The 576,716-nt window shown below is 45.2% G+C and overlaps 1 protein-coding gene across 2 annotated transcripts; it reads left to right on the top strand.

Moving 5' to 3' along the window:
- The first annotated feature begins 186,883 nt into the window (after positions 1 to 186,883).
- On the top strand, positions 186,884 to 501,757 carry LOC120991649. Of its 2 annotated transcripts, XM_040420444.1 has the most exons (8): positions 186,884 to 187,022; positions 196,100 to 196,219; positions 323,993 to 324,105; positions 422,408 to 422,513; positions 477,179 to 477,322; positions 482,858 to 482,991; positions 484,872 to 485,042; positions 501,157 to 501,757. In XM_040420444.1, exons 2-8 carry the CDS (start codon positions 196,111 to 196,113, stop codon positions 501,283 to 501,285), a joined length of 906 nt encoding a protein of 301 aa, XP_040276378.1. In that variant the 5' UTR covers positions 186,884 to 187,022; positions 196,100 to 196,110; the 3' UTR covers positions 501,286 to 501,757. The 2 variants fall into 2 exon arrangements, with proteins under 2 accessions (XP_040276378.1, XP_040276379.1); XM_040420445.1 differs by lacking the exon at positions 196,100 to 196,219 and having other exon boundaries at positions 186,890 to 187,022.
- Positions 501,758 to 576,716: the final 74,959 nt, after the last annotated feature.

The raw sequence follows: 576,716 nt of genomic DNA, 5'->3' as shown, positions 1-576,716 counted from the left end.
GCCACACTTGAGCATGGTGGGAGTAGTAGTTTTAATCCTGCTGGTCAAGCGTAGTTGGAACATCATTATAATCCATTATCATAGGATTAGGTTATTGTCATTTTATATGAGCAATGTAAGGAATCCATGTTGTGGTTGGTGCTATACCAATTAACCTATATAAATGACAATGCCAATACCTAATGGCTAACCATTTCCAAATCATACAAAAGTAAGATAATAGGTATTTATGGGAAAAAGATTACCACAACCCAAAAAAAAAATCTAATGGATACACTATTCAGGACTCCCATAAAAAAGGGAGGGTTTATCCAGCCTTTTTAAAATTCACACCAATCCATAGGATAGGTTCAAAAGAATATATTGCTGTGTGACCAACAGCCGACAAACACGATGATCAACTGTATGAGGAGATAATGCGTGCAGTGCGCACGTGTCATCTCCCTTCTCTATTCTTGTTCAGATTGCAAACATCTATGTTCCAGGACCGTCAATAAATTGCTTCTACAGGAACAAAACCGAGAGGAGAGGCGCTATCTGCACACTACACGTGTCGTCTCATCATACAGCTCATCAGCGGTGGTGCCTGGTGTGACTCCCCCACAAAAATGATGGAGACAACCAACACCAGGCATGTACAAACTGTTGCCCGCCAGCTGATGCACAACTACAACTCCAAGCAGGACTGGTTAGCTTACAGCTATTCTGGCATGCTGGGAGTTTCAGTTTGAAAAGAGCTGGATGGAGTCAGTTATGACATGGCTGACTTACTGAAAGAATAGGTCTTCAATAGTACAACACAACTCAACCCATTACTTTCTTGTACACTTTAGCTCACCCAGATTTCATTAAAAATTTAAATGACAAAAAAACATTAAAAATACTTATGGCCTCAAATCCATCACTGGTCTTAAAAACTGCAACTGGGCAGTATAAATGTAGGGCCGTTTCCGAGATGTACCCTCCCCACTCCGGCCTTTGCTCGTGACCTCCCTCCGGAATTGGTCCCGGCAACTCGCCCATCTGGTTTTAGTTTGTTTTACTGTTAAGAAATGACATATTAGACAATTTTGCAAAAAAAATTAAAAAAAATTAAAATACATACAAATAGTAATATTTGAAAATAATTAATAAAATGCAAGAGGTCAAAGCACAAAATTCACCAAATTGGACAGATTAAACAGCACATGGTACAGTTCTGCAGGTGTGTATACTAATGAAGAAGTACAAGAAGGAGGAGACTAGTCGTGAAAGCCATTTGGACTAAAATACTTTACAATATGTGAAGGTGACAACTGAAAGATGCTCAATTACAAGGACACATGTGTCACCCAAGTAAAAGTGCCCAGACATGTGATTAGACATGAGTACTGTATGCAGTAGCAAAGGGAGGGACAGCCATTTAAAGTTAGAAATGGTGGGGTATGGTATTTATTACACGTCTCTTTTTAAAACCATGTACAGGCCTTTATGCAAAATGAAGCTGGACCACAAAATAAACACTGTTGTGACCTCAGGGAATTTAAAACTACATCATTTTGCCACACAGAGGGCAAGGACAGCACAACTACATTGCTATCACTTACCTAATTCTGCCCGGCCTTGGCTATCAGCTTTGGCCCATTCACTCTTCCGCATGCTCCGGGCCACTTGCTCCCACGCAGCATCCTTTTTGCCACGGTCCAAATAGGAATTGTCTCTGGTATCCCAGATCACGGGCCTCTCCTGGACCAGGGAAATCAGTTTCTCTACATCCCAACGCGGCATGGTGGCTGGAAATTATCTCAAATGGCTGCCTCACCACACAGAAGCTTGTAGGCACTGGTGGCTAGAAATTAGCATAACCTGTGACCCTAAACTTCCAGTATATATATTTTTTTAAATTTATTGGCACAAGTTTTGCCAGACACTTTGGCCATGGCAAAAGGAAGAAATAAAACGGGCGCGGGCGCGGATGTCAATCGGGTGTGCAACCTCGTTTTTTCACGGTCCCATTGACTTGAATGGGGCCGCGAACCGTTAGCCGTGAAAAAAATAGGACAGGTTACATTTTTTTGACGGGCTGGAAACACGGAACACGGGCGCAGGTCACAAAACGGTGCATTAGCCGAGTTTTCAACGGACCCATTGAAAGTCAATGGGACCGCAGAAAATCACGTTAAACGGGACAACGGCCACGGGTGCAGACAACGGTCGTGTGCATGAGGCCTTAGGGTCCATTCACACGTCTGTAGAATGTGTCCACACCCGTTCATTCTCTATGGGGCAGGAATGGATGCGGACAGCACACAGTGTGCTGTCCGCATCTGCATTTCCGGAGCGCGTCCCCGAACTTCCGGTCCGCGGCTCCGGAAAAAAATAAATCAGTATTATTAAAACAATTTATTATTTTATTATGAGGTGTACTCTGGCACAGCCACTTTAATTGATTTATCGGGTGAAATGATCGTTAGTGCAGACACATAAATTATAGTTTCAGCAGATTGTGCAGTCTAAACAGCTATCTGCTGCCCAGAAACAGTGCAGCTGTATGAGGACGAGTGTCGCAATAGCAATCCTTCATTCTAATACTGTTTAGGTAACCTCCACTGAACATGCAGCCGACTGTTGGGAAGGAACGCTTCCTTACTGACAATTGGCTTTAGCTCTGCATGTGTAAATACACCTTTACTTGCAAGAAGAAAATTACCAAAGAAATATTGATCATCCGAAACACATTTGCTGAAAGGAATGGTTAAAAAATCTTCCTCAACAAGAAACATTTGGTGGAGGTGATTGCTGTTAAAGGGGTCTCCACAAATTATTAAATTCAAGGGTTCGCTTACTTTATCCCCCTGAACTGTGTATATTTATGCTACAAAAGACCTGTACCAACTGTTTGTGTGTTGTTAGTTTAATTACATTGTGTTCATCAATCTACAATCAAACCACTTTTTTTTTTAGTAATTAGAGATGGCCTTGCGGTTCGCCCGGCGGTCGTTTCGAACTTTGCTCGTTCACGATTCGCCGAACATGCGAACATATGGCGATGTTCGCATGCACCATATTTTTTTGCATTGTGCCAAACTTTGACCCATGACACATCCATCAGGTGGTACAGGACAGCAAATTGAGACGTTTCAGCACATGGACACACCCCCACCCTATAACAGAACACGATCTGGCAGTCATTTTACATTGTGTTTGCCAGTGTAGGGAGAGGTTGCTGTGTGGAGCAGGGGCAGACTGTTAGGGACACCAAACGCTAGCTAATAGGGCCACAAAGGTCCTTTTAAGGACTGGTATAGTTGTGCTATCGATAGGTGTGATATACTTAGGGGTGTGATATACTTATAATATACTTTCTAACATAGAAAGTATATTATAGTGCATTTGTATTGTGCAGCAGTTGTGTGCGGTCCTGCTGCGATACCGCCGAAATAAAGAGGGACAAACGCTATTGGAATAACTAATTGCAACTGGTGTGATATACATGTTGCCCCCACAAAAACTGATTGAGGGGTGTGATATACCTATAATATACTTTCCAACATAGTATATTATAGTGCATTTGTATTGTGCAGCAGTTGTGTGCGGTTCTGCTGCGATACTACAGGTATATAGAGGGACAAGCGCTGTTGGAACAACTATTTGCAATGGGTGTGATATACCTGCTTCTACAAAAATACTGATTAAGGGGTTTGATATACCTGCTTCCACCAAATATTGATTGAGGCCTGTGAAATACCCGCTTCCACAAAATACTGATTGAGGGGTGTGATATACCTGCTTCCACCAAATATTGATTATGGGGTTCTATATACTTGCTTCCACAAAATACAGATTGAGGGGTGCGCTATACCTACTTCCACAAAATACTGATTAAGGGTTTTTTATATACCTGCTTCCACAAAATACTGATTGAGGGGTTCGATATACCAGCTTCCACAAAATACTGATTAAGGGGTTTTTATATACCTGCTTCCACAAAATACTGATTGAGGGGTGCTATATACCAGCTTCCACAAAATACTGAATAAGTGGTTTTTATATACCTGTTTCCCCAAAATACTGATTGAGGGGTGCAATATACCTGCTTCCACTAAATATTGATTAAGGGGTTCTATATACCTGTTTCCAAAAAATACTGATTGAGGACTGCAATACACCTGCTTCCACAAAATACTGATTAAGGGGATTGATATACCTGCTTCCACCAAATATTGATTGACGCCTGCGATATACCTGCTTCAGCAAAATACTGATTAAGGGGTTTGATATACCTGCTTCCACAAAATACAGATTGAGGGGTACGATATACCTGCTTACACAAAATACTGATTAAGGAGATTTGTATACCTGCTTCCAGAAAATATTGATTGAGGCCTGTGATACACCTACTTCCATAAAATACCGATTAAGGGGTTTGATATACTTGATTCTACCAAATATTGATTAAGGGGTTCTATATACCTGCTTTCACAAAATACAGATTGAGGGTGGTGATATACCTGCTTCCACAAAATACTGATTAAGGGGTTTGATATACCTGCTTCCACAAAATATAGATTGAGGGGTGCGATATACCTGCTTCCACAAAATATTGATTAAGGGGTTTGATATACCTGATTCCACAAAATACTGATTAAGGGGTTTGATATACCTGCTTCCACCAAATATTGATTGAGCCCTGCAATACACCTGCTTCCACAACATACTGATTAAGGGGTTTGATATACCAGCTTCCTCCAAATACTGATTGAGGCCTGCGATATACCTGCTTCCACAAATACTGCTCTTCTCTAGGTACTGTGGCACAGGGTCATTTTGAAAAAGACAGGCAGAGTAAGAGGCAGGCCGTTCCGCAGGGGTGGTAGGGGTCGGGCAGGTGCACCAGACCGGAGCCTAAGAAGTTGCAGAAAGTACGTGCGATTACACACGTGCCATGCATTGCACACGTCCTGAATTTAGTCGTGCAGCGATTCGTTGCCAAATACCCTGGGGTCCAGGACGTCTTGCGGCAGGCCAGGAAAATCTCTGGCCATTTTAGAAGATCTTACACGGCCATGGCTCGCCTTGCTGACGTTGAACAGCAACACCACCTGCCCGTCAGATGTCTGATTTGTGACAGCCCAACGCGCTGGAACTCCACCTTGTATATACTTGATAGGCCTATCCAGCAGCAACGTGCCGTTAATGACTACCTGTACGAACTCTGCAGCAAGAGCGGTTCTGAGGAGCTTGGTTTCGCTCATGTGTGACGCATGTAGACTTCTGCAGACATTTGATGAGATCACCAAACTGGTCAGTCGCAGACAGGGCACTATCAGTGACATCGTACCTTATGCCTTCTTTCTGGAGCGTGCATTGCGTCGTGTCATTTGTCAAGCCATCGAGGAGCAGGAGCTGGAAGATGAGGAATTTGCAACGGAGTGTGAAGAGGAGTCAGAGGAGGATGGTGGCTGGGATGAGGAGGGGGAGCAAGAAGAGCAGGCTTTGAGGGGGACTTTAAACTTCAGGGATCCCTGGTGTTGTCCATGGCTGGGGGGGGGAGACCGAGGACGACATTCTCCTGGGCGATGAGCAGGGGCCAGAGCGCTCCACCGCTTCCAATTTAGTGCAAATGGAACCGGGCCTTTATGCTACAGTGTTTCAAGAATGACCCCTGTATAAAAAGCATAAAGGGCAAGGACCAGTACTAGGTGGCAAGATACTTAGACCCCCGGTATAAACATAAAATGGCGGACATGTTAACAGCATCACAGAGGGCTGGCAGAATCTAGCATTTCCAGGCCTTGCTGAGAGATGCTGCGTTGGCAGAAGAAATGTTTTGTCTCACTCCCATTTCTTCTTGTTGCATGTTGAAGCTCTACTTGGAACCTTAAGATCCAGCCATGCTAAATATGATTTTTTGCAATTTTTCAAGTAGTCTTAAACTTTTGATTGTCTAATTTTTGGGGCCTGTACTGGCCTACAGTAAAAATGTTACCCACTAACCATCTAATATACCTCCAGCCACATAATCACTTGTTATTTTTTGTCAGGTGAATGCTTAATTTTTGGGGCCTGTACTCCCGTGGCCTAAAATAAAAAATTTCTAGGCTCCAGCAAGGCACATTTTTGAGAGTTTCCCTTTAAGACGCATAAAAATTGCCACTGATTAAAATTCATATTTCTTTATGGGAATTTTTGCCATTGATCCCCCTCTGTTATGTCACTGTCCATGTTGTGGGACTATTTGTGCACTTCTAGTAAGTATTTGGTTGCTGCAAATATGACCTGAAGGTTTTTCAGGTTTGCCTGCCATTAAAGTGAACGGGGCCCGCCGCCATCACTATTAGTAATCACTACAGAAATCCAAATCAACAGACAGTTATGGGAATGTAAATCTCTACAACAGGGGTGGGTGACCTTTTTGCTGCCAAGGGCCATTTGGATATTTGTAACATCGTTCGGGGGCCATACAAAATTCTCAACGTTAAAATTTGACAGCTATATTTGGTCAAACATATAACTGACTTAGGGCTAAGTTACAGAAATTGTGCTTCAATTAAAAAAATCTAGAGCGCTGTATTTTTGCAGCCTACACTGTATATTACAAATAGTACAGGCGCCATTTTGACCACACATAGCAGTCTAATATTTAAGTTGAGAATGTATATTTTGTTCTTTATTTGGCATTAAGCAGCCAAGCTCATCCCAGAGGGGTCGAGAGAGGGGTTCACCCAGCTTTCACTCTCCCTGTCACTTTCCCTGCCTCTTTCTTCGCAACTGTCCCTACCTTTGTCCCTTTCTTAGCCTCAGATCTGCCCCCCCCACCTCCATCAGCCTCCTATCAGACCTCCCAGCCTTTATCAGCCTCAGATCAGACCCTCATTAGACCCTCATCAGCCTCAGATCAGACCCCCATCATATCTTCCAGCCTCAGATCAGACCCTTATCAGACCCTCCCTAGCCTCAGTGTCACGGATGGTGTTGCAGAAAGCTGGAACTTGTAAATAAACATCCGACTGGCTTGATCCCAAACTAAGGAGCATATGGGTGAGCCCTATAAAACCCCTAAAGCTCTCCCTGACTGCTATGCCCATGCAAAAGTCTTTATGGTAGATGATTGCATGCCCACGTACCTAGACTGTGTGACACCTGAAAACCCTATAATAGTGAGGGGACACGACCACCGGCTCCTTGCACTTAATACGGACGGAGTCAGGGTCACCTAGAATCAAGCCAGCAAGGAAACACAAATAAAGGAAAAAGACTTATCTGAGGAATCAGCAGTAGCAGCCTCCAGCAGTGAACACAATCCAGGAAGAAGTATAAACTGCAAAGTAAGGCAGTATGGGAGGGAATATAAAGGGAGACAATTAGTGTAAATAGGTGACAGCTGGGAGAAGGGAAGGAGATGACAAAGTGAAACCAAAACAAAGAACGTCATGCAAGAGGTAGAGAAGAACGTCTAACAGACCTTCTCACAGAACTAGTGGTGACAGTACCCCTCCCTCTACGGGTGGACTCCGGATACTCAAAGCCCACCTTCTCAGGATGAGACCTATGGAAAGCCCTGATGAGACGAGTGGCCTTAATGTCCGCCACTGGGACCCACATCCTCTCCTCAGGACCATAACCCTCCCAATGAACGAGGTACTGGAGAGAACCGCGGATAATGCGAGAATCCACAATCCTAGAGACCTGAAATTCAAGATAACCATCAACAACAATCGGAGAAGGAGGCAAAGAGGAGGGTACAGTGGGTTGGACATAAGGTTTTAATAGGGACCTGTGAAAAACATTATGGATCTTCCAAGTCTGAGGAAGATCAAGACGGAAAGCAACGGGATTGATGACGGACAAGATCTTGTAAGGCCCAATAAACTTAGGACCCAACTTCCAGGAGGGAACCTTCAGTTTGATATTCTTTGTAGACAATCACACCAGATCACCCACATTCAGGTCCGGACCAGGCACACGTCTCTTATCCGCCACACGCTTATATCTCTCACTCATCCTCTTCAGATTACCCTGAATCTTTTGCCAAATAAATGACAAAGAAGAGGAAAATCTCTCCTCATCAGGTTAACCAGAAGACCCCTCTCCAGAGAATGTCCCAAACTGCGGATAAAACCCATATGCACCAAAAAATTGTGACTTATCAGAGGACTCCTGGCGACGGTTATTTAAAGCAAACTCAGCAAGGGACAAAAAAGAACACCAATCCTCCTGATTCTCCGCCACAAAACAGCGCAGATATGTCTCCAGATTCTGATTGACGCGTTCGGTCTGACCATTTGACTGCGGGTGAAAAGCAGAAGAGAACGACAACCGAACCCCCAAGCGAGAACAGAAGGCCTTCCAGAATCTGGAAACAAATTGCGTGCCCCTATCAGAAACGACGTCTTAGCATTGGGTAACCCAGGAAAGGGAATGAAATACGCCATTTTGCTAAAACGGTCCACTACTACCAGAATCACAGTCTTCCCCGAGGAACGAGGTAGGTCCGTAATGAAGTCCATGGACAGATGCGTCCAAGGACAGGAAGGAATGGGTAACGGGAGGAGAGAACCCGATGGCCGTGAATGAGTGACCTTGGCACGAGCGCAGGTCTTGCAGGCTGCCACAAAACCCTCAAACGTCTTACGAAGAGCCAGCCACCAGAATCTCCGAGCAATGAGATCCACTGTGGCTCTACTCCCCGGGTGTTCAGCAAGGACAGTATCGTGGTGCTCCTTAAAACCTTGTGTTGTAAAACGAGAGGCACAAACAACCTCCCAGGGGGACAAAGATCAGGAGCCTCTGCCTGGGCTGCCTGAACTTCCGCATCCAAATCAGGATAAAGAGCAGAGACGACCACTCCTTCAGCCAAAATGGGACCCGGGTCTTCAAAGTTCCCCCCTCCTGGAAAACAACGTGACAGGGCATCCGCCTTCACATTTTTAACCCCAGGGCAGAACGTAACAACAAAATTAAACCTAGAAAAGAACAAAGACCATCTGGCCTGTCTCGGGGTCAGACGCTTAGCCGATTCCAAGTAGGCCAGATTCTTATGGTCTGTAAACACGGTAATAGGGTGTCTGGCTCCCTCTAACCAATGGCACCATTCCTCAAAAGCTAATTTGATGGCAAACAACTCCCTATCTCCCACATCGTAATTTCTCTCTGCAGAGGAGAGTTTCCTTGAAAAAAAAGCACACGGTCGCCATTTGGCAGGAGAGGGACCCTGAGATAAGACCGCACCCACACCCATCTCAGAAGCGTCCACCTCAACAATAAAAGGTAGAGAGACATCAGGTTGTACCAAAATGGGAGCGGAAGAAAAACTCTCTTTGATACTAGAAAAGGCTTTAAGCGCATCTACCGACCACGAAGAAAAATCTACCCCCTTTTTAGTCATATCAGTGAGTGGCTTAACAACAGAGGAATAATTCAAAATGAACTTTCTGTAATAATTGGCAAAACCCAAAAACCGCATCAGCACCTTCTGATTTACAGGAAGCTCCCAATCAAGCACAGCGCTGATCTTCTCAGGGTCCATGCGAAAACCAGAAGCGGAGAGAAGAAAACCAAGAAATTGAATCTCCGGAAGCGCAAACAAACATTTTTCCAGTTTAGCGTACAATTTATTCTCCCGCAGAATCAGCAAGACCTGACGTAGGTGGTCTTGATGAGTCTTGAAATCCGGAGAAAAAAATCTAAATGTCATCAAGATACACCAGTACAAATTTCCCCATTAAATGATAAAAAATGCTGTTCACAAAATGTTGGAAGACGGCCGGAGCATTCATCAAACCAAAGGGCATAATTAAATTCTCGAAATGACCCTCAGGGGTATTGAAGGCCGTCTTCCATTCGTCCCCTTCCCTGACCCTGACTAGGTTGTATGCCCCTCTTAAATCCAACTTAGAAAAAACCTTAGCCCCAACAATCTGGTTAAACAGGTCCATGATCAGAGGAAGCGGATATGGGTCCCGAATCGTGATACGGTTCAGCTCCCTGAAATCCAGACAAGGTCTTAAAGAACCATCTTTTTTCTTAACAAAAAAAAAAAAACAGCGGCAACAGGTGACTTCGAGGGTCGGATGTGTCCCTTTCTCAGGCTCTCAGAGATATAAGTACGCATAGCGACTCTTTCAGGTTGGGAGAGATTGTGTAAACGTGATTTTGGCAGTTTGGCGCCTGGGATGAGATTAATAGGGCAGTCGTACTCCCGGTGAGGGGGCAACTCCTGGACACCACTCTCGGAAAACACATCAGAAAATTCAGAGAGAAAAGATGGCACAGTCTTGGTAGAAACCTCTGAAAGAGACGCCGTGAGGCAATTCTCTCTGCAAAACTCACTCACACACTAGAGGAGTAGGTAATCCGCTTAAGACGAAACATGACATATCCTCAACATGAGCGTCACCCACATTCAAACGGATATTGTGAACTATGCCCTTTAACGATCTTTGAGAAAGTAGAGCGGAATCGATAGCAAAAACAGGTATATCCTTTTCTAAAGTGCATACCTGGAAGCCATGCGTTATTGCAAATTGATTATCAATGAGATTGACAGCTGCTCCACTATCTACAAAAATCTCACAAACAATGTTTTTGCTGTCTAGCGCCACCCTGGCAGGTAGGAGAAAACAGGAACTACAAGTAAATGGCAAACCTTCAATTTCCGCATTAACCTTGCCAATAGTAGCAAATGGAAAGTTTTTAGAGGGTTTTTTTCTTTTTGTTTTTCTTTTATTACCCTCAGAAAACTCCATGAATCTCCTAGAGGGGCAAACATTAGCCAAATGATTTATACCCCCACAACAGAAACAAACTCTCCTCTGAGAGCTGAATCCTCTACTATCAGAGGCAAGCAAACCCAGCTGCATGGCCTCCTCCTCAGAGGGGATTGAGAGAGACTCACTGTCCTTGGACTGAATATGACAGGAAAGAGTAGTCTCCTCTCTCTCTCTAAGACGCCTGTCAATACGAACAGCTAGAGACATGGCAGATTCTAACGAGGCTGGTCTCTCATGAAAAGCAAATGCATCTTTCAATCTTTCCAAAAGACCATGGCAAAATTGACTTCGGAGTGTAGCATCATTCCAACCAGTATCAGCTGCCCATCTCCAAAATTCTGAACAATATATCTCTGTGGACTGTTTACCCTGGCATAAAAGACGCAGTTTAGATTCAGCCAGAGCAATACGATCCGGGTCATCATATATCTGCCCCATGGCTACAAAAAATTCATCCACCGATCGGAGGGGCCGTGCCCCCAACGGCAGGGAAAAGGCCCAAGACTGAGCATTATCCCTGAGCAGCGAGATGATGATCCCCACCCTCTGCTCCTCATCACCAGAGGAATGTTGAAGTAGGCGAAAATGGAGTTTGCAAGCCTCTCTAAAGCGAACAAAATTCTCAATACCCCCGGAGAACGTATCTGGAAGCGAGATCTTAGGCTCGGAACAAACTCCATGAACTCCAGCAGAACCGGTCACCTGAAACTGAGACACAGTTTTACGGAGATCTGCTACCTCCAGCAAAAGACCTTGCATGCGGTTAATCAAGGCTGAAACCGGATCCATGCTTAAGACGGTTATGGCGGTTTATAATGTCACGGATGGTGTTGCAGAAAGCTGGAACTTATAAATAAACATGCGACTGGCTTGATCCCAAACTAAGGAGCATATGGGTGAGCCCTATAAAACCCCTAGAGCTCTCCCTGACTGCTATGCCCATGCAAAGGTCTTTATGGTAGACGATTGCATGCCCACGTACCTAGACTGTGTGACACCTGAAAACCCTATAATAGTGAGGGGACACGACCACCGGCTCCCTGCACTTAATACGGATGGAGTCAGGGTCACCTAGAATCAAGCCAGCAAGGAGACACAAATAAAGGAAAAAGACTTATCTGAGGAATCAGCAGTAGCAGCCTCCAGCAGTGAACACAATCCAGGAAGAAGTATAAACCGCAAAGTGAGGCAGTATGGGAGGGAATATAAAGGGAGACAATTAGTGTAAATAGGTGACAGCTGGGAGAAGGAAAGGAGATGACAAAGTGAAACCAAAACAAAGAACGTCATGCAAGAGGTAGAGAAGAACGTCTAACAGAACTTCTCACAGAACTGGTGGTGACACTCAGATCAGCCCCAATCAGACCTCACAGCCTCAGGTCACACCCCTATCAGACCTCCCAACCTCAGATCAGACCGCCATTAGACCTTCCTTAGCTTCAGATCAGCCTCCATTAGACCCCCCAGCCTAAGATCAGATCCTCATCAGACCTCCCAGCCTCAGATCAGACCCCCCAGTCTCAGATTAGAACCCCAGCTTCAGATCAGAACCCCAGCCTCAGATCAGAACCCCAATAGGCCCCCAGCCTCAAATCAGACCCCTATCAGACCCCCAGCCTCAGATCAGACCCCATCAAACCCCCCAGCCTCAGATCAGACTCCCCAGCCTCAGATTAGACCCTATCAGACCCTCGCCACTCTCACATCAGACATTTAAAATAAATAAATAAAAACTTACCTCTCCAGGGCCGGATGGCGCTGCCACTTGGCAGATTCACTTACCTTCCTTGGTCTTCTTCCTGCCGCGCTGTACTGTGACCTGACAGCGCACAGCGTCAGGTCATAGTGCGCGTCTACGTGCATTATGTCCCGAAACTGTACGTGTCAGTACACAGCGTGGGGCTGGATGAAGACCATGGAAGGCGAGTAGAGACAGTGCAGCGCTGTTCTCACCTTCCTGTGCCTCCTGCATGCATAATGGAAGCTGTTATTTGCTTTTTCAGGCAGGGGGTCGGGGGCCACATGAAATGGTCCCACGGGCCATATGCGGAGGTTCCCCACTCCTGTTCTACAATATCCCTACTAAGGGTACCTAGAAATAATGCCCTCAGTAATAGGCTGACTCGCATATATCATGTAAACGTATAGGAAAACACTATAGCCCAAGTAGATAAATAATAACTTTTTATTAACACAAAAAATACATAAAAACTTTAAAAAGATGAATCACATCAACAAGAAGAGTGCGGTGGTTCTGAGGACAAGTGACATCCAATAAATGGTATATGGAATCCAGGCATATAACAATCATAGATATCATATAACAAGAACTCAACATTGGCTAATGTTGAATAAGTAGATGCTAAAAGTAGCCGATTGAAAATGGAGACACAGGCAAAAGAAAATACCGTAATTAAAAACTATACCCATTAAGATATATAAATGCAAATGTATTTAATCTCCAACCTACCCATAGTAAATATAGATCTCAGAAAGCCGCGTACCCCTTTCTGAGGGGTGTACGGCTTTAGGTGAATATTTACTCTGGGTAGGTTGGACTGTTCATGGTATGCCACTACCTTCATCTAATTTGTGGCAACTGCAAAATTCTGACCTAACCATTGCTCCGCAATATTCACCTGAAATACACCTAATATACCGTAGGTGTATTTAAGCTTTATAAATGACCCCCTTAATTTCAGGATCAGATCTCTTTCTTCTGGATCTGAGCAGCAGTGAGTAAGAATTGTCTTTTTGTTGTTACAGGGGGATCTCCAGGAGTGGGCATTTTCTTTTCCCTCTGATTCACCTATTTTGGCCTCTGTTGATAATTACTTTTCTGCTCTGGGTCTACTGTGTGATGAAATGGACAAAGCGGCATATGCGGTGTAACGGACCGTTCAGCACACAACTCCGTTCAGACGATATCCTCCTTTCAGATTGACAGGCAGCTACTGCAAGCACCAGTCTGCCGAACTGCAAACTACACAAATCCTTCAACTCCGGAACAGGAAACACATGAATACTGGAAACAGCTGAACAGGAAAAGCATACAATCGGCTTACACTCCTGGCAATCAGCATACAATCCAATTCCCCCAAGAACGAGACGACACTTTGTTTTGAGGTCAAGCAGAACACTCTGTCCTGGGGCATACCGCCTCTTTTATTTTACCTTGTCAGTCCAGAGGAATACCCCCTGGGCCTCATACATTAACCAATCAACATATTACAACACATACAATGCAAGTACAGCAGCCAATCGGACACAATGGGACAATAGAAACACACCCAGCATATTCCTCCCCTCTGTCTAGGAGATAATTGAGTCAATTTCTGTATCTACTCAACTATCTTCTAAGCTGAAAAGTTACACTTCTTATAAATTGTTACAACTTTGTGAGTTTACATTGAACATACATATAACTTATATCAATTTAACCAGTATAACTTGGGGACAAACCTATCCAAAATTCACTTCCCATCTCCCCCTGCCTGCTGGGAGTCCTCCCAGGACCAGTCTATGAGGTCTGCAACCTCCGGTACTTCTGGTTCCTGTTGGGGGAGAGGACCGACTGTCTCTTCTCCCATAAATATACACTGGCGCTGGGGAGAAAGGACGGCACCTTCCGCTCCCTGTAACTCACACTGCCGCTGGGGAGCAAGGACGGTACCTTCAGCTCCCTGGGACTCACTTGGCTGCTGGGGAGAGAGACCAACTATCTCTGCTCCCTGCAGGACACACTGTCGCTGGGAAGGTAGGACAGCACCTTCATCTCCCTGTGGATCACTTGGCTGCTCTGGAGAGGGACCAACTGTCTCCTCTCCTAAGGGTACACACTGCCGCTGGAGAGAGAGACCGGTTGTCTCTGCTCCCAATACAATACTCGGCTGTTGGGGAGGAAGGACGGCACCTTCATCTCCCTGTAACTCACACTGCCTCTGGGGAGCAAGGACGGCACCTTCAGCTCCCGGGAACTTGCTCGGCCGCTGGGGTATCTCCCTCCTGTCTACCGCTGCCATGGCCTGCAGGTACTCTCTGATCCTCCACTTCACGATCTGTACAAGGTTTTCCGTGGGGTTGGGTCCCAAGAGAGACAGCACCCCATTAACCTCTCTATCAAACTCCTCCTGAGTGTAGCAGTGCTCCATGCTTGCTCTGCTGATTTTGGTTCCTTTGTAGATAGGGGCGCTGTACGGGTACTAGCGTTGCCCTCAATTTGTAATCCAGGAACTGGTGTTGCCTTGTGGCTGTCCTTCTGGGCCGTGAGAATGATCCCGTCGCTTGCCACCAATTGTAACGGACCGTTCAGCAGACAACTCCGTTCAGACGATATCCTCCTTTCAGATTGACAGGCAGCTACTGCAAGCACCAGTCTGCCGAACTGCAAACTACACGAATCCTTCAACTCCGGAACAGGAAACACATGACTGGAAACAGCTGAACAGGAAAAGCATACAATCGGCTTACACTCCTGGCAATCAGCATACAATCCAATTTCCCCAAGAACGAGGCGACACTTCGTTTTGAGGTCAAGCAGAACACTCTGTCCTGGGGCATACCGCCTCTTTTATTTTACCTTGTCAGTCCAGTGGAATTCCCCCTGGGCCTCATACATTAACCAATCAACATATTACAACACATACAATGCAAGTACAGCAGCCAATCTGACACAATGGGACAATGGCACAATGGGACAATAGAAACACACCCAGCATATTCCTCCCCTCTGTCTAGGAGATAATTGAGTCAATTTCTATATCTACTCAACTATCTCCTAAGCTAAAAAGTTACACTTCTTATAAATTGTTACAACTTTGTGAGTTTACATTGTACATACATATAACTTATATCAATTTAACCAGTATAACTTGGGGACAAACCTATCCAAAATTCACTTGAATAGGTTCAGGGGTTTAAAAGTTAGTAAAAGTATCTTAAAGGGCCATAATCCAGGGGCAGGAGGCGGGCAAACAGCCCCCTACAAAACACCGTGGTGAAGTGGCTTTCGCCACATGCGGAAAGTAAGGTGGTCAGGTTGAAACAAGGTGGTTGGCCTGTGGAGGAATATTGCAGTTTAGGAAGTGGTATATTGCTTCTGGATAAAATGAACTAGCATTAAGGTGTCAGTTTCGCCATGGTCTTTCTGATGCTTTAAAGGAGTTTCTTGTCAGCTATCCTACTCCCACCTCATTATACAATGACATTTGTGGTAAGTTTGGATTGTCGGCTTAGGAAGCGAAATAGGGAACTCGTGGGCTCTCTTGGTTCCAAATACCTTCCAGCTTCTGATTCCTCTTGTACCGATTCCTGACCCGGAGGAAACATATTTTAGCTTGGTGCTACCTCTCTTTCTCTGTGCAGCAAAGAATACTCAGAAGACATCAGGGACTTTGTTTCTGTGCTACCGATCCCTGGGTCAAGTCATGTCCCAAATGCACTTCGCAGGAGACAGAGATGGAGAAGAGAGAGGTGGGGAAAAGGTTCTCTGGAAAAAAGGTATTTAGTGACGTTTCTAGGAGAATTATGCTACCTATTTGCATTCAGTTTGTGGATAAAACACACACGCTGGGGAGGCCTTTGTAGATTATGCGTCCACAACAAATTTCATTAGTGAGAAATTTGCCCTGTCCCTAAAGCTTCCTTTATCTCCTTTGCTTTCACCTGTACAACCAATGACAATTGATTCTACCATCCATCAGAGAGGTGGCATTAAATTTTGTACTCCTGAAATCACTATGACAATGAGGGTCTTTCACTCTGATATTTGTACATAGTTGGCTTTTAGGTTCCTAATAGTGTTGAGCGAACAGTTCGAGCATAGTTCGGGTCCGTACCGAATTTTGGGGTGTTCGTGACACGGACCCGAACCCGAACTTTTTCGTAAAAGTTCGGGTTCGGGTTCGTCGTTCGGCATGTATTTTGGCGCATTTTGAAAGGCTGCAAAGCAGCCAATCAACATGCATCATACTACTTGCCCTAAGATGCCATCGCAGCCATGCCTACTATTGGCAAGGCTGTGATTGGCCAAGTGCAGCATGTGACTCAGCCTCTTTATAAGCTTGTGCGCACGTCGGGACGTGCTCACTCCCGATGTGAATAGAACAGGGATAGACGCAGCTGATGTTAGGGCGAGAATAGGCAGGGATAATTGAATAACTGGAAGCAAATTTCTCTCCTCCACCTGTGATTCATCTGAACAACTGCAGCTGAGCTGCTTTTTTGATAGGGATTGGCTATTTTTAGAGTGGCCAGAGTGATTTTTCCATCCACATGTACCTGGGCTGACCGCCGGCCGCCATTTTGCGACTTGTAGTGCTGCAGCAGAAGCTGCCACAGTGTGCATTCCAAAGCTCCAAACAAGTCAGACATCTACACCTGGGATTCAGACCAATAGCGATTTAGCAGCACAATCCAAGGCTATTTTTTTTAAAGGTTGTGCAGACCATTTTGTGGCACATGTTACTGGGCTGATAGGCGGCGGCCATCTTGGGACTAGTGCTGCAGCACAATCTCTCCCAACGTCCATTAATCACTTGTAATAGTGGTCTGTGCCATAGAAATCCTACATCAGGGACTTGGGTGTGCTTGTGTCACCCCTACTAATACCAGTCCACCTGTAATCCATACAGTGAAAAGCCATAAAGTATTCCAGTGAGGGAATTTTTTTTTTATTTAAAAAAGGCCAAGTTAGTTTATCTGGCGTTCAATATACTAGATACAGTTAGGCCTGCGTTTCATACATCTGGAATTAGCAAACTAATGTGCTGGGGTTGGGAAAACATATATGTACCCATACTAGAATCTGTCAAAGAAAGCGGTACTCACATATAACAGTCATTCCATCTGTAATCCATACAGTCAAAAGACTGAAAGTATTCTAGTGAGGGAATTTTTTTTATTTAAAAAAGGCCAAGTTAGTTTATCTGGCGTTCAATATACTAGATACAGTTAGGCCTGCGTTTTATACATCTGGAATTAGCAAACTAATGTGCTGGGGTTGGGAAAACATATATGTACCCATACTAGAATCTGTCAAAGAAAGCGGTACTCACATATAACAGTCATTCCATCTGTAATCCATACAGTCAAAAGACTGAAAGTATTCCAGTGAGGGAATTTTTTTTTATTTAAAAAAGGCCAAGTTAGTTTATCTGGCGTTCAATATACTAGATACAGTTAGGCCTGCGTTTCATACATCTGGAATTAGCAAACTAATGTGCTGGGGTTGGGAAAACATATATGTACCCATACTAGAATCTGTCAAAGAAAGCGGTACTCACATATAACAGTCATTCCATCTGTAATCCATACAGTCAAAAGACTGAAAGTATTCCAGTGAGGGAATTTTTTTTTTATTTAAAAAAGGCCAAGTTAGTTTATCTGGCGTTCAATATACTAGATACAGTTAGGCCTGCGTTTCATACATCTGGAATTAGCAAACTAATGTGCTGGGGTTGGGAAAACATATATGTACCCATACTAGAATCTGTCAAAGAAAGCGGTACTCACATATAACAGTCATTCCATCTGTAATCCATACAGTCAAAAGACTGAAAGTATTCCAGTGAGGGAATTTTTTTTATTTAAAAAAGGCCAAGTTAGTTTATCTGGCGTTCAATATACTAGATACAGTTAGGCCTGCGTTTCATACATCTGGAATTAGCAAACTAATGTGCTGGGGTTGGGAAAACATATATGTACCCATACTAGAATCTGTCAAAGAAAGCGGTACTCACATATAACAGTCATTCCATCTGTAATCCATACAGTCAAAAGACTGAAAGTATTCCAGTGAGGGAATTTTTTTTTTATTTAAAAAAGGCCAAGTTAGTTTATCTGGCGTTCAATATACTAGATACAGTTAGGCCTGCGTTTCATACATCTGGAATTAGCAAACTAATGTGCTGGGGTTGGGAAAACATATATGTACCCATACTAGAATCTGTCAAAGAAAGCGGTACTCACATATAACAGTCATTCCATCTGTAATCCATACAGTCAAAAGACTGAAAGTATTCCAGTGAGGGAATTTTTTTTATTTAAAAAAGGCCAAGTTAGTTTATCTGGCGTTCAATATACTAGATACAGTTAGGCCTGCGTTTCATACATCTGGAATTAGCAAACTAATGTGCTGGGGTTGGGAAAACATATATGTACCCATACTAGAATCTGTCAAAGAAAGCGGTACTCACATATAACAGTCATTCCATCTGTAATCCATACAGTCAAAAGACTGAAAGTATTCCAGTGAGGGAATTTTTTTTATTTAAAAAAGGCCAAGTTAGTTTATCTGGCGTTCAATATACTAGATACAGTTAGGCCTGCGTTTCATACATCTGGAATTAGCAAACTAATGTGCTGGGGTTGGGAAAACATATATGTACCCATACTAGAATCTGTCAAAGAAAGCGGTACTCACATATAACAGTCATTCCATCTGTAATCCATACAGTCAAAAGACTGAAAGTATTCCAGTGAGGGAATTTTTTTTTTATTTAAAAAAGGCCAAGTTAGTTTATCTGGCGTTCAATATACTAGATACAGTTAGGCCTGCGTTTCATACATCTGGAATTAGCAAACTAATGTGCTGGGGTTGGGAAAACATATATGTACCCATACTAGAATCTGTCAAAGAAAGCGGTACTCACATATAACAGTCATTCCATCTGTAATACTTACAGTCAAAAGACTGAAAGTATTCCAGTGAGGGGATTTTTTTTATTTAAAAAAGGCCAAGTTAGTTTATCTGGCGTTCAATATACTAGATACAGTTAGGCCTGCGTTTCATACATCTGGAATTAGCAAACTAATGTGCTGGGGTTGGGAAAACATATATGTACCCATACTAGAATCTGTCAAAGAAAGCGGTACTCACATATAACAGTCATTCCATCTGTAATCCATACAGTCAAAAGACTGAAAGTATTCCAGTGAGGGAATTTTTTTTATTTAAAAAAGGCCAAGTTAGTTTATCTGGCGTTCAATATACTAGATACAGTTAGGCCTGCGTTTCATACATCTGGAATTAGCAAACTAATGTGCTGGGGTTGGGAAAACATATATGTACCCATACTAGAATCTGTCAAAGAAAGCGGTACTCACATATAACAGTCATTCCATCTGTAATCCATACAGTCAAAAGACTGAAAGTATTCCAGTGAGGGAATTTTTTTTTTATTTAAAAAAGGCCAAGTTAGTTTATCTGGCGTTCAATATACTAGATACAGTTAGGCCTGCGTTTCATACATCTGGAATTAGCAAACTAATGTGCTGGGGTTGGGAAAACATATATGTACCCATACTAGAATCTGTCAAAGAAAGCGGTACTCACATATAACAGTCATTCCATCTGTAATCCATACAGTCAAAAGACTGAAAGTATTCCAGTGAGGGAATTTTTTTTATTTAAAAAAGGCCAAGTTAGTTTATCTGGCGTTCAATATACTAGATACAGTTAGGCCTGCGTTTCATACATCTGGAATTAGCAAACTAATGTGCTGGGGTTGGGAAAACATATATGTACCCATACTAGAATCTGTCAAAGAAAGCGGTACTCACATATAACAGTCATTCCATCTGTAATCCATACAGTCAAAAGACTGAAAGTATTCCAGTGAGGGGATTTTTTTTATTTAAAAAAGGCCAAGTTAGTTTATCTGGCGTTCAATATACTAGATACAGTTAGGCCTGCGTTTCATACATCTGGAATTAGCAAACTAATGTGCTGGGGTTGGGAAAACATATATGTACCCATACTAGAATCTGTCAAAGAAAGCGGTACTCACATATAACAGTCATTCCATCTGTAATCCATACAGTCAAAAGACTGAAAGTATTCCAGTGAGGGAATTTTTTTTTTATTTAAAAAAGGCCAAGTTAGTTTATCTGGCGTTCAATATACTAGATACAGTTAGGCCTGCGTTTCATACATCTGGAATTAGCAAACTAATGTGCTGGGGTTGGGAAAACATATATGTACCCATACTAGAATCTGTCAAAGAAAGCGGTACTCACATATAACAGTCATTCCATCTGTAATACTTACAGTCAAAAGACTGAAAGTATTCCAGTGAGGGGATTTTTTTTATTTAAAAAAGGCCAAGTTAGTTTATCTGGCGTTCAATATACTAGATACACTTAGGCCTGCGTTTCATACATCTGGAATTAGCAAACTAATGTGCTGGGGTTGGGAAAACATATATGTACCCATACTAGAATCTGTCAAAGAAAGCGGTACTCACATATAACAGTCATTCCATCTGTAATCCATACAGTCAAAAGACTGAAAGTATTCCAGTGAGGGGATTTTTTTTATTTAAAAAAGGCCAAGTTAGTTTATCTGGCGTTCAATATACTAGATACAGTTAGGCCTGCGTTTCATACATCTGGAATTAGCAAACTAATGTGCTGGGGTTGGGAAAACATATATGTACCCATACTAGAATCTGTCAAAGAAAGCGGTACTCACATATAACAGTCATTCCATCTGTAATCCATACAGTCAAAAGACTGAAAGTATTCCAGTGAGGGAATTTTTTTTATTTAAAAAATGCCAAGTTAGTTTATCTGGCGTTCAATATACTAGATACAGTTAGGCCTGCGTTTCATACATCTGGAATTATCAAACTAATGTGCTGGGGTTGGGAAAACATATATGTACCCATACTAGAATCTGTCAAAGAAAGCGGTACTCACATATAACAGTCATTCCATCTGTAATCCATACAGTCAAAAGACTGAAAGTATTCCAGTGAGGGAATTTTTTTTTTATTTAAAAAAGGCCAAGTTAGTTTATCTGGCGTTCAATATACTAGATACAGTTAGGCCTGCGTTTCATACATCTGGAATTAGCAAACTAATGTGCTGGGGTTGGGAAAACATATATGTACCCATACTAGAATCTGTCAAAGAAAGCGGTACTCACATATAACAGTCATTCCATCTGTAATCCATACAGTCAAAAGACTGAAAGTATTCCAGTGAGGGAATCTTTTTTTTATTTAAAAAAGGCCAAGTTAGTTTATCTGGCGTTCAATATACTAGATACAGTTAGGCCTGCGTTTCATACATCTGGAATTAGCAAACTAATGTGCTGGGGTTGGGAAAACATATATGTACCCATACTAGAATCTGTCAAAGAAAGCGGTACTCACATATAACAGTCATTCCATCTGTAATCCATACAGTCAAAAGACTGAAAGTATTCCAGTGAGGGGATTTTGCTTATAAAAAATAATATATTTCATTGTGGTGCGAGTTGAATCGCAACAATGAAGAAAAATACTATTAAGGGACGAGGACGCGGTCGTGGTGGTGTCCGTGGAGCCTCTGTTGCTGGTAGAGGACGTGGCCGTTCGGCCCCAGGCGCACACAGTAGGGAACGAACTCCCTCAACTAGCCGGCAGAATGTACCGCAATATCTCGTGGGGCCCAATGCCGCTCTTAGGATGGTAAGGCCTGAGCAGGTACAGGCATTAATCGATTGGGTGGCCGACAGTGCTTCCAGCACGTTCACCACATGGTCTTCCACCCAGTCTTCTGCGGAAAGCGCACAGGTGGCACCTGAAAACCAAGCCCATCAGTCTGTCACATCACCCCCAAGCATATCAGGGAAACGGTCTGAGCCACAAGTTATGCAGCAGTCTCTTCTTCTGTTTGAAGACTCTGCTTCCAGGGTTTCCCAGGGGCGTCCACCTAGCCCTTCCCCAGTGGAGGAAGACATACCATGCACTGACGCACAACCACTTATGTCTCCAGATGAAGAGGACATGGGAATACCACCACAGCAGAGTCACCGACTCTCTGATGATGACGAAACACAGGTGCCCACTGCCGCGTCTTTTTGCAGTGTGCAGACTGAACAGGAGGAGGTCAGGGAGGGAGACTGGGTGGAAGACGATGCAGAGGACGATGAGGTCTTAGACCCCACATGGACTGAAGGTCGTGGCGATGACTTTCACAGTTCAGAGGAAGAGGTAGTGGTGAGACCGAGACAACAGTGAAGCCAAAGAGGGAGCAGGGGGCCAAAGCAGACGAGCCGCCGCCCCCAGAGTTCGCCTGCTACTGGATATCGCCAACAGGGACCCAGCCCCACAAAGGCAGCTTCAAAGAGTTCCCTGGCATGGCACTTCTTTAAACAATGTCCTACCGACAAGACCCGAGTGACTTGCACGCTCTGCCATCAGAGCCTGAGGCGAGGCATTAACGTTCTGAACCTCAGCACAACCTGCATGACCAGGCATCTACATGCAAAGCATGAACTGCAGTGGGGTACACACCTTAAAAACCAGGCACTCGCTGAGGCTCCCCCTGCTCCCTCTACTGCTGCTGCCTCGGCTTCCGCCTCGAGAGGAATGTTGCCACCTGCCGAGCAGCAAACAGAGGATGTGCCACCGACACCACCACCACCGCCACCGTCAACTAGCGTCTCCACTATATCACACAGCAGCGTTCAGCTCTCAATATCTCAAACCTTAGAGAGGAAGCGCAAATTCCCCCCGAGTCACCCTCGAGCCCTTGGCCTGAACGCCAGCATTTCTAAACTGCTGGCCTTTGAAATGCTGTCATTCCGGCTGGTGGACACAGACAGCTTCAAACAGCTGATGGCCATGGCTGTCCCGCAGTATGTGGTTCCCAGCCGCCACTACTTCTCCAAGACAGCTGTGCCTTCCCTGCACATGCAAGTGTCCGATAAAATCAAGTGTGCACTGCGCAACGCCATTTGTGGCAAGGTCCACCTTACCACAGATACGTGGACCAGTAAGCACGGCCAGGGACGCTATATCTCACTAACTGCACACTGGATGAATGTAGTGGCGGCTGGGCCCCCGGCGGACAGTTCCTTGGCGCACGTCCTTCCGCCCCCTAGGATCGCAGGGCATCATTCTCTGCCTCCTGTAGCCTCCTCCTCCTACTCGGCTTCCTCCTCCACTGCTTCCACCAGCTCATCCGGTCAGCCACACACCTTCACCACCAACTTCAGCACAGCCCGGGGTAAACGTCAGCAGGCCATTCTGAAACTCATATGTTTGGGGGACAGGCCCCACAGCGCAAAGGAGTTGTGGCGGGGTATTGAACAACAGACCGACGAGTGGTTTCTGCCGGTGGGCCTCAAGCCAGGCCTGGTGGTATGCGATAATGGGCGAAATCTCGTGGCAGCTCTGGGACTAGCCGGTTTGACGCACATCCCTTGCCTGGCGCATGTGCTGAACTTGGTGGTGCAGAGGTTCATTCACCACTACCCCAACATGTCAGAGCTGCTGCATAAAGTGCGGGCCGTCTGTGCGCGCTTCCGCCGTTCACATCCTGCCGCTGCTCGCCTGTCTGCACTACAGCGGAACTTCGGCCTTCCCGCTCACCGCCTCATATGCGACGTGCCCACCCGGTGGAACTCCACCTTGCACATGCTGGAGAGACTGTGCGAGCAGCAGCAGGCCATAGTGGAGTTTCAGCTGCAGCACGCTCGCGTCAGTCGTACTGCCGAACAGCACCACTTCACCACCAATGATTGGGCCTCCATGCGAGACCTGTGTGCCCTGCTGCGCTGTTTCGAGTACTCCACCAACATGGCCAGTGGCGATGACACTGTTATCAGCGTTACAATACCACTTCTATGTCTCCTTGAGAAAACACTTAGGGCAATGATGTTAGAGGAGGTGGCCCAGGTGGAGGAGGAGGAGGAGGATGAGGGCTCGTTTCTAACACTTTCGGGCCAGTCTGTTCGAAGTGGCTCAGAGGGAGGTTTGTTTAAGCAGCAGAGGACAGGTTCACAAGTCGCCAGCCAAGGCACTGTACTGGAGGACGAGGAGGATGAGGAGGAGGAGGTGGAGGGGGACGAGGATGACGCAAGTTCACAGCGGGTTGGCAGCCCAGGCCCATCACTGGTGCGTGGCTGGGGGGATACGGTGGACGATGACGATACGCCTCCCACAGAGGACAGCTTGTCCTTACCCATGGGTAGCCTGGCCCACATGAGCGAATATATGCTCCAATGCCTGCGCAACGACAGCAGAGTTGCCCACGTTTTAACGTGTGCAGACTACTGGGTGGCCACCCTGCTGGATCCCCGGTATAAAGACAATGTGCCCACTTTAATTCCTGAACTGGAGCGCGACCGTAAGATGCGCGAGTACAAGCGCACGCTGATAGAGGCGCTCTTGAGAGCATTCCCACATGTCACAGGGGAACAGGTGGAAGGTGAAGGCAGAGGAGTGGCAAGAGGTCGCCAACGCAGCTGTGTCATGGCCAGCTCATCTGACGGCAGGGTTAGCATGGCAGAAATGTGGAAAAGTTTTGTCTCCACGCCACAGCTATCTGCACCGACACCTGATACGGAACGTGTTAGCAGGAGGCAGCATTTCACTAACATGGTTGAACAGTATGTCTGCACACCCCTCCACATCCTGACGGATGGTTCGGCCCCATTCAACTACTGGGTTTCGAAATTGTCCACGTGGCCAGAGTTAGCATGTTATGCCTTGGAGGTGCTTTCCTGCCCGGCGGCCAGCGTTTTATCTGAACGCGTATTCAGCACGGCAGGGGGCGTCATTACTGACAAGCGCAGCCGCCTGTCCACAGCCAACGTGGACAAGCTGACCTTCATAAAGATGAACCAGGCATGGATCCCACAGGACCTGTCCCTCCCTTGTGCAGAGTAGTCCTTATTAACTGCCTAAAACATGTCTTGTTGTGCTACGGGCCACTTCTTTATTTGATACAAATTTTATGAAACCCACAGTTGAATGAAACTCTTCTCTGTCTGGGCGCCGGGGCCTAACCAGATGAAAGTGGCCGGTTAAACTAACGGGTGACATGAAGCCATAACCTCTGCCATGCTACCTCTGTCTTCTGTCTGGGTGCTGAGGCCTAAGTCAAATAAAGCGGTCTTCTGCTGTGCTGGGGGATATGAAGCTAATCTCTGACCTCTCTCCTCTGTCTGGGTCCAAAGGCCTAAATCACTGAAAGAGGCCTTCTCCTGTGGTGTGTGATATGATGCCAGAATATGTGCTGTGGGGCCTCTCTCCTCTTCCTGGGTGCAGGGGTCAAATAAACTAAATTGTGGCCTACTCCTGTGGTGGTTGATATGATGCCTGATTCTCTGATGTGGAACCTCTCTCCTCTGTTTGGGTGAAGGGGTCAAAGTAACTAAATGGTTGCTTCTCCTGTGGTGGCTGATATGATGCCAGAATATGTGCTGTGGTGCCTCTCTCCTCTTCCTGGGTGCAGGGGTCAAAGTAACTAAATGGTGGCTTCTCCTGTGGTGGCTGATATGATGCCAGAATATGTGCTGTGGGGCCTCTCTCCTCTTCCTGGGTGCAGGGGTCAAAGTAACTCAATGGTGGCTTCTCCTGTGGTGGCTGATATGATGCCAGAATATGTGCTGTGGTGCCTCTCTCCTCTGTCTGGGTCCAAAGGCCTAAATCACTGAAAGAGGCCTTCTCCTGTGGTGTGTGATATGATGCCTGAATATGTGCTGTGGTGCCTCTCTCCTCTTCCTGGGTGCGGGGGTCAAAGTAACTCAATGGTGGCTTCTCCTGTGGTGGCTGATATGATGCCAGAATATGTGCTGTGGTGCCTCTCTCCTCTTCCTGGGTGCGGGGGTCAAAGTAACTCAATGGTGGCTTCTCCTGTGGTGGCTGATATGATGCCAGAATATGTGCTGTGGGGCCTCTCTCCTCTTCCTGGGTGCAGGGGTCAAAGTAACTCAATGGTGGCTTCTCCTGTGGTGGTTAGTATGATGCCAGAATATGTGCTGTGGGGCCTCTCTCCTCTTCCTGGGTGCAGGGGTCAAAGTAACTCAATGGTGGCTTCTCCTGTGGTGGCTGATATGATGCCAGAATATGTGCTGTGGTGCCTCTCTCCTCTTCCTGGGTGCGGGGGTCAAAGTAACTCAATGGTGGCTTCTCCTGTGGTGGCTGATATGATGCCAGAATATGTGCTGTGGGGCCTCTCTCCTCTTCCTGGGTGCAGGGGTCAAAGTAACTCAATGGTGGCTTCTCCTGTGGTGGTTAGTATGATGCCAGAATATGTGCTGTGGGGCCTCTCTCCTCTTCCTGGGTGCAGGGGTCAAAGTAACTCAATGGTGGCTTCTCTTGTGGTGGCTGATATGATGCCAGAATATGTGCTGTGGGGCCTCTCTCCTCTTCCTGGGTGCAGGGGTCAAAGTAACTCAATGGTGGCTTCTCCTGTGGTGGCTGATATGATGCCAGAATATGTGCTGTGGTGCCTCTCTCCTCTGTCTGGGTCCAAAGGCCTAAATCACTGAAAGAGGCCTTCTCCTGTGGTGTGTGATATGATGCCTGAATATGTGCTGTGGTGCCTCTCTCCCCCTCCATGGGTGCGGGGGTCAAAGTAACTCAATGGTGGCTTCTCCTGTGGTGGCTGATATGATGCCAGAATATGTGCTGTGGTGCCTCTCTCCTCTTCCTGGGTGCGGGGGTCAAAGTAACTCAATGGTGGCTTCTCCTGTGGTGGCTGATATGATGCCAGAATATGTGCTGTGGGGCCTCTCTCCTCTTCCTGGGTGCAGGGGTCAAAGTAACTCAATGGTGGCTTCTCCTGTGGTGGTTAGTATGATGCCAGAATATGTGCTGTGGGGCCTCTCTCCTCTTCCTGGGTGCAGGGGTCAAAGTAACTCAATGGTGGCTTCTCCTGTGGTGGCTGATATGATGCCAGAATATGTGCTGTGGTGCCTCTCTCCTCTTCCTGGGTGCGGGGGTCAAAGTAACTCAATGGTGGCTTCTCCTGTGGTGGCTGATATGATGCCAGAATATGTGCTGTGGGGCCTCTCTCCTCTTCCTGGGTGCAGGGGTCAAAGTAACTCAATGGTGGCTTCTCCTGTGCTGATTGATATAAAGCTGATGGTTGTGCCATCTGACATGGTTGCCAGGGTCTGATTCAATGGGGGCCTACTCCTGTGGTGGGTGATCTAAATGCCTGATTCTCTGCTGTGAAACCTCTCTCCTCCGTCTGGGTGTAGGGGTCAAAGTCTTTCAAAGTCGCCTTCTCCTGTGCTGATTGATATGAAGCTGATGGTTGTGCCATCTGACATGGTTGCCGGGGTCCCATTAAATTGTGGCCTACTTCTGTGGTGGTTGATATGATGCCTGATTCTCTGATGTGGAACCTCTCTCCTCTGTTTGGGTGAAGGGGTCAAAGTAACTAAATGGTGGCTTCTCCTGTGGTGGCTGATATGATGCCAGAATATGTGCTGTGGGGCCTCTCTCCTCTTCCTGGGTGCAGGGGTCAAAGTAACTCACTGGTGGCTTCTCCTGTGGTGGCTGATATGATGCCAGAATATGTGCTGTGGTGCCTCTCTCCTCTTCCTGGGTGCGGGGGTCAAAGTAACTCAATGGTGGCTTCTCCTGTGGTGGCTGATATGATGCCAGAATATGTGCTGTGGTGCCTCTCTCCTCTTCCTGGGTGCGGGGGTCAAAGTAACTCAATGGTGGCTTCTCCTGTGGTGGCTGATATGATGCCAGAATATGTGCTGTGGTGCCTCTCTCCTCTTCCTGGGTGCAGGGGTCAAAGTAACTAAATGGTGGCTTCTCCTGTGGTGGTTGATATGATGCCTGATTCTCTGCTGTGAAACCTCTCTCCTCCATCTGGGTGTAGGGGTCAAAGTCTTTCAAAGTCGCCTTCTCCTGTGCTGATTGATATAAAGCTGATGGTTGTGCCATCTGACATGGTTGCCAGGGTCTGATTCAATGGGGGCCTACTCCTGTGGTGGGTGATCTAAATGCCTGATTCTCTGCTGTGAAACCTCTCTCCTCCGTCTGGGTGTAGGGGTCAAAGTCTTTCAAAGTCGCCTTCTCCTGTGCTGATTGATATGAAGCTGATGGTTGTGCCATCTGACATGGTTGCCGGGGTCCCATTAAATTGGGGCCTACTCCTGTGGTGGGTGATCTAAATGCCTGATTCTCTGCTTTGAAACCTCTCTCCTCCGTCCGGGTGTAGGGGTCAAAGTCTGTCAAAGTCGCCTTCTCCTGTGCTGATTGATATAAAGCTTATGCTTGTGCCATCTGACATGGTTGCCGGGGTCTGATTCAATGGTGGCCTACTCCTGTGGTGGGTGATCTAAATGCCTGATTCTCTGCTGTGTAACCTCTCTCCTCCGTCTGGGTGTAGGGGTCAAAGTAACTAAATGGTGGCCTACTCCTGTGGTGGGTGATATGATGCCTGGTTCTCTGCTGTGGGACCTCTCTCCTTTGTCTGGGTGCTGTGGTCAAAATAATAGTAAGTGACCTTCTCCATTGGTGGGTGACTTGAAGCCTGATTCTGTGCTATGGGACCTCACTCCAATTAATATTGTTTAATTTTTATTTATTTTATGTTAACTCATCATTTCCCTATCTACATTTGTTTGCAGGGGATTTAACTACATTTTGCTGCCTTTTGCAGCCCTCTAGCCGTTTCCGGGTGTGTTTTACAGCCTTTTTAGTGCCCAAAAGTTCGGGTCCCCATTGACTTCTATGGGGTTCGGGTTCGGGATGAAGTTCGGGTCGAGTTCGGATCCCGAACCCGAACATTTTTCGAAAGTTCGGCCGAACTCGTCGAACCCGAACATCCAGGTGTTCGCTCAACTCTAGTTCCTAATCTTCATAATCATGTTATTAATTGGGAAACAGGGGAATTAGAGAGTTGGGTTAGAGATTGTTTGGATCATCTTTCTACTATATCCATTGCTTAATTTCAAATGATTTCTCTGCAATTGTCTAACCTGTATTTTCTAAACCTAGCTATAATTCTCTTCCTCCCCACAGAATCTACGACTGCACCATTCAGCTGATTCTGGACTTCAAATTCTCTAAAGGGCGCATTTTTAAATTTGTTGGGTCAAGAACACCAGTCCATTTGGGACTACATTCATTAAAGAAAGTTTGGTAAAGGGTCATATCCGATGATCTGTTTCTCTTATGGGGGTGGGATTCTTCTTGTTAAAAAGAAGGATGGTGGTCTCAAGACCTTATATTGACTACAGGGAACTTAAAAATATCATGGTCAAGAACCACTATCCTTTGCCTTTAATAACTGACATCTTTAACCAGATCCAGGGAGATAAATGGTTCACCAAGTTTATTCAAAAAATATTAAGAAAAAAAAAAAGTAAAAGACAGATGAAAGCAGCCAAACTCTACCCCCAGAAAACTCGGCCGGGGGCTGTTGTCCGTACTGGTCTCCCTGTCTTTCCATGGTTTAAGTAAATTTACATGGTACACCTGCTCCGGCTTTCTCTGCCCTGGCAGGTGCACCCTGTAGGTTACCTCCCCAACATTTCCGAGCACTTCATAGGGACCCTGCCACCTAGCCAGGAACTTACTGTCCACCGTCGGCACCAGAACCAAAACCCGATCTCCCGGGGTAAAATTCCAAACCCGAGCTTGGTTATTATAGACCCTACTCTGGGCTCGCTGGGCTGCCTCCATATGTTCCTTAACCAGTGGCAACACCATCTCCATCTGTTCTTGCATCCGAGTGACATAGTCAATTACACTTTTATGCGGTGTCGGTTGTTGATCCCACGCCTCTTTGGCTATGTCCAACAAACCACAAGGATGACGGCCATACAGCAGTTCAAAGTGCAAGAACCCAGTAGAGGCCTGGGGCATCTTTCGCACTGCGAACATGAGATGGCATTGGAAGATCCCAATCCCTCCCTTCTTTAGACACCACCCGCTTTAACATGTTTTTCAAGGTTTGATTAAATCTTTCTACCAGGCTGTCCGTTTGGGGGTGATAGACGGATGTCCGCAACTGTTTGATCTGTAGTAGTTTACTGAGTCCCCTCATGACTTTTGACATAAAAGGGGTCCCCTGGTCGGTCAGAATCTCTCTCGGTAGTCCTACTCGGGAAAACATCTCCACTAACTCTTTGGCTATGAGTTTGGCCAAGGTATGTCGCAGCGGCACAGCTTCCTGGTACTGAGTGGCATAGTCCAGGACTACCAAGATGTTTTGGTGCCCTCTAGCGGACTTCAGTACAGGGCCTATGAGATCCATAGCGATCCGCTCGAATGGAACCTCAATAATCGGGAGAGGGACCAGGGGACTACGGAAATGTGGCTGAGGGCTGGTTATCTGGCAGGTTGGGCAAGACTTGCAGTACCCTTCCACCTCTCTGAACACACTGGGCCAGTAAAACCGCTGCGTTTTCTGCTAGCCCAGGTGTCCCCCAAGAACATGTTGGTGGACTAACTCCAACACGAGCTTGTGATACGCCTTGGGCACCACCAACTGTTCAATATGCTCATACCGTAGTTGATTTACCCGATACAGCATCTCTTGTTAAACCACAAAACGGGGAAACATAGACTCGGCCCGCGGTTGTTGCGGCTCACCCTCAACTATTACCACATTTTCCCAGGCTCGAGAAAGAGTCAGGTCTTGGTGCTGTGCTTTACCAAAATTGTCTCCGGAGACATTGAGGTCTGCCAACTTCGCACCCAGTGGCAATTCCTCCACGTCTCCCACCATCACACTTAACGGGGTTGTCTTCCCCTCTTCCACCGAAGTGGCGGTCACCCCTACAGCTCGCCCTTTGGTCTCAGGTTCCCAGGGTTCTGGTCCCTCCCCTGAGCCGGGCCACTCTGCTAGGGTTATCCCTGTCTCATGGGTATTGGTGACTCTCGCCTGAGGCCACAGTGACGGGAAACCAGGGAAGTCTCTCCCAATTATTAGTTCATAATGTAACTTTGTGGCGATGGCCACCTAATGAGTCCACCGGCCGCCCACCGTGGATAGAGACACCAGGGTGGTGGGATAGTCCTTTAAGTCTCCATGGATGCACACGACGCTGACTTTTCGGCCAGTATACTCGGCGGGCCGCACCAGGGCAGCTCTTACCAGGGACACCAGGCTCCCTGAGTCCAGCAGCGCCACCACCAGGGTATCTCCTACTTGCACCTGGCACAGGTGACTATTGTCTATTGTCTCGAGGGTACCGTTTGCACACAACCTCCTGACATACATTTAGGGGCGGTAGCCATAGTTAGTGTCCATGGGTTCCTCCCGATGGGGACAGTCGGCCCTTATGTGACCACACTCTTGACACATCTGAGCTGGGTCTGTAGGGAGTATATCCCGAGCGGGTTTTGCTGGCACTGGCCGCCTGGTCGAGGGTGGAGATTTCCGGGGTTTAACTGACCCCCTCCCAAAAGAACCCCCCTGTAGATTTCTGGTGGCCTCATAGCACTCAACCAGGTCGAACATCTCTAGGGCATTATCAGGGGACACCTGGCCGATCCAGTGCTGGAGAGGGTACGACAAAGCCCTCCAGAACACATCAGCTAACAGACGGTCCAGCATAGCAGTGGGACCATGTACGTCAGGCTGCAGCCACTTTTGCAACCGGTGTAGCAGATCATAATACTGCGATCTGGCAGGTTCAGACGGGTTAAAATCCCACTGATGCACCCGCTGGGCCCAGACCAATACATTCACCCCCAGTCTTGCCAGAATCTCACCCTTTACGGTCGGGTAGTCGGTCGCTTGATCATCTGGTAGGTCAAAAAACACCTGCTGGGGTCCAGACGCCAGGAACAGGCGGTGCATCCGTGGGCTGGAATGCACAGAAACTCCGGGATAGGGCATTTGCCTTCACGTTCTTACTCCCTGGCCTGAAAGTGATGGAGAAATTAAAGTGTGTGAAAAACAATGCCCATATGGCTTGACAGGGATTCAACCTCTTAGCAGACTCAAGAAACATCAGATTTTGTGATCAGTAACAATGGTAACACAATGTTTAGCCCCTCAAGGAAATGTCTCCACTTCTCAAATGCCCATTTAATAGCCAGAAATTCACGATTCCCTACATCATCATTTATCTCAGTTGGGGAAATTTTTTTGGAAAAGAAGGCACAAGGCCCTAAATTGGTAAGACTAGCGGGACCGCCCCCACTCCGTCCTCAGAGGCATCCACCTCCACAATAAAAGGTCTCTCTTGATCCGGCTGAATCAAAACGAGCGCCTTCTTAAGTGTCTCAAATGCTTCAGTAGCCTCAACAGACCAGTTCTCCAGGTCCGCCCCTTTTTTGGTGAGGTCGGTCAAGGGCCTAGCAATTACCGAAAAATTATTTATAAATCTACGGTAATAATTAGCAAATCCTAAAAAACGTTGTAAAGCTTTTAAGGATGATGGCCTTACCCAGTCCAAAATTGCCAATACCTTGCTAGGATCCATTTTAAAAGCATGAAGAGTGAGGACATACCCAAGATACAGAATCTCTTGTATCCCAAAAACACATTTCTCCTGTATGGCCGCCAATTGATTCTTCCTCAAAACCTCCAATACTTGTTTCACATGAGACACATGACTCTGAAAATCAGGGGAAAAAATCTAAACATCATCAAGGTAAACAATTACTAATTTACCCAAGAATTTACCCAAGAAAGTTTTGAAACACAGTTGGCGTATTGCTGAGTCCAAAAGGCATAACAAGATATTTGAAGTGTCCAGCTGGTGTATTGAAAGCTGTCTTCCACTCGTCTCCCTCCTTAATTCGAATCAAGTTATATGCCCCCTTCAGATCAATTTTAGAGAACCAGGAAGCCCCCATTACCTGATTAAACAAATCAAGAATCAATGGAAGGAAGTATTGATTCTTGATCGTAATCTTATTCAACTCCCGGTAGTCGATGCAAGGTCTGAGGCCTCCATCTTTCTTTTTTACAAAGAAAAATCCTGCCCCTATAGGAGATACAGAAGGCCTAATGTGTCCCTTGCTGAGACTCTCTTCAACATAATCTTCCATGGCCTTGTATTCAGGTCTGGAAAGATTATATATATGTCCCTTGGGATATCTGGCCCCCTCTACTAATTCAATGGCGCAATCATAAGGTCTATGGGACGGTAACAACTCGGGGTTCGAGGAGGAGAACACATCCATATATTCCTTTAAGAGTAAAGGCAATATATTGGATTCTGCTGAGACCCCCGCACTATGGACAAGCACGAGTCACATTCAACCCCCCATTTCACCAATTCGCCCTTGGTCCAGTCAATAATCGGGTTATGTAACTGGAACCAAGGCATTCCCAGTACCACTTCTACTGGTAAGTTTTCTAGAACCAACAGAAAACATATTTCAGAGTGACCCGCCCCCCCCCCCACAGTCAAGGATATCTCAGGGGTAGAATACTTCACAGTACCACCCACCAGGGGGGTGGAATCGATAGCCATGATGTGGATGTGAGTGGGTAGTGTCAAAATCTGAATACCCAACTTTAATGAAAATCTCATATCAATAAAATTGGCAGCAGAACCTGAGTCAATGAACGCATTACCAGAACAATTGTTAATACCCAAGGAGACAGTAATAGGTACTAATAACTTGTTCCTGACCACATTAGGAAATACCTGGTTCTTAAGCTCCCCTGTTTTTTTATCCAATGGTCTGACTCGCCACAATAGAAACAAGCCCCTTGTCGGCGACGCTGATCTCTACAATTCATCCCGACCTGCATGGGTTCCTCAGAAGAGAAATCGGCTCTGCTCACAGGACAGACCTCTGACTGGAGCACCTCCTGGGAAAAAAGCAAACGTTCCTGCCGTCTCTCCCTAACACGTCTGTCAAGTCGAACAGCGAGTGTCATAGTCTCCTCTAATGTCTCAGGAAGCTGGTAGTTCACTAACAGGTATTTGAGATTTTCAGACAACCCTAACCTGAACTGTCTTTTTAGGGCTGGTTCATTCCAGCCAGAAGTAACACACTATCTCCTGAACTGGGTACAATACTCTTCGGCTGGTTGGTCTCCCTGTACCAAAGCCTTAAGAGCGGTCTCAGCTACCATGGCCCTGTCAGGTTCATCATACAAGGTACCTAGGGCCTGAAAGAACCCCTCGACAGAGCTGAGATAACCAGCGTCAGCAGGCAAGGAAAAAGCCCAATCCTGGGGATCTCCCTGGAGACGGGAGATTACAATGTCCACGCACTGGCTCTCAGAACCGGATGACAAGGAACGTAATCTGAAATAAAGTTTACAACTCTCTTTGAAAGACAGAAACTCTCTACGGTCACCTGAGAACGGTTCAGGAAGCTTAATCTGAGGCTCCATATGATGACTAGATACATGTGGAGTGGAGGCACTCTGTCCTGACTCATGTAATTGGAGTTTCTCCCCTAATTCCTGAACCATCTTAGTCAGATTAGAAACATGCTCCATTAGGGTAACCAAAGAGTTCATGATAAGAGTGGTAATGTGGGCCTGTTATTCTGTCACACACACAGGGGGTGGGGTAGTGACCACTGAACTCCACCCTCACCCCTGTCTTTGCCTACTTGCCTCGCAAGTCCTAGCGACAAGGGACAACTGGTCGACAAACCCTTAGCTAGGATAGTGCAGGGAAGACAAACAACACATAAACAGAAAGGTCAAACAAACCGCATCAAAACCAAGAGAGCAGAAAAGGTACCGGAGGAGCAAGTAGAGAATCGTCAGGACAAGCCGAAGTCAAACCAGGAGAGCACACCAAGACCAGAGGATGAGACGGACGGGAAAACGGAAGCCAAGCAGGAACAAACAAACCAGGTGAGTATTATGCAGGAAGGACCTCAATAACAGGCAATCTGTGGCCAGCAGATTGCCTGTTTAAATAGTGCACTAGTGGAGTCATGTGACGTGGCCAGCGTAACATGACTCCTGAGTTCCAATGCAGCCGGTACAGCCGAGCCCCAAGTGATCAGCTCGGCACTCAGCCCCAGTGTCGATGCAGGGTGCGCTGATGACGCGATATCAAACACATAGTGCAACAGCACTCTACGAACCAAATAAAGTACAAAGGTATATTTATTTTGAAATACTATACTAATAACTTAGAGATGCTTAGCAAATACTTTTGTACAAAATTATCTGAGCCCGTCTGCCGCACACCAAGGCGATCTCTATAAGACGGGTCCTAACACTAAAGCTCACATGTTGGGTGTCACATCAGTGACCACGAAACTCAGGAAGTGTAGGTCCCACATGCATGCTGGGCCCCTTTTGGTTTATTATGGTGCCAAAATGTCCTCCATTAAAACCAGTAACTATAAGTACCAGCATGCATGCTGAGCAAACTAAGTACTCATGCTAATTAAAATCAGCCCATGACTAGGGATGAGCGAACCCGAACTGTATAGTTCGGGTTCGTACCGAATTTTGGGGTGCCCGTGACACGGACCCGAACATTTTCGTAAAAGTCCGGGTTCGGGTTCGGTGTTCGGCTCTTTCTTGGCGCTTTTTGAAAGGCTGCAAAGCAGCCAATCAGCAAGCGTCATACTACTTGCCCCAAGAGGCCATCACAGCCATGCCTACTATTGGCATGGCTGTGATTGGCCAGTGCAGCATGTGACCCAGCCTCTATTTAAGCTGGAGTCACGTAGCGCCGCACGTCACTCTGCTATGATCAGTATAGGGAGAGGTTGCAGCTGTGACGTTAGGGCGAGATTAGGCAGATTAACTCCTCCAAAAGACTTCATTCTGTGATCGATCTGCAGCTGTGGATCATTGAAGTGCTAATATTGACTTGCTCGCTTTTTTGAGGCTGCCCAGAGCGTTTTTAGATCACTTTTTTTCTGGGGTGATCGGTGGCCATTTTGTGACTTGTGGTGCGCCAGCACAAGCTATCACCAAGTGTATTTAACCATCGATAGTGTGGTTATTTTGTGCTATATCCTACATCAGCTGCAGGCTGAGCCTGTGTCACCGAAGTGCATTTAACCATCAACAGTCTGGTTATTTTTTGGCCATATACTACATCAGCTGCAGGCTGAGCCTGTGTCACCGAAGTGCATTTAACCATTGACAGACTAATTATTTTTTGGCCATATACTACATCTGGTGCAGGCTGAGCCTGTGTCACCCAAGTGCATTTAACCATCAACAGTGTCGTTATTTTTTGGCCATATATTACATCAGGGGCAAGTTGAGCCTGTCACCCAGCGCCTAAAAAATAGACCTGACATTTCTATTCAACCAAATCTGTACTGTTTTAGCTGGTCAAGTTATTTGTAGTGACCGTAAAAGCACACTTTTTTTTCTGGGTTGAAAAACCATTCCCAAATTTGCCATTCTCAAAATAACTAGTTTCTGGTATTTGAGGCCTACTTGAAATCTATCCCAAAAAGAATATCTTACATTGAAGCTAGTGATAGTGTCATTCAGAAAAACCTAAAACACACGCTAGCGTGCTGATAGAAATCTGATTCTGTGATTAAACCTATACCTGTCACACAGCGCAAAAAAAAACAGGCCTCACATCTCTATTTAACCAAATCTCTACTGTTTTAGCTGGTCAAGTTATTTGTAGTGACCGTAAAAGCACACTTTTTTTTCTGGGTTGAAAAACCATTCCCAAATTTGCCATTCTCAAAATAACTAGTTTCTGGTATTTGAGGCCTACTTGAAATCTATCCCAAAAAGGATATCTTACATTGAAGGTACTGATAGTGTCATTCAGAAAAACCTAAGACACACGCTACCGTGCAGATAGAAGTCTGATTCTGTGATTAAACCAATACCTGTCACACAGCGCAAAAAAAAACAGGCCTCACATGTCTATTTAACCAAATCTCTACTGTTTTAGCTGGTCAAGTTATTTGTAGTGACCGTAAAAGCACACTTTTTTTTCTGGGTTGAAAAACCATTCCCAAATTTGCCATTCTCAAAATAACTAGTTTCTGGTATTTGAGGCCTACTTGAAATCTATCCCAAAAAGAATATCTTACATTGAAGCTAGTGATAGTGTCATTCAGAAAAACCTAAGACACACGCTAGCGTGCTGATAGAAATCTGATTCTGTGATTAAACCTATACCTGTCACACAGCACAAAAAAAAACAAAAAAAAAACAGGCCTCACATCTCTATTTACCCAAATCTCTACTGTTTTAGCTGGTCAAGTTATTTGTAGTGACCGTAAAAGCACACTTTTTTTTCTGGGTTGAAAAACCATTCCCAAATTTGCCATTCTCAAAATAACTAGTTTCTGGTATTTGAGGCCTACTTGAAATCTATCCCAAACAGAATATCTTACATTGAAGCTAGTGATAGTGTCATTCAGAAAAACCTAAGACACACGCTAGCGTGCTGATAGAAATCTGATACTGTGATTAAACCTATACCTGTCACACAGCGCAAAAAAAAACAGGCCTCACATCTCTATTTAACCAAATCTCTACTGTTTTAGCTGGTCAAGTTATTTGTAGTGACCGTAAAAGCACACTTTTTTTTTTGGGTTGAAAAACCATTCCCAAATTTGCCATTCTCAAAATAACTAGTTTCTGGTATTTGAGGCCTACTTGAAATCTATCCCAAACAGAATATCTTACATTGAAGCTATGTAAGAAAAAGGGCAACAGGAGCCGCACTGCGACAAACGATGTCAGCGGAGTGCAAGCGGCTATGAAGGCGGTCCCCCTCCAAAGCATATAACAAAAAGAAATTCCGCAGCACTTCCAAGGCGTAAAAATGAAAAGATAGTTCTTTATTTACCAGACAGCAACGTTTCGATCCTTCTCTCTGGGATCTTTCTCAAGCAGTGAACAAATACTAGCATAGCATGCTTTTTATACAGCTTAGTGTCATTAATCAATAAACATTTCTCAATTGATATATATTAATAAAATAATGAAAAAATGATAAAAAAACATAATGCAAACACGTGAATATATAGATTGTGTAAATCATGAGTTCTATATAAATAGGATATAGAATTGATATCAAAAATAACATATTATAGTGCAATACAAATACAAAGCGACATGATTCATGATTATATCCATCTGATCATGATTAGCGATGGTGAATAGTGCAGGTGTACCTGATGAAAACATTCACAATCCAAGAAGGTCCTTCGGTGGAGATGGGACACAGACCACATGGAGTTCGGCGTATCAATAATGAAACTGCGCATGTCAAAGGACCTTAAAGATCCGGCTCGTCATGTGATCTATGTTTTGGTCACATGATCGCTGAAATCATAATGTTGGAGTTCACGCCCTCTCTTAGGACAGCGTCATGCGTTCCAGGGTGGAGCGCACGATATCCACTTGTATAGAGGAATCCCAGCGCCGCACTTAACAAGTGACGCGCACGCATCCCCATGGAGACCAGCAAATGCTAATAGGTATCGAACCCTCACGGCACATACTCAGCGGCACGGACACAGTCACAGCATATCACAGAAAAAGCATATGGGAGTACATCAGGATGTGAAAACAGCTCAGGGAGAATTCAAATTTAACCTAGTATCTTTAGCAGTATCTGCACATCAATAAAAGTGAAAGCGTATGGTAATACCTTAAGAAATCAATGTATCGTATATGACCCACTGGCCAAGTATATAGTAGATGCCCCTAGTCTTACGAGGAGTCGTAACTGTGAATCCTGTGTATGTGACACAAGTCCACAGTATTGAATTGCCGCAATTGTCAGTGAACACCCATCCCTGGGGGTCAACATGGCAAAATGATAGCTGCATCCTCTGGATTACGGGGAATAAAATTCAATACTAACGAACCAAAGACAAAACTCCCAGTTTTCAACACATCCAAATATGTAACACCCAACCTGCTGAGTCCGTTTGTCCATGACGGTCACCAAGCCGAAAGTATAGACCGCAAATGGCGCGACCCCACAGTCAGCAACTGGTCACCAAACAAGTAATGTAATATATGCATTTATTAAAATTAAAAAAAATATTCAAAGCATAAAGTGGTAATCATAAACAATTGTTATTATAGTAATCCATGTTCAATCAATGGTCTGCTTGTCCAATTTGATTATATTTTCATGTCCACCTTTCATATTTGAATATTTTTTTTAATTTTAATAAATGCATATATTACATTACTTGTTTGGTGACCAGTTGCTGACTGTGGGGTCGCGCCATTTGCGGTCTATACTTTCGGCTTGGTGACCGTCATGGACAAACGGACTCAGCAGGTTGGGTGTTACATATTTGGATGTGTTGAAAACTGGGAGTTTTGTCTTTGGTTCGTTAGTATTGAATTTTATTCCCCGTAATCCAGAGGATGCAGCTATCATTTTGCCATGTTGACCCCCAGGGATGGGTGTTCACTGACAATTGCGGCAATTCAATACTGTGGACTTGTGTCACATACACAGGATTCACAGTTACGACTCCTCGTAAGACTAGGGGCATCTACTATATACTTGGCCAGTGGGTCATATACGATACATTGATTTCTTAAGGTATTACCATACGCTTTCACTTTTATTGATGTGCAGATACTGCTAAAGATACTAGGTTAAATTTGAATTCTCCCTGAGCTGTTTTCACATCCTGATGTACTCCCATATGCTTTTTCTGTGATATGCTGTGACTGTGTCCGTGCCGCTGAGTATGTGCCGTGAGGGTTCGATACCTATTAGCATTTGCTGGTCTCCATGGGGATGCGTGCGCGTCACTTGTTAAGTGCGGCGCTGGGATTCCTCTATACAAGTGGATATCGTGCGCTCCACCCTGGAACGCATGACGCTGTCCTAAGAGAGGGCGTGAACTCCAACATTATGATTTCAGCGATCATGTGACCAAAACATAGATCACATGACGAGCCGGATCTTTAAGGTCCTTTGACATGCGCAGTTTCATTATTGATACGCCGAACTCCATGTGGTCTGTGTCCCATCTCCACCGAAGGACCTTCTTGGATTGTGAATGTTTTTATCAGGTACACCTGCACTATTCACCATCGCTAATCATGATCAGATGGATATAATCATGAATCATGTCGCTTTGTATTTGTATTGCACTATAATATGTTATTTTTGATATTAATTCTATATCCTATTTATATAGAACTCATGATTTACACAATCTATATATTCACGTGTTTGCATTATGTTTTTTTATCATTTTTTCATTATTTTATTAATATATATCAATTGAGAAATGTTTATTGATTAATGACACTAAGCTGTATAAAAAGCATGCTATGCTAGTATTTGTTCACTGCTTGAGAAAGATCCCAGAGAGAAGGATCGAAACGTTGCTGTCTGGTAAATAAAGAACTATCTTTTCATTTTTACGCCTTGGAAGTGCTGCGGAATTTCTTTTTGTTACATTGAAGCTAGTGATAGTGTCATTCAGAAAAACCTAAGACACATGCTAGCGTGCTGATAGAAATCTGATTCTGTGATTAAACCTATACCTGTCACACAGCGCAAAAAAAAACAGGCCTCACATCTCTATTTAACCAAATCTCTACTGTTTTAGCTGGTCAAGTTATTTGTAGTGACCATTAAGGCACACTTTTTTTTCTGGGTTGAAAAACCATTCCCAAATTTGCCATTCGCAAAATAACTAGTTTCTGGTATTTGAGGCCTACTTGAAATCTATCCCAAACAGAATATCTTACATTGAAGCTAGTGATAGTGTCATTCAGAAAAACCTAAGACACATGCTAGCGTGCTGATAGAAATCTGATTCTGTGATTAAACCTATACCTGTCACACAGCGCAAAAAAAAACAGGCCTCACATCTCTATTTAACCAAATCTCTACTGTTTTAGCTGGTCAAGTTATTTGTAGTGACCGTAAAAGCACACTTTTTTTTCTGGGTTGAAAAACCATTCCCAAATTTGCCATTCTCAAAATTGTGGTGAACGGGAACAATGAGGAAAACATCTAATAAGGGACGCGGATGTGGACATGGTCGTGGTGGTGTTAGTGGACCCTCTGGTTCTGGGAGAGGACGTGGCCGTTCTACCACAGCCACACGTCCGAGTGAACCAACTACCACAGGTCCCAGTAGCCAGCAGAATTTACAGCGATATTTGGTGGGGCCCAATGCCGTTCTAAGGATGGTAATGCCTGAGCAGATGCAGGCATTAGTCAATTGGGTGGCCGACAGTGGATCCAGCACGTTCACATTATCTCCCACCCAGTCTTCTGCAGAAAGCGCACAGATGGCGCATGAAAACCAAGCCCATCGGTCTGTCACATCACCCCCATGCATATCAGGGAAACTGTCTGAGCCTCAAGTTATGCAGCAGTCTCTTATGCTGTTTGAAGACTCTGCTGCCAGGGTTTCCCAAGGGCATCCACCTAGCCCTTCCCCAGGGGTGGAAGAGATAGAATGCACTAACGCACAACCACTTATTTTTCCTGATGATGAGGACATGGGAATACCACCTCAGCACGTCTCTGATGATGACGAAACACAGGTGCCAACTGCTGCGTCTTTCTGCAGTGTGCAGACTGAACAGGAGGTCAGGGATCAAGACTAGGGTGGAAGACGATGCAGAGGACGATGAGGTCCTAGACCCCACATGGAATGAAGGTCGTGCCACTGACTTTCACAGTTCGGAGGAAGAGGCAGTGGTGAGACCAAGCCAACAGCGTAGCAAAAGAGGGAGCAGTGGGCAAAATCAGAACACCCGCCGCCAAGAGACTCCGCCTGCTACTGACCGCCGCCATCTGGGACCGAGCACCCCAAAGGCAGCTTCAAGGAGTTCCCTGGCATGGCACTTCTTCAAACAATGTGCTGACGACAAGACCCGAGTGGTTTGCACGCTGTGCCATCAGAGCCTGAAGCGAGGCATTAACGTTCTGAACCTTAGCACAACCTGCATGACCAGGCACCTGCATGCAAAGCATGAACTGCAGTGGAGTAAACACCTTAAAAACAAAGAAGTCACTCAGGCTCCCCCTGCTACCTCTTCTGCTGCTGCTGCCTCGGCCTCTTCTGCTGCTGCCGCCGCCTCGGCCTCTTCCTCCGCCTCTGGAGGAACATTGGCACCTGCCGCCCAGCAAACATGGGATGTACCACCAACACCACCACCTGCGTCACCAAGCATCTCAACCATGTCACACGGCAGCGTTCAGCTCTCCATCTCACAAACATTTGAGAGAAAGCGTAAATTCCCACCTAGCCACCCTCGATCCCTGGCCCTGAATGCCAGCATTTCTAAACTACTGGCCTATGAAATGCTGTCATTTTGGCTGGTGGACACACACAGCTTCAAACAGCTCATGTCACTTGCTGTCCCACAGTATGTTGTTCCCAGCCGCCACTACTTCTCCAAGAGAGCCGTGCCTTCCCTGCACAAACAAGTGTCTGATAAAATCAAGTGTGCACTGCGCAACGCCATCTGTGGCAAGGTCCACCTAACCACAGATACGTGGACCAGTAAGCACGGCCAGGGACGCTATATCTCCCTAACTGCACACTGGGTAAATGTAGTGGCGGCTGGGCCCCAGGCGGAGAGCTGTTTGGCGCACGTCCTTCCGCCGCCAAGGATCGCAGGGCAACATTCTTTGCCTCCTGTCTCCTCCTCCTCCTACTCAGCTTCCTCCTCCTCTTCTTCCACCTACTCATCCAGTCAGCCACACACCTTCACCACCAACTTCAGCACAGCACGGGGTAAACGTCAGCAGGCCATTCTAAAACTCATATGTTTGGGGGACAGGCCCCACACCGCACAGGAGTTGTGGCGGGGTATAGAACAACAGACCGACGAGTGGTTGCTGCCGGTGAGCCTCAAGCCCGGCCTGGTGGTGTGCGATAATGGGCAAAATCTCGTTGCAGCTCTGGGACTAGCCGGTTTGACGCACATCCCTTGCCTGGCGCATGTGCTGAATTTGGTGGTGCAGAAGTTCATTCGCAACTACCCCGACATGTCAGAGCTGCTGCATAAAGTGCGGGCCGTCTGTTCGCGCTTCCGGCGTTCACACCCTGCCGCTGCTCGCCTGTCTGCGCTACAGCATAACTTCGGCCTTCCCGCTCACCGACTCATATGCGACGTACCCACCAGGTGGAACTCCACCTTGCATATGCTGGACAGACTGTGCGAGCAGCAGCAGGCCATAGTGGAGTTTCAGCTGCAGCACGCACGGGTCATTCGCACTGCGGATCAGACACACTTCACCACCAATGACTGGGCCTCCATGCGAGACCTGTGTGCCCTGTTGCGCTGTTTCGAGTACTCCACCAACATGGCCAGTGGCGATGATGCCGTTATCAGCGTTACAATACCACTTCTATGTCTCCTTGAGAAAACACTTAGGGCGATGATGGAAGAGGAGGTGGCCCAGGAGGAAGAGGAGGAAGAGGGGTCATTTTTAGCACTTTCAGGCCAGTCTCTTCAAAGTGACTCAGAGGGAGGTTTTTTGCAACACCAGAGGCCAGGTACAAATGTGGCCAGACAGGGCCCACTACTGGAGGACGAGGAGGAGGTGGAGGAGGATGAGGATGAAGCATGTTTACAGCGGGGTGGCACCCAAAGCAGCTTGGGCCCATCACTGGTGCGTGGCTGGGGGGAAACACAGGACGATGACGATACGCCTCCCACAGAGGACAGCTTGTCCTTACCTCTGGGCAGCCTGGCACACATGAGCGACTACATGCTGCAGTGCCTGCGCAACGACAGCAGAGTTGCCCACATTTTAACGTGTGCAGAATACTGGGTTGCCACCCTGCTGGATCCCCGGTACAAAGACAATGTGCCCACCTTACTTCCTACACTGGAGCGTGATAGGAAGATGCGCGAGTACAAGCGCACGTTGGTAGACGCGCTACTGAGAGCATTCCCAAATGTCACAGGGGAACCAGTGGAAGCCCAAGGCGAAGGCAGAGGAGGAGCAAGAGGTCGCCAACGCAGCTGTGTCACGGCCAGCTCCTCTGAGTGCAGGGTTAGCATGGCAGAGATGTGGAAAAGTTTTGTCACCACGCCACAGCTAACTGCACCAGCACCTGATACGGAACGTGTTAGCAGGAGGCAACATTTCACTAACATGGTGGAACAGTACCTGTGCACACCCCTCCACGTACTGACTGATGGTTCGGCCCTATTCAACTTCTGGATCTCCAAATTGTCCACGTGGCCAGAGCTAGCCTTTTATGCCTTGGAGGTGCTGGCCTGCCCGGCGGCCAGCGTTTTGTCTGAACGTGTATTCAGCACGGCAGGGGGCGTCATTACAGACAAACGCAGCCGCCTGTCTACAGCCAATGTGGACAAGCTGACGTTCATAAAAATGAACCAGGCATGGATCCCACAGGACCTGTCCATCCCTTGTGCAGATTAGATATTAACTACCTCCCCTTAACAATATATTATTCTACTCCAGGGCACTTCCTCATTCAATACTATTTTTAATTTCATTTTACCATTATATTGCGGGGCAACCCAAAGTTGAATGAACCTCTCCTCTGTCTGGGTGCCGGGGCCTAAATGTGTGACAGTGGCCTGTTCCAGTGGTGGGTGACGTGAAGCCTGATTCTCTGCTATGACATGAAGACAGATTCTGCGCTGACATAAGGCCAGATTCTCTGTTACGGGACCTCTCTCCTCTGCCTGGGTGCCTGGGCCTAAATGTGTGACAGTGGCCTGTTCCAGTGGTGGGTGACGTGAAGCCTGATTCTCTGCTATGACATGAAGACAGATTCTGCGCTGACATAAGGCCAGATTCTCTGTTACGGGACCGCTCTCCTCTGTCTGGGTGCCGGGGCCTAAATGTGTGACAGTGGCCTGTTCCAGTGGTGGGTGACGTGAAGCCTGATTCTCTGCTATGACATGAAGACAGATTCTGTGCTGACATCAGGCCAGATTCTCTGTTACGGGACCTCTCTCCTCTGCCTGGGTGCCGGGGCCTAAATGTGTGACAGTGGCCTGTTCCAGTGGTGGGTGACGTGAAGCCTGATTCTCTGCTATGACATGAAGACTGATTCTGCGCTGACATGAAGCCAGATTCTCTGCTATGGCATGAAGAGACTGATTCTCTGCTGACATGAAGCCAGATTCTCTGCTATGGCATGAAGAGACTGATTCTCTGCTGACGTGAAGCCAGATTCTCTGCTACGGGACCTCTGTCCAATTGATATTGGTTCATTTTTATTTTTTTAATTTTTATTTTAATTTAGTTCCCTATCCACATTTGTTTGCAGGGGATTTACCTACATGTTGCTGCCTTTTGCAGCCCTCTAGCTCTTTCCTGGGCTGTTTTACAGCCTTTTTAGTGCCCAAAAGTTCGGGTCCCCATTGACTTCAATGGGGTTCGGGTTCGGGATGAAGTTCGGATTGGGTTCGGATCCCGAACATTTCCGGGAAGTTCGGCCGAACTTCTCGAACCCGAACATCCAGGTGTTCGCTCAACTCTACCCATGACGCAACACAGGCTACAGGAGTGCACGACCAAATGGGAATCAGCCACTACTCCCATACAAATTACAAAACAAAAAGGGGGGGAGGTCAGCATATCCCAATGTGCAGGTGCACGTTGCTATGGCTGAAAATACATATCAAACACATAGTGCAACAGCACTCTACGAACCAAATAAAGTACAAAGGTATATTTATTTAGCAATACTATACTAACAACTTAGAGATGCTTAGCAAATACTTTTGTACAAAATTATCTGAGCCCGTCTGCCGCACGCCAAGGCGATCTCTATAAGACGGGTCCTAACACTAAAGCTCACCTGTTGGGTGTCACATCAGTGACCACGAAACTCAGGAAGTGTAGGTCCCACATGCATGCTGGGCCCCTTTTGGTTTATTATGGTGCCAAAATGTCCTCCATTAAAACCAGTAACTATAAGTACCAGCATGCATGCTGAGCAAACTACGTACTCATGCTAATTAAAATCAGCCCATGACGCAACACAGGCTACAGGAGTGCACGACCAAATGGGAATCAGCCACTACTCCCATACAAATTACAAAACAAAAAGGGGGGGAGGTCAGCACATCCCAATGTGCAGGTGCACGTTGCTATGGCTGGAAATACATATCAAACACATAGTGCAACAGCACTCTACGAACCAAATAAAGTACAAAGGTATATTTATTTAGCAATACTATACTAACAACTTAGAGATGCTTAGCAAATACTTTTGTACAAAATTATCTGAGCCCGTCTGCCACACGCCAAGGCGATCTCTATAAGACGGGTCCTAACACTAAAGCTCACCTGTTGGGTGTCACATCAGTGACCACGAAACTCAGGAAGTGTAGGGTGCGCTGATGACGCGAGCGCACCTCGGCCGTCCCCGCCTACTCGAACCATGCACAGAGTGCACCGTGACAACTTCCCCGTAAGATATGTGTAATCTGTTCACTTGTATACAAAAGTCTTTTTGGTGAATCCATTTTCTGATTACCACTTTGTTACTGCATGGATTTCAAACTCTATGCTGTCACTTGTGTGCAAGTCTTCAGGCCCAACCAACTATAGTAAAATGTCAAGACAGCACTACTTACTGAGCAATCTCAGATAGTCCAATCTGTAGCGGTGCCCGCAGTATCAAGTCCCGGCCTCTTGGTCTCCTCACAAAACCATAAAAGATGAAATAACCACAGCACTCCGATTCAATATCTTCAAAGAATTATTATCACTGAATGCAGCAACGTTTCAACCACACTGGTCTTTATCAAGCTCACATAATAATGCACCTTAGTGGAAATCAATTAGAGACCACACAGCCTTGCAAGAATAGGATTAACCAACACAGATACACGATCCACAAATTGATGACTAAAAAGCAGGGACAAGAGAACAGAGAAGAGGTAGAATTACCAGTGCCGGAACATTTTTAGAATTTTCGACACAACATCTCACAATTGAGATTCAGGATTATAGATGGTATTCCACCTTTGAGGAGAGGAGGCGATAGAGAGAAATTATTGAAAAGAAAGGATCTGAGGTGGATATTTGAACTTGATACTATGGAACCTAGGGCTTAAATAGGGAATTTAAGGTGGGCTCTCTCTTCTAACCCTATAGGTATGGTTTTTAGAGAAATATTATAGGTGCCTGGCTAGTAGCCATGTTGGTTTTTAGCTGTCATAAAAGGGAACCTGTCACCTGGATTTTGGGTATAGAGCTGAGGACATGGGTCGCTAAATTGCCACTAGCACATCCGCAATACCCAGTCCCCATAGCTCTGTGTGCTTTTATTGTGTAAAAAAACAGATTTTATACATATGCAAATTAACCTGAGATGAGTCCTGTCCCTGACATGAGTCAGGGACAGGACACATCTCAGGTTAAATTGCATATGTATCAAATCGTTTTTATTACACAATAAAAGCACACAGAGCTATGGGGACTGGGTATTGCGAATGTGCTAGCGGCCATCTAGCAACCCATGTCCTCAGCTCTATACCCAAAATCCCGGTGACAGGTTCCCTTTAACTCTTTCTTTTTTTCCCCCTCTCTTTCCTCTTGTTTACCCTCTATAGGAGGATCTATGCACATGCTGTAGGAATGATAAGAACCCGAAAGAACCCGATACCATGGTATCTTGATGATAGTAAGAGGATACAATATATAGTCAACCTTAGGGATGAGATCTTTATTAACCCCTATGAATGGTAATGCCTCTTGTGGGGATGGGGTGTGGGTGCGGATGTTGCTCTCGTTCTCATCAGCCTTCCACCTGGAGACTAACAGGCAGACTGAGAGTCTGAATCAAGTAGTAGAGCAGTATCTCAGATGTTATGTTGCTGACAATCAAAGTGTGCTCGTTTAGGTCATCTTTTTCTGATAATCCAGAGCTGGAGGTTGTATCTGATAAACTGTGCACAGTCTGTGCACAGGTTCAAAAGAATCTGAGGAATTCCCCAGAGGTTCAAAAAAGAACTATGATCAGAAAGAGATCTCAGTGGGTAAATTTTGTGGTGGATGAGAAACTATGGTTATCTACCAAAAATATCAATCTGAAGGTTCCGTCTAAAAAACTTGCACCGAATTTCATTGGTCCAGAGACAATTAGTCCTGTATTCTTTCGTCTGAAATTGCCAGATTTTTTAAAGATACATAAGGGGTCATTTATGAACTGAAATATGCAAGTAGTAGATGTAATTCTGGCACAGATTGTAGTACTAAGGTCCTTGGTGCCACAATCTGCTACTTTTCCCTGCTTACGCCAGGTCTAAAAGAGTGGGCGCAGAAGGGGACGGGTCCGTCTCATTTACCATTTTTAGGCCTGTTTAAGATGTAGAAAATGGCCTAAATGTAAGACAGCAAGCAAGCTGGCTTACATTTAGACCTGTAGTTCCTACATATGCCCACATAAATCTAACAAAGACTCCTGCTTTGCAATTAATCATAAATCACCAAAAAAAGAAAAGCAGAACAAGCCAAAATATAAAAAATATCCAAGATTGCTGTATATTATTGAAGATAACCCAAATAATGCAGAGTGCAAATAAGCGGTGCAATCTCCACTCATGTCATAATGGGCACGTATATACAAAATAAATAAATACAATAATATATAATAATAATCTGTCCAAAATTGTGCAAAAATATATCTAAAACAAATAATTTATGGGAGAAAACCTGTCTGTAACCTGGTATGTTGTAATAGCGACTCAATAGTGTAACACACCTCCCAATATAAAGATGCACAAAGATAGACAGAGTGCTCTTGGGGATATGGAAAATAAACCATGTCCCCAAATTTATTAATGAAAAAAATCAGAAACAAAAAAGTCCACCTTTCACGTTTCACCTGCTGGCTTCGTCGATATATTTTGGCTCGTTCTGTTGTGCCCATAATGTTTTTCACAAGTCATTGTCGAAAAAGATATGTAACCCCTTTGGTGTCTCAGAAACCTCCTGGTCCTGTGGAGGTGGAAGGCTGAACAGAATTTGAAGTAGGAAGAATTTTAGTCCGTAATAAGCTGCAATATTTCATTCACTGGAAAGATTATGTTCCTGAGCAGAGGTCATGGTTAGAGTTGAGCGAACCTGCCTTTTGGCAGGTTTGAGTTTGGGTTCAGGTTTTAAATAAATTACGTAATGGATTCCGTTCTCACGCAATCCATATCGTACTTCAATGCCGGCATGCCAAACAGAATGCCTTTAGAGTCATAATACAAGTGCATGGCCATCAGAATGGAACCCTCGGGGCTGGCCATACACTTGTATTTTGCTGCATGCAGGCATTGAATTACTTGATGGATTCTGTGAGAACGGAACCCATTACATAATTCAATTAAAACCTGAACCTGAACTCGAACCTGCCAGGTTCGCTCAACTCTAGTCATGGTTGTTGGCTGAGGAGGTGCATGCGGATCGGTTAACTAAGTCATGTCCAGCTGCGGTAGCGTCCTTTTGCCGGGGGAACCAAATCAACTGTGCGGCCCTTTCAGCCTGTTTGTCTGTTCCCTATTTGTTTATTGTCCATGCACACATTTCAGCGTAGGGACTGCTGCCCTGTTATGGGGTCACTGCCTAGGGTGACTGTGCAAGTAGGTAGGGATAGTGGATCTGGGAAATTTAGGGCTGCTTCATCCCTGTTTGTCTGAGATAGTAATCACCATATCCTGACAGATATGTTGCTACAGTTCTGAATACCAAAGGAGGTCAAATGCACTTCTAGTGGCTATTCAGTGCATATACATACTGTATACATATATGTATATATATATTAGAGATCAGCACATTTCTTGAAATTCACTTTGTGTCTGATTTGGCAATTTTTTCAAAAAATTTGATTGGTAATATAACTGGTCATCTATTTTTTTCTATTGAAAATATTTAGAAAATAAATATAAGTCCTAGACTGCTAGGAAATCTTAGAATAAAAAAGCACAATTTTCCCCTGGTGGTAGCTTTGAACTGTTTAAAAAGTTATTTTTCATAATACGATTTTCCCATTGTGGTAACCTCGAAACTGTTCATTCCGTTGGGAAATATATTCAAAATAGCTTTCCTTCCAAAAAGAAAATAACACAAAACCTATCTGATGCCAGTAGATGTAACATACTGAAATTTGTATATATGTTTCCCAGAAAGGCAGAGCAGCATTGGAAGGACTACAATACTCCTCATGCATACTTATTGCTCTCCCTAATGAGAAAAAGCACCCCAAAAGTATTCCCAAGGCCACAGCTAACCAGAGATATTTTCTCACAAGACACCTAATTCTCTCTGTTACTAACGCACTCACTATGATTCGCCCATAGCAAATTACAAGAAATTCTGGTTCATTAAAATCTAAAATTTTGGGGAAATTGGGACAAATTCCATATTGGTAGAATTGATTCACTCATCTTTAATTATATATTAAAGATAAGCAAACCAGTTTGTAATGAACTGGATTCATTATGAACTTTGCAATTTTACGGATGAGAGACAAATCAGAATTTTTGCAGGTTTGTTTCAGACAATTCCAATAAAACAGCACAAACACAATTTTACTGCACATGTGAGCAGGATAAAAGCACTAGGAAAGAAGCTTACATGACCCTGAGAGGAAGTGGGCATGGGCTTGCCCTGATTGGCTCATAGGCCGACAGACAGCCTAGATGAGCCAATTAGTGCTTCAGCAGACAGGGAGGTGCCCTAGCAGAATGAGCAGAACGTCATTCTGTGGTGGGCTGTGAATGAGGGTTGGTTGGGTCTTACAGTGTCTGCCAGAAAAACAATCTTATGGAGTCAGGGACAATCAGAAATCACAATCAATCTTGTACTCTACTGTCAGGGACAGTGAAGTGAAGGGCTGGAATTACAAAAAAGAAGAACTGCGTGTGTAGAATAGGGACAGGCAAGGAAAGCTGGCTGCCAGGGAGTGAGAAGTAAGAAGCTGTGGCTGTCTTTGCCTCCTAGCAAAACTGCAGCTGCTGCAAACCTTAAAAACAGCTACCTGCAAGGACATTACTTTCATTTATTTCCCATTTTAACATAAATCCTTTTTTTTTGCAGGGAGGTTGGAGTAAGTGTAAAACTGTGCGTGTTCTACCATCGATCTAGCATTTTAAATCTGAGTGGAAACACCTGAAGTCTGAGATGTCAGAGCATCTCACATAGTTAAATTTTTTTATTTTTTTTGTTTAAGTTTTAAAAATTGCGCCAATGATTGATAACGTAATATTAGGGCTAAATCCATTTATATCTCCACAAAGTTCCAAAATGTTTGCAATCTGCACCAGAAATATGCCTAATTTAGGCGTATTTCTTTTTCATAAATGACCCCCTATGTACACAGCTTGCTGCGGCTTTTGCCGAGCAGACGCCTGCCACCAGAGTGTCTGAAAGGGAGGCCTCTCTCTGCCCCCGCACAGTCACCCCCATCCCCCTGCTACAATCAGCAGAGCCATTTCAATCTCCTCAACATGATGGAGCAGTTGTTCAATGTGCCATGCCAGGCTGAGACCAGTCAGCAAGCCAACAATGTCCAGGTTCAGGCCTACCAACACTGGCCAGGCTCTGCCATATACCCTGTTCCCTGACATTATGGATTTCTGTTCTGTATGGCTGCAAAAGAAAAAGAGATAACAAGTTTTCCTAAAAATTCTAAATCCTAGGAGACTCGAGGATGTTATATATCAATTTTCAGGGCAATTGGAGCAACTTTGGTTCAATCCGAATCGATTAAAAAATTTAGCAAACCTGAACCGAACCAAATGTCAAGTGGCTAGCTCATCACTAATATATATATATATATATATATATATACACACACACACACACACACATATGGTACTGTGGGGAACCGTACTCATTTGACCAGTGTACAGAGGCAGGGACACCAAAACGTTTAACAAAAGTCCTCTTTATTTAGGCTTTTTCATCAAAAGTACAGCCAGTACCTCCGGATCGCAGCCGGGTCAAACAGTTGTAGCACGCTCTGAGAGTGTTACTTCACACTGTCTGCCTTTCCTCCAGACTGAGACACTCCTAAAATCCAGCAGCAGGATTAAATAGGATCCCTGGAAATGAGCATGCCTCAAGTCCCGGTATGGAACCTGGGGAACAGGCACCCACCCAACACATTGCCTGTTCCCAGTAAAGCCCGCCCTGAACTAGCTGAACCAGCTACACTATCTATTTTCTGTGTCCACCAGCTAACTTAGTGGACACCTAGACTAGGGCTTTTACTCCACCAAGGCCGGGCACCTTGGTGGCACATTCCTGGTAAGCAAGCCGCTTTAGAATGCTTCCTGTAACATTCTGGGTGACACATATCTCCCCTCATAGATGACTCCTGTCACCGCCTCACAGTACATAAAAGGTAAACTGAAGTGGCTGTCTATTATACTGCCTAGAATCAGTGTATGAAACTTTGCTTTAACTGCTCAGTTTTTACATTGTGTTCAAAGAACTTAGATTTTTTTTATATCATTGTTATATTAAAAGAGTAGCAGAGGTAGCAATTAAGGTATTTCAAGTGCGAAAATCCTCTCACTTGCTGGCTGCTCTCTGGGTCAAGCTTGTTATTTTAAGTCATAACTTCAGACACATACAAGCAGAGAAAGTGGAAGTTGCATTGAAATAGATATTATTCTAGTGACACTCATCAGAACATTTTGTATCTTTGCTCTTCACTGTTGCCCCCTTTATAGGACCCTTGGCAGCATCAGTTATGAACAACAAAGGACAGAAGTTAAAAGAGACAGATTATTTGGAAACATTTGAATTGGAAACTGGGAATTCCGAGCTTCTGCATAGATCTACTGGAATGGCTCAAAAGCAATTACAACAGTTGGCAAAGAAAGCTCAGTATGTATCACATAGTTTTATAGTAAAAACAACATTTTCATCAAGTTCAACCAAGGAATGGAAAATTATGAGGGTGACAGGATAAAAGTGAGAAACTAGAATTCTAAGAAAGTATCAAACCATTTTTGGAACTGTTCTTATCCTCAGAATACAAGAGATAAAGAAAACAGGAGGAGAGTAAAAAAAGGGGGAGTGGGGGGATGGGAAATATAGGAAAAATGGGGAGAGGAATGGGAAGGTGGGAAAGGGTTGGTGAGTAGAGTTGAGCGAACACCTGGATGTTCGGGTTCGAGAAGTTCGGCCGAACTTCCCGGAAATGTTCGGGTTCGGGATCCGAACCCGATCCGAACTTCATCCCGAACCCGAACCCCATTGAAGTCAATGGGGACCCGAACTTTTGGGCACTAAAAAGGCTGTAAAACAGCCCAGGAAAGAGCTAGAGGGCTGCAAAAGGCAGCAACATGTAGGTAAATTCCCTGCAAACAAATGTGGATAGGGAAATGAATTAAAATAAAAATTAAAAAAATTAAAATGAACCAATATCAATTGGACAGAGGTCCCATAGCAGGCTTCACGTCACCCACCACTGGAACAGGCCACTGTCACACATTTAGGCCCCGGCACCCAGGCAGAGGAGAGAGGTCCCGTAACAGAGAATCTGGCCTGATGTCAGCACAGAATCTGTCTTCATGTCATAGCAGAGAATCAGGCTTCACGTCACCCACCACTGGAACAGGCCACTGTCACACATTTAGGCCCAGGCACCCAGGCAGAGGAGAGAGGTCCCGTAACAGAGAATCTGGCCTTATGTCAGCGCAGAATCTGTCTTCATGTCATAGCAGAGAATCAGGCTTCACGTCACCCACCACTGGAACAGGCCACTGTCACACATTTAGGCCCAGGCACCCAGGCAGAGGAGAGAGGTCCCGTAACAGAGAATCTGGCCTTATGTCAGCGCAGAATCTGTATTCATGTCATAGCAGAGAATCAGGCTTCACGTCACCCACCACTGGAACAGGCCACTGTCACACATTTAGGCCCCGGCACCCAGACAGAGGAGAGGTTCATTCAACTTTGGGTTGCCCCGCAATATAATGGTAAAATAAAATTAAAAATAGTATTGAATGAGGAAGTGCCCTGGAGTAGAATAATATATTGTTAAGGGGAGGTAGTTAATATCTAATCTGCACAAGGGATGGACAGGTCCTGTGGGATCCATGCCTGGTTCATTTTTATGAACGTCAGCTTGTCCACATTGGCTGTAGACAGGCGGCTGCGTTTGTCTGTAATGACGCCCCCTGCCGTGCTGAATACACGTTCAGACAAAACGCTGGCCGCCGGGCAGGCCAGCACCTCCAAGGCATAAAAGGCTAGCTCTGGCCACGTGGACAATTTGGAGTCCCAGAAGTTGAATGGGGCCGAACCATCAGTCAGTACGTGGAGGGGTGTGCACAGGTACTGTTCCACCATGTTAGTGAAATGTTGCCTCCTGCTAACACGTTCCGTATCAGGTGGTGGTGCAGTTAGCTGTGGCGTGGTGACAAAACTTTTCCACATCTCTGCCATGCTAACCCTGCCCTCAGAGGAGCTGGCCGTGACACAGCTGCGTTGGCGACCTCTTGCTCCTCCTCTGCCTTCGCCTTGGGCTTCCACTGGTTCCCCTGTGACATTTGGGAATGCTCTCAGTAGCGTGTCTACCAACGTGCGCTTGTACTCGCGCATCTTCCTATCACGCTCCAGTGTAGGAAGTAAGGTGGGCACATTGTCTTTGTACCGGGGATCCAGCAGGGTGGCAACCCAGTATTCCGCACACGTTAAAATGTGGGCAACTCTGCTGTCGTTGCGCAGGCACTGCAGCATGTAGTCGCTCATGTGTGCCAGGCTGCCCAGAGGTAAGGACAAGCTGTCCTCTGTGGGAGGCGTATCGTCATCGTCCTGTGTTTCCCCCCAGCCACGCACCAGTGATGGGCCCGAGCTGCTTTGGGTGCCACCCCGCTGTGAACATGCTTCATCCTCATCCTTCTCCACCTCCTCCTCATCCTCGTCCTCCTCGTCCTCCAGTAGTGGGCCCTGTCTGGCCACATTTGTACCTGGCCTCTGGTGTTGCAAAAAACCTCCCTCTGAGTCACTTTGAAGAGACTGGCCTGAAAGTGCTAAAAATGACCCCTCTTCCTCCTCTTCCTCCTGGGCCACCTCCTCTTCCATCATCGCCCTAAGTGTTTTCTCAAGGAGACATAGAAGTGGTATTGTAACGCTGATAACGGCATCATCGCCACTGGCCATGTTGGTGGAGTACTCGAAACAGCTCAACAGGGCACACAGGTCTCGCATGGAGGCCCAGTCATTGGTGGTGAAGTGTGTCTGATCCGCAGTGCGACTGACCCGTGCGTGCTGCAGCTGAAACTCCACTATGGCCTGCTGCTGCTCGCACAGTCTGTCCAGCATATGCAAGGTGGAGTTCCACCTGGTGGGTACGTCGCATATGAGGCGGTGAGCTGGAAGGCCGAAGTTACGCTGTAGCGCAGACAGGCGAGCAGCGGCAGGGTGTGAACGCCGGAAGCGCGAACAGACGGCCCGCACTTTATGCAGCAGCTCTGACATGTCGGGGTAGTTGCGAATGAACTTCTGCACCACCAAATTCAGCACATGCGCCAGGCAAGGGATGTGCGTCAAACCGGCTAGTCCCAGAGCTGCAACGAGATTTCGCCCATTATCACACACCACCAGGCCGGGCTTGAGGCTCACCGGCAGCAACCACTCGTCGGTCTGTTGTTCTATACCCCGCCACAACTCCTGTGCGGTGTGGGGCCTGTCCCCCAAAAATATGAGTTTCAGAATGGCCTGCTGACGTTTACCCCGTGCTGTGCTGAAGTTGGTGGTGAAGGTGTGTGGCTGACTGGATGAGCAGGTGGAAGAAGAGGAGGAGGAAGCTGAGTAGGAGGAGGAGGAGACAGGAGGCAAAGAATGTTGCCCTGCGATCCTTGGCGGCGGAAGGACGTGCGCCAAAGAGCTCTCCGCCTGGGGCCCAGCCGCCACTACATTTACCCAGTGTGCAGTTAGGGAGATATAGCGTCCCTGGCCGTGCTTACTGGTCCACGTATCTGTGGTTAGGTGGACCTTGCCACAGATGGCGTTGCGCAGTGCACACTTGATTTTATCGGACACTTGTTTGTGCAGGGAAGGCACGGCTCTCTTGGAGAAGTAGTGGCGGCTGGGAACAACATACTGTGGGACAGCAAGTGACATGAGCTGTTTGAAGCTGTGTGTGTCCACCAGCCAAAATGACAGCATTTCATAGGCCAGTAGTTTAGAAATGCTGGCATTCAGGACCAGGGATCGAGGGTGGCTAGGTGGGAATTTACGCTTTCTCTCAAATGTTTGTGAGATGGAGAGCTGAACGCTGCCGTGTGACATGGTTGAGATGCTTGGTGACGCAGGTGGTGGTGTTGGTGGTACATCCCATGTTTGCTGGGCGGCAGGTGCTAACGTTCCTCCAGAGGCGGAGGAAGAGGCCGAGGCGGCGGCAGCAGCAGAAGAGGCCGAGGCAGCAGCAGCAGAAGAGGTAGCAGGGGGAGCCTGAGTGACTTTGTTTTTAAGGTGTTTACTCCACTGCAGTTCATGCTTTGCATGCAGGTGCCTGGTCATGCAGGTTGTGCTAAGGTTCAGAACGTTAATGCCTCGCTTCAGGCTCTGATGGCACAGCGTGCAAACCACTCGGGTCTTGTCGTCAGCACATTGTTTGAAGAAGTGCCATGCCAGGGAACTCCTTGAAGCTGCCTTTGGGGTGCTCGGTCCCAGATGGCGGCGGTCAGTAGCAGGCGGAGTCTCTTGGCGGCGGGTGTTCTGATTTTGCCCACTGCTCCCTCTTTTGCTACGCTGTTGGCTCGGTCTCACCACTGCCTCTTCCTCCAAACTGTGAAAGTCAGTGGCACGACCTTCATTCCATGTGGGGTCTAGGACCTCATCGTCCCCTGCATCGTCTTCCACCCAGTCTTGATCCCTGACCTCCTGTTCAGTCTGCACACTGCAGAAAGACGCAGCAGTTGGCACCTGTGTTTCGTCATCATCAGAGACGTGCTGAGGTGGTATTCCCATGTCCTCATCATCAGGAAAAATAAGTGGTTGTGCGTTAGTGCATTCTATCTCTTCCACCCCTGGGGAAGGGCTAGGTGGATGCCCTTGGGAAACCCTGGCAGCAGAGTCTTCAAACAGCATAAGAGACTGCTGCATAACTTGAGGCTCAGACAGTTTCCCTGATATGCATGGGGGTGATGTGACAGACCGATGGGCTTGGTTTTCATGCGCCATCTGTGCGCTTTCTGCAGAAGACTGGGTGGGAGATAATGTGAACGTGCTGGATCCACTGTCAGCCACCCAATTGACTAATGCCTGCACCTGCTCAGGCCTTACCATCCTTAGAACGGCATTGGGCCCCACCAAATATCGCTGTAAATTCTGCTGGCTACTGGGACCTGAGGTAGTTGGTTCACTAGGACGTGTGGCTGTGGCAGAACGGCCACGTCCTCTCCCAGCACCAGAGGGTCCACTAACACCACCACGACCATGTCCACATCCGCGTCCCTTATTAGATGTTTTCCTCATTGTTCCCGTTCACCACAATTTTGAGAATGGCAAATTTGGGAATGGTTTTTCAACCCAGAAAAAAAAGTGTGCTTTTACGGTCACTACAAATAACTTGACCAGCTGAAACAGTAGAGATTTGGTTAAATAGAGATGTGAGGCCTGGTTTTTTTTGCGCTGTGTGACAGGTATAGGTTTAATCACAGAATCAGATTTCTATCAGCACGCTAGCGTGTGTCTTAGGTTTTTCTGAATGACACTATCACTAGCTTCAATGTAAGATATTCTTTTTGGGATAGATTTCAATTAGGCCTCAAATACCAGAAACTAGTTATTTTGAGAATGGCAAATTTGGGAATGGTTTTTCAACCCAGAAAAAAAAGTGTGCTTTTACGGTCACTACAAATAACTTGACCAGCTAAAACAGTAGAGATTTGGTTAAATAGAGATGTGAGGCCTGTTTTTTTTTGCGCTGTGTGACAGGTATAGGTTTAATCACAGAATCAGATTTCTATCAGCACGCTAGCGTGTGTCTTAGGTTTTTCTGAATGACACTATCACTAGCTTCAATGTAAGATATTCTTTTTGGGATAGATTTCAAGTAGGCCTCAAATACCAGAAACTAGTTATTTTGAGAATGGCAAATTTGGGAATGGTTTTTCAACCCAGAAAAAAAAGTGTGCTTTTACGGTCACTACAAATAACTTGACCAGCTAAAACTGTAGAGATTTGGTTAAATAGAGATGTGAGGCCTGTTTTTTTTTGCGCTGTGTGACAGGTATAGGTTTAATCACAGAATCAGATTTCTATCAGCACGCTAGCGTGTGTCTTAGGTTTTTCTGAATGACACTATCACTAGCTTCAATGTAAGATATTCTTTTTGGGATAGATTTCAATTAGGCCTCAAATACCAGAAACTAGTTATTTTGAGAATGGCAAATTTGGGAATGGTTTTTCAACCCAGAAAAAAAAGTGTGCTTTTACGGTCACTACAAATAACTTGACCAGCTAAAACAGTAGAGATTTGGTTAAATAGAGATGTGAGGCCTGTTTTTTTTTGCGCTGTGTGACAGGTATAGGTTTAATCACAGAATCAGATTTCTATCAGCACGCTAGCGTGTGTCTTAGGTTTTTCTGAATGACACTATCACTAGCTTCAATGTAAGATATTCTTTTTGGGATAGATTTCAAGTAGGCCTCAAATACCAGAAACTAGTTATTTTGAGAATGGCAAATTTGGGAATGGTTTTTCAACCCAGAAAAAAAAGTGTGCTTTTACGGTCACTACAAATAACTTGACCAGCTAAAACAGTAGAGATTTGGTTAAATAGAGATGTGAGGCCTGTTTTTTTTTGCGCTGTGTGACAGGTATAGGTTTAATCACAGAATCAGATTTCTATCAGCACGCTAGTGTGTGTCTTAGGTTTTTCTGAATGACACTATCACTAGCTTCAATGTAAGATATTCTGTTTGGGATAGATTTCAAGTAGGCCTCAAATACCAGAAACTAGTTTTTTTGAGAATGGCAAATTTGGGAATGGTTTTTCAACCCAGAAAAAAAAGTGTGCTTTTACGGTCACTACAAATAACTTGACCAGCTAAAACAGTAGAGATTTGGTTAAATAGAGATGTGAGGCCTGTTTTTTTTTGCGCTGTGTGACAGGTATAGGTTTAATCACAGAATCAGATTTCTATCAGCACGCTAGCGTGTGTCTTAGGTTTTTCTGAATGACACTATCACTAGCTTCAATGTAAGATATTCTTTTTGGGATAGATTTCAAGTAGGCCTCAAATACCAGAAACTAGTTATTTTGAGAATGGCAAATTTGGGAATGGTTTTTCAACCCAGAAAAAAAAGTGTGCTTTTACGGTCACTACAAATAACTTGACCAGCTAAAACAGTAGAGATTTGGTTAAATAGAGATGTGAGGCCTGTTTTTTTTTGCGCTGTGTGACAGGTATAGGTTTAATCACAGAATCAGATTTCTATCAGCACGCTAGCGTGTGTCTTAGGTTTTTCTGAATGACACCATCACTAGCTTCAATGTAAGATATTCTTTTTGGGATAGATTTCAAGTAGGCCTCAAATATCAGAAACTAGTTATTTTGAGAATGGCAAATTTGGGAATGTTTTTTCAACCCAGAAAAAAAAGTGTGCTTTTACGGTCACTACAAATAACTTGACCAGCTAAAACAGTAGAGATTTGGTTAAATAGAGATGTGAGGCCTGTTTTTTTTTGCGCTGTGTGACAGGTATAGGTTTAATCACAGAATCAGATTTCTATCAGCACGCTAGCGTGTGTCTTAGGTTTTTCTGAATGACACTATCACTAGCTTCAATGGAAGATATTCTTTTTGGGATAGATTTCAAGTAGGCCTCAAATACCAGAAACTAGTTATTTTGAGAATGGCAAATTTGGGAATGGTTTTTCAGCCCAGAAAAAAAAGTGTGCTTTTACGGTCACTACAAATAACTTGACCAGCTAAAACAGTAGAGATTTGGTTGAATAGAAATGTCAGGTCTATTTTTTAGGCGCTGGGTGACAGGCTCAACTTGCCCCTGATGTAATATATGGCCAAAAAATAACCACACTGTTGATGGTTAAATGCACTTGGGTGACACAGGCTCAGCCTGCACCAGATGTAGTATATGGCCAAAAAATAATCAGACTGTCGATGGTTAAATGCACTTCGGTGACACAGGCTCAGCCTGCAGCTGATGTAGTATATGGCCAAAAAATAACCAGACTGTTGATGGTTAAATGCACTTCGGTGACACAGGCTCAGCCTGCAGCTGATGTAGGATATAGCACAAAATAACCACACTATCGATGGTTAAATACACTTGGTGATAGCTTGTGCTGGCGCACCACAAGTCACAAAATGGCCGCCGATCACCCCAGAAAAAAAGTGATCTAAAAACGCTCTGGGCAGCCTCAAAAAAGTGAGCACGTCAATAATAGCACTTCAATGATCCACAGCTGCAGATCGATCACAGAATGAAGTCTTTTGGAGGAGTTAATCTGCCTAATCTCGCCCTATTGTCGCAGCTGCAACCTCTCCCTATACTGATCATAGCAGAGTGACGTGCGGCGCTACGTGACTCCAGCTTAAATAGAGGCTGGGTCACATGCTGCACTGGCCAATCACAGCCATGCCAATAGTAGGCATGGCTGTGATGGCCTCTTGGGGCAAGTAGTATGACGCTTGTTGATTGGCTGCTTTGCAGCCTTTTAAAAAGCGCCAAAAAAGAGCCGAACACTGAACCCGAACCCGGACTTTTACGAAAATGTTCGGGTTCGGGTCCGTGTCACGGACACCCCAAAATTCGGTACGAACCCGAACTATACAGATCGGGTTCGCTCATCCCTATTGGTGAGGAGTAAACAGGGCAGGGAGGGGTGCCAGAGGATGCTTAAACAAAAAGGAAGGGCTAGAGGGTCAGAAAATGAGGAAGTGAGGCTGCTTCACACCGGACAGCTGTCTGACTAGCAGGCCGTAGTATACATAATTTTTTTTTTTTTAAAGAAAAAAAGAGGTTGGGTGATGGAGCGCCAAGATGAGGTCAAAGAAATAGGTATTTAAGAAACTAGATCAGTCGGGAATATAACTCCATGATGTCAAAATGGAGAACTTACAATTCCAGGGTGTGTGGTTAAACAGTTGTTAGGCACCTGCTTTTAGACAGTTGCTAAACACCCACAATAGAGTGATGGACGCCCAATATCCGGGTAGTACCAGAGGTGGAGTACATTAGATGGGACAGGATCAGAAATAAAATCACTTACAGAGTTATTAGCAATAAAATCAAAGTGTATCCATATGTTTAGACCACAACAGGATCCATACACACTTCATATAGTACTCACTTCACCAGGGAGGAAGGCGCAAGATAAACTCAAGACACTTGACGCCAAACCCTCCCTCGCCGACATCCCATGTAGATTGGTAAACTCCTTGGTGTAATCCAAACAGATGACCCGGTGGACTCTCAATGTACAGCAAGGTAGTTCTTTATTTAAGGTAAGCTCAACGCTTATCAAAACTCATTCATCAGGAGCAGAGCATAAGGACAACAGTAAACTGTTAGATATATACAGTACAGACCAAAAGTTTGGACACACCTTCTCATTCAAAGAGTTTTCTTTATTTTCATGACTATGAAAATTGTAGATTCACACTGAAGGCATCAAAACTATGAATTAACACATGTGGAATTATATACATAACAAACAAGTGTGAAACGACTGAAAATATGTCATATTCTAGGTTCTTCAAAGTAGCCACCTTTTGCTTTGATTACTGCTTTGCACACTCTTGGCATTCTCTTGATGAGCTTCAAGATGTAGTCCCCTGAAATGGTTTTAACTTCACAGGTGTGCCCTGTCAGGTTTAATAAGTGGGATTTCTTGCCTTATAAATGGGGTTGGGACCATCAGTTGCGTTGAGGAGAAGTCAGGTGGATACACAGCTGATAGTCCTACTGAATAGACTGTTAGAATTTGTATTATGGCAAGAAAAAAGCAAAGAAAAACGAGTGGCCATCATTACTTTAAGAAATGAAGGTCAGTCAGTCAGCTGGGAAAACTTTGAAAGTAAGGACTATTTGACCATGAAGGAGAGTGATGGGGTGCTGCGCCAGATGACCTGGCCTCCACAGTCACCGGACCTGAACCCAATCGAGATGGTTTGGGGTGAGCTGGACCGCAGAGTGAAGGCAAAAGGGCCAACAAGTGCTAAGCATCTCTGGGAACTCCTTCAAGACTGTTGGAAGACCATTTCAGGGGACTACCTCTTGAAGCTCATCAAGAGAATGCCAAGAGTGTGCAAAGCAGTAATCAAAGCAAAAGGTGGCTACTTTGAAGAACCTAGAATATGACATATTTTCAGTTGTTTCACACTTGTTTGTTATGTATATAATTCTACATGTGTTAATTCATAGTTTTGATGCCTTCATAGTCATGAAAATAAAAAAAACTCTTCAAATGAGAAGGTGTCTCCAAAATTTTGGTCTGTACTGTATATGAAAATTTGCCTCGTACAGCAACCGCCAAAATAGAATCATCTAATTTCCAACTGAACTTCTTTACCAGATATAACTCTCTTTATGGCCGAATCAAATCGATTCTCCAGAGATATTGGCCCATCCTCTATCGAGACCCAGTGATAGATAAGACCCTCCGCACCAAACCAATGATTACCTTTAGACAGGCACACACTTTAAAAAGTATGGTAGCCCCCTCCTGTCCTAAACTCACTACTGTTAATTCCAGTTTTCCAAACGGAAATCATAACCCCTCACCAAAGGGTTCCTTCCCCTGTGGATCCAAACGCTGCATGTGCTGCCTCAGCATCTCAAATAACGTTGATACAATTGTAAGCCGTGTACCGGGGTGGACTCCCCAGGATACAGCGAAGTCACAGACAAGGAAAGCGACACTGACACCAGCTTTATATGCAAGAACAGAAACTTTACTTTGGCAATAGTAATAACAAGTATAAACAGAATCAGTAATACCCCAGGCCCACAGTCACCGTCCCTGTCCGAGGGACAGGCCTAGCCCGTTGGTGCACACACTAGAGCCTGAAAGTCTTACTGTGCCGCTACAGAAGAGACACCTAACCGGTGGCAGGCGCAGCAGAGCCTGCAAGTCAATTACTGCGCTGCAGTCCAGTACAGTAAGGCCTAGGCTATCTAACTAATACAAGGCCTAGGCTAGTCTCTGTTACTTCAGGCGCCACACAGTATCATATAATCAGTAACCAGGTGTACTAACCTGCGTCCGTTCTGGGCCCGAGGATGCCGCTTACCCGGGATGGCCACCAGCCTCTTAGCAACCGTGCGGCCTTGCTTGATAATAATGCTTCTTGTCCACACACTAGAAATGGTCTTCCTGGGATAACCTCTCTTTCAAAGAGCTGGATCCAGTAAGGGGACAACAGCTACTCTCCTTCCTCTGAGTGTCCATTCACTGCCGGACATCCGCAAGCCAGGATGGAATCGGATTCAGTCTCTCAAAGCACAATCCTTCCACCATGTCAGATCAGCTCAGACTTCCTGGTTTTTCAGAAGCAGCTTGCATTAATCATCAGCTGTTTTGCATATGCAGATCCCAGAGTGTGCTGACTGTAGCTGCAAAACAGTGGTCTCTAGTGCCCGGAATGCCAAATGACAGTTCCAATACAATTTAGGCATAAACATTATACAGGCAGAGCTTTTCCACAATCTTTTTGTTGCTCCCAATATGAGCTCCCTTTTCATGAGCTTCCCTGGTGGCCTCCGGTCCCAACGAGATGGGAATGACAATCTGTTGCCGGTACTGCAGCTCTGACTGTAAGTATATGATCCGGCACAGGAGGCCCTGGATAATTGTCAGCTTGTCCCACTGCCTTAACAACTTCTGACCCTCTGGAGTCAGGCGGGCTCGTTCTTCTGGCCGAGGCCAGATCTTGCTCCGAACCCATTCTTTCACTTTCCACAAATCCCGGCAGCTATTCTGGATTCTCTCCCAATCAGCCAACGTTTTCCCCAGCACCAGCATCATTCCAGATGCCACCCCACTTGAATGTGCCACATCCGGGAACAGAGGTAAGCGACCAAGGTCAGGAGTTTCAGTGTCCTCTAACTCCTCATCGGCTCTCTAAGTCGACTGTCCTACTGGAACTTGAGAGAGTGCATCGGCGTTGCCGCTCTACCTACCGGACCAGAACTTGATGCGGTATTGGTACTTAGAAAGGCGGGCCAACCATCTTTGCTCGAGTGCACCAAGCTTGGCATTCTCCAGGTGTGCCAACGGGTTGTTGTCCGTCATCACGGTCACTTCTGCACCAGTCAGGTATTCTGCAAACCTTTCAGTCATGGCCCACACCAGTGCCAGTAGTTCCAGTTTAAAGGAGCTATAGTTATCAGGGTTGCGTTCTGACTCTCTTAGGGACCGCTCCCATAGGCAATTACTCTCTCCCGTCCATCCTGGACTTGGGACATACGGCCCCCAGACCATGTAGGCTTCCATCAAGTATACAGCAGGAATGGGGCATCAAACCGAGCGTAAGCCAGGATCGGGGCATTGGTCAACGCCTCTTTCACCGCTTCAAAGGCCTCTTGTTGCCGGGGCCCCCAGTCGACAGGGCATTTCTTCGGGCCCCCAGCCGTGCCTCTTAGCAACTCGTTTAACAGGCCCATCAGAGGAGCGAATTTGGGTATAAACCTCCTGTAGTAGCCGGCCAGTCCCACGAACGCCCGTACCTCCCGTAGTGTACTTGGCCGGGGCCACTTCTGAACGGCCTCGACCTTGCTGGGGGCCGGTTTTACCCCCTCCTGGGTGACCACATGTCCTAAGCACTCTATCTGCTGTCGGAACAGCTGTCATTTTTTTGGCTTGATCTTGAGCCCATGGAGAGGCCGAAGGGCATCCGGTTGAACTCGTAGAGTCCCATAGGTAGAATGAAGGCCGTCTTGGCTTTGTCCTTCTTGGCCACCGGCACCTGTCAGTACCCACTAGCCAGGTCAAGAGTTGAGAAGAACTTTGCTTGGCTTAGGGCTGATAATGACTCCTCAATCCGCAGAAGGGGGTAGGCATCCTGGACGGTCTATCATTTAGCTTCCGATAATCCACGCATAACCGGAGACTCCTGTCTTTCTTCCGCACCAAGACTATCGGAGCAGCCCACGGACTTTGACTCTCCTGGATCACCCAGTTCTCCAACATCCTGGCCACCGTATCTTTCATCTCCTGATACATCTTAGGTGGGATCTGCTGATAACATTCCCTGATCGGCGCAGCTTTGCCGGTTGGGATTTCATGTTTGATGGCAGTAGCACACCCAAAGTACTCATCATGTCTTGAGAAGGCCTCCTGAAATTCCCAGAGGGTGTCTTCCAGCAGCTTTTGTTCCCCCGGGGTCAGGGTTCTGCAGTCCACCCCCATACGGGCCATGATCACTCGACCGTTCCACTCCGCTGTCGGGGTTTCCCTTGAATGGATCTCCACAGCATAGGTCCAAGCTGATCTCCTATCCGGCTGCAGCGTGAAGCCCCTTCGTCGAGCGATACCCCCTTCGGACACATAAACTTTGGCCAGCAGGGTGTTTGCGGGGACAGTTAACTCGCAGTCCTCAACATTACAGCAGTGTATGGGCACAGATCCGTCCTACACAATGGCGAGGGCCCGGGCTACCAGTGGGCGAATCTGCGTTTCTTCTTGATAAGCAGGCTCGATTAGTACCTCCAGTCCATTCAGTCGTCGTCCAGTCCCCACTGGCAGCATCAATATTTGCTCTTGTCGAGGTGGGATGTTCAACGGGGTCCTCCGGAGCACCCTCACGTCCCCAATAGCCCGACCGGACAGGTTACTCTTTTGCAGGCTACAGCTCCTCACCATTTGTTGTAAGACCTTCTGGGTAGGCCACTGTGCTGTGGCCCATTGCCAGTACTTCAGCCCTTCCTTGGCATAGAGTTGATGGTCTAGGTCAGTGGTGCCCAACCATTTTTTGTCTGAGGGCCGCACTAGACATGGTATAAATTTTGCGGGCCAGAACCAGGTAGCTTTGCCAGAAAGAAATTCAAACATTGTAAGAGGGCATGTGTGAGCATTACTACTGTTAAGGGGCAAATATCTGGGCATTTTTTCTGTGAAGGGGCACATCTGGGCATTTTTACCTTGAAGGGGGCACATGTGAGCATTACAACTGTGAAGGGGGCACATGTGAGCGTTACCACTGTGAAGGGGGCACATGTGAGCATTACCACTGTGAAGGGTGCACATGTGAGCATTACTGCTGTGAAGGGGGCACATGTGAGCATTATTACTGTGAAGGGGCAAATATCTGGTCATTTTTTCTGTGAAAGGGCACATCTGGGCATTTTTACCTTGAAGGGGGCACATGTGAGCATTACAACTGTGAAGGGGGCACATGTGAGCGTTACAACTGTGAAGGGGGCACATGTGAGCATTACTGCTGTGAAGGGGGCACATATCTTCACATAGCAAGACTAAGGAGTGGAATGCAGGAAACTCTCCACAAATGCATTTTGGTGCAGCATTATGAGTTCTCTCTCCCTCATTAATATTACTAAGCTAGTGAGGAGCGCTTCCTGAGGAGCAACCCAGACAGCCCACATGGGCTCCCGACTTAGTAAAAGACACCTTCCCACCACTATCACACCTCGCCAGTCACATCCTCCATAGAACTCCTGCTCCCTTCTGACTTGTCCTCACCTTCTCTGACATGCTCTAATGCCTGCCTGAGAGTCCAGATGAAAAATTGTACTGTGACATTGCAGCCAATCAGGCGTGTTCCTTCTTCTTCAACTGAACGGAAGCTCTGCCTCTGGTCACTGCGCAGGCTGAATGACACTGAAGAGGGCACATGTGAGCATTACTACTGTGAAGGGGGCACATTTGAGCATTACTACTGTGAAGGGGGCACATGTGAGCATTATTACTGTGAAGGGGCCACTCTCTCTACTGCCAGCCACAGCGCAGACCACCGCTACTAGTGTCACAATTCTTACCAAGACCAATGAACACCACTCTAATTGGACCAGATTTGGCATGAAACCATGGGGCATAGATAGGACATCGTGCACTGACCAGCATTAGTTTATGCTGTGGGCAACTCATCTGCCTGCTGCACACCATATTCTCCAGCTGCAGATCAGTGACAGGTTTCACAAGGGGCACAGATTTGGGTCCTGATATCCAGCCTGTAAGGAGAGGACCTGCTATGGGTGTCATCATGGTTACAAGCCAGTCACTGGGATACATGGAGGTTATTTTGGGGCAGATCAGAGTGTAACCCTCCCAAAAACATGTATGTACATGGCGAGATATGGGACGGAGGCTATGGTGCCGTTAGCGGCAGCCAGGCCTGCTCCAGTGTAGGGCTGTGTGGCCAATGGAGCCTCGTCCCGCTCGCACACACAATGGATGCTCTCTGCTGGCCGAGGCTTTTTTCCACTTACTCTGTACTGTGCTGGGGTCGCTTCCTCTGAGTACACGTAGCTCGGTCAGGATCTGATGGCTCTCGCGTGTGCAGTGTTCCCCTTGGGGAGGGGGTTGGGAGCGTGAGTCGTGGCCTGAGTCCGCCAGCTTTCTTCCCACATAAGGTAGTAAACCCTCACTGCTGTGCGTCCGGGCACAGGCGGTCGTAGGTGATCGTGTCAGTACTGTGCTACTGCAGCCGCCTAGGCGTGTCCCTTCATCTTCCACTATGCGCAAGCTCCGTCACTGTGTGGGCCACATGACTCAGCCTCGCGGGCCGGATGTGGCCCGCGGGCCGTAGGTTGGGCATCACTGGTGTAGGTCTTTCAGTATATTCATGCCTAGGGTCATGTCCATTCCTTTCTGGGACGAATGGTCCACCAGCACGACTCCTTTCTTGCCGATGTCTTGCCCAAACAGTCGGACCCGCATCCAGACTATCCCTCGAACATCCATCTCTCTATTATCGGCAGCCGGCAGCCTGATGATGCTCCCGTCTTCGGGCTCCATCATATGCCCGAAGTGCCTCTCGAAGAACTCCAAAGGCATTAGGGTGCACTCTGACCCTGTATCAACTAGGCAGCAGACCTTTCGGCCTTCCAACTTTGCTTCTAATACGGGGCTTAACTTCTGGTGCACCGCCGCAGGACGCCCAGCTACTGCAGCAGTCGAAAGTTTAACATTGGCTCAGACGCTACCTGTTCTGGGCACTCTCTGGCCATATGACCGTACTTTGTTTGTATGTTTCTACCGTCATACTTTGGCAGATGATGCAGCAGTGCCCCTACAGGGATGTCTTGGTGTCTCATATGATGCTTTGCTACATTCCCTGTAGCTTGTCCTTGTGGTGCATGTGGACCGCGCCGACGTCCTCCATTGTATGCATATTTTGCTGGGGATAGTCGATAATTGCGGTCCACATGCGGCTGGGCTGCTCCCCCAATCTAGACACGCCACCGTGTCAGGGGCTGAGCAGCTCCTCCAAAATTGCCACTATTTTTTTGGTGTTTCTGTTTTGTTTGATTTGTAGTGTGTGTGCCTTTACCTGGCATTCTAACACTCTTTTGCACCTGTTATACCTCCTTCACAGGGTCTGATATGGGTGTGGCTCACAGTATGGTCTTGTTCACATTGCACCAGTATCCTTGCTGGGCAGTTGTGTGGAAGCTTTGCTGTGAGCTGGATTCCATCACCCTCAGACCCTGTTCACACCATAGTCAGAGTAGTGGTAGGAACCCTTTGCCATGCTGAGTGACCGTGACGTGGTGCATGAAGGGCTCCGATATTTTCCTGACCGGAACATATTGGCGAAAGTCTCAGCTTTTTAATACCTGCATTTATGACTTCCCAGTATAGTCAGTAGCTTATTTGTTTGGTGCATTTTCTCTTGGTGTCTCATATGATGCTTTGCTACATTCCCTGTAGCTTGTCCTTGTGGTGCATGTGGACCGCGCCGACGTCCTCCATTGTATGCATATTTTGCTGGGGATAGTCGATAATTGCGGTCCACATGCGGCTGGGCTGCTCCCCCAATCTAGACACGCCACCGTGTCAGGGGCTGAGCAGCTCCTCCAAAATTGCCACTATTTTTTTGGTGTTTCTGTTTTGTTTGATTTGTAGTGTGTGTGCCTTTACCTGGCATTCTAACACTCTTTTGCACCTGTTATACCTCCTTCACAGGGTCTGATATGGGTGTGGCTCACAGTATGGTCTTGTTCACATTGCACCAGTATCCTTGCTGGGCAGTTGTGTGGAAGCTTTGCTGTGAGCTGGATTCCATCACCCTCAGACCCTGTTCACACCATAGTCAGAGTAGTGGTAGGAACCCTTTGCCATGCTGAGTGACCGTGACGTGGTGCATGAAGGGCTCCGATATTTTCCTGACCGGAACATATTGGCGAAAGTCTCAGCTTTTTAATACCTGCATTTATGACTTCCCAGTATAGTCAGTAGCTTATTTGTTTGGTGCATTTTCTCTTGGTGTCTCATATGATGCTTTGCTACATTCCCTGTAGCTTGTCCTTGTGGTGCATGTGGACCGCGCCGACGTCCTCCATTGTATGCATATTTTGCTGGGGATAGTCGATAATTGCGGTCCACATGCGGCTGGGCTGCTCCCCCAATCTAGACACGCCACCGTGTCAGGGGCTGAGCAGCTCCTCCAAAATTGCCACTATTTTTTTGGTGTTTCTGTTTTGTTTGATTTGTAGTGTGTGTGCCTTTACCTGGCATTCTAACACTCCTTAGCACCTGTTATACCTCCTTCACAGGGTCTGATATGGGTGTGGCTCACAGTATGGTCTTGTTCACATTGCACCAGTATCCTTGCTGGGCAGTTGTGTGGAAGCTTTGCTGTGAGCTGGATTCCATCACCCTCAGACCCTGTTCACACCATAGTCAGAGTAGTGGTAGGAACCCTTTGCCATGCTGAGTGACCGTGACGTGGTGCATGAAGGGCTCCGATATTTTCCTGACCGGAACATATTGGCGAAAGTCTCAGCTTTTTAATACCTGCATTTATGACTTCCCAGTATAGTCAGTAGCTTATTTGTTTGGTGCATTTTCTCTTGGTGTCTCATATGATGCTTTGCTACATTCCCTGTAGCTTGTCCTTGTGGTGCATGTGGACCGCGCCGACGTCCTCCATTGTATGCATATTTTGCTGGGGATAGTCGATAATTGCGGTCCACATGCGGCTGGGCTGCTCCCCCAATCTAGACACGCCACCGTGTCAGGGGCTGAGCAGCTCCTCCAAAATTGCCACTATTTTTTTTTTTTTTTTTTGGTGTTTCTGTTTTGTTTGATTTGTAGTGTGTGTGCCTTTACCTGGCATTCTAACACTCTTTTGCACCTGTTATACCTCCTTCACAGGGTCTGATATGGGTGTGGCTCACAGTATGGTCTTGTTCACATTGCACCAGTATCCTTGCTGGGCAGTTGTGTGGAAGCTTTGCTGTGAGCTGGATTCCATCACCCTCAGACCCTGTTCACACCATAGTCAGAGTAGTGGTAGGAACCCTTTGCCATGCTGAGTGACCGTGACGTGGTGCATGAAGGGCTCCGATATTTTCCTGACCGGAACATATTGGCGAAAGTCTCAGCTTTTTAATACCTGCATTTATGACTTCCCAGTATAGTCAGTAGCTTATTTGTTTGGTGCATTTTCTCTTGGTGTCTCATATGATGCTTTGCTACATTCCCTGTAGCTTGTCCTTGTGGTGCATGTGGACCGCGCCGACGTCCTCCATTGTATGCATATTTTGCTGGGGATAGTCGATAATTGCGGTCCACATGCGGCTGGGCTGCTCCCCCAATCTAGACACGCCACCGTGTCAGGGGCTGAGCAGCTCCTCCAAAATTGCCACTATTTTTTTGGTGTTTCTGTTTTGTTTGATTTGTAGTGTGTGTGCCTTTACCTGGCATTCTAACACTCTTTTGCACCTGTTATACCTCCTTCACAGGGTCTGATATGGGTGTGGCTCACAGTATGGTCTTGTTCACATTGCACCAGTATCCTTGCTGGGCAGTTGTGTGGAAGCTTTGCTGTGAGCTGGATTCCATCACCCTCAGACCCTGTTCACACCATAGTCAGAGTAGTGGTAGGAACCCTTTGCCATGCTGAGTGACCGTGACGTGGTGCATGAAGGGCTCCGATATTTTCCTGACCGGAACATATTGGCGAAAGTCTCAGCTTTTTAATACCTGCATTTATGACTTCCCAGTATAGTCAGTAGCTTATTTGTTTGGTGCATTTTCTCTTGGTGTCTCATATGATGCTTTGCTACATTCCCTGTAGCTTGTCCTTGTGGTGCATGTGGACCGCGCCGACGTCCTCCATTGTATGCATATTTTGCTGGGGATAGTCGATAATTGCGGTCCACATGCGGCTGGGCTGCTCCCCCAATCTAGACACGCCACCGTGTCAGGGGCTGAGCAGCTCCTCCAAAATTGCCACTATTTTTTTGGTGTTTCTGCCCCTACAGGGATGTATCCTACTGGGGTACCCATATTGTTGGGGGCAAGCTGGACTTGTGCCTGTGCACCCTGGGCTGGGTCCTGATCCGGCACCATTGGCGCCGGGGGATGATCTCCCGCTGCGTTCCCGTCCATAACGGTCGCTGTATCCTGCCGACTATGCCAAGTTGTAAGCCGTGTCCCGGGATGGGCTCCCCAGGTTACAGCGAAGTCACAGACAAGGAAAGCGACACTGACACCAGCTTTATATGCAAGAACAGAAACTTTACTTTGGCAATAGTAATAACACAAGTATAAACAGAATCAGTAATACCCCAGGCCCACAGTCACCGTCCCTGTCCGAGGGACAGGCCTAGCCCGTTGGCGCACACAGCAGAGCCTGAAAATCGTACTGTGCCGCTACAGAGGACACACCTAACCGGTGGCAGGCGCAGCAGAGCCTGCAAGTCAATTACTGCGCTGCAGTCCAGTACAGTAAGGCCTAACAAAAGATATCACCCTAGCTATCTAACTAATACAAGGCCTAAGCTAGTCTCTGTTACTTCAGGCGACACACAGTATCATATAATCAGTAACCAGGTGTACTGACCTGCGTCAGTCCGGGCCCGAGGATGCCACTTACCCGGGATGGCCACCAGCCTCTCAGCAACCGTGTGGCCTTGCTTTATAATAAGGCTTCTTGTCCACACACTGGAAATGGTCTTCCTGGGACAACCTCTCTTTCAAAGAGCTGGATCCAGTAAGGGGACAACAGCTACTCTCCATCCTCTGAGTGTCCATTCACTGCCGGACATTCGCAAGCCAGGATGGAATCGGATTCAGTCTCTCACAGCACAATCCTTCCACCATGTCAGATCAGCTCAGACTTCCTGGTTTTTCAGAAGAAACTTGCATGAGTCTTCATCTGCTTTGCAAATGCAGATCCCTGTAGCTGCAAAACAGTGGCCTCTAGTGCCCGGAATGCCAAATGACCGTTCCAACACAATCTCACACAATCACCATTCAAAATACAGGTGAATCTATTAAGCTAAAACATCACATGGATTGTAACACAAAATACACAATATACCTGCTGGAATGCCCCTGTGGCCTTCAATATATTGGCCGTACAATCCAGACAGTGAGAGAACGACTGAATCAACACCGTTGTAATATCCAATGACAATATCTAAAGCATGGTGTATCAAAACACTTTTCAGAAAGGCGTGGTTGTTTTGGCGGTTTGAAACTGACCCCTGTTGGTACTGTACCCCAGTCATATTCCCAACTATGTAGAAAGGAAATGTACTGGATATACAGATTCAATACCCTTGCCCCGTTTGGTTTGAATGAAACCTTAGAACACAGCCACTACTGAACCAATATTACAATACATTGATAACAAAGTAAATATAAGTAATAATAATAAAAACAAGATAAATGAAAATAACTCAAATATGAAAATACATATACTATATCTAGTACCACCAAAATTTGCTGCAAACATACCAATCCTTGCAACATAGGTGGACTACACATATTGCATTTTACACATCGTGTAAATACGTTGTATTTTGTATATCATTTTATTTTTAATCAAATCGCCTTGATATTTTATGAATTAATTTAGCGCCAATCAGGATTTAACTATACTCTTTATGTTATTGTATTTTGCTCTGAAATACACAGCATGGTGAACAGCCTGTCGGATCCGTCCTGCCGCAAGTGTGAAAGTAGCCTAATTTTTATATATATATATATATATATATATATATATATATATATACACTGCTCAAAAAAATAAAGGGAACACTTAAACAACACAATGTAACTCCAAGTCAATCACACTTCTGTGAAATCAAACTGTCCACTTAGGAAGCAACACTGAGTGACAATCAATTTCACATGCTGTTGTGCAAATGGGATAGACAACAGGTGGAAATTATAGGCAATTAGCAAGACACCCCCAATAAAGGAGTGGTTCTGCAGGTGGTGAACACAGACCACTTCTCAGTTCCTATGCTTCTTGGCTGATGTTTTGGTCACTTTTGAATGCTGGCGGTGCTTTCACTCTAGTGGTAGCATGAGACGGAGTCTACAACCCACACAAGTGGCTCAGGTAGTGCAGCTTATCCAGGATGGCACATCAATGCGAGCTGTGGCAAGAAGGTTTTCTGTGTCTGTCAGCGTAGTGTCCAGAGCATGGAGGCGCTACCAGGAGACAGGCCAGTACATCAGGAGACGTGGAGGATGCCGTAGGAGGGCAACAACCCAGCAGCAGGACCGCTACCTCCGCCTTTGTGCAAGGAGGAACAGGAGGAGCACTGCCAGAGCCCTGCAAAATGACCTCCAGCAGGCCACAAATGTGCAAGTGTCTGCTCAAACGGTCAGAAACAGACTCCATGAGGGTGATATGAGGGCCCGACATCCACAGGTGGGGGTTGTGCTAACAGCCCAACACCGTGCAGGACGTTTGGCATTTGCCAGAGAACACCAAGATTGGCAAATTTGCCACTGGCGCCCTGTGCTCTTCACAGATGAAAGCAGGTTCACACTGAGCATATGTGACAGACGTGACAGAGTCTGGAGACACTGTGGAGAACGTTCTGCTGCCTGCAACATCCTCCAGCATGACCGCTTTGGCATTAGGTCAGTAATGGTGTGGGGTGGCATTTCTTTGGAGGGCCGCACAGCCCTCCATGTGCTCGCCAGAGGTAGCCTGACTGCCATTAGGTACCGAGATGAGATCCTCAGACCCCTTGTGAGACCATATGCTGGTGCGGTTGGCCCTGGGTTCCTCCTAATGCAAGAGAATGCTAGACCTCATGTGGCTGGAGTGTGTCAGCAGTTCCTGCAAGACGAAGGCATTGATGCTATAGACTGGCCTGCCCGTTCCCCAGACCTGAATCCAATTGAGCACATCTGGGACATCATGTCTCGCTCTATCCACCAACGTCACGTTGCACCACAGACTGTCCAGGAGTTGGCAGATGCTTTAGTCCAGGTCTGGGAGGAGATCCCTCAGGAGACCGTCCGCCACCTCATCAGGAGCATGCACAGGCGTTGTAGGGAGGTCATACAGGCACAGGGAGGCCACACACACTACTGAGCCTCATTTTGACTTGTTTTAAGGACATTACATCAAAGTTGGATCAGCCTGTAGTGTGTTTTTCCACTTTGATTTTGAGTGTGACTCCAAATCCAGACCTCCATGGGTTGAAAAATTTGATTTCCATTTTTTTATTTTTGTGTGATTTTGTTGTCAGCACATTCAACTATGTAAAGAACAAAGTATTTTAGAAGAATATTTAATTAACTCAGATCTAGGATGTGTTATTTTTGTGTTCCCTTTATTTTTTTGAGCAGTGTATATATATATATATATATATATATATATATATATATATATATGGGAAATATATATATCTTTTTGATTCAATCCTCCTCCCCCCCTATTTCTTTGTCCTTGTCCATCATACGAATGAGGGCTATAACTTTATGCTATAACATTCGTTAGGTAAAATATGCATTGTTCCAATCATCCTTTCAACTAGATAGAACTTATATCTATTAGTATTTTTTTCTGCACCTCTCAATGATCCCAACTGGTCTGACGTATTGCGTTCCACAGGTGGAACGCACAGCCGAACTTCCGGTCTTTTGCGTCCCACAGGTGGAATGCATACCCTGATTTCCGGTCATGTGGCTGGAGGACATTGCACGGATCGAGTGAACACCAGGGCCTCCGGTCATGTGACCGGGGGGCAGGGCCTACATCATCTCCTTGAGGACTTTATCCCTCAATATGAATAAACATTGCTTCGGACGCCACCTTATTCCCACCCGTTCCCTTTCTTCCAAAGAGGGACTTTTTAAGCCACATGAGGCCATATTTATCATTAGCTCAAGTCAGAATAATGGAGTGAAAAAGTCTAAAATTTTTGCGCAATCTGTAAAACTGCACAAAAAATTTTTACTTTTTTCGGCTCTGCGCTATGTTCGCCAGTTTTCTGAAAGTGGGCGTGCTTTCTTATGTAAATATATCTCTAGACAGATTTACTATTGTGACTATTTAAAAAGTCGCGAAAAAGTCGCAAAAAAATGCGCAATTTCACTCCAGGGAGGACTATGCTTATCTTATGTGACTTTTTATTGGAACATGTAACTTTTCCATAAAGACGTGCGACTTTTGTAAAGTCGCTAACTGACGGATAAACTGATACCGTCAAACCTCATTTATTACAGTCTTAAAGGGCCGATCACAAATCTGACTTAGCTAAAACGGACTTTAGCCATATGTGAAAGTGGAGTGAGCTATCAGAGTAATGATAAATCTGGCCCATGGTCTTTATCTTTAAATATATTTTTAGATGAAAAAACGCACTTCCGGTGTCATTTAAAAAATCTGTTCTGTTTTTTTCATTGACACGTCTGTATGCCTCCTTTTTCTCAATTTTATAACGCATGCAGATTTAATAGCTTGTGAATCTGAAGAAATTGGAAACATGCATAAAACAAAGCCACTGGAATGATGTTTTCAAAACCAGAAACAAAAGCTCAAACCATTTGACCTTATTTATACTGACAGACTTGTCTATATAATTTTACCCATACCAGGACTCCAGGAGGCAGTAAATACACTGTGACTTTTACACATTACTATTCCAGATTAAGCTGTAGATAAAAGGAGAATTATGGATCAAATACAAATAGCAAGTTTCAGATAAAAGAGCTCATATTTCAAAGTGACAACAGATTTAAATGTACAGGAAACAAAACATACAGTAGATCTCTGTAATACACCCAGGGATCCTGTGTAAAACACACAGAGGAGACCAAACAGTACAACCCAGATCATGCATTTTGACTGACTGTCAGAGTTAGGCCTCATGCACACGACCGTATTTTTTCACGGTCCGCAAAACGGGGTTCCGTTGGTCCGTGATCCGTGACCGTTTTTTCGTCCGTGGGTCCTCCTTGATTTTTGGAGGATCCACGGACATGAAAAAAAAGTTGTTTTGGTGTCCGCCTGGCCGTGCGGAGCCAAACGGATCCGTCCTGAATTACAATGCAAGTCAATGGGAAAGGATCCATTTGACGTTGACACAATATGGTGCAATTTCAAACGGATCCGTCCCCCATTGACTTTCAATGTAAAGTCAGGAGTTAATATACCATAGGATCGGAGTTTTCTCCAATCCGATGGTATATTTTAACTTGAAGCGTCCCCATCACCATGGGAACGCCTCTATGTTAGAATATACTGTCGGATATGAGTTAGATCGTGAAACTCATATCCGACAGTATATTCTAACGGAGAGGCATTCCCATAGTGATGGGGACGCTTCTAGTTAGAATATACTAAGAACTGTGTACATGACTGCCCCCTGCTGCCTGGCAGCACCCAATCTCTTACAGGGGGCTGTGATCCGCACAATTAACCCCTCAGGTGCTGCACCTGAGGGGTTAATTGTGCATATCATAGCCCCCTGTAAGAGATCAGGGGCTGCCAGGCAGCAGGGGGCAGACCCCCCTCCCTCCCCAGTTTGAATATCATTGGTGGCCAGTGTGCGGCCGCCACCGCCGGCCCCCCCTCCTTACCTCTATTGTATCATCATTGGTGGCCAGTGTGCGGCCTCCCCCGGCCCCCCCTCCCTCTATTGTAATATCATTGGTGGCCAGTGTGCGGCCTCCCCCGGCCCCCCCTCCCTCCCTTTATTGTATTATCAATGGTGGCCAGTTTAATCGCTGGGGCTCCGATCGGTAACCATGGCAACCAGGACGCTACTGCAGGCCTGGTTGCCATGGTTACTTAGCAATATTACAAAGAAGCATCATACTTACCTGCTGCGCTCTCTGTGACCGGCCGGGAGCTCCTCCTACTGGTAAGTGACAGGTCTGTGCGGCGCATTGCCTAATGATCTGTCACTTACCAGTAGGAGGAGCTCCCGGCCGGCCACAGACAGCGCAGCAGGTAAGTATGATGCTTCTAATATTGTATGCAGAAGCGTCCTGGTTGCCATGGTTACCGATCGGAGCCCCAGAGCAATTAAACTGGGACTCCGATCAGAACTCTCCGCTGCCACCAATGATCGGGGGGGGGGGAGAGGGGAGGCCGCACACTGGCCACCAATGATATTAATACAATAGAGGGGGTGCCGGGGGGGGGGGGGGCGCACACTGGCCACCAATGATAATACAATAGAGGGAGGGAGGGGAGGCCGGGGGAGGCCGCACAATGGCCACCAATGATAATACAATAGAGGGAGGGAGGGGGGGGCCGGGGGAGCCGCACACTGGCCACCAATGATATTAATACAATAGAGGTGGGGCCGGGGGAGGGCCGCACACTGGCCAATAATGATAATACAATAGAGGGAGGGCCGGGGGAGGGCCGCACACTGGCCACCAATGATAATACAATAGAGGGAGGGAGTTGGGGGCCGGGGGAGGCCGCACACTGGACACCAATGATAATACAATAGAGGGAGGGAGGGGGGCCGGGGGAGGCTGCACACTGGCCACCAATGATATTACAATAGAGGGAGGGGGGGCCGGGGGGGGCGCACTGGCCACCAATGAAATTAAAACTGGGGAGGGAGGGGGGTCTGCCCCCTGCTGCCTGGCAGCCCCTGATCTCTTATAGGGGCTATGATATGCACAATTAACACCTCAGGTGCAGCACCTGAGGGGTTAATTGTGCGGATCACAGCCCCCTGTAAGAGATCGGGTGCTGCCAGGCAGCAGGGGGCAGTCATGTACACAGTCCGTAGTATATTCTAACTAGAAGCGTCCCCATCACTATGGGAACGCCTCTGTGTTAGAATATACTTGCGGATATGAGTTTTCACGAAGTGAAAACTCAGCTCTGAAAAAGCTTTTATGCAGACGGATATTCGGATCCGTCTGTATGAAAGTAACCTACGGCCACGGATCACGGACGCGGATGCCAATCTTGTGTGCATCCGTGTTCTTTCACGGACCCATTGACTTGAATGGGTCCGTGAACCGTTGTCCGTCCAAAAAATAGGACAGGTCCAATTTTTTTGACGGACAGGAAACACGGATCACGGATGCGGCTGCAAAACGGTGCATTTCCCGATTTTTCCACGGACCCATTCAAAGTCAATGGGTCCGCGAAAAAATACGGAAAACGGCACAACGGCCACGGATGCACACAACGGATGAGGCCTTACTGTTCCAGATTTCTTATAGTTAGAGATGAGCGAATCAAAGCTGACGTTCCGAATTTCTGGAAAAATGTTATTCGCACCGAAGCCGAATCTCCTCACGCTTCATGGTGGGATAACCCACAATGCCATGCATGCAGCCAATCAGCAGCCAGCCAGCCCTGTGTTGTCACAGCCCTATAAATAGCGATTTTTTTTTTATTGTCACATAGCGGGTACAATTGAGACGCGTTTTGGTTCAAAACATAAGCCTTTGGCCTCATCCACACGACCTTTTTTTTTTAAGGTCCGCAAAAACGGGGTCCGTAGGTCCGTGATCCGTGACCGTTTTTTCATCCGTGGGTCTTCCTTGATTTTTGGAGGATCCACGGACATGAAAAAAAAGTCGTTTTGGTGTCCGCCTGGCCGTGCGGACCCAAACGGATCCGTCCTGACTTACAATGCAAGTCAATGGGGACGGATCCGTTTGACGTTGACACAATATGGTGCAATTTCAAACGGATCCGTCCCCCATTGACTTTCAATGTAAAGTCAGGAGTTAATATACCATAGGATCGGAGTTTTCTCCAATCCGATGGTATATTTTAACTTGAAGCGTCCCCATAACCATGGGAACGCCTCTATGTTAGAATATACTGTCAGATACGAGTTAGATCGTGAAACTCAGATCCGACAGTATATTCTAACACAGAGACGTTCCCATGGTGATGGGGACGCTTCAAGTTAGAATATACTAAGAACTGTGTACATGACTGCCCCCTGCTGCCTGGCAGCACCCGATCTCTTACAGGGGGTTGTGATCCGCACAATTAACCTCTCAGGTGCCGCACCTGAGTGGGGTTAATTGTGCGTATCATAGTCCCCTGTAAGAGATCAGGGGCTGCCAGGCAGCAGGGGGCAGACCCCCCTCGGCCCCCCTCCCTCCCTCTATTGTATTAATTTCATTGGTGGCCAGTGTGCGGCCCCCCCGGCCCCCCTCCCTCCCTCTATTGTATTATTTTTATTGGTGGCCAGTGTGCGGCCCCCCCCCGGTCCCTCCTCCCTCCCTCTATTGTATTATTTTTATTGGTGGCACAGTGTGCGGCCTCCCCTCCGATCGGTAACCATGGCAACCAGACCGCTACTTACATACTTACCTGCTGTGCTGTCTGTGACCGGCCGGGAGCTCCTCCTACTGGTAAGTGACAGGTCTGTGCGGCGCATTGCTTAATGATCTGTCACTTACCAGTAGGAGGAGCTCCCGGCCGGTCAGAGACAGCGCAGCAGGTAAGTATGATGCTTCTAATATTGCTAAGTAACCATGGCAACCAGGACTGCAGTAGCGTCCTGGTTGCCATGGTTACCGATCAGAGCCCCAGCGATTAAACTGGGACTCCGATCAGAACTCTCCGCTGCCACCAATGATCGGGGGGAGGGAGGGGAGGCCGCACACTGTGCCACCAAAGAAAATAAGACAATAGAGGGAGGGAGTGGGGGCCAGGGGGGCCGCACACTGTGCCACCAATGAAAATAATACAATAGAGGGAGGGAAGGGGGCCGGGGGAGCCGCACACTGTGCCACCAATGAAAATAATACAATAGAGGGAGGGAGGGGGGGCCGTACTGGCCACCAATGAAATTAAAACTGGGGAGGGAGGGGGGTCTGCCCCCTGCTGCCTGGCAGCCCCTGATCTCTTATAGAGGGCTATGATATGCACAATTAACCCTTTAGGTGCAGCACCTGAGGGGTTAATTGTGCGGATCACAGCCCCCTGTAAGAGATCGGGTGCTGCCAGGCAGCAGGGGGCAGTCATGTACACAGTTCGTAGTATATTCTAACTAGAAGCGTCCCCATCACTATGGGAACGCCTCTGTGTTAGAATATACTGTCGGATATGAGTTTTCACAAAGTGAAAACTCAGCTCTGAAAAAGCTTTTATGCAGACGGATCTTTCGGATCCGTCTGTATGAAAGTAACCTACGGCCACGGATCACGGACGCGGATGCCAATCTTGTGTGCATCCGTGTTCTTTCACGGACCCATTGACTTGAATGGGTCCGTGAACCGTTGTCCGTCCAAAAAATAGGACAGGTCCTATTTTTTTGACGGACAGAGAACACGGATCACGGCCGCTGATGAACAACGGTGCATTTTCCGAGTTTTCAACGGACCCATTGAAAGTCAATGGGTCCGCAGAAAATCACGGAAAACGGAACAACGGCCACGGATGCACACAACGGTCGTGTGCATGAGGCCTTTCTCAAACAAAATTCATCACATCGAAAACAGGATTTAAATAGCCCGCCAGTCACAGGATATGACGTCAGGTTACCATGCAGATCACATACACAGAATACACATAAAAAAAAAAGGATTGAAAAAAGAAGCAGGAAAAAAACGCTATGAAAAACACTATGAAAAACACAAAGAAAAAAAAATCACTGACATGAAATAGTTCACAAATGCATGTATAATAACCTGCATTAAACATAGATCTATACATATATATTTGTGAATAAACGTATGTAGGGAATCCTTTTAAAACATCACTCAATATAAAAGTCTAAATTTCATCACGTTTTCTGTAAAGCAAAAGAAAAAGAATATATAAGTAAAAAAAATTACTGAACAAGGGACAACATATATCGTAAGAACTACATATTACAAAGGACTACATATTACAAAAAATCCCGGTTCAAGTTCTTTGGATCCAAAGTTTGCAATCTATGGATCCAGAAGGCTTCACATCTTTTCAGGATTTTAATCCTGTTACCACCTCTACGTGGGTGAGGAACCTGTTCTATTATTTGGAAGCGCAGTTGGGAAATGTTATGTCAACTGAAGTTCCTGCCATATTGAGTTCAAATAATTGGAAAAATCTTGTAAGGCCCGAATGCCGCCTCACCAAACATAAAAAATGTTGTCGATAAAACGACGCCAAATAACACAATATTTTTTAAAAAGTTCATTACAATAAATAAATTCTCTTTCAAACCATGACATGTAGCAATTTGCGTATGGCGGTGCGGTATTCAAGCCCATTGCGGTTCCCCGCCACTGCTGGTAAAATGTATCCTGAAACACTAAAATTATTCTCTTTCAGAGCAAGCTCCAGGAGTCGCATAAAAAAAGTTTTTTCCATTTCATTGTAGTAGAGGATGTCATTCCACTGCCCGTATTCCTTCATTATGCTCATTTGATTTATAAGGTTGTGAATTTCTCTGAGAAAATGATTGATGTCAAGTAAATAGGACGGTGCATTTTTGGTCAAAGGAATAAGAACTTCTTCCAAAAAAATGGCTGGTGGAGATGATATCGATTCAGTGGACGCCACTATGGGTTGTCCAGGAGGATGGGTAAGGGACTTGTGGATTTTTGGGAGCACATAAAATACGGGTGTTATTGGATATTGGTTCATCAAAAACCTGCCTAATTTAGCATCAATAATATTATTTTTTCTATACTCTTCCACAATCTTATTGAGCTTATCCTTAATTGAATACACAGGATTATTATCCACAGGACAGTAAGTATTGTTATCAGACAATTGACGCAAAATCTCTCCCACATAATATTCCTTGTCCTTCAGGACAAGGGCACTCCCTTATCCGCAGCTTTGAATATCAAAGAATCATCCTGTAATAAAGAATCCAAAGCCTCCCTTTCAGACCTGGTAAGATTATGTGATATGTGCATTTTACCATGTTTACATTAATTTAACAATTTATACATATCTCGTTGCACCAATGATACAAAAGTCTCCACAGGGTGATTTACCTTAGGAGGCTGGAAGTTACTTTTTATTCTCAGATTATGCTCCATTCACACGTCCGCAAAATGTGTCCGCATCCTTTCCGCAATTTTGCGGAAAGGGTGCGGACCCATTCATTCTCTATGGGGACGGAATGTGCTGTCCGCATCCACATTTGCGGATCCGCACTTCTGCATCCGTGCTTCCGTTTCCGCAAAAAAATAGAACATGTCCTATTCTTGTCCGCAATTGCGGACAAGAACAGGCATATTCTATTATGTCGGCAATGTGCGGTCCGCAAAATGCGGAACGCACATTGCCGCTTTCCGTGTTTTGCGGATCCGTGACTCCGTGTTTCCGCAAAACACATTGCGGACGTGTGAATGGAGCCTAAACTGTTGTAATGTTAAATTATTATCATCACGTCTTATTTCACTAGGAGAAATTGTATCACTGGTGCAAAAGTGCGCCTTCAAACGAACATTACAGAAAAAGCGTTGACAGTCCATTTTAAGTTCAAACGTATCCAGGGGTCCAGTGGGACTAAAGAATAAGCCTTTCTGTAACACCTTTAATTGTGTTGGACTCAAGTTCTGAGAAGAAATATTAAAAACTAGGGTTTCCTCTGTACCTGTGATCTCATTGCCCTCGGTGCATTGATTCCGCCTATGATGGCATCCTGCCCTTCTGGTTTTCTTGAATTGCGCTGTGCAGTAATTTTATTACTTATATATTATTTTTCTTTTGCTTTACAGAAAACGTGGTGAAATTTTTACTTTTATATTGAGTGATGTATAAAAAGGATTCCCTACATACGTTTATTCACACATATATACCATATATATATATATATGTATGTATAGTATCCAAAGGCAAGGCAGCACACCGGTCTTAGTGTAAATAAGTGTATATTTTATTCCAGCCCAATGCAACGTTTCAGCTCTTCAATGGAGCCTTTGTCAAGCAGTGACAACAGTGCTCAGATAGGTGTATATAAACAGGTGGTTATACAAATTCAAATCAATACAATTAATCAATCAATAAGGGTCCATTCACACATCCGTGTGTGTTTTGCGGAACCATGGATCCGCAAAACACGGACAGCGGCAATGTGCGTTCCGCATTTTGCGGACCGCACATTGCCGCCACTAAGAGAATATGCCTATTCTTGTCCGCTATTGCAAGAAATGGATGGGTCTGCAATTCCGTTTCCCAAAATTCGGAATGGAATTGCGGATGTGTGAATGGAGCCTAAACATGATTTTCCATGAAAAATACATTGTGAATATATAATACATGATTTCACATCACATGCATCAATAGTATATAATTCATTTCTATGTGATAATCCATATGTTCAAGAAATGGGACGTGGTATATAGTAAACAATATTGTGCTGAATGACCCCCATTCCTAATAGTTGATAAAGTGCACTTGTGCTAATTAAAAAAGGCTATACATATAATACTTCATGAGGCGCTCACCCATTTGATTCCAAATCATGTGTGCGATATACGGTGTTCCAACACAATCAATGCGCCTGCATTGAAAACAAATTCCCGTGCATGCGCAGACAGAATATGCCCGAAGTACTGCCCTTAGTTATCATGGACAGTGCAATGCAGTTTATTATACATGTATACATGCATATGTGAACAATTTCATATCAGCGAGTTTTTTTTTTTTTGTGTTTTTCATTGTGTTTTTTCCTGCTGCTTTTTTCAATCCTTTTTTCAATGTGTATTCTGTGTATGTGATCTCCATGGTAACCTGATGTCATATCCTGAGACTGGTGGGCTATCTAAATCCTGTTTTTGATGTGATGAATTTTGTTTGAGAAAGGCTCATGTTTTGAGCCGAAAAGCGTCACAATTGTACCTGCTATGTGACAATATAAGAAATCGCAATCTACCAGTGCGTGTCGGTCTTATCTTCATGTTTGTTCTGAGGACGCTGACCCTAGACATGTGCACCACGCCATTGGGAGAGCGAAGTACCGACTGTTTTTCTTCTGAGCCCTTTAAATAGCGTCAGCTATGTTAAATTCTGCCATTTACCAGTGTACTTAGTGCAGGGAGAGATGTCACTTGTAAAACGATTTACAAGTGCAGGGCAAGATTATTCAAGGTGTAGGGAAAGGATAGGGAGTAATCATTCCACAGCATTTATGTTAAATTGCATTCAATAGGGGAAGTTACAGCCTGGGTAATAGGAACAATCCTATTACACTTTGCTGCACATACTGGGGATCCAGATTCCCATTATACAGCTCTGTAATTCCAGCAAGTGCTGTTCGAAACAGGCATTAACAGGGTTTATTACAAGGAATTATTTCTACGTTTTATTTGCCCTGTGTAGTGCATTTTTTGGCTTGTATTAGTGGAAAAAAAGGGCTTATTAGCCGTTGTGTAGTGAATTGCTAAAATTACAGCCCTTTTTGTCGTGTATTAGTGGCAAAAGTAAAATATATTTGCCGTTCAGCGGTGCAGTTATATGTTCTAAAGCCTTTTGTGGAGTGTATTAGTGGAAAAAGAAAAAATATATTTTCCGGTCAGCGGTGCAGTTATATGTTTTAAAGACTTTTGTGGCGTGAATTAGTGGAAAGAGAAAATATATATTTGCCGTTTAGCGGTGCAGTTATTTGTTCTAAAGCCTTTTGTGGCATGTATTAGTAGAAAAAGAAAAAATATATTTGCCGGTCAGCGGTGCAGTTATGTTTTAAAGCCTTTTGTAGCGTGTATTAGTGGAAAAAGTAAAAATATATTTGCCGTTTAGCGGTGCTGTTATATATTCTAAAGCCCTTTTTGCCCTGTATTAGTGGCAAAAGAAAAATATATTCGCCGTTCAGCGTTGCAATTATATGTTGAAAAGCCTTTTGTGTAGTAGAAATGTGGAAAAAAATTAGAGCCTAATTGCCGTTCAGCGGTACAGTTATATATTCTAAAGCCCTTTTTGCCCTGTGTTAGTGGCAAAAGAAAATATATTTGCAGTTCAGCGTTGCACTTACACTCACCTAAAGAATTATTAGGAACACCATACTAATACGGTGTTGGACCCCCTTTTGCCTTCAGAACTGCCTTAATTCTACGTGGCATTGATTTAACAAGGTGCTGATAGCATTCTTTAGAAATGTTGGCCCATATTGATAGGATAGCATCTTGCAGTTGATGGAGATTTGAGGGATGCACATCCAGGGCACGAAGCTCCCATTCCACCACATCCCAAAGATGCTCTATTGGGTTGAGATCTGGTGACTGTGGGGGCCATTTTAGTACAGTGAACTCATTGTCATGTTCAAGAAACCAATTTGAAATGATTCGAGCTTTGTGACATGGTGCATTATCCTGCTGGAAGTAGCCATCAGAGGATGGATACATGTTCTCATTCTGTTTACGCCAAATTCAGACTCTACCATTTGAATGTCTCAACAGAAATCGAGACTCATCAGACCAGGCAACATTTTTCCAGTCTTAAACAGTCCAATTTTGGTGAGCTTGTGCAAATTGTAGCCTCTTTTTCCTATTTGTAGTGGAGATGAGTGGTACCCGGTGGGGTTTTCTGCTTTTGTAGCCAATCCACCTCAAGGTTGTGAGTGTTGTGGCTTTACAAATGCTTTGCTGCATACCTCGGTTGTAACGAGTGGTTATTTCAGTCAACGTTGCTCTTCTATCAGCTTGAATCAGTCGGCCCATTCTCCTCTGACCTCTAGCATCCACAAGGCATTTTTGCCCACAGGACTGCCGCATAATGGATGTTTTTCCCTTTTCACACCATTCTTTGTAAACCCTAGAAATGGTTGTGCGTGAAAATCCCAGTAACTGAGCAGATTGCCGTCTGGCACCAACAACCATGCCACGCTCAAAATTGCTTAAATCACCTTTCTTTCCCATTCTGACATTCAGTTTGGAGTTCAGGAGATTGTCTTGACCAGGACCACACCCCTAAATGCATTGAAGTAACTGCCATGTGATTGGTGTACTAGATAATTGCATTAATGAGAAATACAACAGGTGTTCCTAATAATTCTTTAGGTGAGTGTATATGTTGAAAAGCCTTGTGCATGCCACCTTGCCACTCTGTGGCCTCCTTATGCTGCTGCCACCTCCACACTATGTCACCTTGCCACTATGTGGCCTCCTGATGCTGCTGCCACCTCCACAATATGTTACCTTGCCACTCTGTGGCATCCTGATGCTGCTGCCACATCCACACTATGTCACCTTTCTACTCTGTTTTGTCCTGATGCTACTGCTACATCAACCTTATGTCACCATGCCACTCTGTGGGCTCCTCATGCTGCTGATGCCACCTCCACACTGTCACCTTGCCACTCTGTGCTCTCCTGATGCTGCTGCTACCTCCACAATATGTCACCTTGCCACTTTGCGGCCTCCTGATGCTGCTGCCACCCTCACACTATGTCACCTTGCCACTCTGTGGTCTCCTGATGCTGCAGCCACCTCCACACTATGTCACCTTGCCACTCTGTGGCCTCCTAATGCTGCTGCCACCTACACACTCATAGGGCCACTCTGTGGACTTTTCATGCTGTTCCCATCATCCCCACTTCATGACTGGACCGTACAACGGTTCCTGTCTATGTAACAGCTGTAAAGCCAGAGTAGGTCCCGATGATCAGAGGTAAATTTAGGTACCAGGGCGCTAAGATTTAACCACACTTTATTTTGGTATAAAACTAGACATAAACAAAGTGATCGGGTCTTAGTTTAGCTACGCGTTTCACCGACGCTTCTAAGACCCGATAACTTTGTTTATGTCTAGTTTTATACTAAAATAAAGTGTGGTTAAATCTTAGCGCCCTGGTAGTACTGCAATTTTTTACCTAAATTAAGGCTCCTTTCAGATCACCGTTTCTCCTTTCCATTCTCCGGCTCCGTTGACGAGCAGGAGAACGGAAAGGACGGATTCTGCAGATAACTGAAAACCTTACTGAGCGTAACGGAGCCTAAAGACCCCATAGACTATAATGGGGTCCGTTCGGTGTCCGCTCAGAATTAAAATAAAATAAAAGTATTAAACACCTAGAGGATCACTCGGCATTGAGGAAAGGCTATAACATTTGGATCTGAAGTACCCCGAGGGCTAAAGAAAAACTGCGCAATCTCACAGACGTATATGAGGAAGGATTTACCGTATGTGAGATTGCATATGACTAGTGTTGAGCGCGAATATCGCAACTTAGAGCATTCGCAAATATTTTGAATATAGTGCTATATATTTGTTTTTCGAATATTCATCTTTTTTTTACTTGAAAAATCGGCAATGTAATGATCAATACAGGTGTGGGTCAGAAAGGAATATATAGCACTATATTCGATATAGTGATATATATTCGTTTTTTAGAATATTCAGCATTTTGTCAAGCAATTTAAGCAGGGAGGAATCATGACTTCAGATGGAAAAAAATTTATAATATTCTAAAAAACTAATATATAGCACTATATCAAATATAGTGTCATATATTTGTTTTTTAGAATATTCGTCATTTATGAAAACGCTATATTGAATATAGTGCTATATATTAGTTTTTGACCCACGCCTGTATTGATCGTGTAATAGTCGCATATTAATTGACTGATTAACTGATTTTTCAAGTAAAAAAAAGTAGAATATAACGAATATTTGAATTCGCGAATATTCTACAAAATATTAGCAAAATATTGTGAATTCGAATATGACCCCTGCCGCTCATCACTACACACGACATGTGGAATTGAATCAAGGTGTAGAAACATCTCAAACATGATCAAGAGAAATGGGAAGCCCCAGAGCTAAATTTCCAGTGTCATAGCAAAGGGTCTAATTAGTTGTGTTCATGTGAAATTTTTATTTTATTTTATTTTTTTATAAATTAGCAAACATTTCTAACATTCTGTTTTCAGTTTCTCATTATGTGGTATTGACTGCAGATTGATAGGGGAAAACTTGATATTTTTTTATTTTAGCACAAGGCCGCAACATAAAAATTAAAAAAATGAAAGGATATGAAGACCCCTTCACTACAGAGCCACTTTCAAGTTAAATCCCAGGCCGATTTTTGCAAATCTGACATGCGTCACTTTATGTGCTAATAACTTTGGGATGCATTTACTTATCCAAGCCGTTCTTGTGACACATCATGTACCTCATGACAGTGATAAATTTGACCTTTATTTCACCTTTTTTTATAAAAGAATCCAAAATTTACCAAAAATTTAGAAAAATTCACAATTTGAATTTCTCTACTTTTAAGACACATAGTAATACCTCATGAAATTGTTATCAATGAACATTCCTCATATGCCTGCTTTATTGTGGCATAATTTTTGTAAATGTAATTTTATTTTTTTAGGATTTTTTTTAATTTTAGAAGCAATATCAAATTTTCAACAAAATTTCCAAAACCATTTTTTAAGCACCAATTCAGTTATAAAGTAATTTTGAGGGGCTTTTGTAATAGAAACCACTCATAATAGAAACTATTTTAGAAACTACGCCCCTCAAATTATTCAAAACCTATATTACAAACTTTGTTAACCCTTGAGGTGTTTCACAAGAATTAAAGGAAAATGGAGGTGAAATTTTTAAATTTCACTTTTTGGGTAGATTTGTTTTGTTAATCAATTTTTTCTTGCAACACAGCAAAATAAACCTCAAAATATATTACTCTGATTCTGCAATATACAGAAATACCCCATGGTGGTCGTAAACTGCTCAATGGGCACATTGCAGTGGTCAAAAGGAAAGGAACGCCATATGGATTATGGAGGCAGATTTTGCTAGAATGATTTTTAGGCACCATTTTGTATTTCAAGAGACCCTGAAGTACCCCTACAGTGGAAACCCTCAAAAAGTGACCCCATTTTTTAAACTACACCCCTTAAAGAATATATTAAGGGGGTTTCTGAGCACTTTGACCCCCTAAGCATTTTACGGAATTTGGAAACACTTGGCTGTGAAAATGAAAAGTTTCATTTCCTCCAATACAATGTTGCATTAGCCCCAAATTTTTCATTTTCACAAGGGGTAACAGAAGGGAAAGCACTCCATAATGTGTTACCCACTGTCTCCTGAATAAGGCATCACTATGTGGTGGTAAACTGCTGTGAAGGCACATTGCAGGACTCAGAACAGAAGGAGCTCCATATGGCTTTTGAAGCAGATTTTGATGGATTGGTTTGCGGGTGCCACTGGTTTTAGTTTTTTGAGCGATTGTCTTATGTGTGAGTTCATTTTTTGCGGGATGAGGTGACATTTTCATTGGTACCATTCTGGGGTACATAAGACTTTTTGATCGCTTGGTATTACACTTTTTGTAAGGAAAGGTGACAAAAAAAATGGCTGTTTTTGCATAGTTTTTTTTAAGGGGGCATATCATGTGATATTTTTATAGAGCAGGTTGTTACGGACATGGCAATACCCAATATTTTTGTTAAGTTTGTTAAGTTTTACACAGTGAAATCCTTTTTGAACAGAATAAAATTTGTTGCCATTTTTGTGTTGCCATTGTCTGAGAGACATATTTTTTGGGCGATTGTCTTAGTTAGGGTCTCATTTTTTGCGGGATGAGATGACGGTTTGATTGGTACCATTTTGGGATACATACTTGTATGCCTTTTTGATCGCTTGGTATTACACTTTTTGAGAGGTAAGGTGACCATAAAATGGCTGTTTTAGCACAGTTTTTTTTTTACGGCGTTCACCTGACAGAGTGGATCATGTAATATTTTTATAGAGCTGATCGATACGAACATGGCGATATCCAATATGTATACTTTTCTTTTTGTCCCTATTTTTTACAATTTTTTTTAATACATTTTGGGAAAAAGGATGCTTTTTTTTTTTCTTTACTCGAAACTTTAATTATTTATTGTGTAAAAGATTATTTATTTTTACTTTATTTTTTGTCCCACTATGGGACTTCAACTTTTGGGGGTCTGACCCCTCTCTAATGCATTACAATACATTTGTATTGTAATGCATTGGCTGTAAGTGTATTACACTGAGTGTAATACACTTACAGCTTGCTTGCCTGTGCGATCTAGGGGGCTAGATCTCACAGCCTTACAGGAAGGCAGCCACGATGCCTAAGGAAGGCATTGGGCTGCAGTCCCAGCCATCAGGTCCCTGTCACAGCAGCGCGGGGACCCGATGGCAGCTCCCTCCCTCCACAGACATTGCGAATGCCACGGTCAGTGTTCACCGCGGCAGTGTCGGCATTAGGGTCGGCATTGGTGTTTTCACCGATGCCAGCACATACAGCTATGAGTGACTGCCGGACCGCTGCAGCTGATCGGGCGGGCACAGCTCCTGCACCCGCTCAATCAGCGTGCCGTAGTACTATGGCTCTGGTATTTTTAACACAGTAGCCACTGTACTGGGTTAAAGAGGACCTTTCACCTCTCCTAAAAAGCCTATTTTAATAGCTCCATGCATTAGCCATGTAATAACAATTCTGGTGCATCTATTCTTATGTCTGTATGTTGTGCCATTTCTTTATTATTTCTACTAGAAGTTATAAATGAATTGCTAGCAGTCTGCAGTAAGGATACAGTGGGTTGGTAACCAGTTGGGTTTTTTTCCTACATAGTCTGAAAATGGCAGCACTAGCTGGATAGAGTGAGTCTGTGCAGGTACACACCCTCAATTGGTTACCACCCCTCTGTACCCTTACTGCAGACTGCTAGCAATTCATTCATAACTTCTAGTGGAAATAATACAGGAAAAGTACAACATAGACCCATAAGAATTGATGCTCCAGAATTCATATTACATGGGCAATGCATGAAGCTATTAAAACAGGCGTGTCAGGGGTGGTTAAAGGTCCTCTTTAACAAAATATTACTCATCTCCCCAAAAAAAAAGTTGCATTCATGGAAATTTTAAAATGTTATGGCTCTCAGAATAAGAGGGTGAAAAAAATGAAGAACCAAAAAATACTTTGTTACTACGACTAGAGTTGAGCGGACACCTGAATGTTCGGGTTCGACGGGTTCGGCCAAACTTCACAAAAAAGTTCGAGTTTGGGACCCGAACTTGACCCGAACTTGAGCCCGAACCTAAACTCTATTGAAGTCAATGCGGACCCGAACTTTGGAGCACTAAAATGGCTCTAAAAAAGTCATGGAAAGGGCTAGAGGGCTGCAAATAGCAGCAAAATGTGGGCAAGAGCATGGCAAGCGCTCTGCAAACAAATGTGGATAGGGAAATGACCTAAAATAACAAAATACATAAAAATAAAAAATAATAATCTTGATCTAGGAGGAGGAGGTCCATATGGAGTAGGAGGTTAAGGAGGCGGTGGATGTGGCGGTGTAGGTTGAAGGGGCGGTGGAGGAGGAGGAGGTAGCCAACACTGGTTTTTTGTTTTGTTTTATATTTTATTTTATTATTTATTTATTTTTTTGTTCAAATTTGGGTAGACCCCAAAACATTGGGAAATATAAAAAATAAAACAAAAAATGCAGTACAATAATGCCTGGGTGAGGCCAGTATACATGTCTATTCTGCACAAGGTACGGACAAGTCCTGTGGGATCCCTGCATGGTTCATTTTAATGAACGTGAGCTTGTCCATATTGGCTGTGGACAGGTGGCTGCGCTTCTCTTTGATAACCTCCTCCTGCCGTGCAAAACAAACGTTCAGACAATACACTGGCTGCAGGGCAGGCCAGCACCTCCAGAGCATAAAGGGCAAGCTCAGGCTATGTGCCCAATTTGGAGACCCAGAAGTTGAAGGGGGCAGACCCATCAGTCAGTACGTGTAGGGGTGTGCACACATACTGCTCCACCATGTTGCTTGTCCCCGTGATGTCCACGATCCAATTGAATATCTTCTCTATCAACTTTCAATGTTCTTTTATGCGCCTACCATGGTGATCATGGGTAACGAGTAAGAAAGGTATACCACACCCAAGGCAAGTCAATGGCTGCAATGTGATCGAGCGGAAATGTGAGACAAGTTGTTAAAGTGGAAGCATCAAAGTAAAGGAGGGGGCGCGCGGCAATTACTCACTCCCGACTCGGGGAGGTAGTGATAATAAATAACAATACAGGACTCTTAAGATGCCCTGTTATTGGAATGATTAAAAATTATAGGGAATGTCACTGTGGTATTTTGGATTTGGAAACTTTAGACAGGAGAGGCCCTGCTGCCACTTTGTTGACTCTAGATAACTTCTGCCTGATCTCACGTCCCCGTGACTAGTGATGTCGCGAACATAAAATTTTCAGTTCGCGAACAGCGAACGAGAACTTCCGCAAATGTTCGCGAACTGGCGAACCGGGCGAACCGCCATAGACTTCAATAGACAGGCGAATTTTAAAACCCACAGGGACTCTTTCTGGCCACAATAGTGATGAGAAAGTTGTTTCAAGGGGTCTAACACCTGGACTGTGGCATGCCGGAGGGGGATCTATGGCAAAACTCCCATGGAAAATTACGTAGTGGACGCAGAGTCGGGTTTTAATCCATAAAGGGCATAAATCAACTAACATTCCTAAATTGTTTGGAATAACGTGCTTTAAAACATCCAGTGTGTGTATACGATCAGGTATGATGTTGTATCGATCAGGTAGTGTAAGGGTTACGCCCGCATCACAGACATTGACAGACCAAACTCCCCTTTTAATGCACCGCAAACAGTTCATTTGCACAACCGCAAACTCCCCATTTGCACAAGGTTGGATACCAAGCTAGCCACGTCCCGGTGATGTCATTGAAGGTTTCTTCCTCCACCCAGCCACGTACAACACCAAGGGTCCCCGAAAGGTCAATTGAATTGATTTTTCGAACGGGGAGATGGTTAAAAAAACGCTGGCTCCCTCCCCTTTGTTTTTATCCACGGTGACTGCGTCTGCGCCGTGCAATTTACTGTCACACCCGATATGAGTGGTATTTTCTGTAGTACTATTCTCATCAGTTTAATCCCTCTAACGTCCCCAATCTGGGTGCCATTTATTGAATAGATTTTTCGAACGGGGAGATGGTATCAGTGGTTGGCACTGGCAGTGGGCACACTACAGTCAGTAGAAGCGGGCCTGACACACACTGGCAGCAGGCAAGCAACTGAAATTACACTAAAGTGTAAAAATTAAATGCCTTATTTATCGGCAAGCTACTGTGCCACCCGGTATGAGTGGTTGGCACTGGCAGTGGGCACACTACAGTCAGTGGAAGAGGGCCTGACACACACTGGCAGCAGGCAAGCAACTGAATTTAGACTACTGTCTAAAAATTAAATGCCTTATTTATCGGCAAGCTACTGTGCCACCCGGTATCAGTGGTTGGCACTGGCAGTGGGCACACTACAGTCAGTTGAAGTCGGCCTGACACACACTAGCAGCAGGCAAGCAGCTGAAATTACACTAAAGTGTAAAAATTAAATGCCTTTTTTATGCAAAGTCCTGTGCCAGCCGGTATGAGTGGTGGGCACTGGCAGTGGGCACACTACAGTCAGTGGAAGTCAGCCTGACACACACTGGCAGGCAACTAACCTTAGATTAAAGTGTAAAAATTAAGTGCCTATTTTTTAAGCAAAGTCCTGTGCCACTCGGTATGACAGGGGTGGGCACTGGCAGTGGGCACACTACAGTCAGTTGAAGTCGGCCTGACACACACTAGCAGCAGGCAAGCAGCTGAAATTACATTAAAGTGTAAAAATTAAATGCCTTTTTTAAGCAAAGTCCTGTGCCAGCCGGTATGAGTGGTGGGCACTGGCAGTGGGCACACTACAGTCAGTGGAAGTCAGCCTGACACACACTGGCAGGCAACTAACCTTAGATTAAAGTGTAAAAATTAAGTGCCTATTTTTTAAGCAAAGTCCTGTGCCACTCGGGATGACAGGGGTGGGCACTGGCAGTGGGCACACTACAGTCAGTTGAAGTCGGCCTGACACACACTGGCAGGCAACTAACCTTAGATTAAAGTGTAAAAATGAAGTGCCTTTTTTTTAAGCAAAGTCCTGTGCCAGCCGGTATGAGTGGTGGGCACTGGCAGTGGGCACACTACAGTCAGTGGAAGTCAGCCTGACACACACTGGCAGGCAACTAACCTTAGATTAAAGTGTAAAAATTAAGTGCCTATTTTTTAAGCAAAGTCCTGTGCCACTCGGGATGACAGGGGTGGGCACTGGCAGTGGGCACACTACAGTCAGTTGAAGTCGGCCTGACACACACTGGCAGGCAACTAACCTTAGATTAAAGTGTAAAAATGAAGTGCCTTTTTTTTAAGCAAAGTCCTGTGCCACACGGGATGACAGGGGTGGGCACTGGCAGTGGGCACACTACAGTCAGTTGAAGTCGGCCTGACACACACTAGCAGCAGGCAAGCAGCTGAAATTACACTAAAGTGTAAAAATTAAATGCCTTTTTTATGCAAAGTCCTGTGCCAGCCGGTATGAGTGGTGGGCACTGGCAGTGGGCACACTACAGTCAGTGGAAGTCAGCCTGACACACACTGGCAGGCAACTAACCTTAGATTAAAGTGTAAAAATTAAGTGCCTATTTTTTAAGCAAAGTCCTGTGCCACTCGGTATGACAGGGGTGGGCACTGGCAGTGGGCACACTACAGTCAGTTGAAGTCGGCCTGACACACACTAGCAGCAGGCAAGCAGCTGAAATTACATTAAAGTGTAAAAATTAAATGCCTTTTTTAAGCAAAGTCCTGTGCCAGCCGGTATGAGTGGTGGGCACTGGCAGTGGGCACACTACAGTCAGTGGAAGTCAGCCTGACACACACTGGCAGGCAACTAACCTTAGATTAAAGTGTAAAAATTAAGTGCCTATTTTTTAAGCAAAGTCCTGTGCCACTCGGGATGACAGGGGTGGGCACTGGCAGTGGGCACACTACAGTCAGTTGAAGTCGGCCTGACACACACTGGCAGGCAACTAACCTTAGATTAAAGTGTAAAAATGAAGTGCCTTTTTTTTAAGCAAAGTCCTGTGCCAGCCGGTATGAGTGGTGGGCACTGGCAGTGGGCACACTACAGTCAGTGGAAGTCAGCCTGACACACACTGGCAGGCAACTAACCTTAGATTAAAGTGTAAAAATTAAGTGCCTATTTTTTAAGCAAAGTCCTGTGCCACTCGGGATGACAGGGGTGGGCACTGGCAGTGGGCACACTACAGTCAGTTGAAGTCGGCCTGACACACACTGGCAGGCAACTAACCTTAGATTAAAGTGTAAAAATGAAGTGCCTTTTTTTTAAGCAAAGTCCTGTGCCACACGGGATGACAGGGGTGGGCACTGGCAGTGGGCACACTACAGTCAGTTGAAGTCAACCTGACACACACTAGCAGCAGGCAAGCAGCTGAAATTACACTAAAGTGTAAAAATTAAATGCCTTTTTTATGCAAAGTCCTGTGCCAGCCGGTATGAGTGGTGGGCACTGGCAGTGGGCACACTACAGTCAGTGGAAGTCAGCCTGACACACACTGGCAGGCAACTAACCTTAGATTAAAGTGTAAAAATTAAGTGCCTTTTTTTAAGCAAAGTCCTGTGCCACACGGAATGACAGGGGTGAGCACTGGCAGTGGGCACACTACAGTCTGTGGGCCTGCAGCTCCTCACACACAGGCAGGCCAGGCAACTGCAATATGTATATAAAGGAAAAAAAAAAAGCAGACTAATGTTGCAGCCCTAAAAAGGGCTTTTTGGGGTGCTGTCAGGACGCTGTCCTTACAGCAGAGATCAGATGAGTCTTTCAGGACTGGAGTGGACACTGAATTCAATCGCCTAGCTATCGATTTCCCAATTAAATCAGCAGCAGTTACAGTCTCCCTCCTCTCACTAAGACTGCAGCTTCAGAATGAATCTAAAATGGATGCTGTGCAGGAGGTGGGAGGGTCTGGGAGGGAGGGTATGCTGCTGATTGGCTGGAATGTGTCTGCTGACTGTGAGGTACAGGGTCAAAGTTTGCTCAATGATGATGTATAGGGGGCGGACCGAACATCGCATGTGTTCGCCCGGCAGAGGCGAACGCGAACAAGCTATGTTCGCCGGGAACTGTTCGCCGTCGGATAGTTCGGGCCATCTCTACCCGTGACGTCCACGATCCAATTGGATATCTTCTCTATCAACTTTCGATGTTCTTTTCTGAGCCTACCATGTTGATCACGGTTATCGTCGAATAAGGGTTCCACGCCGGAGAGGGAGCATGAGAAAGAGAGACCACATCCAAGGGAGGTTAATTGTTTCAAATTAAATATGATAGAGTGGAAATATGGGACAAAGTAATAAAGCGCAAATTTGGGACTAAATTGAATGAAAGGCGGTGGCGCACATGAATTAAAGGTCCTCTTAAAGAATTTCTGAAATTTTATTCCCTGTCACCTATGCAGAGCAGGGGTCTCTATCCTGCAAAATTTGAAAAATGTCACCTGACAATGTAACAGACTATTTTTTTAAATTTATGTTCCTGTCACCTATCACCTTTCTGCGCCTAACATGGTGATCATGGGTAGCGGGGAATCAGGGTTCCACGCCGGAAAGGTAGCGTGAGAAAGGGATACCACATCCAAAGGAGGTCAATGGCTGAAATGTGATCGAGCAGAAATGTGGGACAAGTTATTAAAGCGGAAGGATCGAATGAAAGGAGGGGACGCACGTCAATTAAAGACGAATTTTAGAAATTTAAGTCCCTGTCACCTATGCAGAGCAGGGGTTTTTCATTGGCAAAAATGGGTTAATGTCACCCACCAATGGAACAGATGATTTTTAAAAATTTCGGTCCCTGTCAGCTATGCAGAGCAGGGGTTTATTCACGGCAAAAATGGTAAAATCTCACCCAAGAATGTAACAGACGCATTTGCACCCTGCTCCCTCTTTTGCTGTGCTGGTGCCTCTGTGCGACCACCGCCTCTTCCTCTGAACTAGACAGGTCACGCACATGACCTTGATTCCATGTGGGGTCTAGTACCTCATCATCCTCCACATCATTTTCCACCCACTCTTTACCCCTGCCCTCCTTGTTGGTCTGCAGACTGCAAAAAGCCGCAGTAGTTGGCACCTGTGTTTTGTCATCATCCGAGACGTGCTGCGGTGGTCTTCCCATGTCCTCATCCTGAAACATAAGTGGTTGGGCATCAGTGCACTCAATCGCTTCCACTTCTGGTGCAGGGCTATGTGGATTGCCCACGGAAACCCTGCCAGCAGACTCATCAGAAAGCATAAGAGACTACTGAATGACTTGGGGCTCAGACTTCTTGCCTGATTTGCAAGGGGGTGATTTGAAAGACAGATGGCCATGGGCTGTAGGTGCCAACTCTGATCTTTCAGCAGGGGACTGGGTTTGAGACAATGCGAAGGAACTGTAGGCACGGTCAGCCCCCCAATCTACTATTGTCTGAACTTGTTGTGGCCTCACCATTCGTACTGTCCTAAATGCAGTGTAGGCCGCAAATGTACTTTCTAGCGCAAAAGATGAGCATTTGTCACCCAACAATGTAACAGACGAATTTGTGAAATGTATTTCCTTGTCCACTAGATAGAGCAGGGGTATATCACAGCTAAAAATTGGTGAATGTCACCCAACAATGTAACAGACAAATTAGTGAAATGTATTTCCCTGTCCACTATGTAGAGCAGGGGTATATCACAGCCAAAAATTGGTGAATGTGACCCAACAATGTAACAGACAAATTAGTAAAATGCATTTCCCTGTCCACTATGTAGAGCAGGGGTATATCACAGCCAAAAATTGGTGAATTTCACCCGACAATGTAACAGACTAGTGATGAAAGAGCACCAAAGTGTTCGGGTGTTCGGTCCGAACACATCGTGATATTCGTGCGCTCGGCCGAGCACCCGAGTCTAATGTAAGTCAATGGGAGACAACCAGGCACCCCCTGCTCGGATGAGGGGAGGGTGCCTGGACCATAGGAAAAGGTCTGAAAGTGATGGAAACACCTCTGAAATCGATCAGGAACAGCAGGGGGACCATGTCTGGATGCATCTTGGACACCAATGTCGCTGCTGGGAACCATGTTGTCCAAGTTGTACGCCACTTTTACAGACTGACAAAAAAAAAAAAAAAACCCCACCCCCACAACAAAAAAAATATTTTTTTAGAGGAAAAATTGTTAGGAAACTTTCTTTCCTGTAGATTCAATTGTATATACAGTGTAAGTGCTGCCAAAAATTTCAAGGAAGAAGCACTCCGATACAGCATGTATTTCACCTAAAGGAGGGCCTCATTCACATGGTGGTACAATTGTTCAGGTAGCAGGACTTCTACACGCATACAGCCTATGCACTAAGTGAAAGGGCTGCCAAAAATTACAAGGAACCGGCACTCCAATGCACCTTTTATTACACATAAAGGAGGGAATCATACACACCATTTAAAAATGATAATTAATGGCCTGCTGGTGACCCTCAAAAAACATTAGGAGCAAGGGCCTGCTGGTTACCCTCTAAAACATTACGGGTGAGGGCCTGCTGCTGAGCTGACCCTCTTAAATATTATGGTTGAGGGCCTGCTGGTGAGTAGAGATGTCCCGAACTAGTTCCCGGCGAACATCGCTTGTTCGCCGCGGCGGGCGAACATATGCGATGTTTGGTCCGCCCCCTATTCATCATCATTGTGTAAACTTTGACCCTGTACCTCACAGTCAGCAGACACATTCCAGCCAATCAGCATCATACCCTCCCTCCCAGACCCTCCCACCTCCTGGACAGCATCCATTTTAGATTAATTCGGAAGCTGCAGTGTCACAAATTTGACTAAGTTGTAATCGCAATGCGATTAATACAGGTTATATTAATCACATTTCGAATTCAACTTAGAGCTGGGTTCCTAATGGTTGTTGTATTGCTAGAATATAACGAAGATTGAGAATATAGTGCTATATACGTTATATTCGTCAATTCTAGCAATACAACCATTAGGAACTCAGATCTAAGTTGTAATCGCAATGAGATTAATACAGGTTATAAAATTCAACTTAGAGCTGGGTTCCTAATGGTTGGCGTTGCTATGGCTGGTGTCACCCGGTGCGGTAGAAAATTGTGTCACCCCTGCCCCCCCCCCCCCCCCCCCGAATCCATAATAAAGAGATAAAGAGAGAAAAAAAAAGAAGTCACTAAGTCAGCTCCAATCAGATATCTGCATAGACCCAGATTCTTGGTCTATGTGCAGATATCTGATTGGGGCTGACTTCTTATTTTCTCTTTTGCACATAAACGTTTAAACTATATTCCTTAGTAAAAATGACCAGTCCACACCATGTGGGTCTATAGTTATGAGGGCCCCCCTGAGCAAAGATTTGTAAATGTGGCCGGGTGGCCCCAGCCCACAGTTCAACCCAACCCCTTATGTCTCCAGGCCTGGGGCCGTCTCTATAATAATCCACCAGTAATTTATGAATGGGGTTAGGTTATTAACTTATTATTATTGGGGTATTATTAAAATAATTTGGTCTATAAAGTCAGAGCCGCTCTACCTACCTCCTCCTCCCGGCACCAGAGACTCCTGCAGGGCAGCTGCCGCGGCGCCCCACCACTCACCAGGCTGCAGTGAGTCACACCCCCGTCCCCCTTTACCACGTGACGGCGCGACGTGCTTGCTTGCTTGCGAAGTTTAGAAGTTGAACTTGTGAGTGAGAACTCCTGCGCCGGCGGGCCCCATCAGACTGGTGTCACCCGGTGCGGCCCGTACCCACCGCACCCCCCTTGCAACGCCACTGGATCTAAGTTCTAATCGCAATGCGATTAATAAAGGTTATATTAATCGCATTGCGATTACAACTTAGATCTGAGTTCCTAATGGTTGTATTGCTAGAATATAACAAAGATTGAGAATATAGTGCTATATTCGTCAATTCTAGCAATACAACCATTAGGAACTCAGATCTAAGTTGTAATCGCAATTCGCAATGCGATTAATACAGGTTATATTAATCGCATTGCGATTACAACTTAGATCTGAGTTCCTAATGGTTGTATTGCTAGAATTGACAAATATAGCACTATATTCTCAATCTTAGTTATATTCTAGCAATACAACCATTAGGAACTCAGATCTAAGTTGTAATCGCAATGCGATTAATACAGGTTACCACACTCTGCGTCAACTACGTAATTTTCCATGGGAGTTTTGCCATGGATCCCCCTCCGGCATGCCACAGTCCAGGTGTTAGTCCCCTTGAAACAACTTTTCCATCACTATTGTGGCCAGAAAGAGTCCCTGTGGGTTTTAAAATTCGTCTGTCTATTGAAGTCTATGGCGGTTCGCCCGTTCGCGAACATTTGCGGAAATTCACGTTTGCGAACAGAAAAATTTATGTTCGTGACATCTCTACTGGTGAGCTGACCCTGAAAAACATTGGAGGTGAGGGCCTGAAGGTGAGCGAACCCCATAAAACATTGTACCGAGGGCCTACAGGTGAGCAGACCGTATAAAACATTGGAGGTGGGGGCCTGAAGGTGAGCGAACCCCATAAAACATTGTAGTGAGGGCCTACAGGTGAGCAGACCGTATGAAACATTGGAGGTGAGGGCCTGAAGGTGAGCGAACCCCATAAAACATTGTACCGAGGGCCTACAGGTGAGCAGACCGTATGAAGCATTGGAGATCAGGGCCTCAAGGTGAGCGAACCCCATAAAACATTGTACTGAGGGCATATATACTGTATGGAGCAGGAGGAGGAGAACACAAGATTCAAACATATACCCTTTTTTGGAGGTGAAAAGGGTGCATCTGAATCTTGTGGATTGAGTACATTGTAAAGCATACATTTAAATTGCATGTTTGTTCCTTATTAGCTCAGCGTTCTTCTGGTGCAGTGGAGAAGTCAGGGGCAATCCAGGCCTTGTTCATTTTTATCTGAGTCAACCTGTCAGCATTGCCAGTGGACAAGCGGATACGCTTATCTGTTATAATGCCACCAGCAGCACTAAATACACGCTCAGACAATACGCTGGCGGCAGGGCAGGCCAGCACCTCCAAGGCATAGAGCGCAAGTTTGGTCCAAGTAGTTGTAAGGCACCGAGGGATCATTCAGGACGCTGACACGGTCTGCTATGTATTCTTTCACCATCTTCCAAAACTTTTCCCTCCGTTAGCCACTAGGCCGCTCTTCAGGGTGAGGTTGCTGGCGGGGTCATAAAAGTGTCCCATGCCTTGGACAGTGTTGCCCTGCGTTTGTTGGAACTGGTGTGTGTTCCCCTTGTCTCCCTTCCTCGGTTGCCTTCCTCGGTTGCCAAAGGAAGTACGGACTCTGCCGCCAGCATTGTCAGATGTAAATGTTTGGAGCAATTTCTCTACAAGGACCTTCTTGTATTGCACCATTTTACTTGCCCTCTCCACCTCAGGAATGAGAGATGAGAAGTTCTCTTTGTAGCGGCAGTCGAAAAGGGTGAACACCCAGTAATCCGTGTAGTCTAAAATGCATATAACGCGAGGGTCGCGGGAAAGGCAGCCTAACATGAAGTCAGCCATGTGTGCCAGAGTACCAACAGGCAAGACGTCTATGTCGACGTCAGCATGACTCTCCATCTCCTCATCCTCCTCCTCATCCTCTTGTGCTCATCCACGTCGAACCGGTGAAATTAAAGTTCCTTCGGTAGTACCCTCTGTAGCAGAGGCAACATTCTCCAGCTCCTCCTCCTCATGGTCCAATTCGCGCTGAGAAGACGAAATGTGGGTGGTCTGGCTATCACCCACACTAAAGTCCTCCCCCATTTCCATGTCTGCCACATTCAGAGCATCGTCCTTAATTGTGAGCAATGATCGTTTGAGTAGATACAGAAGTGGGATGCTTACGCTGATTATAGCGTTATCGCCACTAACCATCTGTGTGGATTCCTCAAAGTTTCTTAACACCTCACAGAGGTCTGCCATCAATGCCCACTCCTCGCTTGTGAATAGTGGAAGTTGACTCGGAACTGACCTCTGCCTCTCACAAAGCCTGGACAACATGCAGAACATAGAGTTCCAGCGCGTGCTCACGTCGCACAACAGTCGGTGAGCTGGAAGCCCCAAGCACTGCTGCAGCGTTGACAGAGCGGCTGAAGCTGTGGTCGACTTGCGGAAATGGGCACCCACGCAGTGCACCTTTACCAGTAGCTCTGTCAAATTTGGTTATGTTTTAATAAAGAGCTGCATCACTAAGTTTAATATGTGCGCTAGGCATGGCACGTGCATCAGGTTGTCGAGCTCCAAAGCCGCCACCAAGTTACGGCCATTGTCCGACACAACCATGCCTGGTTGTAGGTTGAGTGGCGATAGCCACAGCTCTGCAGCGGTGTGCTGTTTGTCCCCTAGGCAGATCAGCTTCAGCACGGTCTGTTGACGTTTCCCCACTGCTCCAGCTACCGACTGATGGCTAGAGGTAGAAGTGGTGGAGGTAGCGGGGGAAGAGGAGGAGGAGGAGAAGTGGGGGTTGGAGCCAGTAACATAGCTGCTAGCGGAGACCCTGATGGACATAGGGCCCACAATCCTGGGCGTGGGTAGCACCTGTGCCATCCCAGGGTACGACTCACTCCCGGCCTCCACAACATTCACCCAGTGTGCGGTCAGGGAAATGTAGCGTCCCTGGACACCACACTTGTCTATGTGTCTGTGGTGAAGTGGACCTTCCCAGTAACTGCATTGGTCAGGGCACGGGTGATGTTCTGGGACACATGTTTGTGTAAGGCGGGCATGGCACACCATGAAAAATAGTGGCGGCAGGCTGCGGAAGGCCTCAGTCTCCACAAGCCTATATGGCAACATTTCAAGGGCCAGTAATTTTGAAAGTTGCGCATTTAGAGCTATGGACAGTGGGTGGGTGGCTGGGTATTTCCGCTTGTGTTCAAATGCCTGGGGTAAGGACATCTGGACGCTGTGCTGGGACAGGGAAGTAGATGCATTTTCTGATGGTGCATGCAAAGGCCCAGGTGCAGGGCAAGGGGCATCCAGACCTGCGCCTTTGACAGGGGATTGGCCAGCAGTGCGTAATACAGGGGAAGAGGAGGCAGTGGGGTGGCCGGCAGACCCAGATTGTGGACCCAGGCATGCGGCCCACTGATTAGGGTGCTTGGATGCCATGTGGCGGATCATCCTGGTGGTGGTGAGGTTGCTGGTGTTCGCACTCCGGCTCATTTTGGTACGGCACAGGTTGCAATCTACCACTCTTTTGTCGTCTGCACTTTCTGCAAAAAAGCGCCATACTGCAGAGGCTTACGCATATGGGTGCTCGGTGTAACGGTTGCGGGCCTGTTTGGTGTGGGCCGACTTCTCCCTTTTGCCACCCCACTGCCTCTTACAGCTTGTTGCGGTGCTGCAGATCCCTCCCCGTCTGTACTGCTTTCCTTGCTCAGCTTTTCACCTTCCCAAGTTGGGTCAGTGACCTCATCATCCACCACCTCCTCTTCCACTTCCTCATCCCCATCCTCCTGACTTGACCTAAGCGCAAACTCAATGATTGACAACTGTGTCTCATCCTCATCCCCCTCGTGAACAAATAATTGATGTTCACCACCCTCATCTTCTTGACCCTGTGATGGGTCAAGAGGTTGTGAATCAGGGCACAAGATCTGTGCCTCTTCAAGCGTGCTTGGAGAGAGGGCCAAATCTAGTGAAGGCGATGAAAATAGGTCCTGGGAATGTCCGAGTGTGTTATCAACGGTTTGTCCGACTCCTGACTCTACATGGTGGGAGGAAGGAGGATGAGGGTGAGGATTCTGTGGACCAGAGTCTTTGCTAATAAGACTGGTCTTGGTGGAAGAGGGGCTGAAAGAATAATCTTCTGTCATCCAAACGACCACCTGGTTGCACTGGTCCGACTTGGACAGTGTTGTCCTGCGACGCCAAGTTAACTGTGAAATGAAACTGGGTACAGTGTTTTTTTTCTTTTTTCCAGTTTCACCGGCAGCTGGCATAGTTTCATTGTGCCCAGGGCCACAGCCTCTGCCTGAACCGTCAGCAACACACCCACTTCCCCGTCCCTTAGTGCTCGCCTTCTTCATATTAAAAGTTTTATTGTATAGATGTTGGACAACTTTGTTAAATTTGCCACCGGCAAAAAAATTTCACTGCTGGATTACTGTATATATGGTTGCAGCCTAAATGCAGACACAGATGTGACCTAAACCAGTGAAATTTGTCACAAATATAAATAATTATCTGATGAATTACTGTATATAACGGTTGCGGCCTAAATTCACGCACAGATGTGACCAAAACTAGTGAAATTTGTCACAAATTGAAATAATTCTCTGGTGACTAACTGTATATATGGTTGCGGACAAAATTCACAAACAGAAGTCACCCAAACTAGGGAAATTTGTCCCAAATAGAAATAAATCTATGCCGAATTACTGTATATAACGGTTGCGGCCTAAATTCATGCACAGATGTGACCAAAACCAGTGAAACTTGTCACAAATAGAAATAATTCTCTGGTGACTAACTGTATATATGGTTGTGGCCTAAATTCACGCACAGATGTGACCAAAAGTAGTGAAATTTGTCACAAATAGAAATAATTCTCTATTGACTAACTGTATTTATAGTTGTGGACTAAATTCACGCACAGAAGTCACCCAAACTAGTGAAATTTGTCCCAAATAGAAATGATTCTAAGCTGGAATACTGTATATAACGTTTGTGCATTGAGCGCGCACACAGATGTGGCACAAATTAGGTTAATTTCCACAGAAAAATAAATTTCTATGATGGAGCAGTGTGTATCTCAATAGCAGGCATACTCTAGTGAATAAGCCCCTTTTTATAATGTCTGCTAAACACACTGCTTTCTGATGGTGTACTGTAGATCTCACTAATATTTCTTTCTTTTGAAAGCTTTTTGGTACTGAACACAGCGATTTTCCAGCCCTTCCTGCAGACGCCAGTCCCTAATACTGCTGAATTTAACCCTTGTTAAAAAAAAATAAAGAAATGCTGCACTGCTGTCAAACACACACTTTAGTCATGAAGAGGACTGTTTTGTATTTTAAGAGCTTTATGGGAGTTCAATTGTTGTAATTTCAGCAAACCGCTATATGTCCCTGCCTACTGTCGGCTATCCCTGAAGCTGAATGATCCAAACACGGGACGTCGGCTCCTATATAAACTAGTACCACGTGTTCCGGCCAGCCAACCAGTGTAAGGCTTATAGCTAACATGGCTATGGCATAACACTGGAGGGAATTACTTACCTGAATGCTTATTGGATGCTTCAGGAGGCACCAAACATGCTGGGCGGAGACTCGAGCAATGCGACGAGCACACATGGTATTCGGCAGAGTACCGCCACGTGCCGAGCATAGCGATGCTCGAGCCGAACCAGTACTCGGCCGAGTATGCTCGCTCATCACTATAAGGCCTCATGCACACGGCCATGCCGTTTTTTGCGGCCCATGAACCGCGGATCCGCAAAAAACGGAAGCCGCCCATGTTGCCTTCCACAATTTGCGGAACGGTATGGGTGCAGGCAATATAAATGCCTATTCTTGTCCGCAAAGCGCGGACAAGAATAGGACATGTTACATTTTTTTAACGGGGCCGCGGAACGGAGCCATGGAATGCCGACAGCACACGGAGTGCTGTCCGCATTTTTTGCGGCCCCATTGAAGTGAATGGGTCCGCATCCGAGCCGCCAAAACTGCGGCCATGTGCATGAGGCCTAACAGACAAATTAGTGAAATGTATTTCCCTGTCTACTATGTAGAGCAGGGGTATATCCCAGCCAAAAATTTGGGATATCTGACTCAACAATGTCACCCAACAAATTAGTGAAATCACTTAAAATAATATAAAATATGTAAAAATAAATATTAATCTTGATTTAGGAGGTAGAGGTCCATATGGAGTAGGAGGTGTAGGTGGAAGTGGCTGTGAAGGAGGAGGAGGTAGCCAACACTGGTTTTTGGGTTTAATTTTATTATATTTTTATTTTTTAAATTAGGGTACACCTCAAAACATTGGGAAATATTAAAAATACAACAATGAGAAAGTGTGCTGGAGTATAACAATGGCTGGGTAAGGCCGGTATACATGTCTATTCTGCACAAGGTACGGACAAGTCCTGTGGGATCCATGCCTGGTTAATTTTAATGAACGTGAGCTTGTCCACATTGGCTGTGGACAGGCGGCTGCGCTTGTCTGTGATAACGCCCCCTGCCGTGCTAAACACACGTTCAGACAATACACTGGCTGAAGGGCAGGCCAGCACCTCCAAGGCATAAAGGGCAAGCTCAGGACATGTGCCCAATTTGGAGACCCAAAAGTTAAAGGGGGCAGACCCAACAGTCAGTACGTGTAGGCGTGTGCACACATACTGATCCACCATGTTGCTGAAATGCTGCCTCCTGCTAAGACGTTCCATATCAGCTGGTGGAGCTGGTTGTCTTTTCCACATTTCGGCCATGCTAAGCCTGCCTTCTGAGGTGCTGGCAGAGCCCCAGCTGCGTTGGCGACCTCTTCCTCCCCCTTTGCCTTCGCCTTTTGCTTCCACTGTGCCCCCGCTGTCAGGTTGGAATGCCATCAGCAGCGCGTCTACCAGCGAGCGCTTGTTCTCGCGCATCTTACGATCACGCTCCAGTGATGGAATTAAAGACGGTACGTTGTCCTTGTAATGGGGATCCAGCAGCGTAGACACCCAGTAATCAGCACAGGTTATAATGTGGCCAACTTGGCAGTCGTTGTGGAGACACTGCAGCATGGAATCGCTCGTGTGTGCCAGGCTGCCCAGAGGCAACGACAAGCTGTCCTCTGTGGTAGGTGTATCGTGTGTGTCCTCTGTATCCCCCCAGCCACGCACCAGTGATGGCCATGAGCTGGATTGGGTGCCAACCTGCTGTGAACACGGTTCCTCCTCCTCCATCTCCTCCTCCTCATCCTCCACCTAGTCATCCTCCAGAACTGTGCCCTGGCTGGACAATTGTGTACCTGGCGTATGTTGGTGCAGGAACCCACCCTTGGAGCCACTTGTGAATGACTGGCCTGAAACCCTTGTAAATGATCCCTCTTCTTCCTCCTCCTGTGCCACATCCTCTTCCATCATCACCCAAAGCGTTTTTTCAAGGAGGCATAGAAGTGGGACAGTAACGGTGAGAACGGTGTCATTGGCACTGGCCATGTTGAAGTACTAGAAACAGCGCAACAAGGCACACAGGTCTCGCATGGAGGCCAACTCATTGGTGGTGAAGTGGTGCTGTTCCGCAGAGCGACTCACCCATGCGTGCTGCAACTGAAACTCCACTATACCCTTCTGCTGCTCGCACAGTCTGGCCAGCATGTGCAAGGTGGAGTTCCACCTTGTGGGCACGTCACATATGAGGCGGTGAGCAAGTTGGCCGAAGTTACGCTGCAGTGCTGACAGGCGAGCAGCAGCAGGGAGAGAATGCCGAAAGCACGCCCAGGCAGCCCGCAATTTCTGCAGCAGCTCTGAAATATTGGGGTAATTTTTTAGGAATTTCTGCACCACCAGATTTAGCACATACGCCAGGCAAGGGATGTGCGTCAAACTGGCTAGTCTCAGAGTTGCTACGAGATTTCGCCCATTATCGCACACCACCAGGCCGGGCTTGAGGCTCACTGGCACCAACCACTCATCAGTCTGTTGCTCCAATGCCGTCTACTGCTCCTGCGCGGTGTGGGGTTTGTCACGCAAACAGATAAGTTTTAAAACTGCCTGCTGTCGTTTACCCCTTGCTGTGCTGAAGTTGGTGGTGAAGGTGTTATGCTGATCGGATGAGGAGGCGGTAGAGGATAAAGGAAGCAGAGTAGGAGGAGGAAGCAACAGGAGCCAAAGAGAAGTGCCTTGCAATCCTCGGTGGTGGAAGGACATGTACCAAACTGCTATCCGCCTCAGGCCCAGCCGCCACTGCATTTACCCTGTGTGCTGTTAGGGAGATATAATGTCCCTGACCATGCTTACTGGTCCACGTATTGGTAGTTATGTGGACCTGGCCACAGATGGCGTTGCGCAGTGCACACCTGATTTTGTCCTCCACTTGGTTGTGCAGGGAAGGGATGGCTCGCCTGGAAGAGTCGGCATTCAGGGCCAGGGATCGCGGGTGGGTAGGGGGGTACTTCCTCTTTTGCTCCAGTGTTTGGGAGATAGACAGCTGAACGCTTCCATGGGACATTGTGAAGATGCTTGGTGACCCAGGTGGTGGCGTTGTTGGCACATCCTCTGTTTGCGGGGTGGAAGGTGGCACTGTCACTCCAGAGAGGATGAAGAGGCAGAGACTGCAGCAGAAGAGGAAGCAGGAGGAGCCAGAGACCTTTCTTGGTTTTTGAGGTGTCTACTCCACTGCAGCTCGTGCTTTGCACTTAGATGCCTGGTCATGTGCTCAGGTTTAGAACGTTTATGGTTCGCTTCAGTCTATGATTGCACAGCGTGCAAACCACTCGTATCTTGTCATCAGCACATTGTCTGAAGAACGCCAGGGAACTCCTTGGAGCTGGCTTTGGTGTGCTCGGTCCCTTGGTGCGGTAGGCAGTAGCAGGCGTACTGTCTAGGGGACGGCCGCTCCGCTTTTGCACCCTGCTCCCTATTCTCCTGTGCTGGTGGCTCTGTGCGACCACCGCCTCTTCCTCCAAACTAGACAGGTCACTCGCATGACCTTGATTCCATGTGGGGTCGAGGACCTCATCGTCCTCCACTTCATCTTCTACCCAGTCTTCACCCCTGCCCTCCTTGTCGGTCTGCACACTGCAGAAAGCCACAGCAGTTGGCACCTGTGTTTCGTCATCATCCTAGATGTGCTGCGGTGGTCCTCCCATGTACTCATCCTGAAACATAAGTGGTTGGGCATCACATAAGTGGTTGGGCATCGGTGCACTCAATCTTTTCCACTTCTGGTGCAGGGCTATGTGGATGGCCCTGGGAAACCCTGCTAGCAGAGTCATCAAAAAGCAGAAGAGACTGCTGCATGACTTGGGGCTCAGACTGCTTGCCTGATTTGCAAGGGGGTGAGGTGAAAGACTGATGGCCATGGACTGCAAGTGCCAACTCTGATCTTTCAGCAGAAGACTGGGTGGGAGACAATGTGAAGGAACTGGAGGCACTGTCAGCCACCAAATCTACTATTGCCTGTACTTGTTGTGGCCTCACCATTCATAGAGCCGCATTCGGCCCTACCAAAGAACGCTGAAGGTTCTGTCGCCTACTCGCACCTGCGGAAGGTGTTTCACATGTGCGTGTAGCTGGCACAGATCGACCACGTCCTCTCCCTGCAACAGGAGCTCCAACAGCAGCACCACGACCGGGGCAACATCCCTTATTTGATGCTCTCCTCATTCTTTGCGTTCACCAACCAACCTAAACAGATGGTTTATGTCAGGCGACAATGTAACCGCCAATAGTCAATAATTAAGTTCACTGACAGTAAGGCAGTGCCGGTGTCATAAGAGGAAAAAAAAATTGAGGTCACACAACAGTGTGACAGGCAAATTTTATGCAATTACTTCGCGGTCACAAAAAATGTTAATTTGTCAACCAACAATGTAACAGCAGTATTGACTAGTTGTATTGGACTGTCACAAATGCAGCAAAGGCCGCAAATCTAGTGTCTTGCACAAAATGGGTGTTTTTTTTAAACCAGAATATAACAGCAGTATTTAATGCTTGTATTGGACTGTCACAAATGAAGCAACGGCCCCAAATGTAGTGTCTTGCACAAAATGTTTTTTTTTTTAAAACCAGAATATAACAGCAGTATTTAACGCCTATATTGGACTGTCACAAATTCAGCAAAGGCCACAAATCTAGTATATTGCATAAATTGGGTGTTTTTTTTATACCAGAATATAACAGCAGTATTGACTAGTTGTATTGGACTGTCACAAATGCAGCAAAGGCCGCAAATCTAGTGTCTTGCACAAAATGGGTGTTTTTTTTAAAACCAGAATATAACAGCAGTATTTAACGCTTGTATTGGACTGTCACAAATGAAGCAACTTCCCCAAATGTAGTGTCTTGCACAAAATGGGTGTTTTTTTAAAACCAGAATATAACTGCAGTATTTAAAGCTTGTATTGGACTGTCACAAATGCAGCAATGGCCCCAAATTTAGTGTCTTGCACAAAATGGGTGTTTTTTACAAACCAGAATATAACAGTAGTATTTAACGCTTGTATTGGACTGTCACAAATGCAGCAAAGGCCGCAAATCTAGTGTCTTGCACAAAATGGCAGTTTTTTTTAAAACCAGAATATAACAGCGGTATTTAACGCTTGTATTGGACTGTCACGAATGCAGCAAAGGCCGCAAATCTAGTGTCTTGTACAAAATGGGTGTTTTTTTAAAAGCAGAATATAAAAGCAGTATTTATCGCTTGTATTGGACTGTCACAAATGCAGCAAAGGCTGCAAATCTAGTGTCTTGCACAAAATGGGTGTTTTTTTAAAACCAGAATATTTCTGCAGTATTTAACGCTTGTATTGAACTCTGACAAATGCAGCAAAGGCTGCAAATCTAGTGTCTTGCACAAAATGGGTGTTTTTTTTTAAAAACCAGAATATAACAGCACTGTTTAACGCTTGTATTGGACAGTCACAAATGCAGCAAAGGCCGCAAATCTAGTGTCTTGCACAAAATGGGTGTTTTTTTAATACCAGAATATAACAGCGGTATTTAAAGCTTGTATTGGAATGTCAGAAATGCAGCAAATGCCGCAAATCGATTATCTTGCAGAAAATGATTGTTTTTTTTAATACCGTAATATAACAGCAGTATTTAACGCTTGTATTAGACTGTCACAAATGCAGGAAAGGCCGCAAAGGTACTTTATGTAGAAAAAAATAAGATTTTTTCAACCATAATTAAACATATGGATTTAACAGATTTTCTTTCACTATCACAAATGCAGTGCAGGGCGCAAATGTACTTTTTAGCAAAAAAACTATTTTTTGTCCCCACAGAATTTAACAGAGATTTACTTGGATTGTACTTTACAGAAAAAAAAGGAAATTTGTTACCCCCTGGGTCCCTGAACTCACAGACGGATTCCCAATATTATTTTCCCTTCCCCTGGCACATATGGTATATGTTGCCCACTGAACTAAAAGAACAAGGTTAAATTATTGTCCCTGGCACATATGCAGTGCTGGTGCACTGAACTTGCACAAAATGGCCGCCGACGCCCACCTAACTAACAGACGGATAAAACGCATTTTTCTGTGTCACTGGGCTCAGGGCAGGGTACAAAGCACTGCACACACAAGACAAAATTGCAGTAGATCGCAGAGTTGTGATGTTATATCAGATAGAAAATTTCTTTCCTATTCTCTCCCTCACAGCAGCAGCATCCTATTCTTACACTAGTAAGAGCAGAGTGACGTGCGGCACTACGTGACTCCAGCTTATATAGAGGCTGGGTCACATGCTGCACTGGCCAATCACAGCCATGCCATTATTAGGCATGGCTGTGATGGCTTCTAAGGGCACACAAGTTAAATGCTTGTTGATTGGCTGCTCTGCAGCCTTTCAAAAAGCGCCATTAAATAGCCGAACAACGAACTCGAACCTGAACTTTTACTGAAAAGTTCGGTTTCGGGTCCGGGTTCCAAAAATCCTAAAGTTCGGTACGAACCCGAACTTTACAGTTCGGGTTTGCTCAACCCTAACTACGACCCAATCTAGTCTTGTCATTAAGGAGTTAATAATATTCAATCAGATTCTCATTAACACCTAATTTGGGGTTAAGCCTTGGTTAACCGTTGATTTTAATGGTGTCATTGGATACTGTGGTCTGTACAATGCTTTCTTCCACTTGGAGCGTAGAGCAGATGTAAGGAATACTGTAAACACAGCTGCTGTAATTGCTTCCTACTGTAGGCATGAAAAGATTGCACAAAGCACAATCTACACAGCATGTACAGTAGCAACAGTGTATATTTCAAAGGAAGTTTAACTGTTATCCTCTTTTACTGCTCACTGAGATAATTAAGTCATTTTATTCTGATGTATTGAACAGACTTTTCAAAATAGAGACACTAGCTGTTAGAATGACAAGCTACTTATGTCTGCAACTGAATGAGCCAAGACGTGGAAGTGTTGTACCCTGTACTCAGTGCCACTGTTTGTAGACTTGAAGAGTTGGAGAAATCTACTGAAGGTATTACATTTTTAGAGATTTTTGATAGTACATACCCTTCTTTAGTCCAGGGCATTTGGCCTTTTAAATGGGTTTTTCAGGACTCTAACATGCCTCCCACCCATTTCCGATTCATCGAAACCTTCCCATATTTTGGCTACTGTCCTGTGGTCCCAAGAGGGCGGCGGTGTGTCCTAATATCAAATGTAACTGTGTCCTGAAAATGCATATAGAGTTGAAAACAATGGTAAAGTATACAGCCGTCAGCTTCCTGCTCCACTATTTCCCTGTGCTCTCATCGCACCTGCTGAGCTGAACAGAAGAGGGCACAAGCCAGGGAATGATATGCTCCTTTCATCGGGGAAACAGGGCTGGGTGAGTAATACTTTTTTATTTTATTAAAACTACAGAGGCAGAACTATTGTGAGGGGGCATTAAGGGGGCAACACTGTTGTAAGTGGGCACTAATAGAGCCACACTATTGTAAGGGGGGAATTAAGGGGGCAGCACTATTACTGAGGGGAGAACTAAGGGTGTGCCACTATTATAAGTGGGCAACATTATTATGATAGGGCACTAAGGGAGCATTCTACTGTGTGGGGGCACTTAAGGGGAATAACTAATGCGAGGGGGCACTAAGGCGACATTCTACTATGCAGGGGACACTAAGGGAGTATAACTACTGTTTGGGAGAACTAAGGGTGCATAACTACTGTGAACGGGGCATTAACAATGGTGGATCATATTATGCGCATTTTGGGCGGCAACCTGGGGTCTGAGGCATCTGAGGTGCTCATGGCCACCCAAACCTCCCACACAAGGCATCAGACAATCACAAATTAAATGAGCGGGGGCTTCAGCACTACACAAACAATAGCAAGGGAAAGTGGAAGGAGTGACTGTAACATTTGACACAATGTTTGCAAGGTCCTAATGCTAGCATCAGGATGTTCTGTATGGAGCTCAAAGTTGGATCCGCCTCCCTCTTGCCATGCTGCATGTGTGTCCTCCTCCTCTCCCTGCCACTACAGTGGCCACAGACAGTGAATAGAAGGTAAGGGAGGTATGATACTAAATTCTGTGTGGGGCAGGGGTGTTATACTATATACTTTGTGGGGCTTTGGGTGTTATACTACATTACTATGAGGGAATGGGGTGTTATACCATATACTAAAGGGGCTGGGGTGTTATACTATATACTATGAGGAGCTGGAGGTGTTATACTATATATTGTGAGGGGCTAAAGGTGTTATAGTATATTGTGAGGAGCTGGGGGTGTTATACTATATACTATATATTGTGAGGGGGTATACTATATTGTGAGTGGCTGGGGTTGTTATCCTATATACCATTGTTTCTTTGCAGCACATACTTATGACACCCTTACATGAATCAGTTTTGGGAATGAGTGTTCCAATGAACATTTGGTTCCAATAATTGTCCCAATACTGAGCCTACGTAAAAGGGTCCTTAGGCTAAAATATTGTCTAAGACAGTAATCAATCTAATATCATTTATTTATATTAGACAAAGGTACAAAAAGTCCCATTCAGTATATGACTGTTGTATTTTCGTTTGGGGGCTGGTGAAATGCTCTTTGTCTAAGTAAACACTTAGAAGTGTAATAATTACGGTACTAGTTATTTATTTCAGATTGGAGGCCGAAATCAATGTAAATGATTAGCTTTGTCGTTTAAATAGGACTTTACTAACAAATAGGCAAAAAGCTAAGTTTTGAAGTACATAAGTGATGCACTCAAGATGTTAAAATCAATTATCAATTCAATAACTCCAATTCATTTTACATTATTGAAATCAATAAAACAGTGTAAATGCAGACATTATTGGACATGAGAGTTTTGTTGGCATATGGTTTAGTATGTGATATGTAAAACTAGGCAAAAATACAATAAATAAATAAAAAACTATTAACCCCTTAGTGACCAACTTGTTTTGGGCCTTACTGACCAAGTGTTTTTCTTCCTTTTTTCATTGTTGTGTTCCAAGAGCTATAACTTTTTTTTATTTTTCCGTCTATATAGCTTTATGAGGGCTTGTTTTTTGTGGGACAAGTTGTAGTTTTTAATGGCGACATTTTGGGGTACACATAACTTTCTTTTATTAACTCTTTCTCGGAGGGAGATAGGAAAAACAGCAATACTGACACTTCCTTTTTACGTTAAAAACGTTCCCTCTCCACAATTGGCACTCCTCTTTATAGGCATTGAGTCAATCCCGTTTGAATTTAGAACTATTTTTGGGCATATATGCATTGCGACACGTCACCTTATTGCCTCTCATTGGAAATCTAACCAAATTCCTAAGGATCTTGACGTCATTAAATTGGTCGAAGACAACTGTTGGTATGAAGGAGTGGCTGCATCAGCTCTCTTTAAAAAAGAGAAATTTTATAATCAATGGGGAGTATGGTTGAAGAGTAACTTTCACGTCAATTCTAGTATAGCATATTCACTAGCCCTATAACTTAGGCTATGAATGGTTCATAATAATATTCCCCAATCTATTCATATTATTTTACAATTGTCATACTCATGATATATTATATACCTGTGTATACACATATTAATGTACCACTTTATGTTATGTTATTTTAAGTTATAGTATACTGACTTTCATTGTGAAATTTATCCATTTACAATGGACATTATCACTATATCTGGTTCATTCATTATGTATTATTTTGTTATCCTACACCCCTTCCCACTTCCTTCCTCCCCTTCCCTTATTTCCTTCTTCCTCCCTCTCCCTAATTCATCTATCCCCATCTTCCCCTCCCTCTCCTGCCCTTTACATTTCTTTTATGACTTTGTATGCATTCTATGATGGATTTGTACAGTTGTCATTATTTTTGTTCATCCGCAAAACCTCAATAAAATTTCATGTTTCAAAAAAAAAAAAAAACGTTAAAAAATTTTTTCGGTATAAATAACATAATATCTTTATTCTCTGGGTCAGTACGATTACATTGATACCAATACATAAAGTTTTTTTTTACGTTTTGCTACTTTTTTGCAATAAAACACCTTTTTTTAAAAAGAAAAAAATGTTTTTGCATTGCCGCTTCCCTTTTTTCTTTTTCTTTGTATGGATTTGTGTGAGGGCTTAATTTTTGCGGGACAACTTGTATTTTTCATTGGTATCATTTTGGAATGAAGGGTACTTTTTGATCGTTTGTTATTACGTTTTTACGTGGCAACTAAGAATAAATTAGCAATTCTGTCTTTTTTTATATATTTTTTTTTTTACGGCGTTTACTGTAGGGGATAATTTACATGATATTTATGTAGTACAGGTTGTTAAGGATGCGGAAATACCAAACATATGGGGGAGGTTTTTTTGCAATTTTTTTCATTGAAAAGGATATTTTCAATGGAAAAAAAAGCGTAATTTTTTTTTATGGGATTTTTTTATAGAATTTTTTTTTTTTTTTTACCACTTAATAGTCCCACAAGGGGAATAAAACAGACAGCTTTTTGATTGTAAATTGCTCAAGGCTGGTCTGGGGCCTACATCAGGGGACCTGTGCAGCGCTTAGACTGGGCCACTATAAAAAAGCGGCGCCCCAGCCTAAGGCCCCTTAGTGACCGCCATAAAAAAGCGTATGGGTGATCACTAAGGGGTTAAAGGAGTAGGTTATAGCTCAGCCTCCCAGACACAGGCATGATAATAATAATAAATTAACACCATCATGCAATTGCTGAAGACATTTAACATGAACCTGTGGTAAATATCCAATCGGCGCATGTGCTGGGAACAACATCAGGCCAGCATGTACAGTATCAGCATTGGATGGAGATGGAGAACTCATTAAATCCACAGGGGAGATTTATCAATATGGGTGCAAAGGAAAACTGAAGTAGTTGGCCCTAGGAACCAATCTGATTGAGCCTTTCATTTTCCAAAGGAGCTCCGAACAATGAAAGGTGGAATCTCACCACTGTCTTTTTAAAGGGAACTTGTCACCTCTACTATGTTTCCCTCACTGAGAGCAGAATTGTATAGTGACAGACCCAGTAATTTTACATTAATGACAGGTCAAACCTCACAGTGCTGGTGCACTCTGTGAGGAACAGGAGTCCGATAAGACCCATGACCCCACCTTCCCTGGCCTCCTGCCAATGACTGGCAGGTTTCTTTGATGTTACACATAGGAAAGACACCTGCCATTCATGGGTGAGAGGTGTTGAAGGACAAGCCATGAGTCTCATGAGACTCATCTACCTTGCAGAGGTGGCGTGCACTTTGAGGTTCGTCCTGTAGGTACTGTAAAAGTACTCAATTCTAGCCCTGAATAAACATAGCACCGTACATTGTATAGTGAATATGCTTGGTATTGCAGCTCAATCCCATTTACTTGTTTGGGACCGAGCTGCACAAAAGCTGTGTGACCAATGAATGGGACATCATTGGCCAAGGAAGAGGACCCTTCAAAGAGCTGTTTAGCAGGAGTCCTGGAAGTCAGACCCACAGAATCAGATACTGATGATGTGTAATTACAGGCCACTCCATTCACTTCTATGGGACAGCTCATTGGGGGGGGGGAGGGTGCGGGGTGTTGGACCCCCGCCGATGTGATATTGAGGACCTATCCTGAGGATAGGTCATCAATATTAAAATCCCTGAAAACCCTCTAATAAAAAGAATATGTACAGTAATTTTTTTAATTGTTTTTTTAAGTTTACCAGTTATGTACAGTGACTGCACAGATACTGCTCTCTGGGACTTCACATTTATTTTTAGTCAAACAAGAACTGTCAAGAATGCAGCGCTACATTTTTATCTTGTCAGTATAAATCAACGCATGGCACACCAAAAATTTTGATTGCTTCTATCTTCCTTATATTCTTGCAAGACAAAATACAAAATACAAGAATTAGTGTGACAGTACTTCACTTTGTGATGTAATCACCTCAAGCAAACAATTACATTTTTCATAAAGAGTGGCAACATATTCCATAGCCCTCTACAATCAGAAGGTACATATATAGACAAAATCGGACATTAAAGGGTAACACACTAATCAACAGTTCAATCAATAACTGTGTGTGCCTTGTTCACAAGAGCTGACAATTTACTAGGAAATAGAATTATATGAGCAGAGGCTTAGCGAGGGGGGCAGACAGGGCAGAGGCGCAGAGGCTGGGGGGTGTACTCCCCCATCAGTTATTTTCACTGGGCATAACTACAGTGAGGGGCCACAAGACATGACTATGATAGACTTTATTAGGTGGGACTGGGGGAGTATAGTTAAGCCCTAGGCAGAGTTAGAGGAGTGGCTTAGTGTAAAACTACTGCCTCTTTAAAGAGGACCTTTCATCGGTCCAAACATTGTGAACTAAGTATCATGACATATACAGCGGCGCCCAGGGATCTCACTGCACTTACTATTATCCCTGGGCGCCGCTCCGTTCTCCCGCTATGTCCTCAGGTATGTTCGGGGACTTGATTATAGTAGGCGGAGACTTAGGGGACTTGGTTATAGTAGGCGGAGTCTGCCCTTGTCCTGTGGGCGTCTCCTTCTCCTAGGCTGTAGCGCTGGCCAATTGCAGCGCAGAGCTCACAGCCTGGGAGGTTTTTTCTCCCAGGCTGTGAGCTCTGCGATGCGATTGGCCAGCGCTACAGCCTAGGAGAAGGAGACACCCAGCAGAACAAGGGCAGTCTCCTCCTACTATAACCAAGTCCCCGAACATACCGGAGGACATAGCGGGAGAACGGAGCGGCGCCCAGGGATAATAGTAAGTGCAATGAGATCCCTGGGCGCCGCTGTATATGTCATGATACTTAGTTCACAATGTTTGGACCGATGAAAGGTCCTCTTTAAGTAATTTTGAGTTGCACAGGAGGGATTTGCTGGCCCCACTTTTTACAGTTTGACCTGCCTTCTGTCAATGTAAACCTGTCTACATCATGAGGCCACCTTTTGTTTTTTCCAGGACCACTTAAAGTGGGTAGTCCGCCCCTGGTGTTATCACGTTACAAAAGAATCTTAATGATAATTGCCAACAAGCGTTCACAGGAATGCTCGTTAGCGATTATCTGGCGGTGTAAATGTACCACCGATTAACCTGATCAGCGAGCGAAACACTCATTTATCGACTAATCTAATCGTTTGTGCATACCCAAAAATCTTTGTTTGCCGACAACAGATTGTGCTGTGTAAACACGATCTGCTGTCGGCAAAGAATGGGTCAGTATGGGGAAGAGCGATGGCATTAGTGATCGCTCCTACCCATATCTGCAGGAGATCATTTACATGAAGCGGTCTGCTCCACCAGCGAGCAGCAGATTGTCCGGAAGGAACGCTTCCTTCCTGATGATCTGCTGCTCTGTCGTCCCGTGTAAAGGGACCTTAAGAATAAACATGACGATCTGTAGGATTCAAACAGCAATGTCCTTTATTCACAGAGACCCTTTGGATCCTTTTGTTGATATCTTGAGGTGCATTATAGGCTTTTCTATGAAAAAAACAAGAGTGTAATTAGGCTTTATGAGAGCCACAAAATGTGTATGATTTGGCAGATTTATACACGGACTAATACTGTAATTAGCAAAGACTGGCTGGCTTAATTGGATTATTGTTATTGTCCATATCTCTAACATAGTTGTGACAGTTACTTGTGAAGAGACATCTTGATCAAGTGACAGATTGTTGTGGGAAACAGGAGGAGCTATTCCAAATGCCTGGAGCCCCGTATTAATTAGTACTCAACATTTCTGCCCATTTTAAAATATTTAATAGGCCGGATAAAATGCAATTATCGTAATGTCATCTTAGAAAGTATTTATGCTTTAAAGGAGTTTTCTGGGAATACAATATTGATGGCCTATCCTCAGTAATCAATATCTGATCAGTGGGAGTCCGACCCCTGATACCCCCAGCCAGAGTCCATGTCTATTGTCTTCTCCTCACTGTGAAACATACTGACACTAAACTTAAGCTGCATTTACACAGGCCGAGGAGCAGACGATTGTTGGAAGGAAGCTTTCCTTCCTGACGTGATGCTCGTGATTACAGATTACATGCAGCAATCACCTCGACAGTATGAGAACAAGAGACTGCTACCAGTGGATTGCCAGCACCCAGGGCAAGCCAAAAATTTGTCCCTTCCCCCCAAGCCTATGGGCACGCCCCTTTTAACAGATAATGTAGTAGATCACTTGCAGTCCTACGTAACTCCACAGATAATACAGTGATAACTCTCTGAATACAGATAATGTGGTAGATGGGTGTGAGGCCCCAGAATTCAGAACACACACAGTGTGACCTGAAGTCTGGGGCCAGGCTGCTACAATGTGGGCCAAATTCCCCCCAACCCTACCATGAAACAGATATTTGGATGGACATTACATACATCGCTATTAACCACCTCCGGACCGCCTAACGCAGGATCGCGTTCCGGAGGTGGCAGCCCTGCGCACAGTCACGCATATATGCGTCATCTCGTGAGACGCGAGATTTCCTGTGAACGCGCGCACACAGGCGCGCGCGCTCACAGGAACGGAAGGTAAGAGAGTGGATCTCCAGCCTGCCAGCGGCGATCGTTCGCTGGCAGGCTGGAGATGTGTTTTTTTTAACCCCTAACAGGTATATTAGACGCTGTTTTGATAACAGCGTCTAATATACCTGCTACCTGGTCCTCTGGTGGTCCCCTTTGTTTGGATCGACCACCAGAGGACACAGGTAGCTCAGTAAAGTCCCACCAAGCACCACTACACTACACTACACCCCCCCCCCCCCGTCACTTATTAACCCCTTTATTAGCCCCTGATCACCCCTGATCACCCCATATAGACTCCCTGATCACCCCCCTGTCATTGATTACCCCCCTGTCATTGATCAACCCCCTGTAAAGCTCCATAAGACGTCCGCATGATTTTTACGGATCCACTGATAGATGGATCGGATCCGCAAAACGCATCCGGACGTCTGAATGAAGCCTTACAGGGGCATGATCAATGACTGTGGTTATCACCCCATATAGACTCCCTGATCACCCCCCTGTCATTGATTACCCCCCTGTAAAGCTCCATTCAGATGTCCGCATGATTTTTACGGATGCACTGATAAATGGATCGGATCCGCAAAACGCATACGGACGTCTGAATGAAACCTTACAGGGGCATGATCAATGACTGTGGTTATCACCCCATATAGACTCCCTGATCACCCCCCTGTCATTGATTACACCCCTGTCATTGATCAACCCCCTGTAAAGCTCCATTCAGATGTCCGCATGATTTTTACGGATCCACTGATAGATGGATCGGATCCGCAAAACGCATCCGGACGTCTGAATGAAGCCTTACAGGGGCATGATCAATGACTGTGGTTATCACCCCATATAGACTCCCTGATCACCCCCCTGTCATTGATTACCCCCCTGTAAAGCTCCATTCAGATGTCCGCATGATTTTTACGGATGCACTGATAGATGGATCGGATCCGCAAAACGCATACGGACGTCTGAATGAAGCCTTACAGGGGCGTGATCAATGACTGTGGTTATCACCCCATATAGACTCCCTGATCACCCCCCTGTCATTGATTACACCCCTGTCATTGATCAACCCCCTGTAAAGCTCCATTCAGATGTCCGCATGATTTTTACGGATCCACTGATAGATGGATCGGATCTGCAAAACACATACAGGCGTCTCCCTGGAGCCTTCCAGGGGGGGTGATCAATGACTGTGGTGATCACCCCATATAGACTCCCTGATCACCCCCCTGTCATTGATCACCACCCCTGTCATTGATCACCCCCCCTGTCATTGATCACCCCCCTGTCATTGATCACCCCCCCTGTCATTGATCACCCCCCCTGTCATTGATCACCCCCCCTGTCATTGATCATCCCCCTGTAAGGCTCCATTCAGACATTTTTTTGGCCCAAGTTAGCGGAATTATTATTTTTTTTCTTACAAAGTCTCATATTCCACTAACTTGTGTCAAAAAATAAAATCTCACATGAACTCACCATACCCCTCACGGAATCCAAATGCGTAAATTTTTTTAGACATTTATATTCCAGACTTCTTCTCACGCTTTAGGGCCCCTAGAATGCCAGGGCAGTATAAATACCCCACATGTGACCCCATTTCAGAAAGAAGACACCCCCAGGTATTCCGTGAGGGGCATATTGAGTCCATGAAAGATTGAAATTTTTGTCCCAAGTTAGCGGAACGGGAGACTTTGTGAGAAAAAAATTAAAAATATCAATTTCCGCTAACTTGTGCCAAAAAAAAAAAATTTCTATGAACTCGCCATGCCCCTCATTGAATACCTTGGGGTGTCTTCTTTCCAAAATGGGGTCACATGTGGGGTATTTATACTGCCCTGGCATTCTAGGGGCCCCAAAGCGTGAGAAGAAGTCTGGTATCCAAATGTCTAAAAATGCCCTCCTAAAAGGACTTTGGGCACCTTTGCGCATCTAGGCTGCAAAAAAGTGTCACACATCTGGTATCGCCGTACTCAGGAGAAGTTGAGGAATGTGTTTTGGGGTGTCATTTTACATATACCCATGCTGGGTGAGAGAAATATCTTGGTCAAATGCCAACTTTGTATAAAAAAATGGGAAAAGTTGTCTTTTGCCAAGATATTTCTCTCACCCAGCATGGGTACATGTAAAATGACACCCCAAAACACATTCCCCAACTTCTCCTGAATACGGCGATACCACATGTGTGACACTTTTTTGCAGCCTAGGTGGGCAAAGGGGCCCATATTCCAAAGAGCACCTTTAGGATTTCACAGGTCATTTACCTACTTACCACACATTAGGGCCCCTGGAAAATGCCAGGGCAGTATAACTACCCCACAAGTGACCCCATTTTGGAAAGAAGACACCCCAAGGTATTCCGTGAGGGGCATGGCGAGTTCCTAGACATTTTTATTTTTTGTCACAAGTTAGTGGAAAATGCTGATTTTTTTTTTTTCATACAAAGTCTCATATTCCACTAACTTGTGACAAAAAATAAAAACTTCCATGAACTCACTATGCCCATCAGCGAATACCTTGGGGTCTCTTCTTTCCAAAATGGGGTCACTTGTGGGGTAGTTATACTGCCCTGGCATTCTAGGGGCCCAAATGTGTGGTAAGGAGTTTGAAATCAAATTCTGTAAAAAATGACCTGTGAAATCCGAAAGGTGCTCTTTGGAATATGGGCCCCTTTGCCCACCTAGGCTGCAAAAAAGTGTCACACATTTGGTATCTCCGTACTCAGGAGAAGTTGGGGAATTTGTTTTGGGGTGTCATTTTACATATACCCATGCTGGGTGAGAGAAATATCTTGGCAAAAGACAACTTTTCCCATTTTTTTATACAAAGTTGGCATTTGACCAAGATATTTATCTCACCCAGCATGGGTATATGTAAAAAGACACCCCAAAACACATTCCTCAACTTCTCCTGAATACAGAGATACCAGATGTGTGACACTTTTTTGCAGCCTAGGTGGGCAAAGGGGCCCATATTCCAAAGAGCACCTTTCGGATTTCACAGGTCATTTTTTACAGAATTTGATTTCAAACTCCTTACCACACATTTGGGCCCCTAGAATGCCAGGGCAGTATAACTACCCCACAAGTGACCCCATTTTGGAAAGAAGAGACCCCAAGGTATTCGCTGATGGGCATAGTTAGTTCATGGAAGTTTTTATTTTTTGTCACAAGTTAGTGGAATATGAGACTTTGTATAAAAAAATAAAATAAAAAAAAATCATCATTTTCCACTAATTTGTGACAAAAAATAAAAAATTCTAGGAACTTGCCATGCCCCTCACGGAATACCTTGGGGTGTCTTCTTTCCAAAATGGGGTCACTTGTGGGGTAGTTATACTGCCCTGGCATTCTAGGGGCCCAAATGTGTGGTAAGGAGTTTGAAATCAAATTCTGTAAAAAATGACCTGTGAAATCCGAAAGGTGCTCTTTGGAATATGGGCCCCTTTGCCCACCTAGGCTGCAAAAAAGTGTCACACATCTGGTATCTCCGTACTCAGGAGAAGTTGGGGAATGTGTTTTGGGGTGTCATTTTACATATACCCATGCTGGGTGAGAGAAATATCTTGGCAAAAGACAATTTTCCCATTTTTTTATACAAAGTTGGCATTTGACCAAGATATTTATCTCACCCAGCATCGGTATATGTAAAATGACACCAATTATTGTAGTGTATTATTATTATAATGGCCCCCTCTTTATTATTAATATAATGGCCACATCTTTGCTATTAATATAAAGGCCCCCTCTTTATTATTAATATAATGGCCCCCTCATTAGTATAATGTCCTCGGTCCTCCGCTCTCTGCTCCGCCCCCACCCCCATAGTGCCCTGCTTGCTAACCCATAGATGACCTTAACTGAGTCCAACGGAAACAAAAATAGGGCTTGGGTGGAGATTTACGCAGGACCAAACCAACTAAAATAATTAATACATAAGCCCCCAAAACTCCTTAAAATTATCAATTATAAAAGATGAGGTAAAAACTGGGACAGGGGGCTGTGCCACCATGTGTCCTCCAGGCTAGCCTCTCTGGGGGAGCTTATACCTTATTCAATCTGCAGGAGAATGCAGAAGACAAATCAGCACCAAATTGTGTGGATTTTGACGGTACATTCAACAGTGTATACAAACTGAAAAGACTAGCGTGGTATTAGCAGGAGGTGCTCAAACCCACATGCAGTTGTGCATATATATAGGGGAGCAAATCCTGCACTTGTGGCCCGTTGCTAATGGCGATCCCCAGCAAAAATGCATACAGTGGAGGATGCCCGCAGTGAACCACAAGTACCACAATAGACATCCTACACAAGGTAGCAATTGTGTGGATGTCATAATCAATATAACAATATAACAAATTAATAGCAAAGACAGGTGCACTCTGCGGTCTTACTAAACCCTCAAACTGATTTTAAAATTGAGAGATTAGTCAACATGTCCTACGGTGTAGGACATGTCTAAGCCCGGGCACCACGCCAAGGTTTCTCAAGTAGCCCGGGACCTAACACTCGCAGACTCCTCCCTCCTCCCATTACAAGCACGGTTACATGCTGGTGGTAACTGGTGAGTTGTTTGTGAGTCGGCCTCATGCTCCTGTAATTTGCCCACTAGCTCCTGGTATTGCCCATACGGCTCAGTTAGGAGAGTGTTAGGTCCCGGGCTACTTGAGAAACCTTGGCATGGTGCCCGGGCTTAGACATATCCTACACTGTAGGACATGTTGACTAATCTCTCAATTTTAAAATCAGTTTGAGGGTTTAGTAAGACCGCAGAGTGCACCTGTCTTTGCTATTAATTTGTTACATTCAACAGTGCCAATTTTCCTGCAGACAATGCAAAAAAGATTTTTGAAAAAGCGAGGGTTGTGAAATCCTCCATCTGCAGGTAAATCCACAGCGATGGGGTTAATTGCATTTTGTTTGTAGATTTTGACACTAACTAAAGCCGCCAACAGTCTGCGGCATCTGATTTCATGTTCCACACAGTTGGCCTCACAAAATGCAAGTAGGGTGTGGATATTTGATCAAATCCCGTCCAGCCGCAAATCAGCATTGAAAATTTACTGCATTTCTACTACGTTTCAACATGCGATTATACATGTGTGATAGTTGGGGACACCGAACACTGCTGTATCATTTAACCCCTTCAGGACCTTGGACGAGAATGCTCGTCCTAACTTGCAGGTACTTAACGCACTAGGACGAGCATTCTCGTCCTAGGGTTAACGCGCTGCCCCACAACTGCTGCCGCGATCAGTAGCAGGGGCCCGGCTGATACTGACAGCCGGACCCCTGCTGTATCTGCCAGCATCGGTGAAAACACAGATGCCGGCCGATTAACCCACTGTATGCCTCAGTCACGCTGACCGCAGCATACAGGGGATTTGCGGCAGCTTGTACATCCCCATCGGGTCCCCGTGCCCCAGGGCTGGGTCTCCTAGGCAACTGTTAACGTCTTACAGTGTAAGACACTAACATTCAATATAACACAATACAGATGTATTGTGCTGCATTCAAACAGGGATCAGACCCTGTCCAATAGTGGGACAAAAAAAGTGAAAAAGAAGTGAAAAAAAAGAAAGTTTAAAAAAAAAAGTTTTTCTTTTACCCAAATAAAGTTAAAAAAAATTGTCAAAAATAGGAAAAAAATATATTAACTAACATATTAGGTGTCGCCGCGTCCGTATCGACCGGCTCTATAAGCATATCCCATTACCTAACCCCTTAGATGAACACTGTAAAAATAAAAAAATAAAAACTGTGCTAAATAAACAATTTTTTGTCACATCACTAAAAGTATAACACCAAGCGATCAAAAAGGTGTATGCCCGCCAAAAAAGTACCAATCTAACCGTCACCTCATCCCGCAAAAAATGAGCCTCTACCTAAGACAATCACCCAGAAAATAAAAAAAACTATGGCTCAGAATATGGAGACACTAAAACATCTTTTTTTTTGTTCTAAAAATGCTGTTATTGTGTAAAACTTAAGTAAATAAAAAAAGTATACATATTAGGAATCGCCGCGTCCATAATAACCTGTTCTATAAAAATATCACATGACCTAACCCCTCAGGTGAACACCTTACATCATAAAAAGTGTAATAGCAAGCCAATCAAACCGTCATCTCATCCTGCAAAAATGGTATCCTACCTAAGATAATCGCCCAAAAACTGAAAAAACTATGGCTCTCTGAATATGGAGACACTAAAATATGATTTTTTTTTTGTTTAAAAAATGATATTATTGTGTAAAACTTAAATAAATAAAAAAAAGTATACATATTAGGTATTGCCACGTCCGTAATGACCGGCTCTATAAAAATACCACATGACCAAACCCCTCAGGTAAACACCATAAACAAATAAAATAAAAACTGTGTAAATTTTTTTTATTTTTTGTCACCTTACATCACAAAAAGTGTAATAGCAAGCGATCAAAAAGTAAAACGCACCCCAAAATAGTGCCAATCAAACCGTCATCTCATCCCGCAAAAATCATACCCTACCTAAGATAGCCCAAAAACTGAAAAAACTATGGCTCTCAGACTATAGAGACACTAAAACATTTTTTTTTTGTTTCAAAAATGAAATCATTTTGTAAAACTTACAGAAATAAAAAAAAAGTAGGCATATTAGGTAAAAAAATATATAATAAAAACGGTGTAAAAAAAAGCAATTTTTTGTCACCTTACATCACAAAAAGGGTAATAGCAAGCGGTCAAAAAGTCATACACACCCCAAAATAGTGCCAATCAAACCGTCATCTCATTCCACAAAAATCATACCCTACCTAAGATAATCTCCCAAAAACGGAGAAAACTATGGCTCTCAGACTATGGAGTCACTAAAACATGAAAATCATTCAGCGGGCATCCTGTCACAACGCCGGGGGGGGGGGGATCATGTGACCCCCCCCGTATCGGCGATCACCGCAAACCGCAGGTCAATTCAGACCTGCTGTTTGCGGCTTTTACCTGCGGTTGCGGCGGCGGCGGGCGGTGCCATCGGGTCCCCATGCGGCTGTAGGGGGGACCCTATGGCATGGAAGGCAGCGCGATGTCTAAGGAAGGAATCGCGCTGCCTTCCGGTGAAGAGCCTGTGAGATCCAGCCAGGGCCGGTGCAAGGATTTTTGCACACACAAGCGAAGCTACATTTTGGCGCCCCCCCCCCACACAACTTGGTAGAGGTGATGTAAAAAGGAGGGCGTGATGTGACATGGAGGGGGATGAGAAATGTGACATGGAGGGGGATGAGAAATGTGACATGGAGGGGGGAGAAATGTGACATGGGGGGATGAGAAATGTGACATGGAGGGGGATGAGAAATGTGACATGTGGGGGGATGAGAAATGTGACATGGAGGGGGGAGAAATGTGACATGGAGGGGGGAGAAATGTGACATGGAGGGGGATGAGAAATGTGACATGGGGGGATGAGAAATGTGACATGGAGGAGGATGAGAAATGTGACATGGAGGGGGATGAGAAATGTGACATGGAGGGGGATGAGAAATGTGACATGGAGGGGGATGAGAAATGTGACATGGAGGGGGATGAGAAATGTGACATGGAGGGGGTTGAAATGTGACATGGAGGGGGTTGAAATGTGACATGGATGGGGTTGAAATGTGACATGGAGGGGGGAGAAATGTGACATGGAGGGGGGAGAAATGTGACATGGAGGGGGGAGAAATGTGACATGGAGGGGGTTGAAATGTGACATGGAGGGGGAGAAATGTGACATGGAGGGGGATAAATGTGACATATCTGGTGTCACAGTAGATTACATTTAAAAAAAAGAAAAAAATTTGACTGTGCATAAATAGCAGTCAGTTGCCTGCACATGTGTGTGTGTTTCGTGCCCTGCAAGTGCATAGTCTCACCAGCGCAACTCAAATCTGGTGTCACAGTAGATTACATTTTAAAAAATATATAATTTTGACTGTGAATAAATAGCAGTCAGTTGCCTGCACGTGTGTGTGTGTTTCGTGCCCTGCAAGTGCATAGTGTCCCCAGCGCAACTCAAATCTGGTGTCACAGTAGATTACATTTAAAAACAAAAACAACAATTTTGACTGTGAATAAATAGCAGTCAGTTGCCTGCACGTGTTTGTGTGTTTAAGGCCCTGCTGCAAGTGCATAGTGTCACCAGCGCAACTCATATCTGGTGTCACAGTAGCTTGCACGCATAGTACAACTAAACTAATCTAAAAAAATGACAGGCAGAGGCAGGCCACCCCGCAGGGCCCGTCGTGGTGCTGTGATTCCCTTTGGCCCTAGAATAATGCCCAGTGTTCAGAGGCCACGTACCCTGAACTCCAAAAGTTCTGAGGACATAGTTGACCGGGTAACACAGGACACCCAATCTTCTACAGCTTCCGCTCGGAACCTTGACGCACCATCCTTCTCCAGCTCAGCTTCGGGCACCTCTCAAGTTACCACTCACCCGCCTGCCACCACCAACACTAGCACCACAGCTGCTTCACTTGATCTGTCAGAGGAGTTATTTACACATCAGTTGGAAGAAATGAGTGATGCGCAACCATTATTGCCAGAGGATGTAGATAACAGGGATATGTCTCAGTCCGGCAGCATTACACACATGGACGTACGGTGTGATGATGATGATGTTGTACCCGCTGCTGCTTCCTTTGCTGAGTTGTCAGATACAAGTGAAGCGGTTGATGATGACGATGTGTCACGTGGATGTCACGTGGGTCTCCGCTCGAAGAGAATAAGAACAGGGGGAAAGTTCAGATGGGGAGACAGAGAGGAGGAGGAGACGAGTTGGAAGCAGGGGGAGGTCGTCACAAGGAGCTAGTGGCACAGTCAGACAGCATGCATCGGCACCCGGGGTCAGCCAGACAGCACGCCAATCAACGCATGCTGTTGCCACCACCAGAATGACGGCATTGCAGAGATCAGCAGTGTGGCATTTTTTGTGTGTGTCTGTCTCTGACACCAGCGATGCCATTTGCAACCTGTGCCAAAAGAAACTGAGTCGTGGGAAGTCCAACACCCACCTAGGTACAACTGCTTTGCGAAGGCACATGATCTCAAATCACAAACGCTTACGGGATCAACACATGAGTACAAGCAGCACACAAACTCAAAGCCGCCATCCTCCTCCTGGTCCAACATCTTCAGCCACGTCAACCACTGCTGTCCTCCTTGCCCCCTCTAAACCATCCACCACTCCGTCTCTCGCCTTGAGCAGTTCCTGCTTATCTGCCCACAGTCAGGTGTCTGTCAAGGACATGTTTGAGTGTAAGAAGCCAATGTCACAAAGTCACCCCCTTGCCCGGCGTCTGACAGCTGGCTTGTTGGAACTCTTAGCCCGCCAGCTTTTACCATACAAGCTGGTGGAGTCTGAGGCCTTCCAAAAATTTGTAGCTATTGGGACACCGCAGTGGAAGGTACCCGGCCGAAATTTCTTTGCACAAAAAGCAATCCCCAACCTGTACTCGATTGTGCAAAAGGAAGTAATGGCATGTCTGGCACACAGTGTTGGGGCAAGGGTCCATCTGACCACTGATACCTGGTCTGCAAAGCACGGTCAGGGCAGGTATATCACCTACACTTTGCATTGGGTAAACCTGCTGACGGCTGCCAAGCATGGAATGCGTGGCTCTGCAGAGGAGTTGGTGACACGGCCACGAATTGCAGGCAGGCCTGCTGCCACCGCCTCTACTCCTCCTACTCCATCCTCTTTGCTAACCTCCTCGGCTGAGTCCTCTTCTGCTGCTGCGTCTTGCTCCACCTCAACGGCACCCCCCCAGGGGCTATTCCACATCCCGGATATGACAGTGTCACGCCGTCTTGGGGTTGACTTGCCTGAAAGCAGAGAGTCACACCGGACCAGCACTCCTGTCCGCCCTGAATGCACAGGTGGATCAGTGGCTGACTCCGCACCAACTGGAGATCGGCAAAGTGGTGTGTGACAACGGAAGCAATTTGTTGGCGGCATTGAATTTGGGCAAGTTGACACATGTGCCGTGCATGGCACATGTGTTGAATCTGATTGTACAACGCTTTGTGCATAAGTACCCAGGCTTACAGGACGTCCTCAAGCAGGCCAGGAAGGTGTGTGGCCATTTTAGGCGTTCCTACACGGCCATGGCGCACTTTTCAGATATCCAGCGGCGAAACAACATGCCAGTGAGGCGCTTGATTTGCGACAGCCCGACACATTGGAATTTAACACTCCTAATGTTTGACCGCCTGCTCCAACAAGAAAAAGACGTCAACGAGTATTTGTATGACTGGGGTGTTAGGACAGCTTCTGCGGAGCTGGGAATTTTTTTGCCACGTTACTGGACGCTCATGCGCATTGCCTGTAGGCTCATGCGTCCTTTTGAGGAGGTGACAAACCTAGTCAGTCACACCGAAGGCACCATCAGCGACATCATACCATTTGTTTTCTTCCTGGAGCGTGCCCTGCGAAGAGTGCTGGATCAGGCCGTAGATGAGCGTGAAGAGGAAGAGGAAGAGTTGTGGTCACATTCACCACCAGAAACAGCCTTATCAGCATCGCTTGCTGGACCTGCGGCAACGCTGGAAGAGGAGTGTGAGGAAGAGGAGTCAGAGGAGGAATGTGGCTTTGAGGAGGAGGAGGAAGACCAACCACAGCAGGCATCCCAGGGTGCTCGTTGTCACCTATCTGGTACCCGTGGTGTTGTACGTGGCTGGGGGGAAGAACAGACTTTCAGTGAGATCACTGAGGACGAGGAACGGGACATGAGTAGCTCGGCATCCAACCTTGTGCAAATGGGGTCTTTCATGCTGTCGTGCCTGTTGAGGGACCCTCGTATAAAAAGGCTGAAGGAGAACGACCTGTACTGGGTGGCCACGCTACTAGACCCCCGGTATAAGCAGAAAGTGCCTGAAATGTTACCGAATTACCGCAAGTCGGAAAGGATGCAGCAGTTCCAAAATAAATTAAAATGTATGCTTTACACAGCGTATAAGGGTGATGTCACAGCACAATGGGAATCTAACAGGGGAACAGGTGAAAGTAATCCTCCTACCACGACCACGCCGGCAAGGACTGGACGTGATGTTGATAGAGGACATGCAGAGCTTTTTAAGTCCTACGCATCGCCACAGCCCTTCGGGCTCCACCCTCAGAGAACGACTCGACCGACAGGTAGCAGACTACCTCGCCTTAACTGCAGATACTCTGAGAAGCGATGAACCCCTTGACTACTGGGTGTGCAGGCTTGACCTGTGGCCTGTGCTATCCCAATTTGCAATAGATCTTCTGGCCTGCCCCGCTTCAAGTGTCCTGTCAGAAAGGACCTTCAGTGCAGCATAAGGTATTGTCACTGAGAAGAGAAGTCGCCTAAGTCAAAAAAGTCTAGATTACCTCACCTTTATTAAGATGAATGAGGCATGGATCCCGAAGGGACTGACAGTGGGCGATACATTTGACTAATAAAGGCCTGGTGATGAGATGAGCTGCCTGGGCTAAAAATGGCCCACACGCTGCTGTATTTTATCTCTGCATGCCGGATGACTTGAGTGACTTATCTGCCACCAACTAGGGTTCAAGCCAAAATGTTTTAGTGCACTTTCTGCCTGCCTGGAAAACATCAATTTTTCTGGCCGCTGCTACAGCAGCAGCTGCAACAATACCTCATTTTTCAGGCATGTGTACATGCCTAATTTTTCTGGCCTCTGGTGCTGCACTGTTGTTGCAAAAACAAAAACAAAAAAAAGGCACATACATGTGTCAATTCCCCTTCGTGATCGTCACCTTGTTGTGGTGAAGGGGCTTGCGTATCTGTCACGAACCGTCAGGACAGGTAGTGAATCCTCTGCACCAGAGAGGCGATGGCGCGGGTTGTACTAGAGGACCGGTTCTAAGCAGTTACTGGTCTTCACCAGAGCCCGCCGCAAAGCGGGATGGATTTGCCGCGGCGGTAACTACCAGGTCGTGTCCCCTAGTAACAACTCGACCTCTCTGGCAACTGATAAGGCGTGGTACACAGGGAGAAGGCAAGAGCGTAGTCGGACGAAGCAGCGGTCAGGGCAGGCGGAAAAGGTTCAAAGGCGAGTGGACGGTAGCAACGGGTACGGCAACAGGTAAGGCAAACTAACATCATAGGGAACGCTTTCTCTGAGTACAAGGCGCAAAGATCCGGCAGAAGGCTGTGGGAGGAGAAGGTATAAATGGGCAGTGCACAGGTGCAGCCTAATTAAGTCAGCACTGCATCTCACAACCTTAACCCTTAATAACCCCTTTGGATCAGGCACCAATCACTGGTGCACTGGTCCTTTGAATCTAAGAGTCCCGGCGTGCGTGCGCCCTAGAGAGCGAGGACGCACATGCCGAGACGCTGGAGTGCTGCCTGGGAACATACGCTGTGAGCGCTCCGAGACCAGCAGGGGACCCGGAGCGCTCAGCGTAACAGTATCACAATGAAGCGACCACCTCTATGAGTGTGTTGGCAATGGCAATGTTGGCACACCCCAGATGATAAGGTCGTTGCTTCATTGTGAACAGACCAAAAGCGATCGGCTGGATAATTTTGCATAGAAAAAACATACATTTTCTTTGTGATCATCTAAAGTGATCATTAAAGTCTACTGGGCCAACAATGGGCCCACACTGCAGAATCATTGTTTTCTGGGTCACTTAACTGTCACTGAACTACCTCAGCACGACCATAGGCTTTGAAAAACCGCCATCGCCTGCAATCTCCCAAACGTGCGCACGAGCACAGTCATCACTACACCAAGATTGATGCATAGAGGAATAAAATTTATGTCATGAGTGTGTCAACTATTGACAACTCTTTGCGGTTGTCTAAAATCTATTCCATACACGTCCCCTGATAGGGGATGTAACAGGGATTAAACTGATAGGAATAGTACCACTTAACACACCACTCATATCTGGTGGCACAGTACATTGCACGGTGCATGCGCAGTGCCCCAAATTGGAACTAGGAGGACCAACCAAGCATCTTTTTCCATCTCTCGGTTCCTAAAATCTATTTCATACACCGGCCCCTTATAGGGGACGTAACAGGGATTAAACTGATAGGAATAGTACTACTTAACACACCTTATAATAATAATAATAATAATACTAGTGGACGTAACAGGGATTAAACTGATAGGAATAGTACTACTTAACACACCACTCCTATCTGGTGGCACAGTACATTGCACGCGCAGTGCCCCAAATTGGAAGTAGGAGGACCGACCAAGCATCTTTTTCCATCTCCCGGTTCCTAAAATCTATTCCATACACGTCCCCGTAACAGGGATTAAACTGATAGGAATAGTACTACTTAACACACCTTATAATAACGCAGAGAGAAGCAACGCAGAGAGAGGAGTCTGAAGAAGAGGAGTCAGATGAGGAAGGTGGCTTTGAGGAGGTGAAAGACCAACCACAGCAGGCGTCCCAGGGGGCTTGTTGTCATCTTTCGGGGACCCTTGGTGTTGTACGTAGCTGGGTGGAGGAAGAGACCTTCAATGACATCAGTGAGGACAAGGAACGCGACATGGCTAGCTTGGTATCCAACTTTGTGCAAATGGGGAGTTTGCGGTTGTGCAAATGGACTGTTTGCGGTTGTTTGCGGTGCGTTAAACGGGGAGTTTGGTCTGTCACTGTGAAGCGTGCATAACCCTTACACTACCTGATCGATACAACATCATACCTGATGTTTTAACCACCTCCGGACCGCCTAACGCAGGATCGCGTTCCGGAGGTGGCAGCCCTGCGCAGAGTCACGCATATATGCGTCATCTCGCGATGGGCGAGATTTCCTGTGAACGCGCGCACACAGGCGCGCGCGCTCACAGGAACGGAAGGTAAGAGAGTTGATCTCCAGCCTGCCAGCGGCGATCGTTCGCTGGCAGGCTGGAGATGTGTTTTTTTTAACCCCTAACAGGTATATTAGACGCTGTTTTGATAACAGCGTCTAATATACCTGCTACCTGGTCCTCTGGTGGTCCCATTTGTTTGGATCGACCACCAGAGGACACAGGTAGCTCAGTAAAGTCCCACCAAGCACCACTACACTACACTACACCCCCCCCCGTCACTTATTAACCCCTTATTAGCCCCTGATCACCCCTGATCACCCCATATAGACTCCCTGATCACCCCCCTGTCATTGATCACCCCCCTGTCATTGATTACCCCCCTGTAAAGCTCCATTCAGATGTCCGCATGATTTTTACGGATGCACTGATAGATGGATCCGATCCGCAAAACGCATCCGGACGTCTGAATGAAGCCTTACAGGGGCATGATCAATGACTGTGGTGATCACCCCATATAGACTCCCTGATCACCCCCCTGTCATTGATTACCCCCCTGTAAAGCTCCATTCAGATGTCCGCATGATTTTTACGGATGCACTGATAGATGGATCGGATCCGCAAAACGCATCCGGACGTCTGAATGAAGCCTTACACGGGCGTGATCAATGACTGTGGTTATCACCCCATATAGACTCCCTGATCACCCCCCTGTCATTGATCACCCCCCTGTCATTGATCACCCCCCTGTCATTGATCACCCCCCTGTCATTGATCACCCCCCTGTCATTGATCACCCCCCTGTCATTGATCACCCCCCTGTCATTGATCACCCCTCTGTAAGGCTCCATTCAGATATTTTTTTGGCCCAAGTTAGCAGAATTTTATTTTTTTTTTCTTACAAAGTCTCATATTCCACTAACTTGTGTCAAAAAATAAAATCTCACATGAACTCACCATACCCCTCACGGAATCCAAATGCGTAAAATTTTTTAGACATTTATATTCCAGACTTCTTCTCACGCTTTAGGGCCCCTAGAATGCCAGGGCAGTATAAATACCCCACATGTGACCCCATTTCGGAAAGAAGACACCCCCAGGTATTCCGTGAGGGGCATATTGAGTCCATGAAAGATTGAAATTTTTGTCCCAAGTTAGCGGAACGGGAGACTTTGTGAGAAAAAAATTAAAAATATCAATTTCCGCTAACTTGTGCCAAAAAAAAAAAATTTCTATGAACTCGCCATGCCCCTCATTGAATACCTTGGGGTGTCTTCTTTCCAAAATGGGGTCACATGTGGGGTATTTATACTGCCCTGGCATTCTAGGGGCCCCAAAGCGTGAGAAGAAGTCTGGTATCCAAATGTCTAAAAATGCCCTCCTAAAAGGAATTTGGGCACCTTTGCGCATCTAGGCTGCAAAAAAGTGTCACACATCTGGTATCGCCGTACTCAGGAGAAGTTGGGGAATGTGTTTTGGGGTGTCATTTTACATATACCCATGCTGGGTGAGAGAAATATCTTGGTCAAATGCCAACTTTGTATAAAAAAATGGGAAAAGTTGTCTTTTGCCAAGATATTTCTCTCACCCAGCATGGGTATATGTAAAATGACACCCCAAAACACATTCCCCAACTTCTCCTGAATACGGCGATACCACATGTGTGACACTTTTTTGCAGCCTAGGTGGGCAAAGGGGCCCATATTCCAAAGAGCACCTTTAGGATTTCACAGGTCATTTACCTACTTACCACACATTAGGGCCCCTGGAAAATGCCAGGGCAGTATAACTACCCCACAAGTGACCCCATTTTGGAAAGAAGACACCCCAAGGTATTCTGTGAGGGGCATGGCGAGTTCCTAGAATTTTTTATTTTTTGTCACAAGTTAGTGGAAAATGCTTATTTTTTTTTTTTTTTTTTTTTCATACAAAGTCTCATATTCCACTAACTTGTGACAAAAAATAAAAACTTCCATGAACTCACTTTGCCCATCAGCGAATACCTTGGGGTCTCTTCTTTCCAAAATGGGGTCACTTGTGGGGTAGTTATACTGCCCTGGCATTCTAGGGGCCCAAATGTGTGGTAAGGAGTTTGAAATCAAATTCTGTAAAAAATGACCTGTGAAATCCGAAAGGTGCTCTTTGGAATATGGGCCCCTTTGCCCACCTCGGCTGCAAAAAAGTGTCACACATCTGGTATCTCCGTAATCGGGAGAAGTTGGGGAATGTGTTTTGGGGTGTCATTTTACATATACCCATGCTGGGTGAGAGAAATATCTTGGCAAAAGACAACTTTTCCCATTTTTTTATACAAAGTTGGCATTTGACCAAGATATTTATCTCACCCAGCATGGGTATATGTAAAAAGACACCCCAAAACACATTCCTCAACTTCTCCTGAATACGGGGATACCAGATGTGTGACACTTTTTTGCAGCCTAGGTGGGCAAAGGGGCCCACATTCCAAAGAGCACCTTTCGGATTTCACAGGTCATTTACCTACTTACCACACATTTGGGCCCCTAGAATGCCAGGGCAGTATAACTACCACACAAGTGACCCCATTTTGGAAAGAAGAGACCCCAAGGTATTCGCTGATGGGCATAGTGAGTTCATGGAAGTTTTTATTTTTTGTCACAAGTTTGTGGAATATGAGACTTTGTATGAAAAAAAAAAAAAAAAAAAAAAATCATCATTTTCCACTAACTTGTGACAAAAAATAAAAAATTCTAGGAACTCGCCATGCCCCTCACGGAATACCTTGGGGTGTCTTCTTTCCAAAATGGGGTCACTTGTGGGGTAGTTATACTGCCCTGGTATTCTAGGGGCCCAAATGTGTGGTAAGGAGTTTGAAATCAAATTCAGGAAAAAATGAGGAGTGAAATCCGAAAGGTGCTCTTTGGAATATGGGCCCCTTTGCCCACCTAGGCTGCAAAAAAGTGTCACACATCTGGTATCCCCGTACTCAGGAGAAGTTGAGGAATGTGTTTTGGGGTGTCTTTTTACATATACCCATGCTGGGTGAGATAAATATCTTGGTCAAATGACAACTTTGTATAAAAAAATGGGAAAAGTTGTCTTTTGCCAAGATATTTCTCTCACCCAGCATGGGTATATATAAAATGACACCCCAAAACACATTCCCCACCTTCTCCTGAGTACGGAGATACCAGATGTGTGACACTTTTTTGCAGCCTAGGTGGGCAAAGGGGCCCATATTCCAAAGAGCACCTTTCGGATTTCACAGGTCATTTTTTTACAGAATTTGATTTCAAACTCCTTACCACACATTTGGGCCCCTAGAATGCCAGGGCAGTATAACTACCCCACAAGTGACCCCATTTTGGAAAGAAGAGACCCCAAGGTATTCGCTGATGGGCATAGTGAGTTCATAGAAGTTTTTATTTTTTGTCACAAGTTAGTGGAATATGAGACTTTGTAAGGAAAAAAAAAAAAAAAAAAAAAATCATCATTTTCCGCTAACTTGTGACAAAAAATAAAAAGTTCTATGAACTCACTATGCCCATCAGCGAATACCTTAGGGTGTGTACTTTCAGAAATGGGGTCATTTGTGGGGTGTTTGTACTGTCTGGGCATTGTAGAACCTCAGGAAACATGACAGGTGCTCAGAAAGTCAGAGCTGCTTCAAAAAGCGGAAATTCACATTTTTGTACCATAGTTTGTAAACGCTATAACTTTTACCCAAACCATTTTTTTTTTACCCAAACATTTTTTTTTTATCAAAGACATGTAGAACTATAAATTTAGAGCAAAATTTCTATATGGATGTCGTTTTTTTTTGCAAAATTTTACAACTGAAAGTGAAAAATGTCATTTTTTTGCAAAAAAATCGTTAAATTTCGATTAATAACAAAAAAAGTAAAAATGTCAGCAGCAATGAAATACCACCAAATGAAAGCTCTATTAGTGAGAAGAAAAGGAGGTAAAATTCATTTGGGTGATAAGTTGCATGACCGAGCAATAAACGGTGAAAGTAGTGTAGGTCAGAAGTGTAAAAAGTGGCCTGGTCTTTCAGGGTGTTTAAGCACTGGGGGCTGAGGTGGTTAAAGCACGTTATTCCAAACAATTTAGGAATGTTAGGTGATTTATGCCCTTTATGGATTAAAACCCGACTCTGCGTCAACTACGTAATTTTCCATGGGATTTTTGCCATGGATCCGCCTCCGGTATGCCACAGTCCAGGTGTTAGTCCCCTTGAAACAACTTTTCCATCACTATTGTGGCCAGAAAGAGTCCCTGTGGGTTTTAAAATTTGCCTGCCTATTGAAGTCTCTGGCGGTTCGCCCGGTTCGCCCGTTCGCGAACATTTGCGAAAATTCTGTTTGCGAACTGAAAATTTTATGTTCGCGACATCTCTAGTGTAGTTTCTTAGATGGGGTCACTTTTATGGAGTTTCTACTCTAGGGTTGCATCAGGGGGGCTTCAAATGGGACATGGTGTAAAAAAAAAACAGTCCAGCAAAATCTGCCTTCCAAAAACCGTATGGCATCCCTTTCCTTCTGTGCCCTGCCGTGTGCCGGTGAAGTAGTTTACGACCACATACGGGGTGTTTCTGTAAACTACAGAATCAGGGCCATAAATTTTGAGTTTTGTTTGGCTGTTAACCCTTGCTTAGTAAAAGTTAAAAAAATTATTAAAATGGAAAATCTGCCAAAAAAGTGAAATTTAGAAATTGTATCTCTATTTTCCATTAATTCTTGTGGAACACCTAAAGTGTTAACGAGGTTTGTAAAATCAGTTTTGAATACCTTGAGGGGTGTAGTTTCTTAGATGGGGTCACTTTTATGAAGTTACTACTCTAGGGGTGCATCAGGGGGGCTTCAAATGGGACATGGTGTAAAAAAAAACTGTCCAGCAAAATCTGCCTTCCAAAAACCGTATGGCATTCCTTTCCTTCTGCGCCCTGCCGTGTGCCCGTACAGCGGTTTACAACCACATATGGGGTGTTTCTGTAAACTAAAGAATCAGGGCCATAAATATTGAGTTTGGTTTGGCTGTTAACCCTTGCTTTGTAACTGGAAAAAAATTATTAAAATGGGAAATTTGCCAAAAAAGTGAAGTTTTGAATACCATTTTTGGATGGTTTCTATTATGTAAGCCTCGCAAAGTGACTTCAGACCTGAACTGGTCCCTAAAAATTGGGTTTTTGAAAATTGTATTATAGAAGTAGAGAAATTGAAACTTGGAAATTTGACATTTTTTACAAATTTTTTTTACTTCATTTTACCAGTGTCATGAAGTACAATATGTGACGAAAAAACAATCTCAGAATGGCCTGGATAAGTCAAAGCGTTTTAAAGTTATCACCACTTAAAGTGACACTGGTCAGATTTGCAAAAAATGGCCAAGTCCTTAAGGTGAAATAGGGCTGAGTCCTTAAGGGGTTAAGGTGAAAAATGGCAGGGTCCTTAAGGGATTAATGTCCACAGTGCAGACAAAAACAGCCAACCAAGGAGACCCTGTGCAGGTCCAACAAGAGATGGTCCAACAGATACCACACTTTTTCGATAAATATTAAGGCCGAATAAATGCTTTGTCTCCATGTAATGTGATGTACTGTAGGTATGCAAGAAATATGCAGCATTAGTGGTGAAACCTACAACATCCCAAATCCTAAAAGGCATTTACAGCCTTAAAATTTCCTATAAATGCGCTCTTGCTGATAAAGATTTTTGGCACATTTATGTGTGACATGATCCTTATTTATTACCTCATCTGGTATGAGTTAGGCCAGCTGACACTGACTGTCACACACTGTCAGTGTCGTGTCGCTCACACACAGGCTGCCGCTGCACTCAGCCCTGAAGCGGTAGCCATCTTCTTCTTAAGTTCTTCTCGCTCCGCAGTGTCTGGATGGTGGGCTGAGCCTATATCAATGGTGATTCATCAGGGCGCGCGCTCCTTCAGCTGAAAGTTTACCGCTCCTCGCTCACTCTGCGCAGTGCATCAGAACAGAGCGAAAACATTAAAGGGAACCTGTCACCTGGATTTTGTGTATAAAGCTGAGGACATGGGTTGCTAGATGGCTGCTAGCACATCCGCAATACCCAGTCCCCATAGCTGTGTGTGCTTTTATTGTGTAAAAAAAACCGATTTGATACATATGCAAATTAGCCTGAGATGAGTCCTGTCCCTGAGATGAGTCCTGTAGGTGAGATGAGTCAGGGACAGGACTCATCTCAGGTTAATCCGCATATGTATCAAATCGTTTTTTTTACACAATAAAAGCACAGAGAGCTATGAGAACTGGGTATTGCGGTTGTGCTAGCGACATCTAGCAACCCATGTCCTCAGCTTTATACACAAAATCCTGGTGACAGGTTCCCTTTAAGTCAGTGATTTTGCGCCAGTGGCCAGCCAGCACCCACCTGCAGTCTGGCACCCGGGGCAACGCCCCCCCCCCCCCCATGCTACGCCACTGATTGCTACTGCTTTTGTCATGTTCCATGATTTTATGGTTCATTATCATTAGGGTTATGTAATCTTTGCATTGCATTGTACAGGGAGTGCAGAATTATTAGGCAAGTTGTATTTTTGAGGATTAATTTTATTATTGAACAACAACCATGTTCTCAATGAACCCAAAAAACTCATTAATATCAAAGCTGAATATTTTTGGAAGTAGTTTTTAGTTTGTTTTTAGTTTTAGCTATTTTAGGGGGATATCTGTGTGTGCAGGTGACTATTACTGTGCATAATTATTAGGCAACTTAACAAAAAACAAATATATACCCATTTCAATTATTTATTTTTACCAGTGAAACCAATATAACATCTCAACATTCACAAATATACATTTCTGACATTCAAAAACAAAACAAAAACAAATCAGTGACCAATATAGCCACCTTTCTTTGCAAGGACACTCAAAAGCCTGCCATCCATGGATTCTGTCAGTATTTTGATCTGTTCACCATCAACATTGCTTGCAGCAGCAACCACAGCCTCCCAGACACTGTTCAGAGAGGTGTACTGTTTTCCCTCCTTGTAAATCTCACATTTGATGATGGACCACAGGTTCTCAATGGGGTTCAGATCAGGTGAACAAGGAGGCCATGTCATTAGATTTTCTTCTTTTATACCCTTTCTTGCCAGCCACACTGTGGAGTACTTGGACGCATGTGATGGAGCATTGTCCTGCATGAAAATCATGTTTTTCTTGAAGGATGCAGACTTCTTCCTGTACCACTGCTTGAAGAAGGTGTCTTCCAGAAACTGGCAGTAGGACTGGGAGTTGAGCTTGACTCCATCCTCAACCCGAAAAGGCCCCACAAGCTCATCTTTGATGATACCAGCCCAAACCAGTACTCCACCTCCACCTTGCTGGCGTCTGAGTCGGACTGGAGCTCTCTGCCCTTTACCAATCCAGCCACGGGCCCATCCATCTGGCCCATCAAGACTCACTCTCATTTCATCAGTCCATAAAACCTTAGAAAAATCAGTCTTGAGATATTTCTTGGCCCAGTCTTGACGTTTCAGCTTGTGTGTCTTGTTCAGTGGTGGTCGTCTTTCAGCCTTTCTTACCTTGGCCATGTCTCTGAGTATTGCACACCTTGTGCTTTTGGGCACTCCAGTGATGTTGCAGCTCTGAAATATGGCCAAACTGGTGGCAAGTGGCATCTTGGCAGCTGCACGCTTGACTTTTCTCAGTTCATGGGCAGTTATTTTGCGCCTTGGTTTTTCCACACGCTTCTTGCGACCCTGTTGACTATTTTGAATGAAACGCTTGATTGTTCGATGATCACGCTTCAGAAGCTTTGCAATTTTAAGAGTGCTGCATCCCTCTGCAAGATATCTCACTATTTTTGACTTTTCTGAGCCTGTCAAGTCCTTCTTTTGACCCATTTTGCCAAAGGAAAGGAAGTTGCCTAATAATTATGCACACCTAATATAGGGTTTTGATGTCATTAGACCACACCCCTTCTCATTACAGAGATGCACATCACCTAATATGCTTACTTGGTAGTAGGTTTTCGAGCCTATACAGCTTGGAGTAAGACAACATGCATAAAGAGGATGATGTGGATAAAAAAAAATTTGCCTAATAATTCTGCACGCAGTGTATTGCTGCATAAGTTTGTCCCTCTTGTCTCCCTGTATATTGCACTGTTCTTGAAGCCCCCTCCCTCCTTCTTGCCAATAGTAGCCATTGTATGTTATATAGTATCTGCACTGGGTATTTTGGAAGATACATGCAACGGTGCTTGAAAATTTGTGAATGACCTAAAACTACATCAGATTTTCCAGAAGTCCTAAAGTAGATATGGATAACAAATAAGTCAATAATATTTATTTATTGAGGAAAATTATCCAATATAACATGTCTGTGATAATCAAAAGTATGGGAACCTTTGCTTTCCGTATCTGGTGTGGCTCTCTTGTGCAGCAATAACTACAATTAAACATTTTCGGCACATCAGCTTGGAGGAATTTTAGCCCATTTCTCCATGCAAAACAGCTTCAACTATGTTACTGTATATTGGTGGGTCTCCTCCCAAGAACTGCTTGCTTCATGTCCTTCCACAACATTTCTATTGGATTGGACTTTGACTTGGCCATTCCAAAATTTTAACTTCATTCTTCCTAATTGTTCATTGGTATATTGCCTTGTGTGCATTGCCTTGTTGTCTTGCTGCATGACCCGCATTCTCTTGCAATTCCACTCATGGACAGATTTCCTGACATTTTCTTTGAGAGCTTACTGTTATAATTCGGAATTCATTGTTCCATCAATCCTAATCTAGATGCAGCAAAACAAGCCCATGCCATGATACTACCACCACCATGTTTCACTGATGAAATAAGGTTTTTATGCTGGAATGAACTGTTTTCCTTTCTCCAAACATAACGCTTTTCATTTAAACCAAAAAGTTTTTTTTTTTTGTCTCATCCGTCCAGAAAACATTGGTCCAATAACCATCTGGCTTGTCCAGGTGATCTTTATAAAACTGCAGACAAGCAGCTATGTTCTTTTTGGATAAAAGCAGCTTTGTTGGTCGTGGTCCTCCAAATGCTGGACTTGCGAGCATTAAAATGAGCTAATGTGAGATAGGCCTTTAGTTGCTTAGTGGTTACCTTGGATTCCTTTGTGACCTTGTGGAGTAGAACACGCCTTATTCTTGGCCACATTTTTGTTGGTTGATCATTCCTGGAGATGGTAATTATGGTCTTGAATTTCCTCTATTTGTGCACTGTGGCGGAACCCGCCTCGCCACTGGGCATTGGAGAGGCCTGGCTACCCGCCTCCTACCTACTGACTATGGCCCCTGGTGAATTTGTACGTTGAATGCAATTTGGGCATGTGGTATTTTGTATTGCTGTGTTTTGTGGACTGTATATATCTTGCTCTTGCTGTAATGTTTGCTAGGTTATAGGCATGGCTGTTCTGTGCCTCTTCTCCTCCCCCTTTTTCCTGTCCCATTGTTTCCCCGGCAGGGTGTTGTCGCAGGGACACTGGGAGACCAGTTTAAACCAGCTGCTCTGTCCCTCCTCAATCTCCCATCAGCCCTTGCTATTGTCTGGCCCCACCCTTCCTGGTACCATAGTCCTATGTGCCCTATTGTATGTAAATGAGGCTGTTGGGGGGGTTTAAAGTGGGTGTGCTATGTCTAAATAAAGTCAGTTCCTGTTTTAACCCTCAAGGTGAAGTGTCGTCTCATTCTTGGGGGAGGATTTATGGTATGCTGTCCCAGTTTGACTGCTAGGAGTGAAAACCTATTCGTATGGTTTCCTATTCAACTGTCTACAGCATTCATATGCTTGAAGAGGATTTATATGCTTCTTCGGTTCGGTGATTGTGGTGTCTGCCAGAGGGCTTGGAAACCTCAGGAAACGCTAGGAGCACCCGTCAACGGAGGTACTCAGTCGGGGTGCCAGGTGATCCGTTACATGCACAATCTGTCAGACTTTGTATTGGTGGAGCCCTCACTCTTTAGCTATGGTTTTGTAACCTTTTCCAGCCTGATAAGCATCAACATCTATTCTTCTGAGGTACTCTGAAATATTCTTTGTTCGTGTCGTGATAAACCTCCAAAACATGTGTTGTGAATATCAGACTTGATCCCTGTTCTTACAAACAGTTTGCACATTCACACTTGACTCTCATCCCATTGATCATATGGTTTACATATCACATAATTTTTCTCAATAAATAAATGACCAAGTTTAATATTTTGGCTCATTTGTAAGATTTGATTATCTTTATCTGCTTTTAGGATTTGTGTGAAAATCTGATGCAGTTTTAGGTCAAATTTATTTAGAAATATATAACATTCTGAAGGTTTCACAAACTTTCAAGCCCCGCTGTAGTTGGCAGTTGACTATAATGGGTGGACTATTTAGAGCTAACCCATTTACTGGTATAAAATAATAATAGGGAAAAACAATTTTTTTACCTACATTTATTTAATTCACAGCAATTTTTTGTTATGTAGGACAATTTGTATTTTTAATGGCCCCATATCATTTTACTTACCTTTTATTGGAAAATATGAAAAAAATGATTTTTTTGTGGGTTTTCTTTTTACAGCATTCACTGTGCACTAAAATGACAAGACAATGAATGATTGATCAATTTGTATAACATTTTTGGGGGAGCATGATACACGACCCAAAAAAAACCAATAGATTGGCTATTTTTTACTGTTACACTGTTCACTGATCTGGGCAAATGTTTTTATATTTTATTGGTTTGGACATTTTTGGATGTGGCAATATCAATGATGTTTATTTTTTTATTCTTTATTTTTATTTATAAATGCATGTATATGTATATTTTATATAGACTTATATAGCCTTTTTTTTTACTTTTCGGTCATTTTTAGTCCCTTAGGGACTGATTGTTTGTACCATGTACTGCAATAGAATATTATTGCAGTCTATGGGATTTTTACTGTCTGCCTCAGGCAAGTCTTTGCTGGCAGCTTGCTATGACAGGCATGGGAGCCTTCACAAGGCCCCAGGCTGCCTTAGTAACCAATTGAAGACCTGCAATTTTCACGGGGTGCTCCGATCGGTGGGCCAGAGGGAGTCCCCTCCCTCTGTCTGACCTCACAGATGGCATTGTCGCTACTGACAGTGGCATTTGTGGGGCTAAATGATAAATATCAGTATCATGTTCAGGGGTTACGCAGAACCACTGAATGTATGACAACTGTTTGCAAACAAGACATAAGGACACAGAATATGCAAAAACTAACACTTTATTAAACAAAGGGTACAAGATAAAAACATAATCGGAATCAAACTGGACATAAGGGTAGGGAACATTGTAGGCTTAGTCTCACCCGACCAGTGTCCCTACCTTCTTGGATGATCTGTCCTAAATGACAGCCCCCAACTAGTTGACAGTCCCTATGCTGGCTAAGTGCAGGGACCTAGTCCGAGTTAGAACTGCAGAGACTTTTTCACACTGCCGAAACCCAAGCATACCAAACAGACACAAATCAAGGTTACAAGTAAACCAGATCAAAAACACAGAATCAGGATGCGAATCAGGATCAAGACAAACTGGAAACCATGCGGATCTGGATACACACAGGAAGCATGACATTCACGGACAGAACAGAAATTAACCAAAGACATAGCAAAAACTTATCAGATATCACAGACATCGATGAACAATCAGGCTGACCAGACGAGTCAGGGTCGAGTCACAAACACTCTGGTCAGGGTAGTATATGCCCTGCACACAGCTTTCCTGGAGACAGAAGACCAACTGATCTCCCAGGCACACAGCTCACAGGTCTAAATAGCAGAGTGATTAGGACACTTGACCACCTGATGTTCAGACACGCAGACTAGGGAAACCTTAACCCTTACATGAACAAACACAGAGAGCATACAAGTAACAGGGAACAGTTCCCACACACCCAAAGAAGTCCGCAGCCAGCACGTACAACACAAGCAACCAGCCTACATGGCAATGCGGTGTCACAATGAACAATCAGAGTTACTATATCCAATCCTGATCACTGTTGGCGGGAGCATGCTGTATTATACAGCTGGCACAAGCCGTGTATAGAGTGAGCTCCATACAACCGATTAACCCATATGACGTATAGGTATGTCATACGGAATTAAGAGGTTAAAGCATATATCCAGTTGTGAACGCAAAATATATATGTAAATTGGTATCTAAAGTTGATGCATATCAGCATGCTATTTATCCTTCCTAAGGGCTACTGTTTGGCAGCTTTTTAGGTCAACTTACTCGGAGCTGCAGTGCCTACAGGGAGACTGAGGTAGTAGGCGACACACCTTCTACCCTATCATTGGTTCAGGATGCTGCCTTATCTCTCCTCCCTTCAACATTGCCTCTTCAGATTGGCTGCTGTGTATAAACACAAGTCTGTCCACTATTCCAGGCTTACCAGGAAGTCAGGGCACAGAGCAGGGTTGCCACCCAGAAATGTACTTTTTCTGGACAAGGTAACCCAAAATCACGGACAGCTAACATTTTTTACGGACAAATTGGAAAACCACGATGAATAATAAAGATTATAAATAATACATGTCTATTGTTTAATATACTGATAAGAACTCATTACTAGGATTTACTGTGAACTGTAAAATGATGAAAATTAACACCAAAATAATCCAGCCTAAAAAAAATCATGGACACATCTATTTTTGTTCACGGACACTGGGAAAAAGTAGCTTATTTCTGGACGGTTGGCAACCCTGGCACATGATGATTCTAAAGTCTACAGTACTAAGCCACCCTTCAAGAAAAAGATGACTACATAATTGCTAAATATATGCTAAAGAAATGAGCCTTAATACTGGAGAATATGGAGAATTAATATACAATATATCATAGGTAATATTCTAGAACAAGTAAACTTAATAAGAAACTGATCATTTCCACTTCTTTACAAAGTCCAACAGGTGCGGAAGTAAATAAATGTTAGTTTTGAACATATATTTTATTTTTCTAACAGAATAATTGACCCAAATTTCAGTCATTTAACCCCCACCTTAGTACCATAAATGCAAATCCCCTATATGAAAGGCCTGGATAGTGAAGACGAATGGCGCCAACTTGCCACTTATGTAATATAATGGGACAAGCATTTTGGATAGACCTCAAGAAAGATTTTTAAAATCTTTAACACTGATTCTAATTGCTATGAGCATTTTGCTTCTATCCTTATATTAGATCCCGCAGGCATAAGAAAGCTGTTTAAAAACAGCTCATGAAGCAAAGCCCAGGTGACAGCACAGGGCCAGAAACCTACTTGCTAACATCTGTTTGTAGTTTTGAGTTGAACTTACAGCATTGTTATATGGGATGAAAACTTTTGAATGCAAGACAAACCTTTTTAACTACTTACAAGTATTGGTGCAATATTATTTTGCTGCATAATACAGATTTATTTCACACTTTCTCCTTGCTGCATATGATTGGAGGTTAAATGAGGTTCAAATCAATTGTTTTACATTTTTTTCTTTTCTGTAGCATATTAGTTACAGTCATTTAGCACTATCGTTAATCTAGTGCTGAGCTTATAAAATCATGTTGCCAGCTGTCCTAAGGATAGGTCATCAATATTGAAGTCCCGGAAATCTCTTTAACTGATGAGCAAACTTTTCAAAAACTCGATTCGGCAGCTTCGCAGAAGTTTGACAATAAATTTTATTTGTTACGAATTAATTTATCACAAATCACTATGTTAAAACCCCATTCAGCCTCTCAATCAATGGGACCATTTTTAACAAGCAGAAGTGCATTTGTCTAACGGACATTAAAAACGGAAATACGCTAGTGCAATATGGTCTATTGGGTTTAAAAAATATATATCTCTCAACTCATCCACTTGGCAGTCCGCTCACCACGTCATCATGCTGGGATGTGTATAATATACAGTACAGACCAAAAGTTTGGACACACCTTCTCATTCAAAGAGTTTTCTTTATTTTCATGACTATGAAAATTGTGGATTCACACTGAAGGCATCAAAAACTATGAATTAACACATGTGGCATTATATACATAACAAACAAGTGTGAAACAACTGAAAAAAAGTCATATTCTAGGTTCTTCAAAGTAGCCACCTTTTGCTTGGATTACTGCTTTGCACACTCTTGGCATTCTCTTGATGAGCTTCAAGAGGTAGTCCCCTGAAATGGTTTTCACTTCATAGGTGTGCCCTGTCAGGTTTAATAAGTGGCATTTCTTGCCTTATAAATGGGGTTGGGACCATCAGTGGCGTTGAGGAGAAGTCAGGTGGATACACAGCTGATAGTCCTACTGAATAGACTGTTAGAATTTGTACTATGGCAAAAAAAAAAAGCAGCTAAGTAAAGAAAAATGATTGGCCATCATTACTTTAAAAAATGAAGGTCAGTCAGTCAGCCGAAAAATTGGGAAAACTTTGAAAGTAAGGGCTATTTGACCATGAAGGAGAGTGATGGGGTGCTGCGCCAGATGACCTGGCCTCCACAGTCACCGGACCTGAACCCAATCGAGATGGTTTGGGGTGAGCTGGACCGCAGAGTGAAGGCAAAAGGGCCAACAAGTGCTAAGCATCTCTGGGAACTCCTTCAAGACTGTTGGAAGACCATTTCAGTAGACTACCTCTTGAAGCTCATCAAGAGAATGCCAAGAGTGTGCAAAGCAGTAATCAAAGCAAAAGGTGGCTACTTTGAAGAACCTAGAATATGACATATTTTCAGTTGTTTCACACTTGTTTGTTATGTATATAATTCCACATGTGTTAATTCATAGTTTTGATGCCTTCATAGTCATGAAAATAAAGAAAACTCTTTGAATGAGAAGGTGTGTCCAAACTTTTGGTCTGTACTGTATATATACCATATTTTTCGCTTTATAAGACGTACTTTTTCCCCAAAAAAGTTGGGGGGAAATGACAGTGCGTCTTATAAAGCAAATGGTGCAATTTTATTACATTGCTGACACTGATACATTGCCAGCCGCTATGCTGCACAGTGCGGCCTGCGATGTATCAGTTACAGTTTACCTCTCTCATGCAGGGTGGGAGGAGGGGCTGGAGGCCGGCAACAGGACCAGTGATGCTGAAGATAATGTCATCACAGGTCCTGGCAGATGCGCCAATCTAACCTGGGAACTATACCATTCTTTGTGTAGCTCCTTTACTAGATGTACAAGACCTATGATGGCATCATCACAGATCCTTTAGCTTTCTCTACTGATAATAGGGATATTATACTGGAGCTGAACAGTAATGAGTGTAATTAGAGAGCGGGGCCTTTGGTTCACTGCAGGGCCCTTTTTCGCCACAGACCCTATAGTAGCTGCATGGTCTCCCTCTATTAGTGGTACACCACTACCGATCAGCTGTTCTGCAGTAGATTTATGGTATCGGAACTATACAGCTCTGTCCATTGTGCAGTGAATGGATCTGGTTACAGTAGAGCTCCTCCAAATGAAGTGAATGAGAGCAGCACCGCAGTTAGCAGCTCCATCCACTATACAATGGACAGAGCTATGTTTTTCTGAAGCAGCTCATAGGTGGGGGTGCAGAGTGACGGACCATTGCTGATCAGATAATGATGGATTATCCTGAGGATAGGTCATTAATAATAAAGGAGTGGACAACTCTTTTAAAAGGGGTATTCTGGTTGTTGGAAGTTATCCCTTATCCCCTATACCATAGGGAACCCCACCAATCATGAGAACAGGAGCCCCGTATCCCCCGCATCTCCCCTGAAATGAATGGAGAGGCCGCATGCATGCCCAAATGGCTATTTTTATTTCTATAGGAATTCTGGAGATAGCCGAGTCTCTGAAACTCCCATAGAAATTAACAGAACGGCCACTCACATGTGTGAGCAGCTTCTTCGTTCATTTCTGGGGGCTGCAAGGGGTACAGGGTCCCCGTTCTTGTGATCAGTGGGGGTCTTAGAGTTAGGACCCCCCACCAATCTAATAGTTATCCCAATACATGCAATTCACTTTTATTTATAGGATGTTACCATCATAATTATCCCAATACATGCAGTTCACTTTCATTTAAATGATGTTATCATTAGTGATGAGCGAGCATGCTCGGCCGAACTGCTGTTTGGCTCGAGCATCGCTATGCTCGGCAGATCTGAGTGCTCGGTCTAATAATTTGGGTGCTCGAATACAATTTAATACAATGGAAGTCAATGGGAGAACCCCAGGCACCCCCTGCTCAGAAGAGAAGAGGGTGTCTGGTTCATAATTTTTTTTTTTTAATTGATAGAAACCCCATCAAAATGGTTTGGCTCAGCATTAAGAGGATAGCTGGATGCGTCTTAGACTCCTATTATGTACGACATACAATAAACAACCACACAAAGGCTGTATGCCAAAAGCCAGGTATGTGCAAGACATCAATCTATCCATGAGAGAGATAACAGCCAGCATACCTTACAATGGTGCACTATGAGATATTCCAAACCAGCTCTTATCTGACTGAGAACCAGTAAACCTCAAGACAAATTATACTCGTGTGCTCAGCCGAATACTTTGGTGCTCGCTCATCACTAGTTACCATCATAGACTTGGCCTTTCAACTGCATACACCATAAAACATCTTAACTGTTGGGTAGGAACAATGGCATCCAAACCCATTGGTGGAATGTACGCTTGGTCAGAGTCTAGTGAGATACAGAAACATGTTTTATGTTTCATGTTATACAGAACTTGAAACGTATCTAGTCCTGTAGGCCAAGATTACTCAGAAGATTCATGCCATATAGGGACAAACCACTCTCAGTCCACCTTGGCATGGATAATGTGAAAGTAAATAAATTTTGATTGATTTTGAACATGTATGAACACAAGTTTTGCTGCTGTCAGCTGTGTTATGTCAGCACTTTTGGACAAGTGACCTGATTTTAAATATAGACCTCTTTAGGTCATTCTCTGTATACAGCTTGGACTCTAAGACATCCCATTCTCGTGACACATATGGTAAGGTGTTGTATAATAAATTTAGACTGTAAAGGGGTACCAGGCTTTGTTGGTATAAATAATCCATCCTGAGACGCAGGAGTAAGGAGACTCTATTGAACACCATTCACTTGTGTGTGCATTTTGTCTTCTCCCGGCTGGTAACTCTCCTTATGTTTCCTCTTTAGGGTCCATTCACACGTCCGTAGAATGTGTCCGCACCCATTCCACAATTATCCGGAATGGGTGCCGACCCATTAATTCTCTATGGGGCAGGAATGGATGCGGACAGCACACAGTGTGCTGTCCGCATCCGCATTTCCAGAGCGCGGCCCCGAACTTCAGGTCTGCGGCTCCGGCAATTGCAGACAAGAATAGGCAGTTCTATGGGGGTGCCGGCCGGGTGTATTGCGGATCCGCAATACACTACGGACGTGTGAATGGACCCTAAAGGAGATTTCAACCTTAATTTGGCAGCTACAGACAATGATGTTATCCTAACTCTAGGATATTGAAAATATTAGCATTAACAATAATGTTTAAATATCTGTATAGAATATATCTGTATAGAATACATGGGCATCTATTTTCATACACTTTAGAGAAAATCATTTAAATGCATATTGAAAGTCTATATAAATAAATATGATAAAGCAACTTAAAGTAAAAAAAAAAGAGCCTAAACTAAATTTTCTTAACAGCTTAGTGGTAAATAGCAACTGCAATAAAAGAAGAGGATAAACTTTACAAGTTCTTATGGAATTCGCATTAATGCTCTAGAAATAAGTGCTGTGTGTGTGCGTCTGTAATAACCATAATAGATAGACTTTATCGAGCAGTGGTATAGCATTATTTATTTATACTGGGATTCAAGTCAGTTCAAGCAATATCTTTTGGTTTTATCACTGTAACAGATGCAAAGGAATAAAAAGTTCCTTTGCTTCACTTTATTTTATGTTGCGCACTAGTTGAGTCATTTTGTTACAAGTCAACCTCATTCTGATAATTGGTTTCAAACCTTGAAGGCTTGGCAGAAAGTTGTAAACTTAAGCATAAGAAAAAGTTATCCAATTTAATGAACGTGAATTAACTGCTGCCAACTTGCACAACATGGGCCTGTCATTTAGATTGTTTTGGATCACAGATGGAAATTAGAAAAACCACAATAAATGCGAAACCTTTGAAAGTCAATGAAGATGTCAAAGGCATTATTATTGTGTACCATTTGCTGACTGATAAATCTGATTAAAGATGCATCAGTGACAAATAATGTATCATCTATTTCTTAACCTGTTTATGACAGCAGCTATGCGTTTTTATGGCGGTCATTAACGGGCCTTATTCTAGGCTGCTGTAAAAAATCACTACAAAGGTCTCCAGTGCAGTTGAGAGCAGGAGCCAAGCTTTCATATGACACCCAGGCTCCTATTCTAATGGGCCATATTGGCAGAAGTGACTGCAGGATCTAAGTGGCTTAAAGGGAGCTCCCTCTGTCAGGTATCAACAACCTGCAAGGGAGATCACGGGTGTTGATGTCTTTGCATGGCAGGTCTATCAGAGGCCTCTCAGTATTCTACTGACAGAATAATACACTGTACTACATAAGTATTTCAGTGTATTAAAGGATCACATGTCAAAGTCCCCTTTTTTAAGGGGTTTTATTGTGCAAAAATAGTAAAGCATGATTCATGGGGTGTGCTTAGTTTTTCACACAGCTTTTCTATTTTGTCTTCATTTTTGTTAAACACATATGGAAAAGGTGGAATCTGTTGTGTGTTGTTCATCTGAGGTTGAATCTACCTAATTTTAAGACCTTCTAAAGACCCAACCAATGCTTTGGAATTATGTCTTGATATGTCATAGAGTTCAAAAAGGGTATGCCTTGTTTTCCTCATGACAGTATATAAATATAGTAGATTACATTTTGGGATGCATGAACGTTTGCCCCCCAAATCAATTCCACTGGGGCATTTAATATACTCCATTCTGACACTGCCTGCTTTAAAAATCATATGACAATGCATTTTTTAGGTTTTGGGACATATATGAGATAAGGCATTTATAGATATGCATGTATGACTTCAATAAGGAGATATGTCAAGAAGCTGATAAATGAGCTGGAATTGCAGGAATACCTGGAATACATACATATGGTGAGTGGAGGACAATTTCAGATGGCTAAGCATTTTGAAATGTTAAATATCCTTTGATCAAATAGAAAGATGACAGCAGATCACTAAGCAATATAAAGGTGACACTTTCCGAATGAAACATAAAACATCTAGTTCGCAGGGTTTAAATATTTACATGAATTTACATTTTTTTTGCTTGTGGATTCTTAAATTTCCTTTTTGAAATAAAGGTCACTGTAAAATAATCTATAACAGAAACTCACCTGATCGGTATAGAGATCCTGTCTTGGAATACAATAGGAAGCTTGAGGCACATTGAAAGCTGATAAAAAGATAAATCAGCCTCTGGCATACTGCCTTTTCAGCAGGGTTTTCAAATGCAAAGTTTTACGCCACAACTCTGCTGTAAAATTCAGTCTCAAAGTAAGCCAACCAATAATAGGTATAATGTAACGCTGAATTCACATGGCTGTGTGCAGGCTGTGAAATACGGTCCGTGTGAGGTCACATTTCCCCGACCAACCACAGCTCAAGTGAGTCAAACTCACAACATCGTAGTTAGAGATGAGCGAAGTTATAAAAAATGTGATTCTGGTGCTTTGCTGAAGTTCACAAAGCAATTCAATTTGTTCTGAATTACTTAGTCACGAATTGCATTCCATTGTATGAAGCAGGCGCAATGACAGAGAATGGCGATCGGGCCCCCCCCCCCCCCTTCATTAAACCCTTCAGATGCTGCATTCAACAATGATCTCAGTATCTGACAGTCATCTTGAGGCCTTTCAGGGGTTAATGTGATTGTCATTGCGGAGACGGCTTCTCTGCAAGCAAATGGATGAGGTGAGTATGTATTTTTTTGTTTTGTTATCACCATTTCAGGGAAAATTGATTCATTACCATGAAGCTTGAGGAAATTCGGCTTCCTGACTAATTACATTTTTCCTGAAATTTGGATCAAAGTCCACTTCGTTAACTTATATTCGCTCAACGCTAATCGTAGTGTTCTATGATGCTCTAAGTTTCAGCCTAACCACGGGTCTAATGTCCCATACTCAAAACATGCTGAGATCACTATAATGCAGTGAGTTCAGCTCACATCAGCACGTGAGCCACGTTCGGTCAGGGAAATGTGGCCATCACATATATTGCATTTCACAAACTGTAAATGTAGCCTGAGAGCAGATTTACACCTCACAATTGTTGGGCCGATTATCTGGAACAAACTACTTACTATTATCGTTCCGAATAATAGGCCCACGTAAATGTGTTGCCAATCACCCACTAAACAAACAAAAGTCTCATTCATCAGGTGAATTCATTTATAGAGCACATTAAATCATTGTTTCTAGGCAGCAGATTGCGCTGTATGAACATATGACAGCGTAAAAAAAAAACTGTCAAAAATACACACACTGTCATCTTTTCATGTTCATTTATGCATCCTCTTTCTGGCCATCAATCTGTTTAGTGGCCATTTTGCATCGGTTTTTAACTGCCATTAAAAATTTATGATTTTCATTGGGTTTTTAAGTTAACCCCTTAGGGACGCATGACGTACCGGTACGGCATGTTTCCCGAGTCCTTAAGGACCCATGACATACCGGTACGTCGGAACAGGATGCCCGCTGAAATCATTAAGCGGGCATCCTGTCACAACGCCGGGAGGGGTCATGTGACCCCCCGTAACGGCGATCGGTGCAAACCGCAGGTCAATTCAGACCTGCGGTTTGCGGCTTTACCTGCGGTTGCTGCGGCTGTGCGGCGGTGCCATCGGGTCCCCATGCGGCTGTGGGGGGGACCCGATGGCATGGAAGGCAGCGCGATGTCTAAGGAAGGCATCGCGCTGCCTTCCGGTGAAGAGCCTGTGAGATCCAGCCTCCTGGATCTCACAGGCCGTATGAGTAATACTCACTGTATTACTCATACAGCCAATGCATTCCAATACAAAAGTATTGGAATGCATTGTAAAGGAATATACCCCCCAAAGTTCAAGTCCCAAAGTGAAAAAAAAATAAAAAAATTGTTTTCCCCCCAAAAAATAAAAGTTTCAAGTAAAAATAAACAAAAACGTCATTTTCCCCAAATAAAGTTTTAAAAAAATTGGTAAAAAATAGAAAAAAAAAAAGTATACATATTAGGTATCGCCGCGTCCGTATCGACCGGCTCTATAAACATATCACATGACATAACCCCTCCTCCTGCAAAAATCATACTCTACACAAGGTAATCGCCCAAAAAAACGGAAAAAATTATGGATCTCAGACTATGGAAACACTAAAACATGATTTTTTTTGCTTCAAAAATGAAATCATTGTGTAAAAATTACATAAATAAAAAAAAGTATACATATTAGGTATTGCCGCGTCCGTATCGACTGGCTCCATAAAAATATCACATGACCTAACCCCTCAGATGAAAACCGTAAAAATATTTAAATAAAAACTGTGCTAAATAAACAATTTTTTGTCACCTTACATCACAAAAAGTGTAATAGCAAGCGATCAAAAAGTCACACGCACCCCAAAATAGTGCCAATAAAATCGTCATCTAATCCCGCAAAAATCATATCCTACCCAAGGTAATCGCCCAAAAACTGAAAAAAACTATGGCTCTCAGACTATGGAAACACTAAAACATGATTTTTTTTTGCTTCAAAATTGAAATCATTGTGTAAAACTTACATAAATAAAAAAAAGTATACATATTAGGTATCGCCGCATCCGTGACAACCTGGTCTATAAAAACATCACATGATCTAACCTGTCAGATGAATGTTGTAAATAACAAAAAATAAAAACGGTGCCAAAACAGCTATTTCTTGTTATCTTGCCTCACAAAAAGTGTGATATAGAGCAACCAAAAATCATATGTACCCTAAACTAATACCAACAATACTGCCACCCTATCCCGTAGTTTCTAAAATGGGGCCACTTTTTTGGAGTTTCTACTCTAGGGGTGCATCAGGGGGGCTTCAAATGGGACATGGTGTAAAAAAAAAACTGTCCAGCAAAATCTGCCTTTAAAAAAACGTATGGCATTCCTTTCCTTCTGCGCCCTGCCGTGTGCCTGTACAGCTGTTTACGACCACATATGGGGTGTTTCTGTAAACTACAGCATCAGGGCCATAAATATTGAGTTTTGTTTGGCTGTTAACCCTTGCATTGTTACTGGGAAAAATTGATTAAAATGGAAAATTTTCCCAAAAATTTTAATTCTGAAATTTCATCTTCATTTGCCAATAACTCTTGTGGAACACCAAAGGGTTAACAACGTTTGTAAAATCTGTTTTGAATACCTTGAGGGGTGTAGTTTCTTAGATGGGGTCACTTTTATGGAGTTTCTACTCTAGGGTTGCATCAGGGGGGCTTCAAATGGGACATGGTGTCAAAAAAAACAGTCCAGCAAAACCTGCCTTCCAAAAACTGTATGGCATTCCTTTCCTTCTGCGCCCTGCCGTGTGCCGTACAGCGGTTTACGACCACATATGGGGTGTTTCTGTAAACTACAGAATCAGGTCCATAAATATTGAGTTTGGTTTGGCTGTTAACCCTTGCTTTGTATCCGGAAAAAAATTCTTAAAATGGAAAATCTTCCAAAAAAGTGAAATTTTGAAATTGTATCTCTATTTTCCATTAATTTTTGTGGAACACCTAAAGGGTTAATGACGTTTGTAAAATCAGTTTTGAATACCTTGAGGGGTTTAGTTTCTTATATGGGGTCATTTTTATGGAGTTTCTACTTTAGGGGTGCATCAGGGGGCTTCAAATGGGACATGGTGTAAAATAAAAACAGTCCAGCAAAACCTGCCTTCCAAAAACCATATGGCATTCCTTTCCTTCTGCGCCCTGCCGTGTGCCCGTACAGCGGTTTACGACCACATATGGGGTGTTTCTGTAAACTACAGAATCAGGGCCATAAATATTGAGGTTTTTTTGGCTGTTAACCCTTGCTTTGTAACTGGAAAAAAATTATTAAAATGGAAAATCTGCCAAAAAAGTGAAATTTTGAAATTGGATCTCTATTTTCCATTAATTCTTGTGGAACACCTAAAGGGTTAACAAAGTTTGTAAAATCAGTTTTTAATACCTTGAGGGGTGTAGTTTATAGAATGGGGTAATTTTTGGGTGGTTTCTATTATGTAAGCCTCGCAAAGTGACTTCAGACCTGAACTGGTCCCTAAAAATTGGTTTTTTGAAAATTTCGGAAAAATTTCAAGATTTGCTTCTAAACTTCGAAGCCTTGTAACATCCCCAAAAAATAAAATATCATTCCCAAAATTTTACAAACATGAAGTAGACATATGGGGAATGTAAAGTAAAACTATTTTTGGAGGTATTACTATGTATTATAGAAGTAGAGAAATTGAAACTTGGAAATTTGCAATTTTTTCCAAATTTTTGGTAAATTTGGTATTTTATTATAAATAAAAATGAATTTTTTTTACTTCATTTTACCAGTGTCATGAAGTACAATATGTGCCGAAAAAACAAGAATTCTCAGAATGGCTTGGATAAGTCAAAGCGTTTTAAAGTTACCAGCACTTAAAGTGACACTGGTCAGATTTGCAAAAAATGGCCAAGTCCTTAAGGTGAAATAGGGCTGAGTTCTTAAGGAGTTAAAACCCTAACCCCTGCAGTGCCTTCATTATATATATTATGCCCCCATAGTGCCCCTATTTGTGCTTCCTGTAGTTTAATGGCCCTATATATATATATATATATATATATATATATATATATATATATTTATATTTATTTATATATATTTATATATTTTTATATATACTGTATTTATACACTCACCTAAAGAATTATTAGGAACACCATACTAATACGGTGTTGGACCCCCTTTTGCCTTCAGAACTACCTTAATTTTAAGTGGCATTGATTCAACAAGGTGCTGATAGCATTCTTTAGAAATGTTGGCCCATATTGATAGGATAGCATCTTGCAGTTGATGGAGATTTGAGGGATGCACATCCAGGGCACGAAGCTCCCGTTCCACCACATCCCAAAGATGCTCTGGTGACTGTGGGGGCCATTTTAGTACAGTGAACTCATTGTCATGTCCAAGAAACCAATTTGAAATGATTCGAGCTTTGTGACATGGTGCATTATCCTGCTGGAAGTAGCCATCAGAGGATGGATACATGTTCTCATTCTGTTTACGCCAAATTCGGACTCTACCATTTGAATGTCTCAACAGAAATCGAGACTCATCAGACCAGGCAACATTTTTCCAGTCTTCAACAGTCCAATTTTGGTGAGCTTGTGCAAATTGTAGCCTCTTTTTCCTATTTGTAGTGGAGATGAGTGGTACCCGGTGTCACGAATTGGAGGTCCCGGGAGAGACCACCGCGTCGTCAAGCAATAAACAAATGGAAATCAGGTACAGACACATAGGAGTTTATTGCACAAACAAAAAACAGGGAAGGCAGCACAGACAAAACAAGAGCTCTATGTACCGTCAGCACAGTGGGAGAAAACCCCCACTGCGCAACTGTCTAGTAATACTCCAGAGGGGCGTGACTAAGCAACTCCTGATATTCACTAGAGCCCTAGAAGGTAGGGTTAGGCTTTGCCACAGGAAGTTGCCAGGGTCCACTCTGGAGCGTGAACTAGACAGTGACAGCAGGAACAAATGGACAACAGGTACCAGGAGGTACCGACGGCACATAGGCAAACATAACAGACAGGCAAATACAAAACAGGGCAACTAATAATACAAGCAGGAGTTCATGCAAGGGAGCAGGAGTGGCAATGAGCAGAGAAGGACTTGCTCCACCAGTAGTAAATTGCATGGCCTTGCGCATGCCACTCTGCTACAAAGGCTAGCTGAACACAGACATATGAATACACACAAAGTAACTAAAACATAACTGGCAGAAACAGATAACAGAAAGACAGGAAAGAGGACGTTAAAGAGGACGGGAATGAACAAGTAGGGAAACCCTGTCATGGTCTTACCTGCTTGCTGCTCTCCTTCGTTTGACATGTGCTGGCGGCCATCTTGGGTTCTGGGTTTCTTGTAGCCTTCCACCCTGCGGCTCCTCCTTCCCCTGGGAGGAGCTGGATGCCTAGCTCATATATATAGGAGGTCTGTGGCTTCAGTTCCTTGCTTGGTCCTCCTGTGTTCACATGCTTCTAGACTGCTGCTGCTTCTGGTTCCTGATCCTGGCTTCGTCTGACTACCCTGCTGGTTCCTGATCCTGGCTTCGTCTGACTACCCTGCTGGTTCCTGATCCTGGCTTCCTCTGACTACCCTTCTGGTTCCTGACCTCTGGCTTCGCAACGACTCTGCTCGGTTTCACCATCCGTTTGGACTTTTGCTTTACAGCTTTATTTTCAATAAAGCCTTCTTATTTTCACTTATCTCTTGTTGTACGTCTGGTTCATGGTTCCGTGACATTAGGACCAAGCCATGAATTCTGACGGTACAGGGCCATCCTCGCTACCCACGCTGGTTGCCAGACTTGATCAGCAGGATCACCTGTTGGGTCGGTTCGCTGTGGCGTTGCAAACCCTGCTTGAACGCACGGCTCATTTCGCTCCCGTTGCCGATGGGTCGGTTGTCGCTCCTGGGCTCGCTCCTACTGCCGCTCCGGTTGTTGCGCCAGAGTCTACCCCGACACCTGTTGTTGCGCCTGCGGTGTTTCGGGGTATGACCGGTTCTGCCCCTCTTCCACAGCGCTTTGGGGGAGAGCCAACTCAGTGCCGAGGTTTCCTTAACCAGGTGGGCATTTATTTCGAGTTGCTGCCACATGCCTTTCCTACTGAGAGATCAAAGGTGGGCTTCTTGATCTCGCTGCTCTCGGACAAGGCCTTGGCCTGGGCCAGCCCTTTATGGGAGAACAACAATCCGGTGGTTGTCGAGTTTTCCGGTTTTGTTGCTTCTCTTCGGAAGGTATTCGATGTGCCGGCTCGTGCTGCCTCTGCTGCGAAGCTTCTTATGTCCATCAGACAGGGTTCACGATCCGTAGCTGAATACGCCATTGAGTTTCGTACCCTGGCAGCAGAGGTGGGCTGGAATAATGAGGCTCTGGTCGCTGCTTTCTCTCATGGTCTCTCGGATGCCTTGAAGGATGAGGTTGCAGCTAAGGACCTACCAGTTGAGCTCGAGTCTCTTATTTCTTTCCTGATTTTGATTGACACCAGACTCAGGGAGAGACCTTCCTTTAAGGAGAACCTGCGGAGGTCTTCTAACAGATTGGTGCCTACGTTTGCTGTCCCACCCGTGCCTCCCTCTCCTCCCACGCCTCCTGGGGATGACTTGTCTGGGGGTGAACCCATGCAGCTGGGGTTTGCTCGCCTGTCCGAGGGGGAGAGGGCACTCCGGAGACGCGAGGGCCGATGCATGTACTGTGGTCTCGGTGGGCATTTTCGGTTGGCATGTCCGAACCGTCCGGGAAACGCTCGTACCCTGAGATCCTGTCGGGGGCAGATCTTGGGTGGAGTCTCCTCGTCCCCGGTTTCCCGTGTTGACAAACCACTGATCACTGTTGTCCTCTCCTGGGTCGGGGGCTCGGTGACGACCCAGGCGTTGGTGGACTCTGGTGCTGGTGGTTTGTTCATTGATAGTGTGTTCGCTGCCGCCAATTCCATTCCTCTGCAGGCTCGAGGTTCCCCACTGGCTCTTGAGGCGATAGACGGCAGACCCCTTCTGCCGCCACACGTGACTCATGAGACCCTTCCAGTGGGGATAGCCATTGGTGCCGTTCACAGAGAGTCGGTCTGCCTCCAGGTTATTTCGTCTCCACACTACTCGGTGGTCTTGGGGTACCCCTGGCTCCAGAAGCATAATCCGACTTTCGATTGGAGATCGGTCGAGATCCTCTCGTGGTCACCGCAGTGTGGGGCTAGTTGCATCCATGGGTCTGTCAAGTTGCTGTGTACTTCCTCGGACTCTCTGTTGCCTCCTGAATACGAGGAGTACCGGGATGTATTCGATAAGGTGCGCGCGGTTGCCCTACCTCCGCACCGCCCATACGATTGTGCCATAGAGTTACAATCTGGTGCCGTTCCTCCTCGTGGCAAAGTCTATCCACTGTCGGTAGCGGAGAATGAGGCCATGGAGGAGTACGTGAGTGAGGCGCTTTCACGCGGACACATTCGCAAATCTTCGTCCCCGGCAGGGGCTGGATTTTTCTTTGTGAAAAAGAAGGGCGGTGAGTTGAGGCCTTGCATCGATTACAGGGGTCTCAATCGCATCACGATCAAGAACGCTTACCCGATACCCTTGATTTCCGAGCTGTTCGATCGCCTTAAAGGGGCCACGGTCTTTACCAAACTCGACCTGAGGGCGGCATATAACCTGGTAAGGATCAAGGCGGGCGATGAGTGGAAGACCGCGTTTAACACCAGGACCGGTCATTACGAATCCTTGGTTATGCCCTTTGGGTTGTGCAATGCGCCCGCAGTCTTTCAGGAATTCATCAACGATGTTTTCCGTGACCTGTTGCAGCAGTGTGTGGTAGTCTATTTGGATGACATCTTGGTATATTCTGAATCCATGGAGGCCCACATTCTGGATGTCAGACGAGTGTTGCAACGGTTACGAGAGAACAAGCTGTTCGGTAAGCTTGAGAAATGCGAATTTCACCGATCCCAGGTAACCTTCTTAGGTTACATCATTTCCGCTGAGGGGTTCTCCATGGATCCTGAGAAGGTTTCGGCTGTCTTACAGTGGCCCCAGCCCAGTGGTCTTCGTTCCCTGCAGCGCTTTTTGGGCTTCGCCAATTATTATCGGAAGTTCATCAGGGACTTTTCCATGCTGGCCAAGTCTCTCACGGATCTGACCAGGAAGGGCAGTAATTCCCAGGTCTGGCCGCTCGAGGCCATCCGAGCTTTTGAGGCCCTAAAGTCCGCCTTTGTGTCGGCTCCGATTCTGTCGCATCCCAACCCTGGGTTGCCCTTTGTCCTCGAGGTGGACGCGTCTGAGACGGGAGTAGGCGCCCTTCTGTCTCAGCGTAGAACACCAGAGGGTCCTCTGCTTCCTTGTGGGTTTTACTCCCGGAAACTGTCTTCCGCGGAGTGCAACTATCAGATTGGTGACAGGGAGTTATTGGCCATCGTGCAGGCCCTTAAAGAATGGAGGCACTTGCTCGAGGGTTCGGTGGTTCCGGTTCTCATCCTGACGGACCACAAGAATCTGACCTACCTTTCTGAGGCCAAGAGATTGACACCACGTCAGGCCAGATGGGCTCTGTTCTTGTCACGTTTTAATTACGTGGTCTCCTACCTACCCGGTTCCAAGAACATCAGGGCGGATGCCTTATCACGGCAGTACTCCGAGCTGTCCAGGGAGGAGTCGATTCCGACTTCGGTCATACCTCCGAATCAGATCCTGGCCGCCATTCGCACCAGCCTGACCTCTCCCCTGGGTGAGCAGATTTTGGCGGCTCAATCTGGTGCTCCCTCTGGGAGACCCAACGGCAGATGTTTTGTGCCTGAGGAGTTGCGCACTCGGTTGTTGCGAACCTACCATAACTCCAAGACCGCGGGGCATCCTGGAAAGAATCAGCTGTCCTGGGCTGTTTCACGTCTGTTCTGGTGGCCTTCCCTACGTTCCGACATCGCCGCATATGTAGCGGCATGCTCCGTTTGTGCCCAGAGTAAGTCCCCTCGGCACCTTCCGTTGGGCCTTCTGCAACCCATAGCCACCGGGGAGCGCCCATGGTCACACCTGGGGATGGATTTCATTGTGGACCTCCCTGCATCCCGAGGCCATACGGTCATTCTCATGATTGTGGATCGGTTTTCCAAAATGTGCCACTGTGTTCCTCTCAAGAAGTTACCCTCTGCACAAGAGTTGGCCACGATTTTTGCCAGGGAGGTCTTCCGGTTGCACGGGTTGCCTAAGGAGATTGTGTCGGATCGGGGGAGTCAGTTTGTGTCCAGGTTCTGGCGCGCCTTTTGCTCCCAGTTGGGGATTCATCTCTCCTTCTCCTCGGCCTACCACCCTCAGTCCAATGGGGCCGCAGAACGATCCAATCAGGCCTTGGAGCAATTCCTTCGTTGCTATGTCTCCGATCACCAAGACAATTGGGTTGACCTCCTGCCTTGGGCTGAGTTTGCCAGGAACACGGCGGTGAACTCTTCCTCTGGGACGTCTCCCTTCATGGCCAATTATGGGTTCCAACCTGCCGTGTTACCGGAGGTATTCTCTCCCCAGGATATTCCGGCTGTGGAGGATCACCTTTCCGTCCTACGTGGTTCTTGGGTACAGATCCAGAAGTCCCTTGAGGTCTCTGCGCAGCGCCAGAGACTCCAGGCTGATCGCAGACGAGCGCCTGCTCCTTCCTACCAGGTCGGAGACCGTGTATGGTTGTCCACCCGCAACCTCAAACTTCGAGTGCCCACTCCCAAGCTGGCGCCTCGCTTTGTTGGTCCCTTCCGAGTGCTTCGCAGGGTAAACCCGGTAGCCTATGCCCTTGCGCTTCCTCCTGGCATGCGGATCTCCAACGTGTTTCATGTCTCCCTGTTGAAGCCACTGGTGTGTAATCGTTTCACTTCCTCGGTTCCTCGGCCTCGTCCGGTCCAAGTGGGCAATCGTGAGGAATATGAGGTGAGCAATATCCTGGACTCACGCCTGGTCCGCGGTCGGCTGCAGTTTTTGGTCCATTGGCGTGGTTATGGTCCAGAGGAGCGTTCCTGGGTTCCCTCCGCAGATGTCCATGCTCCTGCCTTGCTCCGAGCCTTCCACGCACGCTTCCCTCAGAAACCGTTTTGTGCTCCGCGGAGGAGGGGCCCTTGAGGGAGAGGTACTGTCATGGTCTTACCTGCTTGCTGCTCTCCTTCGTTTGACATGTGCTGGCGGCCATCTTGGGTTCTGGGTTTCTTGTAGCCTTCCACCCTGCGGCTCCTCCTTCCCCTGGGAGGAGCTGGATGCCTAGCTCATATATATAGGAGGTCTGTGGCTTCAGTTCCTTGCTTGGTCCTCCTGTGTTCACATGCTTCTAGACTGCTGCTGCTTCTGGTTCCTGATCCTGGCTTCGTCTGACTACCCTGCTGGTTCCTGATCCTGGCTTCGTCTGACTACCCTGCTGGTTCCTGATCCTGGCTTCCTCTGACTACCCTTCTGGTTCCTGACCTCTGGCTTCGCAACGACTCTGCTCGGTTTCACCATCCGTTTGGACTTTTGCTTTACAGCTTTATTTTCAATAAAGCCTTCTTATTTTCACTTATCTCTTGTTGTACGTCTGGTTCATGGTTCCGTGACAAACCCACAGAGCACAGACAGACACGGATCCCATGGGTCAGCAGCATGGGAGAGAGAGTACAAACCAGGAGCAGGACAGGACAACACACACCAGGAGAGCTGACCCAGAACTGAGGAAACCTCAGCCTTATATACAGGTTCCATGGGTGCAGCAGAGAGGCCACACCCATGGAGCAGACAGAGGATTAACTCCTAATAAGAACACAGGGGAGTTAACCCATAAAGAACCACAAATGACACACAGGAACGAAGCTGCAGCGAGAGCATAGACAGAAGGTCACAGCCAGAGGTAACGACTGTGACACTCCCACCCCTCAAAGCCCCCCCCTCTCCTCCCCAAACAGAAAAGGATATGAAGTGGGGCAACAAACCAAACAGAACCAGGCAAGGGGACAGAAATCAAAGGGGTGACGAGGTACAAAGGCAGGAACACACACGATGACCGCAACCAGCCCAACCCCTGAAAACCAGCCTACACGGAGGGTCCGCAGCCAGTACGCCAGGGGAAGACAGCCAGCCAACACGGCTACACGTCAAGTGAACCGCACCAAGAAGTTACCTCCCCCTCCACTCTCCCTCCGGAGAATGACATATCTGCCAAGAACTGATTGGCCAGACATGCAGACACCCCCTTCCGGAGGAGTGGGACCAGGAACGGGAACCAGACTGGAATACAAAGAAAAATCGGAATCAAAGGGGTACAGAGGTACACAAGCAGAACACATAAGACGACTGCAGCCAGCACGCAGCCCCTAGCAACCAGCCTACACGAAAAATGCAGCCAGTACGCCAAGGGGAATGCCGCCAGCCTACACGGCCACAAAAGTCACGGTGAACTGCAGTGTGCTAACACCTCCCCCTCCACTCTCCCTCCAGAGAATGGCATGTCTGCCAAGAACTGATTGGTCAAACATGCTGACACCCCCTTCCGGAGGAGTGGGACCAGGAACGGGAACCAGACTGGAATACAAAGAAAAATCTGAATCAAAGGGGTACACACCCCCTTCCAGAGGAGTGGGACCAGGAACGGGAACCAGACTGGAATACAAAGAAAAATCAGAATCAAAGGGGTACAGAGGTACACAAGCAGAACACATAAGACGACCGCAGCCAGCACGCAGCCCCTAGCAACCAGCCTACACGGTAAACGCAGCCAGTACGCCAAGAGGAATGCAGCCAGCCTACACGGCCACAAAAGTCATGGTGAACTGCAGTGTGCTAACACCTCCCCCTCCACTCTCCCTCCGGAGAATGGCATGTCTGCCAAGAACTGATTGGTCAGACATGCTGACACCCCCTTCCGGAGGCCAGGACCAGAAGCAGATACCTGCGCCGATAAAGGAAAACACGGCCGTAGGCAGAACTGCAAGCTAAAAGGCTACACCGGACGTCGCCCCTGGCAACCAGCATACACGGAAAACACCGCAGCCAGTACACCAAGGCAACCAAATCCGATACCTAAAGGTAGCATAAAGAAGGAAATACAGAATGCACACACACACCACAGATAAGCAGAAAACAGAACAAAAAAAAACTCTGTGAAAGTTCACTTGTTCATTCTGTCACGAGTTGGAGGTCCCAGGAGAGACCACCGCGTCGTCAAGCAATAAACAAATGGAAATCAGGTACAGACACATAGGAGTTTATTGCACAAACAAAAAACAGGGAAGGCAGCACAGACAAAACAAGAGAAAACCCCCACTGCGCCACTGTCTAGTAATACTCCAGAGGGGCGTGACTAAGCAACTCCTGGTATTCACTAGAGCTCTAGAAGGTAGGGTTAGGCTTTGCCGCAGGAAGTTGCCAGGGTCCACTCTGGAGCGTGAACTAGACAGTGACAGCAGGAACAAATGGACAACAGGTACCAGGAGGTACCGACGGCACATAGGCAAACATAACAGACAGGCAAATACAAAACAGGGCAACTAATAATACGAGCAGAAGTTCATGCAAGGGAGCAGGAGTGGCAATGAGCAGAGAAGGACTTGCTCCACCAGTAGTAAATTGCATGGCCTTGCGCATGCCACTCTGCTGCAAAGGCTAGCTGAACACAGACATATGAATACACACAAAGTAACTAAAACATAACTGGCAGAAACAGATAACAGAAAGACAGGAAAGAGGACGTTAAAGAGGACGGGAATGAGCAAGTAGGGAAACCCACAGAGCACAGACAGACAGACACGGATCCCATGGGTCAGCAGCATGGGAAAGAGAGTACAACCCAGGAGCAGGACAGGACAACACACACCAGGAGAGCTGACCCAGAACTGAGGAAACCTCAGCCTTAGGCCTCATGCACACGACCGTTGTGTGCATTTGTGGCCGTTGTGCCGTTTTCCGTTTTTTTTCGCGGACCCATTGACTTTCAATGGGTCCGTGGAAAAATCGGAAAATGCACCGTTTTGCAGCCGAAACCGTGATCCGTGTATCCTGTCCGTCAAAAAAATATGACCTGTCCTATTTTTTTGACGGACAACGGTTCACGGACCCATTCAAGTCAATGGGTCCGTGAAAGAACACGGATGCACACAAGATTGGCATCCGTGTCCGTGATCCGTGGCCGTAGGTTACTTTTATACAGACGGATCCGAAGATCCGTCTGCATTAAAAAGCTTTTTCAGAGCTGAGTTTTCACTTAGTGAAAACTCAGAACCGACAGTATATTCTAACACAGAGGCATTCCCATGGTGATGGGGACGCTTCAGGTTAGAATATACTAAAATAACTGTGTACATGACTGCCCCCTGCTGCCTGGCAGGTGCTGCCAGGCAGCAGGGGGCAGCCCCCCCCTGTAGTTAACACATTGGTGGCCAGTGTGGCCGGCCTCCCCCCTCCCTCCCCTGTAGTTAACTCATTGGTGGCCAGTGCGGCCGCCCCCCCCCCCTCCCCTGTAGTTAACTCATTGGTGGCCAGTGCGGCCGGTCCCCCTCCCTCCCCTGTAGTTAACTCGTTGGTGGCCAGTGGGCCCCCCCTCCCTCCCCTGTAGTTAACTCGTTGGTGGCCAGTGGGCCCCCCTCCCTCCCCTGTAGTTAACTCGTTGGTGGCCAGTGGGCCCCCCCCCTCCCTCCCCTGTAGTTAACTCGTTGGTGGCCAGTGGGCCTTCTCCCCTCCCTCCCCCTCCTAATTAAAATCTTCCCACTATCATTGGTGGCAGCGGAGAGTACCGATCGGAGTCCCAGTTTAATCGCTGGGGCTCCGATCGGTAACCAGGTCTGTGCGGCGCATTGCTTAATGACCTGTCACTTACCAGTAGAAGGAGCTCCCGGCCGGACGCAGACATCGCAGCTCGCAGGTAAGTTTAATGGTTCTACAAATTGCTAAGTAACCATGGCAACCGGGACTGCAGTAGCGTCCTGGTTGCCATGGTTACCGATCGGAGCCCCAGCGATTAAACTAGGACTCTGATCGGTGCTCTCCGCTGCCACCAATGATAGGGGGAAGATTTTAATTAGGAGGGGGAGGGAGGGGAGAAGGCCCACTGGCCACCAACGAGTTAACTACAGGGGAGGGAGGGGGGGGGGCCCACTGGCCACCAACGAGTTAACTACAGGGGAGGGAGGGGGGCCCACTGGCCACCAACGAGTTAACTACAGGGGAGGGAGGGGGGCCGGCCGCACTGGCCACCAATGAGTTAACTACAGGGGAGGGGGGCCCTCTGGCCACCAATGAGTTAACTACAGGGGAGGGGGGGGGCCCGCACTGGCCACCAATGAGTTAACTACAGGGGAGGGAGGGGGGGGCCGGCCACACTGGCCACCAATGTGTTAACTACAGGGGGCAGTCATGTACACAGTTCTTTTAGTATATTCTAACCTGAAGCGTCCCCATCACCATGGGAAAGCCTCTGTGTTAGAATATACTGTCGGATTTGAGTTTCACGATGTAACTCAAATCCGACGGTATATTCTAACATAGAGGCGTTCCCATGGTGATGGGGACGCTTCAAGTTAAAATATACCATCGGATTGGAGAAAACTCCGATCCGATGGTATATTAACTCCTGACTTTACATTGAAAGTCAATGGGGGACGGATCCGTTTGAAATTGCACCGTATTGTGTCAACGTCAAACGGATCCGTCCCCATTGACTTGCATTGTAATTCAGGACGGATCCGTTTGGCTCCGTGGATACGCCAAAAATCAAGGAAGGCCCACGGACGAAAAAACGGTAACGGATCACGGAAAAACGGAACCCCGTTTTGCGGACCGCAAATAAATACGGTCGTGTGCATGAGGCCTTATATACAGGTTCCATGGGTGCAGCAGAGAGGCCACACCCATGGAGCAGACAGAGGATTAACTCCTAATAAGAACACAGGGGAGTTAACCCATAAAGAACCACAAATGACACACAGGAACGAAGCTGCAGCGAGAGCATAGACAGAAGGTCACAGCCAGAGGTAACGACTGTGACACCTGGTGGGGTCTTCTGCTGTTGTAGCTTATCCACCTCAAGGTTGTGCGTGTTGTGGCTTCACAAATGCTTTGCTGCATACCTCGGTTGTAACGAGTGGTTATCTCAGTCAATGTTGCTCTTCTATCAGCTTGAATCAGACGGTCCATTCTCCTCTGACCTCTAGCATCCACAAGGCATTTTTGCCCACAGGACTGCCGCATACTGGATGTTTTTCCCTTTTCACACCATTCTTTGTAAACCCTAGAAATGGTTGTGCGTGAAAATCCCAGTAACTGAGCAGATTGTGAAATACTCAGACCGGCCCGTCTGGCACCAACAACCATGCCACGCTCAAAATTGCTTAAATCACCTTTCTTTCCCATTCTGACATTCAGTTTGGAGTTCAGGAGATTGTCTTGACCAGGACCACACCCCTAAATGCATTGAAGCAACTGCCATGTGATTGGTTGACTAGATAATTGCATTAATAAGAAATAGAACAGGTGTTCCTAATAATTCTTTAGGCGAGTGTATATATATATATATATATATATATATATATACACAGTGCCTTGCAAAAGTATTCACCCCCTTGACTTTTTTGGTGTTTTGGTGCCTCACAACCTGGAATTAACATGGATTGTATGAGGATTTGCATCATTTAATTTACAGAACATGCCCACAACTTTAAAGATTTAAAAAAAAAATTATTGTAAGGCAAACAACAAATAGGACAAAATAACAGAAAAAGTCAATGTGCATAACTATTGATCTCCTAAAGTCAGTACTTTGTAGAGTCACCTTTTGCAGCAATCACAGCTCCAAGTCACTTTGGATAAGTCTCTATGAGCTTGCCACATCTTACCACTGGGATTTTTGCCCATTCCTCCTTGCAAAACTTCTCCAGCTCCTTCAAGTTGGATAATTTGCACTTGTGAACAGCAATCTTTAAGTCTGACCATAGATTTTGTATTGGATTGAGATCTGGGCTTTGACTAGGCCATTCCAACACATTTATATGTTTACCCTTAAACCACTCAAGTGTTGCTTTAGCAGTGTGTTTGGGGTCATTGTCCTGCTGGAAGGTGAAACTCCGTCCTAGCCTCAAATCACGCACAGAGTGGGACAGGTTTTGCTCAAGAATATCCCTGTATTCAGCACCATCCATCTTTGCCTCAACTCTGACCAATTTCCCAGTCCCAGCTGCTGAAAAACATCCCCACAGCATGTTTCACTGATGGTGTTCTTTGGGTGATGTGATGTGTTGGGTTTGCACCAGACATAGCATTTTATATGATGGCTGAAAAGTTCAATTTTAGTCTCATTAGACTAGAGCACCTTCCTCCAAATATTTTGGGAGTCTCCCACATGCCTTTTCGCAAACTCACAACATGCCTTTTTGTTTTTAGCTGAAAGTAATGTCTTTCTTCTGGCCACTCTGCCATAAAGCCCAACTCTATGGAGTGTATGGCTTATTGTCATCCTATGTACAGATACTCCAGTCTCTGTTGTGGAACTCTGCAGCTCCTCCAGGGTTACCTTAGGTCTCTGTACTGCCTCTCTGATTAATGCCCTTCTTGTCCGGTCCATGAGTTTTGGTGGGCGGCCATCTCTTGGCAGGTTTGCTGTTGTGCCATGTTCTTTCCATTTGGTTATGATAGATTTGATGGTGCTCCTGGGGATCATCAAAGATCTGGGTATTTTCTTATAACCTAACCCTGACTTTTACTTCTCAACAACATTGTTCCTTACTTGTTTGGAGAGTTCCTTGGTCTTCATGGCAGTGTTTGGTTAGTGATGCCTCTTGCTTAGGTGTTGCAGCCTCTGGGGCCTTTCAAAAAAGGTGTGTATATGTAATGACAGATCATGTGACACTTAGATTGCACACAAGTAGACATCATTTCACTAATTATGTGACTTCTGAAGGTAATTGGTTGCACCAGAGCTTTTTATGGCCTTCCTAACAAAGGGGGTGAATACATACGCACATGCCAATTTTCTGTTTTCTATTTCTAAACAATAGTTTTATTTATATATTTTTCTCATTTCACTTCACCAACTTAGACTTTTGTGTACTGATCCATCACATAAAATTCAGATTAACAAAACATGGAATTTAAGGCTGTAATGTAACAAAATACGAAAAAAGTCAAGGGGGGTGAATACTTTTGCAAGTCACTGTATATATTTATATATATGCCCCTTTAATGCTAGGGCTACACAACGACATGTGTCGCTCAACATTTTGTCTCAACAATTTTTATAATAATAATTTATGGTGTTGCACTGTGACATGCTGCAACTGCGAAGCAACAGTCGCAGAACAATCCATCTTGGATGGATTTTTTGCAACTGTAATTTTTCAGTCACAGCATGTCACATGTCGCAGTGCAACACCATAAACTATCATTAGAAAATATGTTGAGACAAAATGTTGCGCGAAACATGTCGTCGTGTAGCCCTAGCATTAAAGGGGCATATATATATATATATATATATATAGGGCCTGTAAACTACATGAAGCACATTAATGTCGCTCGACACGTGTAGCAGTGTAGTTGTGCCCTATGTGTTGTGCGACTTATTGTCATCGTGTAGCCCTAGCCTAAAGCTGACCTACAGCAGTGAAGAAAAATGGCTGGGTTGTTATGGAAACCTAGAGTAAAACTGTGTGTATGTGAAGACTAAGGTCCTGCAAGCTTCTATTGGCTGATAAGGGACATGTGACCGTGTGTATGGCAGTTGGGATATGAAGAGAAAGAATTGCAGGCTTGTATTGGCTAATGCAGGTCATTTTTTGGAAATATCTCAGGAACAGTATGTCCTAGAGAGCTGTGACCCCCACAAGATTTCTTTCCAGGTAGCAAGGGATGCGTATACCAAGTTTTGTTGAAATCGATGGTTGCGTTTTTGAGTGATCGTGAAACATACATACATACATACATACAGTTGCAAGAAAAAGTATGTGAACCTTTTGGAATGATATGGATTTCTGTACAAATTGGTCATAAAATGTGAAGGATCTTTATCTAAGTCACAACAATAGACAATCACAGTCTGCTTAAACTAATAACACACAAAGAATGAAATGTTACCATGTTTTTATTGAACACGCCATGTAAACATTCACAGTGCAGGTGGAAAAAGTATGTGAACCCTTGGATTTAATAACTGGTTGAACCTCCTTTGGCAGCAATAACTTCAACCAAACGTTTCCTGTAGTTGCAGATCAGACGTGCCCAACGGTCAGGAGTGATTCTTGACCATTCCTCTTTACAGAACTGTTTCAGTTTAGCAATATTCTTGGGATGTCTGGTGTGAATCGCTTTCTTGAGGTCATGCCACAGCATCTCAATCGGGTTGAGGTCAGAACTCTGACTGGGCCACTCCAGAAGGCGTATTTTCTTCTGTTTAAGCCATTCTGTTGTCCATTTACTTCTATGCTTTGGGTCGTTGTCCTGTTGCAACACCCATCTTCTGTTGAGCTTCAGCTGGTGGACAGATGGCCTTAGGTTCTTCTGCAAAATGTCTTGATAAACTTGGGAATTCATTTTTCCTTCGATGATAGCAATCCGTCCAGGCCCTGACGCAGCAAAGCGGCCCCAAACCATGATGCCCCCACCACCATACTTCACAGTTGGAATGAGGTTTTGATGTTGGTGTGCTGTGCCTCTTTTTCTCCACACATAGTGTTGTGTGTTTCTTCCAAACAACTCAACTTTGGCTTCATCTGTCCACAGAATATTTTGCCAGTACTGCTGTGGAACATCCAGGTGCTCTTGTGCAAACTGTAAACGTGCAGCAATGTTTTTTTGGACAGCAGTGGCTTCCTCCCATGAAATCCATTCTTGTTTAGTGTTTTACGTATCGTAGATTCGCTAACAGGGATGTTAGCATATGCCAGAGACTTTTGTAAGTCTTTAGCTGACACTTTAGGATTCTTCTTCACCTCATTAAGCAGTCTGCGCTGTGCTTTTGCAGTCATCTTTACAGGACGGCCACTCCTAGGGAGAGTAGCAGCAGTGCTGAACTTTCTCCATTTATAGACAATTTGTCTTACCATGTACTGATGAACAGCAAGGCTTTTGGAGATACTTTTATAACCCTTTCCAGCTTTATGCAAGTCAGCAATTCTTAATCGTAGGTCTTCTGAGAGCTCTTTTGTGCGAGGCGTCAGTCACATCAGGCAATGCTTCTTGTGAAAAGCAAACCCAGAACTGGTGTGTGTTTTTTAAAGGGCAGGGCAGCTGTAACAAACACCTCCAATCTCATCTCATTGAATGGACTCCAGTTGGCTGACACCTCACTCCAATTAGCTCTTGGAGATGTCATTAATCTAGGGGTTCACATACTTTTTCCACCTGCACTGTGAATGTTTACATGGTGTGTTTCATAAAAACATGGTAATATTTAATTCTTTGTGTGTTATTAGTTTAATCAGATTGTGATTGTCTATTGTTGTGACTTAGATGAAGATCAGATCACATTTTATGACCAATTTGTGCAGAAATCCATATCATTCCAAAGGGTTCACATACTTTTTCTTGCAACTGTACATACATACACACACATACAGTATATACATCCTTCTTTTTATATATATATATATATATATATATCCAAAGAAAGCAAAGATCAGGGCAGCACACCTTTTTTCTCAGTTCAAGACAGGAGTGCCAGCAGTACAAACTTGACCGCAGTGATAAGCATAAAATAAGAAAAAAAATTTAGCACCTCCCCACATTTTTCACCATTTAGATGTGCTACTTTTTTAAAAATATATATTTATATACACACACACACATTCTCTTGAACACGAGGGGACACTCCTCGAACCAGTAATTCACTGGATGCCGCAGGATCTGACGTCATGTGATGTCATAACACTGGGAACCCAGATCTTCCTGTATCCAGGGAATAGGAAGGGTTCAAAAAGTGAGTGTCCCCATGTGTTTAAGTGGATGAGGTATTTTTATTTTATTTTAACTCCTGAAAGACCCTAGTAGCCGTCTTTAATAACCATGAGACAGGTGCACTCCTGTCCATACGGCCATTAAAAATATTCACATTGATTTTAATGGGGTCTGTCTGGCTGTGAAAATTGACAAAAATAGGACATGTCCTTTTTTCTGACGGCCGCTATTCACTGACCCCATTGATTTCATTTGGTTGTGAAAATGCTCATGTGACGACCATTAAAGGAAACACTGTTGCAGCCGTTTTTTCGAGGATTTTGATAAAAGTGTCAATCCATGCACTAAATTTACCATCCAGCCTGAGGAACTTTAATAAATCAGATGCAACAGATTATCTGACAGACTTTCTGACCAATAATTTTGTTATGCACACCAACTATTAGTCTGATTGGCCAGATATTGGACAGATAATCTATTGGTGTAATACAGGTTTAAAATTAGGGTATCTATAAGATAACACCACGCAACAAAAAAACACTCTGCAACTGGGCAAAAAAACATTTGTCCTATACTAAATCGAGTTTACGGATTACAAATTCTAAGTCAGAATTGTTGTAACACATCACGAAATTTTGCTATGCATAAGTATGCCTAAATGAATTAAGCACTTGGAAAGCATTGAATAATTTTGAACAGAAAGAGTTTTACTCCAACAATCTGGCTTCACGTCAGCAGAGAATCAGTCTCTTCATGCCATAGCAAAGAATCTGGCTTCATGTCAGCAGAGAATCAGTCTCTTCATGCCATAGCAGAGAATCTGGCTTCATGTCAGCACAGAATCAGTCTTCATGTCATAGCAGAGAATCAGGCTTCACGTCACCCACCACTGGAACAGGCCACTGTCACACATTTAGGCCCCGGCACCCAGACAGAGGAGAGCGGTCCCGTAACAGAGAATCTGGCCTTATGTCAGCGCAGAATCTGTCTTCATGTCATAGCAGAGAATCAGGCATCACGTCACCCACCACTGCAACAGGCCACTGTCACACATTTAGGCCCAGGCACCCAGGCAGAGGAGAGAGGTCCCGTAACAGAGAATCTGGCCTTATGTCAGCGCAGAATCTGTATTCATGTCATAGCAGAGAATCAGGCTTCACGTCACCCACCACTGGAACAGGCCACTGTCACACATTTAGGCCCAGGCACCCAGGCAGAGGAGAGAGGTCCCGTAACAGAGAATCTGGCCTTATGTCAGCGCAGAATCTGTCTTCATGTCATAGCAGAGAATCAGGCTTCAAGTCACCCACCACTGGAACAGGCCACTGTCACACATTTAGGCCCCGGCACCCAGACAGAGGAGAGCGGTCCCGTAACAGAGAATCTGGCCTTATGTCAGCGCAGAATCTGTATTCATGTCATAGCCGAGAATCAGGCTTCACGTCAGCCACCACTGGAACAGGCCACTGTCACACATTTAGGCCCAGGCACCCAGGCAGAGGAGAGAGGTCCCGTAACAGAGAATCTGGCCTTATGTCAGCACAGAATCTGTCTTCATGTCATAGCAGAGAATCAGGCATCACGTCACCCACCACTGGAACAGGCCACTGTCACACATTTAGGCCCCGGCACCCAGACAGAGGAGAGCGGTCCCGTAACAGAGAATCTGGCCTTATGTCAGCGCAGAATCTGTCTTCATGTCATAGCAGAGAATCAGGCTTCACGTCACCCACCACTGGAACAGGCCACTGTCACACATTTAGGCCAAGGCACCCAGGCAGAGGAGAGAGGTCCCGTAACAGAGAATCTGGCCTTATGTCAGCGCAGAATCTGTCTTCATGTCATAGCAGAGAATCAGGCATCACGTCACCCACCACTGGAACAGGCCACTGTCACACATTTAGGCCCAGGCACCCAGGCAGAGGAGAGAGGTCCCGTAACAAAGAATCTGGCCTTATGTCAGCGCAGAATCTGTCTTCATGTCATAGCAGAGAATCAGGCTTCACGTCACCCACCACTGGAACAGGCCACTGTCACACATTTAGGCCCCGGCACCCAGACAGAGGAGAGCGGTCCCGTAACAGAGAATCTGGCCTTATGTCAGCGCAGAATCTGTATTCATGTCATAGCAGAGAATCAGGCTTCACGTCAGCCACCACTGGAACAGGTCACTGTCACACATTTAGGCCCAGGCACCCAGGCAGAGGAGAGCGGTCCCGTAACAGAGAATCTGGCCTTATGTCAGCGCAGAATCTGTATTCATGTCATAGCAGAGAATCAGGCTTCACGTCACCCACCACTGGAACAGGCCACTGTCACACATTTAGGCCCCGGCACCCAGACAGAGGAGAGGTTCATTCAACTTTGGGTTGCCCCGCAATATAATGGTAAAATGAAATTAAAAATAGTATCGAATGAGGAAGTGCCCTGGAGTAGAATAATATATTGTTAAGGGGAGGTAGTTAATATCTAATCTGCACAAGGGATGGACAGGTCCTGTGGGATCCATGCCTGGTTCATTTTTATGAACGTCAGCTTGTCCACATTGGCTGTAGACAGGCGGCTGCGTTTGTCTGTAATGACGCCCCCTGCCGTGCTGAATACACGTTCAGACAAAACGCTGGCTGCCGGGCAGGCCAGCACCTCCAAGGCATAAAAGGCTAGCTCTGGCCACGTGGACAATTTGGAGACCCAGAAGTTGAATGGGGCCGAACCATCAGTCAGTACGTGGAGGGGTGTGCACAGGTACTGTTCCACCATGTTAGTGAAATGTTGCCTCCTGCTAACACGTTCCGTATCAGGTGGTGGTGCACTTAGCTGTGGCGTGTTGACAAAACTTTTCCACATCTCTGCCATGCTAACCCTGCCCTCAGAGGAGCTGGGCGTGACACAGCTGCGTTGGCGACCTCTTGCTCCTCCTCTGCCTTCGCCTTGGGCTTCCACTGGTTCCCCTGTGACATTTGGGAATGCTCTCAGTAGCGCGTCTACCAACGTGCGCTTGTACTCGCGCATCTTCCTATCACGCTCCAGTGTAGGAAGTAAGGTGGGCACATTGTCTTTGTACCGGGGATCCAGCAGGGTGGCAACCCAGTAGTCCGCACATGTTAAAATGTGGGCAACTCTGCTGTCGTTGGCACTGCAGCATGTAGTCGCTCATGTGTGCCAGGCTGCCCAGAGTTAAGGACAAGCTGTCCTCTGTGGGAGGCGTATCGTCATCGTCCTGCGTTTCCCCCCAGCCACACACCAGTGATGGGCCCGAGCTGCGTTGGGTGCCACCCCGCTGTGAACCTGCTTCATCCTCATCCTCCTCCACCTCCTCCTCATCCTCGTCCTCCTCGTCCTCCAGTAGTGGGCCCTGTCTGGCCACATTTGTACCTGGCCTCTGGTGTTGCAAAAAACCTCCCTCTGAGTCAATTCGAAGAGACTGGCCTGAAAGTGCTAAAAATGACCCCTCTTCCTCCTCTTCCTCCTGGGCCACCTCCTCTTCCATCATCGCCCTAAGTGTTTTCTCAAGGAGACATAGAAGTGGTATTGTAACGCTGATAGCGGCGTCATCGCCACTGGCCATGTTGGTGGAGTACTCGAAACAGCGCAACAGGGCACACAGGTCTCGCATGGAGGCCCAGTCATTGGTGGTGAAGTGGGTCTGATCCACAGTGCGACTGACCCGTGCGTGCTGCAGCTGAAACTCCACTATGGCCTGCTGCTGCTCGCACAGTCTGTCCAGCATATGCAAGGTGGAGTTCCACCTGGTGGGCACGTCGCATATGAGGCGGTGAGCGGGAAGGCCGAAGTTACGCTGTAGCGCAGACAGGCGAGCAGCGGCAGGGTGTGAACGCCGGAAGCGCGAACAGACGGCCCGCACTTTATGCAGCAGCTCTGACATGTCGGGGTAGTTGCGAATGAACTTCTGCACCACCAAATTCAGCACATGCGCCAGGCAAGGGATGTGCGTCAAACCGGCTAGTCCCAGAGCTGCAACGAGATTTCGCCCATTATCGCACACCACCAGGCCGGGCTTGAGGCTCACCGGCAGCAACCACTCGTCGGTCTGTTGTTCTATACCCCGCCACAACTCCTGTGCGGTGTGGGGCCTGTCCCCCAAACATATGAGTTTCAGAATGGCCTGCTGACGTTTACCCCGTGCTGTGCTGAAGTTGGTGGTGAAGGTGTGTGGCTGACTGGATGAGCAGGTGGAAGAAGAGGATGAGGAAGATGAGTAGGAGGAGGAGGAGACAGGAGGCAAAGAATGTTGCCCTGCGATCCTTGGCGGCGGAAGGACGTGCGCCAAATAGCTCTCCGCCTGGGGCCCAGCCGCCACTACATTTACCCAGTGTGCAGTTAGGGAGATATAGCGTCCCTGGCCGTGCTTACTGGTCCACGTATCTGTGGTTAGGTGGACCTTGCCACAGATGGCGTTGCGCAGTGCACACTTGATTTTATCGGACACTTGTTTATGCAGGGAAGGAACGGCTCTCTTAGAGAAGTAGTGGCGGCTGGGAACAACATACTGTGGGACAGCAAGTGACATGAGCTGTTTGAAGCTGTGTGTGTCCACCAGCCTAAATGACAGCATTTCATAGGCCAGTAGTTTAGAAATGCTGGCATTCAGGGCCAGGGATCGAGGGTGGCTAGGTGAGAATTTACGCTTTCTCTCAAATGTTTGTGAGATGGAGAGCTGAACGCTGCCGTGTGACATGGTTGAGATGCTTGGTGACGCAGGTGGTGGTGTTGGTGGTACATCCCATGTTTCCTGGGCGGCAGGTGCCAACGTTCCTCCAGAGGCGGAGGAAGAGGCCGAGGCGGCAGCAGCAGCAGAAGAGGCCGAGGCGGCGGCAGCAGCAGAAGAGGCCGAGGCGGCAGCAGCAGAAGAGGTAGCAGGGGGAGCCTGAGTGACTTCCTTGTTTTTAAGGTGTTTACTCCACTGCAGTTCATGCTTTGCATGCAGGTGCCTGGTCATGCAGGTTGTGCTAAGGTTCAGAACGTTAATGCCTCGCTTCAGGCTCTGATGGCACAGCGTGCAAACCACTCGGGTCTTGTGGTCAGCACATTGTTTGAAGAAGTGCCATGCCAGGGAACTCCTTGAAGCTGCCTTTGGGGTGCTCGGTCCCAGATGGCGGCGGTCAGTAGCAGGCGGAGTCTCTTGGCGGCGGGTGTTCTGATTTTGCCCACTGCTCCCTCTTTGCTACGCTGTTGGCTCGGTCTCACCACTGCCTCTTCCCCTGAACTGTGAAAGTCAGTGGCACGACCTTCATTCCATGTGGGGTCTAGGACCTCATCGTCCCCTGCATCGTCTTCCACCCAGTCTTGATCCCTGACCTCCTGTTCAGTCTGCACACTGCAGAAAGACGCAGCAGTTGGCACCTGTGTTTCGTCATCATCAGAGACGTGCTGAGGTGGTATTCCCATGTCCTCATCATCAGGAAAAATAAGTGGTTGTGCGTTAGCGCATTCTATCTCTTCCACCCCTGGGGAAGGGCTAGGTGGATGCCCTTGGGAAACCCTGGCAGCAGAGTCTTCAAACAGCATAAGAGACTGCTGCATAACTTGAGGCTCAGACAGTTTCCCTGATATGCATGGGGGTGATGTGACAGACCGATGGGCTTGGTTTTCATGCGCCATCTGTGCGCTTTCTGCAGAAGACTGGGTGGGAGATAATGTGAACGTGCTGGATCCACTGTCGGCCACCCAATTGACTAATGCCTGTACCTGCTCAGGCCTTACCATCCTTAGAACGGCATTGGGCCCCACCAAATATCGCTGTAAATTCTGCTGGCTACTGGGAACTGAGGTAGTTGGTTCACTAGGACGTGTGGCTGTGGCAGAACGGCCACGTCCTCTCCCAGCACCAGAGGGTCCACTAACACCACCACGACCATGTCCACGTCCGCGTCCCTTATTAGATGTTTTCCTCATTGTTCCTGTTCACCACAATTTTGATAATGGCAAATTTGGGAATGCTTTTTCAACCCAGAACAAAAAGTCTGCTTTGACGGTCACTACAAATAACTTGACCAGCTAAAACACTGCAGATTTGGTTGAATAGAGATGTGAGACCTGTTTTTTTTTGCGCTGTGTGACAGGTATAGGTTTAATCACAGAATCACACTTCTATCAGCACGCTAGCGTGTGTCTTAGGTTTTTCTGAATGACACTATCAATAACTTCAATGTAAGATTTTCTTTTTGGGATAGATTTCAAGTAGGCCTGAAATACCACAAACTAGTTATTTTCAGAATGGCAAATTTGGGAATGCTTTTTCAACCCAGAACAAAAAGTCTGCTTTGACGGTCACTACAAATAACTTGACCAGCTAAAACTGTGCAGATTTGGTTGAATAGAGATGTGAGACCTGTTTTTTTTTGCGCTGTGTGACAGTTATAGGTTTAATCACAGAATGACACTTCTATCAGCACGCTAGCGTGTGTCTTAGGTTTTTCTGAATGACACTATCAATAACTTCAATGTAAGATTTTCTTTTTGGGATAGATTTCAAGTAGGCCTGAAATACCACAAACTAGTTATTTTCAGAATGGCAAATTTGGGAATGCTTTTTCAACCCAGAACAAAAAGTCTGCTTTGACGGTCACTTCAAATAACTTGACCAGCTAAAACTGTGCAGATTTGGTTGACTAGAGATGTGAGACGTGTTTTTTTTTGCGCTGTGTGACAGTTATAGGTTTAATCACAGAATGACACTTCTATCAGCACGCTAGCGTGTGTCTTAGGTTTTTCTGAATGACACTATCAATAACTTCAATGTAAGATTTTCTTTTTGGGATAGATTTCAAGTAGGCCTGAAATACCACAAACTAGTTATTTTCAGAATGGCAAATTTGGGAATGCTTTTTCAACCCAGAACAAAAAGTCTGCTTTGACGGTCACTACAAATAACTTGACCAGCTAAAACTGTGCAGATTTGGTTGAATAGAGATGTGAGACCTGTTTTTTTTTGCGCTGTGTGACAGTTATAGGTTTAATCACAGAATGACACTTCTATCAGCACGCTAGCGTGTGTCTTAGGTTTTTCTGAATGCCACTATCAATAACTTCAATGTAAGATTTTCTTTTTGGGATAGATTTCAAGTAGGCCTGAAATACCACAAACTAGTTATTTTCAGAATGGCAAATTTGGGAATGCTTTTTCAACCCAGAACAAAAAGTCTGCTTTGACGGTCACTACAAATAACTTGACCAGCTAAAACTGTGCAAATTTGGTTGAATAGAGATGTGAGACCTGTTTTTTTTTGCGCTGTGTGACAGTTATAGGTTTAATCACAGAATGACACTTCTATCAGCACGCTAGCGTGTGTCTTAGGTTTTTCTGAATGACACTATCAATAACTTCAATGTAAGATTTTCTTTTTGGGATAGATTTCAAGTAGGCCTCAAATACCACAAACTAGTTATTTTCAGAATGGCAAATTTGGGAATGCTTTTTCAACCCAGAACAAAAAGTCTGCTTTGACGGTCACTACAAATAACTTGACCAGCTAAAACTGTGCAGATTTGGTTGAATAGAGATGTGAGACCTGTTTTTTTTTGCGCTGTGTGACAGTTATAGGTTTAATCACAGAATGACACTTCTATCAGCACGCTAGCGTGTGTCTTAGGTTTTTCTGAATGACACTATCAATAACTTCAATGTAAGATTTTCTTTTTGGGATAGATTTCAAGTAGGCCTCAAATACCACAAACTAGTTATTTTCAGAATGGCAAATTTGGGAATGCTTTTTCAACCCAGAACAAAAAGTCTGCTTTGACGGTCACTACAAATAACTTGACCAGCTAAAACTGTGCAAATTTGGTTGAATAGAGATGTGAGACCTGTTTTTTTTTGCGCTGTGTGACAGTTATAGGTTTAATCACAGAATGACACTTCTATCAGCACGCTAGCGTGTGTCTTAGGTTTTTCTGAATGACACTATCAATAACTTCAATGTAAGATTTTCTTTTTGGGATAGATTTCAAGTAGGCCTCAAATACCACAAACTAGTTATTTTCAGAATGGCAAATTTGGGAATGCTTTTTCAACCCAGAACAAAAAGTCTGCTTTGACGGTCACTACAAATAACTTGACCAGCTAAAACTGTGCAGATTTGGTTGAATAGAGATGTGAGACCTGGTTTTTTTTGCGCTGTGTGACAGTTATAGGTTTAATCACAGAATGACACTTCTATCAGCACGCTAGCGTGTGTCTTAGGTTTTTCTAAATGACACTATCAATAACTTCAATGTAAGATTTTCTTTTTGGGATAGATTTCAAGTAGGCCTCAAATACCACAAACTAGTTATTTTCAGAATGGCAAATTTGGGAATGCTTTTTCAACCCAGAACAAAAAGTCTGCTTTGACGGTCACTACAAATAACTTGACCAGCTAAAACTGTGCAGATTTGGTTGAATAGAGATGTGAGACCTGTTTTTTTTTGCGCTGTGTGACAGTTATAGGTTTAATCACAGAATGACACTTCTATCAGCACGCTAGCGTGTGTCTTAGGTTTTTCTGAATGACACTATCAATAACTTCAATGTAAGATTTTCTTTTTGGGATAGATTTCAAGTAGGCCTGAAATACCACAAACTAGTTATTTTCAGAATGGCAAATTTGGGAATGCTTTTTCAACCCAGAACAAAAAGTCTGCTTTGACGGTCACTACAAATAACTTGACCAGCTAAAACTGTGCAGATTTGGTTGAATAGAAATGTCAGGTCTATTTTTTAGGCGCTGGCTGACAGGCTCAACTTGCCCCTGATGTAATATATGGCCAAAAAATAACCACACTGTTGATGGTTAAATGCACTTGGGTAACACAGGCTTAGCCTGCAGCTGATGTAGTATATGGCCAAAAAATAATCAGACTGTTGATGGTTAAATGCACTTGGGTGAAACAGGCTCAGCCTGCAGCTGATGTAGTATATGGCCAAAAAATAACCAGACTGTTGATGGTTAAATGCACTTCGGTGACACAGGCTCAGCCTGCAGCTGATGTAGGATATAGCACAAAATAACCACACTATCGATGGTTAAATACACTTGGTGATAGCTCGTGCTGGCGCACCACAAGTCACAAAATGGCCGCCGATCACCCCAGAAAAAAAGTGATCTAAAAATGCTCTGGGCAGCCTCAAAAAAGTGAGCAAGTCAATAATAGCACTTCAATGATCCACAGCTGCAGATCGATCACAGAATGAAGTCTTTTGGAGGAGTTAATCTGCCTAATCTCGCCCTAACGTCGCAGCTGCAACCTCTCCCTATGCTTGAATCAGCAGAGTGACGTGCAGCGCTACGTGACCCAAGCTTATATAGAGGCTGCGTCACATGCTGCACTGGCCAATCACAGCCATGCCAATAGTAGGCAAGGCTGTGATGGCCTCTTGGGGCAAGTAGTATGACGCTTGTTGATTGGCTGCTTTGCAGCCTTTCAAAAAGCGCCAAGAAAGCGCCGAACACCGAACCCGAACCCAGACTTTTACGAAAATGTTCGGGTTCGGGTCCGTGTCACGGACACCCCAAAATTCGGTACGAACCCGAACTATACAGTTCGGGTTCGCTCATCCCTAGTAGTAAACCGTGTATGAAAATGTAATGGAATAAGGGTACTTTCACACTAGTGTTTTTCTTTTCCGGCATAGAGTTCCGTCCTAGGGGTTCTATACCGGAAAATAACTGATCAGTTTTCTGAATCTGTCTGATCAGATTCTGAATGGAGAGCATTCCATTCAGGATGCATCAGGATGTCTTCAGTTCCATTTTTTTTTTCCTTTTCAATACTGCAGCATGCTACGGTTTTATCTCCGGCCAAAAAAAACAGAACACTTGCCTGAATGCCGGATCCGACATTTTTTTCCCACAGGAATGTATTAGTGCCGGATCCGGCATTTAAAATATTGCAATGCCGGACCCGTCCTTCTAGTCTGCACATGCGCAGACCGAAAATGTAAAAAATAAATAAATGCCAGATCCGTTTTTCTGGATGAGAACGGAAAGACGGATCCGGCATATCAATGCAGTTGTAAGATCAGTCTGATCAGTCTTACAAATGCCATCAGTTGGCATACGCTTTGACGTAACTGCTTGCTGCATCACTCTGCCGCAAGTGTGAAAGTACCCTAACAAAATTTTTAAAAGTCTCATTTTTCAGTTTAAAAGTCTTACTTGAAAAAGGCCCAGTACTATTAAACGTGCTTCAGGCATCTGCTTTTGCATTTGTGAACGGTCATATTTTCCCATTGCAAAAACCAGCAGTAGTCCCCCATCATGTTGGTATTCCAACGGCCTTGATACCTGTTCTCCATTGTAGAAATATCTTTATGGAACCGCTCTCCATGTTAGTTACTTGCGTGTTCCAAATTGAGTGGGAAAAAGTCAAGATGGGAATGTAAGAAATGCACTTTCAATGACATTCAACAGGCAAGTTCATATGCTGTAAGCATGTTGTCTACTAATTCAGCATAGTTTGCAGCTCGAAGTTCTGCACTACTACCACAAATGCATCCCAAGCTGCAAGACGCACTCACTTTTGTCAGATTCTTGCGCTGATCATAAGTAGTGTATTTGCCACATATGTAGCAGAAATTGTCTGGATCATTAACACATTTGCGTTTATCCATCTTAAGTTTCAAAACTGATAGCACTATAATAGATCACTTTATCAAAATCTGTCCAGCTTGCCTTACAGTCAGGTCCATAAATATTGGGACATCGACCAAATTGTAACATTTTTGGCTCTATACACCACCACAATGGATTCGAAATGAAACGAACAAGATGTGCTTTAACTGCAGACTGTCAGCTTTAATTTGAGGGTATTTACATCCAAATCAGGTGAACGGTGTAGGAATTATATCAGTTTTCATATGTGCCTCCCACTTGTTAAGGAACCAAAAGTAATGGGACAATTGGCTTCTCAGCTGTTCCATGGCCAGGTGTGTGTTATTCCCTCAATATCCCAATTACAATGAGCAGATAAAAGGTCCAGAGTTCATTTCAAGTGTGCTATTTGTATTTGGAATCTGTTGCTGTCAACTCTCAAGATGAGATCCAAAGAGCTGTCACTATCAGTGAAGCAAGCCATCATTAGGCTGAAAAAACAAAACAAACCCATCAGAGAGATAGCAAAAACATTAGGCGTGGACAAAACAACTGTTTGGAACATTCTTAAAAAGAAGGAACGCATCGATGAGCTCAGCAACACCAAAAGACCCGGAAGACCACGGAAAACAACTGTGGTGGATGACCTCTTTCCCTGGTGAAGAAAACAACAGTTGGCCAGATCAAGAACACTCTCCAGGAGGTAGGTGTATGTTTGTCAAAGTCACCAATCATGAGAAGACTTCACCAGAGTGAATACAGAGTGTTCACCACAAAATGTAAACCATTGGTGAGCCTCAAAAACAGGAAGGCCAGATTAGAGTTTTCCAAACGACATCTAAAAAAGCCTTCACAGTTCTGGAACAACATCCTATGGACAGATGAGACCAAGATCAACTTGTATCAGAGTGATGGGAAGAGAAGAGTATAGAGAAGGAAAGTGTAACGGTCACGTACACACACACACACAGGGGGGAGGATAGTGACCACTGCGCTCCACCCTCACCCGTGGCCCTGCCTACTTGCCTCACGAGTCCTGATGACAGGGGACAACTGGACGGCAGTCCCTAACTTAGTATACGTGCGGGAAGGACAGACAAGACAAATAACGGATAGTGAACGGACCGGGTCAAAACCAAGAGGACAACGCAGTACAGAGGGATAAGCAAAGAAAGGTCAGGAGAAGCCAAGGTCATAAATACCAGGAGAGTCGAGAAGTATCAAAGGAGTCCGCAAAGAATAGTCAGGTGGAAGCCGAGGTCAATATACCAGGAAGGATGCGCAGTACAGGAGGAGCAGGCAAAAGATCATCAGGGAACAGGATCAGGTAAGTACACAGGTATCCAACAACTGCCAGGAACCTAAATTAACAGACAACCTGTGGCCAGCAGGCTGCCTGTATTTATAGTGGGGAGTGAGGGTCATGTGACGTGGCCAGCGTCACATGACCGACAGACCGACCAGTCGAGAACCGAGTGATCAGCTCGGCGCTCAAGGCAGACCTAGGAGCAGTGAGCCTCCCAGCTAGCAAAGCCGCCCTGGGAACGAGGTCAAACACAGATCCTCGCTCCCGAAGCTAAGCAGCAGGTCTGCGGCTGATGGGAGACCGAGTGTGCCTTCGGCACCCCGTTACAGAAAGGAACTGCTCATGAACCTAAGCATACTGCCTCATCAGTGAAGCATGGTGGTGGTAGTGTCACGGCGTGGGCATGTATGGCTGCCAATGGAACTGGTTCTCCTGTATTTATTGATGATGTGACTGCTGACAAAAGCAGCAGGATGAAATCTGAAGTGTTTCAGGCAATATTATCTGCTTATATTCAGCCAAATGCTTCAGAACTCATTGGATGGTGCTTCACAGTGCAGATGAACAATGACCCAAAGCATACTGCAAAAGCAACCAAATAATTTTTTAAAGGAAAGAAGTGGAATGTTATGCAATGGCCAAGTCAATCACCTGACCTGAATACGATTGAGCATGCATTTCACTTGATGAAGACAAAACTGAAGGGAAAATGCCCCAAGATCATGCAGGAACTGAAGGCAGTTGCAGTAGAGGCCTGGCAGAGCATCACCAGGGATGAAACCCAGCGTCTAGTGATGTCTATGCGTTCCAGACTTCAGGCTGTAATTGACTGTAAAGGATTTGCAACCAAGTATTAAAACGTGAAAGTTTGATTTATGATTATTATTCTGTCCCATTACTTTTGGTCCCTTAACAAGTGGGAGGCACATATGCAAACTGTTGTAATTCCTACACCGTTCACCTGCTTTGGATGTAAATACCCTCAAATGAAAGCTGGCAGTCTGCAGTTAAAGCACATCTTGTTCGCTTCATTTCAAATCCATTGTGGTGGTGTATAGAGCCAAAGATTTTAGAATTGTGTTGATGTCCCAATATTTATGGACCTGACTGTATATTATTACTGCTGACATCAGCCTGAGTGCATCCGAACAGGTCTGGACATGTCCATTGGAATATCTTCCAATATAATGCATTAATATTATAACTGAATAGGCTTTGCATGTATAACTTAAAATCTAGACGTGTCAGGCAAATTCCAAGTTCATATTTAGAATCGGCGTGCTCATTTTAGTATATATCACATGTTTTTCTCTCAGTAGCAAAATCATTGTTGCGCAGTGTTAAATCTGGAATCGTCAATCTTTTTATGTTTGTCCTACAGTTCACTGAATGTATAAAGAGCTTCAGTGTCGTCTAGGATCAATTATCAGTGAGCAGCTGAAATTAGACCTGTATGGCTTATGTCTCCTCCCAGTTCACACCTACTGTACCTGCAGGTTCTCTGGTAACAATGTGTATTAGCAACCCAACTCCTGCAGCACAGACAGCACTGTACGAGCATACAGCCAAGTAACACAGGTAAGCATACTATTTATACTATATATCTACTGCATGTACACTGCTGGCATTGACATATTCAGGAAACGTGTGATCTGCGCACTTCACTTGGCTCTCTCTAGTGACCTCAAATACAGAGATTGAAGTTCAGGTTTCATATATATTCTGCCACACTGTGCTTATAGAACCAATACTTAATAGGAGCAGTAAGCTAGGAGCATCAATAATGCAAAGTACTCTCTCAGTGCAAAACAAAAACAGATTGAGGAATCTTAGAAACCTAATTAATTTCAACTTTAGGGATTTTACCAGTTGCTCAGATTCAATGATATTTCTCTTGGGAATAGTTCAACTGATTCTTTGCATTTTGGAGAAACACTTAAAATACAACAAAAAACAAGAGCATAGGAAATAACATTCTGTAATAAAGACACATCTTTGGGAGCAGTCAGGACCATCAAAGACCATTATGTATATCTAATCCTTAGTGTTTTCCGCTCTGATGAAAAACACTGGATTGGGTGCGCTTTTGCACTCTGTAGCCATTGGGAAACTATATTCTCATTAGGTTTCTTTGCTGCTGACCTAGATCTCAATGAGACTAAATGAGGATTGTAGACAGTTTTATTCTACAAAAGAAATCAGTTTTATTTAAAAAGGCACTGCTTCCCAAATGAGAATGCTGGCGAGTTTTTATTTAATTTATTTTACAATTAGACTGCTTCTTTTATTTCCGATTAAACAAGTGCATTTTTTACGCTTTTATATAGCGTTACTATCTTCTGCAGCTCTTTACAGACATTAGCATCATACTGTCCCCAATGGGGCTCACAATCTAAGTTCCCTATCAGTATGTCTTTGGGGTGTGGGAGGAAACCGGAGTGCCCAGAGGAAACCCACACAAAGACGGGGAGAACATACAAACTCCAGGCAGATGTCCTTGGGTGGATTTGACTCTAGGACCCCAGCGCTGACATATTCTGCAATTCTGTACAAAAGTTGGACACCAAAAATAGGGCACCAATTAACCTATGTTTTTGAAGCGTGGGAAAAAAAACCTGGCAAAGACAGAGGAAACATGAAGACTCCATGCAGATGTTGCCCTTAATTAGATGCAAACACAGGACTCCAGTGCTGCAAGGCAACAGTGCTAACCACTGGGCCACATGGTGCCCCTACTTTAAAAGTAGACTTTTTCTAGATATAGAGAATTATATCATCACTGGTCTCTTAGTATTATTAGACCTACTATTTAGACAGTCAATCACTGCCTGAAAAGATGATTAAAATAAAACTAAAAATTCTGTATTATGGTATTACAGAAAAATTGGTGGGATAATCTCCCTCTTTACAACAGTTTTACACAAGCAGAATGGTGATCTAGATTATTGAATTCTCGAACAAGGGGTCACCATCGCCACCATCCACTGATATTATAATTTATATGCAGTGCAGTGGGACGGTACTCTCAACCCCCCCCCCAAATTCAGATCACCAAGGATTGTGGGCTACTAAACAGATGCCAGGACAGTATTGTATAAACCCGACACCTGTAAAATAAATGGAACTATGCAGGCGTCTATTATCCCTTTCTTCTTGAAGACCACCTGTGAGTTACTGTAACAAATGGCTGTAGCAAACGGCTGGGTGATTACTAGCAGGATTGCAGGTATGTGTATCATCGTATCATCGAGTCCTGGTTATATGTGTCAAGCTGTTAGCTACCTGTTATAGGGAACTGCAATTTCACTATGAGTCTCAGTGGATTATCAGGAGCAGCACAGTAAAGGACTGGTATCTGTAAAGATTAAATTAACAGAAGCTGGATACACAAGTCCATGTCTCCCAGTCTGCTGCGCTGGTATGGCCGTTGCGCCCCTGCTGCATCGTGCTCCTAATAAAGGCAATTACTCTGCCTCTCAGGTGTGTGCACACCTTGTGGAGCCAATCACCGCACTAGTACTGAGTGCACATCACCGCACTAAGAATGCAGGAGCATCTTGAGTATATAGGGGGATCCTTAGGCAATTTCTGACCAGGTTGAATGTGGACTTCTGTCACATATAGAATGAAGCTGAGTATGTAAACTGCCCTCATATGGGTGAAAAAAACTGGTGGTGAAACAAGCATAATTGCAGCTCTCTATTGGGGGTAGCTGACAGCTGGAGACATATAACCAGGGCTCGGTGATACACATACCTGTGATCTTGGTAGTAATCACCCAGCAATTTGCTACAGCCATTTGTTAGAGTGGCTCACAGCCTATACACAGCTATAGGGAGGAGCCTACTCTGCAATATACCTCTGAACTGTGCCTATTGCTGCTATATGTACTGAGCCTCCTATCATCTCTTCAGTAAAGAGACTTATTTATTGTAACCAAATGGGCCTGGTCTTTGACTCCACCATCATACGTCCGCCATAGCTATATCTGCCCTCCTGTCTTGCACCTATCTACCTAATATCAAGGGCACCCCAGCCACCATCAGGCAGAAGCCCCAACACTAGGGTTTGCACCCCTCCATTCACTGCACAGCCCCAGAGAGTGTTAGAGTGAGGACAGCCCATGTGAACCACCACCTCTCCTATCAGGGCTGCAACTACCATTCCTCTCCTCCCAGCTCTTCCCCTACGAGTCGCTGAAGTTACACACAAGTTGTGTGAAATTTGTTCTTTAACAGTAGAACAGTTGCAAAGTTACCAGTACTCTGTTGCTGGGGGCTGGAGGACTGTGCGCCTTAACACAAATCTATCAGATTGTAACCAAGATAGTTGAAAACTATTGCCCATGTCTTCTCTGTCATTATGGGTCACAGGAAGGCTACCCTACTACAGCTTGCCAAATGTATGATGATAACCTGGAGCCTCTAAGGGTCATGGCAACCTCTAAGCTAGTACCTTTCTCAAGAATAATCTCCTGACTACCCAGTGCTGCATGCCTAGTGTGTTTATGCATTTGCATTTCAGTTACAGTATGGTTACAGACCAATGTGTTGGTAATATAATTCAAGTCCAAAGTACAGTATATTATATGGACTAAAGGTGGTCAGTCAGGCGAAGACAGGAGTGTCTCCCTGATTACTGCTCATTGAACAAGACAAATAAACTAAAGGGGGCAGTAACTACTAAAATATGACTTTTAATGATTAAGGAGTAAAACAACGGCCCCTACAGACACACAACAAATAAGATACAAACATACACAAACTGGTACATCAAAAGTGACCAGTAACTAGAGAAATTGGTAGGTATGAATGATGGACTGGACCAGGATGGCAGGCCGAGCACGGCTGTGTCACAAGTGAATTGGTAAGCCCTAGTGACTCCCTGCTTGGCCTGGTCCGCCCTATAACCAATATCCTCGGGACGGGGTCCAAAAAGCCCCGCAAGGGGTGTCCCAGACAGGAACTCCTAACCTATATAGATGACCCTAATAAGGCCCTCACAGGTAGGAAGAGAAAAAATTGTGTCCAGAGGAACAAGGAAAACACACCAATTTACCAAAGTAAGCGTAACCCCACCACAGAATTATCCACAAGGGAGGATAAGGTGAAAGGAATACTCAAGTGACCCGACGCGTTTCTTCACACAGAGTATGCCCCAGGATTCATCAGGGGACACGGGGCAGTACTACAGTCAGGTTACGGCTGAATCTAAAGGTTATATCAAATACAGAAACCAAATAAGTAAGACAGCATATACATGCCCCCACACCATGGAGGCCAGTAACTTACTTTTGTATGGCAGCGGTCAGGCGTATGGCTCCAATTCCACCAGGAGACTGTGACCCAGGGTGGTGGTGTCCACAGTGGTGGGGTGACCGGCAGTTGTTGTAGTGATAGACGCTCTTTTTTATAGAGCTGTGGGGCCATGAGGGACCTCAGAGCGAGGTTTCAAGAGAGGGGGTACCCTGATAGGACCCTCAGACTGGCGTATGAGAAAACCAAATCACGGACTCGGACAGAACTTCTCCATCCTGTAAACAGCAGGGAGAAGGAATCTCAAGGTACTGTCCGGGTGATAGGAACATTTGATGCCGCGGCCTCTCAAGTGAGGGGGATTCTGTCACGACATTGGAAGACACTTCTCATGGACCCTGACCTTTCGGATGTGCTGGGCCCTGGGGCATACTCTGTGTGAAGAAACGCGTCGGGACACTTGAGTATTCCTTTCACCTTATCCTCCCTTGTGGATAATTCTGTGGTGGGGTTACGCTTACTTTGGTAAATTGGTGTGTTTTCCTTGTTCCTCTGGACACAATTTTTTCTCTTCCTACCTGTGAGGGCCTTATTAGGGTCATCTATATAGGTTAAGAGTTCCTGTCTGGGCCACCCCTTGCGGGGCTTTTTGGACCCCGTCCCGAGGATATTGGTTATAGGGCGGACCAGGCCAAGCAGGGAGTCACTAGGGCTTACTAATTCACTTGTGACACAGCCGTGCTTGGCCTGCCATCCTGGTCCAGTCCATCATTCATACCTACCAATTTCTCTAGTTACTGGTCACTTTTGATGTACCAGTTTGTGTATGTTTGTATCTTATTTGTTGTGTGTCTGTAGGGGCCGTTGTTTTACTCCTTAATCATTAAAAGTCACATTTTAGTAGTTACTGCCCCCTTTAGTTTATCAGTATATTATATGCATTACAGATACTTTAACTGGAACTTTTAGTAGCAGTACACATATCAACTTGAACAACATTACTCAAACCTGTTGGTCTCTCTCTAATTGGTACCCACTGCATCATCATACTTGCAGGAGGGCGGTTACAGACTCTGGTCTGTGTTACAGTGTCCCCTGTAGATGCATTGCCTTGATTCCTCCTACCTCACCACTCATTATCTCAGTCTAAGTATTGCAATCAGTCCTTAAACTGGTTCTACACCTTTGAAACAATTTTCAGCAGTCCCCACTACTTGCTGGACATGTGGAAAGAATCATGCTTACCTGCTCTCTGATGCTCAGTTCTGGCTCCTTCAGTTTATCACTCACCGGTTCCCTGCTTGTCAACTTCTGGAATGGATGGGAGTGATGTGTGCCGCTGCAGACAATAAATGGAGCACTGGGTCATGTGCTGCTTGAGGGACATGTCATTGCTGTGGCTAGTCAATGGCTGTAGTGACACACATGACTACTTTCCACTCCAGAAGTTGACAAACAATGAACTGAAGTATGGTGAAGAAGAAGCTGGAACCGAGCAGTGGGGAGCAAGAAAGTATGCTTCCTACCACAGGTCTGTTGTGGGGGGCTGCAAAAAATTGCTTCAAAGATGGACAATCTCTTTAATACTTTGCTGAACTTTTACAAAGCTCTGGCAACAAAACCATAAAGTGGTCAATGGTTACATGCCACAGCAGGTAACATGTGTTATTTTGAGTTCAGGCAGTGGCAGCTCATTAGAAGCGCATGTCGTCTACTAAGGCCACCAGATTTGTAAGTAGGGACAACAGCAGCATCATGATGACTTTTCCATGCTGTTTATATTGGAGCAAATGCTAACACTGATGCAATAAGGGGTGGTGGATAAACAGCTTCCATGTCTTGGTCACTACTGTGTGGCTGTCAGGGACCCACACGGACAATGTTCTGTGCATGTGGAAATGGAACAGGACGAGGAGCTAGGATTTGAAGAGGAGGATGAGAAGCAGTTGATAGTGGAGGGAAACATGGACTTTTCATACACACATCCAGGTGATGAGGTTTACACACATTCTGGCAGACATGCAGTTGATGATGACTATGCTAACAATAGCAGTGTAGGGCAGACACTGGTTTCCCACACACTGTCGAGCATGGCAAGCTGAATGATTATGTGTTGGCAAGAGTATTGTAAACATCAAACAAAGGGATGGCTTGCATAGCCATGCTTTTAGATCCTTGCTATAAAAGGAAAATGGGCAAATTATACTGCTTCTGAAAGGGAGGCAATGGGGCAAATTACCAGAATACTCTCTATACCCAGCTGCCTCTGACAGCGCCAGAGCAGCACCAGTAGCAGCTAATATACTTTGCTGAACATTGAGGTTTTCATTTGCCGCAGAAACCTGAAACACATTAGCAAACTGATACGCACTGCCTGAACAACCAGGTTCAGTCATACTTGGACTGTGCCCCTTCTCCAAGAAAAGCCTTGATCGCTGTTCCCATGGACTTATTAATGACTAGACTGCAGCAGTGGCAGGAACTGGCCAGGTTTGCCACTGTCATGTAGACTGTCCAGTGTCTTCAGTGCAGCAGGTAGCATCATCACACTGAAATGATCAATATTGTCCTCCACAAGTATGGGAAACATTACATTTGCGAGAATGAATCAGGTGTGGATACATGAGGATTTACACACACCTCCAGCTGATGCAGATGAATAGATCTGCCTTTGCAGACAGTAAGGACTAGCTAGTCATTATTAGCCCAATGATGCTACTACCTCTGTCTGCCTGTCCACCATGTTCCGTCGTGTACTGCAACTACTTACAGCAATTACATTTCCTGCCGCTACTACTACCCCTACACAGATGCATATCTCCTGCCTTTTCCATCACTTTCAATACTGTACTGCTGCTGGGAACCCTACACTGCACATTATAGCAAATCTGAAACTGCTTCCAAAAGAAAAATAATCAGGCACATTGCTACACGTGAATTTATTTCTTTAAAACTCACCAAATCTGTTGCTACTCCCCAAAAAGGCTACAACTTTTTTGTTTTTCATCAATGTACTTGTATGAAGTCTTATTTTTTGCAGGACAAGTTGTAGTTTTCAATGCACCATTTGGGTACATGTAATGAAGGCAGCTGTTTAGCTTAAAACCCCCTTTCTTTACGTCAGTAAATAAGAGTATTAGTGGCCACTAAGGAATTAAAGGGTTTTCTGGGTTCAGGGCCGATTCTTGGTGATAAGCTGCTCTTTATTTATAGACTACATATAAGTGAAGCATAGGAGCATTTCCTTGTTCCGATGCTCCCCCTTGTCACACTGCATTGGGCAGAAAAATTATCTTTTTGTTCTGTGCCGGTGACATTACGGGCTTCTCATCACTTCCGTCTAGCAGTGAGCCAGTGACGTCAGATGGGTGTTCTCTAGCTCTGCCGGAGGCTGTTTTGGAAGTGGGTACTATTCAAAGTTGCATGGAAAACCCCTTTAAAGTGCATAAACTATGCAGGCTACCTTCAGTTTACTCATAGCTATTATATCCCTTTCACTGTGATATTACTAATGCTTTCATGGTGTTAAAAAGCTAAAAGGGGTTCTCTGTGAATATTACTTTAGTATAAATATATTACCAAATACATTTCATTAGCTATAATGATTCATTTTGTCTAGGGAGCAATCATTAGGAGAAATAAAATGGCTGCCGTCCTATTAGCAAAACCTGTCCTAATCACACAGGAGTACAAGTTACTTTACAACACTGAGGTAAAGAGCTGCCTCATCCTCATCTCTGCTCTACTTGTCAGGGATTATGATCCTGAATACAGATGATAAGATCTTCAGCTGAATCTCTGTAGGAATGGAGTTTACGAGGAGACATGAAGTACAGAGAGAATGGACAGGACAGGTAATGTGGGGCTGTGGTAATGGAGACTACATACAAGTGCTGCTGCTCATTGTCTACATCCCCACCTCCTCCCTGTACGTCATGTCTCCTAACTCCATTCCTACAGAGATTCAGCTGAAAATCATATTAAACGGTATTCAGGATCATAATCCCTGACAAGAGAGGAAGATGGCGCAGCTCTTTAACTTGTCCTCCTCTGTTATTAGGACAGGTTTTGTGTGAACTAGTAGGATGGCAGCCATTTTATTCTTCCTAATGATTGCTCCCCAGACAAAATGACCCATTATAACTAATGAAAGGTATTTGGTAATATATTTATAATGAAGTAATATTTAAGTATTTTCATTTTCTTAATTCCCGGAGAACCCCTTTAAAAGGGGTTGCATACAGACCTAGGAGACCTCTTCAGGGCAGCCAGGGCACTTTATATTCAAACCAAATTTGTTCAGGCAGAATAGAATCTGAAGGCCAAATCGATAGAATCTGAACCAACAAAAAATTCAGGAACTTCACCCATATGATATTCAACAGATCTAGAATATGCATATTTTAATAAAAGATTGAGATGTATCAATTATAAATAAATGCTCAAGTATTAAAGGCTATGTATACCCTCGGAGGCAATTTTTTTATGATTGCATTTTACTTATTTTGGGATAAAAAAAATTTTTTTATTTGGTCTTTATTAAAAATATTGAGACGTTCTGTCACAAAGGGTTAACTGTTTTTCTAGCTGTGTGAATCTTACTTTTTACTGTTTTTAAGACCCTGTTAGCTGGCAGTGGATGCGCCGAATTTATGTAGAGGCGCCGGCCTCTACATAATTTCAGCCCATCTACAGCCTGTCTAAATCTTTGCCAGCTCCCTTGCTGGTGTAGATTTAGACCATTTTCTATGCCTAAAACGGGAGTAGAGAATTATAAATGAGATGGGACTGCCAGACCACCCCTTTCCCCACCCCCATCATGCTCCTTTTTTTAGATCTGGTGTCAGCGGGTAAAAAGTCACAGATTAAGGCGCAAATAACCTTTGTGCTGCAATCTGTAACAGATATACAGTGTTTAGTATCTCTAAATTACTAAACACTTATTTTAGCCACATTCTTTTCAGTAAGATAAGAAGTGAGCTGTAATGAGTGTTTATAAAGTCAGAGAGCAGAGATAAGGAGCACGTCAGGTTAGCTGGCTGACGTAACAAAGAGAAAATCCAGATCCTGCTACTAGAGAAACTCAGCCATGTAAAAAGAAAAGGATTCTAAATTTTCAATAAAGCCCAATTTTAAGAAAATGTATATAGCCTTTAAATAGACAATAAGGGAGATTTATTAAAACGTATACAGGAAAACGGGCCTAGTTGCAACCAATCAGATTCCATTTTTCAGAGCTACTTTGGAAAATGAAAGGTGGAATCTGATTAGTTGCTGTGGGCAATTTAGCTAGTTTTCCTTTACACCATTTTTGATAAATTTGTTTTGTCTGTTCTGTGTTTTTACAGTATAATTACACTAAATAGCTATTTTCATATAATTATTTATATCATTTTCCAGAATTTGTAGCTATGGGTGCATATGCCAGTAAATTTCATGAAAGTGGTGGCACAATTCTTCTAGAATCAACAGATCCTTCTCAATCAAACTGGATTACAGCACATGCGGAAATCTGTAAAAGTAAGTAGTAGCAAAAGCCTTTCTGCTTTTTTGGAATTAACTTCATAGTTACCCATTACCTTAGAGATCAGCTTGTCTGACAATAAAGTGGGCGTCCAGTTTAGAAAACCCAGTTTCATATATCCTATTAGGGGATCCTGAGTTAATAAAGGGGGTCTTCTGTTCAGGATCCTCATATTTTGGCCAGAGTGGAGAGGGAATACAATTAGCGTCTTTGACTCGTTCTGACTTGTCCTTCAGTGAAATGTTTTGTGATCTGCTTATTGTTAACTCCTTCAAGCGACAGCCAGTTTGGACCATATGCCGGAGCCCCATTGTTCAAATCTGACATGTGTCAGTTTATGTGGAAATAACTTTGGAACGCTTTTACTTATACAGGCCATTCTGAGACTGTTTTATTATGACACATCATGCTTTATGTTAGTGGTGAATTTTAGTTGATACATTTTACTTTTATGCATAAAAAAATCCCAAAGATTCAGAAAATTCAGAAAAATTCGCTATTTTCAAAATCAGAATTTCTCTGCTTTTAAGACAGATAGTGATATTTCATAAAATAGTTATTACTTCACATTTCCCATATGTCTACTTTATGTTGGCATCATTTTTTAAAAGTCATTTTATTTTTTCAGAAAGTTAGAATGCTTAGAAGTTTAGAAGCAAATTTTAAAAACTTTAAGAAAATTTCCAAAACGCACTTTTTTAAGGACCATTTCAGTTATGGAGTCACTTTGTGGGACTTACATAGTAGAAACCACCCATAAATGACCCAATTTTAGAAACTACACCCCTCAAGGTATTCAAACAGATTTTGCAAACCTTATTAACCCTTTAAGTGTTCCACAAGAATTAAAGCAAATTGGAGGGGAAATTTAAAAATTTCATTTTTTTGTTCAGATTTTCCAATTAAATCCAATCCTCCTGTGACACAGCAAGGGTTAACAGTCAAATAAACCTCAATATTTATTACCCTGATTCTACAGTTTACAGAAACACCCCATATGTGGTTGTAACCTGCAGTATGGGCACATGGTAGGGTGCAGAGGGAAAGGAGCGCCGTATGGTTAATGGAGGGCAGATTCTGCTGGTATTGTTTTCAGGTGCCTTGTCACATTTGAAGAGACCCTAAGGTACCCCTAGAAAGAAAACCAGCAAAAGTGACCCCATTTTGGAAACTACACTCCTCAAGGAATAAATCTAGGCGTGAAGTGAATGCTTTGATCCAACAAGCGTTTTATAAAATTTAAAAAACACATGGCTGTAAAAATGAAAAATTAACTTTTATTTCCAATATAAAGTTGCTTTAGCCCCAAATTTTTCATTTTCACAAGTGGTAACAGGAGAAAATGCACCCCACAATTTGTTATGCATTTTTTCCAGAATACAGGAACACACTATATGTGGTCATAAACCGCTGTTTGGGGACACGGCAACACTTCAGAAGGGAAGGAGTGGCATCTGGATTTTCTAACATGTAATTTGCTGAAATTAGTTTAGGGCCCATAACATTTTTATTTTTTTACTACCAATGTAGCTGTGTCAGAGTGTTTTTTGCGGGACAAGCTGTAGTTTCTATTGGTATCATTTCTGGTTACATATGTCCTTTTGATCACTTTTTCTACCATTTTTTGTGGAGGTGAAGTGGGCAAAAATGGCAATTCTGTCAGTGTTTTTTATTTTTTATGGGGTTCTTCTTGTGGTAAATATTATATGATTATTTTATTCTGTGGGTTGATACAGTTATGGCGATACCAAATTTATATAGATTTTTTATGTTTTACTACTTTTATAGCATAAAATCCCTTTTGTGTTAAAAACAAATGATATTTTGCATTGCCATAGTCTAAAGTCCAAAACATTTAAATTTTTTCACCAATGTAGCTTTATATGGGCGTGTTTTTTGCAGAACGAGCTGTAGTTTCTATTGTTATAATTTTTGGGTACATATGTCTTTTTGATCACTTTTTATACCATTTTTTGTGGAGGTGAAGTTGGCAAAAATGGCAATTCTGTCAGTGTTTTTTATTTTTATTTTTTATGGGGTTCCTCTTGTGGTAAATATTATATGATTATTTTATTCTGTGGGTTGATACAGTTATGGCGATACCAAATTTATATAGTTTCTTTTATGTTTTACTACTTTTTCAGCATAAAATCCCTTTTGTGTTAAAAATAAATTATATTCCAAAACATTTAAATTTTTTCACCAATGTAGCTGTATGGTATTAATGTTTTAAAATGAATATAGACTATGTATTGGATTTTTATTCCATTATTTGTATAATGTGATATAATGTGATATATAAGGTATTATGTCTGCCATGTTGGCAGAACTAGTACTGATGCATTTGGACTCGGCACTGTCAAATTCCCTTTCTGTAATTTTGTGTTATAAAACTAAATAAACAAATTTATTATAAAAAATAAATAAATGTAGCTGTATGGGGGCTTGTTTTTTGCAGGACGAGCTGCAGTTTCTTTTGGTATCATTTTGGGGTACATATGTCTTTTTGATCACTTGTTTTTTGTGGACATGAGGTGACAAAAACAGCAAAAGTAATTTTTTCTACATTATTTTTTACGGCCTTCACCGCACAGAATTAGTAATATGATACTTTGATAGATCAGGTCGTTATGGACGCGGCGATGCCAATTATGTGTATTTTTTTTATTTTATTTCATTTTTTAATGACATAAATGAATGGATATGAGAAAAGACAATTTTTATTTTATTTCTATTTAAATTTCTTTTTATTTTTAACTTTTTTTTACACTTTTTTTTATTTATTTATCAAGACCCATCTGGATCTTGAAGATCCAGTCGGCCTGATCACTATACAGTGCATTGCAATAGTCATTTATTGCAATGCACTGTATAGTCAGTTCTACACTTACACTAAAGCTGATCAGACCCTCAGGGCCTGATCAGCCTTAGATACATGGCAGCCCGGACACCTTTGCAAAGCGTCAGGTTGCCATGGTAACCATCCGGCCGCTGCTATCACAATAGCGGCGGCCCGATGGAAGAGAGGGAGCTCCCTCCCTCTTAACCCTATGGATGCCGCGGGCAGCTACTGACCATGGCATCTATGGGGTTAAACGGTGCCAGCACCGATTTTGCCCATTGCAGCAGAGTGTTAGCTGTAAGTTACAGCAGACACTCTCTGCTGATGGCAGCGGCTCCGTTCCTGAGCCGCTGCCATCACAGTGAAGCCGGCTACATGGAGCAATGGGGGCATATGGGGGGCATTATCAGAGGCACTGTGGGGACACAGACATGATCATGGGCACTGGGGGCACACAAGGGGTCAGGGCCGGCGCCACCAGTAAGGCAACTTAGGCAGTCGCCTAGGGCGCCATTTAGCAGGGGGCGCCCGTTGCGGACGGTGTAAAAAATAAAAAAAAAAGTTGGTTATATAAGTTTGGGCGGCTGGCCGGTGGCGCCCCTCATGCTGCGCCTCCTGAGCGGCTGAGCGCTTGCCACTCTAAAGAATCTCCGGCCGCCGGTTCAGTGCTGCGCAGCCTGCCTGCGCCTGCTGTGTCTGCTCTGTGCTACTGCTGTTGTTAATGTAGCGTGGCCGAGCTCTGTTTGGTCCGCGGTACAGGAGCTTTTGTTTCCTGTACCCGGCCGGACTGACAGGAAGTGCTCACTTAGTGTGCACTTCTTTTCAGTCCGGCCGGGTACAGGAAACAGATGCTCCTGTACCGCGGACCGAACAAAGCTTGGCCACGCTACACTAGAGGTGACAAGGAAGGGAGGGAGGGTGGTGTGGGTGTGGGGGGTAAAATGAGAGTTACAAGGGGGGTAGAATGAGAGTGACAAGGGGGGGTAGAATGAGAGTGACAAGGGGGGTAGAATGAGAGTGACAAGGGGGGGTAGAATGAGAGTGACAAGGGGGGGTAGAATGAGAGTGACAAGGGGGGGTAGAATGAGAGTGTCAAGGGGGGGTAGAATGAAAGTGACAAAAAGAGAGGGGTAGAATGAGAGTGACAAGGGAGGGTGGGTAGAATGAGAGTGACAAGGGAGGGTGGGTAGAATGAGAGTGACAAGGGAGGGGGGGAGAAGAGAGTGACAAGGGAGGGAGGGGGGGTGAAGAGAGTGACAAGGGAGGGAGGGGGGGAGAAGAGAGTGACAAGGTAGGGAGGGGGGGGAGAGTGACAAGGGAGGGAGGGGGGGAGAAGAGAGTGACAAGGGAGTCCCCAGAGCCAGAGACCAGATCATCTTATTGTCCTGGTGGTAAGTAGACAATGCAATATATTTATTATTTACTTGTTTAATTATTAATACTACATTGGAAACTAATTTACCTCACATTTAGGGTTCATTCACACATTCGTGTGTGTTTTGCGGATCCACAAAACACGGACAGCGGCAATGTGCGTTCCGCATTTTGCGGACCGCACATTGCCGGCACTAAGAGAATATGCCTATCCTTGACAAGAATAGGACATGTTCTATTTTTTTCAGGATCGGAATTGCGGATCCGGGTCCGCAATTCCGGATCGGGGCTGCACGTCGTGCGGCCCCATAGAAATGTATGGGTCCGCAATTCCATTCCGCAAAAAGAGACAGCTACAAGAAGCTGGATTAACCGTAAGGGAAACATAGCAGTTCTTTTAATTTAAAAGCTGAGAAAGGGGTGGAACATATGTGATGTCATGATATGGGCAGATCATCTGATAAGGCGGGGGGGCGGCAATTTTTATCTTGCCTAGGGCGGCAAAAATCCTTGCATCGGCCCTGCAAGGGGTCTTACCTATTTTAACACTAAAGCGCTCCGATTGGTTAGTCTGCAGAGACTAACCAATCTGAGTGCTTGCTGGCAAGGGACCACTATGATTGGTCCCTTGCCGGCTTCCCTGGTAGGTCTGCTCTCGGGGAGAGCGGAGACTCCGGGGCTGTGACACTTTATAGTGTCACAGCCCCAGTAAGCAGTTTGGACATCACTGTACATCCAAATGCAGTAAGTCACTTGCAATTTGGACGTACAGTAACATCCAAATGCGTGAAGGGGTTAAGGGACCCTACTAACAAGTCAGTTTCTCTATGAATTCCTATGGGAGCCTCAATGTCAGTCTCATAGGAATCAATAGAGAAGTAACTGACTTCCTGTCCTGTGTCAGTTGGAGATCAGAGAGTTGGTCACATGGCATCACTTTCTAGCAGGTCACAGAATAAACATTTTGCCAGGAGTTCTACTTCAAATGCACACGTTCAGGATATATGTGCGGACAATCCGCACTGAAATCTGAAGGTGTTTGCAGGGAAATCCGTGTGGTCAATCTACATCAATTGGTGCGGATTTGCATGCGGATCACATGCTGATTTTACTGTCCCCATTGAGTGAATGGAGAAAAAATCCGGACAGGAAAAATAAATTGACATGCTGTGGATTTCAAAATCCGCACTATAAAAATCAGCATTGTGTGCAAGAGAAATTCAAATTCTCCTAGAATACATTGTACATGACTTTTGGATATTCCACACGCAAAATCCACACACAATCCTGATTGTGTGCATTTAGACTTAAGGTTATGTATCAAGACACAAAATAGACGTGCTATATTTAGCCTTATTACATAAAAGCAGCTGATGTACAGTAAAGTGCTAGAATATTGGGGAAGAGGGGGGCTGGGGGGCGGAGATTTGTCCTGCAGCCCCAACCAACCCTCAGCCTATCACAGCATGATGTTGCAAGCAGGGTTGAGCCAAGGATGTTACAAAAAGCTGATAAAGAACCAGAGCAGCCAATATGCCAGAAGAGGACTAGAATATGGCCTCAGAAGAGCATGCCTAGACTAGAATGACTAGAATACGGGCGCCTGAGGTACCTCACTAGTGACTTAATGCATTCTGAGTATGTAACTTTATTAACCACCCATTGAAACAACAAATCTTGAGTTAGTGTGAACCGAGAGCAAGGCAGGTGTTTTGGGCTCCGCAACCAGAAAAGAACGCACATGTAGTGGTCAAGTGCAAGAAAAATGCATTTACTACGGTTTAAGAAAAGCAAGTTAAAGGTAAAAGAACAGGGAGAAGGACAAGCAAAATACACAGTATAGTATGAACAATTCAAGGCAGATTCTGCAATAGTTTCCACTTTTACTACATCCACTTCTGCAGTACGGACACTGAATGAAGAATATTCCCAAACTATCCCTAACTGACCCTAACTTCACAGTTGGGTGCGCACCCCATTTTTCCCAGTGGTCCAGCTGGATCTCTTACAGTCCGTAGAAGCGCACGGTGGGGCCCAATGTCGTTCCTTTCTTTGATAGGGAAGCGTCCTCTCCTCGCGGTTATCACGATATCCGAACCAATGAAATCCTCCTCAGCAGGCAGGGAAACCAAATGGATGCAATGGAGTCCAACAGCAGGTATCACTCAGCACACTGCCAGTCCTGCAGAATCCATACACTGAGGTGTGATGTAAGCTGGGGCTTTGCAGCTACTGTCCAGTACTCAACAGCACTGCCAGTCTCTAACTTTGGTGGCAAGATACACAGTCACAATGACAGTTTCAATGATTAGCCACTGAGCACGGTCCTTTCAGCGTGGCTCCCCTAAACGTACTGTCTCTTTATATTCCGTCCGCCTCTGGACTGAAATACATACAGCTTGGCTGCACAAGAAAGTCCTCTGATATCTCCACACACTCTCAATACAGCACAGACACCTGTCTTTTCTCTTGCCAAGATGGCTGCTGTTCTCTGTCTTGTCACATCCTGCTTCTCTTCTCACACTCTGTCTGCAAACAGGCAGGCCGACATCATTGGGGCGTGTCACTACAGCATCATATTACAATGGCTTCCGTCTTAAAAGACTAGAATGACAGAAACACAGGAACACATATACATTCAACTTTAACACAGTTTAAACAGACTAATGAAACTTGGGACATCATTTGGCTGTTTCTTACATCAGTCTCAAAACTTTTTGCCACAACTGTAATCAAACCTACTTCCAGCAGTCTGGATTGAAACTGAAACCTTCTCCTCCTAAATACTTAATTTGGCCAGTGTTTCACAAAGTGATATTGTAGTATCTGGCTTCCCAACTCTATGCCTGTCATGTCAGTGTCCAGCATCCTCCTGGTCTCCTACGTCAGCGGTTGCCTATACAGGACAATTTGAGGGTATATTCTGGTTTAGAAATGGGTTCATGTAGCATAATGTATAGTTCATCACTGTAGGTATAAGTGCATGACTCACTAACAAAATTAGCACCCTTTGATTAGTAAATGGATAGTTCCACCAATTATGCCTTTGATTTTTAGTTTAGGGATATGTTAATTCTGTAGAATAAAGGTTACTGCTGTTGTTAATTGTATTATTAGACTAAAGTAACTGCTGCTGGCCTTTGCCATTCCAGTATGTTGACAAGGCCTCCATGGTTTTACAGCTCTTATGCAGTTGAGATGAGCGAAGTATTGGAAAATTCGATTCAGTTGCTTTGTTGAATTTTACAAAAATAAATAAATAGCTTCATGACTAATAACTAGAGATGAGCGAATTTTTCAAAAATTCGATTCGACCGGTTCGCCGAATTTTCTGAAAAAATTTGGTTAGATCCAAATTTATTTGTGGCGAATTGTGTTAAAAAAATGGCTATTTCCTGGCTGCAGAGAGCCTTTATAGTGGTATAGAGCACTGTGCCTTGCAGTTTTAACACGCATAGGGAGCATGGCAGCAGTAGCATCAGGAGGCCACAGAGTTGCACAAAGACAGTGTGGAGGTGGCAGTAGCAGTGGCATCAGGAGGAGGCCAGAGAGTAGCACAATGACAGTGTGGACGTGGCGGCAGCATTAGAAGGCCACAGAGTGGCAAAGTGACATAGTGGGGAGGTGGCAGCAGCATCAGGAGGCCACAGAGTGGCAAGGTGACATAGTGTGGAAGTGGCAGCAGCATGAGGAGGCCACAGAGTGGCCCTATGACATAGTGGTGAGGTGAAAGCAGCATCAGGAGGCCACAGATTGGAACAATGACAATGTGGAGGTGGCAGCAGCAGCATCAGGAGGCCACAGATTGGCACAATAACAGTGTGGAGGTGGCGGCAGCATCAGAAGGCCACAGAGTGGCAAGGTGACATAGTGTGGAGGTGGTATGAACATCAGAAGACCACAGATTGACAATGTGACATAGTGTGCAGGTGGCAGCAGCATGAGGAGACCACAGAGAGACAAGGTGACATAGTGTGAAGGTGGCAGCAGCATCAGGAGACTGCAGAGTGGCAAGGTGACATAGTGTGGAGGTGGCAGCAGTATAAGATGGCCACAGAGTGGCAAGTGTGGAGGTGGCAGCAGCATGAGGAGGCCACAGAGTGGCCCTATGACATAGTGGTGAGGTGGAAGTAGCATAAGGAGGCCACAGATTGGCACAATTACATTGTGGAGGTGGCAGCAGTAGCATCAGGAGGCCACAGAGTGGCACAATGATAGAGTGTGGAGGTGGCGGCAGCAACAGCATCAGGAGGAGGCCACAGAGTGGCACAATGACACTGTGGAGGTGGCGGCAGCATCAGGAGGCCACAGAGTGGCAAGGTGACATAGTGTGGAGGTGGCAGCATGAGTGGCAAGGTGACATAGTGTGGAGGTGGCAGCATGAGGAGGCCACAGAGTGGCAAGGTGACATAGTGTCGAGGTGGCAGTAGCATCAGGAAGTCACAGACTTTTAAGGTGACATAGTGTGGAGGTGGCATCAGGAGACCACAGAGTGGCAAGGTGACATAGTGTGGAGGTGGGTGGCAATGACAGTACAAGCTGAAGATGGTGGGTGAAAGAAGGAGCACTTGGCATCATGTGTGGCATCAGACGGGTGGCAGCATCAGAATAGAAGCTGAGGCAGGTAGCCAGAAGAAACCGGTCTCTTTTGTCAAAGCGTTGGTGTGGCATCATGGATGATCTAGTCTGATGCATCAGGCATTGGTGGTTGGAAATCCTGGCTGATCCATGCCTGATTCATCTTGACAAAGGTCAGTCTCTCCACATTTTAGGTTAGTTCTTTTGGGGTAACTATGGCCCTCGCCGCACTAAACACCCGCTCTGATACCAAACTACTGGCCAGGCAGGACAGCTTTTCCAGGGCAAACTCGGCCAGTTGCAGCCACAAATCCAGTTTTGGCTGCCCAGTAGTTCTGCAGATCTTCAATGACGGCTGGCAGGGTGCACTCCAAGTATGCCACCCCCTGCTGGTTCAGGTTCAGGTTCTGATCTATGTCTAGCATGGTGAGTAGTTTAATCACTGCTCATCAGCTACTATAGACTCTAGGCTGCTGCTGATGGAGCTGGTACTGCTCCTGCCACCCCACCCCTCCCCAGTAGCCATGGCAGTGGAACGTGAGCACAGAGGACCCCCCGGTCAGACCTGCAAGAGGATGGACGATGGTGCAGATAGGCAGCGGCCAACTGACTACATAGGATATCTCTATTGTAGTTCAGTTTGTTCTCCCTCTCAGCGGGTGTAAAAAAGGCCCCCATTTTGGACCGATAGCGAGTGTCCAATAAGGTGGAGAGCCAGAAGTCATACCTCTGCTGAATGCTGACAATTCGGCTGTCACTACGCAAGCAAGTGAGCATGCATTGGGCCATTTGTGCAAATGACTCGGAGGGACTCCCTGTCCCCATCTCCACTGCATACTGCCACAGTGTGTCTGGGTCCTCTGCCTCCTCTTCCTCATCACCCTGTATCTCCTCTGGCTTCTCCTGCTTCTCCTCTCCTGTCACCTGTGTAGAAAAACCACCCATTTTGGTACACATTGCTTGTGCTCCAATGTCCTCCTCCTCCTCCAGTTCAGCCCCCACAGGGCTCATGTGGCCGTGAGATCTAGGCACCATGTCTCCAGTCCCCTGACCAGCCAGATTTACCAGAATCTGTTCCAGGACATGAAGCAGTGGAATGGCATCTTTCATCCCGTAGTCCTGGCGACTGACAAATAACGTGGCCTCCTCAAAGGACCTGAGCAAATGGCAGATGTCATGCATGAGCTGCCACTGGCTGACATCGAAGTAACACAGGGGAGTACTCCTGTCTGCTTGGATCATCAAGAAATTGTTGATGGCCTTTTTCTGTTCGTTTAGTCGGTCCAACATATGGAGGGTGGAATTCCAACGGGTGGAAACGTTACATATAAGCCTATGTTGGAGGATGCCGTTCTGCCGCTGCAGATCAAGGAGGGTGTGCTTTGCGGTTTACGAGTGGCTGAAGTGCATGCAAAGTTTCCTGGCCATTTTTAGGATGTCTTGCAGATGGGTGGAAGACTTAAGGAACCACCTGACAACCAGATTGAACACGTGTGCCATGCAGGGTGCATGGCTCAGCCCTCCTTGATGCAGCGCCGACACCATGTTCTCCCCATTGTCGGTCACCATGGTTCTGATTTTCAGTTGTCGTGGAAAAAGCCAGGATTCGATTTCTTCATGAAGGACACAGAGTAGTTCCTCCCCTGTGTGACTCCGTTCACCCAGGCAAACGAAATGCAGAACAGCGTGACACTGCGGTGCCCTGTACATGTGGTAAGCTGGAGGGGCACTGTGAATTGTCCCTGCAGTGGAGGCTGAGGGCACAGTGGAGGATGAAGAGGAAGATGCAGACATTGTTGCAGGACCAACAGCGTGACAACATGGAGGCGGAAGCAGGTTACCTGGCCAAGATGCTGGTGTGGCCGTGCAGGAACCACATTCACCCACTGGGCCATAAAGGACATGTATTGTCCTTGACCGCAGTTACAGCTCCACATCTCGGCGGTGCCGTGGACTTTGGCAGACACCGACAGGCTCAAGGACTGGCACACCTTCTGTTCTACATGTGTGTGCAGGGCTGGTACTGTCTTTTTGGCAAAGAAATTACAGTTTGGGACTCTGCACCTCGGCTCAGCACAAGCCATCAGTTCTCTGAAAGGTGCAGAGTCCACCACTTGGAAAGGGAGGGACTGCAGCACCAGCAACTTTGACAGGAGCACGTTCAGCCTTTGCGCCATTGGATGAGTGCACACATACTGTTGTCTCCTGGCAATGCTTCGGTTATTGATTGCTGATGGAATGACTGACAAGGAGTAGGAGGGCGAGGAGCAGGACCATCAGGGCCAGGAGATGATGGGAAGGACAGACAGCTCTCTTCGGCTGAGGTGGTGGAGCCTTCACTGCCTGAAACCGGGTGCATGCCACTGGGTGATGCTGCGGTTTCAGAGGCAGGCTGGACCACCACATCAGAGCCACGGTTCTCCCAGGCCACTTTATGGTGACGCTGCATATGTTGACTCAGGGCCATGGTGTCAACATTGGCACCCTGGCCACGCTTCACCTTCTGCTCACAGATTCTACATATGGCCATGTTCACCTCCTTCGGCGGCTTAACAAAAAACTGCCACGTCGCCGAGTAGGTGATTTTACTCCCAACACTACTCACTGACTGACTGCTATCACCGCTGCATCTGTAAACCCGTGCACCGCTACTTCCCAGGCAGGTAGACTCCTGTGAAGCGGGTGGTCTACCACGGGCACGTTTGGCTCCCGACCTCCAACTGCTGCCACCCTGCTGACTCCCAGCCATGCCAGCGACTTGCTGGCTCCGCCACTGGCACACGGGCAAGCTCCCACCCTCTATTCCCGATGATGAAGCCCCTAATTCACCCGGCTCCCAAGTGCGATCAGCTACATCATCATCATCGAGTAGCTGCTGACTGTTTTCTAGTAGTTCGTCCTCACTGTATAGTGGAGTTGAGCCCACAGCATACAATACTTCTCTGGCTGAGGGAACAGAAAAGGACAGAGGCAGGTTGAGGACAGTTGAGGGCACAGGGCCTGCTCCTGGGCCATGCCAACTAAGGGTTGTATCTGATCAACCCACTGTCTCATGGCTGGGGGTGTCTGATGTCACATGCGACGAAGTCGAAGATCGAGTCAACCATTCAAGAACAGCTGGTTTGCTGGTCAAGGCACGACCGTTAGCTGACACTGGGATCTCAGGCCTCTCGACGTAAACCCTGCTGCCACAGCCCCTTACTCTGCTGCGACCTGTGCCTGCGCCATAAGCATTTAGCCATATGCCACTCCCCTGTGCAGGGCCTGGCACTTCTCTGTCTGACATACTGTTAGATCAAATAAATAAATAATAAGGAAATGAAAACACCCCAAAAAAGGTAAGTAATTTTCTCACTTCACCACACAACGGCTAATAACCCCTTTTTTCCCACTATTACATGACAAAAAGGGATTTATAACATATAACTGCACCACTAAACGGCAAACATATTTTTCTCTTGCCACTAATACACGCCACAAAATGGCTATAGAACATATAACTGCACCATTGAATGGCAAATATATTTTTCTTTTTCCACTTATACACGCCACAAAAGACTTTAGATCACATAACTGCACCGCTGAACGGCACATATATTTTTATTTTGCCACTTATACATGCCACAAAAGGCTTTTTATCATATAACTGCACTACTGAAAGGCAAATATATTTTTCTTTTGCCACTAATACACGCGACAAAAGGCTTTAGAACATATAAGTGCATAGTATGGGTGCTAGGCAGGAGATGTTGGTACTGTGGCCAGCAAATGGTTTTGAAGTCAACAACCAGACAGATGTAACAGAATAAACGTCTGTCTTTACTGAAGTGCAGAATAAGGGTTGTACAGTAGTTCTTCCAACAGTCTAGATAGTCTTCAGAGAAGGTGATTCTCTGTAGCTTTTGGTCCTGTAAGGAGTGAGCACATGTCACAGTGTGGCAGGCGCAGCACTATGAAGTGCCTTTTGCACTGTGGCATTAGAAGAATTTTGATATCTCTGACTGTTAGTCTAACCAAACTGTCTATTACTCTGTAATTCCTCTAGCGCCATTCTATGGGAACAGTGATAGAGTTGAGCGGACACCTAGATGTTCGGGCTCGATGGGTTCGGCCGAACTTCACAAAAAAGTTTGAGTTCGGGACCCGAACGTGACCCGAACTTGACCCGAACTTGACCCCGAACCTGAAACCCATTGAAGTCAATGGGGACCCAAACTTTTGAGCACTAAAATGCCTCAAAAGAAGTCATGGAAAGGGCTAAAGGGCTGTAAATGGCATAAAAATGTGGTTAAGAGCATGGCAAGTGCTCTGCAAACAAATGTGGATAGGGAAATGACATAGAATAACATAAAATATGTAAAAATAAAAAATAATAATCTTGATCTAGGAGGACAAGGTCCATATGGAGTAGGAGGTTGAGGAGGCAGTGGATGTGGCGGTGTAGGTGGAAGCGGCGGTGGAGGAGGAGGAGGTAGCCTACACTGCTTTTTGGTTTTAAATGTATATTTTTTTTTTTTAATTAGGGTACACCCCAAAACATTGGGAAATATAACCTGTGATAACCCCCTCCAGTCGCACATCCCCGTGATGTTCACGATGCAATTGTATATCTGCTCTATCAACTTTCGATGTTCTTTTCTGCGCCTACCATGTTGATCACGGTTAGCGGCGAATCAGGGTTCCAGTCCGGAGAGGGAGCATGAGAAAGAGAGACCACATTCAAGGGAGATCAATAGATAAAATTTAATTGTTATCAAGTGGAAATGTGGGACAAATTATTAAAGCAGAAGAATTGAAGGAAAGGAGGGGGCGCGCGGCAATTACCGACTCCCGACTCGGGGAGGTAGTGACGATAAATAACAATAAAGGACTCTTAAGATGCCCTGTTTTTGGAATGATTAATAAAAAATTATCGGGAATGTCACTAGGGTATTCTGGATTTGGAAACGTTAGACAGGGGAGGCCCTGCTGCCACTTTGTTGACTCTAGATTACTTCTGCCTAATTGCACGTCCCCGTGACGTCCACGATCCATTTAGATATCTTCTCTATCAACTTTCGATGTTCTTTTCTGAGCCTACCATGTTGACAGGGCCGTCTTTAATATTGATTGGACCCTGGGCAAGGATTTCCTTGGGCCCCCTGGATCCCGCCTTCCCACACCCTAGCATGCAATCACGCCCTCCACCACAACATATTATATGTGCACATTGAGCAGCAGTAGTGTATGGTTGCTAATCACTGCAGTATTATTTATTTAGGGACTGTAAGGCCTCATGCACACGACTGTGCCGTTTTTTGCGGTCCGCAAAAAACATAAGCCGCACGTGTGCCTTCCACAATTTGCGTAACGGAACGGGCATCCCATTGTAGACATGCCTATTCTTGTCCGCAAAACGGACAAGAATAGGACATGTTCTATTTTTTTTGGCGGGACCAGGGAACGGAGCAACGGATGCGGACCCAAACAACGGCCTAAGCACATGCAGTCTCAGGAGTGGTCCAAACCATGCCCCTGCCTTGCAGCCTCACAGGAGTACAGGACCAGTATCTGTACACGTATGTATGGCATAATTGGGATGCACATCACACATGACATGACACAGGTCTTTACCAGACACATTATTATTGCCACATGTGTCACCTGCCACTACCGACTGTACAGCCGTTCAGAGTTCAGACAGTTCACAGTTCCACTTCCTTCAGAAAAGCGAGCCTGCCGTGCACTCCAGCGACTTACAGATAGAGGCAGTGGCGTTGCTATGGCTGGTGTCACCCTTTGCTCAGGGGGGGCCCTCATGGTGTGGACTTGTCATTTTTTTCTAAGGAATATAGTTTAACCGTTTATGTTCAAAAGAGAAAAAAAGAGGTCACTAAGTCAGCTCCAATCAGATATCTGCATAGACCCAGAGTCTTGGTCTATGTGCAGATATCTGATTGGAGCGGACTTCTTATTTTCTCTTTTGCACATAAATGGTTAAACTATATTCCTTAGTGAAAATGACCAGTCCAGTCCACACCATGAGGGCCCCCCAGGCCCCCCCTGAGAAAAGATTAGTAAATGTGGCAGGTGGTGGCCCCAGGCCACAGTTCAGCAGACAGAGAGAACCCAACTCCTTTGTCTCCCGTCTCTCTAATAATCCACCAGTAATTTAAATAACCCCATTAGTGGGGGATTATTATAGAGATGGGAGACAAAGGGGTTGGGTTCTCTCTGTCTGCTGAACTGTGGCCTGGGGCCACCACCTGCCACATTTACTAATCTTTGCTCAGGGGGGGCCCTCTTGGTGTGGTGTGGACTGGACACACCATGAGGGCCCCCCTGAGCAAAGAATAGTAAATGTGGCAAGTGATGGCCCCAGGCCACAGTTCAGCAGCAGAGTCAGACAGAGAGAAGAACCCAACCCCAGCCCTTGTCGCCTGGGGCTCTCTATAATAATCCCCCACAAATTTATGAATGGTCGGATCTGGTGACCTGACCGGTTTCTTCTAATATAAAATAAAGTCAATCAGTGGCGTAACTAGAACTGACTGGGCCCCACACCAAATTATTGAATGCCCCCCCCCCCCCCCCCTCATGGGCCCCAGTCTTGCAGCTAGTCAAAATCACTCACTCAGACCAGGCCCTGCTGCGACTTTCCCACACATATACTGCATATCATGTCACTGTATATAATACTATTGTGGGGGCCCTTTTACAATTTAGTCCTTATCTCAGGTAGGCCCCTTTTGAGTTCAGGCCCCGCAGTAGCTGCGTCCCCTGCTTCCACTATAGGTACGCTCCTGCCTTTCACAATATTACAGCTATACACACTATACAATGCCAATAAATATAATTAGGGAGAGTTTACATTTCCGTTTCATTTTCGGTTCTTCTGATGTGTCAGAAGAACAGAAAAAAAAAAAAAAACTGGATGTATCTTGTAATAAAAAAATAAAAAAAAGGATCCTGTAAACAAATAGATCCTGTTGCATCCATTATGCACATTTGGCATCCGTTTGAGCCATTTCTGAGATCTGTTCTATCAGACGGAAAAAAGTACTGCGTACAGGAGTTTTCTTTCTGTCCAAAAAAACGGATCTCAGGTAGAAATGGCTCAAACGGATGCCAAATGTGCATAATGGTTGCAACAGGATCCATTTGTTTACAGGATCCTTTTTTTTTATTTTTTATTACAAGATACATCCAGTTTTGTTTTTTTTTCGTTCTTCTGACACATCAGAAGAACCGAAAATGAAATGGAGATGTGAACTCTTGCTTACTTGAATACAAAGAAAAAAAATAGCATAACCAATTTCAAGCAAGTACAGGAATAGCATCCACTGGGCAGTGTATTTCCCCTATGCATCCTCAGTATGGGGCTGAATGTATAAATATACACAGACATTCATTATATAGTCTTAGGCCTGTTTCTCATTTCACATATGCATTTTATGCATTGAAATTTCCACCAAATGCCTCCACTGGTGAGATAACTCGGTTCTGTTACATATATATACAGTATAATAGATAGATAGGAGATAGATAGATAGATAGATAGATAGATAGATAATCACATACATACACTTGCCTTTTATGCAGGCTAGATGGATTTGTCAGGCTGTGGAGGATCCAGAAGAGCACATGTCTGGGTGCCTCCTCCTCAGAGAGCAGTGCAGCCCCCCCTCACTCTGTCCCGACTAGACACTGACAGCAGAGCAAAGAGCACTACTGCCCTGCCGTAATATGACAGTAAGTGAAGAGGAGCAAACTGGGGGGGGGGTTCTTAAGGAAGCTCCAGGGAGATTTTTTTAAGGTAGCAGCATAAGTGCTGCTGTTATCTTCAGTGCGGCCCTCCACTATACGCTGCCTGAAGTTTACATCATAGTACATGCAACCCTGCCCTGCTGACACCCCTGCTACTGCTCCCGGGCCCCTTCTAAGCTCGGGGCCCCGAAGCAGCTGCTTCCCTGATAGTTACGCTCCTGAAGTCAATATATATATGCCTATGCGCAGCGTGCCACTGCTTTTTGCTTACCTCCTCAGTGCTGTCCTCCCCTCCTGGCGCGGCAGTGGCAGGTCGACTCTGGCTGGCTGCCTGACTGTACTATTATTAGGTAGGTCAGGTCAGCAGGTCAGTGACTTGAGACTGGTCTGGTTCTTGTCTGGTAAGTGGTCACGTCACGTGAGGCTGTGACTCACTCACCACTGCCACCCAATCCCTTTAGCCCCCGGACCGGAGGCGGGGACTTAGTCCCTGCTGATGCCTGCTCCGCCGTGGCGCTTCACCAGGCTGCGGTGACTCACACAAGAGACACACCCTTTTACGACGTGAGTGACGGGGGCGGGGGGCCGAAGTGCTTCGCCTTCGCTGTAAGTTCAAGTTGTCTAGTCTGTGAAGAGTAGACTGTCTGTGCTGCACTGCTGCATATTAGATATACATAGAGTCAGAGTCGCGAGTTGGGCCAGGGCCCCCATGAGCTACTGGGCCCGGGGCAGCTGCCCCTTTTGCCCTGCGGCAAAGACGGCCCTGCATGTTGATCATGGTTATCGGCGAATCAGGGTTCCACTCCGGAGAGGGAGCGTAAGAAAGGGATACCACATCCAAGGGAGATCAATGGCTGCAATGTGATCGAGCTGAAATGTGAGACAAGTTATTAAAGCAGAAGGATTGAATTAAAGATGAATTTTACAAATTTAATTCCCTGTCACCTATGCAGAGCAGTGTTTTTTTATCGCCAGAAATGGGTTAATGTCACCCACCAATGTAACAGATGATTTTAAAAAATTTTGGTCCCTGTCACCTATGCAGAGCAGGGCTTTATTCATGGCAAAAATGGTAAAATGTCACCCAAGAATGTAACAGAAATGTAACAGACAAATTATTGAAATGTTTTTACCTGTCTGCTAGGTACAGCCGGGGTATATCACACCCAAAAATTGGTGAATTTCACCCGAATATGTAACAGACAAATTAGTGAAATGTTACCTGTTTACTAGGTAGAGCAGGGGTATATCACAAACAAAAATTGGTGAATTACATCCGAATATGTAACAGACAAATTAGTGAAATGTTACCTGTCTACTAGGTAGAGCAGGAGTATATCACACCCAAAAATTTGTGAATTTCACCCGAATATGTAACAGACAAATTAATGTTTTTTTTTTACCTGTCTACTAGGTATAGCAGTGGTATATAACAGCCAGAAATTCTACAAATCTGTACAAATAAAAAAAAATTTACTTCATTTATGAGGAGGAAGTTCATATGGAGTAGGAGTTTGAGGAGGCGGTGGATGTAGCAGTGTAGGTGGAAGAGGCGGTGGAGGAGGACGAGGTAGCCAACACTGGTTTTTGGTTTAAATTATTATTATTATTTTTTTTTTTTAAATTAGGGTACACTCTAAAAGAGTGTGAAATATCCAAAATACAACAATGATCAATTGCGCTGTAGTATAACAATGGCTGGTATACATGTCTATTCGACACAAGGTACGGACAAAATCCATGCCTGGTTCATTTTAATGAACGTGAGCTTGTCCACATTGGCTCTGGACAGACGGCTACGCTTGTCTGTGATAACGCCCCCTGCCGTGCTAAACACACGTTCAGACAATACACTGGCTGCAGGGCAGGCCAGCACCTCCAAGGCTTAAAGGGCAAACTCAGGCCATCTGCCCAATTTGGAGACCCAGAAGTTGAAGGTGGCAGACCCGTCATTCAGTACGTGTAGGCGTGTGCATACATACTGCTCCACCATGTTGCTATAATGCTGCCTCCTGCTAAGATGTTCCATATCAGCTGGTGGTGCTGGTTGTTGTGGCGTGCTGGCAAAGCTTTTCCACATTTCGGCCATGCTAACCATGCCATCTGAGGTGCTGGTGGTGCCCCAGCTGCGTTGGCGACCTCTTCCTCCTCCTCTGCCTTCGCCTTGTGCTTCCACTGTGCGCCCGCTGTCAGATGGGAATGCCACCAGCAGCGTGTCTAGCGGGAAGGCCGAAGTTACGCTGCAGCGCTGACAGGCGAGCAGCAGCAAGATGAGAACGCCGAAAGCGTGCATAGACGGCCCGCACTTTCTGCAGCAGCTCTGACATATCGGGGTAATTCTTAAGGAATCTCTGCACCACCAAATTCAGCACATGCGCCAGGCAAGGGATGTGCGTCAAACCGGCTAGTCCCAGAGCTGCTACGAGATTTCGACCATTATCGCACACCATTAGGCCGGGCTTGAGGTCTGTTGTTCAAGGCCTGTCCACAGTTCCTGCGCGGTGTGGGGTTTGTACCCCAAACAGATACGTTTTAAAACTGCCTGCTGTCGTTTACCCCTGGCTGTGCTAAAGTTGGTGGTGAAGGTGTTACGCTGCCCGGATGAGGAGGCGGTAGAGGATGAGGAAGCTGAGTAGGAGGAGGAAGCAACAGGAGGGAAACTGAAGCACCCTGCAATCCTCGGTAGTGGAAGGACATGCGCCAAACTGCTATCCGCCTCAGTCCCAGCCGCCACTGCATTTACCCAGTGTGCTGTTTTGGAGATATAATGTCCCTGACCGTGCTTACTGGTCCATGTGTCCGTAGTGAGGTGCACCTTGCCACAGATGGCGTTGCGCAGTGCACACCTGATTTTGTCCCCCACTTGGTTTTGCAGGGAAGGGATGGCACGCCTGGAAAAGTAGTGGTGGCTGGTCGCGACGTACTGTGGGACAGCCACCGCCATAAGGCTTCTAAAACTCTCTTTCTCCACCAGACGGAATGACAGCATTTCAAAGGACAGTAATTTTGAAATGCTGACATTCAGGCTCAGGGATCGCGGGTGGGTAGGGGGGTACTTCCTCTTCCGCTCCAGTGTTTGGGAGATGGAGAGCTGAACGCTTCCGTGGGACATTGTGGAGATGCTTGGTCATCGTAAAACATAAGTGGTTGGGCATCGGTGCACTCAATCTGTTCCACTTCTGGGGCAGGGCTAGGTGGATGGCCCTGGGAAACCCTGCTAGCAGAGTCATCAAAAATCAGAAGAGACTGTTGCATGACTTGGGGTTTAGATTGCTTGGCTGGTTTGCAAGCGGGTGAGGTGAAAGACTGATGGACATTGGTTGCAGGTGCCAACTCTGATCTTTCAGCAGGAGACTGGGTGGAAGACAATGTAAAGGAACTAGAGGCAACCCAATCTACTATCGCCTGTACTTATTCTGGTCTCATTATTAGTAGAGCCAACATTAGGCCCGACCAAATACCGCTGAAAGTTTTGTCGCCTACTCGCACCTCAGAAAGGTGTTTCTTGTGCGTGTAGCTGGCACATATCGACCACGTCCTCTCCCTGCAACAGGAGCTCCACCAGCAGCACCACAATCGGGGCCACGTCCCTTATTTGACGCTCTCCTCATATTTCTCAAATTTAGGATCTTGCACAAAATGGGTGTTTTTTTAATAACAGAATAGAACAACAGTATCTAACGCATGTATCTCACAATGATAGATGCAGCAAAGGCTGCAAAATTACGATTTTTGCCCTAAATGGGTGTTTTTTTAATAGCAGAATAGAACAACAGTATCTAAAGGGTACAACAGTATCTAAAGGGTGCATCTCACAATGACAGATGCAGCAAAGGCTGAAAAATTATGATTTTTGCCCAAAATGGGTGCTTTTTTAATAACAGAATAGCACAGCAGTATCTAAAGTGTGTATCTCACACTGATAGATGCAGACAAGGCCGCAAATTAAGATTTTTGCCCAAAATGGGTGTTTTTTTAATACCAGAATAGCACAGCAGTATCTAAAGCGTGTATCTCACACGTACAGATGCAGACAAGTCCGCAAATTAAGATTTTTGCCCAAAATGGGTGTTTTTTTAATACCAGAATAGCACAGCATTATCTAAAGCATGTATCTCACACGTACAGATGCAGACAAGGCCGCAAATTAAGTATTTTGCCCAAAAAGGGTATTTTTTAAAACCCAGAAAATTATAGCAGGCCAGCACCTCCAAGGCTTAAAGGGCAAACTCAGGCCATCTGCCCAATTTGGAGACCCAGAAGTTGAAGGTGGCAGACCCGTCATTCAGTACGTGTAGGCGTGTGCATACATACTGCTCCACCATGTTGCTATAATGCTGCCTCCTGCTAAGATGTTCCATATCAGCTGGTGGTGCTGGTTGTTGTGGCGTGCTGGCAAAGCTTTTCCACATTTCGGCCATGCTAACCATGCCATCTGAGGTGCTGGTGGTGCCCCAGCTGCGTTGGCGACCTCATCCTCCTCCTCTGCCTTCGCCTTGTGCTTCCACTGTGCGCCCGCTGTCAGATGGGAATGCCACCAGCAGCGTGTCTAGCGGGAAGGCCGAAGTTACGCTGCAGCGCTGACAGGCGAGCAGCAGCAAGATGAGAACGCCGAAAGCGTGCATAGACGGCCCGCACTTTCTGCAGCAGCTCTGACATATCGGGGTAATTCTTAAGGAATCTCTGCACCACAGTATCTAAAGGGTGCATCTCACAATGACAGATGCAGCAAAGGCTGAAAAATTATGATTTTTGCCCAAAATGGGTGCTTTTTTAATAACAGAATAGCACAGCAGTATCTAAAGTGTGTATCTCACACTGATAGATGCAGACAAGGCCACAAATTAAGATTTTTGCCCAAAATGGGTGTTTTTTTAATACCAGAATAGCACAGCAGTATCTAAAGCGTGTATCTCACACGTACAGATGCAGACAAGTCCGCAAATTAAGATTTTTGCCCAAAATGGGTGTTTTTTTAATACCAGAATAGCACAGCATTATCTAAAGCATGTATCTCACACGTACAGATGCAGACAAGGCCGCAAATTAAGTATTTTGCCCAAAAAGGGTATTTTTTGAAACCCAGAAAATTATAGCTGTATTTCTATGTTAAATTGCACACTGACTAATGCGGCAGAGGCCCCAGATGGAGGGTATTGCAAAAAATGGGTGTTTTTTAAAACCCAGAAAATTATTGAAGTATTTCAAGTTTGTTTTAACAATAACAGCAGAATAGAACAACAGTATCTAAAGGGTATATCTCACACACACGTACAGATGCAGACAAGGCCGCAAATTACGATTTTTGCCCAAAATGGGTGTTTTTTTAATACCATAATAGCATAGCAGTATCTAAAGTGTGTATCCCACAATGACAGATGCAGCAAAGGCTGCAAAATTAAGATTTTTGCCCTAAATGCATGTTTTTTTAATAGCAGAATAGCACAGCAGTATCTAAAGCGTGTATCTCACACGTACAGATGCAGACAAGGCCGCAAATTAAGTATTTTGCCCAAAAAGGGTGTTTTTTAAAACCCAGTAAATTATAGCTGTATTTCTAGATTAAATTGCACACTGACTAATGCGGCAGAGGCCCCAGATGGATGGCATTGCCAAAAATGAGTGTTTTTTAAAAAACTGAAAATTATTGAAGTATTTCAAGTTTGTTTTAACAATAACAGATGCAGCAAAGGCTGCAATATTAAAGCGAACCTTTCATCTCATTTTCACTTTATAAACTAGCAACAGTACCTTATAGATTATCTTCAGTGTGTTCTTATACATGTTAGTGCCGCTTTCCTGCGCTGTTTATTCTTGAAAAAATCATTCTTAAAAAAATCATCACGCAACAAGTCAAGGGGGTATCCCTTCCCTCACCTCTGGCTGTACCTCCCCTGCCCTAACCCCGCCTCTATGCTCTGTAATTGACAGCCGGCTCAGTCGCCGGGACCGCGCTTGTGAATCCTGCGCATGCGCCGTTCTCCTCATTCGCCGCGCGATCCCGTCTTTCTTGCGGACACAAGCGCGATCCTGTAACAGAAGCCTGAAGATAGGGGAGCGCGCGCACGGGAGGGAGAGCAGACAGGAGAGCAGACAGGCAGGCATTGCGTACGGCGCATGCGCGATTCTGTTACAGGATTGCGCTTGTGTCCGCAAGAAAGACTGGATTGCGCGGCGAATGAGGAGGACGGCGCATGCGCAGGATTCACAAGCACGGTCCCGGCGACTGAGCCAGCTGTCAATTACAGAGCATAGAGGCGGGGTTAGGGCAGGGGAGGTACAGCCAGAGGTGAGGGAAGGGATACCCCCTTGACTTGTTGCGTGACTGTTGGAGCAGGAAATGTGAACTTTATAATATGATTTTTTCAAGAATAAACAGCGCAGGAAAGCGGCACTAACATGTATAAGAACACACTGAAGATAATCTATAAGGTACTGTTGCTAGTTTATACAGTGAAAATGAGGTGAAAGGTTTGCTTTAAGTACTTTGCCCAAAAAGGGTGTTTTTTTAATACCAGAATAGAACAGCAGTATCCAAAACTTTTTTCTCACACTGACTGATGCAGACAAGGCCGCAAATTAAGTATTTTGCCCAAAATAGGTGTTTTTTGAATAACAGAATATGACAGCAGTATATAACGCTTGAATTTCACATGTACAGATGCAGCAAGGGCTGTAAAATTGAGTATTTGCCCAAAAAGGGTGTTTTTTATAACCCAGAAAATTATAGCTATATTTCTAGCTTAAATTGCACACTGACTAATGTAGCAGAAGCCCCAGATGGAGGGTATTGAGAAAAATGGGTGCTTTTTAAAACCCAGAAAATTATTGAAGTACCGTATATACTCGAGTATAAGCCGACCCAAGTATAAGCCGAGGCCCCTAATTTTACCCCCCAAAAAATGGGAAAAATTATTGACTCGAGTATAAGACTAGGGTGGGAAATACAGCTATAATGCAGAGTGTATGTGTATATAATGCACACACTCTACATTATATACACACATCTGCAAGAGGGTGACTCCCTGTATTTAATGCAGAGTGTGTGCATTATATACACACACACTCTGCATTAAATACAGGGAGCCATCCACAGATCTCCCCCCTAAACAGTGCCATCCACAGATCTCCCCCCTAAACAGTGCCATCCACAGATCTCCCCCCTAAACAGTGCCATCCACAGATCCCCCCTAAACAGTGCCATCCACAGATCCCCCCTAAACAGTGCCATCCACAGATCCCCCCTCCCCTAAACAGTGCCATGATGGCACTGTTTAGGGGAGGGGGGGATCTGTGGATGGCACTGTAGGGGGATCTGTGGATGGCACTGCCATCCACAGATCCCCCACAGTGCCATCCACAGATCCCCCTATCGTGCCATCCACAGATCCCCCTACAGTGCCATCCACAGATCCCCCTACAGTGCCATCCACAGATCCCCCTCCCCGACGCTCACAGCAGTATATTTAAACTAATCAGTAACCTTTAACTTTGGATATCGATTCTTACTTTGTCTTTTCTCCGGTAATAGCAGGCAGTGCGGGGAGCGGCGCTCACTCACTGACGTCACGCGCCTGCTCCCACTAGGCGGCGCAGGCGCGTGACGTCAGTGAGTGAGCGCCGCCCCCTGCACTGCCTGCTATTACCGGAGCTAAGACCTAGACTCGAGTATAAGACGAGGGGGCTTTTTGAGCACAAAAATATGTGCCAAAAAACTCGTCTTATACTCGAGTATATACGGTATTTCAAGCTTTTAACAATCACAGATGCAGCAAAGGCTGCAATATTAAGTACTTTGCCCAAAATGGGTGTTATATTTTTTACTAACAGAATATGACAGCAGTATATAACGCTTGAATTCCACACTGACAGATGCAATAAGGGCTGTAAAATTGAGTATTTTGCCCAAAAAGGTTTTTTTTTAAAACCCAGAAAATTATAGCTGTATTTCTAGCTTAAATTGCACACTGACTAATGCGGCAGAGGCCCCATATGGAGGACATTGCTAAAAATGGGTGTTTTTTTAAAAAACAGAAAATTATTGAAGTATTTCAAGTTTGTTTTAACAATAACAGATGCAGTAAAGGCTGCAATATTAAGTACTTTGCCCAAAAAGGGTGTTTTTGAATGACAGAATATGACAGCAGTATATAACGCTTGAATTTCACACGCACAGATGCAGCAAGGGCTGTAAAATTGAGTATTTGCCCCAAAAGGGTGTTTTTTAAAACCCAGAAAATTATTGCTCTATTTCTAGCTTAAATTTGACACTGACAAATGCTGCAAAGGCACCAGATGTAGAATATTGCCAAAAATGGGTGTGTTTTTAAACCCAGATTATTATTGCAGTATTTCAAGCTTGGATTTGAATGTCACAAAAGCACATATGCTGTGCTGGTGCACTGAGCTTGCATAAAATGGCCGCCGCCGCCCACCTAACTAACAGACAGATAAAAGTTATTTTTCTCTGTCACTGGTCTCAGGGCAGGGTAAAAAGATTGTGCACTGCACCCACAAAACTAAATCTAGGTAGATCGCTCGGTTAACAAGCACTTCTGATTAAAGATTCTTTCCTATTCTCTCCCTCACAGCAGCAGCATACTCTCCCTACACTAGTAATAGCAGAGTGACGTTCAGCGCTACGTGACTCCAGCTTATATAGAGGCTGGGTCACATGCTGCAATGGCCAATCACAGCCATGCCATTAGTAGGCATGGCTGTGATGGCTTCTAAGGGCACAAGAGTAAGGGCTCTTTCACACTTGAGTTGTCCGGATCCGTCGTGCACTCCATTTGCCGGAGGTGCCCGCCGGATCCGTAACAACGCAAGTGAACTGAAAGCATTTGAAGACGGATCCGTCTTAAAAATGCGTTCAGTGTTACTATGGCAGCCAGGACGCTATTAAAGTCCTGGCTGCCATAGTAGTAGTGGGGAGCGGGGGAGCAGTATACTTACAGTCCGTGCGGCTCCCAGGGCGCTCCAGAATGACGTCAGAGCGCCCCATGCGCATGGATGACGTGATCCATGTGATCACGTCACCCATGCGCGTGGGGTGCCCTGACGTCACTCTGAAGCGCCCTGGGAGCCGCACGGACGGTAAGTATACTGCTCCCCCACTCCCCACTACACTTTACCATGGCAAACAGGACTTTAGCGTCCTGGGAGCCATGGTAACCATTCAGAAAAAGCTAAACGTCGGATCCGGTAATGAGCCGAAACGACGTTTAGCTTAAGGCCGGATCCGGATTAATGCCTTTCAATGGGCATTAATTCCGGATCCGGCCTTGCGGCAAGTGTTCAGGATTTTTGACCGGAGCAAAAAGCGCAGCATGCTGCGGTATTTTCTCCGGCCAAAAAACGTTCCGTTCCGGAACTGAAGACATCCTGATGCATCCTGAACGGATTTCTCTCCATTCAGAATGCATAGGGATAATCCTGATCAGGATTCTTCCGGCATAGAGCCCCGACGACGGAACTCTATGCCGGAACAGAACAACGCAAGTGTGAAAGAGCCCTAAAACGCTTGTTGATTGGCTGCTCTGCAGCCTTTCAAAAAGTGCCAATAAATCACCGAACACCGAACTCGAACCCAAACTTTTACTGAAAAGTTATGGTTCGGGTCCGGGGTCCAAAGATCCTAAAGTTTGGTACGAAACCGAACTTTACAGTTCGGGTTCGCTCAACCCTAAACAGTAAGTTTAAAGAGCACACCAAATGCTTCAAATAACTTCTTTATTAACTTCAACTTTTCTTCATATATAAGACTGCCGCCTCCGCAGCAGATAGTCCATTTGCAAAACACGTGTTGAAAAGATATCAGAAAATGGCGGTATGCATAAGATGGTGGTTCAACTGTTTAATCTTGTCAATCAACGTAAAATGGTGGATATATTTCTCTCTTGAGTATCTGTACTCTCACTTTAAGTTATTTAAGCACTTTATGAGGTCTAACTAATAGTTCACTTGCAGTATGCAGTTAGCAGTGACTATTTGCAGATTGGTTGAGTATGATCTGGTATTGCAATATGGAATCTGAATGCTTGCAATTTGTAGCTTGCAATTCGTATTTGCAATTTGTATTTGCAATTGAATTTGCTGGAACTGTAAGTAAACACACATATAACTGGTTCAGCATACAGTTCTAATCACAATACTAACAGTAGGAACATCATATAACTGTTTTAAATACCTATTTTGGCCTCTCCTGCTTCCATAAAAACATAGCTCTCAGTGAAGTGAATGTCTCTTCAGCTCCTGTCTCTGGTGAATAATGATTCTAGCAGCAGGAGCTGGGGGAATTCCTAGACAGGCTGTGTGTGAGGCTGGCTGTGATTGGTGAAAACTCTTGCTGTATGAGAAGCTGGCTGTGATTGGTCTAGACTTCTGCCTAGCAACAACAGATTAACACTATGCTTTCTGTTGTTTCTGCTGTGTCACTGAGCTTACCTTACATTACAAAATGAATCTTAAAGGCATATTATCTTTTTCTGCTTCTGTGAACACAAAATATAACAGTTATATGACATCCAAAAGATGATGTCACAGTAAATAACTCTGCTTTTGTCTTTAACACATAAACAAAGGAACTGTTTTAAGTCTATTGGCAGGTCTAGCTGTATACACATATAAGCTATACTAGCAACCTAGGACAGGTCCTAGCTGGCCAGTTACACACAGCTCTAACCTTCCTCTGCTAATGCTGTACTAACTTAGACTGAATGAGGGGTGGACATAATGAGTCCTCCTCCCAGCTTTCTCTAGTGGCTTCCTCAGGGTTCATTAACCCTGTAAGACCAAGACAAAAACTGTGCTGAATATACATAACATTCAATGACAACCAACACTAAGCAAACAATGTGCAAGTACTCTCGGCTCTGGGGTACTGCACCTACAATAAATAATCTTACCTAGAAGATCAGGCATCACTGCTTTGGTTGTTCTGGGAAGGCTCTGTTGACTCGGCTGCAGTGTTGATGTTACGTTAACAATACGTGGCTACTGCAGTGCCCTGTTGAGGCCAATGATTGGGTGCAGTAGCCACGTGTTGTCAACATGAAATCACAACTGCAGACGGGTGAACAGAGCCTGGCCTGGAAAACTGGAGGGACAGCGCAGGATCTGCTAAGTAAGTAATGATATTCTTTTTTGCAGACACTGAAGTTCGGGTTTGGGTTAGGTGTTCTGTATATTTTATTATTTTCCCTTATAACATGGTTATAAGGGAAAATAATAGCATTCTTAATAAAGAATGCTTATTAAAATGTGGCTTTAGGGGTTAAAATATATATATATATTAACTCACTTCATCCTGTTGTTCGCGCAGCCAGCATCATCTTTTCTTCTTCTTTCAGGACCTGCCAAAGGACCTTTGATGACATAATCGTGCTCACCACGTAGTGAGCGCGGTGATGTCAGTGCAGGTCCTGCTGAATGAAGATAGAAGATTTCTCATACGTCCAGACGTCACCATGTATCACGTTGGCCAGGTGCGGTGAAGTCATCACTAATTACTGATGACATCACCAACCTGGCCAGTGTGATGACACGTCACACATCAGCCCGCTACATTTGGCACATTTTCTTCAATCAAGATGGCCGCGCCGCCCTCTCCACAAGCGAAAGGATGAAATGAGTATGTATATGTTTTTAACCTATGATTAACCCCTGAAAAGCCTCAATGTGACTGTCAGATGCCGGGGTTAAGTGACATGGGGCGCTGCAATCGCTACATACAATGGAATGCAATTCGTGACAAAGTAATTCGTAACAAATCGAATTTCTTTATGAACTTCAGCCAAATCAAATTTTTTATAACTTTGCTTATCTCTAGTTATAATTCTATAACTCTATTTTGTTGGATTTTAATGTGCAAAAATGGAAAGCAAGGAGTGATAGCTCTGATTTCACATTTCCTGTTTTTGGCATTTTTTTTATTACTGGACAACCTATTTACCCATTCCCGACCACCTTACACATATATACGTTGGAATCCGGTATTTAATTATGGCATCCGCTCGCAAGTGAAGGAGGCACCATAGCCGCCCAGTGCCTTCTGTTTTAAATGTTACCATGGCATCTGGGACTAAGGATGAGCGAACCAGTTCGTATTGAACAAGGATCAGTCTGAATTTTGCTATTTTTCAGATGACAGATGAACACGAATCTTGTAAGGTTTGTTTTGAATTACTCACATAGTGCCATTTTAGTGCACATGTCGGCAGAAAAGAAGCACTAGGGAGGAAGAAGGGTTCTCACATGATCCCGAGAGGAAGTGGTGGGAGGGCTTGCCATGATTGACAGACAGCCTGGATGAGCCAATCAGTCCTGCAGGAGGCAAGGAGGTGCCCTAGCAGAACATCATTCTGTGCTGGGCTGTAAATGAGGGACAGTCAGAAATCAATCAAACTTGTATTCTATTGCCAGGGACTTTGAACAGAAAGGTAAGAATTACGAAGAAGAAAAGTTGTGTGTGTATAATAGGGAGGCAGAGAAGCTGTCAGTCAGGGAGTGAGAAGAGAGGGGCTGTGGCTGCTGTGCCTCCTAGCGGAACTGCAAACCTCAAAAGCAGCTTCCTGCAAGGACATTACTTATTTTTTCCCCTTTTCACAGATATCTTTTTTTTGTTTAGGGGGGTGCAATAAGCAAAAATTGTACAACATGTGTTCGACCATCAATCTAGCACAGAATATAGAATACTAGTCATCTCAGGTCATCTCACATTTTTAAATGTTTTTTTGTTTTAGTTTAAAAAAGCATTTACAGTGATTTAAAATGAAATGTATTATCTCCTGTAAGAAGGTACCTGGAATCATCGCGGATGGAAGATATGTGTCACCGAGGTTCCTGGCCTCGGTGAAGTAAGAGCCGGTATTTTATGTGTCAGCATCAGCTATTGCTAATTGACACCATGAGATTTAGCATGGCTGTCATAGCTGATCCGGGACGGCTATTACTGGGAGTATTAAAAGTGCTGGGTGGGTGACTACTCCCCATGTTCCAGGCCGGGTTTTGCCAGGCATAAAAACCAGCCAGCACTGCCAAGTGTGGTGGCTTTACCTCCTTCTGACAGTCGAGCTCAGGAGTCTGTGTGCTGTGAACTGAGGGCTGTGCTGGGATTTGAGGTTTGAGCCGGGCTGGAGGACTCAGGCCCCTCTACAGGTAAACAGGCCGCCTAAGGACTTGATGAGGCTGAACTGCTAACAGGGTGTGAATTAACACCCAGGAGAAAAGGTGACTTTTATTGTTTATGGACTTTCCTTGTGTGTGAACAAACACCAAGCCACCTGCGTTTTGTGAAACACCTTATCTGCATTTTGTTATACACCAATGTGTGAATAAACACCGCTGTTTGATTCAAGAACTGTGTACTTTGCCTCTATACTGCATCCGCTAGTCCTAACTACCAGACCGAATCCCCACAATTAGTGGAGGATGCGGGCAAACGCAGTGAGCGTGAATGGGTTTGCATTTTTGGTCACAGTTGCATGTCGTACATCAAACCAGCTATATTTCAACCTGTACCCACGACAAAATGGAGGTTGTTGTGAAGGCCCTCATGGAGGCTAATTTGCAGCAGTGGGAGACCAACCTGCAACAGCGGGAGGCTAGTAAGCAGCAGCAAGAGACCAACCAGTTGCTGCAACAACACGTGATGACTTTGCAGACAGCAGAAGCAACCCCAAGCGTCCACGATGCCCGGAAATCAGTCCGTGCAGCGATCCCCAAGATGACACCCGCAGATGACATTGAAAGTCTGCCCCGAGACCAGTGGGCTGAGGCTCCTTTCCTGGTATCAGAGTCCCAGCAGGTGTATTTCGACTTGCCGGACGATTAAGTGGCCAACTACCCGAAGGTAAAGGGTGAGATTTTGGCAAGAATGGGGGTGAATGTGTTGGTCCGGGCCCAGCGGGTACATCAGTGGGTGTTTAAGCCGGCTGAGCCTGCAAGACCCCAGTATTATGACTTACTCCACCTTTTGCAAAAGTGGCTACAGATTGATGTGCTGAGTCCCACGGCTATGCTGGATAGACTATTGGCTGACATATTCCGGAGGGTGCTGCCACCCCCTCTCTGGATCGGCCAGGTATCTCCTGGAAATGCCCTGGAAATGGTGGACCTGGTGGAACGCTATGAGGCCACCAAGAATCTCAAGGGGGGTTCTTTTGGGTGGAGGACAGGCAAACTCCAGAACTCCCCACCCCTGGCCCACCAGTATGAGCCAATAAAACCCCCCGGGAGGTTCCCCCTATGGGCCAGGCCCAGTTAATCTGCTGCCGGTGTCAGGAACCTGGCCACACCAAGGCTGAGTGTCCTCATCGGGTTGAGCCCATGGACACTAATTGTGGTTACCGACAATCGCTATATGCTAGGAAACTGTGTGGCAGAGGTACCCTTGAGGCTCTAGACCACTTGTGCCAGGTGGATGTGGAAGACACTCAAGAGGAGGCGCTGCTGGACTCAGGGAGCTTGGTGACCCTGGTAAGGGCTACCCTGGTGCGGTCCGCTGAGTATACCAGCTGGAAAATTGGGGTGATGTGCATTCATGGAGACTTGAAAGACTACCCCACCGTGCTGGTGTCTCTAACCATGGTGGCCGGCAGGTGGACCCACTATGAACTCATAATACGGAGAGACTTTCCAGGTTTCCCTGCCCTATGGCCGGTTGTAAGAGTTAAGGATACCCCTGAGACAGGAATAAGCCCAGGAGATTGGCCTTGTTCAGGGGGACGGCCAGAACCCTGGGAATTTGAGGCCGAAGGGCCAGCAGTAGGGGTGGCCGCCACTTCGGTGGAACAGGGGGAGACAACCCCGGGTAGGGTAATGGTGGGAGACATGGAGGAGATGCCACCCGGTCCTGGGTTGGCAGACCTCAACGTCTCCGGGGAGAATTTCGGTACAGCCCAACGCCAAGACCCAACCCTATCCCAGGCATGGGATAATGTGGTAATACTTGATGGTGTACCCCAACAACCTGTGACCAAGTCGTTGTTTCCCCATTTTGTGGTCCACCAGAATATGCTATATCGGGTAAACCAGCTGCGGGGTGAACCTGTTGAACAGTTGGTGGTGCCCGGGGCCTATCAAAAATTTGTGTTAGAGTTAGCCCACCAACATATTTTCGGGGGTCATCTCGGACTGCAGAAGACACAGGACCGGATACTGCAACGGTTTTACTGGCCCAGTGTCTTTGGAGAGGTGGATGACTTTTTAAGTCTTGTCCGACCTGCCAAACCACTAGCCCCCAGCACCTGTTCCGCAGTCCCTTAGTGCCCCTCCCAATTAGCGAGGTACCATTTGAGAGAATCGCTATGGATCGTAGGCCCAGTACCGAAGTCCACTAGGAGGCATCAACACATCTTGGTCGTCCTGGCACGCCACTCGGTACCCAGAAGCGGTGCCACTGTGACATACATCGGCCAAACTCATAGCAAAAGAGTTAATTGAGATGTTTTCCCAAGTGGGGATACCCAAAGAGGTTCTGACTGACCAGGGGACTCCTTTTATGTCCAAGGTCATGTGGGAGCTCTGTAAGTTGTTGAATGTCAAACAGATATGGACATCCGTCTATCACCCGCAAACTGACGGCCTAGTAGAAAGGTTTAATCAAACGTTAAAAACTATGTTAAAACGAGTAGTAGCTAAGGATGGAAAGGACTGGGACCTCCTTCTGCCCTATCTTACGTTCGCAGTGCGAGAAGTGCCCCAGGCCTCTACTGGGTTCGCGCCCTTCAAACTATTATATGGCAGACATCCACGTGGTCTGTTAGACATAGCCAAATAGGCATGGGAACAACAACCCACACCATATTAAAGTGTTGTTGAATACATCACCCAGATGCAGGAACGTATGGAAACCGTGTTGCCGCTAGTAAAGGAACATATGAAGGCAGCTCAGCGAGCTCAAAGTCGGGTTTATAATCGGCAGGCTCGGGTCCGGATCTTTAACCCGGGAGATTGGGTTTTGGTTCTGGTACCGACAGTGGACAACAAGTTACTGGGTAGGTTGGAGGGACCCTACGAGGTACTCGAAAAGGTTGGAGAAGTAAACTACAAGGTACACCAGCCAGGCCGGCGGAAGCCGGAGCAGGTGTACCATGTGAATTTACTCAAACCATGGAAGGATAGGGAGACCAGTACTGACAATAGCCCGCGACCGAGTTTTCTAGGGGGAGAGGTTCCGGCCCCTAAGTCTGATGTAAGGGAAGCGGTTGCCACAGTGAAGATTGCTGACAGCCTCTCCTCTAAACAGACTCAGGAGGCCAGGGAGTTCATCAACAGGAACACAGATGTATTCTCAGACCTCCCTGGATGCACTTCCATAATCCATCATGACATTATCACTGAGCCTCAGGCCAAAATCCGTATGTAACCATACCAGGTACCCGGCAACAGGCCATCTCTGAGGAAGTACAACTAATGCTGCAACTAGATGTCATGGAGGAGTCTGGAAGTGAGTGGGCCAGCCCTATAGTACTGATACCCAAACCGGACGGGACGTTGCGGTTTTGTAACGATTTTCGAAAATTAAACGAGGTATCTAAGTTTGACGCGTATCCCATGCCCCGGATAGACAAGATGATTGAGAGGTTAGGACAAGCCCAGTATTTTTCTGTTTTGGACCTCAACAAAGGGTACTGGCAGGTACCCATATTGGAGGCTGCCAAAGAGAAAACGGCCTTCATCACACCAGAGGGGCTGTACCAGGGGTGTTACTCTTTGGTCTGCATGGTGCCCCTGCCACTTTCCAAAGGCTAATGGACATTGTGCTCCGACCACATTGTAGGTACGCTTTGGCTTACCTTGACGATATTGTCATCCACAGTACTGACTGGGAAAGTCACCTGCCCAAAGTGCAGGCGGTAGTAGACTCCCTTTGAGAAGCTGGACTAACCGCTAACCCAAACAAATGCGCGATAAGGTTAGTGGAGACAAAATACTTGGAGTATGTCATTGGCGTGGAGTGATCAAACCCAAAGTAAACAAAATAGAGGCAATAAGAAATTGGCCCCGACCTGTCACCACTAAACAAGTAAAGTCGTTCCTAGGAATGATAGGCTGTTACATGAGATCTGTTCCCCACTTTGCCACTATAGCCACGCCATTGACAGAACTCTTGAAGGGATGAAAATCAGTGATAGTTCGCTGGGATGAGCGGGCGGAAAAGGCTTTTTCCACTTTGAAGTCGGCCCTGTGCGGGTCACCGGTTTTGGTGACGCCCGACTTCAATCGGGAGTTCGTGGTACAGACAGATGCCTCCAAAGTAGGCCTCGGTGCTGTACTTTCTCAGGAAGTCAACAGGGAGGAGCATCCCATTGTCTTTTTAAGCCGCAGGTATAGTATAGTGGAGAGAGAGTGCCTGTCTATCAAGTGGGCACTTGAGTCTCTCAGCTACTCTTTGTTAGGGAGAAAATTCTGCCTGGTGACTGACCACTCCCCTCTCAAGTTGATGAGCCAGGCCAAAGAGAGAAATGGCCGAGTCACCAGGTGGTTCCCGTCCTTACAGAACTTTAAGTTCTCCGTGGAACACAGGGTAGGCCGGATGCAGGGAAACGCGGATGCCCTATCCCGGGTATACTGTATGGCAGGTGTTCACCCCCTCAGGGTTGAACAAAGGGGGGGGGGGGGTATGTAAGAAGGTAGCTGGAATCATTGTGGATGGAAGGTATGTGTGACCGAGGTTCCTGGCCTCGGTGAAGTAAGAGCCGGTATATTATGTGTCAGCAGCAGCTATTGCTAATTGACACCATGAGATTTAGCATGGCTGTCATAGCTGATCTGGGACGGCTCTTCCTGGGAGTATTAAAAGTGCTGGGTGGGTGACTACTCCCCAGGTTCCAGGCCGGGTTTTGCCAGGCATAAAAACCAGCCAGCACTGCCAGGTGTGGTGGCTTTACCTCCTTCTGACAGTCAAGCTCAGGAGTCTGTGTGCTGTGAACTGAGGGCTGTGCTGGGATTTGAGGTTTGGGCCGGGCTGGAGGACTCAGGCCCCTCTAAAGGTGAACAGGCCGCCTAAGGACTTGATGAGGCTGAACTGCTAACAGGGTGTGAATTAACACCCAGGAGAAAAGGTGACTTTTATTGTTTATGGACTTTCCTTGTGTGTGAACAAACACCAAGCCACCTGCGTTTTGTGATACACCTTATCTGCATTTTGTTATACACCAATGTGTGAATAAACACCGCTGTTTGATTCAAGAACTGTGTACTTTGCCTCTATACTGCATCCGCTAGTCCTAACTACCAGAGCGAATCCCCCACTCCATATACACAGTTAAATTTTTTGGGGGGGGTATTTAATTTAATTAAACTAGCATATGGGTGATCAGTACACCAATACACATGGTAGGGCAACAATTTGCCTGTGAGTGTTAATGTGAAAATAAGCGTCAGGTTTCATTCGCCAGTTTCCATTTATTCTATATTCACAAGGTTGGAATTTAATTTTTTGGGGGATTGATCAATTTAATTAAACCAGAATTTACGTGGTCACTACGCAGGGTAGGGCAACAATTTAGCTGTAAGTGTTAACGTGAAAATAAGTGTCAGGTCTCAATCTTCAGTTTCTGTTTGTTCAATTAAACCAGCAATGAGGTGATCAGTACACCAATACACAGGGTAGGGTAACAATTTATCTGTAAGTAATAATGAATTTAGGCCTATATCCATTTCCAATTAAATTTTTGGGGGGAGGTTGCTGAAATTATTAAAACCAGCATATACGTGATTACTACACCAATACACAGGGTACCGCACGATATTATCTGAGAGACCCAAAAATGTCAGAGCTACGGAAGGGTTCCAAGTGAAAGATCCAGAGCCAGAATGTGGGTAGCAGCATCACCATCTATCCGGCCACAAGTTTCCTTGGTGGCTTTAGAAAGGTGCAACATTATCATTGAGGAGAAAGAAGATGAGATTGTGGATTGGATGGCTCACTCGTCCACTCACTCGCAGCAGGAAGACGTGGAGGTGACTTTGGAGTCTGACACTGTGCCGTGGAGCCAGGGCTCACAGAGTTTTTCCTACTCCTCCTCCTTGAAGCCCCAAGGAAGGCTTTCAGTGGATTCCTCTCAGTTTTCACTGCCTCTTCCTAGTGGGGCACCTTCCTTTCTCCTAAGTGGCAAGAAAACCCCACTACACCCTATGGCAGATAGTCAAGAGAGTCTCTCTGTTGATGACTTGTATGAGAACAGACAGTGTTTGTACTGCCCTGAAGAGGAGGTTGAGAAGGAGGCTGCCGACCCCAGGCATAGCTGTGTTGGTGATGTTAGTAGGGGCACCCGTAGCTGCGGTATTAGAATTGGGGGCAGCAACAGTGGCAGTCAGGACAAATAAAGAGCAGGGGTGAAAGAACCCACCCAAATATCCCACAGTCTGACAGAAGCGGCAGGAAGACTGAGGACTCCAATGACGATTGTGTATTAGACCAGACTGAGGTGGAGGCAACCTCACAGGAGAAGCATTATAGTCGCAACAATAAAGAGCAGAGGCCACAGCCCGGACAACATCCGCTTTGGGATCTAGTGATGCCGCTGATGCTGTGGTAGGACAAAAATGTGCCAGAGCAAAGCCGAGCTCAGCTGCCTGTAGCTTTGCACGAGTATCTCCTGTTTGGCTTTTTTTTTTTTCGCACTGCCAGAAAGCATTGCAAACTGTACAAGAGTAAAATAAAATGTGGGCAGGCAAACAGAAACGTAGGCACCACTGCTCTATTGAACCATGTGAAGCGGCATCACCTCATCTCATGGCTAAGGAAAGGTGGCTGCCAGCCACTGCCTCTGAATATCATCTGCCCCTGATAAGGGACAATTTCTGGAAGTTTTGGAGTAAGAAAAAGCATAACAAATGCCATGGCACAGTATGTTATAAAAAACGCTGTATATTAATATGATTAAAACATGCATTTACCCATAGCTCAGTGAAGCTGGATGGTGTGTATAGCAACCTTGGCCTTCCTGAATGATCCGAGGCTGCCACATATTAGTTCCTCTGGAGCCTAGCATTGGAGTCTATGAGAGAAGCAATCTAATGATTGTTTGTTTAAGTTCCCTAATGGCACTATTAAAAAATGTAAAAAAAAAGTTTTTAAAATTATAAAAAAAAAAAATATATATATAAAAATTCGATTTACCCCCCTTTACCAAAAATTACAATTATAATACATAAACAATTAAAAAGAAAAATTTATATAAGAATATTTATCCCATACAGCAAAAATGGCGAAATAGAAAAAAAGTAAAAATGGCTATTATGCTGTTTTTTGGTCCCTTGGCCTCCCACAAAAAAATGAATAAAAATGTGATAAAGTAATACACACCCCAAAGTACACATAAGGCTACTTTCACACTTGCGGCAGAGTGATCCGACAAGCAGTTTTTTTTACAGGTCTGCGCATGCGCAGACTGGAAGGACGGATCCGGCATGCCGGTATTTTTAATACACTAATACATTTCAATCTGGCATTCCGGCAACTGATCCGGAATTTTGGATGGAGAGAATACCACAGCGTGCTGCAGTATTTCCTCCACCCAAAACGCCGTTCAGTGACTGAACTAAAGACATCCTGATGCATCCTGAACGGATTTCTCTCCATTAAGAATGCATGGGGATGAAACAGATCAGTTATTTTCCGGTATTGAGCCCCTATGATGGAACTCAGTGCCGGAAAAGAAAAACGCTAGTGTTAAAGTACCCTAAAATGTGCCGTCACCCAGATCCGTACACATAATAATAAAAAGTTATGGAGGTAAGAATACGGTGATGCAAAAAAAATACTAGTTTTTTCCAAAGTTTTTATTTTTTGCAGTATCAAAACATAAAATTATACATATGTGGTATAGTTGTAATCATAAAAAATAAACTTATTATAAAAATATAAATATATAAATATAGAAAATCCTTATTGTATCTTTATAAGCGCTGCACCTGTGTTTGCAGCGCTACAAAGTCTCAGTCATATATCTATGCTGGGAGGAAAGGCTCACAATTTTAATCTAAATTCATGTAATATATGCTGTATTGTGACTTAATAAATAATTTATAAATCGGACCAGATGTATAGCAGCAGATATTGAGTGCTCACTATATTATATTATAATTTCCAAACCCCCCACTGTGGTTAGGGTGAACCACACCTTAGTTTGAGCACCTACCTTAGCTGTCTGAAGGGTGAGCCACTATAAACCTATACCATTTATTCAAGCACTATCACCTGATAGTTGAGCCCCCCTTCTGAACAACTATGGATATCTGGAGCTATATTGAAGGTCAGAAATTACGGATAGATACATATTCATTTGAGGAATCAAATATAAGGGAAAATACTGCAGATAGATCCATGACGGAGACCTTTAGAGAACTAGAATTTCTACTCATCAAACAATTGAAACAAAGATGGGAAATTAAATCTCTAAACCGTCATTTGGAACAAGGCATTGTACCAAAGGGATTGAGACTCTCTAAGGTACCAGCACAGGATCTCTGCAGTGTTAGTTTCAACAAAGAATGGGAAGATTTACTCAAATCACAATCTGTATTACTTGTGCAACTTATTATCAAAAGGAGAATAACAATATTAGAGGAAATATCTGGTAAAATAGAAGCACTAAGAGAAACTGTTGATAAATTCCCTAAGAATGAAATATTTAAAAACTGGCATGATAGAATATGTAAACAATTGGGTACAGTGGAACAAGAAATTATCTAAAAAAAAAGTAGAAAAATTTTAAATTTGGTAAAAAATGATAGAGAGATGGACAGAGATAATACAATAGAAGATCGTCCAAATATTATCAAAACGCCAAACCAAAGAGAAAGAGACACAAATGAAGAAAGAACAATACAATACAATATCCCTATCACCAATAGATACGAGACACTGAATAATCCCCTTTTTTTAGACCGCACACCCCCACATCACAGGATTCGGACAAGATCATCCAGACAATCACCACGGGATCACCATTATACAACACCAGCCACAGGACACAATTACAATTTGAGAGACAGGGAGGAAACACAGAGGAACAACCAGAATCAATATTCTCAGAGAGCACACCAAACACGGAATCAGCACGCACCCCACAACAGCAGAGAGAATTATGTAGAGAATTATCACAAACACCAGCACAATCACAATTTAGAAACCCGAAAACACGAAGAGGCAAGAGAAGGAAGGGAAAGGATAAATCACAGGAGACACTAGTTGAGGAGGATGACTCTATAATAAATTTAAGTTCAGTCACTTTAACCCCGGCACAACATGCACTGTTGAACAAAGGTTTGAAATTTGCCCCCACGGCCTCACTAAGTAAATTTGACACATATATAGGGATAGAGAAATTCAGAAGTAAATTATGTCTAAAAAAATACTTTTTGAAGAACCCTATAAATACAATAGGGATAACACAAGGAAAATATATACATACGAATCTCAAAGTAAAAAGTAAAACATACCCAAGACATGAAATGGGACAGGACATTATTACATTTAAGAAAAATATAGCAGCTGATATAAGAAAAATCAAAAAGGATTCAAGAAGATTAAATAATTTAAAACCCCATGAAATTCATGCAATCAAACCATTGCAACAAAATGATAATATAACCATACGCCCAGCGGACAAAGGGGGGGGCAATTGTGATTCTAGACACATGCAAATATAACATAGAATGCAGAAGACAATTAGAAGATAAAGAAACATATTTAAAATTACAAAAAGACCCCATGTCAGGATTTGTGGAATCCTTGGAGGTATATGTAGAACAAGGTGTGACAAAAGGACTTTTAAATACACAGGAATCCAAATTTATCATGGGAACACCCAAACGAACACCAGTTTTCTACATTATACCGAAGGTTCATAAAGATCCACTGAATCCTCCAGGAAGACCTATTATTTCTGGTATAGGATCATATACATCAAATTTATCCCAGTATTTAGATAGACTACTGCAACCAGTGGTAAGGAAGACATTCACCTATATTAGGGACACTACACAGATAGTGCAGATTATAGAGAATCTTGAATATGAATCAAATTGGATTCTTGGAACCCTTGATGTCAATTCCTTATACACTATAATTAAACATGAGCAGGGATTAGAAGCTCTAACACAACAATTAACATTATATGGGAAATATCTGCCGGACCAGGTAGAATACATAGTGAAAGGGGTACAACATATCCTTAATCACAATTATTTTGTATATGATTCTGATTTCTTTCTCCAGATGATGGGCACCGCCATGGGCACAAGGTTCGCCCCCAGTTATGCCAATTTGTTCATGGCACAATGGGAGGAAGAATATATAGCACCCATACTGGGGGCGGACTTGGTGCTCTGGCGAAGGTTCATCGATGATGTGATTTTTATCTGGAGGGGAACGGAGGAACATTTAGCATTATTTTTGAACCATATAAATCGGAATGAGAATAATATAAAATTTAGTTCTAAAATCCATAAAAAACAAATAGAGTTCTTGGATCTAACTATTATGGTGGAAGATGAAAAATTAATCTGTCAAACATATCAAAAAGAGATAGCGAGGAACAGCTATATCCTTTATACAAGCTGCCATCTCCCGAGATGGCTGCTGAATATCCCTAAGGGACAATTCAGAAGACTACGGCACAACTGTACAAGGGAAGAGGACTATATGAAAGAGGCTATATCCATGAAAGAACAGTTCCTAACAAAAAAATACCCTCCGCAACAAATAGAAAAAGCTCTAGTGGAAGTGAAAGATATGAACAGAAAAATATTCTTTGAAGAAAAAATAGGGACCAGAATAGAAATTGACCCCAAAATAGGGGACCCAATTAGAATTGTCTTACCCTATAGTGCACAATACAGGAAGATTGAAGCCATTATTAAAAACCATTGGCATCATGTCACAAATGATAAATTAATAGGACCATATTTAACAAACGGTCCTCAAATAGTATACACGAAAGCACCCAATCTGGCCCTTTAAAGTAGCACCAACCATAAAAAATAAAAAGGAAAATACCCATAAAAATTATTTCAATTTGAAGGGTTTCTACAGGTGTAACACCTGTAGTAATTGTAAAAAGACAAAATTTCCGAAAAAGACAAGCTTAATCTCTTCCACATCAAACTCATTCTCGTATGAAATAGATACCTTTTTATCATGTAATACATCAAACGTTTTATACATGATAGAATGTCCCTGTAAAAAACAATATATAGGGTGGACAAAAAGGCTACTAAAAGTTAGGATCGCTGAACATATGACTAAGATCAGAACAGGATACGAAAAGCACTCATTGTCCAATCATTTTAAGTATCACCATAATCAGGATCCCTCCCTATTAAAATTTATGGCATTCGAAAAAATAGATATACATTGGAGGGGTGGTGATAATATCGCTAATATGTCAAGACAGGAGGCAAGACGCATTTATGATTTTAACACACTATTACCTGAGGGTCTCAATGCGGATTTTGAAATATTCGGTTTTCTGTAGATCATGGGGTGGGTGCCCCTGGCGGACGAGATATCGGTGTTTTTGCTATAAAACTGGCACCCCGATTTCTCCTTCGCTGGGAGTCCCCACCCCCCATATATCACTACGAACATGAATCACAGATGAATTCAGAATAATCTCGATTATATATTAATATTTTAATTAAATTAATATTTTAGTATATTTTAGTATTAAAAACCTTTTCAGAAAATCCTTTAACAAATATACAGAATCTATATCGAATTTTATAATTTTATATATATAAAATGTTTATTGAAATGTTTGTTGGTAATTTTATGAAAATAATAAATACATTTTTAGATTATAGAATGATATTTATTACAGAACTATATAGTACATATGAGCTAGATTTGTCCGATGTATATGATATATATCAATGTATATATTTGTAGTAGAAATGTCCTGATTAAACAGTATGAAGAATGACTCCAAAAGCATCTCACTCCAAACCAGATTTCGGAATGAGCCCCAATTAAGTAAAAGAGGTGTAACCCGTTTTAGGGTATATAAGGAAGTAAAGATGGATCTCATAACCAGCTACTAAGGAAGAGGTCAGAGACCTTGAAACGCGTATAGCAGATGGGATCCTTATATTGAAAGAGACACCTCACCATACCGGAATCACCAGCTGATCAGCATGCAGAGTTATGGACATAACCGCATAGACGGTAACTGATATTATTCCTGACTCACCATAGGAGCCTCGAACTGATCTACAAGTGAGGACTCCCTGACGCCCTGACCTCGTGGAGTGCCGGTAAAACACAAGACGCCAGCTACACGTGGGGCGCATAGAAGTCAGTTGTAAGCAGGTTTTTCATCTACCATAACGATACTGCAGAGTGGAGCTATTGGAAGCTATCCTATAGCGCTATAAAGAAACCGGGTGAGTGCACTGACCTGTGGTGGGACGCCACCACGGACTGATACGCACAAGCTGGACCCCAAATAGTGAGTAATATTGAACTTTACACTCACGAAGATACCGCATGAAATTGTGAGCCTTTCCTCCCAGCATAGATATATGACTGAGACTTTGTAGCGCTGCAAACACAGGTGCAGCGCTTATAAAGATACAATAAGGATTTTCTATATTTATATATTTATATTTTTATAATAAGTTTATTTTTTATTTTTAATTTTTCAATTTTTATTGATATATATCTGGAATAACAAATTGCGATATTTTATATCAGACTGAGCTATATAATATACTGTTCAATTTTAATCTAAATTCATGTAATATATGCTGTATTGTGACTTAATAAATAATTTATAAATCGGACCAGATGTATAGCAGCAGATATTGAGTGCTCACTATATTATATTATAATATTATATATTATAATTTTTGTGGACTGTAGGGAGATGGAATTGGAGATGCCGGGAGCGCCCGCCGCTCCCTAGGATATCCGGTATGCGGGCGCTCCCGGCATCTCCTCTTTTTTATGGCGGCCTAATCTAAGCACTGCATGAGTCTCCTGGGCAGTGGAGGGCAGAAGTCCAGCTCTCAAATGAGAGGCAGAAAAACCCATCCAGTCCGTTTAACTAAATAAAAAGAAAAAAGTGATTAGTCTGCAAAAACATTTAAAAATATTTGTGTTGGGTGATTTGGTATGACTTTCTACAAACCGGATTCCAAAAAATTTGGGACACTATACAAATCGTGAATAAAAACTGAATGCAATGATGTGGAGGTGCCAACTTCTAATATTTTATTCAGAATAGAACATAAATCACGGAACAAAAGTTTAAACTGAAAAAATGTACCATTTTAAGGGAAAAATATGTTGAATCAGAATTTCATGGTGTCAACAAATCCCCAAAAAGTTGGGACAAGGCCATTTTCACCACTGTGTGGCATCTCCCCTTCTTCTTACAACACTCAACAGACGTCTGGGGACCGAGGAGGCCAGTTTCTCAAGTTTAGAAATAGGAATGCTCTCCCATTCTTGTCTAATACAGGCCTCTAACTGTTCAATCGTCTTGGGCCTTCTTTGTTGCACCTTCCTCTTTATGATGCGCCAAATGTTCTCTATAGGTGAAAGATCTGGACTGCAGACTGGCCATTTCAGTACCTGTATCCTTCTCCTACGCAGCCATGATGTTGTGATTGATGCAGAATGTGGTCTGGCATTATCTTGTTGAAAAATGCAGGGTCTTCCCTGAAAGAGATGACGTCTGGATGGGAGCATATGTTGTTCTAGAACCTGAATATATTTTTCTGCATTGATGGTGCCTTTCCAGACATGCAAGCTGCCCATGCCACATGTACTCATGCAACCCCATACCATCAGAGATGCAGGCTTCTGAACTGAGCGTTGATAACAACTTGGGTTGTCTTTGTCCTCTTTGGTCCGGATGACATGGCGTCCCAGATTTCCAAAAAGAACTTTGAATCGTGACTCGTCTGACCACAGAACAGTCTTCAATTTTGCCACACTCCATTTTAAATGATCCCTGGCCCAGTGAAAACGCCTGAGCTTGTGGATCTTGCTTAGAAATGGCTTCTTCTTTGCACTGTAGAGTTTCAGCTGGCAACGGTGGATGGCACGGTGGATTGTGTTCACTGACAATGGTTTCTGGAAGTATTCCTGAGCCCATTCTGTGATTTCCTTTACAGTAGCATTCCTGTTTGTGGTGCAGTGTCCTTTAAGGGCCCGGAGATCACGGGCATCCAGTATGGTTTTACGGCCTTGACCCTTACGCACAGAGATTGTTCCAGATTCTCTGAATCTTCGGATGATGTTATGCACAGTTGATGATGATAGATGCAAAGTCTTTGCAATTTTTCGCTGGGTAACACCTTTCTGATATTGCTCCACTATCTTTCTGCGCAACATTGTGGGAATTGGTGATCCTCTACCCATCTCGGCTTCTAAGAGACACTGCCACTCTGAGAAGCTCTTTTTATACCCAATCATGTTGCCAATTGACCTAATTAGTGTTAATTGGTCTTCCAGCTCTTCGTTATGCTCAAATTTACTTTTTCCAGCCTCTTATTGCTACTTGTCCCAACTTTTTGGGGATTTGTTGACACCGTGAAATTTTGAATCAACGTATTTTTCCTTTAAAATGATACATTTACTCGGATTAAACGTTTGATCTGTCATCTACGTTCTATTACAAATAAAATATTGACATTTGCCATCTCCACATCATTGCATTCAGTTTTTATTCACAATTTGTTTAGTGTCCCAACTTTTTTGGAATCCGGTTTGTACAAAAAAATTACGTCTTAGTGTACCTTCTGGCAAGCTTGCACCTACATTTATTGGACCGCAATAAATCTTGTCTGTTATTTATCCAGTATATTTTTGTCTCCAGCTGCCTTCATAATTCAGAATCCATGACATTTTCCCATAAGACTTTGCTCAAAAGATATGTTCTGCCTGCAATTCCTCCACCTAAACCTCATTATCCAATGGTTATCCTGGATGAGATTAAGCATTAGTGATGGACGAACAGCGGCCGGGACAATTCGCAAACACGTGTTCGCGATCAAATATTCGCGAACCACGCGTTCGCGGTGGACCCCATTGATTTTAATGGCAGGCGAAACTGAAAAAACTTCAGGTCATATTTGCAGCCACCAAAAACTTACTAAAAGTGCACAAATAGTCCCACAACATGGACAGTGACATACCAGAGGGGGATCAATGACAAAAATTCCCATAAAAAAAGATGTATTTTAATCAGGGGCCATTTTTATGCGTCTTAAAGGGAAACTCTCAAAAATGTGCCCTGCTGGAGCCTAGAAAAAAATTATTTTAGGCCACGGGAATACAGGCCCCAAAAATTAGGCATTTACCTGACAGAAAAGAACAAGTGATTATGTTGCTGGAGGTACATTAGGCGGTCACTCGATAACAATTTTACTGTAGACCAGTACAGGCCCCAAAAATTAGGCATTCACCTGACAAAAAAGAACAAGTGATTATGTTGCTGGAGGTACATTAGGCGGTCACTCGATAACAATTTTACTGTAGACCAGTACAGGCCCCAAAAATTAGGCATTCACCTGACAGAAAAGAACAAGTGATTATGTGGCTGGAGGTACATTAGGTGGTCACTTAATAACAATGTTACTATAGGCCAGTGGAGTACAGGCCACAAAAATTAGGCATTCACCTGACAGAATAGAACAAGTGATTATGTGACTGGAGGTACATTAGGCAGTCACTGGATAACAATTTTACTGTAGGCCAGTACAGGCCCCAAAAATTAGGCATTCATCTGAGAGAAAAGAACAAGTGATTATGTGGCTGGAGGTACATTAGGCGGTCACTGGCTAAAAATTTTACTGTAGGCCAGTGGAGTACAGGCCCCAAATATTATGCATTCACCTGACAGAAAAGAACAAGTGATTATGTGGCTGGAAGTATATTAGACGGTCACTGGATATCAATTTTTCTGTAGGCCAGTACAGGCCCCAAAAATTAGGCATTCACCTGACAAAAAAGAACAAGTCATTATGTGGCTGGAGGAATATTAGGCGGTCACTGAATAACTATTTTACCGTAGGCCAGTGGAGTACAGGCCCCAAAAATTTGGCATTCATCTGACAGAAAAGGCCTTTTATGCCGCTGTATATATATAAGACAAGGACCATTTGTTCTGGGTGGTGGCGGATCTGTGTGGCCTCATTCATTTTTAGAAATGTGAGGTAGTCCACACTGTCGTGAGCTAGGCAAGTTCGCTTTTCGGTCACGATCTCCCCTGCTGCGCTAAACGTCCTTTCGGACAGGACACTCGACGAGGGGCAAGCCAAGAGTTCCATGGCAAATTGTGCCAGCTCTGGCCACAGGTCAAGCCTGCACACTCAGTACTCCAAGGGTTCCTCGCTTTTCACAACGTCCACATTGGCCGTTAACCCGATGTAGTCGGACACCTGTCGGTCTAGGGATTCCCTGAGGCTGGATCCGTAGGGCAGCTGTTGATGAGTTGGCTGCAAGAATGATCTCATATCCGAAGTGACCAACACATCTTCAAACAGCCCTCTTGCAGACGTGGTATGATTGGTACCCGCACCTGTTTCACTGTGAGTGGAAATACCTCTACCAGCACCCGCGACAGCAGAATGCAGCATCTCTCGCAGCAAGGCCTGGAAATTCTGCATTCTGACAGCCCTCTGTGATGCTGGTAACATGTCCGCCATTTTGTGTTTGTACCGGGGGGTCTATGTACTGGTCCTTGCCCATTATGCTTCTTATACGGGGGTCCATTTTCAAACACTGGAGCATGAAGGCAACCATTTTCACTAAATTAGAAGCGGTAGAGCGCCCTGGCTCCTGCTCATCACCCAGGAAAATGTCATCCGCGGTCTCCTCTCCCCAGCAACAAACAACACCAGGGATCCCCGAAAAGTTTAAAGTCCCCCTCAAAGCCTGCTCTTCTTGCTACTCCTCCTCCCCCCAGCCACCATCCTCCTCTGACTACTCTTCAGACTCCTGCTGACTTGTCTCAGATGGAGTATTTCCCCCCCCCAGGGAATTCATTCAGCATTGCAACTTCCTCATCTTCTAGCTCCTGCTCCTCGATGGCTTGATCAAAGACACGACGCAATGCATGCTCCAGAAAGAAGGTGTAAGGTACGATGTCACTGATGGTGCCTGGCTGCGACTGACCAGTTTGGTGATCTCATCAAATGGCTGCAGAAGTCTGTATGCGTCGGCATGGTGAAAAGAAACCAAGCTCCTCAGAACCTGTCCTGCTGCAGAGTTTGTACAGGTAGTCGTTAACGGCACGTTGCTGCTGGAGCAGCCCATCAAGCATATACAAGGTGGAGTTCCAGTGAGTTGGGTAAGGCAAGCCATTGGCCATGAGAGATCTTCTAAAATGGCCAGAGATTTTCCTGGCCTGCTGCAAGACGTCCTGGACCCTGGTGTATTTGGCAATGAATCGCTGCACAACAAAGTTCAGGACGTGTGCCATGCACGGCAAGTGTGTCATTTTGCCCTGTTTCAGTACGCTCAGCAGATTGGCACCGTTGTCACACACCACTTTACCAACTGTCAAATTGAGCGGGGTTAGCCACTGGTCGGCCTGTGACCGCAAAGCTGAAAGGAGTGCAGGACCGGTGTGGCTCTTGGCTTCCAGGCACAACAGCCGCAGCACAGCATTGCAATGTCTCACCTGGCACGTCGAATAGGTTCTGGGGAGCTGGGGGAGTGCAGCGTAAGAGGCGGTAGCAGTGGAAAAGGAGGAGTCAGCCGAGGAGGAGACAGAGGATTGAGTAGGAGGAGGAGAAGAAGAGGCAGGCCTGCATGCAATACGTGGCAGTAACACCAAATCCACATGGGTGCCACGGGTTACATGCTTGACGGCAGTCAGAAAGTTCAGGTTCATCCAGTGGGCAGTAAAAGTTATGTACCTTCCCTGCCCGTGTTTACTAGACCACGTGTCTGTGGTCAGATGTATCTTGGCACCCACACTGTGTGCCAGAGATATATTCACTTGCCGCTGAGCGTGGCCATATAGCTCTGGGATGCCCTTCTGGGAGTAATATTTCATTCCGAGGACTTTCCATTGCAGTGCGCCAATGGACACAAATTTTTTAAAGGCCTCCGAGTCCACCAGTTTATATGGCAGTAGTTGGCGGGCTAGCAGTTCCGACAACCCAGCGGCCAGCTGTTGGGCAAGAGGGTTATCTGGCATCATCAACTTTTTATTCTTGAATATTTGGGCCACGGAGGCCTGCCTTCTGCCAGGTGAACGCGACGACTGTACGGTGGAAGGTGGAGTAAAGGACAAATGGGAGGAGAGAGGAGAAGGAGTAGAGGCAGGACGTGGAGCACCGGGAGTGTGGCTTTCTGACGGTGTTGCTCCCACTGGGCTCGGTGATGGGAAGCCAGGTGCCTTCTTAAGGCTGGTTGCCTCAAGGTGAGTGTTGGGCTTACCGTGACTGCACAGACTGCAGATGGCAACACTATTGTCAGCAGCTGACACGTTACCTTCACCACCACTGACATTAGAGATCTCGGAGAAGGCAGTAACAGTGGGGACCACCCTCCTTGGGCTGATCTGGATACTGTCGTCAGACCGCTGGGTGGCGGCCGTTTCTACCTCCTCTTCCTCATCCCATGCCAAGAATGGCTGCGCATCGGTAAGGTCTGGGAATGGAGGGGAAAATAATTCCTCTGACTCAAGTGGAGGGGCTATGGTGGTGATAGTGGTGTCTTTGGGGGTCCACACAGCAGAGAGGGAGGAGGGTGCAAAAACAGAGGAGGAGGAGGGTGCAGAAGCGGAAGGCTGAGTAAGCCACTCAACCAACTCTTGTGCATTCTTTGATGTAATCGAACGCACCTTCTCCAACTTCCCACTTAGACCCGCACGACCCCTACCACCCCTGCAGAACGGCCTACCTCTTCCTCTGAGTGTCGTTTTCAAAATGACCCTGTGCCAAAGTCCCTAGAGAAGAGCAGTATTTGTGGAAGCAGGTATATCGCACCCCTCAAATCAGTATTTTGTTGAAGCAGGTGTATCGCAGGCCTCAATCAGTATTTGGTGGAAGCAGGGATATCAATCCCCTTAATCAGTATTTTGTGGAAGCAGGTGTATCGCAGGCCTCAATCAATATTTGGTGGAAGCAGGGATATCAATCCCCTTAATCAGTATTTTGTGGAAGCAGGTGTATCGCAGGCCTCAATCAATATTTGGTGGAAGCAGGGATATCAATCCCCTTAATCAGTATTTTGTGGAAGCAGGTGTATCGCAGGCCTCAATCAATATTTGGTGGAAGCAGGGATATCAATCCCCTTAATCAGTATTTTGGGGAAGCAGGTGTATCGCAGGCCTCAATCAATATTTGGTGGAAGCAGGTATATCGCACCCCTCAATCAGTATTTTGTGGAAGCAGAAGTATTGCAGGTCTCAATCAGTATTTGGAGGAAGCCAGTGTATCGAACCCTTAATCATTATTTTGTGGAAGCAGGTGTATCGCAGGCCTCAATCAATATTTGGTGGAAGGAGGTATATCAATCCCCTTAATCAGTATTTTGTGGAAGCAGGTTTATCGCAGGCCTCAATCAATATTTGGTGAAAGCAGTTATATCACACCCCTCAATCATTATTTTGTGGAAGCAGGTATATAGAACCCCTTATCAATATTTGGTGGAAGCAGGTATTTCGCACCCCTCAATGAGTATTTTGTGGAAGAAGTTATTTCAAACCCCTTAATCAGTATTTTGTGGAAGCCGGTATATTGCACCCCTCAATCAGTATTTTGTGGAAGCAGGTGTATCTTAGGCCTCAATCTATATTTGGTGGAAGTAGGTATATCGCACCCATCAATCAGTATTTTGAGGAAGCAGGTGTATCGCAGGTCTCAAACAGTATTTGGTGGAAGCAGGTATATCAATCCCGTTAATCAGTATTTTGTGGAAGCAGGTGTATCGCAGGCCTCAATAAGTATTTGGTGGAAGCAGGTATATCAAACCCCATAATCAGTATTTTGTGGAAGCAGGTATATTGCAGCCCTAAATCAATATTTGGTGGAAGCAGGTATATAGAACCCCTTAATTAATATTTGTTGGAAGCAGGTATATAGAACCCTTTAATCAATATTTGGTGGAAGCTAGTATATTAAACCTCTTAATCAGTATTTTGTAGAAGCAGGTGTATCGCAGGCATCAATCAATATTTGGTGGAAGCAGGTATATAGAACCCCATAATCAATATTTGGTGGAAGCGGGCATATCGCACCCCTCAATCAGTTTTTTGTGGAAGCAGGTATATCAAACCCCTTAATCAGTATTTTTTGGAAGCAGGTATATCGCACCCCTCAATCAGTATTTTGTGGAAGCTGGTATATAGAACCCCTTAATCAATATTTGGTGGAAGCAGGTATATTAAACTCCTTAATCAGTATTTTGTGGAAGCACGTATATTGCACCTCTCAATCTGTATTTTGTTGAAGCATGTATATCAAACCCCTTAATCAGTATTCTGTGGAAGCAGGTATATTGCACCCCTCAATCAGTTTTTTTTGGGCAACAGGTATATAACACCCGTTGCAAATAGTTGTTCCAATAGTGCTTGTCCATCTATATACCTGCGGTATCGCAGCAGAACCGCACTCAACTGCTGCACAATAAAAATGCACTATAATATACTTTCTATGTTAGAAAGTATATTATAGGTATATCACACCTCTCAATCTGTTTTTTGGGGGGCAATAGGTATATCACACCAGTTGCAATTAGTTATTCCAATAGCGTTTGTCCCTCAATATAGCTGTGGTATCGCAGCAGAACCGCACACAACTTCTGCACAATACAAATGCACTATAATATACTTTCTATGTTAGAAAGTATATTATAAGTATATCACACCCCTCAGTATATCACATGGATAGCACACCTATACTAGTCCTTAAAAGGACTTTTGTGGCCCTATTAGCTAGCGTTTGGTGTCGCTAACAGTCGGTCCCTGCTCCACAAAGCAACCTCTCCCTACACTGGCAAAACTCAGAATGTAAAATGGCTGCCAGATCGGGTTCTGTTATAGGGTGGGGGTGTGTCCATGTGCTAAAACGTCTCAATTGGCTGTCCTGTCCCACCTGATATATTTTTCATGGGTCAAAGTTTGGCGCAATGCAAAATAATATGGCGCATGCGAACATCACCATATGTTCGCCTGTACGGCGAATTGCGAACTCTCAAAGTTTGCCGCAAAATGACCGCCGGGTGAACCGCAAGGCCATCTCTATTGAGCATGAAGTGGAGAGAATTCTTGATTCCCCGAAGGTTCAAGGTTCGATCCAGTTCTTAATCCATTGGAAAGGGTATGTTCTTGAGGAAAGAACATGGGTACCGGATTGCGACATCCATGCTCCTTGTCTAATTAGGAGGTTTAATGCTAAATTTTCATTAAAGCCTGTTCCCCAGTTTAAGGGTCCCGTGGCCCCTCTTAAGAGGGGGGGTAATGCCACCAACTTACCTGTCCAGGCTCCAGCGCTGTGGTCTGGAGCGGCAGTGTGGCCCCACCATGTGACTCAAGCGCATACATAGCTGCAGATCGCTCACTTTGATTAGTTGTTATATAGGTTAGGTGTGCTTAGTTATGATGCAGGCTGAGTGACAGCTCAGCCTGCCTATGTTTGGGCAACTGGTGTTCTGGCCCAATGATGCGTCAGGTCCCTGGACCTATCAGGTTCTGATCCGGGGGCTCAGTGCTCCATTTAAATCCCCTTCTGGCAATACAGTATTGGCAGTTATAGTTTTCTCTCCATAGCTGTGCTCCTGGTTCCGTTCTGTGTGCTTTTGGATTGCTATACTATTATTGACCTTGGCTGGCCTTTGACCACTCTCTTCTGTCTCATGATTTGGTACTGTGGCTCCTGTCTGGTTCTGCCTTTGGCTTCACTATTTTGACTACACTCTGTCTTCTGATTTGGTCCACCTGGTTCCGACCCATTCCTGTACCACTCTGTCTCTGTGTTGTTTTGTGTGTGTCTGTCTTTCACTTAGCAGGGTAGGGTGCATCGACCAGTTGTGGACTTTCCACATAGGGCTTGCACTGCAAGTAGGCAGGAAAAGCTGCTGGGTTCTAGTTAGGGCTCACAGTCTGTGTGTTCCTGTCTACTATACTGACAATAACTTTATGTCATCTGGGTGTTTATTCTATGTCTGGGAAAAGCAACTTTATTCCTACAAAAAATAGCTCCCAAGTGCTCAGCTGGGCAGGCTTTCCTTTTCAAAGTGAAAAAAAAATCCCACCACCCTTCCCTGCTGTGTGCTCCACCTCTAACCTCTCAAGGCTTCCACTCCCCTGACATCAAAGCGATGCAGGTGATAAAGCCTTTGGAGGTTAGGGAGGAGCAGACAGCAGGGAAGGGCGGTGGGCTTGGAGACTTTGAAAAGGAAAGCCCACCCAGCTGGGCATTTGGGAGCCGTTTTTCATAAGAATGAAACTGCTTATTCTGGACATGGAATGAACACCCAGATGACATAAAGGTATGGTTATAATGCTTTTAAAATGATCAGGCAGCCATTGCTGGTTGATATATTAGTGAAATTTATGTGACAGACTCCCTTTAACATAACTAATTTTAAATAAAAAACAGAATTAACCTTTTTGTGTTAAAAACGTGATTTAAACACTGTTAAACACAACTGATAATATATCTACTTTAATTTCATTACTTATTTTTTAAGTAAATCAGTTCTGATTTGACGGCCAGTTTTCAACAACAGCTTTAAAATCAATTTTTCTCTTTTCTTATTTTTCTACTTTCCTGTAAAATTCTAGCTATAAAATTATACAAGAGATTGGCAAAAATATGCATATTGAGATGCATAATAGTGCATATTAGTTTCTGCATTTTGACCTTTGACAAGTTGCCTTGAACATCAGCTGACCAATTTTAAAATGTCTGTCACTAGGAAATTCACTGTTAAGCCAGTCACGATGGCTTGTATGGCTAGCGTAGCTGAATGCAATGATACCTTTGACTTAGTGTTGCTTCATTTTAGAAAAAGGACTTTTATACATATGCAAATGAGCAGTTAAGTGCAGTGAGGGAGGACCCAAGCCATTCTGTGCAACCATGCCCCTCCTGCTTCCCCTGACAGTTCCTCCCTCTCTTTCTAGATTGATAGGGCCAGATTCCTCCACAGTCTTCTTGTCTGGCCTTTTCAATAAAAGGGAGGAGGTTCTTCTGGCAGAGAAAGCAGGTGTCAAGTTCCCTCCTGCGAGAGAGGTAAGAAGATCGGATAGACTTGTTGCACGTTAGGCTATCTGACAGGTCTCTCTGTTTTCCTCTATGTATGTTGTTGTTTGGCAGGATATCACCTCTCCTCAGGTGCCGCTTGTTATCAGTGATGAGGCTCTATTTAGATCACACTGCTGACCAGGCGGTTGATAGTTTCTGATTGGAGTTGCTAGTGCTGGTTTGTCTTGGATCTCCTGCTTCTCCATACATCTCTAAGCTAAGTACTTGTTGCCTAAGCTGTTTCTTATTATCTGGAGTGTGTTGTTTCTAGGCCTCAGGGAGACACAGGTTCCTTCATTCTGCTACCTATCCTAGGACTCGTCAGTTTTAGCAGGACTTTAGGTATCTGGTGTATGAGTATTTTCACAATCAGGATCTGCTCATACTGGCAGGAGTTAGGGAAAGGCCTAGGGATTACTAGGAGGTCACCATCCCTCTTCCTTAGCTTTTGAGGCCTAGATTGTTGTCTATTCGTTGTGGTGTGTATTTGGTGTTTTCTTTTCCCCTTAACCTGTGACAGCAGGAGGAACAAAGGTACAGAGTGGTTTGAGCCTTCCCTCAGTGCACTTAACTGATCATTTGCATATGGATTAAAAGGACTTTTCTGATCTACCCCTATAAGGGCCTGGTTTAAATGTGATTTTTCAAATTTCCTTTAAATGCTGCAAAAATGCAGCTGTAGCATCAAAAAATGTGCTGGCTGATTCCCTGGGATAAATGATGATGTGACAGTGAATGAGGATGCACTTAGCAAAGAAGGTTTTTCAGCCACACATTTATCGCTTAGAGAGAGGAATGACTAATCAGATGCTTAATTACCAAGTAACATGGGGACATGAAAAAAGTGATAAATGTTAACATTTTCCTGAGAAACCTGTTCATCTCTGTTTTACCGTCCTAAACAGGACTGAAAAGGAAAGATGGCAGAGGCTCGCATTTAGTAAGCTGTGAACTAGTGGTTTCATAAAGAGAAAAACATTTCTCTCTGGTGCACTCCATTGCTATCAAATTTCTCTCTAAACCAATAAACTGTGAAGGAACATAAATGTCCGGCATACTTCTGTCAGCAGTGGTGAGAAGTCAATACTTTATCAACTGCCTTTATGTCCAAAATCATTAGCAGTCCCTACCCTTGAATAAAGTATCTCCAAATCAATACATTCACACAGAAAAAAGGAAATGTGCTCAATAAGCCTACACGGCAAAGTATTCTGGTTCTAGAAAATGAGAAAGTAAAAATGCTTACACAGGGAAACTTTTATTAGTATACCCTAAACGGCATAGATTGAGCAAATCATATTGTCAGATCCACAATGGTTCAGGGAGCACTTGAAATGTATTTAAATGATAAGCTTTAGAAAAAAATCTCAGTTGTGATACAATAAAATTATAAATAACTTTAACCTGTTTTGAACCAAGAAATGACAGCAAATACAGAATATGACATAACTAAGAAAAATCTGTTTTACAAAATTACATATATACATATATATATATATATATTGTGAGATGGGACCACTCAGATGGGACCCAGGGTTTATTGGGCACACAGCAAAAACGGTACAGGCTTGCTTCCGTAATTAAAACAACAGTTCATTGAAATAGCAAAAAAAAAACACGGTGATAAAGACTTCTCACCCGCTTGTCGCTTTTCCACCTAGCAATTCCCCTCTGCAAAGAGGTATGGTTTCCATGGGTCTTTCTCTCAGACCAACACACATACACTACACTCTGCCAGCATGTCTTTTAAAATTAGCTTCCCACCTGTGTGAGGTGGTAACACCCGAGATGGAGTACGGGAGTGACCTTCCCACCCAAACTCTTCAGTCACTCCTAAATCCTGGACCCAAATTCCAGCTGTGGCGAAACCAACCTCGCCACTGGGTTTTGGAGAGGCCTGGCTGCTGGCCTCTTGCCCCAGGATTATGGGCCATATACTAACTTTTAAACCCCTGAACCGATTCAAGTGAATTTTGGATAGGTTTGTCCCCAAGTTATACTGTTTAAATTGATGTAAGTTATATGTATGGACAATGTAAACTCACAAAGTTGTAACAATTTATAATAAGTGTAACTTGTCAGCTTGGGAGGAAAATGCTGGGTGTGTTTTGTGTTTCTATTGTGCCATTGTCCCATTGTGTGTTTAAAGGGTGATGACTGTCCTGTTGTCTACGCATGTGTATTGGTGACTTCTCTTTGTCTTGAGAGATAATTGGATTACGCCTCGGTTGTCTCCGGGACAGAGAGGAGGGAACCATGATGCATTGTGGGGATATGTTGTATCTGTCCTATGTCACAGTCTTCATTCTGGTCCTCTGGGGGCGTGAACGATTGGTTGCTGTAGTTACATTGTATGTGTTGTAAATTACTGATTGGTTGTATTTCAAACCCCTGTGGGCAGTACTATGTTTGTGGTTTATGAATAAAAGAGGCTGTACGTGAAGTACAGTAAGACCACTGCTTGACCCTCAACACGGAGCCTTGTCTCGTTATTGGGGGATTCACTGTATGCTGCTAGAAGACCGATTGCCAGGAGTGTAAGCTGATTCCTGTTCGTCTGCTAGCAGCTATTCGTGAGGTTCCAGTTTGGAGTGCTATTTTGTATCCAGTTCGGGACATTGGTGTTCTGCAGTAGCTGTGCCTGTCTCTCAGAAAGGGGCTTATCGCCTAAACTGATTTTAACCCCTTGTCTGCTGAAACGTTCCGTTACATTGGTGGCAGCAGTGGGATCGTTCCTACAGCCAGAAGGACAGCTACAGGAGACACCATTTCTTTGGATTTTATAACTTAAGGGCAACGCATGTCTCAGTACAGCGACCCTAAAAGCACCAGGATGGAACCAGCAGTGTTATACGAGGAGGAGGACCTGAATGGCCGGGATGCATTAAGGAAAGGCATCTGGTACCAGGCCCTGGATAGTGTACAATACCAGCGGGGTGAGAGTCTCCCCAGTGAAGAGCAGCGGTTGCAGAAGCAAGTGGCCCTGCGGATGCCCTTCCTGGGAGAGCAGCCCCTGGAGGAATGGGTGAAGGATCTAGAGCACCGGGTATGGCAGGAGCTATGGCTGGAGGATTCCTACCAGGCGCTTTGGTGGTATATGGCACAGTATATACCCTGGACAGCCGAACATGACAAGCCAGAGGGAGAGGAGTTTGATGGTCCTGGCTTGTTATGGGAATCCTTTGCAGAGCCTGACTTCGGGAGCCCTGCACAGTCCAGACTTCAGGACATTTTCTATGAGAGGGATGACCCCCATGAGGTAGAGCAAGACCTGGCTCACCTAGCAACTAGGGATGAGCGAACCCTAACTGTATAGTTCGGGTTCGTACCGAATTTTGGGGTGTCCGTGACACGGACCCGAACCCGAACATTTTCGTAAAAGTTCGGGTTCGGTGTTCGGCGCTTTCTTGGCGCTTTTTGAAAGGCTGCAAAGCAGCCAATCAACAAGCGTCATACTACTTGCCCCAAGAGGCCATCACAGCCTTGCCTACTATTGGCATGGCTGTGATTGGCCAGTGCACCATGTGACCCAGCCTCTATTTAAGCTGGAGTCACGTAGCGCCGCACGTCACTCTGCTATGATCAGTATAGGGAGAGGTTGCAGCTGCGACGTTAGGGCGAGATTAGGCAGATTAACTCCTCCAAAAGACTTCATTCTGTGATCGGTCTGCAGCTGTGGATCATTGAAGTGCTATTATTGACTTGCTCACTTTGTTGAGGCTGCCCAGAGCGTTTTTAGATCACTTTTTTTCTGGGGTGATCGGCGGCCATTTTGTGACTTGTGGTGCGCCAGCACGAGCTATCACCAAGTGTATTTAACCATCGATAGTGTGGTTATTTTGTGCTATATCCTACATCAGCTGCAGGCTGAGCCTGTGTCACCGAAGTGCATTTAACCATCAACAGTCTGGTTATTTTTTGGCCATATACTACATCAGCTGCAGGCTGAGCCTGTTTCACCCAAGTGCATTTAACCATCAACAGTCTGATTATTTTTTGGCCATATATTACATCAGCTGCAGGCTGAGCCTGTGTCACCGAAGTGCATTTAACCATCAACAGTCTGGTTATTTTTTGGCCATATATTACATCAGGGGCAAGTTGAGCCTGTCACCCAGCGCCTAAAAAATAGACCTGACATTTCTATTCAACCAAATCTGCACAGTTTTAGCTGGTCAAGTTATTTGTAGTGACCGTCAAAGCAGACTTTTTGTTCTGGGTTGAAAAAGCATTCCCAAATTTGCCATTATGAAAATAACTAGTTTGTGGTATTTCAGGCCTACTTGAAATCTATCCCAAAAAGAAAATCTTCCATTAAAGTTATTGATAGTATCATTCAGAAAAACCTAAGACACACGCTAGCGTGCTGATAGAAGTGTCATTCTGTGATTAAAGCTATAACTGTCACACAGCGCAAAAAAAAACAGGTCTCACATCTCTATTCAACCAAATCTGCACAGTTTTAGCTGGTCAAGGTATTTGTAGTGACCGTCAAAGCAGACTTTTTGTTCTGGGTTGAAAAAGCATTCCCAAATTTGCCATTCTGAAAATAACTAGTTTGTGGTATTTCAGGCCTACTTGAAATCTATCCCAAAAAGAAAATCTTTCATTAAAGTTATTGATAGTATCATTCAGAAAAACCTAAGACACACGCTAGCGTGCTGATAGAAGTGTCATTCTGTGATTAAACCTATAACTGTCACACAGCGCAAAAAAAAACAGGTCTCACATCTCTATTCAACCAAATCTGCACAGTTTTAGCTGGTCAAGGTATTTGTAGTGACCGTCAAAGCAGACTTTTTGTTCTGGGTTGAAAAAGCATTCCCAAATTTGCCATTCTGAAAATAACTAGTTTGTGGTATTTCAGGCCTACTTGAAATCTATCCCAAAAAGAAAATCTTTCATTAAAGTTATTGATAGTATCATTCAGAAAAACCTAAGACACACGCTAGCGTGCTGATAGAAGTGTCATTCTGTGATTAAACCTATAACTGTCACACAGCGCAAAATAAAACAGGTCTCACATCTCTATTCAACCAAATCTGCACAGTTTTAGCTGGTCAAGTTATTTGTAGTGACCGTCAAAGCAGACTTTTTGTTCTGGGTTGAAAAAGCATTCCCAAATTTGCCATTCTAAAAATAACTAGTTTGTGGTATTTCAGGCCTACTTGAAATCTATCCCAAAAAGAAAATCTTCCATTAAAGTTATTGATAGTATCATTCAGAAAAACCTAAGACACACGCTAGCGTGCTGATAGAAGTGTCATTCTGTGATTAAACCTATAACTGTCACACAGCGCAAAAAAAAACAGGTCTCACATGTCTATTCAACCAAATCTGCACAGTTTTAGCTGGTCAAGTTATTTGTAGTGACCGTCAAAGCAGACTTTTTGTTCTGGGTTGAAAAAGCATTCCCAAATTTGACATTCTGAAAATAACGAGTTTGTGGTATTTCAGGCCTACTTGAAATCTATCCCAAAATGAAAATCTTCCATTAAAGTTATTGATAGTATCATTCATAAAAACCTAAGACACACGCTAGCGTGCTGATAGAAGTGTCATTCTGTGATTAAAGCTATAACTGTCACACAGCGCAAAAAAAAAACAGGTCTCACATCTCTATTCAACCAAATCTGCACAGTTTTAGCTGGTCAAGTTATTTGTAGTGACCGTCAAAGCAGACTTTTTGTTCTGGGTTGAAAAAGCATTCCCAAATTTGCCATTCTGAAAATAACTAGTTTGTGGTATTTCAGGCCTACTTGAAATCTATCCCAAAAAGAAAATCTTCCATTAAAGTTATTGATAGTATCATTCAGAAAAACCTAAGACACACGCTAGCGTGCTGATAGAAGTGTCATTCTGTGATTAAAGCTATAACTGTCACACAGCGCAAAAAAAAACAGGTCTCACATCTCTATTCAACCAAATCTGCACAGTTTTAGCTGGTCAAGTTATTTGTAGTGACCGTCAAAGCAGACTTTTTGTTCTGGGTTGAAAAAGCATTCCCAAATTTGCCATTCTGAAAATAACTAGTTTGTGGTATTTCAGGCCTACTTGAAATCTATCTTAAAAAGAAAATCTTCCATTAAAGTTATTGATAGTATCATTCAGAAAAACCTAAGACACACGCTAGCGTGCTGATAGAAGTGTCATTCTGTGATTAAAGCTATAACTGTCACACAGCGCAAAAAAAAACAGGTCTCACATCTCTATTCAACCAAATCTGCACAGTTTTAGCTGGTCAAGTTATTTGTAGTGACCGTCAAAGCAGACTTTTTGTTCTGGGTTGAAAAAGCATTCCCAAATTTGCCATTCTGAAAATAACTAGTTTGTGGTATTTCAGGCCTACTTGAAATCTATCCCAAAAAGAAAATCTTCCATTAAAGTTATTGATAGTATCATTCAGAAAAACCTAAGACACACGCTAGCGTGCTGATAGAAGTGTCATTCTGTGATTAAAGCTATAACTGTCACACAGCGCAAAAAAAAACAGGTCTCACATCTCTATTCAACCAAATCTGCACAGTTTTAGCTGGTCAAGTTATTTGTAGTGACCGTCAAAGCAGACTTTTTGTTCTGGGTTGAAAAAGCATTCCCAAATTTGACATTCTGAAAATAACTAGTTTGTGGTATTTCAGGCCTACTTGAAATCTATCCCAAAAAGAAAATCTTCCATTGAAGTTATTGATAGTATCATTCAGAAAAACCTAAGACACACGCTAGCGTGCTGATAGAAGTGTCATTCTGTGATTAAAGCTATAACTGTCACACAGCGCAAAAAAAAACAGGTCTCACATCTCTATTCAACCAAATCTGCACAGTTTTAGCTGGTCAAGTTATTTGTAGTTACCGTCAAAGCAGACTTTTTGTTCTGGGTTGAAAAAGCATTCCCAAATTTGCCATTCTCAAAATTGTGGTGAACGGGAACAATGAGGAAAACATCTAATAAGGGACGCGGACGCGGACATGGTCGTGGGGGTGTTAGTGGACCCTCTGGTGCTGGGAGAGGACGTGGCCGTTCTGCCACAGCCACACGTCCTAGTGAACCAACTACCTCAGGTCCCAGTAGCCGCCAGAATTTACAGGGATATTTGGTGGGGCCCAATGCCGTTCTAAGGATGGTAAGGCCTGAGCAGGTACAGGCATTAGTCAATTGGGTGGCCGACAGTGCATCCAGCACGTTCACATTATCTCCCACCCAGTCTTCTGCAGAAAGCGCACAGATGGCGCATGAAAACCAAGCCCATCAGTCTGTCACATCACCCCCATGCATATCAGGGAAACTGTCTGAGCCTCAAGTTATGCAGCAGTCTCTTATGCTGTTTGAAGACTCTGCTGCCAGGGTTTTCCAAGGGCATCCACCTAGCCCTTCACCAGGGTTGGAAGAGATAGAATGCACTAACGCACAACCACTTATGTTTCCTGATGATGAGGACATGGGAATACCACCTCAGCACGTCTCTGATGATGACGAAACACAGGTGCCAACTGCTGCGTCTTGCTGCAGTGTGCAGACTGAACAGGAGGTCAGGGGTCAAGACTGGGTGGAAGACGATGCAGGGGACGATGAGGTCCTAGACCCCACATGGAATGAAGGTCGTGCCACTGACTTTCACAGTTCGGAGGAAGAGGCAGTGGTGAGACCGAGCCAACAGCGTAGCAAAAGAGGGAGCAGTGGGCAAAATCAGAACACCCGCCACCAAGAGACTCCGCCTGCTACTGACCACCGCCATCTGGGACCGAGCACCCCAAAGGCAGCTTCAAGGAGTTCCCTGGCATGGCACTTCTTTAAACAATGTGCTGACGACAAGACCCGAGTGGTTTGCACGCTGTGCCATCAGAGCCTGAAGCGAGGCATTAACGTTCTGAACCTTAGCACAACCTGCATGACCAGGCACCTGCATGCAAAGCATGAACTGCAGTGGAGTAAACACCTTAAAAACAAGGAAGTCACTCAGGCTCCCCCTGCTACCTCTTCTGCTGCTGCCGCCTCGGCCTCTTCTGCTGCTGCTGCCGCCGCCTCGGCCTCTTCCTCCGCCTCTGGAGGAACGTTGGCACCTGCCGCCCAGCAAACATGGGATGTACCACCAACACCACCACCTGCGTCACCAAGCATCTCAACCATGTCACACGGCAGCGTTCAGCTCTCCATCTCACAAACATTTGAGAGAAAGCGTAAATTCTCACCTAGCTACCCTCGATCCCTGGCCCTGAATGCCAGCATTTCTAAACTACTGGCCTATGAAATGCTGTCATTTAGGCTGGTGGACACACACAGCTTCAAACAGCTCATGTCACTTGCTGTCCCACAGTATGTTGTTCCCAGCCGCCACTACTTCTCCAAGAGAGCCGTGCCTTCCCTGCACAAACAAGTGTCCGATAAAATCAAGTGTGCACTGCGCAACGCCATCTGTGGCAAGGTCCACCTAACCACAGATACGTGGACCAGTAAGCACGGCCAGGGACGCTATATCTCCCTAACTGCACACTGGGTAAATGTAGTGGCGGCTGGGCCCCAGGCGGAGAGCTATTTGGCGCACGTCCTTCCGCCGCCAAGGATCGCAGGGCAACATTCTTTGCCTCCTGTCTCCTCCTCCTCCTACTCAGCTTCCTCCCCCTCTTCTTCCACCTGCTCATCCAGTCAGCCACACACCTTCACCACCAACTTCAGCACAGCACGGGGTAAACGTCAGCAGGCCATTCTGAAACTCATATGTTTGGGGGACAGGCCCCACACCGCACAGGAGTTGTGGCGGGGTATAGAACAACAGACCGACGAGTGGTTGCTGCCGGTGAGCCTCAAGCCCGGCCTGGTGGTGTGCGATAATGGGCGAAATCTCGTTGCAGCTCTGGGACTAGCCGGTTTGACGCACATCCCTTGCCTGGCGCATGTGCTGAATTTGGTGGTGCAGAAGTTCATTCGCAACTACCCCGACATGTCAGAGCTGCTGCATAAAGTGCGGGCCGTCTGTTCGCGCTTCCGGCGTTCACACCCTGCCGCTGCTCGCCTGTCTGCGCTACAGCGTAACTTCGGCCTTCCCGCTCACCGCCTCATATGCGACGTGCCCACCAGGTGGAACTCCTCCTTGCATTTGCTGGACAGACTGTGCGAGCAGCAGCAGGCCATAGTGGAGTTTCAGCTGCAGCACGCACGGGTCAGTCGCACTGCGGTTCAGACCCACTTCACCACCAATGACTGGGCCTCCATGCGAGACCTGTGTGCCCTGTTGCGCTGTTTCGAGTACTCCACCAACATGGCCAGTGGCGATGACGCCGTTATCAGCGTTACAATACCACTTCTATGTCTCCTTGAGAAAACACTTATACAGGGCGATGATGGAAGAGGAGGTGGCCCAGGAGGAAGAGGAGGAAGAGGGGTAATTTTTAGCACTTTCAGGCCAGTCTCTTCAAAGTGACTCAGAGGGAGGTTTTTTGCAACACCAGAGGCCAGGTACAAATGTGGCCAGACAGGGCCCACTACTGGAGGACGAGGAGGACGAGGATGAGGAGGAGGTGGAGGAGGATGAGGATGAAGCATGTTCACAGCGGGGTGGCACCCAAAGCAGCTCGGGCCCATCACTGGTGCGTGGCTGGGGGGAAACACAGGACGATGACGATACGCCTCCCACAGAGGACAGCTTGTCCTTACCTCTGGGCAGCCTGGCACACATGAACGACTACATGCTGCAGTGCCTGCGCAACGACAGCAGAGTTGCCCACATTTTAACGTGTGCAGACTACTGGGTTGCCACCCTGCTGGATCCCCGGTACAAAGACAATGTGCCCACCTTACTTCCTACACTGGAGCGTGATAGGAAGATGCGCGAGTACAAGCGCACGTTGGTAGACGCGCTACTGAGAGCATTCCCAAATGTCACAGGGGAACCAGTGGAAGCCCAAGGCGAAGGCAGAGGAGGAGCAAGAGGTCGCCAACGCAGCTGTGTCACGGCCAGCTCCTCTGAGGGCAGGGTTAGCATGGCAGAGATGTGGAAAAGTTTTGTCACCACGCCACAGCTAACTGCACCACCTCCTGATACGGAACGTGTTAGCAGGAGGCAACATTTCACTAACATGGTGGAACAGTACCTGTGCACACCCCTCCACGTATTGACTGATGGTTCGGCCCCATTCAACTTCTGGGTCTCCAAATTGTCCACGTGGCCAGAGCTAGCCTTTTATGCCTTGGAGGTGCTGGCCTGCCCGGCGGCCAGCGTTTTGTCTGAACGTGTATTCAGCACGGCAGGGGGCGTCTTTACAGACAAACGCAGCCGCCTGTCTACAGCCAATGTGGACAAGCTGACGTTCATAAAAATGAACCAGGCATGGATCCCACAGGACCTGTCCATCCCTTGTGCAGATTAGATATTAACTACCTCCCCTTAACAATATATTATTCTACTCCAGGGCACTTCCTCATTCAATACTATTTTTAATTTCATTTTACCATTATATTGTGGGGCAACCCAAAGTTGAATGAACCTCTCCTCTGTCTGGGTGCCGGGGCCTAAATGTGTGACAGTGGCCTGTTCCAGTGGTGGGTGACGTGAAGCCTGATTCTCTGCTATGACATGAATACAGATTCTGCGCTGACATAAGGCCAGATTCTCTGTTACGGGACCTCTCTCCTCTGCCTGGGTGCCTGGGCCTAAATGTGTGACAGTGGCCTGTTCCAGTGGTGGCTGACGTGAAGCCTGATTCTCTGCTATGACATGAAGACAGATTCTGCGCTGACATAAGGCCAGAGTCTCTGTTACGGGACCGCTCTCCTCTGTCTGGGTGCCGGGGCCTAAATGTGTGACAGTGGCCTGTTCCAGTGGTGGGTGACGTGAAGCCTGATTCTCTGCTATGACATGAATACAGATTCTGCGCTGACATAAGGCCAGATTCTCTGTTACGGGACCTCTCTCCTCTGGGTGCCGGGGCCTAAATGTGTGACAGTGGCCTGTTCCAGTGGTGGGTGACGTGAAGCCAGATTCTCTGCTATGACATAAGGCCAGATTCTGCGCTGACATAAGGCCAGATTCTCTGTTACGGGACCTCTCTCCTCTGCCTGGGTGCCTGGGCCTAAATGTGTGACAGTGGCCTGTTCCAGTGGTGGCTGACGTGAAGCCTGATTCTCTGCTATGACATGAAAACAGATTCTGCGCTGACATAAGGCCAGATTCTCTGTTACGGGACCGCTCTCCTCTGTCTGGGTGCCGGGGCCTAAATGTGTGACAGTGGCCTGTTCCAGTGGTGGGTGACGTGAAGCCTGATTCTCTGCTATGACATGAATACAGATTCTGCGCTGACATAAGGCCAGATTCTCTGTTACGGGACCTCTCTCCTCTGCCTGGGTGCCTGGGCCTAAATGTGTGACAGTGGCCTGTTCCAGTGGTGGGTGACGTGAAGCCTGATTCTCTGCTATGACATGAATACAGATTCTGCGCTGACATAAGGCCAGATTCTCTGTTACGGGACCTCTCTCCTCTGCCTGGGTGCCGGGGCCTAAATGTGTGACAGTGGCCTGTTCCAGTGGTGGGTGACGTGAAGCCTGATTCTCTGCTATGACATTAAGACAGATTCTGTGCTGACATAAGGCCAGATTCTCTGTTACGGGACCTCTCTCCTCTGCCTGGGTGCCTGGGCCTAAATGTGTGACAGTGGCCTGTTCCAGTGGTGGGTGACGTGAAGCCTGATTCTCTGCTATGACATGAATACAGATTCTGCGCTGACATAAGGCCAGATTCTCTGTTACGGGACCTCTCTCCTCTGCCTGGGTGCCTGGGCCTAAATGTGTGACAGTGGCCTGTTCCAGTGGTGGGTGACGTGAAGCCTGATTCTCTGCTATGACATGAATACAGATTCTGCGCTGACATAAGGCCAGATTCTCTGTTACGGGACCTCTCTCCTCTGCCTGGGTGCCGGGGCCTAAATGTGTGACAGTGGCCTGTTCCAGTGGTGGGTGACGTGAAGCTTGATTCTCTGCTATGACATGAAGACAGATTCTGCACTGACATAAGGCCAGATTCTCTGTTACGGGACCGCTCTCCTCTGTCTGGGTGCCGGGGCCTAAATGTGTGACAGTGGCCTGTTCCAGTGGTGGGTGACGTGAAGCCTGATTCTCTGCTATGACATGAATACAGATTCTGCGCTGACATAAGGCCAGATTCTCTGTTACGGGACCTCTCTCCTCTGCCTGGGTGCCTGGGCCTAAATGTGTGACAGTGGCCTGTTCCAGTGGTGGCTGACGTGAAGCCTGATTCTCTGCTATGACATGAAGACAGATTCTGCGCTGACATAAGGCCAGATTCTCTGTTACGGGACCGCTCTCCTCTGTCTGGGTGCCGGGGCCTAAATGTGTGACAGTGGCCTGTTCCAGTGGTGGGTGACGTGAAGCCTGATTCTCTGCTATGACATGAAGACTGATTCTGCGCTGACATGAAGCCAGATTCTCTGCTATGGCATGAAGAGACTGATTCTCTGCTGACATGAAGCCAGATTCTTTGCTATGGCATGAAGAGACTGATTCTCTGCTGATGTGAAGCCAGATTCTCTGCTATGGGACCTCTGTCCAATTGATATTGGTTCATTTATTTTTATTTTTTTTTTATTTTAATTCATTTCCCTATCCACATTTGTTTGCAGGGAATTAACCTACATGTTGCTGCCTTTTGCAGCCCTCTAGCTCTTTCCTGGGCTGTTTTACAGCCTTTTTAGTGCCCAAAAGTTCGGGTCCCCATTGACTTCAATGGGGTTCGGGTTCGGGACGAAGTTCGGATCGGGTTCGGATCCCGAACCCGAACATTTCCGGGAAGTTCGGCCGAACTTCTCGAACCCGAACATCCAGGTGTTCGCTCAACTCTACTAGCAACCCTGGAGTGGGAACTGGAGCAGGACTACCGAGATCTCTTCCACTCCATTGAGAAGGCTCAGCAGGACGGTAAGGTGACAGACCCAGATCCAGACCCATTCAGCTGGGCAGATATTGTAGAGTGTTACTGGGAAGGACCCCAGGTGGCCGGTAGAGATGGGACCGAGGTCTCTCCACCGGTCCTGCAGGGAATTGGGAGCCCAGTCTCCATTCCCCAGCGGCAGTGTGAAGTGCAGGGAGAGGAGAGCAGCGTCCTCCCTCCCCAGCGGCAGGCTGAGTTACAGGGAGCAGAGGTAGTTGTTCCTGCCCCCCAGCAGCAGCATGATTTTTTGGGAATTGGGAGCCCAGTCTCCATTCCCCAGCGGCCGAGTGATGTGCCGGGAATTGGGAGCCCAGTCTCCATTCCCCAGCAGCAGGCGGAGTTACAGGGGGCAGAGACAGTCGGTCCTGTCCCCCAGCGGCAGAGTGTCCAGCAGGGAATAGAGAGCCCAGTCTCCTTTCCCCAGCAGCAGGACACTGTATTGGGAGCGGAGACAGTCGGTCGCCCTCCCCAGCGGCTGGAAGTATGTATGGGAGAGGAGCTCTTTACCCCCTCTCCCCAGCGGCAGCTTAACACACCAGGGGGAGACAGTAACCCCCACAAAAGTGCAGATGGGACCGTGGTCTCTGCACCTACGGCACAGGGGGTAGAGACAGTCGGTCTCCCCCTCCAACAGCCAGACTCTAAGCCAGGGAGCAACACAGAGACCGGGAGTGCCAGCTTCCAGCATAACCTTTGTGGACTCACTGGACAGAGACAGGCTACCAAATGCAACCGGTCCAGTATTGGGTTGTGGGTGGGCTGCCAGACTAACTCAGGTACCGACCGGCGTGAGGTCAGGTATCTGGTTAGTCTTCCCTGGGGGGGGGAGATGTGTGGCGAAACCAACCTCGCCACTGGGTTTTGGAGAGGCCTGGCTGCTGGCCTCTTTCCCCAGGATTATGGGCCATATACTAACTTTTAAACCCCTGAACCGATTCAAGTGAATTTTGGATAGGTTTGTCCCCAAGTTATACTGTTTAAATTGATGTAAGTTATATGTATGGCCAATGTAAACTCACAAAGTTGTAACAATTTATAATAAGTGTAACTTGTCAGCTTGGGAGGAAAATGCTGGGTGTGTTTCTATTGTGCCATTGTCCCATTGTGTGTTTAAAGGGTGATGTCTGTCCTGTTGTCTGCGCATGTGTATTGGTGACTTCTCTTTGTCTTGAGAGATAATTGGATTACGCCTCGGTTGTCTCCGGGACAGAGAGGAGGGAACCATGATGCATTGTGGGGATATGTTGTATCTGTCCTGTCACAGTCTTCATTCTGGTCCTCTGGGGGCGTGAACAATTGGTTGCTGTAGTTACATTGTATGTGTTGTAAATTACTGATTGGTTGTATTTCAAACCCCTGTGGGCAGTACTATGTTTGTGGTTTATGAATAAAAGAGGCTGTACGTGAAGTACAGTGAGACCACTGCTTGACCCTCAACACGGAGCCTTGTCTCGTTATTGGGGGGATTCACTGTATGCTGTTAGAAGACCGATTGCCAGGAGTGTAAGCTGATTCCTGTTTGTCTGCTAGCAGCTATTCGTGAGGTTCCAGTTTGGAGTGCTATTTTGTATCCAGTTCGGGACATTGGTGTTCTGCAGTAGCTGTGCCTGTCTCTCAGAAAGGGGCTTATCGCCTAAACTGATTTTAACCCCTTGTCTGCTGAAACGGTCCGTTACACCAGCTACCACAAAGTCGCAATTTACCTCCAGGATTTACATCACTGAGAGTAGCAGTCTCAGTGACACATACCTGCCATCTATGACCTCAACCATTGAATGCTTACATATCCCCCCCTCCATGGGTGTAGGAACCCCAAAAAATCTGGGGGGGACAGCATTTTTGCTCGCCGGGTATATTCTTATTCAGTAAACTGCAAGTTGTTTATATCGTTAAATTTTAAGTGTGTGTGTGTATCCCCCCCCCCCCCCCCCCCCACACACACACTTACAGTTCTGAAGACTCAGGGGTGCTGGCTGGCTTGCCTGAGGTGCTGGCTGGCTTGGCCGGGCAGAAGGAGTGTGGGAGACTGTGAGGCCTTTTTTTCCAAGCTGCTCCGGATCAGTGCTCTGGGCAGCTGGGCTCCGGGCTGGAAGTGGGCACAATAAGAAAAAAATATTTTTCATTACACCTCAGGTCAGACCACCAATCAGACCCCCAATGTTAATCAGACCTCAGCTAACAGCCCTAATAAGATCCCCAATGTTAATAAGACCTCAGATCACACCTCAGCTCAGACCCCAATATGAATGACCCCCAATCAGACCTCAGATAAGAGCCCCAGTGCCTCTCATCAGCCCCCCAGTGCCTCTCATCAGCCAGTAATAACAGCCCTCCTAATCATGTGCCAGTAATAACATCCCCCCCAATCATGTGCCAGTAATAACAGCCCCCCCAATCATGTGCCAGTAATAACAGCCCCCCCCAATCATGTGCCAGTAATACCAGACCCCCCCCCAAATTCCCTAATCATGTGCCAGTATAATACCAGACCCCCCAATCATGTGCCAGTAATACCAGACCCCCCCCCAATCATGTGCCAGTAATACCAGACCCCCCAATCATGTGCCAGTAATACCAGACCCCCCAATCATGTGCCAGTAATACCAGACCCCCCAATCATGTGCCAGTAATACCAGACCCCCCAATCATGTCCCATTAATACCAGACCCCCCCAAATCATGTGCCAGTAATACCAGACCCCCCCCAATCATGTGCCAGTAATACCAGACCCCCCCCAATCATGTGCCAGTAATACCAGATGGTCCAGACCCCCCCCCCCCATCATGTGCCATTAACACCAGACCCACCCAATCATGTGGCAGTATTGTAATACCAGACCAGACCCCCCCAATCATGTGCCACTATACCAGACCCCCCCCCCCCAATCATGTGCCAGTAATACCAGACAGACCCCCCAATCATGTGGCAGTAATACCAGACACCCCCCCCCCCAATCTGTGCCAGTAATTCCAGGGCCCCCCCAAATTCCCCAATCATGTGCCAGTATAATACCAGTGCACCCCTTTTATGTGCCAGTTAAAAAAAAAAAAATATTGTATATAATATAGTTAAAAAAAAATAAAAAATGAACACTCATACTTACCTCTTTGGAGCGATGCGATGCAGGCCTCTTCCAGCCTGTGTCCTGACTCCAGCGCTGTACGGCTCAGGCTGGAGGGGGACAGCATTTTTGCTCGCCGAGTATATTCTTATTCAGTAAACTGCAAGTTGTTTATATCGTTAAATTTTAAGTGTGTGTGTGTGTGTGTGAATCCCCCCCCACACTTACAGTTCTGAAGACTCAGGGGTGCTGGCTGGCTTGCCTGAGGTGCTGGCTGGCTTGGCCGGGCAGGAGGAGTGTGGGAGACTGTGAGGCCTTTTTCTCCAAGCTGCTCCAGATCAGTGCTCTGGGCAGCTGGGCTCCGGGCTGGAAGTGGGCACAATAAGAAAAAAATATTTTTCATTACACCTCAGGTCAGACCACCAATCAGACCCCCAATGTTAATCAGACCTCAGCTAACAGCCCCAATAAGATCCCCAATGTTAATAAGACCTCAGATCACACCTCAGCTCAGACCCCAATATGAATGACCCCCAATCAGACCTCAGATAAGAGCCCCAGTGCCTCTCATCAGCCCCCCAGTGCCTCTCATCAGCCAGTAATAACAGCCCCCCCAATCATGTGCCAGTAATAACAGCCCTCTCAATCATGTGCCAGTAATAACAGCCCCCCAATCATGTGCCAGTAATAACAGCCCCCCCAATCATGTGCCAGTAATACCAGACCCCCCAATCATGTGCCAGTAATACCAGACCACCCAATCATGTGCCAGTAATACCAGACCCCCCAATCATGTGCCAGTAATACCAGACCCCCCAATCATGTGCCAGTAATACCAGACCCCACAATCATGTGCCAGTAATACCAGACCCCCCAATCATGTGCCAGTAATACCAGACCCCCCCAATCATGTGCCAGTAATACCAGACACCCCCCCAATCATGTGCCAGTAATACCAGACCCCCCCAATCATGTGCCAGTAATACCAGACCCCCCCCAATCATGTGCCAGTAATACCAGACCCCCCCAATCATGTGCCAGTAATACCAGACCCCCCCAATCATGTGCCAGTAATACCAGACCCCCCCAAATTCCCCAATCATGTGCCAGTATAATACCAGACCCCCCAATAATGTGCCAGTAATACCAGACCCCCCCCAATCATGTGCCAGTAATACCAGACCCCCCCCCCCCCAATCATGTGCCAGTAATACCAGACAGTCCAGACCCCCCCAATCATGTGCCAGTAATACCAGACCCACCCAATCATGTGGCAGTATTGTAATACCAGACCAGACCCCCCAATCATGTGCCACTATACCAGACCCCCCCCCCCCAATCATGTGCCAGTAATACCAGACAGACCCCCCAATCATGTGGCAGTAATACCAGACAACCCCCCCCCCCCCCAATCTGTGCCAGTAATTCCAGGGCCCCCCAAATTCCCCAATCATGTGCCAGCCCAATATAATATATATCAGGGCCCCCCCAAATTCCCTAATCATGTGCCAGTATAATACCAGTGCCCCCCTTTTATGTGCCAGTTAAAAAAAAATTTTGATTGTATATAATATAGTTTAAAAAAAATAAATAAATGAACACTTATACTTACCTCTTTGGAGCGATGCGATGCAGGCCTCTTCCAACCTGTGTCCTGACTCCAGCGCTGTACGGCTCAGGCTGGAGGGGGACAGCATTTTTGCTCGCCGAGTATATTCTTATTCAGTAAACTGCAAGTTGTTTATATCGTTAAATTTTAAGTGTGTGTGTGTGTGTGTGTGAATCCCCCCCCACACTTACAGTTCTGAAGACTCAGGGGTGCTGGCTGGCTTGCCTGAGGTGCTGGCTGGCTTGGCCGGGCAGGAGGAGTGTGCGAGACTGTGAGGCCTTTTTCTCCAAGCTGCTCCAGATCAGTGCTCTGGGCAGCTGGGCTCCGGGCTGGAAGTGGGCACAATAAGAAAAAAATATTTTTCATTACACCTCAGGTCAGACCACCAATCAGACCCCCAATGTTAATCAGACCTCAGCTAACAGCCCCAATAAGATCCCCAATGTTAATAAGACCTCAGATCACACCTCAGCTCAGACCCCAATATGAATGACCCCCAATCAGACCTCAGATAAGAGCCCCAGTGCCTCTCATCAGCCCCCCAGTGCCTCTCATCAGCCAGTAATAACAGCCCCCCCCAATCATGTGCCAGTAATAACAGCCCTCTCAATCATGTGCCAGTAATAACAGCCCCCCCAATCATGTGCCAGTAATAACAGCCCCCCCAATCATGTGCCAGTAATACCAGACCCCCCAATCATGTGCCAGTAATACCAGACCCCCCAATCATGTGCCAGTAATACCAGACCCCCAATCATGTGTCAGTAATACCAGACCCCCCCAATCATGTGCCAGTAATACCAGACCCCCCAATCATGTGCCAGTAATACCAGACCCCCAATCATGTGCCAGTAATACCAGACCCCCCCAATCATGTGCCAGTAATACCAGACCCCACAATCATGTGCCAGTAATACCAGACCCCCCAATCATGTGCCAGTAATACCAGACCCCCCCAATCATGTGCCAGTAATACCAGACCCCCCCAATCATGTGCCAGTAATACCAGACCCCCCCAATCATGTGCCAGTATAATACCAGACCCCCAAATCATGTGCCAGTAATACCAGACCCCCCAATCATGTGCCAGTAATACCAGACCCCCCCCCCAATCATGTGCCAGTAATACCAGACGGTCCAGACCCCCCCAATCATGTGCCAGTAATACCAGACCCACCCAATCATGTGCCAGTATAATACCAGTGCACCCCTTTTATGTGCCAGTTAAAAAAAAAAAAATATTGTATATAATATAGTTAAAAAAAAATAAAAAATGAACACTCATACTTACCTCTTTGGAGCGATGCGATGCAGGCCTCTTCCAGCCTGTGTCCTGACTCCAGCGCTGTACGGCTCAGGCTGGAGGGGGACAGCATTTTTGCTCGCCGAGTATATTCTTATTCAGTAAACTGCAAGTTGTTTATATCGTTAAATTTTAAGTGTGTGTGTGTGTGTGTGAATCCCCCCCCACACTTACAGTTCTGAAGACTCAGGGGTGCTGGCTGGCTTGCCTGAGGTGCTGGCTGGCTTGGCCGGGCAGGAGGAGTGTGGGAGACTGTGAGGCCTTTTTCTCCAAGCTGCTCCAGATCAGTGCTCTGGGCAGCTGGGCTCCGGGCTGGAAGTGGGCACAATAAGAAAAAAATATTTTTCATTACACCTCAGGTCAGACCACCAATCAGACCCCCAATGTTAATCAGACCTCAGCTAACAGCCCCAATAAGATCCCCAATGTTAATAAGACCTCAGATCACACCTCAGCTCAGACCCCAATATGAATGACCCCCAATCAGACCTCAGATAAGAGCCCCAGTGCCTCTCATCAGCCCCCCAGTGCCTCTCATCAGCCAGTAATAACAGCCCCCCCAATCATGTGCCAGTAATAACAGCCCTCTCAATCATGTGCCAGTAATAACAGCCCCCCAATCATGTGCCAGTAATAACAGCCCCCCCAATCATGTGCCAGTAATACCAGACCCCCCAATCATGTGCCAGTAATACCAGACCATCCAATCATGTGCCAGTAATACCAGACCCCCCAATCATGTGCCAGTAATACCAGACCCCCCAATCATGTGCCAGTAATACCAGACCCCACAATCATGTGCCAGTAATACCAGACCCCCCAATCATGTGCCAGTAATACCAGACCCCCCCAATCATGTGCCAGTAATACCAGACACCCCCCCAATCATGTGCCAGTAATACCAGACCCCCCCAATCATGTGCCAGTAATACCAGACCCCCCCCAATCATGTGCCAGTAATACCAGACCCCCCCAATCATGTGCCAGTAATACCAGACCCCCCCAATCATGTGCCAGTAATACCAGACCCCCCCAAATTCCCCAATCATGTGCCAGTATAATACCAGACCCCCCAATAATGTGCCAGTAATACCAGACCCCCCCCAATCATGTGCCAGTAATACCAGACCCCCCCCCCCAATCATGTGCCAGTAATACCAGACAGTCCAGACCCCCCAATCATGTGCCAGTAATACCAGACCCACCCAATCATGTGGCAGTATTGTAATACCAGACCAGACCCCCCAATCATGTGCCACTATACCAGACCCCCCCCCCCCAATCATGTGCCAGTAATACCAGACAGACCCCCCAATCATGTGGCAGTAATACCAGACAACCCCCCCCCCCCCCAATCTGTGCCAGTAATTCCAGGGCCCCCCAAATTCCCCAAATTCCCCAATTTTAAGTGTGTGTGTGTGTGTGTGTGAATCCCCCCCCACACTTACAGTTCTGAAGACTCAGGGGTGCTGGCTGGCTTGCCTGAGGTGCTGGCTGGCTTGGCCGGGCAGGAGGAGTGTGCGAGACTGTGAGGCCTTTTTCTCCAAGCTGCTCCAGATCAGTGCTCTGGGCAGCTGGGCTCCGGGCTGGAAGTGGGCACAATAAGAAAAAAATATTTTTCATTACACCTCAGGTCAGACCACCAATCAGACCCCCAATGTTAATCAGACCTCAGCTAACAGCCCCAATAAGATCCCCAATGTTAATAAGACCTCAGATCACACCTCAGCTCAGACCCCAATATGAATGACCCCCAATCAGACCTCAGATAAGAGCCCCAGTGCCTCTCATCAGCCCCCCAGTGCCTCTCATCAGCCAGTAATAACAGCCCCCCCAATCATGTGCCAGTAATAACAGCCCTCTCAATCATGTGCCAGTAATAACAGCCCCCCCAATCATGTGCCAGTAATAACAGCCCCCCCAATCATGTGCCAGTAATACCAGACCCCCAATCATGTGCCAGTAATACCAGACCCCCCCAATCATGTGCCAGTAATACCAGACCCCCCAATCATGTGCCAGTAATACCAGACCCCCAATCATGTGCCAGTAATACCAGACCCCCCCAATCATGTGCCAGTAATACCAGACCCCACAATCATGTGCCAGTAATACCAGACCCCCCAATCATGTGCCAGTAATACCAGACCCCCCCAATCATGTGCCAGTAATACCAGACCCCCCCAATCATGTGCCAGTAATACCAGACCCCCCCAATCATGTGCCAGTATAATACCAGACCCCCAAATCATGTGCCAGTAATACCAGACCCCCCAATCATGTGCCAGTAATACCAGACCCCCCCCCCCCAATCATGTGCCAGTAATACCAGACGGTCCAGACCCCCCCAATCATGTGCCAGTAATACCAGACCCACCCAATCATGTGGCAGTATTGTAATACCAGACCAGACCCCCCAATCATGTGCAACTATACCAGACCCCCCCCCCCCCCAATCATGTGCCAGTAATACCAGACAGACCCCCCAATCATGTGGCAGTAATACCAGACACCCCCCCCCCAATCTGTGCCAGTAATTCCAGGGCCCCCCCAAATTCCCCAATCATGTGCCAGCCCAATATAATATCAGGGCCCCCCAAATTCCCCAATCATGTGCCAGTATAATACCAGTGCCCCCCTTTTATGTGGCAGTTAAAAAAAAATTTTTATTGTATATAATATAGTTAAAAAAAAAAAAAAATGAACACTTATACTTACCTCTTTGGAGCGATGCGATGCAGGCCTCTTCCAGCCTGTGTCCTGACTCCAGCGCTGTACGGCTCAGGCCGGCCTCTGATAGGCTGCCAGCCTAGTAGTGCCGGCAGCCTATCAGAGGAACAGGAAAGGGACACACCTCCCTGTCCTGCTCCTCCACAGCCTTCTGTTTGTATCGCTGTCCTGAGGACAGCGATATAAACAGAAACAGATCACTATGGAGATGAGCGCTTCGCTTCCACAATGGAAGCGCTCATCTCAGTGCCTGCCCTGCCGCCGCACACAGACACTGCCGCTGGCCTGGCTGGAGCCTGGGGGGGATTTAACCAAACCTGTCCCCCCTGCATTATTTCCTGGGGGGGATCCATCCCCCCCGTCCCCCCCGCTTCCTACGCCCATGCCCCCCTCTACCTAAAGCAGGGGGGCTTGGCACCTTCCGTAACCAGACAATGGACTCTTGACAGGGCATCTGCATTGATATGCATTTTACCTGGCCTGTGTTCTACCACATAGTCAAAATCCTGTAATGCCAGGAACCACCTTGTTACCCTAGCATTATTTCCCCTGTTTTGAGTGGGGCATGGTCTGAGACAAGTCTGAACTTTCTGCCCAGCAGGTAATACCTTAGGGACTCTAGGGCTCATTTTATTGCCAGACACTCCCGTTCCACAATAGAGTAATTTCTTTCGCAGGAGTTCAGTTTTCTACTTAAGTACATGACCGGATGCTCCTCTCCATTAATTTCCTGGGACATAACAGCCACTAGCCCCACCTCTGATGCATCTGTCTGCACTACAAATTCTCTGGAGAAATCTGGCGCTATAAGGACTGGTTGTTTACATAAAACAGATTTCAGTTCCACAAATGCTTTTTCTGCCTCAGGGGACCACTGAACCATAACTGACTTTTTTCCTTTTGTGAGGTCAGACAAAGGGGCTGCAATACTGGCAAAGTTGGGCACAAATCGCCGGTAATATCTGACTATACCTAAAAAAGCCATCACTTGCTTTTTTGTAAGAGGCCGTGGACAACTCTGTATGGCATCTAACTTATTGGCTTGGGGTTTAATCATGCCTCTTCCCACAATGTAGCCCAAGTATTTAGCCTGCTCCATACCTATGGCACACTTCTCCGGGTTGGCTGTAAACCCTGCTTTTCTGAGGGAGTCTAGGACGGCCTGGACTTTACTTAAATGGCTTTTCCAATCGAGGTTGTAGATGACAATGTCATTTAAGTAGACGGCTGCGTATTCTCTATGGGGAACCAAAATATCATCCATTGCCCTTTTAAATGTAGCAGGGGCTTCTTTCAACCCAAATGGCATCCTCACATAGTGGAAACACCCCTCTGACATAGAAAATGCTGTTTTCTCTCGGGTCTCTTTTGCCAAAGGTATTTGCCAATACCCTTTGGTGAGGTCTAATGTGGTTATGTACCTGGCTGGACCCAATCTTTCAACCAGTTCATCCAACTTAGGCATAGGGTAAGCGTCCATATTGGAAACCTCATTAAGTTTCCGAAAATCATTACAGAAGCGGCAGCTTCTATTTGGTTTTGGGACTAATACAATTGGGCTGGACAATTTACTTCTGGACCTTTCAAGTACTCTCAATTTTAACATCCTTTGAACTTCATCCGCGACCGCCTGTCTACGGGCCTCTGGGATGCGGTATGGTTTTACTTTAACCCTTACTTGGGGCTCAGTAATGACATCATGTTCCACCACATTAATGCAACCCAGTAAGCTGGAGAAAATGTCCTTGTTACGTTGCAACAACTCTTTAGTTTCCTGTTTTTTGGAACAAGATAAGGAACTAGCAATTGTCACTTTCTCAAACTCAGGATCAGAAACCATAGGAGAGACGAGCGTAACTGACAAAGACTCCCGCTCTCTCCAAGGCTTCATCAGGTTTACATGATAAATCTGCACTGGTTTCCTTTTACGTGGCTGATGTACTCTGTAATTTACCTCCCCAACCTTTTCCATCACCTCAAAAGGTCCCTGCCATTTAGCCAACAACTTGCTCTCAACCGTAGGTACTAAAATTAATACCCGATCCCCTGGCTTGAACTCTCTAATTCGGGCAGAACGGTTGTAAATACTTTTCTTACCTTCTTGGGCCCTCTGGAGATGTTTCTTGACTATGAGCATCACCTTAGCAATTCTCTCCTGCATTTGTATCACATGATCAAGTTACACTTTTGTACGGAGTAGCTTCAGTTTCTCACATTTCCTTAGCTACATCAAGCAAACCCTGGGGGTGTCTACCATATAGCAACTCAAAAGGTGAGAACCCTGTAGAAGCTTGAGGAACTTCCCGGATTGAGAACAACAAATATGGTAACAAACAATCCCAATCCTTACCATCTTTTTCAATGGCCTTTTTCAGCATTGCTTTCAAGGTTTTATTGAACCTTTCTACAAGGACATCGGTTTGTGGATGGTATACAGAAGTTTTAAACTATTTAATCTTCAGTATTTTACACAGCGCATTCATAACCCTGGACATAAATGGGGTCTTTGGGGAGTTCCACTCTAGTGCATATATGAAACAACTCCCGAGCAATAGATTTAGCAGAGAAGTTTCTTAAAGGCACTGCCTCTGGTTATCGGGTAGCATAATCCAGTACTACTAAAATATACTGGTTTCCTCTAGCCGATTTGTCTAATGGTCCCACTAAGTCCATGGCGATCCATTCAAATTGTACCTCAATAAAGGGAAGAGGCACCAAAGGACTTTTAAAATGAGACATCAGGGCCTTTAACTGGCATGTAGGGCAGGATTTACAGTATTCATCTATTTCATTATAACATCCCGGCAAATAGAACTTCTGAAATATCTACTCCCGGGTTTTGTCTGTACCTAAGTGACCCCCCAATACATGAGAGTGCGCCATATCTAGCACCATTTTTCTATAGGGCCCTGGAACCACTAACTGTTCTATCACCTCATTGTGACCCGGTATAAGAGATTGTTGTGCATTTCAAAATACAGATACCTGTGGTCAGCACCCGGCTCTTGGGGAACACCATTTAGAACAGTTACATATGCTAGGGCACCTTTTAGAGTGGGGTCTTGCAACCGGGCCATCCCAAAATTACTTTGCAGGATATCCAGAACGGGTATGATCTGCTCAGATTCTCCTGTCTCACTCTCCTCTCCCTCTAAAACAGATAGTGGAAACCGCTCAACCACCTCTGTGGGTTCACTAGGCATATCTAAGTTTGCGGTTTCATCAATATAAGACACATCATAAGCAGGTGCAACATTTACTTGTTTGGATGACATTTTACCCCACAGTTCCCAAAACAATGGAAGATCACGCCCTATTATCATGGCATGCAATAAGTCCTTCATTACGCCAACTGTATGTGACACTGTCCCACATTCAGTGGCTATGGTAACCTGAGCAATGGGATAGTTCTTAACATCCCCATGCACACACATGACCCCCATGCCCCGTCCAGGTGCCGGCAATATGGGGAAAAGATTCTCTCTGAGAAGCGTTACCAGGCTTCCTGAGTCTAGTAGTGCAGTCAAAGGGCTATCATTGACAGTCACCTGGCACATCTGAGGGCGGTAAGGGCAAACAAGGAGCACCGTTGTGCCATACCACAGTCCATATGTTCAGTCGACATGGGACAGTGTGCTGCAATGTGCACCGAGTTATGACTCCTCCAACAAACCAGATGGCGGGGTGGAGGTCTAGAACCAGTTTCTGGTGGTTCTTTTTTCTTGCCCTCGGGCACTTGCCCCCGCTCTCCCCCAGGTTTGAATCACCTCTTATTGGGCCCCGCATAGACCTTGGGGTTACCGGGAGCTACCTTTATTTTCTCGGCTCCCGCAAGGAGGTTCTCCGCTGTGGTGTACCTCTCCACAAGATTTACCAGCTGATCAGCATTCTGGGGATCTCCTTGCGCAACCCAGCGCTGTACTGGTCCAGGAACCACTTCCGTACCAAGTGGAACAGGTCAAACATTTGTGACCTTGATGGCTTGTCTTTGCAAAAGATCCACTGTTGTACCCACTGGGCCTGGAGTTCGGGACTGACCCCAAGGCAAGCAAGTAGTTCCGCTTTTAGTTTGCGGTATAGTCTCTGGAATCCTGCAATCTGAGGTCATAATAGTCAAATATTCTCTGTCTGAAATACATTCAGTTAAATAAGCCTCCACATCGTCCTCATTTGTCATTCTTTGTAAAGCAGACTGCACAGTTTTCTGCACATTACCACCAGAAGCTTGCCCAGCCACATGCACCATTTGTGGTGCTGTTGCAGCGTCTCTAAGGACCGCAATTTGCTCAGTAAATAGGCGGTTAGTCTCTTGTTGCTGTGCATTAGCCTGCCGTTGAGCCTGTAAAGCCTCTGCATGGGCTCTTTGCTGCTACTCCAATGCGTGCTGCTGCTGCAGATTGCTCTGCACCATCTGTTTAATGAGCTCCTCCATTTCAACAGATTTTTGTTGTAATTCTGCTGCTGCCGTAACCCAGGACATTCACCAATACCAGGTAATCATGCCGTTGCTCGCATCCTCCCCCATATGTGAGACGGGACCACTCAGATAGTCTCTTTTCCCAGGGTTTATTGGGCACACAGTAAAAACGGTACAGGCTTGCTTCCGTAATCAAAACAACAGTTCATTGAAATAACAAAGAAAACACAGTGATACAGACTTCTCACTTTACTTGTAGGTTTTCCAATTAGCGATTCCCCTCTGCAAAGAGGTATTGTTTCCATGGGTCTTTCTCTCAGACCAACATACACACTACACTCTGGCAGCGTGTCTTTTAAAATTAGCTTCCCACCTGTGTGAGGTGGTAACACCCGAGATGGAGTATGGGAGTAACCTTCCCACCCAAACTCTTCAGTCACTCCTAAATCCCGGACCCAAACTGCAGCTACCACAAACTCAGTGATCACTAGTCGCAATTTACCTCTGGGATTTACATCACTGAGAGTAGCAGCCTACTGTACCTGCCATCTATGACCTCACCCATTGAATGCTTACAATATATATATATATATATATATATATATATATATTTGTGGTCACGGCTTACCTGTGTGACGTAGGCATCTAGGGACGTGACCATCAACCTGCCTAACTAACTAGACCTAAGCAGCTTGAATTGTGCCATAACCGCTGCGTAGGAGGGACGCCTGAAGAGGGCATACCCTGTAAGATGTAACATGAAAAACAAAGGCGAGTTGGGAGGGTACACAGCACCAACGCTGAGCCTGGAGGGGAACACCTGTCAGGTTAATGAAGGCTGCTGACGCCCCTCCCACAAATCCAGGCCAATAAATCGGCCTTCATACTTGTGGTGACGGCTTACCTGTGTGACGTAGGCAACTAGGTACGTGACCATCTACCTGCCTAACTAACTAGACCTAAGAGGCTTGAATTGTGCCATAACCGATGCGTAGGAGGGACGCCTGAAGAGGGCAAAACACCACAACTAAATGTTTAGCAATACTTTATTACAAACAAACACTACATGACCAACTTCTGAAACGCAAGCAACATCTCTCGATTAGGCTGCGGTATATACCTATTAAAACATGAAGAGCGCCAACCGCCTAGTTTGCGGATAATATGGCCCGGCACTCTGTTCCTGGAGGCAGTGGAAGAAGCACCTATCCTGAAGGAATGACCCGACACAGTAGCCGGGTTCAGCCCTAAATTGGTCACCAGCATACGGACATGATACACAAACTGAGATGTGGTGAGTGGGAAACGGCAACAGAGGACTCTCTGGGTGACGGTCCGCTAAGGCTGTCAGTAACTGCTGAAAGACCTGAGCCGGGCACCATGAATGAGACGTTGGAAAGAAAGTGACCTGAGTAGGGGGTCCTGTCTGAGACATCTTGGTGACTGGTAAGGACAGCGAGTAACAGTCGGGGCTCCGGCTCAACTGATTGAGGCTGATAAACCTGCTATTGGTGGAAGTGCACGTGAACTCGCCCGGCCTCATGAACCCATAGAATGCTAAGTAGATGGCGGCTTTAAGCACTAGTCTCGAAAGATTTTGTCAGTGACAGCCTGTCTGCGTGTCTGGCCTCCCGTACTACATTTACCCAAGCCCCGCAATGTGGCCTTGATAACGTGAGCAAAAAATAGGGACCCCTGCTCAGAATGACTTATAGCGGAAAAATGTTGTACCCCAGCCAGGTAGGACCGAACAGTGTTGTGAGACAGCCTCAATTCTGAGTGACAATAACCTATGAACGCCAATATATAAAGCTATTATTCCCCTGGGGGTATTTTTCCTGAAACCTGCCGAACGTGTTCCAACCTATGTTGTTACTCCTGGCCGTGTTAAATGACAATGACCTGGCTACCAGGCTGTGTGCAGTAACCAGATGGTTAGTTAGTCCAGAATTAACGCTGAGAAAGGAGGAATCGAGGTCCCTATGTCGTCCGCTTCTGGCATGACCTGTGAAAAGAGGGAGAAGTTAGCCCATGACAATGCGTCAGCCGCCACGTTCTGTGTACCCTTCGGACATGGGAACAACAGTAGTGAAAGGTGTACTGTAACGAGAGCTGAACTAGACGTCTCGCGAAATACATAACGTGTGTGGATTTAGATCTACCTTTCATTAAAATGTCCACTGTAGTCGAATTATCTGAAATGAACACGACTGTGGAACTGGCCCATGAGCTACCGCAAACATATACGGCAGCCACTATGGGGTACAGTTCGAACAAGGCTGAAGTCTGTAGAAAACCCAGGATCTGTCTAACCTCTCCGGGCCATGTCCTGGCCATCCAGTGGGTGCCAAAAATGGCAGCAAAACCAGTGCCAGCGGAAGCATCAGAAAAGACCATGGGAGACGAACTAGAAGCCGCGGGAATGAAAAAATAAGGATTCAGTTCAGTTCCAGTGGCCAGAAACTGGTCCCACATGACTAGATCTGCTACTGCCTGGCCATCTAGCTGTACTGGGCTATCCTGATGTGGTGCCGCGTGAAGAAGGGCCAACAGACCGGAAATGAACGTCCTACCCTGTGGAATAATGCGCATAGCAAAGTTTAACATGCCCAATAACGACTGGCGAAATAGTACAAACTTCTCCATTTTATACCATGCCATTGCCAGAGCGCAGGCATGATGGGAAGGAGTTTGAAGGCATCGGATATATCTGCCTTAGACAAGTAGGCTCCAGGCCCTAACTGCATGATGATTGCTATGGCCTGATCTATTGTAGAATACTTCATGCTGACTTCCTCTGACAGAATTAGGGAATTTAGACTGGCAATGTGAGAAGCATGCGGGACTGAGAGGTCGTAGATCAGCCTCTCCTTTTTGCTAAATTTACTTGTGACTACCCCTAAAGGGCTCACCCTCCAGTGGTCGAATGTTGACACCGAAAAAGGTCCTATGAGAAACCCTTTCTATAACTCAGCCTCTAACAACTTGTCCACTGAAGTTGGGGCTCTCTCCGCAGACTGTAAATTTTGCATTAGCACATAACCTCTGGCAGAGTGACCAGTCCTGTATGGAACCCTACCATTAACCCCGTGACCAAGAAATTGACGAACTTAGGATAATGATGACCTTGCATCCATAACTGTAAATAATCAGTGTTTATGACACTCATGTATGCTTTATCTGATTTTAATGTACATGCTATCTTAGGGTGAGCTCTGAAACAATTGGTGCAGACATGAAGCAAGCGACACTGGCTGTAATTACAAGCTGAGAAATTAAAGTTGTTGCAAATCTGAGATTTCCCTAAATGTTTGATAGGGCGACCTAACTTATCCACCATGCCGGTACCCCTGTGAGCGTCCGACGGACCAGCTGAAGAGACTTTGAAACTCGGCTCTGAGCCGGCAGATGTACCATGACACCATTCGGCAGTGTGAAATATAGACTGACAAAGTGAGCACGATGGGGCTTTAACACCTGCAAAGTGTTTGCAGAAGATCTCAGTGTCTATGTTGGCCCAATTAGTGGTAAACTGAAACTGACTGAGTGCTGCTGCTGCTTTCGCAGAAAAAGAACAGTGGTAATCATAAAACGCCGCACCACCATACTTATGCCCCAAATCAGCGACTCTATAAAGGTAGAGATCCAACTCCTCTCTCCTGTCTGGACGAACAGAGCAGATGACATCCCTGTACAAGCTGAAAGTCAGAACGAATTCTGGAATCGTTAGCTTCCGATTGAGCCTATGATCGCAGCTCTTAAGAACCACCGAAACGTCACCACAGGCAATAACTTTGTTGTCGGAGAGATCTGGAGTGTTAATCAGTAAGGAAGCTAGATTAACGTCTCTACCCTCAAGTATGTCCTTCTTGATATTTGACAGAATGAAATGAGCAGGTGTGATGTTGGGCACAAGGGACACTGTACCTGAGCAACCCGCTGCAGATGTGGAGGCGACGGGTACATCTCGTGGTAGTCGAGAGACAACTACCCCCCGAGACTCCACTGTCTCCAACCTCGCCTGAATATTAGTAATTGAAGACGTCAAGTTATTAATCATGACATGCAACTGCGTAAGAGAAGTCTGTACTGTTGCCACGGACACCTCTTCTTGGCAAGGACCGGCTGTACCCGCCACAAGTAAGCGGTACAGCTCAGCCTTCCTTGCAGTGGCTGAGAACGGGATACCCCTTTTCAACAACTCTGATGTGAGCTTGGGAATGGTCCAGCTTCAGAGCGACGGAATACTGGCACCCTCCGACATCCCGGGGACGTTCTCATCCACGGAAAATTCCACTATGTCAGATGCATGCGACATGTTGCAACTGCTGACGATAACAGACATTTTTAAAAACTCGAGTAAGCATGACTAACGAACTCCAACCAGTGCCACTTATCACCAAAAAGGCTGACCAACGGAAAGCGGAGGGAATGCCCTGAGATAACACGATCCCGACTACAGCGGGCCCCCGTGACCGTCACTCACTAGCTCGGTTTTTAACCATAGGAGTGAGACATGCATTAACACTAAGGCCTCATGCACATGACCGTTGTTTGGGTCCGCATCCGAGCCGCTGTTTTGGAGGCTCGGATGCGGACCCATTCACTTCAATGGGGCCGCAAAAGATGCAGACAGCACTCCGTGTGCTTTCCGCATCCGTTGCTCCATTCCGCGGCCCCGCTAAAAAAATATAACATGTCCTATTCTTGTCCACGCTTTGCGGACAAGAATAGGCATTATATTGACGACCGCTCGTTCCGTTCCACAAATTGCGGAAGGCACACGGGCGGCTTCCGTTTTTTGCGGACCACAAAAAACGTCACAGTCGTGTGCATGAGGCCTAAAGAACATGGTAAAGTGTAGTGACGACCTCGACTGACCCCCTGTCTACCACTGAGCGTCCTCTTATTACTACTTTTTTTTATTTTTTTTACTCTGGGCACCAGTGAGCAACCCTGTGACTGACCGTAAGTGAACTACTAACGCCCGCAGGGAGAACGCAGCTTGTGCTACCGAGTGAATGTCCGACTGGCAAAACATGCAAACTGCGAAACCCGTGGTGGCAGGTGTGACGTAAACAGGTCGAAATTCTTGACACCGCAACTGAGAATAAATGAGACTTACCAGGAACCTGACGAATATTAACCTGAAGAAAAATGGCAAGTAGTGGACCCGTAACCTGATGAGACAAACCCACCCGTAACAAGAATCGTGTAAGCTAATAACATCAAACTCAAACCCCCCCAATTTTTATTTATTTTTTCTTCTACCTGATCAAAAGGTCTATTTGACAACTAACTGAGAATGGAGGCTGACCTAAAAAAAAAAAAAAAGACGACGTGCTATTACAACCTTGGCTATGGAGTATGCAGATATTGACAGAAGTCGTATGTGATCATGAAGATTAGGTGTCACATGACCAACGCTGCTAGTTGGGTAAGCTACAGATGGAGTAGGGTTAGCACTCCAGTTCTTAACTCAAATTTGTTAACTCATCGCGTTATCTTGTGACAAAAGCCATTAAAAAGCAATTGAAGGTGTTTGCTTAGATTAGATAACACAACTCAGAAATTTCAGAAAACAGGAGTGTTAACTCTACTCCATCCGTACCAGTACGTACCCTCCAGCAAACGGGGGGGGGCGCATGGACCACGGCGGCGTACCTGGAGAAAGGTAAGGTCCATACCGCAACAACATGAAACGGCTGGTGCAGTTACACCATGTGATGCAGGAAACATGAGACAACCGCAAATGGCTTGAAACCTTCCCTGCCCTTCCCCCCCCCCCCCCCCCGCTTCTCTCAAAGCACGGCGGCCCGTGCAAGACGTTAAACCTGCGAAACCGAGACGGAGTCCCGCTGACTCCTGTGCCCTAATGGTACTGTCGTGTGGCAGCCAATCACGGGCTGCCTGGCAGAACGTTCCGATGCGGTTCTGCTCCTCCTCACCTAAGGAGCCGATGCACCGCCGACCGGACTGAAAGAAGACGGTGCTGCGCGAACTAGCAGCGAACTCACCCGACTGCAAATAATTCAGCTGGTTCCTGGACGCCGACTGGATACCCAAGCAACTGGTTCAACACATGAGCCGCACAGAGGCTCTGGCTGCACACGAGTACACAGCACAGACGCTGAGCCCGGAGGGGAACACCTGTCAAGTTAATGAAGGCTGCTGACGCCCCTCCCACAAATCCAGGCCAATAAATCGGCCTTCATACATATACAGTTGAAATCAGAAGTTTACATACACCATATGAAAAGACATATATGCATGTTTTTCTCAATATCTGACATGAAATCAGAATGAACCTTTCCTGTTTTTGCTCAATTAGGATTACCATTATTATTATTATTATTATTATTTGCCAAATGCCAGAATTATGAGAGAGAGAATGTTTATTTTTATTACTTTCTGCAACGTCAAAAGTTTATATACACTAAGAATACTATGCCTTTAAACAATTCTGGACTACCCATATGATGAGGTCATGTGTTTGGAAGCTTCTGTTAGGTTTTTTGGCAACATCTGAGTTAATTAGAGACACACCTGTGGATGTATTTAAATGCACACCTGAAACACACTGCTTCTTTGTTTAGCATCATGGGAAAGTCTAAAGAAATCAGCCAAGATATCAGGAAGAGAATTGTGGACTTGCACAAGTCTGGCTCAACATTGGGTGCAATTTCAAGATACCTGAAGGTGCCTCGTTCATCTGTACAAACAATTATACGCAAGTAAAAACAAGATAGGAATGTCCTGCCATCATACCGCTCAGGAAGGAGACGGGTTCTGTGTCCCAGAGATGAACATGCTTTGGTCCGACATGTGCATATTAACCCAAGAACAAAAGCAAAAGACCTTGTGAAGATGATGGTGGAAGCTGGTAAGATTGTGTCAATATCCACAGTGAAACGAGTACTGTATCAACATGGGATGGAAGGCCACTCTGCCAGGAAGAAGCCATTATTCCAATAAAAACATAAAAAATCAAGATTAATGTTTGCAAATGCACACAGGAACAAAGACCTACATTTTTTAAGACATGTCCTGTGGTCTGACAAAACTAAAAATGACATTTTTTGGCCATAATGACCATCATTACGTTTGGAGGAAAAAGGGAGAAGCTTGGAAGCCTAAGAACACCATCCCAACTGTGAAACACGGGGGTGGCAGCATCATGTTGTGGGGTTGTTTTGCTGCAGGAGGGACTGGTGCACTTCACAAAATAGATGGCATCATGAGGAAAGAAGATTATGTGGAAATACTTAAGCAACATCTCAAGACATCAGCCAAGAAGTAAAAGCTTGGGCGGAAATAGGTCTTCCAAATGGACAATGACCCGAAGCATACTGCCAAACTGGTTACAAAGTGGCTTAAGGATAACAAAGTCAATGTTTTGAAGTGGCCATCACAAAGCCCTGATCTCAATCCTATTGAAAATGTATGGGCAAAGCTGAAAAGGCAGGTGCGAGCAAGGCGACCAAGAAACATGGCTCAGTTACACCAGGTTTGTCAGGAGGAATGGGCCCAAATTCCGACCAACTATTGTGAGAAGCTTGTGGAAGGATATCCAAAACGTTTGACCCAAGGCATACAGTTTAAGGGCAATGGTACCAAATATTAATGAAATGTATGTAAACTTTTGACTTTGCAGAAAGTAATAAAAATGCTTTAAAACATTCTCTCTCTCATTATTCAGGCATTTGGCAAATAATAATAATTATGGTAATCCTAATTGACCAAAAACAGGAAAGTTTTTTTCTGATTTCATGCCAGATATTGAGAAGAAACATGCATATGTGTCTTTTTATATAGTGTATGTAAATTTCTGGTTTTAACTGTGTGTGTGTATATATATATATATATATATATATATATATATATAAAGAAATAAGTACACCGCAGCACATCCGTCTGGTGAAAAGTGGTGGGATCCTTTATATATATATATAGGTTGTTTTTTTAACCTATTTTTATTGCTGTTTTTAAAGCACAACAGTGATATATATGAATAAAGATACATGCTTTGACATATCTTGCAAGTCTGTCGTGGACAAAAATAGTATACCTCGTCTGTTGCACTGTTTATGGCAAAGAGAAAGAAAAACAGAGGGACAAGGAAAGAAAAAGAAAGAGGAAAAACTAAAAGTAGAAGAAAAAAAGGACAACAGGAATTATTGCTGGCACGGTTGTAAAAGAATAAATAAAAATCGCCTAACAAGAAACCAAAATACCAAAAGCAACTAGTGTGGCAGGCGCAGCACTATGAAGTGCCTTTTGCACTGTGGCATTAGAAGAATTTTGATATCTCTGACATTTTAGTCTAACTAGATGACTCTGTAATTCCTCTAGTGCCGTTCTATGGAAACACGTTCTAAAGAGCACACCAAATGCTTGAAATAATTTCTTTATTAACTTCAACTTTTCCTCACATATAACACTGCCGCCTCCGCAGCAGATAGTCCATGTACAAAACACGTGTTGAAAATATATCACAAAATGGCAGTATGCATAAGATGGTGGTTCAACTGTTCAATCTTGTCATTCAACATAAAATGGTGGATATATTTCTCTCTTGAGTATCTGTACTCTCACTTTAAGTTATTTAACCCCTTAAGGACGAAGCCTTATTTCACCTTAAGGACCAGGCCATTTTTTGAAAATCAGACCAGTGTCACTTTAAGTAGTGATAACTTTAAAACGCTTTGACTTATCCAGGCCATTCTGAGATTGTTTTTTCTTCACATATTGTACTTCATGATACTGGTAAAATGAAGTCAAAAAAAAAATTTTTTTTGCATAACAAAATAGCTAATTTGCCAAAAATTTGGAAAAATGTGCAAATTTCAAAGTTTCAGTTTCTCTACTTCTGTAATACATAGTAATACCCCCAAAAATTGTGATGACTTTACATTCCCCATATATCTACTTCATGTTTGAATTATTTTGGGAATGATATTTTATTTTTTGGGGATGTTACAAGGCTTAGAAGTTTATTAGCAAATCTTGAAATTTTTCAGAAATGTACAAAAACCCACTTTTTAGGGACCAGTTCAGGTCTGAAGTCACTTTGCGAAGCTTACATAATAGAAACCACCCAAAAATGACCCCATTCTATAAACTACACCCCTCAAGGTATTCAAAACTGATTTTACAAACTTCGTTAACCCTTTAGGTGTTGCACAAGAGTTATTGGCAAATGGGGATGAAATTTTTGAATTTCATTTTTTTGCCTAATTTTCCATTTTAACCCATTTTTTCCACTAACAAAGCAAGGGTTAACAGCCAAACAAGACTATCTTTATTGCCCCGACTCTGCCGTTTACAGAAACACCCCATATGTGGCCGTAAACTACTGTACGGCCACACAGCAGGGCATAGAGTGAAAGGTGCGCCGTTTGGTTTTTGGAAGGCAGATTTTGCTGGACTGGTTTATTTACACCATGTCCCTTTTGAAGCCCCCCTGATGCACCCCTAGAGTAGAAACTCCATAAAAGTGACCCCATCTAAGAAACTACACCCCTCAAGGTATTCAAAACTGATTTTACAAACTTTGTTAACCCTTTAGGCGTTGCACAAGATTTAATGGAAAATAGAGATCAATTTCAAAATTTCACTTTTTTCACAGATTTTCCATTTTAATATTTTTTTTCCAGTTACAAAGCAAGGGTTAACAGCCAAACAAAACTCATTATTTATGGCCCTGATTCTGTAGTTTACAGAAACACCCCATATGTGGTCGTAAACTGCTGTATGGGCAGACGGCATTGCGCAGAAGGAAAGGAATGCCATATGGTTTTTGTGGGCCAGATGTTGCTGGACTGTTTTTTTGACCCCATGTCCCATTTGAAGCACCCTTAGAGTAGAAACTCCAAAAAAGTGACCCCATTTTGGAAACTACAGGATAAGGTGGCAGTATTGTTGGTACTAGTTTAGGGTACATATGATTTTTGGTTGCTCTATATTACACTTTTCGTGCGGCAAGGTAACAAGAAATAGCTTTTTTGGCACCGTTTTTTTTTTTGTTATTTACAACATTCATCTGACAGGTTGGATCATGTGGTAATTTTATAGAGTAGGTTGTCATGGACACGGCGATACCTAATATGTATACAATTTTTTATTTATGTAAATTTTACACAATGATTTCATTTTTAAAACCCAAAAAAAGTTTTAGTGTCTCCATAGTCTAAGAGCCATAGTTTTTTCAGTTTTTGGTCGATTATCTTAAGTAGGGTCTCATTTTTTGCGGGATGAGATGACGGCTTGATTGGCACTATTTTGGGGTGCATATGACTTTTTGATCGCTTGCTATTACACTTTTTGTGATGTAAGAGGACAAAAAATGGCTTTTTTTACACCGTTTTTATTTTTATTTTTTTACGGTGGTCACCTGAGGGGTTAGGTCATGTGATATTTTTATAGAGCCGGTCGATACGGACGCGTCGATACCTAATATGTATACCTTTTTTTTATTTATGTAAGTTTTACACAATGATTTCATTTTTGAAACAAAAAAAATCATGTTTTAGTGTTTCCATAGTCTAAGAGCCATAGTTTTTTCAGTTTTTGGGCGATTATCTTGGGTAGGGTATGATTTTTGCGGGATGAGATGACGGTTTGATTGTTACAATTTTGGCGTACATGCAACTTTTTTGATCACTTTTATTACCTTATTTGGGAAGTTCGGGTAAAGTAACATGACCGTTTTATAGATCAGGTCGTTACGGACGCGGCGATACCAAACATGTGTAGGGAATTTTATTTTTTTCATTTTTTATCAGTGATAAATGTGTTTTTTGATTTTTACTTTTTTTTCACTTTTTTTTTTACCCAGACCCACTTGGTTCTTGAAGATCCAGTGGGTCTGATGTCTGTATAATACAGTACAATATATATTGTACTGTACTGTATTTTACTTACACTTTGTCTGACAGATCTATGCCTTTAGCACAGATCTGTTCAGCACCATGGACAGCAGGATGCCTGAGAAGGCGTCCTGTTGCCATGGGAACTTTCCCCGTCTGCTCAGTAGTGGCCAGAACTGCGCAGACGGGGAAGGGTAAGGAGGGGGGCTGTCTGGGGGCTCTCTCCCTCTCCATCGGGGGTCTGCAAAGGCACAGCAGCCCCCCGATGGGAGAGGGAAGGAGCTCCCTGAGCTGTTAACCTTTTCCATACAGCGGTCCGTACGGACCGCGGTATGGAAAGGATTAAACGGCTGACATCGCATCACAGATGTCAGCCGTTTATACCAGGGTGTCAGCAATGTGCTGACACCCTGGTATACCCACTGTACACCAATGATTATTCAAGAAGAGGCGTGCGGGGGATCTCCCGCCTCCTGCACCGCCCGCAACTCCCCCCCCCCTGCACCTCCCACCGGAATAAAATCATTCAGGGGTGAAATATATATATTTTAGGAATACAAAAGTTTCTGATCCCCGCGGTCTACCACGGGGATCAGAAACTGCAGAAAGCGCAGCATACCGCAGGTCTGAATTGACTTGCGGTTTGTTGCGATCACCGACATGGGGGGGTGACGGGACACCGCGCATTTAGCCGAGGTGCCTGCTCAATGATTTGAGCAGGCACCTTGTTCCGATCACAGCCGGCCGGGCGGCATTGATCGGAACAACACATGACGTACCGGTACGTCATGTGTCCTTAAGGGGTTAAGCACTTTATGATCTCTCTGAGAGGTATATCTGAGGTTAACCAATAGGTAACTTGCTCTACGTGGTTTGCAGTTTGCTCTATACAATTTCATGCAATTGTATTCATTTTGTTTGGATTGTATGATTGTATGGCTCAGTAGTTCGTTTGTATGGTTGCAATTGTGAACTTTGTAGTTTGCAATTGAATTTGTAGTTTATATAACTAGTTCAGTATACAGTTCTAATCGCTATTTTAACAGTAGGAACATTATATAACTGTTTTAAATACCTATTTTGGTCTCTCTGCTTCCATAAAACACAGCTCTTAGTGGAGAGAATGTCTGTTCAGTTCATTGTCTCCTATGGTGTAATGATTCTAGCAGCTCCTGCTAGGGGAATTTCCCACACAGACTGTGTGTGAGGCTAGCTGTGATTGGTAAAAACTCCTGCTGTGTGTGAGGCTGGCTGTGATTGGTCTAGACTCCTGCCCAGCAATAACAGTTTAACTTTATGCTTTCTGTTGTTTCTGCTGTGTCATTGAGCTTACCTTACATTATATAATGAATCTTAAAGGCATATTATCTTTTCTGCTTCTGTGAACACAATATACAGGATGGGCCATTTATATGGATACACCTTAATAAAATGGGAATGGTTGGTGATATTAACTTCCTGTTTGTGGCACATTAGTATATGTGAGGGGGGAAACTTTTCAAGATGGGTGGTGACCCAGATGACCCCAAAGATAAAAGTCTAAGGGGGTCAGATCGGTTGACCTTGGGGGCCATTCAACTGGCCCACGACGACCAATCCACTTTCCAGGAAACTGTTCATCTAGGAATGCTCGGACCTGACACCCATAATGTGGTGGTGCACCATCTTGTTGGAAAAACTCAGGGAACGTGCCAGCTTCAGTGCATAAAGAGGGAAACACATCATCATGTAGCAATTTTGCATATCCAGTGGCCTTGAGGTTTCCATTGATGAAGAATGGCCCCACTATCCTTGTACCCCATATACCACACCATACCATCAATTTTTTTGTTCCAACAGTTTTGGAGGGATCTATCCAATGTGGGTTAGTGTCAGACCAATAGCGGTAGTTTTGTTTGTTATCTTCGCCATTCACATAAAAGTTTGCCTCATCACTGAACAAAATCTTCTGCGTAAACTCCGGGTCCTGTTCCAATTTTTGTTTTGCCCATTCTGCAAATTCAGTGCGCCGATCTGGGTCATCCTCGTTGAGATGCTGCAGTAGCTGGAGTTTGTAAGGGTGCCATTTGTGAGTAGCTAATATCCGCCGAAGGGATGTTCAGCTAATGCCACTCTCCAGTGACATGCGGCGAGTGCTACGCTGTGGGCTCTTGTTGAATGAAGCTAGGACAGCCACTGATGTTTCTTCATTAGAGACAGATTTCATGCGTCCACATTTTGGCAAATCCAACACTGAACCAGTTTCACGAAACTGCTGCAATGACCCGGTTACTGCGTTCACCAGACATCAACACAATTTCTATCCGCTCCTCACGTGTTAACCTCAGCGACATGTCAATGGCTTTAAACAAAGAGAAACTTGTAAATAACTCATGAAAGAATAAAGTTACGTTAAAACCAAGCACACCATTGTTTTTCTTGTGAAATTCCCAATAAGTTTGATGTGTCACATGACCCTCTTCCTATTGAAAAAACAAAAGTTGGATTCAAAATGGCCGACTTCAAAATGGCCACCATGGTCACCACCCATCTTGAAAAGTTTCCCCCTCACGTATACTAATGTGCCACAAACAGGAAGTTAATATCACCAACCATTCCCATTTTATTAAGGTGTATCCATATAAATGGCCCACCCTGTATACAGTACAGACCAAAAGTTTGGACACACCTTCTCATTCAAAGAGTTTTCTTTATTTTCCTGACTATGAAGGCATCAAAACTATGAATTATTACATGTGGAATTATATACATAACAAACAAGTGTGAAACAACTGAAAATATGTCATATTCTAGGTTCTTCAAAGTAGCCACCTTTTGCTTTGATTACTGCTTTGCACACTCTTGGCATTCTCTTGATGAGCTTCAAGGTGTGTCCAAACTTTTGGTCTGTACTGTATATACACACAGTATTTCACAAAAGTGAGTAAACGCCTCACATTTTTGTAAATGTTTTATTATATCTTTTCATGGAACAACACTGAAGATATGCCACACTTTGATACAATGTAAAGTAGTTAGTGTACAACTTGTATAACAGTGTAAATTTGGTGTGCCTTCAAAATAACTCAACACACCACCATTAATGTCTAAACCGCTGGCAACAAAAGTGAGTACACCCCTAAGTGAAAATGGCCAAATTGTGCACAATTAGCCATTTTTCCTTCCCAGTTTCATGTGACTCTTTAGTGTTACAAGTTTCTACTACTGGACTGAGTGTACCTTGTTGTATCTCTTAAAACATAACGTTTATTTCTGATTCATTAAGATAATGAGACACTTTGTGTAAAACAATGCTGGTGGTGCACTGCTTACATGGAAGGAGGCCAGGTATTTGTTGCAGCTATAAACCCGTATGTATAGTGCGGCTCTTTGTTGGAGGGGGCGCTTAATATTTACTTATCGTAGTGGGGGTGCTCAGCCTTGGTTCTATCCCTATATGCACTAAATCTGGACGCTGGGAGAACCCTGACTGGCTGTAGTCGGAGCACCCGCCCCGAAAAGGGCGACCCCCAGCCACTGGAACCTCCTAACATTTGAATGTCACATGCTAAAGAAACTAAGGGTAAAGGTGCTGGACTGTCCAAGGATGTCTCCAGACTTAAAACCTATTGAGCATCTGTGGGGCATCATCAAACGAAAGGTGGAGGAGCGTAAGGTCTCTAACATCCACCAGCTCCGTGATGTTGTCATGAGGAATGGAAGAGGATTTCAGTGACAACCTGTGAAGCGCTAGTGAACTCCATGCCCAAGAGAGTTAAGGCAGTGCTGGAAAATAATAGTGGCCAAACAAAAGATTGACACTTTGGGCACAATTTGGCCATTTTCATTTAAGGGTGTACTCAATTTTTGTTGCCAGCAGTTTAGACATTAATGGCTGTGTGTTGAGTTATTTTGAGGGCACACCGAATTGACACTGTTAGACAAGATGTAGACTGATTACTTTACATTGTATCAAAGTGTCATATCTTCAGTGTTGTCCCATGAAAAGATATAACAAACTATTTACAACAATGTGAAGGGTGTACTCACTTTTTTGAGATACTGTTTATAAATGTATATAATAGTTTCACAATAGGTTACTTTAATTTATATATACACTTTCACAATAGGTTAATTTACATTACATTATTTAACATACTCCCCACTCCCTGCACAATTACCTCTCCACAGGTCCCAGAGCATGTTAAGAAAACTCTCAAATAGAAGTCAATGAGTCTTCTTGTGTGTATTGTGCCTATGTTGCATGTAGCTGGTGTAATGTATATCTGTAAATGCTGTTAAGAACAGCACAGGCAAGATGAGAAAATAAAAGACTAGAAAAAAAATCATATTATGTTTCACTATCTGGTTTTAATTAGTAAAAATATAAAAGTGATACATTCCCTTTAATATGTCACAAGTTGTTAACAAAACAATTCATTGTACAGTTACTCTAGAATATATTTGTAATGCGGTATTTGTGCCAAAACGTAATAGTAGAATTTAGATCAAAGGCAGAAGAAGTTAAACAATTTGATTCTAGACAATATACAGCATTTGTTGGATTATTATACAAACGGGAGAGTGAAAAGGAAATGGTTAGTTAGCATAGGTTTGGTTTATTCTGCAAATTCTTGTTCTCCATATAAATCTTTTCTATTGATTTTCTAATATTTTCCAATTATATTTTCATTCTGTTGCAAATATTCAGTTTACTAATGAGTTCTGTTGAAATAAATATATCAACTTTATTGGAAAGTTATAGACAATTTAATGGTTACAGTTACAGGCAATATTCTTTATTGTGATAAATTCCATTTATGAGTAATGAAGTCAGCGGCCCCAATTTACTGTCAGTTTCCAGTCATTTTGTCTGCATTTGTATTCTGAGCGTATAGGGACATCAGTATAAAATGTTCCAAAAAATGATTTGGGGATTGCCAGCTATGAAATGAGATCAAGGCAGGTGTCCAAATATTAGAATGACCTTGACTTTGGTAGAAACGTACTATTCTGCAGAGAAACAATGTGTATGGTGCAAGCAGCATTCTGAAGTGTGTGCCCAGTGATGTAATCATCCATGTGAGCAGAAATTGTACCGCTTGCCAAATTATTTTCAATCTTCATGATCATCCAGTTGTGTTTAAATATGTAGACAGATAAATAGATGTAGTAAATAGATTAATCCTACGGAACAAGGTTACAACAAAGGTGGAATACAACTTCAGACAGCAGTAGAAAGTGCTTAAAGGGTTTCTGTCACTAGAATTTTCAGTATTAAACTGGCTAATGTGCCCTGTGCCCTGGGGAAATCTCGCGCCGTTCGGTATTCTACGCAGGTGCGGGGAGGGAAGGACGCTCGCAGGCTGCCAGCTTCTTCACCGAGATTGCGCAGAATACCGAACGGCGCGAGATTTCCCCAGGGCACAGGGCAGGCAGAATGATGCGAACTATGCCTGGCCCTGTCAATCAACACTTGGAAGGCGTGACTTGAGGTGGGAGACGGGAGCCTCTAGGTGCAGGACCAATGCCCCCCCCCCCCCCCTGCTCCTAGTGGCTCATTTACATACTATAAAAGTAAGAATTCTACAGTAACAGGGGCACGGATAATCATTAGAAAAGCAGAGTTAAGTGCAGCTGACATTAGCACATCGCTAATGTCAGCCAGTTTAATACTGAAAATTCTAGTGACAGAAACCCTTTAAAAGTTAGCTATCATTTTAACAAACTTCTGTCATAGTGATAAGTCAGTGGTTTTGCTCGGTAGGGATTCGGATGCTGAGACCCCCACTGATCACTAAAATAAAGGGGCGCAATCTGCTGAGCACTGTGCCCCTTGATTTCTGGTCACCTCTGCTTGACTTCCTTCAGAGGGGGATATAGATATATTGTGCCATTTATTAAACAGAAATACGCGTATATTAGGCATACAGTATTTCTGGTGCAGATTGCAGCGCAAAGGTTCTTTGTGCCGCAATCTGCAACTTCTCCCCGCCAGGTCTAAAAAAGAGGGCATGGCATAGGCAGGGAAGGGAACGGGTCGGCTGGCTTCTAAATGTAAGAAAGGAGTGATGTTGCATGGAGACGCTAAAAAGGACCACAGAGAAGGCGCCAAATTCCCTAGTGTCTAGGATTGGGATAGTATATAGCCCAAATACAAAGGCTTACGTCGTTGGATGTACGCAAGTGAAGTCGCAATACTTACACACTCACAAGATGTATATATTCTCAGGATCAATTCATATATGATAAAACAATGGTAAAAACAATAATATGCAGATATAAAATCAAAATTTTAGTGACTCACTTCACCCAGGAAGGTAATGTGGGATAAAGCTCAAGACACCCACATCACACCTCCTGCGCCTGTCTCGCCCGTAGAGTCTCAGAAATGAACAATGATAACTCAGGAGTTCTTGTTCTTTCTTTTTTTCTTTTTATTCCAAAGCCAGGGTAGGGGAGTAAGTGGCTCAACGCGTTTCGGGGCCTCTTAATGGGTCCCCTTCATGAGGCCCCGAAACGCTTAAGACCGGCATCTAAAACGCTGGTCTTAATAAATGTGCACCATAGTCTTAGACATTTAGAAATTTTTGAGGGAAACTTATTATCCCCTCTTCATCAGAAAACTGAAACCAAAAAGTCGCAAATTGCGACACACGCTGCTATTGTGCAAAATTTTGTGAAAGTTTTGGGGTTTTACTCACCACTTTAAAAGAGGCAAGAGATGCAGGGCAGGAGTAAGCAGCCCATCACATTTATTATATGAAACTATCATACATTATAGTGGAGATCTACACCAGCTTGCTTTCTGGTGTATGTCTCTGCTTTGGTGCACGGACCTGCATAGATGTCACACATATATTAAGAGGCATGCAACTCTTAATAATTGTGTCTCATCAGATTAAGACTGCCATGTAAAATGCCATTCTTGATAAATGTGCCCCCTATAGTCTACATATATAGATGTTCTATCCCCTTATGTATTACTATAGATAATACAATGCTTTCGGAACGTCTTTAGACCATTTCACTTTTTTCACATTTTGTTATGCTTTTTTTCCAATTGTTCTGCACTCAATATTCAGAGCTTTTACTTAGTATCAGCTAGTACACTCTCCTGACTTCTTAGGTATGATTCTACAAGTTTTGCACATCTGGTTGGATGGGACCATCCATCAATGGGCAGCCATTATTAGGTCTCTCCAGAGAGATTCGATCGGGTTCAAGTCAGGGCTCTGGTTGGGCTGCTCGAAGCCATTCACAGAGTTGAAGCCACTCCTGTGTTGTCTTAACTGTGTGCTTAGAATCATTGTTTCGTGGGAAGGTGAACCTTTGGCCCAGCTTGGGGCCCAGAGTACTCTGGATAAGGTTTTCATTAAGAATAGTGATGGACAAACATCGGCTGGGACGAACACGCATCCGCGATCAAATGTTCACGAACCGCACGTTCGCGGCAGGCTTCATTCACTTTAATGGCAGGTAAACCTGAAAAACCTACAGGTCATATTTGCAGCCAGCAAACACTTACTAGAAGTACACAAATAGTCCCACAACATGGACAGTGATATACCAGAGGGGGATCATTGGCAAAAATTCACCCCAAAAATATGTATTTTAATCAGGGGCCATTTTTATGCGTCTTAAAGGGAAACTCAAAAAAATGTGCTCTGCTGGAGCCTAGAAATTTTTTATTTCCTATCGGTTTGATGTTTACAAATGTTCAGCAACACATTTTTGTATCCTGCAGTGTCCATTAAAAAAATGCATACGTTAACGCAAATTTTTTTCTACCATGGACTGCACGGCATCAGTCTGAGGCATCTGTTATCGCATACATTTTTGGTATGCATTAAATGGATTGCAAAAATAGGATGTGAACCCAGGCCTAGTGTCAGAATAAGCACCAGTACACATCGGAGCAGCGTGGCGGAGAGGGGAGGCCGCCATATACTGACAGAGCGCTAACTGGTCCTGGTGGTCAGGGATCAGGACTGTGTTTCCCCAAGGATAATTTTCTACTGGGAAATACAGGGCACAGTATAATACACTAGAATCTATATAATATAAAGATATTAGACCTACCCCCGAATAATAATACAATTAGGTGGTCATTTATTATATAGAAATACGTCTATGTTAGGCGTATTTCTGACACAGACTGTGGCGCAAATGTCCTTAGCACCGCAATCTGCATATTTTTCCCACTCATGCCAGGTCTAAAAAAGGATGGCTGTTACAATTAGAAGACGCCTATGTGAAGCCAAGCTATCTGCAAGAAGCCCCGTAAAGTTCCACTGTTGAAAAAAAGACATGTGCTGAAGAGGTTACAATTTGCCAAAGAGCACATTGACTGGCCTAAAGAGACATTTTGTGGACTAATGAAAGTAAGATTGTTCTTTTTGGGTCCAGTGGCCAGAGATAGTTTGTCAGATGACCCCCAAACACTGAATTCAAGCCACAGTACACTGTGAAGACAGTGAAGCATGGTGGCGCAAGCATTGTGATATGGGGATGTTTCTCCCACTATGGTGTTGGGCCTATTTATCGCATACCAGGGATCATGGATCAGTTCGAATACATCAGAATTCTTGAAGAGGTCATGCTGCCTTATGCTGAAGAGGAAATGCCCTTTGAATGGGTGTTCCAAAAAGACAACGACCCCAAACACACCAGTAAATGTGCAACATCTTGGTTCCAGACCAACAAGATTGACGTTATGGAGTGGTCAGCCCAATACCCGGACCTTAATCCAATAGAAAACTTGTGGGGTAACATCAAAAATGCAGTTTCTGAGGCAAAACCAAGAAATAGAGAAGAACTGTAGAATGTAGTCCAATCACCCTGGGCTGGAATACCTGTTCACAGGTGCCAGAAGTTGGTTGACTCCATGCAACACAGATGTACAGCAGTTCTCAGAAACACTGGTTATACAACTCCCATTGTCCCGGCCATCAGAGAGGCTGACTCGTTTTCATATAGTGTACAAGCACGATCACTACTGATGGATTTGAGGGTGGTCTGTAACCATAGAAATGAGCAGTGTATAATGTGATGGAAAAATTAATCCAGACAGCAAAGGAAGCAATATGGATACTAACAGCACATTAATAACTGCCTTGTATTAACTTTCGCTACATGATAAATGCCACTTGCTGAAGTGAGACAACCCCTTTAAGTCTATATGCATAGATTTAGGTTGACCAGGACCTGAGACCATGAAAATGCAATGCAATCTGCAGGCAGAGTGTTATAGAGCAGGAGATGCTGAGCAGATTGTTATATAGTTTCATTGGAAAAGATTCAGTAAAAAATGTAACTCATACATTTTACGCCCCATTCACGTGGAATCATTTGGCATGGATTCTGTTCCTATAAGCCACCGGTGGCCATGTGGAATCCAGCTCCCATTATGAGGAATAATGTACTATATATGAAGACGTCACTTTGGAGTTTAATGACCTATACAGGGAGTGCAGAATTATTAGGCAAGTTGTATTTTTGAGGATTAATTTTATTATTGAACAACAACCATGTTCTCAATGAACCCAAAAAACTCATTAATATCAAAGCTGAATATTTTTGGAAGTAGTTTTTAGTTTGTTTTTAGTTTTAGCTATTTTAGGGGGATATCTGTGTGTGCAGGTGACTATTACTGTGCATAATTATTAGGCAACTTAACAAAAAACAAATATATACCCATTTCAATTATTTATTTTTACCAGTGAAACCAATATAACATCTCAACATTCACAAATATACACTTCTGACATTCAAAAACAAAACAAAAACAAATCAGTGACCAATATAGCCACCTTTCTTTGCAAGGACACTCAAAAGCCTGCCATCCATGGATTCTGTGTTTTGATCTGTTCACCATCAACATTGCATGCAGCAGCAACCACAGCCTCCCAGACACTGTTCAGAGAGGTGTACTGTTTTCCCTCCTTGTAAATCTCACATTTGATGATGGACCACAGGTTCTCAATGGGGTTCAGATCAGGTGAACAAGGAGGCCATGTCATTAGATTTTCTTCTTTTATACCCTTTCTTGCCAGCCACGCTGTGGAGTACTTGGACGCGTGTGATGGAGCATTGTCCTGCATGAAAATCATGTTTTTCTTGAAGGATGCAGACTTCTTCCTGTACCACTGCTTGAAGAAGGTGTCTTCCAGAAACTGGCAGTAGGACTGGGAGTTGAGCTTGACTCCATCCTCAACCCGAAAAGGCCCCACAAGCTCATCTTTGATGATACCAGCCCAAACCAGTACTCCACCTCCACCTTGCTGGCGTCTGAGTCGGACTGGAGCTCTCTGCCCTTTACCAATCCAGCCACGGGCCCATCCATCTGGCCCATCAAGACTCACTCTCATTTCATCAGTCCATAAAACCTTAGAAAAATCAGTCTTGAGATATTTCTTGGCCCAGTCTTGACGTTTCAGCTTGTGTGTCTTGTTCAGTGGTGGTCGTCTTTCAGCCTTTCTTACCTTGGCCATGTCTCTGAGTATTGCACACCTTGTGCTTTTGGGCACTCCAGTGATGTTGCAGCTCTGAAATATGGCCAAACTGGTGGCAAGTGGCATCTTGGCAGCTGCATGCTTGACTTTTCTCAGTTCATGGGCAGTTATTTTGCGCCTTGGTTTTTCCACACGCTTCTTGCGACCCTGTTGACTATTTTGAATGAAACGCTTGATTGTTCGATGATCACGCTTCAGAAGCTTTGCAATTTTAAGAGTGCTGCATCCCTCTGCAAGATATCTCACTATTTTTGACTTTTCTGAGCCTGTCAAGTCCTTCTTTTGACCCATTTTGCCAAAGGAAAGGAAGTTGCCTAATAATTATGCACACCTAATATAGGGTGTTGATGTCATTAGACCACACCCCTTCTCATTACAGAGATGCACATCACCTAATATGCTTAATTGGTAGTAGGCTTTCGAGCCTATACAGCTTGGAGTAAGACAACATGCATAAAGAGGATGATGTGGTCAAAATACTCATTTGCCTAATAATTCTGCACTCCCTGTATATAAGGCCTGTGGATTTTGTAGTAGAAAAGTTTCAAGTAGACAAGTTTATACCGGAATACTATGATGTATGTACAGACCACTACAATGTAAAATAGTAATTTTTATCTACTGTATTAAAATCTGAGATCTAGTTCTATAAATGAACTGCTGGTAATTCTTCTCTAATGAACTCAGAAAAGGTTTGGACATCTCACCTTGAATACCATATGAGTCATAAAAATAGCTCCAGGATTTCATTAACAAAATAAGCAAATATTTATCAGTTTCTCCATCCTCAGTCTCAAATAAGTATCTTTTTTATTAGGCGTCTTATTGTTAGATTGAGGATAAAATTTGCTATCGTTTTTTCAATAACCAGGTCTCAGCTAAATTCATTATTCCCAGATATTGGCTTTCACGCCTTAGTTATTTTGCCTTTTTGTCAACTGCACCAGACCCACAATATAAAATGGTTTTGCTTCTGGCACTGAAAACAAATGTTTCACGTCTGCAGAGTAAATATTGCTGCAATCATTTGATGTGGAAATTTTTTATTTATATTTTTGCAATACTTGCACCATTGACCTGTGTTAGGTGGTTTGAGACTAGCAATGGACAAACAGACGTAAAGTGAGGAAACTCATTCACAGAAAATGAAGAAAAAAAACAATTTTATTACATTTAAAGGCCTCATGCACACAACAGTTGTTTTTTGTGTCCGCAAAAAAAACGGATGCGGTATCCATTTTTTTTTGGGGATCCGTTTTTTCCCACAAAACCCTTGTAATAAATGCCTATCCTTGTCCGCAAATGTGAAAAAAGTAGGACATGCACTATTTTTTTTGCTGAAGGGAAACACGGACAACGGACGCGGAACACAAACGGATGAACTATCAGCATTTTTTTGCTGACCCATTGAAATGAATGGGTCCTCATCCTATCCGCAAAAAAAACGGAACGGAGGCCGAGAAAAACTACTGTCGTGTGCATGAGGCCAAAGGCACATCATTTCTACATTTTACTTCTATATTTTATATTTTTTGTACAATTATGTTTTTTTCTCTAGCTTTTTGTATGAAATAGTTTATGGGAGTTGTAATTAATTGAATCTTGTAGCCCCAAAACAACAAAAGGTTTTGATTTTATATATATATATATATATATATATATATATATATATATAGTTCAGGAAAAATGGCGGCACTGGTGTAAATGAGTACAGAGAATAGGGTGCACAGCCCAAGGGGAATAGGCTTCTTACCCCGATGTATAAATCCGGAAAAACGAGCGGCACTCCAGTAGATGAAAATAAGTGAACCTTTATTCACCCAGGTGGTGCAACGTTTTGGCTCTACACTTGAGCCTTTTTCAAGCATCTTGAAAAAGGCTCAAGTGTAGAGCCGAAACGTTGCACCACCTGGGTGAATAAAGGTTCACTTATTTTCATCTACTGGAGTGCCGCTCGTTTTTCCGGATATATATATTTATATGTATACACACACTGCTCAAAAAAATAAAGGGAACACTTAAACAACACAATGTAACTCCAAGTCAATCACACTTCTGTGAAATCAAACTGTCCACTTAGGAAGCAACACTGAGTGACAATCAATTTCACATGCTGTTGTGCAAATGGGATAGACAACAGGTGGAAATTATAGGCAATTAGCAAGACACCCCCAATAAAGGAGTGGTTCTGCAGGTGGTGACCTCAGGCCACTTCTCAGTTCCTATGCTTCCTGGCTGATGTTTTGGTCACTTTTGAATGCTGGCGGTGCTTTCACTCTAGTCGTAGCATGATACGGAGTCTACAACCCACACAAGTGGCTCAGGTAGTGCAGCTTATCCAGGATGGCACATCAATGCGAGCTGTGGTAAGAAGGTTTGCTGTGTCTGTCAGCGTAGTGTCCAGAGCATGGAGGCGCTACCAGGAGACAGGCCAGTACATCAGGAGACGTGGAGGAGGCCGTAGGAGGGCAACAACCCAGCAGCAGGACCGCTACCTCTGCCTTTGTCAAAGGCCTCATTGGGAAGGCCGAAACGTTGCTGGGGAATTAAAGTTTGGGGTCTTCACCCTTTCACATCTTATCTGGAGTGCTGCCTCGCTTTTTAGGATATATATACAGTGGAGGAGAAGCCGACCTTCCTGAAGGATTTGCACCCAGCTCACACTATCTAACTGTGCTGCTGCGGTATTTGCAAGAGTATATATATGTATGTGTGTATATATATATATATATATATATATACATACACTAGTAGAAGGACCCGGCTTTGCACGGGTATATTTCATCTATTTCATTTTATGTTTCCGTGTGTTGTAAAAAGATATCAACAGTTTCCTCCATAACAGTGACCTCTACAGTACCCGCCCCATTAACAATGACCTCCACAGTGCCCGCCCCTTTAACAGTGACCTCCACAGTGCCCGCTCCTTTAGCATTGACCACTCTTTTAACAGTAACCTTTATATTGCCCGCCCCTTTAACAGAGACCTCCACAGTGCCCGCCCCTTTAACAGAGACCTCCACAGTGCCCGCCCCTTTAACTGTGACTTTCACAGTGACCGCCCCTTTAACAGTGGCGGCCCTTTTAACAGTGACTTTCACAGTGACCACCCTTTTAACAGTGACTTTCACAGTGAACGCCCCTTTAACAGTGACTTTCACAGTGAATGCCCTTTTAACAGTGACTTTCACAGTGAACGCCCCTTTAACAGTGACTTTCACAGTGACCGCCCCTTTAATAACAATTACCTCCACTGTGCCCGCCCCTTTAAAAACAGTGACCTCCACAGTGCCCGCCCCTTTAAGCAGTAAAGAAAAATGGCTGGGTTGTTATGGAAACCTGGAGTAAAACTGTGTTTATGGCAGTTGGGATTTAAAGAGAAAGACTTGCAGGCTTGTATTGGCTAATGTGGGTAATTTTTTGAGAATATCTCAGGAACGGTACGTCCTAGAGAGCTGAGACCAGGTCTAAAACCTTCCCGGACACCTGATGTACCTGTGTGCCAAATTTGGTGAAGATCGGTCTAATTGTTTGGTCGCGCATAAAGAACGTCCAGACAGATGTCTAGACAGACAGACAGAAACTCATTTTTATATATATATATAATTTTTTTTTTACAAAAGTAACAGAAAAATAATTGCAGTCTGCACTTAGGGTACTTTCACACTAGCGTTTTTCTTTTCCAGCATAGCGTTCCGTCACAGGGGCTCTATACCGGAAAAGAACTGATCAGTTTTATCCCCATGCATTCTGAATGGAGAGTAATCCGTTCAGGATGCATCAGGATGTCTTCAGTTCAGTCATTTTGACTGATCAGGCAAAAGAGAAAACCGTAGCAAACTGAAGACTTGCCTGAATGCCGGATCCGGCATTTTTTCCCATAGGAATGTATTAGTGCCGGATCCGGCATTTAGAATACCGGAATGCCGGATCCGTCCTTCCGGTCTGCGCATTAGCAGACTGAAAAAAAGGTAAAAAAAATAAATGCAGGATGACACCGGAAAGACGGATCCGGCATTTCAATCCATTTTTTCGACTGATCAGGCATTTTTAAGACTGATAAGGATCCTGATCAGTCTTACTAATGCCATCAGTTGGCATACGTTTTGCCTGATCCGGCAGGCAGTTACGGCGACGGAACTGCTTGCCGGATCTCTCTGCCGCAAGTGTGAAAGTACCCTTACTCCAATTTAGGAGAATTTACTTAAAGCTGGAAAAATGTTAAAGATATTAGCCAGAGTAGGCTTACACAAAGTGGCAAATGATTGGCCACATTTGACTAACAATGACTGAAAAAACCCAACCTGACAGATCACACTTGGTAGACCATAATCTACCATCAGCCATTGCAAACAGTCATTAATGTGTAAGCAATAGACTGAAATTTTTAAAATCTGCCATTTTGGTTGATATTTAACTTAAGTGTATGGACAGCTTTAGGCCTCTTTCACACTTGCGTTGTCCGGATCCGGCGTGTACTCCACTTGCCGGAATTACACTCCGGATCCGGAAAAACGCAAGTGTACTGAAAGCATTTGAAGACGGAACCGTCTTCCAAATGCGTTCAGTGTTACTATGGCAGCCAGGACGCTATTAAAGTCCTGGTTGCCATAGTAGGAGCGGGGAGTGGGGGAGCGGTATACTTACAGTCCGTGCGGCTCCCGGGGCGCTCCAGAATGACGTCAGAGCGCCCCATGCGCATGGATGACGTGATCCATGCGATCACATGATCCATGCGCTTGTGGCGCCCTGACGTCACTCTGGAGCGCCCGGGGAGCCGCACGGACGGTAAGTATGCTGCTCCCCCGCTCCCCGCTACACTTTACCATGGCTGCCAGGACTTTAGCGTCCCGGCAGCCATGGTAACCATTCAGAAAAAGCTAAATGTCGGGTCCGGCAATGCGCCGAAACGACGTTTAGCTTAAGGCCGGATCCGGATCAATGCCTTTCAATGGGCATTAATTCCGGATCCAGCCTTGCGGCAAGTGTTCCGGATTTTTGGCCGGAGCAAAAAGCGCAGCATGCTGCGGTATTTTCTCCGGCCAAAAAACGTTCCGTTCCGGAACTGAAGACATCCTGATGCATCCTGAACGGATTTCTCTCCATTCAGAATGCATTAGGATAATCCTGATCAGGATTCTTCCGGCATAGAGCCCCGACAACGGAACTCTATGCCGGAACAGAACAACGCAAGTGTGAAAGAGCCCTTAGATAGCAATATAACTACAGATGAAACTCGAAAAAATTTTATATTGTGTAACAGTTGACCAGGACTAGATTTAGGTTGACCAGGACCTGTGACCATGAAAATGCAATGCAATCTGCAGGCAGAGTGTTATAGAGCAGGAGATGCTGAGCATATTGTTATATAGTTTCATCGGAAAAGATTCAGTAAAAAATGTAACTCATACATTTTACGCCCCATTCACGTGAAATCATTTGGCATGGATTCTGTTCCTATAAGCCACCGGTCATTTATTTCAGTAATGCAACTTAAAAGGTGAAACTAAAATATGAGAGACTCTTTACATGCAAAGTGAGATATTTCAAGCCTTTATTTGTTATAATTTGGATTATTATGGCTTACAGCTTATGAAAACCCAATATTCAAAATCTCAGAAAATTTGAATATTGTGAAAAGGTTCAATATTCTGGGCTCAAAGTGTCATACTGTAGTCAGCTAATTAATCCATAACACCTGCAAAGGGTTCCTGAGCCTTTAAATTGTCTCTCAGTCTGGTTCAGTAGGAATCACAATCATGGGAAGGACTGCTGACCTGACAGTTGTGAAGAAAACCATCATTGACCCCCTCCTTCATAAGGAGGGAAAGCCTCAAAAGGTAATTGCAAAAGAAGTTGGATGTTCCCAAAGTGCTGTATCAAAGCACATCCTGATAAATTATAGTGAGTGCTTGTTTACAATTCTTATACTGAAAAAATTGAATATGTGGAAGAATCTGGTGCAAATGAGGAATGGGGGCTTTACTTTTTTCCTGTATCATGTAGGTCTTTATGTGTAATTATCTGATCATGCACATATTATTATATACAGGTGAAACTGGAAAAATTAGAATATCGTGCAAAAGTTCATTTATTTCAGTAATGCAACTTAAAGAGGACCTTTCACCGATCCTGACATTGTGAACTAAGTATCATGACATATACAGCGGCGCCCAGGGATCTCACTGCACTTATTATTATACCTGGGCGCCGCTCCGTTCTCCCGTTATGTCCTCCGGTATGTTTGGGGACTTGGTTATAGTAGGCAGAGTCTGCTATGTGGAAGGGACAAGTGTGGAAGAAAAATGTGCACAAGCAGCAGGGATGACCGTAGCCTGGAGAGGATTGTAAGGAAAAGGCCATTCAAAAGTGTTGGGGACTTTCACAAGGAGTGGACTGAGGCTGGAGTTAGTGCATCAAGAGCCACCACACACAGACGGATCCTGGACATGGGCTTCAAATGTCGTATTCCTCTTGTCAACAAACAACGTCAGAAGCGTCTTACCTGGGCTAAAGAAAAAAAAAACTGGTCTGTTGCTCAGTGGTCCAAAGTCCTCTTTTCTGACGAGAGCAACTTTTGCATCTCATTTGGAAACCAAGGACCCAGAGTCTGGAGGAAGAATGGAGAGGCACACAATGCAAGATGCTTGAAGTCCAGTGTGAAGTTTCCACAGTCTGTGTTGATTTGGGGAGCCATGTCATCTGCTGGTGTTGGTCCACTGTGCTTCATTAAGTCCAGAATCAATGCAGTCGTCTACCAGGAGATTTTGGAGCACTTAATACTTCCTTCCGCAGATCAGCTTTATAGAGATAGTGACAGCATTTTCCAGCAGGACCTGGCACCTGCCCACACTGCCAAAAGTACCAAAACCTGGTTCAATGACCATGGGAATACTGTGCTTGATTGGCCAGCAAACTCGCCTGACCTGAACCCCATAGAGAATCTATGGGGCATTGCCAAGAGAAAGATGAGACATGAGACCGAACAATGCAGAAGAGCTGAAGGCTGCTATTGAAGCATCCTGGTCTTCCATAACACCTCAGCAGTGCCATAGGCTGATAGCATCCATGCCACGTCGCATTGAGGCAGTAATTGATGCAAAAGGGCCCAAACCAAGTACTGAGTACATATACATGATTATACTTTTTAGAGGTCCTACATTTTTCTATTTAACATCCTTTTTTATTGATTTCATGTAATATTCTAATTTTCTAAGATTGTGAATTAGGGGTTTCAATAAAGAGGAAGATTTTATGGGAAGAAAAATAAGTGCCGGAATCGTCTTTTTCTATTTCACTATCTCACTGCACTTACTATTATCCCTGGGCGCCGCTCCGTTCTCCCATTATGTCCTCCGGTATGTTCGGGGACTTGGTTATAGTAGGTGGAGTCTGCCCTTGTTCTGCGGGCGTCTCCTTCTCCTTGGCTGTAGCGCTGGCCAATCGCAGCGTAGAGCTCACAGCCTGGGAGTTTTTTTTCTCCCAGGCTGTGAGCTCTGCGATGCGATTGGCCAGCGCTACAGCAGACTCCGCCTACTATAACCAAGTCCCCAAACATACCGGAGGACATAACGGGAGAACGGAGCGGCGCCCAGGGATAATAATAAGTGCAGTGAGATCCCTGGGCGCCGCTGTATATGTCATGATACTTAGTTCACAATGTCAGGATCGGTGAAAGGTCCTCTTTAAGTTGCATTACTGAAATAAATGAACTTTTGCACGATATTCTAATTTTTCCAGTTTCACCTGTATATAATAATATGTGCATGATCAGATAATTACACATAAAGACCTACATGATACAGGAAAAAAGTAAAGCCCCCATTCCTCATTTGCACCAGATTCTTCCACATATTCAATTTTTTCAGTATAGGAATTGTAAACAAGCACTCACTATAATTTATCAGGAGTGCTGAACAAATCCTAGGAAGTTGGAAGCCAATACATCTAGATGTTTCCTTATGTTTTTATGGATGTCTATTAACTTTCTTATTTCCAGTTCACTAGCTAGCAAAGTTAACTTGATGCTTTGAGTACCTCCCAATAACTACCATGCTTTGTTAGATGAGCTGCTTGTTGTAGGACCTGCAGCATATTTATTGAGTTCAAGTAAGTACTTTGACTAAGCCAAAGCAAGAATTTTGTTTCATGGCTGAATATTACTTTTATAGTTTGGGGTCTTGCAGAATGGCACAGTTACAATTTTGGGAAAAAGTTGTATACATGTAAATAATTTTCACAGCGGTTTCAGGCTTTACAACCTGTTTTAGATTTACAGTTAAAGTGGTTTACCATTACATATGTATATACAGTACAGACCAAAAGTTTGGACACACCTTCTCATTCAAAGAATTTTCTTTATTTTCATGACTATGAAGGCATCAAAACTATGAATTAACACATGTGGAATTATATACATAACAAACAAGTGTGAAACAACTGAAAATATGTCATATTCTAGGTTCTTCAAAGTAGCCACCTTTTGCTTTGATTACTGCTTTGCACACTCTTGGCATTCTCTTGATGAGCTTCAAGAGGTAGTCCCCTGAAATGGTCTTCCAACAGTCTTGAAGGAGTTCCCAGAGATGCTTAGCACTTGTTGGCCCTTTTGCCTTCACTCTGCGGTCCAGCTCACCCCAAACCATCTCGACTGGGTTCAGGTCTGGTGACTGTGGAGGCCAGGTCATCTGGCGCAGCACCCCATCACTCTCCTTCATGGTCAAATAGCCCTTACTTTCAAAGTTTTCAGAATTTTTCGGCTGACTGACTGACCTTCATTTCTTAAAGTAATGATGGCCACTCGTTTTTCTTTACTTAGCTGCTTTTTTCTTGCCATAATACAAATTCTAACAGTCTATTCAGTAGGACTATCAGCTGTGTATCCACCTGACTTCTCCTCAACGCAACTGATGGTCCCAACCCCATTTATAAGGCAAGAAATCCCACTTATTAAACCTGACAGGGCACACCTGTGAAGTGAAAACCATTTCAGGGGACTACCTCTTGAAGCTCATCAAGAGAATGCCAAGAGTGTGCAAAGCAGTAATCAAAGCAAAAGGTGGCTACTTTGAAGAACCTAGAATATGACATATTTTCAGTTGTTTCACACTTGTTTGTTATGTATATAATTCCACATGTGTTAATTCATAGTTTTGATGCCTTCAGTGTGAATCTACAATTTTCATAGTCATGAAAATAAAGAAAACTCTTTGAATGAGAAGGTGTGTCCAAACTTTTGGTCTGTACTGTATATTATTTTATTTTTTTCATTCAGAGCCTATGATTATGTATAAACAGTATAAACATTACCCTTGTAGGGTAGTGATAATGAATACTTTTTGAAATCCTTCAACATTTTCTGTAAGCCTTGCCTTTTTCATATACATAAAAAGAACTGGGCTCCATATGCATTTGAACATTAGACTTAGGGCTTGTTCACACGACCGTGTGAAGCCCGTGTCTGTGCTGTGGACTTCAAACTGTGGTCCGCAATGCACGAGCACCAACCGTGGCCCAGCCACATGGGGATCGCGGACCCATTCACTTGAAAAGAGCATGTTCTATCTTTTTGCGGTGCGGAGGCACGCAACGGAACCCCAGGAAGCACTCCGTAGTGCTTCCATAGTGTTCCGTTTCGTGCTTCCGTTCCACACTGTTCCGCATCTCCGGATTTTATCCGTGATGCGGAACGGTGCCCTTGTATTGCGGATCCGCAAATACGGTCCGCAATATGGCAACGGGCAGCACACGTTCGCGTGAATGAGCCCTTAGGCCTATTGCACACGACCGTATGGCTTTTTCAGTATTTTGCGGTCCACAAAAAACGGATCCACAAATAATACGGATGACATCGGTGTGCAGTTTTTTGCAGAATGGAACAGCTAGCCCCTGATAGAACAGTACTATCCTTGTCGGTTATGCGGACAATAATAGGACATGTTCTATCTTTGAACGGAATGGAAATACGGAAATGGAAGGCATACGGAGTACCCTTTTGCAGAACCATTAAAATGAATGGTTCCGTATACAGAACGCAAAAAGTGGAACGGAAACGGAAAAAAAAAACGTTTGTGTGCATGAGGCCTTACTGAAACATGTACCCATCTTAAGGCCCCAAGAAAAAATTCAATGCAACAGCACTCTGAAAACCAAATAAAGTACAAAAAAGTATTCTAATGCTAATGCTATGCTTATTAAGTAAATTTGAGATTCTTGGCAAATACATTTTGTACACGTCAAGGCCATCTTAAGGCCCCCTTACATTTCTTAAGAGATCAGGTCATTGTCAGGAAGGAAGTGTTCCTCCTGAAAATCGCTTGCTCGTCAGTGAAGAGGACCACTGTTTTTACATGCAGTGATCTTCTCCACAGTAATGCTTTTTAATGGTATGCTTATTAACCACTTCCCGTCCGCCAATAGACTATAAAAGTCCGGGAGGTGGTTCTCTATTTCTGAATGGACAATCCAGAACGTCCATTCAGAAACTGCAGCTGCACGCTAATCGTGCAGCTGCAGAGCGGGTTGCCCGCTGTCAGTGACAGCAGGGCAACCCTTAGAGAAGGCAGGGACAGTGCCCAGGTGTCCCTGCCTTCTAGATCGCTGTATACACAGCGCTCCCGAGCACTGTGTATACAGAGCAGGAAGCGCTATGCACTTCCTGTTCCGGCCCGGCGGTGAGTGCCGGAGCTGTGAGGTCTTTCAGAGACATCGATCAGCCCTGCACTGAGGCTGTACAGCGCTGTATTGCGCTGTACAGCCTCTCTGGGGGTGTATTTCTCCTGTAACTGGGGCTAATATGTCAGCCCCAGTTACAGGAGAAATCAATTGTGAAAAAAAAAAAAAAGTGAAGTTAAATGTCCCCCACAGGTCTTGTATGACCTTATGGGGGACAAAAAGTGTAAACTAAAAAAATAAAAAAATAAAGTGTTAAAAAAAAAAATAAATAAATAAAAACTCCCCATGTAAGGAATTAAAAAAAAAAATTAAAATAGAAAAAAGAATAATAAATAGACATATTTGGTATTGCCGCATCCGTGACGGCCGGCTCTATAAATATATCACATGGTCGACCCAGTCCGATAAACACCCTAAATAAAAAAAACTGTAAAAAAAAAGCCATTTTTGTCACCTTACATCACAAAAAGTGCAACACCAAGTGATCAAAAAGGCGTATGTCCCACAAGATGGTACCAATAAAACCATCACCTCATCCCGCAAAAAATGAGCCCCTACAAAGAAACTCTCAAAAAATAAAAATAAACTATAGCTCTCAGAACATGGACACATTAAAACTTAATTTTTTTGTTTCAAAAATGCTATTATTGTGTAAAACTTTAATAAATAAGAAAAAATATACATATTAGGTATTGCCGCGTTTATAACGATCTTCTCTATAAAAATGTTACTTGACCGAACCTCTCAGGTGAAAGCTGTAAAAATAATTAAATAAAAACTGTGCTAAAACAACCAATTTTTTTGTCACCTTGCCCCATAAAGTGTTATAATGAATGATCAAAAAAATCATATGTACCCAAAAATAGTACTAATAAAACTGGCACCTTATCCCCTAGTTTCCAAAATTGGATCACTTCTTGGGAGTTTCTACTGTAAGGGTGCATCAGGGGGGCTTCAAATGGGACATGGCATCTAAAAACCATGTGGCGCTCCTTTTGTTCTGCGCCCTGCCATGTGCCCATACAGCAGTTTATGACCACATGTGGGGTGTTTCTGTAAACCGCAGAATCTGGGTAATAAATATTGAGTTTTGTTTGGCTGTTAACCATCCATGTGTCAAAGAAAAAATTGGATTAAAGTGGAAAATCTGCCAAAAAAGTGAAATTGATAAATTTGATCTCCATTTTCCTTTAATTCTTGTGGAACGCCTAAATGGTTAAAAAAGTTTGTAAAATCGGTTTTAAGTAACTTGAGTTGTGTAGTTTCTACAATGGGGTCATTTATGGGGGTATCCACTATGTAGGCCCTACAAAGTGACTTCAGACCTGAACTGGTCCTTAAAAAGTGGGTTTTGGCAATTTTCTTAAAAATTTTAAGAATTGCTTCTAAACTTCTAAGCCTTCTAACGTCCTAAAAAAAAAATAATTACATTTCCAAAATGATGCCAACATAAAGTAGACATATGGGGAATGTTAAGTAATAAATATTTTATGAGGTATCACTTTCTGTTTCAAAAGCAGAGAAATCCAATTTTGGAAATTGCGAATTTTTCTAAATGTTTGGTAAATTTGGGATTTTTTCATAAATAAAGGTGAAATATATTGACTCAAATTTATGACTAGCATGAAGTACAATGTGTCACGAGAAAACAATTTCTTAATGGCTTGGATAAGTAAAAGCGTTTCAAAGTTATTACCACATAAAGTGAGATATGTCAGATTTGCTAAGTTAGGCCTGGTTAGGAAGGGGGCAAATGGCCCAGATGTGAAGTGGTTAAGTAAATTTAAGATTCTTGGCAAATATATTTTGTACAAAATTATTTGGGCCCGTCTGCCACACGTCAAGGCGATCTCTGTAAGACGGGAACCTAACACTAAATTCTACCTGTTATGTGACATGATGGCTACCATGCAATTCAGGGAGTGTAGGTTCCACATGCATGCTAGGCCCACCTTAATTTTTGTCATTTTTGGTGCCAAAATGGCCTCCATTAAATCCAGGGAATGCAGGTACCAACATGCATGCCGAGCCCACTCCACACCTCTCCTGGTGCCAGATGGCCCCGAACAAATGCAATGAGAGTCCACCCTATACCTCTCCTAGTGCCAAAAGGCTTCCAGTGAGTGAGGGAGAGCAAGCTAAGCTTTATACTTACATTAATTAAAATCAGCCTATAGGGCAGACAGGCTGGTCAGGAGTGCATGACTGAAGAGTCAGCCACATCTCCAGTAAAAACTGCAAAGAAAAAAAGGGGTCAGTCAGCACATCCCAATGCACAGGTACACGTTGCTATGGCTGAAAACACAAAGAAAAAAATGCAATGCAACAGCACTCTGCAAACCAAATAAAGTACAAAAAAGTATTCTAATGCTAATGCTATGCTTATTAAGTAAATTTGAGATTCTTCGCAAATACATTTTGCACACGTCAAGGCCATCTTAAGGCCCCCTTACATTTCTCAAGAGATCAGGTCATTGTCAGGGAGGAAGTGTTCCTCCAGTCAATCGCTTGCTCATCAGTGAAGGGGACCACTGTTTTTACATGCAGTGATCTTCTCCACAGTATGGGGAGGAGACATCACTAATGCCATCTCTCGTCCCCATACAGAATTATTGTTTGTTCACCGCAGAGTGATGTTAGACAGTCTACAATCTGCTGCTGGCAAACGATGAATTAGGTAACCACATGAATTACCTTATTACCCGATGAACGAGTGTTACGCTTGTTCATCAGGTAATTGGCGGCACCATTACGCTGGCAGATGATCACTAACAAGCACACCTATGAACACAATGTTCGGGCAGTGTAAAATCTCCTTAATACATCATGTACTTGGATTGCATCTGTGTAGATCTATTAAAAGTTTTTCTGTGTGCAATAATAATTCAAGTCCTCCAAGAATTGAAGTTTTCCAGCGTCTTAAAGTTACTACCTATAAAGGTTAACATATTACATGACATCATTGTTCTTTCTGGGCCAGTGTCCAGAACACTTGATTATTGCCCAATGTTGCATATATTTTTGGAGTGAGTAAAAAATGTCTGGTTAGGTTCTTGGATCTCAAATCTGCATGGACTCATGGGAGTCACTAAATATTGTAGCAATAGATGCAGCTGCTAATGAATCAGACCCAGAAGATATTGGCTTAAAATATGATAAATCTTTCTCATTGGAAAATTGCTTTCTTTATTGCTTGGTCCCAGATGTACACTACACTCTTAAGAGTATGCAACTTTTTTTTAACATATGTTTCATAAAACAGTATCACAAGATAATATAAGGTAATATATGATGATCAACATACATAAAGCAAAACAAATGCATATATTATAGAATTTTGAAAACAAAAGTTATGAAAAGTAAACTCTAAAAATACAAAAGAAAGTTACAATATTTCTTTGTCATTAATCAAATGTGTGACTATGTTAAAGGGGTTTAGGTTAGAGCTTAATGAGGATGCCTTCACACGTAGTGGGAAAAATGCAGCACTGTGATACAGCCACCCCATGATCTCTATATTAGGAAAAATGGAGATGTGTCCAAGATAGTGAAGCACCACAGTAGCAATAGGCTTCTCATGCGCTTTTATTGCACTCACAGAAGTAAAGTTAAAAACAGCATATCATAAACCACCATGTGGCAAATGACCTGACTCAAGTTTCACAATGCAGCTTCTTCCAGGGCACCAAATATGTGTGGCAAACTACCGGTATTTAACTGCTTAAAGGGAAACTATCACGATTCATGAGTAGCAGTGGAGATAAGGAGTCCAGATTGCTACTTTTTATTTTCCTATGGCCCATAGTTCCTCCTACTGTCAGGATTTAAAGCTTTGCTGAAATACACTGCTCAAAAAAATAAAGGGAACACTTAAACAACACAATGTAACTCCAAGTCAATCACACTTCTGTGAAATCAAACTGTCCACTTAGGAAGCAACACTGAGTGACAATCAATTTCACATGCTGTTGTGCAAATGGGATAGACAACAGGTGGAAATTATAGACAATTAGCAAGACACCCCCAATAAAGGAGTGGTTCTGCAGGTGGTGATGTCATGCCCCACTCTGACGATGTGCGGAGGTCAGCCAGGATTGCAGCACAAGTCTAGTATTTGTTTTGATGCTGTGCTGGATCCGCCTCGCATCAGGTGCACTGGGTGGAGTCATTAGTTTAAATAGTCTCCAGCTAAGGTGCTCTGAGCGGATTATACTCCTCATTGTGGTCTTGGAAGCTAGAAAGGAAGGTTGGCTGTTTGTTCCTGCTCTCAGCAGATAAGTGTCTTTGGTTGTTTATGTCATCTATCCCATCCAGGTTCTGTGCGAGCTGGCAGCTCCTTTCTCCCCACTTCACCATCTCAGGGAGTTCAGGGTTCTGTTAGCATAGGCTGGTGGACACAGCAAATCTACCATCAAGATTTGATCTGTGGGCTGAGCAGGGGAGGGCTGGCAGCCTTAGTCCTGGGGGGCAAATCCAGTCAAGTGGCCCATTTTTAGCCCCGCCCATTATTAGAAGCCCCTCCTACATATAATAGGCCACTCCCAACACACACTGTACAGCTGACATTCTATAGTTGCGGCCTGTCTACACATCATACGGAGAGGGGAGGGTCTGTCCTGGCTGCACTGCCTGCTTATACAACAAGCTACAGCCAGGAAGCTCCTCCGCTCTCCTCCCTCCCAGATCCTGCTCAAGGCCTGTGGTTCCCCCCACCATCTGCCACCCCCTTTCGTCGTCCTCACCCAGCTCTGAATCCTCCTTCTGCAAATGGCAGGGGGAGGAGCCAGAGCATCTCCTCTCCTACATAGGGCCCCCTACCTCTTACATCCAGTGATGTCACCTTTGTTGTAGACGTTCTCTTTCCTCATCTTCTCCATTCAGACCAGACTGCCATGATGATTTTTCTGCCATCTCCCGTCTATGCAGAGATTGAGAAACAGACATTAGTTTCCTGCCACCCCCAATACTATACTGCAGAAACAGTACCCCTGGGAATACTACTACCACACAGATAGTGCCCCCTTAAACAATTATTGGCACACAGTGCTCTAAAAAATAACTGCGCTCAGACACTAATAGTATAAAGATAATGTCCCCCAAAAATAATTGTGCTAAGCTGATACTATGCCAGGGTGCCCCCAAAGTAACAGTGCCCCCCAAAATCCCACCAATAGAAATAATTCTCTGCCAGAGCACACTTAGTAGTAATAATGCCCCTATAGTGCCCTAGTAATCATGTTCCTCATAGCCCCCCAGTAGTAGTAAAGCTCCCCATAATACCTCCTAGTAGTACTAATTTTCCCTATAATATGACAGTACATGAAATACCCCCGCTTAGTGCCTGCAGTTGAGCTAATGTCCCCATAATGTATGCCAGTATAAAATACCCCTATATAGTGCCCCAGTAAATGCACTCATACTGCTCCTCTCCCCCTTCCCCATAGTGTCCCCCATAATATGCCAGTAAAAAAATGCCCCTTAGTGCCCCCAGCAGATGCCCCTATAGTGCTCCTCTCCCCCACAATGTGCCAGTAAAAAAATTCCCCTTCTTAGTGCCACCATATGCCCCAATAGTGCCCCCAAATAATGCCCCATAGTGCCGCTCTCCCCTATAGTGCCTGCCATAATGTGCCAGTAAAAAATGCCCCCTTAGTGCTACCAAATGCCATAGTGCCCCCCATAATGTTCCAATACAAAAGGCCCCTTTAGAGCCCCCACTTCCCCATAGTGCCCCCAAATAATGCCCCTATAGTAACACCAGATGCCCCATAGTGCTGCTCTCCCCTATAGTGCCCCCCAGAATGTGCCAATAATAAAAAAAAAGCCCCTTTAGAGCCCCTAGATACCCCCATAGTGCTCCTCTCCCCCATGGGGCCCCCCATAATGTGCCAGCAAGAAATGCCCCCATAGTGCCAGCTCCTCCAATAGTGCCAGCTCCCCCCCCATAGTGCTAGCTCCCCCCCCATAGTGCCAGCTCCCCCCATAGTGCCAGCTCCCCCCCCCATAGTGCCAGCTCCCCCCCATAGTGCCAGTTCCCCCATAGTGCCAGCCCCCTTATAGTGCCAGCCCCCCCATAGTGCTAGCTCCCCCATAGTGCCAGCCCCCCATAGTGCCAGCTCCCCCCATAGTGCCAGCCCCCCCCATAGTGCTAGCTCCCCCCATAGTGCCAGCTCCCCCATAGTGCCAGCTCCCCCATAGTGCCAGATCCCCCCCTATAGTGCCAGATCCCCCTATAGTGCAAGCCCCCCCCCATAGTGCCAGATCCCCCCCAAAGTGCCAGCTCCCCCCCATAGTGCCAAATCCCCCCCATAGTGCCAGCCCCCCTATAGTGCCAGCTCCCCCTATAGTGCAAGCCCCCCCATAGTGCCAGATCCCCCCCCCATAGTGCCAGATCCCCCTATAGTGCAAGCCCCCCTATAGTGCCAGATCCCCCACATAGTGCCAGATCCCCCTATAGTGCAAGCCCCCCTATAGTGCCAGATCCCCCACATAGTGCCAGATCCCCCCCCATAGTGCCAGATCCCCCCCCCATAGTGCCAGATCCCCCCCATAGTGCCAGCTCCCCCCCATAGTGCCAGCCCCCCTATAGTGCCAGCTCCCCCTATAGTGCCAGATCCCCCCCCATAGTGCCAGCCCCCCTATAGTGCCAGATCCCCCCATAGTGCCAGATCCCCCCCCCATAGTGCCAGATCCCCCCCCCATAGTGCCAGCCCCCCCTATAGTGCAAGCCCCCCTATAGTGCCAGATTCCCCCCCATAGTGCTAGCTCCCCCAAAGTGCCAGATCCCCCCATAGTGCCAAATCCCCCCCCATAGTGCCAAATCCCCCCCCATAGTGCCAGATCCCCCCTATAATGCCAGATCCCCCCCTATAATGCCAGATCCCCCCCTATAGTGCCAGCCCCCCGCAAAGAAGAAAAAAAAAACACTAATACTTACCTCCATCAGCAGCGATGCAAGCCTCTTCTGGCCTGTGTCCCTGCTGTGTGCTGCTGGGCTCAGGCGTCGCGATGATAATGACGTCATCGCTCTGCCTGAGCCCGCCTCTGATAGGCTGCAGGCATTAGTGCCTGCGGCCTATCAGAAGAACAGGGGAGGGACACGCCTCTCCCTCCCCTGCCCCACAGCACACACACAGCACGGCCGCAATGACATCCAGGGCCGCGCCGCCTGTGGTGATGATCGGCGGTGCGGCCCTGAAGAAAAAAAAAAAAAAAAAAAAAAAAAATTTTAAGACGGGCGGCCCAGCGGCCGTTTATTTGGGGCGGCCTGGGGGGCAATTGCCTCCCTGCCCCCCGGCCCAGCCCGCCCCTGGGGCTGAGCATTGTAGGGAAAGAGGTCAGGGATTAATTAGGAGGTGACCCTTCCCCCGTCTCTCGTCCAGAGCCTGGTTGGTGTGTTATCTGTTTAACTGTGCACGTCCACCGTGACATTATGGCGGATCCAGCACAGCATCAAAACAAATACTAGACTTGTGCTGCAATCCTGGCTGACCTCCGCACATCGTCAGAGTGGGGCATGACAGGTGACCACAGACCGCTTCTCAGTTCCTATGCTTCCTGGCTGATGTTTTGGTCACTTTTGAATGCTGGCGGCGCTTTCACTCTAGTGGTAGCATGAGACGGAGTCTACAACCCACACAAGTGGCTCAGGTATGCAGCTTATCCAGGATGGCACATCAATGCGAGCTGTGGCAAGAAGGTTTGCTGTGTCTGTCAGCGTAGTGTCCAGAGCATGGAGGCGCTACCAGGAGGCAGGCCAGTACATCAGGAGACGTGGAGGAGGCCGTAGGAGGGCAACAACCCAGCAGCAGGACCGCCACCTCCGCCTTTGTGCAAGGAGGAACAGGAGGAGCACTGCCAGAGCCCTGCAAAATGACCTCCAGCAGGCCACAAATGGCATGTGTCTGCTCAAACGGTCAGAAACAGACTCCATGAGAGTGATATGAGGGCCCAACGTCCACAGGTGGGGGTTGTGCTTACAGCCCAACACCATGCAGGACGTTTGGCATTTGCCAGAGAACACCAAGATTGGCAAATTCGCCACTGGCGCCCTGTGCTCTTCACAGATGAAAGCAGGTTCACACTGAGCACATGTGACAGACGTGACAGAGTCTGGAGACGCCGTGGAGAACGTTCTGCTGCCTGCAACATCCTCCAGCATGACCAGTTTGGCATTGGGTCAGTAATGGTGTGGGGTGGCATTTCTTTGGAGGGCCGCACAGCCCTCCATGTGCTCGCCAGAGGTAGCCTGACTGCCTTTAGGTACCGAGATGAGATCCTCAGACCCCTTGTGAGACCATATGCTGGTGCGGTTGGCCCTGGGTTCCTCCTAATGCAAGACAATGCTAGACCTCATGTGGCTGGAGTGTGTCAGCAGTTCCTGCAAGACGAAGGCATTGATGCTATGGACTGGCCCGCCCGTTCCCCAGACCTGAATCCAATTTAGCACATCTGGGACATCATGTCTCGCTCTATCCACCAACGTCACGTTGCACCACAGACTGTCCAGGAGTTGGCAGATGCTTTAGTCCAGGTCTGGGAGGAGATCCCTCAGGAGACCGTCCGCCACCTCATCAGGAGCATGCACAGGCGTTGTAGGGAGGTCATACAGGCACGTGGAGGCCACACACTACTGAGCCTCATTTTGACTTGTTTTAAGGACATTACATCAAAGTTGGATCAGCCTGTAGTGTGTTTTTCCACTTTAATTTTGAGTGTGACTCCAAATCCAGACCTCCATGGGTTGAAAAATTTGATTTCCATTTTTTTATTTTTGTGTGATTTTGTTGTCAGCACATTCAACTATGTAAAGAACAAAGTATTTCAGAAGAATATTTAATTAATTCAGATCTAGGAGGTGTTATTTTTGTGTTCCCTTAATTTTTTTGAGCAGTGTATATTGTCAGGGCTGCTGTGCATGCACACATGAGTCCTCTTCATTATGTTAGAACAGTCACAACAATGTATTTCAGTGCAGCTTTGAGGACTGACAGCGGGGAAATGGGGGGCAGTAGGAAAATAAAAAATGGCGATCTGGACTACTCATATATTACTGCAGATAGTCCAGAAAAGTGACAGATTCCATTAAAATTTCACGTTTGACTTTCTACTGCTTATACTTCCTTAAAGAAAATCTGTTACGTCCTGTAACCCTATGAAACTGACAGAGGTCAACCACAGTTTAACAGACACTTTCTAAAAATCTATTTGCTGTATTGTAAGCAAAGTCACTTGTATTCCTGCTAAAGATTTGTAAAGTTGTATATGTCAATCATGAGTAAACCATGCCCAGGGGCGAATTGGCCATAGACCCTACAGGGAAATTTCCCGGTAGGCCAATGCCTAGGAGGGCCACTGAAGCCCTCCTCAAGGCCACCAGCCAGGTACATAATAATCCAATTCTCTCTTACGCACGTGCAATATGGGGCCACTTTTATAATGTTTTCAGGGCCACTTTTAGTTCCCAGTCCACCCCTGACCATGCCCTCTCCTTCCCTGGACTCTGCCCTTCCTCTTGAATATCCATACTGAGCTAGCTGGGTTAATGTATATGAGAGCAGGTTGGTGGGGTTGTTAACAGAAAACCTGACCCAAAAGCTGCAAAATACAACACATTGAAAAAACAGCTCAGAGGAGGACTGAAAGATATGCGCAGATGAGCAGATGAGGAGCCAGTGCAGAGTGAACCAAACTGCAACCTAATAAAACCATGCTGCTATAAGTCAACCACAAAAACCATCATAGGTCTTCAATATCTGATCGGTGGGAGTCCGACTGGGACCCGCACTGATCAGCTGTTTTGAGAAGACATTTGCATTCCTGTGAGCTTAACAGCCATCTCTGTGCTTACCAAGCATAGCACCATACATTGCATAGCGGCTGTACTTCGTATCGCGCTCAGCCCCATTCGCTTGAGCGGGTCTGAGCTACGCCTAGGCCATGTGACTGATGAATGTGTCGTCACTGGCCTAGGAAGAGCTGAGAGAAGGTACTACTGTGAGCGTCAGTGCCTTTTCAAACAGCTGATCACCGGGGTTCCTGGGTGTCAGACCCCCACCGATCACATACTGATAACCTATTCAGAGGATAAGTCATCAGTATTAGAGTCTCAAAAAAAAAACTTTAATACTGTCTGCTTATAACAGAAGATGGGCAGTTCAAGTGAAAGGCAAGATTCCAGAGTGCAAATGAGTGCAAAAACCAGAACACTGAGCAATAAGAAAACATTGTCTGGTCACATGATTCAAGATTACCGCTGAACCATGCTGACGTAAGGGACAGAATTGGGTGCGAGCAGCAAAAATCAATGAGCTCTTCCAGTCAGACTGCTGTAGGTGGAGTAAATGGAGTTGGGAATGTTCTGTTTCTACACACTGGGTCTCCTGATACCTGTGGGTGGATGATAGGAAAGTAGGGTTTACTTAAAGGGGTTATGCCATGATTGATTTAAAAAAAATTATAATCAGACATCTTATAGTACACGACAATACCTTTCTAGACATGTCCCACAGTCGGTGGTTCTCCATAATTCATTTGCAGCACTCTCAGAATGTAAGGACAACATGGATATGGACTCAAGCACAGAGGGTGTGAAACCATCGACTCCTATGTCTAATGTATGCAACAAAAAAGATAAAGTGAAGTCTCAAAGGAAGCAGCTGTTGCTGGGTGATTCAATCATAAGAAGTGTGGAGCTTAAAGAAAATGGTTTTGTGAGATGTCTCCCTGGGGCTACTGCTAGAAAAGATAGAAGACGTATTATTAATATTGTTAAGCAAGCAAAGCAGGAAGGGGACGTGGATGTTCTTGTCCATCTAGGGACAAATGACCTGGCTTGCAATGAAGTGTCAGAGGTGAAAAAAACTTTAATCACACTTGGTAATGACGTACAGGATTTTGCATCCAGCATTTCATTTTCTGAAGTTCTGCCTGTGCATAATGTTCAGAATGATAGGCAGAGGCGCATAAAGGAGTTCAACATATGGCTTGGTAAATGGTGTCAAGAGCAAGGATTTGGCTTTGTTTCTCATGATAGCTCTACTTGGAATAGAAAGGAACTGTACAAAAAAGATGGTTTGCATCTTTCTCTCAAAGGAACAAATGTACTTAGTGAACAACTCCAAGAATTTGCGGAAGAGTATTTAAACTAGGAAGGGGGGGCAAAAGAGTGAAAATAAAAGAGTCCAATTGCCCCCCGAAACAATGCCAGAACAGGTCAGAAGCACAGAGGTTAAGAAATGATAAGCTCAGAGTCCTGTCTACAAATGCTCGCAGTTTAGGTAAAAAAAAATCAATGAACTTGGGTCAATAATGGCATCTGAGAATGTAGATTTAGTGGCTGTTACGGAGACATGGTTTAATGAAAGAAATGACTGGGACATAACCATACCAGGGTACTCTTTATACAGAAGAGACAGAGAAGGCAAGAAAGGAGGAGGAGTGGCCCTGTATGTGGAAGATAGCATTAAATCTAACCTAATACAAGTTGGTGAGGCCAACATAGAGTCAGTTTGGGTTACGTTGCAGTTTGCTAACCATGCAGTAACTCGTGTAGGTGTGATATATAGACCACCTGGTCAAGTTAAAGAACTAGATGATCTACTAGTTGAAGAAATAGCTAAAATGACAATGAAAGGAGAAGTTATCATTATGGGAGATTTCAATCTTCCAGATATAAACTGGAAAACCAAAATAGCAAGTTCTACCAGGAGTACAGATATTCTAAATTCCCTACTGGGGTTATCTCTACAACAAGTGGTTGAGGAGCCAACCCGGAGGGAGGCCATTTTGGATTTGGTATTCACAAACGGGGATTCGGTATATGATGTCATTGTAGGCGAAACCTTGGGATCTAGTGATCACCAGTCAGTGTGGTTTAATATAAGAACTGTGAAAGAGTCCCACCACACAAAAACAAAAGTTTTAGATTTTAGAAAAACAGACTTTTCAAAAATGAAATTAGTCATAAATGAGTCCTTATCAGACTGGAACGGATTACATGGAGTCCAGGAGAAATGGGACTACTTAAAAGGTGCATTATTGAAGGCAACAGAAAATTGCATTAGACTTGTCAGTAAAAACAAAAAAAGGAGGAGACCACTGTGGTACTCAGCAGAAGTGGCCCAAATCATTAAAAATAAAAAGCTAGCATTTTGTAATTATAAAAAAACCCAGAGCAATGAAGATAAGGAAATCTACAAGATTAGGCAGAGAGAGGCCAAGCAAGTTATAAGAACTTCTAAAGCGCAGGCAGAAGAAAAACTAGCTCAGTCTATGAAAAAAGGGGATAAGACATTCTTCAGATATATAAATGAAAAAAGGAAATTAAAACAAGGAATAACTAAATTAAAAACAAAGGACGGAAGGCATGTAGAAGAGAATAAAGGGCTAGCCGACTGCCTTAATGAATACTTCTGTTCAGTTTTTACAAAAGAAAAAGGAGAAGGACCTCCACTAGAAAGAATGACTAATAAATCGTTTGATGCATGTATCTTTACAGAGGAAGATGTTCTAAGTTTGCTGTCTAAGGTGAAGACAAATAAGTCACAGGGGCCTGATGAGATACACCCAAAATTATTAAAAGAGCTTAGTGGTGAGCTGGCAAAACCGTTAACAGATTTATTTAACCAATCATTAGTAACAGGAGTCGTCCCGGAAGATTGGAAATTGGCTAATGTCGTGCCCATTCACAAGAAAGGTAGTAGGGAGGAATCGAGCAACTATAGACCAGTGAGTCTGACATCAATAGTAGGCAAATTAATGGAAACCCTATTAAAGGATAGGATTGTGGAACATCTAAAATCCCATGGATTGCAAGATGAAAAACAACATGGGTTTACTTCAGGGAGATCATGTCAAACAAATCTTATAGATTTTTTTGACTGGGTGAATAAAATAATAGACGGTGGAGGTGCAGTAGACATCGCATATCTAGATTTTAGTAAGGCTTTTGACACTGTCCCACATAGAAGACTTATCAATAAACTGCAGTCATTGAGCATGGACTCCCATATTGTTGAGTGGATTAGGCAGTGGCTGAGTGACAGACAACAGAGGGTGGTAGTCAATGGAGAACATTCAAAACAAGGTCATGTTACCAGTGGGGTTCCACAGGGATCTGTACTGGGACCGATTTTGTTTAATATCTTCATAAGTGATATTGCAAAAGGCCTCGCTGGTAAGGTTTGTCTTTTTGCTGATGACACAAAGATAGGTAACAGGGTTGATGTTCCTGGAGGGAAACGCCAAATGGAAAAGGATTTAGGAAAACTAGAAGAATGGTCAGAACTCTGGCAACTGAAATTTAATGTGGATAAGTGCAAGATAATGCACCTGGGGCGTAAAAACCCAAGGGCAGAATATAGAATATTTGACACAGTCCTGACCTCAGTATCTGAGGAAAGGGATTTAGGAGTAATTATTTCAGAAGACTTAAAGGTGGGAAGACAATGTAATAGAGCAGCACGAAATGCCAGCAGAATGCTTGGATGTATAGGGAGAGGTATAAGCAGTAGAAAGAGTGAAGTGCTTATGCCGCTGTACAGAACACTGGTGAGACCTCACTTGGAGTATTGTGCGCAGTACTGGAGGCCATATCTCCAGAAGGATATAGATACTCTAGAGAGAGTTCAGAGAAGAGCTACTAAACTAGTACACGGATTGCAGGATAAAACTTACCAGGAAAGGTTAAAGGACCTTAATATGTATAGCTTGGAAGAAAGAAGAGACAGAGGGGATATGATAGAAACTTTTAAATACATAAAGGGAATCAACTCAGTAAAGGAAGAGAGCATATTTAAAAGAAGAAAAACTACCACAAGAGGACACAGTTTTAAATTAGAGGGGCAAAGGTTTAAAAGTAATATAAGGAAGTATTACTTTACTGAGAGAGTAGTGGATGCATGGAATAGCCTTCCTGCAGAAGTGGTAGCTGCAAATACAGTGAAGGGGTTTAAGCATGCATGGGATAGGCATAAGGCCATCCTTCATATAAGATAGGGCCGGGGGCTATCCATAGTATTCAGTATATTGGGCAGACTAGATGGGCCAAATGGTTCTTATCTGCCGACACATTCTATGTTTCTATGTTTCTAACAAAGCTAGAACCAGCCCTGTACTGCACATGGGTCCAGTGATCTCCATATTTACTGTTCCAGTTCCTCTAGTAGATTATCTTCAGCCTGGCCGCTCAGGGTAAAGTCCTTTCTGCTGCAGCTCACTCCCTTTAGCTGCCATGGCTTCTAACAGACCATATGGCTGGTCGCAGGTGAAGATTTAAATTGAGCATGCTCGACCAGCTCAATGAGGCAGACAAATAATAAGGAAAAGGTACAATATTTCATGTCGCAACAAACACCTTTAAGTATTGTGGCCAACTATGTTCATCCCTCCATATCAGCTTCAGATCTTTGTCAGAAAGTCCATTTCAGCAGACCATACACAAAGACACAAGGATTGTGTCATGGTATGGTGTGGTTCCAGGAATATGACAGTGAATTTTACTTGATTCCCTGCCTTTCATGGTCCCTAGTTCTTAATCTTATAGACCAGGGATGGCCAACCTGAGGCTCTCCAGCTGTTGCAAAACTACAACTCCCAGCATGCCCAGACTGCATACAGCTAGCAGCCTACAGCAGGGCATGGTGGGAGTTGTAGTTTTACAACAGCTGGAGAGCCGCAGGTTGGCCATGCCTGTTATAGACCCTCTCTGTAACAAGGCAGAACAGACTGGTCAGAGTGTGGCAGTACATATATGTCATTTACTGCAACTGCAAGAAGCTATTCTCTCTGTGTCACTTACCAGCGGGTGTGAACCCACCGTGCCAAGAGTCCTACCTCCTCTAAGGGTGTTGTCTAAGTGAACCCCTCATTCTTCACAGTACCCCTGATGGTGGGGATAGGCTTTCCAGAGAGGAACACCAGGTCGCTACCTCTTGAGGTGGTTTGGCACATGAGGCAGCTGGTCCAGGCGGACCAGGAGGTACCTGAGCAAGGTACCAGAGGTACAGATGTAGTCAGCAGGCCAAGTCATAACGAGGAGCAACAGAGCAGGACTGAAGGATGAGGATGAGGCAGAGGCGAAGTCAAACAAGCAATAGGTCAGGGCAGGCCCCACAGGTACAGGTTGGCAACAGGAAAGTCAAGGCAAGCAGGCAGGGATAAAACAGGTAGCGGAGTCCAGGAACACAAGCATGGATCTGGTACACAGAAACACAAGCAGAAAAATCAGCAACCCTTGCAGGACACAAGGACCTTGACACATCTGGGAAGGGGGGTGAGCCACTTATATACATGCAGGAGGGCTAGGATTGGTCAGCGAGGTCACATGATCTAACCCATAAAGCACAAGAAGTGACACATGCCGGCCCTTAAAGGGTTTCTATCACTTCATATGACATAATTAGCTGGCAGACACTAGCGATCTGCTAGTGTCTGCTCTGGCCAACCATCCTACTATAATCACTTGTGGGGCAGCGGTTTTGCTAAAAAACTAACTTTTATAAATATGCTAATGAGCCTCTAGGTGCTATGTGGGCGTCATTAGCACCTAGAGGCTCCGTCTACCTTCATACACAGCGGCCGCCCAGCACGTCCCTCCAGCCCGCCCATGTCCTCCTCCGTGTGACGCAGCGGCCGAATTCTCGCGCATGCGCCGTGCGCGGCTGTATTCGGCGCATTAGAGATGTCTGAGCTCGGAGCGGTCAGACATTCAATGCGCATGCGCCGAATACAGCCGCGCATGCGCATTGAATGTCTGACCGCTCCGAGCTCAGACATCTCTAATGCGCCGAATACAGCCGCGCACGGCGCATGCGCGAGAATTCGGCCGCTGCATCACACGGAGGAGGACATGGGCGGGCTGGAGGGACGTGCTGGGCGGCCGCTGTGTATGAAGGTAGACGGAGCCTCTAGGTGCTAATGACGCCCACATAGCACCTAGAGGCTCATTAGCATATTTATAAAAGTTAGTTTTTTAGCAAAACCGCTGCCCCACAAGTGATTATAGTAGGATGGTTGGCCAGAGCAGACACTAGCAGATCGCTAGTGTCTGCCAGCTAATTATGTCATATGAAGTGATAGAAACCCTTTAAGGAGTGCTGCAGGGAAGAAGCAGCAAGCATGCTTTGGCCAGGGCTGAAAGGAAACTGTGGAGCAGATCCCAGAACAAACAGTACCTGCAAGGACAGAGCCCAGGACTGCAGCAGTGAATGGGGAACCACAGGCAGCAGATCACCGCTGAACATGACGCCCAGGACCGCGGCGGTAAGCAGGAGAACAGCTGTGCACAGCAGCCGCTGTTACACTCTTCATGTATCAATATTACTGCATTCAGCACTTAGTGAAATGTGGCACACATTTATGAAGTTCTTTTGACAAAAGGGAATTCAACATGCTGGAATATGCATGTCTCTAAAAAAGATATCCATATATTTAAAGGCTATGGACACCTTTGGGGGTAATTTTGGATTATTTGTCAATTGTTTTTTTACATTTTTTTTTAGCCCTTTTCTATGTGCAGCCTTGAGATTCTCAAGTTGCAGGCTTTGAATTGTCTCTTTGTTCCATCAGGCAGCACAGCTGACGGCTCCATATCTCTAATCTCTGACCTTCTAAACACTCATTATAGCTAAATTCGTATATTACTGATGTAATTGTTTATGACCTTTTAATAATTTAGAGATAAGGGTTATTAGATGACTGGCGAAAGTGAAAGTACCAATCACACAGAACAGCTCAATGTTTTTAATAAAGAGCAATTGGAGAAATGATTTTTAGCCCGAAATGAGTAAAATGCAGTCATTTGACATAGGAGTATCTAATATACAGAGCAACCAAGTTAAACTTTGGCTGACATTAAAGGAAAAGGGTACATGTGGCACAGGTGAAGATTCATGACTTAGTCTTTTTTTGCAGTGTCCATCCCAGAGGTACAAAGATGCTGGAGCAGATTTCTCATGCTTGATCCCGATAATAATGGTAATGTAAAAAGGAGTACTTTTTGGACAAAAGATGAAGTTATCAAAAAGGTAAGTGTAATACTATAATTAATAACAGTAATTAAATGTTGATATTATAGTTACTCTGTCGATTGGGGGTCCTGTGCAAGAATTTTATATAGGCCCCTTGTATTCCTACTGCTATTGTGAAGAAATTAAAGGGTGAGCACAGAATATCTCATTCTAAGGGCTCATTCACACAAATGTTCTGGTCCGCATCCAAGCCGCATGCTCTTCAATGGGGCCACAAAAGATGCAGACAGCACTCTGTGTGCTGATCGCATCCGTTGCTCTGTTGCGTGGCCCCACAAAAAAAAAAATAGAACATGTCCTATTCATTTTGTGGACAAGAATAGGTATTTCTATTATTTGCGGAACGCACACGGGCAGCATCCGTGTTTTTCAGATCCGTAATTTGCTTACCGCAAAACGCGGCGCGGCCCTGTGCATGAGCCCTAAGCTTGTCGCGAAATCTCTCACTGGTGTGTTATGCCTCATTCACACGTCAGTGTTTTGATCAGTGATTTGCATCAATGATTGCGAGCCAAAACCAAGCGCGAAGCCTACACACAGACATAAGGTATAAGGGAAAGATCTGCTCCTGTTCTGTGTTTAGAGCCACACCTGGTTTTGGCTTAAAATCCCTGATGGAAATCACTGACCAAACACTGACATGTGAATGAGGACTTAGTCTAGCAGTAATTGTGAGATATGGATTGGCTATACAAACTGGGGAGCAACATAATTTTTTTCTCTACACGGTTCTCTTTATCCTGGTTATTTGTACCAGGGCTGTTCACAAAAATAAAAAAAACATGCACTTCAACCAATATTGTATCTATGGAACCTGGACCTAAAGCTGGAGCTGTCATGCCACTGTTAGGCTGCATTCAGACATTCATTTTTTGTTGCATTTTTTCAGCCAAACACAGAAATCGATCGAAAAAGTAGGTGTAGTTTGTCCTTTCTTTCTACTTTTTATTTATTTTGCTGCGATCAACTCCCAACTTTGCGTCAAAAACTGTAGGGGAGATTTATCAAAACTGGTGCAAAGGCCTATAGCAACCAATCAGATTGATCCTTTAATTTTCCAAAGGAGCTCTGAAAAAAATGAAAGTTGAAATCTGATTGGTTACTATGGGCAACTCAAGCCAGTTTTCCTTTTCACCAATCTTGATAAATCTCCCACTGTATGGGTAAATTCAGCCTAGGGTGTGGCCACATGTAGCAGAATTCCAAGAAAGCAGAAATCTGTTGCCAGTTTTGTTGCAGAATTTAATTTTGGAATCCGAATTGCAAAGGGTTAATTCTGTAAAATACTGCTGATTTGCTGCAAATCCAGGACAGCAAATTCATACCTATAAATAGTGATAAGCTAATTTCTTGAAATTTGATTTGATTTGGCCAAATCAGTCCATCATTCCATTCAGGTCTAAATTAATTTGACTTGAATCAAAAGTGTCTGCACTCGGTCAGGTCACAGTGCAGTGCGGACCTGGAGAAGACCTGGGAGCATGACTGTATCAGAAAACACCGGACCTGCAGAATAGAGGAGGAGCAGGAAAGTTAAGTTAATTTATTTTAGCTCTGATGCGGGTCTGATCTGAGGTCTGATACGGGGGTCTGACATGTGGGTCAGATGGTGGACTGATCTGAAGTTTAATATGGCAGTCAGATCTGAAGTTTAATACAAGTGAAACTCGAAAAATTAGAATATCGTGCAAAGTTCATTTATTTCAGTAATCCAACTTAAAAGGTGAAACATATGAGATAGACTCATCACATGCAAAGCTAGATATTTCAAGCCTTTATTTGTTATAATTTGGATGATTATGGCTTACCGCTTATGAAACCCCAAAGTCACAATTTTGAGGTACCCTTTGCTCAGGGGATATGGATGAATTAGCTGACTAGAGAGTGTGACACTTTGAGCCTAGAATATTGAACCTTTTCACAAAATTCTAATTTTAAGCTGCATTAATGCAATTCCTTTTTAATTTGCATTACTGAAATAAATGGACTTTTGCATGATATTCTAATTTTTCGAGTTTCACCTGTATGGGGGTCAGATCTGAGGTCTGATATGGCCTTTAGATTTGAGGTCTGATATGGGTGTCAGAACTGAGGTCTGATATGCGGGTCTGATCTGAGGATCTGATATGGGGGCCTGATCTGAGGTCTGATATGGGGGTCTTATCTGAGGATGTCATATGGAAGTTTGATGTGGGGGTCTGATTTGAGGTCTGATATGGGGGTCTGATCTGAGGTCGGATATGGGGAGTCTGATCCAAGGATTGATGAGAAAAATTTATTTTTTCTTATTTTCCTCCTCTAAAACCTAGCTGCATGTTATTATCAGATGTGTCTTATAAAGCAAAAAATTTGGTATATATATATAGCAAACAAAATACATTGCACCGTGTCCTTAAGCCATGGAATAGTCCTTTCATTCATTTATTTTATCATTTTAAGATTAGGGTCCTTCATTTACAAAAACTCAGGGGCAGTGCAGTAAAATAATAAAGGCTACCATCAGACTGTATACATAATCATATAATTGTAAGAATTAATAGTACATTGTAGAAAATATGTTTTAGATATTTTGCTTCAGTCTGTATATCAGAGTTCAGCATTTGAAGTTTGTAGATACTGATTTGATTTTTGTTTACCTGTAAACATATTAATAATGTATGTCTACTGAAGCAACTTACACAAGCTGTCCCTTATCAGGATTGTTTCTTCAGAATCTTCACTGCAGGTTAGCTTTGGACGCAGCGCACACAGTGAAGTAGGGATAACATTCTCTCTGTGAAGGAGAGGTTAGTGTTTGGCCCTACAGTCAGCTACTAGGTGAAAGCTCAGTACAAAGCTCCCTGAGGGTTTATGAAGAGAAAAGCATTCTTCAGTTCAACCCCACTTCAGCAAAGACAGACCCAGATAAAAAAGTAAGAATGATGTGATGCATCCCCATCTCTACACATTGTGCATGCTACTACAATATGTAGCCTGGCATGATGGTGCTTTAACAAAAAAGAACTGCCATTATTGCAGCTTGAAATTGCTACAGTATATTTAGACTGACAAACTTTCTGTTAACTGTTGTTACTATAATGGGCTATGATTGGGGACTTCCATCTAAGGTCCACCTGCAGCCACCCCTAGGCAAATTTGGATGGTCTGCTTTTCATCAGCCAGAGGCATGATCTAAGAAAACAGAGTTTGCCCCCTCAAGGATCTGAGAATGCACTTTTCTAGGAAGGTGGCTATGTCACGTATCACACCACAACCACACTTGGGAAGACTCCTGAGATGGTTGAGGTCCCAAGCCCCTATGAGGTCATTCTATAAACTACCACTATATCCTTGATTACAAGAATTGACTAAAAAAAAGATGTTGCAGCAAAAAGTGCTGTCAGGGGCTTTGCTTGAACACAAGATCCTTCCCACAAGCTCCGTGTGGCTTCATATTATATGTAATGTATCAAGTATTTTTGGTGGAGGTCAGTGACCTCCAAACTCGAATTTAGGCAATGTGGTACTTTAAGTACCACATTGCCTAAATTCGAGTTTGGAGGTCACTGACCTCCACCAAAAATATTTGATACATTACATATAATATGAAGCCAAATTTCTCCTGGACTCCTCCATCTTGTGTGTAGATGAGTCCAAAAATGGGAGCTATTGTTAGTGCTCTGACTGGCCATATTCAGCAGAGTCATGTGATGTGATTGACCGACCGATGCTATATTCAAAATAGAATAAACAAGAGTGCCCTGAACCTCTAGTAAATATTCTAGAGCAGCCATATTATTGAACAGCATAAATAAATTCAGGACAGCAGTACTGGAAGTGACTGGAAGAAAATCACAGTCCTAAGCGTATTCCTAAGTGATGGTTCCAAAGTTCTCATTTTTATTAACTGTATGTTCCTAACAGAATTGAAATAGGTGACTCAATTTCCAAATGCCATACTATGGTCATGAGTTTATTATATTGTTGATGCTAAATATTGTTATGGTGAGACTAATGAATTTCTTAAAATTTGTTTTGGGTCCAATTCCCACAAATTGGTCATCAGATTCAATTGGGGTTTGATTAAATTTGACCCAAATTGAAAGTGCACCAATTGCCTTAAAAATTCATGCATGACTCTGAGGTCTCCTAGGACTGTATCCAACCCCTTTCAAGCCCTTTGGCGCCAAGACAGCATTAGTAATGTCAAAATGATAGCATCATATATGGCTATAGGCAAACTGATGGTAGCCGATGGTAAAAGTCTAAAAACACATTGCACTGCATCTGATTTTTTTTAAATGAGTTTAGAATTGATCTGCCCATCTCTAGGTATGGTATATACTGCATATTAATTCTATATATTAAAGAGGACCTTTCACCGATTATTACACTATGAACTAACTATACAGACATGGAGAGCGACGCCCAGGGATCTCCCTGCACTTACTATTATCCCTGGGCGCCGCTCCGTTCTCCCGTTATGCCCTCCGGTATCTCCGCTCACTAAGTTATAGTAGGCGGAGTCTGCCCTTGTTCTGCTCTAGCGCTGGCCAATCGCAGCGCAGAGCTCACAGCCTGGGAGGTTATTTTCTCCCAGGCTGTGAGCTCTGCAATGCGATTGGCCAGCGCTACAGAAGAACAAGGGCAGACTCCGCCTACCATAACTTAGTGAACGGAGATACCGGAGGGCATAGCAGGAGAACGGAGCGTCGACCAGGGATAATAGTAAGTGCAGTGAGATCCCCGGGCGCCGCTCTACATGTATGTATACTTAGTTCATAGTGTAATAATCGGTGAAAGGTCCTCTTTAAATTTACTTCATCTGTCAAACTGTCTAGATGAACTGACCTTGTTTCTTATAGTAACCAATCAAAATGTAGCTTGCCGCTTTCCAGAGCAGGTTAAGAAATGAAAACTGAGCCCATGTTTGGTTGCTAAGGGCAACAAGGAACGTTTTCAGAAATTAGGTGCATGGTCTTACTCTTATTCTTATTGCTCCTAAGACTGTCTGTTAAAGAAGTTCATTAGTGTTATTGTTTATTATTGATGACCTGTCCTCAAGATCAATATCTGATCACTGAGGGTCTGACTCCTGGCAGCCCTGCCAATCAGCTGTTTGAGGAGGCCACTGTGTTTTGGTGATCGATGCAGCCTTCTTGCAGCTTACCAATCGCAGTGTCATCCATTGGAGAGCAGCTGTGCCCGGTATTGTACCTAAGTCACGTGACCAACCAACATGGCATAGGCTCTGCTTAGTCCCAATTAAAGAGGTTCTCTGGGAATTAAGAAAGTGAAAACACTAAAATATTATTTTATTATAAACATATTCCCAAATATCTTTCATTAGTTATAATCGCTTGTTTTGTCAAAGAAGCAATCATTAGGAGAAATAAAATGTCCGCCATCCTATTAGTACACACAAAACCTGTCCTGATCACACAGAACTTAAGTAAAGAGCTTCCTCATCCTTCTCTCTGCTCTGCTTGTCAGGGATTATGATCCTGAATACAGCTGATAAAATCTTCATCTGAATCTCTGTGGGAATGGAGTTCATGAGGAGACATGAAGTACAGAGAGGAGGGTGGGGATGTGGCTAATGAGCAGCAGCACTTTTATGTAGTCTCTATTACCACAGCCCCACATTATCACAGTCTATCCTGCCTGTCCTCTCTGTACTTCATGTTACCTCATGAACTCCATTCCTACAAAGATTCAGCTAAAGTTCATATTAAACTGTATTCAGGATCATATTCCTTGACAAGCAGAGCAGAGGAGCTCTTTAGCTTAGTGTTGTGAAGTAACTTGTCCTGCTGTGTGATTAGGACAGGTTTTGTGTGCACTAATAGGACGGCTACCATTTTATTTCTCCTGATTGCTCCCTAGACAAAGTGAGCCAATATAACTAATGAAAAGTATTTGGGAATATATTTATGATAAACTAATATTTAAGTATTTTAATTTTCTTAATTCCCGGAGAAACCCTTTAAGCGAATAGGGCTGAGCTGCAATACCATGCAGAAGCCACTGTGCAATGTACGGCGCTGTCTTATCAGCATCCCCATTCACTTCTATGGGACGGCTCTGCCTGTTCAAGTCAATGCTACAGAGCTGTCCCATGGAAGTGAATGGGGACGCCATACTTGTAATTTCACCTGCTCACCTCTGCAATTGCTGATGCGAGCCAGTAAACATAGCAGTGAAGGCAACACATGTATGAGCGTGGCCTTCTTTTCTAACAGCTGATCAGCTCGGGAGTCGGACCCCTACCGATCTGATATTGATGAACTATCCTGAGGATAGGCCATCAATAATAAAAAGCGGACAACCCCTTTAAGAGTCCTGACAGCAGGGGAAAGGGGAGCAGCAGGAAAAGAATAAATGCCTATCTGGACTCCTTATCTGCAGTACTACCTGTGTATTACTACAGATACTTCAGAATCATTGTGACAGATTCCCTTTAAGGATCTGGTTTATAGATTCTACATTCTGTGTATTCTGCATTACACACTGATTTATCCATCTACTATATATATTCTGTAATATAAATGTGCATCATATCACATTGTATTTTGATGGATGACCTGCCAGATGTGTATAGTAACTGCTATACTGACAGCCCCTGCAGGCATGCTAAAGATATAGCCAGGATTATAATTAGCTGATATGTTCTCTACATGGGGAACATATAGATCATGTGTTAAGTATTTCTGTAGTTGTAAGAACCAAAAATCTAGGTGAAGGGTTGTCAATAGCTGCTGGTGATTTTATCAAATTGTTTCATGCAAAAGAATAATCAGCGTTAATGCACTTTTGTGTTTCACATCCCTCAATACCATTACTTAAATGAATAGCTCCAATTTTCATTGTAAGTGGATTTGCAGATGCTCAATCAATTGGTCCATAGCCATTGTCCAGACAGGAGACGGCCAGATGTTTTGGCAGATGTAATAGTTCATACTGCTATGGTTTATTCATTAGTGTTGATTCATTGGTTCTTACCGTAGTGAAACTTGCAAGTGAAGCAAAACTCAAATCGCACATACGTTTTACATGTAAACTTATTTTGCATTGTTTAGTTCTGAGATCACTAAAGAGCAGGACATAACTTTTATTTTTCATGGGGAAATTCACCCTGCCCGCATTGTAATTGTAATTGCATTGCATTCATGTTTAAAAAAAAAATTGCAAGATTGCAACAGGTGTATAGAGATTTTATTTTTCTGGCAATGAAAGGAGAAAAAGAATTTCAAGCTTGATTTGCAATGAGAAAATTGACCATCACCCCTCTTCACCAATGCTATAGATCTAATGTGCGTAATGAGAAATCCAACCTGTCTTTACTTATATTTGCTGGCTAACTGCTAAACAAGTTGTTCTTAAATTTTATGTTCCATATAACGTATTGCAGAACTATATACTGTACGCAGTCGAGTCACATTATTATGACTACTTCCTACTTTCGACATCAGCAATGCATTGCTCATACAGGAAGTTAAGAGTTGTGAGCTGGCTGGTGGGTTTATAAGGTGTGAGATAGGCTCTCAGCACACAAGTCATTGCTGTCATGGGTAAAAGGGGCAATTTATCAGAGTTGCAAAAAGGGAGGATTATTGGCTATCAGGCCAAGGGTGGCAGTATTTTCACATGATGCTGTGGTGAAAGTGGACTAATGGCACCATTGTGAATAAGCGACGGGAGAGGAGTAATGCGAGAGGTGAACAATGGCTATGAAAGTGTCTGAGGGTGGAACGACACTACAGTGAAGCAGCTCACCGCCAAAATGAACCAGGGGGTTACAGGACGTGTGTCTAAAACAACAGTTTAGCCAACCCTACTGCATATGGGGCTCTGAAGCAGATAGGTGGCCACTGCACCTTTGCTAACAAAGTTGAATCTGAAAAAAGGCTTACATTTTCACGGCAGTATCTGAATTGCGCTTCCGCTGATTGACAAAGGGTTACTGTCACGGCCATGGCTATGACCGTGACTCCTGAACCGCATGCGGTTGTCAGCGGTTTTCATTGGTGTTCAATCACAGGTGAGGGCTGTGGTATTGGCCTCACCTGTGGTTGCCGCTGGCAACAGTATGTATGTGGCAGCGTAGCAGGCTGAGCTGTGCCATGCAGCTCGCTACGCTGCGCATGCGGTTTTGTGTGTGATGTGTGGATATGTGCACTGTGTTTTATGTTATTGTGTGCACGTTCCCTTTAAGTGGTGTTTTCCCTTCCCTGGTGTTGGAAGGGTTAATCCCCTTCCTAGTGTGTGTGATCACTGGGTGTGTCCGACTGTGGGGTGTGGCTTCTTGGCCTATAAAGCCTCACTGCTTTTGCAGGCCTTGAGGTTGCTTCAGCCATGCTTAGCTGAGAGCAGCCTCATGTATTTATTACCTGCCAGTAAGAGCCACCCCTGTGGTCATAAACCTTTATGTCAAAACCTTAATGTCATAACCATAATGTCGCTTTAAGTTATTTCCAGTTATGTGTGATGTCTGTGTGATGTTTTATATGTCTCCCTTTGTGCAGCTATGGATCTGGGTCCCTGTGTGGGGATGCGTTTATGATCTGCACCCTGCTAACACAGGGATCCAGTCAGCAAGGCTGTGGCAGGTAGGTGGAACTCTAGTTCACCTGCCATATCCATAGAGCTGTTTATGTCTCCCCTTTTCCTGCAGCTTGGCCGTTGAGACTCCTGCTCCTCCGTGTCTAGGAGGAGTGGGCTTGTCTTACTCAGCTCCTAGGTGAGGGTCATCTTGAGGGCCAGCAGGGACTTTTAGGTTCCGGAGCATGGGCCCTCCTACCATCAAGGTTGGCCCATGTAACTAGGAGCTAGGGTCAGGTTAGGGATGCCTTAGGAGGTGACCTGCTCCCTAATCCTGTCTACATGGCCAAGCAACCTAAACATCATCGGGCTGCACACGGCTGAGGATTTCCCCCATCCTCAGCCGTGACAGTATGACCACAGGGGTGGCTCTTACTGGCAGGTAATAAATACATGAGGCTGCTCTCAGCTAAGCATGGCTGAAGCAACCTCAAGGCCTGCAAAAGCAGTGAGGCTTTATAGGCCAAGAAGCCACACCCCACAGTCGGACACACCCAGTGATCACACACACTAGGAAGGGGATTAACCCTTCCAACACCAGGGAAGGGAAAACACCACTTAAAGGGAACGTGCACACAATAACATAAAACACAGTGCACATATCCACACATCACACACAAAACCGCATGCGCAGCGTAGCGAGCTGCATGGCACAGCTCAGCCTGCTACGCTGCCACATACATACTGTTGCCAGCGGCAACCACAGGTGAGGCCAATACCACAGCCCTCACCTGTGATTGAACACCAATGAAAACCGCTGACAACCGCATGCGGTTCAGGAGTCACGGTCATAGCCATGGCCGTGACAGTTACCTTCTTGATGAGTCACATTTTCTGCTTCATGGAATGGATGGGCATTGATGTGTCAGGGGAGAAACATCAGAAAACAAACTCCCTGCAACCACTGCTGGAACAACAAAAGCTGGTAGTGGCAGTGTCTTTGTCACGGCTGAGGATGGGGAAAACCCTCAGCCGTGCGATGCCACGTGATGTTATGGCTGCTCGGCCAGGACAACAGGATTAGGGAGCAGGTCACCTCCTAAAGCGTCCCTAACCTGACCCTAACTCCTAGCTGCATGGGCCGACCTTTAAGGTAGGAGGACCCATGCTCCGGAACCTCGGATCCCTAACTCACCCTCCGACCGGTCCCTGGACTAGGAGTCAAGGTAAGACGGCCTGTTCCTACTGGACACGGAGGAACAGGGGTCTCACTGGCCAAGCTGCAGGGAAAAGGGGAACACAAACAGACTTACGGATATGGCAGGTGAACTATCCGAGTTCCACCTACCTGCCACAGCCTTGCTGACTGGATCCCTGTGCAAACAGGAATCCAGATCCATAAGCTGCACTAAACAACATAGGAAAATCCCAACAGACCATCACATAGACATCACACATAAAGATGAACATAAACTTAATGTGACATAATATTTATGAACCACAAGGGGGGCTCTCACTGGCAGTTGGTAAACACAGGAGGCTGCTCCAGCTAAGCATGGCTGAAGCAACTCACAGACATATGCTAACAGTGAGGCTTTATAGGCCAAGAAGCCACACCCAGCAGTCAGACACACCCAGTGAGTCACACACACACTGGGAGGGGAATTAACCCTTCCAGCACCAGGGAAAGGGAAAACACCAACTTAAAGGAACAGTGTCCAACACAACAAACACACTGTGGTTGTTGCCGCAGGCAACGACATGGGTGGCAACCGTGTCCTGGGAATCAGCCCCAAGGCCGGGACACTGCCACCACATGTACACAACGACAAACGTTGCCACGGGCAACCACAGTGCAGGAAAGGTGTCCGTGCACACCACACACTACACAGAGTGCACACAGACAAACGACAGTGCATACATACACACACACAAACTCCAAAGGGACCGCACACATACCTGTTGTCCGCGGCAACCGCACTTGAGGCAAACAACATCAAGCCTCAAGTTGCGGTTGAAACAACAACCCAAACCGCGGGCAACTGTATGCGGCTCCCAAGGAGTCACGGCCAAAACCGTGGCCGTGACAGTCATGGTCTGGGGAATGTTTTCGTGGCATTCTCCCACGTGGAAGGCACTGTAAACTGATTTGGGTATAAATCCATTCTTGCAGATCACATACACCCATACATGCTGATTGTCTTTCTTGGGTTGATGGGATCTTCAAGCAAGACAATCAAATATGTCACACAGCTAGAAAAGTCCGACATTGGTTGAAAAAGCATAATTTCTAGACATGAACCCAATTGAGCATCTGAGTGACCACCGCGATCATTGTGATCGCTTTATGGATCCTCCCCTACGTACCCTCCAGCAGCTGCGGGATGCACTGCAGTCAGCATGGATCCGGATCCATGATGAACACGATGGTTACTCTAAATATTAGCTGGGGGTCATAATAATGTGATTCAATTGTGTAAAAAAAAAACATCATTCCACAATTGCTTTTAGGGTCCAATTTTTACGATGTTAAGTATGTAGTAAAAATTACACAACAAACTTAAGTTGTCATTTACTATCAGATATATGCCACTTTTTGGTGTATATCTGTCACAGATTGTGGCGCAAATGTTATTTGCACTGCAGTATGCGACTTTTCCCCCCTTATGCCAGGTCTCAAATAAGGGGTCATGGCGTGGAAGGGCCAGCAAGCTCGTCTCATTGATTATTTTCTACGCCTGTCTTAGGCATAGAAAATGGTCTAAATCAAAGCCAGCAAGGGAGCTGGCAAAGATTTAGATAGGTAGGTGGATACGCCGAAGTTTTGTAGGGGCTGGCGCCGCTACATAAATTCAGCGCATCCACTGCCAGCTAAAGGGGTATTTAAAATGCCGGTCATAATAAATGACACACTTAGTCTTTGGGTTAGTACAATTATGGCAATGTTTCATAGTATTTTATTTCGTTTTCATAGATTTTGTTTTGCTTCCTCTCCATTACATACTGCACTGCCACTACAGCATTGACAGCATGCAGCTTAGCATTGAAGAGCACAAACGCTGTGTCTTCTTCAAAACTCTGATTGGAGGATAGGTTATTAATATCATGAAATCAGACAAATATTTTATTCTAAAATCAAAGCTTTATTTTCTACTTTCTCATCCTCTGGAATCATTTCATTAACAAAATATCTTAGGGGTCCCACCTGTATGTATCTAAATGAATCCTGATGCAAAACTTGAATTCAGAGGTCTCCCACCTACATAAATCATTACAACCTAACTTGATAGGCACCCAAGTCTACAGTTTTCATAGCACAGTTAAATCCCTCCACATGGTCTAAGAAATCAGTGGCATGCCCAATTTAGCCAGCCATACACTATGCCACTCTAATGGCTGATCATCCAAACGAATAATCCAAACTACAGTACTGAATCGACTAACAGTTTGCATGTAAGGCAAAAATAAGATAAGAGATTTCAAATATGGAAATAATTTCCACTAGTGATAGACGATCAAATGTTTGCGAACTGAAAGTTTGCAGCGGGCTCCATTCACTTTAATGGCAGGCGAACCTGAATAACCTTCAGCTCATATTTGCAGCCACCAAATACTTAGTAGAAGTGCACAAATAGTCCCACAACATGGACAGTGACATACTGGAGGGGGATCAATGACAAAAATTCCAACAAAAAATATGTGTCTTAATCAGGGGACATTTTTATGCGTCTTAAAGGGAAATTCTCTTAAATGTGCCCTGTTGCGCTACCTAAATGCACTATATAGAAAGTATATTATTGGTATATACAACCCCTGCTTTAATCACTTTTTTGGAGGGGCAACTGGTATATCATACCGGTAGAAATTATTTGTTCCAATAACGCTTGTCCCTCTATATACCTGCGGTATCGCAGCAGAACCGCACACACAACTGCCGCACAATACAAATGCACTATAATATACTTTCTATGTTAGAAAGTATATTATAGCATTGTACAAGGAAGGCAATCAATTAGAATATACATAAAGATAAAACGTAACCTTTAAAAATGTTACTATCAGGGTCCATTCACACATCCGTAAGTCTTTTGCGGATCTGCAAATTGCAGATCCGCAAAACACGGACCCCGGGAATTTTCATTCCGCAATTTGCGTACCGCACATCTCTGGCACTATAATAGAAAATGCCTAATCTTGTCCGCAATTGCGGACAAGAATAGGACATGTTCAATTTTTTTGCGGAAAAGGAAGCACGGATGCGGAAGTGCGGATCTGCAAATGCGGATGCGGACAGCACATTCTGGCCCCATTGAAAATAAATGGGTCTGCACCCTGTAACGGACCGTTTCCGCAGACAAGGGGTTAAAATCCGTTTAGGCGATAAGCCCCTTTCTGAGAGACAGGCACAGCTACTGCAGAACACCAAACTCCCGAACTGGATACAAAGTAGCACTCCAAACTGGAACCTCACGAATAGCTGCTAGCAGACGAACAGGAAAAGCATACAATCCTGGCAATCGGTCTTCTAACAGCATACAGCGAATCCCCCCAATAACGAGACAAGGCTCCGTTTTGAGGGTCAAGCAGTGGTCTGACTGTACTTGAAGTACAGCCTCTTTTATTCACAAAAAACAAACATAGTACTGCCCACAGGGGTTTGAAATACAACCAATCAGTATATTACAAGACATACAATGTAACTACAGCAACCAATCGTTCACGCCCCCAGAGGACCAGAATGAAGACTGACATAGGACAACATATCCCCACAATGCATCATGGTTTCCTCCTCTCTGTCCAGACAATCTGAAGAGCAATCCAATTATCTCTGAGGACAAAGGGAGATCGCCAATACACATGTGCAGACAACAGGACAGACATCACCATTTTAAACACACAATGGGACAATAGAAACACACCCAGCATATTCCCTCCCCTTATCCTGAGAGGAGACTCAATTATACATACAGTTAAACATACTTTCTACCCAACTTTCATAACTCTAAAACCATACATCACATTCACATAAAAATTACATATTTGCAATCAATCCATTCAGGGGAACAACGTATTAAAAAATGGCATGAATCAGACCAGGGGTTCAAAAGTTAGTAAAATATCTTTTGGGCCCTGGCTGGCACATGGCTATCTGGCTCAAACCAGTTTTACAGAGCCCTCTTTCCTGGAGACAATGGGAAATAATCAAATTATATCCAGGGATAGAGGCAGACTCCATTGAGCACATGGTTGCAAAAAGACATAAAATACAATAAAATACACAAGGTTACATTTACTACATAAAATAAAGACATGCAACATATCCCCAGATAGCTTAGGTCTAAGCCCATATTATTGAATGGCGCTCAGACCACACACATACAGTTCAATTGTCATGGAGCTAAAGTCTTTCCCATAGTCTTTCATTATATGAATGGGCTCCATGGCATAGCTATCTGGGGTATCAGCGCTCACACAGGGCAAGTACCGAATGACCCCTCTGTATTTAAAGGGCCAGAATGAGTGACATGCACTCTGTTAGGGCCGAATATGGTTTTTAAGGGACCCAATCTTCCAGGGCCATAGTCCAAAGGCAAGAGGCTGATAAACAGGCCTCTCCAAAACCCAGTGGCGAGGTTGGTTTCGCCACACATCTCCCCCCCCCAGGGAAGACTAACCAGATACCTGACCTCACGCCGGTCGGTACCTGAGTTAGTCTGGCAGCCCACCCACAACCCAATACTGGACCTGTTGCATTTGGTAGCCTGTCTCTGTCCAGTGAGTCCACCAAGGTTATGTTGGAAGCTGGTACTCCTGGTCTCTGTGTTGCTCCCTGGCTTGGAGTGGGGGTTGCTTTGTGGGCAGGTATCAGCGGTACTCTGCCCTGGTGCCAGCGCTACCACGGAAGAAGCCTGGTTGGAGCCTGGTTGTTGGAGGGGGAGACCGACTGTCTCTACCCCCTGTACTGTAAGTGCAGAGACAACGGTCCCATCTGTACTGTTGTGGGGCTTACTGTCTCCCCCTGGTGCGTTAAGCTGCCGTTGGGGAGAGGGGGTAACGGGCTCCTCTCCCATACATACTTCTAGCCGCTGGGGAGGGCGACCGACCGTCTCCGCTCCCAATACAGTGTCCTGCTGCTGGGGAAAGGAGACTGGGCTCTCTATTCCCTGCTGGACCCTCTGCCGCTGGGGGACAGGACCGACTGTCTCTGCCCCCTGTAACTCCGCCTGCTGCTGGGGAAAGGAGACTGGGCTCCCAATTCCCAAAAAATCATGCTGCTGCTGGGGGGCAGGAACAACTACCTCTGCCCCCTGTAACTCCGCCTGCCGCTGGGGAGGGAGGACGCTGCTCTCCTCTCCCTGCACTTCACACTGCCGCTGGGGAATGGAGACTGGGCTCCCAATTCCCTGCAGGACCGGCGGAGAGACCTCGGTCCCATCTCTACCGGCCACCTGGGGTCCTTCCCAGTAACATTCTACAATATCTGCCCAGCTGAATGGGTCTGGATCTGGGTCTGTCACCTTACCGTCCTGCTGAGCCTTCTCAATGGAGTGGAAGAGATCTCGGTAGTCCTGCTCCAGTTCCCACTCCAGGGTTGCTAGGTGAGCCAGGTCTTGCTCTACCTCATGGGGGTCATCCCACTCATGCCTAGCCTCCCTCTCATAGAAAATGTCCTGAAGTCTGGACTGTGCAGGGCTCCCGAAGTCAGGCTCTGCAAAGGACTCCCATAACAAGCCAGGACCATAAAACTCTTCTCCCTCTGCCTTGTCATGTTCGGCTGTCCAGGGTATATACTGTGCCATATACCACCAAAGCGCCTGGTAGGCATCCTCCAGCCATAGCTCCTGCCATACCCGGTGCTCTAGTTCCTTCACCCATTCCTCCAGGGGCTGCTCTCCCAGGAAGGGCATCCGCAGGGCCACTTGCTTCTGCAACCGCTGCTCTTCACTGGGGAGACTCTCACCCCGCTGGTATTGTAGATTATCCAGGGCCTGGTACCAGATGCCTTTCCTTAATGCATCCCGGCCATCCAGGTCCTCCTCCTCGTATAACACTGCTGGTTCCATCCTGGTGCTTTTAGGGTAGCTGTACTGAGACATGCGTTGTCCTTAAATTGTAGAATCCACAGAAATAGTGTCTCCTGTAGCTGTCCTTCTGGATGTAGGAACGATCCCGCTGCTTGCCACCAATGTAACGGACCGTTTCCGCAGACAAGGGGTTAAAATCCGTTTAGGCGATAAGCCCCTTTCTGAGAGACAGGCACAGCTACTGCAGAACACCAAACTCCCGAACTGGATACAAAGTAGCACTCCAAACTGGAACCTCACGAATAGCTGCTAGCAGACGAACAGGAAAAGCATACAATCCTGGCAATCGGTCTTCTAACAGCATACAGCGAATCCCCCCAATAACGAGACAAGGCTCCGTTTTGAGGGTCAAGCAGTGGTCTGACTGTACTTGAAGTACAGCCTCTTTTATTCACAAAAAACAAACATAGTACTGCCCACAGGGGTTTGAAATACAACCAATCAGTATATTACAAGACATACAATGTAACTACAGCAACCAATCGTTCACGCCCCCAGAGGACCAGAATGAAGACTGACATAGGACAACATATCCCCACAATGCATCATGGTTTCCTCCTCTCTGTCCAGACAATCTGAAGAGCAATCCAATTATCTCTGAGGACAAAGGGAGATCGCCAATACACATGTGCAGACAACAGGACAGACATCACCATTTTAAACACACAATGGGACAATAGAAACACACCCAGCATATTCCCTCCCCTTATCCTGAGAGGAGACTCAATTATACATACAGTTAAACATACTTTCTACCCAACTTTCATAACTCTAAAACCATACATCACATTCACATAAAAATTACATATTTGCAATCAATCCATTCAGGGGAACAACGTATTAAAAAATGGCATGAATCAGACCAGGGGTTCAAAAGTTAGTAAAATATCTTTTGGGCCCTGGCTGGCACATGGCTATCTGGCTCAAACCAGTTTTACAGAGCCCTCTTTCCTGGAGACAATGGGAAATAATCAAATTATATCCAGGGATAGAGGCAGACTCCATTGAGCACATGGTTGCAAAAAGACATAAAATACAATAAAATACACAAGGTTACATTTACTACATAAAATAAAGACATGCAACATATCCCCAGATAGCTTAGGTCTAAGCCCATATTATTGAATGGCGCTCAGACCACACACATACAGTTCAATTGTCATGGAGCTAAAGTCTTTCCCATAGTCTTTCATTATATGAATGGGCTCCATGGCATAGCTATCTGGGGTATCAGCGCTCACACAGGGCAAGTACCGAATGACCCCTCTGTATTTAAAGGGCCAGAATGAGTGACATGCACTCTGTTAGGGCCGAATATGGTTTTTAAGGGACCCAATCTTCCAGGGCCATAGTCCAAAGGCAAGAGGCTGATAAACAGGCCTCTCCAAAACCCAGTGGCGAGGTTGGTTTCGCCACACACCCGTTCCGCAAAAAATTGCAGAACAGATGCGGACCCATTTTGTGAACGTGTGAATAGATCCTAAGGGCTCATTTAGACAGCCGTATGCTATCCGCAAAAATGTGGATCCGTTTAGATGCTGACCCATTTACTTCTATGGGGCCCTTTTCTATTCCACGGTTCCTCAAAACAAATGAAACATGTCCTATACTTATCCGTGAAAATCAGGACATGGCCCCATTGAAGTCTATGGGTCCGCAAAAATACTCAATGCTATCAGTTTTTTTTTACGGACATGCATGCAAAAAAAACGTTATTCGACTTACCAGTAATTTTGTTTCCTTGAATCCACCATGACAGCTACCATGGAGAGATGACCCTTGACCTCTATAGGGGCAGGAACACAGAGAGTTTAAAAGGCCACCACCCACTCTCACCCTCAGTGTTTACAGATTACCAAAGTGGGTGCAGCCTAATGAATATTATAATAGCATATTCAACCACCAGTGACACCATTATTTTATTTTATTTTTTTAAATTGTATTACTTCATACTCTCTGACAAGGTTTACCCAGGGTGGAAATATCTGAGCCGTCATGGTGGATTCAAGGAAACAAAATTACCGGTAAGTCTAATTACGGTTTTCCTTATCATCCACCATGACGGCTACCACAGAGAACTACCAAATTACTAGGTAGAGTGGTGGAATGCTGCCTGCAGAATCTTGCGACCAAAGGTCAGGTCTGCACTGGCTGAAACATCCAGACGATAGTGTTTTATGAAGGTATTTATATTAGACCAAGTTCTCTGCCCAGGAAGATGTCATAGCCCTAGTGGAATGGGCCCTAATGTTGGCTGGGCTATTCAGGCCCTCCATGGAGTAGCAGCATGCGATGGTAGATTTAATCCATCTACCAATGGAGGCCTTTGACACTTTTTTCCCTTTATTCTGACCGGCGAACTGGACTAAGAGGTTATTGTCTTTCCTAAATTCTTTAGTAGTGGCCAAGTATAACACGATGGTGTCTCGTACATCAAGGATATGGAATTGAGATTCTTCCGGCTGAAGGACATCTACAGGAAAGGATGGTAAAATAATTTCTTGTTCCCTGTGGAAGTTTGATACGACCTTGGGGAGAAACCCGGGATCTAATTTTAGAACTATCCTATCTGGAAAAACTGAGAGGTAAGGTTCTTTACATGAGAGGGCCTGGATTTCCCCTAGGTGTCTGGCTGATGTTATGGCAATCAGAAAAGCCGCTTTGTATGATAGATGTTTTAATGAGATGTCTGACAAAGGAGTGAACGGGGGTTTTGTTAGTCCTCTTAATACCAGATTTAAGTCCCATTGTGGTACTTTATTCGTAAGGGATGGTCTTATTCTGGAAGCCGCTCTCATGAATCGTTTAATCCACCTGTGGTTTGATAGGTCGGAATCATAGAATGCTTTTGGAGAAAATCTAGAATTTTCTGGATGCAGGGTGGTGATTTGTTAGGGCAGTTATCCCCTAGCCAGGAACAGTACCTTTTCCATATTTTCGTATATATGGCCGTGGTTACTTTTTTACGGCTCAATTTTAGGGTATTGATCACTTTCCCTGAGAGACCTTTACTTTTCAGCATTTCGCCCTCAGGATCCAGGCTGATAGACGGAACAGGCTGGGGTTCTGATGATTGATTGGGCCCTGTGACAGCAGGTTCGGATGGTATGGGATTTCCCAAGGTTCCTCTAAGGCTAGGTCTTTCAGGATGGAGAACCAGCTTCTTTTTGGCCAGAATGGGACCACCAGTATTACTGTTGTTGGATCCTCTCAAAGTACCCTGGGGATTATGGACCAGGGAGGAAAAGCGTATGCCAGGTTCCATGTCCACCTGGTTGAGAACGCATCGATTGCCCACGGTCGGTCTCTGGGATTCAGGGAGTAGAAGCGTTTGACCTTTGCGTTTTCTTTTGACGTGAACAAATCTATCTGCAGAGTTCCCCACTTTTTGCTAATTTTTAGAAAAGCATCCTGGCTCAGGGACCACTCTCCCTGATCTATAGTTTTCCTGCTCAGGTAGTCTGCTTCTAGGTTTTCTGAGCCCTTTAAGTGGACCACCGTTATAGATAGGACATGTTCTTCTGCCCACTGGAAAATTAGTTCTGCCAATCGGATTAAACCTTGGGATTTTGTGCCACCCTGGTGTTTTAAGTAGGCTACTGTTGTCGTATTGTCCGAAAATACTTTTAGGTGTTTCTTTAGAAGTTGGCTCTGGACTACTTTTAAGGTTTCCCACACTGCACACAGTTCTCTGTAATTTGAAGATTTCATACTTACTGCATTTGACCATTTGCCTTGCCAGTTTGAGGACTCTACTTTGGCACCCCACCCCTGACTGCTTGCGTCCGTTAGGATTTAGACCTCTGGGGTTGTTTCCCAGGCTACGTGATTTAACAAGTTTTTCCTTACATTCCACCAGTTTAGATCTAATTTTACGTGGTGTGGAATTAATATTCTCCTGTCCAGTGAGGACTGTTTTCTGTCCCAATTTCTTAAGATCCAAGCCTGCATTGTTCTGGAGTGGGCTTGGGCCCAAGCCACCGTAGTGATACAGGATGTCATGGATCCTAGAATGCTCATGGCTTCTCTTATCGAGCACTTTTTCTGAGCCTGAAATTTCTGTACTCTCTCCCTGAAATCCACCAGCTTTTCTATGGGGAGGGATGATGACTGGGTCACAGAGTCCAAAAGTACTCCTAGAAATTTTATTTGGGTATTTGGAGTTAAACATGATTTTTTTATGTTTATTATCCACCCCAGTTTTGACATTTCTTGTAAGACATAGTCGGTTATATTGTGTGTTTTTGTTGATGAGTCTCCTATTATGAGAAAGTCGTCTAGTTAGGGAAATTTTTTTTACTTCTTTTAGTCTGAGAAAGGCGGTCATTTCTACTACAATTTTCGTAAATACCCTGGGGGCGGAGGAGATGCCGAAGGGTAAAACTGTAAACTGAAAGTGATTTATTACGCCTTTTTTGTCTTGCAGGGTGAATCTTAAGTAGGCCTGAGACTGTTGATGTATGGGGACGTGATAATACGCATCTTTTAGGTCTATGGACCTTTTTTGATTAGTGGAATGATGGAGGAAATGGATTCCATTTTGAATTTCCGGTATAATATGTGTTGATTTAATCCTTTTAGATTTATTATAGTACGGGAGGATCCGTCTGGTTTTTGGACCAGAAATAAACTTGAGTAAAAACCCCTCCCTCTTTCTGGGGGGACCTCCGTTATTACGCCTGCTGATTTTAAATCTAGGACTCCTTGCCAGATTTTTTGCAATGTTTTGGGGTTGTGTTTAGTTAGTTGAAACCTTCTTGGGGGGATTGAGGAAAGTTCTATACGATATCCGTTCTGGATTAAGTTTATGACCCAAGGATTCTGGGTTACTTCCTGCCAGGGTAACAGAAAATTCCTCAATCTGCCCCCTACTTTGGCGTCATTGTTTGTCGGTTTGTTTATTCTGTGGATTGAGGAGAAAACCTCTGTCCCTGCCGCCTTTGGGATAACTCCACCGACCCGTTTTACCTTTGCCTCTATATGATTTAGACTGAGAGGAAAAGGAACGAAAGGGTTTTTTCTTTTTCTCTTCAGGAAAACCCTTTTTTGTGTCTGCTGCCTTTTCCAGTATGGTGTCCAACACAGGACCAAACACATACTCGCCGGAGAAGGCAATAGAGCAAAGTTTTGCTTTAGATGTTCTGTCTCCTCCCCAGGATTTAACCCATAAGGCGCGACGTGCGGCATTAGATAGAGCTGCATCCTTGGCAGCAAAACGTATGGATTCTGCGGAGGCATCCGCTAAAAAGGCAGTGGCAGATCTCAGTAAGGGAATTGAACCTAAAATTTCCTCCCTAGGGGTTTTATTTTTTATGTGGTTCTCGAGCTCATTTAGCCAGATATACATGGTTCTGGCGACAGATGTGACGGAAATGTGGGTCTTTATACCATACATAGAAGCCTCCCAACATTTGCGTAGCAGGGCATCGGCTTTCCTTTCCATAGGATCGGACAATTGAGAAGAGTCCTGGAATGGCAAGGAAGTCTTTTTTACCACCTTAGCGACTTGTACGTCGATCTTAGGTGTGTCATTAAATATTTTTGTTTTTGTTGGGTCAAACAGTAATCTTTGCTTACATTCCCTGGAGACTCCTAGTGTCTTCACAGGATCACTCCATTCGTCTAAGATTATATCTCTAATGTTCTCATTCACAGGGAAAATTTTTGATCTTTTTGTTCTGAGCCCACCGAACATTTCATCCTGAACCGATTTAGGTTTCTGGACGTCCTCTATGCCCATAGTAGACCGTACAGCTGTCAATAGGTCTTCAATTTCCGCAGATGAGAAGAAATATTTTCTATCATCCTCAATAATTTCACCTTCTGACAGACTTTCATCACCCTCAATTGGTCTAGGTTCGGAAGGGCCCAAATCCATGTCCTCTGGATCAGAGGAGGATGGAATTGAAATCTTTGGCTTTTTTGGCGGAGGTACGGAAACAGGTTTAAGAGAGGCTAGCGAGGCTAACCTCCATTAGGATGGACGGCTGTTCCTCTTTCATTAGGGCATAAATACATGGCATTTTTTAGTGAAACCTTCTTGCAGCCTTTTAGCACAAGTAGCACATCTTGTGTTTCTGGCTTTGATCTTTGCCTTTGCTCCCTATGAAAGAGGAGCAGCTATACATTAGCCCCGTATAAAGGAAGGATACATTTTGTTTCATGTCCCCCACAGGGTAACTCACAATTGGAGTGGCCGAGGGGGGTTCCGCCTGATCCATGGTGCTTGCTGGGGTGTCCGGAGTAGACATCTTTGTCCAACAAGGAGGACTCACAGTGGAGGCTGTGTGATTAGAAAGTGCCGCTTTTTAAGCAGAGCGGCATCTGACGTCATCAACCACCGATGTCTAACTCTGCCCCCACCCGGAAGTATCCAAGAGCGCGGCCAGCAGCAATGGTAAAGCCGGCGTGCAGCGCTGGATTTGCGGTCAGCTTCCTCGTATGGAAGGAAAGGAAGACCCCAGGTTCTTTGTGGAGGGAAAGCAGGCCCCCAAGCTGAGGACAAGTTCCCTCCCGTTGCTCCACCTCTTCCCAGCATTGGAATGAACTGCAGGAGGGCAGAGGGAGTTTAGGATAAAATCTTCAGGTGTATCCAGGTACCCCTAACAATACCTCCTTCCGGAGGTGCTCTGTGTAGGTGCTCTATAGGGGCAGGAAAACACTGAGGGTGAGAGTGGGTGGTGGCCTTTTAAACTCTGTGTTCCTATAGAGGTCAAGGGTCATCTCTCCATGGTAGTCATCATGATGGATGATGAGGAAAAAACGGAACCACATTTTTGCGAACAGCATACGGCTGTCTGAATGAGCCCTAAAAGATATCCCTCAAAATGAAAATAAATTAAATGATTAAAGTTAAGCAAAAAGCATAGTAGGCAATAACAAGTGCTCGGCGGCACCAAATCAGAAACCATATGTCCTACCACAATCCGGGGGGTTCCAGGGTACATCCATGAATCCCGGAGGGAAAGCAAAAAAATCTAGCAAAAAGCATAGTAGGCAATAACAAGTGCTCGGCGGCACCAAATCAGAAACCATATGTCCTACCACAATCCGGGGGGTTCCAGGGTACATCCATGAATCCTGGAGGGAAAGCAAAAAAATCTATCCCTGGGCTAGATGAAGATGGGGTATTGAAGGACAGGGTGGGCAAAGAACTGTCCCTGATATTGCCCTACAGGAGGGTGCTATTCTGGCCCTAATAGCCTAACCACAGACCACCCGCCCCTGATAAGATCGACCCCGTCCGGAACCTTACCCTATATAAAAATTGCCCTAGTAAGCCCCTAGCCCCTAGGCCCCTGACTTCCAGGTGATCACTATATAGAACTATGTGTTTTTGACTCATTATAAATGTATAATATTAGTATATCACACCCCTCTGTGTACCACACCTATCGATAGCACACCTATACCAGTCCTTAAAAGGACTTTTGTGGCCCTATTAGCTAGCGTTTGGTGTCCCTAACAGCCTGTCCCTGCTCCACACAGCAACCTCTCCCTACACTGGCAAAGCACTGAATGTAAAATGGCGGCCAGATCAGGTTTATTTATAAAGTAGGGGGTATGTCCATGTGCTGAAACATCTCAATTGGCTGTCCTGTACCGCCTGATGGGTGTGTCATGGGTCAAAGTTCTTCACAATGTAAAAGAATATGGCGGGCGCGAATATCGCCATATGTTCACATGTTCGGCGAATCGCGAACATGCAAAGTTTGCTGCGAAATGACTGCCGGGAGAACCGCAAGGCCATCTCTAATTTCCACAATCATTTTTCATTTTCCATTGCTGCATATATCATGGCATGTAGGCATCTCTATAAATATCCCAGTAGTGAACTGTAATATTTGTCTTGGATCAGGGGAAACCTTAGAACTATGGTTTCTTAAAACATTATCATTTCTTTGTAGTATATCATGTTATGATAGGTCTATGTACCCCAATTTAGGGCACTTTTTTGAGACATCTTTGTTATTTTGTTAGAATCAGTAAGTAACTCCTCATGCACACGACCGTTTGCCGGCCGAGCCCGTGCTAGAGACTGCAAATTGCGGTCTGCAATGCACGGGCACCGGCTGTGTACCAACCATCTGTGTACGCAGACCAATTTGCTGGAATGTGATCCACAACCCGCATCTGACATTCTGCACTACAAAAAAATTGTGCGGCTTCCAATCCGTGCATCCATTCCGCACTGCACTGTATGTTCTGGATAGTGGACCCATTAAAGTCAATGGGTCCGCATCCGTGATACAGTGTACACACGGCTGGTGCCCGTATATTGCAGACCCACTGTTTGCGGGCCGCAATATGGGCACGGATCTGCTGTGGTCGTGTGCATGAGGCCTAAATGAAGGGAAACATTAAATTAATTCACAGTTGGGTGGCATGATCTGTGGCAAATGCTACCAGTCTATACAGTATATTGGACACTTGTTTATGAGGTTAGTCGAATATGTAACTTGTGCAGAATGATGTCTGTCTGTATACGGTATATGGATTTCATTCTCGTGAAATTGAAATGTAGTCTCAAATAGAGAGATTTTTCCCAGTATGACCTTGAAAATTGATATAATGTACTCTCAGTATTTCTGAATGAACTAATCAGTATAAAGTGAGCATTTGCAACCTGGGAAAGATCATAAAAAATCTAAAACCCCCATGAAGCAGGGAATAGAACAGTGAGCCAGGGCAAGAGTTGTGTCCAACTTTCCAGCCACCCACACAATCTGGCAGGACGTACTGATGGAGTTATGATGTAAAGCTTCAGAGCATGAAATGATCTAATCTAATTACCTCTTTTTGGTGTCATTCACTCCTGTGTATTATGTTTTGTTCTCATGACTTTATATAAACTATATTTTAGTATAAAACATGAACACAATAAATTTATTATTGAAGATAAAGATTTATAAATGCTGACCTGTCACTGCCAAGGAGAAATTCAAATAGTCCTTACTGTAGACTAAGTAAGAAGGTTTGTTATTTTTTTACAAGGGCTTTAGAAATGGTGACATGAAGAAAAGCCAGATTTCTTTACACTAACTGGAATAATTATTCATTGGGGGGGGGGGGGGGGGAGCCATAATTTATAGATCCATTGTTGTGAGTTCAACAATCATAGGCAAACAAGCCTGCAAACAAGGCCACTTCTAAGGGTGTTATTCTGGCAGTCCCCTAGTTTTCACCCTTTAACCCCTGTACAGGGATCTGGACTTCAGTGCAGGGGAACCACCAGGCAAGTACCTCTTGAAGTAATCTGTGTATAATTTACATTTGACCCATGGGGATCAGAGACACCAGTCAAGAGCCAATACAGAGGTCAAGCATAGGTCAGGTCAAACAGCAGAGGGTCATAATCCAGTAAACAGGAATAAAGTTGGTACACAGGCAGACAAGAGAACAGGCATCTTTGGAGAATACTAGTATGCTAGAAAAAACTATTGCTCAGGCACTCTCCCACAGTTTAAGGTTCCTTAAGTACCCCAGGGTTGCCAGCCATTGACTGGTGAAGAATAGGGTGCACACAGGCTGGTCCTTTAAGACCTAGAGGGGGTGCGAGCCATATGTGCAAAAGAGGAGAGGCTTTGCCGACAAGCAGGCAGACAAGAGAACAGACATCTTTGCAGGATAATAGTATGCTAGAAAAACCTATTGCTCAGGCACTCTCCCACAGGTTAGGCTACTTTCACACTAGCGTTCGGGGTGTCCGCTCGTGCGCACCGTTTGAAGGGGCTCACGAGCGGCCCCGAACGCATCCGTCTGGCCCCAATGCATTCTCAGTGGAGGCATATCCACTGAGAATGCATCCGCCTGCCAGCGTTCAGCCTCCGCTCCGCTCAGTGAGCGGACACCTGAACGCTGCTTGCAGCGTTCAGGTGTCCGCCTGGCCGTGCGGAGGCGAGCGGATCCGTCCACACTTACAATGGAAGTCAATGGGGACGGATCCGCTTGAAGATGACACAATATGGCTCAATCTTCAAGCGGATCCGTTCCCCATTGACTTTCAATGTAAAGTCTGAACGGATCCGCTCAGACAACTTTCACACTTAGAAAATTTTCTAAGTTTTAATGCAGACGCATCCGTTCTGAACGGATGCGAACGTCTGCATTATCGGAGCGGATCCGTCTGATGAAACATCAGACGGATACGCTCCGAACGCTAGTGTGAAAGTAGCCTTAAGGTGCCTAAGTACCGCAGGGTTGCCAGCCATTGACTGGTGAAGAATAGGGTGCACACAGGCTGGCCCTTTAAGACCTAGAGGGGGCACTAGCCATATGGGCAAAAGAGGAGAGGCTTTGCCGGCAAGCAGGCTGAAGCCTGCATAGAGGGGCAGAGTAAGCCCAGCAGCCAGGCACGCTGATGGAGAGAAGAGCAGCAGCAGCTACAGCTGCTGATGTAATAAAGTTCAGCATTGACAGTAAGGATGCTATTACACATGTGGCAAGAGCCATGGGAACCAAACCCTAAATAATTGCAGGCCACACCTGGACTGCAAATTTGTTTCAAGTTTCCAAGTTAAGGTACAGCTTGGCCCAACTCAAGCGGCAAGTGCAATAGCATCCTAAATGTTCCACTTGCAAATATTAGTTATCCAATAATATATTGTTTAAAGTGTTTATTCAAGTCATCTGTGACTGGTAACCCCAACCATATGAAACTCTTCATAAAGCTGAACTATGTGGAGGGATAGATAGATAGATAGATAGATAGATAGATAGATAGATAGATAGATAGATAGATAGATAGTCACGGTGGGGAGTGGGGGAAACCCCCCACCGTACAATGTCAGGAAAAATGGGGAAGCAGCTAGGCCAGGATACCGGAATCAGGGAGCAGGTCACCTCCTAAAGAGTCCCTAATCCTCGCCCTAACTCCTCACCGTATGAGCGGACCTGGATGGTAGGACGGCTCATACCCAGGATACCTAGGACCATGAGTCGCCCTGATAATCCCTCACATAGGAGCAGGGGAGAGACGACCTGTTCTTCCACGACTCGGATGAACAGGAGTCTTAACCGGCCTAGTTGCAGAGAAATGCCAAGTGGAGCGGGGATAACCACTGAACCTAGAACCCAGGAAAACATGGTAACTTACCCCTGGCAGCTGCTGGACGGCACAACAGAAGACCACACCAAGGTAAACTGGATCCCATAAAAACATACTGCAATCCAAACACCAAACAGATGCAGTATGTACTGACACACAGAAGCCAGCACTCCAGCAACAGCTCACAGACTTGACCTTTGGTTCACCCCTCCGGGAAACCATGAGACCCCCTTCCAGAGGCCACGACAGACAAACAGGGGAACATCTAGCATCTATGCCGGACAGAATAATTCAACACTGACCAGACACAGAACAACAACTAGACGAACAACCACCCCAGAACATATACCCACACCAAACATAACCACAGGTAAGGTAGGGAAAATGGAGGAGACATAAGGAAGACATCATAGGAGACATCGATGTCCCACTAGGAGGCCCTCACTCTGCGAGATGGAACAAGAAGACCAGGAGCATAACTCCAACACACACCATAGCTGGAGTACCACAGACTCCTGGCCTCTAGCCACAGGTAAGATGAAGCACCTAGTGACCACGCCCAACAAGGTGGTTAACCCCTCCAGCACCGGACAGAGGAGGAAACAACTGAAAGGGGAAGTGTACACACCAGCAGGCAACAACATGCAAGGCAACCATGTCACGGCACACACCATAAAGGCTGTGACACTGACCCCGCATGCTGAAACAGCAAAACGTTGCCACAGGCAACAGCAAGCGTGGCATAAGTGTCACAGCGCACACCAAAGGCCGTGACATAGATAGATAGAGAGATAGATAGATAGACATAAATGCATAGCAATTCACAATACATTTGTATTGAATTCACAGTATAGTATGTGTGGATTGGCTTTTCAAAGGCTCATGCACATACCGTATATGGGGAAAAAACTGTGTGGAAACCAGAGCGGGGTGTGGATTTGTTGTGTTGAAATGCCATGGATTTCACCACAGTTTTCATTTTTTTGCAGTGCATAGGCAACCCAGTCTGTGGCATAATCAGCATATATCATCTGTGTACTTACCTTTAGCATTCATTCAACTGATGCTCTAAATTACTGGCTGCTTAGAATTTATTTATTTATTTTATGCACTTATATAGCGCTACTATATTCCGCAGCGCTTTGCATTAGTATCACACTGTCCACAATGGGGCTCACAATCTAAGGTCCCTATCAGTATGTCTTTGAATTAGCAGTGTATATATATTTTTGGTTTTATTCCTGGTTGCTCAAACTGCAATTCAAGGAAATAACTAATCAGTCTCTTCACTGCAGAGTCATCACTTTCTGCTCCATGGCTTTCTACAATATCATTTTGCATTAATATTAGACGGACTCTCAAGCAATGACAACATCGTGCTTCACAGCTGCACTGTCTGGTAAAAATGAGGTCAAGGGCTAATTTCTTTTGGCTTCAAACAGATAGAAACTCCGGAAAATATTCTGTTTCTCAGTAAAGCGAGTGAGGTAGCGAGGCCATTACTGCAGCTACCACTTCATCCTTCTATTGACTTATTTCAGGCTAGTTAAACAAACAGAATATTTGTATTTAGCGCATGTTTCTTTGAAGATAGCATTTCCTTTTGCAGCAGGTAAAGCAAAATGTTGGTTTCTTTACCATGAGTGACAAAGGTTTGCTTCCCTTACCTTACCAATTTACACATCTTGATACCATGTATATTGCTGTCTCTGTAGAGTCTATCCTCATCTGGATTTATAATAGTAAATACACATTTTCTTGAAATTAAAGACTCCTGGCCGGCACATTTAGGCTATGTTCCCACACAGCATATTCTACGCACATATCTGCAACATTCACATACAACATAAAAAGTCTGCTGCAGATTGTATAAAAACTGTGTACTTTAAAGGAGAAAATTTGACATCTTAGCTAACAAAATAGCACTGCATGGAGGACTTTTTTGCCTGGTGTTTTTGACTCAATCTGAGATGGAAGTCCCTTGCAGAACCTCCAACATATATGTGAACACAGCCTTATTCTAAAATATTTTCCTGCCATTTTCACAAGAAATGGCAAAAATATTATATATGGTGCAAAATATCACATATAAGCATTCCCTTGGAAAACAAATCATTACTGAACTGAACACATTTAGGGTTTGTCCTTCCACCATCTATCTGAAATATAGGATGCAGGAGGACCATGGACATTTCTGCAGTGCAGTGATAGAGGAACTGGCAGTGACTGATGCATGTATGGTATCCTCTGACTGAGCATGAGCAGATGTATACTGTTACAGTTATACTCTGGCTGATACTTTGTTGCAACAATGTATTTTGGTTATTTAAGACATGAAACCCAGGTCATTTGGTACTTGCCCGATTTGAACAGTGATACCCCAGATTGCTATGCCATGGAGCCCATTCGGATAACGAAAGACTATGTGAAAGTAAAGACTTTGGCTCCATGGCGATTCTACTGTATTCGTGTAGTCTGAGTGCCATTTACCTAATAATCTGCACTCAGACCGGAGCTATCTGGGGATGTGTTACATGTCTATGTTTACTGTAATGGTTGTGACATTGTATGTTTGAGTAGTGATTTCTGTCCTGTTGTCCCCACATGTATAGTGGCGATTTCCCTTTGTCCTGAGAGATAATGGAATTACTCCTCGGTTGTCTCCAGGGTACGTGTCTATGTTTTACTGCAAGGGTTGTGACATTATATGTTTGAATGGTGATTTCTGTCCTGTTGTCCCCACGTGGAGCATGGATGACTGCTAAAAGGAACCTAACAGCGCTCTCTAGAATTCGGGGACAAGGACATCTAAGCGGTCCAACCCTCAGCCAGCCTAAGGCAACCGTAACATATACAAACTACTACTTGTATACTCATGTGTCTGTGAATATGCAGGCTGCGTACTCTTACCAGCAACAGCAAATTTTCATGGTTGCCGATTTACTAAAATTGTTGGGGCAGTTGCACATGCCTTGTATCTGAATCTGTTTTATGTTATCGCCCAGTTTCTTCTGGTTAGTTTAGGATGGAGCTGTTGATTGCTTAGCCTTTATATGTCCAGGCTTTTTGCTTCTCTGGTTGCTTGGGATAACATATGCCCTGTGCATTTGTTTCCAGGTTCAGCACGGGCAGACTGGCCATAGACCCTACAGGAACATTTCCCTGGTGGGCCAATGCCCAGGGGGCCACCTGAGCCATCCTCAGGGCCACTGTCCAGGTACATAACAATCAGATACTCTCAGCATTAATTAATATAGGAGAATCAGGTGCCCTCCTGAATTCAACTGTATCACTGTCCTCAGTATGGTGATAGGGCAGTATTTTATGCTGCACTGTGGTATTTGGTATTTATTTTACGTATTTATATAGCGCTTCTATATTCCGCAGTGCATTACAGACAATTGGCATCAAGCTGTCTCCAATGGGGCTCACAATGTAAGTTCCCTATCAGTATGTCATTGGAGTGTGGGAGGAATCCAGAGTACCTGGAGGAAACACATGCAAACACAGGGAGAACATTCAAATTCAATTGTGCTGCACTATAGTACTGTTGACACTGTTTACTTATGTTCCAATTTGCACTCTACTATAGTGTTGAGCGCGAATATTCTAATCACAAATTTTTATCGCGAATATCGGCACTTCGATAATTTACAAAAATCTAGAATATAGTCATTAATCTTCATAATCGCTAATATTCTAGGTTTTTTTTCATCACTAGATAAACCTATAATCTTTTCTTACTTATTGTATATAGCTTCTCTTTATCCTTTTTATGTTATCTATCATACATACCTTTTTTTTTATAGTTGCTATTTTACCTATCATTAACACGTTTTTATTAAAAATGTCTCTTTACCTATCAATAATAAATTCCTATTAAAAGTATATTTTTATCAATCATTAATAATTTCTTTTTAAAATAAATCATTACATATAACAGACAATCACACAAAGGCTATATGCCAAAAGCCGGGTATGTGCAAGCTAACAATCTAGCCATGAGACAGATATAGTCAGCATACCTTACAATAGCAGCCCTGTGCACTATGAGACAGCTACCAATAATCACACCGCGGATAAACCTCATGGGCTATGATATTGGCAGGACCAGGTCTCCTCTAACTGACAAGCAATAAGCCTCAAAGTTGCTTGATTTGCGTTGGATGGCTTGGGGATGGCTTGGAGGGACCTGCGCACCTAGATCATTATTATTAGGGTGACAAAAATAAAAATAAAATTTGGATGCCAGCTAACTCTTCTCTCACTGCTTAGGAGGGCTGCATAACAAATTTCAGTTTTCTAACCGTCCTAATATTATATTCAATAACCTTTCTATATTGTTTTGTCATGTAAACTCATTTGCATAAACTGGAATATGGGAAAGACATGCAAATAGTGTTTCAGCTGAAAAAAAGGCAGATTCAGCTAATTTGCATGTCTTTCCCAGAACAGTAAAGATGATAAATTAAAAGAATATATATTAAAATAAACAGTTTAAAGGGCTTCTGTCACCCCACTAAACAAATTTTTTTTTTTTGTGTACTTATAATCCCTATCCTGCCATATTGCCATACATTATGTTATTAATAATTTTTGTTCAGTAGATTTAGCAAAAAACGTACTTTTATGATATGCTAATTACCTTTCTACCAGCAAGTAGGGCGTCTACTTGCTGGTAGCAGCCGCAGAAAACCGCCCCTCCTTCTGTTGATTGACAGGGCCAGCCGCGATCTCCTCCTCCAGCCAGCCATGTCAGCATTTCAAAAATCGCGCGCCTGTGTTGATTCGGCGCAGGCGCTCTGAGATAAGGAGGCTCACCTCTTCTCTTTCGGTGACGTCATCGGCGCAGGCGCACTGAGGGAGTGCTGAGGAGGCGAGCCTCCTTATCTCAGAGCGCCTGCGCCGAATCAACACAGGCGCGCGATTTTTGAAATGCTGACAGAAGGAGGGGGTGGTTTTCTGCGGCTGCTACCAGCAAGTAGACGCCCTACTTGCTGGTAGAAAGGTAATTAGCATATCATAAAAGTACGTTTTTTGCTAAATCTACTGAACGAAAATTATTAATAACATAATGTATGGCAATATGGCAGAATAGGGATTATAAATACACAAAAAAAAAAAGAGTTTAGTGGGGTAACAGAAGCCCTTTAAGATAAGGATATCAGTCCTTGTTTTAGGAATTGAAATACTGCAGAAGTGTTAGGCTCTTTGTGACACTGTATGTACGGTTAATCTGGGCACATTATGGCACTAATTATTTGGGCAATTCAAATTCTTACTCTCAGCCAGTAATTGGCTGAAGTGTCAGTGCTTATGATTTGGAAGGCAGCAGAAAGAAGAGACTGGTGGGGGACGGAGAATTCTCAGAACAGGAGCAGGAGTGGATGGGTTACATATCACTTTTATTTTACTATTTTACAGAGTTCTGAGCATTTTAAAAACAATTTCATCAAACGGACAACTTCTTCAAAGGGTCATTGAGTGTTAAAAAAATGATTGATGTGTCATAGAGACATATCAAAAGTTTTGATCGGTGGGGGTTTGAGTGCTAAGAAGTCTATGGACCCATCTTGATTCCATCCTCTGCAGTGAAGAGAGAGAGAGAGATATGGGAGAGCTTCTTGTTCTGGTAATCGGATGGGGTCTCAGAACTCAGACCCCCACTGATCAAAACCTTTATATGCCTCTATGATATATCATAAGTTCTTTGAAAACTCAGTGACTCTTTATAAATATACATTCAGGTCCATAAATATTGGGACATCAACACAATTCTAACATTTTTGGCTCTATACACCACCACAATGGATTTGAAATTAAACAAACAGGATGTGCTTTAACTGCAGACTTTCAGCTTTAATTTGAGGGTATTTATATCCAAATCAGGTGAACGGTGTAGAAATTACAACAGTTTGCATATGTGCCTCCCACTTGTTAATAGACCAAAAGTAATGGGACATAATAATAATCATAAATCAAACTTTCACTTTTTAATACTTGGTTGCAAATCCTTTGCAGTCAATTACAGCCTGAAGTCTGGAACACATAGACATCACCAGACGCTGGGTTTCATCCCTGCTCTGCCAGGCCTCTACTGCAACTGTCTTCAGTTCCTGCTTGTCCTTGGGGCATTTTCCCTTCAGTTTTGTTTTCAGCAAGTGAAATGCATGTTTAATCGGATTCAGGCCAGGTGATTGACTTGGCCATTGCATAATATTCCACTTCTTTCCCTTAAAAAACTCTTTGGTTGCTTTTGCAGTATGCTTTGGGTCATTGTCCATCTGCACTGTGAAGCGCCGGCCAATGAGTTCTGAAGCATTTGGCTGAATATGAGCAGATAATATTGCCCGAAACACTTCAGAATTCATCCTGCTGCTTTTGTCAGCAGTCACATAATCAATAAATACAAGAGAAGCAGTTCAACTGGCAGCCATACATGCCCACGCCATGGCGCTACCACCACCATGCTTCACTGATGAGGTGTATGCTTAGGATCATGAGCAGTTCCTTTCCTTCTCCATACTCTTCTCTTCTCATCACTCTGGTACAAGTTGATCTTGGTCTCATCTGTCCATAGGATGTTGTTCCAGAACTGTGAAGGCTTTTTTAGATGTCGTTTGGCAAACTCTAATCCGGCCTTCCAGTTTTTTCTTGCAAACTGTTGTAATTCCTACACCGTTCACCTGATTTGGATGTAAATACCCTCAAATTAAAGATGACAGTCTGCAGTTAAAGCACATCTTGTTCATTTCAGTTCAAATCCATTGTGGTGGTGTATAGAGCCAAAAATTTTAGAATTGTGTCGATGTCCCAATATGTATGGACCTGACTGTATAATTGTTTGCCATCAGCAGATTGTGCTGTCTAATCGCACTCTGCTGCTGGCAAATAATAACTCTGTATGAGAAAGAGCAATGGCATTAGCAATCGCTCCTCCCCATACTGTGGAGGAGATTGCTGCATGTAATAGCAGCCGTCTCTTTTACTGATCAGCAGGTGATTGCCGGGAAGGAGTGCTTCCTCTCCTACAAGTGCTAATCTGCTAGTCTAATACAACCCTTAGCACAGGAACAATGTTTTGATGACTTCCTTATCTTTCCCAAGATAACATGTGGTATGCTAAAACTGCTCTAAAAAAATAACTAAATTTACACCAGATTTTCAGTTCAGCCATACACTATTCATTCTGGCCAAGGACCACCTCTCTAGAAGATTACTTTTCAATGCCCTTTTGGATGGTCATCTCAAAGAGATTTTGCTGTATATTGTAGTGATGGCAAACTTTCAAAAATCTGTTCAAAGTTCAAAAAGTGTTTGTTTTTTCACACAGTAGAAGCCCAGTATGTATTTTCACACTATAAGGCTTTAGAGGAGGGAAAAAAGAAAAGCTCAGACCATAAATTAGACCCCCAATGTTAATCTTGCCTCAGCTCACAGCCCCAATCATACCCCCAATACCCCTCCATGTGAATGACCCCCAATCAGACCTCAATAAGTCCCTCAATCAGACCTCAGATCAGACCTCGATGTGAATGACTCCATGCTCAGATCAACTTACCTCTCCTGCTCCGGGCGCCACCGCCGCTCCTGTCATCCAGCTCTTTTCTTTTCCTCCTGCCGTGCGCTGTGCCCCACTGCACACAGCATGAGGTCACAGAGCACCAACGTTCTCACATTGTGCACAAGTCACAGCACAGCAAGCAGCTGATGAATGCCAGGAAGCGATGAGTTCAGAGCCCGGGGAGCGTTGCATTCACTACTTCCTAGTGCTCCTGTACTAATGAGCACTTCCATAATGGAAGCGCTCATCAGTATTGATATTTCCCCCCCCACACACACACTTCGGGGGACGGGAGTGCATCTTATAGGGAGTAAAATACGGAAATTTGAAAAAAGTCAAGAATGCATATTCAAAAATGCTAGAAAAAAACATCACTAAAGACACTTGATCATTAAGGCCAAAATACTGGTATGAAAGTGTTAAAATCTGCATCACTATTCACTATTTACTGATCTCTTCAGAACTCGCATGACAACACATTTTCTAGCACCAGTGATAATAACATTGCAATGCGTCTTGTAACAGTATGACAGCCCATATGGTGTTTTGTAAAGACTTGCCAATAGCAAGCAAAATATAGAACGTATATGGAAGTAGAAGCATTCAGCTGCGCAGCTTTCCTTTTCCATAACAAATTCTCAAATAAAATAGAACAAGCTGTAAAAAGCATCATGGCAATCATAGCACATAGGAAGTCTGACTTATCACAGCAAATTAATATTTCCTGATTACCGTATTTGCTTCACTATAAGATGCACTGGACCATAAGACTCGCCCCAGGTTTAGACAACAGAAAATTAGAAAAAATATTTTCTACTTATTAAAGCTTTCCTAGTGGTTTAATGAAGTGGAAGGGCCAATGTTAGTAACTTACACACACAGCACTGCTGCCTCCACACCTGACAAACACAGCCGTGCTACACAGCTGACATGCACACACATACTTTAATGTGTGCTTTCTCTGCAGTGTTCTGCTGTGAAAAGTTCCCACGTTTTACAATACAGTAAAAAACAAGTATGTGGGTGCATGAGATTTTCATAGACTCTAAACATGCACCTAAACATGGCCAATGGTACAAATACAACACTGCTTACATCTTACTGGGATATCCAGGAACTACAGCGGCCTGGCGCTAAAAAATCCTTTTATCCAAATTTCAGAGTTGGAGAAGGATTTGTATTTTAACCCTGTTTTTAAAATCTGTTATATCTGTCACCAGATCTGTGGAGCTGCAGGCACAAACAACATTTTGACAGCCCATTAAAACTACTGCGCAGCATTGGGGACACCGAGTTATGAGCATCTGTTGGACAGCTGGAGGGGGTTCTGCTGTTGACTAGTCAATGAGCGGCCCGTGTTGATTTTCCCATACACTGCCCCATCTTCTTTGTATGTCTTTGACAGACAGGGATGGAACTAGGCTTTCCATTACCCAGGGCAAATATTAATTTTGGTTCTCCTCCTCCACAAATCAATATATACACATTCTTGATGTGCAAATAGGGTATTGTAGATCAGTGACCCAATCATCAGCCTACCATGACTCAAAATTGCTCATTGCTTCTCCTTGGTGGCAACCCTGCCCTCTTACATCATGGCTAAATAGTATGCATCCTCATTATTATAAAAAAAAAATGTGTTATTAACTCTTGCTGCTATCGGCACCCTGCTCACACAAGCTTCTGGGAATGGCCTTTGCTAGCTTCACCCCAGCTATGCCTCTGCTGACAGGTACTGTGACATGTTCTATTGTTTCCTCCTATCTCGCTCTGAAAACGTTAACTGTCCTCTGACGTTGTAGAGGTGTTTGTGTTATTGTATCATCCTATTTTTATTACTTTGGACTAAGGGCCCACATGGGTACAGTATATTATGGGGACAATTATTGGGTGCTAACATTTGTAAGAATGTACATTTCTTGTGCCACAGAAGACATTTTGCACATTTGTCGGGTAATCCATCATTGATTCGGTACATAAAATCATAATTTGTCAGCATCGCATTGCCCTGAGATGTGTTACCGACAATGAATCTGCATGGGTATGAATGATCATTCATCGACCAGCGATCATTCATCCCCATACAGAGGGGATTATTGCTGTAGTGGGTAATGAAGAGGAATGAATGGTTTGTTCCAGATCATTGCTCTTTATGGTGCAGTATAAATGGGCTCATGTAAATATACAGTATATTCACTCCTGCCACAATGTAGATATGTATCAGAATTATTATGCAAATAGGCACTGCATTGGTAATGTATAATTCTTATTTACATTCTACAAATATAAGCATTGTTAGCCCTTTTCTGCATTTCATTAACATAGGTGAAAATCTCACGTATCAGATCCTTTCTGTTCTATAGTAAGGCAAGGCCCCAGGATAATGCAATTTGAGTGTATTCTTACATTTCTGTGATAGCATTATTTACCACAAATTACCAAAGCCGCCATATGCTCTGAAGTGGTCCCCTGCTATTATATATATATTTTCTTGTAAGAATGGATTTTATTTTGGAAATACATGGTCACGCTAAACTCATTTGTTCTTGCACTGCAGATTATTCACCATTTAATATTCAAATGTTTACCTCTGTTAGGCTAGTTTCACATTTGCGGCAAGAAATCTGGCAGGCTGTACGGGCGGAGAACAAGGTTTTTTGTCTGGCCGATTCTCTGCATATTTGTTGGGTAGTGGCTGGCTCTCCAACTGACCCATTATAGTTAATGGAACCTGTACCGCCTGACAATACCGGATACAGAGAGCCGGAGAGCTCTTGCTGCAAATGTGAAATTAGCCTTAACCAATGACAAGTGGAAGAAAACCCCTGCATAGGATAAATATTCTAAAATTCATTTACTCTGGCATCTGATAATCAAGAACTTCTGATAATGTGGCAAAAGATTGGCACAGAACTGGAATATAATCAAAAACATGTAAAGATAAAAAGTACTGTGTGAAGTCCACCAATGAAACAGGACAGAAAGGAAGAATATTGTCACTAATAATATTGTGCGGACATCAAGTGCAACACTGGATAACACATGAAAGGAAATCACAGTCCCGAAACTTGATATTCAGTTGACACACCTGCTGGACATCCGTGCAGGACACAGATACTGTATGTATGAGAGTGAGAAGATACAAAAGGGGATAAAAGGGCGCTGCTGAACAAAAAATGCTATTTATTAAAGGGGTTATATAAAACAAAACTTTTTTAACAGTGGCTGGACCTGTGGTGGGGTTCATACTTACCTGGTCGCCACCACTGGATTCCAGCTGCATTGCTCCACAGCCACCACGGCAGGTCCCAGGTGACAGGTCACCACTGCAGCAATAGGATGTTGATTCCAGGGGCAGACTGGGAACTTAAAGTGGCCCTGGAAGAAAAAAAAAAGGGGCCTCATGTCATAGGGTGGTCCATATTGAGAGAAGGCAGGGCAAAACAAATAGGGGGGGCTCAGAAATACCATATCGCAAAATACTGTCCCATCAGAACCATATACCACAGAGCAGCACAATATACTGCCCCAAATGTTGTCCTTCTGTGGTGGCCATAAATGGCTGCCATTTTCGGTCCTCCTTCTTCAGTTGTCTCTGATTGATATGGAGCAGGGGGCTGAGGAGATAAGATGCGGACCACAGTATGTTTTCTTAATTCAATTAAATTCAGGAGGGCATGTGTGGCCACTGGCCAAGTATATGAGTGCCTGATTCTCACAGCTTTATTCATATTGCTTCCTTTGCTGGCTGGATTCATTTGTCCATCACATTATACACTGTTCGTTTCCATGGTTACGGCCATCCTGCAATCCACCAGCAGTGGTCGTGCTTGCACACTATAGGAAAAAGCGCCAGCCTCTCTGGTGGCCAGGAGCTCATGTAGGCCAGAGCTTTTTCCTATAGTGTGCAAGCACGACCACTGCTGATGGATTGCAGGGTGGTCATAACCATGTAAACAAGCAATGTATAATGTGATGGAAAAATGAATCCAGCCAGCAAAGGAGACAATATGGATAATCACAATACATTAGTAAGTGGCTTGTATTAACTTTCTCTACATAAATGTAATTTGCCAAAGAGAGACAACCCCTTTACACTCTATGAACACTATTTAATTCACAAGTATGGTTATGTGACAAGAACCCAGCATCTATATGGCCTTTAACAAGCAAGTATACCCAGCTCTGGGGCAGACATAGCATATGTTCAACAGTACCATGGCAGATGGGCCCAGAAGGGACGGGTAAGCAAGTTTGTCATCGAACAGCAATTTTCTACTGTTAATTAGATTGCAGGAAAGGCACTAGGCTAATTCATTTTATTGATTACAATTACTTTTAAAGATACATGGTAGGGCATTTGAGAGCTCGAGGCATGCATACTATTCATGTAGTGGGGTCCTGTGCTGTGTACAGTATGTCTTCTCTTGACCCAGAGTTTAAATTCTAGATACTTGCAAGATCATGGAATCTGATTAGCAATAAAACTAAGGGTTTAGAATGGTCTGCATCCTCACAGCTGAATGAAGAGGTCAATAAGTATATTGCGGAGTCCGTCGAGAGATACCATGCAATAGCATGTTATATGGCCAGTGAAAAATAAAGAATATTTCCTTCCCAGATTTTTGCAGCTTTGGTAAAACATACACAATGAGAGGCCTCTAGATTTGATTTCAGAATATACTGGCAGCAGTTAATCTAAAAATGTATTCACTGTTGTGTAATAAAAGCCAAAGGTGTAATCTAGCCCTCCCTCTAGTGGTAGTCTGTAGAAAAACAACATGCAGAACAATAGACCAATCAGACTATAATAATAGTGTGTGCAGGCTCACATGATTATATTGGACAGTAGAAACAAAAATCTTCTGTATCTTCTGATAACACAGTATTTCTCCTCATACACACAAATGTACTACAGAAGACCTTTTGGAGGTATTGGGCACAAAACATAATAGCTTAACACAGGACACAAAGTAATAAAAACAGTAGGTACAGTGGCACAGCATGAAGAGCCTGGCACAAAGTTATACATACTGTCTACATATGTTATCAGATGTAATCAGGGTCGTCTTTAATATTGATTGGACCCTGGGCAAGAATTTCCTTGGGCCCCCTGAAATGCTAAGGTCCATCTGTCTTCATGAGTGATTATCGCAGGGAAGGCAGGTTAGTTAGTGTACCCGAGCATTAGATTTTAAGACGCCTGTGGCCACCGCGGGGGCACAGGAGGCAGAAGCACAGCTCCCGCACAGCCCGTCTCCCCTTTTCAAATAGAAGACGGGTGGCCCTTAGCAACGCTCATTTCACAGAGCGGTGCTAAGGGCCATTTCAGCCACAGTTTTCTACTAAAATTAAACGTTTTGGCTAAATAAACTACCGTATTTTTTGCCCTATAAGACGCACTTTCCGACCCCCCCAAAAAGTGGGGGGAAAATAGCAGTGCATCTTATGGAGCGAATGCTGCTGATTTTGCCGAATTTTCAATGATACACCCGCCGCGATGCCACGCGGCGGGTGTATCAGCTGTGAGGGAGGAGGGGCTGGGGGCCGGCATCTGCTTTTATAATGACAGCGGGGCCCGTGCAGCAGGGCCCACTTTATGAATGAAGCAAGTGGCACAGGCGCTTGACGTAGTGACTCACGCTGCCAGCGACCGTCCTCCCGGCCTGCCTCCTCCCTCCTCTCTACCTACCGAGCACTTGTAGTTGTAAGTATACAGGCGCTGATTATGCAATTACGGTATATACATAACAATTAACTATTAGAGATACGATTATACAGTGTGCGGGGCCTGTGTAGTAGAATACAGTCACTGCACGGGCCCCGCTGTCATTATAAAAGCAGATGCGACCCCCACCCCCTGTATTGAGGGTCATTCACTACAGGGACACTTATGGAGGGGATCTGTGGATGACACATAGCATAAGATGCTATATATGTGTCCACAGATCCCCCTCATAACTGTCATACACAGATCCCCATAACAGTGCCATCCAGAGACCCCAATAAGAGCCACCCACAGATCCCCCATAAGTGTCACCCACAGATCCCCCATAAGTGTCACCCACAGATCCCCCATAAGTGTCACCCACAGATCCCCCATAAGTGTCACCCACAGATCCCCCATAACAGTGCGTCACCCACAGATCCCCCATAACAGTGCGTCACCCACAGATCCCCCATAACAGTGCGTCACCCACAGATCCCCCATAACAGTGCGTCACCCACAGATCCCCCATAACAGTGCGTCACCCACAGATCCCCCATAACAGTGCATCATCCACAGATCCCCCATAACAGTGCGTCACCCACAGATCCCCCATAACAGTGCGCCATCCACAGATCCCCCATAACAGTGCGCCATCCACAGATCCCCCATAACAGTGCGTCATCCACAGATCCCCCATAACAGTGCGTCACCCACAGATCCCCCATAACAGTGCGCCATCCACAGATCCCCCATAACAGTGCGCCATCCACAGATCCCCCATAACAGTGCGTCATCCACAGATCCCCCATAACAGTGCGTCACCCACAGATCCCCCATAACAGTGCGCCATCCACAGATCCCCCATAACAGTGCGCCATCCACAGACCACAATTAGTTCAAAACCCACCAAAAGCACACCTTTTGGTTCAAAATATATTTTTTCTTATTTTCCTCCTCAAAAACCTAGGTGCGTCTTATAGGGAGAAAAATACGGTATATTCTAAAAATGTTACTTATCACTTGGCCTACACTTTAGCAAAAAAAAATTATTAAATGGCAGTTACACTTTAAGCTCTTCCAAGCGACGGTCGTCCTGAGGATCGGTGATAAACACCTGTCATACGGTTGCTAATCACTGCAGTATTATTTATTTAGGGACTGTAAGCACATGCAGTCTCAGGAGTGGTCCACACCACACCCCTGCCTTGCAGCCTCACAGGAGTACAGGACCAGTATCTGTACACGTATGTATGGCATAATTAATAGAATGACACATCACATATAACATGACATGAGTTACCAGGCTGCCTGGTAAAGACCTGTGTTACTCATGTCATGTCATGTGTCATTCCATTAATTATGCCATACATACGTGTACAGATACTGGTCCAGGCAGCAGGCCAGCAGACACATTATTATTGCCACATCATGTGTCACAGACTAACATGCCACTCTGACTGTACTGTACAGCCATTCAGACAGTTCCACTTCCTTTAGAAAAGCGAGCCTGCAGTGCACACCAGCGACAAGCGACTTACTTACAGATAGTCTAGAGGTGACCGTGACTCAGGTGAGTAACCGAACCGTTACTGAGTGTCTAGACTAGTGATGGTGGTGGTGATGGACTGGGTGTCTCCTCTGTGACGCGGCCGCCTTTGCAAGTTGAGGAACTTGAGGGCCGAGGCAGAATGTGGCACAGAGGCAGGCAGCGTACCAGGGCGTTGCTAGGGCTGGTGTCACCAGGTGCGGTAGAAAATGGTGTCAAGCAGTAATTTTTTAGCCATATATGGGGGCTATGGTGGTGCTACTGCCATAGGGGGCATCCGTTAGCTCAGCAGACCCCCCTAGCAGTCAGAGCCTGGTCTCGGGAGGGGCACTTCCAGATTATTTTCTGTCCGCCGCCACAAAACAATGGTGCTTATAGAACAGTCTGCACAGTGTAGCGGTATACTGTATATTGTGTCGCACAGTGTAGCGGTATACTGTATATTGTGGGGCACAGTGTCTGCTATATGTGTATAACATAAACATATTTCACATGAAAACTTACAGTTACTTGGCTTGGCCCTTGGGGATCTCGGACACCACTTCAACACTTTGGTCGGGGGCTCGGTGGAACTGATGTGTTTTATCCTAATGAGAAAAATTTAATAATAAGGATTTGGGGAAGGGGCAGAGGAATAGCAGAGCAGGGAGAGCCTCTCTCCTCCCCCCCCCATGTCCCAGTATCATAGTGCCATCTTCCCCCCCCCCCAAAAGTGCCAGTATCAAGTGCCCCTCTCCTCCCCCCATGTCCCAGTATCATAGTGCCATCTCCCCCCCCCCAAAAGTACCAGTATCAAGTGCCCCTCTCCTCCCCCCATGTCCCAGTATCATAGTGCCATCTTCCCCCCCCCCAAAAGTGTCAGTATCAAGTACCCCTCTCCTCCCCCCCATGTCCCAGTATCATAGTGCCATCTCCCCCCCCCCCAAAAAGTACCAGTATCAAGTGCCCCTCTCCTCCCCCCATGTCCCAGTATCATAGTGCCATCTCTCCCCTCTCCCCCCCAAAAAAGTGCCAGTATCAAGTGCCTCTCTCCTCCCCCCATGTCCCAGTATCATAGTGCCATCTCCCCCCCCCCCCCCCAAAAAAAAAGTGCCAGTATCAAGTGCCCCTCTCCTCCCCCCATGTCCCAGTATCATAGTGCCATCTCCCCCCCCCAAAAGTGCCAGTATCAAGTGCCTCTCTCCTCCCCCCCCATGTGCCAGTATCAAGTGTCTCTCTCCTTCCCCCCAAGTGCCAGTATCATAGTGCCAACCCCCCCATGTGCCAGTATCAGGTGCCAACCCCCCTCCCCCCCACATGTGCCAGCCTCTTCCTGTGTCCCGCCCTGTATGTCCATATATGGAGTCAGTGCTTGTGTATTCTAATTTAGCCTGTATTTCAGAAAAGTTTCTGCTGGGATTCGAACCCACGACCTTCTGTATCAGAGGCAAAGCACTTACCCACACAGCCATAAGAGGTGCATTGCTACTGACTGAAAAAATATGAGACTTCTACTGTTATAGTTGGCTAAGTGTACATCTATACACATGACAGCTGCCCTAACACACCCAGCACTGCTATATCTCTATATGACCGCTGTCCCAGCACACTCAGCTCTGCTATATCTCTATATATGATAGCTTCCCCAGCACACCCAGCTCTGCTACATCTGATACACATGAAAGCTGCACCAGCACACTCATCTCTACTATATCTCTATATATGACAGCTGCCCCAGCACACCCAGCTCTACTACATCTAATACACATGACAGCTGCACCAGCACACTCAGCTCTACTATATCTCTATATATGACAGCTGCCCCAGCACACCCAGCTCTGCTACTTCTATATATCTCTAAGTATTGCTATACAGTAGATAGATATATAGAGATATAGCAGAGCTGAGTGTGCTGGGGCAGCTGTCATGTGTATAGATGTAGCAGAGCTGGGTGTGTTTGGGCAGCTGTCATGTGTATAGATGTATCAGAGCTGGGTTTTCTGGGGCAGCTGTCATATATAGAGATATAGCAGAGCTGAGTGTGCTGGGGCAGCTGTCATGTCTATAGATGTAGCAGAGCTGGGTGTGTTTGGGCAGCTGTCATGTGTATAGATGTAGCAGAGCTGGGTGTGTTTGGGCAGCTGTCATGTGTATAGATGTAGCAGTGCTGGGTGTGTTTGGTCAGCTGTCATGTGTATAGATGTAGCAGAGCTGGGTTCCCTGGACTTTGTGTGGCTGTCATGGCCCATAAACAGGTAGGAACTAGTGTTAGGGACCACTCAAATGAGGCGACCTTGACGTGGTGAGTGGCTTATTACGCTTTGGCCAAAATGTACACCAATGTCTCATCCAGCATGGAGGCAGGGCAGAATGCTGGATGTAGAGTGCGATCACATTTGCATTTTCCGTTTGTATATGTATTTCGCCATAGTGATGTGCACCTACATACAGGTTGTGCTGACTCAATCCCCCACATTTTTTCTTTGTAATATATAGAGATATAGCAGAGCTGAGTGCGCTGGGGCAGCTGTCATGTGTATAGATGTAGCAGAGCTGGGTGTGTTTGGGCAGCTGTCATGTGTATATATGTAGCAGAGCTGGGTGTGTTTGGGCAGCTGTCATGTGTATAGATGTAGCAGAGCTGGGTTTGCTGGGGCAGCTGTCATATATATAGATATAGCAGAGCTGAGTGTGCTGGGGCAGCTGTCATGTGTATAGATGTAGCAGAGCTGGGTGTGTTTGGGCAGCTGTCATGTGTATAGATGTAGCAGAGCTGGGTGTGTTTGGGCAGCTGTCATGTGTATAGATGTAGCAGAGCTGGGTTTGCTGGGGCAACTGTCATATATAGAGATATAGCAGAGCTAAGTGTGCTGGGGCAGCTGTCATGTGTATAGATGTAGCAGGCTGGGTGTGTTTGGGCAGCTGTCATGTGTATAGATGTAGCAGTGCTGGGTGTGTTTGGTCAGCTGTCATGTGTATAGATGTAGCAGAGCTGGGTTCCCTGGACTTTGTGTGGCTGTCATGGCCCATAAACAGGTAGGAACTAGTGTTAGGGACCACTCAAATGAGGCGACCTTGACGTGGTGAGTGGCTTATTACGCTTTGGCCAAAATGTACACCAATGTCTCATCCAGCATGGAGGCAGGGCAGAATGCTGGATGTAGAGTGCGATCACATTTGCATTTTCCGTTTGTATATGTATTTCGCCATAGTGATGTGCACCTACATACAGGTTGTGCTGACTCAATCCCCCACATTTTTTCTTTGTAATATATAGAGATATAGCAGAGCTGAGTGCGCTGGGGCAGCTGTCATGTGTATAGATGTAGCAGAGCTGGGTGTGTTTGGGCAGCTGTCATGTGTATAGATGTAGCAGAGCTGGGTGTGTTTGGGCAGCTGTTATGTGTATAGATGTAGCAGAGCTGGGTTTGCTGGGGCAGCTGTCATATATATAGATATAGCAGAGCTGAGTGTGCTGGGGCAGCTGTCATGTGTATAGATGTAGCAGAGCTGGGTGTGTTTGGGCAGCTGTCATGTGTATAGATGTAGCAGAGCTGGGTGTGTTTGGGCAGCTGTCATGTGTATAGATGTAGCAGAGCTGGGTTTGCTGGGGCAACTGTCATATATAGAGATATAGCAGAGCTAAGTGTGCTGGGGCAGCTGTCATGTGTATAGATGTAGCAGGCTGGGTGTGTTTGGGCAGCTGTCATGTGTATAGATGTAGCAGAGCTGGGTGTGTTTGGGCAGCTGTCATGTGTATAGATGTAGCAGAGCTGGGTTTGGAGCTGGAATTGGAAAAAAAATAAAAAAATTCCACTGACAAGTTGTACATTTAATATTGCATATGATGTAGTGGGATGCTGGAAAGAAAATTTGAAATGAAGTGGAATTGGAATTGGGTTAAAAAAAAATAAATCCTGCCATAGTTTTATGGCTTTTGTTTTTAGGTCATTCCTTATGCGGTAAATCTGATACATGACCTACGTTCTTCCGGTCAGTACAATTACAGTGATCCTGCATTTTTAGAGTTTTCTTGTGCATTGCCATATTCTGACGCCTGGAACTGTTTTGTAGTAACCTCTACAGATCTGTATGAAGGATCATTTTTTACAGTCCGATCAGTATTTTTTATTGATACTATTTTGGTGTGTGACTTTTTGGATCACTTTTGATAAAAAAAAAATTGGAGGCGAATAGACCAAAAAACAGCAAATCGGTCTTTTCAATTTTTTTTTTACCTTATACCGTTTACCATATGGGAAAAATACTTTTATATTTTGATTGTTAGGGCATTTTGGGATGTGGCGATACTAAAGACCTTTATTTTCTTATTATTTATTATTCATTTTTACATAATTTTCATGTTTTAAAAAACTTTTTTCACTTTTTAGTCCCTCTAGGGCAGTGTTTCCCAATCAGTGTGCCTCCAGCTGTTGCAAAACTAAAACTCCCAGCATGCCCGGACAGCCTTTGGCTGTGCGGGCATGCTGGGACTTGTAGTTTTGCAACAGCTGTAGGCACACTCATTGGGAAACACTGCTCTAGGGGGACTTGAACATGCGACTGTATAATCTTTTCAGCCATAGGCTGCAGAGATTTAACATTGCAGTCTATAATGACATAGGTAGACTCAGTGCTGAGCTGAAATTCTGCAACTGGTTACAACATTTTGGGGTGCAAAACCATAACCACTTCAGGACATCGATAAATCTTCTTTAAAACAATGCATTTCAGAGAATGACAGAACTTTTTCAAGTCTGCGCAGAGATATACACTGTATTCAATCCCCAAATTGAAATAGGAGTGTCATACCCCAAAACGCATTGTTTCAAAGAGAGATTCCAATAAAGAAGGTTTATCTATGTTCTGAATTGGTCGTGATTTTGCTCCCTAAGATGTTGTAACCAGCTGTGGAATTTCAGTCCAGCACTACGTCCTCTAGCCACATTATTATCTTCTGTTTCTCTTTTTGGTCGGCACCCCACTAGTGACAAATGTATGGCAGTGGCAGCACCAACCATTCCTCCCACCTCTACAAGCTATATGATAGTATTGTGCATATTTGCACAACCAAAAAAGGTGGTCAATATTGCACATAGGCAAGATACATTCATTGCATATTTTCACCCTATGAGCACCTTCTTTGTGTCATCTACAGTGCCTTGCAAAAGTATTCACCCCTTTGACTTTTTTCGTGTTTTGGTGCCTCACAAACTGTAATTAACATGGATTGTTTGAGGATTTGCATCATTTAATTTACAGAACATGCCCACAACTTTATATATTTTTTATTTATTTTTTTATTGTAAAGCAAACAACAAATAGAACAAAATAACAGAAAAAGTAAATGTGCATAACTATTCACCCCCCTAAAGTCAATACTTTTTAGGCTGGGTTCACACCTGAGCGTATTCGATATGCGCTTTTTACTGGCGTTTTTATCGGGCATTTTTTTCGGGCGTTTTTTTAAGGCGGAAACAAGCAAACGCCCATTTAGGCATGTTCCAGCTTAAGTCTATGGGCAGGAACGCGCGACAATACGCCCCAAAGAAGCTCCTGTACTTCTTGGGGCGTAGGGCGTTTTACAGCTCGTTTGTACGCGCTGTAAAATGCTCAGGTGAGAACCATGCCCATAGGGAATCATTGGTTTTTGCCTGTTGAGCGTAGGAACGCGCTGTAAAACACTCAGGTGTGAACCCAGCTCCAAGTCGCTTTGGATAAGTCTCTATGAGCTTGCCACATCTTACCACTGGGATTTTTGCCCATTCCTCCTTGCAAAACTTCTCCAGCTCCTTCAAGTTGGATAATTTGCGCTTGTGAACAGCAATCTTTAAGTCTGACCACAGATTTTCTATTGGATTGAGATCTGGGCTTTGACTAGGCCATTCGAACACATTTACATGTTTCCCCTTAAAGGGTTTCTGTCACCCCACAAAACTCTTTTTTTTTTTTTTGGATAGTTAGATTCCTTATAGGGCGATATAGGAGAATATAATAGTCTTACTTACTTTCATGCGGCCGATTCTTTATAAAACGAAGTTTTATAATATGTAAATGAGGGCTCTACCAGCAAGTAGAGCGTCTACTTGCTGGTAGCTGCAGCAGCAATCCGCCCCCTCGCCGTGTTGATTGACAGGGCCAGCCGGGATATCCTCCTCCGGCCGGCCCTGTCAGTAATTCAAAAATCGCGCGCCTCTGGTCATTCGGCGCAGGCGCTCTGAGATGAGGAGGCTCGTCTCCTCAGTGTGCCTGCGCCGATGACGTCTTCTCTTTTGGTGATGTCATCGGCGCAGGCGCACTGAGGAGACGAGCCTCCTCATCTCAGAGCGCCTGCGCCGAATGACCAGAGGCGCGCGATTTTTGAATTACTGACAGGGCCGGCCGGAGGAGGAGATCACGGCTGGCCCTGTCAATCAACACGGCGAGGGGGCGGATTGCTGCTGCGGCTACCAGCAAGTAGACGCCCTACTTGCTGGTAGAGCCCTCATTTACATATTATAAAACTTCGTTTTATAAAGAATCGGCCGCATGAAAGTAAGTAAGACTATTATATTCTCCTATATCGCCCTATAAGGAATCTAACTATCCAAAAAAAAAAAAAGAGTTTTGTGGGGTGACAGAAACCCTTTAAACCACTCAAGTGTTTTTTTATCAGTGTGTTTGGGGACATTGTCCTGCTGGAAGGTGGACCTCCGTCCTAGCCTCAAATCACGCACAGAGTGGTACAGGTTTTGCTCAGGAATATCCCTGTATTTAGCACCATCCATCTTTCCCTCAACTCTGACCAGTTTGCCAGTGCCGGCTGCTGAAAAACATCCCCACAGCATGATTCTGCCACCACCATGTTTCACTGTGGGGATGGTGTTTTTTGGGTGATGTGATGTGTTGGGTTTGCGCCAGAGATAGCGTTTTCTTTGATGGCCGAAATGTTCAATTTGAGTCTCATCAGACCAGAGCACCTTCCCCCATTCTATAGGAGAATCAGAGCATTCTTATCAAGCCCTGCTAGAGGCAGGGCTTCAGAGGAAGTTCGTTATGACAAGCATCAGAGCCTTCAGAAAGCCCTAAGCTGCCATAGCAACTGAATGGTTCCCACAGTCTCATCGTGGGGGAGCCATTCAGGCATTGGAAGCGCAGAACTCCTAGCAATTGACTGCTCAGATGCCATGGTCACAATTGGCATCTGAGGGGTCAAAAGTAAGTGATGCCCACTCAGCACCTGAGGTAGCGCCATCTTTAAAGACCAATCATCTGTCATACATGTAGAGAAAGTGTCAGGAGGGGTGAAAGGAAGTCTGGAAACTCATGAAAGCACTATTAAATGCTGTATTACATGCATAGTACTACTGCCAATGAATCAAGGTCACTAATTAAAGGCATTATTCAACTTTAAACTTTTTTAGCAGATCCTTTGAGAGTGGCTGGAACCATGGTGGGGTTCATACTTACCTGGTTTCTGCCACTGGGTTTCGGTTCCATAGCTCCACAGCTGCCTCACCAGGTTCTGGGTCTCTGGGAATCAGCACACTATAGAAGATCATGTGACTCAGTGATGTACCGCATGGGTGACATATGACTGCTGCAGCCAGTAATTGGCTTCAGAAGTCACAACAGGATGTTGATTCCCAGAGACCCAGGACCTATGGCCCTACAGTTGTGGAGCAATGGATCCCAAACCCAGTTGTGGGGATCAGGTAAGTATGAACCAGACCACGTGTTCAGACACTCTAAAGGGGTCTGTTAAAAAAAGTTTAAAGTTGGGTAACCTCTTTAATCTTTTGATACAGCCCCCTAATCCAGTTACTAATCACATTGTACTGCACGTAGTGCTCGGAATAGGGTTCCCACAGAAACAGGAAAAACTCTTTAACTGATACTCGTTAATGATCCAATCAAAAGTGCTTTTATTAAAGAGTGCCTACATTCATGTGATGTTTTGGTCATTAGACCTTTATCAAACTGTAAAAACATAAACAAAACAAATATAATAAAGTACATAGAGCTAAAAAGCATTGAACAAAAAGTGTACACAGCCATTATGTCACAGTCTCTCTCGTGACAGGGGTCAGAAGATCTAAGAGACTGGCTGCTTGTGATGTGATCTGACAGCCTCTTTAGTTTCACTTGTTTCTGTGTTGTTGCTGGTTATGACCACACCTTTTGTCTCTGGTGTATTTTAAGTGGTCATTCCAACTCCTCTATTTAGTCTGGTCGTCCGCCTACTTTGGAGTTAAGTGTCTTTTCCTATTTTCTAGTTTGTTGTAATCCCCTATCTTTTGGTATCAGGTCAGAGGAAGTCTCCTGTTCCTTCAGCTGGGAAGGAACAGGTCATCTTTTGTCCTGACACTATTTCCATGGCCCTTTAGGGTCAGATAGGGTTCTAGGTTCTGTTGTATGAACATTCCTACCATCGAGGTCTGTTCATACTAATAGTAGTCAGGGCTTGGTCTAGGGATTCACTAGTGGTGACCTTTCCCCTTTCCTTAGTTTCTAGGCCCAGTACATTTTACCTTCCGTCCTTTGTTCGGTGTGGAGTTTACTACACACACCGCGCCATGACACATTATGGTTATACAGCAGTGGTGCCCAACCATTTTTTCGTCTGAAGGCCGCACTAGACTTGGTATAAATTTTGCGGGCCGGAACCAGGTAGCTTTGCCAGAAAGAAATGCAAACGCTGTGAGGGGGCACGTGTGAGCATTACTACTGAGAAGAGGGCACATATCTGGCATAACTACTGTGAGGGGGCACATATCAGGGTATAACTACTGTGAGGAGCGCACATATCAGGGTATAACTACTGTGAGGAGGGCACATATCAGGGCATAACTACTGTGAGCTGTGAGGAGGGTACATATCAGGGCATAACTACTGTGAGGGGGCACGAGTGAGCATTACTACTGTGAAGAGGGCACATATCTGGCATAACTACTGTGAGGGGGCACATATATGGGCAAAACTACTGTGAGGAGGGCACATATCAGGGCATAACTACTGTGAGGAGAGCACATATCAGGGCATAACTACTGTTAGGAGGGCACATATCAGGGCATAACTACTGTGAAGAGGGCACATATCTGGGCATAATTACTGTGAGGGGGCACATATATGGGCATAACTACTGTGAGTGGGCATGTGTGAGCATTACATCTGTGAAGAGGGCACATACAGTACAGACCAAAAGTTTGAGTTTTCTTTATTTTCATGACTATGAAAATTGTAGATTCACACTGAAGGCATCAAAACTATGAATTAACACATGTGGAATTATATACATAACAAACAAGTGTGAAACAACTGAAAATATGTCATATTCTAGGTTCTTCAAAGTAGCCACCTTTTGCTTTGATTACTGCTTTGCACACTTTTGGCATTCTCTTGATGAGCTTCAAGAGGTAGTCCCCTGAAATGGTTTTCACTTCACAGGTGTGCCCTGTCAGGTTTAATAAGTGGGATTTCTTGCCTTATAAATGGGGTTGGGACCATCAGTTGCGTTAAGGAGAAGTCAGGTGGATACACAGCTGATAGTCCTGCTGAATAGACTGTTAGAATTTGTATTATGGCAAGAAAAAAGCAGCTAAGTAAAGAAAAACGAGTGGCCATCATTACTTTAAGAAATTAAGGTCAGTCAGTCAGCCGAAAAATTGGGAAAACTTTGAAAGTAAGGGCTATTTGACCATGAAGGAGAGTGATGGGGTGCTGCGCCAGATGACCTGGCCTCCACAGTCACCGGACCTGAACCCAATCGAGATGGTTTGGGGTGAGCTGGACCGCAGAGTTAAGGCAAAAGGGCCAACAAGTGCTAAGCATCTCTGGGAACTCCTTCAAGACTGTTGGAAGACCATTTCAGGGGACTACCTCTTGAAGCTCATCAAGAGAATGCCAAGAGTGTGCAAAGCAGTAATCAAAGCAAAAGGTGGCTACTTTGAAGAACCTAGAATATTACATATTTTCAGTTGTTTCACACTTGTTTGTTATGTATATAATTCCACATGTGTTAATTCATAGTTTTGATGCCTCCATAGTACATAACATAGTACATAAGGCCGAAAAAAGACATTTGTCCATCCAGTTCGGCATGTTATCCTGCAAGTTGATCCAGAGGAAGGCAAAAAAACCCTGTGAGGTAGAAGCCAATTTTCCTCACTTTAGGGGAATAAAAAATTCCTTCCCGACTCCAATCAGGCAATCAGAATAACTCCCTGGATCAACGACCCCTCTCTAGTAGCTATAGCCTGTAATATTATTACGCTCCAGAAGCACATCCAGGCCCCTCTTGAATTCCTTTATTGTACTCACCATCACCACCTTCTCAGGCAGAGAGTTCCATAGTCTCACTGCTCTTACCGTAAAGAATCCTTTTCTATGTTTGTGTACAAACCTTCTTTCCTCCAAACGCAGAGGATGTCCCCTCGTCACAGTCACAGTCCTGGGGATAAATAGATGATGGGATAGATCTCTGTAATGACCCCTGATATATTTATACATAGTAATTAGATCTCCCCTCATTCGTCTTTTTTCTAACGTGAATAACCCTAATTTTGATAATCTTTCAGGGTACTGTAGTTGCCCCATTCCAGTTATTACTTTAGTTGCCCTCCTCTGGACCCTCTCCAGCTCTGCTATGTCTGCCTTGTTCACAGGAGCCCAGAATTGTACACAGTACTCCATGTGTGGTCTGACTAATGATTTGTAAAGTAGTAGGAATATGTTCTCATCAGGGCATCTATGCCCCTTTTGATGCAACTCATTATCTTATTGGCCTTGGCAGCAGCTGCCTGACACTGTTTTTTGCAGCTTAGTTTGCTGTTTATTAAAATTCCTAGATCCTTTTCCATGTCAGTGTTACCGAGTGTTTTACCATTTAGTATGTACGGGTGACTTGCATTATTCCTTCCCATGTGCATAACTTTACATTTGTCAGTGTTAAACCTCATCTGCCACTTATCTGCCCAAGCCTCCAATCTATCCAGATCCCTCTGTAGTAGTATACTGTCCTCTTCAGTGTTAATTACTTTACACAGTTTAGTGTCATCTGCGAAAATTGATATTTTACTATGCAAGCCTTCTACAAGATCATTAATAAATATATTAAAGAGAATAGGGCCCAATACTGACCCCTGAGGTACTCCACTAGTGACAGTGACCCAATCTGAGTATTTACCGTTAATAACCACCCTCTGTTTTCTATCATTGAGCCAGTTACTTACCCACTTAAGTCATGAAAATAAAGAAAACTCTTTGAATGAGAAGGTGTGTCCAAACTTTTGGTCTGTACTGTATCTTGGCATTATTACTGTGAGGGGGCACATATCTGGGCATAACTACTGTGAGGGGGCATGTGTGAGCAGGGCCGGCCTTTGGGGTGTGGCGTGGTGGCGCTGGGCGGCCGACAGCTCGCAATGTAATATGCGGCAGGCGAGGCTGAACTTGTGTTCTCCCTCGGGGCGCCCCCTCCATCTCCCCCTCCCCTGTCTGACCTGATTCGTTCCTCCTCCCCTGTGTCTGACCTGCCTGCTGCCCCCGCCGCTGCCAATAAGAAGAGAGACGGGAGGAGGAGGGGAGGGGCTGTGACCACTGCGCCACCAATGAAGATAACTGACCTGCAATACAAATACAGGAGGCGGGTGCTGGAATCAAATAGCCGGCACCCGACCTCTGTGACAGGGAGCTGCGATCAGCTGCAGTTGAGTTAACCCTTCAGGTGCGGTACCTGAGGGGTTAACTGCTGCTGATCGCAGCTCCCTGTCACAAAGGTCGGGTGCCGGCTATTTGATTCCAGCACCCGCCTCCTGTATTTGTATAAGAAACGTTGGTGGCACAGTGCGACACCCCCCCCCCAACACCCCAGTATAAGAAACGGTGGCACAGTGCGCCCCCCCCCCCCCCCAACACCCCAGTATAAGAAACATTGGTGGCACAGTGGGAAGTGCCAGTGAGGGTTAAAAAATAATTAAAAAAATTAACTCACCTCCTCCAGTTGATCGCATAGCTGCCGGTCTCCTGTTTTCTTCAGGACCTGTGGTGACGTCACTGAGCTCATCACATGACCCATTACCATGGTGATGGATCATGTGATGTATTATGTGATGTCACCACAGGTCCTTTGACAGGTCATGAAGAAAGAACAGAAGACGATCAATTGGAGGAGGTGAGTTAATTATTTTTTAACCCTCATTGGCACTGCCCACTGCGCCACCAATGTTTATTATATTGAGGGGGGGCGCACTGCGCCACCAATGTTTATTATACTGGGGTGTTGGGGGGGCGCACTGCGCCACCAATGTTTATTATACTGGGGTGTTGGGGGGGGCGCACTGCGCCACCAATGTTTATTATATTGGGGTGTTGGGGGGGGCGCACTGCGCCACCAATGTTTATTATATTGGGGTGTTGGGGGGGCGCACTGCGCCACCAATGTTTATTATACTGGGGTGTTGGGGGGGGCGCACTGCGCCACCAATGTTTATTATATTGGGGGGGGCGCACTGCGCCACCAATGTTTATTATACTGGGGTGTTGGGGGGGCGCACTGCGCCACCAATGTTTATTATATTGGGGGGGCGCACTGCGCCACCAATGTTTATTATATTGGGGTGTTGGGGGGGCGCACTGCGCCACCAATGTTTATTATACTGGGGTGTTGGGGGGGGCGCACTGCGCCACCAATGTTTATTATATTGGGGGGGCGCACTGCGCCAATGTTTATTATATTGGGGGGGCGCACTGCGCACAACGACGGGTTAGGGAAATTTCACAGCAGAGTGCGCATGCGCTGGGAGCCTCGCCGGCGGTTAGGGTAGGGAAAAATTATGGGCCAGTGCACAGGTGCGGTGATCGGATGGATGTTCTCAGCTGGACACCGGCCGACACTGCGCATGCGCTGGGAGCCTCACCAGCGGTTAGGGTAGGGAAAAAGCACTGGCCCGTACGTAATTTTTCCCTTCCCTAACCGCTGGTGAGGCTCCCAGTGCATGCGCAGTGTCGGCCGGTGTTCAGCTGAGAACATCCATCCGATCACTGCGCCTGCGCATTGGCCCATAGTTTTTCCCTACCCTAACCGCCGGCGAGGCTCCTGGCGCATGCGCACTCTGCTGTGAAACTTCCCTAACCTGTCGTTGTGCGCCTGCGCGGCGCTGCACACCTCATCACGTCATGTCCGGTGCGACTGGAAGTGACGAGGGTAGGGAAATCTCACGAAGTAGGGAAGTATAACATTACACCGGCCTTTGGGGTGTGCGGGCTGGTAATCACTTGGTTGGATAGTCAGCCAGCCTATGCCATGATGCCAGCAACAATCATTGTTTTTTTTTTTTTTTTGGGGGGGGGGGCGCCACAAGGTTAGCTCGCACAGGGCGCCTGAACACCTAAGGCCGGCCCTGTGTGGGAGCATTAAGTCTATGAAGAGGGCACATATCTTGGCATTATTACTGTGAGGGGGCACTGGCAGAGGCCAGGAAGACGGTGCATGCGCACTTCGATGCCTCTGCCAGTGCGCCTGTGCGAGATTTTGGCGCTTCTCTTCAATTTCACAGAGGCAAGTGCAGTGAATAAATTAGCTAGGAGGCGGGGCTGGGCGGGGAGATTGCAGGCACAGGCAGCATCGCTTTGCTGCCTGTGCCGTTCGCAGAGCACCCTGCGCTGATAAAGTCAGGGCACTGCGCGGGCAGCATGACACGGCTTCGCGGGCCGCATTTGGCCGGCGGGCCGTAGGTTGGGCATCACTGTTATACAGCATATTTGCATATCTTGCACATGATTAGGTCATATATATGATTTTCTACACACAAATTTCTAAGCATGATTGTATGATTGTGTAACCAGTAGTGAAGCCTACTCAAAAATAAGGTATAATGGAAAGATTTGCATCTGTTCTGTGTTTTAGACCCACACCTGGTTTTGGCTCACAATAATGATAGAAATAACTGACCAAATAACTAAAGTGTAAACTTGCCCTGAATCCATAGAATATATAAACATAATTAAAATGCACACAATAGGATATTGCTGCATGTAGAAGGGAATAAAGAAGGTTGTAGCTAGAGATTTATTTGATATATTTGGTCGCTTCGCTGAATTTTTCCCAAAATTGCTTCGATCCAAATTAATTTGTAATGAAGCGCATTAATTCAGGTCTACCCCGGCCTGCAGTTAAACTTTAGGATGAATGTATCCTGGTGTAGATCACAGTGCAGCAACATGCATAGCTAGTCCTTTCTAGTAGCAAAACAGTTACTGTGTGTCTGAAGGTCACATATACGTATGGCCGTGCACATCATGGTGCAGGCCACCAACATTCCTAGCCACAGTAAACCCTAGCCAAACAAACAAACCAAAAAAAACATACAGCATCCTTTAGTAAAGCAAAAAACTAAATAATGGTCTCCCAGTTACTCTTTAGTGTAACAGGATAGGGACATGGAGGCAGCGCCATTAAAGTAGTAGAGAAAAAAAAATGTTCTTTTAATCTATCTAATGGCAGTGCAAACACATGCATTTCCTTCTGTTAGATGTGCAATGACTGTACGTCACTATTAGCCTTAGTTCACACTTCACTTATTTGGTCAGTAATTGTCAGCCCAAAGGAGGTGCAGGTCAAACCCACAGAACAGAGAGTAGGCTTGGCTCCTGAATTTACATCACAATAAGTGATGGAAATAACTCACCAAATAACAAAAGAGGGAACTCTGCCTTACAGGTCAATGTTAGCATACAGGTCTAATCTATCGCCGTGGACTTAACCGTGCAGTGGCCCAAAATTAAAGGAGTGGCCCCATGACAGTGAGGAGAGTGTCAGCAGTAAGGCTGTGTTCACTTTACTGTTTATTTTTCCGTTCTTCTGATCTGTCAGAAGAACAGGCCAAAAAAAGCAGATCCTGTTTGAGCATACGCAAACCATCAGTATTTGGTCAGTATTGGTAAGGCATAAACAGAAGTAGGTCCAAAACAAAGATAACATGTGATGGACATACAGGGAGTGCAGAATTATTAGGCAAGTTGTATTTTTGAGGATTAATTTTATTATTGAACAACAACCATGTTCTCAATGAACCCAAAAAACTCATTAATATCTAAGCTGAATATTTTTGGAAGTAGTTTTTAGTTTGTTTTTAGTTTTAGCTATTTTAGGGGGATATCTGTGTGTGCAGGTGACTATTACTGTGCATAATTATTAGGCAACTTAACAAAAAACAAATATATACCCATTTCGATTATTTATTTTTACCAGTGAAGCCAATATAATATCTCAACATTCACAAATATACATTTCTGACATTCAAAAACAAAACAAAAACAAATCAGTGACCAATATAGTCACCTTTCTTTGCAAGGACACTCAAAAGCCTGCCATCCATGGATTCTGTCAGTGTTTTGATCTGTTCACCATCAACATTGCGTGCAGCAGCAACCACAGCCTCCCAGACACTGTTCAGAGAGGTGTACTGTTTTCCCTCCTTGTAAATCTCACATTTGATGATGGACCACAGGTTCTCAATGGGGTTCAGATCAGGTAAACAAGGAGGCCATGTCATTAGATTTTCTTCTTTTATACCCTTTCTTGCCAGCCACGCTGTGGAGTACTTGGACGCGTGTGATGGAGCATTGTCCTGCATGAAAATCATGTTTTTCTTGAAGGATGCAGACTTCTTCCTGTACCACTGCTTGAACAAGGTGTCTTCCAGAAACTGGCAGTAGGACTGGGAGTTGAGCTTGACTCCATCCTCAACCCGAAAAGGCCCCACAAGCTCATCTTTGATGATACCAGCCCAAACCAATACTCCACCTCCACCTTGCTGGCGTCTGAGTCGGACTGGAGCTCTCTGCCCTTTACCAATCCAGGCACGGGCCCATCCATCTGGCCCATCAAGACTCACTCTCATTTCATCAGTCCATAAAACCTTAGAAAAATCAGTCTTGAGATATTTCTTGGCCCAGTCTTGACGTTTCAGCTTGTGTGTCTTGTTCGGTGGTGGTCGTCTTTCAGCCTTTCTTACCTTGGCCATGTCTCTGAGTATTGCACACCTTGTGCTTTTGGGCACTCCAGTGATGTTGCAGCTCTGAAATATGGCCAAACTGGTGGCAAGTGGCATCTTGGCAGCTGCACGCTTGACTTTTCTCAGTTCATGGGCAGTTATTTTGCGCCTTGGTTTTTCCACACGCTTCTTGCGACCCTGTTGACTATTTTGAATGAAACGCTTGATTGTTCGATGATCACGCTTCAGAAGCTTTGCAATTTTAAGAGTGCTGCATCCCTCTGCAAGATATCTCACTATTTTTGACTTTTCTGAGCCTGTCAAGTCCTTCTTTTGACCCATTTTGCCAAAGGAAAGGAAGTTGCCTAATAATTATGCACACCTAATATAGGGTGTTGATGTCATTAGACCACACCCCTTCTCATTACAGAGATGCACATCACCTAATATGCTTAATTGGTAGTAGGCTTTCGAGCCTATACAGCTTGGAGTAAGACAACATGCATAAAGAGGATGATGTGGTCAAAATACTCATTTGCCTAATAATTCTGCACGCAGTGTATTTGCATGTCTTCTGTGTTTTGGACCCACTCCTGATTTTGGCTTCCAAATAGTGATCAAATCCTGATGCAAAATATTGACCATGTGATAGAGGCCTCACGCTCAATTTGCATGAGTTTTGGCCATTTGCCTCTGAAATCTGCTTTATTCAGATGGAAAAGTAGTCCTGCATGTAGGACTTTAATGGCCTCTATCACCTGGTCAGTATTTGATCAGTATTGGTGAGGCACACACGTCTATATATTAGACTGGCTGTTGAGACTAAGTCTGATGCACAGTCTATGTATAACTGAACATATTAAGAATTAATGGCACAGCAGTGGAACAAGATGCACAGGGCGATTATACAGAGCCTGGACTGTCCTTACACTGTCCCTTCAGTCTCCCTATGCTCTCCCTACATGGTTTAAAAACTGTACCTATTATCTCCCTGCCCTGTCCCTTTCCAAGATTCTACAATTAAAACTTTGTTAAACTCTGTCCCTAGCACTTGGCCCACTGGGCCCTATTTCACTGTACAATGGCAGGGAGCAGGCAAAATTAGGCTTTTTATAGGGTGGTGACATCACAAGGGATGGATATATGCTGATTGGCTGGCTGCATGGCAATATGGGTCATATCGCGTTCCTGGGCTTCTTACTTTCACTTTGTAACATGTGTAGCTGCCATTTTAGGAAAAAAACTTTTTTTTGTTGCGAATTGAAGTTTTCCTGAAATTCGGATTGAATTAAAGGGCTTCGGTCAGCCCACTAAACTGTTTTTCTTTTTTTTGTTTACTAATAATCCCTACACTGCGATCTCTGCATACATAAGTTAAATAATCATTTTTGTTCAGTAGAATTTGATAAAAAGCGATTTTTGAAATATGCAAATTACCTTGCTACCAGCAAGTAGGGCGGCTACTTGCTGGTAGCAGCCGCATCCTCCGACCCTAATGACGCCCCCTCCGCATTGTGATTGACAGGGCCAGGGAATGGAATCGTTCTCTGCTGGCCCTGCCTGTTAGCATTCAAAATCTGGTGCATGCGCTGCGGCCGTACCTATCTTCAATCTGCGCAGGCGCACTGAGAGGCGGCCGCTCTCTCCTCAATGCGCCTGCACCGGGTGTAGATGTGACATCATCGGCGCAGGCGCATTGAGGATGGAGCGGCCGAGCGAGTGGCCGTCTCTCAGTGCGCCTGCGCAGATTGAAGATAGGTACGGCCGCAGCGCATGCACCAGATTTTGAATGCTAACAGGCAGGGCCAGCAGAGAACGATTCCATTCCCTGGCCCTGTCAATCACAATGCGGAGGGGGCGTCATTAGGGTCGGAGGATGCGGCTGCTACCAGCAAGTAGCCGCCCTACTTGCTGGTAGCAAGGTAATTTGCATATTTTAAAAATCGCTTTTTATCAAATTCTACTGAACAAAAATGATTAGTAGTTAAGGCTGCCGTGCAGCCTGTATTTGTGGGAGGGGCAGAGGCCACGCCCCTTGGCTATATTAACCCCCACGCAGGCAGGAGACGGGACGTGCGGCCAGGTACCTGGTACTTCCGGTTCACGTCTGGTTCCTGCACGTCCCGCTCTTTTTCGTCTCGGCTGGGTGAGTATTGGCTGCGGCGGCTCGTCTGGTGCTTCGGTCAGGTAAGCGGGGGTATCCTATGCCGGGGCAGCAGTGTGGGGACCGCACGACGGGTCGGGTCCTCACCCCGGGATCTTACCATCTATAGGGCATATCCATAAGCATACACAGACTCCCGATGCGTTCCACGGTGGAACGCATCGGCAGGTACTATTCCGCCCACCTCCGGAGCTCCACCACTCCCCGATGCGTTCCACGGTGGAACGCATCGGCTTCCATTGAGAAACCTCCCTCAGCACCAACCTTTTCCCTGCGCTTCACGGTGGGGCACACAGGGGGAACGGGTGGGGGAGGCCGTATACTCTTGCGGGGATGCCGGGCGGCGCGGCGCGGGCTTGCTGTGCGGGCAGGCGTGCCGGGAGCAGCCGCGTGTGCCGGTTGCTAGGCACGCACGTTGGCTCCGCCCCTGGTAACGCTCGCACCGTATTAAGAATTCCGCCCACGAATATATATACATAATTGGTTACACTGACAGTCTAATACAGAGCTCTTGTTTGTAAATCATCTCACCAGTATGAATGTACTATATAGCAACACCTGTTATGCTTGCTGGCGAATCCACCATGTGGTACATGTACAGACTGGCCAGAGGTAGCCACAGCCGTCCACTGAGTTCCTATGTCCTTGTTTGGTGCCTTCTGGACCATATATATATATATATATATATACACACACACACACACACACACACACGTATGAACGCTCAGTCTTCTATAATAAGGGTGGGGGAGGGGAACTCAGAGCATGCAATCTATGACATTCAGTCCGTGGGCTGTCACTGTAAGGAATCGGGTCTGATTTTGTGGTTATCAGTCAGCAGACCTATGTGATTCATAGTTCTGTGTGTATATGTGCCCACGGGCGGCAAGTGTCATTTTGGTGTTACAAGACTCCAGAGTCCTTGGTTGTCCCGCTCCAGGGCGGCGTGGTTGGTCTCTCTGTGCGGGAGCAGCATTGCCGATGTTTTAAAAAAAAAAAAAAAAAAAAAAAAACCTTACCTTTGGTTTATGTTTCCACTGTTTCCATCAGGCACGTTGCTGATCATCATTGGGGAACATTCTGTTGTTCCCCACTCACTGTTCCAGTTTCGCTTCAATTGTGGCCAAATATGTGACGTTTGCATGCCTACTTGGCAGTCCTGGGGCTCGCACTGTATTGGTAACCCCGCCGCCGGCCGGGGGGTCTGCAGTCGCACGTACAGAGGCGCAGGTACACCAGCACGGGCACATTCCTAGGCTCGGGCCTGGTTTCATGGGAGCTGTCACCCATTTACCCAGTGTTCCACAGATGTGTATTATTGTTGTAAGTGCTCTACATTACTGAACACAACCTCTTTTAATCTAATGGGACATGATATCGTGTCGGGGATTTTAGCTTATTCACGTGCATATTCGCTCAAACGTATGCCACTGTCTACCTGCATACCACATAGATCTGCTATTAGTTCCCATAGGGCAATGTTGGGCAGTTAAGACACAGGTAATATTCAGTATACTTCCTAAACACCACATTTAGTTGAACTGGCGGGTCGGGGAAATATGACACACGTCAGGGAACCTGGACATGAATTCATGGTGGCAGTTCTCACTCGGATCATGTGCTTACATTCACGGTAGGATCGGACTTGGTTCCACGGTCCGTGACTGGTAGCGTTCCGGGTGAAGGGAGTTGGGCTCCATGGTCAGACTATCGTGGTCAGGATTGTTACCGTCAAGCTACAGCCGTGTGTCTGCTTTTACTTTTTTGTCCTATACGCCATTCACTTCTAGAGCAGCGGTTGCATTGCATTAATACTCTGTTCCCTTCAGCTTGCATTCATACAGCTGCGTTATACCATGCTCCTCATGCTCATACTCAGAGCTGTGCCCGTACCATGTTTTAGGCACCTCTCACATCCAGAGCTGCATTTACCCACTTGTTCTTGCATCATGTGTTCTACTCTGCTTCCATATCAAGCTGCATTCTTTCATTTCTACATCATGGTTACTCAGTATTCTTGCTAGGGCTATCAGCGCACCGCTCTAATTCTGCTCTTCCGTTAAACATAGCTGCTTCTTCAGGCTTGAGTTTCTTTCCTCGGTGGTGGGTTACGCAGGCTGATCTCCTTTACTGCTGGTTCACATTCACGCAGTTGGATCTCCCGCCCCAGTTAACCAAATAGCTCCCTAGCGGACAGTGGGCCGAGAGGAGTAAGTTCCTACTATGTTTTACAGTTGTTCATGTGTTGGTCACGGCTAGGGGTTTTTCTTAGCTAACTGCAATGCCTCTGGCTCTGGTTTTTTCTCCCATCTGTTTCGTTTTCACGGATGGTTAATGTTTCATTCATGCAAGTGGTTCGGATCGCTAATGTCTATGTATTTGCCTTTAGGTCGGGCTCACGTTTAATTACGGATCATCACGGTAAGGTCTTCCGGGTCGATCCCTTGGCTTCAGGGGGCCTCAGGGCTTCGGGGGCCCGGTGTTCGTTCTTCATGTTGTTCGGGGGGGGCAATATGGTTGTAGGCTGGTTAGCGTCCTAGGTCATTGTCGGAGAGGATCATGGTTATGCGGGTTCCCAAGTCATACGGGTGCGGCATAGTTGTTGTTAAATTATGAGGGTAATTAAGCCGCCATATGACTCCGCCATTAGGGTCTCTCACGCATGGCTTAGCCATTTGAGTCTCACGTATGGCTTCCCCCTTTTTAGTGTTACATATTACTCCGCCATTAGAGTCTCTCACGTATGGCGGTGCCATTAGAGTCTCTCACGCATGGCTTCCCCCTTGTTAGTGTCACGTATGACTCCGCCATTGGAATATCTCACGCATGGCTTCTCCCTTTAGTGTTTCATATGACTCCGCCATTAGAGTCTCTCACGCATGGCTTGGCCATTAGAGTCTCTCACATATGGCTTCCCCCTTTTTAGTGTTACATATAACTCCGCCATTAGAGTCTCTCACGTATGGCTGTGCCATTAGAGTCTCTCACGCATGGCTTCTCCCTTGTTAGCGTCACATATGACTCCGCCATTAGAGTCTCTCACGTATGGCTTCTCCCATTAAGGGTACATATGCCTCCGCCATTAGAGTCTCTCACGCATGGCTTGGCCATTAGAGTCTCTCACATATGGCTTCCCCCTTTTTAGTGTTACATATAACTCCGCCATTAGAGTCTCTCACGTATGGCGGTGCCATTAGAGTCTCTCACGCATGGCTTCCCCCTTTTTAGTGTTACATATAACTCCGCCATTAGAGTCTCTCACGTATGGCTGTGCCATTAGAGTCTCTCACGCATGGCTTCTCCCTTGTTAGCGTCACATATGACTCCGCCATTAGAGTCTCTCACGTATGGCTTCTCCCATTAAGGGTACATATGCCTCCGCCATCAGAGTCTCTCACGTGTGGCTTTTCCTTTTGAGTGTTACCTATGACTCCGCCATTAGAGTCTCTCAGTATTTAACTTATGTATGCAGAGATCGCAGTGTAGGGATTATTAGTAAACAAAAAAAAAAAAACGGTTTAGTGGGCTGACAGAAGCCCTTTAAATTTGTTTCACTTCAATTCGCTGAACACTAGTTGTAGCATGAGCGCTGAAGATTAAGTATCAGGGTTTGTGTGTTAAGCTGTGGACTATCTGCGACTTTTTCCCCTTTTCCACCTCTCACGGCAGGTCTAAAAAAAATGGGGCGTGGAGTGGGCGGAATAAGCAAGGATGCCCATCTCATTTATTATTTTATATGCCTGTTCCTCCCCTATTAAGTGACTGGGAGTCCACGAGTTCCATCCTGCCACTTATTCCACATACTTCAATGGAGGCATGGCCACATATAAAATGTCAAAGAAACAATTTACTGGTGGGCATGGGTTGAGTCTAGCATTGACACTAAGCCCCATTAAAGTAAATAGGGTTAAGTTGTAAGACTGGCACTGTTTCTGGAAGAATGCAGCCAGGTTTTTTTCTTTTTTCATATGGAGTATTTGAGCCCTATTCAGTTGTCAGATTAGGTTTAAAGGGAATGTGACCTCAGAAAATGACCTATTGTTTAAATCATGTTTTTATATTTAACATATTTTGAAAGAATTTTTGATGATGTTATTTTTAATGTTCCATTTCAATATCTATATTTAAACAAAACCCATACATTCCTGTAGTTTTTGCACTGACCACTAAGCCTAATTATAAGCGCTACTTATTTTGTCTATACAGATCACTTTACCTACACTTATATACCATTCTAATCCTTCCTGTAATGATAAGGAGATATCCCCTCTATGTACAGATAAGACAGGATCCACCATTCACAATAGGTGATTGTCAGAGCTTATCTATACTTTCCTTGTACAATGACCCCTGCACAGGTCACAGATCATGCCTAGACTCTCCTATATAAGTCAATAGGGTCCCTTTCAGGCCATTGTGTCTATAGGCCATGGGGCTGCCGTTAAGCAAATATTTTAATGCTGTGTAAGTGTTGTTAAGAACAGCTGAGGCAAGATGGCCGCCCCAATAATCATGTTAAGGAAATAGATTTAAAAAAAATCTACAATCAGAAAAAAACAGATCAGATAAAAAGGAAATGTGTCTAGTTTTAACTGTCAAATAACATTTTTGGTGACACAGGGGTTGTCTCACTTCAGCAAATGACAGTTATCATGTAGACAAGGCACTTACTAATGTATTGTGATTGTCCATATTGCCTCCTTTCCTGGCTTGATTCATTTTTCCATCTCATTATACGCTTCTTGTTTCCATGGTTACGACCACCCTGCAATCCATTATTGGTGGTCGTGCTTGCACATTATAGGAAAAGCTCTGGCCTCTCTGGTGGGTGGGCAGGGCCGTTTTTAATATTGATTGGACCCTGGGCAAAAATTTGCTTGGGCCCCCTGGATCCCGCTTTCCCACACCTTAGCAGGCAATTACGCCCTCCACCGCAACACACACACAAAAAATCCACACATCTGGTAGAGTACAGTGAATGACTGTAAATACTTCCAGTCAGGGCTTTTTTTCTCAGAGAAAAGGTGGTGGAACTCACCCCCCCTCCCCTGGCCACGCCCCTATCCAACCCTAGGACCGCCCCCTACCCGCCCCTAAGACCGCCCCCCTACCCACCCCTAGGACCGCCCCCTCTACCCAACCCTAGGACCGCAAGTAAAATTTGGGGGGGGGGGGGCTATAAAAGTCCAGCCCAGCAAAGAAACCCCCCAGATGGGGATGGCACTGGATCTGGGGATGGCACTGTTAATGGGGGGATCTGAGGATGGCACTGTTATGGGGTGGAGGATCTGGGGATGGCATCCACAGATCCCCCATCCTATAACAGTGCCATCCACAGACCCCCCCCCCATCCTATAACAGTGCCATCCACAGACCCCCCCACCCCATAACAGTGCCATCCACAGACCCCCCCCCACCCCATAACAGTGCCATCCACACACCCCCCCACACCCCATAACAGTGCCATCCACACACCCCCCCACCCCATAACAGTGCCATCCACAAACCCCCCCACCCCATAACAGTGCCATCCACAAACCCCCCCACCCCATAACAGTGCCATCCACAGACCCCCCCACCCCATAACAGTGCCATCCAGAGACCCCCCCACCCCATAACAGTGCCATCCACAGACACCCCCACCCCATAACAGTGCCATTCAGAGACCCCCCCACCCCATAACAGTGCCATTCACAGACCCCCCCACCCCATAACAGTGCCATCCACAGACACCCCCACCACATAACAGTGCCATCCACAGACCCCCCCCACCCCATAACAGTGCCATCTACAGACCCCCCCACCCCATAACAGTGCCATCCAGAGACCCCCCCACCCCATAACAGTGCCATCCACAAACCCCCCCACCCCATAACAGTGCCATCCACAAACCCCCCCACCCCATAACAGTGCCATCCACAGACACCCCCACCCCATAACAGTGCCATCCACAGACCCCCCCACCCCATAACAGTGCCATCCATAGACCCCCCCCACCCCATAACAGTGCCATCCATATACCCCCCCACCCCATAACAGTGCCATCCACAGACACCCCCACCCCATAACAGTGCCATCCACAGACCCCCCCACCCCATAACAGTGCCATCCATAGACCCCACCCCCACCCCATAACAGTGCCATCCATATACCCCCCCCCATAACAGTGCCATCCACAGACACCCCCACCCCATAACATCGCCATTCACAGACCCCCCCACCCCATAACAGTGCCATCCATATACCCCCCCCCCACCCCATAACAGTGTCATCCACAGACCCCCCATTGCCGCTCCAGTACAGTTATACAATGTGTAATGAAATGAATAATGATTCCTGCTGCCCCTCAGTAGTATAACATTCAATGTATTTGTACTCACAGCCGGCTACTGACATCGTAATCCAGGCAGGCCGGGTAGACGAGCGGCAGCGTCACTGACTGACGTCACGTGAGTGCGCCGCCTACTTTATGAATGAAGCAGGCGGCCCAGGCAGGTGACGTCAGTCAGTGACGCTGCCGCTCGTCTACCTGGCCGGCCTGGATTACGATGTCAGTAGCCGGCTGTGAGTACAAATACATTGAATGTTATACTACTGAGGGGCAGCAGGAATCATTATTCATTTCATTAAACATTTTATAAGTCTCTACTGGAGCTGCGGGGCCGGAGCACAGTGAACGCACCGGCCCCCAGCTCCTCCTCCCAGTCCCTCCCCGCTGATACATCGCAGCTTGCGATGTCAAAAGGTGGCGGAACGCCGTTCCGGTGCGTTCCGCCAGAAAAAAAGCCCTGCTTCCAGTTCTGAAGACTCCAGCGGCTCAGGATCAGTGCTCTGGGCAGCTGGGCTCAGGCTGGAAGTGGGCACCGCTCTGCAGGAAGGAGACCAGGGCTCGGCTCACCCTAGCGTTACAGTGCACCCAGCACCCCAAAGTATGCAGTATAGCACCCTATAGTATACAGCAACCCACAGTATGCAGTATAGCACCCTATAGTATACAGCACCACACAGTATGCAGTATAGCACCCCACACTATACAGTACCCCACAATATATAGTAGAGCAGTATAGCTCTCCACAGTATGCAGTATAGCACCCCACACTATACAGTACCCCACAGTATATAGTAGAGCAGTATAGCAGCCCACAGTATACAACACCTCACAGTATACAGTAGAGCAGTATAGCACCTCACCGTATACAGCACCCCAAACTATACACGATACAGCACCCCACACTATACAGTACAGCAGTATAGCACTCCACAATATACAGCACCCACAGTATACAGTATACAGCTCCCCACAGTATACAGCCCCCCACAGTATACAGTACAGCAGTATAGCACTCCACAATATACAGCACCCACAGTATACAGCCCCCCACAGTATACAGCCCCCCACAGTATACAGTACAGCAGTATAGTACTCCACAATATACAGCACCCACAGTATACAGTATACAGCCCCCCACAGTATACAGCCCCCCACAGTATACAGCCCCCCACAGTATACAGTACAGCAGTATAGCACTCCACAATATACAGCACCCACAGTATACAGTATACAGCCCCCACAGTATACAGTACAGCAGTATAGCACTCCACAATATACAGCACCCACAGTATACAGTATACAGCCCCCCACACTATACAGTACAGCAGTATAGCACTCCACAATATACAGCACCCACAGTATACAGTATACAGCCCCCCACAGTATATAGCCCCCCACAGTATACAGGCCCCCATAGTATACATCCCCCCACAGTATACAGCACCCACTATACAGTAGTTTACAGTATATTAGCATAACAGCCCCTGTCACCTTTTTCTGATGTAATCTTCACAAAAAAGCTCCACAGTTAAGGCAAACTTCTACAGCAACACTCCTGGTAGAAAGGACCTTGATGACCTCATAGCCATGTGACCAGTAATATTGCTAGGTTACTGGTCACATGATGATGATGTCATTTAAGGTCCTAGGGAATCACAGCTCACAGTACGCTGCCTGGAGTGCCGGCAGGCATGGCATGACAGCACCCCCTGTGTGGCTGACAGCCTGACACCAGGGGCAGTGGCTAGCAGGGCTCAAGAGGCAGCTTGGGCCCCCCAGGAGCAACTGGGCCCGGGGCAGCTGCCCCTTTTGCCCCTTGTTAAAGACGGCCCTGTGGGTGGGACTGCGGGATTTCACACAGGCTGGCACCTTTTCCTACAGCATGCAAGCAAGGTCACCACTGCTGGATTGCAAGGTGGTCATTAGTATTGAGCAAATTGAAGTTAACGAAGTGGAATTTGATCTGAATTTCCGGAAAAATTTGATTTGCCACAAATTCAAATTTCTTGCCACTTCGTGGTAACTAAATAATTTTTCCTGAAATGGCAGTAAAAAAAAAAAAAACATTCACCTTTTTGATTGATTAAAATGCAGCAATTCTTGGACATGCTGACGTGTGGTGTCATCACGCAAGACAATTGGCACGTTTTCTTCAATCAGGGTGACGACGACAGCCTCTCTGCGATCAAATGGATGAGGTGAGTATGTTTTTTTTTGTTTTAACCCCTGATTAACCCAGATAGGCTGAATGTGACTCAGTGTTGAACGCGGCATCTGAGGGATTAAATGATGGGGGGTGGGGGATTCGTTGCGAAGTAATTCGTAGCAAATCGAATTTCTTGTTGAAGTTCAGTGAAGCAGTCAAATTAAATGTTTAAAAACTTTGCTCATCACTAGTAACCATGGACAGAAAAAGGTCTATGATGAGATGAAAAAATGAATCAAGCCAGCAAAGGAAACAATATGGATAATAACAATACCTTAGTAAGTGCCTTGATAAATGCCATTTGCTGAAGTGAGACAACCACTTTAACAAGGGTCACTCAGAAAAAAAAAAACATTTTTCATGCAGAAAGGATTTACAAATTTACTCAACTTTTTATGTACACTTTAATGGGGTTCTATGGGCTTTTATAAAAACTGGCCTTCCTTCTAAAACCTGTGGAACAAAAGTTTGTTCGAGTAATGCTTACCCTTCCTTGGCTCTGCCAGCTCTTTTGCCCAGTTGGCACCTGCCTTTGTGAGTGCAGTGGGGACAGGGGCATCGATGGAGTAAGGGACTGGTAAGTATTAATAAAATGATCTTTCTTCCACAGGTTAGAAGAAAGGCCAGTTTTTATTTTATTTTTTAATCCCAGGGAACCCTTTAAATGTTGTTCAAAGTGGGGCACCTTCCAAAAATGTTTCTAAAAAGTATTTCCTGATGGAAAAAAAAATCTGTCCATGTTTCTGACACTGAGTGGATAGAAAATCTGCTTTTGGCCACAAACCAAGTTAATTAATATGTCCGCACTGAAAATATGAGACAAAAGGAAACATTGATTGAGCAGGCTTTCTCAGTGCTACCATTAGCTCATGTTCTCCTAAAGGCATGTATGTCCAAATTTTATATACTATGTGCTATTTTTCAGATGTTTGGAGGTTCATGAAAACTCATACTTTTCTTCACCAAAAAGGTGTAATATAATTGAAAATGTAATCAAGACAATGAATAAGGTTAGAGATTATTTAGATTGGGTTTACACATTGCAATTTCAGAAAGCTATGGCAAAAATAGCAGTGTCTAAACCTAGCCTTAATCTTCAAGCTTTGGATTAGACCCTTTTCCCCTATCAGTATTTTGCCTCAGTACATGTATGCAAAAGCTAGGTTCAAAAAACAAAATCAAAATGTCTTATTTTAATGGCAAATAGGGTTTTTGCTTTACTTTTTATAAAGGATCCACCAAAAGGTCAGAAAAATTTTTTTGGGGGACATGACTTTTTCATTAATCATTTTTAGATTTTTGCTGAAGCTGAAAAGCCATTTCTGCCTGCCTGTCTCTGATAGCCAGGTACCTGAACATAGCTGCACAATATCCTATGCAACCATTACTCTAAAGCACCATAGAAACATGCAGTTCTAGAATAAGGCCCAGTAATGTCCTCTGTAAAAGCTTTAAAACTGATAATAAAGGAATTTATGTTATTGTTAATGAAAACAACAATGATTCTTCTTTTTTTATGCAAAATTTCCCAGTTATTCTTAACTTTTGAACGGTAATGCATACTACTGATCTAGGGTAAAAACTATACCTAGTTTGCACTACCGTTATAATGTCTAAGTTTTATTCCTCAAGAGATTATCTTTGGGATTATAGCTGTAAATAGGTAATGACAAAATTCTTAATAGTGATCCCGTGTAAATGCCATATCTATACAGTTGTGGTGCCCTGAAGCAAGGGTACTTTGAAGTCAGGACATTTGTGCACATTAACCCCTATTTCCTTTATGCAAATTCATCAACTCTTTTATTTCACTTTAAAGGGTTAGTTTGCACTAACTTATACTGTTTAATAGTGTGTAACTGTATTTTATATGTATGTTGTGATATGTATCCTGTTCATCTGCAAAGCACTGTGGAAAGTGTTAATGAATACTGACAGACTTTTGGGACTTTCTAGCTAATAATGAGAAGCTGCTAATTGTCCACAGCTTCCATAAGGTTTAAAGAAGAGCATGTTTTGGAGGAAAAAAGCCAGACTTGTTTATCACCAAAACCAGACAGAATTACCTTTTGGATGTCTGGTATAGCTCTGTTATTACCTCTGAAAACCTGTTTTAGTCTGGAAAAACTGCTGTGTCATTGTCATTGAGTATAATTGAAGCTCTAATGCAAGTTTATGAGAGATAGAAGTTGTAACATTGTATTTGTTTGTTCTGAGTTTCTCCACTCCACCCCTCCCACTTCAAGGTTTTAGTTTAGCCAGAAACTGTATATAAGTAGAGCAGTCAGGGGCCCTAGTGGTCTGCAGTTAGGGACTAGTGCTTAGAAGAGGAGACTCTGCCAGGCTACTTGTGTGACCAGAAGAAGACACTAAGATGGGGAAACTCTGCCACAGAGCCTTAGCCTCCAGCCTTTGACCAGGGTAACAGACTTCTGACAGAGAGACAGAGAGAGAGAGAGGGGCAGCTAGATCAGGCCTTTCCTTAGCATCAAACCCTTCTTCTGCCAGGGAGGACATTGGAGAAGCCAGCCCTATGACTCGTCTCAAGTAAAGAACACACTGGTTTACTGCAGACCCTGACCCTCTGGACTTATTTCCCATTGTGGTGCAACACGCCTATAGGAATACTGTCAAAGGGGTTGCATAGTTAATATGGTTTAAAAAAATACATAAGTCCATCAAGTTCAACCAAGGGATAGGTGGGGACGCGAATCCCAGAAGGAAATGAAACTAAGATTTCTACACATTTTCATAAGCATTATTGTTGTTTACTTTTAAGAATTCATCTAAACCCTTTTTAAAACTGTCTGCTGTTCCTGCTGTGACCACTGTCACGCTGGACAGGATATAAGATACAACAGAAATCCACAAAGTGTCTAGGCCAGAAGCTGGGGATAAAGGTCACCTCCTTACAAATCCCTACCAGCTCTCCCTAGACTTCTGTGCCCACGTTCAGACACTAGAGGTGGGAATAAACGTGCCCCCGTGCCTAAGGCTGAAGATTCCCTAAAATCCCTAAGATGATGACAGGGGGGAAGAGACAGCTTGCTTCCTCAGACCTGGAGGAGGCAGGCATCTCTCTAACAGCCTAGACAGAACACACACAAGAAAACAAAACCAACTTATCTTGTCACAGAGCAGATACAGCAAATCCTTCTTTCCTTTCTTCCTTTCACTGAGCAAGATAGAAGCTATAACCCGCACAGAACACTGGGAAGGGGCGTAATTTAAACTCATACAAACGACCCCACCCAGTGCACCTGAAGGGAGGCGGATACAGCTCAACTCCAAAACAAAAACAAAAAACTACACACGTGCTGCTAACCTGGCAGACCTCCGCACATAACCTGAGCAGGGCATGACTGTACCCCCCCTTCTACGGGTGACTTCCGGACACCCTGGCCCAACTTTATCCGGGTGGGATCTGTGAAAAGCCCTTACCAGTCGGCTGGCACTAACATCCACAGCCGGAACCCACATCCTCTCCTCAGGGCCATATCCCCTCCAGTGTACCAGGTACTGAAGGGAACCCCGAAGAACCCAGGAGTCAAGAACCCTAGAGATCTTGAACTCTAAATTTCCATCAACCAGAACAGGGGGAGGAGGCAATGGCGATGGTTCCACCGGTTTCACATATTTCTTAAGTAAAGACCTGTGGAACACATCGTGGATCCTCCAGATCTGCGGAAGATCCAGACAAAACGCTACTGGATTGATCACCGCAGATATTTTGTAAGGTCCAATAAATCTTGGACCCAGTTTCCAAGACGGTACTTTCAGTTTAATATTTTTAGTAGATAACCACACCAGATCACCCACACACAGGTCCGGACCAGTCATACATCTCTTGTCAGCCATTCGCTTGTACCTCTCACCCATTCCCTCCAAATTCACTTGAATCTTCCGCCAGATAGAGGACAAGGCAGAAGAAAATCTCTCCTCCTCTGGGATCCCAGAGGAACTAGTCTCAGAAAAGGTACCAAACTGAGGATGAAAACCGTATGCGCCAAAAAATGGCGACTTACCCGTGGACTCCTGCCTACGGTTATTCAAAGCAAACTCTGCTAGTGATAAGAATGAGGACCAGTCCTCCTGGTTTTCAGCCACAAAGCACCTCAAGTAGGTCTCCAGGTTTTGATTAGTACGCTCTGTCTGTCCATTCAACTGCGGATGAAAAGCCGAAGAGAACGAAAGTTGGATACCAAGATGAGAGCAGAACGCCCTCCAAAATCTGGAAACAAACTGCGTGCCCCTATCAGAAACCACATCCGAGGGAATGCCATGTAATTTCACGATGTTATCCACAAAAATCTGACCAAGAGTCTTAGCATTGGGCAGACTAGCTAACGATACAAAGTGAGCCATTATACTTAAACGGTCAACAGCCACCAAAATCACAGTTATCCCAGAGGAACTCGGCAGATCACTAATAAAGTCCATAGACAAGTGCGTCCAAGGACGAGATGGAATAGACAAAGGAAGAAGTGAACCAGAAGGTCGAGTGTGAGCAACCTTTGCCCGTGCACAGGTCTCACAAGCTGCTACGTAATCCTCAACACTCTTACGTAACCCGGGCCACCAGAACCTTCGGGAAATCAGATCAAAGGTGGACTTGCCACCAGGATGTCCCGCAAGGACAGTATCGTGATGTTCCTTGAATACCTTGTATCGCAATCCAGCAGGAACAAACAACCTACCTGGGGGACAAGAATCCGGACCCTCCTCCTGGGCTTCCAATACCTCCATCTCCAACTCTGGGTACAGAGCGGAAACAAACACCCCATCAGCCAAAATCGGAGCAGGATGCTCTGAATCACCTCCCCCAGGAAAACTACGAGACAATGCATCCGCCTTGACGTTTTTAACCCCCGGGCGAAAAGTAACCACAAAGTTGAACCTAGTAAAGAAAAGTGACCATCTAGCCTGTCTAGGATTCAGACGCTTGGCAGTTTGCAGGTAAGCTAAGTTCTTATGATCAGTATATACCGTAACGGGATGAGATGCCCCCTCCAACCAGTGACTCCATTCCTCAAAGGCCAATTTGATGGCCAGCAATTCCCTATCTCCTACATCATAATTCCTCTCGGCAACCGAGAGCTTCTTGGAAAAAAAAGCACATGGACGCCACTTGCCAGGAGATGGACCCTGCGACAACAATGCTCCAACCCCCACCTCTGATGCATCCACCTCCACCACGAATGGCTGAGACACATCGGGCTGCATCAGAATGGGAGCAGACGCAAAACATTCCTTAATAGCCAAAAAGGCCTGCAATGCCTCATCCGACCAGACCGAGAAGTCGACGCCTTTCTTAGTCATATCGGTCAGGGGTCTTACAATGGTAGAGTAGTTCAAGATAAATTTTCTATAATAATTGGTAAACACCAAAAACCACATCAAAGCTTTCTGATTCTCCGGTCGGTCCCATTCCAGAACCGCCCGGACCTTTTCGGGGTCTATACGAAAACCAGAATCAGAAAGCAGGTAACCCAGAAACGGAAGCTCCTGAACAGTAAACACACATTTCTCCAATTTAGCATATAATTTATTCTCCCGAAGGATCGACAAAACCTGTCTCACGTGATCCTGATGAGTCTTCAGATCAGGAGAGTAAATTAGAATGTCATCCAAGTAAATTATAATGAACCTTCCCACAAAATGATGGAAAATGTCATTGACAAATCGCTGAAACACTGCTGGCGCGTTAGTTAACCCAAAAGGCATAACCAGATTCTCGAAATGACCCTCGTGTGTGTTGAAGGCCGTTTTCCACTCATCCCCCTCCTTGATTCTGATCAGATTGTAGGCCCCTCTTAAATCTAACTTGGAGAACACCTTGGCTCCAACAATTTGATCAAAAAGGTCAGAGATCAAGGGAAGGGGATACGGATCACGGACCGTAATGCGGTTCAATTCCCGGAAATCCAAACAGGGCCTAAGCGATCCATCCTTTTTCTTAACAAAGAATAACCCAACTGCGACCGGAGATTTAGATGGCCTAATAGGACCCTTTGCCAAACTCTCGGCAATATACTTCCGCATGACCTCTCTTTCGGGATGAGAAAGATTATATAGCCGAGACTTTGGCAACTTAGCCCCTGGGATGAGATTAACCGGGCAATCATATTCACGATGAGGAGGCAATTCCTGAGCCCCACCTTCCGAAAATACATCCGCAAAATCTTGAGAGATACTGGGGTAAAACCGTAGTAGACATCCCAGAGATAGAGGCACTAAGACAATTGCCCGAACAAAATTCACTCCAACCAATACCTTGGGGTGTCTTCTTTCCAAAATGGGGTCACTTGTGGGGTAGTTATACTGCCCTGGCATCTTGGGGGCCCTAATGCGTGAGAAGTTGTTTGAAATCAAAATGTGTAAAAAATGCCCTGTGAAAAAAAAAAAAATCTTCTATGAACTCGCCATGCCCCTCAAAAGTGATCTTTTTGTAGCGCCGCAGCGATTTTTACGGTGTTTTTGCAGTGATCAGAAAAAAAATTCTGTCACTGCGGTGGGGCGGACTGAACGCAAGTGTGCGCACAAGATCAGGCCTGATCGGGCGAACACTGCATTTTTTGTAGAGCCTATAGAACATGTCCTATTCTTGTCCGCAATTGCGGACAAGAAAAGGCATTTTCTATATAGTTCTGGCAATGTGCGGATCCGCAAAATGCGGAAAGCACATTGCCGGTGTCCGTGTTTTGCGGATCCGCGGTGTCCGTGTTTTGCGGATCCGTGGAGGTGATTAATGACAGGGGGTGATCAGGGAGTCTATATGGGGTGATCACCCCCCTGTAAGGCTCCATTCAGACATCCGTATGTGTTTTGCGGATCCGTGGATCCGCGGGTCCGCGGATCCACAAAACACATACGGACGTCTGAATGGAGCCTTACAGGGGGGTGATCAATGACAGGGGGGTGATCAGGGAGTCTATATGGGGTGATCACCCCCCTGTAAGGCTCCATTCAGACGTCCGTATGTGTTTTGCGGATCCGCGGATCCGTGGATCAACAAAAAACACATACGGATGTCTGAATGGAGCCTTACAGGGGGGTGATCAATGACAGGGGGGTGATCAGGGAGTCTAATATGTGGTGATCACCCCCCTGTCATTGATCACCCCCCTGTCAGGCTCCATTCAGACGTCCGTATGTGTTTTGTGGATCCGCTGATCCGCAAAACACATACGGACGTCTGAATGGAGCCTTACAGGGGGGTGATCAGTGACAGGGGGGTGATCAGGGGTTAATAAAGGGTTAATAAGTGACAGGGGGGGTGTAGTGTAGTGGTGTTTGGTGCTACTTTACAGAGCTGCCTGTGTCCTCTGGTGGTCGATCCAAGCAAAAGGGACCACCAGAGGACCAGGTAGCCGGTATATTAGACGCTGTTATCAAAACAGCGTCTAATATACCTTTAAGGGGTTAAAAAAAAATCGGATCTACAGCCTGCCAGCGAATGATCGCCGCTGGCAGGCTGCAGATCCACTCGATTACCTGCAGTTCCTGTGAACGCGCGCGCCTGTGTGCGCGCGTTCACAGGAAATCTCGCGTCTCGCGAGATGACGCGCCGGCGCATCCACTCGGAATAACAGGGCCGTTGCAAAGACGCAATCCTGCGTACGGCGGTCCTGTAGTGGTTAAAGAAAAAAAACTACTATGACTGAATAAATAGCAGTCAGTTACACACGTGTTTGTGTGTTTAAGGCCCAGTGCAGTGCATAGTGTCTCTTCAGCGCCATTCATATCTGGTGTCACATTCGATTCCATTTAAAGAAAAAAAAACTATTTTGGCTGAATAAATAGCAGTCAGTTACACACGTGTTTGTGTGTTTAAGGCCCAGTGCAGTGCATAGTGTCACTTCAGCGCCATTCATATCTGGTGTCACATTCGATTCCATTTAAAGAATAAAAAACTATTTTGGCTGAATAAATAGCAGTCAGTTACACACGTGTTTGTGTGTTTAAGGCCCAGTGCAGTGCATAGTGTCACTTCAGCGCCATTCATATCTGGTGTCACATTCGATTCCAATTAAATAAAAAAAACTATTTTGGCTGAATAAATAGCAGTCAGTTACACACGTGTTTGTGTGTTTAAGGCCCAGTGCAGTGCATAGTGTCACTTCAGCGCAACTCATATCTTGTGTCACAGTAGCTTGCACGCATAGTACAACTTAACTAATCTAAAAAAATGACAGGCAGAGGCAGGCCACCCCGCAGGGGCCGTCGTGGTGCTGTGATTCCCTTTGGCCCTAGACTAATGCCCAGTGTTCAGAGGCCACGTACCCTGAACTCGAAAAGTTCTGAGGACATAGTTGACTGGCTAACACAGGACACCCAATCTTCTACAGCTTCCGCTCGGAACCTTGACGCACCATCCTCCTCCAGCTCAGCTTTGGGCACCTCTCAAGTTACCACTCGCCCGCCTGCCGCCACCACCAACACTAGCACCACAGCCGCTTCACTTGATCTGCGTCGGCGCGAAATCAATAGTAGAGACGGTCTTAATGGATGGATTCAGGGCTCGAGTCGAGGGAGAACGGGTGGGAACGGCATTCCTGCACTTTTTTCATGGCAGGAACGGCGTTCCCAAAGTTTCAGGGCAAAAGGACCAGGAAGGAAGCGGTGAATGCTTTGTACTCACCGCTTCCTGGTCCTCGGCTGTCGGCTCTGCAGGCTGCGCAGTGCGCACAGGAGTGAGTCGCTCTGTGACGTCATGCTGTGCGCAGCCTTCACAGCACAGCCGACAGCAGGAGAAGAGGAGCGTCTGCATCCAGGAGCAGGAGAGGTAAGTGTTTTTTCTTTTTTTCATATATTATGGGCGGGGGGCTGATGAGACAAGGCACTGGGGGGCTGATGAGACAAGGTACTGGGGGGCTGATGAGACAAGGCACTGGGGGGCTGATGAGACAAGGCACTGGGGGGCTGATGAGACAAGGCACTGGGGGGCTGATGAGACAAGGCACTGGGGGGCTGATGAGACAAGGCACTGGGGGGGCTGATGAGAGGCACTGGGGGGGGCTGATGAGAGGCACTGGGGGACTGCTATGAGGCATGGGGCTATTATCTTAGGTCTGATTGGGGGTCATTCATATTGGGGTCTGATCTGAGGTCTTATTGGGGTCTTATTAACATTGGGGATCTTATTGGGGTTGTTAGCTGAGGTCTGATTAACATTGGGGGTCTGACCTGAGGTGTAATGAAAAATATTTTTTTCTTATTGTCCCCCTCTAAAACCTAGGTGCGTCTTATGGACCGGTGCGTCTAATAGGGCAAAAAATACAGTACTTGCTTGCTCCAGCCGACCTCCCCTGCCCTTTGCGAACGCCGCACGCTGTGACATCACGCGGAGGCACTTGGGTGAGTTTCCACACTTTTTGACAACTTCTGTCAAAAAAACGTTATATGTTATTCCTCATTGGAAAACGATCACTCATAAATTATGTGAAATTTTATTAAAATGAAGATGCGATTTTATGTGTAAACCATGAGATTGTTAATACATGGTTATTCTAACTTGGTTTTATGAAAATTTGCAATTTGGATGACACCTGGTGATGGCTCCTCCCACAAGGGGCGTCACCCAGGTGCATCCTTTTGGCGTTTTTTTGACAGAAGTTGTCTATAAGTATCGATTCATTTGTACTATTTGTTATATGATTGTGAAACCTGATGAAGGGGAGATCCTGATCCCCGATACGCGTTGTTTCTATTAAAACAAGAAGAATTCATCCATTAAGACCGTCTCTACTAGTGATTTCGCGCCGACGCAGAACTTCTTTCCTTTACTACAAATTTCTTTTGGGGGACTGGACATCCCATCCAAGAGACTACACAATCTGCGGCTGCAGTCCTGGTATAAAGGTCTTATTTCTATTAAGTCTACAGTAGAGTTGTGCCTGCTGGAGCACAACCCTATAAGGTGAGTTTGGATATTTCTCACTTGATACTATCATCTGGTTGAACATGCTACCCTATTGTGCGCTCTTTTTCTTCTCTGTTTCCCTCTTCTGGAGGGGAATTTAGATCCGTCCTTGGCATATGCTTCACTTGATCTGTCAGAGGAGTTATTTACACATCAGTTGGAAGAAATGAGTGATGCGCAACCATTATTGCCAGAGGATGTAGATAACAGGGATATGTCTCAGTCAGGCAGCATTACACACATGGACGTACGGTGTGATGATGATGATGTTGTACCCACTGCTGCTTCCTTTGCTGAGTTGTCAGATACAAGTCAAGCGGTTGATGATGATGTGTCCGTGGATGTCACGTGGGTGCCCGCTCGAAGAGAAGAAGAACAGGGGGAAAGTTCTGATGGGGAGACAGAGAGGAGGAGGAGACGAGTTGGAAGCAGGGGGAGGTCGTCGCAAGGAGCTAGTGGCACAGTCAGACAGCATGCATCGGCACCCAGGGTCAGCCAGACAGCATGCTAATCAACGCATGCTGTTGCCACCACCAGAATGCCGTCATTGCAGAGCTCAGCAGTGTGGCATTTTTTTTGTGTGTCTGCCTCTGACAACAGCGATGCCATTTTCAACCTGTGCCAAAAGAAACGGAGTCGTGGGAAGTCCAACACCCACCTAGGTACAACTGCTTTGCGAAGGTACATGATCGCACATCACAAACGCCTATGGGATCAACACATGAGTACAAGCAGCACACAAACTCAAAGCCGCCATCCTCCTCCTGGTCGAGCATCTTCAGCCACGTCAACCACTGCTGTCCTCCTTGCCCCCTCTCAACCATCCGGCACTCTGTCTCTCGCCTTGAGCAGTCCCTGCTCATCTGCCCACAGTCAGGTGTCTGCCAAGGACATGTTTGAGCGTAAGAAGCCAATGTCACAAAGTCAACCCCCTTGCCCGGCGTCTGACAGCTGGCTTGTCTCAACTCTTAGCCCACCAGCTTTTACCATACAAGCTGGTGGAGTCTGAGGCGTTCCAAAAATTTGTAGCTATTGGCACACCGCAGTAGAAGGTACCCGGACGAAATTTCTTTGCACAAAAGGCAATCGCCAACCTGTACTCGATTGTGCAAAAGGAAGTAACGGCATGTCTGGCACACAGTGTTAGGGCAAGGGTCCATCTGACCACTGATACCTGGTCTGCAAAGCACGGTCAGGGCAGCGTGGCTCTGCAGAGGAGTTGGTGACACCGCCACAACTTGCAGGCAGGCCTGCTGCCACCTCCTCTACTCCTCCTACTCCATCCTCTACCATAACCTCCTCGGCTGAGACCTCTTCTGCTGCTGCGTCTTGCTCCACATCAACGGCACCCCCCCCCCCCCCCCAGCTCCCCAGGGGCTATTCCACATCCCGGATACCGCAGTTTCACGCCGTCTTGGGGTTGACTTGCCTGAAAGCAGAAAGTCACACCGGACCAGCACTCCTGTCCGCCCTGAACGCACAGGTGGATCAGTGGCTGACTCCGCACCAACTGGAGATCGGCAAAGTGGTGTGTGACAACGGAAGCAATTTGTTGGCGGCATTGAATTTGGCCAAGTTGACACATGTGCCGTGCATGGCACATGTGTTGAATCTAATTGTACAACGCTTTGTGCAAAAGTACCCAGGCTTACAGGACGTCCTCAAGCAGGCCATATACATGTCCTCTGATAGGGGACGTAACAGGGATTAAACTGATAAGAACAGAACAACATAACACACCACAACTATCTGGCGGCACATTAGATTGCACGCGCAGTGCCCCAAATTTGAAGTAGGAGGACCGACCAAGCATCTTTTTCCATCTCCCCATTCCTAAAATCGATGCCATATTGCAGCCATATGAAAAGGAGCAGAACCTTTGAATCCACGGCAAACGGTAAGCAATTTGAGATCAAGGTTTACCTGAACTGTAATACCAAATTTGCTGTGTATTTAATCCCATGTGAGGTCTGCTCACTTCAGTATGTAGGCTGCACAACAAATGAAATCAAAACCAGAATAAGAAAACATATTTCTGACATACCCCATTTCAAGACAAGAAACGTCTCTGCCGCCAGTCTGCACTTTGCTGTAGTGCATGGAGGCGATTTTTCAGCCCTGACTGCACTCGGTATAGAAAAGGCTACAGCTCCTTTGCGAGTTGGAGACCACCGGAGGAAGCTTCTAAACAGAGAGGCTTTCTGGATGTTTCAACTTAGCACATGCATTCCAGCAGGTTTAAATAAAAGACAGGATTTGATCCTGCAATATAACTGATCACGTCTGCAGCCGAATATTGCATTGAAGATTTTTTTTATCTGATTTTACTAGACTGTGAAAGTTTTTTTTAAAGAAAGAATATTATGTGTTCTGATCTTATCAAGCAGTTTATACTCATGTGACATCCAAGCCACTATGGATTGGTGTGGGAGGAGTATATAAGTAACTGCTTGGTATATGTTACTCATGTCATGATTAAGGACCGAAACATGAGGGTCCGAACCACGTAGATTGTATTCTTGCATATGAGGATTGGAAAGCTTTTACCGCATCAATAAAGTGTCTCCTGTTGTTAAAGAGCTGGATTTTTTCATAGATTTTGTTACAAATTATGCAGTCACTGGATAAATTTTTTACTGTAGACGACTGAAGTACAGGCCCCAAAAATTATACATTCACCTGACAGAAAAGAACTTGTGGTAATGTGGCTGGAGGTACATTAGGCGGTCACTGGCTAAAAATTTTACTGTAAGCCAGTGCAGGCCCCAAAGATTAGGCATTCACCTGATAGAAAAGAACTTGTGATGATGTGGCTGGAGGTACATTAGGCGGCCACTGGATACAAATTTTACTGTAGGCCACTGGAGTACAGGCACCAAAAATTAGGCATTCACCTGACAGAAAAGAACTTGTGATTATGTGGCTGGACTCTGGAGATACATTAGGCTGTCACTGGCTAAAATTTTTACTGTAGGCCAGTACAGGCCCCCAAAATTAGGCATTCATCTGACAGAAAAGAACTTGTGATTATGTGGCTGGAGGCAGGAAGCTGGGCGGGCGGGCACTGGCAGCGTAACTTCCTAAGTCATGTGCCTGCTCCACCCACTTTATGAATGAAGCAGGCGGCGCAGGCACGTGACGTAGGAAGTTACGCTGCCAGTGCCCGCCCGCCCAGCCTCCTTTTTTTTCTTATTTATCTCCTCAAAAAACTAGGTGAGTCTTATGGGCCGGTGCGTCTTACAGGGCGAAAAATACGGTAATTTTTGGCAGCCTTTTCCCTTAGTGCATAGGCTTTATGAGTGTAGAAGTCCAACTACCTGAACAATTGTACCACAATGTGAATGAGATCCTCCTTTATGTGATATACAGGTTGTATCGGAGTGCCTCTTCCTTGTAATTTTTGGCAGCACTTGCACTTTACAAGAAAATATACAGGAAAGAATGTTTCCTAACAATTTTTCCTCTAAAATCCATTTTATCTTTGCTTTTGTGCATATTATTGTGAGTCTGTAAAAGTAGCGTACTACTCGGACAACATTGCTCCTAGCAGCGACCTGGGAATCCAAGATGCATCCAGACCTCCTCCCCATGCTGTTCCTGAACCATTTCAGTGGTGTTTTCATCAATTTCTGACATTTTACTATTAACCAGGCACCCTCCCCTCTTCAGAGCAGGGGGTGCCTGGTTTAATGATCGGGTTCTCCTATTGACTTCCTTTGTGCTCGGGTGCTCATTAGAGCACCCGAGCATCCCAATGTGTTTGGCCCGAGCCCCTGAGTACTATGGTGCTCGATCAACACTACCTGACAGAAAAGAACTTGTGATGATATGGCTGGAGGTACATTAGGTGGTCACTAGCTAAAAATTTTACTGTAGGCCAGTACAGGCCCCAAAAATTAGGCATTCACCTGACAGAAAAGAACTTGTGATGATGTGGCTGGAGGTACATTAGGCGGCCACTGGATACAAATTTTACTGTAGGCCACTGGACTACAGGCACCAAAAATTAGGCATTCACCTGACAGAAAAGAACTTGTGATTATGTGGCTGGACTCTGGAGATACATTAGGCTGTCACTGGCTAAAATTTTTACTGTAGGCCAGTACAGGTCCCCAAAATTAGGCATTCATCTGACAGAAAAGAACTTGTGATTATGTGGCTGGAGGTACATTAGGCGGTCACTGGATACAAATTTTACTGTAGGCCAATACAGGCCACAAAAATTAGGCATTCACCTGACAGAAAAGAACTTGTGATGATGTGGCTGGAGGTACATTAGGCGGTCACTGGCTAAAAATTTTATTGTAGGCCAGTACGGGCCCCAAAATTAGGCATTCACCTGACAGTAGTGATGATCGAGCATGCTTGGCCGAACACCTGTTCGGCACGAGCATCTCGATGCTCGGCACATGGCGGTACTCGTTCGAGTACCGCATGTGTTCGAGCGCAATGATGGCTACTGGCATTACAGTGATGCTATAAAGCATCCGATGACACATGTTTGGCTCAGTCTTAGTCAGGGAGAGCTGAGCATAGGAAGAGAAAGATAGTGTATGGAGTGTTATTGGAAGATTTTTATTACAAAAACTTTTAAGAGACCCAAAAGTCCTTTTAAGGACTATTGTGTGTGACAGCAGCAATATATATTTTTAGCACATCCTGCGCTATATAGCATCTAATAGGCTGCTGCAGACAGTTAAGTTATCCGCGCCACATCTACTGTGTAAAGTGTGCACATGCCTAAAATATCAGTGGCATCCACTGTACTTTTTCCGTAGACTGTGTCTGCTGTGGACAGTGACATTAGCTGTGCCACATCTGCAGTCTAACATGTGCGCTTCTAAAATTTATCTGTGACATCCAGTGTACTTTTTCAATAGGCGGTGTCCGCTTCTGACAGTGACAATACCAGTGCCACATCTGCAGTGTAACGTGTGCGCTTCTAAAATTTCTGTGACATACAGTGTACTTTTTCCATAGATGGTGTCTGCTGCGGACAGTGACATTAGCTGCACCACATCTGCAGTGTAACGTGTGCGCTTCTAAAATTTATCTGTGACATCCAGTGTACTTTTTCTATAGACGGTGTCCGCTTCTGACAGTGACATTACCAGTGCCACATCTGCATTTTTACGTGTGCGCTAAAAAAAATTACTTTGCTTTGGTTCGTCTTGCGCCGGTCCAAGAATTTCACCTCTAGCGCGCAATACGGATGCCCTCGGCCGTCAATCTTAATCATGGCTCCAGTTCTGAAAACCAACAAAATAGAACCGGAGTCCTATTCCATTATTCCTAGCTGAAATATTCAGGGGACCCGGCCTGCTTTGAACACTGTAATTTTTTTCAAAAGTCAGCTAAGCAGCAGGCACTCTCCCATATTTTTTAAATGGTCAGCTCAGCAGCAGGCCCTCAACCATAATGTTTTAGAGGGTTAGCTCAGCAGCAGGCACTCGCATATAATTTTTCTAGAGGGTCAGATCACCTGCAGGCCCTCGCATATAATTTTTTAGAGGGTCAGCTCACCAGCAGGCCCTCACCTACAATCTTTTACAGGATCAGCTCACCTGCAGGCCCTCACCTAATTATACCTAATAGATAATTTGCGCGCATGCCAGGCTCCCTCTACGGAATCAAACCCTGATTCCCCGTTACCCGTGAAAATACCATCGAAAGTTGATAGGGCAGAAATCCCAATGAATCGTCGCCGTCACGGGGACGTGCGATCGGGCCCAGCTTATCTAGTCACCAAAGCGGCAGCAGGCCCTCGCCCATAATGTTTTAGATGGCCAGATCAGCAGGCCCTTGCTCCAAATGTTTTTGAGGGTCACCAGCAGGCCATCAATCCTAATTTTTCAAGGCTGTGTATGATGCCCTCCTTTATGTGTAACAAAGGGTGTATTGTAGTGCCGGTTCCTTGTACTGTATTTTTCACCCTATAAGAGTGGAAGGAAATGTCAGTGCGTCTTATGGGGCGAAGGCTGACATTTTTACACTGATACACGTCCGACCGCAAGCTGCACAGCGCGGCCGGCGTGTGTATCAGCGAGGAGGGGCTCGGGACCGGCCTTTAGTTTTGTAATGGCAGCGGGGCCCGATGCAGTCACTGTATTCTATTGCACCGGGCCCGGCTCACTGTACTAATGGTATCTACTGTAACTGCATGCATGCAATGGTTAACTATAGATATGTTCGATTAAGCGCTGAGCAGCCTGTACTTACGATCATAGCAGGCTGGAGGCAGGAGGCAGGAAGCTGGGCGGGCGGGCACTGGCAGCGTAACTTCCTACGTCATGTGCCTGCTCCACCCACTTTATGAATGAAGCAGGCGGCGCAGGCACGTGACGTAGGAAGTTACGCTGCCAGTGCCCGCCCGCCCAGCCTCCTTTTTTTTCTTATTTATCTCCTCAAAAAACTAGGTGAGTCTTATGGGCCGGTGCGTCTTACAGGGTGAAAAATACGGTAATTCTTGGCAGCCTTTTCCCTTAGTGCATAGGCTTTATGAGTGTAGGAGTCCAACTACCTGAACAATTGTACCACAATGTGAATGAGGCCCTCCTTTATGTGATATACAGGTTGTATCGGAGTGCCTCTTCCTTGTAATTTTTGGCAGCACTTGCACTTTACAAGAAAATATACAGGAAAGAATGTTTCCTAACAATTTTTCCTCTAAAATCCATTTTATCTTTGCTTTTGTGCATATTATTGTGAGTCTGTAAAAGTAGCGTACTACTCGGACAACATTGCTCCTAGCAGCGACCTGGGAATCCAAGATGCATCCAGACCTCCTCCCCATGCTGTTCCTGAAGCATTTCAGTGGTGTTTTTATCAATTTCTGACATTTTACTATTAACCAGGCACCCTCCCCTCTTCAGAGCAGGGGGTGCCTGGTTTAATGATCGGGTTCTCCTATTGACTTCCTTTGTGCTCGGGTGCTCATCCCTCTGTGATGCTGGTAACATGTCTGCCATTTTGTGTTTGTACTGGGGGTTTAAGTACGTTGCCAGCCAGTACTTGTCCTTGCCCTTTATGCTTTTTATACGGGGGTCCCTCTTCAAACACTGGAGCATGAAGGCCCCCATTTGCACTAAATTGGAAGCAATGAAGCGCCCTGGCTTCTGCTCATCGCCCAGGAGAATGTTGTCCTCGGTCTCCCCCCAGCCACGGGAAACACCAGGGATCCCCAAAAATTTTAAAGTCCCCTCAAATCCTGCTCTTTTTGCTGCTCCTCCCCCCTGCCACTATCCTCCTCTGACTCCTCTTCAGACTCATACTGACTTGTCTCAGATGGAGTAGCCCCCCCTGGGAATTCATTCAGCATTGCGACTTCCTCATCTTCCTGCTCCTGCTCCTCGACAGCTTGATTAATGACACAACGCAATGCATGCTCCAGAAAGAAGGCGCAAGGTACGATGTCACTGATGGTGCCCTGCCTGCGACTGACCAGTTTGGTGATCTCATCAAATGGTCGCAGAAGTCTGCATGCGTCGCACATGATCAGCCACTGGCACGGTGAAAAGAAACCAAGCTCCCCAGAACCTGTCCTGGTGCAGAGTTCGTACAGGTAGTTGTTAATGGCACATTGCTGCTGTAGCATCAAGCATATACAAGGTGGAGTTCCAGCGCGTCGGGCTGTCATAAATGAGACGTCTGACGGGCGAGTGGTGTCGCCGCTGGACATCAGCAAGACGAGCCATGGCCATGTAAGAGCTTCTAAAATGGCCAGAGATTTTCCTGGCCTGCCGCAAGACGTTTGGCAACGAATCGCTGCACAACTAAGTTCAGGACGTGTGCCATGCATGGCACATGTGTTATTTTGCCCTGTTTCAGTGCGCTCAGCAGATTGGCACCATTGTCGCACACCATTTTACCAACTGTCAAATTGAGCGGAGTTAGCAACTGATCGGCCTGTGACCGCATAGCTGAAAGCAGTTCAGGACCGGTGTGGCTCTTGGCTTCCAGGCACAACAGCCGCAGCACAGCATGGCAACGTCTCACCTGGGACATCGAATAGGTTCTGGGGAGCTTGGGGGGCACAGCGGAATAGGTGGTAGCAGTGGAAAAGGAGGAGTCAACTGAAGAGGAGACGGAGGATGGAGTAGGAGGAGGAGAAGAAGAGGCAGGTCTGCATGCAATCCTTGGCGGTAACACCAAATCCACACGGGAGCCACAGGTTACTTGCTTGATGGCCGTCAGAAGGTTCACCCAGTGGGCAGTAAAAGTTATGTACCTTCCCTGCCCGTTTTCTAGACCACGTGTCTGTGGTCAGATGTATCTTGGCACCGAGACTGTGTGCCAGAGATATACTCCCTCTCTGCTGCTCTGTCTCTGCTGCTGCCGCTGAACGTGGCCATATAGCTCTGGGATGCCCTTCTGGGAGAAATATTTCCTTTTGGGGACTTTCCAAATTTTCTAAAGGCCTCCGAGTCCACCAGTTTATATGGCAGTAGTTGGTGGGCTAGTAGTTCCGACAAGCCAGCGGCCAGCTGTTGGGCAAGAGGGTTGTCCGGCGTCATCAACTTTTTACGCTCGAAAATTTGGTCCATGGAAGCCTGCCTTTTGCCAAATGAATGCGACAACGGTACGGTGAAAGGTGGAGTGGAGGACAAAAGGGAGGAGAGAGGAGAAGGAGAAGAGGCAGGACGTGGAGTGCCGAGAGTGTGGATTTGTGGGTTCTGACGGCGTTGCTCCCACTGGGCTTGGTTATGGGAGGCCAGGTGCCATCTTAAGGCGGTCATCCCTAGGTGAGTGTTGGGCTTACCGCGACTTATGCGTTGACAGCACAGGCTGCAGATGGCAACACTATTGTCAGCAGCTGACACATTAAAAATCCCACACTGCGGAGCCATGTGCCGGCGTCCTGGGAGCGCCAGAAGTGACCGTGCATGGTGGATGGCTCGCTCCAGATACCTCCCTCTCAGCTACTCCGTCTCTCCCTCTGTACTCCCCTCATCGACACCTTCACCACCACTGACATTTGAGATCTCGGAGTAGGCAGCAACAGCGGGGACCTCCCTGCTTGGGTTGATCTTAGTACTGTCATCAGACCGCTGGGTGGCGGCCGTTTCTACCTCCTCTTCCTCATCCGATGTCAAAAATGGCTGCGCATCGGTAAGGTCTGGGAATGGATGGGAAAATAATTCCTCTAACTCGAGTGGGGGGGCTATGGTGGTGGTGTATTTGGGGGTGCACACAGCAGAGAGGGAGGAGGGTGCAAAAACAGAGGAGGAGGAGGGTGCAGATACAGAGGATAAGAAGGGTGCAGAAGCGAAAGGGTGAGTGAACCACTAAACCAACTCTGGTGCGCTCTTTGAAGTAATCACACGCGCCTTCTCCAACTTCCCACTTAGGCTCCGGCCTGGCCAACCTCTACCACACCTGCAGAACGGCCTGCCTCTTCCTCTGCCTGTCATTTTCAAAATGACCCTGTGCTTAAGTCCCTATAGAAGAGCAGTATTTGTGGAAGCAGGTATATCGCAGGCCTCAATCAATATTTGGTGAAAACAGGTATATCGAACCCCTTAATCGGTATTTTGTGGAAGCAGGTATATCACAGGCCTCAATCAGTATTTTGTGGAAGCAGGTATATCAAACGCCTTAATCAGCATTTTTGTGTGAGAGGAGCGGAATCAATTGCAAACACTGAAACATTTTTATCCAATGCACTTGTCAACCCATGCATACGAACGAACTGACTATCGACTAGGTTAACCCCTGCCCCACTGTCAATAAATACTTAAATTCCCCCAGTTTTGGAGTTTAGCACCACCTTGGCAGGCATGAGAAATCGGGTACTACCGGCAAAAGACAAAAGTAATTTCTACGTTTCCTCACCCACACCACCAAGAGTGAGATGAGGACTAAACACATTTTTTTTTCTTTTTCACCTTGACGTTTAACATAAGGAAATACGTTAACAAAATGTTCCCCTTTTCCACAGAAAAAGCAGAGTCTCTTAAGCCTAAAGTTCTTATCACCAGGTCCAGGAGTAGCTCCTCCCAGCTGCATTGGCTCATCACCAGACATGAACTCGAGTGTCTCTCTACGCAAAGTGTCGGAGGAGGCCGCCACCTCATATGATAGTACGTCCTGAGTGTGAGGAACCTTAGATCTCTCCCTCAGGCATCTATCAATAAGCATAGCAAAGGAGATAGCCGCCTCCAATGACTTGGGATATTCGTGAAACACCAATGTGTCCTTCAGGCTCTCGGAAAGCCCTTGACAGAATTGACTACGGAGAGCAGAATCATTCCACTCCGTATCCATAACCCATCTCCTAAATTCAGAGCAATGGGTCTCCACAGAATGCCCTCCCTGCCGTAAGCCACACAACTTGGTTTCGGCCAGGGAGATCCGATCTGGGTAATCATAGATAAGCTTTAGAGCTCTGAAAAATTCATTTACCGATCAGAGGGCAACGAAAAAGCCCAAGACTGAGCGTCACCTTTTAGCAAAGAAATGATTATACCCACTCTTTGACTCCCGTCCCCAGGAAAGCGTGGACGCAGTATAAAATATAATTTGCATGACTCCCTGAACAGACTAAAATTGTCACTTCCCCCAGAAAGGGGGTCAGCAGAGGTCAGCTACAAACAAAATGGTGGTTTTTGGGCAGTTGATAATGTCACGAATAATGGGGAGGGGAGGGACACCAGAAAGACAACAGAAGGGAGAAGACAAAGAACTAGGCCTCAAGGCTAGGGAGAAGGGAAAGGTCACCTCCTAGGAAACCCCTAGATCTGGCCCTGACTACTGTCAGTATGTAAAGACCCTAAAGGTGGGAAAATACATATGCCGGAACCTAAACCCTAGGAGCCCTGAGATGCCCTAGAGGTAGTGAAAGGGAATGAGATGACTGGTTCCTTCCCAGGTGAACGAACCAGCGTCTCCCTGAGGCCTAGTAACAATAAGCACAAGGGAACAACCAAATACAAAGAGCAGTACAACTTAGCTAATAGGAAATGGATGAGCAGGAGCACAGGTATGGAACACACCCCAACTCTTCCAAATCCAAGCAGAGAATATCAACCGCATGGAATGAAGTGTGAAACCAAACTAAATATGGAAGCAAAGAAAAAAACACAAATGCAATAGCACTCTGCAACCAGCACTCCGCCCTGCCTTCATGCTGGATGTTGAATGAGGCATTGGTGTACATTTTGGCCAAAGCGTAATAAGCCACTCACCACGTCAAGGTCGCCTCTATGAGTGGTCCCTAACACTAGTTCCTACCTGTTTATGGGCCATGACAGCCACACAAAGTCCAGGGAGCGCAGGTACAGCATGAACGCCAGGCACACTCTGCTTTTAACCCCGTCCGGTGCCGTTACAGCTTTCATCGGATCCAGGGATGCAAGTACCAACATGCATGCTGAGCCCACTATATACTTCTCCTGGAGCCAAATGGCTACTGGTAGGCCCTGTAGAAGTAGACTCAGTTTTATACTGACTTTAAAACCAGCCTCCAGGGCAGACTAACTGGTCAGGTGTGCATGACTGCATGGAGATCGCCACGCCTCCAATATATACTACAAAGAAAAAATGTGGGGGACTCAGTCAGCACAACCCTATATGCAGGTGCACATCTCTATGGAGATCGCCACGCCTCCAATATATACTACAAAGAAAAAATGTGGGGGACTCTGTCAGCACAACCCTATATGCAGGTGCACATCGCTTTGGCGAAATATGGAAGCAGTAATGACCACCAGCTGCACCTGACAAGAGGTGTGGTAATTACCAAACAACAACAGTGAGAATCAAGAGACTGTCAGTTAACCTCACGTGCAGTCAGTCTCTCTGATCTCCTAACCTCTGTCACAGAAAGTACCGTGACACCATGGCCATAAGGTCATGTGAATGAGCCCTAAACTTAATATTTTATTGCACAACCTTTTGAGGCAATCACTGCAATCACACAATTTCTGTAACTCCCAATGAGATGTCTGCTCTTGTCCACAGGTATTTGGCCCAATCCTCATAAGCAAACTTCTACAGCTGTCTTGGGTTTGAAGGGTGCCTTCTCCAGACTGAATTTTTCAGCTCCTTCCACAGATGTTCAATAGGATTTAGATAAGGGCTCACAGAAGACCACTTCAGAACAGTCCAATGCTTTGCTCTTAGCCAATCTTGGATGTTTTTAGCTGTGTGTTTTGGGTAATTATCCAGTTGGAGGACCCATAACCTGGGACTGAGAGAAAGCTTTCTGACACTGGGCAGCACATTTCTCTCCAGAATGCCTTAATAGTCTCGAGATTCAAGACACCCTGTGCCAGATGCGGCCCAAAAGCATAACCGAGCCTCCTCCGTGTTTCACAATAGGTACAATGTTTTCTTTGTATGCTTAGTTTTGCATCTGAGAACATAGAGCTGATATGACTTGCCAAAAAGCTCCAGTTTTGTCTTATCTGTCTAAAGGCCATTTCTCCAGAAGCTTTGTGGCTTGTCGATATGCATTTTGGAAAATTCAAGTCTAACTTTTTAATGATTTGCTTTCAACAGTGGTTTCCTCCTCGGTTGTCTTCCATTAAGTCCACTTTGGCTAAGACAGCGACGGATGGTGCGATCTGAAACTGATGCGGACGTTGGAGTTCACCTGTAATGTCTTTGGAAGTTTTTCTATGCTCTTTGGTTATCATTCGTACTATCCGTCTCTTCAATTTGTCGTCAATTTTCCTCTTGCAGATTTTTCTTTCTTTAACAGAAGAGTACCCCCTTTTGTTCAACCATGAGGGGGTGAACACCCGCCAGACAGTGTATCCGGGACCGGGCATCTGCGTTTCCCTGTAACCTGCCTGCCCTATGTTCCACAGAAAACTTGAAGTTTCGTAAAGATAAAAACGATCTGGTGACCCGAGTATTCCTCTCTTTGGCTTGGCTCATCCCCTTGAGAGGGGAGTGGTCGGTCACCAGACGGAACTTTCTCGCCAACAGATAATAGCGGAGAGACTCGAGTGCCCATTTGATGGCCAGGCACTCTCTCTCGACTATACTGTACCTAGTCTCGGCTGGGGTAAGTTTGCGGCTCAGGAAAATAACAGGATGTTTATCCCCATTGATGTCCTGAGAGAGTAAAGCTCCGAGGCATACTTCAGAGGCATCGGTCTGTACCACAAACTCCATCTTGAAGTCAGGTGTCACCAATACCGGCGACCCACACAGTGCAGACTTCAAAGTGGATAAAGCCTTTGCCGCCTGCTCATTCCACTGAACCGCCACTGACTTGTATCCCTTTAAAAGGCCTGTCAATGGTGCGGCGACTATAGCAAAATTGGGGGCAAACCTCATATAGTACCCCACCATACCCAGCAACGACTTTACTTGCCGAGTAGTGACAGGTCGGGGTCAATTCCTAATTGCCTCAGTTTTGTTCACCTGAGGTTTAATAATTCCGCGCCCAATTACATACTCCAGGTACTTGGTCTCTTCTAACCCTATCGCGCACTTGGGTTAGCGGTTAAGCCAGCCTTCTTAAGGGAGTCCACTACAGCCTGTACTTTAGGTAGGTGACTTTCCCAGTCGGTGCTGTGGATAATGATATCGTCCAGGTACTCCGAAGTGTACCGACAATGTGGACGGAGTACAATGTCCATTAGCCTTTGAAACATAGCGGGAGCGCCATGTAGACCAAAGGGTAATACCTTGTACTGAAACAGCCCCTCTGGCGTGATGAAAGCCGTTTTTTCCTTAGCAGCCTCCATCAAGGTTGGTGAGGTCCAACACAGAAAAATACCGGGCTTGGCCCAACTTCTCAATAAGCTCATCCACTCGGGGCATGGGATATGCGTCAAACTTGGACACCTCATTAAGTTTGCGGAAGTCGCTACAGAACCGCAATGTCCCGTCCGGCCTGGGTATTAAGACTATCGGACTGGCCGATTCACTTTTTTACTCCTCGATGACACCTATCTGGAGCATTAGCTGTACTTCCTCCGCGATGGCTTGTCGCCGAGCCTCGGGTACCCGGTATGGTTTTAACCGGACATTTGCCTGAGGCTCAGTGATAATGTCATGTCGGACTATGGAAGTGCATCCAGGGAGGTCCGAGAACACATCCGTGTTCCGACTAATGAACTCCCTGGCTTCCTGAGCCTGTTTAGAGGAGAGGCTGTCAGCAATTTTCACTGTGGCAGCAGTTTGCCTTGCTTCAGACAGAGGGGCTGAAACTGCTTCCCCTAGGAACCCTGGTCGTGGACTGTCTTCTGTACAGGTTTCCCTACCTCTCCAATTTTTTCAAGCACCTCGTAGGGCCCCTGCCACCTAGCTAGGAACTTACTGTCTACGGTTGGTACCAGAACCAATACCCGATCACCCGGGTTAAAGGTCCGGACCCGAGCATGCCGATTATAGATCCTACTCTGGGCTCGCTGCGCTGCCTCCATATGCTCCCTAACCAGAGGTAAAACAGTTTCCATCCATCCTGGGTGATGTACTCAACAACACTTCTGTGCGGTGTGGGTTGTTGTTCCCACACCTCTTTGGCAACGTCCAAGAGACCGCGAGGGTGTCTGCCGTATAGCAGTTCGAAGGGTGAGAACCCAGTAGAGGCCTGGGGCACCTCTCGCACTGCGAACATGAGATAGGGCAGAAGAAGTTCACAGTCCCTCCCATCCTTAGAGACCACTCTTTTTAGCATATTTTTTAATGTTTGATTAAACCTCTCTACCAGGCCATCTGTTTGCGGATGATACACGGACGTCCGTAGCTGTTTTATGTGGAGCAACTTACAGAGTTCCCTCATGACCTTGGACATAAATGGGTTCCCTTGGTCAGTCAGAACCTCCTTAGGCAGACCCACGCGAGAAAACATCTCTATTAACTCCTTAGCAATGAGTTTGGCTGATGTATGCCGCAGTGGCACTGCCTCCGGGTACCAAGTGGTGTAGTCGAGGACAACCAAGATGTGTTGGTGTCCTCTAGCAGACTTCAGTACCGGCCTACGAGATCCATAGCGATTCACTCGAACGGGACCCCGATAATCAGGAGGGGTACCAGGGGACTACGGAAATGTGGCGGGGGGCTAGTTATCTGGCAGGTTGGGCAAGACTTCCAATATTCTTCTATCTCTCTGAACACACTGGTGGGCTAACTCTAACCCGAGTTTGCGATAAGCCTGGGCACCACCAACTGTTCAATGGATTCACCTCGCAGCTGGTTTACTCAATACATCTCTTGATGAACCACAAAATGGGGAAACGCCGCCTCTGCCCCCGGTTGTTTTGGTTCTCCATCTATTATTAATACATTTTCCCAGGCCGGAACCAGGGATAGGGTTGGGTCCGATGTTGTGCAGTACCAAAATTATCCCCGGAGACATTGAGGTCAGCTAGCTCCGGACCTGGCGGCAAGTCATCCATGTCTCCCACCATCACACTTAGCGGGGTTGTCTCCCCCTCTTCCACTAAAGTGGTGGTCACCCTTACCGCTGTCCCTTCGGACACAGGTTCCCAGGGTTCTGGTCTCCGCCCTGAGCCGGGCCACTCTGCTACGGTCACATCTGTCTCTCGGATATCGGTAACTTTCGTGTCCGGCCATAGTGCCGGGAAACCAGGGTAGTCTCTCCTAATTATTAGTTCATGCGTAATTTTGTGGCGACGGACACCTTATGAGTCCACCTGCCGGCCACCGTTGATATAGAGACCAGGGCAGTGGGATAGTCCTTTAAGTCCCCATGAATGCACACAACGCCAACCCTTCGGCCAGTATACTCGATGGGCCACACCAGGGCAGGTCTTACCAGGAACACCAGGCTCCCTGAATCCAGCAGTGCCACCACTAGAGTGTCCCCCACTTCCACCTGGCACAGGTGGCTATTGTCTACAGTCTCGGAGATACCTGTGGCACACAGCTTCCTGGCATACAATGAGTGGCGGTAGCCATAGTTGGTATCCATGAGTTCACCCCGATGGGGACAGTTGGCCCTTATGTGTCCAGGCTCGTGACACCGGCAGCAATCCACCGAGGCTGGGTCTGCAGGGGATGCGTCCCGGGCGGGTTTGGCTGGCACCGGTCGCAGGGTCTGGAGTGGAGATTTCTGGGGTTTGATGGGCCCCCTCACCATATAGGTCTCAACGTCATCCGAGGGGGACATCTTAGGGATCGCAGCACGGACAGCTTTCCGGGCATCGTGGACGTTCTGGGATGCTCCAGCCGCTTGCAACACTATGACATGTTGTAATAGCAGCTGGTTAGTTTCCTGCTGCTGCTTGTTAGCCTCCTGCTGCTGCAAGTTAGCCTCCACGAGAGCTTTCACGACTGCATCCATTTTGTCAGGGGACACGGGTCATAACCTTGCCGGCTTAATGTAGGACATGCACTTGTGCCCGGGAAAAACCCCAAAAAAATTCGGCCTTCAGGCCTGCCTCACTGCGTTTGCCCGCATCCGACACCAATTGTTGGGTTTTGTTCTGGTAGACAGTTCGGTGTTTATTCACACATAAGTAAAAACTAAATGACCGTTCACAGTCTTGGTGTTTGTTCACACCATGCAATGTCCACAATACAAAATCTTCACCTGGTTAGCAGTTTTCCATCCGTAGTCCACAGCAGGCTTTAGGGGCCTGTTTCCCGGCATGCGGCTATCAGCCCTTTAGCATGGCACAAATTCACAGGTCCCAAAACACAGAGACTCCCCAGCTTCTCTGTCAGATGGAGGATAAACCACACCCAGCTGAGACTTCTGGCTGGGTTTTATATAGGCCAAAAAGACCCGGCCTGGAGTGTGGGGAGTAGCCACCCACCCAGCACTTTGGCTACTCCCAGTAAGAGCCGGCCCATATTGGCTTTACAGCCATACTAACAAAAAAACTTTGTCAGTCAGCACTAGCTGCCGCTGACACTTAAAACAACCTGCTCTTACCTCACCGAGGCCAGGAATCTCGGTGACACATACCTTCCATCAATGACGGCCCCTTCCGCCTTCCTACAGTATGTTGAAAAAAAAAGACTTTATCCACCTGGATGAGATATAAAGGCACTTATAAATGTGGACATCATATTTGCACGTGCTGCATCTACATTTTGACTGGTTCTTTTATTTATTTTGTTTGCTATGCAACGTTCATTTGAATTAAAACAGTATATAAATTGCAATACCAGTCATGTAGTTTATTGCATCATGTGTTCCAGTTGCCACCTTCAGTATGTTGGTTGTACAACCAATAGCCTGAAAGTTAGAATCCGCAGACACCTGTCAGACATACCTTTTACTAAAACAAGAAATGTATCAGCAGTTAGCCTCCACTATGCTTTGGTCCACCAAGGCAATGTAACAAGTTTTCGGGTACAAGGCCTGGAAAGAGTTAATCCCCCTACTACCAGAGGCGACTATAAACGCAAGCTATTGAATAGGGAGGTTTTTTGGATTTTTTCTATGGGTACCTCTGTTCCACAAGGGTTAAATTGCAAACAAGATTTAATCCTGCATTATTGATTTCTTGTTCTCATGTAAATTATAAAGTTTGTCAATGAATTGCATTTTTATTGTCTTTTAGTCCTTTTTCATAATATTGAATATATTACTGAATGAAAGTTGGGCGTATGTTATGTTAATTGTGTCCACCTGGTAATTAGTAGCTTTGTCTACTTAAACCAGAGTGTGGCTATTCACTTTTGTCATGAGGAAGGATCAGGAATAATCGATCCGAAACACGTAGATGTGAATACACTGTCGGTTTTTACTGCATTATAAAGAATAGAATAAAGGCTGTCACTGTATGGAAGCTGGAGGTCTGCACTTCTGTTCGTCACATTTGGATTTTGACGCTTGGTTCCCAGTGCAATCCGTGCTTCCCATGTGTATAAAGTCTGGTGAGCGCCACTACTACTCTGTTTTTTCTACTATAGCAGAAATCTAGACCAGCTGCCTTGCAGGTGTAGATCTACGCTTTAATGCACGGACCTGCACAGATGCCACATAATTATTAAAGGGGTATTCCAGTTATGTAAAGTTATTCCCTATCCACGGTGGCCGATCAGGCATGTGTGCTGCCACTCCATTCATTTTTATAGGATTTCCAGAGATAGCCAAGTGCTGTACTCCACTATCTGTGGAACTCTCATAGAAATGAATGGCGTGGCCACACACATGCCCGACTGGCATCTCCATTCATTTTGGGGGGCTTCACGGGTATGGGATTCCTGTTCTCATGATCGGTGGCATTCCCAGGGTTAGAACTCCCACGGATCTAATAGTTATCCCCTATCCTGTGGATAGGAAATAACTTGATATAACCGGAGTACCCCTTTAATCATTGATGTGCATCTAAAGCAGGCCGGTGAGAGGGTAAGACCAGCATGTAAAACACCGGTCTTGCTAAATGTCCCCCTTTGTGTTTAATAGCTATAACGAATGTAGATCACTTTGTACAGATTTTGTCACTTCCATATTGAAAATCTATTGTGTTGGACATTGTCAGAATGCATAATTAAATTTGCTCCTATTCAACTTTGTCTTGCAACAAAAAATGAAAAAGTTCAAAGAAGTGAATGCCTTTTATCTCTTGAGACTCTTCCAGAATAATGACAGGGAATATGCTGCTTATTTCGTCCACCTATAATAGTGTTATAGATATATACCCTACAACCACTGCCAAGTGTAAAATCCCATTTTATTAATCTTGGGTAGATGGGAACTAAGCAAAAAGCAATAATTTTTCACCTCCTGGCGAAACAATTCTCCAAGGACAAATAAATGTTATATGTGTCTGGATTAATGAAGTCAGATTAAATCAGTACGTTTCCCTCAGCAATACAAGCATGACTTCTTCAAGAGGATTCTACAGCTTCAGTGTCACCACAGAAATGATTAAATGAATGTGTGTCTATAGATATGTACAAGTCACAAAGCATCTGTTAATTTCAATAGTAAAACAAAATCCCTCATCAAGGCACAAATTCCCTGGGAATATTGGAAATGCTCACAATAGGGATTTTAAATGTTCATTATAAAATGCAGCAGGTTTCTGAAACTGCAAGCTAAGAATTTCGTAGCTGTTGATCTGAATTATCTGCTACACATATTATTCCTGATTCTATACATGTACAGTAGAATTCATGTTGTGGAAATCTCATTGGACCCTACCAGTGCTGCATTATGGTCTTCTTCTAGCACTGTGTGCTGCATTTAAGGGGGAAATTGAACAAACCCGTTTCTTTTGACAGGGCTTTCAACTGACTGGTTACTCATTGGAACTCCTACAACAAGATTTAATCAGTGGGTTGATTTCATTGCACAAGGGTAACAGCAAGCAATACACTAAAATCAATGGGCGGTTCATTGATGTTGGGGCTCCTGCGTGAAGGTTGTTGGGGTACCCTTGGTGCTATGAACAGTGATGGCCAGTTCGCCGTGTTGGCCCGCGAACACATGCGAGCTGCCATCTTAACTCACAAGTCCGGCGGTGCACAGGTAAGTCCTTACCTGTGCCTGCGCCGCGAGCCGGTCTGAAATGAAATGCGGTCACCGGGAGCAGGCAGTTCCGAGAACAGCCTCCGGGGGCCTTCATCGGGCTGTTCTCAGAACTGCCTGCTCCCGGTGACCTGTGCACCACCGGACTTGTGAGTTAAGATGGCAGCTCGCATGTGTTCGCGGGCGAACACGGCAAACTGGCCATCATTGGCTATGAATGCTGTATGGGTGCAGGGCAGGAGATGTAGGTGCTGTGGCTGGCAAATGGTGCTGGAGTCAGTAACCAGGTCAGTTGTAGAAAATAGACAAGTCTCTCTTTACTACAGTATAGAAAAGGAGTTGTAGTGTATATACAACTGTATCAATCACAGTTCCAAACAATTCACAATGCAATTCTTCCCAGATAAAGATGTATGGATGCAAGCAAGAATAGGGGTTGTAGTACTATAGTGTAATATTTGTGGACATTCAGTAGAGAATTGCTTATGCAAAGAATTTTCCAATAGCTTGATCCTGTGCCCTAGTCTAAATAATACTTCATGTGCAGTATTTGCAGAATAAAAGATCTTGGCTGCGTCTCGAATGTGTGATGAAAAGGACACTTAGGAATCCCCTTTAATACCTCTAATACGTTCAAAAGAATACAGAGGTACAATAAAACTGAAAAGCGCAAAATATTAAGAATATTCATCAACTAAGATGAATTGAAGCCAAAAATAAATTAATCTGACAGGGCAGTGTGCAGCTGAAATAGAAATGTCACATTCAGAAAATCTGTAAGAAAAAATCTGGAAAAGTTAAATGAAAATGCAGAGACCCTGACATAGATGTTTGCCTTTTTTTCAGTTATGCCAACAAATTCCCATTGTGAATGATGAGGTTATAACATTTCAAGCGTATTGCAGTGCTGTATCGTGGTTATCCAGTGCCCCCCAAGATAGTAAAATCAAAGGTAAGCAGAAAGACAAATGTTTTGTAGATGGAAGACAGTGAACAAAGTCTTAGTCTACCATACTGAGGATGATGATAAATTAGTCTTAAAGGGGGTGTCTCATCTCACTAGGATATGCCACAATGTCACCAATGGGACCTGCTCCTATCTCTAGAATGGGGCCCCCAAAGTGAGGTAGAGTGCATCATGCATCCGCAGCGTGCTCTCCATTCACTTCTATGGGAGTTCTGTTAAGAGCCGAGCGAGTGTGCTCAGCTATTTCCAGAACTCCCATAGGAGTGAATGGAGAGCACAAGCACGGCCACCTCTCTATTCGCTTATATGGGAGTTCTGGAAATAGTTCTGCTATTTTCAGCACTCCCAAAGATATGGAAGGAGGTTAGCTGTGATTCTGCGGTGTGGCCTCGTTCACTTTGGGGACCCTATTCAAGTGATAGGTAGTGTTGATCGCGAATTGTTATTGCAAATATTTGCACTTTGAGAATTTGCGAAGATGTAGAATAAAGTGCTATATATTCGTAATCGCGAATATTCTAGATTTTTTTTTCATCAGTAATCTCCCTTCTTGCTTGTGGGCCAATGAGAAGGCTGCAATGTCTTTGTCTGAGCTTAGCAACATCCCTAGCAACCAATAGGAAAGTTCCCTACCCCTTTACTATATAAGAACCTCCCCAGCAGCCATTTTCTGCTGTTTTTTTGCAGATCTGGGAGAGAGAGAGCAGTGACATTGCTGTGCTCTGTGCTTTCACCTGGATCTTATTCCTTATCCAATTACATTAGATAGTTAGTTAACTTATATATATAATGCAGATAGTTAGTGGGAGATCGTCAGTGTAGGTTAGATAGTGATATAGTGTAGCTGATAGGTTCCAGTGCAGTGTGTTAGGCAGTGTGATAGGAATTACTGTGCTGTGCATTTTCTCCAGTCTCAAGAAACTTCTAGCAGCTTGAAAAATGTAGCAAAAGTGATCCACGCCTGTATTGCGCGCGCAATACCTGCATATTACATCGCAATCAAGAAAATAATGACTGGAGATCACGAATTCTAGAATTTCGTGGATTTCGCAAATTTATCGTGAATATTAGGCCAAAAATTTGCAAAATATTGAAAAAACGAATATTGCCCATGCTGCTCATCACTAGTGATAGGTGCTGGTTCCAGATTGATGCCACCAATGTATGAGATGGGCCAACCCCTTTAAAAAATAATTGTTGTTGCATTTGTTAGATAAATAGTTTGTGTGAATACATTACACATATATATCATCATATCTTAACCTGGCTGCAGGCTCTCTTTGCAAATATTTACTAACATACTCAAAAATCCTTGTAGAATAATACCCCAAATGAAAGGCAGGGAGGAGGGAGATGCAGCTGCAGCTTCTTAGTGAGAAACAGCATCAAAGAGGAGAAGAGGAGCAGCAAAGGAAAACATCTGATTGGATCAGAGCACTGAACATAGCTGATTCAACCACTCAGCAAACATGGAAATAATCTACAAACATTTACCAAAATGTGAATAGAGGAGGAAAAACAAAAAAAAATCTACAGGATATGCAACATTAGGTGATTGCTAAGAACCTGCTGTATAGTCATCTCACCCCAGTCATGAGAAGAGTCCCAGTTATTCTTGCCCATAGGAGAAAACTGTCATTCATCATCAGGTGGGTGGGGAAACCATTACTCTTCTCAGGCAGTCTGTTACTTTGCCCTTGCTGCAATTATTACACAGCAGGTTCTGGGCAACCACTTAATATTAGCTCAGGAGTGACAGACCGCTGAAATATGCATGTCTGTCACAAATTTATACTGCCCTTAGTGAGGGCAGCATAAAGTTGATGACAGGTTCCCTTTAAAGGTCATCTGTCAGCAGATTTTTACCTTTGAAACTGTCTGTCCTGTTACATGTGCACTTGGCAGCTGAAGGCATCTGTGTTGGTACTATGTTCATATGTGCCTGCATTGCTGAGAAAAATGCAGCTTTAATATATGCAAATGAGCTTCTAGGAGCAATGGGGGCGTTGCCATTACACTTAGAGGTTCTGCTCTCTCTGCAACACCCGTGCCCTCTATACTTTGATTGACAGGGCCATGAAGTGAAAATGTGACCACACCTGCCTCGCCCTGTCAATCAAAGCGTAGAAGGCGCAGCAGTTGCCGAGAGAGCTGAGCCTGTAGGTGTAACGGCAACGCCCCCATTGCTCCTTGAGCTCATTTGCATATATTAAAACATCATTTTGCTCAGCAGTACGTGCACATATGAACATGGGACCAACACAGATGTCTTCAGCTGCCAAGCGCACATGTAACAGGTCAGCCACAAATCTGCTAACAGATGCCTTTTAAATGCCAATATGTGTAATCCCATTATTTTAGTAATTAATCAAGAAACGGCTGCATAGAGTTTCAATGTAAGTACACAGATCCCAAATAGTTATGACTTTCAATGAGGGAATACAAACTATCATATTTTATACAGAGCTGAATACAACTCCATGCAGAAAACTGCATTGTGTCGATAACGTTGACTACATCACCTAATATGGAATGTCTCCACCGATCCACTTACCATTTTGTCAGTCTACATACAATATATCAGCCAATGTACCAGGACAATATCCGAAAAGTGTCTCAATACACAGTGGCCAATCCGGTGTGACCCTGAAGTATCGCTTTTACGCCATTTATGAGGCTTTGGATAAAGATCAAGTTTCATATGCGTTTCTATAATTTCCATTCAATTAAATTGACTGTAAAATATTCTTCTCTCTTTGACAGTTGATAACTCTTTTGTAAGTAATACCTATTAGAACCACAGCCTCGAAATCTTTCCACTTTTCAAGTGCCTGAGATTATTGCTTTGAATATTATAGCTATCCATTTCAATTATTAAGTTCTCCAAAGAACACTAAGTAATACGGTAATGGAACAAAGTGAATATATTTTATTATAAGTAACATTCTCCCAGATGGTTACATTAAGTGTGCATAAATATTGTAAATATTACTGGCTAATAATTTGATGGGACTTGTCCTCTAAATGCAGTATAAATCAATACCATTCATGGATAGATCATGTCTCATTCTTCGGCAGTAGAATAAGCTATTCTCACTATATTAACATAAAAGCAAAAACCAGACGAAAAATATTGAATTGCTTTTATAAAATAGTCATGAATTATAATACAAATAAATTCTACAGTTTCGTTGGTTGTCCAGACTGAAACAATGAGAGTTATTTATCAAGCCCCAATGCCAACTGGTGTAAAAAAAGTCAAAATTTTGTGCAAATGATGTTTTTATCTGCCCTCACCAGTTTCCTCAAATGGTGCGAGGTGTGGGCAAGTACCATGGGCTCCAACAGATTTATCATCATTTAAACCAGTTTTTTTGTTTAATAATTACTGGAATCTACACCAGCTATGAGCTGGTGTAGACCTAATTCTAAGGCTGCCATCAAGGAGTGCGCTTTGTCATAAATCAAGTACATCCTCCGGCAGTGAAGGGGAATATCAAGATCAGTATAGAAAATGCCAGTCTTGATAAATGACCCGCAATAAATGTGAAAGGATTGTCTTCTAGGCCAGTGGTTCGCAACCTCCAGTACACATACCGCCACAGGTTGAGGGGGTAGATTAGACTGCTATAGCAGCCAGCAATGTTTTATCGCTGCTTGCTAGGGCCTCTCAATATTCAACTGTATCAAATGCTGAATTGAGGCAAGGGAGTGATGTCTCCTTACTCCACCGCTCACTATGATAGTACCTGTAGCCTATTAGGGGCCAGAGCAGGCGACGTAATGACATAAGGAAAGGACTGTGTTCTGCACTGCATCGCTGACACAGCATGGACGTAAATATTTGAGTTTGTTATTGTTTGTTATTTTGTTTTGACAGCATGCCATTGGGCAACTTTGGTTTGGGGTCATTATTATAACTGGGGACACTATAGGGACATTGGTGCTATTGGGCGCACTATAGGGGTAATTTATTCTGTACTGGCACACATTATAAGGGAGCATATTTTTTCTTCGGACACACATTAAGGCCTCATGCACACAACCGTTGTTTTGGTCCGCATCCGAGCCCCATTTTTTGCGGCTTGGATGCGGACCACAAAACACACAATGGTCGTGTGCATGAGGCCTAAAAGGAAACATTTTCATACTTGCAACACTATAAGGGGGCGTTAGTACTTCTAGGGGCACTATAAGGTAATTTTTTTTTTCTACTGGCACACATTATGTGGGCTTTATTACTACTGGGGGTACTATAAGCAGGCATTGTTACTTCTGGGGCATACTATTGGGAAGCTACGGTATATGGTGGGTGTTATTACTACTTGGACACACTGTTGGGGCTTTAATACTACAGGGAGCATTATGGTGGGCTTTATAACTAAAGGGAACTGTGGTGGGCTTTATTACTACTGGGACACTATAGATGGGCATTTCAGGCATTATTACTTAAGAGGCATTATTACTACTGGGGGCATTATGGTGGGCTCTGCTACTAATGGAGGCACTATAAGGGAAATTATTACTGGGGTGAGCTTTATTACTTCTGGAGGATTATGGGCAACATTATTACTTCTGGGGCACATTATTACTACTGGGGGCACTGTAGGGGCACTATTACTACTAAAGGAACTGTGTAAAAGAACTATTACTACTGGGAACTTTTGGGAGCACTGTTACTGTGAGACATTCTGGCACAGTATCAGCTTAGCACAATTATTTTTGGAGGCCATTGTGTTCTATTATGGTCAGGGGCACTATTTGCCGAATGCAGTTATTTTTGAGGGTACTATGTGGCAATAATTATTGAAGGGGGCTCTATCACGTCTGAGATGGCAGGTAACAGATGTGCGGCTCAGAGGGGAGGGAAGAGGAGAACCTTGCACTAGGGAGAGGGAGGAGTGGTGACCCCTAGCTCACCTTGCACTGGCACCTGGCTGCCCTGATGTCCCTAGGCGGGCTGCTAACCCGTACACCGATCACGTGCCTTGTCCCTGGCTTACCCTGAAATAAGCCCTAGGTAGTAAATAGGGCGGTGGGAGCACTAGTCCTCACCACTGAGACCTAGGGTAACAACAGGGAAAGGACAAACACCACAAACAAACCCCGAAGGGAGACAACAAAAACAGAAGAGAAACGGAGATCCAACAGCTCCAGTTCCAACAACTCCACAGCAACAGTTGTCCACCTGAGGTCAGAATAGAAGATCTGGAAGGAAGGTCTATATCTGGCAACAGTGGCGACTCTAGGAATATATAGGGGGGGCACATAAGATACTACAGTCAAAAATGGGGGGGCACTAATAATTTTCACCACTTAATCATACTACTGAAAAAAATGAAATAAGTATATATAAATAAGATTACAAAATACGAGAGTATTGCGGTATGCAGGGAAACCTTTTTATTGTACTAACCTAATAAATTTTTAGGTATGAGATGACGGTTTGATTGGTACTATTTTAGGGTGCATATGACTTTTTGATTGCTTGGTATTACACTTTTTGTGATGTAAAGTGACAAAAAATGGCTATTTTGGCACAGTTTTTTTTTTTTTTTTTTTTTATGGTGTTCACCTGAGGGCTTAGGTCATGTGATATTTTTATAGAGCATGTACTTACGGAGCAAAAAAAAAATCATATTTTAGTGTCTCCATTGTCTGAGAGTGATAGCTTTTTTTATTTTTTGACCAATTGTCTTAGGTAGGAGCTCATTTTTGCGGGATGAGATGGCAGTTTGATTGGTATTATTTTTGGGGGGCATAAGCCTTTTTGATCGCTTGGTATTACACTTTTTGTGATGTAAGGTGATAAAAAATGTTTTTTTTACACCTTTTTCTTTATTTTTTTTATGGTGTTCACCTGAGGGTTTAGGTCATGTGATATTTTTATAGAGCAGGTACTTATGGATGCGGCAATACCTAATATGTATACTTTTTTTAAATTTATTTTACTTTAACACAATAACAGCAGGGAAAAAAAACATGTTTTAGTGTCGTCATAGTCTGAGAGCCATATTTTTTTTTATTTTTTGGGCGGTTGTCTCATGTAGGGGCTCATTTTTTGCAGGATGAGGTGACGGTTTGATTGGTACCATTTTGGCGTACATACGACTTTTTTGATCACTTTTAGTACCTTTTTTTGGAAGGGAGCTGGGCAAAATTTCAATTTCATCATATTTTTTTATGGCGTTCACCGTGTGGGGAAAGTAACATGACCCTTTCAGAGATCAGGTCGTTACGGACGCGGTGATATCAAACATGTGTAGTGTATTTAATTTTTTATGTTTTAATCAATGATAAATGTTCGCCTATAAGAAGAAATATATTATTTTTTTCATTTTTACATTTTTTCACTTTTTTTTTTTGACCCAGACCCACTTGGTTCTTGAAGATCCAGTGAGTCTAATGCCTATATAATACACTACAGTACACTATATTCTCAGGGCCGTCTTTAATATTGATTGGACCCTGGGCAAAGATTTACTTGGGCCCCCTGGATCCGGCCTTTCCACACCCTAGCATGCAATCACGCCCTCCACCACAACACACACACAAAAAAAAAAAATAATCCACAGACCTTGTAGAGTAGTAAACTTTAATAATTTAAACATAAAGAACTGGTTCACAAAAGTCCTTAGCTTGACCTATTTACCACCTGTAGCTCCCTCCCACTTCTCCATCCCCCCCTTCTCCAACCACCCAGCACCCTTACTCACATAAAACAATATATATACTGTATATCTAACACACTGCGTGCAGAATTATTAGGCAAATTAGTATTTTGACCACATCATCCTCTTTATGCATGTTGTCTTACTCCAAGCTGTATAGGCTCGAAAGCCTACTACCAATTAAGCATATTAGGTGATGTGCATCTCTGTAATGAGAAGGGGTGTGGTCTAATGACATCAACACCCTATATTAGGTGTGCATAATTATTAGGCAACTTCCTTTCCTTTGGCAAAATGGGTCAAAAGAAGGACTTGACAGGCTCAGAAAAGTCAAAAATAGTGAAATATCTTGCAGAGGGATGCAGCACTCTTAAAATTGCAAAGCTTCTGAAGCGTGATCATCGAACAATCAAGCGTTTCATTCAAAATAGTCAACAGGGTCGCAAGAAGCGTGTGGAAAAACCAAGGCGCAAAATAACTGCCCATGAACTGAGAAAAGTCAAGCGTGCAGCTGTCAAGATGCCACTTGCCACCAGTTTGGCCATATTTCAGAGCTGCAACATCACTGGAGTGCCCAAAAGCACAAGGTGTGCAATACTCAGAGACATGGCCAAGGTAAGAAAGGCTGAAAGACGACCACCACTGAACAAGACACACAAGCTGAAACGTCAAGACTGGGCCAAGAAATATCTCAAGACTGATTTTTCTAAGGTTTTATGGACTGATGAAATGAGAGTGAGTCTTGATGGGCCAGATGGATGGGCCCGTGGCTGGATTAGTAAAGGTCAGAGAGCTCCAGTCCGACTCAGACGCCAGCAAGGTGGAGGTGGAGTACTGGTTTGGGCTGGTATCATCAAAGATGAGCTTGTGGGGCCTATTCGGGTTGAGGATGGAGTCAAGCTCAACTCCCAGTCCTACTGCCAGTTTCTGGAAGACACCTTCTTCAAGCAGTGGTACAGGAAGAAGTCTGCATCCTTCAAGAAAAACATGATTTTCATGCAGGACAATGCTCCATCACACGCGTCCAAGTACTCCACAGCGTGGCTGGCAAGAAAGGGTATAAAAGAAGAAAATCTAATGACATGGCCTCCTTGTTCACCTGATCTGAACCCCATTGAGAACCTGTGGTCCATCATCAAATGTGAGATTTACAAGGAGGGAAAACAGTACACCTCTCTGAACAGTGTCTGGGAGGCTGTGGTTGCTGCTGCACGCAATGTTGATGGTGAAAAGATCAAAACACTGACAGAATCCATGGATGGCAGGCTTTTGAGTGTCCTTGCAAAGAAAGGTGGCTATATTGGTCACTGATTTGTTTTTGTTTTGTTTTTGAATGTCAGAAATGTATATGTTATATTGGTTTCACTGGTAAAAAATAAATAATTGAAAGGGGTATATATTTGTTTTTTGTTAAGTTGCCTAATAATTATGCACAGTAATAGTCACCTGCACACACAGATATCCCCCTAAAATAGCTAAAACTAAAAACAAACTAAGGCTACTTTCACACTAGCGTTCGGAGCGGATCCGTCTGATGTTTCATCAGACGGATCCGCTCCGATAATGCAGACGTTCGCATCCGTTCAGAACGGATGCGTCTGCATTAAAACTTAGAAAATTTTCTAAGTGTCAAAGTTGTCTGAGCGGATCCGTTCAGACTTTACATTGAAAGTCAATGGGGAACGGATCCGCTTGAAGATTGAGCCATATTGTGTCATCTTCAAGCGGATCCGTCCCCATTGACTTACATTGTAAGTCTGGACGGATCCGCTCGCCTCCGCACGGCCAGGCGGACACCCGAACGCTGCAAGCAGCGTTCAGGTGTCCGCTCACTGAGCGGAGCGGAGGCTGAACGCTGGCAGGCGGATGCATTCTCAGTGGATCCGCCTCCACTGAGAATGCATTGGGGCCAGACGGATGCATTCGGGGCCGCTCGTGAGCCCCTTCAAACGGTGCGCACGAGCGGACACCCGAACGCTAGTGTGAAAGTAGCCTAAAAACTACTTCCAAAAATATTCAGCTTTGATATTAATGAGTTTTTTGGGTTCATTGAGAACATGGTTGTTGTTCAATAATAAAATTAATCCTCAAAAATACAACTTGCCTAATAATTCTGCACTCCCTGTATGTATGTGATATGTACATGCTAGATGGAAAACAAAAAATGCCCAATTTTAGGGCCCTCAGGATAATTTCACAAGTACTCAATTCGTTCAGTGGACCGATAAAAATCCCTGTAGGGGTCCTAAACTAAATATCTTTATTGTAACATATCTAAAATCTAAAGACCTACAGGGATAGGTTAAAACTATCAGGAATGAGAGGGGGGTGACGGTTCCTCACTTGCAATTGGTGCCACCTCACACTTTATGGACCATTTGGTGATTTTATGGGCGCAGAGCCTGTCACAGAACTGAGGATAGCTAGACTACATTAAGGATCAGGTGTAGTTTACATGTGTAGTAATGCTGTGCGAGACTGAGAGTTCATTAATAAACAATTAGGTGCAATCTAGGTTGCTACCATTGAATGTTATCTTACAGTCTCCCAGAAACTCGTAGCAATTATTGCCAATAGTAATGGAATTGTTTGATTCGTGCAACTCACATTTGATCAATTAGCATTCAGACCAAGGGTACTAATCAGTTCTGTTGTATAGGTACTGTGGCTCAGTACCAACACACAAAACTTAATTCCTGTCCCTAAAAGCTATATCTCTGTATTGTGTATCACAGGCCTAAGATATCTGCCCCTGTACAAACAATGGTGGTCACACACATACATGGGTCACATTCAACCTTCATTCCTGCCTAAAATGCCGCGCCTAACACTCCTCCACCCGACATGTTTCGCCGCGATGGGGCTTCATCAGGAGTTTGGAGCAATAGCGTTGGTGCGCGCTTAGATGCCCTCTTAAATGGAAAAGTCTCCACCCTTCATTTTAACCTAAACCAATGAGCTAACTGCTCGCTGGGTACCTCCTACTCAAAAAGGGTGATCTAAATATGAAGCAATCACTCCACCAATCCTAATGCATTTGCCAAGATTGACCAGATAACCAACCAATCAAATGAGATCACATGGCTGATGACTACAGTAGTCATGTGATCAGAAGGTGGTGCCTGGAGTGGAAAGTGGAACTGCGATGCAGGACCTGTGGTGACTAGCCAATCAGGTGAGGTCACATGACTGATGACCATTATAGTCATATGACTATAGTAGTCATGTGATCAGAAAGTGGTGCCTGGAGTGGAAAGTGGAAATGCGATGCAGGACCTGTGGTGACTAGCCAATCAGGTGGGGTGACGCCCATAAAATAACCAAATGGTCCATAAAGTGTGAGGTGGCACCAATTGCAAGTGAGGAACCGTCACCTCCCTCTCAATCCTGATAGTTTTAACCTATTCCTGTAGGTCTTTAGATTTTAGATATGTTACAATAAAGTTATTTAGTTTAGGACCCCTACAGGGATTTTTGTCGGTCCACTGACCGAATTGAGTACTTATGTACATGGTAGGACACAGATCTGCACTCAGCATGCTAAGGTCTAGCCCTGTCATTTAAGGGGAGGGAGTGTGCAAAGCACAGGGCATATTACAAAAGCAGTGCTCCAGGGCTTCAGCCCTGCCCCCTGGTGCCCCAACTTGCTAATTTGCATATGAATAAAAACACATATCTCTACAGACAAAAGGAAAGGTATTGTTTTAATCATCATGATGAGCCATACCAGGCAGTAAAAGGGTTGATAATGCTGATAGAGCATCTTTAAGTTTAGGTTTTTCACCAATTACATGCATGAATTGAGTCTTCTTCATGGCACGGCCCTCTTTCTATTTTGCTGTTGCTATTTTGTGCAGAGTCCTAAGGCAAACTCCTGCTAAATATGTTCAGATGAATATATACTAATCCTAGAAACATGGTGTGAAGGGAAATTTTTCTGCTACAAGCAGTATGTGAAGCTTTGTTCAAATTTCATAAGCCCTCAAGGAGCTTGGTGACTTCTCAGCGAGTTACTGAGCATTTTTGTAGATTAGGAAAAGTTGTCAGCTGAGCATGAATCCTAAGAATATGGAAAATCACTTTACTCCCGGGTCTTTCCCAGACCTCAAGGCTAAAAAGAAATCTCGTTAACTTTTTCTTTTGACCAAATCCTATATTCCTCCTACCACGCAGTAAATTGGGTCCATTACTGACAGGCATTATAGCCTACTCTTTGACTTAAATTTCCCGCAAGCTCTTCTTAAACAGATCTGTAAGCTCAGCAATGTCCCAAGAAATGACAAATACATTTGAAAGTTTCTTGATTTCCCAAATGTCTGATTAAATAAAAATAAAGGGGCAGTTAATGTAGAAGCTTTTAGACAAAGGATCTGTATTCTAATTAATAGTATTTAAAGAGAGAAAAACTTGTTGAAGTGGAAATTTGTACGGCTTCTATTGCTTTTAATTATACGTATTGCTTTCAGTCACTCTCATTTCCTCATGTTCTGCTATGCAAAGAGAGATCTTGCAAAACTGGTGCTCATCTGTGAAATATCTCAGTCTTCGATGTTGCAGATTATAGAGATTAAAGGGAACCTGTCACGTTGAACATGGTGTCTGAGCAGCAGGCAGCATGTTATAGAGCAGGAGGAGCTGAGCAGATTGGTGTATAGTTTTGTGGAAAAAGATTCAGTATAACATAAATATATACATTTATATTCCTGCTCCTTCTGGGCTTTGAAGTCAAGGAGGCGGTCCTAGTAGTGATTGACAGCTCTCTCTGTATACACAGTCCTAGAGGGAAGGCTGTCAATCACTGATGGGACCGCCTCCTTAACTTCAAAGCACAGAAAGAGCAGGAATTTAAATGTATAAATGAAAAGTTATACTGAATCTTTTTCCCCAAAACGATACATCAATCTGCTCAGCTCCTTCTGCTCTATAACGTGCAGGCTTCATCTCAGACACCATGTTCAACACAACAGGTTCCCTTTAATAATCAAAACAAATATCTTTTATATGTTACAGTCGATCCCACTTTTCTCCACGTTTCTCACTGTCCTGTTCATGTTCACAGGGTTGTTGAAGTTGATAAACAAAGTTTTCTTTTTTGTGTTTTTTATTTTATTAAGCATTACGGCGGCATTACAATACACAATGTTACAGCTTCCTTCCCGACAGTCGGCTGCTCGTTCAGTGAAGCTCCTCCCACCCAGCTAGTTATATAGACACTCCCGTATCACTGCCCCAAACAACACCCAGCTAGTTCATAGCTCCTCCCACCCAGCTAGTGATATAGACCCTCCCCTATCACTGCTCCTAACACCCAGCTAGTTTATAGCTTCTCCCACCCAGCTAGTTACATAGACACTGCCCTGTTGATGTGACACCCCATAAACATAACATCACAGGAAATAGGATAAGAAACAGCTGCATGGACACGGTCATGTGACCACAGCCCAGATCAGACATAGCAGCAATAAAGGTAAAATTAATACATTACAAAATTAAAGCTTCCATCATAAATGGTTATTTTAATGGATGTTGATGCAAACAGGTTAATCTGGCCTGGTTACTGACTCTCCTAACACCACATGGTGACCACTGCACCATTTCAAGCTCTGCCTTGCACCCACACAGACATTTAACATCAAGAGCACCAAATATTACCATCAGGCAGGAGCTCTAGCTACAGGGAGTGGCCCGAGGGAATATAGGGTGCCCCTCCTTCTCTTCACTGTAGTGATGGGAAGTTCGAATCTTTTAAATGAATCGGTTCATTTGAATCAATTCATTCAAAAGAACCGATTCATGAATCAAATCTTCGATTCACTTACTGAGTTGGCTGACAAGCAAGTGAACTGAAGCGCAGGAGTTGGGGAAAAAAGCATCCAGGGGGTGGGGAAAACTCAGCACTGGAGGGGAGGGGTAATTAACCCTTATGCTACCAGCGTGGCGCTGGTGCGATGTGTAAACATGACGCCCGCTCACATGTGCAGCGGGCGTCATGGCCGGCAGATCTCTGCTGTTTCATATAGCAGAGACCTGTGGATAATTACCGTGATCGGCAATAATTAAATGCTTTAGATGCCATGATCAAGTGAGATCACGGCACCTAAATGCGCAAACCTACCTATGCCCCGTGTGTCCAATCCGAGCATAGGTAGTTGACCTGAATACTGGTAGCTTTACCGAGTAAGCTAACAGTATTTGAACTGCAATTCTTATTTTGGCCACCAGAGAGCAGGCCAGGATAAGAAATGAGCAAAAGTGATGCCCCCTTAGTGCCCCTTCACAATAGTGATGCCCCTTTACTATCCTCTCAGAATATTGATGCCCCTTACTACCCCATCACAATAAAGATGTATCTTTAGTACCCCTCAACATAGTAATGCTCCCTTAGTCTCAGCAATCATTGAAGTCCAAGGGGTGATGCAAATCCCCGCCCAGTGTCCACTTTGAGGCGAGAAATCCTCCTCTATCAACAGAAATTCCAGTCTCTTACCCCTTCAAATTACACAATTCTGCAGTCACCACTAGGGGGAGCTTAGAAGATTACTGCTTACTGTTTGTAGCGCATAAGATAATATGTAGTGAGCTCCCTCTAGTGGTGGCTGCAGGAAAAAAGAATGCTTTCACTTTTATGACTATGCAGTGTACAGTATATGGAGCAATGTATTTAAAAATGAAATTGTGGCTATAAAAGAAATTGATCAACATAGAATTTTAGACCTAAATTGACTTGATATTAAAGGTTAAACCCTATGCTATTTTCCCTGGTTCAGCCACTACTGAAAATGTATTGATTTCAGTGCAGAATTTAGCTGAATTTAAAGGATCAATTGTAGGTCACATAACTGGTTAATTTGCAAAACTGCCACTGTAGACTCCCCAAGGCCGGTAGAAACAACTTTACCCATTCCCCAAAAGAAGAGGTGGACAAACTAACAATTTAGAATTCACATCAGAATGGGACCCTGGTAAAGGCAGTGCTCCACACTCCGGAGGCCCTGACTAGGATCTCCAATATGTTCTGCACATAGAGCCGGTTAATGGAACATTCTTTAGATACATTGTAACTAGAGTTGAGCGAACACCTGGATGTTCGGGTTCGAGAAGTTCGGCCGAACTTCACGGAAATGTTCGGGATCCGAACCCGAACCGAACTTCGTCCCGAACCCGAACCCCATTGAAGTCAATGGGGACCCGAACTTTTGGGCACTAAAAAGGCTGTAAAACAGCCCAGGAAAGAGCTAGAGGGCTGCAACATGTAGGTAAATCCCCTGCAAACAAATGTGGATAGGGAAATGAATTAAAATAAAAATAAAAAAAAATAAAAATGACCCAATATCAATTGGACAGAGGTCTCTTCATGCCATAGCAAAGAATCTGGCATCATGTCAGCACAGAATCAGTCTCTTCATGCCATAGCAGAGAATCTGGCTTCATGTCAGCACAGAATCAGTCTTCATGTCATAGCAGAGAATCAGGCTTCACGTCACCCACCACTGGAACAGGCCACTGTCACACATTTAGGCCCCGGCACCCAGACAGAGGAGAGCGGTCCCGTAACAGAGAATCTGGCCTTATGTCAGTGCAGAATCTGTCTTCATGTCATAGCAGAGAATCAGGCTTCACGTCACCCACCACTGGAACAGGCCACTGTCACACATTTAGGCCCTGGCACCCAGACAGAGGAGAGAGGTCCTGTAACAGAGAATCTGGCCTTATGTCAGCACAGAATCTGTCTTCATGTCATAGCAGAGAATCAGGCATCACGTCACCCACCACTGGAACAGGCCACTGTCACACATTTAGGCCCCGGCACCCAGACAGAGGAGAGAGGTCTTGTAACAGAGAATCTGGCCTTATGTCAGCACAGAATCTGTCTTCATGTCATAGCAGAGAATCAGGCATCACGTCACCCACCACTGGAACAGGCCACTGTCACACATTTAGGCCCAGGCACCCAGACAGAGGAGAGCGGTCCCGTAACAGAGAATCTGGCCTTATGTCAGCGCAGAATCTGTCTTCATGTCATAGCAGAGAATCAGGCTTCACGTCACCTACCACTGGAACAGGCCACTGTCACATATTTAGGCCCAGGCACCCAGGCAGAGGAGAGAGGTCGCGTAACAGAGAATCTGGCTTCATGTCAGCACAGAATAAGTCTTCATGTCATAGCAGAGAATTAGGCATCACGTCACCCACCACTGGAACAGGCCACTGTCACACATTTAGGCCCAGGCACCCAGGCAGAGGAGAGAGGTCCCGTAACAGAGAATCTGGCCTTATGTCAACGCAGAATCAGTCTTCTTGTCATAGCAGAGAATCAGGCTTCACGTCACCCACCACTGGAACAGGCCACTGTCACACATTTAGGCCCCGGCACCCAGACAGAGGAGAGAGGTCCTGTAACAGAGAATCTGGCCTTATGTCAGCACAGAATCTGTCTTCATGTCATAGCAGAGAATCAGGCATCACGTCACCCACCACTGGAACAGGCCACTGTCACACATTTAGGCCCCGGCACCCAGACAGAGGAGAGAGGTCCTGTAACAGAGAATCTGGACTTATGTCAGCACAGAATCTGTCTTAATGTCATAGCAGAGAATAAGGCTTCATGTCACCTAGCACTGGAACAGGCCACTGTCAAATATTTAGGCCCAGGCACCCAGGCAGAGGAGAGAGGTCGCGTAACAGAGAATCTGGCTTCATGTCAGCACAGAATAAGTCTTCATGTCATAGCAGAGAATCAGGCATCACGTCACCCACCACTGGAACAGGCCACTGTCACACATTTAGGCCCAGGCACCCAGGCAGAGGAGAGAGGTCCCGTAACAGAGAATATGGCCTTATGTCAGCGCAGAATCAGTCTTCATGTCATAGCAGAGAATCAGGCTTCACGTCACCCACCACTGGAACAGGCCACTGTCACACATTTAGGCCCAGGCACCCAGGCAGAGGAGAGAGGTCCCGTAACAGAGAATCTGGCCTTATGTCAGCACAGAATCTGTCTTCATGTCATAGCAGAGAATCAGGCATCACGTCACCCACCACTGGAACAGGCCACTGTCACACATTTAGGCCCAGGCACCCAGGCAGAGGAGAGAGGTCCCGTAACAGAGAATCTGGCCTTATGTCAGCGCAGAATCAGTCTTCATGTCATAGCAGAGAATCAGGCTTCACGTCACCCACCACTGGAACAGGCCACTGTCACACATTTAGGCCCAGGCACCCAGACAGAGGAGAGCGGTCCCGTAACAGAGAATCTGGCCTTATGTCCGCGCAGAATCTGTCTTCATGTCATAGCAGAGAATCAGGCTTCACGTCACCCACCACTGGAACAGGCCACTGTCACACATTTAGGCCCTGGCACCCAGACAGAGGAGAGAGGTCCTGTAACAGAGAATCTGGCCTTATGTCAGCACAGAATCTGTCTTCATGTCATAGCAGAGAATCAGGCATCACGTCACCCACCACTGGAACAGGCCACTGTCACACATTTAGGCCCCGGCACCCAGACAGAGGAGAGAGGTCTTGTAACAGAGAATCTGGCCTTATGTCAGCACAGAATCTGTCTTCATGTCATAGCAGAGAATCAGGCATCACGTCACCCACCACTGGAACAGGCCACTGTCACACATTTAGGCCCAGGCACCCAGACAGAGGAGAGCGGTCCCGTAACAGAGAATCTGGCCTTATGTCAGCGCAGAATCTGTCTTCATGTCATAGCAGAGAATCAGGCTTCACGTCACCCACCACTGGAACAGGCCACTGTCACATATTTAGGCCCAGGCACCCAGGCAGAGGAGAGAGGTCGCGTAACAGAGAATCTGGCTTCATGTCAGCACAGAATAAGTCTTCATGTCATAGCAGAGAATCAGGCTTCACGTCACCCACCACTGGAACAGGCCACTGTCACACATTTAGGCCCCGGCACCCAGACAGAGGAGAGAGGTCCTGTAACAGAGAATCTGGCCTTATGTCAGCACAGAATCTGTCTTCATGTCATAGCAGAGAATCAGGCATCACGTCACCCACCACTGGAACAGGCCACTGTCACACATTTAGGCCCAGGCACCCAAACAGAGGAGAGCGGTCCCGTAACAGAGAATCTGGCCTTATGTCAGTGCAGAATCTGTCTTAATGTCATAGCAGAGAATAAGGCTTCATGTCACCTACCACTGGAACAGGCCACTGTCACATATTTAGGCCCAGGCACCCAGGCAGAGGAGAGAGGTCGCGTAACAGAGAATCTGGCTTCATGTCAGCACAGAATAAGTCTTCATGTCATAGCAGAGAATCAGGCATCACGTCACCCACCACTGGAACAGGCCACTGTCACACATTTAGGCCCAGGCACCCAGGCAGAGGAGAGAGGTTCCGTAACAGAGAATCTGGCCTTATGTCAGCGCAGAATCAGTCTTCATGTCATAGCAGAGAATCAGGCATCACGTCACCCACCACTGGAACAGGCCACTGTCACACATTTAGGCCCAGGCACCCAGGCAGAGGAGAGAGGTCCCGTAACAGAGAATCTGGCCTTATGTCAGCACAGAATCTGTCTTCATGTCATAGCAGAGAATCAGGCATCACGTCACCCACCACTGGAACAGGCCACTGTCACACATTTAGGCCCAGGCACCCAGACAGAGGAGAGAGGTCCTGTAACAGAGAATCTGGCCTTATGTCAGCACAGAATCTGTCTTCATGTCATAGCAGAGAATCAGGCATCACGTCACCCACCACTGGAACAGGCCACTGTCACACATTTAGGCCCCAGCACCCAGACAGAGGAGAGAGGTCCTGTAACAGAGAATCTGGCCTTATGTCAGCACAGAATCTGTCTTCATGTCATAGCAGAGAATCAGGCATCACGTCACCCACCACTGGAACAGGCCACTGTCACACATTTAGGCCCAGGCACCCAGGCAGAGGAGAGAGGTCCCGTAACAGAGAATCTGGCCTTATGTCAGCGCAGAATCAGTCTTCATGTCATAGCAGAGAATCAGGCTTCACGTCACCCACCACTGGAACAGGCCACTGTCACATATTTAGGCCCAGGCACCCAGGCAGAGGAGAGAGGTCACGTAACAGAGAATCTGGCTTCATGTCAGCACAGAATAAGTCTTCATGTCATAGCAGAGAATCAGGCATCACGTCACCCACCACTGGAACAGGCCACTGTCACACATTTAGGCCCAGGCACCCAGGCAGAGGAGAGAGGTCCCGTAACAGAGAATCTGGCCTTATGTCAGCGCAGAATCAGTCTTCATGTCATAGCAGAGAATCAGGCTTCACGTCACCCACCACTGGAACAGGCCACTGTCACACATTTAGGCCCAGGCACCCAGGCAGAGGAGAGAGGTCCCGTAACAGAGAATCTGGCCTTATGTCAGCGCAGAATCAGTCTTCATGTCATAGCAGAGAATCAGGCTTCACGTCACCCACCACTGGAACAGGACACTGTCACACATTTAGGCCCCGGCACCCAGACAGAGGAGAGCGGTCCCGTAACAGAGAATCTGGCCTTATGTCAGCACAGAATCTGTCTTCATGTCATAGCAGAGAATCAGGCATCACGTCACCCACCACTGGAACAGGCCACTGTCACACATTTAGGCCCAGGCAGAGGAGAGAGGTCCCGTAACAGAGAATCTGGCCTTATGTCAGCGCAGAATCAGTCTTCATGTCATAGCAGAGAATCAGGCTTCACGTCACCCACCACTGGAACAGGCCACTGTCACATATTTAGGCCCAGGCACCTAGGCAGAGGAGAGAGGTCGCGTAACAGAGAATCTGGCTTCATGTCAGCACAGAATAAGTCTTCATGTCATAGCAGAGAATCAGGCATCACGTCACCCACCACTGGAACAGGCCACTGTCACACATTTAGGTTCAGGCACCCAGGCAGAGGAGAGAGGTCCCGTAACAGAGAATCTGGCCTTATGTCAGCGCAGAATCAGTCTTCATGTCATAGCAGAGAATCAGGCTTCACGTCACCCACCACTGGAACAGGCCACTGTCACACATTTAGGCCCAGGCACCCAGGCAGAGGAGACAGCTCCCGTAACAGAGAATCTGGCCTTATGTCAGCGCAGAATCAGTCTTCATGTCATAGCAGAGAATCAGGCTTCACGTCACCCACCACTGGAACAGGCCATTGTCACACATTTAGGCCCCGGCACCCAGACAGAGGAGAGCGGTCCCGTAACAGAGAATCTGGCCTTATGTCAGCACAGAATCTGTCTTCATGTCATAGCAGAGAATCAGGCATCACGTCACCCACCACTGGAACAGGCCACTGTCACACATTTAGGCCCAGGCACCCAGGCAGAGGAGAGAGGTCCCGTAACAGAGAATCTGGCCTTATGTCAGCGCAGAATCAGTCTTCATGTCATAGCAGAGAATCAGGCTTCACGTCACCCACCACTGGAACAGGCCACTGTCACACATTTAGGCCCCGGCACCCAGACAGAGGAGAGCGGTCCCGTAACAGAGAATCTGGCCTTATGTCAGCACAGAATCTGTCTTCATGTCATAGCAGAGAATCAGGCATCACGTCACCCACCACTGGAACAGGCCACTGTCACACATTTAGGCCCCGGCACCCAGACAGAGGAGAGGTTCATTCAACTTTGGGTTGCCCCGCAATATAATGGTAAAATGAAATTAAAAATAGTATTGAATGAGGAAGTGCCCTGGAGTAGAATAATATATTGTTAAGGGGAGGTAGTTAATATCTAATCTGCACAAGGGATGGACAGGTCCTGTGGGATCCATGCCTGGTTCATTTTTATGAACGTCAGCTTGTCCACATTGGCTGGGTTTGCTTGTAATGACGCCCCCTGCCGCGCTGAATACACGTTCAGACAAAACGCTGGCCGCCGGGCAGGCCAGCACCTCCAAGGCATAAAAGGCTAGCTCTGGCCACGTGGACAATTTGGAGACCCAGAAGTTGAATGGGGCCGAACCATCAGTCAGTACGTGGAGGGGTGTGCACAGGTACTGTTCCACCATGTTAGTGAAATGTTGCCTCCTGCTAACACGTTCCGTATCAGGTGGTGGTGCACTTAGCTGTGGCGTGTTGACAAAACTTTTCCACATCTCTGCTATGCTAACCCTGCCTTCAGAGGAGCTGGGCGTGACACAGCTGCGTTGGCGACCTCTTGCTCCTCCTCTGCCTTCGCCTTGGGCTTCCACTGGTTCCCCTGTGACATTTGGGAATGCTCTCAGTAGCGCGTCTACCAACGTGCGCTTGTACTCGCGCATCTTCCTATCACGCTCCAGTGTAGGAAGTAAGGTGGGCACATTGTCTTTGTACCGGGGATCCAGCAGGGTGGCAACCCAGTAGTCCGCACATGTTAAAATGTGGGCAACTCTGCTGTCGTTGGCACTGCAGCATGTAGTCGCTCATGTGTGCCAGGCTGCCCAGAGTTAAGGACAAGCTGTCCTCTGTGGGAGGCGTATCGTCATCGTCCTGTGTTTCCCCCCAGCCACGCACCAGTGATGGGCCCGAGCTGCTTTGGGTGCCACCCCGCTGTGAACATGCTTCATCCTCATCCTCCTCCACCTCCTCCTCATCCTCGTCCTCCTCGTCCTCCAGTAGTGGGCCCTGTCTGGCCACATTTGTACCTGGCCTCTGGTGTTGCAAAAAACCTCCCTCTGAGTCACTTCGAAGAGACTGGCCTGAAAGTGCTAAAAATGACCCCTCTTCCTCCTCTTCCTCCTGGGCCACCTCCTCTTCCATCATCGCCCTAAGTGTTTTCTCAAGGAGACATAGAAGTGGTATTGAAACGCTGATAACGGCGTCATCGCCACTGGCCATGTTGGTGGAGTACTCGAAACAGCGCAACAAGGCACACAGGTCTCGCATGGAGGCCCAGTCATTGGTGGTGAAGTGTGTCTGATCCACAGTGCGACTGACCCGTGCGTGCTGCAGCTGAAACTCCACTATGGCCTGCTGCTGCTCGCACAGTCTGTCCAGCATATGCAAGGTGGTGTTCCACCTGGTGGGTACGTTGCATATGAGGCGGTGAGCGGGAAGGCGGAAGTTATGCTGTAGCGCAGACAGGCGAGCAGCGGCAGGGTGTGAACGCCGGAAGCGCGAACAGACGGACCGCACTTTATGCAGCAGCTCTGACATGTCGGGGTAGTTGCGAATGAACTTCTGCACCACCAAATTCAGCACATGCGCCAGGCAAGGGATGTGCGTCAAACCGGCTAGTCCCAGAGCTGCAACGAGATTTCGCCCATTATCGCACACCACCAGGCCGGGCTTGAGGCTCACCGGCAGCAACCACTCGTCGGTCTGTTGTTCTATACCCCGCCACAACTCCTGTGCGGTGTGGGGCCTGTCCCCCAAACATATGAGTTTCAGAATGGCCTGCTGACGTTTACCCTGTGCTGTGCTGAAGTTGGTGGTGAAGGTGTGTGGCTGACTGGATGAGCAGGTGGAAGAAGAGGAGGAGGAAGCTGAGTAGGAGGAGGAGGAGACAGGAGGCAAAGAATGTTGCCCTGCGATCCTTGGCGGCGGAAGGACGTGCGCCAAACAGCTCTCCGCCTGGGGCCCAGCCGTCACTACATTTACCCAGTGTGCAGTTAGGGAGATATAGCGTCCCTGGCCGTGCTTACTGGTCCACGTATCTGTGGTTAGGTGGACCTTGCCACAGATGGCGTTGCGCAGTGCACACTTGATTTTATCGGACACTTGTTTGTGCAGGGAAGGCACGGCTCTCTTGGAAAAGTAGTGGCGGCTGGGAACAACATACTGTGGGACAGCAAGTGACATGAGCTGTTTGAAGCTGTGTGTGTCCACCAGCCTAAATGACAGCATTTCATAGGCCAGTAGTTTAGAAATGCTGGCATTGAGGGCCAGGGATCGAGGGTGGCTAGGTGGGAATTTACGCTTTCTCTCAAATGTTTGTGAGATGGAGAGCTGAACGCTGCCGTGTGACATGGTTGAGATGCTTGGTGACGCAGGTGGTGGTGTTGGTGGTACATCCCATGTTTGCTGGGCGGCAGGTGCCAACGTTCCTCCAGAGGCAGAGGAAGAGGCCGAGGCGGCGGCAGCAGCAGCAGAAGAGGCCGAGGCGGCGGCAGCAGCAGAAGAGGCCGAGGCGGCAGCAGCAGAAGAGGCAGCAGGGGGAGCCTGAGTGACTTCCTTGTTTTTAAGGTGTTTACTCCACTGCAGTTCATGCTTTGCATGCAGGTGCCTGGTCATGCAGGTTGTGCTAAGGTTCAGAACGTTAATGCCTCGCTTCAGGCTCTGATGGCACAGCGTGCAAACCACTCGGGTCTTGTTGTCAGCACATTGTTTGAAGAAGTGCCATGCCAGGGAACTCCTTGAAGCTGCCTTTGGGGTGCTCGGTCCCAGATGGCGGCGGTCAGTAGCAGGCGGAGTCTCTTGGCGGCGGGTGTTCTGATTTTGCCCACTGCTCCCTCTTTTGCTACGCTGTTGGCTCGGTCTCACCACTGCCTCTTCCTCCGAACTCTGAAAGTCAGTGGCACGACCTTCATTCCATGTGGGGTCTAGGACCTCATCGTCCCCTGCATCGTCTTCCACCCAGTCTTGACCCCTGACCTCCTGTTCAGTCTGCACACTGCAGAAAGACGCAGCAGTTGGCACCTGTGTTTCGTCATCATCAGAGACGTGCTGAGGTGGTATTCCCATATCCTCATCATCAGGAAACATAAGTGGTTGTGCTTTAGTGCATTCTATCTCTTCCACCCCTGGTGAAGAGCTAGGTGGATGCCCTTGGGAAACCCTGGCAGCAGAGTCTTCAAACAGCATAAGAGACTGCTGCATAACTTGAGGCTCAGACAGTTTCCCTGATATGCATGGGGGTGATGTGACAGACTGATGGGCTTGGTTTTCATGCGCCATCTGTGCGCTTTCTGCAGAAGACTGGGTGGGAGATAATGTGAACGTGCTGGATGCACTGTCGGCCACCCAATTGACTAATGCCTGTACCTGCTCAGGCCTTACCATCCTTAGAACGGCATTGGGCCCCACCAAATATCCCTGTAAATTCTGGCGGCTACTGGGACCTGAGGTAGTTGGTACACTAGGACGTGTGGCTGTGGCAGAACGGCCACGTCCTCTCCCAGCACCAGAGGGTCCACTAACACCACCACGACCATGTCCACGTCCGCATCCGCGTCCCTTATTAGATGTTTTCCTCATTGTTCCCGTTCACCACAATTTTGAGAATGGCAAATTTGGGAATAGTTTTTCAACCCAGAAAAAAAAATGTGCTTTTACGGTCACTACAAATAACTTGACCAGCTAAAACAGTACAGATTTGCTTGAATAGAAATGTGAGACCTGTTTTTTTTTTGCACTGTGTGACTGGTTAAGGTTTAAGCACAGAATCAGACTCCTATCTGCACGGTAGCGTGTGTCTTAGGTTTTTCTGAATGACACTATCAGTACCTTCAATGTAAGATATCCTTTTTGGGATAGATTTCAAGTAGGCCTCAAATACCAGAAACTAGTTATTTTGAGAATGGCAAATTTGGGAATAGTTTTTCAACCCAGAAAAAAAAGTGTGCTTTTACGGTCACTACAAATAACTTGACCAGCTAAAACAGTACAGATTTGCTTGAATAGAAATGTGAGACCTGTTTTTTTTTGCACTGTGTGACAGGTTAAGGTTTAATCTCAGAATCAGACTTCTATTTGCACGGTAGCGTGTGTCTTAGGTTTTTCTGAATGACACTATCAGTACCTTCAATGTAAGATATCCTTTTTGGGATAGATTTCAAGTAGGCCTCAAATACCAGAAACTAGTTATTTTGAGAATGGCAAATTTGGGAATAGTTTTTCAACCCAGAAAAAACAAAAGGGCTTTTACGGTCGCTACAAATAACTTGACCAGCTAAAACAGTACAGATTTGCTTGAATAGAAATGTGAGACCTGTTTTTTTTTGCACTGTGTGACAGGTTAAGGTTTAATCTCAGAATCAGACTTCTATCTGCACGGTAGCGTGTGTCTTAGGTTTTTCTGAATGACACTATCAGTACCTTCAATGTAAGATATCCTTTTTGGGAAAGATTTCAAGTAGGCCTCAAATACCAGAAACTAGTTATTTTGAGAATGGCAAATTTGGGAATAGTTTTTCAACCCAGAAAAAAAAAAGGGCTTTTACGGTCGCTACAAATAACTTGACCAGCTAAAACAGTACAGATTTGCTTGAATAGAAATGTGAGACTTGTTTTTTTTTTGCACTGTGTGACAGGTTAAGGTTTAATCTCAGAATCAGACTTCTATCTGCACGGTAGCGTGTGTCTTAGGTTTTTCTGAATGACACTATCAGTACCTTCAATGTAAGATATCCTTTTTGGGATAGATTTCAAGTAGGCCTCAAATACCAGAAACTAGTTATTTTGAGAATGGCAAATTTGGGAATAGTTTTTCAACCCAGAACAAAAAGTGTGCTTTTACGGTCACTAGAAATAACTTGACCAGCTAAAACAGTACAGATTTGGTTGAATAGAAATGTCAGGTCTATTTTTTAGGCGCTGGGTGACAGGCTCAACTTGCCCCTGATGTAGTATATGGCCAAAAAATAACCACACTGTTGATGGTTAAATGCACTTGGATGACACAGGCTCAGCCTGCACCAGATGTAGTATATGGCCAAAAAATAATCAGACTGTTGATGGTTAAATGCACTTCGGTGACACAGGCTCAGCCTGCAGCTGATGTAGTATATGGCCAAAAAATAACCAGACTGTTGATGGTTAAATGCACTTCGGTGACACAGGCTCAGCCTGCAGCTGATGTAGGATATAGCACAAAATAACCACACTATTGATGGTTAAATACACTTGGTGATAGCTTGTGCTGGCGCACCACAAGTCACAAAATGGCCGCCGATCACCCCAGAAAAAAAGTGATCTAAAAACGCTCTGGGCAGCCTCAAAAAAGTGAGCAAGTCAATACTAGCACTTCAATGATCCACAGCTGCAGATCGATCACAGAATGAAGTCTTTTGGAGGAGTTAATCACTGCCTAATCTCGCCCTAACGTCGCAGCTGCAACCTCTCCCTATGCTTCAATCAGCAGAGTGACGTGCAGCGCAACGTGACCCAAGCTTATATAGAGGCTGGGTCACATGCTGCACTGGCCAATCACAGCCATGCCAATAGTAGGCAAGGCTGTGATGGCCTCTTGGGGCAAGTAGTATGACGCTTGTTGATTGGCTGCTTTGCAGCCTTTCAAAAAGCGCCAAGAAAGCGCCGAACACCGAACCCGAACACGGACTTTTACGAAAATGTTCGGGTCCGTGTCACGGACACCCCAAAATTCGGTACGAACCCGAACTATACAGTTCGGGTTCGCTCATCCCTAATTGTAACCCTTTCCCTTTCAGAGAAAGACAGAAATCGAAAGCGATACAATGATATTTACAAAGCTGCAATTGGTAGAACCAACTCAGCGCCAAGCAATAACTCAAGTGACAATCCCTCAGAATCCCATCAATGTCAGTGAAGAGAGTCCCATGGAGACAATATATTATGGAATTGCTTTTTAGGCAATCTTTTTCTCTTCAAAATGTTTTTCAAATGTTGCTGTCACCCAGCTTTCCGCACACCCTGAATGACATAGATCCATGTTATTGTGTTGTGTTATATTCCTATTTTACATATTCTCCTTACGGTCTGCGTCACAACAGCTCTGGCAGTTCTCCATGCAACAGACAGCACAGGATAAACAGAGCTGAAGAGCTCTCCATGACAAATTTAAATTCTGCATTATTAGCCATAAGTGTAACATGAAGCTCTTGGGCCCCAGTGCAAAATCTGTAGCACCTGTGGGCATACCGCCCAACTTTACCAGATCTGTGGAGGGACAGTCCTGGATTTTGGCAGCTGTCTTGTGGACTTGGGATGTCTAAGGTCTGTCCCGATTTCAAGTGTCCTGTCCTGAGGAAACATATACACAGTTGAATGCAATGGTGAAGCAGCCATGATCTCCCTGCTTCACCATTCACAGGACTGTGCTCTCCACAGCAGCAGGCAGATGATGCAGTGATGTCATGGCGCCTGCTGAGCTGTGGAAGAGAATGCATGGGCCGAGGATCAATCCCCAGCCAGGGAGTCGGTCAGTGCTCTATACTGTTCAGCTCAGCAGGCGCGATGAAATAATGTGATTGTGCCCACTGCTGGGGAGAGCCAGATGCCCTCCATCCAAGGAGGCATAACGACCTTAACTACCGGGAAGAAGGAAAAAGGAAGTTTGCTGCTTCTATCACAGTTGAATATGAACGTTTAGCCCATGACCTGTGTATGAAAATTGCAGAAGGATTGACAAGGGCCACCAATCAGTCACCTATGAGCAAACATAACCTGGAGACCAAAGCACTGAAGACCATTACGGTGCATGACCTGATCAGGTGTGGTCAATTGTCACCTGAAGCTTGCAATAGCTTTGATTTGGATCCACCTACGTGCTCTCCGTCAATTGGACCTATTCAATGTGATACAGATAAAAAATTTGACATTTGACATCAAAGAACGACCTATAGCGATGTCATGGTTTGTTTATAAAATTTTCCTGGACAACGAAAGAAGAAACTTTCACGTGCCGTGGACCCTGTGTAAGCCTCCGGTAAGTCAGGAAAACAGGCACAGGCAAAACAGACCAAGGTACAACAGGACTTTATTACACAAGTAATAAAAGCAAATGACAGAACCAGGAACCCACTGTGCCACTGACTGGCAATACTCTGGAGTGGGGTAACTTAGCAACACCAGGTCTTCACTAGCGCCTCTGGTGGTGAGGATAGACTTGAGCCACGGTAGTTCCCAGGAGCTACTCCAGAGCGTAAACCGAGTCAGTAACAGCAGGAACAGGCGGGAACAGAGATACCTACGAAGGTAACTAACAGGGATACACCGGTAACCAGGAACAACAGACAATGGAACCTAGGACATGACAGAACAGAACCAGAAGCAGATGCCTGCACCCCAAGCACAGTAGAAGCTAGGAGGCCCCAGGCAGAGCTGCACGCGGATGGTGAATCCCCCTCCGGGGATCACAGTACCCCCTTCCGAAGGCAGACATAAAACAAGCAGATACAGACATGGACAGAAAAAGGCCCAGATAAGCTCTGCTAAGCTAACGGACACAGGGCATAGCAACATCAAGGCATAACATAATCACAGAACAGGTACCAATCAGACAGGAAACATAAATGCAGAACTAGGCGATACCACACCGAAGTGTAGCCAGAAAGCCCCTTGGGTCAGCGACAAGGGACTATACCCAGCAAGCAGGACCAGGACTGACATACTCACAGACAGAACGGAACAGAGTAAACAGAACAGACTGACAGACTAACTAAACCAGAACTCACCAGAAGAACAGGACACACTGGGAGAAATAGGTGCTAAACGAGTGCACCTGCAGGAACAGGCCCACCCACAATTCAGGAGGATTAACCCCATCAGGCCAGGACCAGAACACAAGCAGGAACACCGGACGTTGTCCCTGGCAACCGGCATACATGCAACACCGCTGCAAGAACACAAGTGCATACAACAATCCGGGCACCTGAAACAAACCACAGAACACAATCAGGGAGGGAAAATATACACAGGCGGTTCAACACGGATACCGCAGCCAGTACGCAGCCCCAAGTAACCAGCCTACATAGGAGGGCAGTCTGCAGCCAGTACACAAGAGGACAAGCAGCCAGCCTACGCAGCAACACAGGCACAGAGAAGCGCACTGTGACAGAAATCTAATTTCTTACCTGCTCTCGGTCTTAAGATATCCTATTAGAGAGGCCATCATCACAAGCACCCTGTTCTTCTCTGAGCTCCTACGGCACCCTGGACTCATCGAGGGAAATATGGTGAAATAATTAATGAACACCATGATTGGCAAGACCAGAAGCTCAGATTTGGTGAAACATAGGAAAAAATGCGTATAGCAGCACAACGAAAAATTAAAGTCTTATCTTGTGGTGGTGCCAGCCGTGTTGGGAGCCAGTCAGAAGTTCCCCCTTGGATGCGTCATATAGAAGAAACCGCAGCACTCTCCTGTCTTCAATTCAGTGGAATTTATTTCACCAGCAAAAAAATGTGACGTTTCGACCGTAAAGGTCTTTCTCAAGCAACCAGAGAAAGACCTTTACGGTCGAAACGTCGCATTTTTTTGCTGGTGAAATAAATTCCACTGAATTGAAGACAGGAGAGTGCTGCGGTTTCTTCTATATGTCAGATTTGGTGAAATGCACTGTAGCAGTAGAATCCATTAGGAATGCCACAAGAGGTGCCCCAAAAGAAGTAACTGCAGTCCGAAATTGCATTTGTGAAGCTCTGCTAACAAAACTAGCGGACCACAGGGAGTCAACTGTCATCATAGAAATCTTAAAGACACTGTGCAAAATTGTAAGACTTTTGAGGCAACACAAACTTGGTGAGAACTTTGACAGAATCAAAGACCTTTGTATATGTCTTCTCCACCACAAAAATCTCATGATACAAAAGCATGCCGCTTCATTATTTGCCGATTTAGCACAAAGCTATGACACAAAGATATTTGGAAGTTTTGATATCAGCGTTAAAAACAGCATGTCCACGTTATTTATCAAACTTCACTCCAAAAAGTCACATGTTGCAGCAGCTGGTGTGGTGGGCTTATTCCACTGTCTGGAATTGGTTGCACAGACATGAAGACTCTTTTGGGAGGCCATGGTACTGGAGATGCCAAGGAAAAGCTGTTGAGCCTCTATGAAGCATTAGGATGGAAGCAACCAAGACTTCTAAAAATGATGACGCTTGAGTCTACAAGGTTTTTAAGGACAAACAAAGAGAAGAAGGCCGTGCTGAAACACCTGGAGATGCTGCGGGAAATAATTCCTCATGAAAACATGTCTCCAGAGGACCTGAAAGCAATCTTTTAATTTTTGCCCACCAAAAACCATTAATTGCAGTGGCAGCCAATTCCGCTGTGGAATTGCTAGGAGCCAAATGGAAATCTCTTGAAACCATCTGGAGCCTTGTCAACAGGCCCTCAGCTAAGAAAAATGCTCAAGAGTAAGAAATACCTTGACCTTGATCAGGGCTCAAGGAGGAAGTAAAGAAGACCACCCCCAGACCTTCAGCCCATACCACCTTGACCATGACAGAGACCTCTGATCAACACTGCCTCCTTCATTTTGGTGAGTTAATACCTTAGTTTATTCAACTATAGATATGGTTAAAATAGTAAAAAATTATGAATTATTAAAATTGTTGTCTGGGTTTAGAAAAAAACATGCCTTCCTTTTAAACACAGTGTCACACCTGTCCTCAGACTCTGAATGATATTGCAACGCAGCTTCATTTACTTCTGTGGAGCAAATTGAAATACAATCCAGGTGTGACGCTGTTTCTGGATTAATAACCCTTTTCATAATTAACCATTTAGTGGGACAATTTTGGGTTTTACAATGAAGGCCATGCCAGATATTTCTGCTGCTTCAGCCAACCAATGCAAAAAAAAAAATTATTCCTAAAATGGTTGAATTCAACATAATGTGGTCACATTATTTTTCTATAATAGATTCCTCTAAATAGGAGTCCAACAAGTAGACACTCATGATTTGTATGTTGGGCACTGAGTCATCAATAGAGCTCAGCCACCTGTTAATGTAGACTGGATTACTGGAAGAGAACCAGCAAAGCGTCCGGAAGAACCTTTGAATGATGCAGAAGACGTAACATCAAAGCCAAAGAGGAAGTGAAGCAGACTCCCTCCTGACGTCCAAACCAACATCACAGTCATGGGCACCTCTGTGTCACCATCTACAGGGGAACCTGAAATCACTTATTGTTTATATTTTATCCATTAATAAAGTCATAAAAACAAAAAGCAGCAAATATTTTATTTCATAGAATTCCAAGTGAAGAAGGTAGAACTACAGACATAACTGATAACAAGTCTGCAAATAAACAGGGTTGCCTGATCAGTCACGGGTATACGCTATATTTTACTTCCAATGTCCCTAGCAATAATAATGTCCCCTATAGAGCCCCCTAGTAATAGCAATGCCCCATAGTGCCCCAGTAATGCCCCCTGTAGTACCCCCATAGTGCACTAAGTACATGTTCGCCAAGTGACTGAGGCAAGTAAAAGAAAAATACCTGAGTGGATGATAGATACTGTGGATAGATAGATCGATTGCTCTCAGTAGTAATTAGTGCTAGGAGCATCAACACAATGTCATCCCTCTGATATTTATATTAGAGTAATCACTCATGCTAATGCAATAAGGGATGGTGGAAGAAGAACAGCTGTTGGGAACAAAATCAATCAATCATAAAGGAAGAAGTGGATGAGGAGTTGGTGGTGCAGGGGAACAGAGTTTTGCTAGGCATAGCTAGGGGACAAGGCTGGCGCTTGTTGTGGCATATATGCTGGAGATTATGGTCAGCATCGTCATTATAATCACCATCACCAACCAATGATGGGGGAGGGGTATGAAGCATGAAATAGCCGGGTCCTCAGGCATGCTGGCAAGCATGGCAAGCTGCATGCCTGGCTGCTTACATGCTGAGAAATGTATCATTGGCATCAAGTCATGCTTTTAGCAAAATAGGGGAATGTTTTCCTGATACCAAAAGATAGGTAAAATTGTTGTATTACCAGGATACGCTTTGTATAAAGGTTTCGCCTAGCAGACTCCTGCCACCCGGATGTCTGACCAGGAGGCTGTCCTCTCTGTCCTCCCACCCTGCTGCTCCCAATCTCCAGCCACTTCTGCTGGCATTACAGCTAAAACAAATAGCAGAAGTTGCAGCAGCACCAGCCAATTCCATTTTCTGAGCATGATGGAACAGATTTTTCAGGTGTCGTGCCAACCTGATGCACATCAGAAAACAGAAAATGGATATGCACTACCTGAACAATCAGGTTCAGTCATACCTGGACTGTGCACATACCCTGTTCATTGACCCCATGGACTTCTTGGGAGGCATATTGGAACAGTGGCTGCAACTGGCTCACTAGCTTAGTCCTCCCTCACTGTAACACTTCCCCTTAGTAACCCTCCTAACACTAATGCTCCCTCTTAGTGTACCAACACAGTAGTTATGGCCTCGTAGTGCTCCCCCTTAGTGCCCCCATACAGTAATGCTCCCCCTTAGTGCCCTCTTTATATTAGTGAAGCCTCTATGAGATAAATTAAATTAAAAAAAACTGTAATATCACCTTGCCTGGTTCCCCAGATGAAAGGAGCACTTGCCACTCTTCCCAGCAGGTACAATACAGTGACATCATTGCACTTGCTGAGGAGTTGAGTGTTCAGACTGCGGGCAGGCTGGGGAAAGATCCTCGAAACACAGCCCTTGCGCTCTTCTACCTGCTGGGACAGCAAAGCAGTGAAATAACGCCCAGATTTAAATGGATGACAGATGGTGATGGGCGAACATTGGCCGGGACGGTTCGCGATCGGGCAAACACGATCAAATGTTCGCGAACCGCGTGTTCACAGCGGGCCCCATAGACTTGAATGGCAGGCGAACCTGAAAAACCTTCAGGTCATATTTTCTGCCGCCAAATAATTACTAGAAGTGCACAAATAGTCCCACAACATGGACAGTGACATACCAGATGTATTGTTCTAATTTGTGATCTCCGTTCATTATTTTTTTCAATGAGAAATATCGGCAATGTAATTTTCGCGTATGCGCATGGGCAAAATAGGCGCCTCTCATTTTTAACATGACCCTTTGGCAAAAGTGCCTATAGAAGAGCAGTATTTGTGGAAGAAGGTATATCACACCCCTGCCTCAATCAGTTTTTTTGGGGGGGGCAACTGGTATATCACACCAGTAGAAATTGTTTGTTCCAATGGCATTTGTCACTCTGTGTAGCAGAGGTAACTCAGCTAAACCACAAACAAATGCTGCACTACCCAAATGTACTATATAGAAAGTATATTATTGGTATATAACACCCCTGCTTCAATCAGTTTTTGGGGGGGCAACTGGTATATCACACCAGTAGAAATTATTTGTTCCAATACTGTTTGGCACTCTGTGTAGCTGCAGTATCGCAGCAGAACCGCAAACAAATGCTGAACAATACAATTGCACTATAATATACTTTCCATGTTAGAAAGTATATTATAAATATATTACACCCTCAGCAAGTCACACCTATCGATAGCACACCTATACCAGTCCTTAAAAGGACTTTTGTGGCCCTATTAGATAGCGTTTGGTGTCCCTAACAGCCTGTCCCTGCTCCACACATCAACCTCTCCCTACACTGGCAAAAGACTGAATGTAAAATGTCTGCCAGCTCGGTTTTTCTTTGAGGGTGGGAGTGTGTCCATGTGCTTAAACGTCTCAATTGGCTGTCCTGTACCACCTGATGGATGTGTCATGGGTTAAAGTTCTTCATAATGTAAAAGAATATGGCGGGTGCGAATATCGCCATATGTTCGCATGTTCTGCGAAACACGAATGGGCAAAGTTCGCCGCAAAACGACCACCGGGCCATCTCTAATGGCAGACATCCATTATGGCCCGGTCCTTGCCTGGGCCTACACAGAGTTATCATTATGATGGTAGTTCCACCCCTGGTCCTAATGATGCCTTTGCCACTGGCCGCCAGTCCATCATGGCTAATACTTTATTGCTGCTGCTCCCCCTACTCCCACTGCTTCTACCACTACACAGCCGCATACCTACTGCCTTTCCTGTCAGGTCTCATACTGTACTATTGCTGCTTCTAAAAAAGGGAAAATTTTTGGATTGCTTGTTCAGAACAAGACACTGCTTCTTCTTATACTACAATGTGTGTATAAACAAGGCTTGTATCTGCCCCTATTAAGGCATAATTTTTGGGCATCATGTTTAGAACAAGCCACTATTTTTTCTGACACCATTGTGTGTATATAAACAGGGCCAGGCATCTGCCCACTATAAGGGACAAATTTTAGAACTTTCGATTCTGGTCGAATTTATTTGTACCTGAATCGAATCTTCTGATCAATTCGTTAGAATTGGTCCCGAAATTAATTTGCTCTCTACTACGAACAATCACTGAAGGAAGTTACTAACCAAACACTGATATATAAATGAGACCTCAAGGTATTTTCACAAGCAGACAATTAGTCGCAGACAATTGTTTACTATATCTACATGGGGTTTGTAAAAATCCATGCAAATGCTGCAAAAGCAACCTCATTGTGAATAGGGATATCAAGACAATCTGAGCAACAAATCTACCACATGTGAATATATCCTCCATCAAATAAAGAAAATAAGAGAGAAACCGCAGCACTCTGTAATCTTCAATTCATAATAGTGATTTATTCACAGAACTGACATGCGACGTTTCAACCGTATTTGGTCTTTATGAAGCACTAAGTGTTCATATAGATATATATACCCACCCTAACCAGTCACATGATTCTCATATGCAAATTATCTGATACCACTGTGGTGATTTGTACAGTATAAGTGCTGGGAGGAGTGTATATCCCACCCAAATACCTCAGCTGGGTGAGATAACTGAAATCCAGAAAGCTGCAGTGGTTTCAGCAAAGTGTAGTTTGCTGAGACAGTTTTCTCTAGATGTTGTTCTGGGCTGGATTTCATGTGGACTGGGGGATAGGTTTGGTAGTGGGATCTGCCAGTCAACACCCTTCCACTACATATATTGTCTATTGCCGGAGGTGATCGCAGGTGAGGCCTGCTGCTGTAATCAAGGAGGGATAAAACAACCCTCTGTGTATGATTTGGAAGGAAGAAAGGCTGAGGAAGCCTGAGAGAGAGGGGAGCCTGAAAGGCTCTGTGTGGTCTCAGCCAGGAGGGCTGAGGGGCCACGAAGCTTTGTAAAGCCTGAAGTCTGGAGGGCCCAGCGACTCCTACAGAAAGAGGGTCGCACGGTCAGAGTCAGGAGGACTTCTGGACCATCTCCCCCCAAGGGTGCTGGTGTGGTCACAGCCTGGAGGCTGCTGGATCGTATATGCTTGAGAAAGCTGGATATAATCCCGTGTGTGAATGGCGCTCTATAGGAGAGGTAGAGACAACACGTGTATTAGGTAGAGCCCAGATGGACAGATGTTTATTTTCATGTTTATGTGTGTGATGGTGCTGAAGTCCCAAAATAAAGCACCTTTTGGACTTGAACCCCATTGTCAGAAGAGAAGTCTGTGATTGTGAACCCCTGAGAGAGAGAGCGATCCCTTAGACCACATATACAGTATACATATAGTGTGTTCTCACCTTATCTAATCACATGATTCTCAATATACTAATATATATTGTAGGAAGGTGCAAGGGTCCGTCGTTGACGGAAGGTATGTGCCACCGAGGTTCCTGGCCTCGGTGAAGTAAGAGCCGGGATTTTCTTGTGTCAGCAGCAGCTAGTGCTGGTTGACAAGTTGCTACTTTAGTATGGCTGTAAGCTGATCCAGGCCGACTCTTACTGGAAGTAGCCAAAGTGCTGGGTGGGTGGCTTCTCCCCACGCTCCAGGTCGGGTCTTTACTGACCTATATCAAACCCATCCAGCAGTCTCAGCTGTGTGTGAATCACTCCTATCTGACAGTGGAGCGCTGTCTGTCCCTGTGTGTTTTGGGATCTGAAAACTTGTGCCGTGCAAAAGGGCTGGGAGCCGCATGCTGAGAAACAGGCCCCTAAAGCGTGCTGTGGACCACAGGTGGAGAAACTGCAAACCAGGTGAAGGTTTTTGTTCTGTGGACTTTTCATGGTGTGAACAAACACCTAGACTGCAAAATGTCACTTTTTGTTTTTCCTTATGTGTGTGTAAAAGTAGTGAAGATCGCAGGAAACATGCATTCATATGGCACGTGATAAGGCCTGGCGTCCCCCTATTGGTAGTGCGCCTGTGCTGTATGTCGGTGCGGAGTGCGCAAGGGCTGGTTCAAAACACTGATGACTGCGGGCGCAAAGTTTACTTGCATGAATAGGAGAAGAAGTAGTGTGCATGGCATGTAGGGCATTCGTCCTCTCAATGCATTAAGCCTCATGTGCCATCAAATCATATATAGTGGCCACTATGTGCTTGTAATAATCATTTGCCTGCGGATATATTATCTTGTTTTAGCGTCCTATTGTTGCTAGGCAACCGGCCGGTACTATATCAACAGCTGCCATTAGGTGAAATGAACATACTAGCAGAGTGGTGATTAAATCTAATATATAAAGTTGAGTGTATGTGTGTCCGCTAAAGGAATCCGCACTGTGGCATTTACAATTACGAAATTTGGCACACAGGTACGTCAGGTGTCCGGGAAGGTTTTAGACCAGGTCTCAGCTCTCTAGGACGTACCGTTCCTGAGATATTCCTAAAAAAATGTATTAGCCAATAGAAGCTTGGTCACATGACCCTTATCAGCCAATAGAAGCTCGCAGGTCCTCCAGTCTCCACATACACAGTTTTACTCCAGGTATCCATAACAACCCAGCCATTTATCTTCACTGCTGTAGGAGAGCTTTAAAGGAAATCTGTCACCAGGATAATCGCTATCAAAGTAGTTATTTCCAGAAATAGATGTTTTTATCCTCTGAAAATCCTGTTTATTTGGTATGCAAATGAGCCAGTAAGGTGCCCAGAGGGGCGTCACTCTTGCAGGAAGGAGCCCAGACACGCCCCCCTGCCACAATTTGCCCACCCTCAAAAGACTTAAAACCCTGCCCCTAGGCCCCCTAAGCCATGCCCCTGATATTGTTAGGCCACGCCCCTCCCACTCCTGAGCCGACTGGGATTGAAAAAATGAAGGTAAAAATCAACTTCTGTCAGGTGCAGGGGTGGGAGGGAGGGTGACTTTCTCCCTGCAGCTCACACTCAGACAGCACAGTGCTGCTGTCTTAGAGCGAGTTGTTAAAAAGGACACATAGTGTGCTGTCCGCATCTTTTGCGGACCCATTGATGCGGACCCATTCATACGGTCGTCTGAATGAGCCCTCAACCTCTGGAAAAGCTACTCCAGATTTCCTACTCCATCCTCCTACTGGAGTGAGATTGACTTTTTTTAAAAAAATCTCGCTGATAAATCTGTAATGAAGCTCATTAACATAGCTAACCACACCCACTTTCCCGCCATATTACAAAACTGAAGTGTGTGTTTTGCGATTTTTTTATTTTTTATTTTTTTGAAGCCAGAATTCTGGAGGGAAAAAATGATAAATCTGGATGTGTTCACTATGAGGAAGTTAACCTTTTAGAGGCTAAATAGCTAGATTCTACAATCATGACCCACACCACAGCAGTTATGGAAGGGGACAGAGGTGGAAACAAATACCAGACTCTTCTCTTTTGGGTGTCAAAACCCAGCACCATAATGAGGAGGCCCATTTTGATTTTATATGTACACCACAACATGACCTACAGTACGAGAGTCAGCAGAGGACAACCCATTATGAAACTGACCTTGTTACCATACTCAGTTCTTTACTCCTGGCCTTCAATGAAATGTGGTTGAGCCTTTGTTCTGTCAAACTGAAGGGTGAAATACAGTGTATACGGACCAAATTGTAGTAATGTCATACTGATTAATAGATTTATACAACAGGGGCATACATGTGTCCAGAATATTTACAGCAAATTATATCAGCTGACGGCAGCAAGTTCCAGTTCTATAAATGCACATCCACAAACACATTACCACTGTAAGCGCATGCTAATAAACAGTCTCACTTCCATTTCTATGCACGGGATTTTCTACCACTATTCATGGTAGCTGTCAGAATAAGGTCAGTGATCCATTTAAAGAAATGCCACAGCTTTAAACATTTCACTTTTTGCATCTGCTGCTTCTAACTTGTTTTACTGCAAGTTGTCAGAGCTGTACCTTAAATTTTACTGCCACCTGGTGGTCAGATTAGTCATCGCTTCTACTTTATTTTGTGTCTTAATACAGTGCATCTAAACATAGGTGTAAAATTTGATAAAAAATAGAATATTGCAAGATGCGATAAGCATCCCCATATGTAATTTGGAACATTATGTAGAGTGCTGTTTTTAAACTATTTTGATAGGGAAATAAAAGTGACAACCAGTCTGAGCAAATGACTCAACTGTTCACTTGAAGGACTCTTTCAATCTGCAGATCACTGTGTGTAATAAAAAGGCCCATGACTGGGGAATTATAATGTAGAATTCTATACCTGACACCTGGGTCTGTCTTGTATAAGAATGGACAAATAGACACCCCTGAGGAGCTCGCCAACCCCATACAGGAGGGGTGACTTATAGGCCTCTTTACATAGCCTGATGTAGCAAGTGATTGTTCGGAAGGAAGCGTTCCATCCTGACAATCGCCTGCTCATCAGTGACATGCAGAGATATCCTCCACACTATGGGTAGGGGCGATCACTAAACCCATCGCTCCTCCGTACAGAATCATTGTTTGCCAGCAGCAGTGGCTGTTTAGATGGCACCATCTGCTGCCGGCTAACGGTGATTTAGATGGCTGCACCAACCATCTATTACCTGATGAATGAGCGTTTCAGTCGTTCATTGGGTAATCGGCAGCACCTTTACACAGGCAGATTACTGTTACCGAGCATTCATAAGAACACTCTTAAAGGGAACCTGTCACCTCAAAAATGCATCTACCTCCCCCAGCAGTACCTCATAGTAGCACGCAGCCTGTTAATAATCATATGCTTCATCATGTTGTCCGATACTGCATAAGTTAAAAAAAACGCAGTTTTATTCTCCATTAGCGCTATAGTGGCGGCCAGCTTGAAGTCAAGGGGGCAGCGGCCTCCTTGATTCAAGTCAAGGTAACCACGCCCCCTAACCGTCCCCTCTTGCCTGAGAGTGACAGCCTGCAGTGCAGCAGCGATTCCCCAAGTCTCGCGCATGCGCATTGCACCGCTAAAACCCGGCTAACAGCGGCAGCTGGAGATGGAATAGCTCATTATTACAGAGCGCCCCGTGCATGCGCCAGACTTGTGGAATCGCGGCCGCGCTGCAGGCTGTCACTCTCAGGCAAGAGGGGACGGTTAGGGGGCGTGGTTACCTTGACTTGAATCAAGGAGGCCACTGCCCCCTTGACTTCAAGCTGGCCGGCACTATAGAGCTGATGGAGAATAAAACTGCGGGGTCCAAGCTCAGAAGTGTTTGTAGGACATTTCAGAGGACAAGCGCAGCAGGACCTGACGGTCCCAGCATGGTAACCTCATATGAGCATGCTGGGAGCGTCAGGTCAGTAAGAGAATGTGCCCATCAGACAGCATGTGGGAGCTCCTCGCAGCAAGAAATAAGTGCAGTCCCTGAGCAGAGGTCCCTCCCACCAGCCATGGCCATGCTACAGAGCTGCAGGCAGCCTACATCACCATCCTGCCTTTCCCTCGCCTACCTGAGGAATTGTCTTGGAGACAGAAAGATTGTGTCCAACAGGAGGGGGAGTGGAGGCTGACTGGTCTGCCTTCCTACTTCTTCTGCCAGCAGTAAATGTAAGCGCAAATATGGGTGTAAATGTATGTATATATGTGTGTGCATATTTGTATGTATGTATTTTAGGAAGGTGCAAGGGTCCGTGGTTGATAGAAGGTATGTGTCACCGAGGTTCCTGGCCTCAGTGAGGTAAGAGCATTTTCAGGTGTCAGTGGCAGCTAATGCTGATTGACATTTTTTGACTATTTTAGTATGGCTTTATAGCTGATCCGGGGTGGCTCTTACTGGGAGTAGTCAAAATGATGGGTGGGTGACTACTTCCCACATTCCAGGCCGGGTCTTGACTGGCCGATAAAAAACCCAGCCAGCAGTGTCAGCTGGGAGTGATTACCTCTCTCTGACAGAGGAGCTCTGGCAATCGCTGGTGTGGGAACTGAGCCCTGTGCTGGGCTGAAAAGCTGAGACCCGTGTGTTGGGAGAGCAGGCCACCTAAAGCCTGCAATTTGACTGCTGGAGGCAGAACCGCCTACAAGGTGAAGTTTTTTGTTATGCACAAACTTTCTACTTGGTGTGAACAAACAGCAACCTTGCAAAGAGTGTTTTTTGTTTGACCTTATGTGTGAATAAACACGGACATTTGAATTACGAACTTGTACTTTGCCTCTGTACTGCACCCTCTTATCCCAACTACCAGAGTGAATCCCCACAGTATATATTTAAATATGTATGTGTATTCTAGCTATGCCCCTGCGTCAACGCGTCTGTTCTCATTGACGCTCATCCCCAGGCAGCGGGATCTGCATGCAGCTCAGTGCAAACTGCCAGACCGCACCAGTACTTGCATTTTTTCCTAAAATGGCTGCTGCACGTGTGAGGACATAGAGCAAGGAACTCTGGGAACGCGGGATATCCCATAATGCCATACATGCAGCTAATCAGCAGCCAGCCAGCCCTGTGATGTCACAGCCCTATAAATAGCCTCAGCCATCTTGGATTCAGCCATTTTCCAGTGTACTTAGTGCAGGGAGAGACGTCAGCAGGCGCTAGGGACAGTGCTAGAAAAAACTTAATTGTGCTAAAAAAACGATTTACAAGTGCAGGGAAAGGTTATTCAAGGTGTAGGGAAAGGATAGGGAGGCATCATTCCACAGCTTTTATGTAGAACAGGGTTCAGTAGGGGAGGTTACAGCCTGGGTAATAGGAACAATCCTATTACACCTTGTTGCACTGACTGGGGATCCAAATTGCCATTATACAGCTCTGTAATTCCAGCAAACCGTTCTTATTAGGGTGCAAGTGCTGTTTGATACAGCCATTAACAGGGTTTATTACAAGGAAATATTTCTATATCTTATTTGCCCTTGTGCAGTGCAGTTATATGTTCTTTGCTGTTCAATGGTGCAGTTATATGTTCTAAAGCCCTTTTCGCCGTGTATTAGTGGCAAAATAAAAATATACCGTATTTTTCGCTTTATAAGACACATCTGATGATAAGACGCACCTTGGTTTTTAACCCCTTAAGGACTCAGCCCTATTTCATCTTAAGGACTTTTTGCAAATCTGACCAGTGTCCCTTTAAAGGGCTTCTGTCACCCCACTAAACAGATAATTTTTTTTTGTGTGTGTACTTATAATCCCTAGCATGCGATATTGCTATACCTTATGTTATTAATAATTTTCGTTCAGTAGATTTTGCAAAAAACTTACTTTTATGATATGCTAATTACCTTTCTACCTGCAAGTAGGGCATCTACTTGCTGGTAGCAGCCGCAGAAAACCGCCCCCTCCTCTTGTTGATTGACAGGGCCAGCCGCGATCTCCTCCTCCGGCCAGCCCTGTCAGCATTTCAAAAATCGCGCGCCTGTGTTGATTCGGCGCAGGCGCTCTGAGATAAGGAGGCTCGGCTCCTCAGCACTCCCTCAGTGCGCCTGCGCCGATGACGTCACCGAAAGAGAAGACGTCATCGGCGCAGGCGCACTGAGGGAGTGCTGAGGAGGCGAGCCTCCTTATCTCAGAGCGCCTGCACCGAATCAACACAGGCGAGCGATTTTTGAAATGCTGACAGGGCTGGCCGGAGGAGGAGATTGCGGCTGGCCCTGTCAATCAACAAGAGGAAGGGGCAGTTTTCTGCGGCTGCTACCAGCAAGTAGACGCCCTACTTGCTGGTAGAAAGGTAATTAGCATATTATAAAAGTAAGTTTTTTGCAAAAATCTACTGAACGAAAATTATTAATAACATAAGGAATAGCAATATCGCATGATAGGGATTATAAGTACACAAAAAAAAATCATCTGTTTAGTGGGGTGAGATAAGCCCTTTAAGGGCTGATAACTTTAAAACGCTTTGACTTATCCAGGCCATTCTGAGATTGATTTTTCGTCACATATTGTACTTCATGACACTGGTAAAATGAAGTCAAAAAAATTCATTTTTATTTATAAAAAAATACCAAATTTACCCAAATTTTTTTAAAAATTGCAAATTTCCAAGTTTTAATTTCTTTACTTCTATAATATATAGTAATACCTACAAAAATAGTTATTACTTTGCATTCCCCATATGTCTACTTCATGTTTGGATCAATTTGGGAATTATGTTTTATTTTTGGGGTATGTTACAAGGCTTAGAAGTTTAGAAGCAAATCTTAAAATTTTTCTGAAATTTTCAAAAACACACTTTTTAGGGACCAGTTCAGGTCTGAAGTCACTTTGTGAGGGTTACATAAAAGAAACCACCCAAAAATGACCCCATTCTATAAACTACACCCCTCAAGGTATTCAAAACTGATTTTACAAACGTCGTTAACTGTTTAGGTGTTCCACAAGAGTTAATAGCAAATGGTGATAAAATTTACGAATTTAGAATTTTTGGCAAATTTTCCATTTTAATCAATTTTTTCCAGTAACAAAGCAAGGGTTAACAGCCAAACAAAATGCTATATTTATTGCCCCGATTCTGTAGTTTGCAGAAACACCCCATATGTGGCCGTAAACTACTGTACGGGCACACAGTAGAGTGTAGAGGGAAAGGTGTGCCGTATGGTTTTTGGAAGGCAGATTTTGCTGGACTGTTTTTTTTTTTTTTTTACACCATGTCCCATTTGAAGCCCCCCTGATGCAACCCTAGAGTAGAAACTCCATAAAAGTGCCCACATCTAAGAAACTACACCCCTCAAGGTATTCAAAACTGATTTTACAGTTATACAGATGTCTGTATAACACAGTACAGTACACTATATAGTGTATTGTACTGTATTTTACTTACACTTTGTCTGAACAGATCTATGCCTTTAGCACAGATCTGTTCAGCACCATGGACAGCAGGATGCCTGAGAAGGCGTCCTGTTGCCATGGGAACCTTCCCCGTCTGCCACAACTGAGCAGACGGGGAAGGTGAAGGAGGGGGGCTCCTGTCTGGGGGCTGCAAAGGCACAGCAGCCCCCCGATGGGAGAGGGAGGGAGCTCCCTGACTGTTAACCTTTTCCATACAGCGGTCCGTACGGACCACGGTATGGAAAGGGTTAAACGGCTGACATCACAGCACAGATGTCAACCGTTTATACCAGAGCGTCAGCAATGTGCTGACACTCTGGTATACCCACTGGACACCAATGAACATTCAAGAGGAGGCGGGCGGGGGATCGCGATCCCGCCTGTTGCACCGCCTGCCGCACCGCCTGCTTCCCGCACCGCCTGCAACCAAACTACCCACCACCCCGCACCACCCGCCGGCATAAAATCATTCAGTGCCTCAGTGCCTGCTGAAAGTGAATATATAGAGAGGAGAGCTATATGTGCTGCTATTTACTTGCAAAACATGGAGGTGACAGATAAAGTGAAAGTTTATCTGATGACCATTGAGCACACAACAGAGCGTAAAGGATGGCCACCAGACCAGTAGGCAGACTTAATGGTTCCATTCCTGAGTGGAGAGGCTCAGAAATATTATTATGCTTTGGACGCAGCAGAAACTTAATTTTACAATAAGTTTAAGGCTAACTTTTTGGCGTGTTTCAGAATCATGCCAGAGTCAGTCCATGCCCAGAGGGTGCACTCTTGGTGCACATACCAGCCAGACAAATCATTTCACTTTCTAATGTATGACTTAGGCCTCTTGCACACGACCGTATGTATTTTGCGGTCCGCAAAAAACAAATCCGCAAAAAAAAAACACGGATGACATCAGTGTGGATTTCGTATTTTTTTATTTTTTTTATTTTTTTTAGCATAATACAGTGTCTTATAATGCCATGAACATCATAGAGCAGCCTCCAGAAGGAAAAGGCAGCAAGGTGTAATTTCCCACATGGAAGGGCACTAAAAAAATACACGGGCCAATACATGAGTAAAATAAGTAAATTGATCATGTGGGACAGAGAAGGCTATAGGGGACTAACCCTAGTAAGACATACACACAACAGAAAAGGGGAACACTTAACGATAGATCAAGCACAAGAAAGGAAGGAGCAGGGGAAGCGGAAGGTGGGGAAGGGCGGGACTAAAGACGGGCATTACGAAACTCATCTGACCCCCGGAAAGTTTCCCAAGGGCCCCAGGTGTGAACGAATCAAGAGGCGTCCTGGGGGAAGACGCAGATAAGATCCTCCATCCGCTGATGTAGAGCAACTTCTTCAAACCATTCCTCCGGGGAGGGAGGTGTAGGTGATTTCCAGTGGCGAGGGATGACCATTTTTGCAGCCTGTAACATATACTTAAGGAGCGAGAGCTTAAAGGCAGGAATAGTCAAATCAAAGATAAACAACAGAAGTGCTTCAGGAGTGTTGGGGATGGGAATTCCCGTCACTTCTCATATAATGCGATGCACAAAGTTCCAATAAGGTCGCAGGACGGTACCGTGCCACCAAATGTGTAACAAGGTGCCTTCATTGGTATGACACCTCCAGCAGTGATCTGAAACAGATGGAAACCACTTATGAAGCAAAGACGGCACTCTGTACCACCTGGAGAGAACTTTATAATTTGTTTCCTGCGCCTTAGTGGAAATTACAGCTTTATGAGAGAGAAGGAAAGCCCGCTTCCATTGAGAAGAAGTGAGGCCATTCCCTAGATCACGATTCCAGGCGTGGCAGAAGGAGGGGAGTTGGTCAGAAGTCTGGAGAGTAAGCAAGTTATAAATGGTAGAGATGTCCCGGAGGACTGCAGAGGGGGCTAGGCACATCTGTTCAAACACTGTAAGGCTCCTGCTCAAGGTGTGGGTGGAACGTATAGAAGAGTAAAAATGTTGGAGTTGTAGATATTTAAAGTTATGCCTGGGGTGTATATGAGAAGGCTCCATCAATTGGCTTAAGTGCTTCAGTCCTGAGGTTGTGAGGACATCACAGAACCGAAGGGGGCGCAGTTTGGTTCCAGTGAGGAAGGGTTTCGAGGAATGCCCTGGGTGGAAAGCCGGGTTATCGGTGATCGGCGTTAGAGGACCAGTAGTATCAATGAGGAGTGTACGGCGATTAATGGACACAATCGTCGTGAGCGTGTGATTGGCCGTGAAAGACAGTGGGGGGGCTTTAAAGCCTGGCTTGCCGGATAGCCAAGGAAGGACCGCGAGCGCATGTGAAGAGGAGCTGCATGCTATATGGACCCACAATTTGCTAGAATCCGATCGCAACATATCCAGAAGCCAGGCGTATACCGCAGAATAATAATATAACTTACAATCCGGAAAACCAACACCCCCAAGCTCTTTAGACCGAGTCAGAACCTCCCATTTTATCCGCGGCCTGCCCGGGGCCCATACAAAGCGCGTGAAGCAGCGTCTAATTTGCGGCCAAAAAGTGAGCGGTAGTCGAATGGGTATGGTCTGCAGGAGGTAGAGCAGTTTAGGTAGTAGATTCATTTTCTAAAATACTTACTCTGCCGAACCAAGAAAAGTTCTGACAGTGCCAAGAGTCCAAGTCTTTCTGGAAACTTCGCAAAAGTGGGGCAAAGCTTAACTTAAAAAGGGCGGATAATTCCGCCGAGAGTTTAACACCCAGGTATTTAATCCCCGCCGATGGCCACTTGAATGGGAACGTAGATTTAAGCGACGAGACTAATGTTTGAGGTAGGGATACATTCAGTGCCTCAGATTTGGTCATGTTGATTTTAAAGTTCGTCCATTTACCGAAGAGTGCAATCTCGCGTAATAGGGACGGGAGGGCGACGTGAGGGTTAGTGAAATACAACAAGAGGTCATCCGCAAAGGCTGCGCATTTATGTTCCACAGAACCAATCGTGACCCCAGATATGTCCGGGTTGGCACGGATCGCGGAGAGGAGATGTTCCATCACTAAAACGAATAAAAGAGGAGATAAGGGACATCCCTAGCGCGTGCCATTGCGGATGAAAAAGGGAGGGGAAAGGGTACTGTTAATTTTAACTCTAGCCAAAGGCTGGAGATAAAGACTAAGTATCTTCCCAAGAAAGGTTTGGCCCAGGCCCAATTTAGAAAGGACAGAGCGGAGAGAGTGCCAAGATATACGATCGAAGGCTTTCTCCGCGTCTAGGGACAAAATCATAAGAGGGGTATTGGAGACTTTTGCGTGGTGAATAATATCCAAGGTCCGGAGGGTATTGTCACGAGCCTCTCTCCTCGGGACAAAACCCACCTGGTCGTGGTGTATTAAAGAAGGCAGGAAAGCATTCAGTCTATTGGCTAATATATTTTTAAATCTACGTTTAACAAGGAAATAGGACGATAGCTGGTACACAAATGGGGATCCTTGTCGGGCTTAGGAATAACCGCGATGTGGGCCATAGTGGATTGGGAGGGGAAGGGACATTGAGGAGATACCGCATTGAAGACCCTCGTCAGAAAGGGAGCAAGGATGGTGGAAAAAGATTTAAAGAAGCCAGCGGTGAACCCATCAGGGCCCGGGCTCTTACCACCCGGGAGGGATTTGATCACTTCCTTCAGCTCCCCCTCCGAAAAAGGCGACTCCAAGCTGGCAGCTTGTTCGGCAGACAACGTAGGGCAGTCGCTCAGCGGGTAGGGCGACACATCAGTTTCCTTGCCAGAGAGGTCAGGAAGATTGTACAAATCAGCGTAAAAGGACTGAAAGGACGAGGTAATGTCCTTCGTCGTGTGCAACAATTGACCCCGGTCGTTTTTGACCGCTGGGATATGAGAAGCAGCAATATGACCCCTGAGTGCCCTAGCCAACAAGCGGCCACATTTATTGCCGTATTCGTAGAACTTGCTGCGACATGTTTGAACTATCCGTTTATAGGAAGAGTCCAAAAGCAGGCGCGCGTCCATTCGTGCATTATGGAGACCGCGTAGCACCGGCAAAGAGAGGGCTCGCTTGTGGGCCAGTTCCAAGGAGGCCACTTTCTGCAAAGCAGCCCTAAGAGAGGCAGCTTTTTCTTTTTTAAGGCGCGAGCCATGTTTAATGAAGACTCCCCTGAGATAACAAAATAAGGAGCTAGATATCATGGGTACACGTCCCTATGATATAGCAAACAAAAATAATAATGAGGACGCTTAAAATGGAGCAAAATAATAAATATTTTATTCGTGCTCTTATTGGAAAGGGGTGAAACCTATATAAAATACCTAAGACTAAACCGTCTATCCAATTTAATGTATCCTCATGTATGAATAGTGACACTGCCTAATACAATAGGAGGCCTATTAAAGATATCATGTAAGGATAGACCGCACTGATAATCGGATATAGTGCTCCAAACGGCAAGGTTCTGCCTATACAGTTATAATGTGCTGGTAGAAATAAATGCTAAAGTGTGCTATATCCCCTGGGGAATTTTATCATATTTTTAAAATCCCAGGTCAATCAAGGAAATAACACACGCAGCAAACAAATAAGCTGACCAGTGACCGGCGTGTCACTGAGCAGTGGCGGTTAGTGAGAGGAGCGGCTGTGCACTATGCCAACTCACAATCTTTATCCACCATATAGGTGAGTAAACCACGCAGACCAATGCTGATGTTGGCAAAAGATACGCTCCAACAAACAGCAGGTCTGTACACACTGAGCTACGGCTCTACGCGTTTCTGTGCAGCTGGTTAATGCACTTCATCAGGAGCCAAGTAGCTACTACACCTAAACTGCCTACAGCCGATATCCTGAGCTTAAGATCGGCTTGCTACACAGTATTTATTATTAGGTAGCACCGAATCCTAGTGTGGGAGGCAGCTGCAACAGTGCTCTTTTCACTTTTTTGATCGCTGTATAGAAAAGGGATGCCCGTCCCGAGGAGTTGTCGAGCGTGGGGTCAAAAGTGAGATTAAAATCCCCGCTAAAAATGGCCGTTCCGCGAATTAGGGGCAAGGCCTTGTCAATTAAATCAATCAGGAAGGAAACCTGATTCTGGTTCGGGGCATAGGCATTAATAAGAGTAAATTCCCGGCCCCCTATCAGAAGTGTGAGGATAATATAACGAGCTCCGGGATCAATTACACAACCCAGCACCTGGTGGGGGAGAGATTTATGTATCGCTATGGCGACACCTTTTGACTTGGTATCCGGGTTATCCGCAAAGTGCCAGGAGGTGTAATACTTAATAGAATGGCAGGAGCCTTACCGTGTTTGAAGTGAGTTTCTTGGAAACAGACAATCTGGGCTCTTTGTTGGTGGAAATGGTAGAGCACTTGGCATCTCTTTTCTGGGGAGTTGAAGCCTTTCACATTGAACGATGCCAATTTGAGTGACGTCATGCCTGCAACAGGAGGGGAGAGAAAACACAAGGAAAAAACACTAGGGATAAGGACGGAGAAGGGAAAGAAGAACTGACAAACAGTAGAAGGAAAGGAGAAGAGAGACAACTATCAGGGTCAGAAAGACCAAAGGAGGCAATCGCTAGGGAGCTGAAATTCCCCAGGGGGTGCCTCAAGCTACGTGGGAAAGATGACAGCCTAGGAAGAGCAAACCAACCACAATTCCCAACAGAAGAACAATGAACAAATTATAAGTCCCGCCATCCAGACAGGGTCCAGGAGAAGGGAGCGAATATGGCTAAATGACATAAGCGTCCAGACTCATAGTATCAATGGAAGCATCCTGAGGACAATCAAACAACCCAGCCAGTAGAATATCTTCAATGACGAGTCACCTGCAAAACAAACTAACCACAATTCCTAAAACAGTAGAAGGAAACAAGGTTAAACACTATAGATGCCAATAAGGAATAAGCACGAGGCACTACGGTGGCGTTCAAGTGTCCCAGTCAGCTGAAGATCCTCAGCGACGATTCATAGGACGTCGTTTCCTCTGCCCAAATGGAGGCAGAGCGAGGGTTGCAGTCAGTCCAGATCGGTTGGGCTCAGGAGAACGGGGGCGACCCAGTTGAGCGGGCTTGGGGTTTAGTATGGTGGACCAAGGGCCAAGAATGACAGGTGGCAAATCCAGAGCACGCAGAAATTCCGGCAAGTCCTCCGGGCTGTGCAGTACCACTGCTTGTTTCCTAGGCCCAGCAAAAAGGGCGAATGGATAGCCCCACCTGTAGGGGATTTCGCGTTCTCTAAGCAGATCCAATAAGGGTCGGAGCGCAGCCCTCTGCGCAAGTGTGTGACGAGATAGATCTTGTAACAATTGTAGGGAGGATCCCTCATAGGACAGAGGCGATGACTGACGTGCATTGTTCAGGATCCGTTCCTTAAGAGCATAGAAGTGTATTCTGCAGATAACAACTCTTGGCCTGGAGCTATCTGGATTGGGAGGTCTGAGAGCTCTGTGCACCCGGTCAATTTCAATGTGAGTGCCTGGCGACCGTCCCAGGATTTTGTTGAACAGTCCAACAACAGTGGGCATGAGATCAGGTGTCGCAACAGATTCAGAGAGGCAGCGGATTCGCACATTGTTACGTCGGTTGCGGTTTTCAATGTCCTCTAAGTGGTAATGAAGCGCGTTGAGCTGTTCGCTGTGGGACTGAACCGCGTCTTGGAGAGAGGAAACTGTAGCCGACAGGGCCTCGTGCTCATGAACCGTTGAGTCAATTCTGGAATCCAGTACTTTCATGTCAGAGCGAATCTGAGAAAATTCCTGATGGCATTCTTGCAGTATGTTAGTAGCAAAATCAGATAGGTCCTTCTTAGAGGGTAGCGTGCTAATAAGAGTGCGCAAGTCCGCCATCGATGGAGGTCTGGTGTCCTCACTATGTAGGATCGCCGAAGCTGATGAATGCACCGCCCAAAAGAGAGGGGGATGCAGCGTGTAAAGCAGACCTGGCAGCGGCTGAGGGACTGATTGTGGTCGCCTGCTCCCCCAAATGCTGATGGCGAGGACTGTCCCAGGACGATCCGGAAGACCAGTGGGGTGAGGCGGCCAAGGAGCACGCTGGAGAGCGAGAAGGAAGGCGAAATGGGTCTAGGACCACCTGATGGTTAACCTCCAGGGTGGGAGGAGTGGCAGACAGTTGTTGTGCTGGTCCATTGTGCTGCCCCAGGGCAAGAGGGGATATAGCAGCCAGTGACACTGCTGCCGCGGGACCCGTTCTACCATGAGGGGTCTCAATAGGGCCTGGCAGGGGCTCATGTGGCCAGAAAGAAGGGGCTGAAGGTCTCAGGCCCTGCCCGCATACAGGATCATCAGAACACAATTCCTGGCCCACATCAGGGGGCAGTGATAAGAGGGCCGCCGGCTGCAATTGCGGCTCCTCAGCCGGCTCTGAGTCTCCAGCAGGAGGCCCCGATCCATGAACTCGGGTGGAGGGAGGAGAGGACGCCTGAGGTATCATGAGCGGGCGGGGAGACGATCCCCGGGACCCGCCGTTACCTGTCGCCGGTGAGGAGAGAGGGAGCGGAGGCACTGAGGAGGATCGCTGACGGCAAGAGGACCGGGTCGGGCTCTCCAGAGGGTCCGGGCGCGCAGGTTGTGAGTAAAGGAGTGGCGCGTCGGCGCCATCTTGCAGGCCCGTGCGGCGCTCCTGGCAGGCTGTAGACGAAGCGGCCGAGTGTCTTGGCGAAGAGGAGAGGTAAGTCGCCTTGAGATGGGGCCAGGGGAGCCGATGGACGGGCTCTACCCTTTTTGATCGACTTCCCCATCAGGATGGCTGCGGATTACTGCAGGAGTGCGGCGGAGCTCTCAGTGAGCGCGTCTTCACTCTTCCATGGCTGGCCACGCCCCCCTCTGGATTTCGTATTTTGCGGAACGGAACAGCTAGCCCTTCATTGAACAGTACTATCCTTGTCCGTAATGCGGAAAGGAAATACGGACATACAGAAACGGAATGCACACAGAGTAACTTCAGTTTTATTTGTGAACTCATTGAAGTAAATGGTTCCGCATACAGTCTGCAAAAAAACAGAACGGACACAGAAAGAAAATACATTTGTGTGTAAGAGGCCTTTGGCTACTTTCACATTAGCGGCAGCCTTCTCCGCCAGGTGAACAGCCTGCCAGATCCGTGCTGCCTTTAGTGCACGCGTGCCCCAAGCTGCTGTAGTTTTCGTTTTGGCGCACTTGGAGAAGGCAGGTAATATCTGACCCGAGCCTCATCATAAATAACATGCCTCCTCCACCAATGCAAGCCCTATCAAATCAGGGCCAAAGTCTTTACTGGTGTGCAATTAGTCACACAATCTGTAACAACTGGAATACCCCATTAACTCTTAGGGCTCATGCACACGACCGTATGCCCTCCAAGACATACAGTCCGTGAGCGGGCCATATGTCCCAGAGCGGCATACATGGTACAAACGGGAGCGCACAGCATCATAGGTTACTATGATACTCTGCGCATCGGGCCGCCAGCGGGACTATTTTCTTGTACTCATATGATCATGCGGCCCGATGCGCACAGTATCATAGTAACTTATGATGCTGTGCGCTCCCGTTCGCACGATGTAAGCCGCTCCGGGACATATGGCTCGCTCACGGACCGTATGTCTCTGAGGGCATACGGTCGAGTGCATGAGCCCTTAGAGCTCAGCCTGCGTCTTGTTGAGATGCACCTGGTTATATGTACTATGTAACCAGGTTGTGCTATTCTCCTACTCTCTAACCGTGTGGAGAGAGAAAGCCAGATTTCTCTGAGAGGACACTGCCGAGTTCTGAGCAAGGATATTGCAGTTATCACAGATTGCTGTACAGGTTGTGCTTTTGTTTCACTTGCCTGAGACTAGCTCAGCCTTGTCCAAGTAGTCAGGGATTGATCTTTGTTTAGTTAGAGCCAGGGCCGATCCTAGGGTCACAGGCGCCTGGGTGCAGAAATATTTCTGGCGCCCCCACATGGGCGTGGTTATCTTACTAACTCCTCCCCTTTACAATGTTTCTATGGCAACAACTTCAGCCCCACCAATTTGCTTTGACAATAACTTAGTCAACGGCTTTGACAAGTCAAAATAAATGTTTTATTTATTGACAAATCTGTGTCAAGTGCATGTAAATCAAATAGTGCAAATAGTACAAATAGTGTACTTGGACTATAAATATGAACTGATCAGCCACAACATTAAAACCACTGACAGGTGAAGTGAATAGCATTGATTATATTATTACAATGACACATGTCAAGGGGTGGGATATATTAGGCAACTACAATGGGGTCTAATGGATCCTGGAGGGGGGGCTCTCTAACAGAGGCCCTCTTTGTGACCTGAATTTTGATGGGCACAGTGGCTGCATTTTGACGGGCACAGTGGCTGCGTTTGGATGGGCACAGTGGCTGCGTTTGGACGGGCACAGTGGCTGCGTTTGGACGGGCACAGTGGCTGCGTTTGGACGGGCACAGTGGCTGCGTTTGACGGGCACAGTGGCTGCGTTTGACAGGCACAGCACAGTGGCTGTGTTTTTATGGCCACAGTATGTGTTTTGATGGGCACAATAGCTGCATTTTGATGGGCACAGTAGCTGCATTTTGATGGGCACAGTGGCTGCATGTTGATGGGCACAGTGGCTGCAGTTTGATGGGCAGTGCACAATGGTTGCATTTAATGGCACACAGTAACAGTATTACTTACACACAGGGTGCAGCCAGGGAAGCCAGCCAGGTCAGGTGCAGTCAGCACCCACTTCGCAAGGCACTGCAGCAGCCAGCAGGCAGATGATCAGATCGATGGCACGCCACTCAGTCTGTCTAGCCAGACCAGGCAGAAGGCATTCAAGGCACTGGGCAGGCTCAATCAGCTCAGCTGAATCAGGCAGCAGCAGCTTTAAAATGCTCCGCTGTCCGCTCGCTCCAGTCCCTCCTCTGCCTCCTAGCTACCACGCTGTCTGAAGATGGCAGAGGTGGGTGGAGCCGAGCGGAGCTATATGATCTCCAGCCGCAGAGGCGGCGCGCCGCGGGCTCTGACGTCACGTCGTCACTGACATCCCGCTCGGCTCGCAGATTCCTCGGCGAATCGGCGGCTCGGCTGCTCGGCTTAAAAAAAAAAAAAAGTCAAAAAAAAAAAAGTCCCGGCGGCTCGCTCGGCGCCTTTCGGGTGACAGCGCTGGGGTGCGGGGCACCCACTGCACCCCGTGTAGGATCGGCCCTGGTTAGAGCAAGGACAAGGCTAGGGATTTTGGCTCAAATTTACTAATCCTAAAGATGGTGTAAACTTAGACGGGCTGCCTAGACCTGCACCAAATTATCACAGGGGCTCAGGCTGGATGATAAATCTGGTGCAGGGACAGACACTTTTCTCTGACTCTATACCAACTATTGTGTGGCTTAGTTTGAGACAATTTTGACACAAAGTGGTGCCACCCATTCAATGAAGCTCTGCCCCCTTTCCAATAAACTCTGCCCCTTACCAAGCATGTTAAAAAAAAGTGTAGAAATCCTAGATGCCCTACATTGTGCCAGTTTGTGACTCCTTTTAAACAGGATTTTGACAGACAGATTAGTAAATCTGGGTCTTTGTTCTTATGATTTAGTTTTTGTGTCATGCAGCCTGTGGAATAAAACTGGCAAGGTGGTCAATTTAAAGAGGCCCTGTCACCACAAAATGCAGTGCAATCTGCAGGAAACATGTTATAGAGCAGGAGGAGCTGAGAAGACTAATGTATAGGTTTGTGGGAAAAGATTCATTAAAACCTGTAATCTGTACATTGATATCTTTGCTTTTTTCACCTCCTGTGAAGAGCTATCGGTCCAGGAAGGAGGAGTTATGAGTGACTGCCAGCTATCTCTTAGGGTTCATGCCCACAAACATAAGGGGCCTGTGCTGCACACCGCAAATAGCCGTACTTAATGCATAGGCACTGGCCATGTGCACTCTGTGGTGTGGATGCCGATCCAGTGACTTATATGGGTCCAGGATCTGCAAGATTCGGCAAAAGGTAGGACATGCCTTATCTTCTGTAGTGCGGAGGCACGGACCAGAAAGCCCACGGAAGTGCTTCTGTGGGCTTCCAATCCATGCCTCTGCTCCGCAAAAGATTCAGCGTGTCCTGGATCCGCACCACGGAGTTCACAGGGCCAGTGCCCGTATATTGTGGACCCGCCGTTTGCAGTCCACAATATTTGCACAGATCACTAACATTTGTGGGCATGAGAACTAATGCACACTTAGGCTACTTTCACACTTGCGTTAGGAGCGGATCCGTCTGGTATCTGCACAGACGGATCCGCTCCTAAAATGCAAACGCTTGCATCCGTTCAGAACGGATCCGTTTGCATAACCATGAACAAAAAAAATAAAAAAATTTTTTTTTTGTTTTTTTTGTTCATGATAATGCAAACGGATCCGTTTTGACTTTACATTGAAAGTCAATGGGGGACGGATCCGTTTGAAAATTGAGCCATACTGTGTCATCTTCAAACGGATCCGTCCCCATTGACTTCCATTATAAGTCTGGACGGATCCGTTCGCCTCCGCACGGCCAGGCGGGCACCCGAACGCTGCAAGCAGCGTTCAGGTGTCCACTCACTGAGCGGAGCGGAGGCTGAGCGCTGGCAGGCGGATGCATTCTCAGTGGATCCGCCTCCATTGAGAATGCATCAGGGCTGGACGGCTGCGTTCGGGAACGCAGGTGTGAAAGTAGCCTTATACACACAATGTTATCAATCACTGATAAAACCTCTTCCCTGTACCGATAGCTGTTTAAAGGAGGTGGAAATAGGAGACATATAAATGTATAAGTTACGGGTTTTACAAAATATTTTCCTACCACTGATGAAGGAGAATGTAGCTCCGAAAACGCATTTGGTGACCTAAGGAAGTGACAGTACATATTGAAACATCGATACCCATATACTGAACAGTTTGGGTTATACGCCACCGATCCACCTGTAATAGGAAAGCGCGCGCTCTGAACTTTCACTGCACGTAGGGTCTTCTCAGGAGCAGGTGAACAAACACGTGGGACGCCGAACACAGCGGAGGCAATACAAGGCTCTCCAGCGAGGTAACATCTACCCTGTACACACGCTCCGAGACTGCATGGAATGGTAATGTAACGATTTATCTAAATTACCAGCAATATCTACAGTGGTGTTCTGCAACATTGTACAAATAAGGACATTGGCTACTTATATTTAAGATTGCCTAGTGCCTGCAAACAAAGTGGAGATTTATCCAGCAACCATCATAACATTACAATACAGGTAAATCCCAAATAATGTAAAAGACATTTATTGGAAACTGGACCCTGATGATTTCTAATAACATTGAAATACGATATTGCCCATCATTTTGTGCTACTAACTGGACATGTATCATCTATATTGTGGATTTAATAAACAATGGTTTTAAACTGAATACTGTATTGTTAAAAGAGATATGCATAGCCGCTTACCCTAGCCTAATACCATGTGACTTGCAGGGTTGGATATGCACATCAACCATATGCAACTGTCTATTCTGGTATCTATTCTATTTTATTAGGGTTATTTTAGTTTTTTTTATTAATTTGTCTGTTTTTAAGAGGGTTTTTCGTTTGATGTACTCAGCTTATATCTCACCATTGATTATGGTGGATGAGATAAAGAATAAAAATAAAACCTATATACAATTTTATCACAAAGTAAGTGTTCCTGCAACAGCCAGATAATGGAGTGCCCTCCTCACATACTTTTTCTATTTTCCCAAATATAAATCTTCTCAGCTCCTCATGTTCTATAGCATGCTGCTATTGCACTGCATTTTCTGGTGATAGGTCCTCTTTAAACATAGTGGGGGACATTTACTAAGCATGCGCCAAAAAGAATGGCGTTTTGATTTGCGCCAAATATATCAACTGTTTTCTCCAGAATTTTCACCATAAAGAATGCATTGCGCCAGAAATGTCAAAGTGGGCGGAGCTATCAAATTTACGCATATTACACCTCAATTATCATCCTCTTATCGGCAGAAATAGCTCAAATTGTTGAGGACAATTAGACCAGCTTATGTTGTGGTGTTTTGTGTAAAAAGTCGCATTTAGAGCAGAAAGACGTGACTTGGTCAAAAAGTCGCATTTATGAAAAGAAAACCAACTCGTCAAAGGAATAAGTGATAGGTGAGTAACATGGTGCATTTATTTTTATCTAATACAAATGAGCTAAACATGAGTATTGACATCTAATTATAAATACAATTAAATAGTAATATATTAGGATTTACAGTGAAGAATCTGGGGATAAGAATATTAGAAAAGGTGAAGGATATATGATAAAAGAAAAGTATAACTTTTAATATACAATAATAAAACAGAATAAAACATTGCTTTCAAATATTTTTCTTTAACTCTTTCTTTTCAGGGTTCTTCCAAACATTAACCTCAAGTACAATGACAAAGGAATCTCTTAAGGTCCTGCTGTCCAATTTATATCCAAGTGAAGAATCTAAAGATATAGATGACCTTTGCCATCTTTTACTTTTTGAAATTGATAAAAAGAATAAAGGTGAGTTCAGTGAGGGAGATTCTGTTTCAATTTGTGCCCAAAAAAAAAAAAGCCCTGGCAAACATGCCTTGTGCCAGATTTATGTGTTTTAGGCATTTTTTACACCAAATCTGTCAGACAGAGTGAGTCACTGTGTGACATTATCTGCCTGTCTTGTCTCGTTTTAGGCTGTTGTATTGTAGAGATAATAAAATATCATCCAATACATGCCTTGTCCACGTTTATGTGTTTTAGACACTTTTTGTGCCTCACTAGACAAGGGACATGGTTTTGGGGAAATGGGTTAAGGAAGGGTGAAACCTAAAAAGTGTCAACATGCACCATTTTGGTGCAAAGTGAGCCAACCAATAAGTGTTGTAAAGTTGACTATGAAAATGCACCAAATGTATCATACAGCATGTGCCATTGTGATAAATGTCCAAATATTATATAGTATTAGGCTCCACGTTTTGAGGCTTCCATCAGAGGCGTAGATCTGGAGGACTCCAGACGTAAACCTCCAATGGAAGGCTGCATCGTATTCCACTGATGGGCACTCATTATCCCTACCATTACCAGGCAGCTGTCAGTTATTGAATATTGTTTTACAGATTGAATTTGGTCAATATTTAAAAAAAAGGCCTCCGGGCCTGCTAAGTATGGAAGCCTATGAGTAGTGGTGTGCCAAGGAGGGGGACGGTCCGCCCCGGGTGCCTGCTATCAGAAGCAATGAGCGCCTCCATCAATACAAAAGAGAGCGCTCATTGCTGGAGCGTCGGGAGCTGCGGTACTGTCACTCACTGACCACTCAGCTCCCAGCGCTCCTCCCCTCCTTCAGGATTTCTCCCTGCTCCACCATTCAGCCTGCAGACACAGATTGCGCTGAAGGCCTGTGTGGGAGGAGCCTGCAGCCCAAAAATCTGCCTAAGCTCAGCCCACACAGTGCTGCAAAATGATCTGTGACTCCAGGGAAGAAAGGACTGTGAGCTTCAGGAACGGGACAAAGTGAGTAGATACTGCGTTTTTTTTTGTTGTTGTTGTTGCTGTGCAGAGGGGGCACAGAGGGCATTTCTACCATGTAGGGGGCACAGAGGGCATTTCTACCATGGGGGGCGCACAGAGGGCATTACTACTACAAAGGGAGCACAGAGGGCATTACTACTACAAAGGGAGCACAGAGGGATTTACCAATACAAAGGGGGCACAGAGGGCTTTAGCAGTACACAGGGGGCACAGAGGGCAATACTATAGCAAAGGGGGCACAGAGGGCAATGCTACTACAAAGGGGGCACAGAGGGCTTTACTGCTGTGAAGGGAGCACAATAGGCATTTCTAGTATGGAGGGGGCACATAGGGACATACTACTACAAAGGGGGCACAAAGGGCATTACTACTACAAAGGGGGCGCAGAGGACAATACTACTACAATGGGGGCACAGAGGACAAAATTACTACAAAGGGGACACAGAGGACAATACTACTATTAAGGGGGCACAATGGGCATTACTACTGTGAAGGGGGCACAGAGAGCATTACTCCTGTAAAGGGGGTGGGCTTAACTGTTATGGGGCACTGAGTGGACATTATTACTGTGAAGGGAGCACAATGGGCATTACAACTTTGAAGGGGCACAGAGGGTATTATTACTGGTATGGGGGCACAGATAGGGCATTACTACTGTGAAGGGGGCACAATGCGGGCATAACTACTGTGAAGGGGGCACAATGAAGGGATAAGTACTTTAAGGGGGCACAATGTGGGCATAACTACTGTGAAAGTTGTACAGTGAGAGCATAAATACTGTTAGGGGGAACAGTGTGGGCATAACTACCATGAGGGGCACAATATGGGCATAACTACCGTGAGGGGGCAACTATCTGGACAAAACTACTGTAAAGGTTGTACAATGAGGGCAATACTACTGTGAGGGGGTGCAATTTACTTTTAAGTACTAAGGGTGGGGGGGGGGTGCCAGAGAAAGGATCCACCCCGGGTGCTAAACACCCTAGACACACCACTGCCTCCAGGCTTGGTGTCATAAGCAACTGTCAGTGTGAAAATGACTTTTTCAATGCAGTACAATACAGCAGTATGTGCATAAGCAGTGCACTCTCCATTTACTGCTATGGAACTTCCGTAACTAGCCAAGCTCGCTTACTCAGTTATTTTCGGTACTCCCATAGCAGTGAATGGAGAGCGGGACCCGCACTATTTGGCTTTGATGACATATCCTAACATCTAAGATTGGCCAAGCCGTTTAAATAATCATTCACTTTAGACTATTGCCAGGAGAGTCCTCAAAAACCAAATCCACAGATAAGCTAAAATGTACAGAGGCAGCCCAGCTGCCATACTGATGTCTGATGTAATATTCCTAATCCTTACTACAAGTTATTGTACAGTAGGTGGAGACAGATGTCTGACAGCAGCTTATCCCCTTTCACTATAACAATAAATACGAATGCACATCTGATGGATTTCTTTGATTTAGTACCGTAATATTGGCAAATGGGGCAGTTGAGGGCTAAACAATGCTGCAGGTCTAGTCCCCACCGCCCAGAAGTGATAACATCCCAATTGTTTTCACTTGAGCACTGCAGTGTTTAATGCACACAAACCAATTGGCTTCTGCAGTCACGTGTCATTAATACACACGTAACTGCTGAGACCATTTATTGGCAGCAGTGGTGGTCATGTGAAAACAATGCTAGACTGTGCAGGGACACACTCCCAAATGGTAACACCCATAAGTGACTTTATCCATAAACTTCTAGCCAGAAAAAAAAAAAAAGGGCAAAACATAGAGTCATAAGAATAGATGTTCCAGAATTGTAATTTCATGTGGAATACAATTATTTACTAAAACAGACGTGTCAGGAGTGGTATCGGGCCCCCTTTAAAATAGTTGCCAATTGAATCTTATTTATATCTATATTCTTTTGACCTCAGGATAAATCATAATGCTTTCCTGGCAGCTCCTTGTCATGTTCCCAGAAGAGGAACATGGTGTTTAATGCAGCAAAGCTACAGAGTGTGACCTGCCATAAAGATATAATGTAGATGTATTTCATCTTGAACCTCCTTTAGATAGAATTCCTACATACTCTTTTTAACATTTATAGTGCTTGTAATATTTAGAAAAATTCTGTTTCTTGGATAAAGGCATACATTGTGCTAAGAAAGCTGCAAGCATAGCTGTAAGGTACAGAGGTAGCCGTGGCATCTAGGCTATGGTGCCTGAGCGGACCCAAAGGCACCTTCTGCCACATAAGGTGTGACACAGTTAGGGGTAAGGTCTGGGAAAACAGGTATTTTCCTCCCAGCGTGTGCTGCTGGGCTGATTTGCAGCCAGGTGGGGTCAAACACCGGACTGGATTTTAAGTGCCGGTCCGGGTTTTGACAGCACCTAGGTGTCCTTAAAAGACAGCTGGGCTCAGCAGCAAAGTGTGTGTGTGCTGGGAACTGAGGCTTGTGCCGTGCTCGAGGGCTGAGACCCGTGTTTAGGGGAAACAGGCCCCCTAAAAGCCTGCTGTGGACTGCTGGAGGCAGAACTGCCAACAAGGTGATTTTTGCTATGTGGACTTTCCATTGTGTGTGAACTAACACCAAGACTGCAAAAGTTGCACATGGTAGGTGAGAGTTTTTTTTTCTTTAAAGTGGTTATCAAACCCCTATAATACCCCCTAAAATGCCCAGGCCCCTGGAACTGGTTATAATTACCTGGCTCCCCATCACACGTGTTGCTTCTGATGCCCGCACGGCCACCTCTGCATCTCCCCATAACACGGATGAAAACATCCGGAGACGGGGATGGTGGGGCAGCAATAGCAGGCAGTGATGGGAATGAGCCTGCCTAGCGTCACCCGTGATGCTAAGATTGTTCCCGTCACAGATCAACATCCGGTGATGGGGGGGGATCCAATGGCAGGCCATGAAAGGAACAATCCTAGCATCGCAGGAAAGTTGCTGGGGGGGAAAACTGCAGGTCCTAAACTTTAAAATGGTTGCCTTAGGACCTCTCTCTGAGGTACAATGGAAAGCAATCATCGACCATAGTTTGAACGGTGGCAACGTAATGCTACATTACCGCTGTAGCACTACTGATTATTTGACTTTGGCAGCTGCTGCTGCTGCAACAACACAGTGGATGGAGCTGCTAGATTACTGCAGCTAAAGTCCATCTCAGTGCTTGGTGTCTATACATACACGAATATTATTGCTAATTTAATATTTACATACTTTATTGGGCACAATAACATCTCCAGAGGAAAAACACAAAGTATTTCTGATAATTATGTTTTTGCTTATTGCTACATAATTATTTTATTAGATTCATACAACATTAGCATGGCCATTCATCATTAGTTGTATCTATTATATGTCTATCTAATGTCCATTTAGTTTAGACAGGTTGCTTGGCATTTATTCTCCTGGGAAAATATATTACGGTAAGTTTGGCACCCCTCCACAAATAGTGATACATATAAATCTCTGTATGCTATTGTACATACAGTACATAGATTCTTAGTTCAGCAGCTCAACCATTATGCCCCGATTTGTTACTGAAGGTTGGTAGTGCAGTGGCCGGATTTGGGGTAATCCCAGTGCTATGCTGGGTCCTTCGGACACAGTTGAGGTGAGGCTGCTCCCTGCTCCGGAAGAGATGGTAAGTTGAGGTGCAATCCAATGGGAAAAAGGGTCCAGACATCCAGGGTCTGCATTAAACCAGTGTGCTTCTCTACTGGAGCAACTCAAGTGCAAAACAATATGGGAAAGGCACTGTGCTGGCTTCTCAAGTCTCCATCCTAGCAGAAGAAGGTTTTGTGCTGTGGAAAGCTGTCCCTCTCTTTCTCAGAAGATGGGTACCCTGGCCAAAGGGCTGGTGGCTCACGGTCTGTGGCTCTGTCAGCTGGTTGGCCCTCTGGTCAAAGTACTCTGTGGCAGAGTGACCCCATCTCAGCGTCTTCTTCTGGTTACTCTTGCACTCTGTCAGAGTCTCTTCTATTAAACACTGGTCACTATCTGCAGACAACTTTGGGCTCTAACTGCTTTCCTGATATGCAATTTGTAACTGAACTAGAACCTGCTAGTGGGAGGAGTTGAGTCGAGAAGCACAGCCTAAACAGCAATAATGTTGCAATTTCAGTCTGTCATATCATTTCAATACAAGTCTACGGGAATGACTAAGCAGTCTTTCCAGACATAAACAAGTCTTTAGACTTAAACAACAGAGCTAAACCAGAAAGTCAAGAGGCCTGTAAGTCAGTTTTTTTTCCCCTCCGAAACTTTGCATAGTCTCTTATAATAAACTGTGGAAGATTTCCAACTTCCAAACATCCATAGTCCAAAGCACCCTTGCTCAAGGGTACTAATGTAGCACCACTTGACACCATGGCAAAGTAAGTCTACTGCTTACGGCTGGTGCGTATAGCACATCATGCTTATGCTGCACTAGAACCTCTCACCAAGCTGCATCCTTGTAAAAAAAAATATCAAAAATGGCATGCAAATATTCAACTTAATTTCTGATTTATGTGTTTTTCATGTTTATACAAGGAGAAATTGATGAAGATCAGTTTGTGTCCTGGGTTCATAGTATGCCTCGTGAGCAAATCACATCAATATTGAACTTCCCAATATTACCGTTAGAAGTGACAACTGCATCTGAAAGGGAGCTGTCTTCAGTTCCAGTAAGTACAATTATGTAATTATGTATTAAGAGTAATGGAAGGATCACCCTTTTTGCTGTGCCTTCTTGTTAGAGAGGTTCAAGCCTCAATAATAAGCTGATAACAAAGGGGGAGATTTAGTTTTGATCTCCTGTGCCCTAATTTATTAAGAGACACATCTCTGGCCTTCCATGCACCAGAACTTAAATATATTCTATCTATTGGAGTAAACTTAAGCTATAATTTACGCCAGTTTCTGGTATACATTATAGTAAATCTGTGGCGTCTCCCCTACTACCAAGCCCCACTCTTTTATCTCCACAAGAAATCACAAAATAGGTGAAAATATTCAATAAATTGTGACTTTTTAGTGCCACTTATGTTCTAAATCTCTCCCAAATTGTCCTCCATCTGTGGGGAAAACCTGGTAGTAAGGGTCATTTTAATTGCTTCTAGCATGTGCCAATCAATGATGTAGAAAGTTGATTGTCCCTTGTCAAAAGGAGCTATTACACTGGCTAATTGTCAGGGGATTGTTCACAACTTTCTTTCATAACTTGCATTTCCATTCTTGTCAGCAGCACATCCCTTGTTTACAGGAGGAGATGTGTTGCTGACAAGCACTCATTTTTTCTGCCACATAAAAATTGTGATTAGCCGATCCTGCAAACATTTGTTTGGTCAATAATCAGCTGCTGTAATAGGTCCTCAAAAGGATTGTCCATTACACCATTACATGTCATATTCATTGTATAGCTCACAGAAAAAGATCCAGTAAGGCTCCATTCACACGTCCGTATGTGTTATGTGGATCTGCAAAACACGGACACCGGCAATGTGCGTTGCGCATTTTGAGGACCGCACATCGCCGACACTCTCATAGAAAATGTATTTTCTTGTCCGCAATTGCGGACAAGAATAGGCAAATACGGATGCGGACAGCACATTCCGGCCCATTTGAAAATGAATGGGTCCGCACCTGTTCCGCAAAATTGCGAAACGGATGCGGACCCATTTAGCGGACGTGTGAATGGACCCTAAAGGTATGAAATTTACTTACACAGTATGTGGTCACCTACAGCACAGTGCTTATATGACCCTAATGCTAGTGGACAGCAAGGTGTCAGCATAATGATTCACAGTTCAATAAAGAGCAGGTTATAGAAATAAAATAAGATTTTAAAAAGTTAATAGTTGCAAATTGTATGGAACAAAAAATCAGCACCCACCTCTTTATTCTCCAGTGATCTAACACATTACTGGCATCTCACTCAGTGATGCGTTTTGCTGTCAGTAGTATGGCACATGACCACTGTGGCGACAGACTGGCTGCAGCGGTCACATGCTAACTGCTTGTAAACAAACACTGGAAGGAGCACCCTGACTTCAGCGCTGGATCGCCAGGCGACAGAAGAGGTTAATGGCTGTTCTCTGATCTCCCACAGAAGTGAATGGAGCATGGTAGGAGTAGTAGTTCCACAACTGGAGTGCCATAGGTTGCTGACCACTGGCCTAAAGCATAAACAACACTACCGAACAACATAAAAGATGGTACGGGTGAAATCAAAGTGCTGACTGTAGTGTCTAGTGCTGCCCAAATGCATATTTGGCCATGGCTTTATGAGAAGATGTATAGGAGATAAGTTTAGTAAGTGTCTGTTTACTAGAATGTTACTACATATCACCTATTCTACTGGATAAGCACATTCAAGTTCAGATTTTCAGATTGTGCTGATGTTATGGGTCCAAAGTTTGATTGTTATGGTATGTAGAACACATGCAGTACATATGGCAGTGTATAGTATAATCATTGTGCAAAATATTAAACTAGTAGTAGTATAAAAAAAAAAACAGAAGCTAGCTATTATGTCATTCATCATCATCTTTATTTTTCTCCTCAGGTAAATATTGATTTGGAAGACAAGTGGAGAATACGCGATGACCAGCTTCAGCATGTGGCATCATTGATGGACAGAAAAAAAAGAGACTGGAGACTATTAGCAAACAATTTGGGATTCTTAGAAAAAGACTGCATCTTTTTTGAGCAGAATAATTCAATGAATAGAGACAAAGTAAGTCAAATTACAGGCACTATACATAAATGCTATAAAGAATGGATCTATTGAAATAAATTTACTATGCTGATTTACTATGCTAAATTTACTGTGCATTTACTATGCTGAAATCCGCCTAAATTAAGCATATTTCAGGCTCAGATAGCGGTGCAACGATTAGTTGCGCCGCTATCTGCGACTTCGCCCCACTCACTACAGGTCTAAAATTGTGGGTGTTGCGTGGGCGGGGAAGGGGACGGGCCAGTAGGCCATTCACCATTTTTTAAGCCTGTTTTTGGCATAGAAAAAGGTCTAAATGTTAGACAGCTAGGAAGGCAGGCGCCTCTTCATAAATTCAGCGGACACACCGCCAATTTAGGGCTTTATTAAGACCAGTGTCTAAAATGCCGGTCATAATAAATGTGCCCCAAACTGTCTTACCTCATTCCTCCAAAACATAGCATGTATCAAAGTTGTGAGTCAAATTTCATTTTATATACACGTGAAAAAATTGTTGGTACCCCTCTGTTAAATAAAAAAAGACCCACAATTGTCACTTAACTTAAAACTGACCAAAATAATAATAAATTCAAATATACAGAAATTCAGCTAATGAAAATCAGACATTGCTTTTAAATTGTGGTTCAATAGAATCATTTTGAAAAAACAAACTAATGAAACTGGCCTGGACAAAAATGATGGTACCCCTAGAAAAGATTGACAATAATTTGACCATAAGGACATGTTAAAGGGTTTCTGTCACCCCACAAAACTCATTTTTTTTTTTTTTGGATAGTTAGATTCCTTATAGGGCGATATAGGAGAATATAATAGTCTTACTTACTTTCATGCGGCCGATTCTTTATAAAACGAAGTTTTATAATATGTAAATGAGGGCTCTACCAGCAAGTAGGGCGTCTACTTGCTGGTAGCCGCAGCAGCAATCCGCCCCCTCGCCGTGTTGATTGACAGGGCCAGCCGTGATCTCCTCCTCCGGCCGGCCCTGTCAGTATTTCAAAAATCGCGCGCCTCTGGTCATTCGGCGCAGGCGCTCTGAGATGAGGAGGCTCGTCTCCTCAGCACTCCCTCAGTGCGCCTGCGCCGATGACGTCTTCTCTTTCGGTGATGTCATCGGCGCAGGCGCACTGAGGAGACGAGCCTCCTCATCTCAGAGCGCCTGCGCCGAATGACCAGAGGCGCGCGATTTTTGAATTACTGACAGGGCCGGCCGGAGGAGGAGATCCCGGCTGGCCCTGTCAATCAACACGGCGAGGGGGCGGATCGCTGCTGCGGCTACCAGCAAGTAGACGCCCTACTTGCTGGTAGAGCCCTCATTTACATATTATAAAACTTCGTTTTATAAAGAATCGGCCGCATGAAAGTAAGTAAGACTATTATATTCTCCTATATCGCCCTATAAGGAATCTAACTATCCAAAAAAGAAAATAATGAGTTTTGTGGGGTGACAGAAACCCTTTAAACAAATCACAGAAAAAATTTATAGAACATCCTGCACGATATGATACCAAGCGACAAGGTGGTCTCAGTTCAGGTGGGTCATACGCTAAACCTGCCTATGCCGTTATGCATTTATGTTCAGGAGCGCAGACCCCGCACATATAGTGTGTTGCTCCTAGTAACCTCCATGTGCAACATCAATCGGTGGGAGGAGGAGCACACACACCTGTATGTACCACCATAGGTCGCCTATTAGGTAGGTGGGCTTAGATGTGTTTTGATCAAAACGTATTGACCAAGTGTCTCAGATTTTATCAAGAGAGTGAGGGCTTGGTCCATATGTTATGCTTGCATCTATTATTATAGTGCATTATTTTCTGTGTTTATATATATATGTAGCCATGTACACCTGCGGCATTCATTATCATATCGTGCAGGATGTTCTATACATTTTTTCTGTGATTTGTTTAACTTGTCTTGAAGGAGTGGCACTTTCATTTGAGAATATGCTCCTATTTTGGGAGTAGTATTCATGTGCACTTATCTAATAGGCGACCTTGATTATGGTGGTACATATAGGTGTGTGTGCTCCTCCTCCCACCGGTTGCTGATGCACATGGAGGTTTCTAGGAGCAACACACTATATGTGCGGGGTCTGCGCTCCTGAACATAAATGCATAACGGCATAGGCAGGTTTAGCGTAGGACCCGTCTGAACTGAGACCACCTTGTCGCTTGGTAGGCGGGCTTAGATGTGTTTTGATTAAAACATATTGACCAAGTGTCTCAGATTTTATCAAGAGAGCGAGGGCTTGGTCCATATGTTATGCTTGCATCTATTATTATAGTGCATTATTTTCTGTGTTTACATAAGGACATGTTACACTGAGGTGTGTCCTATAATTAGCATTGTGTCTTTAAACTTGTAATCAGTCAGTCTGCCTATTTAGAGGGTGAAAAGTAGTCACTGTGTTGTTTGGTATGGTGGGTACCACACTGAACGTGGACCAAAGAAACACTTGTCTCAGGAGATTAAAAGGAAAATAGACAAACATGTTAAAAGTAAAGGCTATAAGATCATCTCCAAATAGCTTTTTGTTCCTGTTACTACAGTTGCACATATTATTCAGAAGTTTAAATCATAAAAAAGTGAGACTGGAAATTGTAAAAATGCATATTGACGAGCCACAAAGTTTCTGGGATAATGTGTCTTGGACATATGAGACAAAAGTCACATCAGCTCTATGTTCACAGACACAAAAATGAAGCCTACAAAGAAAAGAACATTGTACCTACTGTGAAACATGGAGGAGGCTTGATTATGTTTTGGGGCTGCATCAGGCACAATGTGTCTTGAATCTGTGCATGGTACTGTGAAATCTCAAGACTATCAAGGCATCCTAGAGCGAAATGTGCTGCCCTCTGTCAGAAAACTTAGTTTCAGTCACAGGTCATGGATCCTCCAACAGGATAATGACCCAAAACACACAGCTAAAAACATCCAAGGATAGTAAAGAACAAAGCACTGGACTATTCTGAAGTGGCCTTCTGATCTAAATCCTGCGGAAGGAGCTGGAACATACAGTATGGAGAAAGCACCCTTTAAACCATAAACAGCTGGAGCAGTTTACTCACGAGGAGAGGGCCAAAATACCTGTGGATAGGAGCAGAAGTCTCATTAAGAGTTACAGAAATTGCTTGATTGCAGTGATTGCCTCAAAAGGTTGTGCAACATAATATTAAGTTAAGGATACCATCATTTTTGTCCAGGCCAATTTCATTCGTTTGTTTTATAAGTAATTCTGTTGAACCAAAATTCTAACTCAACAATAAAATAAGGTAATGCATATCCACAGGGCCGCTGATAGAAATCATGGGGCCCCGTACAGCATACATGACGGGGCCCCCTTCAGCTCCACCCCCTGATCCCTCCTTCAGCCACACCCCTGGCCCCGCCCTTGGCCCCTCCCCAGACGCCGCCTTGAAACAACATGCAGATTTGTCTACAAGTGATATTTATGGCGCTGGGGGGTCGTCTGTGAATGGCGCTGTTATGGAGGGGATCTGTGAATGGCACTGTTATGGAGGGGATCTGTGAATGGCACTTTTATGGAGGGGATCTGTGGATGGCACTGTTATGGAGGGGATCTGTGGATGGCACTGTTATGGAGGGGATCTGTGGATGGCACTGTTATGGAGGGGATCTGTGGATGGCACTGTTATGGAGGGGATCTGTGGATGGCACTGTTATGGAGGGGATCTGTGGATGGCACTGTTATGGAGGGGATCTGTGGATGGCACTGTTATGGAGGGGATCTGTGGATGGCACTGTTATGGAGAGGATCTGTGGATCTGGCACTGTTATGGAGGGGATCTGTGGATGGCACTGTTATGGGGGGATCTGTGGATGGCACTGTTATAGAGGGGGATCTGTGGATGACACATACCGACCTTACATTCAGCTCCTGCCTCCTCCCTCCACCCTCCAGTAACAAGTGCGGGCGGCAGCGCTCACTCACTGACGTCACGCGCCTGCGCCGCCTAGTGGGAGGAGAAGCGTGTGACGTCAGTGAGTGAGCGCCGCCCCCACACTGCCTGCTGTTACTGGAGATCGCCACTACGATATCAGCACATCAGCCTGATGATCCACCCCCTTTGATCTGCCGTTTCCAACTTGCGCTACCCCCGGAGCACCAGCCTGAGCGCTCGTTCGGCACAACAACACTGCAGCAGGAGGATCTCCCCGGCCTCCAGCGCACCAGCCGATTACAGCGCCGCCCAGAGAGGCTTCCCCCGTGACGTCACTGACTCAGTCCCCGCCCCTTTAACCTTTAGAAGCGCGCAGCAAAAAAATTAAAATGGCTCGGGAGTCGGCAGCCCGGGCCCCCCTGCCAGCCGGGCCCGGTACAACTGGGCCAGCTGTACTGGCCTATCAGCGGCCCTGCATATCCAAGCAAAAAACAGGGCATGATGAGGAACAAAATGCTTGTAACACCCAGGGACATGATTGTGTGCAAGCACAGATCTTCCTAGAGCTGTCTGCCCCACCAAACTAAGTAATCGGGGAAAAGGGCCTTGGTAAGAGAGGTGACCAATAACCCTCTGGCTGAGCTCCAAAGATCTTGTGTGAAGATAGGAGAAACTTTCAGAAGGTCAACAATCACTGTAGCATTTTTTCATTCTGGGCTTCATGGCATAGTGGCCTGAAAGAAGCCTCTCCTCAGTAAGAGACACATGCAAAAAAAAAGCTATAGTCTGATGAAACAAAGATTGAAATTTTTGGCCTCAATTCTAAGTGTCATGTTTGGAGGAAACCAGGCACTGCCCAGTACCATCCATACAGTGAACCATGATGGTGGAAGCATCATGCTGTGGGGGGGGGGGGGACAGGAGACAGATCAGAGTTGAAGGAAAGCTGAATGGAGCAAAGTACATAGATATTTTTAATGATAACCTAATCCGCAGTGGTCTGGATCTCACACTGGGCTGAAGTTTTACCTTCCAACAAGACAATAACCCTAGGCACACAACCAAGACAATATGGTAGTGGCTTAGGGGCAACTCTATGATTGTCCATGAGTGGCCCAGCCAGAGCACTGGCTTGAATCCAACTGAACATCTCTGGAGAGACCAGAAAATGGCTGTCCACTGACAGTCCGCAACCTGACTGAGCTTGAAGGGATCTGCAGAGACAAATGGCAAAAAAATCACCAAATCAAGGTGTGTAAACCTTGTGGCATCATAACGAAGAAGAATGGATTCTGTAATCGCTGTCAGAGATGCTTCAATTAAAGGGCTTCTGTCACCCCACTAAACAGTTTTTTTTTTTTTGGTTACTTATAATGTCTATAATGCGATTTATGCATACATACTGTAATTAATCATTTTCGTATCAGCAGATTCTGTTAAAAACGTACTTTTAAAATATGCAAATTACCTTGCTACCAGCAAGTAGGGCGGCTATTTGCTGGTAGCAGCCGCATCCTCCTATCCTAAAGACGCCCCCTCCGCATGCTGATTTACAGGGCCAGCGGACGGGATCTTTCTCTGCTGGCCCTGTTTGCATTCAAAATCTGGCGCCTGCGACGTACCTGTCTTCAGTCGGCGCAGGCGCACTGAGAGGAGGACGCTCGCTCGGTCGCTCCTTCCTCAATGCGCCTGCGCCGGGTGTAGATGTGACCTCATCGGCGCAGGCGCATTGAGGATGGAGCGGCCGAGCGAGCATCCGCCTCTCAGTGCGCCTGCGCCGACTGAATACCGTTACGGCGCAGGCGCGAGATTTTGAATGCAAACAGGGCCAGCAGAGAAAGATCCCGTCCGCTGACCCTGTCAATCAACATGCAGAGGGGGCGTCTTTAGGGTAGGAGGATGCGGCTGCTACCAGCAAGTAGCAGCCCTACTTGCTGGTAGCAAGGTAATTTGCATATTTTAAAAGTACGTTTTTAACAGAATCTGCTGAACGAAAATGATTAATTACTGTATGTATGCATAAATCGCATTATACAGTTGTGGCCAAAAGTTTTGAGAATTACATAAATATTGGAAATTGGAAAAGTTGCTGCTTAAGTTTTTATAATAGCAATTTGCATATACTCCAGAATGTTATGAAGAGTGATCAGATGAATTGCATAGTCCTTCTTTGCCATCAAAATTTACTTAATCCCCCAAAAAACTTTCCACTGCATTTCATTGCTGTCATTAAAGGACCTGCTGAGATCATTTCAGTAATCGTCTTGGTAACTCAGGTGAGAATGTTGACGAGCACAAGGCTGGAGATCATTATGTCAGACTGATTGGGTTAAAATGGCAGACTTGACATGTTAAAATGAGGGTGATGCTTGAAATCATTGTTCTTCCATTGTTAACCATGGTGACCTGCAAAGAAACACGTGCAGCCATCATTGCGTTGCATAAAAATGGCAAGGATATTGTGGCTACTAAGATTGCACCTCAATCAACAATTTATAGGATCATCAAGAACTTCAAGGAAAGAGGTTAAATTCTTGTTAAGAAGGCTTCAGGGCGTCCAAGAAAGTCCAGCAAGTGCCAGGATCGTCTCCTAAAGAGGATTCAGCTGCGGGATCGGAGTGCCACCAGTGCAGAGCTTGCTCAGGAATGGCAGCAGGCATGTGTGAGCGCATCTGCACACACAGTGAGGCGAAGACTTTTGGAAGATGGCCTGGTGTCAAGAAGGGCAGCAAAGAAGCCACTTCTCTCCTAAAAAAACATCAGGGACAGATTGATCTTCTGCAGAAAGTATGGTGAATGGACTGCTGAGGACTGGGGCAAAGTCATATTCTCCGATGAAGCCTCTTTCCGATTGTTTGGGGCATCTGGAAAAAGGCTTGTCCGGAGAAGAAAAGGTGAGCGCTACCATCAGTCCTGTGTCATGCCAACAGTAAAGCATCCTGAGACCATTCATGTGTGGGGTTGCTTCTCATCCAAGGGAGTGGGCTTACTCACAATTATGCCCAAAAACACAGCCATGAATAAAGAATGGTACCAAAACACCCTCCAACAGCAACTTCTTCCAACAATCCAACAACAGCTTGGTGAAGAACAATGCATTTTCCGGCACGATGGAGCACCGTGCCATAAGGCAAAAGTGATAACTAAGTGGCTCGGGGACCAAAACGTTGACATTTTGGGTCCATGGCCTGGAAACTCCCCAGATCTTAATCCCATTGAGAACTTGTGGTCAATCCTCAAGAGGCGGGTGGACGAACAAAAACCCACTAATTCTGACAAACTCCATGAAGTGATTATGAAAGAATGGGTTGCTATCAGTCAGGAATTGTCCCAGAAGCTGATTGAGAGCATGCCCAGTCGAATTGCAGAGGTCCTGAAAAAGAAGGGCCAACACTACAAATACTGACTCTTTGCATAAATGTCATGTAATTGTCGATAAAAGCCTTTGAAAGTATGAAGTGCGTGTAATTATATTTCACTACATCACAGAAACAACTGAAACAAAGATCTAAAAGCAGTTTAGCAGCAAACTTTGTGAAAACTAATATTTTTGACATTCTCAAAACTTTTGGCCACGACTGTAGGCATTATAAGTAACCAAAAAAAAAAAAATGTTTAGTGGGGTGACAGAAGCCCTTTAAGGCCTCTTTCACACTTGCGTTGTTGGGATCCGGCATGCACTTCCGTTGCCGGAGGTGCCTGCCGGATCCGTAACAACGCAAGTGTACTGAAAGCATTTGAAGACGGAACCGTCTTCCAAATGCTTTCAGTGTTACTATGGCACCCAGGACGCTATTAAAGTCCTGGTTGCCATAGTAGGAGCGGGGAGCGGGGGAGCGGTATACTTACAGTCCGTGCGGCTCCCCGGGCGCTCCAGAATGACGTCAGAGCGCCCCATGCGCATGGATGACGTGATCCATGTGATCACGTGATCCATGCGCTTGGGGCGCCCTGACGTCACTCTGGAGCGCCCGGGGAGCCGCACGGACGGTAAGTATGCTGCTCCCCCGCTCCCCGCTACACTTACCATGGCTGTCAGGACTTTAGCGTCCCGGTAGCCATGGTAACTATTCAGAAAAAGCTAAACGTCGGGTCCGGCAATGCGCCGAAACGACGTTTAGCTTAAGGCCGGATCCGGATCAATGCCTTTCAATGGGCATTGATCCCGGATCCGGCGTTGCGGCAAGTCTTCAGGATTTTTGGCCGGAGCAAAAAGCGCAGCATGCTGCGGTATTTTCTCCGGCCAAAAAACGTTCCGTACCGGAACTGAAGACATCCTGATGCATCCTGAACGGATTACTCTCCATTCAGAATGCATTAGGATAATCCTGATCAGTATTCTTCCGGCATAGAGTCCCGACGACGGAACTCTATGCCGGAAGACAATAACGCAAGTGTGAAAGAGCCCTAAGTACTGAGTCCTGAAAAGTGTGCCTAACATTTGCCTAAACTTTGCATTAATAAATAGTACAGTTTGTACAGCTGAATTTTAACAGAAAAGTATTTTATGATGCAAATGTAGTAAAACATGAAAAAAAACTCACTTCACCTCCCAAAAAATTAGATAAAAAGTGATCAGTCATATGTAACCCAAAATGGTACCAATAAAAACTACAGATTTATCCGCTGACACAGCTCAGTCAAAAAAAAAAGGTTATGGCTCTTAAAAACCATTTCAGCAAATTCTGCGCTAGTAAATCCAAATGTCGCTCTTTCCATTCTGAGCGCTGCCATGTCCCCAAACAGCAGTTTACGATCACATTTGGGATATTTCCATAATCAGCAGAAATTGCGTAATAGATTATTTGTGCTTTTTTCTGATTTTCCTTTTTTGCTTTTTCGTTTTTCACTCCCCGCCTTCCCATAGTCCTAACTTTTTTATTTTTCCACTCACATAGCCTTATAAGGGCTTATTTTTTGCGGGACAAGTTGTACTTTCAAATGACACTATTTACGGTTGCATATCATGTAGTAGGAAGCAGAATTTTTTTTTCCAAATGGTGTAGAATTGGGAAAAAATGCTATTCTGAAAAAGGCTTTTATTTTTATTTTTTTCACTGTACACTATGCGGTAAAATTGACCTGTTATCTTCATTCTCCAGGTCAGTACGGTTACAACGATACCACACTTGTATAATTTTTCTTTTTAATACTGAAAAAACAATTAAAACCTTTAAGGAAAAAAAAAAAATAATTATAACCATATTCTGACCCCTAACTTTTTTGTAGTTATGTTTACGGGGATGTGTGAAGGCTCATTTTTTGCAGGACGATATGTTTTCAGTGATAACAATTTGAAGTGTGTGCCACTTTTTGATCACTTTTTATAAAAAAAATTATTGGGTAGTTTAAGTGACAAAAAATAGCAAATTGGCTGTTTTTATTTTTTTCCTGTTATGCCATATTCCATTAATATTGTTATATTTTAATTGTATGGGCATTTTTGCACAAGGCGATGCCCATGATGTTTATTTTTTTAATTGGTTAAGTATTTTTATTTTAAGGAAAGGGGGGTGATTTGAACTTTTTTTTTTTAGATATATATTTATACAGGGAGTGCAGAATTATTAGGCAAGTTGTATTTTTGAGGATTAATTTTATTATTGAACAACAACCATGTTCTCAATGAACCCAAAAAACTCATTAATATCAAAGCTGAATATTTTTGGAAGTAGTTTTTAGTTTGTTTTTAGTTTTAGCTATTTTAGGGGAATATCTGTGTGTGCAGGTGACTATTACTGTGCATAATTATTAGGCAACTTAACAAAAAACAAATATATACCCATTTCAATTATTTATTTTTACCAGTGAAACCAATATAACATCTCAACATTCACAAATATACATTTCTGACATTCAAAAACAAAACAAAAACAAATCAGTGACCAATATAGCCACCTTTCTTTGCAAGGACACTCGAAAGCCTGCCATCCATGGATTCTGTCAGTGTTTTGATCTGTTCACCATCAACATTGCGTGCAGCAGCAACCACAGCCTCCCAGACACTGTTCAGAGAGGTGTACTGTTTTCCCTCCTTGTAAATCTCACATTTGATGATGGACCACAGGTTCTCAATGGGGTTCAGATCAGGTGAACAAGGAGGCCATGTCATTAGATTTTCTTCTTTTATACCCTTTCTTGCCAGCCACGCTGTGGAGTACTTGGACGCGTGTGATGGAGCATTGTCCTGCATGAAAATCATGTTTTTCTTGAAGGATGCAGACTTCTTCCTGTACAACTGCTTGAAGAAGGTGTCTTCCAGAAACTGGCAGTAGGACTGGGAGTTGAGCTTGACTCCATCCTCAACCCGAAAAGGCCCCACAAGCTCATCTTTGATGATACCAGCCCAAACCAGTACTCCACCTCCACCTTGCTGGCGTCTGAGTCGGACTGGAGCTCTCTGCCCTTTACCAATCCAGCCACGGGCCCATCCATCTGGCCCATCAAGACTCACTCTCATTTCATCAGTCCATAAAACCTTAGAAAAATCAGTCTTGAGATATTTCTTGGCCCAGTCTTGACGTTTCAGCTTGTGTGTCTTGTTCAGTGGTGGTCGTCTTTCAGCCTTTCTTACCTTGGCCATGTCTCTGAGTATTGCACACCTTGTGCTTTTGGGCACTCCAGTGATGTTGCAGCTCTGAAATATGGCCAAACTGGTGGCAAGTGGCATCTTGGCAGCTGCACGCTTGACTTTTCTCAGTTCATGGGCAGTTATTTTGCGCCTTGGTTTTTCCCCACGCTTCTTGCGACCCTGTTGACTATTTTGAATGAAACGCTTGATTGTTCGATGATCACGCTTCAGAAGCTTTGCAATTTTAAGAGTGCTGCATCTCTCTGCAAGATATCTCACTATTTTTGACTTTTCTGAGCCTGTCAAGTCCTTCTTTTGACCCATTTTGCCAAAGGAAAGGAAGTTGCCTAAAAATTATGCACACCTAATATAGGGTGTTGATGTCATTAGACCACACCCCTTCTCATTACAGAGATGCACATCACCTAATATGCTTAATTGGTAGTAGGCTTTCGAGCCTATACAGCTTGGAGTAAGACAACATGCATAAAGAGGATGATGTGGTCAAAATACTCATTTGCCTAATAATTCTTCACTCCCTGTATATTTGTAATCTTTTTTATTTTTTTTACTTTTTTTTAAACTTTTTTTTAAGTCACCTTGGGTGACAATAACTGGCAATCATTCGATTGCCATAGTGTTCATTGATGGCTAAATAGCCATCATTGAACACTTCATTTGCACTATACCAATACAAGGCTGTCACCTAGTGGACTGTATTGGTATATTCATCTAATTGACTCTGAAGCCTGCTTGAGGCTTTGATCAATTAGCGCAATGTAACAGGTTCCCGATCTCAGTCGGGGAACACTGTTACCGGACCCGAAGCGCGCGACTTCCGTTTCCGGGCTGATCAGACGCAGTGGTCACATTTGATCACGGCATCTGAAGCGTAAGATGTATGCAATCAGCCTTATGGCTGATCGCATACATGTGCCGCAGGTCTCTGCTATTTAAAATAGCAGAAACCCCGTGGCTAAGGCGCCTTCTGCATGTGTGAGCGGGTGCCATGTTTGGGGACCGGACCTCCGCCATACATGTACGGCGGAGGTCTTTAAGGGGTTAACCATTGCAAAAATTGAAAAAATTTAGGCTAAAGCAACATAGTATTGAAGAAAGTTTTTTTCATTCTCACAGTTCAATGTTAATAAATTCTATGAAACATCTGTGTAGTCAAAACCATCACCATCATCTGTGTAGTCAAAACCATGCAAGTTTGCCATAGCGTCCAAATGAATTCCAGTAAAATCCAGGATAAACGATAATCACAGAAAAGAGATTAAAAAAAAAGATAAAAACATTCTGCATGATATGAGAAATAAATATGTGGATGTCTCTGGCTACATTTATGAAAAATATCACGGAAAAAAAAGATGATAATGCACAAAATAGATGCAAATATTATATATGGACTAAGCCCTCATTCTGATGTAATAAAATCTGAGACTCTTAGCAAATATATTTTGATCAAAACACATCTGTGCCCACCTACCTCTGCCAAGGTGGTCTCAGGTTAGGCAGGTCCTATGCTAAACCTACCCAAGCCATTGGGCATCTATGTTCAGGAACGCAGACTCTGCAGATATAGTGTACTGCTCCCAGTCACCTCTACAGTATGTGCATCCAGCAGCCAATGAGAGGAGGAGCAAGCACACCTATATGTACCACCTAATCAAGGCAGCCTGTTTGATTGGAAGGGCAAAAGTGCAGAGGAATGCTACTCCCAAGATAAAGTAGGAGCGCATTCACACTTGAAGGTGTCACTCCCTCAAGCAAATACTACAAGATAAACAAAAATCACAGAAAACAGATAAAAAAACTAAGATAAAAACATCCTGCATGATATGATAAATAAATATGTGGATGTCCCTGTCTACATTTATGAAAAAATGTGTTTTGATCAAAATATATTTGCTAAGAATCTCAGATTTTATTACATCAGAGTGAGGGCTTAGTCCATATATAATGCTTGCATCTATTTTGTTTGTGCACTATTATCTTTTTTTCTGTGACTTTTTTTCTTAATGTAGCCATGGACATCTGCATATTTATTTATCATATCGTGCAGGATGTTTTTATCTTTGTTTTTTATCTCCTGATTTTTGTTTATCTTGTAGTATATGCTTGAGGGAGTGACACCTTCAAGTGTGAATGCGCTCTTATTTTATCTTGGGAGTAGCATTCCTGTGCACTTTTGCCCTTCCTATCAAACGGGCTGCCTTGATTAGGTGGTACATATAGGTGTGCTTGCTCCTCCCATTGGTTGCTTGATGCATATAGAGGTGACTAGGAGCAGCACACCATATGTGCAGAGTCTGCACTCCTGAAAATAGATGCCCAATGGCATAGGTAGGTTTAGAGTAGGACCTGCCTGACCTGAGACCACCATGACGGGTGTTTTGATCAAAATATGCTATTTGCTAGGAGTCTCAGATTTTATTACATCAAAATGAGGGCTTAGGCCATATATAATGCTTGCATTATTATCTTTTTTTCTGTGACTTTTTTCCAGTAAAATCCGGGTTTCAAATGCCAAATTGTGTATAACAAACTTCCTAAAAAAATAGAAGCTTCAAAATCCACAAGTTTCTCCTTCATTCTGAGGCTGATATTTTAGTCAAGTAGCAATCTAGGGCCAATTGTGGGATATTTTTAAAAACTGAATCAGAGTAACATTCACACGTCCGTTGTTTCTTTCCTGATCTGTTCCGCTTTTTGCGGAACAGATCTGGACCAGATCTGGACCCATTCATTTTCAATGGGTCCTGAAAAAAAATCAGACATTGAGCTGTCCGATTTTTTTCAGGACCCATTGAAAATGTATGGGTCCAGATCTGGTCCAGATCTTTTCCGCAAAAAAAGGAACAGATCAGGAAAGAAACAACGGACGTGTGAATGGACCCTAATTAATTTGGAGTATTCCTTCCATTTCAGCACCTGCCGTGTTCAAAAAAATGGATTAAAATTTAAAATCTAGAAAAAAAGAAAATTTTATATTTCACCTCCATTTTACATTAATTCCCGTGAAACACCTAAAGGATTAACAAACTTCCTAAATGTTATTTTGATTATTTAGAGGGGTACAGTTTTTTTTTAAATGGGGTGATTGTTGGGGGTTTCTAATATATCTAGGCCTCGCAAGGCCACTTCAGAGCTAAACTGGCCCTAAAAATAGGATTTGGTAATTTTCATCAAAATTATTAAAATTGCTGCTAAACTTCTAAGCCTTTTAACATAAAAAAATAAAAGTATGACTGAACAATGATAACAACATAAAGTGGACATATGATAAATATTAATTATTAAATATTTTCTGAGTGTCTTACAAGCAGAGAAATTCAAATTTTGAAAATTGTTGGGATTTTTTTGTAATAAATAAACACAAAATATAAAGACCGAAATTTATCACTATCATAATGTACACTGTGTCATGAGAAAACAGTCTCAGAATTGCTTGGATATGTAAAAATATTCCAGTGTTGGTCACTTTCTAGTTATTGTTTACCAATGTATTTGTGAGATGATAACATGGCATTTACTAATAAAGCCTTTGTTGAAATTTGTGATTCCCATACTGTACATAAAATGACCGCTGATGGAGGGTCAAATAGCCCTTGTCCTTAAGGGGTTAATCATTGACTATTGACTGTTTCATTCAGGCCCAATGTCACAGGTGTATAAAATCAAACACATAGCCAAGTCTGCCTTTACAAATATTTGTGAAAGAATGGGTCAACCTAAAGAGTTTACATAATTTGAGTGTAGAACTGTAATAAGCTGCCACCATTGCAACAAGTCACTTGAAGAAATGTCTTCCCTTCTAGATATTCAACAATCAACTGTGAGTGGTATTATTGCAAAGGGGAAGCATTTAGGAAGCACAGCAACTCAGCCACAAAGTGACAGACCACATAAAGGTTACTGTAACAACAGTCCTAAGACAAAAATCCAACCCGCTTTTCCTACCTACTTGCATTACAAGACCTAGATAGCTAGACTGGTCGACGATCCCTATGCTAAATACGTGCAGAGATGGATAAAGACAGACAAACACAATACCGGAGTCATACTCAAAAGGGTCAGAACTAGATGGGCTACGCAGTACCAAATGAGAGAGAGCGAGAGAGGGGTCAGAAGACAAGCCGAGATCAGAACCAGACTGACTACGCAGTACCAAACAAGAGACATAGAGTGGTCAGAGGACAAGCTGGGCACAGTAGCACGAGCAATCCAATAAAGCACAGGAACCAGAATCAGGAACACAGCACCAAACACCTTTTGGGATGAACTCAGTGTCTAACCACACATATGCTCTTCTCGATGAATGGGCAGAAATTCCCACAGACACGCTCCAAAAAAAACTTATTTATGCCTATGGATTTAGAACGGGATATCATAAAAGTTCATGCATGTCTATTGTGTAGGTGTCCCCAATACTTTTGTCCTTATAGTGTACATACTAGTTTGAGAGACACAGTCTCAAAGTGGAGAAGATCAGTCTTGTATAGAATACTGTAAAGATCCTTTTGCATGGACCATTGTGTAAAGCAATTATCAGGAACAAACCCAACCTTCTTGATAACTGCCTGATCGGCAGTGGAGATGAGGGCTGTATTCACAGGCAGCAATCACCTCCGCTGCTAGGGATCAAGAAATCTATACAGTGATTGTTTGTGCCCATAAAAATTGTTTCGACAGCATGATCTGCTGCACAGAAGCAATGATTATTTTTTTGTGCCGGCCGAAATACAAGATCACCCGATGAATGAACGTTGGTGATCACCGGAATCTTTTACATAGGCCAGTTATCAGAAACTAGAAAAACAAACTCATCCCTGATAATCAGCCTGATTATCGGTCTGTGTAAAAAAGCTTTTAGGGTCCATTCACACATCCGTGTGTGTTTTGCGGATCCGCAAATCACGAACACCGGCAATGTGCGTTCCGCATTTTGCAGACCGCATATCGCCGGCACTAATAGAATATGCCTATTCTTGTCCACAATTGTGGACAAGAATAGAGCATGTTCTATTTTTTTCAGGAACGGCAATGCGGACCTGGAAGTGCGGGTGCGGCCCCATAGAAATGAATGAGTCTGCAATTCCGTTCCGATTGCGGATGTGTGAATGGAGCCAGTTTCTAATTAAGGAATATTAGGTAAGTTACAAAAAGTTGGGGGCAAATATAATAGATTATTACATGACTGCTATATCAGACTCACAGGGTTTGTTAATAATCATGAAGACACATGAGTCTGCATAGGGACTGTAGACAAAAAGAGGCATTCTATTTAAAATTAAGATATTTTGCAAAGTTGCTTTGTTATTTTAGATGCATTTTTTTTACCCTTAAAACACCCCTCCAAGCATCGTACATCTTAGCACAAGCTTTTAACAGTAGTATTCCAATTCCTCAAATGTATTACCTCCAGTCTTCAACCAGTTAGGTCCACTGTTTCAAATAAGTTGGACAGCACAGGTAAGGAAGATGTTGTAATGATCAAACTGCTGTTTATTTGCAGTAGATCAAACTTATTTGCAACTTTTAACTAAGTTTTTCTCTCAGTGAAGAGAGAGATTATTTTTGCACATACACACTAATCATATCACTTAAAATATCTTGTTCTTGCTTATAGATCCTAGACATGCTGCAGGCGTGGAGAAATTCCCTTGGCAAGCAGGCACAGGCACAAAGTCTACAGAAAGCGCTGAAACATACTGGCAACGCTGACATTGCCAATGAGATTTTCAATCTTAATTTTTAAACCATCTATCCTAATTAAATGTAATGGTTGGACTGTCACTCTTCATAATAGCAATAAATCTAAATGTAGTGCAAAACATGCAGTAACATTATTAAAGGGTCTGTGCAATTTCTTAAAAGGGATGCCCAAGGATAAGCTGATCACAATGTATCCCACTACTGGAACCCCTAATATGCAACTTAACCAGGAACCTAGTAGCATATGGTTAATTTGCAGTGGTTTTTCAGGAGTTCAATATTGATGATCTATCCTCAGGACAGGTCATCAATATCTGATTGGTGGGGGTCCAACATCTGGCTGTTTGAAAAGGCCTCAGCACTCCAGTCTCCCAGCTTACCAAGCACAGCTCCATACATTTTATAGCAGCTGTGCTTGGTATTGCACCCCAGGCCCATTCACTTGAACATGACTAAGCTGCAAACAACTCAACTGATCGATGAACGTGACGTCATTGGCCTAGGAAAAGGCTGTGACACTCGCCAGAATGCCACCGCCTCTTCAAACATCTGATCAGTGGGAATGCTGCGTGTTGGACCCCAACCTATCAGATATTGATGACTTTTCCTGAGGATAGGCTATGACTATCAAACTCCCGGAAAAGATATTTAAGCATTACACAGTTACTATTTAATCCAATGGGCTGACTATGTAATGCACGCATGTGGTAGTATAATCTGTTTGTAGCTGATTTCTGTGGATGAAGATCCTGAAGAGGAGACTGTCTTAAGGCATTTAAAATGTTTAACTTATCCAGGATATCCAAGAGAACGTATCCCAATTACCTTTATGCTATAGCTTTTATGATAAATATAGTTGAAATACAGTGAAATCCAACATTACTGGGATCAAATATTCTAGATTATTACAAAAATTATATAAAAGAGGTAGAGAGCGTAAAAAAAGACACTGGGGCCAATATACAATATATGAATGTGAAATTATTTTCCTGTTTTATTCCCACAGTAAGGGGATATTCAGACAAGGCAGAATTGTTGTAAATATGTATATGATTATTCATGTGAATGGGTTTGGTTTGGTGGCAAGCACTTGAATTTCTGCAACCCCATTCAAATGAGTAGAACAGTTGCAGAAGTTTCTGCGACAAAGCTACAGCATGTGGATTCCCCCTAAATTCTGTATATGACATGTCACTTCTTGATGCAGATTTCAAATCTGTGTTGCTAGAATCATCAGCTGTATGAACGTCAACTGCAGTACCCCAGAGCAGAGGGTACTGTATCTGCAAATGGTTTGTTGTTTAATGTTATGCTATACATTGTCATGTATTATGCCCAGTATAGCTGTGTATGGATGGCACAGCCATGGTTAATATTTTGTTCAACATTTTGTGACATGTTAAAGTCCTCTAAGGGGGGATTAAAATGTGGAAAAATAAATAAAAATGTTTTTAAAAATCTAAACCCACTGAGCCATGTGTCCTACCTCCTCTAAGGGCGCTGTCTAAGTGAACTGCTCGTTCTTTGCAGTACCCCTAATGCTGAGGGGTACCCCTGATGGTAGCGCAGTTACCCCTGATAGTAGCAACCTGATGTTCCCAAGGGGAACACCAGAACCTACCTCTTGAGGAGGATTGGCACATGAGGTAGCTGGTCCGGATGGACCAGCAGGTACCAGTGCAAAGTACCAGAGGTACAGATGTAGTCAGCAGGCCGAGTCGTAACCAGGAGCAACAGTGCAGGACTGAAGGATGAGGCAGAGGCGAAGTCAAACAAGCAATAGGTCAGAGCAGGAGGCACAGGTACAGGTCAGGCAATCCGGGTCAGCAACAGTAGAGTCGAGGCAAGGCAGGCAGGGATCAAAGAGGTAGCGGAGTTCAGAAACACAAGTACAGGTCAGGTAAACAGAAACACAAGCAGAGATATCAGCAAGCAACCTATGCAGGACACAAGGACTTTGATACTCAGGCATCTGGGAAGGGGGCTCAGCCACTTATATAGGTGCAGGAGGGCTAGGATTGGTCAGCACAGTCACATGTGCTAACCTATAAATTACATGAAGTGCTACAGGGAACAAGCTTAAAGCATGCTGTGTCCAGGGTGGAAGGAAACCGTGGAGTGGATTCCAGGACAGACGATGCCTGCAAGGACAGAGCCCAGGACTGCAGCGGTGAAAGGGGAAACACCGGCAGCAGATGACCGGCGAACACGGAGCCCAGGACTGCGGTGGTAAGCAGGGGCACATCGGCGGACAGCATCTGCTGTTACACCCTATTTTACAAATAAAAATAAACAAAAAAAATAAAGATCACTGGAATCGCCGCATCTGAAAATGACCAAACAATTAAAATATAAAAGTGTTTTATCCTGTATGGTGAAAAGCGTAAAGGAAAAAAAAAGACTGATTTGACATTTTTATGATTGCTTCATCCACCTAAACGTTTTAAAAAAAGTGGCAAAAATACAGATAGGCCGGTAAAAATTGATCCCTTACACAGCTTCAAAAGTTTTCTTATTTTTTAAGCATTAAAACACAAGAAGAACTATAAAAAAAAAAACATGGTATCTCTGTAATGATACTGACCTGCACAATGAAATAAACAATGAAACAAACCCCATAAAAAAGAAACCTATAAAACTCTGGCGGAATTGCATTTTTTTTCCAATTCCACCACTTTCCTTCCAGCTTCCCACTACATTGTATACAATATTAAATAGTGCTGTTAGAAACTACAACTTGTCCTGAAAAACAAGAAAAAACAAGCACTAGGCGTGGCCGAGCCAGCATGGAGTGAGGAAGCAGGATTGCAGTGCTCCTACAAAATCCTGTGAAATATCCTTTATACACCTGGCATAATCGGGGGTTTTTGAGCGCATTCACTATATGTTGGACCCCTTCATACTTGGGGACACTCTGCCCGGTGCTGGATTGCTGAGTTTTGGCTGTGGCGCTGTGGATGCCGACGGATTGAGGAAGAGGAGCAGAGGGACGCAAACTGAGGAGAGTGTGGAGTGAGGCCGGGACACGATCCGCCACAAGGTACACAGTGCAGGTACGGCTTGCTGAAAGTTGCTAACAACTTACCTTGGACTGCTGCCGATACCTGCTGGAATCTTGAGCCGAAGACCGAGGCGGGAAGAAGCCGCGCGGTGGGCGCCATCTTGCCGTTAAGTGTATGTGCAGCGGCGCTCCTCTCTGCCCCAGCAAACGGAGTGGAACGGCGAAATGCTCTGTCTCCCTACTTCCACTATTCTGCTGAAGTCCTGCAGCGATAATCCTGTTAGGAGCCCTTATATATGAAAGCTGCAGAGTTCACCACAGTTTACATGAAAGTTTAGTGGTGGTGCTGGTGTACTTATCCCCCTCCCCCTGAGGAATGTAAAGATAACTGGCAGTCTACTTGGCTGTGTGGCAGGACTTGCTGAATTTAATAAAGCCTCATCTTGATTTGCTGCATGAGTGACAAACCCCAGCAGATCTTTAAAGTGTCTGTGGACTATTTCTATGGGCCGCAAAACTTCTTCTGTGGCTCCATCATCTGTTAAACGATTCATGGACGCCATGAGTCAGACTGAGCAGGAAAGTGAGGGGTCTCCTGTCCCTGGTGCCTCTGCTGAAGCCTCTCAAATTATGAAAGCTATAGCTGCCTGTCAAGCTGCTCTTACATCAAAGATAGACCATTTACAGTCTGACCTTAGCTGTTTGCGACACGATTTTGACAAAATACGTGAAAGAACATCTGCAGTGGAGCAAAGAGTGAGTGATGTGGAAGATGCGTCCAGAGCAGCTGGGAATGACACCAGGCAGCTGCTGCAACAGGTACAGATGCTGCAAGCCAGGGCGGAGGACGCTGAGAACCGCAACAGACGTAACAACGTTCGTATCCTGGGCTTACCGGAGCGAGCAGAAGGGTCTACCCCAGAAATTTTTGCGGAACAGCTCATAAAAGAAGTGTTACATCCCATCTCACTTTCCAGTTGCTTTGTTATAGAAAGGGCACATCGGATTCCAACCAGGCCCTTACCGCCGGGATCCCCTGCTAGACCTTTCATCATGAAGATCCTGAATTACAGGGACAGGGACGCTATTTTGCTAGCTGCTCGACAGAAGGGGAATGTCAGCTATGAGAATGTCCGTTTGTCCTTTTACCCGGACTTTACTGCAGAGGTCCAGAAGAAAAGGAAGCAGTTCACTGAGGTCCGAGCGCGGCTGAGGGACAAAAATGTGAAATATGCCATGATCTACCCTTCTCGCTTGAGGGTGCAGGATGGTGAAACCGTCCGTTTTTTTAGTACTCCTGAAGAGGCTACTGAATGGATTGAGAGAAATCTAAATGCAAGGCCTCACCGCTGATGGTTTATACTATAGTGATGGCAGCTGAAGCATATAATACTTGATTAAATGTTAAATTGTTTTGCTGACAAGATGGTTGGGGGAGGGGGGGGGAGTATCTGGTTTAAATGCACCATTATTACTCCTGTTAGATTCCCTGTTCTTTGACTTTGGTATGCTGGGTGGCAACACCCTGTATGACTATGCACTGTTGTGGGTAGACGTATATACTTGCTTTCTATCACCAACGTACCTATATGGTATATATGTTCTAATGAGTTAGGGTAGGTTATCGTACCCAGGAGTTGCTAGTTTGGGGTGTCAGGCTCAACCATGTTAGGAAGGTTTGGGCAGGGTGGGTTGGGGAGGTTGGGAATGGGTGGGTTGAAGAGAGTTTCTCTGTTGAGGGGTTCTTTGATGTGGATTGTATGTGTGCGTGAATGTGCCTTCATTGGTCGGCGATTATGGAGATGTTATCTTTGGAAGAATAAATGGCGGTAATTAAGCTACTTTCGTGGAATGTTCGGGGTCTGAATGATAAGATTAAACGGTCTTTAGTGTTCAATTATCTGAAGAGGTATAACCCTGACATAATGTTATTGCAAGAAACGCACCTGCAGGGCCAGAAAGTACTAGCTTTGCGGCGCCCATGGATAGGCCCCACATATCATGCGGTTTACTCAAACCACGCTAGAGGCGTGTCTATTTTAATTGCTAAAAGTCTTCCATTTCAAATACTATCTGTACAGTTAGACCCTTATGGTAGGTATGTGATTTTACATGCTTGTGTCAGAGGCCTGCAGTACCTATTTGTGGGGCTATATATTTCTCCGCCATTCCGCAGAGAGGTCCTAGACTTAATTACAGCTAAAATAGCAGGATTTCCAGCAATGCCTTATATTATTATGGGTGACTATAATGCCACTTTAGATCCTATATGGGACAGAAGGGTTCCCCAGGCCTCACACAACAATGTCCTATCACATTGGGCTAATACTTATGATTTAGTAGAGACGTGGCGCTATTTCCACCCCACAGATGCTCAATTCTCTTGCTATTCAGCTTCTACTGGCTCACTCTCTCGTATAGATCTGGCCTTTGTCAGCAGAGATTTATCCCCCTATATCAAGTCCAGTGATTATCTACCGAGAGGGGTTTCAGACCATGCCCCCCTCCTTCTGATACTGTCACAGCCGCTGGCTTCGACTGATAAGCAGTGGCGGTTAAAGCCTATGTGGCTCGAGGTATTACCTGTGGTGAGCGAGAGTCTAGATGCAATAGGGAACTACTGGGCAGAAAATGAAGGGTCTGCGAATCCTCTGGTAGAATGGGATGCTTTCAAATCAGTAATGAGAGGGGCATTGATTGCTACTATTGCAACTCATAGAAAGGAACTGAATATCAAACGGATAAAACTAGAGACGGAACTAGCTGATAAGGAGAGGTTATATATACTAGATCCATGCCCTGAGAAGCAGACTTTGTGGCTTGAGGCGCAGCGTAGGTTTACTTTGCATTTAACTGAATATACTGAGAAGAAACTTTTAAATCAGAGGCAAACTATTTTTTCAGATGGTGATAAGTGTGGCAGGGCCTTGACGTACTTGACTAGATCTGAGACACAGCAAACGGTGGTGGCGGGTGTTCTGAATGATCAGGGGCTCTTTGTCACGAGGGTATCAAGAGCCACGTCTGACTCCGTTATACCCGGGGTCAGGAAGTCGCAGCGGGTGGCTGCGCGCTCTATATCTAAAGATCACGGTGTTTCTTAGTTATTATTTTCTGTGTTTGCCTTGCTGTCCTTTTTGTCTCTCTCAGGGATCCGTAGCTTCTCCTCCTCAGCTGTTTCTTGTCTGCCACTCCCTACCTCCTTATATTCTCCCCTCACACTTCTCTAGTTGCCAGTTATAGAGCTTCCTGCCTGGACATCTATACTGACCCACTGGAGTGGTTAATCCTGGTTGTTGTTCCTGTGTGCTACCCTCCGGATCCCTGTTTGGCTTATTGTTGTCTCTTGTCGCCCACCTGGGAATATATGTGGAGTCTGTGTTGTCTGTCCTCCCCTTGGTGTTTTCCCTTAGAGTTAGTGGTGCGGACTAGTGTTCCCATCGCCCTGTTCACTACCTAGGGCTCAGCTCAGGGAAAGCCAGGGCTTTAGGCACGTGATCGGCGTACGGGTGAGGAACCCGTCTAGGGACGTCAGGGCAGCCAGGTGCCAGCCGGGGTCACCATCTTCCCTCTCACTTGGGCAGGGCCTTCCTCGTTCCCTCCCTCTGTGTCACGTATGTGATAGCCACGCCGACCGTGATATTATAACTGGCCCATACTTTTTGAGAAAAAAAAAAAAATAATAATAATTTTTAATTTTTTTTGTTTGTTGTTTTTTTTTTCTCTCTCTACTTAGAATCCAATATGGATCCTATTGATGCCTTGGCAGAACAGCTTCAAAGCCTGTCTTTGGAGGTGGCAGGATTGAAGGCGTCTGTTCTCCAACAACAGCAGCAAATGCAGCAGACCGCACCCCAGCGGTTGCTATGGGTAACCAGGTTGTCACTGAACCCAAGGTTGCTCTTCCCGACAGATTTTCTGGGGGAAGGGACAAATTTGCGACGTTCCGTGAGGCCTGCAAATTATATTTTAAGTTGCGCCCTTACTCCTCAGGTCATGAAGAACAGCGGGTAGGGATTGTCATTTCCCTGCTTCAGGGGGATCCGCAATCCTGGGCGTTTTCGTTACCCCCTGGTTCTCAGGCTCTTCGGTCAGTGGAGGGATTTTTTGGGGCTTTGGGTCTCATATATGATGACCCTGACCGAGTCGCCCTGGCTGAGTCGAAGTTACGGAGACTCCTACAGGGAGATCGGTCAGCAGAGGAATATTGCTCAGAGTTCCGTAGGTGGGCTACGGATACTCAGTGGAACGACCCGGCTCTCAGGAGTCAGTTCTGCTCTGGGTTATCTGAAAGGGTTAAGGATGCACTGGCGCTGTATGAGACCCCCCTTTCCCTTGATGCTGTTATGTCCCTCGCTATCAGAATAGATAGACGTCTTAGGGAGAGATCGAAAATTCCGGAGCAATTGGTTACCTCTCCCAAGCAACAGTCAGCCTGTACTGACTTAGATGAGCCTATGCAGCTAGGCGGAACTTCTCGTCAGGTCCGTTCTCCCGAGGTTCACCGTAGGGGGGGGGGCTTGTTTTTTCTGTGGGGGGAGGGGTCATTTCATTAATGTCTGTCCCTCCTTTCTCAAAAACAAAAGACCGTCGGAAAACTACTAACCCCAGGCTGTGCGGAGGATGTCAGCCGGGGGGTATACGTTTCCTCCATACGAACATCTCAATTTGTGTTACCAGCGGTCATTGTCTTTGGTGTTAAGACGGAGTCTATTTCTTCCCTCTCACTTGGGCAGGGCCTTCCTCGTTCCCTCCCTCTGTGTCACGTATGTGATAGCCACGTCGACCGTGATATTATAACTGGCCCATACTTTTTGAGAAAAAAAAAAAAATAATAATAATTTTTAATTTTTTTTGTTTGTTGTTTTTTTTTTCTCTCTCTACTTAGAATCCAATATGGATCCTATTGATGCCTTGGCAGAACAGCTTCAAAGCCTGTCTTTGGAGGTGGCAGGATTGAAGGCGTCTGTTCTCCAACAACAGCAGCAAATGCAGCAGACCGCACCCCAGCGGTTGCTATGGGTAACCAGGTTGTCACTGAACCCAAGGTTGCTCTTCCCGACAGATTTTCTGGGGGAAGGGACAAATTTGCGACGTTCCGTGAGGCCTGCAAATTATATTTTAAGTTGCGCCCTTACTCCTCAGGTCATGAAGAACAGCGGGTAGGGATTGTCATTTCCCTGCTTCAGGGGGATCCGCAATCCTGGGCGTTTTCGTTACCCCCTGGTTCTCAGGCTCTTCGGTCAGTGGAGGGATTTTTTGGGGCTTTGGGTCTCATATATGATGACCCTGACCGAGTCGCCCTGGCTGAGTCGAAGTTACGGAGACTCCTACAGGGAGATCGGTCAGCAGAGGAATATTGCTCAGAGTTCCGTAGGTGGGCTACGGATACTCAGTGGAACGACCCGGCTCTCAGGAGTCAGTTCTGCTCTGGGTTATCTGAAAGGGTTAAGGATGCACTGGCGCTGTATCAGACCCCCCTTTCCCTTGATGCTGTTATGTCCCTCGCTATCAGAATAGATAGACGTCTTAGGGAGAGATCGAAAATTCCGGAGCAATTGGTTACCTCTCCCAAGCAACAGTCAGCCTGTACTGACTTAGATGAGCCTATGCAGCTAGGCGGAACTTCTCGTCAGGTCCGTTCTCCCGAGGTTCACCGTAGGGGGGGGGGGCTTGTTTTTTCTGTGGGGGGAGGGGTCATTTCATTAATGTCTGTCCCTCCTTTCTCAAAAACAAAAGACCGTCGGAAAACTACTAACCCCAGGCTGTGCGGAGGATGTCAGCCGGGGGGTATACGTTTCCTCCATACGAACATCTCAATTTGTGTTACCAGCGGTCATTGTCTTTGGTGTTAAGACGGAGTCTATTTCTGTTTTTCTAGACAGTGGAGCAGGGGTAAACTTGATTGATGCCCATTTTGCCCGCACTATGGGTTTGTCTCTCTGTACGCTGCAGAGACCTATTCCCGTATTCGCTATAGATTCTGCTCCTCTGTCTCAGAGAAATCTCACCCACATTGTTCGTAATTTACACCTTCGGGTAGGGGACCACCATAATGAGTGTCTTTCATGTTACGTTCTGGAGGGCCTTCCCTCTCCGGTGGTATTGGGTCTTCCCTGGTTGGTAGCGCACAATCCAGTGGTGGATTGGCAGGCCAGGGAGATATTGGAGTGGAGTGAGCATTGCAGAGAGAATTGCTTAAATAACAATTGCTTAATCGCCTCCATAGCTTCCCTACCTACATTTATTTCGGACTTTGAGGACGTTTTTTCTGAAAAGGGTTGTCAGAAACTACCACCTCATCGTCCTTATGATTGCCCGGTTAACCTGATTCCCGGGGCAAAATTACCCAAGTCCAGGTTGTATAATCTTTCGGGTCCCGAGAGACAAGCCATGAAAGATTATATCTCCGAGAGTCTGGCTAAGGGACACATCAGACCCTCTTCTTCACCCGTGGCTGCAGGGTTTTTCTTTGTTAAAAAGAAAGATGGGGGCCTGCGTCCTTGCTTAGATTTCCGTGAGTTAAACCAGATAACCATCCGTGACCCATACCCTCTTCCTCTCATTCCTGACCTTTTTAATCAGATTGCGGGTGCTAAGTGGTTCTCCAAACTTGATCTTAGGGGGGCCTACAATCTGATTCGTATCAGGGAAGGGGATGAGTGGAAGACAGCTTTTAACACCCCTGAGGGGCATTATGAAAATCTAGTTATGCCTTTCGGTCTGACCAATGCCCCTGCTGTCTTCCAACATTTCGTTAATGATATTTTTAGTCATCTCATCGGCAGGTTTGTAGTCATATACCTAGATGATATCTTAATTTATTCGGCTGATCTGAAAACACATGAGATGCATGTCAGGCAAGTACTGCAGGTCCTACGGACGAATAAATTATATGCGAAAATTGAAAAATGTGTCTTCGCTGTTCAGGAATTACAGTTCCTGGGATATCTATTATCTGCTTCAGGTTTCCGCATGGATCCTGGGAAGGTCCAGGCAATTTTAGATTGGGATCTTCCTGAGAACCTTAAAGCCCTACAACAGTTTTTGGGTTTCGCTAATTTCTATAGAAAGTTCATTAAAAATTATTCAGTGATCGTTAAACCCCTTACCGACATGACTAGGAAGGGGACGGATTTTTCCAAATGGTCTGACGCCGCTAAAGATGCATTTTCCTCTCTAAAGGAGAGGTTTACCTCGGCACCTGTTCTAATTCAACCTGATGTCTCTCAGCCTTTTATTGTCGAGGTAGATGCGTCAGAGGTGGGAGTGGGAGCTGTATTGTCTCAGGGTCCGTCTCCTGGCAAATGGCGTCCTTGCGCTTTCTTTTCCAAAAAATTATCTTCTGCGGAGAAGAATTATGATATTGGAAATAGGGAACTGTTGGCGATTAAACTGGCGCTTGAAGAGTGGCGTCACTTCTTAGAGGGAGCAATCCACCCCGTCACGGTGATTACGGATCACAAGAACCTTCTGTACCTAGAATCGGCTAAACGTCTCACCCCTAGACAAGCTAGGTGGTCGCTATTCTTTACCAGATTTAACTTTGTAATCACCTATCGTCCTGGGGCAAAAAATACCAAGGCAGACGCATTATCTCGTAGTTTCCCTGGAGGGGGTAATGTTTGTGATCCGGTACCTATTTTACAAAGAGGAGTGGTTGTCTCTGCTGTACACTCTGTTCTAGAGGGAAAGGTGTTAGAGGCTCAGGGGGACGCCCCGGCCTCTTGCCCCTCAGAGAAATTGTTTGTACCGTTAAACCTGCGTCTTGAATTATTAAAAGAACATCATAATTCGGCACTTGCTGGACACCCGGGTAGTAAAGCAACCTTGGAGCTTTTATCTCGTCGTTTTTGGTGGCCAAGGTTGCGTCAGGATGTAATGGATTTCGTGTCTACTTGTTCTACTTGTGCACGCGCGAAAGTCTCTCATACACGTCCAGCAGGGTCTTTATTGCCACTTTTCATCCCCAATAGGCCATGGACACATCTGTCAATGGATTTCATCACTGACTTACCGTTGTCGGCAGGTAAAACAGTGATCTTGGTAGTAGTAGACAGGTTTAGCAAAATGGTACACTTTATTGCGCTACCCACACTTCCTAATGCTAAAACTCTCGCTCAGGTGTTTATCAGTGAAATCGTGAAGCTTCACGGGGTCCCTTCCGATGTGGTTTCGTATCGGGGAACCCAGTTTATTTCTAAGTTTTGGAAAGCTTTTTGTTCCCGTTTGGGGGTTCACTTGTCCTTTTCCTCAGCTTTCCATCCTCAGTCGAATGGACAGACTGAGCGTACCAACCAAAACCTAGAAACATATTTAAGGTGTTTTGTGTCTGAAAACCAAGAGTTGTGGTCATCATATTTACCGTTAGCTGAGTTTGCCATAAATAATCATTATCAGGAGTCCACTGGCAAGTCACCATTCCTTGGTGCATTCGGTTTTCATCCCCAATTTTGTACTTTCAAAGAGGGGGGGTCTTCTGGGGTTCCCGAAGAGGAAAGGTTTTCTTCATCTCTTTCATCGGTATGGCAGAAGGTGCCAGTTAACTTGAAAAAGATGAGTGGTAAATATAAATGCATGGCCGATAAGAAACGGTCACCAGGTCCGGACCTAGGAGTGAATGACTATGTGTGGTTGTCTACTAGGAATATTAAGTTGAAGGTTCCTTCTTGGAAACTGGGTCCTAGGTTCATTGGTCCCTATAAAATAGTAGCCGTCATTAACCCTGTGGCTTTTCGCCTGGAGCTACCTCAGACTTTTAAGATCCATAACGTCTTCCATAAATCGTTACTCAAGAAGTATGTTCCACCTCTAGAACCATCGCCGCTGCCACCTCCTCCTGTTATTGTGGATGGTAATCTGGAGTTTCAAATAGCCAGAATTGTTGATTCTCGTCGGGTCCGCCGCTCTCTTCAGTATCTTGTGCATTGGAGGGGTTACGGTCCCGAGGAAAGAATGTGGGTTCCAGCGTCAGAGGTAAACGCCAACAGGTTAATTCAGACTTTCCATGCCTCTCATCCGGAGAGACCTGGTCCTGAGTGTCCGGAGGCCCCTCGTGAAAGGGGGGGTACTGTCACGAGGGTATCAAGAGCCACGTCTGACTCCGTTATACCCGGGGTCAGGAAGTCGCAGCGGGTGGCTGCGCGCTCTATATGTAAAGATCACGGTGTTTCTTAGTTATTGTTTTCTGTGTTTGCCTTGCTGTCCTTTTTGTCTCTCTCAGGGATCCGTAGCTTCTCCTCCTCAGCTGTTTCTTGTCTGCCACTCCCTACCTCCTTATATTCTCCCCTCACACTTCTCTAGTTGCCAGTTATAGAGCTTCCTGCCTGGACATCTATACTGACCCACTGGAGTGGTTAATCCTGGTTGTTGTTCCTGTGTGCTACCCTCCGGATCCCTGTTTGGCTTATTGTTGTCTCCTGTTGTCGCCCACCTGGGAATATATGTGGAGTCTGTGTTGTCTGTCCTCCCCTTGGTGTTTTCCCTTAGAGTTAGTGGTGCGGACTAGTGTTCCCATCGCCCTGTTCACTACCTAGGGCTCAGCTCAGGGAAAGCCAGGGCTTTAGGCACGTGATCGGCGTACGGGTGAGGAACCCGTCTAGGGACGTCAGGGCAGCCAGGTGCCAGCCGGGGTCACCATCTTCCCTCTCACTTGGGCAGGGCCTTCCTCGTTCCCTCCCTCTGTGTCACGTATGTGATAGCCACGCCGACCGTGATACTCTTATTGAGGGAGCCCAGAGATGTCTGCCGACAGTTTGCCTCCTATTATGAGACATTGTATGCCCCCAAGATCACGTGTACTTCAGAGGAAATTGTCAATTTCTTAGCAGGTATTAATATTCCTTCTTTGGACAGAGATGACAGGGGAGCCCTGGCGGCAGACATATCTGACCTGGAGATTGAAACGGCCATTAGTTCCTTAGCAACCAAGAAAACCCCGGGACCCGATGGATTTCCTGCTGAATGGTATAAGCGATTTTCTAAAGACCTGGTTAGTAGATTTGGGAAGCTGTTGAGGTATGCACTGGAAAGTGGTTCGTTGCCACCGTCCTTTCTGGAGGCAACGATAGTAGTGATTCACAAGTCGGGGAAACCATCTGACCAGTGTAGCTCTTATCGACCTATCTCACTTCTGAATCTTGACGTCAAAATCTTTGCGAAGGTACTGGCGTTAAGATTGCGGGGGGTAATTCTCTCCTTGGTTGGGGTAGATCAATCGGGTTTTATGCCAGGGAAAACCACAGATATTAATTTAAGGCGATTGTTCACTAATCTTCAGGTCAAACATGATAACAGAGGTATGAGGGCTCTTGCGTCCTTAGACAATGAAAAAGCATTTGATTCAGTAGAATGGGAATTTATGTGGGCAGTGCTGACTCAAATGGGCTTTCCGGAGAAATTTTTGTGCTGGTTACAAATGCTTTATAGATCCCCTTCGGCGAGAGTCAGGGTGAATGGGTACACATCGGACTCCTTCCCCTTGGGTAGAGGCACTAGACAGGGCTGCCCTCTCTCCCCCCTGTTATTTGCATTAATTATGGAACCTTTGTCGATACTCATATCCTCTAATTCAGGTATAGAAGGCTGGGAAATAGCTGGAATATCAGAAAAGCTTTCATTATATGCTGATGACATGCTGGTTTACCTAGCAGATTCAGGGAAATCCTTGGATACCCTTTTAGGTGTTGTTGATCAATTTGGGGGTTTCTCGGGTCTCCGTGTGAACTGGGCTAAGTCTAGTCTATGTCTGGTTGATGATGTTGACCCAGCTCGCATTTCGGTGAACAATAAGCTTCAGATTGTGGAGCAGATTACATATTTGGGGATTATTGTTCATAAAGAAGTGGCAAAATTTTATGATTTGAATGTTGCTCCTACAATGCAATCCATTACTCGAAAGCTAGAGGCTTGTGAAAACCTTCCTTTAACTCTTATTGGGCGTATCAATGTGGTAAAAATGATTATTCTCCCAAAATTGCTATACTTATATAGGGCTGCCCCAGTGTTACTCCCCAAGAGACATTTTGCTACTTTGGATAGAATAATCGCTCCCTTTCTATGGAATAAGTCTTCTCCCAGAATAGCGAGATCCACCCTCCAGGCGTCTTACCTGCGGGGGGGTCTTGCCTTGCCAAACCTGTACATGTACTATGTAGCGGTGCAGCTGAGCTATGTGGCGTGGTGGGTACGGGCTGACTCAGGTAACCCGGCGGTAGTGTTGGAGGCAGCTTTATTGGGGTCCTATGAGGCACTTACGAACTTGGCGTATAGGAGGGGGGCTAGGTCTACAATACACTACACCCAATCGATGGCTGCTGCAGTACAGATGTGGGTCAAATGGGGTCAGAAATGTAACCCTGATGAGAATGATATTACTTGGTCGCCATATTTGCCTTTGTGGAGAAACAGAGTGCTTCCGGAGCTGTTCTCATTACTGGAGTTTGAATTTTGGCCTCAGAGGGGGGTGCGCTACCTTACCCAACTATATGATAAGGGCCTATTTAGAACCTTTAATAGTTTGAAACAGGAGTTTAATTTGCCCCAGCGTTGTTTGTATAGATATCTTCAACTCAGGCATGCCTGTCAGGCTCAGTTTGGTAGAGAACCTTTAAAGCTGGAGTGTGGTACAGTTCAGGCAGCGATTAGGAGGGTTCCGTTGGTCAAACCAGTGTCGACCCTGTATGCGTCCTTGATGGCGTTCCAGGACTCCCCCCTAGACAGGGCATTTGTTAGGTGGAAAAGGGACATTGAAGGTTTGGAAGATGTTCATGTTAAAGAATCTAGCTGTACATGGAGATCTACAGTGGTAAGTGCTAGGGATCAGTTGATTCAAGTTAAATGGCTTCATAGGATTTATTATACTCCTGTGAGACTATTTAAAATGGGTAAATTGCCGAACCCTCATTGTACAAGATGTGGACATGAAAACGGTTGTCTTATACACATGGTTTGGCAGTGTCCGATTATTCATGGCTTCTGGGAAGAGATCCATAAATATTTTAATGACAAACTAGGCTTTCCTAACGTCTGTACTGAACTCACTAGTCTGTTGGGAGTAGCCAACGAGATTGTTCCAACCAAATTTGGCAGGAAGCTGTATAGAATACTCTTATATTATGCTAGGAAAACTATCCTTCTCAACTGGAAACCTCCTAAGAATCCTACTGTGCAACAATGGGTACATCTAGTTAATGCTGATCTTGAATTATACAAGTTTGTGTATGAGAGAAGAGGGACCCCTGATCGCTTCATGAAGATATGGGACCCCTGGATTGGAGCCCAGACTCTAGTACCATAGATGACTGAAAGACTGTTCTGACCAATGAAGGCGTGTGTGAATGTGTGTGTGTGTGTGCAGTACTTTTAATCTTCCTTAGGATTGATATGTTGGGTACTGTTCATCCTGAAAGTGATATCTTTTTCTTCTGTCCCAAACTTGGGTCATGAGGAACTGTTATGATTGATCCCATGTATTTGATTTGTACTGGACTCAATTGATGATTGTCTGTATTTGATGTGTTTGTTATGCTTTTTGCTAAATTAATAAATAAAAAGATACTATTAAAAAAAAAAAACAAGCACTATACGGCTAAGTGAATGAAAAAATGAACGTTATCGCTCCTGAAAGGCAGGGAGTAGAACATGAAAAAAACAGAACATGGCTGCATCAGGAAGGATTTAATTATCTATGTTATCCCTATTTTTACTTAGCAGAGATTGATTATTTTTTACTTTAAGAGGTGCAGTGCATTTTCATGTGAGCTGGCACTTGGTAGAGATGTCGCGAACATAAAATTTTCCATTCGCGAACACGAATTTTCGCAAATGTTTGCGAACGGGCGGACCGCCATAGACTTCAATAGGCAGGCGAATTTTAAAACCCACAGGGACTCTTTCTGGCCACAATAGTGATGGAAAAGTTGTTTCAAGGGGACTAACACCTGGACTGTGGCATGCCGGAGGGGATCCATGGCAAAACTCTCATGGAAAATTACGTAGTTGACGCAGAGTCGGGTTTTAATCCATAAAGGGCATAAATCACCTAACATTCCTAAATTGTTTGGAATAGCGTGCTTTAAAACATCAGGTATGATGTTGTATCGATCAGGTAGTGTAAGGGTTACGCCCGCTTCACAGTGACAGACCAAACTATGACAGACCAAACTCCCCGTTTAACGCACCGCAAACAGTCCATTTGCACAACCGCAAACTCCCCATTTGCACAAGGTTGGATACCAAGCTAGCCATGTTCCGTTCCTTGTCCTCACTGACGTCATTGAAGGTCTCTTCCTCGACCCAGCCATGTACAACACCAATGGTCCCTGAAAGGTGACAACAAGCCCCCTGGGACGCCTACTGTGGTTCGTCTTCCACCTCCTCAAAGCCACTTTCCTCCTCTGACTCCTTCTTCAGACTCCTCTCTCTGCGTTGCCGCAGGTCCAGCAATCGACGACGACAAGGCTGCTTCTGGTGGTGATGGTGACCACAACTCTTCCTCTTCATGCTCCTCTACGGCCTGATCCAGCACTCTTCGCAGGGCACGCTCCAGAAAAAACGCATATGGGATGAGGTCGATGATGTTGCCTTGGGTTTGACTAACCAGGTTTGTCACCTCCGCAAAAGGACGCATGAGCCTACAGCCATTGTGCATGAGCATTCAGTAACGCGGCGAAAAAAATACCCAGCTCCGCAGAGGCTGTCCTCTTTTTTTTTAATAAAAAAAAATCTGTTCTTAACAGTTTAATCTCTGTTTTGTCCCCTATCAGGGGCCGGTGTATGGAATAGATTTTAGGAACCGGGAGATGGAAAAAGATGGTTGGTCGGTCCTCTTACTTCCAATTTGGGGCACTGTGCGTACGGCTTGCAATGTACTGTGCCACCAGATATGAGTGGTGTGTTAAGTAGTACTATTCCTATCAGTTTAATCCCTGTTACGTCCCCTATCAGGGGCCGGTCTATGTAATAGATTTTAGGAACCGGGAGATGGAAAAAGATGCTTGGTTGGTCCTCCTACTTCCAATTTGGGGCACTGCGCGTGCACCGTGCAATGTACTTGCCACCAGATATGAGTGGTGTGTTAAGTAGTACTATTCCTATCAGTTTAATCCCTGTTACGTCCCCTATTAGGGGACGTGAATGGAATAGATTTTAGACAACCGCAAAGAGTTGTCAATAGTTGACACACTCATGACATAAATTTTATTCCTCTATGTGTCAATCTTGGTGTAGTGATGACTGTGCTCGTGCGCACGTTTGGGAGATTGCAGGCGATGGGGGTTTTTCAAAGCCTATGGTTGTGCTGAGGTAGTTCAGTGACAGTTAAGTGACCCAGAAAACAATGATTCTGCAGTGTGGACCATTGTTGGCCTAGTAGGCTTTAATGATCACCTTAGATGATCACAAAGAAAATTAATGTTTTTTCTATGCAAAATTATCCAGCCGATCGCTTTTGGTCTGTTCACAATGAAGTAACGACCTTATCATCTGGGGTGTGCCAACATTGCCATTGCCAACACACTCATAGAGGTGGTCGCTTCATTGTGATACGCAAGCCCCTTCACCACAAGAAGGTAACGATCACGAAGGGGAATTGACACATGTATGTGCCTTTTTTTTTGTTTTGTTTTTGCAGCCACAGTGCAGCACCAGAGGCCAGAAAAATTAGGCATGTACACATGCAGAAAAATTAGGTATTTATGTTTTCCAGGCAGAAAGTGCACTAAAACATTGCGGCTTGAACCCTAGTTGGTGGCGGATAAGTCACGCAAGTCATCCGGCATGCGGAGATAAAATACAGCAGCGTGTGGACCATTTTTAGCCCAAGGCAGCACATCTCATCAGGCCTTTTTTAGTCAAATGTATCGCCCACTGTCAGTCCCTTCGGGATGCATGCCTCATTTATCTTAATAAAGGTGAGGTAATCTAGACTTTTTTGACCTAGGCAACTTCTCTTCTCAGTGACAATACCTCCTGCTGCACTGAAGGTCCTTTCTGACAGGACACTTGAAGCGGGGCAGGCCAGAAGTTCTATCGCAAATTGGGATAGCTCAGGCCACAGGTCAAGCCTGCACACCCAGTAGTCAAGGGGTTCATCACTCCTCAGAGTGTCTATCTGCAATTAAGGCGAGGTAGTCTGCTACCTGTCGGTCGAGTCGTTCTCTGAGGGTGGACCCTGAAGGACTGTGGCGATGCGTAGGACTTAAAAAGCTCTGCATTTCCTCCATCAACATCACGTCCTTGCCGGCGTGGTCGTAATAGGATTACTTTCACCTGTTCCCCTGTTAGATTCCCATTGTGCTGTGACATCACCCTTATACGCTGTGTAAAGCATACTTTTTAATTTATTTTGGAACTGCTGCATCCTTTCCGACTTCCGGTAATTCGGTAACATTTCAGGCACTTTCTGCTTATATCGGGAGTCTAGTAGCGTGGCCACCCAGTACAGGTAGGGTCCCTCAACAGGCACGACAGCATGAAAGACCCCATTTGCACAAGGTTGGATGCCGAGCTACTCGTCATGTCCCGTTCCTCGTCCTCACTGATCTCACTGAAGGTCTGTTCTTCCCCCCAGCCACGTACAATACCACGGGTAACAGATAGGTGACAACGAGCACCTTGGGATGCCTGCTGTGGTTGGTCTTCCTCCTCCTCAAAGCCACATTCCTCCTCTGACTCCTCTTCCTCAGACTCCTTCCAGCATTGCCGCAGGTCCAGCAAGCGATGCTGATAAGGCTGTTTCTGGTGGTGATGGTGGCCACAACTCTTCCTCTTCCTCTTCACGCTCATCTACGGCCTGATCCAGCACTCTTCGTAGGGCACGCTCCAGGAAGAAAACAAATGGGATGATGTCGCTGATGGTGCGTCTGACTGACTAGGTTTGTCACCTCCTCAAAAGGACGCAAGAGCCTACAGGCATTGCGCATGAGCGTCCAGTAACGTGGCAAAAAAATTCCCAGCTCCGCAGAGGGTGTCCTAGCACCCCGGTCATACAAATACTCGTTGACGGCTTTTTCTTGTTGGAGCAGGCGGTCGAACATTAGGAGTGTTGAATTCCAACGTGTCGGGCTGTCGGAAATCAAGCGCCTCATTGGCATGTTGTTTCGCCGCTGAATATCTGAAAAGTGCGCCATGGCCGTGTAGGAATGCCTGAAATGGCCACACACCTTCCTGGCCTGCTTGAGGACGTCCTGTAAGCCTGGGTACTTTTGCACAAAGCGTTGTACAATCAGATTCAACACATGTGCCATGCACGGCACATGTGTCAACTTGGCCAAATTCAATGCTGCCAACAAATTGCTTCCGGAGGGTACGGTCCTCCTAGACCCCCTCCTCTACAAAATTTAAGGAGATAGGCAAGATAGTGAAGCACCCTTGAGAATGTTATAGTAAAAAGGTTTTATTCTACTTACAACAGGTCAGTAGACAAAAGTCATAAAATTACAAAATGATCGTCACGTTCCTGCCCGACCCGGGTTTCGCTACCTCGCTTCTTCAAGGGCGATGACTGAGCATGCTCACACACGAGCCCTTTAAGTAGCCCAGCTGTCTCATTATTCATGCGGGTGTGGTTCCGATCCATATAAAGTTTTTTCAATATAACAGGTTATAGTCTATTTAGGACAGGTTATAGTCTATTTAGGACAATAGAAGATCTTGTGGGGGATATATGCATATAAAGGGGCTGTATTTATTTATTAATTAAATTATATATTGAGTTTGGCTATGAGCGGTAACCCGAAAGGGCTTATTTATGAATTGGCAATAACAATTACACCAGTATGTATTTTTATGTATTTTTATGTGTATTTTTATATTTTAAAAGTGATTGTATTAATGAACTAATGAATGGAACTCTGTGTTATATGTTGTAAAACTGTTATATTGAAAACACTTTATATGGATCGGAACCACACCCGCATGAATAATGAGACAGCTGGGCTACTTAAAGGGCTCGTGTGTGAGCATGCTCAGTCATCGCCCTTGAAGAAGCGAGGTAGCGAAACCCGGGTCGGGCAGGAACGTGACGATCATTTTGTAATTTTATGCCTTTTGTCTACTGACCTGTTGTAAGTAGAATAAAACCTTTTTACTATAACATTCTCAAGGGTGCTTCACTATCTTGCCTATCTCCTTAAATTTTGTAGAGGAGGGGGTCTAGGAGGACCGTACCCTCCGGCTGTCGAGGAGAGGGGCTGACACCTTTGTATCATCCACCTGGGACCGGAATACATATTTTCCTGCAGCGCGGTTCCAAAACCTATTGACTTTGATTTTGCTTGTGTGAAACCTACCACACTATCTCGGGACCAGCAGCAGCGCAAGTAATTGTCCGTGTTGGGACACAGGACTGACTTTCTGTTTTATCTGTATTTTAACAAATTGCTTCCGTTGTCACACACCACTTTGCCGATCTCCAGTTGGTGCGGAGTCAGCCACTGATCCACCTGTGCGTTCAGGGCGGACAGGAGTGCTGGTCCGGTGTGACTCTCTGCTTTCAGGCAAGTCATCCCCAAGACTGCGTGACACTGTCGTATCCGGGATGTGGAATAGCCCCTGGGGAGCTGGGGGGTGCAGTTGATGTGGAGCAAGACGCAGCAGCAGAAGAGGACTCAGCCAAGGAGGTTAACGAAGAGGATGGAGTAGGAGGAGTAGAGGAGGTGGCAGCAGGCCTGCCTGCAAGTCGTGGCGGTGTCACCAACTCCTCTGCAGAGCCACGCATTCCATGCTTGGCAGCCGTCAGCAGGTTTACCCAATGCGCAGTGTAGGTGATATACCTGCCCTGACCGTGCTTTGCAGACCAGGTATCAGTGGTCAGATGGACCCTTGCCCCAACACTGTGTGCCAGACATGCCATGACTTCCTTTTGCACAATAGAGTACAGGTTGGGGATTGCCTTTTGTGCAAAGAAATTTCGGCCGGGTACCTTCCACTGCGGTGTGCCAATAGCTACAAATTTTTGGAATGCCTCAGACTCCACCAGCTTGTATGGTAAAAGCTGGCAGGCTAAGAGTTCCGACAAGCCAGCTGTCAGACGCCGGGCAAAGGGGTGACTCTCTGTGACATTTGCTTCTTACGCTCAAACATGTCCTTGACAGACACCTGACTGTGTTCAGATGAGCAGGAACTGCTCAAGGCGAGAGACGGAGTGGCGGATGGTTGAGATGGGGCAAGGAGGACAGCAGTGGTTGACGTGGCTGAAGATGCTGGACCAGGAGGAGGATGGCGGCTTTGAGTTTGTGTGCTGCTTGTACTCATGTGTTTATCCCATAGGCGTTTGTGATTTGAGATCATGTGCCTTCGCAAAGCAGTTGCACCTAGGTAGGTGTTGGACTTCCCACGACTCAGTTTCTTTTGGCACAGGTTGCAAATGGCATCGCTGTTGTCAGAGGCAGACACACAAAAAAAATGCCACACTGCTGAGCTTTGCAATGACAGCATTCTGGTGGTGGCAACAGTATGCGTTGATTGGCGTGCTGTCTGGCTGACCCCGGGTGCCGATGGATGCTGTCTGACTGTGCCACTAGCTCCTTGCGACGACCTCCCCCTGCTTCCAACTCGTCTCCTCCTCCTCTCTGTCTCCCCATCTGAACTATCCCCCTGTTCTTCTTCTCTTCGAGCGGGCACCCACGTGACATCCACGGACACATCGTCATAATCAACCGCTTCACTTGTATCTGACAACTCAGCAAAGGAAGCAGCAGCGGGTACAACATCATCATCATCACACTGTACGTCCATGTGTGTAATGCTGCCTGACTGAGACATATCCCTGTTATCTACATCCTCTGGCAATAATGGTTGCGCATCACTCATTTCTTCCAACTGATGTGTAAATAACTCCTCTGAAAGATCAAGTGAAGCAGCTGTGGTGCTAGTGTTGGTGGTGGCGGCAGGCGGGCGGGTAACTTGAGAGGTGCCCGAAGCTGAGCTGGAGGAGGATGGTGCGTCAAGGTTCCGAGTGGAAGCTGTAGAAGATTGGGTGTCCTGTGTTAGCCAGTCAACTCTGTCCTCAGAACTTTTCGAGTTCAGGGTACGTGGCCTCTGAACACTGGGCATTATTCTAGGGCCAAAGGGAATCACAGCACCACGATCACGACGGTCCCTGCGGGGTGGCCTGCCTCTGCCTGTCATTTTTTTTAGATTAGTTGTACTATGCGTGCAAGCTACTTTGACACCAGATATGAGTGGCACTGTGCACTGGCAGTAGTTGGCACAGTACACGCTGTAGGCCTGACACACACTCTTGCAGGCAACTGACTGCTATTATATTACAGTAAAAAAAAAAATATTAAATGTAATCTACTGTGACACCAGATATGAGTTGCACTGGTGTGACACTGTGCACTGGCAGGGCCTGAAACACACACGCTTGCAGGCAACTGACTGCTATTATATTACAGTCAAAATTGTTGTTGTTTTTTTAAAAGTAATCTACTGTGACACCAGATATGAGTTGCACTGGTGACACTGTGCACTTGCAGGGCCTGAAACACACACGCTTGCAGGCAACTGACTGCTATTATATTACAGTCAAAATTGTTGGTTTTCTTTTAAAATGTAATCTACTGTGACACCAGATATGAGTTGTGCTGGTGACACTGTGCACTTGCAGGGCCTGAAACGCACACGCTTGCAGGCAACTGACTGCTATTATATTACAGTCAAAATTGTTGTTGTTTTTTTAAATGTAATCTACTGTGACACCAGATATGAGTTGCACTGGTGACACTGTGCACTGGCAGGGCCTGACACACACGCTGGCAGGCAACTGCAATTAGATTACAGAGGAAAAAAAAAAAAGGGCTTTTTGGGGTGCTGTCAGGACGCTGTCCTTACAGCAGAGATCAGATGAGTCTTTCAGGACTGTAGTGGACACTGAATACACTGGCCTAGCTATCGATTTCCCTATTAAATCAGCAGCAGCTACACTTTCCCTCCTCTCACTAAGACTGCAGCTTCCGAATGAATCTAAAATGGATGCTGTCCAGGAGGTGGGAGGGTCTGGGATGGAGGGTATGCTGCTGATTGGCTAGAATGTGTCTGCTGACTGTGAGGTACAGGGTCAAAGTTTGCTCAATGATGACAAATAGGGGGCGGACCGAACATCGCATATGTTCGCCCGCCGCAGCGAACGCGAACAAGCAATGTTCGCCGGGAACTGTTCGCCGGCGAATAGTTCGGGACATCTCTAGCACTTGGTAGTTATCTCAGTGGTGCCCAACCTAATGTATCTGGTTTGAGTTAGTTGCCTAAACTCATTTGAGTAATCTGGTCTAAGGACACTCATGCACTCTTTGCTCAACTTGGATGTACAGTTACATTATGCTGCACAAACTGGGTAAAGAAGGGTTCCAAAAAATTACAGTTTCTGAGCCCAAAAGAAAGAGGAACTTTCACCACTCCTGACAGAACAAGGGGGCTACCAGACATTTGTCTAAAACAACAATTCGGCGAACCTTACTGACTATGGGGCTAACGAAGTTGCATTGTAAAAAAAGGCTTCAATTTGCACGGCAATATCGGGATTGGACTTACGCCGATTGGCAAAGGGTTTCCTTTTCTGATGAGTTACATTTTCTGCCTCCTCAAAGAGACAGACATTGGCATGTCAGGCAAGAAACATCAGAGAACAAACACCCTGCAACCATTGATGGAAGAACCCAAGCTTGTGGTGGCAATGTTATGGTCTGGGGAATGTTTTCATGGGATTCACTGGGCTAATTCATCCATGTGGAACTCTAAACCTATTTGGGTAGGAATCCATCCTTGCAGATCACGTACACACATTCATGCTAAATGTCTTCCTGGGGTGGGTGGGTTTTTCCAGCAAGATAGTGGGACATGTCGCACAGCTAGAAATGTCTGACATTGGTTGGAAGAGCATGAGCAAAGCTTCCAAGTACCTCCCTGGCCCCCTAATTTCCCAGACGTGAACCCAGTTGAGCATCTATGGGACCACCCCGATTGTCATTATTGCTTTTAAAAAAAAAGCGAGACTTAAAACAAGGGGGGGGGAAAAGAAAATAAAAAAATATAAAAATTCAAACCACTCCCTTTCCCCATAATATAAGTAAAAGTAAACAGTAAAATAATAAACATCATAGGCATTGCCACATCCCAAAATTCTAAAGTATTTAAATGTAAATGATAAGTGGCAATTTGCATTTTTTTCTTCACTTCACTTCCCCCAAAAAATTGAATAAAAAGTGATCAAAAAGCCATAAATACTGGTATCAATCGATGGTGTCAATAAGGACTCCAAATCGCCCTAAAAAAAATTAACCTAGACGACTCCATAGATGGAAAGATAAGAAAAAAAAAGTTATGGGGGTCAGAATATGGCCAGGCAAAGAAAATATTTTTTCCAAAAAAAGTATTAGGTTTTTTTTAAACACAAGAAAAACGATATACCGGTAAATGTATAAACATATTTAAACATCAATGGCAACCGTTATGTCGATGTCTTCATCCTGTGCTGCTGCACTGATTGTCCATACAGTTTATAATTTAAGTTAACTCCTTAGTACCAGTTTGTTTTGCACCTTAGTGACCAAGCAATTTTTTTCCCTTTTTCATCATCACATTCCAAGAGCTAGAACTTTTTTTTATTTTTCAGTTTATGTAGCCTTATGAGGGAATGTTTATGTGGAACCAGTTGTTGTTTTTATTACACCATTTTGGGGTACATATAACTCATTGATTAAAGGGGTTAACCAAGACACAATGAATATACTTACCTGGCTTTCCGCTCCCTGTGCCGCTCCTGGTCCCCGCACCGCGGCTGCTGGATCTCCCCATGTGCGAATGAAAGCATCCGGTGTCGAGGGGGAGCAGCCAATGGCAGGCAGGGATGGGAACGAGCCTCCGCAGCGTTACCCACAATGCTAGGGAGGCTCGTCCTCGTCCCCGCCTGCCACTGGCTGCTCCCCCCGACACCAGATGTTTTCATCCACGCACGGGGAGAAGCAGCGGCGGTGCAAGGACCAGGAGCGGCACGGGGAGCCAGGTAAGTATATTCATTGTGAGAGGCCTGGGCATATGGGGGACATTTAATAGTCTTGGATAACCCCTTTAACCACCTCAGCCCCCAGTGCTTAAACACCCTGAAAGACCAGGCCACTTTTTACACTTCTGACCTACACTACTTTCACCGTTTATTGCTCGGTCATGCAACTTACCACCCAAATGAATTTTACCTCCTTTTCTTCTCACTAATAGAGCTTTCATTTGGTGGTATTTCATTGCTGCTGACATTTTTACTTTTTTTGTTATTAATCGAAATTTAACGATTTTTTTGAAAAAAAATGACATTTTTCACTTTCAGTTGTCACATTTTGCTGAAAAAACGACATCCATATATAAATTTTGCTCTAAATTAATTGTTCTACATGTCTTTGATAAAAAAAAATGTTTGGGTAAAAAAAAAATGGTTTGGGTAAAAGTTATAGCGTTTACAAACTATGGTACAAAAATGTGAATTTCCGCTTTTTGAAGCAGCTCTGACTTTCTGAGCACCTGTCATGTTTCCTGAGGTTCTACAATGCCCAGACAGTACAAACACCCCACAAATGACCCCATTTCAGAAAGTACACACCCTAAGGTATTCGCTGATGGGCATAGTGAGTTCATAGAACTTTTTATTTTTTGTCACAAGTTAGCGGAAAATGATGATTTTTTTTTTTTTTTCTTACAAAGTCTCATATTCCACTAACTTGTGACAAAAAATAAAAAGTTCTATGAACTCACTATGCCCATCACGAAATACCTTGGGGTCTCTTCTTTCCAAAATGGGGTCACTTGTGGGGTAGTTATACTGCCCTGGCATTCTAGGGGCCCAAATGTGTGGTAAGGAGTTTGAAATCAAATTCTGTAAAAAATGACCTGTGAAATCCGAAAGGTGCTCTTTGGAATATGGGCCCCTTTGCCCACCTAGGCTGCAAAAAAGTGTCACACATCTGGTATCTCTGTATTCAGTAGAAGTTGAGGAATGTGTTTTGGGGTGTCTTTTTACATATACCCATGCTGGGTGAGATAAATATCTTGGTCAAATGCCAACTTTGTATAAAAAAATGGGAAAAGTTGTCTTTTGCCAAGATATTTCTCTCACCCAGCATGGGTATATGTAAAATGACACCCCAAAACACATTCCCCACCTTCTCCTGAGTACGGAGATACCAGATGTGTGACACTTTTTTCCAGCCTAGGTGGGCAAAGGGGCCCATATTCCAAAGAGCACCTTTCGGATTTCACAGGTCATTTTTTACAGAATTTGATTTCAAACTCCTTACCACACATTTGGGCCCCTAGAATGCCAGGGCAGTATAACTACCCCACAAGTGACCCCATTTTGGAAAGAAGAGACCCCAAGGTATTCGCTGATGGGCATAGTGAGTTCATGGAAGTTTTTATTTTTTGTCACAAGTTAGTGGAATATGAGACTTTGTATGGAAAAAAAAAAAAAAAAATCATCATTTTCCACTAACTTGTGACAAAAAATAAAAAAAATCTAGGAACTTGCCATGCCCCTCACGGAATACCTTCGGGTGTCTTCTTTCCAAAATGGGGTCACTTGTGGGGTAGTTATACTGCCCTGGCATTTTCCAGGGGCCCTAATGTGTGGTAAGTAGGTAAATGACCTGTGAAATCCGAAAGGTGCTCTTTGGAATGTGGGCCCCTTTGCCCACCTAGGCTGCAAAAAAGTGTCACACATGTGGTATCTCCGTACTCAGGAGAAGGTGGGGAATGTGTTTTGGGGTGTCATTTTTTTTTTTTAAAAACACTTTTATTTCGGGAAACATTAATATGCATTATACAGAGGCAATATTGACACTCAATATACAATGATATCATTCCGACCATGTTTACATTAAGGTGCCATATCAGACATAATACAAACAAGTTTCCCTTTTTTCAAATTTTCTCCCCCCCCCCCTCCCGCAAACCTTTTATTACCCCAACTTGTTGCCAAACCGTCAGTCTAGAAAATAAATCTCCATAAAAGAAGTCTTACACCAATAACATCACAATGTTTAATTTCTCCGCCTCTAATCAGGAAGTATTCAATCTTAACCTGGTCTAATTACCTACAAGCATATTACTCCCCCAGCTTACCTAGTGTCCCCTTTATCTGCTCTTCCAGGTACCATTTAGTATGACGGAAAGGTTTCATTACTTCTTGAATTTCAATAGGAGTCAGAATATGGCTAATGTATTTCCTCCACTTTCCAAAGAAAAGTTTCGCAGATTTTTCTTTATTGTTTTCTGCTTCCAACTTTTCCATGTAAAGGATGCGACTCATGATTCCTATGGCTTCATCAAGTGTGGGGATAGAAGGAAATATCCAATGTCTCAGTATTGTTTTTTTAACAGCTAATAAAAATAAGTGGATACCTTTAACAAACGTGGAATGAGTTATTTCTCCTCTAGAATCCCAAGGAATGTAATGAAATACACAGTGTAGAGGATTTAGTTGTACCTCAACTCCCCAGATCTGCTTAATGAGTTCTAATACTCCCTTCCATAGGGGGATTAGAGAGGGGCACTCCAGCAACCCATGTAATAGATTAGCTTTTTGTAATTTGCACTTTGGGCACCATCTGAGATAATGTGCTGGGGCATCTCTGTATGATAAATCAAATGCATACGTTGCTTTGTGCAAAATCCTAAAGTGCATCTCCCTCCATATCTCGTTACCGGTCGCCTGTCTCACACGTTCCATTCCCTCTCTTAGCTTTGGAGCTATTGTCACATCACTAAGTTCACTTTCCCATTTCTGGAATACTTTTGCTTCTAGAGGAATCGAGTGAGTATTCTGGATTTTACGATACAGGTCTGACAAAGAACAATTTTGACTTCCCATCAGAGAATCAAACCAAACTCTTCTTTCCTGATCTCCCATATTTAATGATTGAGCTTGACAAAACGATCTTAATTGACTATAGGGGAGAAAGTGCGAGGGAGGCAACCGGAACTGAGACTGGATAGTTGTCCGTGGTAATAATTCACTTCCTGCAGGGTTAAGTAGCTGCTTCAGGGATACAATGCCTTTCTCTTTCCATAGTGTAAACATTACTGACTGTCTCCCTGCTGAAAAAGCCGGAAGGGTCCATAATGGCATATATGGCGAGAGATACATAGGTAATCTGTATAATTTGCGTATCCCTTTCCATGTAGCTAGAGTATCCTTTAGTAGTGTATATTTTTTCAGCGTGAGAGGAATATCTCGAAGTTTAGTGTGTAATATAGCCCCCAAATCCCATGGAGCGGACAATTCCTTCTCCAACGGGGTATTGGAGAAATTTGAGGTACCCTTCAGCCAGTCTTTAATATGTCTCCAGAGGGATGCCAAGTTATAGTTTCTAATATTAGGCATTTGTAAGCCACCCTCCCATTTCAGCAGGCATAATTTCGCATAAGCAATCCTTGGTCTCCTTCCACGCCAAAGAAAGCGCGAGAAGGCTTTTTGGATCCTAGCAATATCTACATGTTTTAAGAGTAGGGGAATGGTCTGCATGGGATATAGTAGTCTAGCAAAGCTAACCATCTTTAGTAGATGTGCTCTCCCAAATAGTGACAACGGCAAATTTAACCATTTCTCAAGTTCTTCCACTATTTTTTTAATCAACGGCTCGTAGTTTAATTTATATAGAGACAATGGACTCCTACCTACTTTAATACCCAGGTATATCAGATATTGAGGGACCACCTCCACATCCTGAAGCTCAATTGATGCATTACGATCTCTGGTATAACCTTTCAAGAATAACAATTGGCTCTTATTTACATTAACTCGATAACCTGTCATATCCCCAAAGTACTGCAAGGAGTTTAAAACGATTCTTAATTCTGTCTCCGGGGATTTAAGAAAGAGTAGTATGTCATCTGCAAAACAGGTGAGTTTGACTTCTTTAGTCCCTACTCTGATCCCCTGAAACAAGTCTGATTGTATCAAGAATCTAACTAGGGGTTCAAGGGCCAAATTAAAAAGAGGTGGAGACAGAGGGCATCCCTGTCTCGTACCTCTGTGGAGGCGGAAAGGCGCCGACAAAAAACCCGGCAAATGGATCTGTGCCATTGGACTATCATATAAGGTATTAAGAAACGTCCGAAAAGGCCCCAGAAAACCAAAAGCCTCCAAGGATTTTCCCAACCAATTCCAATTCACATTGTCGAAAGCCTTTTCCGCATCCACAGATAGCAGAGCAGGGCAACCAAGTGTGTCTTGATTATGGAACAAATAATCCTGTATTGTTAGAACCGTCCTAATGTTTGTGACCAAAGCCCTTCCTTTAACAAACCCTACCTGATGGGGGCCTATCAAAGTTGGCATGATTTCGGCTAACCTGTTTGTCATTAGCTTTGTCATAATTTTTAAGTCCTGGTTTATCAATGAGATTGGGCGATACGAGCCCATCTGAGCAATATCCTTGCCCGGCTTGGGGATAAGTTTAATGTGCGCTAGTTTCCCTGTTGACATAATGTCCCCTCCTTGTAGACAAGAGTTGAATAAATCCTGAAGGACCGGGGAGACTTCTACAATAAGAGCTTTAAAAAACTCCGCTGGGAACCCATCTGGACCCGGTGCCTTCCCATTATTAAGAGATTTAATGGTAGATTGGACCTCTTCAATCGAGATTGGTTTATTAAGGCTATTCAAATTATCTTCCGTGAGTTTGGGTAGAGAGACTTTAGCTAATAGTTCTTCAGCTTTCGCTTGGTTGTAGTCATCTTTGGAATAAAGCACCTCAAAGTATTTCCGGAAGCACTCCACAATATCCTTCGGATTTGTGTGCTTCTTTCCTGCGTCATCTAATATGGATCTAATGGCAGGACTATAGCGTTGTGTGTTAATCAAGTTGGCCAACATTTTACCTGCTTTATTGCCATATTTAAACAGTTTAGCTGAATGATAATCCATATGCAGTTTAATTTGCTGTTCTAATTTATGATCATAATTGTGCTTTGCTGTTACCCATTTAACCCTGTTAATATCCGTGGGGCTTATTAGATAAGAGGTGTATGCAGTGCGGACCTCATCTGTGGCTTGTTGGAGTTTAAGCCATACCTTCTTCCTCCTAGCTGTTGCATAAGATATAATATTCCCACGGATTACTGCTTTTGCTGTATCCCAAAGTAGAGAATAATTGTCCCTATGACTGGAATTATTATCTAAAAACTCCCACCACCAGCCTTTTAATTTATCTAGAAAATCCTCATCTGTCATAAGGTAGCTAGGGAGGCGCCACACTCTATCCGTACCTCTGGGAGTGGCTTCAGCAATAGTAATGCAAACCGGGGCGTGGTCAGACACCACCATGTCAGTGATCTCGGCTATTAGAACCTTTTTTGAAAGTTGTGATGAGGTCAGGGCATAGTCAATCCTAGACCACGACCGGTGTACATGAGAAAAGTGTGTGAATTCCCTTTCCACTGGATTCAGAAACCTCCATATATCTACCATGCCTGTGGATTTAATAAAAGACTCCAGGGAATATCCCCCCCGTCTAGTAGGCTGGATGGGCTGATGAGTGGGCTGAGTTTGCTTTCGATCTTCCACTGGATTATGTACCGCGTTAAGGTCTCCCATGACTAATATCTGATTCCCAGCCTCTTGCGAAATCCTGCTCTCCAAATTTCTGAAAAAGGAGGCCTGACCAGCATTAGGGCCATATACATTAAATATATCCATAGGACCTGCAGCAGTGGATATTTTGAGATGTATAATCCTACCCTCTGCATCACATTCAGTCAATACCATATCATGGCTTAGTCTTTTGTGGATTAGAACAATTACCCCTGCTTTCTTATTTTTGGACGGTGAACCTAGGACAGTACCTACCCAGAGACGTTTCATACGCCAGAAGTCAACCTCCTCCAGGTGCGTCTCCTGAAGCAGTGCAATATCTGCGTTCAATTTCCTGAGGTGTTTAAGAACCATTAATCTTTTTTGCGGGGCTCTAAGGCCTTTTACATTCCATGACACTATTTTCATAAAATGAGTAGTAGTATAGATATATAGAGAGCGGCACCCGGAGGAGGCCTCCCCCAGACAGGAACCTCAAATGCAGCTTGTGTTAAACTTCCATGGAGCATGACTATATCAATGGCAAAAAACATTTCCCCCAACCTATTAACAATAACAATAACATATTGCTTTACATATAAAGACTTCAACAATCCGCCAAAGGCCACTTTAGACTTCTCTTTTTTCGCACTGAACTGGCGAGTACATGCGGACTCTGTCTCGCCAGATTCCCACCAACATATACGCATCTTGCTAATCTCTCCATTACCCATGGATATTTAGCACAGGTTTCTCTCCACTTCTGCTTATCTACCCTTTCCTATCCTGCTTAAAGAACTATCATTAAACTTCCCCACAGTGTCACTATAGAGTTAAACATCATATTACCATCAATAAAATTGGCATCAGATAAGTTTCATGAACGCAACTTTCAATTTTTGCCATTTTACGCTGCAGAGATCAGTCCCAGTCCTGACTAGATACTCGGCTGGCAGCTTCTCCAGACCCACGTGGATAAGCATCACAGGGCCTGGGATCCAAATGGCCGTTTGACCGGCCTCCTCTGGGAGAAGAACGTCCTCTAGACGCTGAGCCTGATCTCGGACTTTCAGAGGAGTCGCCATATTCTAAGGCCTCTGTCGCTTCCCTAGGTGATAAAAACGTGTCTGTCTCTCCATTCTGCTTGAAAACACGCAGGACAGCCGGATAAACTAGTGCAAAGCGGATTTTCTTCTGCACTAGCTGTGTGCAAATCTGAGAAAAGGCTCTCCTTCTTTTAGCAACCTCCATCGAATAGTCGCCAAACAATAAAAGCTTGCTTTCCCTTTCCCTAAGGGGTTGATTCAGGCGTCGGTATTTCAGCATAATAGCTTCCTTATCTGCATAATTAAGAAACTTGGCTATAACAGGTCTCGGTCTGGAAGCTTGGCCCTCAAGGCGCGGTTCTCTGGGGGGGCCTATTCTATGAGCTCTTTCAACCGTGAGTGGCATTTCAAAGCCCATCGCCCTAGGGAGTTCTGAGGAGCAGAATCGCGCCAATTGATGTGTTGGAATGTCCTCAGGGAGACCTATAATACGAATATTGCTCCTCCTAGAACGGTTCTCCAGATCTTCTACTTTGTCTTGCAGAGCCTGGTTAATGCGTACTATTTCTCTAACTTGTGTCTGGGTTCTATTTAATTCATCTTCCAGGACTCCTGTTCTTTGTTCCAGTTCCCGTATATGGGATGAATTCTGCGCAATGTCTTGCTGCAGTTGCTTCATTGTCCCCGCAATAGTAGATTCCAGCGTGGCCTTAATGTCTGGAGCCAGTATCTGCGCTACCGCCATCGCTATCTCTTTACTGGGGAGCTCTAATTCCTGAAGCTGCAGCATCTGCTGCGAGTGTGGAGGTGTTTCTCCCCCAGAGTTGTCTGCCTCGGATAGCAAAGGGGGCTGTGAGGAGGAGCGGGTATTTCTCCGCTTACCCTCCGCCATCTTGTCCAGTCGCGGCTGCGCTGAGTGCCGCTTCGGAAGTGGAGAGTTCGTCTGCGGGGGGCCGGTACGTATTAGGTATTTGTCCATGTGTCTCCCAACTCACATTTAGAGACACCGATCTTGCTTCCGATCCCGGTAAGCCCCCGATATGTAGCAGGGTATGCGGAGCTCCTCCACCTCACGTCCTCACATGTGCGCGCCGGAACCGGAAGTGGGGTGTCATTTTACATATACCCATGCTGGGTGAGAGAAATATCTTGGCAAAAGACAACTTTTCCCATTTTTTTATACAAAGTTGGCATTTGACCAAGATATTTATCTCACCCAGCATGGGTATATGTAAAAAGACACCCCAAAACACATTCCTCAACTTCCCCTGAATACAGAGATACCAGATGTGTGACACTTTTTTGCAGCCTAGGTGGGCAAAGGTGCCCAAATTCCTTTTAGGAGGGCATTTTTAGACATTTGGATACCAGACTTCTTCTCACGCTTTGGGGCCCCTAAAATGCCAGGGCAGTATAAATACCCCACATGTGACCCCATTTTGGAAAGAAGACACCACAAGGTATTCAATGAGGGGCATGGCGAGTTCATAGAAAAAAAAAATTTTTGCCACAAGTTAGCGGAAATAGATTTTTTTGATTTTGTTCTCACAAAGTCTCCCTTTCCGCTAACTTGGGACAAAAATTTCAATCTTTCATGGACTCAATATGCCCCTCAGCGAATACCTTGGGGTGTCTTCTTTCCAAAATGGTGTTATTTGTGGGGTGTTTGTACTGCCCTGGCATTTGAGGGTCTCCACAATCATTACATGTATGCCCAGCATTAGGAGTTTCTGCTATTCTCCTTATATTGAGCATACGGGTAATGAGATTTTTTTTTTCTGTTCAGCCTCTGGGCTGAAAGAAAAAAATGAACGGCACAGATTTCTTCATTCACATCGATCAATGTGGATAAAAAAATCTCTGCCAAAAAAAAAAAAGGAGGGGAAAGGCGTCTGCCAGGACATAGGAGCTCCGCCCAACATCCATACCCACTTAGCTCGTATGCCCTGGCAAACCCAATTTCTCCATTCACATCAATCGATGTGGATGAATAAATCATTGCCGGGATTTTTTTTTTTATATATACAAAGTGTTTGCCAAAGTATATGAACACCGCCACCTCCTCAGCTCATATGCCTCGGCAAACGTATCTTTTACTGCAGAGGAGAAATCTCGTCTTGCAGCGCCGCATACACCGACGCAATGCTTCTGTCAGAATGCACATCAGTGCTGCAGCTAGTCGATCGGTTGGTCCACCTGAAAGGTAAAAAAAAAAAAAAAGAAAAGAAAAAACCAGGCCGCAAAGCAATAACTTTATTAACTTTAGAACAGAACATATTAACTTTTTTAAAACTTTTTAAACTTTTTTTACTTACCAGTAATTTTTTTTTTGTTTAGTTTTTTTTACCTTTATAGAACAAACCTCTCCTTCCCCATGGGACAATGTGCAAAGCGCAAATCGCCCAAAGATGTGGCAAAGTACGTTATGCACTTTATCCCAGGTGAAAGGAGAGGTTTGCAGCAGCTGAGAGTAAAAGGGCCCTAATAGCCCTGTGTGCCTGTCCTGTGAGATGCAATCCCTATGCTAGGTGTACCTGTGTGTGGTACTTCCGGAAACACTCTCCATAGCATAGGGCAGGGTGGTCAGCACAGTCATCTCTTCCTGGAATTTGAGGAAAGATCGTGTTCTCCCAGCCTTACTGTAGAGAACAAAACTATTATACAGCGCCAATTGAATTAAATATACAGACACCTTCTTATACCAGCGTCTGGTTCTGCGGGAAACTAAATACGGAGACAACATCTGGTCATTGAAGTCCACCCCTCCCATGAGCGCAATATAGTCGTGGACACAGAGGGGCTTTTCAATGACACGGGTTGCTCGCTCAATTTGGATTGTCGTGTCTGCGTGAATGGAGGAGAGCATGTAAACGTCACGCTTGTCTCTCCATTTCACCGCGAGCAGTTCTTCGTTACACAAGGCAGCCCCCTTGCAAGACGGGTGGTTACAAGCCGTTGGGGGAAGCCCACGCGACTAGTTCGCGCGGTGCCACAGGCGCAAATCCGTTCTAGAAACAAATGCCTAAAGAGGGCCACACTTGTGTAGAAATTGTCCACATAAAGATGGTACCCCTTGCCGAATAAGGGTGACACCAAGTCCCAGACTGTCTTCCCACTGCTCCCCAGGTAGTCAGGGCAACCGACCGGCTCCAGGGTCTGATCTTTTCCCTCATAGATCCGAAATTTGTGGGTATAGCCTGTGGCCCTTTCACAGAGCTTATACAATTTGACCCCATACCGGGCACGCTTGCTTGGGATGTATTGTTTGAAGCCAAGGCGCCCGGTAAAATGTATTAGGGACTCGTCTACGCAGATGTTTTGCTCAGGGGTATACAAATCTGCAAATTTCTGGTTGAAATGGTCTATGAGGGGCCGAATTTTGTGGAGCCGGTCAAAAGCAGGGTGGCCTCTGGGACGGGAGGTGGTGTTGTCGCTAAAATGCAGAAAACGCAGGATGGTCTCAAATCGTGTCCTGGACATAGCAGCAGAGAACATGGGCATGTGATGAATCGGGTGCGTTGACCAATATGACCGCAATTCATGCTTTTTTGTCAGGCCCATGTTGAGGAGAAGGCCCAGAAAAATTTTAAGTTCGGAAACTTGGACTGGTTTCCACCGGAAAGGCTGGGCATAATAGCTTCCCGGGTTTGCGGTTATAAATTGTGTGGCATACCGGTTTGTCTCTGCCACGACTAAGTCCAAGAGCTCCGCAGTCAAGAACAGCTCAAAAAATCCCAGGGCCGAACCGATTTGAGCCGTCTCAACCCGAACTCCAGACTGGGCGGTGAAAGGGGGAACTAATGGTGCGGCTGAAGTTGGTGACTGCCAATCAGGATTTGCCAGCACCTCAGGGACTCTAGGGGGTCTACGGGCCTGTCTGTGCGGTGGCTGCGACGGGGTAACTATTGCACGTGCCACCGTACCAGCTTCAACTGCCCTTCTGGTGCTCGCTACTTCACCATTTTGTACGGCAGTGCTGGTACTAGGTCCAGGAAGGGCTGCGCTGCTGGTGTATGCCTCACCACGTGATCCGGCAGCGACAGCCCCACTCTGCTGCTCTTGAAGCGGATCCTGCACAACCTGTGGTCTAGCGACATGGGGCCGGGTACGCCTGGTGCTGCCAGGGACCTCCACCTCCTCGTCCGAACTTTGGGTCAGAGAGCCACTGCTTTCCACAGGTTCATATTCTGACCCGCTAGATTCGTCAGATGAGGGTTCCCACTCCTCATCCGACTGGGTCAGAATCCTGTAGGCCTCTTCAGAAGAATACCCCCTGTTTGACATTTTGGACTACTAAATTTAGGGGTATTCCCTGAGACTACCCAAGAAAAAAAGCAAACCTGTCTTACAAAGGGGAGGCTAGCGAAGTACCGGAGGCTGCTGCGGTTGATAAAAAATATCAAAACTGATTTTTTTATCGCCGCAGTGCGTGTAAAGTGAATGTGCAGTGATCAAAAAAAAATATTTTTTTGTCACTGCGGTGGGGCGGGCGTGGGTGAACGCACGTGTGGGCGACCGATCAGGCCTGATCGGGCAAACACTGCGTTTTGAGTGGAGGGCGAGCTAAGGTGACACTAATACTATTATAGATCTGACCGTGATCAGTTTTGATCACTTACAGATACTATAAAAGTACAAATGCTGATTAGCGATACGCTAATCAGCGAATAAAAGTGACTGCGGTGCGGTGGGGTGGGCGCTAACTGACGCTAACTACCTAACCAAGGGGCCTAAACTATCCCTAAAACCTAACAGCCAATACTAGTGAAAAAAAAAAGTGACAGTTTACACTGATCACTTTTTGTCTTTCACTAGTGATTGACAGGGGCGATCAAAGGGGTGATCAAAGGGTTAATTGGGGTGCAGGGGGGTGATCAGGGGCTACAGTGAAGTGTTTGGTGCTACTCACAGTTCAGTCTGCTTCTCTGCTAGATCCAACCGACGAAAAGGACCAGCAGAGAAGCAGAGAAGCCATATAACAGATCATATTTACTAATATGATCTGTTATATGGCTTGTGATTGGATTTTTTAAAAATCGCCAGCCTGCCAGCCAATGATCATTGCTGGCAGGCTGGTGACGAACTTCTTCTTTAACTTTTGCCGGCCCGCGATGCGCATGCGCGGGCCGGCTTTGAGCGAAATCTCGCGTCTCGCGAGATGACGCGTATATGCGTGACTCTGCGCAGCGCTGCCACCTCCGGAACGCGATCCTGCGTTAGGCGGTCCGGAGGTGGTTAACTTTTATTAACTTTCTGGGGGGGGATGGAAAAAACAGCAATACCGCCATTGTTTTTTTAAGTTGAAAAGGTTGCAACATTCACTTCTTGGCATAAAGAAAAAATATATAAATGTGGTATTGCTATGATCTCATTGACCTGGAAAATAAAGGGAACAGGTCAGTTTTACAACATAGGGAACACAGTTTTTTATCATTTCAACCCAGATTTTTTCCAGCTTTCCACTACATTGTATGCAATATTAAATGATGACATTAGAAAGGGCAACTTGCCCCACAGACAACTAACCCTCAAATGTCTTAACGGAAAAATAATAAAAGTTATGGCTCTGGGAGTAAAAAACAAGAACGCAAAAATGAAAAATGGCCTGGTCCTTTAAGGGTTAAATGGGTTGTCCAGGTTCAGAGCTGAACCCGGACATACCCTTATTTTCACCCAGGCAGGCCCCCTGAGGCTAGCATCGGAGCATCTCATGCTCCGATGCGCTCCCTTGCCCTGCGCTAAATCGCGCAGGGCACGGTCTCTTTTGTTTATCCTAACGCACTGCCGGGCGAAAACTTCCACCCCAGCAGTGTATTCGGTGACATCACTGGCTCTGATAGGCGGGCTTTAACGCTGCCCTAGCCATTTTACTGGCTAGGGCAGCACTAAATCCTGCCCATCAGTGCCAGTGACGTCACCGGGCTTCCTGGCAGCCCCATGGAGAGATCCGGTATGTCACCGTCACCTGCGCGATTTAGTTTAGGGCAAAGGAGAGCATCGGAGCATGAACTGCTCCGATGCTCAAGTCAGGGGGCTGCCGGGGTAAAAATGGAAGTATGTCCGGGTTCAGCTCTGAACTCGGACAACCCATTTAACTAACGCCCATTCTGGGTAACCAGAAAGGATGTCTTTAAATAAACACAAAAGAGTGCAGACCTGTCCCAGCGAGCAGGCTCAAAAGACAGTATCCCACCTGGTGCACAGGGGTGAGAGGTAAGAAATGGGAATGGGATGTCCTTAGACGTGAACAGATCACATGGAATCACAGAGATGCAAGTAGGCCTGAGGTAATTATTATAGCTAAAAGTTGTTGAATCTTAAGGGCTCATGCACACAACCGTGTGCCCCCCCCGTGTGCCCCGTGGCCACATTGCGGGTCCGCAATACACGGGCACCGGCCGTGTGCATTCCGTATAATGGACTGTGGACCCATTTACTTGAATGGGTCCGCAATCACGGAGATGCAGAACGGAGGCACGGATCGGAACCCCACGGAAGCACTACAGCGCATGCACTACTTTTTTCGCGGTGCGGACCATCGGATGAGGATCGCGGACCTCTATTCAAGTGAATGGGTCCAGGATCCGCATGCGGCTTCCCCACGGTCTGTGCCCGTGCATTGCAGACAGCAAATTTGCGGTCGCAGCACGGGCACGGAGCCCTTTACGTTCGTGGGCATGAGCCCTAACATTGTAGAGATCCGCTTAAATTACTCTGGGGGTGGGTCAAGATCATAGACTGGCTGGAACTAACTGCATCTGCTAGGTCCAGGGGACTGTGGACTACGAAATAAAGCAGTCTCAGGAAAAGAAAAGTCCACAAACATAGGATAAAATGCAACCCTAACAATTGATTGCATCCCCAAAAGATATAAAGCCAAGATAATCAGTGCAACCGTTTATGGTGTTGATTTCCAGAAAAAGTGAGGATAGCTTGCTGAGAATAGAGGTAACCACAAGATGGCAGTATGGTTTCGGAAATGGTAAGTAAGTAAGGCCTCTTTCACACTTGCGTTGTCCGGATCCGGCGTGTACTCCACTTGCCGGAATTACACTCCGGATCCGGAAAAACGCAAGTGTACTGAAAGCATTTGAAGACGGAACCGTCTTCCAAATGCTTTCAGTGTTACTATGGCACCCAGGACGCTATTAAAGTCCTGGTTGCCATAGTAGGAGCGGGGAGCGGGGGAGCGGTATACTTACAGTCCGTGCGGCTCCCGGGGCGCTCCAGAATGACGTCAGAGCGCCCCATGCGCATGGATGACGTGATCCATGTGATCACGTGATCCATGCGCTTGGGGCGCCCTGACGTCACTCTGGAGCGCCCGGGGAGCCGCACGGACGGTAAGTACACTGCTCCCCCGCTCCCCGCTACACTTACCATGGCTGTCAGGACTTTAGCGTCCCGGCAGCCATGGTAACCACTCTGAAAAAGCTAAATGTCGGCTCCGGCAATGCGCCGAAACGACGTTTAGCTTAAGGCCGGATCCGGATCAATGCCTTCCAATGGGCATTAATTCCGGATCCGGCCTTGCGGCAAGTGTTCCGGATTTTTGGCCGGAGCAAAAAGCGCAGCATGCTGCGGTATTTTCTCCGGCCAACAAACGTTCCGTACCGGAACTGAAGACATCCTGATGCATCCTGAACGGATTACTCTCCATTCAGAATGCATTAGGATAATCCTGATCAGGATTCTTCCGGCATAGAGCCCCGACGACGGAACTCTATGCCGGAAGACAATAACGCAGGTGTGAAAGAGCCCTAACACTTATGGAAGTAAGGCCAATGGTGATATGGATGCTTGCTTTGTAATGAATACTGATGTCTTCTGTAAGGCAAACACTGTGCGGTTTCTCCATGGGACGTTATTGGAATAAATAAATAAAGCAGAAAGATTTTCCCTCTATCTCAACTGTACAAAATAGACTGGGTTGGACCTTGGGAGGAGGGTTTAGACGCCATATGCAGAGTCCACATTGCAGTAGAGTATGTAGGCCTCAACCTGCATTGCCTTTCAGGAACTCTGTATGGTAAGGCTCCAAGTGGAGAACTCGTACCATATCAACTCTGGCCGATGGTTGCTGAAGCACCATGTCATGAGCCTGGATGATAACCCGGTGGAGAGAGTTCCTCAGTGCGGGTTGCATCCGAGCGTGGGTCTCCCATCCACAATATAATTGGGGCGTCCTGAGGATCCTGCTTTGCTGTCGTTGGAAGCACACACCAGTCATCTCTCTGAGGGACCCAGTAAGCTTAGCGTACTTTCACACTAGCGTTATTCTTTTCCGGTATTGAGTTCCGTCACAGGGGCTCAATACCGGAAAAGCGCTTCAGTATTATCCTAATGCATTCTGAATGGAGAGCATTCCATTCAGTATGCATCAGGATGTCCGGAACACTTGCCGGAATGCCGGATCCGGCATCAATTTCCATTGAAATGTATTAATGACTGGATCTGTTTTTCCGGATGACACTGGAGATCCGGATCTGGAATTTCAATGCATTTGTCAGGCGGATCCGTCTACAAATGATATCCGTTTGCATACGGATTTCCGGATCCGGCAGGCAGTTACGGCGACGGAACTGCCTGCCGGATCTTTACAACGCAAGTGTGAAAGTACCCTTACTGTGCCACTGCCTTTAGATCTTGGGGAAAGCGAAATATTGAGTCCGTAGCCTTGGATCACAAGGTAAGACTCACTGGCAAATATACATACAGTATACAAAATGGCCCAAATTTAGTATGAATGAAGTCCACAACGCCTGGAGAGGTGATCTGGCAGGAGATGGGATCGTGCAGTCACATGCGGTGCACCGCGCAGGCGCCAGACTGGCACGATCCCAAGGAATAGTAAATATGTAAATCATAGTCAGGAGAGGGCAGGTAAGAGGCGGGCATTGCTTGACTTGAAGCAAGGAGGCCGCTGCCCCCTTGACTTCAAGCTCACTGCAAACAGAGCGCTCAGGGAGATTAAAAAAGCGTTTTTCTGAAGTATGGATTAACGAATTTCCGGCTCACACATGATCAGTAACAGACTGGGGGCTGCTATAAGGTAATGCTGGCAGTTTTATATCACTTTAGGAGGTGACAGGTTCCCTTTAAAAAGCATGTTAAATTTTTTCTACGAACAGTTTGAGTAATTTTCTCATTTCAGGATTCACAGCACATTCACAGGTTGCTAGGAAACTAGCGGTATGGAAAGTGCTGATCCTGGGATCTCAAATTATACTATTAAACAAAACAAGCAATGCAACAGCTCACTGCAAACCAAATAAAGTACAAAATTGCATCATAATTGCAAATGCTGAACTAATAAGTTAGGGCTCTTTCACACTTGCGTTCTTTTCTTCCGGCATAGAGTTCCGTCGTCGGGGCTCTATGCCGGAAGAATCCTGATCAGTTTTATCCTAATGCATTCTGAATGGAGAGAAATCCGTTCAGGATGCATAAGGATGTCTTCAGTTCCGGACTGGAACGTTTTTTGACCGGAGAAAATACCGCAGCATGCTGCGCTTTTTGCTCCGGCCAAAAATCCTGAACACTTGCCGCAAGGCCGGATCCAGAATTAATGCCCATTGAAAGGCATTAATCCGGATCCGGCCTTAAGCTAAACGTCGTTTCGGCGCATTGCCGGATCCGACGTTTAGCTTTTTCTGAATGGTTACCATGGCTGCCAAGACGCTAAAGTCCTGGCAGCCATGGTAAAGTGTAATGGGGAGCGGGGGAGCAGTATACTTACCGTCCGTGCGGCTCCCCGGGCGCTCCAGAGTGACGTCAGGGCGCCCCACGCGCATGGATGACGTGATCGCATGGACACGTCATCCATGCGCATGGGGCGCTCTGACGTCATTCTGGAGCGCCCCGGAAGCCGCACGGACTGTAAGTATACTGCTCCCCCGCTCCCCACTACTACTATGGCAGCCAGGACTTTAATAGCGTCCTGGCTGCCATAGTAACACTGAACGCATTTTGAAGACGGATCCGTCTTCAAATGCTTTCAGTTCACTTGCGTTTTTCCGGATCCGGCGTGTAATTCCGGCAAATGGAGTACACGCCGGATCCGGACAACGCAAGTGTGAAAGAGCCCTTAGAGATACTTGGCAAATCGTTTTGTACAAAATTATTTGAGCCCGTCTGCCGCACGTCAAGGCAATCTCTAGTTTTAGTCCTTGGTGACCATGTGGCGCCAGGGGTGGTGTGGAGTGGGTCCGGCGTGCATGCTGGTAACTGCTTTCCCTGGATATAATGGAGGCCATTTTGGCACCGAAAATGACAGAAATTCAGGCGGATCCAGCATGCAAGTGGAACCTGCACTTTCTGAATTATATGATAGCCGCTATGGCACGTAACAGGTATATTTAGTGTTAGGAACCCGTCTAACTAGAGATTGCCTTGACGTGCGGCAGACGGGCTCAAATAATTTTGTACAAAACGATTTGCCAAGTATCTCTAACTTATTAGTTAAGCATTTGCAATTATGATGCAATTTTGTACTTTATTTGGTTTGCAGTGAGCTGTTGCATTGCTTGTTTTGTTTAACAGTCTTGTTCTCAGCCATAGCAACGTGCCCCTGCGCTTTGGGATGTGCTGACTGACCCCCTTTTTTTTTTCTCTGCAGTTCGTGCTGGAGGTGTGGCTGCCTCCCCAGTCGTGCACTCCTGACCAGCTCGTCTGCCCCATTGGCTGATTTTAATTAGTGTTAGTATATAGCTTGGCCTGCTCCCCCTCACTCACTGAAGCCATCTGGCACCAGGAGAGAGATAGTGTGTGGACTCTCATTGCAGTCCTTGGTGACCATGTGGCGCCAGGGGTGGTGTGGAGTGGGCCCGGCGTGCATGCTGGTAACTGCTTTCCCTGGATATAATGGAGGCCATTTTGGCACCGAAAATGACAGAAATTCAGGCGGATCCAGCATGCAAGTGGAACCTGCTATGGCACATAACAGGTATATTTAGTGTTAGAAACCCGTCTAAATAGAGATTGCCTTGACGTGCGGCAGACGGGCTCAAATAATTTTGTACAAAATGATTTGCCAAGTATCTCTAACTTATTAGTTCAGCATTTGCAATTATGATGCAATTTGGTACTTTATTCGGTTTGCAGTGAGCTGTTGCATTGCTTGTTTTGTTTAACAGTCTTGTTCTCAGCCATAGCAACGTGCCCCTGCGCTTTGGGATGTGCTCACTGACCCCCTTTTTTTTTCTCTCAAATTATACTACAGCTGGAAACATCCCAAAATTAGTTCAATGGGAAGGTTACATAGCACTGGCTACAGAACAATCAGAATATAGGAGCCGCCTCCATTGGATCACGTGTGTAACATGCAACATACTGTGAATATGGTCAAAATGAACTGATATGAGAAGATCACAGCTTGCTCTAATGTGATCTTTTTAGGCTACTTTCACACTAGCAGGGGAACAGCCTGCCGTATCCATACTAACGTTTGTACATGTGTGCTGCCGGAAAAAAAACTGCAATACCATCATTGTCTTTTTATGTTGAAAATTTTGTGACATTCACTTCATGGCATAAATAACATTATAACTTTACTCTCTGGGTCAATATGATTACTGTGATACAAAATATATACAGTTTCTTTTAACCACCTCAGCCCCTATAGCTTAAACACCCTGAAAGACCAGGCCACTTTTTACACTTCTGACCTACACTACTTTCACCGTTTATTGCTCGGTCATGCAACTTACCACCCAAATGAATTTTACCTCCTTTTCTTCTCACTAATAGAGCTTTCTTTTGGTGGTATTTCATTGCTGCTGACATTTTTACTTTTTTTGTTATTAATCGAAATTTAACGATTTTTTTGCAAAAAAATGAAATTTTTCACTTTCAGTTGTAAAATTTTGCCAAAAAAACAACATCCATATATATATTTTTCTGTAAATTTATTTTTCTACATGTCTTTGATAAAAAAAAAATGTTTGGGTAAAAAAAAAATGGTTTGGGTAAAAGTTATAGCGTTTACAAACTATGGTACAAAAATGTGAATTTCCGCTTTTTGAAGCAGCTCTGACTTTCTGAGCACCTGTCATGTTTCCTGAGGTTCTACAATGGCCAGACAGTACAAACACCCCACAAATGACCACATTTCGGAAAGTAGACACCCTAAGGTATTCGCTGATGGGCATAGTGAGTTCATAGAACTTTTTATTTTTTGTCACAAGTTAGCGGAAAATGATGATTTTTTTTTTTTTTTTTTTTTCTTACAAAGTCTCATATTCCACTAACTTGTGACAAAAAATAAAAAGTTCTATGAACTCACTATGCCCATCAGCGAATACCTTGGGGTGTCTTCTTTCTAAAATGGGGTCACATGTGGGGTAGCTATACTGCCCTGGCATTCTAGGGGCCCAAATGTGTGGTAAGGAGTTTGAAATCAAATTCTGTAATAAATGGCCGGTGAAATCCGAAAGGTGCTCTTTGGAATGTGGGCCCCTTTGCCCACCTAGGCTGCAAAAAAGTGTCACACATGTGGTATCTCCGTATTCAGGAGAAGTTGGGGAATGTGTTTTGGGGTGTCATTTTACATATACCCATGCTGGGTGAGATAAATATCTTGGTCAAATGCCAACTTTGTATAAAAAAAATGGGAAAAGTTGTCTTTTGCCAAGATATTTCTCTCACCCAGCATGGGTATATGTAAAATGACTCCCCAAAACACATTCCCCAACTTCTCCTGAATACGGAGATACCACATGTGTGACACTTTTTTGCAGCCTAGGTGAGCAAAGGGGCCCATATTCCAAAGAGCAGCTTTCGGATTTCACCGGTCATTTTTTACACATTTTGATTTCAAACTTCTTACCACACATTTGGGCCCCTAGAATGCCAGGGCAGTATAACTACCCCACAAGTGACCCCATTTTGGAAAGAAGACACCCCAAGGTATTTTGTGATGGGCATAGCGAGTTCATGGAAGTTTTTATTTTTTGTCACAAGTTAGTGGAATATGAGACTGTGTAAGGAAAAAATAATAATAATAAAATCATCATTTTCCGCTAACTTGTGACAAAAAATATAAAATTCTAGGAACTTGCCATGCCCCTCACGGAATACCTTGGGGTGTCTTCTTTCCAAAATGGGGTCACTTGTGGGGTAGTTATACTGCCCTGGCATTTTCCAGGGGGCCTAATGTGTGGTAAGTAGGTAAATGACCTGTGAAATTCTAAAGGTGCTCTTTGGAATGTGGGCCCCTTTGCCCACCTAGGCTGCAAAAAAGTGTCACACATGTGGTATCGCCGTATTCAGGAGAAGTTGGGGAATGTGTTTTGGGGTGTCTTTTTACATATACTCATGCAGGGTGAGAGAAATATCTCGGCAAAAGACAACTTTTCCCATTTTTTTTATACAAAGTTGGCATTTGACCAAGATATTTATCTCACTCAGCATGGGTATATGTAAAATGACACCCCAAAACACATTGCCCAACTTCTCCTGAGTACGGCGATACCAAATGTGTGACACTTTTTTGCAGCCTAGATGCGCAAAGGGGCCCACATTCATTTTATGAGGGCATTTTTAGACATTTGGATCCCAGACTTCTTCTCACGCTTTAGGGCCCCTAGAATGCCAGGGCAGTATAAATACCCCACATGTGACCCCATTTTGGAAAGAAGACACCCCAAGGTATTCAATGAGGGGCATGGCGAGTTCATAGAATTTTTTTTTTTTTGGCACAAGTTAGCAGAAATTGATATATTTTTTTTTTTCTCACAAAGTCTCCCTTTCCGCTAACTTGGGACAAAAATTTCAATCTTTCATGGACTTAATATGCCCCTCACGGAATACCTTGGGGTGTCTTCTTTCCGAAATGGGGTCACATGTGGGGTATTTACACTGCCCTGGCATTCTAGGGGCCCTAAAGCATGAGAAGAAGTCTGGAATATAAATGTCTAAAAAATTTTACGCATTTGGATTCCGTGAGGGGTATGGTGAGTTCATGTGAGATTTTATTTTTTGACACAAGTTAGTGGAATATGAGACTTTGTAAGAAAAAAAATAATAATTTCCGCTAACTTGGGCCAAAAAAATTTCTTAATGGAGCTTTACAGGGGGGTGATCAATGACAGGGGAGTGATCAGAGAGTCTATATGGGGTGATCACCCCCCTGTCATTGATCACCCCCCTATAAGGCTCCATTCAGACGTCTGTATGCGTTTTGCGGATCCGATCCATCTATCAGTGGATCCGTAAAAATCATGCGGACGTCTGAATGGAGCTTTACAGGGGTGTAATCAATGACAGGGGGGGTGATCAATGACAGGGGGGTGATCAGGGAGTCTATATGGGGTGATCACCACAGTCATTGATCACGCCCCTGTAAGGCTCCATTCAGACGTCCGTATGCGTTTTGCGGATCCGATCCATCTATCAGTGGATCCGTAAAAATCATGCGGACGTCTGAATGGAGCTTTACAGGAGTGTGATCAATGACAGGGGGGTAATCAATGACAGGGGGGTGATCAGGGAGTCTATATGGGGTGATCACCACAGTCATTGATCACGCCCCTGTAAGGCTCCATTCAGACGTCCGTATGCGTTTTGCGGATCCGATCCATCTATCAGTGGATCCGTAAAAATCATGCGGACGTCTGAATGGAGCTTTACAGGGGTGTGATCAATGACAGGGGGGTAATCAATGACAGGGGGGTGATGAGGGAGTCTATATGGGGTGATCACCACAGTCATTGATCACGCCCGTGTAAGGCTCCATTCAGACGTCCGTATGCGTTTTGCGGATCCGATCCATCTAGCAGTGGATCCGTAAAAATCATGCGGACGTCTGAATGGAGCTTTACAGGGGTTTGATCAATGACAGGGGGGTAATCAATGACAGGGGGGTGATCAGGGAGTCTATATGGGGTGATCACCACAGTCATTGATCACGCCCCTGTAAGGCTCCATTCAGACGTCTGTATGCGTTTTGCGGATCCGATCCATCTATCAGTGGATCCGTAAAAATCATGCGGACGTCTGAATGGAGCTTTACAGGGGTGTAATCAATGACAGGGGGGGTGATCAATGACAGGGGGGTGATCAGGGAGTCTATATGGGGTGATCACCACAGTCATTGATCACGCCCCTGTAAGGCTCCATTCAGACGTCCGTATGCGTTTTGCGGATCCGATCCATCTATCAGTGGATCCGTAAAAATCATGCGGACGTCTGAATGGAGCTTTACAGGAGTGTGATCAATGACAGGGGGGTAATCAATGACAGGGGGGTGATCAGGGAGTCTATATGGGGTGATCACCACAGTCATTGATCACGCCCCTGTAAGGCTCCATTCAGACGTCCGTATGCGTTTTGCGGATCCGATCCATCTATCAGTGGATCCGTAAAAATCATGCGGACGTCTGAATGGAGCTTTACAGGGGTGTGATCAATGACAGGGGGGTAATCAATGACAGGGGGGTGATGAGGGAGTCTATATGGGGTGATCACCACAGTCATTGATCACGCCCGTGTAAGGCTCCATTCAGACGTCCGTATGCGTTTTGCGGATCCGATCCATCTAGCAGTGGATCCGTAAAAATCATGCGGACGTCTGAATGGAGCTTTACAGGGGTTTGATCAATGACAGGGGGGTAATCAATGACAGGGGGGTGATCAGGGAGTCTATATGGGGTGATCACCACAGTCATTGATCACGCCCCTGTAAGGCTCCATTCAGACGTCCGTATGCGTTTTGCGGATCCGATCCATCTATCAGTGGATCCGTAAAAATCATGCGGACGTCTGAATGGAGCTTTACAGGGGTGTGATCAATGACAGGGGGGTAATCAATGACAGGGGGGTGATCAGGGAGTCTATATGGGGTGATCACCACAGTCATTGATCACGCCCCTGTAAGGCTCCATTCAGACGTCCGTATGCGTTTTGTGGTTCCGATCCATCTATCAGTGGATCCGTAAAAATCATGCGGACGTCTGAATGGAGCTTTACAGGGGTGTGATCAATGACAGGGGGGTAATCAATGACAGGGGGGTGATCAGGGAGTCTATATGGGGTGATCACCACAGTCATTGATCACGCCCCTGTAAGGCTCCATTCAGACGTCCGTATGCGTTTTGCGGATCCGATCCATCTATCAGTGGATCCGTAAAAATCATGCGGACGTCTAAATGGAGCTTTACAGGGGGGTGATCAATGACAGGGGGGTAATCAATGACAGGGGGGTGATCAGGGAGTCTATATGGGGTGATCACTACAGTCATTGATCACGCCCCTGTAAGGCTCCATTCAGACGTCCGTATGCGTTTTGCGGATCCGATCCATCTATCAGTGGATCCGTAAAAATCATGCGGACGTCTGAATGGAGCTTTACAGGGGGGTGATCAATGACAGGGGGGTAATCAATGACAGGGGGGTGATCAGGGAGTCTATATGGGGTGATCACCACCGTCATTGATCACGCCCCTGTAAGGCTCCATTCAGACGTCCGTATGCGTTTTGCGGATCCGATCCATCTAGCAGTGGATCCGTAAAAATCATGCGGACGTCTGAATGGAGCTTTACAGGGGGGTGATCAATGACAGGGGGGTAATCAATGACAGGGGGGTGATCAGGGAGTCTATATGGGGTGATCACCACAGTCATTGATCACGCCCCTGTAAGGCTCCATTCAGACGTCCGTATGCGTTTTGTGGTTCCGATCCATCTATCAGTGGATCCGTAAAAATCATGCGGACGTCTGAATGGAGCTTTACAGGGGTGTGATCAATGACAGGGGGGTAATCAATGACAGGGGGGTGATCAGGGAGTCTATATGGGGTGATCACCACAGTCATTGATCACGCCCCTGTAAGGCTCCATTCAGACGTCCGTATGCGTTTTGCGGATCCGATCCATCTATCAGTGGATCCGTAAAAATCATGCGGACGTCTAAATGGAGCTTTACAGGGGGGTGATCAATGACAGGGGGGTAATCAATGACAGGGGGGTGATCAGGGAGTCTATATGGGGTGATCACTACAGTCATTGATCACGCCCCTGTAAGGCTCCATTCAGACGTCCGTATGCGTTTTGCGGATCCGATCCATCTATCAGTGGATCCGTAAAAATCATGCGGACGTCTGAATGGAGCTTTACAGGGGGGTGATCAATGACAGGGGGGTAATCAATGACAGGGGGGTGATCAGGGAGTCTATATGGGGTGATCACCACCGTCATTGATCACGCCCCTGTAAGGCTCCATTCAGACGTCCGTATGCGTTTTGCGGATCCGATCCATCTAGCAGTGGATCCGTAAAAATCATGCGGACGTCTGAATGGAGCTTTACAGGGGGGTGATCAATGACAGGGGGGTAATCAATGACAGGGGGGTGATCAGAGAGTCTATATGGGGTGATCAGGGGCTAATAAGGGGTTAATAAGTGACAGGGGGGGTGTAGTGTAGTGTGGTGCTTGGTGCTACATATTGATGAGCTATCTGTGTCCTCTCGTGGTCGATCCAAACAAAAGGGACCACCAGAGGACCAGGTAGCAGGTATATTAGACGCTGTTATCAAAACAGCGTCTAATATACCTGTTAGGGGTTAAAAAAATCACATCTCCAGCCTGCCAGCGAACGATCGCCGCTGGCAGGCTGGAGATCCACTCTCTTACCTTCCGTTCCTGTGAGCGCGCGCGCCTGTGTGCGCGCGTTCACAGGAAATCTCGCGTCTCGCGAGATGACGCGCCGGCGTGTCCAGGCGGAATCAATCAACCACCTCCAGGACGCGTCGCTGCGTACGGCGGTCCGGAGGTGGTTAAAGGGCTTCTGTCACCCCACTAAACCTTTTTTTTTTTTTTTGCTTACTTATAATCCCCACACTGTGATTTATGCCTACATAATCAAATTAATAATTTTGGTCCTGTAGATTTTGTTTAAAACATGCTTTTAAAATATGCAAATTACCTTGCTACCAGCAAGTAGGGCGGCTACTTGCTGGTAGCAGCCGCATCCTCCGATCCTAAAGACGCCCCTTCCGCATTGTGATTGACAGGGCCAGGGAACGTAATCGTTCTCTGCTGGCCCTGCCTGTTAGCATTCAAATCTGGCGCCTGCTCCGCGGCCGTACCTGTCTTCAATCGGCGCAGGCGCACTGAGAGGCGGCCGCTCCATCCTCAATGCGCCTGCGCCGGGTGTAGATGTGACATCATCGGCGCAGGCGCATTGAGGATGTAGGCATAAATCGCAGTGTGGGGATTATAAGTAAGCAAAAAAAAAAAAAGGTTTAGTGGGGTGACAGAAGCCCTTTAAGTTTTACTACTTCTGCATAATAAAACCCGTTTGTTTTTTTAACATTTTATGCATTTTGCATCCCAAGACCCATAATTTTTTTAGTTCTCTTTCTACAGAGCTGTGTGAGATTTTTGCAGGACAACTTGTAGGCTTCATTTTGGTGGTACATAAATACCACGTTTTGATTGCTTTTTATTCAGTCTTTTGTTGTTGAACAAGTTTAAAAAAAATAAGCAATTTAGACTTTTTTTTTCTTTTACAGCATTCACCATGCGGGGTTAATTACATGATAATTGTATAGTTTGAGTTGTTACAAATGCAACAATACCAAATATAGAGAGAGTTTATTATTTTTTAATTTTTTAATAAAACTTTATTTAATTCTTTATTTTACACTTTTTCACTTTGACATCCTCTGATCGCTTCCATAATACACTGTACTACTCACATTGTATAATTCTATCAGTAGAAACTGAAAGGCAGCCTATTTGGCCATGCCTCATAGCTTAACCACCTCAGCTCCCCTAGCTTAAACCCCCTTAATGACCAGACAACTTTTTACAATTCTGCACTACACTACTTTCACGGTTTATTGCTCGGTCATACAACTTACCACCCAAATGAATTTTACCTCCTTTTCTTCTCACTAATAGAGCATTTATTTGGTGGTATTTCATTGCTGCTGACATTTTTACTTTTTTTGTTATTAATCAAAATTGACCGATTTTTTTGCAAAAAAATGAAATTTTTCACTTTCAGTTGTAATTTTTTTTTTTTAACTACATTTCTATATAAATTTTTCTCTAAATTTATTGTTCTACATGTCTTTCATAAATAAAAATGCAATAAGTGTATATTTATTGGTTTGCGCAAAAGTTATAGCGTTTACAAACTATGGTACAAAAATGTGAATTTCCGCATTTTGAAGCAGCTCTGACTTTCTGAGCACCTGTCATGTTTCCTGAGGTTCTACAATGCCCAGACAGTAAAAACACCCCACAAATGACCCCATTTCGGAAAGTAGACACCCTAAGGTATTCGATGATGGGCATAGTGAGTTCATAGAAGTTTTTATTTTTTGTCACAAGTTAGCGGAAAATTATGATTTTTTTTATTTTTATTTTTTCTTACAAAGTCTCATATTCCACTAACTTGTGGCAAAAAATAAAAACTTCCATGAACTCACTATGCCCATCACGAAATACCTTGGTGTGTCTTCTTTCCAAAATGGGGTCACTTATGTGGTATTTATACTGCCCTGGCATTTTAGGGGACTTAAAGCGTGAGAAGAAGTCTGGAATCCAAATGCCTAAAAAATACCCTGTGAAATCCTAAAGGTGCTCTTTAGAATTTGGGACCCTTTGGGCACCTAGGCTGCAAAAAAGGTGTCACACATGTGGTATCGCCGTACTCAGAAGAAGTAGGGCAATGTGTTTTGGGGTGTATTTTTACATATGCCCATGCTGGGTGAGAGAAATATCTCTAAAAGTCAACTTTTCACATTTTTTATACAAAGTTGTCATTGTAGAGAGATATTTCGCTCACCCAGCATGGGTATATGTAAAAAGACACCCCAAAACACATTTCCCAACTTCTCCTGAGTACGGCGATACCACATGTGTGACACTTTTTTGCAGCCTAGGTGCGCAAAGGGGCCCAAATTCCAATGAGTACCTTTTAGGAGGGCATTTTTAGGCTTTTGGATTCCAGACTTCTTCTCACGCTTTAGGGCCCCTAAAATGCCAGGGCAGTATAAATACCCCACAAGTGACCCCATTTTGGAAAGAAGACAACCCAAGGCATTCCGTGAGGGGCATGGCGAGTTCATAGAAGTTTTTTTTTTGGCACAAATTAGCGGAAATTGATTATTATTTTCTTCTCACAAAGTCTCCCTTTCCGCTAACTTGTGACAAAAAGTTCAATCTTTCATGGACTCAATATGCCCCTCAGAAAATACCTTGGGGTGTCTACTTTCCGAAATGGGGTCATTTGTGGGGTGCGTTTACGGTTCTGGCATTTTGGGCGGGGCTAAATTGTGAGCAACCCTGTAAAGCCTAAAGGTACTCGTTGGACTTTCGGCCCCTTTACGCACCTAGGCTGCAAAAAAGTGTCACACATGTGGTATCGCCGTACTCAGGAGAAGTAGGAAAATGTGTTTTGGGGTGTATTTTTACATATACCCATGCTGGGTGAGAGGAATATCTCTGTAAATTGACAACTTTGTATAAAAAAAATTTTTAAGTTGTCATTTACAGAGATATTTCTCTCACCCAGCATGGGTATATGTAAAAATACACCCCAAAACACATTGCCCTACTTCTCCTGAGTACGGCAATACCAGATGTGTGACACTTTTTTGCAGCCTAGGTGCACAAAGGGGCCCAAATTCCAATGAGAATCTTTACGATTTCACAGGGCATTTTTTACGCATTTGGATTCCAAACTACTTCTCACGCTTTAGGTCCCCTAAAATGCCAGGGCAGTATAAATACCCCACAAGTGACCCCATTTTGGAAAGAAGACACCCCAAGGTATTCCGTGAGGGGCATGGCGAGTTCCTAGAATATATGTTTTTTGGCACATGATTTTTTTTTTACATTTTTTTTTTCTCTTACAAAGTCTCATATTCAAATCACTGAAAAGAATGCACCAAAAGGATATGCCACTGACTATACTAGCTGGTCATACAAGCAGATATTAAAAGCTGAGACTTTCGCCAATATATTCCTGTCAGGAAAATATCGGAGCCCATCATGCACCACGTCACGGTCACTCAGCATGGCACGGGGTCCTACCACTACGCTAACTATGGTGTGAACAAGGTCTGAAGGTGATGTAATCCAGCTCACAGCCAAACTTCCACACAACCGCCTAGCAGGACAGCCAGTGCAATGTGAACAAAGCAAGACTGTAAGCCACACCCATATCAGACCGTGTGATGGAGGATTCCAGGTGCAAAGGAATGTTCAATTGCCAGATGAAGGCACATTCAATACATATAAAACAAAATCACTGAATTGCAGTGGCCAATATGGGGGAACTGCTCAAACCCCAAACACTGTAGCGTGTTTCTCATTGGGCGAGCACTCCCACCGCATGTGAACCACAGAAATATCGTGGCAGATATGGGGGAGCTGCTCAAACCCCAAACACTGTAGTGTGTTTCTCATTGGAGGAGCAGTCCCACCGCATGTGGACCGCAGCAAACGACCATCCCGAGCAATTAATGCGTACAAAGGAGGACGCCAGCGCGGTCCACATGCACCACAAAAGCATCCTACACAGACCAGAGCATTGTGCGGATGAAAATACAATTATATAAATCACTGAAAAGAATGCACCAAAAGGATATGCCACTGACTATACTAGCTGGTCATACAAGCAGATATTAAAAGCTGAGACTTTCGCCAATATATTCCTGTCAGGAAAATATCGGAGCCCATCATGCACCACGTCACGGTCACTCAGCATGGCACGGGGTCCTACCACTACGCTAACTATGGTGTGAACAAGGTCTGAAGGTGATGTAATCTGCTCCCCCAATGAGAAACACGCTACAGTGGTGCATGTGGACCGCACTGGCGTCCTCCTTTGTACGCATTAATTGCTCGGGATGGTCGTTTGCTGCGGTCCACATGCGGTGGGACTGCTCCCCCAATGAGAAACACGCTACAGTGTTTGGGGTTTGAGCAGCTCCCCCATATCTGCCACGATATTTCTGTGGTTCACATGCGGTGGGACTGCTCGCCCAATGAGAAACACGCTACAGTTTTTGGGGTTTGAGCAGTTCCCCCATATTGGCCACTGCAATTCAGTGATTTTGTTAAAGTCTCATATTCCACTAACTTGTGACAAAAAAATTTTTTTTACATAAACTCGCCATGCCCCTCACGAAAAACCTTGGGGTGTCTTCTTTCCAAAATGGGATCACATGTGGGGTATTTATACTGCCCTGGCATTTTAGGGGCCCTAAAGAGTGAGAAGAAGTCTGGAATATAAATGTCTAAAAAATTTTACGCATTTGGATTCCGTGAGGGGTATGGTGAGTTCATGTGAGATTTTATTTTTTGTCACAAGTTAGTGGAATATGACACTTTGTAAGAAAAAACAATTTAAAAAAAATCAATTTCTGCTAACTTGTGACAAAAAAAATAAAAAATCTTCTATGAACTCGCCATGCCCCTCAAAAGTGATCTTTACGGTGTTTTTGCAAAAAAATAAATTTCTGTCACTGCGGTGGGGCGGACTGAACGCAAGTGTGCGCACAAGATCAGGCCTGATCGGGCGAACACTGCGTTTTTTGTAGAGCCTATAGAACATGTCCTATTCTTGTCCGCATTTGCGGACAAGAAAAGGCATTTTCTATATAGTTCTGGCAATGTGCGGATCCGCAAAATGCGGAAAGCACATTGCCGGTGTCCGTGTTTTGCGGATCCGCAGTGTCCGTGTTTTGCGGATCCGCGGATCCGCAAAACACATACGGGCGTCTGAATGCAGCCTTACAGGGGGGTGATCAATGACAGGGGGGTGATCAATGACAGGGGGGTGATCAGGGAGTCTATATGGGGTGATCACCCCCCTGTAAGGCTGCATTCAGACATCCGTATGTGTTTTGCGGATCCGCGGATCCATGGATCCAAGCAAAAGGGACCACCAGAGGACCAGGTAGCAGGTATATTAGACGCTGTTATCAAAACAGCGTCTAATATACCTTTCAGGGGTAAAAAAATCGGATCTACAGCCTGCCAGCGAATGATCGCCGCTGGCAGGCTGTAGATCCACTCGCTTACCTGCAGTTCCTGTGAACGCGCGCTCCTGTGTGCGCGCGTTCACAGGAAATCTCGCGTCCCGCAAGATGACGCGTATATGCGTCTAGGAGGAATGAATCGACCGCCTCCGGAACGCAATCCTGCGTTAGGCGGTCTGGAGGCGGTTAATAGGCATACACAGAGGATCCTAGACTGCCCTGTGAAGACATATGAACCCCACAATCTCATTTACAGCAGTGCCAATGGCTGACAGGGGGCGCTCCCTCCCTTTGAAACCATGATATTGTCTGCAGCACCTTAGAGGTTAAACGTTGATTCTGCCTATCTGAGCTGTCACAAGAGCTGAGCTTCTGCTCTTCGCAGCACAGGAGATCCATGCAGTGCTTAGACTAAGCTGCTGTAAAACAGTGACAACCTAGCCTAAGGCTCCTTAGTGACAGCCAGAAAAAGGTGCTAAACTACTCACCCACAAAGCTTGCCACAGTGCTGCACCACAGTATATCACCTCTCTTACCTCTGTCTACCCTCTTACACATGCTCTCAGTTCAGCCAATGATTATGACTAACCCCCTCCATAATCTGAACCTCCCACTTATATCTCCAAGACATCTCTCGAGCTGCACCAGTTCTCTGGAATGCATTATCCGTATTACACTACTGGAAAATGACAAAAGAACACCTAAACACTAGATAGCAATTGAGCTGAGACTGACTGCTAGTGGTGTTTGGTCAATGATCACACGACTAAGGTGGTGGACCCTTTATTTTGGGTTCTGCAGAAGGGTATGTGTTGAAGCAGGGTCACACTAAGGGCTCGTTCACACGAACGTGTGATGCCCGTTGCCATATTGCGGACCACATTTGCGGATCCGCTATACACGGGCACTGTTCCGTGGCCATTCCGCATCACGGATACGGATCCATTCATTTCGGAATGGAAGAACGGAACACTACTGAAGCACAACGGAGTGCTTTCTGGGGTTCCGTTCCGTGCTTCCGCACCGCAAAAAGATAGAACTTGCTCAAGTGAATGGGTCTGCGTTTCCCATGCGCCTGCCCCACGGACAGTGCCCGTGCATTGCGGACCGCAATTTGCGGTCCACAGCACGGGCTTCACACGTTTGTGTGAATGAGCCCTAATACTGGGTGGCAGCTCCCCTTGCTGTGATACAGGCTGCCACTCTGACATGGTAATGGTCATTTCAAGCTCTTTCACCTTGCACAAGTAGTTCCGCCAAGAAGGGTGTTGGCTGCTGTGCATGGGAGATCCATAGCCCCATCCAATTCTCAATAGTGGAGAAATCTGGCAAGCAAGCTGACTAGGAGAGCTGCTGTATACCCTGAAGAGAAAGTTGTGTGGGGTAAGCAGTGTGTGGGCAAGCCTTATTTTGTTGGAACACCATGTCTCCTGAATAAAAATAAAAAAAGCAAGTAGGACTTGTTTCACAATGTCCTGGACATACAGAAGTCTAGTCAATGTTCCCTCCACAAATACCAGATGGGAATGGGCATGGTAACTAATGATGCCCCACATCATGACACCTGGCGTTGGTCCTGTGTACATTGAAAATTTTGCAAAATTAACTTTATCACATGAATAATATGATAACCTTACCTTCCAGGTCAGTATGATTACTGTGATACCAAATATATACATTTTTACAAGTTTTACTACTTTAGCACAAAAAAACTCTTTAAAAAGTTTTTACATTGCACATTCCAAGACACATAAGTTTTTACTTTCCTGGATAGCAGGAACACAAGGGCTATCCAGTGTTTTAATGATATGTTTTAAACTTGATTACATCTGTGAGTATAATAAACCCTATACAATTTGACCCTTGCCCATGGTACTTCACTATCTGTGCGACCTCTTTGATGAGTCACTGAGTGGCTCACTGAGAAGGAGGGCGATTGGTGTGCATATCGATGTTTTCCTATGTCTGAAGGTGCATATGAACCTAACCTAAAAAGGAACACTTCCTGAGGATTCAAAGCAGCGCTGTCCGATAAAAACTAAGACTGTATGTGTAAAAGAGAGAAAGGTATGTCACCCGTAGGTGATATAGGACAGATAGCGCTGGAGTGCACGGTCAAGACAGCTAATCCCGTAAGTGGTAATGCCGGTCAGTGCTGGCCTGATGCAATATATATATTAATATATTTGTATATATTAGTTAACGTTTGGGCAAAAACAAAACAAAACTGAGAACTGGCATGGATAATAATAGCAGTGTCGCTACCTTATTATTCATCCGAGGTTGGTCCTTCAATTGGTGATTCGATGTGGTGATCGATATGGATTGGTTGCTGTAAAGTTCTTGTAGTGGTCCTGTTCGTTTAAATCGCGGCGTCCTCCTGGCTCACCTCCTAGCAGCAGCGCAGCCCCGGCCGGAAGCACGCGCAGCGCGAGGGAGCTTGTTGGTCTGTTGCCCGGGAGCCCGACAGGCTCTGAAACGCGTAGGTAGTCTTTTGTCCTACGGAGGCTCCTGTACTCTAAACGGTGACGTCACCACCAGCGGTTTCCCGGGCAACAGACCAACAAGCTCCCTCGCGCTGCGCGTGCTTCCGGCCGGGGCCGCGCTGCTGCTAGGAGGTGAGCCAGGAAGACGCCGCGATTTAAAACGAACAGGACCACTACAAGAACCTTACAGCAACCAATCCATATCGATCACCACATCGAATCACCAATTGAAGGACCAACCTCAGATGAATAATAAGGTAGCAACACTGCTATTATTATCCATGCCAGTTCTCAGTTTTGTTTTGTTTTTGCCCAAATGCTAACTAATATATACAAATATATTAATATATATATTGCATCAGGCCAGCACTGACCGGCATTACCACTTACGAGATTAGCTGTCTTGACCGTGCACTCCAGCGCTATCTGTCCTATATCACCTACGGGTGACATACCCCTCTCTCTTTATACTATTCTGAGGAGAACAATAGCTCCTCACTAGACAGTAAGCAGCGGGATCCCCCTATCCAGGTAGATCTGCCCGGTTAAACAACAGGAGCGCAGGGGGGGGCCTTTTTTCCTGTATGTGTAAAAGGTACTGCCCCCATACACTTTATAGCTGGGAGGAAACATTTAGGTGAAGATTTCAACTAAATGCTTCAGTGATTTATTCTCATGTTTAATACAAACCTCATGATATATAACGTATGAACCTGGACTCATTCATACTACTGCATTACAGCTTGTACTGCCTCTAAATTGTACAAAGCCATAATATGGCAACCATAGAAGTATATAGTGCCCTTCTATACTGTACCTCCATATACTGCTGATGTCATACAGATCAAACAAGCCTCACCGTCAGACTGATTTGGCCACCACAAAGTTTCTACAATAAAATGATAACATAACCAAAATGCAACAAAAAAATGTTTATATCCCTGTCACCCCCATGAGATAGCTGTTAGCTGAATGTGTAAAATATTGTAAGGGGGCATAGGAAGATGCCTCTTGTCTCTAGGAGAAACATCTGACTTTTTGGACCTCTGCTGCCCAAGGCTGCAAATGCCTGCCAGACCCAACAGATATTAGGTTGTGCGAGTTCTGATAAAAATCAGGAGATCAGCTGACTAAAATTGAATATACAGTATAGAGTATTTATTGTATTTGTACTGTACAATGAAGTATCTACAAGGTTATTTTCCAGACGAACAAAATTCGAGGCTCTGTTAACACTTCAATTTATTCTTTTCTATTAGATTTTCATTATTTTTTGATCATGACAAAAACTCAACATCCTCTACTGTTCTATCCAATCAAAATCTGATCTACTTCTTTTTAAAACAGTACCTGACAATAAACAGTGAGCTTCTTATTGGAAGAACTAGTTGACAAATTACAGTTTCTATTCTGTTACTGAGAAGATTATTAAATATGGTTGTTACTTTGCCTTGCTGTTCTGTTCTTCTGCACCACTGCTGATGTGCCTCCATTGTTGGCATCCCATCTGTCTGTTTTACTCTCCTGCACAGGACTTCCTAACTTGGCTTCCTCCTCTGCAGGCATCTGCTGCTGCCCAACACACACTGACTCTCAGCTTTTAGCTGTCATAGACTTCATAAGGACCCTTACTCCATCTCCCTTCCTCCATTGGCTGAGGAAACATTTGGACATGCACATGTCCAAATGGCCCTATAGAACAGGTGACGGGTCAGGAGGCCTAACAGATTATGCATAGTCAGCAGCATGCACACACTATGAAAGATGCCGCTGGGAGCGCTGTCAGTAGGAAAGTCAGGACAACAACATGGCAATAAAGACAGGGTTAGTAGCATAGCGTCTGTCTCCCCACGGGAGAGCAGCAGCAGGCCCAGACTGTCAGCACAAGAGTACCTTCTCCCTTATGCCTGCCCTTCTTTATGCTAAATTTTGGCAGGAATCTCTTTAAAAGCACCATGGCATCTATATTCTCCATGGGCTCCCAGGATCTTTCCTCAAGGCCATGGCCATTGCAGTCCACCAGGAAGAAAGTCTTGCCTTCTTCATACATTATAGACATTTTCAGCACCGACTGGTAAGAAAGCAGGAGTAGAACCTCTGGAAAAGAGATTAAATATCACAGGTTTGAGAATAGACACATGGAATGAGTTAGGTATCCACAGGGAGCCAGAAAGATGCAGCTTAAAACAGGCAGGGTTCAATATCTTGAGGACTTCAAATGGACCAAGGAACTGAGGAGCCAGCTTGTAAGAAGGTAATCTGAGCTTGATGTTCCTAGAAGAAAGGCAGGCTTTATCTACCTGGAGAGAACTGAGAAAAAGGTCTGCTATTATGGTCAGCAAATTTTTTCATCCGAGCAGCGGCTTTAACAAGAGCAGCCTTGGTCTCCTGCCAGATCTGAGAAAAAGTTTACCCTGAAAAATCTGTTACCAGTAAGCCTGAAGAAAAAGAAACAGGGGGAGTTGATGGCCATACACAATGGAAAAAAGGAGATTTGGGCATAGGCTAGCTATTATGACTTTGCAAAAAGTCCACCCACGAAAGCAAAGCAACCTGGTCATGTTGATATACATTAGTAACGTGACATAGTTATTTAAGGACCTGATTGATGCGTTCAACCTGCCCATTGGACTGGGGATGGTACACCGAGGAAAAGTCCAAGGTCACATCTAGAAGCATATAAACTGCTCTCCAGAACTTAGAAGTAAACTACACTACCCTATCGAACACGATATGCAGAGTAAATCCATTGAGGCGGAATTTGCAGTTAATGAACATTATGGCTAACTGATAGGCAGAGGGGAGCCCAGATAGAGGTATGAAATTAGCCATTTTAGTAAAGAGGTCAACTACCAAACATATAACATGCGTCCAGAGGAGGTGGGCAAGTCTGCAACAAAGTCCATGGTGATGTGCTGCCAGGGAGCCTCAGGTATGGTCAGAGAAAAAAGAAGAATGGCAAGTTTCTGTTTTAGAGTCTTATTCTGGGCACAAGTGGTACAGGCTGTGTAACATGGACAGCCACCAATAAAAACAGGAAATTGACAGTTTTGTGCTGACCTGGATGGCAATTTTAGAGCACAGAGACACTTTTAGTTGGATTGATGATATTCTGAGGTTTTTCCTCCTGACCAGTAGGATCAAAAGATCTTGATAAGGCATCAGCCTTCATGTTTTTGTCTAAGGAGCGAAAGTGTAGTAAGTAATTGAAGCAGGTAGAGAATAATGACCATTGGGCTTGACTAGGATTGAAGGGGTTAATCAACCCCAAAAATGCCCCCCCCACCCCAAATGCCCGGGCCCCTCACACAGATTGTACTTACTTTGCTCCCCAGCACCTGTGTCGCTCCTGATGCCACTGCATCTCTCCATAGCGCAAATCAAAACATCTGGCGACGGGGGTGGCAGCCAATAGCAGGCTGTGACGAACCAAGCCTCCCTAGCATCGCGGGTGACACTGGGGCGGTTCGTTCCCATCGCAGCCAGCTATTGGCTGCCCACCACTCCACCCAGCCTCCGGATGCAAAGTACACAAAGGATCACCATTAAAACATGGAGGAGGTGACAGATAAAGATTGGAACCTCCTGTAGGTGTGGTTTGAGGCAGTGGTATGGCTGCGGTAGCTGCTGCTGGTGGCTGCTGTGCTGCTGCAGTAGTTGATAAGGTATCTAGGAGGGTATTGACATTATACAGGTACAACAGTATTTGTTCTTGGCCCTCACATTGCTTAGACATTTCTTAAAATAACTCAGGCAGAACCATACAGGTTGGGCCAGTGGGGTCCATGGCCTGAGCTTACTGGTAGAGATAGTGAGTGTGTCTGTGCGGGGCTCAAACCTGGCACCACCTCCTCCCTCTTGCCGCACTGCTGCTGTGTCCTCCTCCTCTTCTGGCAAGTACATTATCTGTACTTACATAGGACTGCAGGTAATGTCTACTACATGATCTGTACTCAGAGAATAATCACTTTACCTGTGGTGTTACATAAGATATTATTAGGGTACATTTGTGATGTGGATGTATGAAAAAAAAAAAAAAACTATGGCGCACAGCACGAAGGGGGCCTAAGTTGGGTAAACAGCCCCGGGCCTATGAGGCACTTATTCTGCCCCTGTTCATTATTGAATGCCTCACCCCAATGAAGCTGTAAACGATATGTGTAGACTTCCATCCTGCAGGATACTGGGTCAGGTCCTATATTAGCCTTTAGGACTTGAGGTAGGGTTAGTGCACAGCAATTCTATCTTCTTGGTTGTTTGGCTGTGAAATCACAAATGGATTTTTCCAGATAATTTTTTTTATACTTGGGATAGCGGTACTTGGATTTTATTTTTCTTATATTAATTTGCACCTTATTTATGGCATGAATTGTTTTCCAGATGAGATGGCTAGATTTGACTGTTTGACAAACTGAATATGTTTTCATCTATCTCTATTGGCTTCAATTGATATGTACATAACCCTTTTCTGGCCTTATTATAGGTACTTCCTGCAGGCGTACTATAATTATTGTTAACAGTACTATGTTGAATGTTTTTTACATGGTTTTATATCTAGCCTTGTGTTTTTCTGATTTTTTTATCTAAAAAAATTGGTGTATGTTTGACACATTTTAGGTGTGCACAGTTTTTAGATGTGTTTCTTCGTAGCAGTGTTGCAAACCTGTTTATTGTCGTCTACCAACTTTGTGTCTTTGCACTGCTAATAAAAGATAGCCCTTACATGTGCGTGATCACAACACTGCACCTGAACAGTTACGGAATTCACACCTGGCCAGGAGTTTCGGCATGTTGCATGTTGATGTTCTTTAATGCAATTCAACTTTTACCCTGTGAGAACAATAAAGCATCTTGATGTTCTTTGTATTCGTGGGGTTGCCCTATGGTTTATTTGTCATGAGGGGAAGTTGTGGAGGTGAGAAAAAAAGCATTTGATATCTTTAGAAGCGGACTGGCCATAGACTGTACAGGGAAATTTCCTGGTGGGCCAAAGCCCAGGGTGCCGCCCAAGCCCTCCTTATGACCATAACCAAGGTACATAAAGATGTCAAGTTCTCATAATTAATTAATGTAGGAGTATGAGGCACTTTTGAACCTCACCAGCAGCCACAGGTGCCCTCCTGAACTCAACTGTATCACCATCTTCAGGACAGTTTTACAGTTTCATACTGTGGCATGGGCAGCAGTATTTTCAGCTGCACTGTGGTATTTGGTTCTGCTGGGGTGGTATTTTGTTCTGCAGTACAGTATTGCTGGTCCTGCCTACATATGTTGTCCCTGTCTGATTGTATTGCCATACCTTCTGTCAATTTGTGCCCACCTACAAAATGGGGCCACTTTTATTTTTTATTTTTTTTTATTTACCAGGGCCACTTTAAGTTCTCGGTCCGCCCCTGGATATCTTGGAGGCTGTGAAACAGCAAAACCCAGGGCAGCGGAAGTGATCTCCACCAAAATTCATGATCTGCCTATGGAGAAGTGTTGGGGGAGGAAAACTTCTTTGATTCATATACTTTAAATGCCTATTTCCGCCCTGTTTTAGAGTGATAAATATTCTATTGACTTTTTAGCTCAGGCCCAATTGGGAAAGTTTACTGATTGTGTGTGTTTTATAATTTGATTATACAGTTGCCATGAAGGGGTGTACTTGTACTGTGGCTTTATAGGTAGGTGGCAGGTGTCAAAGTAGCATCAATCTGAATGCCAGGAGGCAAGGTTTCGCAAGATAGTATTACTCAGATCATCACACTGTTTCAACTGACTCATCAGTTTTTTCAAGAATGCTGGCACCTAGGAAGATGAGACCAAGACCATGATGTTCAACTGTCAAGTGCACATATCTAAGGTGAGACAGTTTTATTGCGACATATCTGATGGCAGAACCTTTTTCAATTAGCAAAAACTATTTTCCTTACGGTCACACAGTGAGGAAGGAGATGGTCTGCCCCTGAAATCCATTGCATGTCTTGAATTATCATTGTTTTTGTTATTTTTTACTAAATCCACTGTGCAAAGCTGTATACTACCTTTTTATTTTATTTTTGATTTGATTTTAATTTGACTTCAATGTACTAACTGCTCCCTCCACTACAAGGTTACCTGAGCTGTGTAGTTCCAGCGCCAATGTCCGGCTATACTCGAACAGCTGATTTTTTAGAGGTGCGAGGTGTCGAAACATTGCAGATCACATAGCCTATTCTCAGCCAGCACTGTCGTGACTGAGAAAACTGGACTGCTACAAATTGGAACCGTATCATCTTTCTTTAGCGACAAATCCATTTTCTTTTTGGGATCCCAAAACAGTTAGATTGGAGTACGGAGGCCTCATGCTGAGTGCTTCAATCTTGCCTTTGCTGTGGAGAAGCACACTGCCCCAACTGCTGTTGTGATGATCTGGGGAACAGAGCTGTCGAGGGACAGCTCAGCTATACGTGCAGGAAATCCTGTGGTCATATGGCAGGGCTTCCTACTGGCACTCTTCAGCAGGAACCAGGGGTGCACCTAACCTTTCTGCTGCCTGAGGAGAAAACTGAAACGGCGCCCCCCAATGCCAATTTCTTAACCTAACCCCTTTGCCACAATAAAAGCGCTCCCTGCCCATGGCCCTTCCGCTGCCCCCCTCTTGCCGCTACCTGGTGCTGCCTGAGGCAATTGCCTCACCTGGTGGTGCACCTCGATGCAACACTTCCTTGGCATGCCTGGTCACCAGAATTATCAACAATTGAAAAATTATGAGACCAGCTGGGGCACCAGCTTTGGCAGCCTACAAGTGTCCAGGATCTACAGGCCCATCTGCAGCATCTGTGGGCAAATTTGCCACAGGATACCATAGGGAACTTGCATGTCTCCATACCGAACCATATCTCTAGACCCAACAGGGTACTAGAGCCTCCTTTCAATTGTACAGTTTTCCCCGGTGAACATATCCTTTCTGCTTCAGTTTTATATGTAGCATCATTACATTCACACATAGAAAGTTTCATTTGATTCCAACAACCACTTGGTGTGTTATTTTTTGTCATTATGTGCGTATTAGTGGTATCATATTGCTAATTATTTGTTTCTATGCACATTTCATTAGTTTAGTGAGGTTTTTTATATATAGATGAGACCATTTTTTTTTAAAGGATAAGCGCTAGTCTCCACCTAGCATACTGATGTAATGCCCGATACGTCACCGGCTCACAACAGTCAGACCTGTGTAAGTGCAAGGCAAGGGGAGTATCGGAGCAAGGAAATGCTCTTATGCTCCAATTATACATGGTAAAGGAGTGAAGGGGAGCTTATATTTGGGTTCAGCCCTGAACTCAGACAACCCCTTTAATACTGATGACCTAGCCCCTGTATAGGTCCTCGGTATTTGAACGGTGGTGGCTCAACACCCAGGATCCCCAACGATCAACTGTTTTAGAAGGCACCGGCACGCCTGTGAGCACCGCGGCCTTCTCTGTGCCTACCAGGCAATATTGTACATAGTATAGCAGCTGTGCTTGGTATCACAGCCCAGCCGCATTCACTTCTATAGAGCTGGGCTGCTCCTAGGCCACGTGACAGATGAACGTGTCATCACTGACCTAGGAAAAGCTAAGAGAAGGCTGCGGCTCTACTGCAAACACAGGTGTCTTCTCAAATAGCTGATCGTCGGTGATCCCAGCAGGTGTCTGACCCCCACCTATTAGATACTAATGACCTATCCTGAGGATAGGGCATCAGTATTAAAGTACTGGAAAACCCCTCTAACAGCTATCAAAAACCCACCTGTCCACCAATTACAGCAGGGCGCACAGCGACCACTGGACTCACTAGTCAGGCAGAAGAACAAGTTGTGCATCAGCTGAAGTCCCGTCTCTATCAGTGGTGACCCCCAATGGCCACACAAGGTTAGAACAAAATCGTGGGAATGATTTGGCCACATGCAGCTAGCTCTATGCACATACTGTACTGTAGATACAGTGCCTTGCAAAAGTATTCACCCCCCTTCACTTTTTTAGTATTTTGTTACTTTACAGCCTTAAGTTCAATGGTTTGTTAATCTGAATTTTATGTGATGGATCAGAACACAATAGTCTAAATTGGTGAAGTAAATGAGAAAATATATAAATAAAACTATTGTTTAGAAATAGAAAACTGAAAATTGTCATGCGCGTATGTATTCACCCCCTTTGTTAGGAAGCCCATAAAAAGCTCTGGTGCAACCAATTACCTTCAGAAGTCACATAATTAGTGAAATGATGTCACTTATGTGCAATCTAAGTGTCACATGATCTGTCATTACATATACACACCTTTTTTGAAAGGCCCTAGAGGCTGCAACACTAAAGCAAGAGGCATCACTAACCAAACACTGCCATGAAGACCAAGGAACTCTCCAAACAAGTAAGGGACAATGTTGTTGAGAAATACAAGTCAGGATTAGGTCATAAAAATATCCAAATCTTTGATGATCCCCAGGAGCACCATCACATCTGTCATAACCAAATGGAAAGAACATGGCACAACAGCAAACCTGCCAAGAGACGGCAGCCCACCAAAACTCACGGACCAGACAAGGAGGGCATTAATCAGAGAGGCAGCACAGAGACCTAAGGTAACCCTGGAGGAGCTGCAGAGTTCCACAACAGAGACTGGAGTATCTGTACATAGGACGACAATAAGCCGTACGCTCCATAGAGTTGGGCTTTATGGCAGAGTGGCCAGAAGAAAGCCATTACTTTCAGCCAAAAACAAAAAGGCACGTTGTGAGTTTGCGAAAAGGTATGTGGGAGACTTCCAAAATGTATGGAGGAAGGTGCTCTGGTCTCATGAGACTAAAACTGAACTTTTCGGCCATCAAAGAAAAAGCTATGTCTGGCGCAAACCCAACACATCACATCACTCAAAGAACACCATCCCCACAGTGAAACATGGTGGTGGCAGCATCATGCTGTGGGGATGTTTTTCAGCAGCCGGGACTGGGAAACTGGTTGGAGTTGAGGGAAAGATGGATGGTGCTAAATACAGGGATATTTTTTTAGCAAAACCTGTGATTTGAGGCTAGGACGGAGGTTCACCTTCCAGCAGGACAATGACTCCAAACACACTGCTAAAGCAACACTTGAGTGGTTTAAGGGGGAACATGTAAATGTGTTGGAATGGCCTAGTCAAAGCCCAGATCTCAATCCAATAGAAAATCTGTGGTCAGACTTAAAGATTGCTGTTCACAAGCGCAAACCATCCAACTTGAAGGAGCTGGAGCAGTTTTGCAAGGCGGAATGGGCAAAAATCCCAGTGGTAAGATGTGGCAACTGCTCATAGAGACTTATCCAAAGCGACTTGGAGCTGTGATTGCCGCAAAAGGTGGCTCTACAAAGTATTGACTTTAGGGGGGTGAATAGTTATGCACATTGACTTTTTCTGTTCTTTTGCCCTATTTGTTGTTTGCTTTACAATTAAAAAAAAATAAAAAATCTTCAAAGCTGTGGGCATGTTCTGTAAATTAAATTATGCAAATCCTCAAACAATCCATGTTAATTCCACGTTGTGAGGCACCAAAATACTAAAAAGTCAAGGGGGGGTGAATACTTTTGCAAGGCACTGTATATATATGTTTGCAGTACTGTTCCAACAAATACACTGCTCAAAAAAATAAAGGGAACACTTAAACAACACAATGTAACTCCAAGTCAATCACACTTCTGTGAAATCAAAATGTCCACTTAGGAAGCAACACTGAGTGACAATCAATTTCACATGCTGTTGTGCAAATGGGATAGACAACAGGTGAAAATTATAGGCAATTAGCAAGACACCCCCAATAAAGAAGTGGTTCTGCAGGTGGTGATCACAGACCACTTCTCAGTTCCTATGCTTCCTCGCTGATGTTTTGGTCACTTTTGAAGGCTGGTGGTAGCATGAGACGGAGTCTACAACCCACACAAGTGGCTCAGGTAGTGCAGCTTATCCAGGATGGCACATCAATGCGAGCTGTGGCAAGAAGGTTTGCTGTGTCTGTCAGCGTACTGTCCAGAGCATGGAGGCGCTACCAGGAGACAGGCCAGTACATCAGGAGACATGGAGGAGGCCGTAGGAGGGCAACAACCCAGCAGCAGGACCGCTACCTCCGCCTTTGTGCAAGGAGGAACAGGAGGAGCACTGCCAGAGCCCTGCAAAATGACCTCCAGCAGGCCACAAATGTGCATGCGTCTGCTCAAACGGTCAGAAACAGACTCCATGAGGGTGATATGAGGGCCCGATGTCCACAGGTGGGGGTTGTGCTAACAGCTCAACACCGTGCAGGATGTTTGGCATTTGCCAGAGAACACCAAGATTGGCAAATTCGCCACTGGCGCCCTGTGCTCTTCACAGATGAAAGCAGGTTCACACTGAGCACATGTGACAGACGTGACAGAGTCTTGAGACGCCGTGGAGAACGTTCTGCTGCCTGAAACATCCTCCAGCATGACCGGTTTGGCATTGGGTCAGTAATGGTGTGGGGTGGCATTTCTTTGGAGGGCCGCACAGCCCTCCATGCAGGGCCGGCCTTTGGGGTGTGCGGGCTGTGCGGCCGCACAGGGTGCCATAGCAACAGGGGCGCTGGGCGGCCGACAGCTCGCAATTTAATATGCGGCAGCAGGCGAGGCTGCACTTGTGTTCTCCCTCGGGGCGCCCCCTCCATCTCCCCCTCCCCTGTCTGACCTGATTTCTCCTCCCCTGTGTCTGACCTGCCTGCTGCCCCCACCGCTGCCAATAAGAAGAGAGACGGGAGGGGCTGTGGCCACTATGCCACCAACGTTTCTTATAAAGTTATACAAATACAGGAGGCGGTGCCGGAATCAAATAGCCGGCACCCGACCTCTGTGACAGGGAGCTGCGATCAGCGGCAGTTGAGTTAACCCTTCAGGTGCGGTACCTGAGGGGTTAACTGCCGCTGATCGTAGCCCCCTGTCACAGAGGTCGGGTGCCGGCTATTTGATTCCGGCACCGCCTCCTGTATTTGTATAACTTTATAAGAAACGTTGGTGGCACAGTGCGCCCCCCCCCAACACCCCAGTATAAGAAACGTTGGTGGCACAGTGCGCCCCCCTCCCCCCCCCCCAACACCCCAGTATAAGAAACGTTGGTGGCACAGTGCGGCCCCCCCCCCAACACCCCAGTATAAGAAACGTTGGCACAGTGCGGCCCCCCCCCCAACACCCCAGTATAAGAAACGTTGGTGGCACAGTGCGCCCCCCCCCCTCAACACCTCAGTATAAGAAACGTTGGTGGCACAGTGGGAAGTGCCAATGAGGGTTAAAAAATAATTTAAAAAAATAACTCACCTCCTCCAGCTGATCGCGTAGCTGCCGGTCTCCTGTTCTTTCTTCAGGACCTGTGGTGACGTCACTGAGCTCATCACATGGTCCATTACCATGGTGATGGATCATGTGATGAGAACAGTGATGTCACCACAGGTCCTTTGACAGGTCATGAAGAAAGAACAGGAAACGATCAATTGGAGGAGGTGAGTTAATTTTTATTTATTTTTTTAACCCTCATTGGCACTGCCCACTGCACCACCAATGTTTATTATATGGGGGGGGGCGCACTGCGCCACCAATGTTTATTATACTGGGGTGTTGGGGGGGCCCACTGCGCCACCAATGTTTATTATACTGGGGTGTTGGGGGGGGGGCACACTGCGCCACCAATGTTTATCATACTGGGGTGTTGGGGGGGGCGCACTGCGCCACGAATGTTTATCATGTTGGGGGGGGCGCACTGCGCCACCAATGTTTATCATACTGGGGTGTTGGGGGGGGCGCACTGCGCCACCAATGTTTATCATACTGGGGTGTTGGGGGGGCGCACTGCGCCACCAATGTTTGTTATATTGGGGGGGTCCACTGCGCCACCAATGTTTATTATACTGGGGTATTGGGGGGGGCGCACTATGGGCCAGTGCACAGGTGTGGTGATTGGATGGATGTTCTCAGCTGGACACCGGCCGACACTGCGCATGCGCTGGGAGCCTCACCAGCGGTTAGGGTAGGGAAAAAGCACTGGCCCGTACGTAATTTTTCCCTTCCCTAACCGCTGGTGAGGCTCCCGATGCATGCGCAGTGTCGGCCGGTGTTCAGCTGAAAACATCCATCTGATCACCGCGCCTGCGCACTGGCCCATAGTTTTTCCCTACCCTAACCGCCGGCGAGGCTCCCGGCGCATGCGCACTCTGCTGTGAAATTTCCCTAACCTGTCGTTGTGCGCCTGCGCGGCGCTGCACACCTCCTCGCGTCATGTCCGGTGCGACCGGAAGTGACGAGGGTAGGGAAATCTCACGAAGTAGGGAAGTATAACATTACACCGGCCTTTGGGGTGTGTGGGCTGGTAACTACTTAGTTGGATAGTCAGCCAGCCTATGCAACAAGCAGTGTTTTTATTTATTTTTTTTGGAGGGGGGGGGGCGCCACAAGGTTAGCTCGCACAGGGCGCCTGAACACCTAAGGCCGGCCCTGCCTCCATGTGCTCGCCAGAGGTATCCTGACTGCCATTAGGTACCGAGATGAGATCCTCAGACCCCTTGTGAGACCATATGCTGGTGCGGTTGGCCCTGGGTTCCTCCTAATGCAAGACAATGCTAGACCTCATGTGGCTGGAGTGTGTCAGCAGTTCCTGCAAGACGAAGGCATTGATGCTATGGACTGGCCCGCCCGTTCCCCAGACCTGAATCCAATTGAGCACATCTTGGACATCATGTCTCGCTCTATCCATCAACGTCACGTGGCACCACAGACTGTCCAGGAGTTGGCAGATGCTTTAGTCCAGGTCTGGGAGGAGATCCCTCAGGAGACCGTCCGCCACCTCATCAGGAGCATGCACAGGCGTTGTAGGGAGGACATACAGGCACGTGGAGGCCACACACACTACTGAGCCTCATTTTGACTTGTTTTAAGGACATTACATCAAAGTTGGATCAGCCTGTAGTGTGTTTTTCCACTTTAATTTTGAGTGTGACTCCAAATCCAGACCTCCATGGGTTGAAAAATTTGATTTCCATTTTTAAATTTTTGTGTGATTTTGTTGTCAGCACATTCAACTATGTAAAGAACAAAGTATTTCAGAAGAATATTTAATTAACTCAGATCTAGGATGTTTTATTTTTGTGTTCCCTTTATTTTTTTGAGCAGTGTATATGTCTGGAGTCAGTATAACCCAGGGAGGGGGTTAGGAACTGGTCTGGGTTCTGTGTGAGGGGGAGGGGGGGGTGTTACTGGGCTGGGGTCTATGGGGGGAAATGTTGCCCATGGCTGGCCTTAGGTGTTCAGGCGCCCTGTGCGAGCTAATCTTGTGGTCGTCCGCTTTTATTACAGATAATTTAAGTGTAAGTGCAAACAAGTACAATCCTATCCAGTGTCACCCATAGCCAGTCTCCTGCCCCCCTTAATCATACCCTGTCACCTTTGCCCAGTCCCCTGCCCCCCTTAATCATACCCAGTGTCACCCAGAGCCAGTCCCCTGCCCCCCTTAATCATACCCAGTGTCACCCTTACCCAGTCCCCTGCCCCCTCAATTAGACCCTGCCCAGCTTAAATTAAGGGTGACAGAAACCCATAGCCAGTCTCCTGCCCCCCTTAATCATACCCTGTCACCTTTACCCAGTCCCCTGCCCCCCTCAATCATACCCAGTGTCAACCAAAGCCAGTCCCCTGCCCCTTAATCATACCCAGTGTCGGTCACCCTTATCCAGTCCCCTGCCCCCTTAATCATACCCAGTGTCTGTCACCCTTATCCAGTCCCCTGCCCCCCTTAATTAGACCATGCCCCCTTTTAATGAAAGATATATGGTAAAAAAAAAAAAAAAACAATAAGAACAGGTACTCACTATTTGAAGTCTTCTGCTCCCTCCCTGTCTGCAGAGCACCGGCCGCCGCCCTCACACATTGAGCGGATCCTTCCGCGGCTCTCTGTGAAGGCGCAGCACTTGGACGCTGTGCCTGCGCCCCTAAGCTCCTCCTCCACGCTCCGGAACCTGACCTGGCAACTGCAGCGGCTCAGCTCGCCAGGCTCGCCTCACACAATCTCGGGCCGGCCTGCTGTAAGAGACCGACTGTGAGCTGTGTCGGCCGTCGGGCGCCCCTGTTGCCATGGCGCCCTGTGCGGCCGCACAGCTCGCACACCCCAAAGGCCGGCCCTGATGTTGCCCATAGCAACAAAGTTCAGCTTTCATGTCCCTTTCTGCTCTTCACACAAAAAAGATGATTGGTTGCTATAGGCAACAAAGCGTTTTTCTCTTAGGGCATAGTCACACGATGGATTTTGAAAATGCGCTGAAAAAAAATCTGTGTGGAATCCACATTTTTTTCATGCGGTTTTTGACCCATTTTTAACCAATAGATCTTCATTTCAATACAAAGCTACATTTTCAGCTCAAGGTTTTTGGTGTGGAAAACAAAAAATGCATAATCTTTCATGGAGCGGTTTTTAAAGCTTCCCATTCATTTTAATGGGAGATTCAGCACAGATTCTGCCCCAAGATAGGGCATGCTTCTTTTTTTATCCACTTGGAAAACAAGGCAATTGCCGCTTACCATTGAAATGAATGGAAGGCTGTTTCAGGGCTCATACACACAACCGTTGGCTGTTTTGCGGTCCGCAAATTGCAGCACTGCAAAATACGGATACCGGCATATGTCCTTATTTATAGATGAATAGTCTTCCCAGAGGTCTTTTAAACAGTATATTGCAACCATGATAGCGAAGAGTGCTGGGAATGTAATGAAAGTACAAACCAACAGAAAAAATGGCGTGGTGTTACACAGGCAGGAAGTGCTTGGGAGCAAATCCTGCACTTGTAGCCCGTTGCTAATGGCAATCCCCAGCAAAAATGCATACAGTGGAGGATGCCCGCAGCGGACACACAAGTACCACAATAGACATCTTACACAAGATAGCAATTATGTGGATGTGATAACCAATATAACAATATAATAACATTTGCAAAGACAGGTACACTCTGCGGACTTACTAAACCCTCATACTGATGTTAAAATTGAGAGATTAACAGTAGATTAACTACTGTGGAGGACATGTCTGAGCCCGAGCACCGCGCCAAGGTTTCTCAAATAGCTCGGGACCTAACACTCACCTACCTGTGCCATATGGGCAATACCAGGAGCCAGTGGGCGAATTACAGGAGCGTAGGTTTGTATATAGAGATGCTTGAAGGTGTATAAACTCCAATTTAAATGTGCCTGCTTTCCATCTACAGGCTACCTTTAGGTGCACCTGTGAGGCCTGGGCCTTATCAGCCAGTCTTGAGTGGGACTCGCAGACTCCTCCCTCCTCCCATTGCTAGCATGGTTACATGCTGGCGGTAACTGGTGAGTTGGCTATGAGTGGGACCTTATGCTCCTGTAATTCGCCCACTGGCTCCTGTTATTGCCCATATGGCACAGGTAGGTGAGTGTTAGGTCCCGAGCTACTTGAGAAACCTTGGTGCGGTGCTCAGTCTCAGACATGTCCTACACCGTAGGACATGTTGACTAATCTCTCAATTTTAACATCAGTTTTAGGGTTTAGTAAGACCGCAGAGTGCACCTGTCTTTGCAAATGTTATTATAATGTAATGAAAGCACAATAGATATACATTAAACATACATTAGACATATACTGAACATATATTAAACATATATTGGGACCAGCTGAATTTGCTATCAGCATGTATGATGTTACTTCAACAGGATATTGGGATCTCCCTGTATGCAGGACTAACATTACAGCAATGTAGCTTTAATTGTAATTTACTAAATTATAAATTCCATATCATTGGATATAGTAGAAGGTACAGGCAAGTGGCAAGCAATATATATTTAAAGTACGTCTATATAAATCCTATCAAGGCATTATGAGAAATATAAGAAATATAGCCACCTCTAAATCGGGTATATAAAAAACAGTAGTGTCATGGGAAGATAAATAGGTACATTGGTAGTCAGTGGAAACTTACCATGTTGTCAGGCTGCCGAAAATTGCATAGAGGATGGCGTGTAAGCGCTAAAGGACATATTGCGCTTTTTAAACATGCCAGGCGGACGGCATCTGATGTAGGTCTATACTAGGAATGTACTAGAACTGGCAGCGTCCAGGCAGACATCTGACGTCACGTTCAGCCTGCGCGTGCGCATCTGAAGGAGGGTGTTTGCCGAGGTATTGGCGAGTGCCCTATTGATCAAATCACTGTGCTGATTTCAAAATAGAGGAACCAATTGTGGAGGCTGCGATGTAGAATGCGTAGAAAGAGGGGATCTCACATACCCTTCTTTATACATATACAGATAAAATTGTACAAAAAAATGAAGTTAGATATTATGAATTACTAGACATAGGTAAGGGAAACAAACAAAATTAGAGCGTAGAATAGAATTACATAAATAGACAAAATGACAAAAATGAAAAAAATTAATACAGTGACAAAAATAACGAAAAAAGAGTAATAACAAAAAATACTAGACACATTTTTTGACCCTTGTAGGGTAATTAAAGCAGTATGTAGATAATTTTTTAGTACCAAGACAATAAGTAAGTTAGTAAATTGTTATGACCACTGATTGTAGTGGCGTATTCAAGGTTAATTAAGAAATGTCAAAATTATATTACCTGTCTGTGCAATACTTTATTTAGTCTGTGAAAAAGATAAAAAGAAGTTAACCATATGTCTAGTTCTATGTGTAGCTTTCTACTATGTGAAACAAAAATCTAAATCCCTATTGAGTCCTTGGGAAGAAAGGATATTGAGCTCAGAAATCCAGTATGCTTCACGTTCTTTTAAACATGTAATCTTATTGCCCCCCCCCCCCGTCTTGCTGGTAGAACATGTTCCAAAATGTATAATCTAAGTTGGTTAATTTGATATTTAGCCGATATAAAATTATGTGGAATAGGTAACTCTGTTTTTCAGCAGTGTATATTATGCTTGTAAATGCGGTCTCGTATACTCTGGGCATCGGAGACCGCATGGGCATCAGATGAGATAAACTACATGCGAAGTGATGCATGTGTAAAAGGCTTTGGTGTAATAAATTTTACCTGAAAGTGGGTGGATTATGCGATTGCCTTTAATCACATTTGTGCATTGTGGGTAAGGTCCAGTTTTAGCAGGTGCTAATGTAGTTTGTTTGAAAGAAGGTGTAAGAGGACCAATATCGGCTTTGACCAATCTGTCTCTGAGGTTTTGTGGTCTCTTATAGCACATTCTAATTGGGTTTTGGAATTCTTGGATTTCTGGGTATGATTGTTGTAAAAGAGACCAATGTTTTTGTACAATGGAGCAGATCTTTGGAATAATCGGATGATAGGTGATAACTAGTGGTAGTCGAGGAGTTGTTTTGTTTACTGTCTGGGTAGTGGGGGTACTGGAAAGGGAACACTGTTCTCTAGTCAAGAGAGATGTGGGGTAACCTCTTACTTAAAATTTTTGAGACATCTCTTTGATGCGTTGCTGGCGGAGTTCAGGATCATTGACTATGCGTTTAACTCGTTGAAATTGTGACCGGCGAAAAGAATTCTTAGTATTAGGCACCATTCACACGTCCGCAATTCTGCTCCGCATTTTGCGGAATGGAATTGCGGACCGGACTTCTGGGTCCGCAATTCCGATCCCGAAAAAAATAGAACATGTCCTATTCTTAAATAAAGAAAGGAACCGGCACTCCTGTATACTGCAGTTATATCAGGTTTATTCGCCACTCATAGAAGAGGTGACGCGCGTTTCGGCACATGCAAATACCTTTATCAAAACAATGTGAGCAGCAGATCCTGCTGCTCACATTGTTTTGATAAAGGCACTTACATGTGCCGAAACGCGCGTCACCTCTTCTATGATCCCAAATCGCAAAGCGAATGAACGCCCGGTATTGTTGCTGTCCTAGACCAACTAAAACGTATAAACCCAAAACTAGACTCAGAACAGCATAAATTATAGAAATACAAAATCTTTATTGGACATACATTTGTATAAAACATACACATCCGTATAATATAAGCAGCATTAAGTCACACAGGATGATCTCTACAGGTCTGTTGTATTGTGATATAATTAATATAGTAATAAATAATCCCAAACTGTGCAGAGTAGTACTCAGTAACAGCCCACAGTCAATATGTATAAAGTGCATAGTGCTTAAACTAAAACATGACATGGGGGGAAAAAAAACATACAATACAAGTAAATACAGACCAAGCAGTCCTGGATCCCAACACGTGTTTCGCGGTCGCTTTCTCAAGGGATACTGATGGTGTGTGTCAACTGTTCATATATAGTCTGCAAATTAACAAAATTGGGGTCACATGAGCTGCAAACAAAAGCTGATGACGAAAACCGGAAGTGCGATGCGTTCCACTCTGTGGAACGCATCACATCACTTCCGGTTCG

This window comes from Bufo bufo, chromosome 2 (genome assembly GCF_905171765.1).
Source record: "Bufo bufo chromosome 2, aBufBuf1.1, whole genome shotgun sequence".
NCBI lineage: Eukaryota > Metazoa > Chordata > Amphibia > Anura > Bufonidae > Bufo > Bufo bufo.
This window is presented reverse-complemented; position numbering and strand designations above follow the sequence as displayed.

Excerpts from the sequence above, each read along its gene's own strand:
- LOC120991649 (XM_040420444.1), top strand. The coding sequence starts at position 196,111 with ATGGGTGCATATGCCAGTAAATTTCATGAAAGTGGTGGCACAATTCTT. Across the intron at positions 196,220-323,992 it reads ACATGCGGAAATCTGTAAAA|TGTCCATCCCAGAGGTACAA; the intron begins GTAAGTAGTAGC and ends CTTTTTTTGCAG. Across the intron at positions 324,106-422,407 it reads AAGATGAAGTTATCAAAAAG|TTATGCCAACAAATTCCCAT; the intron begins GTAAGTGTAATA and ends CCTTTTTTTCAG.